This window comes from Poecilia reticulata, chromosome 10, assembly GCF_904066995.2.
Source record: "Poecilia reticulata chromosome 10, P_reticulata-male-v2, whole genome shotgun sequence".
NCBI lineage: Eukaryota > Metazoa > Chordata > Actinopteri > Cyprinodontiformes > Poeciliidae > Poecilia > Poecilia reticulata.
In genome coordinates, this window is record NC_088839.1 from 7,782,351 (window position 1) to 8,256,167 (window position 473,817).

Genomic DNA, 473,817 nt, shown 5'->3' on the forward strand with positions numbered 1-473,817 from the left:
AATCCCTCTTGGTGAGAAAAATTATCTTGTCAGAAAGAAAACAAGAAACATCTCCTTAATTTAAGATATTTAATCTTACTAAGATTTCAGTTTTTGCAGTGTACCAAGGAGAAGAGAGAATTAACTAATAATCCCCACCAGTCTGGCAAAGAACTTATTTTAATTTTCCGAAATATTTCAACAATTTTACAGTGAGGACATTTATTTACAAATGGATAACATTGAACTCAGCTGCTAGTCTTCCGTGTGGCAAGGTTCCCCAGCAAATTTAAATAAAAATCAGAAAGCCTGTAAGAAAGAAACAAACTAAGAGCTACAACCCGGACAAGAATCTTGATTAGAATGTTAAATAATTAATTTTATGACAGCACAGTTAGAAAAATACTGAACAAGTACGTTTCTTTTTTTTTTTGGAGGGCCTACCTAGACAATGCCGCTTCTCTCTCAGAAGTGTATGGTAGCATGACTTTGCAAAGTTGCATTTTAATAAACGTGAAAACGTCTGGAACAATGTCCTTTAGAGTTTAGATGATTGGTCAGCGCACAAGTGCTACTTTTGGAGAAAAAGCAAACAAGCAGCAACTGTCACAGTGACAATTATGACAACAGAAAACAGTGTGCTGCTTTTCTGTTTTGTTTTTCTGAAGCAAAGGCTTCTTGAAACTGCTAAGCATGGTGGGGGATGGATGATGATTTGGACTTTATTTGCAGCCTTATGTCCTTTGTCCTTACAGTCATCAAGTTGTCCTCTGAACATCAACGCTTTCTTTTTTAAGTTCACCTGTAATTAAATCAAAGCTGTCTTAAAGGACTTTTGATCATTTATTAAACAAAATAAGCTTAATTTGTGTCCTAAATTCTGTCGCTGTTAGGCTAGCTGCAATGTCATAAGGAAACTTCCGGATGTAAATATCAAAATAAAAGCCCTTCTTGTTTTGTTCCGTCAGATTATTTATGTCTTATACGTACTCTCAACTTGTTAATGATGTTGTAATTCATACCTTAAATTTGTAAATTTTTACTATTTACTATTTAGAACAATTGTAAATATTTGGAAATAATTTTTCCAAATTTTTTTTTTAAATTTTGATGATCAGAGTGAGAAGAGAAGCATCCAAACAAACAAACAAACAAACAAACAAACAAACAAACAAACAAACTTGGGCCATTGTTTTAGGAAGGTGACAATACGTTTTAATAGTTTTTGTTAACCAATAATCAAAAATTGACCAAATTTGTTTAGTATTTAAATGAGTAAATCAGTTGTGATTTCCATGGTGGAAATTTACTGTTGATACCAGAAGGTTCTGGGTTCAAATCCCTTTGGGACTTCAGCGTGGATTTTGCATATAGGCCTACTCTCTATACGTGCTCTGTCCGGTAAACTGGGTCAAACCCATAACCCGACCAACAAGTCCATGAGTTAAATTCCTCAGATTGGTTTGTTTTGACCAATTAATGTTCAGAGTGCATGTCTCACTATTCGAAAAACATTCAATTCACGTGATCATCTGTCAAACTGAACCTCTGCTTTGTTTCACGCACCCACGCACAACTGCCCACTCCGCAGTTACTCAAGGCGGGGAAAGCCCTGTAATCAACGTCTCCACGGGATGGCAGTATGAGCCTACAAGTGTGTGCATGCACGCGTGTGTGTTGGCTGTTTCACTGTGTACGTGTGGGGTGGGGGCGTGTGTGCAATCCACGTGTACGTGAAATCTGCGTGGGAGTTCCTTATTTCGCCATTCCGGGGTGTTGCCAGCTGCGTAGCGCCGCTTCCAAAGACGTTTTGAGAGAGCCCAACCTCACTCTGGAAGGCGTCTCTCTCTCTCTCTCTCTCTCTCTCTCTCTCTCTCTCTCTCTCTCTCTCTCTCTCTTCTTCGGCTCCTAACCTCCAGAGTCCCCCCACAACTCCACCCCCACCCCCACACACCAACCTACCCTCACCACCGACAGCTATACCAGCAACCCCACACACCCACCCCCCGCCCCTTCTTCTTAAAAAAAAAAAAAACACTCGGGATCCAAGCATGCCACAACAGCGGCGGCTAGGTATCCGCCTCTCCTCCCCCAAAGTCACCGCAGGCGCAGCAGCAGCAGCAGCAGAAGGCTTCCCCGGTCCGCGACAGCTCCGAGCCTCCTCCACCGAGTGATGCCACTGCTGCAGCGGGAGGAGCGCCCAGCTGAAACCGCGTTCACTGTCGACGCCTGCCGGAGGACCCGACAGCACCACCATCTCGGCCTTTGACAGAAGAAAACAGAGCATCCCCTCCTCCCCCCCTTCCCACTTCCCCTCACTCCCCCTAACACCCCCCCCCACTCCATCGGCTCAGCTCCCGTCCCGACTCCAGGATGTCCGACAGCAGCGCAAGTCCGACGGACCGGGTGATCAAATGTAGGCAGCGCTCCTCCGCGCCGGTTTCTGCTCTTAACTCGCTTTATCTGCGCGCGCGCGCGTGTGTGTGCGTGTGTGTGTGTGCGTATGTGTGTGTCCATTGCACCTCTATTTCTTATTACTCTGAGCGGAGCATTTTCATAATAATAATAAAATAATAATAATAATAAAATAATAATAATAATAATAATAATAATAATAATAATAAAAGGTGGATATTTGGCTGACGAGTCAACATGCATGCTCCTGTGAGCCTTTGAAGGAGGCAGGGAGGAGTTGTTGGTGGTGGTGGTGGTGGTGGGGGGGGGGTAGGTATTCAGCACGATACGCCATAATCAGGGTCTTCCCTCGTTATTCTATTAGAATTCACCCCCTCACCGAGGCATTACCCCATTTTCTAACGGAGGGGGTGGAGGGGAGGTGAAGGGGGTGGGGGAGGGATGTCTCCTCCTCTCTGCATATAGCCGAGGCAGAATTGTGCGACACCTCACGCTGCTGCCGCACGAGCTGCCCGCGCTCCTCTCCTAGCGGTGGTTTCGTGTTACTGAATAATAATAACACCCGAACCGAGAGAGAGAGAGAGAGAGAGAGAGAGAGAGAGAGAGAGAGAGAGAGAGGCGGAGGGGGTTTGGGGGGAGGAAAGCACTGACTGACTGAGAGAGGGGACACGACGAGCATCTCGTTCCAATGAAACCCCAAACAGCGTGACGATGACGGCCAAAGGCAGACATAAAGGTAAACTGAACGAGGGGGTCTGGGAGGGAGGGGGATAGGGGGAGTTGGGATGGCGGCGGCTCGTGCGATGGTTGTCGGTGTGGTGCTGATGCTGCGGATGCGGATAGTGTCACGGGATGATGCTGCAACGATGCCAGGGATGCTGAGGAGAACGGGGGGATGGGGTGGGGGCTGGAAAGAGGTGTCATTGTGTCAGCCGGGGGGGGGGGGTTAGGGATTGGGGTGGGGGACCTCCTTTAAAAAGAAAAAAAAAATGAAAAAGGACTCATGGTGATCTACCTGTCTTCTGGATGGACCCGTGTGTTGACCTACATTCGCGTTTTCTGATTCAGTCGGCGCCAAAGTCCGATTCTCGATGCGTTTGGACCGCAGGTTTGTGTGTAGGATGGTAACTTTGCCAGGCCTCGTCCCCGAGTTTCGCTTGTGAAATGTGGCGAAACCTGATGGAGAGCTCACCATACGGCACTCAAAAAGGAGCCGCGCGTTGGGGCTGAAGTCGATTGTTTTCTTATTTTGTTGTGGTTTGTTTTTTTCACAATGGCCCCAAAGTGTTTGGCTGATTCAGCCTGTCCTCCTCCGCGTCTCCTTAAAGGTCTCCCTGCCTTTCCCCCCCTCCTCCGCCACTACCATCATTCTCCTCCTCCCCTCCTCACTCTCTTGTTTTTCCCGATTTTCAAACGAGAGACAAAATGGAGCTTAGGGATGCTGCGCTACGTAGACCCGAGTCTGTGTTGCCGCTCTAATGGTGTGGAAGCACCGCTGGATTACGGAATATTTGATGTGTTTAAAGTGTTGCTTTTTTATTATTATTATTATTATTATTATTATTATTATTATTATTATTATTATTATTATTATTATTATTATTATTTATCTACTTATTTTTGCTTTTAAGCGTGGGCGGCCACGCGGGAAGAGGAAGAGAGATTGGGGGGGGGGGGGGGCAGGGGGGATCCACTTGGGTCATGATCCGTCGAGCTTGCATATATTGTCGTGCTCATCGGGTCAAAACGGCGGCAACAACGCACACACCCTCCCCCCACCCAGCCATCCTCCATCTAAAACCAAGAAAAGAAACACGCACACACACACACACACGCACGCACTCACTCACTCACTCACTCACTCACTCACTCACTCACTCACTCACTCACTCACTCACTCACTCACACACACTCTGAGTCCGTCTCTCTATGCCTCTGCCCGGAGAAGTGGAGCAGGTGCTGCATACGTTACGTCGCTTGGGCATGCCCCGGTATTCCGTGCGTGCGTCGTGCGTGGAATGGGAGTGGTGGGGAAGATGTGTGAGGGGGTGGGTGGGGACTCTTGCAATTATGTTGCCTTTGGCCTAATGTTTGCTTAAAAAAGATTCGCGCAGCACAGCGTCCATCAGCCGTCCACCCCGGGGTCCGCTTCTATACATATTTTGCGGATCTTTTTTTCCGTTTTGCGTGGTTGTGATGATGCGGGACCCCGGCGGCTTTTAGACGTCAACACTTGTCACCTCAAAATTCCGCACACACATACACACAGAATGATTGTGAGTAGCCGACCCAGAGCAGAAATTCATTTAGCGACCTCCTTCTCTTGGGTTAGACAGTAGCCGCGTTTCCATTACAGATGTGTACAAATGTTTCCCTATATTCTGCTGGAGAGAAAAAAAACACAAACAAACAAACCACAATTTCGCAATTGCGGTGTTTCCAGTAAATAATACAATAAATTAACATCACATGGGAACAAGTTTGTTGACGCGATAAGTCATTAATATCACGTCAGTGACAGATGTAAACAGTTACATGAAATATAATCAGAATTCAGACACCGTCTGTCGGCCAGAAGTCGATGTTTCATTCAGACGTTGAAGCGACAAACCCCGCCTTCCTGAGAGCGGCTACGGGTTTTGGGGAAACTGTAGTCGGCCATTTTACAGGAGACCGATAGCACATATATGACACGCTCTGGTGGAGCCAGCTGCACACTGTCCGAAAAGGACAAACAAAAACTAACTGTCATGCTCCCACTTCCTGTTTTCGTTTTTCGCCAGGAGTAACACTCGGCTGTTAATCACGTGACCTGTGAGATACAAAAAAACGTCTTTCAATTCCATTTTTGCGAAATACAAATATTTTGATGAATTCGAAAAAATTACCTCTCTTTTTTTTCTAAATTGTTGCGTTTTCATTAGGCAAAATTATTTTCGTAATTTCAGTTTGCGCAATTTTATGACTAATAGAAACACAGCTTATGTAGATGGGTGTTAGAAAGTCACTATACTGTTACAAATGTGACGTTTTTGCTGGTGCACATTTAGTTTGTCAATTTTTTTCTTGCTAGTAGGAAATTTAACAAGAATGCCTCTGTAAGTCGGAATTCCTCCTGGGAATGTCGGAGGTAGCATCCTCAAGCTCGTTATCCAATATGGCCGCTGCACAAGGAACAGAAACTATACCTATGTGCGCTAAAATGGAAATAAATGCATTTGTTTTTTGATTTGCTAATAAAACATGTTATTACTATGGGACAGACTGACTCGTTTGCTCTTGGTCATCCAAATTTGGTGAGTCATTTTCCACAATCCTCAGAGGAGGGATCATGTTTAATGTTGTATTCACAAGTAATGGCAGAAAAAAAAGAGGCGGTTACTAGCTGATATTAGCAATGAATTACAGTGTGCCTGAAATACATTCAGAAAATATTTGTTGGCCCAGACATTAGGAGGCATTTCTCAGGAAGAAGTCAAATTGTATAATATTCAGATATCTACACAAAAAAAACGTGCTTTTAGAATGGACATGGATGCAGCGCCAGTGGGGATAAAAGGGCCAAAACAGAAAAAATATTCAGGTTAAATGAAATTAAGAAAGTACAAAGAGATTAGGGAAGCACTTTGTTACTTGGAATGTTGAGCCGGTCCAACATGGCCTGGAACCCAAAGCAGAATTTGATAACCTCTTCTCCAGTTCACATTATTCATTAAATACAGCTGTAAACAAACAGTGGAAACATGTTTACTTCTGCGACTCGCCTACTTTCTCTGAAGGCCACATGCAGCATCTCCATGCAGACTCATTAAGCTGGTAAGCAGAGGCCAGTTGTCATTTCTGCATTGATTGGTTTGCAGTTGCGCTGAGCAGGAAACGTGACCCCAGTGCAGCACAGAGACAAGTACCAGAACTAATTAAACTAGCAACTGCAATTCATGGCTGTTGACACAAAACTAGAAACTTTAAATATTTTTCTCTGGAATATTTATACATTTATTTGAAATAATATATTTAAAAAAAAATAGAGATTTGAGTCTCTTAGATGTGATGTTTGTTCAAATCTCTAAAGCAGATAAATCACATATTTACATTTCTTTTTTTTCATAACACATGTTTATGAAATATTTGAAAGAAGATGGAGTTTGGGAAGCTGAAATACTAGGGCACAATGATACTCGACACGCTATTGGCTGGTGTTGCAAAGCAGCCAATCCTAGAGCAGCTTTCATTTTATTTGATTGGCTGTAACCCCAAGGAGAGTTCAGATGAGGAAGACTGTAGATATTGGTTTCTTTGGTATTTCAGAGATGTTTTCCACTGTGCGTATTAATGCATATTAAGGTGTATTTGGTGTTTGAAATCCTAAAAGAGTCAGTTACAAGGGTTTCTGGAGGGGTTTGCTATATATTTGTACTAGTTTTGGGCCTGTGTGAGATTTAGTTTAACTTAATTATTTTTAATTAAAATAGAAAAACAACTACTATTCCCACTGCTGAGGAGGTATAGCATACTGAATATTCTAGTTTTAATAGTAACGTTTATTTATTAGAATAACTTTAATCTTACTTTACTATCTTTTGCCAGCCAGTTTTTATGGAGTGGGTGGATTGCTTTAAAAACAGCCTCACATTAATTGGCCCTCCTTCACTTTCCACAGAATGACTTGAATAATTTGCATTGGGGAATACAATAACTGACCCATTTGAAGTTCATGCCACGTCATGTATAAAATAACCCAGTGTGGAAATTAAAGCTGAGGCGAACACTGGCCAGACTTGAACACAGACAGCGACTTGTTTAACTCTTAGTTCCTGAAAATAACTAAACGTTGAAGGACGTCAAATGACTACACACTGGGGAGCATGACTGAGTGACTGGCATCATTCTGGGGCGCCATGATGGCAAACAGATCTAAGAAGACAAGCCAGAACATTGGTTCACAAAATTTTAATTGCGTCCCATTTTTTTCCAGTCATTTAGTTGGAGTTTGGGTGAACGTGTTGTCAAGTAAGTTCTGGTCCAGTGAGATTCAGACATGTTGCAGGCCACAGCACAACGTCACATATTCTTTAGGTGAGCTTTCACAGGATTACATTTCTGAACACTAAAGCATTGTGCATGTGAGACATAATTTGATGTTTTTGTAGTCACTGATGTGAATTGGTTTACCTCTTTTTGTGAATAATCACCGCTGCGTCCCATCTAGATGCGTTGGAATAACAAACCAGAATTTTTCATTTAAATGTGTTACTGGTAAAAAAAAAACAACAACAAAAAAAACAACAAAAAAAAACATGATGGCTTCCAATATTCACAAGTTTCATTTTCTGTTTATGGAAGGAAAGACAAACATTTAGGCCAGCATATGTGAAGCACGTATGCTTTTGACAGCTAAAAATGATACATTTACTTTAATTTAAACATCTTTAAATTCATTCAAATGTGTCAACTGAATGCTGTATGTGTATAAATTATAAATATTGATATAAGCTGGTAATTTGTACTTTAAAGTAAAAAAAAAGAGAATTCCTTCCAAATTTTACTAGTTTCTTAGTAAAATTTTAAATAAGACAAAACTAACTAGCTTACAAGCAACTTTTCAGCAAGATGTAGGAGCTTGTTTTAAGTAAATATTTTCTTATATTGATTAAAATGTACTAGTTCCACCAGAGGAGGATTCTACTTGTAACGAGACGTTCTCCCCCATGTCAAAAGTGAAATAATCTGCCAGTGGAACTAGTAGTTTTTCTTAAATATTAAGGAATTATTTACATAAATCAAGCTTCTATATCTTGCTGAAAAATTACTTATGAGTTTTGTCTTATTTCAAGTGAACTAAGATATCTGCACTAGAAACTAGACCAAAAATACTTTGCAAGATTTTTTTTCAGGGCAAAAGCCACTCAATTCCACTTTTTTTGTCCATATGAGACTTATATCTGACTTTTTCAACACAGTTTAGTTTGAATGGCCCAATTCCAATTTTTTCAACCCCCCTCTCCAAAAGAAGCCGCAGCTAACGCTCCACAAATGGCTTCACTATTAGCTGTGCTTTCTTTTCGTTAGCTCTCTTCGTGTTATGATCTCGGATACAGTCGGCTCCTGTTGCCGAAAAAACTTTGAAATCGATCCACAAACGGCTCCATCTATCATTACTTCCGTAAACAGTGCGCTGCTGTGTGACGTCAACGTTCTTCTTCTGCGCAAGCGTGAGTCGTAAACCGTTTACGCACAAGTCCGATTTGTAGTTGGGTTTAATTTAGTCGTATGAACGACCACGGTAAAAACAAAAACTGGATTTCAGCACAAAAAAAGAAGAAAGAAAAATCGAAATTGAGCTTCAATACCTGCTTTTTGTATAAATATAAATATAAATGGATGTTGCCCTTTTCAGATGCCTAACTGGAAAAATAGTGAAAACCGCGTATATTTTCCTTCAACATCTCCATAGTTTTTTGTCGCTCACTTACACAATATTCCAATTAAACATATGGAAACATGTTAAGATTTCACAAATAGGTGATATCAAAGGATACGGACACTTATTCAGGCTTTCCACGCGTCTCTTTGTGAGTTTGTAGTCTTCGGCCTAGATAAGCACACGCGTGGGAAGTTTGTCAGAAAGCCGTATCCAGTTTGCACATTTACATGGATGCATTTATGCACACACAAGCACGCACGCACACAGAAAAGTCCCCTCCAGTAAGCCTGGGGGCTCTTCTGGCGTACTTCCTTTCGTGTTGCGTTCTGGCCTGTTCTCTCTCAGCTTTACGTGTTAATTGTGGTTATGTACGTGTGTGTGTTGGTGTTATCCTTGAGGGTCAGGGGTTCCACCTTGATAGGCCCCTCTCTGCCCTGTGGGGAGGGTGGCAGGGCGGGGACTATTTATAGAGAAGATACTCCAGAGAGAGAGAGATAGAGAGAAAGTGTAATGGTGACATGTGCCTGTGTTTTTGTTTTGACTCCATCCATGTCGTGTCCCTCATCTCCCTGATTCCCTGCAGCTGTGCCGCTCCCTGATTGCTCCCCTTCTTAAGCCTCCCTCCGCTACCTGCACACTGCCAGATTATCGAACGCTTTCAGCAAGTAGTTTCTAGCTCTTCATCCACGCCCTGTGTATTACTGCCTCGCTCTTGCCCTTTGGATTTTCCCCTTTTGCCTTCCCTTGTTGGACTACTGTTTTTGCCTACCCGGATCTCGACCCTAGCCTGTTCTCTGACGCCGCTCACGCCCACTCCTCGGACTCTGCTATCTTCCACCTCGTGTATGACCTCGGCCCGGCTGACCAAGAACTGGATCTGGACTCTATTCCTCTGATCCCCGGTTGTGAGTACGCAGCCCTGCATCTGCGCTTCTCCCCCCGCCCCCACGCACTATCTTCCAGCTAGTGCTTCAGCTAGTTATCCTGTGTGCCGCCCTTGGCTGTCTCCAATAAAGATCTGTGGTTTTCTGCTCACTCCTGTCTCGTGGCTGATTTCGGGTCCTCCTAGTGTGCATTACAGTATAATCTGGCCACCATGGACCCGACGCCCGCGCAGGAGTGGCGCGGTACTGTAGAGAAAGCCATTACCAAGCTAGAAGCTAATATGCAGGAAATGATGACTATGCTCTCTAAGTTGTCTAGCCCCACAGCGCCTCCCAGTGCTCCGGCTCCCGCACGACAGCTGCAGCGCTTAACTCCTCCACAGGAGCCCCGTCTGTCCCCTCCTGAGGTCTTTAGTGGGGAGCCCAGCCTATGTCGCCCTTTTGTTACACAGTGTGAGATTCAGTTTGAGCTTCAGCCCAGCTCCTTCCCTTCTGAGCGAGCTAAAGTCGCCTACATGATTTCTCTATTATCTGGAAAGGCTAAGATTTGGGGTACAGCTGAGTGGCAGAGGGACACGTTCCTCTGCTACAGTTTTGATGATTTCTCCAAGGAACTAATACGTGTTTTGATCCCTGCCTCCCAGAGAGAGAGGCAGCTAGGGGGCTCTGGAGAATTAAACAGGGCAAAAGACGCATTAATGAGTATATCATCGACTTCCACACCCTTTCTGCAGACAGTGATTGGAATGATGAAGCCTTGTGTGACGCCTTTTACCAGGGTTTGAGCGAAGGCATAAAGGATGAACTCTCCACCCGTGACCCCCCTAAGGATCTGGCTGATCTGGAATCCATGGCATCCCGGATTGACCAGCGGATGCATGAAAGAAGGCTTGAAAGGGCCTCTGACCGACCTTATCCTCCACCGGGGGCCCCCTCGAGGCTCGTAACGAGGTCTCCTTTTCCCAAACCTTCTTCCTCTCCCCCCAGGACCAACCCGAACCTATGCAGATTGGTCGCTCCAGGCTGACACCGGAGGAGAGGGATCGTAGGCTCAAAAAGGGCCTGTGTTTCTACTGCGGCAGTCAGGATCATCAACTCCGTCAGTGTCCCTCGAAGAGGTTAGTTCCTTCGGTCGGTAGTGCTCTACTAAGTCAGTGCACTACAGCCGCATCTCCATTATTCACCATTAAAGCTGAAATTTCTATGCAGGGTCACTCCCTCTCCTTAGCAGCTTTTGTCGATTCTGGAGCCGACACTGAATTTATGGATGCTGAGCTAGCTCGCTCTCTCCAGTTGAATTTAAAACAAAGTACTCGCAAGTCTGTGGTCCAGGCAATTGATGGTCATGTTTTACACCAGGTCAAGTTGGAGACAGAGCCAGTCCGACTGATCGTGGGAGGGAATCATCAGGAATCCATCTCCTTTCTTATCATCAACTCTCCTAAGATCCCTGTAATTCTTGGTGCCACCTGGTTGAGACTGCACAACCCGCACATAGACTGGGAGCAGGGTTTGGTCCTTGGCTGGAGCCCTCGTTGTCTTTCCTCCTGTCTTCAAGCTGCCAATCATCCTGGGCCTGTACTCCAGGGTCCCCCGGCTCTGGACCCTGTACTTTCAGGGATCCCCAAGGACTACCACGACCTTAAAGAGGTCTTCAGTAAACATCATGCTACTTCTCTGCCACCTCATCGCCCCTACGACTGCGCCATCAACCTGCTTCCTGGCACCTCACCCCCCAAGGGACGTCTGTACCCACTATCTGTCCCTGAAGACCGAGCCATGCGGGACTACATTGGGGAGGCCCTCCAGGCAGGAATCATTCGCCCTTCTTCATCTCCTGCTGGCGCAGGGTTTTTCTTTGTAGGTAAAAAGGATGGTTCACTCCGTCCCTGTATTGACTATAGAGGGCTTAATGACATTACGATCAAGAATCGTTATCCCCTCCCACTCACTAACACTGCATTCGAACGCATCCAAGGTGCTAACATCTTCACAAGGTTGGATCTGAGAAATGCGTACCATCTGGTGCGTATTCGGGAGGGGGATGAATGGAAGACTGCCTTCAACACCCCTACTGGGCACTACGAATACTTGGTGATGCCTTTTGGTTTGACTAATGCACCCGCAGTCTTTCAGGCCCTTGTGAATGATGTCCTTAGAGACATGATTGGTCTCTATGTTTTTGTCTATTTGGATGACATCCTGGTTTTCTCTAAGGATCTTCCCTCACATATCACCCATGTTCGTTCTGTGCTCCTTCGTCTACTGCAAAATAAATTATTGTCAAACCTGAGAAGTGTGAATTTCATGTTTCCCAGACTACCTTCTTAGGTTTCTGGTCTCCCCCAACAAGCTATCCATGGAGGACCGCAAGGTTTCCGCTGTTCTGGATTGGCCAACACCACAAGACCGTAAGCAGCTCAGAAGGTTTCTAGGTTTTGCTAATTTCTATCGCCGTTTCATTCGCAACTACAGTACTATTGCTTCTCCACTTCATGCCCTAACCTCTCCCAAGTCTCGTTTTCAGTGGAATCCTAGAGCGGAGGAGGCTTTCCAAAGACTCAAACACCTATTCTCCTCCGCACCTGTTCTCCATTCTCCGGACCTGAGTCGTCAGTTCATTGTGGAGGTCGACGCCTCTGAGTCTGGGGTCGGCGCGATCCTTAGCCAGAGGTATGAGGATGGTAAGATTCATCCTTGCGCCTTCTTTTCCAGAGTCCTCTCCTCGGCTGAGCGCAACTACGATGTAGGGGACCGGGAGTTACTGGCCGTTAAACTGGCATTGGAGGAATGGAGACACTGGCTAGAGGGAGCCAAGGAACCCTTCCTAGTGTGGACTGACCATAAAAACCTCCAGTACCTCAAGACTGCCAAGAGACTCAACACCAGGCAAGCCAGGTGGGCCCTTTTCTTCTCCCGCTTTGCGTTCTCCTTGTCCTACAGACCTGGCTCCAAGAATGTGAAGCCGGATGCGTTGTCCAGGATTCATGAACCCCTGAGTAAACCTTTGACTTCTGGAGATTTTATTCTTCCTAAGTCTGTTCGACTGGCAGTAACCCACCTTGAGGTTGAGAACCGGGTCCGGGAGGCCAACCGACAACGGGTTCCCCCAGGCTGTCCTCCCCGCCGTCTATTCGTCCCTGACCATCTTGTAGCTGAGGTACTCAAGCTTTGCCATGTATCTAAATTGTTTTGTCACCCTGGTGTAGCCAGAACCCTGAAGGTGATCCAGACACGCTTTTGGTGGAGGAACATGGCCAAGGATGTCAAGGAGTTTGTCTCTGCCTGCCGGGTCTGCTCCCAGGCTAAGCCATCTCGCCGACCCCTTCGGGGCTTCTTCACCCTCTACCTATTCCCCACCGGCCTTGGTCTCATATTTCAATGGACTTCATCACTGGCTTACCCACCTCCAACAGGTACACCACCATACTAACCATAGTCGATCGATTCTCCAAGATGACTCACCTGGTTCCCCTAGTGAAGTTGCCCTCCTCCAAGGAGTTGAGTGAAGTCCTTGCCAGGGAGGTGTTCCGCCTTCATGGGCTTCCTGTAGACATCGTCTCTGACCGTGGTCCTCAATTTGTCTCACGTTTTTGGAAGGAGTTTTGTGGACAGTTGGGAATCCAGGTGAGTCTCTCCTCTGGTTTCCATCCACAGTCTGATGGCCAGACTGAACGTCTCAACCAAGAGGTGGAGATCAAACTTCGCATGCTCTGCGAACAAGACCCTACCAATTGGGTACAGAATCTGCCGTGGGTGGAGCATGCTATCAATTCTCTTCCCTCCAGTGCCACGGGGTTATCTCCCTTCCATACCGTTTATGGTTTCCAACCACCAGTTTTCTCCTTGCAGGAACGGGCTGCCATGGTTCCCTCTGCCCATGCCTCAGCCAGGAGGTGCCTTAAGGTATGGAGAAGGGCCCGCAGGGCACTCTTAACTACTTCTGCCATATATTCTAGATCTGCCAACCGACACAGGATCCCGGCCCCCGCTTATCTGGTTGGGCAAAAGGTATGGCTGTCAACCAGGGACCTTCCGCTTCGGATGGTGAACAGGAAGCTGGCTCCACGTTTCGTCGGACCATTTCCCATCTCCAAGGTGATTAACCCGGTGGCCGTCCGTCTCCGGCTGCCTGCTTCCCTGAGGGTCCATCCCACCTTCCATGTCTCACGCATCAAGCCTGTCTCCGCATCCCGATTTGTGCCCTCCTCCGGACCCCCTCCTCCCGCCCGAATCTTCGCTGGGGGGCCTGTCTACACGGTGAGGCGTCTTCTCAAGTCCAGACGATGGGGCCGTGGAGTCCATTACCTGGTGGATTGGGAGGGTTATGGACCTGAGGAGCGGTCGTGGGTTCCGTCCCGCCACATTGTGGACAAGGCTCTCATCCGGAGTTTCCATCGTGATCACCCCGACCAGCCTGGTGGTCCTTCAGGAGCCGGACCTTGAGGAGGGGGTACTGTAATGGTGACATGTGCCTGTTGTTTTTGTTTTGACTCCATCCATGTCGTGTCCCTCATCTCCCTGATTCCCTGCAGCTGTGCCGCTCCCTGATTGCTCCCCTTCTTAAGCCTCCCTCCGCTACCTGCACACTGCCAGATTATCGAACGCTTTCAGCAAGTAGTTTCTAGCTCTTCATCCACGCCCTGTGTATTACTGCCTCGCTCTTGCCCTTTGGATTTTCCCCTTTTGCCTTCCCTTGTTGGACTACTGTTTTTGCCTACCCGGATCTCGACCCTAGCCTGTTCTCTGACGCCGCTCACGCCCACTCCCTCGGACTCTGCTATCTTCCACCTCGTGTATGACCTCGGCCCGGCTGACCAAGAACTGGATCTGGACTCTATTCCTCTGATCCCCGGTTGTGAGTACGCAGCCCTGCATCTGCGCTTCTCCCCCCGCCCCCACGCACTATCTTCCAGCTAGTGCTTCAGCTAGTTATCCTGTGTGCCGCCCTTGGCTGTCTCCAATAAAGATCTGTGGTTTTCTGCTCACTCCTGTCTCGTGGCTGATTTCGGGTCCTCCTAGTGTGCATTACAGAAAGGGATTGTCTAATGAGGACAGGCTGTTCAGGGATGGGCTGTTGTTTCTGTTTTTGTGTGATCTGCTGTGTAAACTGACGGTCCTCGGTCATCGGCTGTCCCGCATCACCGTAAAATCACCTTCAAAGAACCACAGATCTGCTGACCAGATATGGGTCAAAAGCAGCGGATGAACACAGACAAAGTAAGGCGGATGGTTGAGTCTTCCCTCCGTCACACGCACCCTCATTTCTTGCTCTCTTTCTTTCATCCATGAATTTCTCCCTCCGTCGTTTATTCAAGCGTTGAGAAGAGCCAATCCTGAACATTTCACGAGCTCCTGGAGAGGGTAAACATGGCAACGGGTTCCGGGCGACTTTGGCCAGACAGTAGCCACCTACACAAAACATTTCCTCCATAAAGCAGCAAAACCTGAGCCCTCTCTCAGCACCCCTGGCCATTCATAAATCACAAGCGGAGGTGTTGATATCCTGCCCAGCTGTGAGCTTTCAGATATTAATTCGGCAGCGCAGGACCACAAGAGATGCGGCGCCAACAAAGGGCACTGCAGCTCAGTGAGGAGGAGAGCCGTGTTCTCGCAACTGGAAGTTGTGGGTTGGACTCTAGCTTCCTACTGTCACATGTTAACGTCCCACTGGGCAAAGCACTTAACCCCCAGCTGCTGATCTGTATTGTTGTTGAGACGTGAGCATATTCGTGAGTGTGACTTCTTTGAATGTGGCTCGAGTGTAAAGTGCTTTGAGCACATTTAATAAATGAAGCCATTTGTCCTAATCCCATCTTAAAGTTTACTGTGAAAGAGTGATTATTAAGTCTGTTATTTGTGTTTGTGTTGTCATGGCGTTGTAAAGCTTTCATAGCCCCATGAAAAGTCAGTCGTGGATTAGGATTAGGGTTCGGAATCAACTGTGGACCTACACAGACCGGCTCGGTTTTTGAGAATAATTTTCCAGGTGTTTGAAGATGCCACCATCGCTCGTTCAAACAATGTGGTGTGAACACGATGAGAATGTCATCACCATACTGTTCAGGACGTTAGACTGGTTCTGTACACCAGGGCTGAAATGTGCAAATCAACTCTAGAACAAAAGTTGTTCTAGAGTTGTTCCAAAGGCAAATACAAATCTGAGCATTTTCTGAGCACACTATGACAAAGACTACTTTCGTTGTTGGGGGAATGTCTTGAAATGTACATGTTTGGTCATAAAGAACATTCTTACATCATGGAGGAAACATTTCTGTTGTACTTCACAAAAGAAATGGTATCACGTGGAAACATTAAAGCAATATCTCAAGTCGTCAGCCATGAAGTTAAAGCTTGGACGCAAATTGGTCGTCCAAATGGACAATGGACATACAACCAATTACTTAAGAGTGACTTAAGCGCAACAAAGTAAATGTTTTAGAGTGGCCACACATAACAATCCGACTATAAATTTGCTTTATCTAATTTTGTAAGGGTCAGTCAAACTTGGCTATGTCACATCAGTTCTGTGTGGAGAAGAAAACTGAAACATTTGGCCCAAGTGTTAGAATTTATCAGGAAGTTCATATAGTGTATGTAGCATTCTGACTTGTAAGAATAATACAAAACTCTCATTACTCAGACACCTAACTAGAAACAATACTGGTAAACTGACCTTAAAAAGGAAACGATTGGTCTCATTTGCTGTCAGTTTGTGTCACATCTGGATCCAACTGTTTATGCATCATAGCAGCAGAAAAGCAATAGCAACAACAACTGTGTTTCTACCTAAGTGGTGCAACTTCCAGCTAATTTCACGCCACAAGTCAGTCCTTTCCGGCAGCCTCTGCAGCAAAAGGCTCAAACGAAGGGCAGACGCATCATGGCTGACTTCTGTCGTCATTCCTCCGATCAGTCTGTTCTTGCTTTGCTGTCACTTCCTGCCTCCCGCACCAGAACCTCCTGATGGCGAACGGCCTCCCTCTGTCATTTAAACTGATGAAATATCCCCCCCATAATTAACTTTAGCCATTAGAGATGATGCGCACAATAACAATCTGATTCAGATCAGATTCTGCTCCAGTTAGGCGAACAAATTTAGGAGATTTGGTTGAAAGCTATGTCATAGTTTTTTTTCCTTCTCTTTCTCTCACTCTCTTCCTCTCTGCTCTGCGATGTGGAGATTTTTGGCTGAGCTGGCAGCTCTGCTGTTCTAGAAATTCCTTACAGAGGAGTTCATCCGTGGAGGATGAGCTGAGAATCAACAACCACCGTAAACTGCAGCGGGAAGATGCTGAAAGTTTTCAGCATTATTTTGCGCTTTTCAGTCAGTATGTCCTCACGTTGAACCAAGGTAAAAAAGACAGATGTGTGTGAATTAACCTATGACGTTGAATGAGGTGCACGATATTATCAATCGATCAAGTTTTTTGGGTATAACACATTTAATCAAGGAGGCAGATAAAAGTGGACAGTCATAAAAAAGTCACCAACTCCGAAACCAGACATTGCATTCTGCCAAGTGCCATCGTTAAAATCATCAACATACATCAAATATATATATATATATATATATATATATATATATATATATATATATATATATATATATATATATATATATATATACTGCTCAAAAAAATAAAGGGAACACTTAAACAACACAATATAACTCCAAGTAGATCAAACTTCTGTGAAATCAAACTGTCCACTTAGGAAGCAACACTGATTGACAACGGGGACCCTCGTCGGCTGCAATTTACTTCTTAAATTTACTTATCCTGCAACCTTTAGCCGCAGCTAAAGAGGAGGGTTGATGCATCAAACATAAATGTACATTTTAACAGTCATTGTTAAGAAATCAGCAACAAAATAAATAAGAAATTTGTTTTAAAAGTGTAGACTGTCAATGGTGTTTTCTGATTGTATGGAAATTCCCAGTTGGAAAACCAAAACACCCATTGGATTTGGGATTCAATTGGAGTTGGAGGTTGCCAAGCAGCCCATTCAGTATCCAATATGGCTGCTGCTCATGTAAAACATGTTTTACAGCGAATCGAAGGCAGCAAAACAAAGGACCTGAACAACAAAACAAGTTTCAGAAGAACAAGGAGGAACACAACAGATGAATGAACAGATAAATGAGTTAGTGAGTGACAACATTGGAGCGACAGAATCAACTACGGAGCCTAAATCCTCAGATGAACTAAGACGAGCTTAAAATACTCGGTACGAGCCTTGTGTGTTTATTTTCACAGCGGCGAAATCCACTTTGCACAAGCCAGAGTGGTTGGCAATATCTCGCCAAAGAAAACCTTTCAGCTGCCGATGTGACTACAGTACCTGTCTGTGTACGCTGTGTTTTTGGCTGATGGATATAAACCCACTCTGGACATTTTTTAACTTCCCTTTCTGTTGCTTCAAACTTGGGAGCAGCAGCATCGCCGCCTGAAAGCAAACCGCTGCCTTGGATATTAACCAGAAAGGTCTGCTGTGACAGAGTTCAAATTAAAGCCTGTCTGGTTGTTTTTGCTTGACAGCACTCATTTGCTTTGCAGGAGCCTGTCCATTTGCTTTGCAGGAGCCTGTCCTCGTGGGAAAATGGGGCATCTACTGCTTAGGTTCCAGATTAATGAAAACGTTAGCAGCTATTTCTGTGTGAGGGGCTGATTCACGCGGCCGCTCTGCCGCGCCCAGTTTGTGTGCTTCAGATTTTCTCTTGGTGTAAGCTACGACTTTTGAATGTGAGCTCAGGACTTCCACATGTTTTGATACCTCGGTTTTAGACTTCGTCCACAATATAAATGTGCTCTGTTGGGATTTTATGTGAAGAAAAGAACAAAAAAAGGATACATGGTTTTAAACTCTATGGGGAAAAATATACTGCTCAAAAAAATAAAGGGAAGACTTAAACAACACAATATAACTCCAAGTAAATCAAACTTCTGTGAAATCAAACTGTCCACTTAGGAAGCAACACTGATTGACCCGACGAGGGTCCCCGTTGTCAATCAGTGTTGCTTCCTAAGTGGACAGTTTGATTTCACAGAAGTTTGATTTACTTGGAGTTATATTGTGTTGTTTAAGTCTTCCCTTTATTTTTTTGAGCAGTATATATATATGTATATTTATTTTTGTATTTGTTTTCATCCCACTTTACTCTTATGCCCCTAAATGAAATTGCCTGCAGCCTTCACATAGTTAGTAAGTAGAGTCCACATGTGTGCAATTTAGAGTTTATACGGAGGACTGAAAGTGACATAAATACTAACATCAATACACTTAAAGTGTTCCAATTAATTTTTAAAAAATTGAATTTTGTTTCATGTTTGATAATTTAATTGACTTTCATATTTACTTTTTCAGTTTAGTTCCAAGAACCCATATATTTAAATTACTTATATATTTAAATTTTACCAGTGAAATTAGCCATGTAATATCCACCAAACATGTAGAGAAATGTGTGCAAAATGCTTTACGGTAGATAAAACTAACACGGCATATCCAGGTTGCCACATGGTAATGGCTGCATCATGATGTGGGACGCCTTTTTACCTGAAGATAGAAACATTGGTTAAAAAAAAACTTGTCGGAGGCTGCAAAACAACAACTGTGATCACACAGTGATTCAAATCAGAACATGTGATGGAATGGCTCAGTAAAAGTCCACACGTAAACCAAAGTGAATCTGTGGTCAGCACTTTAAAATTGAAGTTCAAAGAAAGTTCTGTTTGATCTTTTAACAAAATCAATCAAGAACCAAAATCTGTTTATTAAGATTTTATGATTATGGATAAAGTCACGATGTTTGGAGTCGTGATTACTGGGTCACAGCAGGACAGAAAAGCTTCATCCAACCAGCCGCACATCAAATCTAAACCATGTTCGCCAGGTGTGCTCTTGTCATCCACATCTTATACTTACTTTTAAACGAAAACATAATCTCCCGTTGACATGGGATAAAGGATTTTCATGTCCTATCAGTTTTACTCTCTGAGCATCTTTTTGCTCATGTGCCATGCAGATTTACATCTACACTTGAAGCAAAATTAGGGATTATTTTTGGGATAAAACTCTTACTACTAACACTAATAATAACTTCCATATTTGGAGCCAACATATTTTTAAATGTTACGTTTGAGATCTGGGGGTAAAAAAATGACTCAACCTTTTTGTTTTGGCTCCATTTGAAGAGGCATTATGACGCTATTCAGTTCTTCTCAGCTAAATAAAAGCGAGCGCGGCCCGACGCGGGATGGAGGGTCTGTATCAGCTGCCTCCTGCAACATATTGTTGGGTTAAATCAGTGAAAATTTGTCTCCTTTGGACCAGAACAGACAGATGTGCTTAACAGAGGGGCGACCTTGTGATTGAAGAGAATCTGCTCCAGTTCGTTTGGTACAAAGTCCGGTTCTTTTGGGGAGGTGTGAATGAACTCTGATGCTGACCAGATAAACACTTCAGTCTCGGTTCGATTGAAGCGAACCCCGGCATGGTTTGAATGCATATGTGAACACCAAGCAAACCGGAAACCGCTCCAAAAGCAGGATGTGGACTACAGCGCAGGGTATTCTGGGTAAATACAACCAAAACAACACAAGAGTCTACCACTAGCACGAGAAATGACTTGTGGTCTTTTAAAAAACCCACTAAAATCCATTTTTGTTCACACTTGTGAAGAAGGAAGTTGCACAAAGTGTCTTCTTCAGAGGTTTTTGTGTCATCTCCATCAGTAGTTCTTGGTGCAGCGCCTCCGCAGGACAGGAGGGGAACAGGTTTTTCAAAGGGTTTAGTTTGTTTGACACAGTGCAGAGAGAAATTGAACCACACCAACTAAAAATGTAATAAACGTTGCAACTTTGGTCTCCAATCGAATCGAGTCTACCGGACTATCATGTATAAAAACACCCTTACCTCTGAACACCACATTCACACAAAGCAGTAGACAAAAAGGAGAACTCATGGCTAATTATGCTATCTTTATTCTGGTTTATCCTCAACCACTAATGCTGCCTCATTTTTACAGTCGGTCCCATTGGACATTGTTGGAGTCAACACAAATCAATGTAAGTTTAGCCACTAAAACTTAAATCAATCATCAGTTATGCCAAGACAACTTTCTAACCTTCACTTTAACTTGGTCATATCCCCTGGATACTGGATGAAGACCTTGCTAAAACATAAAGTCAGCTTTAAGGTCTTCTCAAACACAGAATGAACATTACAGATTTTCTAAAGTTCTGAGCATTCATCGAAAACCGTATCGCATGAGTCAGTATTTTCTTGGGGTGGTTACCCATCAGATTCCAGGGCAGTGGTAGTGTATCCATGGTGTAGGGATAATGAGCATTGGTGTGCAGGGTTTGAAGCACGGCGGTCTCATGCCCGGCCTGCGTGATTATTGTTGTGTAAGTAGAGTCATCCTGTGGTGAACCGATTGCCTCGCTGCTTCTTAACACGGTCTGAGAAAGTCACATCAGCCCTGCAGTGTGGTTCATCGGCAGGACTGTCATAAAAAAATAAATAAATACACTTTTCATGCTTTGGCGCTCAGCTCCAGGCTTGTTAACCTCAGTAAGCAATTAAATATTCATTAACATCAGATCAATCTGTTACTGTGCCCAGGAAGAAAAAAAATTGCTTTGAAGAAGAAAAACCTTTAGAAGCAAAGCATCAATCCATCAGTTTTTCCAGCTTGATCGGTCAGAGGGTTTTGGTCAATGTTGTTCCGGAGGTGTGGCAAGCATCGGATATGTCAGGGCGAACACATGAAGGGGAGGAAACCGCGCGTCGACTGTTAATGCAACATGCATGTTTGTGGGACGTGATTCAGAAAGAATTAGCATGCTAAACTCCGGCCTGGGTTTTTCTTTTTTTAATTCAACATTTTGGCAAAATGGGACTGAAAACGGCTGCAGCCATCAAACATTGAAGTAGTTTGATGATGATGATGTTGAATAGACCCTCTTCTCTTGTTTTAGTTTAAAGTTTCCCATTTCCTTTCCTTCCCCAACTCCTCTCCTGCCCTACTTTCACACTCCTCTCACAGTTTAAGAGTTTCACTCTCTACCTCTTTCCCTCTGCCTCCGATGCTTCGACATGCACCCAAACTGAAGCTTCACCCCCTGACAGGAAATTTACTGCCACTCAGATATGTGTCTTTTTCCTTTTTTTAATGGCGTATACCATCAGTTGTACAAGAAGCCAGGTTGGCTGCTTTGTTACTGGCTGCCTTATTTTTCAATAAGAAGACACATATTCCAACATGCATGAGTAATTCTTTTTTTCTTTCCTTTCTGGCTTGTGTTATCTGACAGCCTGCAGTGCCCAAAACCTTTTGAAATATTAATCTGTCCATGGTTTCTTATGCAAAACTGGTTTCAGCGTTGGAGAGCCGCCGTTCTGGGGCAAAGGAAAACAGAAGCCCCTGGCGCTGGGCTGCCCGAGGGTCCTGGGACGTCTCAGGGTGTTCTTGTGTGTCACGTTCAACCTCCAGGCACATAAAAGTGTCACAGTTTGGGGCACGGGGGGTGAGGCAGTACAATTGCAGTCTCACACGGCCCCCCGAGGTACTATCGGATACTTTAGGGGTACCCAAATATGCGCTGGAGCGAGTCTGCATGCGTCCCAGAAGGTTCAACGTTCCCTGAAATAGGTTTAGGAGAAAAGTGTTTTGTGATGGCCTAAATGTGAGAACAGCGTATGAGGAAAAAAAAACAGAGCAGGAGTGAACATGCTGTTTGTGGGCTGTGGCGTGTTTCTGTCTCGGTTTGAGTTAATTCAGCAAAGGAAATGAAGCCACTGAGTTAAGCCTTCTGATTTCAAGAGTCAAGAGAGTTAAGCAGCAATATGCAATAATGAACAAGATTTATGCCGTAAGAGAAAAAGGGGTGAAATGGAGGTAAAGAAGGAGCAAAGGGGCAACTGCAAATCAGAGATAAAGTGACAGAGTTGAAATGTGTGTGTGGCCTTGTACTTGGTATATTGTGAAGACCATTTTCCTAACACATACTCTGTTGTTGGGTTCATGGCTTCCATAAGGAGCAAACCCAACAACCAAAAGAAGTGGTGTTGGGTAAGGATCTGGGCTAAGGACTAAGGTATGAATTGAGTTTGGTTTGGTTTAGGTAAGCCTGGCCATTGCCTTACTACACAATGTCGCTTAATTTTCATTTCCCATTAGTGCTCAGTCTGGGTCTTCTCCCATTGACTTGGATTCCCTCTGGTAGGATATCTACCAGGCCAAACAGCAAACAGAAGGAGAGTTTGTGAACGATGATTTTGATTTTCTGGGAAGTTTTAGCAAAAGCAGCGAAGGAAGTGAACAAAGCCATTCAGTCCGTGTTGGTCACACCTCCAAATATTGAATTAATTTAAACAGCAGCCTCCTTCAGCGAGGCACTTTTCTCTTTGCAGTGGAGAATGGTCGTTTTCAGCACAGGCGTCAAAACATCGAACTGGCGCGTTAACATACTTCACAGACAAACTTCAACAGAGTCCACGCCTCCAGGAAGCAATCGTTTCTCAATAGCCGAGAGCCCAGAGCCTCTGGACGAAGCGAAGCGTAGAACAAGATGCTGGTTTGTACCAGGCTATGTCCTGCTAATGGTTAGGTTTAGGGTTAAGGTCATGGTTAGGCCAAAGAAATTAATGAACAATTAACGGAAGTCAATGTAAACTTCTTGTGAAGATAGAAAGACATACTATGTGTGTGTGTGTGTGTGTGTGTGTGTGTGTGTGTGTGTGTGTGTGTGTGTGTGGGTGTGTGTGTGTGTGTGTATGTGTGTGTGCGTGTGTGTGTGAGAGAGGCAGGCCTAGTTTTAGTGTGTGATCTAGGCCATTATCTGTGTTAGCACTGATGGGGCTCCAACAGGCTCTGTGGATCCTACATAACAATACTTCTTATGAGCTTGTACTTGCGTCTGTGTGTGTGTGTGCGCGTGTGTGTTAGGTGCAACATGCGTTACCCCCCACACCCGTATTAATACCATTGTGTCATAGATAATGCACTCATGCGCCCCGGCGCCCTACCCCTTCTGTTTCTCTCTAAATTGTATGTGTTTTTTTTTCCTTGCTCCAAACCTGGTCTGTAATTATGTGTAAGAGTGTTTAGTGGAGTGTTTCTTTCCGTGTGTGTGCTTCCTCACGTGCAGCTGCTCACTCTTGCTGTATCACATTTGTCGTGGGTCCAGCCCTCCAACCCCCGCCTCTCCAGCAGGGCCCTGGGGGCCTTCATTATGTAAGAAAGACGTTACTGCAGAACAGAGGCGGGTAGATGACTCCGGCAGGCCCCTGCTTCAGTGCAGCGAGCGCAGACCTCCAGATCGCTCGCTCACACACTGGCACGCATAAAAAGAGCCAGACATGTGAACGAGATCATGCTGAAAAATTCAGACCTTTTCCAGGAGAAACCCCATAAAAATTTTTTTTTAAAAAGATGCACAAAATCCTCAGACACCCTCCATCCTTCACGTCCATACACCTACTCTAACAGTCCTTGCGGCCATCTTAAATAACTCTCTCTTGTGTCTTCGTCCTTGTTCCATGTGTGAATCCAGCGGTCCCCTTCCCCCTGGCCCACCGGCTGACCATGAAGGAGGTGTTCGACTCGGAGGGCCGTCCGCGGGTGGACCTGCTCAAAGCTCACCTCACAAAGGAGGGCCGGCTGGAGGAGGCCGTGGCCCTGCGCATCATCGATGAGGGCGCCGCCATCCTGCGCCAGGAGCGCACTATGTTGGATATTGAGGCGCCAGTCACGGGTAAGGAGCTCCAGTCAGGACTGGGGTAAAACAGAGTAAAACAGATCTGTGCAGCAGAAATGAGACGGTAGGTGTCAACGAGAGAGCAGTTTATGAACTTTATCTGACGTTAGCAGTTAGCTAAAAGATGTAGCTAGCTTCATAAAAGGGACCGACTGATGTAGTATAATATAAAAATGGACTTCTTTAAGCTATACGCCATGTTATAATGTTATTCCCTTGTCAAAAACAGACCTGGAGTGTCACTTTGATTCTTTCATGCATGTTTAAGAAATCCTTTAATCTCCATGGCAACCATTTGTACAAAACGCCTGGGTGGAGCTAGCTCTGTCTTCGAGGACCGCGCTCCTCCTGGGAGCTGCAGTTTCCAAACCTCCACCTGACAGGACAGCCATCCCCCACTGAGCTCCTTCAGACTAGCCAGCAGCAATTAGCTCATGAGCTGAGCTCATTATAGGAACTATTTCTCAGTGAAACGTTTGTAAAAATGTTAATGTGTTTAATAGGAGCCATGTCATGATGACTTCCTGAAGGCGGAGCTTCAGAAAGAGCAGGAGTTTCTTAAAGAGACAGAGGCCCAATTTAAAGGCATTAAATTGCAAATTCAAACAAAGCGACATTACTTTGCCAGTGTTAGCATTGGTGATGCTACATGCTTTCCAGACAAAGAAATGCAATCCTTACGCACACTGACAGTGGAAACAGCTGAACATTCATGAGGGGTAAATATTCAATGTGTCAAGTTGGCATTAGCTTGAATATGTATGAGTGGAAGATAGTTATTTCCTGCTTTTATTTAGCACCCAAGTAAAATTTGGATTGACTAACTCTGGGTTTTAAACTGTAAACATGTGACACTGAATCAGCTCCAATGCCACAAAACCAGTGTACTTGTGGAGGGGCTTGATTAGTGATTTAATTGTGATTGGTGGAAGTATTTGTTATATGCTCATGACAGGGTTGTTTCCTCTTGTGTTCGCCGTTGAGCCCCAAATTATTCACAATCTTTTCTCTGTGACGTTTGTCTGTCATTTAGACACTTTATGGCCTTTATTAAATGGAGAGCGGTTCAGTCCCACTTCGCTGAGTGAAGCAGTGGATTTGGTCATCTGTGCATGTGTTTCCCGGCCTTGCTAATGTTTTGAGTGCAGGATAATGTCGTGGGAAGGACGACAGAGTGAGAGAGAAATAAAAACAAAAACAAAAAAAACGTCTTACAGAAACAAACCGGCCAGTCAGACTCAACCTATTGACTCTGTTTGGTTAATGCACCTTTGCGTCTGCTTGAGCTTGTGTGTGTGTGTGCGTGCGTGTGTGTGCGTGTGTGTGTGTGTGTGTCTGTGTGTGCGTGTGTGTATGCAAATGTGAGCAGTGAGATAATTTTGCGTGGGCCGCCGCTGCCCACGCAGTGTGGGAACATCGCTCAGCTTTCACAGGTACAGATCCCCAGGGACAAGGACAGACAGACGGGCAGATGGAGAGACAGCCGATCATAAGCAGCTTAGTGCAGAGGTCCGCCAACCTTTTCGCTCCCGACGAGCGGCATATTGATTCCTACCGTCAGGTTCCTCCTCTTCCGCGCAGGCTGTGATGCAGAAAGAAAGTTTTCCTGCCTGAGCCAGGAAAACGCAGATAAACTTTAGGTGCAGAGATTGAATCTGGTTAAGATATTCAGGATGTCAAGTAGGCTGAGGGCTGAAACTTGAACTGACAGGCTTTGGAAAAGTTTGTGAGAGGAGACTTGGGTAGAGTCTGAGGAGACCACACACAGGTCACTGCCGATTGCCAGGTCAAATGAAAGTAAAGCCTTTTGGGGCAGGAGCAGACATTAAAGTGGGAGACAGACAGACAAACAGAGAGGAGGAAGGAAAGAAGCGGGCATCATAAAACGCTGAGGAGGGGAACTGTGACATCAACGAAAAGTGAAGAAAGAGACCAGACAGATGGCGATGGTGAGATTTGAGCCGACAGATTCTGCAGACAGACAGTCCTGAGGTCTTAAACATGCAAATCGATCTGCGTGTGCATTCCTCTGTCTGGAAAACATCTTAGAAGTTAGAATTATTTATGTGAACTGTGAACCTAATTTTTCCTCTATAAATTATATTTATAGAGGAAAAACTTGAAATTGTTTTGCAAGTTCTATGGTTGCTAATATTTATTTAGAAGTCTGCAACCTTTCACAACAGCTCTGTAAAAATGCTGAATACAAACTTATGTGTTTCAATATAGATTGAATCACAAAACGTTGTTATAGTGGTTTTTAATAAAACAATTACAATGCATTTCCACAACAGAATGACAATAAAAGTACCAGTAATGTATTTTTTTACTCTATTTCTTCTTGTCATTCGGTTGAGAACTAAATGCTTCTTTTGCAACTTCATTTTCCACAAATGTCAACATCCCATAGACAAAATGTATGCATTCTCTTTTACGTTGTTTTTGTATTTTAAAGCCCGAAAAATCGGGCTTTAAAAAGACTCTTTAAAAGCGACAATGAATTTTCTATAGCAGATGTTTGTCAAAATGACAAGTCACGTAAACTTTTGCAGCTCTAAACAAGTGCAGCTTTATGCGTACTTATGTGCATGAATGTATGAATATAGAATGAAAACACATCATATCACATGTAAAAAGTATAGAACAAAAATCCTAAATTAAGCCATAAGTGACTTAAATTGATTAGTTCTGGTTCCTTATTACTCCTTAAACCCATTTAGTCACTTTATATCAAATTTCAGTGCATCTTACTGGGATTTTATGTAGCAGACTAACTCTTAAGTGGTTCATTTTTGTACAGTGAGGGGAAAAAATGATCTGAAAAGTGTGGTGTGTACTTCTATTCAGCCCCCTTTACTCTTGCACTGCTAAATACACAGATTTAGAGCAACCAACTCCATTGAGAGGTCACAAAAGAAGTAAATTTATGTTTCTTAAAGAAGATACATAAAATAAACTGCATCATGAAGACGGAGGGACACAGCAGACAGGTCAAGGAAAAAGTCTAGATGTAAGTCAAGTTCAGAATCTGTGGCAAGAATTCAAAGTTAAAGCTTGCTCTCTTTTTGAGCTCATTTGCGCTGAAGGATGGCCCAAAAAGTTAGTAGTTACATGTGCGAAGCTGAATATAATTGCAGCAAAATACATACCTTCAAATTAGGACGCACTTTTCAGAATTGTACTTGTGAATAAATGCAAGCCATGTGGCCTTTTCCTCTTAGTTCACAATTATCTGCTACTCTGTGTCGGTCTGTGGCATAAAACCCCTCTGAAACACAATGGAGTCTGCAGCAACACCACAAAATCTGGTTCAAGTAGGTACGCACTTAGTCCAGGTACTTGTCCACTGATTCTTTTTTTTTTTTTTGTGAAATAGAAGCTTAATACAGACCAGTATTTCCAAAACAAATGGGAAATATGATCCACCGTTTATTTGCAATTGAGTTTAATGAGTTTTAAAAATCCATAAATGAAGAAATCAAGCACACCCTCATGCTTGATTTCTCCTGTTTGTGAGTCCGATGAGTGACGTTTTCAGATCGGCAGTCGGGACAGATACGGCTTTACTGCTGCGGATGAAAGCCGGCCCATATGGAGCCGGTGAAGCAAAAACACTCCCACGTCTGTTAGCTGGATTGTTCACATGTGCCCACTGCTGTTTCCACAGTGTGTGGAGATATCCATGGCCAGTTCTTCGACCTGATGAAGCTATTTGAAGTGGGAGGCTCTCCTGCCAACACACGCTACCTCTTCCTTGGGGACTATGTGGACAGGGGCTACTTCAGTATTGAGGTGAGGAACGGTGCAGCCAAGAAAATACTCGGTTGAATCTAGTCTTTTCCGGCTGTGCGTTCAGTCAGAAAAGTTCTTTGCTCGGTGTGCTGCAAACGCAGTGACCGTGCAGGAGAAACAGTGCTAGTGGTGTGCAGTCCCTGAGGTTTACTGTGTGGTATCCTGGGGGAACCTTAGCCCCCCTCATTGGCACAGTTTCAATACTGTACTGTGTTATGTAACATAATACATGATATAAGTCCTGACAACACCAGCCCTGTTTAGCCCACCTTAATCAAACTCTGGTCTGTTTGTATTTGCCGTGGTCGCACTCGCTTTTATGGTGTGTTCATGTCTGATAGTCTGGTAGACTCGATTAGACTGGGGACCGAATTTGCAACATTTGTTCCATTTTCAGCAGGTGCGGTTCACTTTCACACTGCACCATGGCAAACGAATGAAACCCTTTGAAAAAACCTGTCCCCCACCCCACCAAAAACAACTGAAGGAAATGACACACAAACCTCTGAAGAAGACAATGAGCACAACTTCCTTCTTCACAAAATGGAAACAAAAATAGAGCTGGATTTCTCTTTTGTCACTGTGGTGTGGTCCAAAAGAGCAAACTCTGGTCCACCTAAAAACCTCGGTCTTGGTTCGATCGGAGTGAACTCTGGTGCGCTTCGAATGCATATGTGGGCCAAAGCAGATCGTGGACCTTTCCAAAAGCAGGAAGCAAAATATAGTGCAGGGCATTCTGGGTAAAAACAACCAAAACAAACGTGAGAGCCTTGCACTAGTGGGAGAAATGGCTAGAGGTCTTTTACCAAAGACAAAAGAGAAATCCCGCTCTACTTTAGTTTATATTTCACGAAGAGGAAAGTTGTGCTCAGTGTCTTCTTCAGAGGTTCTTGTGTCGTTTCCTTCAGTGGTTCTTGGTGCAGTGCACCCACAGGTGACGGGTGGGGACAGGTTTTTCAAAGGGTTTCATTGTTTGACGTGGAGCAGTGTGAAAGAGAACTGAAAATGGAACAAATGTTGCAAATTTGGTCCCCAGTCTAACCAAGTCTACAGGCCCATCAGATGTGAACACGCCATAAATGTGACCACGGCATGCACATGCAAGAGAAATGCAACCTATCAGCTTTGACTGTAAGCTGGTTTTAGGACATAAAGTTAATCAAAAACTGCGTATTTTTCCACCACTTTGGCGGAAATGAGCACCAGATCTCCAATGTGACTTAAACCCACAATCTGCAAGCCCGTTGAGCAACAATGGAGTATGACATGGAGAGTATTTCGAGCCGAGGGAGCGATATTTAGGCCACCTTGTTAACACTTTCCAAGGGCACCGAGGCGAGGGACTTAATGTAGAGCAGGGACGACACTGTGTGAAGGTGAGAGAAGATCCTCTGAGTCATTTGTGGGGCCGGCTAAGCAAAAGGACCGAAGGAAAGAAAAGAAAGAAAAGGGTCGGCGAAGATGTCACACGGCCGTTTTCAAATAAATTTTCTCCTGTTAACCTAATGAGCATGGTCTGATTCGGGTCGATTCCTGTCAAAGAGGGCTGTTTGCGAAGGATCAGCTCGCCTCCAGCTCGGTTAATTATGGCAGTATGGCTTGCTCATTCAGGGGAGGAAATCCATGCAACAGCTCAGTCGTGATTCTGCGCTGAGCTCCGAGTTTATAGTCCGGGTTTAATGATGGGAAGAGAAAGGCTCAGACTCTGCCTCATGCAATTAGCCTTTGTAGCAAGACTTGGTTTTACTGAACGTTTCCTTAAAGATAAGGAGCAAGAAATTGCTTAGCTTAGCATGAATAGACACGGGAGGCCGATACGCCTGTTAGCATGGTTATCTACAGGAAAACACTAACATTTTAACAATTACTTCATATGTTTTGAACATGCAGTGATGATCAGAGAGTTGCATTAATGCCATATTAATTGTAATTATACAATTAAGCCATCCTGTTTTGGGCTTGTTGACAATATAACTACTAAGCATCTTCAGTGAAGTTGAAAAACAGTAATCTGGTGCTGAAGTTCCTTTCATAAGTCCAGCTGGACATCTGACCACTCTCATCACAATTTCCACAACAGATTCAAATTGGTTGGTTTCCTTGCATAAACCCACCTGCTAATCATATTCCAGAAACATCTGACAGAGCTTGATTTCTGCTTAACACTAGCCTGATTTTGCCAATTCAAAACCAGTATTTGTGTCTGTGTGAGATATGGTTGTTCTGTTCGAACAGCCAGTTGTGTCAAAGTTTCACTCATCTGTCCCCAATGGTTATCTTAGAAGAGAAGAAACTGGAAAATTCAAGTGCAAACCAGGAACAACCGAGGCTTAAATCCAGTACAAACTGAAAGACGCTGAAGTGAATCGAATATCTAGCTTTCTGCTCAGTCTGCCACCAAGTTATGAGGGAGCTTTGGTTGAGTTCAAGTAGGGTGGACAGGAATTGGAAATTAGCCTATGTGCTATAATGCTTAAAGACAAGGCCACTGGTTTGCACCAATGTGTTTGTGTTGTCCATATTGAATAAGTAAATTCAGAATACATTTAAAACGTGCTTATTATCATTTGTTTGTCTACATTTGGGTTGCATAGGATTGGACATGGAGCCCCTAACTTAAACACAGCTGAATGTCCCAACCAGAAGCCGAACCTTCTGGAAAGGCCTTGATCAAAACCCTAATGACATATTAAGAGTCAAGAAACCAACCAATTAAAAAAACAACAACAACTCTTTGATTTGTTGATGGCTACATAACTGTTGTTTCTCTTCAACTTGTTAAGGAACATTTAACCAAAGATCAGTGAGGGTGTCCATCTTTAGGCTGACGTGTATGACTTTGACTCCATGTGGAGTGGGGATGGAAAAATTTTTAATCTGACTCACCCATCACTGTTGCGTCTTTTGTTAAAGGTAAAGGTGGTTGTAGCTGCAGAGCCGTCGTACTTCTAATGTCTGTCTTTTCTCTCCTGAACCTTTCAGTGTGTGCTCTACCTGTGGTCACTGAAAATCCTCTACCCAAAGACGCTCTTTCTTCTACGAGGAAACCATGAATGTAGACATCTGACAGAATATTTTACCTTCAAACAAGAATGTGAGTTTTGTCACTCTTTGCCCTCCTGATATGACATGCTCTTTTCGTCTGTGTGACATCGTCCCTCTGGCATGCAAGGCTTAAGTTATTTTAGATGTTTGCTTCTTTTTTTCTGTCTTTTTCCAACAAGAACGCTGGGAACTATGTTTTATTAATGCATATGTAGACAATGCAAGACTACAGCTGGAGCCTAGGAGAAAAGAAGTCAGCACGTTATCAGACACACTGATAACGCCACAGCAGTCACGGTTTCAGAGTACTGGTGGTGTTGGTGTTTTAAGAGAATACGACAAATTAATTTTAGATGAAGTGAGGGCAAAAGAGGACCAATCAAATACTATCGAGGGAGAAGTAGCTATGGATGACGGATAAAGGGAGCAGGGATGAAGAATGTAGCAGAAATGAAGGATGAAAAAAGTAGATTTGAGGGAGAAAGGATAAGGGATGAAAAATATGGATGCACAAATGAGGGATGAAGGTGAAAGGAATACGAGGTAGTGGTAAGGATGAGGAAAGTAGAGATGTGGAACAAAGAAAGTAGGAATGAGGGATGAAGTAGTTAGAGATAAGGGTAGAAGGTAGTGTTGGTAGAGTTGGAGTTGAAGAAGGTACAGATGAGGTTTGGAGGAGGTAGGGCTGAAGCCACAGGCCATGAAAGGGACACAGCAAACATTTGAAGGAAGGACATAACTTTTTTTTGCACCTAGGTGCCAAAATCAAATTGTGGGGAAGCTGGTCAGGCTTAACGGGAACAAGGATGGATGGAGCTAAATACAGGACAGCAATGGAAGAAAAACTATTAGAGGCAGATGTTCACATTTTAGCAGGACAACAACCCTAAACTCATATCCTCAGGTCCACTGGAATGGTTTAGAACAAAGCAGCATCTCATGTTAGAATGGCCCAGTCAAAGTCCAGACTTACTTCCAATTAAATACTTGTGTAAAGGCTTAGCTACTCATGCTCAAAGTTGCTTTCCGTCTAATCCAACTGAGATTGAGCTACTCTGCAAATAAGAAAGGGAAAATATTTCAGTCTAGATGTGCAAAGCTGATAGTCGGGACCCAAAAAGAGTTGGGGGTTGAATTGAGGGAGGTTTAATATAATGCTGCGTTCCAGTTGTACTCAGAAATGGAAAATTCCAACTTCCCAGTTGGAAAAATAAACTGGAACACCCTCCAAAGTCAGATTTCTCACCAAAAAACTGGGAGCAACTTCGACTGCCTCCGATTATGAGTTGTATGGCGGGACTGTGTTTCAATATGGCCGCTCCTCGCATTATCAGTAGTAAAAAAATCTTTATTTTACAAGACACACAGGTATGAGTGTGTCTGATATCAAGGTTACATGTAACGCCTGAAATTCTAAAAGGAGCCAATCAAAGTGGTGTTTGTTTACAGAAAGTTTAAAACTGTTCATGGGCATCGCCATGTTGAAATCCCAACTTCTACACTAAAGCGCTGTTAGCTCTGGTCTGACGTCAAACCCAACTCAGAGTTCCCATTTCCCAGGTTACTTGAATGCAGCATAATGCCCTCCAACAGATTCTTTAGTCATTTGTGGAAGTAACACAAAATGTGAAAAAGCAGCCGATGTTATGTGCTGCATGGTGTTGGATAATGACAGCCATGGTGCTTCATACATGGTTGATTCTCTGTTTTGCCCTTTAAAATATTACATATGAAAACATTTCGCACTGGATTAGCTGATCGTTTATTTGACCAGCTAATCCACACATACACATTATCATCCGGATATTTTCTGCTTCCAGTTGGATCTCCTCTCCTCCTCATCTCAACCTTTCCTCTCTTTCTGCTCCTGCTGTTGGGAATTTGTGTCCGTCGTTCTCCACACTACCCCATCTCTCTCCATCCATCCCTCCTCAGTCTTTTCCTCTCTCCGTGTATGTGTCGGCCGCCGCCGTGTTTCGGCATCCTGTCCGAGTGTGGGTGATTAGCGGCGAATTAATTTGGCCCTTAATGATTGGCTCAGGGACTTTCTCCTCTGTGTCTGATTGGCCAAGGGACGAGGAAGCTAATTTCCCTTGGTGCTCGTGGCGAATAGTGGTTGCCCTCAATTACCATCTGCTATGAGTGTGAGCGCGCGTGTTTGTGTGTGTGCGCAAGCGCAAGCGCTGTGGCAGCGCGCGCGTACGTCTTCATAAATGTTTGAGTGCGTGGAAGGAGCTGACAACTGGTGGACTGGCAATAACGAGCTCTTGCTCTACACCAGGCAGATGGAGAGGATGACAAACACACTCCTCGCTGAAGAACACCGGCTATTGGTACCCTGAAATGTTAACGTTTTCCTTCCCTTCTCTGTCCCCGTTCCTGGTTCCATCTCTCCTCCTTTGTTTGAAAGTTCCTCCCTTTGTCGCCTCCCTTCTTTAAAAATCCGCCGTCTTTATCGTTACTTATCTGTGTTCTCTTATCTATTTTTGGCTGTGTTTTAATCCCTTTTTGTGTCAAATAGTTTGTTACAACCTCTTGTAAAATATTATTAGAAAGACACTTTGTGAAGTGTGGGTTTTTTCCCCTGCTGCTTCAAGCTTTTATTTGTGCCAGAAATGTTTTTTGTGTAGCGAGTTTGAATATATACACAGCCTTGTAAAAGTATTCATAGTCCAAAAATGTTAAAATTACAACCCCAGTCTTCAATGTGTTTTTACTTGGGATTTTATTTGAGGAAAAAGAACAAAGTACAGTGTGAATTTTTAGTGGAAGGACAAAATTAAAGGGTTTGTAAAAACAAAATCTAAAAAAATGTGGCATGTATTTATATTCTCAGTTAAATGTTGCTCTGGACTTTGACTGGGCCATTGAAAGAAGTGAAACTCTTCCATTTTGTTCTGATTTTGCATCTTAAATTAGACTATTTGCTAAACAGATGACTATTGTAGGAAAATGGATGAACTGCATATTTTCAAATAATTGTTGTTACCCCTCTATTACATCCATCATACTTCAGAGCAACACACTACTGAAGAGTATTTGTGTATTTGAAAAGGTTTAAGAAGTGCAAATAATTTTGTGACGCAAAATTAACTGACAGTGTGCAGTCAGAAGCCCGGCTATTTGCGTCACAAATAACACCGGCTATTGGTACACTGAAATACCAATAGCTAACTGTTATGCTAGCTATACAAATACACTGAGAAGCACCGCACTGACTTCTGCCAGAAATGACCATTTAGTCAGAGTAAAAGCGGTGTAATTTGTTAGCGTGTTGGCTGTACGAAGTGTTGTCTGTCAACGTGCGAACAAGTGTGTTTTTGTCCCGAATGCTGAAACGTCCCTCTACTCCTCTGACCTACAGGTAAGATCAAGTACTCAGAACAGGTGTACGATTCCTGCATGGAGGCGTTCGACTGCCTTCCCCTGGCGGCGCTGATGAACCAGCAGTTTCTCTGTGTCCATGGGGGGCTTTCACCCGAAATCCACACATTGGACGACATCAAGAAGGTACAACAGAAACCAAACACACACGCACATGCACACGCACACACACACACACACACGCACACACACACACACACACACACACACACACACACACACACACACACACACACACACACACACAGTATGTAGAATTAACATCCTGAGTCAGATCTCTCAGAATGTTATAGTCGATGAAGTTCTGCAAGCTAAATTTGTTCAATAGTTTGATCTTGTTTAGTTAAACACGATGCACTAGAAATCGCTTTATGTGCTCCACTGCAGTAACACATAGAGCGATGTGCTACTGCAGCAGTTATTAAAGCATAGAGGACATATCCTGAAAAATACCTAGACAGTTCTCCCTCTTTATGTCTCTTCACTTCTTTAATCAAATATGAAGACCTGAAGAGATTCTGCTTTGAAATAATTCTGCATGTGACTGAATGGAGAGTTGAACACATGCTTAACTTTTGTTTTGCTGGAAGATCACCTGGTGCAATATTAAATATTTTTAAAAAGCCATAACTAATATTTTTTCAATCCATACAGCCATGATTTAGGATTTTATTTTTACTTTCGTAAGTCCATAAATAACAAAATGTGCTTTTATTCTTTTCTTTACACTTCATATTTATTGATAGATTAGATTAATCAGATAGCTAGATAGTCAAGTTCAGAATTATTCATACCCTTGCCATATTTACATTTAACTGGCCAGGAGTAATGAGGATTTGATTGCTACAATCAACATTCTCATTTTCCTGTCTTCTTTTTTTTAAGATTGTGGAAAATATTCTAATTTTTAACATGTCATTTTGTAAAATTAAATTAAAACAATCCTCCTTTTTTACAATTTTCTGAGGGTCCTTTGTCATTTCTCCTGTAGTCGAATGAAAATATTTTTTGAATCTAAAACTGACAGTGGTATTAATAATTTCCATCTTAACAGTACTTTCAGTGTTTACCTGTTATTTAGAAAAGGTTTCCCTTTTCTTTACTCTGGAAAAAAAATTTTCTTTGAACCAACTTTTAAAAAAATAAAACTAAATTAGCTGTAACAAATCAGAGTACAATTTTAAAAGTTGGTTCTAATAAACATTTCTTATAGTGTTGCTACTGTTAATTTTTAATTATTGGATGTTTCAGGGTAAAGATTGGTTTGATTAACGATAAGCATAATCCTTGATTGTTAAATCATTTTATTGATGCCAAATCTTACACAGAATAAGAAACATATAAATTCCTGGTTTCTTTAAAATGGGTAAAAATTCATCCTTCAGCTAAATTCTCAAACAGGTTATGAAACTGGCTGACCTACGTGTGTTAATATGAGTTCATGTGGATGACCGGCGCTGCAGCTGGCTGACAGTGTGCAGTCAGAAGCCCGGCTATGAGGAGTCAACATGCCAACAGCTCTCAGGTTTCCTGCCCTTCATGGCTCGGCGCTCTCTGATCGCTCTCGGTGCAAAGCCCACACGAACGCTACTATCAGGGTTAATAGAACATGATGAGCTCAATGAAAACACACCTGCAGGCAGCCACAAACCTGCAGCAACTTTTTTTTAATGAATGCCTTAAAAAAACAATAAACAGAATCATTGGATAACGCCGGAGCGAGAAGAGAAATCATAGCAGGAACATGTACAGTTCCCAGAAGCCATGGCATACAAAGAAACACACACTTCCTCCTCTAATGGCAGTGTTTCCATGGTGAATCTGCTGGTGTGACATCTTCTCCCTCCTGTGCGGTGAGGGTTGCCATGGAGATGCTCCGCTCTTGACAGTGTGTGTTTGTGTGTTTATTTTATTTTATTTTTTTCCCCGTGTTTTGTGCCCTCGTTCCGCTCCGATTTATACTTTATGTGCTCGTTTGCGGTTATGTGACTGTGGTGCACAAACAGCATTTTTCAGCTCATTTTTCTGAGGTTTTTGTTTTAACATTCATGGTGAGAATTTGTGTCTCTGAACGCTTAAGTGTGCGTGCGTGTGTGTGTGTGTCCCAGTTGGACCGATTCAAGGAGCCCCCAGCGTTTGGGCCCATGTGCGACCTGCTGTGGTCGGACCCCCTGGAAGACTTTGGCAACGAGAAGACCCAGGAGTATTTTGGCCACAACACAGTCAGAGGATGCTCCTACTTCTACAGGTACAAAAACACACAGCCAAGCAACATTCAAAAATAAAGGGTTCGGAAAATGTCTTCTTGTCAAAACATGACCTTCTTTTAATAGTGAACAAAGAAAAGTGCGCTTTTCTTCTATACATCTAGCATGGAGTAGTGAGCCCCCTCCCCTACACGTTGCTGTATGCTGTCAGTCAGCCATGAATGCCATGTGTCAGCTACCATTGGTGGGACCTCATAAGGTTTTTCTAAGAAATATTTTACATTTTAAAAAGCAAATTATGTGTTGGCATGTCTGTCGGTATAACAAACAGTCTACTGCAGACTTAGTAACATACTAATTAGTACAAGTAAGTAGAATTGTATTTGTATAGCACCTTCCAAAGATAAAATCACAACGTGCTTCACGGAATCCATAGGAAAAGCCCATCAAAGGTAACATCAAATCAAAATTTAAAGCTTGTCTGTATGAATAGGCTTTTAGCAGCGTTTCAAAATATTCAGTGGAATTTATCCACAATGGATAAAATAAACTTGTTAGAGTTTAGATTTATGACCCGAGTCCGATGCACATTCCAGATGATCAACCCACCCTGCAGCTACAACAAGCGACAAAATGGAGCTGGAAGATGTTAAACCAAAGCTAAAAACTGACAAAGTTCCACTGCTTACTCAAATTATGATCTAAAAATAAAATAAGCAAATCTTAATTAGAATATGTGAGGCTTCCTTCAGGCTCGACCTATAATTCAACTTAACCAGTCGGGTTGGATCGGCCTCGAACATGACGCCTACACTACTCACTCACTCAGCTCCTTCAGACTAGCCAGCAGCAATTAGCAAACACCTGGTGGAACTGAGCATCATTTGAGCTCATTATAGGAGCTACTTTTGATAGAAACGCTGGTAAAAATATTAAAGCGTTAACAGAGGAGCCATGTTAGGATGACTTCCTGAAGGCGGAGTTTCAGAAAGCTTCTTAAAGAGACAGGGACTCAATTTCAAAGTGTTAAATTAGGAAGTAACTTTTCTTTTAAGTCATTTAATACAGCATGTTTATAACAACTGACGGTAACAGAGTTACTTGATTGTGCTATAAAATGGCAGTATATGCCCGTAAAATACATGACACTGTCCCTTTAATACCCTCATCGTAGTCACCAGCCCTTTTCACAAACTCCCTCCAATAAAACTGAATATTCCCTAGAGCTCTGGCAGTTTCAGTCCATTTAAGCAAGAGAGAGAAGTCCGTTAGCCTCCGAGTCCCGGCGCTTATGAAGCTCACAGATATAAACTAACCTGATGTTCAAACAAGCCTGGGGAAATGCAATATACAGACATACAAAGCTACTCTGCGGGAGCAATATCATTAAGGCGAGCAGTCGAAACAGAGATGGACGACTTTCTCTGGCCTCACTCGGTGCGTTTCAATTATCGGGGCGCCTTGTGGGCGCGCGGCGCAGGTGAGACGAACTGCTCAACTATAAATCAGAAAGCTAATAAGTTTCAGGTAGACTTTGGGGCTGTTATTTTTGGGATGTGACACAGAAAGAAGAGTTCAATCACATCCGAGGTTCACTTAGTAATTTCAGGGATTTGCAGCAGAGAGAAGGAACGAAAAAAAAACAACAAACAAAAAAACCCACGGCCAATGAGAAGAGCATGCGAGCAAACACACCGAGACGTTCGCCAGCGCACGCACACAGTTCAGCTTCAGCATGAAAAGATTTCCCACAATCCCCGGGGAGACTGCACGGTTCTGTTGCTATGACGACCAGCTACTCCTGCCAGATATGGAGGGATGTTAAGATACGGCGAGGGAGGGAGAGCGGCCGATGGTGGCGGCAAGACGGAGAGGAGGAGAGACGAAGTCGAACCCGGCGAGGCTGAGGCGGCGTTGTGACACGCTTCCTGCTCGTTTTCCAGGTTTAGGAGACACAGCAGCAGTAAAGCAACCAGGCACCGACAGCACAGCACGGAGCGGCAGCCATGTGCTGAGCACTCATTGACGCCCCCTGCTGGCCACATAGCGGCCATAGCAGTGCCGCTTAAAGGATATTTCTCTTCCGGGTGTGCTGTGGCGGTACAGGGGTTAAGCACAGTCTACAGGGGTTAAGCACAGTCCACAGAGGGAGACCTCAGTCCTCAAAGTGGCTGGGTTCGATTCCCAGCCAGGCGCCCTTTGCTGCATGTCTTCCCCCTCTCTCATTGCCCACTTTCCTGTCAACTAGCTATCAAATAAAGGCCACTAGAGCTGATAAAACCTAAAAAAAAAAAAGGATATTTCTCTTCTGTTTCTTCCTAATTCTGTCGTCTTTTTCTCCGTGCCAGTTATCCTGCAGTGTGTGAGTTCCTACAGACCAACAACCTGCTGTCCATCATCAGAGCGCATGAAGCTCAGGATGCCGGGTGAGTCGGTTACCATCAAATTACAAAATGATTTAACCTGTTAGTTTGACATTCAGCATTCAGGAACCTTTTGATCAAGTCAAATTTATTTGTGTAGCACATTTCAGCATCAAGGCAGTTCAAAGTGCTTTACATCACACAAACATAAAAAAGTAGCCAATTATAAAACAAGCAATAAATGTTACATTTTGTCAAATGCTATCATCGAAATTGTCAAATACACAAATATGTAGGATAATGTCCCATTTATTAATCTAAGAGAACTCTAAACAAATTGGTTTTTAGTTTTAATTGAAAACTTAATTTAAAACTCAGAGTTTTGACTGTTTTGCAGTTTTCTGGAAGTTTGTTCCAGGTTAATGACTTGTCAACACTGAATGCTGCTTCTCCATGTTTGGTTCTGGTTCTGGGGATGCAGATGCAGTTTCCGTAGTAACATGGAGCCGCTGTGACAAAATCCACACTGCATCAACGAATCATTTTGTTCAAACTGCACCACAAGCAGAACACAAAGTCAGCTTTATCATAAACGTAAACCTTCATTTTGCCTGTTTTTGTTCGTGATCGGACATTTAGCTGAGAGCAGCGGCCAGCTAGTATAACACAACTTTTTTGAAAACATTAATATCTATGAAAAAGATTTTTTTTATGGACATCCATACATTTGTTAGTAACAAAGAACTTATTTTACATCCAAGATAAACTCCAACAAACTCCACGGGCATACAGAAATACAAGTATAGACATTGCTTTTATTCAAAGTCTATGCTTTTTATTGTGACTAAGCTGTTATTTTTGCCAACACCGAAGTCTTTGCTCGGCGCATTGACACGTATCTTTTTTTTTATTTTTGTTGCTGCCTACCTGTCTCATTTTGAGCCAGTCCCTGTCTGGTTGCAGAGACCTCTGAAGCAATCCCTCCGTCTCCATCTGCAGCTCAGCGTCTCATTTGAATAGCGCTAACGTGGGCGACTTGTTTGCCTCTCCCCGCGCAGATATCGCATGTACAGGAAGAGTCAGACGACGGGCTTCCCCTCCCTCATCACCATCTTCTCTGCGCCCAACTACCTGGACGTCTACAACAACAAAGGTTTGGTGCACGCGCCGGCACAGACACAGGGCTGTGGAAATGTTTTTGTACTCCTTAAAATGACTCACATTTTTGTCATGTGACAATCTCAAACCTCGAGGTATTTTTTCGAGATTTTATTTAGTAGACCAACACAAAGCAGGATGACGATTTGTAGTTTTTGAAATGTTGATGTAGGCGAAAGGGCTTAACCTCAATATTTTTTAATACCTGAACTGATTTTAGATTTTAATTGATTTTAGTTTTTTTCCCTCACTTTTTTTATTTACTAAAAAGACATTACAAGTTACAGAAAAGTGACTTTTACTTCAGTCACCCCTTCTAAGTTGTATGGTGGAGTGTCATGGGCCAGGCTCTAAGGATTTTTGTTTAATTATGAGAATATAGTCATAATATTAGCAGAAAAAGATGAAAAAATGTCTTGTCTTAATATTCCAAGGAAAAAGTTGTTTTAATGAGAAAAGGCATAGAGTTATCGGGATCTGACATGAGCATCTCAGTCTTCTTCTTTCTTCTAAATAAACTCAGCTGTTTCCATGATCGTTTCAAAGTTTGGCTACTGATTACAATTTGGTGCTGATGTGTTTAAAGATTAAGTGTTTCTATTAATTATAAACTACTATTTACAAAACGTATGCCAAAGTACATCTTTACAAGATGCTCAACATTTCTCATTTTAATTTTTAGTTTGTTTTCATGTTGGGTTTCTCATGAAATTACTACTTTATTTTCCTAATATTACGACTTTATTGTTGTAACATTACAACTTTTATTGTAGCTTCAGAGTAAATCATAGGCTGGCTTGCGTCTTTCTCATTGTAGAGTTGACCTGAATTCAAAGTCCACACATAATTACAATCTGTAAAACACACTTTTTAAACAAAATGGCAGCTCTTGGTGTGCTGACATCACTCTGAATTATGAAAAACCAAGTGTATTGGTGAAAAAAGATATCCAGATTTTCCAAAAATGAAATCTTCAAAAACCAAAAATGATTTATTGGTTTACATAAATCCAACTGTTAATAAAAAAAATAACTGAATTTCTGTTCTACTGGCCTTTGGGTAAAAATAAAATACGTAACGTCTTGTTGTTGCAATGTGAGTGTGAATACTTTAGCAAGTTATTACAGGTTTATTTTATACACGTATTTGAAATAAGAGTCAGAATTTCAGCTGGTCTAACCGTTCTTCTAAAGTTTCAGTCCTGTTCAAGCATCCTAATTGTGTGTATCTGTGTGTGTAGCTGCGGTGTTAAAGTACGAGAACAATGTGATGAACATCCGTCAGTTCAACTGCTCTCCACATCCCTACTGGCTGCCCAACTTCATGGACGTCTTCACGTGGTCGCTGCCTTTCGTAGGAGAAAAAGGTACCAAATATGAAGAGTCCATCCTAATGGACTCACTGCATGATCTCTGACCTGCCAATATTAAATAAACATTGATGTTACCTGCAGACACATTCACATTTTATCACCCAAATATCTTCAAACTGCCCCTCGGTCAGCTGATCTCCACCGAAGCCATGAAGGAAAGGCACAAATCAGAATATAATTCACTGATCAAAATGTCAGTCTTAACTTATGCTATGAGTTATGGGTAAAAGTATGACAACAAGGAAACGTTACTATGTTGTCAAGTAGACAAAAATCTGCCTTGAAACCACAGATAAACCTCTAATTGCCGTAATTTTTGCAGTGTTTGAATGGGAAACAATAGGTCATGCTGTATTCACAGCATTTTATTGTAGAAAAAAGCATAACATTGTAATATTTTTAAATCTATTTTATAATTTCTGGGTCCAGTTAGAGACAGTTATGAATGTACATCACTTTTCCATGTACTTGTTTGTTTTTTTTTTTGTTTGTTTTTTTTTTTAGAAATTATTACTGCTACAAATTTAGCTACTTAAAAACCCATTTGTGCCCACCATCTGTAATTACCCTGCAGGAGTCGAGTCCGGCCACATGGTGGCGCCACAGTAAGGACAACGGAGGAGGAAAAAGCTCAAACCATTTTGTGCTCCTGGCTTTCTGAACTTATAAATCCTGATGAAATCTTTCTGCAGTCAAATGATGCTGTGATGAGGATCACATTAGAGCAGAACAATTTACTTTATAATACTTTGAAAGTCTAAAAGGAGCTCCTTCCTTCTGATGTGCAATTTTGCTGTGATTGATTTGACATCTCAAAAACAGAATAATTAAAACGCGTTTCTCTGTTTGTGACAGTGACAGAGATGCTGGTCAACGTTTTGAGTATCTGCTCAGATGATGAACTCATGAACGACGGAGAGGAAATCTATGACGGTGAGACGTCATAGATGACAGAAGAAACCTTTTTATTGTCAACACGATTGTTTTGATGTATTAAGACTCTATATTTCTCTGTTGGTTTTACAGCCAGTGCAGCCGCAGCCAGGAAAGAGGTTATCAAAAACAAGATCCGGGCCATCGGGAAGATGGCTAAAATGTTCTCTGTGTTACGGTGGGTCGAGTTTCTGTCACACAACATGTCAGTGTGCACCCATCTTTAAAAAGCAATAGTCTGTTGATTCTGATTTTGGCTCACAGCAAATTTGTTTTTGTTTGAAAAATTTAGCGACAAAGTTGCAAAGCTGGCTTCACTGGGGTGATTATTATGAACCGAGAACCTGGTGGAAGGGTCTGTTAGTCAGGCCTCTCTCTCAGGCAGAGCAAAATAAGAACAGTGGTTGACATTTAGACTTTTACAAATGTATATAAAGTAGATTGATTTCTCGTGTCAGTATCGACCGATCAGCAATTTCCCAAAATTAAGAAAATCTGGGAGATTTCTTGGCGCAGCCCTATACAAAATCCAATCATCTGTAAATCTGTGTGTACAGATGTCTATAAGCTGCTTCTTCCTTTCTAATCTTTTGAAGAAGTCAGCTGTCATTGCATCTTTTTATTTGTAAATCACATTTTGGAGTTCTGCTTTTTAAATCTGTCACTGTGTTTTTGCAGGTGTGCTGTGTGAGGAAGTGTGTAGTTCTCTGAATTTCTCTCCCGATAAACCCGTTTCTCCTTTTTTCATCCCCGCTCACATCTTCCTTTGCAGAGAGGAGAGTGAGAACGTTCTGACCCTGAAGGGGCTGACTCCTACCGGCATGCTGCCCAGTGGGGTCCTGTCCGGGGGCAAGCAGACCCTGCAAAGTGGTGAGAGCTTCACAAACAAACAGCCCAACACACACATATACAGAACCTCACAAAAGTGTTCACACCTCTGGAAGGGTTGCAGATTTTGTCGTGTTACAGCCACAAAAGTCAAAGTATTTTATTGGGATTTAGTTTGAGAGACCAACAGAAAATAGTGAACATTTGTGAAGAGGAAAAGAAGTATTCATAGTTTCCAAAAATTCCTGTCAGAAAACATGTTGGAGGCTGCACAGGACCTGATACAGAGAAGGTTCACCCTCCATCCAGTCTGACTCAGATTTTAGTTATTTAGCAGAATATATTTTAAAAAAAATCACTCTCTAGAGGTGCAGAGCTGGTAGAGACGCTGTAACAACCTCTACAAAGTGTTGACTCATATTTATTTTATTTAATATTAAAGCTGCAGTATACAGCTTTTATAAAAGATATATATATATATATATATATATATATATATATATATATATATATATATATATATATATATATATATATATATATATCCGCCTTTAGTACATTGAGCATTGCATACACAAGATTGATTGACAGCACTAAGACCCTCCACCCTCCTCCTGGCTCTGATGAGTTGTTTTTGGTCAGGAGTGATGCATTTCTGTAGACGGCAATAGTAGCTCAGGGAGAAGCCAGAGGAGCTCGATATTGTCACAGATTACTTCATGTCTCATACTATACTCTCACGTCATAGTGACAGTTTTAACAAAAGTAATATTTTTTGTAAAAGTTACACATTGTAGCTTTAAATTCTCTATTATTTTCATTCCTCTTCACAAATATTCACAATTTTCTGTTGGTCTCTCACATAAAATCCCAATAAGACGCGTTGAAATTTGCGACAAAATGTAGAACTCTTCAAGAGGTGTGAACATGGCCGACACTTCCAGAGCTAAGACTGTGCACTGATCGTACAAAGACACTCCACAGATTTTACTCTGAAACACACCTTCAGAAACAAATGTTGAGGGGAAAAAAACCTCCCAACACATTGACCAGCTTCATCCTCCAGTCCCCCACTCTTCTCCTCCTTTCCAGCTGTTTCTTTGCTTTCATCTTTTTGCCTCACTGACTTGCTCACTCTCTCCACCTCACCTCACAGCGCCGAGGATACTAACAGCCTGCTGAGTGTGTGTGAGCATGAACGTGGATAACCCTCAACGCAGACACGAGTCAGAACAGGACAGAACATGGACGGTGTCAATTTGAAAAAGAAAGTGTAAACGGTGACAGAACCGACACAAATGTGTGTGAGTGTGCGTGTGAGAGAGAGAGAGACAGGAAGCTAGCTAGAGAGCTAACTCAAGCCGCTGCTAACACCAGCTGCTCTCTAAAGCTGAGGCTGCCATGATAATGCTCTGAGGGCTTCACATGTTTAAAGCCTGAAACATGCCTCTGACTCTGTCACTTTAAGAACTGTGGACTCTTGGGTTATCAGTTTTAATTAATTTTTACTCTAACATGCTTGTTTTTCTTAGGTTGACTTGTGTATTAATTCCCTGTCTAGTGTTTATGCAGTTCTAAATATGTTCATTTTTAACAATAACAAAAAAAGAGTTGATTAAAAAGATGAACACTCAAAATAAATTATAATTTGTTGGATGGACTCTAAAAAAGGAAAATGTATTTCCTAACAACTATTTGATTCTGATTCACAATAAATAAACTATGTTGTAGATTATTATGTCGGCAATGGGTCTAAGGTTGGAAAGTGTCCATCTTTACCCTTAACTCTGTAAAATTATACCAAACTCTCTGGCAGAGATAATTAGTGAGATAGAAACAGATGCAATCATTATTTAAAACAAAGACAAAAAGACATCTTACAGTAACTGTTAGCATGATTAGCTTAGCTAGATTAGCATAGCTAGATTACTATAGCTAGCATTATTAAAACAGGAGTACATGTGTTTCCAAGAGGTCCTTTCCTGAACTTTAAGTTTCTAATGCCTGGTTCACATGGCAAGATTTGAAAATGCTCAGCAAATTTTCTAAACCTGAGAACTCGCCCACATGACGATTAAAAATAATCATAGATATAACAGGTTTGGTCAAATACAACGCACCACACACAGACAGATTTTACTCATGAACATTGTGACGTCAGACGGAAAATCTTGCAAAATTTCACGAGACCAAACGTGAGTTCAGACTAAACAAACATGGCAGACGAGGAAGAAGCAATGCCAATAGTTCAGGGTCTATTTTTTTCAGCAGATAAAAACACAATTCAAAGACACAACTCCGATCTCCACCAGACTTTCTGGTGCGCCATTTTGGATTCCCCTTCATGTTTCTGGCTTTCTGATTGGATACACGTCACAGCTAACAGGCTCACTCTCAACACACCACACACAGCAGGAATATCTGCTAAGATTATATTTAGATGCGTTACAATAATCAAATCATCTCTAAGATTCTCAGAAGGGGAGTTCGGAAGAAAGATCGATTTAATTTATCCTGCCGTGTGAACCAGGCATAAGGGATAATTGACATTTCCAAGTGAATTATGTTCTTTAGCATACAGAAACTGACAGCTCAAAAGGAAAAAATATACTTTACTGTTATACGTTCAGCCTTAATGCTATCTGCTGAAAATCTTGCTCTCTTGCTGCGTGAGTGTTTCATCAGACTTCATTTTAAAAAACGTAACTGATTCTGGAAATAGTTAAGTTTGACTTCATTCATCCACGGAACAGTTATTTAGTTCAGTGTAAGCTGATGCATTCACTGACTTGAATAAGATTGGATATTTTAACATTTTTAGCCTCTTGTCAGTCTGCTTCCTGGTGTGTCTCTAACACTAATAGTTTTTTGTAACCTCAACCCATACATTGATCTCTTACAGTATAGTAAAATTTATCTATTTTTTATATTCATTCAACAAATTATTTTGTAAGTGTCAGATCAGCAAACCACCAGTAACAGTAAGTGATTTAACAAACCCAGTTTAGTTGTTTTTTTTAGTGTAGCTGTGGTCTCTTCTACATTCTTTTTGTGCCCTGAGGCAAATATTTAAATCCACAACAGCATGTTTCAGCCTTCACCTCGTTTTCCTTCTCCTCCTTCTTTCTTTGTTTGCCATCTTCTCCTCCGGATTCTGTCTTCTCTCTCTCTCTTTCTGTCATTCCTTCTCTCTCTTCTTTTGCCATCCTTCAGCTACCATTGAGGCCATTGAAGCTATCGAGACAGTTAAGGACGCTGAAGGTAAAATCACTCTCATTTCACTGTGCGCGCTCAGCCGCCATGCCTGTGAGGTCATAGATCTCCTTTACCCACAATGCACCCAGCTCTTTTAACCACATCGCCTCTCAAAACTAAAGCCTGAAACCGCTTACGCTGAGGCCGCCACGCAAACACACACATACACATACACACACACACACACACACACACACGCACACACACACACACACACACACACTTGTGTTTCCTCCACTACACACACAAACACTTCTCCACATCGTCTTCAGATGCAGCTCTCACCACAAGACACATTTCCATAAAAAGAAGAAGAGTGGGGCTGTGGTCACGGTTACTCTGATGTCTCACTGTGTCTTTTCCTGATGCTTAAGGATGTGTATGCAATAAATCCGTCTTCTTACAAGCAGAACATGAGTTACTTGTGATCGTAATACAAAGATAAGTAGGATTTTAGGAGGTAGTTTAGTCAACTTTACAAGGTTGAATCCCAGCTTTTCAGCAGCTGGTCACATGGTGACCAAAGTGCAGAAAGGAACAAGTTATGCCTACGCATGTGTCAAAGTGAAGTGATTGCACAGGAGTTTTCTTTGCTGAAGGAAAATTTATTTAAGAGAATAAAAACAAAAAAACGCTTTTAGCTGCTTCTGGAAATTTCTGCTGTAATTTCTGTGAAAATGTTTTCCTGCCCTTGCATAGTTCTTCTTTCCTTACTTTTTTTAAAATCACACATACATGTTTCAGATTACAAAGGGCTGAAACGATTAATTGTTCTTCTGCTAATAATCAACAGATCAGCCATCCTATGTATTGATGTTGAGCACAAAGTGCTGAGCTTTTCATATGTTTGAAGTACCTTTTAGCTGCAGATGCTTCCTGTGCTACCAATGATCAAACACTAAAGGATCATAATGTTATCGCATTTTAGGCAACACATTTTTTATTTTCTTATTTATAAAGGAGTTGAATTGTTTGTTGTTTTTTGCACCTTATAATGTATTTCTAATAGGATACAAAAAAGGAAAGAGAAAAATAAGCAAAATGTGAAAATTGTTTCATCAAATTAATTGATCAATTGTCACAATAACTGATAACTGAAATAATTATTAGTTTCAGCCCTAAAATCAAAGCTACCAAAGGTTGGTTTGGTAGCTTTTCCCCTGTATATAATTATTATTTGAAAACAGCATTCAGAGTTCACTGAGCTCATCTTTTTTCTGATATTTAAATGTTTTGGCTAATATGAAACATGAAGTGTGACTGAAAAGCAGAAATTGAAGAAATCTGTAAAGGTTAAAAAAAAAAAAATTCACCATCCTCTCTGGTTAAAATCATCACGTCTCTATAGTTTTAGACAGAAAATCATTTCAAAGCGAAGTTGGGGTAAAAGTACCGAGATGTTTGTTTGTGCTACTGAGCAACTTGTTGCCATGGCTTCTGTGCTGAGTGAAGTACTTGGTGATCCGTCTGCATGTCCTAGTTAGCCACACCGCTTTGTGTGTAGTGCTGTCTTTAGCTTACCTGAAGTACAGTCCATAATTTGTTTGTTTGAATAAATTATGGAAATCCCTTTTGCTTTTATGTTCTTATGTATTCGTAGCTTATGTTGCAGAGCGTGTTGTGGAGTATTTTGACAGTCGCCTTTGTTCAAAAGAGACGCAAGACGCTCTTCCAAAGATTATTCTTACAAGATTTTCACTCTGTCAGAGTATTTAGCTATATGTGCGAGAACAAGCTCATAATGTACTGTTACGACAAAATAAAAATTTGGCTAAATTACTGGGAAGACTGAAGATGATAAGGAGTTTCTGGGAGGTTGTTTTCCTCTCTGGTTTGGACTGTCCAAGGTCGCAGTCTGCAGGTGCAAATTCCAGAGTGGTGAAATAAGCTGAGAATCTCTCTCTGCCCTCTTTGTAGAGGGATGGTGGATATTAAAAGCCATGTACTTTCATCTTTTCTTCACTTCCCTGACCCAGCCAGGGGAGGCATTGCTCATTTCTTTTGCTTAATTTCTTAATAAAATAATAAAAATGCATTTTGATTTGTTCTTGATTGACTCAGTGTTTCGCCTTAGGTAAGATTTATTTATTTCCTTAAACTCAAAAGATGTTTTTTCACTCATTACCACAGTGAAACCACATTACGTCTGGAAAAACATCACCATTACAGAATGAACTTAGAACATTTCAGATGTGTTTGTATCTTTCGCTTTATGATTTGGTTGGAAGGGGAAAAAAACAGCGGTGACTTTCCGTTTCAGTGCCTCAGCGGTGTCCTGTGACTCATCAGTGTGGCACTGTTATTGCGCTACACCTCCCTCCCCTTCTCTCTCACTCTACTTCCCCTTCTCAGAGGAGGGAGATGTGCAGCCAGCTCTCCATCTAATGGGTAATTTGAGTTTTCTAAATCTGATGGGATTCTACCCTGTTCAGAACTGAGTAAACTCTGTTTAAGCTGGCATCGAGAAAGACTAGCCTGGTTTCTAACGACCTCCATCCAGATGTCCCACCCTTCTTCACCCTGTGAATTAGCCAGATTGAGCAGCTGCAACCAACTAGTTTCACAGAGCACACCTGTTAACGGTCGCTCTTTCTCTTTTTTACAACGTGCACTTGTTACTGAACCAGGTTGGTTTTAGTGACTCGGGCGAGTCCCAAGGGTGTTGTTTTAGTTTTGGCTAAAAGCAACCTATAAAACATCTTCCACTTTTTCCTCCCAGAATCAAACTTCATAGCTATTTTATGACCATCAAAGAACTTTAAGGCGACTCATTAATTGAATGTCCACAACATCTTTTAGATTTTCTTAATGCTAATTATTTTATTAGTAAGGCAATTTTGCAAGGGTCAGTACAGCTTAATTCAGTAGCAGAAATAATCAAATAAGTAAAATCAATAATCTAGCCTATCTTTCCCTGATGCTGACACTGTGAACTAAAAAAGGGAAACTTTAAGAGAGACGGACAGAGTTTGGCATTTTGAACCCCAGAACTGGCCTGATGATGAAGAAGGTGTTGCAGTAGCAGGAGGCTCCCAGTACAGGAAGAGTACTGACTTAGAGCGGCAGGTCTCGGGCCTCAGGGTGACTTCCTCATGTGCGTAGCGGTCCTCAACTTCTTGTCTTGCAGCTCTGTAGCTCCCTTCTCCTCGTCTCACGATCTTCCTGGTCCCACGGAAGGAACACACCAGTTCTTCCTCTTTGCCTTTGTTCTTTGTCTTTGGGGGTCTAAATCCAGCTGATGAGAGAAGTGCGATTTGAAGCCACATGTTGCGGGGCTAACGGGTTGGTCCCCATGTGCAGAACAGTCTTCGGCTCTGTGGCCCCGGCTCTTCTTCAGCTGCAGAGTTCTTTGTCCATCTTGATCTTGGCTCGAAGCTGCCTGAAGGATCCAACCAAAGATTCCTCTTTTGCACCCACCTTATAAAGGGTTTATCCACCTTTTTGGTGTGTTTGCATTGGCTAGCTTTGTTGCTGTGCCTGTCTCATTGGCTGACTGCTTGGACAGATGATCTCATATCCATCACCTTGGAGACCTCATGACCTGATGTCTGTTCTAATGTCCCCGAGTTGCTCAACAGTTCCTCCTACCTCTGTTGCTTGCCCAACATTTTCTTAGGAAAGTTTAAGTTTAGCAATAAGGCCTTGGTCACCTCCGCTCTCCTATCAGTTTCTCCTTTCCCCTGACTTTTCACCTAACATCTACCTTCAACACAACATCAGTGACCTTTAATTACAGTTACAATATTTTACACCTTTTCAAGTTCAATGTCAAAATCACATTTATAACCTTTTAGTTTCTCTGATTTAACATTCATTTATAATGTTATAATAACCATAACTTATTAGTTACTCTTATTATAATCACAATGTGAGTTATTTCAGACATTTCTGAAAAGAAACCAAGAATACCCATTATTCTAATTATCTGATACCATGTTACAGTCACTTGTTTCACCTTTAAGTACTTCCACAAGTGTAAAAGTAAGTGTAAATATTCTTATAATCAAACCAACATCAACCACTAGTTAAACCAATATTGATTATTGGCCCAATTATAAGTCATTAATTTTGAGTATTTTACTCTGGGTTTTATCCAATTACTCAAAATGTTTAGATTTTATTCTTTAAAAACCTTTAATGCTTTAAAATAAGGAATGGTCTGAACTATTTTTAGACTGATGCAAGATAGAAACTTCGCCTTTCTTCAGGAAACCAGCTCTTCCTGTTTCATGACTCTCTTTCTGCCTGACTTTGATTTTTTATGATTAAATAGAAAAAAGTAGAATTAAAGCAAAGTTTGCAGGACACAATAACAACACACACAACCAGATTCATTTTATTACCGTCTGGGTCTTGATGTCACCTGTGTAATTAATTTTAAGGTAAATTTATACACTAAAATCTCCAGCATGGGGAAGTGGGATGAGCTCGACTTTTCTCGACACACATAGTCCTTCCTGTAAACATCACACTTTATAGTCAGCACACAGTGAACCAGAGCTTTATCTAGTCATAAAACACAGACTGAGCTCTGGAAAAGTATTCATCCCCCCCAGCAAACATTTTTTTAAATTATTATTTTCTCCTTACAAGAAACCTCAGTGTATTTTATGGGGATTTTCTGCTATGAATCAACACAAAGTGTGGTGTTAATGGGAAGCAGAAGGAAAATGCTACAGAATATGCAGTTTGAACTGAGTTTTTATTTTTATTGAGAGTTAAGGCAAATGCATTCCACACATTTTAGTTTTTGTTCCTAAAAATGTTTAAAAATCACGTCTTCCCCCCCCCCCCCTTTCACTTTGCTTTTCTTTGTGTTGGTATTTCCCCTAAAATCCCTATTAAACATGTTCAAGGTTGAGGTTGTAAAAGCTGAAGATAAAACCCAGCAACTGGGTCATGAGCCACATCGCTTTAGCAGGAGCCTCCTTTAAGAGAAACCATGGAGACGTTCAATGAACTCAGAGAAAGAAAAAAACTGTTCACTGCCATAAAAAAAATGGCATGTGTTCGATCAAATACAAACAGGATTGATTAACTGAATTACTGCTGCATTCTGTCTTGCACTTTCTCAGGATTAGAAAATGATGTTTACAAAAATTCCCCCAAAAGGGAAGAAAAAAACGAATCTTTTGAACAAACGTCCGACTGTCTAAAGTTCAAAGTGTTTTAAGGATATAGTTTCTGTGCAGCTGTGCGTCTTTGGGTGAGGATGTTTAACCCACCGGGTGTCTCGGACTCCTGATTAATCCGGATCAATCTCTGGTTTACGTCCCTGGTCAGTCTGGGTCAGAACAATCCCAGCTCAGCATTCAGACAGCAGATCAGCCGACTCCTGCTGGTTGAGCTGAGTTCGGTGTAAAAGTGGCAGAGCGTTGTTTATCCAAACCCTGACCTGACCCTCGGCTAGAAGCAGGAATAGGGGTGGGCATTTATCAACTTCTGTCACAGCATTCACACGCCCACAAATACACATGTTGCTCTTGAAAAACATTCCCACATAAAGTACGCTTCTTCAAGACAAGTCACATAAAGAAGTGATTTATATCGTTAAACCACCAATCGTGACTGTATTTAATCATATTTTCAAATTTACTGATAATTATTGACACTTTCATTGATCAAACAGTTAGCGTATTTCGCAAAACTGCAATGGATCTCGTCTCCCTGGGTCTGTTAATGCCAGGTGTAAAAGTGAAACCGCAAAGACAACAATCACAGTTCAACTTTACAATCAACCAGAATTTATTCAAACAGTCGAATGCATAAAATGACACCAATATCTCAACATAACCATCAGATACCAAAACCACAAAGAAAACATAAATCACCTTTAGAAAAAGAGAAAATACGAAGACGCATCTCCGTACAGAAAAAACAGTCTGACCCCAGCGATCTGACCATGTACGCTCAGTGGGACTGAATGTGTCAGCTGTCTGCACTTCCATCCCTCCAAACTGGTTTTCTGAATCCGCACAGAAAATGGAGAGGTCAGCCATTGACCCGCGAGTTACTACACTAAACAGCAGGTTTTGGTTATGAAAAATTAGCACACATCCCATATAATATCTTCAAACTTGTATAAAGTAGACATGAGCAGTTTCAATATTAAAACATCTATTATGCTCCATATTTTCTAATTAGTTTTCTGCTTCTTTGGTTATAATGAACTAGAACATTTATCAGATGAGTATATGTGACTTACACCTTTAAGGATGTAATCCAATATAAAAACTCTACTAATTAGACTAATTTTAATTAAAATTGTTTAAAATATTCTACTGATTAAGCTATACGTTGATTAAACCATGAGTCTAAAGCTAACCTAACTGAGGCCTACTAAAAACAAGCATAATCAACCTAATATTTCAACATTAGCTAAAGTTAAACCATTAGAAACTAGCGTAGTTACCTAAAGAAGTAGTAAATAGTTCTCATTGTTACTTTTATCGTTACAACAGCAACACAGAATATTGTGACAAAACTTTACGTTCATATTGCCCACCCCTACATGTGAATATTTAATTGGAAAAAAGCCATTGCCATGTGCATTCATGTCTCATTTTCAGTTTTTTCAGAATCCCAAAGGGTTTGGATACACACGCCTCTACTGTGTTTTCTAAATATTAACTCTGCGTATGTGTGTGTCCGCAGCCATCCGAGGCTTCTCTCCGCAGCACCGGATCAGCAGCTTTGAGGAGGCCAAAGGCCTGGACCGCATCAACGAGAGGATGCCGCCTCGACGCGACGCCGTCAATAGCGTGGGGCTGTCGATGGGCCGCATGAACATGGGCGAGCCCAACGGCACCGACAACAACAGCAATATCCAGTGATCAACCGAAAAACAGAAAAACAACCCCGCTCCCACCTGCCTGCAGTCTCTAAAGTGATACCATATTTACCCAGTCGTGTACATAGGCATATAAACAGTAGAAACACACACACACACTCATTACACTACACACACACATACGCACACACCCCCACACACACACACGAGATTAAATACCCCCTCCCCTCGTTGCCCTCAGCTGTTATTTAGCCGGACTACCGCAGAGAGGCTAAGGGTCTTTTCTGAGCCCGGTTCTTCAGAACTAACCCTGACCCCTGACCCCTGTACCTGCACAACAACAACAACAACAACAACAACAGGAGACGACCTCCGAGAGCAGACCAGGACTCTGAGGAGAGCTGCTGCCGTTTGCCGTGTGTTTGTGGGGAACCGCCGGGGGTGGTGGTGTGTGACGGTGTTGTGCCTGCGTCAGTCGGTGTGTGTGTGTGACGTTTGGGGGGAGGGTGGGTGTGGATCCAGCTGATGGTGGGAGGGTGTGGGGGGACAGGAAGCGACCAGGGCTGGAAAATTATTTCAAATGTTCGATTTTCTTTTGGGAGTTTTTCTGCGCACACACACACACGCTTCAACTCCGTAGGAGTTCGTCTGAGAGAGTCGACGCCCGGCAAGGTGACCTCAGCCGCAGTCTAATCTGAGCCCTCGCTTTTCTTCTTCTTCTGTTTGCTTTTGTAGCTCTGCACCATATCCACTCTCCACTTACAGAGCCAGGTGGAGGATTCCCCACCCAAAGCGCTTCGTCCAGACCTCTGGTCCCCTTCCATGTTGACTCTCGAGGAAGGCTTGAAAACCAGCCCTCGCCCCGTGCCCTCCTTATCTGTTGCATGTAAATACATAGAGGTTTTATCACAGGGTGCAAGACGCAGTATAGTAGAAGAAGAATGCTTTATATATATGTGTGTGTGTGTGTGTGCGTGTGCGTGTGTGTGTGTGTGTGTGTGTGTGTGTGTGTGAGAGAGAGGGAGGGATTAAAATGTGAAGCTCTTCATCCTCTTCTGGGTCCTCCTTTCTTCGTGTCTGGCCGCCGGTCGCCGGCCTTCGAAGAGGGAAACTATCGTTCGGAGGAAACGGACTCTTCTGGCGAAGGAAGGCGGCCAAAGCAGCAAGAAGAAGCCAAGAGGATTAAGGTCTTTGTAAAGCATTTATATTAACGCATCAGTGCATGCAAAAGTTAAGTTCTTTGATAATAATGTGAAGATTATATTTGTGCTACGTGTTTTTCGCTATGGTAGGACTTTTTTTTTTTTTTCTTCTGTTTTTTTCTGGCTAATATAAGCAAACAGAGGTATAACAAATCATTTATTTTGTACATATTGTTAATTCAATTTATTTTTTCTATCATTTTTTGTGGGTTTTTTTTTTCTTCTTTTTCACAACTTGTGTTGTTCGGTTGGTTTGGACGCTTGTACAGAACGACGGTACGATTCTTATTCAGAGTGTCGAGTCCACGTTTAGCTCCCCGTTTCTTCGCCATTGTACAGGAGTCGTTTTTAACAATTAAACATGAATAACGAATATTAAACTAGCATCGACGAATGACCGTTCTATATACCGAGGCACAGGCATTCAGGCAGCCGAAAGCATGATTGCATGGTTAAAATTTGCGCTGTTCGAAAAGCAGAAACGCAGCAGCGGACACGTTTTAACGGACGAGCTGGTGTGTCACGATTTAACGGACAAAAACATGTACTCTCTTTCATCATCGATGATTCCTCTTGTTATTTGATGATATTTATGATTCTATGATTATTATGGTTCTATTTATTATGGACATTATTCTTAATATATAAGCTCTCTATCTCTCTCTCTCTGCTGGTTACTCTTCATGTTGCGTTGCTCCTTGGTTGATCTTGTGCTTCTTTGGGTGAGGTGAACCCCCTGGGAGACCCTGTGCCATAGAAATTGTGCCACGGTTCTGAATCATTTTCTATCTTTTCAAATTTGATTTTTTTCTTGTTTTTCTGTTTATTTTTGTTTCTGATCATTTCTTTTATCTTTCTTTGGGTTTTTTTCTCTTTTAAGTTTGAGTTTATTTCTTAATTTCTTTGATGTTTCTTTTTATTTCTTAGATATTTCTTTTATTTATCTTGTTTATTTCTTCATTTCTTTTTGTTACTTTTGTGTTAATCTTGTTTGTTTCTTTGTAACATTTGTGTTTTTTTGTTTTCTTATTGTTTCTTTTTTTTTTTTGCTGACTCCCCAGTCACTAACACTGTAAGCATGGCCCATGGGACGATCCACTTTTTTACTCTTGAATAAAATATGCATGAACCTTTGATACTGATTATGAGTCTTTATTTAATTTTCATTGAGCGCACACACACACGTTCTTGTATCGCTCCACGGACTACCTATGTAATGATCATCCTCATTACATAGATAATGACTATTTATGCCTAACCTGAAAATTCTAACAATTGAGTATGTTCCTAACCATAATCAAAACTAATCAATAAAAAATAATCCACACCATACTTCTAGAATTGGACTAAAAAGTGAAAACAGGAAAATGTCCTCATTCTTCCACAAGTGATCTTTGATAGCTGGTGGAAAATGTCCTCTATATGAAGCGTTTACAAACACACACACAAACGGGCCACTACAAAGGGTCATTCAGCATCTGGATTACCGACGGCACCGGTTATACGACTGAACCACACATGCTCCGAAGAATTAAGATTATTTACGGTAAGCAGTCAAACACAGACTAACAGACTGTGTCAGTCAAACTGATAGACAGAGATTCACTTGGAAAAACTCAACATACAGTTAGTTTGACTAGTTTAGTCAGGAGAGTAAAATCACAAAATAAACTTAGTACAATTTCATTAAAAAAAAGTTGTTTGTTATTGGTGAGATATTATAGTAACCATAACGGTTAGGCTATTAATACAGATCAGTCAGAAAATTAAAGATGTACTTTGATTTAATTTAGATGAAAAAAAAACAACATTTCAGACAGTAAGTTAAAAAGCGACGCGATTCTGCTTCCTTTTTATTTGACTGCACAAGTTAGCTGAAACGATTTCCTGGCCCACAAATAACTAAATTATATCACAGCTCAAACTTACAGCTTATTTTGTTGACATTAAGTAATAAACAAACTTGGACTAATATAAAACACAACAGCACTAAAAAACTGAGGTAGCAAGAAAACTTCAGTTGTTTTTACATTTAATATAAAGCACAAATCTTAGCAGCAGCAGACAGACAGGTGGGATGATTAAATTGTGTCGGGACCTGCAGCAGTTCCTATTAATTTAATCTTTGGTGTAGTTTTATTGTTCTTCGTTTCGGATGCCGCGTCTTAGAACGGCCGTTTCATTCGACAACGTTTTTGTTTCTCTCGTAACGCGTTCGTATGTTTTGCTATTGCCATTGACACGATGAATGTCCTTTACGATGGGTGCAAAGTGTACAGTTACCTAATCTGTGGTCCTACTTTCTGTTACATGAAAATGAAAGCAATAAAACGTGACAAATAAAAGAATAAAATGTTGCATTGTATCAAACGTTTTCCAGTTTTAAAAAGTACAAAAAGTAGTATTTTGCATTATTCCCACGAGCCAGTGGGCCAAATTTGTACCAGTCTTTGAACTGAATCTGCATTTCCATTGACAATATAATTGCGTAATTTGACATTTTGAAAATAAAATAAAAAAGTTTTTCGATAAAAAAAGTTTTGGCACTGGGACGAGGCGAGTTTTTTTTTACTGAAAGTGGTTTATTCCAGGAAACTTTTTTTGCAGTGCACAAGTCACATGATCAACGTGCAGATGCTACCTTTGGAGCAAACCACGAAGAAGAAAACATGAAGTGAAGAATGATGGCGGTGCATGATCCTCCTTTTAATGACTTGTCACGTGGACAAACATATTGATGTGATTTTAATTGTGTTTCTTATTCAATGGAAACATAAAGTTGTGTTTTTTCGCCACTGACTGAATATCAACAAAATTTTGTGCTACTCTGTAATGGAAACACAACATGTGATCAGGGGCCATGTAAAATCAATACGAAGGCCTACCAATGGCCCTCAAACCACACTTTTGACACCCCTGTGTTAAAGAAGGATCAAATTAAATTGATAGCTGATTTTCAGCAAACGGTGACGTTTGGATCAGACTGGAACAGACTAAGACTTCCAGCAGGGTGTGTTTGATTAGTCAGAGCGATCGGCAGCTGAGGAAAAAGCCCTGGAGGACTTGGTAAGAGACCAAAAAGCAGGTGAGCTTACACAACAGTCTTTTTTAAAATGGTTGTGCAAGGAGGTCCACGCCCACGGATACAAAACCCACACCCTGTCCAAGAAAGACACGGGCATCAAAGTGAAACTCAATGGAAAGGAGGAAACAAACCTTCCACGGCACAGATGGACTTGTTCGTTCGCCGCATGCCTCCCATCGGAGAAAACAGCGTCCAGAGGTTTTCTTCCCACTCGTTTTACCGAACCTTTGCTGGAAGCCAGGCCAAACTCACACGGTTTCTGTCCGGAAAGCATCAACGTGAACAGGCAGGCTCGAGACTATTTATTAAAATTACTCAAGTAGAAGTAAAAAAAAAAAGAAAAAAAATACTCCTAAAAGTACAGCTTCTTTAACTCTGCAAAGACGTGGCGCCAAGACTATTTAGGTAAAAAAAAAAAAAAGTTGCGACACAAAGCATCATTATGCACATTTACCACTTATAACCCAATAAAACTTGTTAAAATGTTTCCTTGAAGTGCAGGCTCAAGCAGAGTGAATCAAGGTTATCATAGCTAACTAAAACTAGCGACATAATAAAAACTGAAATTAAGAAAACATGTTCGTTATTTGAAATAAAAACGGTAATTAAACTATAACTAGCTGGAACTATCATGCGTTTATAAAACTAACTAAACATACTAAAATTACAGATATAATGACCTCAGTTTACATGATTATGAATGTATTTATCCGTCTTCTGAACTGATGAGAAGTTGATCCCCCCACACAAGCAGTTTGCGTCAGCTGTTGACAAACTACGGCACTCCTCCACACATGCGGCACTTAAGCTACTCCGCAAAATGGCGACTGTAAAATTGGTAGAAAACACCAGTCAGTTTTTTGTTCAACAATAATTTCATAATTTTTTTTGAACATGGTATTTTTTGTTGAGTATTTATTACACAATCGACGTAAACATAATCACAATACTTTAAACTTTTTGAATTCTGCACCAAAAATTTAAAGTTTGAAAAAAACTAAAACTACTGTAACTGGTAAAAACTGAAATTAAAACGAAACACTGTTAAACTAATAATAACTAATAGCTAACTGTAGGAGCTATTTTCCCATTTTTTGGTTAAATCTTAGAATATATCATTAGAATTTTTGTTTAATTTGTTGTTTAGAATAAGTTGTTTGATTAGATCAACTTAATTAGTTGATTAATTTCAGGTTGGGATGTGGGTACATCACGGTATAAATAGGTGGGTCTCTTAGGTAGCTTATTATGCACGTGGGTGGTCATAAGGTTTTTTACCAGCCTTTAGAATCGGTCACATCAGTCTCACTAGTCATCAGTCAGAGAACAGGTACAGGAATCAGAGCAGAAGCAGAAGCCTGTATCTTTTTGCCTGAACAGTAAAATAAAACCAAAGAACTATATTTTTACTTTTTGATCCTTTTGTGCTGCGTAAACCAGAATCCACGGTGCATCAGGTGACTATTTGAGTTGGATTCATTTTTGTTTTGCTGACCTTTGAGTTTTGAGTTTTTTGATTTTTGAATTTAAGTTTTGGGACAAATAGTCACTACAGTAACAAACACGCTTTAAAAACTAATTTTAAAACTAACTGAATGAAATAATGCTAAACTACAATGAAAAACACAAAACAACTGTATAACACTAGTGTGAATATATGTTGGGTAATCTTTAAGTCACCATAAGATTTAGTGTTTTATCTCCGTCCCTCACCATGATTCAGGCTGATTACGATCAGCTTTCCAACAAGGTCTGCCCTAACCTCTGTAAACCAACCTTGGCCAAACCACATATTACACAGGAAACAGATGAAGATGTTTAGAAGAAACTGAAACTGAAAGTGGTTATAGGAGGCGGACTCAGACAGGAACAAGAGGTTCTTTGTAGAACAGAGTCACTCCGGTCTTTTAGTCAGGTGAAACAGAGAGACCAAGGTGAGTCCCTGCATTCATTTATTTATCTTTCTCTGGTTTAACAATACATATTTTAGTGCTGACTTTATAGTTCTTCCTCTGCTGCATTTCATAGACACAGAGATTCTGACCACGCTTCAGGTCACTGGTCTTGAGATAGCTCTGCTTTTATAATCCACTGCTTTAAGCTCTGGCCATCATATTGTGTTCACAGAACAAAAAACAGGTTAACTCTTTGCGTATTTTATTTTCACAGAGTGCCATTCAGTCACAATTTGTTCCCATTTCTTTAGCTGACTCTGAAAAACACCAAAGAACATTTTCCAGCAGCCAAGGTTGATTCTCAAAGAGCTACAGGCTGAAAACTTGGATTTGATATTTAAATCAGCAGCACATATGGCAAATGTCTGCTTTGCAAACATAATAAGCTTTCAATTTCACTGCACGTTTTGCCACATTTCTTTTGCAAACTCCACTGCAGCTGGAGATCTATTAGGAGCTGAAGGAGAAACCACCATGTATCCACACCATCTATATGGATTTTGTTCTAAACAGGCAGCCTCTTAAGACAAGACGCAAACTGTGGTGTCTGACCAGATTTCAGATTATGAAAACACAAAATTCAAAACAATTTCCTTTATCACACTGAGTACACTGCAAAAAAGAAGAAAATCTTAAACAAGTATTTTTGTCTAGTTTTTTTTAGAAATAAGACAAAACTAACTTACAAGTGGCTTTTTAGCAAGATGTATAACCTTGTTTTAAAGGGGCAGTAAGATGTAAAATTTACTTTTTGGAACTTTGCATCATGTTATAATCATGTTATAATAATGCAAAGCTCATTATAACATGAATGTTATAATGAGCACTCTGGAGTGTTGCCTTTTTCATTTAATCTCCCATGACAACCATTTAGCTGTGCAAAACACAGGTGGTCAGGTTTGCACAGGTGTTTTGCATCTGTGCAAACCACCCAGACACTCTCCGCCTACAAGGACAAAGCTCCTCCTTGGACCTGCAGTTATCCAGCTTCTGTGTTTTTATAACAACTGAAGTTAAAGTTATTTGATGGTTCTATAAAATGGCACTATGTGCCTGGAAAACACAATATTGCCCTATAAGTCTGTATTTTTCATCAATACGCATAAAAGTACTAGTTCCACTGGCAGGAATAAAAATCTGCCATTGGAACTAGTCCCTTATCTATATATCAAGAGAAGTTAATTAAGTTAGTTAGATTTTTGCACTAAAAACTAGACAAAAATACTTGTCAAGTTTTGTGTTTTTTTTAGCGTACCTCACTGAGCTCACAGACCCTCTTTTTTTATTATCCTCGGACAGATGCATTGCCTTCGAGATGAGGACGCTCTTATCCCGTCACCTCGTGGAAGTTTACCAAAAGTTTGCGCTGCATTGGTGGCTACCATAGCAACCATGGGAATCCTGCTTCTGTCTCCTGGTAGGCTAATTAACCTGGTAGCTTTAGCAACACTCATAGTGACTCTTGGCCCCCTGCTGCATGGACTCTATCTGCTGTTTGAGGAGCTGTTGCACCATTCAAACACAAGGTTAGCATGTCTCGATGTCTGCACTAACTTTCAGCTCGGTTTGGTGTTTTGTCAAAGTCTTCCTCTCATGGCTGTCAGTTATTAGACACTTTAGATATTTCAATATTCCTTTTGTACTTTGAGGTCAGATCATAGAGAAAACCTAACAAGCCTAATTGCATCGCTATTAAGCATTGAGTCCAGTAAACACAATGCCTGATAGAAGTCTCAGTCTCCAGTCTTTTGTATCCTTTAACAAGTTTTTTCCCCATTATTATTTTTCCCCATGTTGCCATCAACTCTGACCAGCTTCCCCGTCTCTACTGAAAACAATATGTATGATCCACTACCATTCTAGGATGCTGTTTTCAGAGTGATCTTAGTTTCCTGTAATGTAACATTTTACATGTAGAAAAGTTAATATTGACCCCATCTGTCCCCGACCTGTTGGAGGATTTAAATTGTGCTACCATAGTGCATGTCTCTGTTTGGAGCCATGACTTTGTTCTTCATGCTTTCCTTCTTGACGTTTGTCAGGTATCGAGGTCGGTCGCTGCTCAGCCACATCCTGCCAGCCTGTGGATTGGGGCCTAAGACTTTGCTGGCGGCAGCAATGGCCGCCCTCCTGCTGTACCTGACCAGACGCTGTCTGATTCACAAAGGCCAAAGCTGGGAGCTCGTTGTTCTGGTTCCTGTGCTTTATGCGCTCTTCAAATGCCTGGGAGTCCTGGTGAGATACAGACTCCACACACACAAACACACACTGTAGGAGTTCTTTTGCTTCTTCTTTGTTGTCAATCAAAAAGACTAAAATATGCGAATGTCTGGACACATTGCCTAAACCCAAAGTTGAGAGCCAACCATTGGTCGCTCCAGGTAATGAGTTTGCCTTGACTCTACGACACTTTACTAAGAACGGGTTCTGCTTATTTGTTCCTTAGACTCAATGTGAGGTCAGGTCTGTCTGTTCTTTGCCTTGCTAGCTGATTGTCTGTAAAAACAACTTTCTTGCTACTCAGAGAAGTAGGTCCTCAAAAGGCCTTTTTAGTGTACTCAGAATATTTTGGAAGTTCTCAAGTGTCTCCTGAGCTGAGGCTTGTGTGTGTGGCTGTGCAGGGTCCGTCGGAGGTGGAGGTATCGGACATCTGCGAGGACAGGAAGATGAACGTGGCACATGGCCTGGCCTGGTCCTTCTACCTCGGTTACCTCCAGCTGGTGCTCCCAAGTCAGTAGTGGAGCACAAACACACGCTACATCGTTTCATGTTACAACCACAAACTTCAGAGTCTTCTATTTGGATTTAACTTCATAGAAGTGAATATTTATGAAGCAGAAATAGAAGGGTTCAGGATTTTCCAAATACTATTAAAAAATAACAATTTGGGAAGTGTAGTATGCATTTGTTTTTAACCTGTTGAGTCTGTCATGTCCTCATTCTCTGTCGCCTTGTTGGAGTCGACATTCAGATAAACTCCTCTCCAAAATGACCACACTAGCTGTGTTCTCTTAATTAATGCCAATTGAATCAGGGTGAAACTGAGAAGTGAACATATAAACCTTCAATAATAATACACAGTAGGAAAAAAATACAGCACTTAAATGCACAGTAAATTTGCTCTGGAGAAAATATTGTAGCTCAAACTTAGAAAAGTTTCTTTAAAATAAATCCTGCTTCTTTATTAGCTGAATTATTTTTAATTAACAGAAATATTAATTGCAAATTTTGGTTATATACCACCAATGCTTTCAAATATCACCTCAAATTTGAAGAAGTTGGGGTGTTGCTGAGAGAAAACCATGCTTTCTGTCTATTAATAGCAGACTCTTAAATGCAGTACCTACTTCTGCCACTAGATGTCAGCAAAGTGAACATAATCACAACATATTACCGGGATATGTCAAGAAACTGTTGTAGAAATATCTTTCACTGCAGTTGAAGCTGTAAGTTTATAATGTTTTTATTCACTCCAACAGGTTTTCTAGAACCTGAATAAAACACAGTGATGTTTGTGGCGCTACCATAACAGTTCAGTGGGGTTTAACAAATACTTGTACAAGGCTAGCTCTAAGTGAGTCTGTGGATCCGTGCAGGTTTGGAGAAGTCCATCGATTCATTTCGCGGCTCTCATCGTGACAGCTTCTGGGCTCGTGGCTCCCAGAAGCTCCTCATCCTCATTCCTCTCGACGCCAACATATCGCACAAGCTGGAGGACGAAGACAGCCACGTCCAGTTCTACGACAGCCTCCCGAACAGCGAGCTGGACAGGGCCGGGGTCCGGGGCCGCGTCTACAAGCACAGCGTCTACAGAGTGAAGGACGAGCTCGGGAAGGTAGGTGAACGTAAAGAAACAAGCCTCTCAGGTGTTTTGAGTTGTTTGTGCTGTGATTAACATGTATGGGCTTTAGCCACCTTTTCCAATACATTCATTAATATTTGACAACTACTCAAATTTGAGAATTTGTCTGAACGGAAAAGCAACGCTTTCTTCGAAGCAAATGAAGACATTAGTATTTAAACGTCAACATCAAATTCTTAACAGATTTATCAGTCATAATTATGTGGCTGGTTTCCAATGTTTCCGGAGTTTTAGTGTGAAGTTCGACCAGCTGATCATTTCGTTTTTATTTTAAAAACTAGGATATAAGAAGGTATAACAAAATTAAAAATGTTTGTTTTTAGCCTCTGTGCTTTTATAATTGACTATTAGTAGAGGTTAAATTACACCATAAGTATGAGAGGATATAGTCACTTCAGGCTTTTACTAATATAATATAAAATAAGTAAATATTCTATTTATTTATCTTTTGTTATTTTTCCTTAAAGGTTTCACAGAATATGACAAGGACTTCATCGTCAACGATTACGTGGAATAAAAACAAACGTACATGTTTTTTTGTCCTATTGTATGAAGTGAAGTCAGACAAAGCTTCTCCTGTCTTAGTCCAGTTACAATCAAAGTTATTTCAATTTGCAAAATGCCGCAATGACAAAATATGCTTTCAAAATAAAAAAAATAGTGGCATTAAACGCTTTTCTTGCAGCTTGTTTTTCCCCCTGCATTACCGCCACCTTGTGGTCAAACATTAAAATTCACCCACAAGGAACTTGAGGCACCGTAACAGTGTCATCGACCTGAACGAATAATTGCACTCATTACACCGCAAAAATAATCTATGAAACATGTTTCCATTTTAGTACCCGTCTTTATTTGTATTTTTGAACTTGAGGACTTGGAGTAACATTTCAGAAAAATAATGTACCTCATTAATATTGTGCTGTGATGTAATTAAAGCCCTGCTTTTTGTCCGTGTCACCAGGCCCATGACTGCGCTGTGGAGTACGCGACACCCCTGCTGACTCTGTACCGCATGTCCCAGGAGAGAAACGCAGGTTTTGGGGAGCCTGAGCGCAGGCAGCAGGTCCTTCTCTTCTACCGGACCCTGAGGGACATCCTGGACCAGTCTCTGGAGTGCCGCAACCGCTACAGACTCGTCCTGATCAAAGGTACCAAACTGGCTCTTCAAGTTGTTCTCAGTCGCTTTGGTGCATTTCTCACAACAGAACTGAAAGTCTAAAAACTACTTGCTCAATCGTCAAGCCATTGATCATCAAAAAAGCAGTTTCACATTCCTGTGCAAGTGGTTATGTACAATTATCTGCTTTTTTCTACATTTTCAATTGGCTTTAGTCAAGTTGATCAAGATTAGCATTAAACGGTTCTCTGTTGAATTGTCTCAACATCCACAACATTTAAGCAAAAGTTCGTCGAATAAGTTCTAACATGCAGAATACATAAAACAAGTTGTCATAATGTGTCAGTCATATATATGTGAAGCATTAGATCAACCAATTTTCTGAAATAGGTTGAAAGTGCATCTTGTTAACCATCCACTAGCAAGTATAAAGTGTATACAGCCAGAGTACAACACAGTGCTACATTTCTGACAATGGAAGGACAAGGACCAACAGCCAGAGAAGAAGAGGAGGAGGAGGAGGAGTGAGGCTGTGATGGAGGAGTTACAGAGGAAGAGTCAGAAGATGCCAAGGACATCTGCCAGCTTCTGTCACTCAAAGATCAGGATATGGTTTGTGCTTATGGAGTTCCTCTTGCCCGACTCTTCATTCCTTAACCCAACTGAGGACTTTTTCCCAACATGAAGATGGAAAGCATAATGTCATGTAACTCCTACAGCACCACATGTACAGTTTTCCTTAAGGAGATTGTCTTATGTTCCCATTTTTATTTTTTTTTCCTTCGTTCTCTACAGTGCTGCCTTTTCCTTCCTGGATCACAACGGCATAATCCATCAACAAATTACAGTAAAAGCATAAATGTGAATCTTGTCCACTCTCTTCCCATTGATCACCCATAATTACAATTTACATTTTCTGTCATCAAAACTTTCACCATACATAATTTAAGAGAGAACATCCATCCCCTTTGCGTACACTGTAATATCGACAACATGACTAATTAGTTTGTTGTATCCGAACGCAATGAAACAAGGATTTGCCATTCTGAGGGCACTGACATGTTCAGTGACGGAGATATTTACTTTTGAGAGATGAACTAAGGATTTTGGGAAATGGGGCTTTGCTGTTTGTACAAATTGTTTTGAGAAATGTGTTTACTGTTTTGCAAATGCCAAGGGTGATTTGAGAAATGCACATTAGCAACTGAGAAATCTTCTAATTTCATCGCTGCAACCCTGGAATCATGTTTGGAAATTAGAGAATCGATATTACTTATTTTCTTTGAGATGGAATTAGGAGGGGAAATATTTTCTCAAAGCTTCTTCAAATTCTTCAGAAACCAACAGTGGCAATAGAAATGATATGAAGTTACTGAGTTAAATAGAATAGTTTGAAACCCTAAATCAAAGATTGAAATCCCTCTTCCCCCTGTAGATGAGCACGAGGATGACCCTCACTTCCTGTCCAAAGCCATCCTGAGGCATCTGGAGCAGCAGAACAAAGAGGAGTTCTGTCTGAGCAGAGCGCCGCAGCAGGAGACCAACGGACCCGTGGAGGTGGAGGACTGGCACCACTCTGAACCAATGAGCCGAGAGCCCACGCTGATGATCAGCCTAGACAGGCCTCAGCCTCTGAGGGGGCCCATCGAGGACACCGACAGCTTCAGAGCAACTTAAACTGAAGCCCAGGGACCGGGGCACACACGCACACACCACACTGCCCTTCCCCACAGACTAGTTCCTGGATTTTGGTCAGCACTCATTAGGAGAGCTTAAAGAAGTCTGACTTGTCATCATCAACTTATCTTTGTGCTGCTGTTACATGAATTTCCTGCTTTTCCTGCTTAAGAAATTCATAATCTGGATCTTAAAACAAACGCAGAAATTGAAGCTGTTTGCTGTGTCTTTCTTCCCCCCCCCCTAAAGCAGGCCCACAGCATCATGGAATTCTTACTGCAGAATTCGCTTCACTTGGTTCCATAGAATAAAACTTTAACTTCCTCTGTTCCACAGAGATGAATCACTTATTTAGGTGCATTTTAGTGTCGGCTTCTCATGACTAAAACTATTATTTTCAAATGTATTATTAATCCTGCTGAATATGCTCTGTGCTAGACGTGTGCCATACAGGATATTTTGATATCGATCCAGTACAAAGTAAAACCAGAGCCAGTATCGCCAATACCGATATCCATACTTGATTATTTAAACTTGATACATCACCAAACACAAGACTTTTGGGTGTTTTTTGTGGGGGGGTTTTCTTCTGTAACTTATTTTATTCAAACATAGGTTAGAATTTGGGCAAAGTTTACAAGTGAATAAAATGTGTAACTGATAAACAGGAACAATGGAAACAGAGAACAAATCTTTGCATTTCTTACAAAAAAAAAACCTTTTTTTAAATTCTGCAACCTGTATTCAGAAAACCAATCATGTTGTGAAAACTGGAACATTTTACTTGAAGAAGTGAAAAAAAGATCTTCTGTTGATTGTGTAAGCTCACTCTTTAAAAATGCTTATTTAGTCAGTTTTAATAAATGAATTAAAAGCAGATTTTGGTATACCAAAGTTCACTTTTGAGGAGAAGTTACGAGATAGATGTAATCCTGTTTATATGAAATTAAAGAGAATGTAAAAAGAGTGGTTATTAAAAGACAAATACTTCCTCGTACCCCACAATTTTCAACCGTAAGATTTTAACTTGCCTGTAATATTTTTGCCCTAACTAAAAATAAAAAAATCTCCATCTCCTTCCACCTCCTGTGCTTCTTGAATTGCAGTTGGATCATTTTTAGGCCGACCAGAGTTCGCCCATTTGGCCCACATCAGAGTTTGATTTGCGCGTTCACACCTCGCCAGAACTTTCTAGGCAAACAGACAAGAGTTTGATTGAAGCGAACTAAACTGGGCTGTGTGAATCCACCTTACCTTTGGTGTGAACCGATTCTCAAATTTCATGCAGCGTTTACAAGATTTTTCTCCAAGTACTCTATAGATTTCATAATGTCATGCAGTCTAATTAGGTTCCCACAGCCCTCCTAAACAGGCCACAGTTCCAACACTACAATCTTGTTCATCAGGCCAATCAGGTTGTTTCAAGACAAACCCGACTTCTTCAGAATTGAACATGGTGTCCGTAGAGTCACTGATGTGAACAGACCTAACTACTTTTAAACAGCGTACTAGGATATAAAGCCAATAAAACAAAAGACAAAGTCGATTGGGAATCATGTTAAATTAAATGTATTGGTTCATTATTTGGCGGAGACTGTAATGCCTATGTCGTGATCCGTGCTTCTATGTGTTTATTTTTGAGTTTCTGTGTGATCCTGTTCCCTGTTAGTCCTGTCTCTGCGTCTTTTCCCGTTGATTGTCTCCCAGATGTTTCTCGTTCCCGTGATTGCCCCGTGTGTATTTAGTCTCACCTGTTGTCTGTGTTCTTCGTCGGGTCCTTGTCAATCTATGTCGTCATACTATGTTGCCTGTTTCCCCGTGCTGTTCCCTGTTGTTCCTCGTGTGGCTTATCATTAAATGTATCATTTTTCACTACATCCTGGGTCTACCTGCGTCCACTTCATCACCGCAACCAACCAGTTCATGACAGCCTAAATTACAGTCTCGACCTAAATCAGTTTTCTCATGTTCACACGTAAACCACATACTGAGTTTTTTTTTTTTTTTATAGAATGAGTCGTTTTTAGTAACATTAAAAAGTTTTTGTTTGGATAAAACAAACAAAAAAAAGGGCTAAGGCTGCACAGTGGCTGCACAGATGAGGGCTGCACAGTGGTAGAGCAGTTGGTAGAGCTGTTGCCTTGCAGCAAGAAGGTTCTGGGTTCGATTCCCGGCCCCAGTCTTTCTGCATGGAGTTTGCATGTTCTCCCTGTGCATACGTGGGTTTTCTCCGGGTACTCTGGTTTCCTCCCAAAAACATAACTGTCAGGTTAATTGGCCTCTCCAAATTGCCCCTAGGTGTGAGTGTGTGTGTGCATGGTTGTTTGTCCTGTGTGTCTCTGTGTTGCCCTGCGACAGACTGGTGACCTGTCCAGGGTGACCCCGCCTCTCGCCCGGAACGTTAGCTGGAGATCGGCATCAGCACCCCTCCCGACCCCACTGAGGGACAAGGGTGTAAAGAAAATGGATGGATCGATGGATTTGTTTGGATAAAAGGCCAAAACACAGAAAAATGTATTTGGTTTCCCAGATAGGCCTGAGTTAAAGTCCCAGTACAGACATGCTAACTGCACATGTTTGTGTTACACACACACATCTTTATATATGAGAATGAACATGATAGCATATAACTTGGTCATACTAATGGTCTGACTGTGCTTCAATCAAATAAGAATAATAAAAAAACAAAAACAACAGCAGGCCGTCGTGGCTGCAGGCATGTGAGCTCCAGATGAGGGACATGAGTGGAAGATGACAGCAGGCAGGTCAGACCTGCTCACCAGCAACATGAGCAGCTGACACAGACAGCACTGCTGGTGATGGACGGTCACAACGAGGTCAGTGGGTCAGTGTTTACGCTCCTCAGATTAATAAAGAGACATATCGCAATCATCTGCAAGCTGTGAAAAAAACCCCATCTAAATCTACAAAATCACCAACTTTTATCTCCCTGAAATATATATTTTTAAATTCTTATTTGCCTTCAGCTGAGATTTTAAACAAAAAATCTGTGAGGAAAATACCAAGTTCAGCCAATAAATATGGACGTGAGGAGTGGATCCAGTTGTAGAGAACATTTTGGTTTGTTCACCTGATCAAAATGGTAAACAGATCATCATTTTGAACAGATCAAAATGGTGATCTGCTCAAAATGATCACCATTTTGATAATTTTGAACAGATCACCTCTGTCAACTCACAGAGGGGTACGGCCCTCTGTGAGTCATACCCCTCACAGAGCGTACGACTTTACCTTCTGTCACTCAGAGGGTAAAGTCGTACTCTGAAGGTGTGAGTGAATGCGGCTCTAGTGTAAAGTGCTTTGATTGGCCAGTATGAGCGGAAAAACACTGTATAAGTTCAGTCCCTTTGTCGTTTGATCGACTCGTCAGTCCAAACAATCAAAATTTTAAGTCACCACCTCCAGAGATGAGCTTCAGAAGACGAGAACAGGCTGTAAATGTCGAAACGACATCTGAAATTTAGCTTAAGTTTAACTCAAGTCAATATTCAACATGATGAAAGAAAATCTGGATGGAAATCACTGCAGCTCCCATCATTTCCTTCCTGGTCCAAACAGCCTTTCTCTGGTTCCTACTAAACAGCACAATCTCTCTACATTCACAGCGGATCCTCCACAGCATGGCCTGAGCATCAGGTTCTGTGTCGGTTCTGCTGTTGTATCAATCTTCCAGACCACGGCACTCAGGTCTTCTGGTTCTGCTCTGCATCCACAGAACCAGAACCAGACACGGAGAAGCGGCAATCAGCTTCTATGCACCAGAAATCTGGAACAAACTTTCAGAAAACTGCAAAACACCCGAAACAGTAACTGCGTTTCCGTTACAAACGTACGTGAATATTTGTCAATATTCAGAGATGTCAAAAAAACACAATTATGGTGTTTTCATTAACAACCAAACCGAATTAAAACCACGCGTGAATAAGTTTGTTCATTAAAATCATCCCATGCTTCCTGTCGTCTTCTTTGTCTTTTTCATCAGCAGTAACATCCAGTTGTTGGTCATGTGACTCGTGTGATGCAAAAAACAAGCATTTCCTTTGCAGTTTTGCAAAATACACAAATTTACATACAGTTGACAAACCGCATCATGCAAAAAATAATTTTTTGCATAAAACATGAGATTTTTATGCACCCCGGCCCCGGATAAGTGGAATAAAATGGATGGATGGATGGATGGATGGATGGATGGATGGTTGGATGGATGGACGGACGGACGGACGGACGGATGGATGGATGGCATGAGATTTTTTGAAATTGTCATGTTACCATAATTTATTTTAAAAATTCCAGGAATTATATGGTCAATGGAAACAAGAGCGAATGATTTCAGTGCTAAAGACCCACCTGTGTTTAGTTGCCTTTCATTAGTATTAACTGGAACATTGATCAATATATTTAATGAGCATAATGATTTCGATGAAGGTATTGTACAAAATGTAATGTTTATTGCTTCTTTCACTATTGGTGACTGCATGATGTTTTAATGATGTAAAGCATTTTGAACAGAATTGTTGTTGCTAAAATGTCCTACACACATAAACTTGACTTGACCAGAACCAAGCCAAACATGCAGACACTGATTTTTACACCATCCATGTATAAAAAACAACATATTTTTGTTGTTGCTGTTTAAAAATGAAAAAAAAGAACAAAGATTAAACTGATTTTGTTTGTATTTTTGGCTTAATAGATATTGAATCTACAAAAAAAAAACACAAAAAAAAGCCACATCTCTCAGCATTAGTTTTCTAGTTTAGTTTCCAGCTTCTGTCCACAGACCGGATATGTCAACACTGAAAACATCTGATCATTATGAAGTAACAGTTTAACAAGGAGTGCTGCAAGGATGTTACTCTGCTCTATTTTGTTTCACGTTCTTTCTCTAACTCACAGCGGCTAAAACTCTGGATAATTTTAATATCCAGGAAATACTCCAGAATTTTGCTGAGTACTGGTGGCGTGACCACGCTCCGTAATTCCCCTACACTTCCCCAGAAACACACTTCCTCCTTGGTGCTCTGTCTTTCTTTCTCTCTCTCTCTGTCAGACTGCAGCAGCTCTGGATGTGATTGGCCGCCTGCTGTGGTGTCACTGCCACGACACTTCTGAGGAGGGTGACTCAGGTGAACGAGAATAACCTGAGAAAGACGTCCCTCCCCCTCAAGTCACGCCAGCACAGCGGACCTTGGACCTTAAAGGAAGAACCCTGTTTCCATCTGTTTCCATCTGTTTGAATGATGTAGTTTCACATATTTCTATTTCAGACAAGAGCAAACTTGTTCTCAGATGTCTGATTCACCCTGAAAAACACACTATGTTCTCAATAGGCCAGTTTTCAGTGCTGCACGGGGTCTATTAGCAAAAATAAAAAGTTAAAAAGTGGAATGTTTTCTGCTTAAAAACCCAACTTGGACTCTGCTGATGACTCCTCGCTCATCTGATGAGTCTACGTGACTCTGATGATGACTTCATGGACCGGGAAAAATAGAACGTTTAAAACACAAATGGTTCCTTTTAACGCTGCTGCTGGGCCTTCGTCAGGTGTGTGAGTGACAGTCTGAGTCAGACTGAGTCTTAGTCACCTGGTTGTGAGTAACGGCAGGGTTCGCGTCACCTGTAGTCTAGACACAAACACGAGATAACGCTCGAAGCTTTAAAGCCTTAAATCACGAGGATTCACACGAAGCAGATAGGAGAACAAATGTTCACAAATCACTCAAGATTTCTGGAGTTAAAAAACTAAAACAGCTTACAGGAACAATGTGTAGTTCAAAAGTATTTATAGCACTTACTTTACGTTTCATCTCCTTGTTAAGCTGAGAACAGGACTTTTATTTCATTCAATTCAGTTCAACCAATTACATTTTTAAATTCCCATATTTACAGAGGATATTCATCGGTGTGTGATTTAATCAAAGGGGAATCTGCTAGTGCAACTTAACACTTTACATTTTGGTGAAAACATCACCATGGGGAAACAAGGTGGGGGGATCGTCTTACAGTGTAGACGATACTTCTTCTTTTTTTTTTTTAGAGTTAATGAAAAGTGGATGCAGGTAAGTATAATATAACCTAGCAGAAAAAGCTGGGGAGAAGGTTCAGTTTCCAGCAGGACAATGACCCTGAACATTCAGCAAGCGCTACAATAAAATGATCAAAGCATATACATGTGTTAGAATGACCTAGTCAAAGTTCAGACATAAAAAACAATGGTGACAAGACTTTAAAGCTGCTGTTTGCAGACACTCTCGATACAGTACGATGGGTATTGTATCGTTTATCATTTATTGAGGTAGTTTTCGTATCATGATAGAAAATTTGATTTCTCGATACCTTTGAAAATATGATTAAATGCAGCTAGTGTGTGCATTTTAGTGATACAAATCCGACTTATTTATGAGACTGGTTTCTTAAAGAACCGTATTTCATATGGGAATGTTTTTCAAGAGCAGCTTTTATGTTTGAGGGGCTCTGATTGCTGTGTCATGAACTCACAGCCATACAGTTACCTAAAAACAGACCTAATAAATATTTCTTAGTCACTTTTATTGCTATCACAATAATGCTGCCAAATATCGTTATAAAAATGTAAGTCCATATCGCTAACCCCTAGCAATATGGACACTGAGTACTGGTGGTCACGCCACCAGCACTCAGCAAAATTCTGGAGTATTTCCTGGATATTAAAATTATCCAGCATACTGGTTATGCAGCAATACTCCAACATACAACAACATACTCCAAAATGTATAGATAGGAAAAGTTTCCATTTAATTTCTTCAGCAGTCCAGCTTTCTAAGCTATTGCTCTCATAAAAATAAAAGTTTGGTTCAGATGCGTCTGACATAACAATCACTTCCGTAGTGAATTACAGAAGCTACCTTATTCATTGTAATTGTAGCAAGTGGTCAGCTGCAGAAGGGGAAGTTTGATTCTGAATCACCGTGGTGATCAGCTTCTCTTTCGACACTTCACACGCTACGCACAGTGATGAATTTCACTGCAAACCTCAATATCCGTGAGTCACATCTAGTATATTTCCAACGTGGCTAATATGAGTGGCCGAAAGGTTTCACATTTGGGAAAAGTACAGCTGCATTCATCAGGCATAAAAAATTAACAAGAAATATTCAATGAATGAGAAAGGAGAGCTCGAGATTAGTTTTATTGACTCAAAATATAGAACTACTATATAATTCCACTAAAACGGAAATTACATACTTTACTAAAAGAGTGTATCTTTAATCCTGATTTCCACTGAGCCAAACTATCATAATGAGTCCATGACTGTGAGATTTTGCATCTAGTTGAAAATAAACCTAAACTTAAAACTATATTTTAAGAACAGAATCTTAAATGTTACTTTTTGAACATGATTTGTTTGAATATTGGTGTCACAAAAGAGAAAAACAGATGTGATGGCCATACAGGTAAGTACAATGTAAACTCCTGAGATTCTAATATGGGGTTTTTTGTTTTTACCTTTCATGAAAAACTTTTGATTTAAAACATACAGTAGGGGTTGACTTGTATAACTTTAGATTTAAAAAAAAAAACACCTACTACTACTAATAAGATTATTTTTCTATCCTGTTTTAAGATGACAATATAACTGTTTAAAATACTGAAACAGCATAAAACTTGTTGTTTTCCCACTTTTCATCTTATCTGTATAAAATTTGCCAAAAACCATTAAGAGTTGAATTAAAATCGAGGCTCAGTTTTCAGGCGAATTTCCTTCACAAATAAATAAAAACTATTAGACGCTCTGTATCATTCCCTGAATTATATTCCTCGATAGGAAGTCCTGTGTTACAGAAATTATTTAAATATAGTTCAAAATATCCTGCTGCCAGTAAACGAAGTAAATTTTACGCTATTGTAGCATTCAGACTGACGTAATGCTCCGCAGCGGTTGCTTTTCCCTGGTTATCAATGTACGTGACAGCTCTCAGCTGCAATCCGCAGATAGGTTGCGTGAGCCTTGAACCAGGAAGCTTCTGGACTCAACCAGCTAAGCTCCGCCCCCCTGGGCTGATGTAAGCGGCCCCGCCCTCTCCTGTATAAAAGCCTCGCGCTCAGCGTAGCAAGCCACTTCACCTGTCTGACTACATGGAAGAAACACCGAGAACACAACTGGAGGAGACGGCGGAGTCAGGATGGTCTATATCGCCGCTATGCCCTTTGCACATGGAGTGTCTTTCTTGACGGAGGAGGAAAGCGTGGTGGAGATGATTGGAAAGTACTTCTTCCATCACAGCTCTCCGGGCCGTGGGTCGAGTTCGGCCCGGCGGGGAAGCGTTGAGAGTTGCGATGAGAGGGACAGCAACTGGCCTTGTAAGTCGCATTCAAATACTTCATACTGGTTATGCTGTTGGTCTGCAGCAATATGCAAATTTATTGTTTTAATGCGTTTCTCTAACCTTTTGAATGAAAAGCGTACTTTAATAGCTGGTTTATGGATATTTCTTTTTAAAAAATGTACCTATGCAACATGGCGGATGACTAATTGATCTAGCTCGGCGTTTCTCAACGTCGGTCCTCACGCCCCCCTGCCCTCCCTTCTGCCACACAACTGAATTGCATCTCTGGGTGATTAACAGACTTCTGCAGTACTTCATGGTCATGCAATCATTTGAATCGGCTGTTCTGGAATGGAGCCACATTTAAAACATGCAGAGCAGGGGGGCTGTGAGGACTGGAGTTGAGAAACTCTTATCTAGCTGAATATTTGCAACTTCACTAAACTCTGATGTCCTGACCTGTAAAATGAGCGTTAAAAGGACTTGACTCAGATGACGCAATGAAGTGGTTCTAACCTTTGACCTGTCGTCACAGCCGCAGATTTGGATGCTGGTGTTGAGGACGAACAGCGGCTCCTCCTTCTGGACCTGACCCGGCAGATTGAGTGCTGTCTGACAGAAGCCAAGCTGTCTGTCCTGTGCTGCCAGGTGCTGCTGCTTCCTCGCAACATGATCACCAGGGTCGGGCACCACATCCTGCACTCCTCTGCCGATGAGCCCTGCGGGCTCCGGGGCGCCTCAATCAGGCTGTACGTTGAGGGCAAAGATGACCTCAAGTATGTGGGGACTGTCGTTCCGGACCCAGATGTGACCCCGACCTTTGAACTCTCCGTGGTGTTCAAGGTGGACAAGAAGGATGGCTGGCACATCTTTGATTCTGGCAAAGTGCTGAAGCTGAGGCCAGAACTCCGGCTGGTGAAGAGGAAGCTCTACTCCTCTGAAAGTCCCGTGATCTACGAGTTCAGCTAGTGGTGAACAGGAACTGCAGAGTCACTTCAGTCCGTAGTGAATGTAAAGCTGTGTACACTGAGGTTTCTGGTTTTGATTAACACAAGTTCATTTTATATATTAAGATAGCTGAACCTTTTTGAGCAGGCCCTCAAACTGACTTTGTTGTTGCCTTTTCACTAATTGTCAGTATTTTGCACTGCGAGTTGTCGGACACTGCTTGAATTTCAATCCAAAACTGGGCTGGTCTCGCTGCTGAAGTGTACTGGTTTTGTATTTTATTTATAAGACTTAAACTGTGCAATAAAGTATTTATAAAGTTTTATGTGGGCATTTTTTTCTTTCGATAAAAGGAAATGTCTCTCCTTTGAGAGTCCCCAGAAATTTCAGCTTTGTTGTACATTTATCCATCAGTTGAAGGGTCTTCAACTTATTTGAAACCTGTATGAACTCTGGATAAATGTTTACACAGGTTTTTTTCAAATGTCCATTGACGGTTCAAAGTCGCTGGACTAGTCGACTTAAAAAAAAAATAAATAAAAAAAAATGGCATGACCAAATTTTAGTTTACTTGAAGGGCAAGCTCCATCTAAAGCAAATGAGTTTAAATGGATGCATCTACAGCTGTTGCATCCCTTAAATGGCTGAACTCTAAAGCATTTAGGTGTTCTGATGCGATCTAAAGGATGTAGGCTATTGCCCCAAGGACTAGCATTGGTCATGCGTTTGCAGGAAATGCTGTCATTGCTGTTTTAGTCATAGGCTTGACTTTGGTTCTGCTCGCCGTAGCTTCACAGGAGGAAAAATCTGCAAAGTGAATACAGCAGAATAAATCCAGGTTGGACCTGCTCCTCCCACAGAACAGGCTGAATATGAAACCACATGAGCCAACTATCATGTGATGGAAAACCTCAACCCTGTTTAAAATACTTTTAACTTGCATACATACCACTGCTACTTGCAGAAATCAGTTCAATATGCTAGCAAAGTCAACTCTAAAAACAAAACCTATAATAAAAACAAGCAAACCACTCTACCCTTTTACATTTAAATCAAATCTTTTATTTAACAAATTTACACCAAAAAACATACATACCCTCACTATATGATCCTTCTCAGGTACAAAACTTGACTTTGTACTCTAACACAACACCAGTATGCCATTTACAAAGCACTCACACACACAGACTACTTCCTAAGTGATGATCAGGGATGAGTAGTTTCAGCAATAACAAACTTTGCCCACCTTGTTTCATAAAATGAGCAGATATTTGTTTTAGCAAAATCCCCAGAGGTCATTAGGTTTAAATTTGCTTGACGTCAGCAGAAGGACGTGAGGTCAAAGGAGGATCCTTTAGAGACTTTGTTTTCATAGCCGACTTCTAAAGATGAAACCAAATCCTGTTGACAAGGACCAACTATAGGTCCGAACTTAACAGTTTAATGAGTTTTAATCCGAAGTGGAACTTTGTGACTTGAAGTGTTCTCTTTGACTTAAATCATGCTTAGATCTGCAAAAAGATCCGCAGAAATTTAAAGGTATATGCATCTTCGGTACCCTAAAACATGCTGATGTATGCCGTGGCCTAAAGATCGGAGGCATTGATAAAGAGGAAAAAAAGAAATGCCCAGTGAATTACACTTCAACATGGCACAGACTGATTGATTAATTGGTCCTGTGTGGCATTGGTCCAACATGCAGAGCTAATAAAACGGGTATTAAATCTTAAGAACATCACGTTCAACGTTGCTGCCATCCAGTGTCTACATCCACCTTTCAGAGGACACAGTTAGGTGCAGGACAGACTCAGACAGACTGTACTAACATACAAAATGTTGAGTGGGATTCAATCTAGCAGGCCGGACTCAACCTGCCGTTGATTGTTGATCCCAAACAAGCAGCTGCTGGTGAAAATGTTCTCGTTAGAAAGTTTTCATTCAGTTTCAAACGGAAATGAATACTCGGGAGCCTCGCCAGATACGCCACACTACGCACTGGGGTGCAATTTGACGGAGCTGCGCACTAGCCCCATCAGACACAACCAGGCCATAGAGACATCAGCCATTTCCAGAAAAGCATCCTAGAAGCTACTTCTTCATTTTGAGGTCGGCTTCCATGGCGCTACGGCGACCCCTGGTGCCTCCATCCTGCAGTGGGAGAGACAGAAAGGGAATCATTTCGTCAAGGCGCGAAGGTCAAAAGATTGGAGACCTCGTTACGAGATCGAGATCCGCACAAAAACACGGCATGGTCCAACCTCGGAGGACTTCCTCCCGACACAACGGACAAAACGGAAGAAAAATAAGGATGGCTGAAAAAGGGAAGATTTAAAAAAAAAAAAAAAAAGATACAAAGAAGAAAAGAAATTAGAGCATGCAGAGAAAGAGAGACACTGAGAAACGCATGTGAAAAAAACAGAAAAACAGGAAAGCAGCGTGGACTGGGAGCTTGTACGATGAGAGGGTACAGGGAAGTTTGAGTGGCTGATAAAACGGTGTGCAAACAGAAGCTAGAGTGTTTTGAGGGTGTCTGAAGATGATGGCTGGTTTATGAGCCTCAGTGTTTGGAGCTGCAACAGCCTGACAGATTGTCTGACTGCCTTTTGTTTTAGTTGTTGGTGAAACAAAGTCATGCTGAACAAAAACCAGAAAACTGCAGAACCTTACAGCTACCCATACCGTGTTGGTCCTGTCACATTAAATATATAATATATAAAAAAACACATTTTGTGTAAGCCAAATTTATTATTGATCTCAAATAAAATTTGTGATTTTCTTTTTCATTAAAGTTGGACATATTTATAAAACATAACCAAACAGAAATGCTTAGTTTGCTGAATAGAAACATAAAAGATGAAAATATGTGAAACACTTAATTCCCTATGAACAGAGATATTCACACAGAAGTACTTTGTGTGCTTGTTTTTGAAGGAATGCTACAACTTATCTCAATTAATTTAACTAACTCACAATAGCCCTCAAAAATAAATTCTGTTTATTGAAATTACGTTATTTATTTTATTCTCCATCCTGTTATATTTTCTCTGTGTTAACACACAGATTAACACACAAATTTTTCAATAAGATAACGCTGCTCCACCATGTAGTACGGCTAAATGAGCGCTTAAGGAGCACAGACAGTGTTAATATTTCAAAACAGAATCGCATAAAGTCCATTTCACCTCCCACTTTGGACTCTGTTTGGACAGTTTCTCTTTATCGTTCTGTTCTGACTCCTCCATATTTAGCACTGGCTCTGCTTAAGGATGACCAGCTGCCCCCTCTGCTGGTTGGTGGGCAAACTACAACACTAAGATTAGATTCTAAGTGGACGTAATTGATTTATGGACTGGAACTAATTTTAATCTAGCAAACCATTAATCGTCAATTAATCGTAAATCGAATAATTGTTTGCATCCATACGCTGTCTGTATAAAACTTGTTGTTTTCTGCATCTGTTTAGTGTTTAATGCCAGTGAAGAAGAAAAGTGTCACATATGGACGGAGTGAGTGATGTTTGCGCTGAGACCTGGTTCTGGTGAGATCTGAGGGAAGAACCCGAATACTTACAAAGAGAGAGAGAAGGAAAGCAGGAGAGGCCATTGGGACACTGTCCTGTAGGAGGACAAACATCGGAGTGAAAAAGAGAAAGCAAAGACACACAGGCGTGAGAAAGCAAGTTTCATTGGAGTCCCAGTCAGACGAGACGCCAAGGGGGTGAGGGGACTGGACCCCATCAGGTAGGAAGCACAGAAACACACACATCCACAAAACATCAGGATGACATATCAACACTCTAACAAGTTCAGATTTGACATTACAAGACTGAGATCCACAGAAAAGAAGAGACAAGCAGGTGAATACGGAAATTCCCGTCACGACTTCCATCGAATTATACAGATTTTTTATTATAAGATCCTCGCTGAGGAGATCCCCCCCAGACTCCCACATCTAGCTCCAATAACGCAGGGCAACGTGCATAACCACATGAAGAAAGTCCTGCTTTAAATGATCTGCGGACACACAAGCATGCAGGCGGAGACAGAAACGGCTGCAGCCAAACATGCAGGACACACATCAACTGGGACGTCGACAACAATCGTTCCAACGAGGCAGCGGACAACAAGCAGAGCAAACAAACCATCACATATGTAACAAAGGCAGCAAGGTCAACTTTGACGTGCATGTGGAAGCAAAAACGATGGATTCCTGCCAAACTTTTACTGACTTCTAGGTCTGAATGTGAGGCGAACAGAAAACAAAGAACCCAGTGGCGGTTTATGGTGACATGGCTTTCTGCCCAGGGCAGCACAACCCAATAAATAGAAACGACCACCAAAAATGAAGGAGTTTGCTATTAGTTAAGGTTTTAAGTTGTTCTTCGATGTGCAGCTCATGGTCTACATTTAGTGACCATCTTTAGGAGGTTTGTCCACATGAAAGAACCGCCCCTAGGTGTACTATTAAAATAAACATCTGGATGGTGATGGAAGAAATAAAGATCTGTCATCAAAGGTAAACTACGTTCAATAAAAACAACTTTACATTATTATTGCACAAACATAAATCAACATAAAAATCTGTCTTCGCTGAGCTTGCTGCCCTCCCTCTCGGTCAGGATTTCTCTCGTATGCCCAGGTTGCATCACAAGGACTTACCCAGAAACTGATGACATTTATTTAAACTGAATCTGTCTCACGAAAGAAAATAAAAAATATATATATCTGTTGGTCCACAAAAGTAACAAGAAATAATTGAGCTAATAGTTGTTAAATTTTCTATAACCGATTAAATTTTTTTTTCTATTAAGTGGAAAAATATCATTAAAATGTTGAGTTTATTGCTCATATTATTACACTTTAAAAGAAGTATGATGTGTCCTCCAGTTTCACCGTCTCTGGGCACAGAGTACTTACGTTTCTGGAGAGTTATAAACCTACAAACACGGTTTATAACTTCAAACAGTAACATAACCTCCTCTTCCTCTTCCCGCTGCTCAACCCACCTTCTCGGCCGGCTCCCCTGGTTTGCGGTTGCCCTCTCTGCCGCGGAGGCTCTTGGCGGAGATGGCGCTCTCCGAGGTTTGCATGATGAGCTGGGTGGCCAGGAACTGCTGGACGTGCTCCAGGACGTCGCGCTGCATCTCCAGCGCCATGTGGTACACGTCGTGGTCCGACGAGTTGTACATGATGGCGTTCTGGAACATCAGCATGATGTCTCGCTGGAATTCGGCGGTGGTGCGGATTACGCCGGACTCGATGTTCTTCTTTATGGCCGACAGGTCCATGGGTCTGTGTGAAATTTATTTAGATGTAAGAAACGGTAGAAACGGGTACATTTGTTTATTGTACGTTTGCTGAAAAGTAGATCTTTTATGGGTTTTGTGTTTTCTGACCTGTGCACTATGCTGTGGTAACCCGGGGCGATGTCATCCGACACGGGCTGCAAGAAGACACTGGCGTACCTGCAGCCAACATTACATCTGCTTTAGTACTAAAGTAAAATCAATTTCATGATTGACAATTAAAACAAAAACAAAGAAAACACTCATGCTAAATGTGGCTAACAGGGAAGTGCTGGCAGTGTATTTAGTGTCTATGCTTGAAAACAAGCATCACCTGTGATTGGCTGCAGCTCTCCACACCAACATGATGGCTTTCTTCCAGATTTTCTGAGCCTGGACAGCCTCTTGGTCTTCACCACATGTGGAGCTGATGCACATGAGAGAGAGAGAGGGAGAGAGAGAGAGAGACTGTGTTAAGATTTAATTTCTGGAAAATCTGGATTCTTTATTTCACCAATCAACTCCTTGGATTTCCACAGTTCAGAGTGATGTCAGCACAACCAGAGCCGCCATCTTGTGTGACAAGAATGTGAATGTTTTACTCCAACACATACAATTAAGAACATTGAGCATCTTGTGAAGTTATACTTTGGTATAAGTTTAACGGATGATAATTGGTAGAAATAGTTATTCAAAGATTGTATTTTTAAGCTGAAGTCGTCCAGCTCTACACAGCAGTAATTGGAAATATGACGTGGAACACCAGCTGCGTTACCATTGGTCATATTCTTGTGCAATTTATTTGACATTTCAAAAATAAATTTGCTTAATAGAAACTCTCCAATTGTCGTTTTTCCAATAAAATTTGCGCAAGGATTTTGACCGTATTGAAATTGATTTATTTTGCAAAACTGCATTAGAAACACCAGGCTTGTGAGTAACAACCAGATGTTACTATTGGCACAAACCATGAAGACGACAGGAAAATGAATTATCACATGAACAAACTTATTCAGCTGTGATTTTAGCTGTTTACTATTTAATGGGAAATCTGCAATGATGAAATTGTGTCTTTTCAACATTAGCCGAATATCGACAAAGTTGTTCGAATATCTGTAATGAAAACGCAGTTATAGAAAGGTGCCAAAACCATTTAAAACAATGAGCTTGTTGTGATTTAGATTTTGTAAATTACTGCAACTTTTCTTGTGTAATCTGTCCAATTAGAGTTTTTAATGTTTTGTTTTTGCTCGGCATGTCGGCAGACCGTGCACCTACAGCTGGGAGGAGGAGGCTGGGCTGCTGGCCAGGGAATCCACGGTGTAGCGCTGGGACGGCGGCCCGTAGCCGTCTTCGCTCTCGCTGGCGGCCCGCTCCACCTCGGACAGGTACGGACCCTCGCCCTCCCCACAGTCCTCCTTCAGCTCCATCCCGTCGTCCGGGTCGCCCTCGCTCCCTCCCTCCTCTTCCTTCACCTCCAGAGAAAAAACAAACAGAGTCGAGTTTTCCATCTAAATAAGAGCCATCAGTGGATGATGGCATGTTGATGTGGGTTACCTTGGACTCTTTCCCAGACACGGAGCTGTCTTCTGAGTCTGCAGAAGGAAAAGAAGTTTAATAAAAAAAACAGTTGAAGGACAAACAAACATGAGCTTTATTTGTAAACATCCAGGCATGGTCCCCACCGAGGCAGGGAGGGTTGGGCTCCGGCTGACTCCAGTCCTCTCCTTCAGTCTTCACCGTAGCTTCGACGGCCTCCTTCGAGCTGGCCACCGCCTCCTCTGTGACCTCGCTTCCTGCCGCACCATCGTCAGATGCCAGCGAAGAGTTGACGTCGCTTCCTGCCGCCTCGGCTCCCTCACCGTTTCCCTTGAACTGTTCTTCCCTTTTGACATCGGGCTGGCTCTGCGACTCCGGGGCGCCGGAAGACGGAGCTAGTGCGGCCGAGGTGTCCTGGTTCTCCTGAACCGAGGCGGCGTGCTGGACCGGAGGCTCCGACGGCTTCAGGTCCTGGGTCTCCCATGGCCCAGGCAGGGTGTGGCCTTCTGAGACAGCTTCCTCACACAGAGACAGAGCTGCTTCCACGGCGGCAGCGTCTAAAGCCTCCACCGAGTCGTCCACCTACGATAACCGACAGCAAAAAAGAAAAAAAAAAAAATTTTTTAAGGATTTTTTTTGGCTTTAGTTTCCTTTAATTTGCTCGTGAATCAACAAGAAAGGAGGCTATGAACGAGAATTTTCTAGAAAAAAAAAAAAAAAAAAATCTAGGATTTTTTTTATTTTTTTATTGGAAATATTTGACTTTTGGAGCTCAGAAATTTACATGATTTTCCTAGAAAATTTCTGAGATTAATCTAAAAATTTCAGGGGTTTTTTCCCTCACAAATGTTCAACTTTTTTCGACATTTCTGTTTTTTTCTCAGGTTCCAAGATTTCTCTAGAATATTTCTAAGATTAATTTCAAATTTTTAATTTGTTCATTTTGCATCCCTCACCAGACTCTGTTTGGACCTGCTGCATCCAAAAAGTCCCATTTCTCTTTTCCGTTCTGATATGGCCGCCATCTTTGTTTTTCTTACAACTAGCCTTGATTTGGAAGACCTGCGGCGCCCTCTGTTGCATGGAGGCCAAACTACGACCCTAAAAGATCTCATGGACTTCATCTGTTAATCGATTAGAACTAATTTCTATCTAATAAACCATTATTCGAATATGAATTGTAACTCGATTTTTTTGTATCCCTAGTACAAATACTTTTGGAAGGGATTCTATGATCATATTGTCTTCTTCCCTATGAGAAAATTTTGAGAACGTATGACTTTCATAAGAGTTTTTTTGGGCATGACTATCTTTTACTTCATTTTATTTTTTCACACCTAATGGCTCAATCACAGCTAATATGTTACACATTACTGTATGAATTGCTTGTTTCTTTTTTTATTTTTTTACCGTTCCTTTGAGACAGGGTCAAACACCCACATCGTGTAAACATGAAATGATGAAGCTCCAACAACCCTAAATCCCTCGAACCCATTCCGTTGTGATAAACTGCCATTGTAAAACCGTCATATTTTCATTCTTGGTCTCGAAAGCATTTATTCTGAGAGAGACGGGGTCGTACCTTCTCTTCTATGATGGCGATGATGTCTCCCACCGTCTCCAGGTCCAGCTCGTCCCCCATGTACGACACAGCTACCAGATCCTCTTCCGCCAACCCCGTCTCCTCGCTGAGCTCTGCCTTCACCGCCGCGTCTGCATCGCCCTCTGCAAACAGACGTTAAAGTATCGACAAATGCAAATACGCTTACACTTTATTCAGAGTTCACTCTGATTACCTAGCAGGTTAAACTAGACCCACTTGAGCTGCTTTGTTATTATTATCATAAAATCACAAATGAAAGCAGCCAAATCCAAACTACAAGAAGGGTTTGATAGATGATAGTATCAAACTATCGTCTGTCAACAATAATCATGCTATGAAATAGGCAAAGCAGAAAGTATTCACTTGATTTATGAAGTACCTTTAAGGATTAGTTCAAGAGTTTTGAATTGAGGCTCTGTTAAATAGTTACAATTAATCAAATTACTGGACTCCAGTAGAAAACTTTCACCTCTCCCAGCATTAAACAGCTACAGACTCTTAACTTCAGAGTGGTTTATGTTAACACTATTTTATAAACCTTTAAATTGTCAACATGCTCACATAAGATGATTATTTACTGAAAAACTGATATTTATTTACACAGGAAATGAAAGCTGGAGGTTGTGTGTCACTGATGATCTTCCTGTGTGAAACATGACCTGAGAACAAGCATGTGACTAATTTCTGATCATCGTAAGAAAATAAAACAGCATCTCACTTAAATCACTGGAATATTTTGCATTATGCAGTAAATTTGATACATCAATTTGGTCAATTAAATAATTTTTTTGTTATTGAAAATTAAATTTTTGGAAAATAAGGATTTTTTTCTCACTGATGCACTTCCTGTGTTTCCAGAGTGATGTTAATCCTTGAAAGAACGACCATCTTGTTTGACCAACGTGTTTTACAGCTTCTATTAATTTTCACTTTGAATTCAGATCAATTCCCAGAAGTAATTACTGTAATAAAAGCCGGTTTTTAAAGATATTTTCTGAGAAAAGTGAGGAAATTTTTTTGTGCGACTAAAATCGTAAAACAGTTTTGTTTTAAAATATTTTAAATTTTATTTTTAGACCACATCTCTCTGCCCTACTTGAAACGTTTTACATGCAAGGGTTTCAAGCAGAAGTGATGCACCAGTGATCTCTAACCTCCATCTCCAGTGTAAATAATTATCAGCTCATAATTAAAAAAAAAAAAAACACCAACTGAATGCTAACATGACTATGGTTTTAAGGGTTCATAAAACATGACATTTTTGGCATTGGAGTTGCTAAATAATCTTTGGTCTTCTGCGACTGGCCATTTGCTTCATAATAGATGATTTTAGAAGTGATTTTTTAACTACTTATGTATTCATTACGCTTCTTAAAGTGGGACCAGAGATTGAATTTTGTACCGTTTTGTACCATATGAGCTGGTATGACAATACAGTTCCTTGAATCCTCACTGGGCTAAAAATGAATCTGCGTCCACAAGCTTTCAGATGAGTCTGCTTACCGGTGAAGACTAAAGCAGCAGCTGCCGTCTGCACACCGTTGGTTAAACTCGTCATCGCATCTCCTTCAGATACCTGACGCCGAAAAATACATAAAATACACCAGACTAAATATAGAAACAAACACAAATCCTGACATTTACACACCTTACCTTCCAAAAGTTGTTGAAATAATTTAATTCAGAATAATTCATATAAGTCAAAACTGTCAAACAACTAATCCAAAATGTGCCAATTCAGTTCAGATTAATCGGTAGTATGTTTCATGATTGTTGTCGTTTTGTTGGCACTCACAAGGCGTGGGCTGGCTGAGATGAGGTTTCCTTTCTTTAGCAGCTCTGATAACAGAGGCGACGGTGGCGGCGTGGCTTTCTGCATCAGGAGTCTCTTCTGAGGCGAGTCCTCTGCCAGAGAAGCAAGGCCTCCGTCTTTTGGCCCCGACACGGGAGGCTCCGCGGCCGGCAGGAACACGCCCACCCCCTGAGCCTTATGGGAGACGGGTGGAGGGAGTCACTCGTCTTTGTTGAGTCTCTCCCAAATTTACACCTGACGCCCGGCTGAACGGTTTCCTACCGTTGAGTGGACGGCGGTGTCCTCCGAGGGGACGCCTTCAGTGTCCATGGGTGGCGTGGGGACAGCGGAGTCCGCCTGAGCGTCGTGTGTGGAGGGGCTGGCCCCGAGGGGAGAGCGGATCGTCACGCTGGGGAGGCGCTTCGGCGTGTTCTTCATCGCCTGACGCGCTGTGTGACACACGGGGGGAAAAAAAGCAGAAAGGAGCGACTTCAGATCTATCCATGAGAAATTCAACAAGCTGCTACATTAATAATCAGTCATGGATGGTTAATAAATATTTTTCACACAGACTAAAGGAGACATGAAGCAATACATCCCGGTACATTTCAGTCGATGATCCAGCTGGACAGACGGAACCTAAAATTCGCTGGTGTCAAATTTTAGAAATGATTAATCGGATTAATCGTGATGAATTGATTATTGGAATAATTGTCAAATAAATTAGTAATCAATTAATTGTTAACAGGAGTTCACAGATTTTAAAAAAAGTCCTTTGGTCGGCGTTTACGGTCAACGCTCTGGACCTACCTTGGTACGCCATCTCTGTGGCTTTCCTCTTCTGCTCTGCCTCCTCCTCCTCCTGCTTCTTCTTTCTGGAGTTGAAAAACAAACGCAAAGTTTAAAATGTGAGGCGTGGCAAAAGGAAATGAGGACGGCTGGCTTGTTGTAGAGACTGTGGTAACATTGGCCTTGCTTTAGAGCTGAGGGTGAGGACTTCTGCTGGAAAACGAACTGAAAATTCTGGAAAAGTAGATTTTAGGAGTAGAAGCGGTAGAGATAGAGAAAAGTTACTTGCAAGTTAGTTTTGTCTTATTTCAAGTATTTAAGATATTTGCACTAGAAACCAGACCAAAGATACTTGGTAAGAGTTTGTGTTTTTGCAGTGAAACCCGATCCCCTTTAATTTACGTACAGAAGTTGTGCTCACTGTTGCTTTTCACATATTTAAAGAAATTTTTATTGTCGCAACAGAAAGAGATGGAAATAAGGCTCGGGAAAAAAATAAACATAAAAAGAATCGGAAATTTGACTGCAACTCTTTGCAAAAGGTGCTGCAAAAAAAAAAAAATCAGGAATTTTAGGCCACAGCAACCAGAAGAAAACAAGACAGGAGGTGCTAAAGAAGGAAGAGCCTCACTGTGTGATTTCTGCCCACAGATCCTTGAGCTGGGAGTCCATGTGACCCGTCTGAATCAGTTCCACCTCCTTCTTCAGCTTCCTGTCAGGACAAGGACAAAAAGTACAGAGGAAATCATTTTAATGCGCCATCGTGAGTTTCTATTACACTTAGTTTCGTTTATTGTAAAAAAAAAAAAAGCAGTAACTCTGAATTAATGCACTAATCTGTGTAAACTGTGCATCAGTATGTACACCTACCTGTACTGCTCCTGCGTGTCTCTCTGTAACCTTTTTAGCTCCTCGATTCTTTCAGTGGTCAGCCTGCGGACGATTACATCTTCGATGGTCTCCACCACCTCACCCTTCTCCCCACGCTTACGCCTAGAACAAGACGAGAATGTTTAGAGCGCCGGTTGCTTTAAGCCAGAAAAGTTAGAAATCAAATTCTGCAACAGTGACGCCGCCGCGCCGACGGACTCACTTTGGAGCTTCTGTGGCTTCCAGCAGCTCGGAATATTGTGAGGCACAGTGCTGAGAAGCAAAACAGGAAATTAGCTAAGTTAGCTAAAAAGAATAAAATTCAACACAAGTGACTACTGTGGCTGGGAGATGAAGAGAGAGGGAGAAAGTAGAGGGTTATCGCCTCTCTCACCTTCTGAGAGAACCAGTCGGGAGGACGACCAGGCTCAGAGAAAGGCTTGATGGCTCTGCTCACAGACACCCTGAAAGACAGATAATAAGACTTTATTAATCTCCGAAGAGGGTTGTCCCAGCACAGCACACAGTAGAAACAAAAAATTAGTAAATTAATAACATCTTAGAAAGAAAAAATAAAAAATAATGACTATATTACCCAACAATGAGAACAATAAAACACTTCTTTTTCAACAATGAGAACACAGGCAGAAATATCAACACAGATCATTAAAGTCCTCCCTGACTCTTATTGTAAAATAGCTTGTTGCATCTCTGTGCTGACATTTTGGAGTGTTTATTTTCGAATTAATATAAGCAGAGAAACCTTGGTTAGAGATAATATCTGTGACACCTCAGTTTCCCACTGTATCACGTGTTTTAATAGCCAGACAATTTAACTAAGCACCGTCTTGATGGACCTTGTCTCTCTCGTACATCTCTGATCATATGGTTGATAGGGAACAAATTTACTACAAGTAACAAATACTTTGATCGATTTACCAGTTTTGGTCTCCGCTCCTCATCACAGATGACGCCAGGCACAGTTTCTCCCTGATGGACCAGGGCTCCGTGGGTCCCACATTCAGGATCTTGTGTTCTGAAGCAAATACATAAATAAAAATAAAAATAATTAATTAGAAAATTACAAAAATCTAACATGTTTGTTCATTTCTGACTGGCATTGGTTCCTACCAGCGTGCATATCCATCACGTAAGTGCAGAACGAACTAAAACAGTCATAAATCTTAAATTTAGATTATATCTGATAAAAATGAAACTTAGTAAGGGTGTAAAACGACTACTATTACTAGTAGCAACGGAAGCTACCAATTTAATGAGAAACACCAGGATAACCGCAGCATGTTTTACGTAAACAAGCAGAGCTAGCTTGCTACAGCTAGCCACAATACTCTAATTAGCCTGATATTGTATGCAGGACGATTAAAACTCCTCATTTAACTGAAACCTAAACAACGCTTATCAACACAAAGCTGGCAGTACCTCGTATTATTTTACAACCAAGATAAAACGGCACAGTAACGTCTAAATTTTAGCGTTAGCTTAGCAATGTTTAGGGGGACACATTCATGAGGCACACACACATCTTCCCACATAGCGGCGATATTTGGGGCAGAGAGCCTACTGTGTCTTTACAAGCTGGGTGAAAGAAGCCCCCTTGGTTAGTTTGCCTTCACTGATCCCTAAAAGTCTCAAATAACATTAACAACTATATTATTATATTACTTACTGCCGATGCCGCTCGCCATTTTTTTGCGACGAGACTCCTGGCACAACATCCGCCGGACAGATTTGGGTGAGGCACACAACACGCCGCCGTCCTCCCGGGCCAGTCTGAGAGAATACACACAAAAAGCCCTGAAGCAAAAATCCGCATGGGGAGTGTCAAAAAGCTGTTTATGCTGTTTCAAATCATAATTAACAGAAAAAGGGCTTTCAAACATCCATCTGCGTGTCATCTATATAACACTATATCTATGTGTATCTATATTTCTATTTTCTATTTGTTTTTATTTTTTGTTTTGTTTTGTGGCAGAGTTCCTGAAATAAATTGGCTTTAAGATATTCCTTTATTAATCCCGCAGTGGGTAAATTTACATTGTTACAGCAGAACAGAGGACAGAGCAGAACCAATATAAAAATTTATATACACAAAAAATACAAGTGAATATAGAAATAATGAAACAGTATTGTATGAAATATATAAGTAAATTCCAAGTTTATTGCTTGTAGTGGAGAGAAGTGAACTACTGAGAGCAGCGGGTGTTGTGCAGTCTGACGGCGGCCGGAAGGAAAGACCTGCGGTATCTTTCCTTCACTTAGTGATATTCTAATTTATTGAATGCGTTTGTACAATAAATACTGGAAGGTGCTCAGTGATATTGCTAACTAATAATCCACAAGTCATCTAGACAAGTACAAGTAGTTTTTAATTTCCATTACATTAGTTGATATATATATATATATATTAAAGCAGCACCATGAGATGTCATTTTACTGGGCATGGTGATTGCAGGAAAGACTGCAGACTGCAGATAAAATTTAAGAAGTCTATTATATTTTTCTTTGTTTAGGTTTATCCGTCCATCCATCCACATTTTCTTTACACCCTTGTCCCTTAGTGGGGTCGGGAGGGTTGCTAGTGTCTCTCTATAGCTAACGTTCCGGGCGAGAGGCGATGTACACCCTGGACAGGACGCCAGTCTGTTGCATTGTTTAGGTTTAACATATCAATATTATAATCCACACAAATAAAAATGTTTTTGTTATCCATTTTTATCCACTACCTGAATATTTCAATACTTGAACCTGGAGATGTGTACATAAGTGATATCTTTCTTCCTTTTCTATGCAAATATGTAAGACATCCCAGAAGGCTATCAAAAGTCTGCACTCTACCACCTTAAAATTAAAATTCTTATAAACATTTTTGGCTACATTACCTCCATTTTTTTTATGTCTGTTGTATATAAATTCATAGCATTCCATCTCAAAGTTAATTTCTCTTTAAATAATTGCAGTTATGTTTAATGATTGTTGAAATGTCTGCAGATAGTCCCTGGTGCTATTGAAGTTTAAACTTTCACTTCTAGATGGGAATTGAGACGCTGTGGCCATTTCTCCCAAGATGCCTTCGTCTACATGTGCCGCGTGCTCTACCTTGCGCCACCGCAAGGTAGAGCAAGGTATTTTCTTTTGTTTTTTTTACCATTACTCCGGTACGGCATGACTGCTGTCTTCCTTGTAGACTGTTGCGTTTTATTTTTGATTTTTTTAACAAACACGTACTTGTATATCCTAGCGCATTGTGTACCTTCGCATGTAGTATAAATAATCATGGCCGCCAGTCCAGCCCTGCCACAGTATACACGTCATGTGATTCAGAGAAGAGAAAACTCAAAAAGAAAAAAAAAACGGACAACTCACACTCACTTAAATATTGGCAGTCTTTATTTCCATAAGACTAAGAAATGTTTAATATACATTTTCTCTTACAATTTAACATCTATCTCATCTCGTTTTCTTCCATAACATTTATTTTTACTCTGACAAGTAAAAATCTGGTGAACTGTTAAGGCCTCTTTTAGAGACATCTAGAAACGGCTGCTCTATTTACACATCATTCATACTTTTCAGTCAGTCAGTCACCCTCTCCTCAGAGAGCGAGTCCTTTCTCTTCTTGTGGGCCAGAAGCAAGCGGAAGGATTTCTAACACCTGTCCAAGTTCGACTTTTCTTTTTCTTTTCTAATTCTTTCAGTCATGGGACTGACATTTCTCTGTTGATCAAATGAACATCCAGCAGCCGGACCGTTTCCTGCCAGCTGAAAAACAACAACAACAAAAAAAAATAGAAAAGAAAAAACTCCACTGCTGCCCTGGCCTGCATACAAAAGACATTCACCATCGTCACCTGAAACATTTCCTCCGAATGTTTCTTTGACAACTTCGCTCTTCCGACGCGTGCACAAAACCCTCGCAGAAATGTTTGCGGAACATGAAAACATGGGAAATGTAATGGCAAATGAAGCTGAAGCGCAGCCTTGCTGTTTTTTCCGTATAAAGGCTCAGGTACTTTGCAATACGTTGCATAGAGATTTCATCAAATCCTTCAAAAGCAAGATTGTTAAGTTGGAAAATGGTCTAATGTTTACGTTTTTCCTAAGTAGCTTTCTCGGACCAGAAAAAAAAAATAAAACAATTTTTGCTAAATTGTTATTCAAACCCCTTTAATCCATGTAGTAACTTGATTTAAAAATAATTTTTCAACCTATATTTTTTGCTCATCTGGTTTTGATTAATTTAATACTACATCATTCTTTTCCAATCCTGTTAAAATACAAACATAAGTTACTATACAAAACGCTGGATTTTACGGTTGAAATGTCAAGGATGGGCCGCAAATTACAAAACATCTACATTCTTTGCTTAAAAAAAAATAGAAACAAGAAATGACAAAAAAAGTACCAAAAAAGTATGAAGACATCAACATTTTGTATGTGCTAATGATTTTTAAAGTAGGTAGATTAAACGGTTGAGTGAATGACGCGGGACGAATTTCGTAAAATCTACCGTAGTACCAAATATATTCTTTCATACCAAATAAAAAAAAAACCCTGTAATAAACTTTGCAGATTTTTCTTTTTTTTTTTTTTTGATCAAAATGCTCTCCGGTTGATCCTCAGAAATGCTCCGACTTCTCCCGACTAGGACCGTTACAGAGCCTTGTGATGAACTGAGCTAACTCGACCAGCGGGGGTGGGGGGCGGCGTGACTCGCCATGACTCGCCACCTTCTTCTGGGCTGTCACCAGGGGAAACCAGGACCGGCTCTCCCGGACTGACTCCGTATCACCAGCTTGCATTGAGAGTATTCATGAGGTATGAGATGAGCTGTGCAAGGTGTGGAACTAAAAAAAAAACAAATCAAACAAAAAAAAACAAAAAAGAGGGAAGGTTTAGGGTGTTACGAAGCCGATAAGCTGACGTACAATAACGCACGAGCGCTGGGAGGAAGTTGAACACCTGTGTTGCAACATCTTCCTGTATTTCTGAGTGATGAGTGCTCGAGTAAAAAAAAAAAAATCATGATTTGACAGGCTGATTATCCAAAATAATTCACAGTTTGCATGTTTTATGAATGATCCATGAGTGATGGGCAGCAGGAACATCATCAGAAATATGAAGATGCCTCAATACAGGCACTTCTTGTTCAACCAATCATCAACTGTTATTGATATCGCTGGGGAGAAAAAAAAAAAGGCACAATTTGCTATGTCTGTAACGCCGCAAGCAGAACCTAAAGTGAGTTTATGAAACTGCAAGGTAGGGGGGTAAAACAGGTGGATTTTTCAGACTAAAAATCCCCCTGCCATACACTGATGTCCTTACAAACATACAAATAGTTAATAGTGAAGTTATTGTAATATCAAGAAGAATCTCTCCCCCCCCTCCCTCATCCGCCCCAGTCTGAGGTCCTGAAGGCAAGTCTTTTTAAAGTCTCTCTGACAGGGTTCCCCTTCATTCTTGTAATCCTAGTCGATCTTCTCTTCCTCTCCCATCCTGATGGTCTTTTATCTCCAGTGGGGGGCGAGCAGGGCCAGGGCCGGCCCGCAGAGCGCCAACGCTGGCGCCAGGCTTCCCCGTGAGGACGCCGACGACGAGTCTTTATGCACCGTATTGACCCTGGGCTTCTCCGGGTTCTGCGCGGTGGAGATGTAGATGTCGTCCTCGCCGCACGATGGGGAGTCGCAGCCGCTGCCGCTCTCGCCGTCTCCGCTAGCCTCATCCTCTGTTAAAAAAAGAAAGAAAAAAGGTCGGGTCAAGATGGTTCCTATTGGTCAAAATGTTCTGGAGTTTTCAGCTCAGTTTTAAAGTGGACCTGTGAGTTTAAGGTGGTTTAGAGTTTAAATATGTAAGAAAACAAAAACAGAAAACAGACTGACAAGCAGAGGGAGGATGGATTAATCTGAGCCTTCAGAGCCACATAAAGATGATTACGAAATCAGCCTTCTATCGCCTGAAGAACATTTCCTGGATTAAAGGACTAATGTCTCAATTTGACTACATAGTTTGTGAACAAACAGGAATGGAAAAATACATCTGAATATAAGAAAAGTTTATCATTCACATATTTTTCTCCTTTGAAAATAAAATAATTACACTCCCCACTCTCCCAGACTGCACAGGAAGAACAGACAAAGCTCCAGAGGAGACGATCGGTTAAGCCACCTTCACCTGGCTTGGCGCCAGGTGAAGGTGGCTTGGCGCCCTCACCTGGTTCAAAAGTCACGTCATTTCCGCTGTGCGCCGCTTTCAGCCGGTTCGTCATGTCCTTTAAAACCGCAATCTGGGTGCGAATCACGACGTCTGGTTTGGTAATGTCCACCTCAACGTCAGGGTTTGAAACCTGATTGGCCAGCCCGTTGCCAATCACATCTGATTGGTATCTAAGGAGGGTAGAGGTGTGATTGTCAGAGTTACACAGCAGTTTCCTATTAAACATAAATAAGAACAGGGTTTGTACACTTTTCCCATAGTAGAAGTCAAGCACTTTTCAAACTTTTCTTGCACCACACTATGGAGATAAAAACAATAAAAAATGAATTTTCAATTCACTAAGACATATAATTTATTACTCTTATTAATAATCTCTTGAGATAATCTTCTATATCCTACAGCAGGAACAATGTAAACCAAAATATAATATTTTATGTCTTCAAATGTCTCTCTACCATATACACCTGACTGGTTCAAAAAAGTTACAAAAAAATCTCTAAAAAAATGTTCTATATTAGCAAATAAAAATAATTCTGGCAATTCAAACAAACTTAAAACAAGAAAGGTTTGGTCTGATTTAACTTCAGAAGGCGAGGAAAAGAAATATCTGACTTCAACAATAAAAAACGTTTTCCAAATTTAGGCTTGTAATCAAATTGCACTTCATTACCAAACTGCACAGTTTGAGTATTAAGCACTTTTAATTAATTTATTCAGAAATTAAACACTTCCCATACCTTGAAAACTCCCTCAGTGAAATTCAAGGATTTCTAGCACCGTACAAACCCAGTAAAAGTATAACTTTTTTCCCTTACCTGCTTTTGGCTGTACCGTTCCAGCACTCGTCGCCAGGTACGGTCAGTTCCCCTGCGCACACCGTCTCTGGCAACGTCGACCAGAACTTCTTTGCGTGTTTCAGCTTTTTCTTCACTTCCATCGTCTGTGCGGCGCAAACAAAGCACATTTTAGGCAACAGTACAAACACAGAGCTGCGGCTCATCGTCCGGTTGGTTCCTCACCAGCCGATCTAAACTGGTCCCGGCGGCGGTCGTCGGTCTCGCTTCTGGACTGTAGGGCCGGAAGCGGCCGGTGAAGCCCGTTTCCTTCCCTGACCGTTTGGAGCGGAAGGCCTTGTTGAGTTTGGGCGTCCCGCATCCCTGGAAGACCTGTTCAGGGAAGAGAGAGGCTCAGTAAAACGGAACCTGCCGAGTTGGAGGTTCTGGACAAAACGGCGGCGCTGGAGCGGACCCTCTGCGAGACTTGCACGCTGTTCTCCTGCATGTTCATGATGGCCTCAGAGATCTTGACGTCGAGGGGGTCCATGACGGACTCGAAGTTGAAAGGCCCTTCGAGCCTGTCGGCCAGGCCCAGCATGGCATCTGGAAACCACAATGCAAGGACTCTCAGTCCACAGCTCAGCTTTTACAAAAAATCCACAAATTCAACAACAGATCCTGCTCTTTCATGAAAAACACATTAACGTGAAAGGAAAACGGTTGACAAAGTTTCTATATTTTTAAAATATGTAACATTATTTATTAATTGGCAGCTAATTTGAAAAACGTGGGGTGTATTTGTACAGAGAATGAACCCTCTGCCAATTTTTCCCTTTCAAAACTGTTTCAGATCGGATGAGAGTCAGAACATCCGATTTCAAATCACGCCAAGAATTTTCAATTGAATTAAGTGTAAACTTTGACTACACCATTCTAAAGAGGAACATGCTTTGATCAATCAACCTCCACATTAAATACTTTGGCAAAAAAAAAAAAGGTAAACTAATTAATCAGGGTTTCTGCAGGTTTCACCAACTCAAATTCAAAACTTTTTAAGACCAATAAAAATGAAATTTAAGACTTTTAATCAACAGAAATGTACAAGTAAAAAAAAAGGTGTATTTTATATAATACTGCAAAGTTTTTTGTCCAAAATACATGTTACTTTGGAACACTGTAAGAAGTGGCGAAATCAAAGATCGTCCAGCCAACTGGCCTTACCAATGATGGGTGCCAAAGCGCTAGATAGCTAGCATGTGTACATTAGCAGCTAATTAGCAATAGCCTCAAGTCACAGAACTAAATAAAGATGTTTGTGTGCCACTCAAATGTTTCCCACGAGAAATATAAACTACATAAAGTATGAGATTAGACAGTCTTCTCAAGACAAATTTTAAGATGTATTTATAATTTTTTTTTGTTACACATATTTGTTATGCAACACTTCAAATTAAACTTCTGCTGCTCTTCCTTCCTGATCTTTCTGCCATTTCTTTGGTCTTCGTGATGCTGCTTGTTCTCTAATATTATTCACTATATTCTGTTTAGTTGAATATTAAATGTACATCACACTCCAGATTTATTCTTTAAATAATTTCCTTGCACATTTTAGTCATGCCCTACTTTGTGTTGGTCTACAACATAAAACCCCTTTAATTCTTTCAGGTGTAATTGGCCAAAAATATGGAAAAAGGGTGAACATAATTTTGCAAAGCAACTGTACAACCTTGCATGCCGTTACTAAAATCCGCCACTAGATGGCAGCAGCTCATAGGTGAAATTAGAGCACAGAAGCTGCAGCAGAAGAGGAGCAAACAGAAAGCAGAGCATAATAAACAGAGTGGAGAATAGAGGAGATGTGCACCACCCTGAATGTAATGGACCAGATCTGAGTGTGTTTACACTAAACAATAACAGCTTTCATCCTGCAGCCAGTCACATGTGCACCCCTCCCTCTCCCTTTACATTACAGTAAATAAGCCACATGTTTGTACAAGATGTCTAACAAAGAGGACCTTCAAACAAAACGATCCTGTTTAGGTTAAAGATTGTGACAGAAGATCCGATTTCTATCAATCTTTGGTGGAAAATGGGAATAAAAACAGAAACTATTACGGTTACAAGACTGGAATTATGGTCGTGTTGGAAGTCTTCTTACCGAGGAAGTTGTTCCACTCCGTGTCCAGGTCAGCCTGGTTAGCAAAACACCCCCGCATCACGTTCAGACAGTAATTCTGGCAGGGCTTCAGGGCCACTTGGCCGGAGCAGTAGGGACAGTACAACATCTTCGTGGCTGCTCGAACACAGCTGGGAGATGCGCTGACCTGGAGGAGGTGGGAGGCTGTTAGCAGGACCGAACCGCAGCGAGACAAACTCATCCAAGACGCATACTTGGACTGGGAAACGGCTTAAACATTTCATTTTATAGGGCTAGGTCCACCAAGCAGAATAATCTAATCATCAATGAATCACATGGAAAAACATGTCAAACCAGTACAGTCAAAGAGGTTTGTGTTGAGACTGGCTGTCTATTGCAACCGCAGCTGGCGCAAACACAAAAGATATGAAGTCAGAGGCTCTGAAGGGAGGGGTCGGCCGACTTCTACTGCCTTTTTTAGTGAAGACAAAAAAAAGCTGCGTTCGCTTACCGTGGACACCTTATTCACTACGTCTGGCATGAGGGCGAGGCCTCGCACGAAGGTGCGAGCGGCCACGAAGGCTCGCGTCATCTGGATCCGCATCTTGCGCGGGACGTCGCCAAAGGGCTGCAGCTGCTCCGTGTGCTGGCTCACGCACTCCATGTAAGCGTCGCTGAACTCGTACTGGACGTTGACCAGCCGGAACATCCTCTCCAGGAGGTCGGCCCAGAAGTCCGACAGCATGGATTCCAGGTTGACAGCGGAGCTGCCGGAGACGTAGTAGCGTGTCAGCGAGGCGAAGAAGTCCGTGAACAGCTGGGCGTTGTCCATGTACATCATGCCGTAGGTCCGGACGAACATGTTGTGCAGCGATGTTTGGGAGTTTTTCAGGAGCTCCTTGAAGAACTCTGTGGAGAGAAGAAGAACGCGACATGACGGAAACAATCTGAGCATCGTTTCAACTTGACGTGTTTTCACACCCGACAGTCCAGAAAAATGGTACATGGCCGGTATAGTGTATAGTGCTTTTTAAGTCCAGAGGCAGGTATAGTGTTTTTGCCCAAGGACACATCAAAACGGCAACCCATCGACTGCGGGACAAACTTCTACCACTGTTGCCACCATTGCTCTGGTGGACCAAAACTGCAACATGTGTTACATTTTCAGCTGCTGTGATTCACTCTCACACTGCACTGGAAATAAAAATGGAGTAGCGTTGGATTTTTAGCGGCTGTTTTGTCTTTGGCAAAAGACCACAAGACATTTCTCCCATTAGAGCTGGACTCAGATTTGTTTTGATTGTGTTTACCCAGAATGCCCTGCACTTTAGTTTGTTTCCTGCTTTTGGAGCGGTCTTGCATTCACTTCACACAAACTGAGACCGAGGTTTGTAGATGTTCATGTTTCACGTTTTTGGTGCGCATCAGAGTTCACACCTCTCCAAACCAACCAGACTTTCTAAGCAAATGAGATTAGGCTTCGATTAAAGCTGACTAAAAAGAGCAGGTGTGAATGCACCCTTATGATCCCAATGAGGAAATCAATGGTTTAAAATGACAGATTCCTTCTTGAACATTGTCTATAGAAAGCATTCTTTACAACACTCTTCAAAGATGATGGAAAAAGATACTCATACCTTTCAAATGTCCCTCAACACAAACTTCAAAGGATTTTATAGGGGTTTTATGTGACGGATCAGCACAAAGCACGGCAGAATTGTAAAGTAAACAGAACTCTGTCACCAAATCTGTTACTCCTTACAACCTGGCCGGAGTTCATATCATTTGAAGCCTGACTGACGTTTTTATTCACTTCACCGTTGCAGACAGTGCCCTTCAGCGAAACGGTCCAAACACCAACAGCTCCGGCAACAAAACCTGATAGTTAAATGGCATCTGGGCCGAAGGAGGGGGACGGGACGGTAAATGGTGGCGCTGCATCATGTTGGCCGCCGCGCTGCCTCTCCATTCAGCAGAGTTGTCTCTCCACATCAACATGCGTTAAACTGACCACCATCAATGGCATTTCTCTGTTGTCACATTCCATTCGCTTTCCCTTTCTGCCAACCTCTGTTGGACTGTCCTTCAGAAGCCTTTTCAATAGGATTACTGAATAATGCCACCCCCTCCTCCCGGTTCGCCTTTGCATAGATGGACCTGTAGCCTCCACACCCCCACCACCCCGTCCACCTCCATCCAGTCCTGCATCTCGCTCCCTCCCTCTGCTGCTTTCACTTCATCAGTTCCTTCAGAGAGCTCTCTTCACTAGAGACAGCGAACAATGACCTACTTCATCCTGAGGAATGTCCATCACCCCCCACACCACCACCACCCATAATCCAAGCCTCTTCTCCCATGGTCACCCCTCCTCCTCACCCCTTAACTTTCTTAATCTGAACAAAATGAGAATTCCTCAGAGTCCCTGAAAATGTTTCACCTTATGTTTCACTCGCATGCAAGCAAACACTGCCCCCTCACCCCTCCACACACACACACGTACGCACACGCACACACACACTGATTGTTTTTTTCTAAAATCCACTCTCCTCCCCCTCTCACCCGCTTGCTGACCCTTGTGGATAAAACTTGTGTCCCACTGCAGTATCTCTGGGTGCCCACAGCGTAGCTTTGAAATGTAAAGTTCCCATGCTCTCACAGGGGGAGACACAAAACACACACATACACACGCACACACATGCACACTCCAAGTAGTGCTGTCACTTCCACTTCAGACTGACACATTAAGAAGAAAAAAATGAGATAGACTAGGGGGTGAGGGCATCTTGGGGCGGGTTAAGTTGAGGGCTTTTTTTAACTCCAAATCCCCACTGTGTCGCCAAGGTTACCGGAAACACTGCAGCCCCTCCATTTACCTCCGCACCACCACCGCAGACCCTCCCCTCCTTCAACACACACACACACGCACACACGCACACACACACACACACACACATACACACAGACACGCGCGCGCGGAGAGCCAGGGGAGAGGGCACCAAGTTCCACGCTCCACTGACAAAGATTAAAACTAAACGGTCCACCCCCATCACTGGAATGTCACAGTAGGCACAAGTTGAATGTCAGTGGAAAACACTGAGCTGGAAGATGATGCAGCGCGGCGGTTTATGTCCAGGGTCCCGGGTTTCCACACAGTGCATTTCATCCATTTTGAAACACATAAACACTAAAACTCCCCAATAAGTTTATTGTAGACATTTGTACGTGAGTCGGAACTTGTTTGAGAACGCAAGAAACCCACAGAAAGGTCTGAAGAAAGGAAGGAAGTGAAAGAAGGAAGGAAGGGAGAGAGAGACAATGAGGAAGGAAGGAATAGCAAGGAAGGAAAGAATAAACTGGAATTACCGAGAAAGAACAAGTAGGAAGAAAAGAATGGTAGTAAAGTGAAAGAGGAAAGATACTGGAAAGGATGAAAGAACAGAAAACAGAAATGAAAAACTGGAAATGAGGTGAAAAACTACAGAGCGACAGAAGGTTGGAAAGAGAGATGGATGGTAGGATGGACAAGGAATAATGCAACAAATGACAAGGAAAAAAATAAAGATTTCAGAAAGCAAGAAATGGCATTGAATGAAAAAGACAAGAAAAAAGTGAGGAAAGAATAACATAAGAAAAAGAAGGACAATAGACATGAAAGAAAGGAGGCCAGAAGGAAGGAATCCAGAAGACGGTAAAGAAAAAAATCAGAAAGTTTTGTTTCATTTTCACAAGCTTTTGGAAACGATTAAAAATAAAATCCAGACTGTGTAGAAACCCTCTCTACAGACTAATGGCACCAATATGCTGACAAAATGTTGTTTATTAGAGAACCGACTGTTTGACCTGCTCATTTACACTTGCTGTAAATAGAATTAGACTGAGTAGATCTGCGCTCTGCTTTTAGGGTTAGGTATTTGTTAGTAATGGTCGGGGAAAATGTCTGGGTTAGGCTTTACTGAAATGAATGGAAGTCAATGGAAAGTCCCCACAAAGACAGAAACACATGACTGTGTGCGTGCGTGCGTGTCAGCACTAAGGTCTTCTGGTCAGAGCTATGAGCAGCGCTAACCAGGCTTCTTGCGCTGCCATTAAAACTCAGTTTACGACACTGAGCCGTCTGCCAACAGGCCGAGGAGCTCAGGAGCTTTTCCATTAAAACAGCGCTTGTGGCTCAGCCAGCAGTGTGAGAGAATATGGGTGAAGGGTCAAACAGCAGAGAGAGGGGGCATGGTGGGGGGGAGATGGCGTCTGAGTATCAACCCCCCTCCACTTCCCCCCCTCTTTCATATAACCTCGACCGTCAGCGTTTCGGCATGTAGCGGAGACGAGCAACGATCCATCACAGGAATAGAGAAGCTGACCCATCTCCTCCCACTTCCTCCGGAGTGGAGATTCCCACTCTCCCCCGTCCCCTACCACCACACCACCCACTGGTGGCCTTATAAACCCTGCTCCTCCCAGTCCCAGTCCAGGCAGTAATTGCATCCTATTTGTGCCAATTAGTCGTTGAGCTCCTTCCCCCCCCTCTTTTCGGACGGGATGGGATTCCGTCCCTCCTGCTGTTGGAATGCCCCGCTCCGTGTGTGTGTGTGTGTGTGTGTGTGTGTGTGTGTGTGTGTGTGTGTGTGTGCGTGCTCGCGTGCGTGCGTGCGTCTTAATCCAAGTGTTTAATTCCCAGACATGGACTTGCTCTGCCGGACGGGGGTCAGAGCAGCAGGGACAGAGGGTCCGAGGCCAGGACAAACACCGTGGAGCGGGGCAGAACTATTTCTGGCTTCGGGTCGTAATTGGCTGTGACTCCTAGCTCCGGGGTGCGCGACGAGAGCCGACCTAATCACCGCTTCCTGAGTTTGTCTGCCTGCACATAGCCGTGTTCATGCAAACACGCTTTCCCTTCCTGCTCTGGCCGATATTGTCGCCACCAGGATTACTCTGGAGGTGAAGACTTCCACCGTCCCGACTGGAGACGTTAGGAGTCAAGTCTAACCGGTCGGGTAGAAGAGACGGCAGCCGATTGAGCAAAACGATCCACAGGGACTCAACAAAACTATATAGCTTCAGTGTTTTGGCCCTTGAACACCAAAAGCTGACATCTGTCTGGCTGAAACATGTGGAAAGCATGTCCCCTCTGGCTTATTTAGCGCCTAATCCAGCGCTGTCAAACTCTGAGGCTTTATTTAGTTAGGCCTGTCCATCAGTGAAGGGTCACTGTGGAATATCAGGCCTCACATGTATTTGCTATCAACTATCATTGAGAAATGTAGATCCTTGGCTACAACACACGGACCGATCAGGCTTTCCAGCTCGTCCGAGGTCAAATGTTTTATTGAAGGAGTAAAACAGAAAAATGAGGGGGTAGAAAAATCCTGTAGTTTCATCTGTCACGATAAATTTTGCAGGACGATGAACTCTTCCAAAGTTATTGCGATAAATTATATTGTTGTTTTGAGACCATTTTGGAGTTGTATATCAATAAGGCATAATAATGTAAAGACACCCTCTCAAAGATCAATACATTTTAATTTCTAGCAAACAACACTCGAATATGTCAAATGTAAATAAACCAAAACTATTTACTTGAAATGACAAATAAAATGGATACTGAAGTCTCTGTACAAATGGGCTAGTTCAGCCCGGTGCACCAGACTGAAGACTTTAGTCATCCGGTCTCAAGAAAAATCAACAATCAGGCAAACGGAAATTATTCTTTTATTTTATCATGCGATTAATTGATTTATTGTGGCAGGCTTTGCCGTTGTTTCTCCGGTACTCGAGTTATGTCTCAAACCTTCCTCTGATTTTTCTAAAACTTAAAGTGCTTTGAAAAAAACATGTGTTTACGGCACTATAATTCTGTTAGTTTTTTGTTTTGAGCCATTAATTTACAGTATTTGAATTTCCAGTCTTTAAACTATGGGTTGGTGCGTTTTATCATCGACTCTGCAAGAGGTGGCACGATCTGTCCGATCACAGATCTTTAAAAAGCCCGACCGGTCAGTTACAATTTTGTCCAAAATTTATTTTTTTTGTCTGAAAAGTCACTAAATTTGATAAGTTGTAGCTTCCACAAAAGTATCAATAAATATCAGTGAATTAGAAAATATGATCCAAAGGGGTTACTGTGTGCGGTTTAGTGATATAAATCACACTCTAAAGTAAGTGGCATCCTGGAGAAGCATCCATTTGAGAATTTTTTTGAAGGACATTTGTATGTGTGGCGTTATGAAGTGCAGTGAAACCATAATATAATAACTACCAAATAGTTTCTTTTTCCTCAAAATCTTTATCACAGTAGCATTACAAAATATTCAGATCAAATTCTAAGTCCAGATCGCCCATCCCCAGACTGGTAACCTCTCCAAGCTGTGCCACGTTTGAACAACTTTATCATCCACTCCTGCCTGCGCAGCAGCATCTTGCTGCATAGCGCTTTGCGTCTGGCTAAAGGAGCACTGCAACATTTCCCCACCTGACTCATCACAGATGAACTCAGCTGTTTGGAAACATTTCTGGTCAGTCATGGCTGTTACTTTCTGTAAGTTTAAACCGGCAACTTCTGGCAAATATCAACTCAATAAAGAGCAGAAAATCCAAAACAATGTCGTTTTTCCAACAAGCATTAGTCGCCATTTTCCTATTCTTAAAAATTAGCTGGGTACAGACGCATTCAATTTACTGCAATAAAATTTTATTTTAGTGGAAACAACTTTTGTTTTTCAGTTTTATTTTTTAAACTTTTGTTAATATTTTATGCAAGTACCCCCACTCTGAAACTCGGCCATGTTTTCACGAGGTTATCACCCCATGAGAATCTGTATGGTCCCACGCCTGCTTAGCTGTAAACGAAACACAGATGCTTAAGTGACTCTGATGTATTAAATCTAAACAAAGTCAGCTAAACACTTGAACACACAATTTTAGTAATAATACAGACGACAGCATCATGAGAACATTGTTTTTTTCTTGTAATTGTCTCTTTTGTGTAGTCGAGCTTTGCTCTCTGCTCAGGTGTTGGACAACAAGTCGAGACTGGATGTCCATTTGGGCTTCAGTGTCGAAAGTTGCCTCTGATTCTGGACCAAATGTCAGTTTTAGTTTATATAAGTCGCTGCAGGATTTATGTGAAGAGAGCTTACAAATCAACAGAACTGATGTGATCATTTGCTTAAGTTTGGCGAGTTCACAGCTGAGTGAACGCATTCAGAAAAGTGTGGCAATGTTTCCTGCTGAAGGCGCAAAGGTTTAAAAAAAAAAAAAAAAAAAAAAAAGCAGAAGCTCCTTCTGTTATTGAAGGTTTTTAAAGGAAACAGTCTATGTTTTCACTTCATGAAAACCAGTCACCAGGAAGCCAGGTTGTCTTATTTTGCTGCACTCAATGAATTTAACAAGTTGCAGGAAAACCCCTACAAAAGCTCAATGTGCTCACTTTAACATAGAGCTCCATCAACTCAGTAAAAAACAGATGAATGATCAATGTATCTGCTTTTTTTTTTTTTTACATGTTTCACAGTTTTACAATATTTTTTGTTTTTCTGCTGTGTGATGTTCTGTTGTATGATGTCTTTGTTTTCTCAACAGGTTGTTGTTTTCAGTCAACTTACCTGGTTAAGTTACATGAAATTTAAAAAAAAGCTAGAATAAATTAGTAGGGAACATTTATAAATATATACAGTATTTTCCGCACTATAAGGCGCACCTAAAAACCTTCAATTGTCTCGAAAGCCAACAGTGCGTCTTATAATCCGGTGTGCCTTATATATGGACCAATATTGAGCCACAACAGGTCTAGCAACTACGGTAAGCAGCCGCCGACTTCATTTTCCCCCGTAGAAGAAGTGTGTGGTGCATGCTGGGATAGTTGTCAGAACGCTGGTTTGTTAATAAAGTTTGACTCACCTATCCATAGACATAAATACCGACTGTCTAGAATCAGGTTGTCTGCAGCTCATTTAGCACCACGTTCGCCACCAACATGCTGTGCGCGAACGGAGACGGGTCACCATCGTCCGGCCATGCCCCGGCCCAGACGCGCAGGCCTCTCCTCGCCGACCGGAGTCATTCTTTATGTCAACAAAGTGGCTTTAGATATTCATCCGGGGTGCTTTGCCTAGGGTTGCCAAGGGACTAGCCCCTATACATTTAAAGCCGTGAGTGAAACAATGACTGGGGCAGCCTAGTACATAAAGTACTCAGGGACCCTTGTCCCGTACAGGTTCAATACGGGACGGGTGGCAGCCGTAGCGTCTATTCTATGCGTCTTATAATGCGGTGCGCCTTATATATGAAAAAAGTTTTAAAATAGGCCATTCACTGAAGGTGCGTCTTATAATCCGGTGCACCTTATAGTGCGGAAAATACGGTATATATAAAACTGTCACCATGTCGTGACAGTACAGTATAAGAGATAATCTGTGGTAAAAAAAACACAACTAAAAACAAGCTCCACTGCCTTTTTCTAGTGCCAACTACAAAGGACCAATCAGAGCCAGGAGGCGGGCCTTAGTGCTGCCAATCACTGCTCACACACCATCGCTTTCTCTCTGCTACTCTATGGCGAGTAGCACAACAAAACTTGCTATGAAGGCTAACGCTACTTAGGATGGTCACCGATGATGGCAGACAATTTTTCTGTTTATCTGCCAATAGCACATTTATCACCGCATACACAAGGTTGATTGACAGCGCGGAGACCCTCCTCCTGGCTCTAATTGGTTGTTTTTGACCAGAAGCAGTGCATTTTTTCAGACAGCAATGGAAGCACTGAGAGGAACAAATATGTAAAAGTCCCGTTTCTTATATAAGTTACACACAGCAGCTTCAAGGGAAAGTCGAGAGGAAATCTGGTGACATCTGCTTTTGAATCCCATCGTAGGGGGTTTCCCAATAAATCAGGTTATTTTCTCATTGGACAAATCATTAAAACAGTAAATGATGGATGGATCAGCCAGTGAAGTCAGGCCTAAAATATTCCTTCAAACTGCCAGAAGACGAAGGGAGAAGGGTGGAGGACGCAGACAGGAGAGCATACATTAACACACAAAGTGTAAAGTTTAATTTGAACAAGTTGGATGGAAAGGGTAAATAAAAAAAGAAGGGGGTGGGTGTTTAGGAGAGAAGCATGAGATGGGCCCATAGGGCGGCAGGAGAGGAGGAGATGAGGGTTGGGACTGGCCGAGCCGCCGCATTCCTACACGTCACATTCCTCCTAACATCTGGCTGCAATACACAAGCTCCCTGTTACCGACCATCTCTCGCTGCCTTTCACAGACACATAAGATCCCGAGGTCCCTGACCTGCAAACGCGCAGGAACATATGCGCACACAACACTCCGCCAAACTGCGTTCCCCTTAACGAGCCAAATTCCAGCCCTGGAGATCAAATGTGTTCCCCTGTTCTCCGGTCAGTCCTACTGGGATTCTCGTCATCGCAGCGGAGCAACTCCGCGGCGATGCAGCGGGGGGTAAAGGCGGGGGGCGCAGGGGTTTTCGGAGCCGAGCCGCTTCCTCTGTGAGTCAGCGCTGTGGCGTGTTCCCATGCGCTCCGGCCCTCAGCAGGCGAAACCTGATCCCGATATTTACAGGCAGAGGAACAGGAAGTACAGGCAAGACAAAATCTGAAGATGTGTGTGGTCCGTCTGGAGTCTCTCTGGAGAGAAGGGAAGTCAGCACGACGTTTGGGGTCGGGGGGTAGGGAGGTAAGACGCTGGGAGACAGGTGGACAGGCCAGCGAACACGGACCCTACTGTCTTTGAGAAGTGGTCTGGCAGGTGGAGGCGTCCTTCAAAAATTGCTCAGCATGACTACCGCAACACAGGGACGGTGGCGCGCCGTGGGCCGACGAGCTGCTGGTGTAAATGCGGTGTGTGTGTGTGTGTGTGTGTTTGTGTAAGAGTGTTTGCTTACTGTCAAAGTGGTCGTGTCTCTGTTTGAAGGTGGATTGTAGGGTGGTGCTAAGCCGGGACACGGGAGCTTTGATCTCCGTGTGGCTCTGCTGGCTCAGCTTGTCCTCCATCTCGGCCGTGCAGCAGGAGAGACCCTGCGGACACACCTTCAGCGGCGCTCCTGCAACACACCAGACGCTACAGTGAGACTCAGACACCAGCACACACTCTGTTCAACCAATCATCGTCTGGAACAAACACCTTCGTACGTCTTGGACGTGTTAACTTTTTGTCACATTACAATGGAGTTTAGATCAGGCTTGAAAAAATCTAATCCAGGGATTGTATCTGAGCCTGATCCAAAATGACTGATTAACATTTTTAAAGACAGACAGGAAGACAAAAAGACAGGAGACAAAGACAGTAAGACAGACAGAAAAACAAAGACACACACAAAAAGACAGACAACTCAGTGGGGAACTAATAGGTCTAGATTCCTTTTTGGGGGTCTAGACTTTAAGGAGCTAGGTGAGGGGCTTCACCCTTCACCAAATCAAACACACCTTGGCTGTTTAGCCCCCTTCAACGCTCCTAATTGTAACACTCAGCACAGCAGCCTTAAGCTGGCCCACTTCACAGAGCGGGCCTCTTATCCCGGCCCTCCTCAGTCTTGATTGATAGTTTAGTGCTGGAGCTCTTTTCTGAGTGTTGGGTCCTTCTGAAACAGGTTTAAAGAGAGCTCTCTGGATTAACTCCTCACCCACTTTGCAGGTTAGATGTCCAATTTCAGCCTCGGGCATATTGAGATGCTTGTACCTTAAATGCTTAGTTTTCCCCACCATCTCTGGCTTTTGGCTTTCAACTGCCATCCATTAAATCAAGATCTAAAAAATATCCTCCACAGGCCAATGTGTCCGATTTCCTAACAGCCCTCGGGTCATGGACTGTTAGCTCTTCTAATCTGTTTCTCTAAACAAACAAAAAAAAAAAAACTAAACTCTCACTCTGCTGGCAGACAGAAATGCAGAAATGTTTTTTCCCCCCACTGATCAATGGTCAACATTTGTATTGACATGGAAACAAACTGGAGCCAGAAAGCGTTTTGAGCAACGATTTTGCCATGTCTCGACGTAAATACCGCGTTGGACCACGAGTTGCTTCGTCGAGTTGAACGTCGACCCGCGCAGAGGTTCACGGGAGGACAAACGCAGTGCCGCAGCTGGAATAATGTTTTGTTTTAAACGTAGTTGCTGGAATTTCAGAGAACACAGGGATCCTTTCACCATGTCTCAGCACCAGCCATCTGTTTGGTTTCCCCCGCCGGCTTGTTCTCGCTCGCCGTCTGCAGGAACAATGTTTCTATGACTTGATGCTTTGCCGTGTTTTGGCCGTATTAAAGCAACGCTGTCCTCCTTTGATCTGGCTCTAGGTCAGCTTCCCCAATTAGCTCCGCGCTGTCTGAAGCTTATCTAATCCTCTGCGTCGTTTGTCGCATTACGAGCAAAAACTTCACAGGATTTTATGACGGAGCAAAACAAAGTAGTGCATAATTATTTTTTTAACAGGGAAGAATTATGGCTTAGCGGAGAGGTCTGCAACCTCTACAACCAAAACGGACATTTTGCTCTCAGGACAGACAAATAAAACGGATTCAAGACCGCGAATGTCACAAGACTTTTTTTGGAGAAAAAAAGAAATCTCCACTTTAGGAAATTACTTGTAATTTTTGTAGAAACAGCGTTTTACTTCTAGTTTTAAGATCAAAAATAATGAAATATAAAAGTGGATATTACATATACACACACACGCACACACACATGCTTAATTTTTTAATTTGACTTATCAGAATAGTCAATAGAAAAAAAAAAAGATAATTGACTAAAATTAGTTGCAGCCCTAATCTGAAGGCAACTGGTTGCACTAGATTTCATTTAGCTGTGTCAGCATAAATAGAGACTTATTAAAAACAAATCCAAGACACTTTTCACTTTCTTACATTTCACCATTAATACAAGCTGAGTTTCTATGTCACACAATTCCAATAATACACACTGAAGTCTGTAGTTGGAAGCTCAAAAAACCATGAATAGGTTAAGGGGGTGTGGATATTTTTGCAAGGTCCTGTAGATTAAACTAATGTTGTCTCTACCTGGACAGAGAAGGCATGTATACATATATATGTAATTTCTCTGGTTTTCCTCCAATACCACTTTGTAGGATTTTAAACAACTTCCAGCAATACAAGTATCCAAACAGCCGAGCAGAGGGAGGGATGCACCATGGCGCCACGAACTGGACCCCTCAGTCTGGGACCAAATCCAAAAAAGCCTCCAGTCACTCCATCCCTCTCAAGCCTCTCCTCAGACCCATCCCTCTGCTTCCAACACACACACACACACACACACACACACACACACACACACACACACACACACACACACACACACACACACACACACACACACACACCCCGGCACAGTTGGCAGCGCCTACCAAAACACATTCGCACATCACATCACTACTCGACACACGGCTCTTTGTGCGCTCCTGATTGGAGGTGCAGGGACACACACACACACACACTTAAGAGTTTTAGGTGAAACAGCCAGCCAGTCTCTCCTCTAGCGGGGCCCCCTGCTTGCCCACAGCAAAGGCACACAATCCAAAGGCTATATCCATGTGGAAAATAGCCCTAGTTACCAAAGTACACAAATAAAAGTTGAGATGGTCAGTATTTCACAGGAATGTCTGCACACATGTGACACTGTTACCTCAAAGGATTTGCTTCTTGACGAGGTAAGACTGGAAGATGAACTGGTTTTTTCCCCTCAGAATGAAATAATAACAGGTCTTCTGAGAAAGAAAAAAAAATCGTGCCGACATTTCAGCTTTAAAGCCTTTTTTTTGCTTAATGCATCAGTTGTTGTGAACTGCCTCTGACATGAATAGTCCTGTGTGATGTCTGAACCAGCTCTCTGGTTTACTACAGGAATCCCTTCGGGGGCTGAGGGTCTCGCTCGCTCCCGCTTTCTGGTTTCCCCAGTAATTTAGGAACTAATGAGACAAAGTACCGCGCCATTGTTCTGGTGTCACTTAGGAGAGGGAAAAGTGCCGTTTATGGCGCGGCGAACAAGACGCCGGCTTGCTGTAAACAAACATGCGACTGCGTGTCGAGGCGTTCATTTGCTCCGCCGCATCTCCTTTGTTTTGTTGGAGGTGGCGTCCCTCCTTTAAATGGCTCATAAAATAAGTCACTTCCCTTTGACATTGTCCTGTCGCTCAAACTCTGTTCTCAGAGGAAGAGCGGAGGAGGAGGAAGAGGATGAAGGGGGGTGGTGAAAACGCCTTGCGTACAAAAAACAGATTAGACACCTCACCACCTCGTGCCCCTCAGCTGCCATCCTGTGCCCCCCAAACCAGACGGACCTCGCAGTGCCCACCGCCCTGCAGGCTCAACCAGAGGTGTCAGGGGTCAACGGCAACTCCTCTGAGAGAGGTCGTGTCCTCTGACCCCTCCCCCCTCTACTCAGCCAGCCAGAATATCCACCGCGTAAGGTAATTCATGCTTCAATCACGCCAATAAGCCCACCAACACACACACTGAGAGGAAACGCACACATAGTTGATGCCAGAAAGTTAAGGACTACCAATCGTGATATTTTCTGGTACTATTGCGATAATTTTTTCGTTTTAGGTAAATGTAAGACAGTGACTGCATGACACAGCTATCACACCTCCACAAACACACAAAGTCACATGAGGAAGTGGGACAAAGCTGCTCGCACCAACTGCATTTAATCATTTTATAAATTTATTAGTAATTTTATTGATTCTCTCATTGAGAAAACAGTGGCAAAAATAGTAAAAACTAACAATTCTGACCATGTGAAATTTTTTAAGGTGTCATTAAATTGGAATTTTTCATGACAATGATAAATCAAAACTTATCATGATGGGAAACTGATCATGATGGGAAACTGATCACTGTAAATGATAACCTACGTATATGATAAATGTCCACTCCTATATTCACGAGGAAATATTAAGCATTTTGGCTTGTTTAAAAAGCTGACCAACAGAACAGGGTATCTGCATTAAAGACTTTAAGACCTCTTAATGCCTTAATTGAAATTTAAGAGTGAAAAATTATAAATATAAGAGATGGTTGGGTGATTCTGCTAAATTACAATCAAGCATAGCAAAAATTGTTAGTCTTCTGGTTAGTTTGTGGCTTTGTGTTTGTCATACAGCGTGTGACTCTCTACAACCATAATGCTGAGCTTAAAGGGTTTTTTTTGTTGTGTTGAACAGAATGCATCCTGTACGGGTTGGCAAAGAAAGTGAGACAATTATAAAAACGAGCGTCGTCCAGACAACTGTCGATAAATTTGGGCTCGACACACAAGGGAGGCGACGTCGCTCCCTCCCTCTCCATTTCCTACAGAACATACGTGATGAGGCGACAAAGGCTTGCCCTCCTCCAGCCAAAACACCCGTGACATTCACCAATACAAAGTTTTGCACTTGTACACGTAGACGTGCTAACGCGGGTTAGGGCCATAACACGAGACAGTTGAAAAATGTTCAACTTTAGACGCACACAAAAGCTAGCAAGCGAGGGTATATTAGCATCTAGTTAGCGGTAGCATCAACTGCTTTGAGTCCCTGAACGCAGTGAAGATGTCTGAGTGCGGCTCGAACTTTTGCCTGACAGAAAAGTCCTGAGAGGAAAAAAATAAATAAAGGACATAAATGGTGAGGAAGCATAAACCCTGGCTTCCTATCCTGCTTTTATTAAATTATTGGTTTGTAAAGTAGTATGTTTTTTTATAATGATGTTAACTTACCAAAATAAAGTGAATCTGAAATTCTGAATACGAGATTAAATAGTCGACGTATTTAAGGCCAACTTACATTTTGGTTGATAAATTTAAGACATTTTAAAGCCTCAATTTTATATACATGAAACTGAAGAGTTTTTAAAGATTCATTGACACTCTTGTTTTCAACATTATTCCCTACCAACACAAATGACTAAAAATGGGACCTGCTCTTGTACTCATCCCCCCTCTACTCTTATACCACCAAATAAAATCATATACAAGCTGCAGTTATCATAAGTTTGATAATCAGTAATACACACCTAAAAAACACGGACTTTATCTGAACTGACAAAAGCAGCTAGAAGGGCTGCAGAGGTGAACAGCTCAGGCGGCAGAAATGACACAAATCTAGCTTTTACTGCAAAATGGAAGCCTTAAGAAGTTCTGCTTGCCTGTACGGCAGACATGTGAAAGACGGTGCCTTGGTCTGATGAGGAAATTAAGCTACGGGCAGACATGCAAAACATCACAGGTGGTTGGAAACATAGCGATGATGTCGCTTTTATTCAGCAGAGACAGGGAAGCTGGTCAGAACTGACCTGAAGATGGACGGAGATGACGATGACCCCAAACATACAGCCAGAGCTGCAGCAGGGACAGTTAGAACGGCCCAGTCAAAGTCCAGACCTGAATTATACTGACAATCTTTGGTAAGAATGTAATATTTGTGCTCTTTCATGTGATCGAATCAAATCTCTGTCTCTCTGTGCAGTCAGTAGCTGCCACAGAATTGCACAAATTGAAATTACAAAAATAAATTTGCTTTATGGACATACAGCAATTTCAAGTAAACAAGTTTTTGCTCTAGTGTGAAGTGGTTCTTCAGCCGTATCTAAAGATTCCTTTGGCAAAACTGCAACAGAAACACTTTTTTCACATCACACAACAACCGGCCGTTACTACAGGTGAAAACTACAAAGACAACGACAGGAAGTGGATCCCCACCAGAGCTCTCACAGGATGGCGCAGTGTGTCATTCAAACGTGTTGAAACCATAGCTCTTCTGTAAAATTGGAAAACATAATATTCCCAAAACACTGCCTCCTCTGGTGTCTGATAGATGGCCGAATTTTGAATATATCTAATGCGGCTGTGTCGGAAATTTTTTTTTTTCCGACAGTAGCAGAACAATGACAAAGATTTGCACACGTTTGTAATGGAAATGCTGCTGCTGTTTGGAGTCGGGCCATAGCTGAAGCCTTCCTTCTCAGTTTCCATAAATATTAGCAAATTCATTGCCAACACATCAACTCTTGATGTCATCTGACATAGAAGAAGATGGTGCAATTTATTAAAAATAACAATACTAATAATTCACGTTCCTCTGAGGCATCTGTGAAAGTAGAAAACATGTTCAGCAGCTCATAGTATCCCAAACAGCTCAGGAATGAAGAGGTAGACATAATTACATAATTGGCAATTATAATGAAGCTCCCTGCTGCAGCTTGTGAAGGAGGACTGCTGCCGTCTCCAGAGCTGTAAATCTGCAGCTCCTGTTGCTCTCCTCCGTCTAAAGGGGGAGAAATCATCAGAGGGGCTAAAGGACGACTCCAACTTCCTTCTCTGCTCCACATCCTGTCTCACAGAGTCAGAAGCGCTGAACAGAGAAGCGAACGCTGCCACCGCCGATGAGCTCTTAGGTGTGAAGTTTTGATCTGCGTGACATCCTTTGAGAGAACAAAAATCAGCTTTTTGTCTACGGGCACAAAGCAGGGGCTGGAAGGTGTGAGCATGATGAGATAAGGTGCATATGTTGTTATGAAAAATGACTCCTTCCTGTTTTATCACGATTACAAACCCCAAAACAAAAACAAAAAAGTTTCTTTCATCCGATATTTTAAAAAAAGATGTTTTTCCACACGTTGCTCTGTTAAAAGAATTTCTGGAAGAAAAAAATATCTGATCAGGTTTCTCAGTAAATAGCTGAAACCAAAATTAAACTAATTTGGCTTTTTATCAACTGTTAATTTCTTGGAAAACCAATTATGTTGTCGTCGTTGGCAACGGAACGCTGAATTAAATCCAACGAGCTTGCAGCGTCGTTGCGTTTAATTAGAAAACTAGAGAAATGGCCTTTCATAAGAAGTTTTCATATTCTGACAAATTGCTCAAAAGAAAAAAATAATGAAGTGACAGCTACTACTCCCTCCGTATTGCTGATTTTTTTTAGCAGAAAGTTGAGAAAAATCTATTTCCATTGCACCCTAACCCCATTAAAAGAATTTCTGTGCTTGGGTAAGAGCTCAGTTTTTATTTAGAGGACGAAAGCGCACACAGGAGAGTTCAAATATTCACGCTCTGCTGCGACCACAGACTCCCACTTGAAGCCACCAGCAGCAGTTTCAGTCTCACTAAGTGCAGCCTTCTAAATACCGTTAATGCTCATCTCAACCGAGCATCACTGCTGGAAATACACAGAAGGACTAAAAAAAACAATTCATCACACAACTATTGAGTGTGATGTTTAAATCTCTGATGTTCTTATCCTATTTGGAATCATGTAAGGATGAAAACAGACAATTAAACCCGATGTTCGTATGGTAGCAATCAGGGCAGGGCAACGCATCCACCTACTCTTTGTACGCTTTATACATGATACGTGTCCAGCTGTTCCAGCCAGAACAAAAGTTTTTTAGGCTTCAGTGCATAGAAAAATTCCAAAAGACACAAGATGTGCTGGGACGGGAACTCCTCACTCGGAATGATGTGCTTCAATAAAGTGGTATGTATAAAAAAGAAAATAAAACGCCCACTGCCATTTTCCTGTTTGTCCTTTTACGAGGTTCACTTTGCCCCCGCTTAGTTCTCCAAAACCCTGACTAAATGACTCGCTTTGCTCTTTAAGTGATTGTTTAGAGTTTTGCGTGGGTTTATTTACAGGTGACATAAGGAAGAGTCAAGAGTTGAGAACATGCACAGACAAGCCAGGCTGATGAAGGTTTCTCCTTAGCCCGTTTAGGTCATGAGTAATGTTTAGCTTCGGAAAAACCTCGTGTTTATGCACAGAGCAGAGGGAATGGTGTTTGGAGCAAGGCACCAGCAAAGTCAAGAGTTGGGAACAAAAGTGTTGTCAAGATACATCTACGTCCAGTAGACGTTTGGTCGCTTCACTGAACTAGGATCAAGAACCGCACCGTACTTTGGCTGTCAAAGGTAAGGCTTTGGCCGGTCAACTTCTCATGGTCAGCTAAAGCAAGGTTGGTGGCATCAGCTAACTAACTCACTCTCCATCTGGTTGGCTAGCAACAACTTGTTGAGTATGTTGCTTAGCAGTTTAATATTGATCCAACAGACTTGGGTGTACTTCACTCACAGCAGACATTTGCACAAACGTACGTGTTTATGGCCGCGTACTCGTTGACGCACTGACTCGCACAGGAAACCACTCAGCAAGTGTTCACATTTAAGTCGCAAGAACTGAAATCATCAAACTTCCTAGCATCCATTCGGATTGTGGGCAATTAATGATTTTGTCAAAAGAAATGAAGGCAAATGGTAGGCTTGACTAGGAAATCGCGATCCTTCAGGGTGGAGACCATCAGCTCAAGAGGAAATTGTGGATAATAGAGGAAATGTCACATCACTTGTTTGGCAGTATTTCAGATAGTTGAAACAAAAAACAAATCAATAATCATTGATAGACTCGCATGAAATGCTTGTATCGGGACATGTTCTTCAGCCATGTTGATCAGCCCTCCTATAGCGCAAAAAAAAAAAAATCTTTCCCCACCAAATTGATTAACTTGTTCCTACCTGCAATCAGAATTTTAGGAATTTCTTTGGGGAGAAAACAAAATCCCTGATGTACAATTAGCTTAAAGAAGCTGTAGTGCTTCTATAGATCCAGTTGTGGAGAGATTTCAGGTGAGCTGCCATGCCGTTCACACAACTTTCAAAGGATGGACGTCCCTGGTATAGATAAGATTTTCAGAACAGCAGCAGCTCCCAATCAGAACCCATTCTTCACTGATCTACAGCTGTTGAAAACAAGCTAGCAGGCTAAAAATAGACTGACCGTCCTGTCCAAACTCATTGTTGCGGTTTCACACCTGGATTATGTATGCAGCTACAGCACCAGTGTCCAGCTTACAAACACACACCCATCGTTATTGCTGGACAGTAGGTCAAAACCACATCCCAAAACAGTTCAAGAAACTGGAATCAAATTATTTGATTAGGCCCTCCATCCAATTGAAACAAGAGAAGTTAAAGTGACAGAAATCGGATGAGTTTTAGCTTCATCGCCATTTTGTCACCAGCTGTTGGGAAACAGAAAGTACCATAAGGGGACGCACTATACCCAACAGCTGGCAGCCGTCACACTGACAAAAACACACTCTGGGCACAAGTACAGAGAGAAAAGGACTCAAATTAAGCCATTTTAAGCATCAGTGAAGTCTTTAAGTTGGAATTAGAGACCACACAGATTTATACCAGTTAGTGAATTCACAGTCCAGTACAGTGTTTGTGGTATGAAACTTACAATTATCCGCAAAAACTTTGCTAATTTACAAATTTCTTCATATAGCTTACCTGAAAAATAAATAAATAAATAGCTTGGGAAGCTGAAAAACCAATGATATTTGACCCGTTATTGTAAAGCAGCCAATCAAGGAGTTCCAGTAAGTTTCCTTTGCACTGATTGGCCGTTACCCCAAAGAGCAGAAATAATTGAGACTGTACACGTTAGCTTTTATGGTAATGCTAAAAGTTTCCACTGTATGCATCCATGCATTCTAAGGCATATTTGGTGTTTTAACTATTGTCAGGGTCTGCTGTAATGGGCTTACAAAAGCAGGCAAATCGCAAAAGTTAAGCTCCAAACAAAAACTTAATCTTAACACCAAATTTCTAATATACAGTGACTACTTTCACACATGGGATAACGTTGTTTCTGCTCGAGATACGTAGGTATTGTATAAGGATCCTTAGGAAAGCATTTTAAATGCAGTTTTATATTCATCTTCTTATGTTATTTCTTCAAAGAGGATCTGCTAAATTTGCTATCAGCTTAAGTAGATTTTGGCCTCAAAACTCAAACTGGTGCGTCTATTCTCTGGTCTGGGGTGGGACAATCGATTCTTAACGAAAACTGAAATTGCCATTTATAAAGAAATGTGGGAAATGTGGATTTTTGTTTCACCAATGCACTTCTTGGGCCTCCATAGTTCAGAGCGATGTCAACATGCCCAGAGAGTAGCCATTCTGTTTTGCAGCATGTTTTTAGCTGGACTTTGAATCCAGGTAAACTCCCAGAAAGAATGATCGAATTTTAAGAAAGGAAGACAAAAACAATGAGAAATCTTGGATTTGGTATGAAACAGTCAGAGATTTCCCTACTTTAAAAGATGACCCTTTCTAAACCAGTTGCTTGTGGTTGTGTGGCTGCAACGAACAGCTAACGCTCGAACAGCTAACGCTCAAACGGCTGCTTCCTGCTCTTGCTAAAAGACCAGGAGACGTGCTCGGACATGATAACGGAAAGGTTTGAGCCGATTAAATCATCTAAAAAGACAGCAAATCACGCAGCTAGAAGACCTGCAGTGCCCTGTGCACCAGAAACAGACCAGACTCCGTCTAAAAGCTCATCCAAAGTGGTTTGACCCGACATGCAGGAGGGGTTGACGCTACTATGAATCTTGAAAATCCCCTTAAACTTGAACTATACCTCTTAGTTTTGCCATAAAACTCTGCACGCAGTCAGCTGAGCGTGGCTTAAACGATGAGTCAGAGCCCTGGTGCTGATACGAGTCATGATTCCCCAGATGCGTCAGAGGTTAACGCCGACAAACAACAGCACCGAGCATCAGCAAGTCCCATAAATAAAAAGATCTAAGCCAGGGAGGAAACCCCTCAGTAGTACTGAGAGCTCTGAAAGCACAAGCTCTGCTTATGACATGAGAGATTTATGCCACTCAGAACAATGCCCACAATCCCTTTATGAGTCAGGAAGCTCTGCTTTAGAGCAGTGAATGTTTTCAGCTTAACAGCCCAACACAATATCCTGGGTAATATCTGTTTCCTTGAATAAATCAAAACCGTTCCAAAATACAGCTGTTAAAATATTAAATCTCAGAGTTACACAGCATGAAAAAGGAAAGAAGGACAGAAGAAAAGAAAGAAAGAGGGTCAGCTTCTGTACCATAAGTCACAAAGCAGGACTCATTAAGCTCCGCGGCATTATATATGGCTTTTTCTTTTTTTTAAAGTGAGCACTTCAGAGTGAAGAATTATCGCATTAAAATGTTAATCTCTGCCAAATCTTCCCCTCTTTTCCTGCTCTGTATGAATTCCTTTCTAAAAGCCAGTCAATTTAGCAAACAATGCCCACGCTGGGATCCATAAATCTGAGCCTGCTGCCACCGGAGTCCATTTCTGATTGCTAAACCAGTCGGGGCCTCAGGCCAATTAAAACTCTCCATTTGTGAAATTCCCCAACGCCGTCATCCATGAACATTTACCCAGAAGCCCCTGGGGAGATTCCACAACATTGCCCTGGCCTCTCTCTGTCTGTCTGTCTGTCTGTCTGTTTGTTGCCCCCTGCTCCCCCCCCCCCTCTCTCTCTCTCTCTCTGTCCTGGCCCAGCATCTCTGGGTTTGTCTCCACACACAAAAGCTCCCTGCCTACACCACTTCCCAGGTCACCGCTTTGTCACAGCTTCAGCTCGTTTCCAAGTAGTCCAACAAGTCACAATCCAAAACTATGCTCTGGAGCTAATCTCTGAACATGCACACTTGGTATTGACCAATTTTAAGGTACATCAGGGAGTTTTAAAACAAATTAGGGTTTCAAATTGTATTTTATTTTTTTTAATCGTTCTTGAAATGGATTTCCAACAAAATCCCCAAAATTCTAGATTTTTCCTGAATCATGTATAATACTCTGCTAGGACTGGACGATTAATTGAATTTTTGGTTTATGAAGCTTAAATTTTTGTGAGGAAAAGTTTAGATTTTCTTTCCCACTAATGCAGTCCTTGGGTTTCCACAGCTCAAGGTGAAGTCAGCCCGTCCAGGACCGCCATCTTGTTTGACAAGCCGTGCGCTACAGCTTCTATTTATTTCGACTAGTTTGAATTCAGGTCAACTCTACGACAAAATATAAGGGCCAGGCTACGTTTTTGGGGATTTCATGACAATAAAGTCGAAATAAGAATAAAGTTGGAATATTAGGAGTGTGAGAATTCCAACACACAAAACAAATGGTTCCAAGCTTTTTTCCTCATTCAATTTTTTTTTTTTTTTTGGTCATTTTAAGAAATTTTTCTGGTAAAATAGCAGCTTTTACCAGACGGCCCTAATACGTTCTTCATAGAACTCCCAGAAGGAAAGAATGAAATAAAATCAACTTTGTGAAAATATTTTCTACCACTGAAAATCCCAAACCTCTCGTGATTGTGTAACTTTCCTGCTGCAAAAGAGATGCCAAAGAAAGTGACTATAGAGCTTAGACTAATGCAGCAGAGCCCCTTCCCCACCTGTTGCTGTACACTGCCAGTAAGCTGCCTGAAAGAATGCTACTACAATCATGATTAATCTAAATCACAGTCTCAGTCATCAAAATAAAGCACCATAAATATGAATTGAAGTGCAATAATCAGTTGGAGCAGGAGAGGGAATTTGCTTTTATTTTTAACTAAAACAACTTTAAGTCATTTAAGTTGATGGGTCACTAGTCACTAGATACCCAACTCGGTACCCACCTGGTTTAGATTTTGGAGAACTAAAAAACAAACATTAAACACATCAAAGCAACAATATATTGAACTGAGTTTTCTGTCCAGCCGTAAAGCAGATGATGGCTGGACTTCGTAAACGCCACACAAAGCTTTGCTAACTTGTTTCACCTTTTCCTAGTTAAAAAGAAAACCGAGGAGAAGCTTGGGCTGTAGAGGGAACAAGTATCAAATATAAGACCTGATTTAGTTTAATCACTTCTAGTGATTTTTTTAATCACCTCTAGTTATCCTCTATAAAAGTAATCTTGAACCTTCTCCTGTGTCTGTCTCTCTTCCTTTCTTGGTGTCTGAGCTTCATAACTGCAGTGTTTAAACGTCGGTTTCGACTTTGATGCTTTACTCAAAGTATCAAAGTTCAAATTTTACTCAAAGGTTTCTGCACCGAAGAGTGAGAGACTCTGACTGTTATTTTTAAGATTAGCAAAGAACGGCGGCGATTTTACAGACAAAGTGGAAGAACAAGTTGCAGCGCAGCGTGATCATCACCAGAGACGACGGAAGCAGAGGGAGAGGAGGCGGGGGGGAGAAAAACGGGGCACAAAAGACCTTCCTGGCTTGTTCCTCTACATCGGGCCTCCATCTTTCCACTGACTCATGGCACACTAATGAAAACAGACTTTAAAGGAGAAGATGAAAAACACTCTTTACTTAAGGCCAAGTGCTTTACCAAGGGACCCTGCACAAACACGGCTTTGCTGTCAGAGAAACGGCCTACTGTTGAGCTTACAAATAGGTCCTCTTTAAAATGTGCTTTGCGCACTGCGTGAGACCAAATGGACGAGGACATCTGAGGGGGGTTGGAACTGCTGGTGGGCCCGTTGTACCACAAAGATACAATCCCCACTCAAAATAAACAAATTTGTTAAAATTTCAAGTTTTACATGAATTCTGACACAAAAAAAAAGAGAAAAAAAAAAGCGTGATGAGCTTTGGGTGGGTCTCGTTTCAGACGGGTAGAAACCTGAAAAATCCAACATTTTCCCAGTTCCCCCAAGGACAAAAACATCAAGTAAGTTATTTTTAATACCAGGGAGTTGTTTACAATAAATTTCGTAGAAGCCATTTAAAAGAAAACTGTTTTTGAAAACATGTTTATGGTTCATTAAGGCTGCGAGGGAGAAATAGAGAGCAAGGCTTTCAGCAGATAACAGAAAGTTTTTCTCCTTTTTATTCTTTTGGGCTTTCCACATTTTCTTACATTTAAAATGCTGGACTTGCACACACCTTTAGGAAAAATGACTAAAGGTAAAGGGAATGCATTTTCTATGACATAGACACAGAAACTGATGCTTACAGTCAGTGACGGTATCTGCTAAACCTGTGTTAAGATGCTAACAATTTAAAATATCAAGTGCTACCAGTTAGCATCGAAGAAAGCACTGTGGAGCAAATGACACTGTTGACAAAAGAAAACTCAAAGTTAGCAATCATATCTAAGACAGAGAAAGTACAAAACACTATTGTTTAATGTGTGAAAACATGTCTGCAACTCTATAGGGCTCTGAGAAAGGGAGCGAGAGCAAGACTTTCAGGTGAAAGCAGAAAGGCTCAGAGTAAAGCAAAGTTGTAATTCATAAAAATTCATAAAAGTTAAACAAGCGACAAAAAACTGAACTAATCATCAAACTACAGCTCCTACAGCATATTTAAAATAAAATGATTGACCAATATAAGATAAATTTGATCCTTAAAATAAAATGGTTTTTTGGACATAACTCAATGAATCACATAGTGACTAATAGGCGCTGTCCAATCCAGTAATACATATCAATTAGCAGGAGTATGAAAGACAAAAATAATTAACTATACTATATTAAGAAATTATATTTAATCCTCAGTGCTACATGAATGCAAGTTTAAAACATTTTGCAACAAGTAAATCAAGTAAATTAAGTCCAATGTTAGGTCTGTGTAAGCAGTGAGATGTTCTATTTATATATATATATATATATATATATATATATATATATATATATATATATATTATATATATACACATACTGGTATGCCACCCCAGAAAAACTCCCTGCCACCCTCTTGCCACCCCATAAATGTTTTTCTAGATCCGCCCTTGCTTGTTGATCACACATACCGATCACCTGCATCTCATTTCGCAGCCTGCCTGTGCAGCTGGTCTCCTCTTTCCTTCACACTGCGCAAATGCGCAGTAACAAATCCTAAGTGATGTGGAACTATAACGCACTGAGTGAATGGGGACGTTTGCGTGTTGCGGCGGAAAATTGAAGCACGTCAAAATGCATCAACACAACGAATCTAATATGGCATAAAAACAATGCTATACTTGACGGAGTTTGGCTACATCGAGGAGTAAAAATGACATAAGAGGATCAGATAGCAGATAAAGCAGCGCACAGCCACAAACACTCACCCGGTTTAGCATGACGGTCAGAAAGCTAAACAAATAACCCGCAAAATTATTTTAAGTCTTCGAGCTGCGATGTAAGACGCTGGTTCTGATCTCGCTATTGAACTGCTGCTAGGTGCTACAGGTAGTAATATTTCACAGACGGAGCGCCGCTTCTGCTCCACCTGGTAGTGACTCTCACACCGAACCTGTTTGAAGCTGCAGCATCTAACTTAAAAAATAAATTTTACATACGTATTAAAACTTTCGTTGTCCTAACATGAGACAGATAATCTCTCAAAAAATAATCAATCTCCTCCCTGTTCTGTATAATTACTCCGCTCAGTCAGAAACAGTCAGAACTAGCAGTAATCAGCTAGCCACCATGCTATCAGGAGGTTTTCATTCAGTAACTCAGGTGGCTTAAGGTGGGTCTTTATTGTAATGGAACCTGTATTTGCCTTTGAATGTTAAGTTTTATACTTGAATTTTTTTGGCAATGTTGAGAGGTTTTATTTAGACTTTTTACATTATTTAGCCTCTTCAGAGCCTTCATATATTTTCAGTCTGTTGGAAGATAGTATTACTGATAGCAGTACAATTTGCACAATGCCTGTTTTGTTTTTTCTTGGAAAAAGTTATTAAAAACAAGTTTTTGTCTAAATTAAGGTAAATTCATGGTTCCTTTTTCCATATAATGTAACCAGTGGTGCTTATGATTAAAAAAATAATTATGTGATCGATATCGGTGATCGGCTCTCCTGGGTGATCGGAATCGGCAGGAAAAAACCTGATCTGCACATCTCTAGAAGGAAAGCAAGTCAAGAAATCTGAATTGTCAAAAACATCTTCAATTTGTCAATTCTGAACTGATTAATCTCTCCAAAACACCCGACCAACAGACAAATAGAGAGTAGGTCTGTCATGAAATAAATTTTATTGGACGATATGTTGCCCCACAAATTACTGCAATAAACAACAATATTGTTCTTTTGAGAGCATTTCCAAGTAATATATTGATATTTTACTTATAATGGAAGTTTGCCAGCTCAAAGACTGATCAATTTTAAATGAACACTAGATCCTAGAACTGAAAACACAGCAACCAAAAACAGTGAATAAAAACCACACACAACCAGAACCATGAATAAAACGAGTTTTGACATCTCTAAATCTGCATTTCAAAAAAAAAATTAGAATCAAAATTACTGGAGTCATTTTGAATTTACCATGAGATTAATTGAAGAGCTGCTCGTTGCGACAGGTAAAGAGTTTTGAAATGAGCGTCTGAATCTGACCAGATGTTGAGGCAGGACAGAGGCCTGGCGAAGCCCCCCCAGGCAGAATGAGGTCAGGTACCGGATCAGATTCCTGGAAGCTCAAAGCCACAAAAGAGCAACAAAGATTCTGATATACCTGTTGGGCTTTAGGAAACTGGACACCGGCGGGGGCGGTGGGAAGAGAGCCACTCATCGCCGCCTGTCAAAGGGACCTCGAAAGCCTAAACCTTACGCTACAATGGTTTAATGGGGCCTCAGTCATGGATGGCTCAGTCCGTTCCCGATGACATGCTCTCAATGTGTCAATAAATCAAAGCTACTTGCTGCCCAGAAGATTCCCATTATTCCAAAACCCTGCGCAGATTCCTGCATTCCCACACTACTTGTTTTATTGCATATAAAAAAAAGAAAGAAAGAAAAAAAAACTCATCTAATGATTTGCAGATTTGGAGCCATCATTGTAGAAAGTATTTGATCCTTTCATGTGTGGGGTTTTTTCCTCTTTTTAAAGCCCCGCTCTCCGGTCGGCGCTCAGCCAGAAGGCTGTCTGCCGTTTGAAAATCAGAGTTCTGACGAGCTGCTTTTAACACATGGCATCAAACGCACTCAGCTATGCGAAGCGGCTGAAGACGCGGCTCGTTCTTTTCTCTTGGACAAAAAAAAAAAAAAAAGGCTGAGGTTTTGATCTCCAACCCTGTAATTTATAAGAAAACGAGTCCAAGAACGAGCACCGCAGAGCGGGACTGCGTAAATATTAGGAAACCTATTAGGCTAACTGCGTTTTGGATATGCGAGCCGAGCGAGAGCCTCGTCGTCAGTGGGAGTCTTGATGGAGGCCTTGGGAGTGATTAGCGGGACTTACTGCTCCTCTGGCCCGCACCCAGCAGCGAAGCTTCGGCCCAAACGCCCCGAGAGAGTCCCTGGCTTTGCTCCCCTCCGAACTGCGCAGGCCTCCAACAAGCCGCACCGAACCCAAACGATGACAACGACCATCAATGCGGACACGCAGCGGCCGTGGCTGCTCCCAAGAAATTAAAAAACTGCCATTAACTTCGGTAGGGTTACACCTACACGCCCACACACGCCACTGCGGAACTATGTGGTGACATGACTTCACACTCCACTCCGGCAGGCTGAGATCAGAGCCGGTGGCTGTTTGCCACACTCCTCACAGCTGGCTGAGTGACACCACAAGCAAGATGAGCTTCACAAAAGAAACGAACCGCTGCTCAAATATCAGAGGGGATGGAAGAAAAAAAAAAAAAGAAGAGATGACAACGAACTGGAGAGAGCATCAGCAGAGTCAATTGTTTCAGAGATCACGTAGCGCGATGTAGCGCCTCGGAGGAGTTTTCTACAAGCAGCCGCAGGGGTGAACTGATCCAAGGTTATTCTGGATGAAGTTCTCCTGACTGATATGGGTTTCAGTTTTGCTTTGAGGTCTGATCTGCTGATGTAAAAATAATCTCCTCCAGCTACTAAAACCAATAAAGTGTAGCAGCATGTTTTCCGATAAGAGTTTGTAGTTCTGAATCCCTCAGAAGTTGAAGGATAAGGCTATTCTCAGTTTTAGAAACAAAGTCTGATCAGTGCTGCCACTCCCACACCTGTTGCTTCATATTACCTAGCAATTGACTGGCAAGACTTTGAACTTGTTGGCCAGCTTTAAACGTGAGTTCAGAGGAAACAAACATGGCCGACCGAGAAGCGACGTTGATGGTTTGTGGACTTTTGTCTAAGAGAAAAACAATAGAAAGACGTCTACAATGTCCGCCAAACTTTCTGATGCACCATAAAAGTTGTTTGGTCGTCAGTGTTTCCGTCGCCTCCCTTTCTAATTGGCTACATGCCGCATTCAACAGGCTGCGTTCTTGTTTGTCCGCGGGCACCACCACCGCAACATTAGATTGAGACGATCCAACATGGCTGAATACCCCTGATTTTAGATCTGAGCAATCCAACGTCCTTCAAAACAGACCACATCGCTCTGAACACACCACACACAAATAACTCAATATTATCTCAATGATAATTTCAATAATCAGATTGTCAGAAAGGGAGCATTGGAAAAAACCTTGAACAAAGGTTATTCAAGTCCATGTATTTAAGCTGCTAATGTACTGTATATTCTAACTGTAAGAATATATTAGCTTTAGAAGCTGTGTGAATTTCTGTTCAATCAAAGCAACTAGATAATGCTTTGGAAATTTTGAAAATGTATTTCCATTCAGGAATCTCATACCGACCCATGCCAATTGTAAGTCAAGTGTTTTTTAAAGTTTCTAAAGAAAAAGTGGGGAAAAATATATACTTGGTACAAATCATAATTATAGGGAGTTTGGTGCCTCAGCCGATGTTTATCTTGGAAGAACATCCTCTGCATATTCACATCAGCACATATTCTGAACCAGGAAAGCCAAAAGAAAGCCCAGCAAAAGCAGTGGAGATTACAGAGAGGTGTGCTAGAAGAAGCCAAGAAAGGAAGAACCTGCAAGGAACAATAGAAAGGAGCAAAAAGAAAATAAAAAAATCATCACCCAGGGATGAAGACAGGAAAAGAAGGGAAGAGAACAAAACTTCCCGCAGGAGCAGCTAGAGAGGGAACAGCAGGACAAGAACATGAACCGACATGTTAGTCAGGACAGATGGGGAGGAAGAGAAATGGCCAACTTTTAACAGCCTGCAAACAGGATGTGTTAACAGGGAACTTCACTGGTGGATGTGGCAGGAGGGAGCGGAGGGGATCGCTCAGCTCAAACTACGGAAAACCACAAAGCCAGATCAGGATTTCTCGCAGTTTGCTGTGGCCACCAAAAGGATGGAGTCGAGTTTAACTGTGGTCACAAATGCTAAAAATACACTGACGTGGGTCCTGTCGGGGAAGGAAACCTTTATTGAATCAAGGTGAGGCAGCCATATGTTTGTAAAAATGCATGTATGCATCCAGTCAGATCCAAATATTCCTTGTGGATCAACTCTTCCCCTGGAAAAATCACTTTGACCCAGAGAAAAAAAAAGCTTTCCTGTCAGTCAAATCCTGTCTCGGCTCTTCCAGCGCTCTTTGTTGCCCTGTGTTCCCAGCTCCGGGTCTCCTGTGTGCAGGTCTTGGTGGTCCGGTGTGGAATGTGTTGAGGAGGGGAGGGAAGGCGAGCCTTAAAAAAAAAAAAAAAAAAGAGGGGGGGAGCTCAATTGTTCCCACACAGAGCATCCACCCCCTACAGATCTGTCGCTCACTTGTCCTTTTTCGTTGGGGGGACTGAAGGCACGGACCAAAGCAAAGGATGTGAAGTGATGAAATAACGGACACTCAGCCAACACACACACAGACACACAGCTATTGAGCTGATGCTACACTCAGAGCATACTAAATGAGCGTACCAGAGGAACTTAACATTCCCCTGTTGCTGAGGACTCTTCCTAAAGACTAAACAAGTTCTTGGATGTCAAAACTATTTCCAGACAGCTAATTTCACCAACATTCCTGTAGCTTTGGCCGTGCTCGGTCTTGTGTCGGGAAGGCTGTGATATGTTGGATTGTTTTGGGACGGTGATGAAGCAGCTGTTGCCAGCCATGCAGAAGAGGATGCCACAGCAGCTCTCAAGGTGGCCATGCTGTGATGGCACAAATCAGATAAGAAACTGTCACATGTTTCCACCCCGTTTCCCCTTCACTGACCCCATCTGGACAATCACAGGGCTTTTCCCGAGACAGGTCTGTGAATGTGAACCACAGTTGTGTGTTTCCGCCGTAAGAATGAGATTCTCTAACGTCAAATCCACTGGGAGATACCAGGTTCACCAGCACGAACTGCGACACGGCCCATGGCGTCATCCCATGAGTAGGAGTTTGAGTTTGTCTGTGGGTTGCTGGCTCAATTCCCAATGAGAACAGGCGCTAGCGCTCAACAAAACACCAACATTCAGAAGCAAATGAACTAAAACCTGTTCTAGAACAAGAGCCTACACACACAGCAGCTACGTTTACAGGTTTGAATGAAATCTGATTTTATTTGCGCGTTGTTCATACTGCTGAATGATGTGACTGTAATTGAACTTTTGTGTATACGGTTCACTGCCCCAAGGCAGCGACCAGCAGAAGAAGAACGTTGACGTCACAGCAACGCACCGTTTACAGAAGTATTATGAATGCTGCCATCTTTGGATCAGTTTTAAAGTTTATTCAGCAATGAGAGCCAACAGGATTGTCACAAGACCATAACATGAATGAAGCTAGTGAAAAGATTGGAATTGGGATATTTAGACTGCTGTGAAAAAGTCGGATGTGGGCTGCATGCGAGAGCATTTTTAAAACCTTGATTTGGGCCACATTCACCTGCTGGGTGAAGGCAGTCGGCTAGGCACCCCCGTCTTCACAGGACCCCAACATAACGAAGCCTAAACTCAATTACAGATCACCAAACTCTTGATGGGTAGACGTCAACACCAGAAACGATCAAACCATCAATGCTTTTAGCCGACTAGAAGATGAATGAAACAAATATTTTGTTTCATTCTCATAAACCAAATGCACAAAAGCAGAAGTGTGAACTAAAAGCAGATGTTTAAACATAAGCTATGCTAACAAACACAAACTCAATAACATAATCTAAAGCCACCTCAAAAAATGTGCAGCAGAGCTGAATTGGTTCCTGGCACAGCACTGCAAGGACTCAGCTCATCACTCAGGAATGTTATCAGAGCTTATTGCTCATGCTTTGGCTTTTGCTGCTTTTTTATTATCCAGCCCTGCAAACATTTTTTCTGTAAACAAATCATTGATATTAATGTTTGTGTAGCTTATTCCACTGTGGAAAAGGCTCTGTTTTGATAGTGAGAACTTTTTATTACACATGCATGAACAAACACTTGAACCACAGTGCTGCTCTAAGAGGCTCAGAGACTTGATGCACACATAAGCTACATTTAACATGCTTAAATGTAGCTTATGTGTGCAAGTCTGACTTCAGTGAGTCAGACTTGTAGGTGTGAGTTTAACTGCACTGAAATCGCGATTCTGAAGTCCTTCGACTAAATGTAAAACAACCTCTTACAAACCAAGCAAAGGTTAGACAGTTTCTACGTTCCAGTTATGATTTCCTGAAAGCTTCAAATGGTAAACTCAGGTTCTGCTGGAGCAAGAAGTTAGCTTGCTGAACGACATGTACATCCCATAAGCTTTGAGGCATCATTTTGGAAAACTTAGGATCCCAATTTTTATTCCTACAAACAAAGCAAAAGTTTCTAGAATCAATCAAAAATAATTATGTCTTGGTTTAATGTGGTTTTTGTGACCGTCCCAATCCAAGTCGATTCCAATGCCAAAAAACACTGACAAATGTTTCTTTGTGTTTTCACAAATGGAATAAAGGTTTCATAACCCTTTTTTTAAGAATCTCTGTTTAATGTGAATTTAATTCAATCAGCAGCATCACTGACAGGATTCAGTGATGCTGCTCCTTTCTTTAAAATAATGACGTTAAACACAGACATAAGGTAATAAACCTGAAACATCCAAGTTTCAAATCCAGCGCTTATTGTCGCATCTTAAATTTGCTTCACTAGAAACTATTTACAAAATGTGTTTGAAGATAAAAATGTTGCCAACAATAATAATTGCAATACAAATGAGGACCTTTTAAAGATGCAACAGAGAAAAGTTTGAAAATTCAGTGCGTTTACCAGCAGTCGGCTCTCCTGAACCACAGCCAACCTACCTCTGCTTCAGTAAATAAACACTTGAAGTGCGGCTGTTAGATACTAGGAAATTGAACTGGAATCACTTCCAACACTGTGACCTTTGGCATCTTTACAGCCATCAGTGTGCTGGGTGTAGACATTTACTACAGTCAGACTCCATACAACAGGATGCATGTCTTATTAGGATCCACTGTGGTTATTCTGTAAATGAAAACAACAAATACTATGTTTCAAATCGTCCTTTAAGGTATTAACGTGTACATTGATTTTGCGGTGATGTATTGTGCAGCCCTTTCTTGAATCTCTGTGCTGCTAAAAACGGTAAATTCACAAGAAAACTTTAAGCTCTGGTGAATTCCCCTAGGCAGAGGCTTTTGGCACTTGCCTTCAAAACAAATACCACATTTTGGAGAAAATTTTAAAAAATAAATAAAAAGCAGCCAATTTATATTTATGTGCACAATTACCACCTTGTCAATTTCTCTGTCCGTTTAATTCTTGACTGGTTGTGGTAAAGCTGGTCCCCATCTCCAGCAGGACAACGGACGAGTAGGTTGAGTGGTCACTGGATAGGCCCCCAATCAAAAGTTTGTGCATGTGTAGTTATACGTATCCCTGCTCCAACACACTTGAATCAAATGAATAGTTAATGACCAGACCTTTGGAGAACTTACTGATATACCAAGGCGGGGTTTCACTTTTTAGACAACTTAATGACTCAAAAAAAAAGGAAAGAACGGTCACTAACTTGCTAATTACTTATATTATAGCGTGTTATGTTGGTGGTGGTCCAAATATGTCTCCAACTCCACACACTCGTAGCGTAGCATTGTAGATACACAAGCGACCTGAGAAGCCAGGCCACCTGCTGGTTGTGGAGACGTTTGTAGGGCCAGAAGAGGAGCAGAGTTACAGCCAAGCCAGTTTCAACCCATAGCAGCCGTTTTAGACTTACCGTATTTTCCGCACTATAAGGCGCACCTAAAACCTTCAATTTCCTCAAAAGCCGACAATGCGCCTTATAATCCGGAGCGCCTTATATATGGACCAATATTGAGCCACAACAGGCCTAGCAACTACGGTAAGCTGCCCAGACTTAATTTTCGCCCGTAGAAGAAGAAGCGCGCGGTGCATGCTGGGATAGTTGTCAGAACGCTGGTTTGTTAATAAAGTTTGACTGACCTATCTACCTACCGACCTGATAATCAGGTCGTCTGCAGGTCATTTAGCACCACGTTCTCCACGAACATGCTGTGCGCGAACGGAGAAGGGTCACCATCGTCCGGCCACACCCCGGCCTAGTCACAGAAGGCTCTCCTTGCCAACCGGAGTCGGACTGTTTTGTTGACATTTAGATATTGTTAGACATTTAGATATTCATCCGGGGAGCTTCGACTAGGGCTACCAAGGGACCAGCCCCTATACATTTAAAGCCTGGGGGTTTTGGGGGAAGAGACAGAGACTGCGGCGGCGGCGTGTCGGTTGGTCTGTGTTACCCAGAAAGCAGTTGGGCACAATATCGCAACACCATGAGTGAAACAATGACTGGGGCAGACTACTATATGAAGTGCTCGGGGACCACTTCTTTACAAATGTGGATGTGTAATAATAGAGTATAGAACAAATCGGCAACCCAAACTGAAGCGTCTATTCTATGCGCCTTATAGTGCGGAAAATACGGTACTTTCCTTTTAATGAGAGCTATCGGTAAATATGACAAGTTTAAGACAATACAAGACAACACAATAAAAATGCAAGATCTTGACTACAGCATAAGTTTCTACTGCTGCTGTAGTGAATCCAAAAAGGCTGACATTTTTCTAGTGAAGAATAAGAAAACATCTTCAGGCTTTAGATTTGACCTCAACAGAGGAAGTTGAACACTTGGCTAATGGATAATCTGTTAATTATTACAGGAGTGAGAAACCTAGGCACCTGTTTTGAGCAGAGCCACTCATCCTGATCTTTGGACTAAAAAAAAAAGAAAATGCCTGCAGACCTTGTACCCTCGCCCCCACCGCCCTCAACTAATCAGCTGAATGTCCCAGCAATGGCCAGCCTGTTATTTCTCCAAATGGTTACACTTCTGAGAAAGCTGCCTCCTCACCGTTAGCTTAGTAGGAAAGATTCCTCAAATTGTGCGACTGAAGATGATAAGCTCTCGATCAGGCCGAGAGGCTGTGGTCACGAACACTTCGAGTTTTGGTACAATGCACAGGTATGATCAAGAGATTTTACATCATAAAGAAAAAGGAAGAAACAACAGTGCATTGAAGAATCCAGCTAAGCAGTGAGTGCACTCACGTTCCCTCAAGAATTTCAAAAGTTATGGTTTCAAACCTGATATCATCACACTGTTCCTGTGGTTTAGAAACCTTCAAATGAGATGCAAGAGAAAGTCAGAATAATGGGTGGAGGAACAACCAGATCTTGTGATACAATTTAAATGTTGCTCGTCAAAGCAAAGTCTTTCCAGGAAGAAACTATGAAGTAGCCGTGTGGCTTCATGTGGTGACGTCACTTCAAGCTACTGTTAAGACTTTGGAGTTAAAGATAAGTGTTTTTGACTTGACACATTGTTGTATCCATGTCTGAGACTCTTATTTTGAAGCCCAAAGGCAAACAGCTGCCCCACGGTGTTGAAAGAGTCGGCTAATAAAGCAGCAATGGGACATTTTTTGACTCAATGTTGGTGTGCTAATGTTGTTTAGCCATTACCAACTGGAACCAATTCTAACAACAAGACTTTCCATGTTGATGTGATTGTATAGATTTCTCTTTCTATTAAGAGAAAATGTGGATATAAAATGATATGGTATGAAACTGAGTGAGGCAAAGGGAAGGAAAAGTCTGAAGGTTTTCATTTCTCTAAAAGGCTGTGTTGGAGAGTGAAAGGAAAATCTAAATATTTCATATTTAATAGCCAGTTAAACTGTCTGCATGCGCTGCCTCTAGTCCTATAAAGTAGAGAGAGCTAAATATAATTCTATGTGACTTAAATAAATTGTAGCCAACAAAGGGTGCATTCACACCAGGCCTGTTTAGTCCGCTTTTATCAAAATCTGGTTTGTTTGTCTAGATGGTCTGGTTCATTTGCGGAGGTGTGAATGAGAAATCAAATCCTGATCAGGACCAGAAAAGCAAACTGTGGAGCACAAACCTTGGTCTGGGTTTGGTTGACGTTAACTCTGGTGCCATTCAAATGCCAAGCGAACTGTAGGGCGTCGTAAGCAGGAAGCTAACCACAGCGCAAGGTATCATGGTTAAATACAACCAAAACAAACGTGTGAATCCAGTACTAGCGGAACATATGGCTCATAAACTTTTAAAAAACAGAAATCCTACAAAGACTAAAATCTCACACCACTCCGTTTTTCTTTGCATTTCGTGAAAAAGAAAGTTGCGCTAGGCGTCGTCTTTAGATGTTTTCATGTCATTTATCTCAGTTGTTCTTGGTCCAGCGCCACAACAGGCAAGGAGGAAAAAAAGGTTTTTCAAAGGTTTTAGTTTGTTTGATATAGAAAACAAAGTACAGGAACACTGCCAGAAAACTTTTGCCAAAGTACAAGTGAAAAAGAACAGATGGCATTGATGATAAAACCAACTCTAATAGGCAAACTCATAACAGATGAAGAGATAATCATTGCTCTTATGATTTAAAACCAATTTGATAATTTGTCCCAAGTTTACACTGTGTTGCCGTGACAATGCTGCGTCTTAGTCAAAGTTTTCACACGGTGAGAGTCTTACACCAACTTACTTCTAATCTACAAGCTAATAAATTAATTCTGAGGATCTTCGCCACTCAGCTAGCGAGAGCGTTTTGTAATTTAAAGAACCAAATACAACAGTTGCACACATTATTAGCTGAGAGTCAGGCAGCAGAAACCACCATTTACATTTTCCATGATTGCCAACATTATTTATTCACTCTGTTGGGGAAATTTACTTCCCAATTTATGCAAAATATTCCACCACAAGCCACAAATAAATCATCCTCAGACAGACAAAAAAGAAAAGTTGGAAGCCAAGTCTGGAACCGGTTCCATGAGAAGCGGTTCAGCTGATACCATGGGATAACGGAGGAATTTACCAAGCAAGCTTGCTGTTCCTCTGTATCACTTCATTCTGTCTAAACTCGAGCAGTCTGGGTTTCCACTGCAGTTTCACTGCCTAAAAAACATTTCACCGACTCATGTCTGGTTTCAGATAAACCGGTGGGTAATTTCGATGGCAACACACATTCATTCTTATCTGTTGGCTGCCAACAACAACTTGAGATGTTTGCGGTTCAAAATGCGATCTCTGAATGTCTGTCTCCACCGAGAACTCGTGTTCCACACACTGGATTTATGATGTTTGCACCAAAGCGAGGGCAAGTCCAAATCTACTTGCATTAAAACCAAGACGGACGAGTGGATCTTTCCTCAATGCGTTGTTGTCACGCAAGTCTACCGAGCCGAACGGAAAGGAAAATTAATTCAGGATGAGCCTTTTGACAGCTCCACCGTGTTAAAATTATTGCTTAATTATGAAGTTGAACCAGACATTTTGAGGGAGTATCGAGAGACTCTTAGTCTTTTTCCCCCCCAATGAATCATTTACTACAGTGTCTATCAAGGAGAAACATCCAAGCCTGGATGAATAGTGTCTTCCATTATTCAAGCGTTCATAACCCTTCAACACATTTTGTTTTGTTAGAACCGCAACCTTCAGTGAATTTTATTGGGATTCAGCATGAAAGACCACAAAAAGTTGTGAAGAGAAAGAAAAATAATCCATGGTTTTCCACACTTCTTGTGAACACAGATCTGAAGTTCTGTTACCCACTGTCAGCATTTTGTAGAAGCATTTAATTGAGATATGTCTCTCTAGCAGCTTCGCACACCTATAACAGAAAAAACAAAAATAGAATAAACATTCTTCTTCTTCCGCCCCACAAAATATAAAGCTGAAGCTCAGTCTGGATCCCAAGCATGCTGCAGTCACCACCATGTTTCACTCTAAGGATAGCGACTATACAGAGACTTAAGTTTTATCACGGTATTTTGTGGTAGTATTTTGATAACCATAAAAGTGGCAATAAAGATGATTTATGTCATTTTTAGGCAACTTTAGGTCAGTCACATTAACACATAGTAGCTGCATTTAATAATATTGCTGCTCTCATGTAACAAACAGAAAATAATAAAACTACCAATCCAGACAGTTTCAAGGTGTTCAAACACATTTGGAATTTATCATGACAATGTTAGAAACAATTTCTTATTTGATAAGAAATTCATCACGAGAAATGACAAATACGGTTAAAGTCTGCTCCTAGTTTATCATTATAAAAAAATGCTATTACAAGAATTTTTAATTATCTTGGTAAATTTCAGTTATTGGTGTTACAAAAAAATTAAAATGTTACTTTTGCCGTCTTCTTCACCGTTTGCTCCACGAAAGCATCAATAAATATCAGTAAATTCCAAAACACAACCAAACGCAGTCGCTGTTTGCTGCTTAGCGATATAAACGACACCTGGAGTGTAAATGTTATTTAAGAACAGTGTTTGTATTTAAGCAGCTGTGAATGTTGTGCCAGGAAGTGGAAGCCATACATTACCACAATAAAAGTAATAAATAGCAGTATTATAAAAACAAATGTGCGTAATCTCAACAGTACCACAAAATATTGCTATAAAACACTAAGTATATGTTGTTCACACCTCATTCATTATGATGCACAGTATTTGTTTTCCACCACACAGACTTGAAATAGTTAATCAGAGGACCTTCTTTGCTATGCGTCCTTGCATTGTTTTCTTTGAACATGGCTTTCTTTGACCAATATTTCACAAAAATTTGATTTTTGGAGTGCAAAAGGTAAAACAAATTCCTCCATGAGAGGGGTGTGGTTGTAATATTTTAAAAAACGTAAAGTATAAGTGTCCCAATCCGATCTTGATGTCAGTCCAATATCGACGAAAAAAAGCAAGAATTTGATTATACCAGACTGCATCTAAAATCCACTCCAGCATTTCTATCCAGCAGCGCTTGTATCCCACATGCACTTTAATAATAACGACCAAGTCAGTTGTTCTCCAACTACTTTTGTTGTCTATAATTTTATCAAGCGTTTTCTAACTTTCCACACTACAAATAAGTAATAAAAATGTGCATTGTTTGCATTGATAATGTATCAGGTCAACATTGGTATCGGCCAATACTCAAAGCCGCAATATCGGTATTGTCTCGGCATGGGAAAAGTTGCATCGGGACACCTCTGCCATAAAGGGAATGAATACTTTTACAAGGCAGTGTATATCTGAAAAGCTCATTTTGTCTCCATGCTGTCACACACATGGTTCTTCTACTAGTGGTATTTGGCATGTGCAGATTTGCTGAAGTGCTTTCTGTGAGAAACCACCAGAAAAACAACAACCAAGGAACAAAAAGGACCTAGATATTTGCAATAAGATGACAAAATAGGCTGTTTTATGCTTAAAATTACAACAAAAAGAGCTTCAAGTACAACAGAGAGGAATTTAACCTAAGTTTTGATATTGTGCACATCAAAACTTGATAAGAGATACGCCGCGACCAAAATATCAGTGATTGTAAAAATCACACCAGAGCACAATGCTGGAGACACTTCACGGCTGCCAACAACACATTAATCATTGAACTACTGTTAAAATTAAAAGGTGATGGAGAAAGGTGGGGGAGGGTTTCAGTATGTAGGGCACAGAGGAATTTCAAGCCTCCTCCCCTCCTAACCCCTGCTTCCCCTCAAAGCCGTCACTGTAACAGCCCCCCTTACCCAAGTTTCCATTACTTGGCTGCATCCCATGATTGGCTTCATTGATTTGCCCTCCTGCCCCCGTCTAACTCCCAACACATCGGGCCCCCTTTGCCGGTTGCCCTTCATCCCGTCATGTGCTCTCGTCTGGTCCACGTTCGGCTCAAACGGAGCCAGCCTCAACCGCAAAACGAGGACTAGCCGAGTCAGAGGAGAGAAATCCACAAGCCTTGTTCGCGAGGAATGTTTACTAAATCACCGCAGGCTGCCTGCACTTCACAGCTGCAGGAGCCTCCGCCGAGGAAGCCTGGAAATAAACACAGGCCTGGCCTCGTTCAGCAGGGAGTCGGGCTTTTGTGTCGATTATACCCCCTTATATTGTTATGAATTAGCTGCAAGTATTTCCTACATGGAAAACAATGTTTAGCCAGGGGAGAGGTGAGGTGTCGCCACTGCAACACCTACAGTACAACAGGAGATCTTAAGAGATATACAGCTGGTGGATAAATTCAGTCTATTTTATGTCTGACCAGTCCTGGAACTGAAAATCTGGTCTATTTTCTATCAGAAAGAGTTTTATGTCAGCAAACAACAAGAAAATGAATGCATGGTAGAAAAATCACTCTTTTTTTGCCAGTTTTGTGGAACATTTGAGTACAAAACATTCACCAAGTTGGGTTTTTTCTTTACATATTTTAGTTATAGATCCATTTGTGACTTTCAGGATAACTTGGATCTGTTAAAATCTATAATGCTGGGATTAGATTAATCGAGATTGAACACAGATAACTTTAATTTATGATTCTGAAATCTACTAAGTAGAAATTTAAATCCTCTGCTTGACCTGTAAGCTAGCTCCAGCTAAAGAACCATGCATTCAACGTAAACGCCACGTGTGTAACTCATTAAATCATAGAAATAGCATTGAAATCACAAATGACAACTTTAACCTTTGAAGAGTGTTTTTTCTGTTTGTTAAAAAAAAAAATCTAATTTATTAAGCATAAAGATAATGGTCATTTAAAAACACATAAATGTAGATTGTGGAAAAAAATAAACTTGGAAACTCAACCTTTAATTTTTTTTTTTTTAAGGATAGAAATCACATTTCGTACTTTTCAAAATTCTATAGTAAACACTATTCTCAAATGTTTGACTATTTCTAAGCTACTGAGCTACTAAGTTCAACAAGCAAGCAAAGTTTCAAAAATGCCAATAAAAAAAAAAAGATGAATTGCCTTGTGCCTTCTGTGACATCACCAGATGCACATGCTTGTTGAGGCTTGTTTCTGGGAAAGCAGATTTATTTATTTTTTATAACCTAAATTAAAACTATTTATCAACTGTATAATTACATATATATACCAAAACACGTTGTCGTAGAAGTGGCTGACGTGATTTTGATTCATTCTAAAAAAGCTTGGCTAGCAGCTTTAATGCAACAGCTGAGTTGCTGTAGTTTTTCAAGACCTGGACGAACTTAAAGCGGGTTTTTTTTTATTTTTTATGTAAAGACATATTTAACATGTTTTTGTTATCCAAGAAAAGGAAACGGCTAAAACAGAGACTGAATGTTTACCGGAGTTACTACAGCCAACTTTACCAAGTTAAAAACGTAAAACAAGAGCACAAGGAAATCTTTACAATGAAACCCCCGGGCAGCTCCCCTCCCCGCCCGTGGGCTTAAAAGCAGAGCTTGAGAGTAAAACTCACCGTTGACCACTTTGTTGGGGGCATCGTTCATGTTGAAGCCTTTGGAGGTGAATGCCTCCCGAACTTCGTTGCAGTTTTTCAACTTTGGCTCCGAGGTTCCCGACACGGACAACACAGCCAGCGTGCAGACTACACACAGCACCGACAGCGTCTTCATTTTAAGGCTTAAATTTTTTTTTTTTTAATGTTTTTAAAAATAATAAAAACCGTGAAAATTAAAACTCAGAATAGGCAGACAGCCTCCCAGGTGTCTTGTGTGCTCGTTAGTTAAGGCAAAGTTATTGCGTCTCTCAGGCCGAGTTTCCTCATGGAGATTTCTTCAGCTCAACAGAAACTTCATTCACAGCAGCTCCGAGGCCAGCTCTGCAGCAACAATTTGGGAGCCAGAAAAGAAAAGAGAAAAAAGAAAAAACACCGAGGGAAAAAAAAAGCCCAAACCCTGTTAAAACGTCGCACGTTTAAAAAGCAACAGGTATTAGTTTAGTATCGAGTTCCAGACTCGACAGGGAAAAAAAAAAAACTTATGTGCGAAAACAGCGAGCAGAAAAAAAAAACTTTCTCTCCAACTTGAGGCAACAATCACAGTCTCACACAAACTGCTTCACGGCTTCGACGAACGGATAAACCACGGGAGGACAGCAGACCGCAGAAAGTTGCCGGAGGAGAGCTGGGTTTCTTCTGTCTTCCCTTTTTCTTCTTCTTCTTTTCTTGCTTTCTTTCCCAAATTTAAAGACGCCGTGGTTTCTGCGGCACAGGACGCTGGGCTGTTTGCGACTCGTACTGGGATCCAGATGCGAGTAAAAAAAAAAAAAAAAGCCCCGGTGGACGGCCAGGAGTGAGAGCGAGTTCCGGGGACAAAGAGCCGGAGAGCGGGAACACCAGGGCTGGAGTACGGAGCAGGGACTCTCCCGGATCGCCTCGGTCCGCCTGCTTTCTGTCTAGACAAGAAGAATCACCGGTGCTAAAAACCAGGACTGGAGCTGAGGGTGGAGCCACGGACTCCGCTCATTGTTGGACAAAACTGACACAATGAAAAGCGAAGAAAAAAAAAATCTCAATCTCTCCACCTAGAAAGCACTATATAATATAAATATCTGTCAAACGTACAATATAATCATGAAAACTGGTGAAAAAATAAATGAATAAATTTGCACTACAAAATGAGGAGTCACATGAGTTTCAGTGCTGTTTTATTTCTTTACATTACCAACACAAACATACCAGAACAGACCAATATAACAGCAATGGAAGAGAAAGTTTCAGTTTTTTATTTTTTATAAAATCTAAAATGTGGCATGCATTTGTCTCTAGGCCTGTTGCGATAAGAAATAAATCAATGAAAACAAACTGAATAATTTCCATTTGCATGATTTATTGTTTCTCATTTTTCTCTCTCTACCAAAATCTGGATGACAAAAGTCTTTAGTCCAGTGCTTTGGTCTCATCTAAATGTTTTTCAAGGACAATTTTGTTTACAGACTTCCTTGTTCACTTTATTGGTTGTTTCTGTTGAATATTTAAAATGTCTTTCACTTCCAGTGTTAAATGTCCATTAAAATTTTACATTTATTGATCTTTGATAATGTCTTCTTGCATTATTATACCATTACCATTATATTACCTTAAATAGCCTCAAAACAACATTATCACTTATTGTGATAACCTTTGGGACAATTTATCGTCCACCAAAATTTGTCATTGTGACAGGTCTACTTTTATCCAGCCCTCTTTACTCTGATGTCCTTAAATAAAGTCCTTAAATAAAAATCTGTGTAATTTAATCTCAGCTGTTGTTTGTTAGACAACATTAGAGAAGAAACAGCATCATGAAAACAAAGGAACACAACAGTTGGGTCAGAAACAAATATTTATGGAGAAGTTTAATGAACAGGTAATGCATAAAACAATATTACATTTCATCGTCATGTAAGGTCAAATCAAAACTGAACTTTGCCTTTTTCCACAAACACCGCACATCATTATTCTCACTGTAAAACACAGAGGGAGCAGCATTATGCTTTGGGGATGCTTTTCTTTAGCTGGACACAGAGAAGCTAGTTGGAGTTTATATGAAAACAATACTAGAAGAAAACGGATTAGAGGCTGTAAAAGACTTTCAACACTATAAATATACAGCCAGAAATACAGTAGAATAGCTTAGGGCAAAGTAGAGTCATGTTTTAGAATGGCCTAATCAAAGTCAAGACTTAAATCCAACCAAGAATCTGGTTCAAGACTTTAAAATTGTTGTTCACGGACTCACTCTCCCAAAAATCTGATTATTTTCCAAAGAACAAACAAATATGTAAATCTCTAGACGATGAAAGCTGGCATTACCATTAACTGGATGCTGGATTCCTGTTTGAGTATGCTGGGTGTATTTAAACTGTTGATAAAAAGCTGAAAAATAACAGAAATTAAAACTCCCTAAGATCACCCTGAAAGGGTTGGATATTGTGAAAGACATCAAAAAAGTTGCAACTACAAAAAAGTTGGGCAAAAACTTTGAGGTGATTGTGGATCACCTCAAAGATTGAGGTGATTAATTGCAGACAAATGAGGTTTGTATAGTACGGCACTTACTCAGAAGTAATCAATACAAAACGCTGATATCTTTGATTTTCCTTTGTGAAGTGATTGAGAGCTCTGCATCATCTCCCTACCCCCAAAAATCTGAATGAAACACATTGAGGTTTGTCATTGTAATGTGGCAAAACTGTCAAAACGTCCAGGGCTGCATTAGCAAGGCGCTAATGCACTGGACACGGCTCAAATCCTGACATATGTTTTTGTGACCGTGGGGTAAAAAAAAAAAATACAGGCCTGTTTCTAACACAAACAGAGAGGCTTGTGTGCCGTTAGCAGTGAGGGAGTTGCCGTCATGTAACCTGTCGCCGTTTTCAGAAAACGTTGACGTGTCTGACGCTGCTCTCTGACTGTGACCTTTGCCCTACTTTTAGCACTGATTTTTTTTTATAATAGTGCCAAGAGTTATTTATAAAACGTGACGAATGAATTGCTGGCATAAGAAGGAATCACAACCTACTATTCAAAGTTTTGTGAATAATAAAGTATTTTTTGATGAGACTGAGAATACCAAGGTATCATCTGCATAAAATATAAAAATAGGAAAAACATGTTAAATTAGTGCTAAAAGTAGACCTTTGTCTTACTTTTAGCACAAAATCTTTTTCACATAATGCTAAGTTTTATTTACCATCCATTCTTCATATACCAGTGAAGAACGGATCACTACTGTGTGAAGGAACCACAATCTACAATTCAATGTTTTATGAGTACTAACATATTTTTTTGATGAGAAACTGAGAATACCAAGGTGTCGTCTGCATAAAATCTAATAACAGCAAAAAATGCTAAATCAGTACCAAAAGTAGACCCGTTTTATTTATAAAATATGAAGAATAAATCACTGGCATATGAATGAACCACAACCACAATTCAATGTTTTATAAGTACTAGCATCTTTTTGTTGATGATAAACTCAGAATACCAAGGTGTCGTCCGCATAAAGTCTAATAGTAGAGAAAAATGCTAAATCGGTGCTAAAAGTAGACCTTTGCCCTAATATTAGCACCGATTCATTTTCTTTTTCCAGACAGTACTAAGTTTTATTCATTAAATATGAAGAATGAATCACTGGCTTATAAAGGAACCACAAACTACTATTCAAAGCTTTATGAATAATAGCACCTTTTTTTTGACTGGGAACACTAAGGTGTCGTCTGAATAAAGTCTAATAATAGGGGGAGGACAAACGCGTCAAAGGTACAAAAATTATTGGGCACAAAGTTGATGTTTGTATTCTGTTATAGTGGGGGCGGAGGAGGGAAAGAAAAATCATAAGACTTTTCACCCCCTGTGATTTGAACATGCCTGGACTTGTGGGGTGCTTCTGTGTGTGCGTGCACATGTCCCTTTGGTTTGGTTTGGAATAAGCGGCACTTGGCAGAATGACATTCCTCCCTTTGTGTCTGCATTCCTGAGGCAGCTCCATTCATTCTGTGTGACTGCTGCCGCCGCCGCCACTGCTGTTGGGTTTGCCGAAGGAGCAGGAGGAGGATGCTGGAGCTGTGCGCATGGGAGAGAGTGGGCCTGGCCATCCTCTCAACAGGCCCACAAAGGCTAAGAAAATGGTTTAGTGCCATGGTAATTAGACATGAATGAGCTCTGAATGACACAACATGTCTCACGCTTTTCTTTCTTTCTTTTTTCTTTTCTGTGACTGAGGAATTTCTAACATCCAACTTGGTAAAAAAAAAAAAATCGGACTGGACTGGAGAACTCTTAAGCTCCTGAATGCCAAAGTTATTTTGATTTCTATGCACTGTTTGATGACCCTTCCAACTCTTGAAGGCTCTGGGGGGGTCTAAATAACGGTGTGTGACTGTGTAATTATTCAGAAAAACACATCTGGAAGTGGTAGCAGTGAACACCAACACATCACAGTTGACCTTTCACAAGAACTGCTTTCTTTCAAGTCATTTAAAAAAAAAAATTGTAGGACTTTTAGTTTTTGCCACAGCAATCTTTTATACTAAAGGATGGATCCTAGGATCTCAGCTCACTGAATATTTTATTGTCAAAGCTGCAGTATGTAATTTTCATTTAAAAAGACATGTTTTTTATATATTTGTTGAAACTGTCACCATGTTGTGACAATATGGTATCAGACAGATAATATGTGAAACAAAATCAAGCTCCTCTGCCTTCTCCCAGTGCTGAGTAGAAACAACCAATCAGAGCCAGGGGGAGGGTCTTAGTGCTGTCAATGACTCTGTGAAATAATCTGCCAATGGACCTGGAACTTTTTCCATCAACATCAAGTAATTATTTACCTAAAACAAGCTCCTATATGTTGCTGAAAAGTTACTTTTAAGTTGGTTTTGTCTTATTTCAAGTGCACTAAGATGCTTGCTCTAGAAACTAGTCAGAAAAATCACTTGGCAAAGTTTTGTGTTTTTGCAGTGGATTTCTCTTATTTCAACTGATGTTTAAATAATTGTATTGTTCACTTGAGCTGTATCCTAACTTTGGGAAATGTACAGAAATTTGAGATTTTTCCCAGCAGGGGGTAAAAAAAAAAAAAAAAATCTAATTCCAACTGATTACTTCATTGATCAGGAGACTCTTATTAAGATAAGCTCATGAGTTGTACAGTAGTGAGTCTCAGTCAAAACTGCCCGCTGTTATCCTGCTGACTATTATTGAAGTGACCTTTCGCTCTTGGAGCTGAGGCTGTTCTGGCATTGCCCCGAGTATTAGCCTAAGAAAACACACGGACCCTGCATTTCAATGGCCATTTCTCAAGCCTTGCATTAGCATTCAGAGAGCAAACCCCCCATCATGGGCCGGCTGTTGCTCTCCCTGCTCATCTCCTCATAATCAGCCTCTCTTACCATCTTAAAAGCTGCAATCCAGCTCAGGGGTGAAAAGCACAGCTGGAGGAGGATGGCGTTATTTTTCTTTCTTTCTTTTTTTTTCTTAAACTGCTGGGAAGGTGTGCATGGATGTGAATCACTACAACAGAGGGTTTTGGTGTGTAGAGTGCAGAGACAGACGTGTGAAGCTGACCTTGTTAGGAGAGCAGACAGGCTTTGGACGCAAACAATTAGGATTAATTAAGCTTGTTTCATTGTTTCGGGCGTGAATGAGAGTCTGTTACCTGGCAAAGGTGAAAGCAATTAGGCCCGTTTAATTAGCGAGCTAATTCGCTAATTCCGGAGCACCGCGTGATGCGTCAGAGGAGAGAAACGAAACGGGAAAAGAACGAACGAACGAACGAACGCACGCGACTCGCACGTGGCGCGGCGGATTTGTGGAACTCCAAGTCCGGGAAATCGTAAATTTCATGATTCACGGAGGGCTTTGAAGAGAGGACGAGGGTGAAAAAAAAAAAGCACATGGAGCAATATATCTGCATTGTCCTCTTCGTCACAGCGTGCCGTCCATTTTCTTTGAGTTATTTATATATATTTTTCCTTGTGGAATATTTCTCATCAAATTGTCAAGCCTGTTGCACTTCACTGTGTTTTATTGCTTTGGGAAGTTTTTGTTTTCCTTCCCTCAAAACGTCATTAAGGTTTTTAATTTATTTTTAACTATCCGCCTGCATGGCCAATGACTTCTTTAAACTGGCTCAACAACAAGACGTGCTTGAGAAAAAACAATCCATCTCGGGCAGCAATATGGCCGACCAAAAAGTCCTGCGGAGGACAGCAAAGGCAGGGCAGACGTAATAAACCAAAGCGATTTATTTGGAGCGAGGGATTTTATTCCGGCAGCCTTAAGAGTTATTTGTTGCATTTTACTTTTTCCCTCATGCTCTAATAATAAGTTGGGCATGAGTCAGGGTGATAAGGCTAAATTGCTTTTTTGTTTTTGTTTTTTTTTTGTTCCCTAACTAGTTCAGTCTGAACGTAATTTATTGTTTTTGTGGGGGTTTTTTCCACTACCTAATCAGAAGTCAGTGGTTTCTCTGGCAGTGACGTAATCCTCAGTTGAAACCATGTTTGCGGTTAGCAGAGCAGCTCACTCACCGCAATGGAATGAGCCGGTCTCTCAGCTAGACTGATTCTGTCATACTGCTGTTCTTAGGCAAACCTGCTGAACTCACACTGACATTTTCAGAAATGTAAGCTACATGTAAATGTAAGCTAAAGGGGTAGCATCATGTAAAACTGACTTTATTCCCTCATCAAAGACATACCTGGAGTGTTGACTTGATTCTGAGAACAGAATCAAGTCAATCTCCATGGCAACCATTCAGTTGGGCAGAACGGCTGGATGGATTTAGCTCCGCCTTTGAGGATGAAGCTTTTCCTCCGAGCTTCAGTTTCCAAGCTTCAGCTTCACAGAGCAGCCATGCCCCACTGAGCTCCTTCAGACTAGCCAGCAGCAATTAGCAAACACCTGGTGGAACAGCTGAGCTCATTATTTTTGCTGTTTCTCTGATAGAGAAGCCATGTTGTGATGACTTCCTGAAGGCGGAGTTTCAGAAAGAGCAGCAGCATCTTAAAGAAACAGAAGCCTGATTTCAAGGCGTTAAATTACCAAGTAACATTTTTTAAGTCATATTGAATATATACAGATTTTAACAACTGGAGGACGTAACATAGTTACTTGATTGTGTTACGTGCCTGGAAAATGCATAATACTGCTTTAAGCAAGTCAAAGATTAATTGCACCGTCTGGAAACATTTTGTAGCTCCTACCAAAGTGTTCAAACACCTTGAACTTTTCAAACTAGACATTCCAACCTGGAACTTCAATGCATTTTATTGAGATTGACTGGAACAACACAAAGTGTTGCATAATTGTGAAGTGAGTAAAGTAATACTTTTCAAAAATATCCAAAAAATCTGAAGAGTGGATTGGATTTGTATTCTGCTAATGTAAAAAAATATATATTAAAATTTTGCCATTCCGATGTTTCCATTAAATGTGAAATGCAATTAAAATCACACAGGAATATGTTTGTTCAAGTGGCAAAGCACACCACTCCATCATGCTCCTCCCACTTCCTTTTTTGTTTTAAATTGCTGTGTTTCCAATAAGCAAATTTATTTTCGTAATTCCAACTTGTGCAAGCTACTGGTAGAGACATGGCAAAGGATCTGCTGTTAGCAAATGCTGGTTCTACGAAGTGTTCATTTATGTGGGTTGGATAAAAAAACATGCCATACTTTTCAGATTTATGTTCGTAAAATATTTTGAAAGCCATGTATTGCTTTTGTTGAAAATCAACATGAAATACAGAGGTTTGTAACATGACAAAATATGGGAAAAATTTAAAAGAACGCTCTTTGTAAAGTAATGCGCTAAACCTTTACACACTCCGTGGTATCAAGTGCCGCAAAAAGAACAAAAAGGTATTAATTAGCTACGCAGAAGCAGTGTTAATAATCTAACATTACGACCTTATTTCACACTAACTCAAAACGTAGAAAAAAAGGAGACAGTTTTCAGAAAAAAAAGATGACTTCTCTGTCTGTCCACTGGTGTACAAACCGTCAGCTGTTGTCTGAACAATGAATCACCTCCTGCTTGTTGAAAGCCGCTTAATGTCCAACGAGGAAGCATCACGTCTGCGGTACCGAGCAACTGACACCGAAACACTTAGGACGTGAGAGATGACGCTGAGTGGGTCTCTGACATTAATAGCCGCGCTGCTGCGGCGGGAACACATCAACATGACCTCACATGTTCTGGAGAAAAGTCAACAAGCTCTCAAGAGTACCAGGCAGCCGAGATATATATATGTATTATTCATGTTTTCTTTTCTGACTCGGGCTGAAGCAGGCGCCTGTGCTGCAGAGAGGGTCTGTGGAATGACACATCACGGTTCGGTGTGGTCGTAACACACCGCACCTGACCACACCCTAATGTAATGACGGGTTGGGCTGGCTGTGAAGTCTTAACAGGGTTTAAAATGTGAATGTACAGAGGTGTTTTCTCGAAAAACTAAAACCCACGCATACTGCTCCGTGGACCACTACAGGAGGGAGGGAGGGAGGGAGAGAGAGAGAAAGCGTTGGCCAACATTAAACAAGTTAAAAACTTTTTTTTTTCTTTAGCTTGCTTAAGCTAAAATGTATTTAGCTTGTTTAATATTTGTAAAAGTACGACTTTTACAAAAATCTAGGTTTTCTTCTTCTATTTGTTAAAACTGTCATGGTGTGACAGTATGAGACAGATAACTTGTGAAAACTGTCTTTCTCCTCCACCTGCTCCCTGAGCTACTACTGCTGTCTGAAGAAATGCACCCGGACGAAAACAACCAATCAGCCGATTTATGTTTTCGCATCCACCTGAATAATGTGTAGTTGCGCCACTGGTGGGGCGCTAAAACATTAAAACACCGCCAGGCAGCACCGTGCTACAGATCCGTGCTACAGGCTCCGGCTCGGAGCCGGGCTGCTGAAGTAGAGCCGGTGGAAAAGGGACATTAAATTTTATTCACAAACAATTCTATGTTGTTAGTTGGGAGCATACACACGAATAAAACGTAAATACGTCTGTAGTTGAAGGGCCCATTTCCGCCTCCTTCTCTGTCGTCCGCTCCAACTCACGTGACATGACGTTCGAGCTTCAGTCTGTCATGTCACGTTGCTGACGTCAGCTGCCTTAGGCCTATGCAACACACCAGTGACGTGGCTAGATAAGTAAACTGTCCTGTGACGTCACAGAGGGGTTGTATATATATCTATATATATACATAAGATCTGTTATTTGTATTCATCTTCATTCGCATAGTATCATTATTGGACGTTCAAGAAATTTTACAATGAGTTACTTTGTGAGATTTTCTAATTGGATTGGAGCTGGACTGGGGATCAACAATCTAGGACCAAGAAAACCAGCCCAGAACTACAACATAGAGGCATTTACATATAACACAACCCTCAAAAAAGCGGGAATAATTCCAACTTACAACCTGGTTGAAAAAACAAGAAGATTTTGTACAGGAGTGCCATTGTCTGGCGTTGAACTTTTAAAATCTTTGCATTTACCAACTGAAATGAAATCCTGTTCAACTCAAACGCCCCGCAATGTTTTTAGATATGGTAGTATGCCTCTATTCCGACTTCCAGATTTTGATGAAGTGAGGAGGCCTAGAAGCTGTTGAGGCTTCTAGGCCTCAACATGTAAGGTAAGGTAAAGTAAGTAAAGTCAGATAATTTTATTTATATAGCATATTTTCTGCAACAAGGCAATTCAAAGTGGTTTACATGAGTTAAAAGGAAATACAAACAAAACTAGAAAAATAGCTGTTCCTAGCGAAACAGCCGTGAGAATGCATATTTGCAGAATGATTGCTGCAGAAATGCCAGAAAAAGTGGAGTAAAGCTTAAGAAGTAGAAGAAAGCAAAAGAAATAGAAATAGTTGAAACAGTTGAACAGTGAAACAAATAAAAAAAGCATAAATTTAGTAGAAGGAGAAATTAGTACACAACCAGAAATATTTGAAGAAGCGAAACATAGCAAAACAAAGCAAAAAGGAGCAAAAGAAGCATATTTGCAGAATGATTGATGGAGAAATACAAGAAACATGAAAACAAAGATTAAGATGTAGAAAAATCAGAACGCTACAGTCATACATTGTAGAAAAAGTGTACGTACTGAAATTTAGAAGAATTCAGCAGAAGAAGCAGGAGTTTGTGTGCAACCTGAATTATTTGAAAAAGTCAAAAAGTGAAACAGAGGTTAAGAAAATGCATAATTATTACAGAAAGTGGAAATTAGTACAAAACCAGAAATCATTGAAACAGTTGAACAGTGAAACAGCAAAATACATAAACTAGCAGAAGCAGAAATTAGTTCAACGTCAGAAATGGTCGAAACAATTAAACAGTGTAACAGCAAAAAGCATAAACTAGCAGAAGGAGAAATTAGTACAAAACCATAAATAATTGAAGTGAAATATAGCAAACCTAAAAGCATAAAGCAGCAGAAGAAGCAGAACATTTTGATATATGAATTGCTAAAATTGATTAAAGATTGCAGAAGACCTTAGCAGAGAGTAAGATCAGTAGAAATAGAAGGTATACAGAAAAGTAGACAAGCAGAATGAATAGAAACAGATAGAAACAGAGCGCAAGAGAGAAATACATAGAAGGAATTGGAGAAGGTGTGAAAAGCATCAATAAGCAGAAGCAGAAATTAGTACAATGCCAGAAATGGTTGAAACAATTAAACAGGGAAATAATAAAAAGCATAAATTAGCAGAAGCAGAAATTAGAACAAAGCCAGAAATAGTTGAAGAAGTGAAAAATAGCAAAATCAAAAGCATAAAGGATCAAAGGAAGCAGAAGATTTTGATATATGAATTGCTAAAATTGATTAAAGATTGCGGGGCTGCACAGTGGCGCAGTTGGTAGAGCTGTTGCCTTGCAGCAAGAAGGTTCTGGGTTCAATTCCCAGCCCCGGTCCTTCTGCATGGAGTTTGCATGTTCTCCCTGTGCATGCGTGGGTTTTCTCCGGGTACTCCAGTTTCCTCCCACAGTCCAAAAACATGACTCTCAGGTTAATTGGTCTGTATAAATTGTCCCTAGGTGTGACTGTGTGTGTATGCATGGTTGTGTGTCTCTGTGCTGCTCTGTGTCTCTGTGGCAATCTGTCCAGGGTGACCCCACCTCTTGCCCGGAATGTTAGCCGGAGAGGCACCAGCAACCCTCCTGACCCCACCAAGGGGTCAGGAGGTATATATATAACTTCTTTGTGTTCTTTGGAGTTTCTGTGGTGATTAATTTTTTTGCGAAGCGATAAAAGCTGGTAGCTCTTGAATTGCTACAAAATAAAGCTGTATTTCCTTCAGCCCACTGGCTTCAATGTTGACAATGTTGAGATGCCATAAGACCTAAATTCTGAACATCATGGCATGGAGTGCATCTTGGTTTTCCATGTCTGGCATATAACCATTCATTTAGCTTTTAAACTGGTTCTACTGATAATCAGTATCAATCATGACCTGTTTGTTCTGAAGAACCTGCAGCTTCCACTTCTCTTCCTAACATGGTGCCTCCTCACCCTGAATCTCATACTGATAGGAGGAGCCACAGAGCTCTGTTAGGTTAAAGCTCATCTTCTGAAGTTGGGATATTTTTCCTCCAACAGGTTCCAGAGGAATCACCTCAAACCAGATGTTGGACTGGATTTTATTTCACTGTCATTTGTGAATGTTAGCTTCTCATTTTCAACAGTGGAGCTATAAAGGTTGAAAAAGGTTATTATTTTGGAGAAAGTATCATCAGCATCAATATTTCCACGAAATAAGAGGCAAAAAAATTGTTTGATAAGGAAAAGTCTCTCAGACTCTCAGCCCGACCTCACCAAACAATTTTTTTATATTAGACAATTTAATTTCACATAATTATCGCGGAAGAAGCCATTTGTTTGTTAAATACTTAATGAAACATATTTACCGTGTTTGATATTTCTTATAAATGACGTATACCCACAAAGAACGATTAGTCCAAGTTTGTTGTTTATTGAACGTTCAGAAAATACAGCGGCTGTGATGAGCCACAGCAAAGATAAACAACCCGAACAGATGATCAACTCTAAACCACTCGCACATTTTTACTCTCAGTCTCTTTCTGTAATTTAAGCATACCCGTTGTTATGGCAACCTCCTGCCATAACAACGGCAGAACAACTCCAGAGATTACGTTAAACAATATAACATTCAGTCTGTTACGATATCAAGCTTGCAGGCTTGATATTTATTTTGCGATCAACACAGCGGACGTCGATTAGTTCATTTTAAACTCCTGCTCTGCTCGTTATTTTGGTAATGGAACCGAAACGCACAGAATTGCGCAACACCTTGCTGAAACAATAATTACTGAGATTATTATTGTTGTTGGGTCATTAATTTGAACACATTTTGTTGATTTTCTGTTGTTCTTTAATAGAGTTACGAACGTTTTTAACGTTTTAAGTCAGAGGACGTGCTGCTCTCAGCGTCCTGGCGGCGTTCAGTTTGTCACCTAATGCCGAGATCGACTCAAAACCTTCCGCGATCGACGTCTTGCACCGCTGCTCTAGCAAAGCACGAACAGTTCAGAAACAATATAGAATGGGAAAAAAGTTATTTATTAACAGATGAAGTCGTGTTTCAGATTGTTCTTGAAAAACTAATCAGTCACGGCTGATTAGTGGGTGAACTCACGGCAGTACCCTGCTGTACCCCCTTACTTTCACCCCTGGTTATCAGTCTATCAGGTTCAAAAACCTTCAGAATATAACATCACAAATCAGCAGGAACTGGGTTACCTAGCAACCCCAGTGAAGTCCGGCCGTTACCTAGCAACAGGACTGGCTTCAAACAAAGCTAAACCATGAAAACGCCTTCATTGTCTTTCATGGATGGTCGACATTCCTCACTGAACAAAATTCACATTTTGCAGGTTTTCTAAAAGGCTAAAAATAATTACTTTAAAAGTTAGAAGTATTTTACAGTTGATGCGATCTGTGATTGGAAGCCAATGGAGCTGTTGTAAAATAGGTGTGATGTGATGAATTAAAGGGGTTTGTGTAATGATACGAGCAGCTGAATTTTGAACCAATTGTAATTTATGCAGAGTTTTCTGTGGCAGACCAAAAAGTAGAGAATTACAATAGTCTAAACGAGATGAGACCAAACTGTGGACCAGAACAGCAGTGGAGTGCGGAGTGAGAGAAGGAGACGGCGAATATTTCAGAGATGAAAATAAGCTGACCGAGTGATATTATTGACATGGGAGGCAAAAGAGAGGGTGCTATCGAGGATGACACCCAGACTCTTAACCTGAGGGGAGGGACAAATGGAGGAGTTATCAACTGAAATGGAGAAATTATCAAGTTTACTTAGTATTGAATTAGTACCAATTAAGTGAAGTTCAGTTTTACTGGAATTTAATTTGAGGAAGTTAAGAGTAAACCATTGTTTTATTTCAAGAAGACAGTCAGTGAGGGAGGAAAATGGAAGCATAAAAGTTCATAAAAAGAAAGTAGCCGTCCAAGAATGACTCAAGTAAGAGCAAAAAAGTATTTGGTGAAAAGTAACTCAAGTACTGAGTAACTGATCAAATTGTTAATTAATATTTAACAATTAAATAATCAGACAGAACAAAACAAAGTTAAGTTTAGCATATTTTGGTATTTTAAGGTAAAAAATGACAATTCATTTAAGGAAAAATCAGAAAAAAAAAAATTCCAAATCAGCTTCTTTCACTAATAAACTTATTAAACTTTAATAAAAACTGCAGGTGTGTATCTGTCTAGTGAGGTTTAAGTTAAAATGAGTTTGTTTTTCATTCAGTGGGTAGAAAATCCAGAAAATTTACTCAAGTAAGAGTAAAAATACTTTATAAAAAATAGTTACTAGCCAACTCTGGTTGTTGCTTAAGGGTTATCAGCAGGGATGAAAGTAGTTTTAAATTCTTGGGGGTACTATGACAAAAAAAGAAAAAAAAAATATATATATGTTTTATATTTTTTCTTTTCTGCAGAAGTCAGAAAAAACTAATGCATGCTAAACGTCTCTGGACATCCTGAAGGTAAACACCGACTGACAAGAAGACGGACACACCTGAAAACACATTGAATTATATTATGAATGAATTCTGACACTTTTAAGTTATTTGCAACACCCTGACTAACATTAGTGGATGTATATTCGGCACTATTACAAGATTTATAGTCGTTTAATACAAAAATCCTCTTTGGCCGTCTGAGCCACCTGCTTTCCTCCCGCTGCAAGGCGGAGATCAGCTTCTCCTCCCACCGCGCATTTTCTTGAAGTCTCAGAAAAATCACAATCAGGCTATAAAAATGAGCTCAAAAGAAGCTTCTTCTTCTTTTGTATCAGAAAAACAACTCCAGTTAGGTCGCATAGTAAGAAGCGCAGCAAATGGCGCCTAAAGGTGGGGCCGCTACCACAACATAATGATATGTAAAAAAAGTTTTTATAAAAGTTACATACTGTAGCTCTAAACATGGCTTTTGCATTCTGAATATTGATTTATGGAATAACAGAAGTGGTAATACAAAAAAAATGACAAGAAAATAACAAAATCTTTTCATCCGGAATCAACAAGTGAGAAATAAAAAAGAACTTAAGGACTTTTCTACAAATAACATTACATATATTCTATACAAGTGATCATCAATTTTGTTTTGTGACCTCATGCGTTTATTTGCCTAAATTCAAATTGCTGGTTATTTCTATCCAGCCACTTAAATAAATCTGTTATTAATGTATTTTGTTTTCAAGGAAATTTTTGTCATAAACCCTTTTTCCCCCATTTAATTTAAATCTACTTCCAAACTCGTTTACCTTTCACATGCCTTCCTGCTTACGTTTACATATTAACACTTAGATTAATTACTGTTATTGCAGATTACTTTAGTGAGACACATAATACTTACATAAAGTGGACTGCAGGTCTCTGTGATGGATTGTTGAAATGTCCGGTTCCACATTTCACTCCGACTACTGGAAGAGTCGTAGAAAATAAACGATGGATGGATGGCCACATGTCTGATTTTATGAGTCATATTTTCTGAAGGCTTAACACAGTCAGATGAAAAAACAAACAAACAAACAAAAAAACATTTAAATCACATATTATTAATGTAAGTGCAGAATTCACACGAAGCCTTTTTAAAATCCGGGTCAAAGTGCATCAGAAGGGCGGCGTTTTCTCTCCTCTGTGAAACCGCTGAAGGAGATTCTACTGCTATAAATAATAATTATTATGATTTAATGTAGAAAGAACTTCTGAATCGGTGATTCTGTGGTTTTATTTTCTCTCAGTTCTGCTGCTGATGGGCTGATTTTTAACAAACATAAATGAAATAAATTAGGACAAAACCAAGACCTATAAACTCAAATCCACACACAAAAAATGTTTGATGCAACACAGTGATCACCTTTTCCAAGCTTTCTGAGTTTCTCCTGTTGTCATGGCAACCTGGAGCACACATCCACTCATTGACATGACTGCTACAGTTCACTTTGATGGACCCAAACCTGCTTTTAAACGCTGCATAAAAACTTGACTAAATACAGCAAATGTTTTGAAATAAAGACTGACATAGATCCTGTTTTGCTGATGAGAACAGATTAATATTTTTTCTCAATTTTCTTCAAAATTACAAGCAAACTGGAAGTCATTTAGCAAGTTTTAGATCTATGATCTGGTTCCCATAAAAAAACAAAAAAACAACAATGACCAAAAACTTTAATTTAATTAAAATACATTTAAAAATGTAACATTTTTGGCGATTTCAGTTATTAAAAATGTAACTTTTTTGTCCCGTCAGCACATTTTAGTTGACAGTTTTGGCCGAAGTGACGAAGTCTGGACACGCCAGATGTAAGCAAAACATTTTTTTACCCCTGAAATAAACCAAGGTGTTTAAAACTAGGACATAATTGAATTTGAAAATGTTTGATTGAGTTGGACTTACTTCTGTGTGAAAAGTGGATCAGTTTGTCTTGGAAAGTGCATTGAAACGATGTTTGCTGTGAATGTGAGTTTTCCCGTGTATGAATGATGCAAATTTATTTTAAAAAATAACAAAAAGCTTTCTTTTTTTCCTGTAAACCATATGTTTTACTGTAGATCGCAACATTTAATTTAGTTTTTCTTTTGAACAGACAGTAATTTTAACTTTAAAAACTACAACAACAAAAAAAAGAACCAAACAGTGAAATGATCGCGGTTTATTCTTGCTTTGTACTTTGAACAGTGAGTTAGAAAACAGTCTGGACTGCTGCTGCTTCGCTTGCAGGCGGGAAACCTGCGTGGAAGGAAGCCACGCTACGGTTTGTAATCACTTCCTCTTGATATGACAAGTTAAACCTGCAGCTCTGAACAGTCTGCCGAGTCCAGCTTTTAATTAGCGTCTCTCTGCACATCCAACCTACTTTCTCCAATACAAACAACACGGGAGCTGGTCTTGGTTTTCGTTTCTTTTTTTTTTTCACCACACTTCCTTTTAAAATCTCAGTTAAATTAAACAAACAATAACATGAAATGGGACTTCCGATTTGTAGCCTAGAAAACCCGAAGAGACCCAGTGATTAAACGCAAACATCAGAATTTTGAAAACCAGCTAGCTGAATGCACACAAGCACACTACCTACGGAGTTGCACCGTTTCTGTATATGTCATTTCAAAACTTGCTTTATGCACAGGGCAAACGAGTAAGCGAGAAAGTTGTAGCGAAGCGTCACATTCCAAACAGCGGATTGGTTCATGAACTAAGAGATGGCAAATTAACACATTTTTTTTATAAACGTGGCACCAACACAGGAACACACACACACACACACACACACACACACACACACACACACACACACACACACACACACACACACACACACACACACACCCACACACACACATCTGTACAACCGTCAGGCTGAGTCGCACACTTAAAGCTGCAGTTTTACAAAACGAAGCAGACTCCGCTCATAAGAGTGAGAAAGAGAAAAAAAATCAGCTAGAATTCATTTAGTTCATCTTATAAACACCCAAGCAGGAACAATCAAGAGTTAAAAAGAGATATTTAAAGCACAGCTTCTGAAAGAACAGTGCATCTTTAAAGGGACAGTGGAGAATTTTTCAGATGAGGTTCTGCTGAGAAGTAATGAGTAGTGAATGCCTTACCTTCTTCGGCATCTTCACTTGTCGTGAATCCGTATTAGCTAGTCTAAGAGGCTAAAGTCTCTTAGATTAGCTAATCCGGTTTATCAGAGAGGAGCCCAGATTAAAAACAACATCTGTATCAAGAACTCTAGAGTAGTTTATGCAAAGTCTATTTTATGAACCATTAAAACATTTTTCATGTTTACTTTGGGAAATTTTTTAACACCAAAGTCAAAGATTATTTCCGCAGGAAATGGAGACAGGAAGTGGCGGCGCACCAAAGATCTTACTGTGTGAAACGTAAGATTCACACAGAAACATTTTCTATTAAAGAGGCAGTATCATGCAAGATCAACTTTTTTGAGCTTTAATATCATGTAAAAAACAAACCTGGAGCATTGCCTTGATTCTTTCATGCATGTTTGAGAAATCCTTTAATCTCCATGGCAACCATTCAGTTGTGCATAATGCCCGGGTGGACCTAGCTCCGCCTTCGAGGACGAAGCTCCTCCTCAGAGCTGCAGTTTCCGAGCTTTCACCTCACAGAGCAGCCCTAACCATTGACTCTCCTACTCAACTCCTTCAGACCAGCCAGCAGCAATTAGCAAACACTTGGTAGAACTGTGGATCAGCTGAGCTCTTCATAGGAGCTACTTCTCAGTGAAACTTTGGTAAAAACATTGCTAAAGGGTTAATAGAAGGGTGATGTTGTCATGACTGCCTGTAGATGCAGTTTCAGAAAGAGCAGGAGTTTCTTAAAGAAACAGGCCCAATTTCAAAGTGCGAAATAACAAAGTCAAATTTATTTTAGTCGTATTTGATCTTTAGAGCATTTTTATAACAACTAAAGGTTCTATATTTGCTTGATTGTGTTATAAAATGACACCATGTGCCTGGAAAAGTCATAATTCTGTCCATTTAAGATTAACTATCCAGCTACAATGTGGTTGGAGTTTAGTGAGTCATTCTGGTTTTAATTTCTGGGTTATTTTCTGTTGCTTCTCATTCTTACATTTCAGTATTTTGATCACCTTAATTTTTGGTCATGCTTAATGTTTCCGAGGCTTATTTAGTTTCCCTGATCTCACCGTTTCCCCAGTGGATTCATTCCACACCAATTAGTCATTTTCCCTCAGCTCCTTTAGTCTCTAACAGATGCAACCCTGCTCTTCCCCCCCAATAGCCACTTCTTGGTTTCTCTGCTTCCCGTTTTTGTCCTCTCCTTGTTGGATTCAACTTTTCATCTCCATGTCTGTCTGTTATTCCTGCTGTGGTTCATTTAGTTCTTCTTAGTTTACTACTATAACTCTGATTCATAACAAATGTCACCTCAGGGCCCTTTTAAAAGCCCAACAGATCCAGTTTATTTACAGAACAATACAGTCAGTCCAATCCAATTATGAAAGCAGGTTAAGAGTCATACATCCCAGCTGGATCCCAGCTCTAAAAGTGTTTTAAAGTTTAGTTTATCTATGAACCTGCCTTCATCATGCCTGGAAAAGTCACAAAGTTCCTTAGACAGAACTTGTAGAAGTCCATGTTGGTCGAATCCGGCCCACTATAACTCTTAATGTGGCCCTTTAGACTAGACAGATACATGAATATGAACAAAGCCTTTAGGATAATAGTTGTGGGCTTAAATATTCTTGTATCAATCAAATCAAAGCAGATTTTATCTGCAAATTCCCAAATTACATCCATCTGCCCCTCCAGTTTGTCACTATCCAGAGATCGCGGAAATTAACGCAAGAGCAATAATGCAAAATTGTGAGTTTATTTAAAATATTTTACAATATTTTACAGCTACGTTGCTCCAGCCTTATTTCATGTCAAGTTGTGGTACGTGATCAAAATGGGGAGTAAGAAAAAGTCACATTTGTTGTCATGCATCAAGACAAATATTGCACAATTCATTGTAAATGTCTCTAAAGTAGCAAAAACTGCAAAAACTGCAAAAAAAATCACAAACACGCCTGCAAAGTCCAGGAGGGAGGGATAGATGTGAAAACATTTCAGTAGTATTTAGTTTTAAAGGAGCAGTGTTATGTTTTTTCCAGGTATAGTGCCTTTTATAGCACAATCAAGTAACAACGTTACTGTCATTTCTTATGAAAACACTATATCAAATATGACAAATTTGTAATTTAAGCCCTGAAATTGAGCCTCTGTCTCTTTAAAAATTCTTGCTTTTCATAAAACTTCACCTTCAGGAAGTCATCACAACATGACTCCTCTATTAAACCCTTTAGCAACATTTTTACCAGCATTGTTCTGAGAAGTAGCTCCTACATTGAGCTCAGCTGATGCTCAGTTCCACCTTATGTTTGCTAATTGCTGCTGGCTAGTCTGAAGGAGCTGAGTGAAGGGAGGGGAGCTCTGTGGGGCAGAAACTCAGCTAGGGAACTTCACCTAGAAAAGAGGAGAAGATGCTCCTTTCCCGTTCCTTTATCTGTTTTATACAGCTGAATGGTTGCCATGGAGAATAAAGGATTTCTCATTGCATGAAAGAATCAAGGCGACACTCCAGGTACGTTTCAGATTAGGGACTAACATTATATCGTGATGTAAAGCTAAAAAAAGTCAGTTTTACATAACACTGCCCCATTAAGAAGTACTTATCCAAGGTAGAAGCAGCTGCTTATTAATATCTTAAGAGATGTTATTGGATTTTATCAATACATTCTGGCAAAGTTCTGGCCCTTTAAAAACATTTGTGATCTTGATGTGAACCACCTTTCAGTTTCTGCCTGGATCAACCAATTTGAATTCACGCTAAACGAAGATCGTCACCTAGAGCAGGTAAGACGATTACTGTGCATAAGCATTCAGCAGAACCTCGTTTGAAAACAGTTCTGGACTTTCCCTTTAAGAGAGGAGATTCCCTTTGAGCTTTCAGGTCCAGTGCTGGCGAGAGTTTCACTCACAGTCATGAGGGAAGATGGCAGCGGCTGATGCTCGGTTCTTCCAGCTGGGCTACCAGTCGGTACAGACAAAGTGGTTACACTTATTTACATGTCCACAGTTTAATAAATAATCGGCTTCTCTCCTGCCTTGTTGCTATAGAGACAAAGTCAGTATATGAGCATGTGAAGCCTGAGAGTACAAAAAAGCAAAGTTTGCCAGCTGGAAGTTTTCTTATTTACAAGACGGGATATGGAGTGTGCTTGATTTTAGAACGTCGACCAAATTTGAATGAAGAAAAACTATTGTTAGAGTAAGAGAGAGAAAAAAAAAAGGGGTTTTGGTTGTTACTTCCTTTGATGGGGCCGCTGGCGTGCAAGAGGTCCAAAAGATTTGTCACCTTCTACGTGTTTGTAAGGAATTTATAGCTAAGACAGAGAGCAGAAGGCCGGCTCCGTCAGTGGCGCCAAAGCGGGAGGAGAGCGAGCGTCGCTGGCAGCATAGGGACCAGGCCACTCCTCGGCAGCGGAGCCGCAGTTGACGGGGCCCCTCCCATCCCGGCAGTGGCCAGCCGAGGGGTCAACAGCTGCTCCTGGAAGGTGAAGTCATCCAGGTTACTGTCGAGGTCTGAAGGGAGGGAGAGAGAGAGAAAGACAAAAGTGAGCGACTGAGGAGATAATGAGGGCGAGGTAGAGGAATATGAGGAGGACGGAGAAGTTTAGAACAAACACGGAGATGGAAACGGAAAAAACACACGCGTCCGCCTCGCTGCTCCGTGAAGCCTTGTGCAGCTGCAAAAACAACGCCGCGTCGGGACAAACCGGACCTCCCTCTGCATATAACCAGATGTTAAATGCTATTGTTGCAGACGCACGTCGAACCGCGTCGCATGTTTATTTTAGTCGTAGAAGCTACCGAAACAGGGCGACTTGAAGGGTGCATCTGCTGAAAACAGAAAAAAAAAAACCCCACAGAGGCTGCATGAAGTCATGTCTCAGACACAGGAGGAAAAAAAAAACCCATCCAGAAACGTTTGACTGATGCGTGCCATCTGTGTGTCGGCTGAAACCTGACTGAAACGTGGGGGGAATTATCTTTTATGATGCAACAGATGCTCTTCGCTGAAACAACCAATTTGTGGAACGGTGCTGCGTTCGGGAGAGAGTAACTCACAGCACTTTGAGGAATAGGTAACGCAGCTTGTGTTTTCGGTGGCTCCGCGGAGGATGATTTGTGGCGTTCAGAAATAGCTGAGATGGTATTTACGACAGCTACAAACGCTGTTTCCTCGGGTCTCGGTTTAAAACCGCGGGGCCGTAAAACGGCACGTCTCCGTCTGCGAGAACGGCAACACTACGAATAAAAGATGTTTAGAGAGCGTTGCACCAAGACACTCTGTCAAGATACCTGCTACTTTAAACAGACCGCTTTGATGTGATCAGTCCGAAATGTCATTTTTACAAAAATACAGTTAAAGCAACATATTTACATATAAACAACTGTTTTTTCTTACATTAACCAAAACTTCAATTTTACAGTTTTAGGCTAGTTAATATGACCAACATTATTTCTATTTACAGATTGCCAGAATAATGGGAGAAATAAGTTTTAGAGGGGATTCTTTTTAAAACTTTCTCCAAATTCAGACTCTTACCCTACATTTTTATATAGGTCACGTTTCCAAAAGATAACACCGACGTCCCTGATCACGTTTCTAAAGTGTAATCAGGCTTTATTTAGGTTGCTTTAGGCGTATTTGGCTTCTTCATCTCTGTGGAGAAGCTAACCTGACTATTGGGTTCAACAAATCAGACACTGAACTGTGTTTGTGACATGAAACTAGAACCAGATTAAGTTGGGTATCGTCCTAGTCAAGAGCAAACGCAGTATTAAGTTTGTTTAATAAGATTGAGCGCTTCTGAAGAGAAACTTTATACATATTTTTATGACTCACCTTCAGCTCGTTTGACCGATTATTGGCTATGAAAATGTGAGAAATGTTCTCGTCCCAGTGTGAACAAAGGGAGAAAAAAACAAACACACTGACGTGCTTTTTCCTCTCTTATCATCTCAAGGTGATTTTTGCTTTCACTTTATAAAAGAAACGGCACAGATTCCTGGTAAAATAGTGGCTAAATAAATGTGGAGAATTTCTAAATTTGTTAGCAGAATCTGTGGAAACATTGATGATAATCTAAAAACAACAAACAGAAAAACCTCAGATTTGACTTCAGCGCCAGTTTAATTGATAGTATGATTTCTGGATGGTTGCAAATTCCCGAAACGAACACAGGAAGTGGAAGATTTTGCTAATGTTATGAATTACTAGAAAAAAAAAGAAAGAAGAAAAGGAAAACCCTTAATTTCCTCATATATTTTTTGTTTCTCTTTTGGTTTCCCTTCCAAGAAGCAGTAGCAGCTTCTTGGACACCTGCTGCTCTCTTCTTTCTTACTGCCGTCTTGCTTTGCATCCACAGCTGTTTTCTTACTGACACTCAGCAGGTCCTCCTGCCTGTGAGTGTGTCTGTCTGTGTGTGTGTGAGATATGCTCTGTGCTATCTTGTCTGGCAGATAGCAGTGAGAGACTGAAATGAAAGAAGCGAGTTGTGATGCAGGCCAGAAGGATATCAGAAATAAAGCCGCTCTGCAGGGAGGACCGGCAGGTCTGAGGCGCGGAGTCCGCCATCAGATCAAACGCAGACGAAACACACGGTACACGCTGACGAGTTTTTGACATATCAGTCGAATCTTTATTAACTTGGTTCCTCAGCATTATTCACAGCTTTTGGATTTTTCCATGTCATTACGCTTCGGCTGCAGATTTTGAAGTGTTAAGGGGAAGTTATACAATTAAAACAGATGAAAGAGCGTAAATTACGAGGTGGAGGGATTCTTTCAATAAAAGGAAAGAATCCAGAAAAGCATGGTGTGGAAGTCTGTGTCTCTTGAAGCTCTGCACAGAGGCAGGGCAGAGTTTCGCCCACTTTTAGCTCGAACTCAGCAGGTGATGATGTTTAAAATATTTCATAACAAATGCTGATTTAAGTAGGTTTTTTTCATGTAATAAACTGATTTTCTACAATGTCCTTTTCTTGCTTTGCAAACGTTTTTCTTTATTTTCAAACCTAAAAACACAAATAAAATGGGGTATCTTTAAAAAGTAACATATTTCCTAAAGTAGCATTTTATACCAAATATTAAAGTTTATTTTTTAAGGTCTTTAACATTTGGGGCTCTAAACAAGTCTCAATCAGCTGGGCTGGAGGTAAACATGGCTCTTAGGATTGCAAAGGTCGCAGACTCCTGACCTCAACTGGTTTCCATGGTTACTGTCCTGCTGCTGGTTTCAAGTCTTTATAGTCTCTAATGAGTTTTGCGCAGACATGAGTTTCAAGCAGACATCTTTTGCATGCAGACCAGAGGGATCAGTGTTGGTGTCGTCTGACCAGAGCACCTTCATCCACATTCACTTAACATTTTGGAGAAAAAAAAAGTATATTTAGGAGTACTGTCTTTTTTAGTTTTACTTGATTAATTTTAATATGAAGTATCAGTACTCTGACTTGCGTACAATTTCTGGAGTGACTTCATGAGCTTGTTTAACAGCTTGTGCAGTTTTTGTTAGTTTCATAGGTCTCATATTGAAAGAAACTGAATAAAAATGTTCTTTTCCTGATTTTATTATTTTGTAATTGTTATTCATATGAAATATTTTCATTTTGTTCTTTAAAATGTAAAAATTTCCACATAACTTTAGATTTTCGTCCGTCTGATGATGTAGCTTTTGAATAAGAAATGGTTGATGTGTTGATCAGTTACTCAAAGCTTGAGTAAACTTTTTATTACCCAATACTGTTTTACGCTCACTTGAGTACAACTTTTGAGTGCTTCACCCTGCATTATGTACCACTTTGTGTTGGTTTGTCATATAAAAACTTAAAGGGGAAGTATTATGTAATATATGTTTTTTCAGCTTTAAATCATGTTATAATGTTATTACCTCATCAAAACCACACCTGGAGCGTTGCCTTGATTCTTTAATGCATGTCTCAGAAATCCTTTAATCACCATGGTAACCATTCAGCTGTGCAAAACGCCTGGTTGCACCTAGCTACGCCTTCAAGGGGACTCCCCCACTCAGCTCCTACAGACTAGCCAGGAGAAATTAGCAAACACCTGGTAGAATCTACTGATCACATGAGCGACTTCTCAGTGAAACGTTGGCGAAAATGTAATTAAGGGGTTAATGGATGAGAAATGTGGTGATGACTTCCTGAAGGTGGAGTTCCAGAAAGAGCAGGAGCTTTTAAAGAGACAGAGGCCCAATTTAAAGGCATTAAATTACAAATTCAAATTTATTTTAAGTCATATTTAATACAGATAGCATTTTATCACAGCTGAAGTTTTATAATCTTGCCTCTTTCATAAAACACATTGAAGTTTTAGGTTGACATGGAAAGATGTAAAGAGTTTAGGAAGTGTGAATCCCTTCGTAGGACTCTGTAACTCTCTGAGTTCTTACAGTCTGAGTTAGTCTGCAGAGATGTCAAACTAAAGCGGACGCTCGGTGAGAGTGCCGGGTGACAAAAGGGAGCAGTTAGGAGTCTGTGGAAAAGCTTTGCTCTGGTAGAGACACAGAGCATGAGGCCCTTTCTTTCCCTGATGCTGCCCATCGCCCTCGGGCCTCTGCATCGCCAGGCTGTCTGAAACAGAGGAACGAGGCAAATAAATAAACCTCCGAAAGCTTCAAACTGCATCTCCCACGAATTCATCCGCGGTTACATCTTTTGAGCCGCGGCCCAAAGGACAATTAACTTTTTTCCTCCCCCCCCCCACCCACCGTGTCCCCTGACATGGCAGTGGGCAGACATTCTCTGGGGCTCTAAAAGACCGATTTGTCACTTTCGACAGCGGCACACTGTACCGCCGAGCCAATTAAGCTCAAGGTGCAATTCGATACAGCTTTTATACACAGTGTGGATAAGGGACAGGGCGGGGAGTTGAGTAGCGGGGCGCGTCTGCATTTGTGTGCGGATGATTGAGTGGGGTGGATGTGCCCGTCCCAGCGAGCGCTGTGTGAAAAAGCGAGAGACTGAGTGGACGGACATTGTTCCCGCTGCTGCTGCTGCTTTGCAGCGGCAATAATGTGAAGGGAGAAAAAGAAAGAAGAAAAAAGCCTCCGTTTCTGAGAAAGAGAGAAAAAAAAATCCCAGGGAGTGAGAGAGGGTCTTTCTCTCTAGTTTAAACACACGGACGTGAGCGGCACCACAGAGGGGCCTTGTTCCGCAGGATTTTAAAAACAACCCAGTTGGGACTGAACTCCATGCAAGCCTAGATCCCTGCACAGTGCTATACGCCAGGCTGGGACTAATAATATCCTGGTATAATTAGTGACAAACACCTGTGGCTGTGTTTCTAGACCTAAATGCAGACAGGCTGAGAGTGAATCGCACAGACAAGAAAAAAAAACAAAAAACAGACACAGACAGAAGTCGTCCAGATTCATGATCCTCTGGTTCGCTTTTTCCTTTTAAGGCCTGGTGGGGAGGAGTGACAATTAGACACAGTATTTACATGCCTCACATTTTTCTGCATTTGTCACGTTACGACCACAAATTTGTTATCAGACAGAGAAAAACAAAGTAATGATTTTCATCCTCTTCACAGGGAGTTTCAATTTCTGCCCTCCGGTCTGAGATTTTTATTCCCTAAATGTCGGACAAGGCGGATTTAAAGAGGCAGTATTGTGCATTTTCCAGGCACAAAGTCTACTCTGACTTTACAGAGCAGATTCTTGATGGTAGCGATCTAGAGACTACGCTACCATCACTTGTTATAAAAATGACATGGATATCAAATATGACTTAAATAAAAATTTGGCATCGTAATTTAACTCCTTCAAGTTGGGCCGCTGTCTCTTTAAGAAACTCCTGCTTGTTGTGAAACTCATCACAACATCACAACATGACTTGTCTATTAACCCTTTAGCAACGTTTTATACCAGCCTTGCACTGAGAAGTAGCTCCTATGATGAGCTATGCAGATGCTCAGTTCCAACAGTTGTTTGCTAATTGATTCTGGCTAGTCTGAAGGAGTTGAGTGAGGGAGTTGAGGGTGGAAGTTCAGCCTTGAAACTGCAGCTCCGAGGAGGAGTTGCGCCTCAAAGGCGGTACAAAGTCAACGAAGACATAAAATCCCAATTAAACGCTAAAGAGTGTGTTTGTTGCCGTCCTGTGAGTGATTGATGTGAGCCCTGTAAGGTCCCTTCAGGTTTTCAGGAGGACACAGCCCTCCTGCGGCACATCCATTCAGATCTTAGTTTCAGACCCCCTCACAGTGCAACAGGGACACCACCTAGATGGAGCATCCCCGTTAGCTCCACCCTGGCTTCAGGAGCTCGAGTTACGACCGAGGCGAAGGGTCAACAGTCCAAGCATTGACTGGTAGCGCCGTGAATGAGCAGGCCTAGTAGTTGCATGCAAACAGACAACCGCGGCCGCATTCAAGCTTTAAATTTATGTTGTCTTTAGTGACCAGCTCCTGTCGAGAACAGAATGCGTGCAGACACTGCGGATCTCTTAAGGCAGAGAGCGGATGTTTGTTTGGATCACCCTGACAGGTCACACAGAGGCTGGAGTGCAAGTCCCATGTGTGTCGCAGTGGCTTTTCTGTCTGTCTGACAGAGCAACGGAGGGAGGGAGGAGGGGAACAGAGTCTGGAGTTTTTGTTTTCAGTGAACGCCTGCAGCTCGCCGTTTACAGTTGTCACAACAAGCAAACTATGTGGGAAAAAAAGACGGCTACAGGTGAAGATTACATGTTCCAGAATCGATCCGACACAGTCTGGACACATGTTGGCTGAATTTGACTTTGCAGAGTAGAAGCGTCTTGGTAGCTGGTTGACACATTGCTACAAGCCCTCTGGAGAGAGTGCAGCTTCACGGTGCTGTACAGTTTATTCAGCACATGTGTGCTGCACGCAAACCCCTTTTTAGGGTCAGATAAGTATGTGGAATGTTAAGTCTCCAAACACAGGTGCTTCTTATGAAACGGGAGAGATGGTTTAGATTGCCGCTGCATTGGCAGACCGTGTGTTCACACAGCACACCTAAAGCATTCAAATTTGATTTAGGCCCTCGAGGCTGGACAGCTTACATTATGGTTCCTGAAGTAAAGCAAATATTTTATCAGTTTGGGTCAGTTCTGTGGAGCAAAAGTTCGAAGGGATTTTGGACTCAGCACATTTGGGGGGGGGGGGAAACAAAAAAACAAAACAAAGAGACTGTGTGCAGTTCTTGGCCCGGAGCCACCAAGAAATGTACAAAAAAAAATAAAAAATTACATGACTGACCAAATCTGCAGAGTTTGGTTTCCTAAAAGAAGCTGTGTTTCCATTGAGCGTAAAATTCCACAAGTTGGAATTATGACAATAAATTAACTTGATGGAAACACGGCAATTTTGAAAAAACTCACTTTTTACCATAAAACATTTTTTTTGCGCTAGGATGGGGAGGTTTTTCGGCTGTATTGAAATTGGTGTGTCTCGCAAAACTGCAATGGAAACACTTTATTCACATCAGACGAGTCACGTGATCAACAAACATTTGTTAAAACTGGTGGAAAAGACGAAAAAGACGACAGGAAGTGGAAGGATGATGATGGCGTGGCTAGGCCTGTCACAACAGGCAATAAACTGATTAATCGCACAATGACTTAAAACTAGCTCAATTATTTCTATTTGCATGATTTATTGTTTTTTGTACAAATTTGGCAGAAAACCAGTTTTGGGTAGAAAACTGGATGACTTTAGTCTGGTGTTTTGGTCTGAACTAGCCCTTTTTTGAAGGACAATTTTGTTGTCCTTCAACAAAATTTAAGGACAACAACATTTTATTTGTTGTTTCTGCTGGAAGATATTTAAAATGTCTTCCAGTTACAGTGTTAAATCTTCATTAGAATATAAAATGTATTAATCTTTGAGATTGTAAATATAATTACTAACATATTACTTTAAAATTGTCCTCAAACAAAATTATTGTTTATCGCAATAACTTCTGGGACAATTTATCGTCTAGCAAAATTTATTGTGACAGGCCAACTCATGGCATACTTTTTCAGGACTTGTCACATTAAACTTATTCATGTGTGATTTTAACTATTTTATGGAAACTCCAAATTTGTTAAACATTCAACACAGTTATGCGCACATATGTAAAGGAAATGCAGCTGCTGATCGTTGGCCGGCTTGTCACACTTTGCATAAACAGCGCGGAGCCGCTGCTCATTGACAGACTGGAGCTAGATGCCTTTGTCTGGGTGGGGGGAGATGACAGTCTGCCCCCAGACCAACAGGCCGACCACAGGGGCGCACGGAGAGGCTGGGAATGTCGAGCCAAGACAAACGAGACGGCCGCAGGAGGCCCTGCCCCGGGTCTTTAAAACAGCGCCGCTCCCTGAGCCGCTCCTGCTTCCCCAGCGCTCGCTGTTATTCCAGGCTGAGGGACACTCCCAAAGAGAGGGCCAGAATGTGAGATGGGGGAGACGTCATGGCACAGACTGCTGCGGATGTAAAGACACAATAACGTCTGGATGTCTTTAAACTGGAGTGGAGAACAAGTACAGTGCAGCCTAATGGGACTGACACCTGTTAAACATGTTCAAGTCGAGATTCTTTGTTTCAGCAGCAAGGCAGTTGAAACAAAGAAACTATCAACGCTATTAACAAAATACACAAACCGATTCTGAAACAAGGAAGAAATATTACATTTAGTTCAATTCTATCATCAGAATCATCAGGAAAATTAACATCTAATGTACTGATCAATGTTAGAGAATTCACAATGAGTAGTTGTCCTGTCAACAGCCTTTCCTCACTGTGGATCAGAGATTTCATGAGCCTCTCGATTGCTTCCCTAAATGATATGTTGTTTAGGTTGACCAGAGTATTTGCAGGTTTCAGCAAGTCAAACTTTTTAGAACTTTTTAATGCCACCTTGAACCAAACTATTAATGACAGGGATGGTTGGGAATCATGCTGTATTAGAATCAGGCATAGCATTTATTGTGAAATTTCTGGCCTCTGTGGTTGGCTCTTAGCAGTGGGTTTGTGCTTCTCACACTGCATGACTCTCTATGGTGTCAACCCCCAAAGCCCAAAGCTTCAACATTTAGTTTAATTTTATTTTTTACAGAATGCACCACAGCCTCAAATTGGTTGGCAACAGAAATGAGTCAATAGCAAAAACGTTCGTCGTCTAGCCAACTGACAATAAATTTACACTTACCCATGTCTGACACAGAAAACCTGCTGTATTACGCTTGATCCCAAAACCATCCAGGTTATTAATAATTTGGTTCAAGGTGGCATTAAACAATTCTTAAAAGTCTTAAATGTGACTATTAGCAGTTGGTTGATCATAGATGCATGACTTTAAGATCTTTTACAGACGTGCGGACACCGTGTTGACGGCCATGTCTTGGCAGCTTTCCAGTTGTGCCTGTTCTTCCTGTTTCCAGGCGATGTGTTGGACAATGCTCGGTTGGTTACCCAGAGCTTGGATATAGAGGCTAATCCTGCTTTAAACTTGTGGTGCTCCTTGGTCTTCATGATGACGTTTGTTCTCTAACAAAGCTTTGAGGCCTTCACAGAACACCTGGATCTACGCCCAGATGAAACCACACTAGTTACCAACAACGCTGCTTCTGGACGCCATCTGCTCTGGTTTTTGTTAGGGAGCAAATGGAGCTTAATAAAAATGCCTGTGAATCCTTAGGCATGTTCAAAAACCGTGTATCATTTTTCTTCTGCTTTACAGTTATGAGCTACTTTGTGTTGGGCTATCCCATAAAAATTGCAATAAAACACATTGAGGTTTGTGGTTGTAACATGACAATATCGGGAGAATTCGCAGGGGTGTGGACACTCCAGCAAGATGCAGTAAGTGGAATCAGAAGACAAGTTCAGAAAAAAAAACAAAAAAGAAGATACAAATCTGCAGAACTCTAACTCCAAACCCCACGTCTAATGTCGTGGTTAGCTCTGATATGACTGGAATACAACCCATCACAAAGACTCTTTGTGGCTTGTGGAGAAAATGCAAGTCAAGATCCATTAGTTATATTGCATTGGCGAGGGAATAAACAGCACCCTGCACTCACTGACCTGGCCGTGCACTGTCCAAATTACATTGACTTCAATGTATTTTTAGTCTCCACTTCCAGTTAACGGCTACACCATCATAAATAGGAGAACAGGCCCGAGGCGGAGGAGAAGCTCGGAACAGACACATAAATTTTCGCCGCAAATTCCTCACAGTAGCAAAGCTGCGATGGTGGAAAAAGGCGCGCACGGCTGAGCAAAGTAAAAACCATAACAAATCACACATACAAAGAGTTGATTCTGTCCTGAGGGGAAGCAGCTTGTTCAGGGTGGGGCGCGGTACGGCGCCCTGCACGGAGCTGAGGTTAAGGCTCCGTGGAGGGTCAGAGGTTGGCGGGGAGCCCTGTCTCCGTGTCAGGACACACCGGACAATGACGGCTCTTATCAGCACCAGAGACATTCTTCGGATGCTGCCTTTATCTTCTTGCGGCTAAAGACCTGACGCACGTGTTTCCATTCTCCTCCCAGTTCCTGAGGTCAGTCCAGTTAAGGAGACGTAGCTGGCACATTGAGATGGATTCGTGGTGGAAATTTTCCAACAAATGAGTGGGCAAATACCCCCCCCCCACATTCCTGCAGCGAGGCAGACTAGGAGCGAAGGCACATGCAACAATTTGACCGCGCACTGCGAGGTTCTTCTGTGCAGTTTCACTATCTGCCTCAGCCCTTTCTAGTGGTTCGCTTGTGGTTCCCTTTGGCAGTTCAGAGCGAACTGACAGGGAGACTCCTGCAATGTTCGCAGAGTCTTTGGGCTGCTTTCAAGAACGGTCCGGAAAACTGAACCAAAGCAGGCCAAAGGAAAGGGGATGGAGGGGAGGGCAAAGAAAAAAAAACGAACAGAAGGAGAATTTAGGATGCAGGTGAGAGCGGAGGGTTAACACGAGAAACGCAAACCGCTGAAAGCCTCGACCAAACTTTTAGGACGTTTCCACAAAATGGCTTCTGTGTGTCCCTGTGGTGGCCAGCGGGCCTCGAGAATGGCCCCGCTGTGTGCGGAGTGTTTGTGGACCGCGGCGGAGCTGATGGACACAACCCAGGAACAGGCCTGGAATCAATTTACGGCATCCAAAAAGTGCCTGCAAATGTAAATAAAGCTCTTGAGCAAACAAGCGCTTTTCCAAGAGGCACAGTTGCAAACACAGAAAAAAAAAGTACGGTGCTTAGAAAAGGAACCAAGTACCGGTGGGCCCCCCACCCCATCACATGTACTATGAGAACCGAGTCAACTCTGCGCTTGTATCCACAGAAATTAAAACCAAGGGTCTTCTTCCTGCCTTCGGGTTAATCTTAAGGATTTTATCTGTGGACCGATTTGGGAAAGCTTCAGAGTGAAAGAGCATTAAGGGTCCAATAAGAGGATAATTTCATCCATTCATTCCTCTCCTCCCTCCTTTTTCCTCTCTTCCCCACTATCTTCCGCTCCACTGTCACCCCACTCAGACGCAGAGCTGGGAACGCTCATGGGTTGCTTCAGTGAGAGCAAGATGAGAGGCTGCAGATCCAACTAGCCATGCCTGTTTACACAGATGGCAGCCGGCTACATCATTTTTGCAAGAGGCGTGGAAGAAGAAGGAAAGGAGGGGGACTGGCTCAATTTAAACAGGCTGTTTAGAAGCTACAACAGGGATGGTCACTGAGAACGCTGGGTCAGAACATTTCCAGTGGGTTACACGTCATCAACCACTGTAAGAAAAAAAAAAAAACTGCTAAGCTACCCTACAAACTTTACATTTTACAACTTCTCAATCTAAAACAAGGTTTCCTAAGCTGTGGTGTAAGTAACAATGCTGGTTAGGTCATGTTTAGTGGTACCAAGTCATCTACCACAAGGTAAATAAAAAGCTAACGAGCCTCAGAGTTAACCGGCTACAGCCAAAACAATGAGGTGGTGAAGCAATACCTCATCGTTCAGCAGGAAACTACTCAAGAGAAGTGAAGAAGAGAAAACTTTAAGGACTTTAAGACCAGGAACAAAAGCTGATGGTGACGCAATTATTTAAGTAAACCATAACCTGTGGGATATACTAACTGTTGTGCTATGCGACAAGCTAACAATTAACAATACGACCTAAAAGGCTGTACTTTTTTTTTTTCCATATTATGATTTTGTTCCCTTCAAACTGAACATGATAAGTTTAAGAATTTGTACAGCACTAAGTCAGTAAAAGAGTCAATGAGATAGAAAATGAAGTACAAATAAACTAAAGCTAAAACAACATTTTAAACAAGCGGTAGCCATTTTACATGAAACCGTTACTACTTGGGATTTATGACTTCAGGTTTTTTTCTTGGTTATTAATCAGACTTGAATGTTGTAAATTGAATCTGAGTGAAACAACCATTACCATGGTGCATATATACTGTCTAATGCTGACAGACTGACAAATCTAAACACTTTGTTCTTGGTGGAGTTGCCTAGCGATGACTGATGAGCTAATCAGCTAACCTGGTGGATTGACCCAATTGACGGGGTAAGACAACAATACTTAGGTCGTAAAATTACAGGCTGTTAATGTCCCCTAATATGGCATTCAATCCCATAAGCTTTTCAATTTGAGTAAATTCAAACAGCTAAAGTCAGCTAAAACAGGAAGATCAAGTCTGACAAGCTGCTAGCTTCCACAGCTTCTGTTAGCTACCAACAGCTGCTAACAGAAGCTGATAGCTTGTCTTAGCTAACAGCTTATGTTAACCTGCTAATCTTGGAAAACTTCCCTAATTTAAGATTACTTGACTTTATTCTACTTCAGGTAGAGGAACCATCACAGATGAGAACTTCACAGAACCTCATGTCAAAAATATGCAGCTATCCCTTTACGTTGTTACCCATTTACGATTGATCATTCTCCCGTAGGTAAACATTTGATACAGAAGTTGAACGTGGATCTTTTGTGTAGCCCCAGAGGATTCAGGTTATGTGGGCACCCACATCCAGATTCTTCCTCCTCAGACACCTGCACTTACATCTGGATTGTCTGAGCCTCTCTCCCTTTGGCGAGGCCTCACCTGCAGCACACAGGCTGTAGCTGGCTGCCACGTGTCTCCTGGAACAACATTCATGAAGCTGTGTGGCTCTGGGAAACCAGACAGAGCTGAAAAACTGCAGGAACAAACATCCATGTTCCCCTGATATCAACAGTGTGAATTATGGCCACGTTGATGAAGGCATGTGGCGAACATTAGGGTGCAGGACTGGCGCCTGGTGACTCACCTATCCCATCAGGTGTAGTGGGGGTCAGGGGTGACAGCTGCAGCTAGTTAACATACCAGCTTCCCGTACTGGCAGCGTGGTAATTCCACCCACATACGGAGTTGAGGAATGTTTAGGTTTTCCCAGTGTATCAACCTTTGCAGGTATCAAAGGTGTTTTTGTCTCGTTCTGTTCTATTCCCGTGTTCTTTCATCGCCTCCCTCTTTCCTTCCCCGCCTTTGTTTCAGCCTAAAAAAATAAAAAAAAAAAAAAAAATTTGAAAGGTGAGCCCGGCCCTGCCTCTCATCGCGAGGTGCGTGTTTCACATAACGGGAATATTTCTACTTTGGGTTTCACTGACCGCTGGGAGCTGATTAAAAAGAAGAAAAAAAGAAAAGCTCAGAATCGCCGAAAAGAAGCGTTGCTTCAGTGACCGAACGTCTGAGCACGAGAGCGGAACAACAGCTCTGTTCGCTTGTCAGGGTGGGAGCTGAGAAACAAAGTTTCACTCCAGCACATACCGTTTTTTTAACATTCTCGCAAAGGGCCAAAAAAACTGATTATCCCACCTCTTCGCACGCAGTTACTTCCTGAGGAGTTGTTCTAAGATCCCTGAAGTGATTTTGCCCACAATTTCGGCGCTCTTGTGCCGGTTCATCTCACCTGGAAACTAATGATTAATGTGACCACCGCAGGGAAGGATCAATTTAAATCCGATTTCAGCCTAATGTATTCTGAATCATCAAGTTTCTAAAGCAGCATTACATCTCTGCTCTGACAGCAGGAGAGGTGGGGAAGAGTAAGAGAGTGAAGAGAGAGAGAAATCTGCGAGGTGAGGTGTTTTTTTTTGTGGGGATGGTGGCGTGTTCTTTTGTTCTTCACAGAGGCGGTACAGTCGGGGAGCAGGTGTGCATGAAAGCACAGAAACACAGGTGAGCCCTTATCAGGAGCACGTGGAATCCAAGATTAATGGATTTAGGGGAAAAAAATGGAGTCCCAAGCACTACCAACAGATTACTCTGTGGGCATTCCCACCGACGGAGGTGGGGGATGTGGCCCGTTTTAGCTACGGGACGGATCTGGAAATAGTCGCCCAACGTTAAAATTAGGAAAGGAGTCAGCTGATGTTACATCAGCTTGTTTGAAACAGTGCGCAAGCAACAATTCGTATAAATCATCCGACCGTCTCCATGGCGTTCTGACTCCATCACGGATGTCAGATTTTAGCAGCTCTAATGGTGGTCGGCAAACTCTAAAACCTACAGCCAGTATGTTTGATGTGTGTTGTAGAATTGTCCATAGCACATTGTTATATTTAATCAAGTTACAACCACAATCTGCCGTTTATTTGGGATTTTATTTGATAGAGCTATACAAAGTAGTTTTGTTGTTGTACCAGTCCCTGTGAGTCGATATGTTATAGTTTTTTTGGTTTATGTCGCTACCAGCTTCTGACTGAAATGTTTTGCACAAGCTTGCAAAATAGCCCAAGATCCCTCAGACTAGATGAAGATTGTTTGTGGACATTCATTTTCAAGTCTTGCCACAAATTCTTGGAAAAATATATGTCTGGACTTTGACAGGACCATTTTAGTACGTGAATATGATCCGATCTAAACCAGGGGTCTGCAGCCTGTGCAGCCCAAAGAGCCATTTTTACCCTCAGCACAGCAAAAAATAAAAAAATAACAAAAAACCGAGAATGCACTAAAGTTGTTAATCTACTTACTGCAGGCAGGTTACCCTGTTGAGGATAGAAAGAACGCAAGTAGGGTGCAGAAGTTCACTAGACTGCAACAATCGCAGCGCATTGCACGTGGCACCACTCTGCTCCGCTCCCATCAATCACACATCCCAGATGATTCGCACTTGACCCACTCTGGGGTTACAAGCGGCAAAATGGAGCTGGAAAACGCTAAACAGCAACCAAAAAACGCCAGAAGTTACACTGCCTACATAAATGGTGGTCTAAAAACAAAATCAGTAAAATCTCAATGAAAATAATATCTTGGGTTTACCTCTGCCTCCTGTCTATAATTGAAGGTAATTAGTTGGATCGGGCTCAGACACAATGCCTGTGGGTTCGGGCCGGGTCGGATTCTTTTAGGCTCGATCTAAACTATGTTCCAGACTCATTGATAGTAAGATTTACGTTACGTACAATTTCTCCTTTAAAGCAACTTCTGAAAGAAATGTAAAAATTGCTTATTTAGAGGTGGAATACAAAAGTGTAAAGTTTTATATGCATTTTTTTCTATTTTGACAAAACAAAACAAAAAATCACTTAAAAAAAAAATTAGCAAAAGGCTTTTTTACGAAACATAAAAAAGATAAAACGGTGTGAACACTTCTGCGGGGGCCCAGCTCAGTACCTGACTGCAGGTCTCTCTTTAGGGGTTGTTGCTGCACGGGGGGTCCCCCGTCCTGGAATAGCTGCACTGGCCTGGAATGCTGTGGGGAATGTTTAACCGGGCACTCTGATTGGTCGGCGGTGGAGGCACGTGTGCATCTGTGTGTGAGTGTGTGAGTGGCGTCAGTTATGAGACGCTCATGGCTGAGGAGAGATCAATCATCGCGCCTGTTTGGGAACATCGCCGGTGTGGTCAGCAGGTTGACAGGGAAGCTGTGTCGGGGTCCCAGCCATGTGTCCGTCCTGTCTGCACCTTGTTGCTGTGGCTTCCACTACCTTTCCCCCCTCCTCAACTCCTGCATGTAAAACACGTGTATGCGCGTGCGTGTGTGTGTGTGTGAGCCTCGCCTTAGATCCGTGCGGGGGCTTTGTGAAACCAGATCCGGCTCGTCCATCTCAGAGGAGCGGAGCACAGACAGGGAGCCCATTAGGCCTCGTGCTCCACAGGTTGACCTTTGAACTCCAGCCCCCTCCCATTTGAACAAATGGGAACCGAGTGGGGTCAGCGTTTTTTTGCCAGGTCATTGCGAGCTATTGGCAGCTAACTCTGCCAGCGAGCGAGGTGGACTCCTCGGAGTCTGCAAAGCGGTGACGCACGCACGCGCTCATGAGAGGTACGCAAAAAACGGCCTTAATTCACGGCTCTCGCAAGAGATCAGATCAAATTTCTGAAGTGGAGCTTTCAGCAGCCTGTAAGTCAGGGCAGGCGGTGTGATGACTCCGCGCCGCAGCCAGCAGCAAAGCGAGAGAGGGCATCGGACTCTCACGGCCTTCTGAGTGAACCCTCAGTTCCCGGCGCTCTGGGCCTGGCACACCCAAACCTCCACCACTGGAGGACTACTCCCACCACGGTGACGACTCAGCTGCTCTGGATTTATGTTGGCAAATCGAACATACTCATTCCTCCTTTCTGGCTGGGTTCATCTTCTTTCTTCCAGCAGTTTAAATCTTTTTCATTATTATTTTTATTATTATTCTCATCTACAGCTGAAAACGGGACAGTTATATACAACGCACAAAAACATGCAGCACCTTTTTATCTGAAAGTTTAAGGTATAGGAGGAGTATTATGCGTTTTCCAGGCCCATAGGGCCATTTTGTAGCACAATTGAGTAACCATGGTAACTTCAGTTGTTATAAAAATGCTTTGGATCAATCTGACCACCTCTGCTGCAAACCTGACTCGATTGCAGCTGTTCTGTCAGGAGGAATGGACCAAAACCCAATAAAGTTATCGTTAGACGCTTTTGTAAAGATACTAGAGAAATTTATGTAAACTTCAAAAGGTTTAAGAAAGTAAAGAAATTACAAACTTTTTCTCTCTCATTGTTCTGACATTTAGAAAACAAATAATTTCAGTCATCCTGAAATTACTCAGAATAATTTCAGAACTTAAAACAAGAACCTGATTTAATTTCAGTCTGTGATGAAACAGCATCCATCTGCTCGTCTTTGGTGAATGCTGACGCCAACGAGGTCGGCCACCAGAGGAAGTGTCAAGTTGGTGTCAGCGTGCGCCGTCGCCACGTAAACACCCCACTGCCGAGCCCGGGGTTGTGATCTCACCGTCTCTGGATCCATCCGCTCGCTCACCAGCATTGAAGTAAATAGCTCTGATTGAGTTAGTGGGCTTGATTGTAAACAAGTCATTAGCCCGGGCTGAATGTTTCTTTCTCAGAAATCCAATTTCGGACAAATGGGCACGACGGATCAATTTATCGCCTCAAAACCAATATTATCATTTATCGTGACAACTACTTGCACAGTTTATCGTCCAGCCGATTTTGTTGTTGTGAAGGTGCCGTTTGTGTGTCTGACCTGCGAAGATCCGCAGTCGTTTGCGTCTCGGAGGAGGCCCCAGCCCCGACACCTCGGCGCACTCGTCCTCGTCGTCGCAGTCGCCGCTCGCGAACCCCTCGTCGGCCGCGGCTCCTCTTGAGCGCGCTCGCCATCGCTTCTCGGACACCGTCACCATGTTGAGCAGCTGTGGACGGGGAAACGCAAAGACGTTAAAGGAAGCCGCGCTGCACAAAGTAGAGCATCATTTCAAGGTAAAAAGAAAATGATTCACGGTTTTTCAAAATATTTTACTGAGAAAAAAAATTTTAATCTTCATTTAATTTCTGACACTCCTCAATAAATGCTCAGTAAAAATGTCATTAGGCCTCGTGCTCCACAGGTTGACCTTTGAACTCCAGCCCCCTCCCATTTGAACAAATGGGAACCGAGTGGGGTCAGCGTTTTTTTGCCAGGTCATTGCGAGCTATTGGCAGCTAACTCTGCCAGCGAGCGAGGTGGACTCCTCGGAGTCTGCAAAGCGGTGACGCACGCACGCGCTCATGAGAGGTACGCAAAAACGGCCTTAATTCACGGCTCTCGCAAGAGATCAGATCAAATTTCTGAAGTGGAGTTCAGCAGCCTGTAAGTCAGGGCAGGCGGTGTGATGACTCCGCGCCGCAGCCAGCAGCAAAGCGAGGAATCGGACTCTCACGGCCTTCTGAGTGAACCTCAGTTCCCGGCGCTCTGGGCCTGGCACACCCAAACCTCCACCACTGGAGGACTACTCCCACCACGGTGACGACTCAGCTGCTCTGGATTTATGTTGGCAAATCGAACATACTCATTCCTCCTTTCTGGCTGGGTTCATCTTCTTTCTTCCAGCAGTTTAAATCTTTTTCATTATTATTTTTATTATTATTCTCATCTACAGCTGAAAACGGGACAGTTATATACAACGCCAAAAACATGCAGCACCTTTTTATCTGAAAGTTAAGGTATAGGAGGAGTATTATGCGTTTTCCAGGCCCATAGGGCCATTTTGTAGCACAATTGAGTAACCATGGTAACTTCAGTTGTTATAAAAATGCTTTGATCAATCTGACCACCTCTGCTGCAAACCTGACTCGATTGTCGACCAAAACCCAATAAAGTTATCGTTAGACGCTTTTGTAAAGATACTAGAAATTTATGTAAACTTCAAAAGGTTTAAGAAAGTAAAGAAATTACAAACTTTTTCTCTCTCATTGTTCTGACATTTAGAAAACAAATAATTTCAGTCATCCTGAAATTACTCAGAATAATTTCAGAACTTAAAACCTGATAATTTCAGTCTGTGATGAACAGCATCCATCTGCTCGTCTTTGGTGAATGCTGACCAACGAGGTCGGCCACCAGAGAAGTGTCAAGTTGGTGTCAGCGTGCGCCGTCGCCACGTAAACACCCCACTGCGAGCCGGGGTTGTGATCTCACCGTCTCTGGATCCATCCGCTCGCTCATTGAAGTAAATAGCTCTGATTGAGTTAGTGGGCTTGATTGTAAACAAGTCATTAGCCGGGCTGAATGTTTCTTTCTCAGAAATCCAATTTCGGACAAATGGGCACGACGGATCAATTTATCGCCTCAAAACCAATATTCATTTATCGTGACAACTACTTGCACAGTTTATCGTCCAGCCGATTTTTTGTTGTGAAGGTGCCGTTTGTGTGTCTGACCTGCGAAGATCCGCAGTCGTTTGCGTCTCGGAGGAGGCCCCAGCCCCGACACCTCGGCGCACTCGTCCTCGTCGTCGCAGTCGCCGCTCGCGAACCCCTCGTCGGCCGCGGCTCCTCTGAGCGCGCTCGCCATCGCTTCTCGGACACCGTCACCATGTTGAGCAGCTGTGGACGGGGAAACGCAAAGACGTTAAAGGAAGCCGCGCTGCACAAAGTAGAGCATCATTTCAAGGTAAAAAGAAAATGATTCACGGTTTTTCAAAATATTTTACTGAGAAAAAAAATTTTAATCTTCATTTAATTTCTGACACTCCTCAATAAATGCTCAGTAAAAATGTTATGTTACATGTTTCTGATATTTTTGCCACTTCTTCTGCGTTAAACCGGTCGGACTGGATGTGAACATCTGATGGATACAACCAGTTAAGAAGAACCTCTTAAAGATATGAAAATCTGGAAGAGTTAATTTCATGCCTTGAAATTCTGAGAAAAGTCGTCGTCTTTGGACCAGAACCCTTGAAAAACCATAATATATAATTTAAATCCCATCTTAAGCAAATTTCCAGATTTTTCCTTGTTTCATCTGCAAAATGTTGCCAAAATTAGAAACGCCCTTTCCAGGAGTGATGCTGAAACACTTGTTACTTCAAGGTTGGACTACTTTATTTCTTTACTGCCAGGAAGTCCAAATAAAATGCAGCTAAAAGCCTTCAGCTGATCCTACATGCAAGAGCTCTGATGAAAATTACAAAGAGAGATCACATTTACCCCATTTTAGCTTCTCTTAGTCGGCTCCTTGTTAAATCCAGAATAGAATTAAAGATTCTCCTCGTCACAAATAAACCTTGAGGTCATCCTGACCCGTCTCTGTAATGGGCTCAGGCTGCTAGAGGACGTAGTTACCACTTTTTGTCTTTGCTACGTTTTCCTTCTACTCTCCAATTTTCCTTATTTGTTGTTATTTCAGCTTTTAACTTCATGTTCTCTGTTTTTTTTTTGTATCCTCTTCTTTAACATAGAAAGAACTCCTGGATCAGTGCTACTGTTTACTGTCTCCAGCCCGGTTCTGGTTCTGCCGGAGGTTTCTTCCTGTTAAAGGGGCATTTTTCTTCTCCACTGTCGCTTCATGCACATTATTTTCTGAGCAATCTCAGTAAGGGGGGCTGACAAAACTTGGAAAAGAACTGCTTTTAGTTTTTAATTTTTAAAAAGAAAAGTGAACCTACATATCATCTTTCTTCCATTTTACAATTATGCACTGCTTTAGTGTTGGCCTATCATGTGAAGTGCTCTGCATTAACGGTTTATCAAAGCTGGGGCAGAGAAGTAAGGCTCGTCTCCGGGCCCGAGCATGTTCTGCATCATTACAGGAGTATGAGGGGAATTCCAGACAAAAACTCGGCGAGATCTGAGGGTATCGCTGCTTACCAAACGCTTATAATCACCAGGCAGCAAAACAGGTTTTTTTTTTGTGATTTCTGCCAGTTTTGTTATTTTTGTCCAAACGTGATTCACTCAAATGGCTGCGGCTTTCGGTCCATGTAATTTACTGGTAGAAAAATAAACTGAGAGGTGAGCACGCTGGGGCAAACTGCGCGTTTACTGGCAAACACTGGTTGTCTACGGCGGTCGTCACAGGGTAACGATGCAGAAAAACACACTGGCCGGGTGAAAATCAAGGATCCAAAATTAAAGAATGCTCTGGGAAAGACTGGAAGGAGTGAACGCTTAATGTTTGTTGTGCTTATAGGCTACGGCTCACCGGGTCACGTAAGGTCGCACTCTGCGACCATACAGCAACCAAAATAGACCAAAAAGCAAGACAAAAAAGTGCAACAGCCCTTATGAAGCAAACACAAAGTGAGCAAGTTGGAGAAAACCTATTTAACAGGAAGAGCGTCCAGGTTGGACACAGATGTGAAAACAGAGATGTTTTCCAGCACACTTTAGCAAAGTCTGCTACATGTTGACCAACTGGTGAACAAATCAGGATATTTAATTAGTGGAAACAAACAAATTTTTATTTATTTTTTAAATCAGGAGTTCACACCGGGCAACCAAAACCAGACTCTGGGTCTATTATCACCAGGGTTACTTAGTAATCAATCAAAATGTTTTGATAAGCAGAGTGTTTGTGCCTTCTTTTATTTTGAAAAAAATAAAAACCTGTCCTTCTGTTAGTGCTTCAGGACTTATAGTATAAGCAGTTAAAGGGTGTAGAAAGACAAACGTCAGCGGTGAGAGAAAAAGGTGCTTTAAACAAATTTTTTTTATTCATACTATGCTTTTTGTGGATAAGAGCATCAATAAACATTCATTTAGCAACTCTTAATTATGCCAGATAGTCTTCAAAATGGTGTAAATAAGAAAACAATCAATGCTGATGATCTGATCTTCAAGAACTTGCTCTACAGTCAGATCTGTGGTTAAGATCTGAGTGTAGGTCTTAACCACATCTACAGTCAGAGAAATAATTGAAGTTTGAAGCAACAGGAACTTGGTCAAACCGAGCCAGTGGAGAAGACATATGTATGACACCAACACACACTCTGAAAATGAGAGCCTTGCTGTTAAATATTATTTTACTGATTACAGGTTTTTCAATTAGTCCTTTAGAATGAATAGCTGCTGTATTGTGCCTGCAAGTATTATGCTTGTTTTATGTCTAAGTTAGGTGAAATTATTGCCAGATCGTTTTTCCATTTTGCCACATCACATAGAAGCATTTATACCTAAAGCATTTATTAACATCCAATCCAGGGGCTTCATGCATAAAGCGTGTGTACGCACAAAAAATGTGCGGTCCCATATTTTACACTAAAGTCAGCATGTATAAAAATTTACTTTGTGTCAAAGTTTGCGTAAATATACGCACACTTTTTTGCTGACGTGAAAATGTGTGGCATCCACACAAACTTTTCTGTGAACAATATCAAACCACAAAGCGTAAAAACTCACCTAAATACACTGAAGTCTGACTACATTCAGTGTTATTTAGACCAAGAACCACCAAACCGATGTTTTTCATGATTTTAATATTTCATTGCTTAAACGTAAATGGTGAAACCGAACCACATTTATCCCCAGACAACAAGCTAACATGCACACAAATAAAGAAAATAAAAGGATGTGAAAACCTCACTCGAATGTAAATAGTACTTTTCCTCAGTTTTTGTCTCATAAAGATGTAACGCATTCTTCTGTGCGCCGAAGCGCATGGAATGCATCTACGGGGTAATTTCATTCTCACAAAAAAAAGAAGGAAAAAATAAATAAAATAACAGGGTTGGACCAGCAGATTAACTCCAAACAGGTTTGATTATTTTTAAGGTGATTAAGGTGTGTATAATCCCGTATGTACGTAGCTGCGCAAAAATGTGCCGCATTGTGAAGCGTTTTGGCTCTGATGGAGAACATCGCCAATGGAAGGATTTCCACTGGCGATGTACAGAGATCATATTTATCTTCTGTTGATGATGGTTTATTAGTGTTTAGATTAATCCAGACTGATCATCCTGGAGCTCTGAGCAAGAAGGAACAGTCCGTAATACCGGTACCGGTGCAACTGCAATCATCGAGCTGCCAGCCTTGTGAATGCGCCTTTCTGGACAGAAAGCATCTTTATTCTGCAAATGTACAACTTATGCACATGATTCTACTATTTACAATGAACGTCCACAATCCCCACTCAAAGACTCTCTGACACGCTGTCTGTCTTTAAATCCCGGCTGAACGCGCTGCTGTTTAAATGGGCATTTTCACAATCTCTTTATTTATTTTATTTGGATTTTTTTTTTCTTTAAAATATGTTCTTTTTATTTGTGTGAGGTGACCTTATGGGTCCTGAAAACACCTTTTAAATAAAATATATAATTGTTATTATTATTATTATAAATACTCATACTGCTACAAACAAGCACATTGCCATGGTTACTGCTTCACTTGGTGGCAAACGTCTGGGTATTTATGCTAATTTATATATATATATTTATGGGTGTCAACATTGCAGACCAGCAGCTGCGCTCTATTTCCGGCATATTTGGATTTATAAAGGAAAGGTGCGCGGCCACGTGCGTGAGCAAGCTTTATGCATCCCTTTTTTTTATGCCGCACTTTTCTAAATTTTTCCGTACTCCAAGTTTTAGTGTGAAAACTGCACAGTCTTTTATGTATGAGGCCCCTAGTTTCAAAAGTGAGTATTTTTCCTCTGACGTCTGAAGCAGCGTCTCGCATTAAGGTGCCTGAATTCAAACGGGCCAATCAGCGCCCTGCGTCAGGCTCCAGAGCAGATGGTCTGTACAGCAGCTCCATTCAAGCTTCGCTTTGGACTACGTCGTCAAGCAATCTTCGTTTCACGAAGTTGTTTCTATTTTTGTGATTTAGACTCATCCACAGCGCTCTACAGTCACTAAGGTAAGAAGATAATTTAAGTTTGTTTATATATCACCAGTATTTTGTTGCAGACAGTGAAGGACAAATTGTGTTACCTTTATCTCCCACCTTGCATAGCAGCATTCTTACCCAGTGGGGAATGTCTAGTTAGTTGACCCAAACTGGCTATACACCTGAAAAGCAGATGAGTCCAGGAAGATAACTATGAGTAACTATCATGGTCTGATCCAGAGAAAATTGGTAAAAAAATTATAGAAATGAAGAAATGTGCCAAGTATTGTATCCGAGGAATAACACTTTTCTAACTTTGATTATACAGTTCGACATGTAGGATTATTATTATATATTATCAACTTCAACAGTATTAACGCTTCTAGACTGGACACGACACGGCCAAATTTGCAGTACCATAATTCCGCCACACGTAGCGATATCTGAAAAATTTGAACGGTTTCTGAAGGGGAGACATTGCACTTTCCAGCCAATATCGGGTTATTACTGAGTAGGGGTTATCACATTTTTAATAACACTGTAGAGGACAGTGAGTGGTGATTCCTTTCTGTACATTTTTTTACTAGTTAATAAAAATTCTTACTGTTTGAATGTGATATATTGACACAAAAACATCTACAGGAGTGGAGCGGTCCATCCCTGCTATTTACATGAGTGGGATGGCCCAAACACACAGCCACTTTGCTGTTGGCTTGTTAGCAAAAGATGTTAATTCAATGTTGAATTATGATCACAAAGGTTGAATTTATGGTTAAGGTGAATGACAGAAGCTGGATCAACCATCAAACAACCATTCAATTCTAGCCAATTAACTAACGTTAAAAATGTGTCATTGAATCAATGTTGATTTATTGTTGATATCCATTGATTGAAATGTCAACATCGAATCCAGTGTGTTTCAGCACTGGTCTTCCAAGCCCTACAAGTTTTAGGTATTTCCTTTATTCAGCACACATGATTTTAATTGATGTCTGATTAACGGGGTTTTGCTGAACTAAAAACATGCAAGTCAGTTTGATTGAGGACAAGGTTTGGGGAAGAACTAGTAATCCAAATGTTCAATCAATGTAAGCTGTTTTTCACACCCCTCTACACACATCCCTCTCCCTCCACCTGAAAAAGACACACACAGACTGCTTTCCCCCCACCACTCACCTGGGCCCATCTACCCCTTTCCACTCTCCTCCCTTTAATTTTAGGTGAAGGTTTTACATTTTCACATTTTATTTTGTTAAAGATTTTTTTGGCTCTAGTGGCCTTTATTTGAAATTTAATTGACAAGAAAAGGGGTAATGAGATAAAAGGGAAGACATGCAGTAAAGGTTGCCAAGGCCGGGAATTGAGCCTGTGACGGCTGTGTTGAGGAGTGGGGCCTCCATATGTGGGTTGTGCTTAACCAACCAGTGTGCCACCACAGCACACCCCATTTTAGGTGAGGGTTAATCACGTTTTAGCTTAAGCACTATGTGTTGACAACATTGAGTTGTAATTCTGCTCTGTACCCAGATTGCACATGATGGCAATTCAACATTGAATTAACATATTTTGCAAACAAGCCAACAGCAAAGCAGCAGTGTGGTTGGGCCATCCCACTCATGTAAATGGTGGGGGTGGACCGCTCCACTCCTTGTAGTAAGTTCTAGATGTTTTTGTGTCAATATATCACACACAAACCGTCAGTAGGAATTTTTATGAACAAGTAAGAAAATGTACAGAAATGAATCATCACCCACTATTCCACTATTTAAAATGTGATAACCCCCACTCAGTAATAAAATGCTCTCACCTAGAGCTCTGATGAGGACGAGAGGAGGGGAAGGTGTGTGGCAAAACAACTGACATTGATTCAACATTGATCAGATGTTGATAAGACATTGGCATTTCATTCATTAGATTTTAACCACAAAACAACATTGATTCAATGACACAGTTTCAACATTGGTTACTTCCCAGATAGCACACAATGTTAAATCAATGTTGAAAAATAGTTAGAATAGTTGATTTTTGGTTGAAGTCGACAAATGACAGTGGATCAACCATCAAACAACCATCCAATCAAACCATTATGTACATTTTCTTACTTGTCTTACCGAAGATGAGATGATCAAGGATTGCACAGAAGTCTTTCAATGGTCGTTGGAACGGACCCTACTTAAAACCCTGAGGTTTTCTGATTCATTGTTTAGAGCATGTGTGGGGAATTAGCTCAAGTGGTAGAGCGCTCACTTAGCATGCAAGAAGTAGTGGGATCAATACCCGCATTCTCCAGAACGTCCTTGTCTCGGTAGTTTGGACTTTTCATTTAAGACAGAGTATCTTGTCAAGTACAACAATCTGCTGCAGACTGGGTCAGGGCTTTACACAGAGTCCCTTTGACGTTCATTTGAATAGAAGCTACTGAAAATCGTGAGATTTTTGGACCCTTTTTCTTCCTCCCTCAAGTGGTAGAGCGCTTGCTTCGCATGCGAGAGGTAGTGGGATCGATGCCTGCATTCTCCAAGAAGCCCTTTTCTCTACTTCTCAGTCTTTTAAGTGTCCCATCACTAATCATCAAGTATCTTGTGTATCACTCAAGTCTTCTTCAAAACTCTATGCGCGTGACCCAGTACCAAAATGTACGTTACGGCCTTTGGTACATGGCAGAATTGAAACAACAAGCAATGTAGCCATGACCGAATCTGTACATCCCAGTGTGATCTTCTTTAATCTATCCATAGTAGACCCATAACACAGACAAAGTTTTACTGTTTCTGAGGCCACTTCACAACTTAAAGCTTCCGACGAGGATGGGATTCGAACCCACGCGTGCAGAGCACAATGGATTAGCGCCAAGCACTCAGCCACCTCGTCCTTGCTTATGTTACTGACTGTAGGTGAGATGTTCATGGTTTCACAGATGTCTTTCAATGGTCGTAAGAACGGACCCTACTTGAAACCCTGCGGTTTTCTGATTCAGTTTTTAGAGTATGTGTGGGGAATTAGCTCAAGTGGTAGAGCGCTCGCTTAGCATGCGAGAAGTAGCGGATCGATACCCGCATTCTCCAGAACGTCCATGTCTCGGTAGTTTGGACTTTTCATTTAAGACAGAGTATCTTGTCAAGTACAACAATCTGCTGCAGACTGGGTCAGGGCTTTACACAGAGTCCCTTTGACGTTCATTTGAATAGAAGTTACTGAAAATGGTGAGATTTTTTACCCTTTTTCTTCTCTGTCTGTGGGGAATTAGCTCAAGTGGTAGAGCGCTTGCTTTGCATGCGAGAGGTAGTGGGATCGATGCCTGCATTCTCCAAGAAGCCCTTTTCTCTACTTCTCAGTCTTTTAAGTGTCCCATCACTAATCATCAAGTATCTTGTGTATCACTCAAGTCTTCTTCAAAACTCTATGCGCGTGACCCAGTACCAAAATGTAGTACGGCCTTTGGGTACATTGCCTTTTTCTCATCATCAAGAGTACATGGCAGAATTGAAACAACAAGCAATGTAGCCATGACCAAATCTGTACATCCCAGTGTGATCTTCTTTAATCTATCCATAGTAGACCCATAACACAGACAAAGTTTTACTGTTTCTGAGGCCACTTCACAACTTAAAGCTTCCGACAAGGATGGGATTCGAACCCACTCGTACAGAGCACAATGGATTAGCAGTCCAACGCCTTAAGCACTCAGCCACCTCGTCCTTGCTTATGTTATTGACTGTAGGTGAGATGATCATGGTTTCACAGATGTCTTTCAATGGTCGTAAGAACGGACCCTACTTGAAACCCTGAGGTTTTCTCATTCAGTTTTTAGAGTATGTGTGGGGAATTAGCTCAAGTGGTAGAGCGCTCGCTTAGCATGCGAGAAGTAGCGGGATCGATACCCGCATTCTCCAGAACGTCCATGTCTCGGTAGTTTGGACTTTTCATTTAAGACAGAGTATCTTGTCAAGTACAACAATCTGCTGCAGACTGGGTCAGGGCTTTACACAGAGTCCCTTTGACGTTCATTTGAATAGAAGTTACTGAAAATGGTGAGATTTTTTACCCTTTTTCTTCTCTGTCTGTGGGGAATTAGCTCAAGTGGTAGAGCGCTTGCTTTGCATGCGAGAGGTAGCGGGATCGATGCCTGCATTCTCCAAGAAGCCCTTTTCTCTACTGCTCAGTCTTTTACATGTCCCATCACTAATGATCAAGTATCTTGTGTATTACTCAAGTCTTCTTCAACAGTCTGTGCGCGTGACCGAGTACCAAAATGTATGTTACGGCCTTTGGGTACATTGCCCTTTTTCTCATCATCAAGAGTACATGGCAGAATTGAAACAACAAGCAATGTAGCCGTGACTGAATCTTTACATCCCAGTGTTATCATTTTTAATCTATTCATAGTAGACCCATAACACAGACAAAGTTTTACTGTTTCTGAGGCCACTTCACAACTTAAAGCTTCCGACGAGGATGGGATTCGAACCCACGCGTGCAGAGCACAATGGATTAGCAGTCCAACGCCTTAACCACTCGGCCACCTCGTCCTTGCTTATGTTACTGACTGTAGGTGAGATGATCATGGTTTCACAGATGTCTTTCAATGGTCGTAAGAACGGACCCTACTTGAAACCCTGAGGTTTTCTGATTCAGTTTTTAGAGTATGTGTGGGGAATTAGCTCAAGTGGTAGAGCGCTCGCTTAGCATGCGAGAAGTAGCGGGATCGATACCCGCATTCTCCAGAACGTCCTTGTCTCGGTAGTTTGGACTTTTCATTTAAGACAGAGTATCTTGTCAAGTACAACAATCTGCTGCAGACTGGGTCAGGGCTTTACACAGAGTCCCTTTGACGTTCATTTGAATAGAAGTTACTGAAAATGGTGAGATTTTTTACCCTTTTTCTTCTCTGTCTGTGGGGAATTAGCTCAAGTGGTAGAGCGCTTGCTTTGCATGCGAGAGGTAGCGGGATCGATGCCTGCATTCTCCAAGAAGCCCTTTCTCTACTGCTCAGTCTTTTACATGTCCCATCACTAATGATCAAGTATCTTGTGTATTACTCAAGTCTTCTTCAACAGTCTATGCGCGTGACCGAGTACCAAAATGTATGTTACGGCCTTTGGGTACATTGCCCTTTTTCTCATCATCAAGAGTACATGGCAGAATTGAAACAACAAGCAATGTAGCCGTGACTGAATCTTTACATCCCAGTGTTATCATTTTTAATCCATCCATATTAGACCCATAACACAGACAAAGTTTTACTGTTTCTGAGGCCACTTCACAACTTAAAGCTTCCGACAAGGATGGGATTCAAACCCACGCGTGCAGAGCACAATGGATTAGCAGTCCAACGCCTTAACCACTCGGCCACCTCGTCCTTGCTTATGTTACTGACTGTAGGTGAGATGATCATGGTTTCACAGATGTCTTTCAATGGTCGTAAGAACGGACCCTACTTGAAACCCTGAGGTTTTCTCATTCAGTTTTTAGAGTATGTGTGGGGAATTAGCTCAAGTGGTAGAGCGCTCGCTTAGCATGCGAGAAGTAGCGGGATCGATACCTGCATTCTCCAGAACGTCCATGTCTCGGTAGTTTGGACTTTTCATTTAAGACAGAGTATCTTGTCAAGTACAACAATCTGCTGCAGACTGGGTCAGGGCTTTACACAGAGTCCCTTTGACGTTCATTTGAATAGAAGTTACTGAAAATGGTGAGATTTTTTACCCTTTTTCTTCTCTGTCTGTGGGGAATTAGCTCAAGTGGTAGAGCGCTTGCTTTGCATGCGAGAGGTAGTGGGATCGATGCCTGCATTCTCCAAGAAGCCCTTTTCTCTACTTCTCAGTCTTTTAAGTGTCCCATCACTAATCATCAAGTATCTTGTGTATCACTCAAGTCTTCTTCAAATCTATGCGCGTGACCCGTACCAAATGTACGTTATGGCCTTTGGGTACATGCCCTTTTTCTCATCATCAAGAGTACATGGCAGAATTGAAACAGCAAGCAATGTAGCCATGACCAATCTGTACATCCCAGTGTGATCTTCTTTAATCTATCCATAGTAGACCCATAACACAGACAAAGTTTTACTGTTTCTGAGGCCACTTCACAATTAAAGCTTCCGACGAGGATGGGATTCAACCCACGCGTGCAGAGCACAATGGATTAGCAGTCCAACGCCTTAAGCACTCAGCCACCTCGTCCTTGCTTATGTTACTGACTGTAGGTGAGATGATCATGGTTTCACAGATGTCTTTCAATGGTCGTAAGAACGGACCCTACTTGAAACCCTGAGGTTTTCTGATTCAGTTTTTAGAGTATGTGTGGGGAATTAGCTCAAGTGGTAGAGCGCTCGCTTAGCATGCGAGAAGTAGCGGGATCGATACCTGCATTCTCCAGAACGTCCATGTCTCGGTAGTTTGGACTTTTCATTTAAGACAGAGTATCTTGTCAAGTACAACAATCTGCTGCAGACTGGGTCAGGGCTTTACACAGAGTCCCTTTGACGTTCATTTGAATAGAAGTTACTGAAAATGGTGAGATTTTTTACCCTTTTTCTTCTCTGTCTGTGGGGAATTAGCTCAAGTGGTAGAGCGCTTGCTTTGCATGCGAGAGGTAGTGGGATCGATGCCTGCATTCTCCAAGAAGCCCTTTTCTCTACTGCTCAGTCTTTTACATGTCCCATCACTAATGATCAAGTATCTTGTGTATTACTCAAGTCTTCTTCAACAGTCTATGCGCGTGACCGAGTACCAAAATGTATGTTACGGCCTTGGGTACATTGCCCTTTTCTCATCATCAAGAGTACATGGCAGAATTGAAACAACAAGCAATGTAGCCGTGACTGAATCTTACATCCCAGTGTTATCTTTTAATCCATCCATAGTAGACCATAACACAGACAAAGTTTTACTGTTTCTGAGGCCACTTCACAACTTAAAGCTTCCGACAAGGATGGGATTCAACCCACGCGTGCAGAGCACAATGGATAGCAGTCCAACGCCTTAACCACTCGGCCACCTCGTCCTTGCTATGTTACTGACTGTAGGTGAGATGATCATGGTTTCACAGATGTCTTTCAATGGTCGTAAGAACGGACCCTACTTGAAACCCTGAGGTTTTCTGATTCAGTTTTTAGAGTATGTGTGGGAATTAGCTCAAGTGGTAGAGCGCTCGCTTAGCATGTGAGAAGTAGGGATCGATACCGCATTCTCCAGAAGTCCTTGTCTCGGTAGTTTGGACTTTCATTTAAGACAGAGTATCTTGTCAAGTACAACAATCTGCTGCAGACTGGGTCAGGGCTTTACACAGAGTCCCTTTACGTTCATTTGAATAGAAGCTACTGAAAAGGTGAGATTTTTTACCCTTTTCTCTCTGTCTGTGGGGAATTAGCTCAATGGTAGAGCGCTTGCTTGCATGCGAGAGGTAGCGGGATCGATGCCTGCATTCTCCAAGAAGCCCTTTCTCTACTCTCAGTCTTTTAACTGTCCCATCACTAATGATCAAGTATCTTGTGTATTACTCAAGTCTTCTTCAACAGTCTATGCGCGGACCGAGTACCAAAATGTATTTACGGCCTTTGGTACATGCCTTTTTCTCATCATCAAGAGTACATGGCAGAATTGAAACAACAAGCAATGTAGCCATGACTGAATCTTTACATCCCAGTGTTATCATTTTAATCCATCATATAGACCATAACACAGACAAAGTTTACTGTTTCTGAGGCCACTTCACAACTTAAGCTTCCGACGAGGATGGATTCGAACCCACGCGTGCAGAGCACAATGGATTAGCAGTCCAACGCCTTAACCACTCGGCCACCTCGTCCTTGCTTATGTACTGACTGTAGGTGAGATGATCATGGTTCACGATGTCTTTCAATGGTCGTAAGAACGGACCTACTTGAAACCCTGAGGTTTTCTGATTCAGTTTTTAGAGTATGTGTGGGGAATTAGCTCAAGTGGTAGAGCGCTCGCTTAGCATGCGAGAAGTAGCGGGATCGATACCCGCATTCTCCAGAACGTCGTTGTCTCGGTAGTTGGACTTTCATTTAAGACAGAGTATCTTGTCAAGTACAACAATCTGCGCAGACTGGGTCAGGGCTTTACACAGATCCCTTTGATGTTCATTGAATAGAAGTACTGAAATGGTGAGATTTTTACCCTTTTCTTCTCTGTCTTGGGGGAATTAGCTCAGTGGTAGAGCGCTTGCTTTGCATGCGAGAGGTTAGCTGGGATCGATGCCTGCATTCTCCAAGAAGCCCTTTTCTCTACTTCTCAGTCTTTTACATGTCCATCACTAATATCAAGTATCTTGTGTATTACTCAAGTCTCTTCAAATCTATGCGCGTGACCAGTACCAAAATGTATGTTACGGCCTTTTGGTCATTGCCCTTTTTCTCATCATCAAGAGTACATGGCAGAATTGAAACAAAAGCAATGTAGCCATGACCAATCTGTACATCCCAGTGTGATCTTCTTTAATCTATCCATAGTAGACCCATAACACAGACAAAGTTTTACTGTTTCTGAGGCCACTTCACAACTTAAAGCTTCCGACGAGGATGGGATTCAAACCCACGCGTGCAGAGCACAATGGATTAGCAGTCCAACGCCTTAACCACTCGGCCACCTCGTCCTTGCTATGTACTGACTGTAGGTGAGATGATCATGGTTTCACAGATGTCTTTCAATGGTCGTAGAACGGACCCTACTTGAAACCCTGAGGTTTTCTCATTCAGTTTCTTTAGAGTATGTGTGGGGAATAGCTCAAGTGGTAGAGGCTGCTTAGCATGTGAGAAGTAGCGGATCGATACCTGCATTCTCCAGAACGTCCATGTCTCAGTAGTTGGACTTTTCATTTAAGACAGAGTATCTTGTCAGTACAACAATCTGCTGCAGATGGGTCAGGGCTTTACACAGATCCCTTTGACGTTCATTTGAATAGAAGTACTGAAATGGTGAGATTTTTTACCCTTTTCTTCTCTGTCTGTGGGGAATTAGCTCAAATGGTAGAGCGCTTGCTTTGCATGCGAGAGGTAGGGATCGATGCCTGCATTCTCCAAGAAGCCCTTTTCTCTACTGCTCAGTCTTTTACATGTCCCATCACTAATGATCAAGTATCTTGTGTATTACTCAAGTCTTCTTCAAAAGTCTTGCGCGTGACCGAGTACCAAAATGTATGTTACGGCCTTTGGGTACATTGCCCTTTTTCTCATCATCAAGAGTACATGGCAGAATTGAAACAACAAGCAATGTAGCTGTGACCGAACTTTACATCCCAGTGTATCATTTTTAATCTATTCATAGTAGACCCATAACACAGACAAAGTTTACTGTTTCTGAGGCCACTTCACAACTTAAAGCTTCCGACGAGGATGGGATTCGAACCCACGCGTGCAGAGCACAATGGATTAGCAGTCCAACGCCTTAACCACTCGCACCTCGTCCTTGCTTATGTTACTGACTGTAGGTGAGATGATCATGGTTTCACAGATGTCTTTCATGGTCGTAAGAACGGACCCTACTTGAAACCCTGAGGTTTTCTATTCAGTTTTTAGAGTATGTGTGGGAATTAGCTCAAGTGGTAGGCGCTTGCTTAGCATGCGAGAAGTAGCGGATCAATACCCGCATTCTCCAGAACGTCTTGTCTCAGTAGTTTGGACTTTTCATTAAGACAGAGTATCTGTCAAGTACAACAATCTGCTGCAGACTGGGTCAGGGCTTTACACAGAGTCCCTTTGACGTTCATTTGAATAGAAGCTACTGAAAATCGTGAGATTTTTTTACCCTTTTTCTTTCTGTCTGTGGGGAATTAGCTCAAGTGGTAGAGCGCTTGCTTGCATGCGAGAGGTAGCGGGATCGATGCCTGCATTCTCCAAGAAGCCCTTTTCTCTACTTCTCAGTCTTTTAACTGTCCCATCACTAATGATCAAGTATCTTGTGTATCACTCAAGTCTTCTTCAAAAGTCTATGCGCGTGACCCAGTACCAAAATGTATGTTACGGCCTTTGGGTACATTGCCCTTTTTCTCATCATCAAGAGTACATGGCAGAATTGAAACAACAAGCAATGTAGCCATGACCGAATCTGTACATCCCAGTGTGATCTTCTTTAATCTATCCATAGTAGACCCATAACACAGACAAAGTTTTACTGTTTCAGAGGCCACTTCACAACTTAAAGCTTCCGACGAGGATGGGATTCGAACCCACGCGTGCAGAGCACAATGGATTAGCAGTCCAACGCCTTAACCACTCGGCCAAAAATGGGGCAAAAGGGACTGCTAGAAGTGGGGGGAAAAAAAAGGAGGGGGAAAAGAGGGGGGGAAGAGAGAAGAGGGAGGAAAAATCTGAAGCTTCTACACAAGTACATGTTTCAACAGCCTTCATGTCATTGTTTTATGCTCCTAAGCATTTTTACACTTTCAAGTTCAATATAGAATAACATCCAAATTACTCTTAATTTTGAATTACTGAATTACTATACTGTTTATCACTATTGAGAGGGACAACAAAATTATAGAACACACAAATAAATGATCAGTGATATTTATTCACTTTTACTCAACATGCACAGAGGAATAACAATATACCTCGACAAGTATAAAGCAGCAACTACAGGCTGACTAAAAACATACAAATATCAAAGAGAACTTCAGATCACACACTTTTAATCTGTCAGCCATAAACTCAGCATATACAATGCAAGCCAAAATGAAAAGTGTCAAATGCTTCCATTAATTTCTTTTGTCTGTATTAGTTTTTTGCAGTGTTTATTATAATCTACTTCAAAACAGTTCTCCCTCATAATATATTATAGATACAGAATATAAAACTATCAGTGAGCAAAGCCAGAACGTCCTTCAAAATTCTTGTGCAACCTCGCATGCACTGATAAAAATAGCTCAACATCTGGCAAAAATAAAACCAAGTGCTTGGATTTGTATCCACTGAGAACTCACAGCAAAGTACATTTCTTTACAGAAAGAACATTTTAAACATTTAAAGACCAAAACCTGTTTTAGTGTTTATATCAACAAAGCTTAATAATATGTAATTTTTCTGTAGCTAAACACAGAATAACTCGGATTTAGTTTGACACCAATTTCAGCAATGTAAAGAAACAGAGTAATTTCACTGAAAGGTCAGGTTCTATATTAACTACAAGGTGATTTAGCTTCATGAAAAACTGAGGTTACAAGAAAATTACGTTATCAAAAAGGTTTCACAATTGTTTGATATATATATGTACTCTTCTGCAACAAAGAGATAAAGATCATTAGAGTTATTAACTAAGCCCTCATAACATGGCAGTTGTCCTGTAGAAATTTACAAACAATTCTGGCTTTAAAACAAAATGATGGCACAAATAAAAAATGAAAACTAAAAAAAATCTTTCAAACAGTCATTGCTTCCCAACAGACTCTTTCCATTCCAAAATAGTCTGTCCAGAGCTGGACAGTACCATTTTCCCTTAATCTGTGTATGGCCAGTGCTTTTGTTTTTGCCTGACCACAAACTGAACACTGATAGTGGTAGTCCTGCTTCCATTGGCCTTTTTGGGAGGTTCCCCTTATGCCAGCCGTCCTGGTCTTCTAATTCTGCCCTATTCTGTCTCCACTCCTGTAGCGATTCATTGGCTGGAGCCTGATCTGATGGTAATGATGATGCTGAACCAGCAGCAGCTGCTGGATTGATGAGTGAAGTGGTGGTATAGTACCTATACATTGGAGCCATAGGAGATGGCAGGGGTGGGAACTGTCCTTGTCCAAATGAGGTCAAAACTGGAGCTGGTGACCGTAGCAGAAACCCAAAGAAGTGGATGGCCTTGTGAACCTGCTTCTGCTCACAGTAGACCAAGCAGATGATGGTGGCTGATCAGTTTGTGGATACAAGAAGCTGGCAGAACTGGGCCTGTGAAAGTGTCCTGGCTGGTATGATGGAGATAATGCTGTGTGAAGCCAGCTTTCCACCAACCCGTTGACGGATCAGTGCCTCGCCTTCTCTGTTTTCAGGTTCCTTAAACTCCATGCTTTATGTCCGTGTTCCACAGGAATGGAGGGAGCCGTCTCGCTTCTGGGAAGGAGCGTCAGCCACGGACACCTTCGGAGGAAGCTTCACACCTTGGAGAAGAGTCCCTGTCTGTTCTCTTCTGCCGCTCATGTAGCCTGAAGATAAAAACATAAATTGTTTCTTTTCAAAGTCAAGCCATCTTTAAAGTGCAATATCTGTTGAAATAAAGGACTTCTTACCAAGCACACACAGTGATTGTTGATGGTGACTACAACAAGTTGGTCTTGTTCTGTATGGGGCTGGGAGTCCTCAAGCAGTTGTTTATGTGCAGTATGTTTGAACAATAGACTGTGGGATGGGTAAAACCTTCCCCTTGGTGTCTTTTGGCCGTTTCTTGCTTGCTGATATTCTTTCAACAGCTTGAGGCAAATGCACTCAGACACTCTGTTGAGTCAGGTCTCTGGGCAGCCGGCCATGGTCATGAAGAGTCTGTGACAAACGGGTCATTGAAATAGTAGAAAAACACAAAGTTAATTAACACTGATTGATTGGAGCAGCAAACGAAGTGCAGTAGAAAAGTATTCTCATTTTGATGAGCTCAGCAAACCCATATTAATCTCCTAAGCTTAAAACTTTACAATGCTGAGAAAAATATTTATTTGCAACATATGACTGGCTTCCATCAGTGAATATGCAACAAGTTATTCATTGTGTCAAATATCAGACAGGTTACCTTTCAGCTTGAATCCCTGCCTGCTCAGCTGACTGTGGAAAAACAGCATTGAATAAACTGTGTGACAAATCATTAAATCTGCCATGTTCTATAACCATTTCAAATTATGTCTGCTTTTGTCTTACATATAAGAATAGGTAAAATAATAATAAAAAACTTACGTGAAGCACTTAAAAATTTCAACAGTCACTGGTATGAAACAGCTTTTTTATCATCTATTGTTATGTATACAATAAAGAAATTCACTTACCGTATGATAGCCGCAGTAGCAGGGGATTTTTTCCCAAATATGTCGATCGTCCGGACATTTTGGTTGAAGGCAGGAGTCAGTGGGCATCCGTTTATCCGCTGGATAACAGACTTCCACCTTCTTGCTCCAGGTCTCTTCCCAGTGGTAAACTTAAACTTCCCCTGAGCATAGAGCTGCATGACACCAGCCCAGTAAGAGTCCGGTTTTCCTGTCTTCGTCATCTTTAAAAACTGTACAAGTTACAGCACATGTTAGAATAATAATTCAAGCAACAGTATCTCTTTATGGTGGACAGTAACTAGTCACCATATAAATAAAATATCCACCATAAATACTAATTTTACCTCGGTTAAACAGGTGTCAAACAGTAGGAGACGGAGGAGCAACAACATTCGTTTTTTCCGCGTAAGTCACTGCGCATGACATACGTGATGACGTAGCACGCAAAATAGTAGTACTTTGTTAGGATTGGTTACGACTTTGTTAGGAATTGTTAGGACTTTGTTAGGACTTTGTTAGGAACTTGTTAGGACTTTTAGGAATTTGTTAGGATTGTTAGAAATTCGTTAGGAACTAGATTGACGGCCAGTCGGCAGCGGGTGCGGCCACCTCGTCCTTGCTTATGTTACTGACTGTAGGTGAGATGATCATGGTTTCACAGATGTCTTTCAATGGTCGTAAGAACGGACCCTACTTGAAACCCTGAGGTTTTCTGATTCAGTTTTTAGAGTATGTGTGGGGAATTAGCTCAAGTGGTAGAGCGCTCGCTTAGCATGCGAGAAGTAGCGGGATCGATACCCGCATTCTCCAGAACGTCCTTGTCTCGGTAGTTTGGACTTTTCATTTAAGACAGAGTATCTTGTCAAGTACAACAATCTGCTGCAGACTGGGTCAGGGCTTTACACAGAGTCCCTTTGACGTTCATTTGAATAGAAGCTACTGAAAATCGTGAGATTTTTTACCCTTTTTCTTTTCTGTCTGTGGGGAATTAGCTCAAGTGGTAGAGCGCTTGCTTCGCATGCGAGAGGTAGCGGGATCGATGCCTGCATTCTCCAAGAAGCCCTTTTCTCTACTTCTCAGTCTTTTAACTGTCCCATCACTAATCATCAAGTATCTTGTGTATTACTCAAGTCTTCTTCAAAAGTCTATGCGCGTGACCCAGTACCAAAATGTATGTTACGGCCTTTGGGTACATTGCCCTTTTTCTCATCATCAAGAGTACATGGCAGAATTGAAACAACAAGCAATGTAGCCATGACCGAATCTGTACATCCCAGTGTGATCTTCTTTAATCTATCCATAGTAGACCCATAACACAGACAAAGTTTTACTGTTTCTGAGGCCACTTCACAACTTAAAGCTTCCGACGAGGATGGGATTCGAACCCACGCGTGCAGAGCACAATGGATTAGCAGTCCAACGCCTTAACCACTCAGCCACCTCGTCCTTGCTTATGTTACTGACTGTAGGTGAGATGATCATGGTTTCACAGATGTCTTTCAATGGTCGTAAGAACGGACCCTACTTGAAACCCTGAGGTTTTCTGATTCAGTTTTTAGAGTATGTGGGGAATTAGCTCAAGTGGTAGAGCGCTCGCTTAGCATGCGAGAAGTAGCGGGATCGATACCCGCATTCTCCAGAACGTCCTTGTCTCGGTAGTTTGGACTTTTCATTTAAGACAGAGTATCTTGTCAAGTACAACAATCTGCTGCAGACTGGGTCAGGGCTTTACACAGAGTCCCTTTGACGTTCATTTGAATAGAAGCTACTGAAAATCGTGAGATTTTTTACCCTTTTTCTTCTCTGTCTGTGGGGAATTAGCTCAAGTGGTAGAGCGCTTGCTTTGCATGTGAGAGGTAGCGGGATCGATGCCTGCATTCTCCAAGAAGCCCATTTCTCTACTGCTCAGTCTTTTACATGTCCCATCACTAATGATCAAGTATCTTGTGTATTACTCAAGTCTTCTTCAACAGTCTATGCGCGTGACCGAGTACCAAAATGTATGTTACAGCCTTTGGGTACATTGCCCTTTTTCTCATCATCAAGAGTACATGGCAGAATTGAAACAACAAGCAATGTAGCCGTGACTGAATCTTTACATCCCAGTGTTATCATTTTTAATCTATTCATAGTAGACCCATAACACAGACAAAGTTTTACTGTTTCTGAGGCCACTTCACAACTTAAAGCTTCCGACGAGGATGGGATTCGAACCCACGCGTGCAGAGCACAATGGATTAGCAGTCCAACGCCTTAACCACTCGGCCACCTCGTCCTTGCTTATGTTACTGACTGTAGGTGAGATGATCATGGTTTCACAGATGTCTTTCAATGGTCGTAAGAACGGACCCTACTTGAAACCCTGAGGTTTTCTGATTCAGTTTTTAGAGTATGTGTGGGGAATTAGCTCAAGTGGTAGAGCGCTCGCTTAGCATGCGAGAAGTAGCGGGATCGATACCCGCATTCTCCAGAACGTCCTTGTCTCGGTAGTTTGGACTTTTCATTTAAGACAGAGTATCTTGTCAAGTACAACAATCTGCTGCAGACTGGGTCAGGGCTTTACACAGAGTCCCTTTGACGTTCATTTGAATAGAAGCTACTGAAAATCGTGAGATTTTTTACCCTTTTTCTTTTCTGTCTGTGGGGAATTAGCTCAAGTGGTAGAGCGCTTGCTTCGCATGCGAGAGGTAGCGGGATCGATGCCTGCATTCTCCAAGAAGCCCTTTTCTCTACTTCTCAGTCTTTTAACTGTCCCATCACTAATGATCAAGTATCTTGTGTATCACTCAAGTCTTCTTCAAAAGTCTATGCGCGTGACCCAGTACCAAAATGTATGTTACGGCCTTTGGGTACATTGCCCTTTTTCTCATCATCAAGAGTACATGGCAGAATTGAAACAACAAGCAATGTAGCCATGACCGAATCTGTACATCCCAGTGTGATCTTCTTTAATCTATCCATAGTAGACCCATAACACAGACAAAGTTTTACTGTTTCTGAGGCCACTTCACAACTTAAAGCTTCCGACGAGGATGGGATTCGAACCCACGCGTGCAGAGCACAATGGATTAGCAGTCCAACGCCTTAACCACTCGGCCACCTCGTCCTTGCTTATGTTACTGACTGTAGGTGAGATGATCATGGTTTCACAGATGTCTTTCAATGGTCGTAAGAACGGACCCTACTTGAAACCCTGAGGTTTTCTGATTCAGTTTTTAGAGTATGTGTGGGGAATTAGCTCAAGTGGTAGAGCGCTCGCTTAGCATGCGAGAAGTAGCGGGATCGATACCCGCATTCTCCAGAACGTCCTTGTCTCGGTAGTTTGGACTTTTCATTTAAGACAGAGTATCTTGTCAAGTACAACAATCTGCTGCAGACTGGGTCAGGGCTTTACACAGAGTCCCTTTGACGTTCATTTGAATAGAAGCTACTGAAAATCGTGAGATTTTTTACCCTTTTTCTTGCTCCCTCTGTGGGGAATTAGCTCAAATGGTAGAGCGCTTGCTTTGCATGCGAGAGGTAGCGGGATCGATGCCTGCATTCTCCAAGAAGCCCTTTTCTCTACTTCTCAGTCTTTTAACTGTCCCATCACTAATCATCAAGTATCTTGTGTATTACTCAAGTCTTCTTCAAAAGTCTATGCGCGTGACCCAGTACCAAAATGTATGTTACGGCCTTTGGGTACATTGCCCTTTTTCTCATCATCAAGAGTACATGGCAGAATTGAAACAACAAGCAATGTAGCCATGACCGAATCTGTACATCCCAGTGTGATCTTCTTTAATCTATCCATAGTAGACCCATAACACAGACAAGTTTTACTGTTTCTGAGGCCACTTCACAACTTAAAGCTTCCGACGAGGATGGGATTCGAACCCACGCGTGCAGAGCACAATGGATTAGCAGTCCAACGCCTTAACCACTCGGCCACCTCGTCCTTGCTTATGTTACTGACTGTAGGTGAGATGATCATGGTTTCACAGATGTCTTTCAATGGTCGTAAGAACGGACCCTACTTGAAACCCTGAGGTTTTCTCATTCAGTTTTTAGAGTATGTGTGGGGAATTAGCTCAAGTGGTAGAGCGCTCGCTTAGCATGCGAGAAGTAGCGGGATCGATACCCGCATTCTCCAGAACGTCCTTGTCTCGGTAGTTTGGACTTTTCATTTAAGACAGAGTATCTTGTCAAGTACAACAATCTGCTGCAGACTGGGTCAGGGCTTTACACAGAGTCCCTTTGACGTTCATTTGAATAGAAGTTACTGAAAATGTGAGATTTTTACCCTTTTTCTTCTCTGTCTGTGGGGAATTAGCTCAAGTGGTAGAGCGCTTGCTTTGCATGCGAGAGGTAGCGGGATCGATGCCTGCATTCTCCAAGAAGCCCATTTCTCTACTGCTCAGTCTTTTACATGTCCCATCACTAATGATCAAGTATCTTGTGTATTACTCAAGTCTTCTTCAACAGTCTATGCGCGTGACCGAGTACCAAAATGTATGTTACGGCCTTTGGGTACATAGCCCTTTTTCTCATCATCAAGAGTACATGGCAGAATTGAAACAACAAGCAATGTAGCCGTGACTGAATCTTTACATCCCAGTGTTATCATTTTTAATCCATCCATATTAGACCCATAACACAGACAAAGTTTTACTGTTTCTGAGGCCACTTCACAACTTAAAGCTTCCGACGAGGATGGGATTCGAACCCACGCGTGCAGAGCACAATGGATTAGCAGTCCAACGCCTTAACCACTCGGCCACCTCGTCCTTGCTTATGTTACTGACTGTAGGTGAGATGATCATGGTTTCACAGATGTCTTTCAATGGTCGTAAGAACGGACCCTACTTGAAACCCTGAGGTTTTCTGATTCAGTTTTTAGAGTATGTGTGGGGAATTAGCTCAAGTGGTAGAGCGCTCGCTTAGCATGCGAGAAGTAGCGGGATCGATACCCGCATTCTCCAGAACGTCCTTGTCTCGGTAGTTTGGACTTTTCATTTAAGACAGAGTATCTTGTCAAGTACAACAATCTGCTGCAGACTGGGTCAGGGCTTTACACAGAGTCCCTTTGACGTTCATTTGAATAGAAGCTACTGAAAATCGTGAGATTTTTTACCCTTTTTCTTTTCTGTCTGTGGGGAATTAGCTCAAGTGGTAGAGCGCTTGCTTCGCATGCGAGAGGTAGCGGGATCGATGCCTGCATTCTCCAAGAAGCCCTTTTCTCTACTTCTCAGTCTTTTAACTGTCCCATCACTAATCATCAAGTATCTTGTGTATTACTCAAGTCTTCTTCAAAAGTCTATGCGCGTGACCCAGTACCAAAATGTATGTTACAGCCTTTGGGTACATTGCCCTTTTTCTCATCATCAAGAGTACATGGCAGAATTGAAACAACAAGCAATGTAGCCATGACCGAATCTGTACATCCCAGTGTGATCTTCTTTAATCTATCCATAGTAGACCCATAACACAGACAAAGTTTTACTGTTTCTGAGGCCACTTCACAACTTAAAGCTTCCGACGAGGATGGGATTCGAACCCACGCGTGCAGAGCACAATGGATTAGCAGTCCAACGCCTTAACCACTCGGCCACCTCGTCCTTGCTTATGTTACTGACTGTAGGTGAGATGATCATGGTTTCACAGATGTCTTTCAATGGTCGTAAGAACGGACCCTACTTGAAACCCTGAGGTTTTCTCATTCAGTTTTTAGAGTATGTGTGGGGAATTAGCTCAAGTGGTAGAGCGCTCGCTTAGCATGCGAGAAGTAGCGGGATCGATACCCGCATTCTCCAGAACGTCCATGTCTCGGTAGTTTGGACTTTTCATTTAAGACAGAGTATCTTGTCAAGTACAACAATCTGCTGCAGACTGGGTCAGGGCTTTACACAGAGTCCCTTTGACGTTCATTTGAATAGAAGCTACTGAAAATGGTGAGATTTTTTACCCTTTTTCTTCTCTGTCTGTGGGGAATTAGCTCAAGTGGTAGAGCGCTTGCTTTGCATGCGAGAGGTAGCGGGATCGATGCCTGCATTCTCCAAGAAGCCCATTTCTCTACTGCTCAGTCTTTTACATGTCCCATCACTAATGATCAAGTATCTTGTGTATTACTCAAGTCTTCTTCAACAGTCTATGCGCGTGACCGAGTACCAAAATGTATGTTACGGCCTTTGGGTACATAGCCCTTTTTCTCATCATCAAGAGTACATGGCAGAATTCAAACAACAAGCAATGTAGCCGTGACTGAATCTTTACATCCCAGTGTATCTTTTTAATCCATCCATATTAGACCCATAACACAGACAAAGTTTTACTGTTTCTGAGGCCACTTCACAACTTAAAGCTTCCGACGAGGATGGGATTCGAACCCACGCGTGCAGAGCACAATGGATTAGCAGTCCAACGCCTTAACCACTCGGCCACCTCGTCCTTGCTTATGTTACTGACTGTAGGTGAGATGATCATGGTTTCACAGATGTCTTTCAATGGTCGTAAGAACGGACCCTACTTGAAACCCTGAGGTTTTCTGATTCAGTTTTTAGAGTATGTGTGGGGAATTAGCTCAAGTGGTAGAGCGCTCGCTTAGCATGCGAGAAGTAGCGGGATCGATACCCGCATTCTCCAGAACGTCCTTGTCTCGGTAGTTTGGACTTTTCATTTAAGACAGAGTATCTTGTCAAGTACAACAATCTGCTGCAGACTGGGTCAGGGCTTTACACAGAGTCCCTTTGATGTTCATTTGAATAGAAGCTACTGAAAATCGTGAGATTTTTTACCCTTTTTCTTCTCTGTCTGTGGGGAATTAGCTCAAGTGGTAGAGCGCTTGCTTCGCATGCGAGAGGTAGCGGGATCGATGCCTGCATTCTCCAAGAAGCCCTTTTCTCTACTGCTCAGTCTTTTACATGTCCCATCACTAATGATCAAGTATCTTGTGTATTACTCAAGTCTTCTTCAACAGTCTATGCGCGTGACCGAGTACCAAAATGTATGTTACGGCCTTTGGGTACATTGCCCTTTTTCTCATCATCAAGAGTACATGGCAGAATTGAAACAACAAGCAATGTAGCCATGACCGAATCTGTACATCCCAGTGTGATCTTTTTAATCGATCCATAGTAGACCCATAACACAGACAAAGTTTTACTGTTTCTGAGGCCACTTCACAACTTAAAGCTTCCGACGAGGATGGGATTCAAACCCACGCGTGCAGAGCACAATGGATTAGCAGTCCAACGCCTTAACCACTCGGCCACCTCGTCCTTGCTTATGTTACTGACTGTAGGTGAGATGATCATGGTTTCACAGATGTCTTTCAATGGTCGTAAGAACGGACCCTACTTGAAACCCTGAGGTTTTCTGATTCAGTTTTTAGAGTATGTGTGGGGAATTAGCTCAAGTGGTAGAGCGCTCGCTTAGCATGCGAGAAGTAGCGGGATCGATACCCGCATTCTCCAGAACGTCCTTGTCTCGGTAGTTTGGACTTTTCATTTAAGACAGAGTATCTTGTCAAGTACAACAATCTGCTGCAGACTGGGTCAGGGCTTTACACAGAGTCCCTTTGATGTTCATTTGAATAGAAGCTACTGAAAATCGTGAGATTTTTTACCCTTTTTCTTCTCTGTCTGTGGGGAATTAGCTCAAGTGGTAGAGCGCTTGCTTCGCATGCGAGAGGTAGCGGGATCGATGCCTGCATTCTCCAAGAAGCCCTTTTCTCTACTTCTCAGTCTTTTAACTGTCCCATCACTAATCATCAAGTATCTTGTGTATTACTCAAGTCTTCTTCAAAGTCTATGCGCGTGACCCAGTACCAAAATGTATGTTACGGCCTTTGGGTACATTGCCCTTTTTCTCATCATCAAGAGTACATGGCAGAATTGAAACAACAAGCAATGTAGCCATGACCGAATCTGTACATCCCAGTGTGATCTTCTTTAATCTATCCATAGTAGACCCATAACACAGACAAAGTTTTACTGTTTCTGAGGCCACTTCACAACTTAAAGCTTCCGACGAGGATGGGATTCGAACCCACGCGTGCAGAGCACAATGGATTAGCAGTCCAACGCCTTAACCACTCGGCCACCTCGTCCTTGCTTATGTTACTGACTGTAGGTGAGATGATCATGGTTTCACAGATGTCTTTCAATGGTCGTAAGAACGGACCCTACTTGAAACCCTGAGGTTTTCTGATTCAGTTTTTAGAGTATGTGTGGGGAATTAGCTCAAGTGGTAGAGCGCTCGCTTAGCATGCGAGAAGTAGCGGGATCGATACCCGCATTCTCCAGAACGTCCTTGTCTCGGTAGTTTGGACTTTTCATTTAAGACAGAGTATCTTGTCAAGTACAACAATCTGCTGCAGACTGGGTCAGGGCTTTACACAGAGTCCCTTTGATGTTCATTTGAATAGAAGCTACTGAAAATGGTGAGATTTTTTACCCTTTTTCTTCTCTGTCTGTGGGGAATTAGCTCAAGTGGTAGAGCGCTTGCTTCGCATGCGAGAGGTAGCGGGATCGATGCCTGCATTCTCCAAGAAGCCCTTTTCTCTACTTCTCAGTCTTTTAACTGTCCCATCACTAATCATCAAGTATCTTGTGTATACTCAAGTCTTCTTCAAAAGTCTATGCGCGTGACCCAGTACCAAAATGTATGTTACGGCCTTTGGGTACATTGCCCTTTTTCTCATCATCAAGAGTACATGGCAGAATTGAAACAACAAGCAATGTAGCCATGACCGAATCTGTACATCCCAGTGTGATCTTCTTTAATCTATCCATAGTAGACCCATAACACAGACAAAGTTTTACTGTTTCTGAGGCCACTTCACAACTTAAAGCTTCCGACGAGGATGGGATTCGAACCCACGCGTGCAGAGCACAATGGATTAGCAGTCCAACGCCTTAACCACTCGGCCACCTCGTCCTTGCTTATGTTACTGACTGTAGGTGAGATGATCATGGTTTCACAGATGTCTTTCAATGGTCGTAAGAACGGACCCTACTTGAAACCCTGAGGTTTTCTGATTCAGTTTTTAGAGTATGTGTGGGGAATTAGCTCAAGTGGTAGAGCGCTCGCTTAGCATGCGAGAAGTAGCGGGATCGATACCTGCATTCTCCAGAATGTCCTTGTCTCGGTAGTTTTTACTATTCATTTAAGACAGAGTATCTTGTCAAGTACAACAATCTGCTGCAGACTGGGTCAGGGCTTTACACAGAGTCCCTTTGATGTTCATTTGAATAGAAGCTACTGAAAATCGTGAGATTTTTTACCCTTTTTCTTCTCTGTCTGTGGGGAATTAGCTCAAGTGGTAGAGCGCTTGCTTTGCATGCGAGAGGTAGCGGGATCGATGCCTGCATTCTCCAAGAAGCCCATTTCTCTACTGCTCAGTCTTTTACATGTCCCATCACTAATGATCAAGTATATTGTGTATTACTCAAGTCTTCTTCAACAGTCTATGCGCGTGACCCAGTACCAAAATGTACGTTACGGCCTTTGGGTACATTGCCCTTTTTCTCATCATCAAGAGTACATGGCAGAATTGAAACAACAAGCAATGTAGCCATGACCGAATCTGTACATCCCAGTGTGATCTTTTATAATCGATCCATAGTAGACCCATAACACAGACAAAGTTTTACTGTTTCTGAGGCCACATCACAACTTAAAGCTTCCGACGAGGATGGGATTCAAACCCACGCGTGCAGAGCACAATGGATTAGCAGTCCAACGCCTTAACCACTCGGCCACCTCGTCCTTGCTTATGTTACTGACTGTAGGTGAGATGATCATGGTTTCACAGATGTCTTTCAATGGTCGTAAGAACGGACCCTACTTGAAACCCTGAGGTTTTCTCATTCAGTTTTTAGAGTATGTGTGGGGAATTAGCTCAAGTGGTAGAGTGCTCGCTTAGCATGCGAGAAGTAGCGGGATCGATACCCGCATTCTCCAGAACGTCCTTGTCTCGGTAGTTTGGAGTTTTCATTTAAGACAGAGTATCTTGTCAAGTACAACAATCTGCTGCAGACTGGGTCAGGGCTTTACACAGAGTCCCTTTGATGTTCATTTGAATAGAAGCTACTGAAAATCGTGAGATTTTTTACCCTTTTTCTTTTCTGTCTGTGGGGAATTAGCTCAAGTGGTAGAGCGCTTGCTTCGCATGCGAGAGGTAGCGGGATCGATGCCTGCATTCTCCAAGAAGCCCTTTTCTCTACTTCTCAGTCTTTTAACTGTCCCATCACTAATCATCAAGTATCTTGTGTATCACTCAAGTCTTCTTCAAAAGTCTATGCGCGTGACCCAGTACCAAAATGTATGTTACGGCCTTTGGGTACATTGCCCTTTTTCTCATCATCAAGAGTACATGGCAGAATTGAAACAACAAGCAATGTAGCCATGACCAAATCTGTACATCCCAGTGTGATCTTCTTTAATCTATCCATAGTAGACCCATAACACAGACAAAGTTTTACTGTTTCTGAGGCCACTTCACAACTTAAAGCTTCCGACGAGGATGGGATTCGAACCCACGCGTGCAGAGCACAATGGATTAGCAGTCCAACGCCTTAACCACTCGGCCACCTCGTCCTTGCTTATGTTACTGACTGTAGGTGAGATGATCATGGTTTCACAGATGTCTTTCAATGGTCGTAAGAACGGACCCTACTTGAAACCCTGAGGTTTTCTGATTCAGTTTTTAGAGTATGTGTGAGGAATTAGCTCAAGTGGTAGAGCGCTCGCTTAGCATGCGAGAAGTAGCGGGATCGATACCCGCATTCTCCAGAACGTCCTTGTCTCGGTAGTTTGGACTTTTCATTTAAGACAGAGTATCTTGTCAAGTACAACAATCTGCTGCAGACTGGGTCAGGGCTTTACACAGAGTCCCTTTGATGTTCATTTGAATAGAAGCTACTGAAAATGGTGAGATTTTTTACCCTTTTTCTTCTCTGTCTGTGGGGAATTAGCTCAAGTGGTAGAGCGCTTGCTTCGCATGCGAGAGGTAGCGGGATCGATGCCTGCATTCTCCAAGAAGCCCTTTTCTCTACTGCTCAGTCTTTTACATGTCCCATCACTAATGATCAAGTATATTGTGTATTACTCAAGTCTTCTTCAACAGTCTATGCGCGTGACCCAGTACCAAAATGTACGTTACGGCCTTTGGGTACATTGCCCTTTTTCTCATCATCAAGAGTACATGGCAGAATTGAAACAACAAGCAATGTAGCCATGACCGAATCTGTACATCCCAGTGTGATCTTTTATAATCGATCCATAGTAGACCCATAACACAGACAAAGTTTTACTGTTTCTGAGGCCACATCACAACTTAAAGCTTCCGACGAGGATGGGATTCAAACCCACGCGTGCAGAGCACAATGGATTAGCAGTCCAACGCCTTAACCACTCGGCCACCTCGTCCTTGCTTATGTTACTGACTGTAGGTGAGATGATCATGGTTTCACAGATGTCTTTCAATGGTCGTAAGAACGGACCCTACTTGAAACCCTGAGGTTTTCTGATTCAGTTTTTAGAGTATGTGTGGGGAATTAGCTCAAGTGGTAGAGTGCTCGCTTAGCATGCGAGAAGTAGTGGGATCGATACCCGCATTCTCCAGAACGTCCTTGTCTCGGTAGTTTGGAGTTTTCATTTAAGACAGAGTATCTTGTCAAGTACAACAATCTGCTGCAGACTGGGTCAGGGCTTTACACAGAGTCCCTTTGATGTTTATTTGAATAGAAGCTACTGAAAATCGTGAGATTTTTTACCCTTTTTCTTTTCTGTCTGTGGGGAATTAGCTCAAGTGGTAGAGCGCTTGCTTCGCATGCGAGAGGTAGCGGGATCGATGCCTGCATTCTCCAAGAAGCCCTTTTCTCTACTTCTCAGTCTTTTAACTGTCCCATCACTAATCATCAAGTATCTTGTGTATCACTCAAGTCTTCTTCAAAAGTCTATGCACGTGACCCAGTACCAAAATGTATGTTACGGCCTTTGGGTACATTGCCCTTTTTCTCATCATCAAGAGTACATGGCAGAATTGAAACAACAAGCAATGTAGCCATGACCAAATCTGTACATCCCAGTGTGATCTTCTTTAATCTATCCATAGTAGACCCATAACACAGACAAAGTTTTACTGTTTCTGAGGCCACTTCACAACTTAAAGCTTCCGACGAGGATGGGATTCGAACCCACGCGTGCAGAGCACAATGGATTAGCAGTCCAACGCCTTAACCACTCGGCCACCTCGTCCTTGCTTATGTTACTGACTGTAGGTGAGATGATCATGGTTTCACAGATGTCTTTCAATGGTCGTAAGAACGGACCCTACTTGAAACCCTGAGGTTTTCTGATTCAGTTTTTAGAGTATGTGTGGGGAATTAGCTCAAGTGGTAGAGCGCTCGCTTAGCATGCGAGAAGTAGCGGGATCGATACCCGCATTCTCCAGAACGTCCTTGTCTCGGTAGTTTGGACTTTTCATTTAAGACAGAGTATCTTGTCAAGTACAACAATCTGCTGCAGACTGGGTCAGGGCTTTACACAGAGTCCCTTTGACGTTCATTTGAATAGAAGCTACTGAAAATCGTGAGATTTTTTACCCTTTTTCTTTTCTGTCTGTGGGGAATTAGCTCAAGTGGTAGAGTGCTTGCTTCGCATGCGAGAGGCAGCGGGATCGATGCCTGCATTCTCCAAGAAGCCCTTTTCTCTACTGCTCAGTCTTTTACATGTCCCATCACTAATGATCAAGTATCTTGTGTATTACTCAAGTCTTCTTCAACAGTCTATGCGCGTGACCGAGTACCAAAATGTATGTTACGGCCTTTGGGTACTTTGCCCTTTTTCTCATCATCAAGAGTACAGGGCAGAATTGAAACAACAAGCAATGTAGCCATGAATGAATCTGTACATCCCAGTGTGATCTTCTTTAATCTATCCATAGTAGACCCATAACACAGACAAAGTTTTACTGTTTCTGAGGCCACTTCACAACTAAAAGCTTCCGACAAGGATGGGATTCAAACCCACGCGTGCAGAGCACAATGGATTAGCAGTCCATCGCCTTAACCACTCGGCCACCTCGTCCTTGCTTATGTTACTGACTGTAGGTGAGATGATCATGGTTTCACAGATGTCTTTCAATGGTCGTAAGAACGGACCCTACTTGAAACCCTGAGGTTTTCTCATTCAGTTTTTAGAGTATGTGTGGGGAATTAGCTCAAGTGGTAGAGCGCTCGCTTAGCATGCGAGAAGTAGCGGGATCGATACCCGCATTCTCCAGAACGTCCATGTCTCGGTAGTTTGGACGTTTCATTTAAGACAGAGTATCTTGTCAAGTACAACAATCTGCTGCAGACTGGGTCAGGGCTTTACACAGAGTCCCTTTGATGTTCATTTGAATAGAAGCTACTGAAAATCGTGAGATTTTTTAACCCTTTTTCTTACATAATTAAAAACAGAAACACAGAGTCATGTAATATTGAAAAAGAAATTAAAATAGATAAATAGTAAAGATAAAAACATTCAAAACATTAAATACATTAAAACCCGCACTGTAACCCTAATTTAGCCATAAACAACTCTAAATAGGTGGGTTTTAAGTTGAGATTTAAAGGTACCCGTGTTTCAGCTTTTTTACAATTTTCTGGATGTTTGTTCCAAATTTGTGGTGCATAGAAGCTGAATGCTGCTTTTCCTCATTTTCTTCTGGTTCCAGGGATGCAGAGCAGATCAGAGCCAGAAGACCTGAGGGGTCTAGACCAGGGGTGGGCAATCCTGGTCCTCCAGTGCCGGTGTCCTGCAGCTCTTAGATGTCTCCCTGGTCCAACACACTTGAATCCAATAGCTGAATCACCTCCTAAGTGCAGTCAAGTCCTGCTATGGACTTCATTATTTGACTCAGGTGTGTTGAATTAGAGATGCATCTAAAAGTTGCAGGAGACCGGCCCTCGAGGCCTGGAGTTGCCCACCCCTGGTTTAGACGGTTGGTACAGCAACAACAGATCTTTAATGTGTTGTGGTGCTAACCTGTTTAGTGATTTATAAACTAACAACACTATTTTAAAGTCTATTCTCTGAGCTACAGGGAGCCAGTGTAGGGACTTTAAAACTGGTGTTATGTGCTCTATCTTCCTGGTTTTAGTCAGAACGCGAGCAGCAGCATTCTGGATCAGCTGCAACTGTTTGATTGATTTATTGGACAGACCTGTGAAGACGCTGTTGCAGTAATCAATGCGGCTAAAGATAAATGCATGGATGAGTTTCTCTAGATCGCGCTTAGATATCAGTCCTCTAATCCTGGAGATGTTCTTCAGGTGATAGAAGGCTGACTTTGTGACTGTCTTAATGTGGCTCTGAAGGTTCAGGTCAGAGTCCATCACTACTCCCAGGTTGATCGCTGGTTTTTAGTTGTAGTAACTGGGATGACCGTGGCTCTGTGGGTAGAGTAGTTGTCTTGTGATCGGAAGGTTGTAGGTTTGATTCCAGCTTCCTCTATATAAGTGCTATAAAAGTTCAGTCCGTTTACACAGCTAGCAGGACAGTGTGGCTTTAAAAACAGATGTAAAGTTCAATCATAGTAACAAATTATGCAGATTCATATGAAACAAAATAATGGAAGGTGTAAAGTATGGTGGAGGACATGTGATGCTGTGGGCCAGTTTCTCTTCTGAATGTTGTCAGACTGCATAGTATCAAGAACTCTTTTAGGCATTGTAAAAGAAATCTGGTGGTCTTTACTGGGAAACTGAAAGTGGGATCTAATTGGGTCTGTCAAGAAGGTAATAATTAAAATCCAAATAAACACAGAAATGGTTCAAAACACAAATCTAAATGTGGATAGAAGAGACCCAGACATGTAGTAGTGGGGGTTTTATTAAATTTAAAATTCTGATTGGATTTCAAGTCTTTTGGTGTAACTTCATTCAACTGCAATAAAAGTATATTTAAGCCCAGGCTTCTTACATATGCTGAGAAATCAGAGCAACCTAAATGTATTGTGTTAATTGGTCACAAGTAATCAAATTAAGTTTATCCAAGTTCATTTATAAGGTTTATTAAGTGGTCATGTCAAACAAACCTAAAAAGTTTGACACAATTACTTGTGTCCAATTTGATTTTTTTTTAAGTTGGGGCTCTTATTTTTTTCAGTGCACCTTTACTATAAAAAGTTTGGACGGTGTCGTTTGTAAAAAAAATAAATCCCTAAAATTGATAAATGTGTTTGTAGCTAACCTTCAGAGCCAGGCTCATGTTCGTCTCCAGTGCCGTAAAGCACTGAGATCCATGCCAAAGCAACAGATGTGCCAAATTCCAGCGGCCTGCCCTCCGACCGGCGTTTCATCTAACCGCACTGCCTCCCACTTGTTTGTTTTATTTATTTCCTTCCTCTCTGCACACGTCAGCAGGCATTTTTTGGTTGTTGTTGCATCTTTGGGTGGGTGTGGGGTGGGGGGGGGGTTTCTGTGGGAAAAAATTGGGTTCATATGGCCTCGTCTCAGGTCAGCTGCGACGTCTGGCTGGGTTCAGACGTCTCATTTGTGTGCGCGAGACGGAAAGCGGAGGTATAAAAAAAAAAGAGCGCTAATTACGTCATTATGTCAGTCTGGAGATAAACAAGCCTGCTCCCGCCGCTCGCGTACACAATCTGGGTTTCGGATGTGGCGTAAACTGAAAAGTTTAAAGTGGGAACACACATCATTCTGTTCCCAGAAAGGCTGCCCGACAAACCTCCATTCATTTCCCAACATTCAGGCCATAGATGGACGATGACCGCAGCGTTTCTGAAACCCTGCTCACAGTTTAGACCAAGGGATGGACAAACAGACTGCCAGGCAAGCAGGAGAGAGTTCCACCTCGGTTCGAATCAGTAGTAGAGCAAGGCGTCACATGTCCAGAGAACCGTGCCCGCTGCAGAGTCGAATAAGACTTTAATGTAGGACAGCTTATAGGACCATAGTAGATAGAAAAGGAAAGAACATTTCTGAGTTTGAAATTTCCTTCAGGTAAGTCTAAAATTTAAGAGAAAAGAATTCTGAGATTAATCTCAGAAATTTCCTAGAAAAATACTTGAAAATTTCAGAGTATGAGAAATTGACATGCGGGAAAAAATAACACTTTCCAAATAATCTCAGAAATAATTATTAAAAAAAAGTTTGAACTTCAAAAGTCGAAAATTTGTAAGCAGACATTTCCTCCAAAATACACAATATATAACTTTTCTAGGAAAATCACTTAAATTTTTTTTGGACATTTTTTGGAGAAAATTTCTTTTTAAAAAATCAGTTTGTTTTTATCTTTTTTTTTTTTTTTTTACTTTTTGAGTTCAGAAATGTCAATGTTTATTTTTTAAAATATTTTTCAGATGAAACTCAAAATTCTGGAGTTTTTTTCTAGCAACTTTTAGACTTTGGAGCTCAGAAATTTCAATGTTTTTTTTAAATGTTTGACAATCTCAAAATCTTACAGTATTTTGGCAAAAATTCACTCCTTTTTTCTTCTATTAACAGCGCTAATACTCTGTCATATTAATGCACTCAACATTTTCGGCACACTTTGTGTTTACAGAAAGTTTTAGAGAATATGGGCTCTTTGCACCTACGCCGTTGACGTCACATCTCCAGGAGCTAATGCGGCTCACTTGTTTCCGCTTTGAGTTACTATGACTGCTAGAAAAGACTAAGTCGTATTTCAGACGCAATAAAAGCAATACTATGAACATTGTTGTATTCCTAATATAATGGGCCTTTAAGTTTTCATTAATTTTCAAGCGATCCTGAATTAAGAAGATGGTGGCTTGTAAATATTTGCCACTACCAGTTAAAGCTGACGCTGCACAACACAAAGTTTGCAGCCTTCACTTCACACCGGATCAGCCTAAAAATACCGGGGAGACGGATGGTGAATAAAGGAGTCTCCCTGAGTTATTTCTATGGAATCACTTTTGTGTTCAGCCTGAAAGAGAGAGTGTATGGGAACAGTGGCGCAACTACACATTATTCAGGTGGATGCAAAAACATAGATCGGCGCCCCCCTCCCTCCCCCCGACCGAGGGAAGGAACGTCAGGGTGAAAGAGCGATGCTCACTCACCGCCCCCCCCCCCCCCCCCCCCCCCCCCCCGAGGCAACGATACGTGAAGGGTACAACTCGCTACATTTACCTCGTTATGTGCGCGAGGTGAAGGAGCGTAAGGCGCGCAGAAGTGTATGGAAAAACAATCATCGGCGCGCCGCCCCCTCCAGACGGGGTTTTGGCGCCCCCTCTGGTGCTGCGCCCCTATGCGTTGCATACCCTGCATACCCACTTTTTGCGCCACTGTATGGGAACGAGAGAGCAGACCAGAGCCAGACAGCCGAGCAACTGATCCACCTGTACACACTGTAAACACCGTCCTATCTGAGCTCTGAACAAGAAACATGCAAAGGTAATAAAACAAAATAACACGGAGGGACACGGTCATATTTTTCTAAAAGCAACAACTTTGAACCTGAGCAGTCAGCTGAACCAGATCTCTGACACCAGAACTGCGCTACTGTTAAGCTAAGAGGCTTGTTGTGCTCCGTCAGGCTTTGGAAGCTAATAGCCCGAACCATAACCTCCCCCGTTAGTCTCTGACACTAACGACAATAAACACACATAATATTCTTGAAAATAAGATAAAAACATTGTCCGTTAGAATGTTTAGATAGTTAAATAGCACATTTTTACAAGAACAATGTGCAAGAATATTGCCTACTAGCATAAGCTAAGGTTAATGTTAGCCACAAAGTTTAAGAAAAACCCACCTTCGTGTCAGTGAATGTATAACGAGGCGTACATCTTAAAACCTTTCTCCAGCTTACTTGTTGGGGCTTCGGATCGATGTTCAAACCTTGGCCAAGCCCTGCAAGCACCTAGTGTAAAATTATATTTTTATTTGATCGGAAACAATCGAGGCGCTTTTCCCCGAACGCGGAAGCTGAGGTGCAAAGAGGCCATAGTTGGACTTCAGCTACTCAAGGATCCGTTTGTTTACATGTAAAACTGCCAGGTCAGAAGCTGCCAGCAGAACTCATGTAACAGTGGTGGGATCGAGGGATAACAACAGAGTTTAGGTCAAATAAACAACCCAGCAGTTGGTAGAAGTGTCGAAGCAATGCCACACCAAGGGGCAGCGTAATATTATCCTTTGGGGACCATATAAATGTTTAATAAGAATATAAAAAGAATCCTCAAGGCAATTCCGGAAAAATTTTCCTGGCTGACCCGCAGACAGAGAGACAAACCAATAATGCCATTTTAATAAGCCACGGGGGTGGCTATCGAGAACCCGAAGTTCTGCTTCCTGACACTCACTGGGTGAAGCAGAGTTGAGAAAATACCAACAATGGAAGCACATAAACCAAAGTTGAAAATAGTGCATGAAGAAGCGAACTGGCTGTGGCGCAAATGAGCCGTGTCCCTCCCCACAAAGGGATGACAGGACACTAGTTCTGGCTGAGTCTTGGCGGCCTTGGCGGGCTGCTGCCCGCTGACTGAATGAGTCGGCCACAGCTGCGGCGGGCAGGGAGGGGTTGCCTGGATGTTTGTTTTGAAAGTGACGTTGCACTTTTGACGATGCTGAGCCGCTGCCCGATCAGACCTGTGCCTCCAGAGTCACCACAAGAGAGGGGGCGAGAGAGAGAGAGAGAAACCGCGAGCCGGCTCTAGACAGGAATCTGCTGGAATTCAAAAATGTTGAAAGGAAAATAAGGCATGGAAGAAACGCGTAAGCTCCAACTATGATGCAGGGTTTTTTGGACAAACAGCTGGACTCGGAGAACGTGTAATCAGTGGGATGGTATGCATCCCGCAGGCCGCAGGGCTCATCTCCTTTTAACACAAAAAGCGCAAGCAAACAGTGCAGAAACATCGCACAGAGCCCCCAAAACATGTGGCCTGATTGCTTGGCGACGAGCGGCCAAGACGTGGAGACACAGAAGCCGCAAGGCTGTCACTGCCTCCTGACACATGACATGAACTGCACACACAGGGTCACTGTTTGACACGACAGCTGCAGCTGAGCCTCTGAGCCGTGCCGCTTGATCTGCGCTGACGGAAATCAACCTGCAGCCCGCCGGGCTATCAGCTGCGGGAGGCGACGCCGAAACGCACATACAGCTGAAACCAGAGATGGAGGAAAAGACGCAACTTTTTTTCACGCTCTTGTTAAATCATTAAACTGGGGTATGTAACTTTTATACTCCGCCTTCTTCCTGTGGTGCTACTGCTATCTGCAAAACCACACCACTCCTCATAAGAAACATCCAATCAGGGCCAGGAGGAGGGTCTTAGAATGAGAATGTCAATCATTCTCACGTTTGCACTGCTCACACCCTCCATAATGCTCTTTTCTGTTACTGGTTGCCTTCCTGTAAATTTCCACTCGATTCTCATCTCCCTTCACTGCTCTATCTGGGATTTCTCCCATTGAGCTGGATTCTCTCCAGTATAAAGTGCACCAGTCCCTCCTGCAGCAAAACATGATCCAGCCATAAGCGTGCTTCAAAGTTGAGATGGTGCTCACACTTCTTCCTTCATGTCAGTATGGCCAAACACTATTTTGTCTCATCACACCAGAGACCAAATCTAAAAAAATAAACGCTTTGTACCAGACTATTAGGGCCACACTCAAAAAAATTAAAACATAAAACCATAAAATTATGAAAAAAAGTCATAATTGTACTAGAATAAAGTCCTACCATCATCACTATTTGATACAATTTTACTCTTGTATTATTACAACTTTATTCTTGTGATACTATAACTTTATTTTTTTAGCATGGCCCTAATACTCTGTAGCACATTTGTAAACTTCCATTTGAGTTTTAGTTTGTGTTTGTTTTTGTTCTGTGGTTGTGCACAATTCACACCAAAACAACCTCAATCTTTCCACGTTTGAAAAGAGCAAAAATCTGTTTTTTTTTTTTACCAAATGGAAAATATGTTGTAAGCCTAAGTGACCTAAAACGCTAAACTCAGATGGAGGCGGAGGTTATGTTATTTTTTTATTGAATGCAAATAACTGGTGTCAGCTGCATGTTTCAGAGTCTCAGAGCAACACATTTAGAATTTGTTTAGGTGAGTGCGGTACGCTGTGGAAGGCAAAGAGTAAATGCAGAAACTGTTTAGAGAAAGGGGGCCTCCTCCGTGGCTGTGGCTGTGATTGGGATCGGGGCCCGCGGTGTGTCCCTCCTCTCTCTCTCCCTTTCCTTTAACTAGTCCGGACAAGCCCGCATGACTCGGGCCAGACGGAATCTGCTGCTCTGAATGTTTCTATCAATGCCTCAACTCATCTCGTCTGCAAATCTAATCTGCAAAAACTGAAGCTCCGAAACAAGACTACTTACCGCGCGCTCCTGACAAAAGCCGGGGCCTTTGCCATCTGATGTTGATGCCTTTTCCCATAATAGCGCCGAGTTGAAGGCTTAAAATGCAACCAGTCATCGCGGGCTGTTTTCCAGATAACATAGCGACGACAGACTGGCCTGATTTGAAGAGTTTCAGACTCAAACCTGCTCTCATCGCAGGAGTTTGGGATATTAATGAAACATGTGGCGGGGAAAATCTGCTGCTGAAAAGTTTGCCGTGAAATTGTATACATCCTCCCCGCTGAGTTGAAGTTTGTAGAAACACCTTTGGCTGCAGTTAGAGCTGCTGGTCTTTTGGCTGTTTTACATCTTCTATAGAGACTGACAATTGTCTGTTTCTTTCTTTGTCCAGTGAACATCAACAGCTTTGTGTGTAGGATTAAAAGAGATACAGATATTTCCTTCCATTTGTAAGGACATAGAAAGTATTTTTAATACGTTTTTTGAATGTAAGCGACTTGCTTATTTTGTCTGGAGACGTTTTTAAGAAATGTTGAGCTCATTGGTCTTAAGTGGCTTTTATAGTTGGTGAAGGTTTTACAAAAAAGATGGTACAAAGTGGAAACGCACAACGCCTAAGGTGACACAATGTTCACTTTGATTAAAAAACAGTTTCTGCTTCTTTCAATTATTAACAACCTGACTGAGTCTTCCTCTCAGTCAGGCTGCAACAATGTTGCCTGCTTTGTGGTTAGTTTTTAACTGTCTTTATGTGAATGTTTTACTTACGGTGTAAATGTCATAATGTATCAATTGAAAAATGTGTTAAAATAAAAAATTAAAAAATCTCTCAAAGCCTTTTTGACCTACACATCTAAGGTCAAAATGCAACAATTAAAGGTGTGAAAAATGATGGAACCATGCTAACAAATATGTTTGATCTAAACCATTTCATTATGTTTAGGGTAATCGTCCTTTCAAGATTGCTCTGAATTTGTTGAAGAAACAACTCTCCGTAACATAACCCTGCCACCACCTTGCTTGATTGTGAGGGTGTTTCTGCATTTTTCCCTACCAAAAATGTCTTTATTTGTTGCTTTTTCCACATATTTCGAAAACATGGGTCACAAAATCATTCCAAATGTCTCTAGGAGCTGGCACTAAAACTCCCAGAATGCTATCGCTGCATCCGAATACCAGAACATCCAACATTTCCTGATATTTCAATTGTATTCCACGGAGTATTTGACTCTGACACCCATGGTTTATCACATGAAGTCCCAAGAAAATACATTGGTAACATGAAAGCTCAATACTCTTGTGAAGAATAATAATAATCTTTAAAAGAAAAAAAAGGATAGAGGCTGGTATTTCAAGCATTTTTTTTAGCAGTTTTAAAGGAATTCTATTGTCATGTTGAGGAAATCACAGTATAAATTTGTTGTTTGAAAGACTTTCTGTACTGGAGATAACAGATTCGCTGGCTAAAGAGACTCAGTATTACTTAGCGGTGGCTGTGTGGTATTATCCGGTACAGGGAGCAGTTCAATCAGCTGTTAGGACTCCGAGGGACAAAGCCTGCCTCTTTTTTAAATTTAAGTTCCAGACTCTGATGCTGCTACCCAAAGTGGAGGTTAAAAACATACAAAAAAATCATCTTTACCACAGACGAGAAGCGTCTGAGCTGTAGTAAAAACGGTAAGAGGTGCAAGTGGCAAAGACCGAATCTTAGAACGGGGTGATAGTAAGGGATAACCCATGGGACAAGAGTCATCAGGCCGTAGGAAGCTCTAATTTCTGAGAACCAGTCCCAGATCAACAAGCAAGAATAATAAACTCCAGTTCTAGTGTGTTTATGAGAACAAATTCATTTCACTTGAGTGCAGCCCCATGAGCTGCCAGACTCCAGATTTGTTGTTTTCTCCCTGCTCTGTGCCTGCACCACTCAGATCCACTCCTCGGTTGGACACACAGAGCACTGACTTGTTTACCCAATCGGTCTTGGACTCCGGGATGATGTAGACGACCACTAATGCGGTCTTACTCAAGAATGTGGAATTGCTTCACTTTGTAAAATGACTGCATCGGATGAGCTGAGCCTGTTTTTAAGAGCACTGCAAACTCAATAAGCTTGAGTCCCATTAAAGCAATAACTGTACAGAACCTTTAGCATGTCAGATAAAGACTTTATAAAGAAAACTGTAATTAGGGTTAGGATTTAGTAAATCTCCAGATAAGAAATGTTGCAGTAGCATGATCTCATGGTTTTCAGTTGGATTTAAGTTTGAGGACTGGAATGGCCATGGAAGAAGTTGGGTTTTTTGTTGTCTTGCAATCCATTTCTGTGTTGATTTGCACAAATGTTGTCAATTATTCTTGGGAAACACATAAACTGGCCATTGCCTTTTTATGCAGTTACATTCAATTCTCGTCTTCCTTCCCAGGTCAGGCTAGGATTTCTCCAATTGGCTGGGATTTGTTCGTTAGATTTTCTTCAATGTACAGAAGGCAAAGTTGTGAACAATGACGTTGATTATCTACACTATTTTAGAATTGTAGTCTGCCTGTACCTTTAGCAATGGCAGCGAAGGAAGTGAAGGATGCTGTTCAGTCCGTGTTTGCTACGCTTCCAAATACTGAATTAACATCAACAGTCGCCTCGTTCGGATCAGCACTTCTCTCTTCGCAGAGGATGGTTGTTTGCAGTGCAGGCAATTTCCGGTAAGCTTCATAGCGTTGAACTGGCGCGTTACATATGTCACTGGCAAATGTTAGCGATTGGTTAACATAGAAAACTTCAACAGAGTCCACGACTCCAGGAAGTGGCCATTTCTCAGTAGCCGAGAGTTCAGACCCTCTGTACGAAGTGAAACAAAGAACAAGGGACTGTTTTCTACCAGGCTAGGAAAGACCTAAGAATGACCCAATTTAAGCTATTTGGGGCGACAGTGATATTTGAATGCCTGAATGAATGGCTGAATGTAGAGTAAAGCGCTTTGGAGTTCTCTGGACTAGACAAAGTGCTTTTCAAGTACCCTTCAGACACAAGATTTAGAGACAAGGGAGCCACTGTGGCTAGGTGAATAGTGTAGTCATCATCTTGTAGTCCAGAAACTGTAGGTTCGACTTCAGCAATATTTTGTCTGATGTTGATTTGCCCCTGAACAAGGCACTAAAACCCAACTTGCCTACTCTTCTGATCTGAATATCGGTGTATCAATCTAAGTGCAAATGGGAGAAAGTGGCTCTAGTTTAAGCACTATGAGCGGTCAGTATGACTAGAAAAGTTCTATATACAGTCCGATTCAGTCCAATTAGTGTGTTTAAGACATTCTGGTATTTCACAGGGATAATGATGTCACTCCAACAAGGCTCCCACTGCTTTTTTAAGGGCAACATCACCACCATACTTTAAAATGGACATATCCCACATATCCTTCATGCCAAGCTAACCAGGAGAGTTTGCTACTGACCACAGCACAAAGTTCCAGTTAAATTCCCAACAAACTCCACATGTTTATGTTTGTAGAGGATGGACAGAAAATGCCTTTTTTTCCTAACAAGTGAAAACAAGATGCTGCCTTTTGCTGCAGATTTGGCTGCCCTATTTGATTTTTTTCCACACTGAACAATACATATGCATTTCAGTTCAAACAATCTCAACTATTTCATTTGGCAGCCAGTCTTGATCCTTAACTATTAACAGAAGTATTAGAAATGCACAAAATCAAAGCTGCACCAGCTTGTCTAACAACTTTGTTGCCTTTGTTTCTCTTACAAATCAGTAACTCGTGCTTTTATTTCCAGCATGTATAACTCTCTGAATGTTTGCATGTCTTTCCCCATTAGAAACTTCTTAGCGAAGCGTGAAATACAATTAGAAGGCAGTTTTATTACCCGTAGAACTTATGCTCGGGCCGTAAACTCAATTAACCTTCTATTTCGACTACAGGACCTATATGGCCCTTTTATGTTACAGAACAACAGACATAACTCTAATGTGGTTTACAGGCAATGATTTGCAAACAAATAAAATGGTGCATTATGCTGTGAAGATATGAATGTTTATTATTTGTTTCAGAGTTAATTTATATAGTTCAAGCCATAAATCCCCCACATGTGCACAACTACTACGGCATTCACACAACTGCTACTCAAATATGGCAACATTGACCCAATGATATTACCCAATCTTGTGCAACATGAGTAGATTCCCTTTCTGTGCAGGTGAAGATTCACTCACCTCAGAATGCCAGACCCTTGAAACTGACAGCATGACCTACTTTCTGGTTACTTTGGCTATTAATTACCTAAACACTCAAAGGCACCCATAGACCACAAAGGTTGAATTTCCAGTTGTTGAATTGAACTTTAAATATGAAAAAAGAGTGACGCTAACAGTAAAATGCTCTTAATTTCACATGCTGCACATGCCAATACACATGCACTGCTCAAAATGATAAAAAATCAAGAGGGACGCAGATACTGCAAAGCAATTACAGGACTTGATGCTCAAAAAACAATGCACTTTGTTTCTTCCAGTTTAGATCCATGTGATATATCACAGGACGAAAAGTGGGATTTTTGACCCTGTATTCTGACGCAAACGAAGCTAGTCAGCGACGGATATCGACAGCAATCAACAGTTTACATTTTCACTCACGGGAGTCGAAATCTGTCGATTGCGGAATCCTTGGAGGGGGGGAGTGGCGTTGCGGGGGAGCGGGAGGTGTTAACGACTCTACTTAGCATATGAATAGCCTAGCATATGCAAAGGCGCTTCAGCAGACCCACGTGGATTCTCAGTCATTGGATGAAAACCAATGACATCAGAGTTCATCATTGACATGATTGGTTGGTCGATGTGTGCCCATTGGATAGCACTCATGTCTTTATAAATAAACCCCGCCCCAATCATTAAATTTTTTAATGCTGTATTTTAAAAAATCTATATAAAAAAATAATTCTGTATTCAAATATATTCATTTGATATTGCTTATATGCAACATGTTCATATATGAGGAACATAAAAGAGACAGAGAAGTTTTTTTTTTCTTTATTTCATTTGATTTTTTTTACTGTTTGCACACAAAATAAGACATAAATGCTTGTCCATTTCTGGACCATCTGGCAGTGTTTTTTTGTCCAAACATGATCAAACATGCTGCGTTCAGGACAGGCCCAACATTACTCCTGTAGCGTGGACCTGACGTCTCTTCCTGTAATATAGTCCTGATGTCACTGAGCTCCTGGTTGGAGGAACTTGAGGTCCATCCTGACACCGCCTCATAGCTGCCATCCTCCCAGAATGCCACCTCCTCTGCTGCCAGTACTCTCTGCCTTCCTCCATCAGCTGTTAACACAGAACAGACAATCATTATGAGCTACAGGCATCTTTTAGTCATTATGAAACTACAGTGAAATTGTTTGGCAACTTCCAGCTTAGTATGCACACATAAGACATTAAAACAAACAAAAAAAATCACGTAAATACATTCTTACAAAAAATAAAAACTTTAATGACGAAGAGAAAACACTTGGAAACAATTGGAAGAAAAAAAGAATTAAAAGCAGTTGGTAATAAATAGTAAAACATAGATCAACAAACTGAGTCAGATAGTTTGCTTTGATGGATTTCAATAAATCAGTACTTTAATCATTCAAGGAATTGTGACATCTCTAGATTAGTAATAAATCTTACCTGCTTCTTTCTGTAGCTACATCTGGATGACTGGCAGTAGGTCCTGGATGCAGCTGGAAAACATTTTTGTGCATTATCAATACATAGCATACAGTAATTACATTATGTACATAAACAATATTGAAGAATAAAATATCATCAACATTCTAAAATAGTAGATACTCACACACAGTTGCATCTCTGTCCTCATCATGGACATCAGAACGTTCCTGAAGAGTCTGATAGACACAAATGTGACTCCCATTCTGTGGAGTGTCTGTGGAAATAAATGTAAAAATGTAAAAAATATTGTAACAAATATATCACTTTCTCAAAAATACATAAGTAAATAAGTTAAAATTATTCTCAACCAACCATTATACAGTCGGGAATCAACGCAGTGATTATACATGCCTGCTTCATGACTTCGTCCTCATATCCGTCCTCCGTCCGCCATTTTGTAGATCTTTACTGCGTTCCACACTCTGCCTTGCTGTACTGCGTTACAACAAAATAAATAAAATAACGGGAAGATCAGTTTTCCTTACAAATATGTGAGTGTTGACTATTCACTAAATGTGAAATCATAACTTACTGAATTTCTGTTCGTCCTGGTGGACTCCGTAAGAGCTCCTCTGCAAAGTGGTCTGAGGTCTGGCTGGTACGGCTTGGCCATTTTTCAGGTCTGAAAAAATCAAAGAAGATGCGAGTATTTTTAAGAGTTCAGAACATCACATGTAATAAAAAATACAATACGAAATCTCACCCTACACTTGTTTCGGCATTAAGAAAACGACAGGCCGCTTTCTGTAAGAAACAAACAAAGCAACTGGCCTCGCTCCACGTGCTATTTATAAAAGATTTCTTACCGTGAGTTCGGTCTTGTTGGACCGCCGCGGTGTCATCTGTTGTTTTCCGCCGGAACATTGCTTAATATCAAAACGATACTGAAAAGGTAACTCCGTGAAATAGGACTTTTTCCACCATTTCACACAACGCACGGGCATTTTCGTTCGTGTTGGGTGTAGCAGTTAGCACTCGTTACCACCAGTGCAAATCTTCCTCTGGAGTTTAATGGCGGCTGCTTGACCGACTATGAAAGCGCATTACTGCCACCAACTGGACTGGAGTGTTAAATGAAAGTTGACAAAAAAAAATAAATTCTAAAAGTTATTTTTTCAAAAGTTACGTGACAGTATATCTTATTTTTATTATAATTAATTGCTAAAATGTTTTTAGATGTATATATGTTTATTTACTCAATTCTACTTTGAGTTGTCTCCTTTTTAGTTTATACAGAATATGATTCATAAGCCGTGAGTTTTATTTAGTGCTTAACTAACAAAACTTTAAAAAAAGAATACAAATGTTTATACTCGATCAGAAGGTATCACATACGTTCAACCATGTTGTTCTTCAATTTAAACTCGAGAGTTAAGCAACTGAATACTGAAAAATCTGTAGTTTCTTAAGTCCTGTATTGTGATGTGGAATGACCGCTACCACTCCAGTATAGCATGACTCTGGGTCTTTAAAGCAGTCAGTGAACATTAACATCAGTTTGAATATTATTCACAAAAATACTTTATGTACAATGAACCACTCTGGAACATGTTTTTTATTATTATTTTTGATTAAGTTGTGCAATTCCTGCCATCACAAGATAAATCTTCAGATAGGAGGAAAGTCAAAGTAAGATCACATTTCACAAAAGTCTATTGTATGTAATCATGCATACGGTATTCTTCTTTTATATCAATTCAACCGAAACTAAGTTTTTCAGTGCTCCTAACACACATGTAATATATATTTTAATGGATAAGATAGATTGTTTTAATATTCTTTCTCCAAACATACTTCTTTATGGTAAACAGAAGGTAAAAAAGGGTTAGCTAAAAAATGAATGAGTCAAAAGGCGGTGCTCAACAGTTGATTTGCATTTGCATGGCTCTCAGCAACTTCATTTAAATACAAAAACCTCTGCTAGGCACAAGGGGATGGGGGTGATAGGGGAACATGGACACACAGCGTTTTTGACCATTTTTGGCAGTGTTCGACTCTGACAAAAGCCTCTTGCCGAAAGCCCTCAATCTCCATGCGCACGGCAGAACAAGGTGTCAATAGCTGTCGAAAATCCCATTTTTCGTCCTGTGTATGTTGTTCAATGTTCTAACATGCATGGAGAAATATGAAAGCCAACTTAAATGTGGCTTAATAGCTAACATTAGAGGAACCACAACAAAAGTGGGTGTCTGCCATCTTAAAACAACTTCAAATTTAAAAACAGTCAAAGCAGTTTATCCAAAGGCTAACAAGTGAAATTTTAACCTGCTGGAATTGCTAATTATTTATTTAAAAACAAAATGTAGGTAGGAGGCTGTGCACCACCAATTATCTTCCTGTGAGAAACACGCACTGAGAATGGAAGATAGAAAGAATTTCTTGTTGGTGTATCTGATATAAAAGTAAACCAATGCAAGAAAGAACGTAAGAGGTTTATCTGAGTGCTACTTTATGACAGTCTAGCCTTATGTTTTGAACAGAACCTCATTCAAATTCAGGCTGTAGATATCAGGAAAATGTGGGACATAAAATAATATTGGTGAATATTATGATGATGATAATGTATCTTTCGATAAGTTAGCTAAATGCTAATTTGTGCTTTGGGTTCACAGCAAAGCAACATCACAGACAACCGGTACTCGTATTTAACGCCTGGAAAATAAAATAAAATTCAGTGTTTCCATGTCAACAAGGTTTTAGTGAAAAGTAACTTTAGTTCTGCTCTGCTGTTGAAACACATTAGATTTTTTTAACGACTTTACCAGATTTTTTTTTATAACCTTCTAAACTTTTTATGCTCCATTAAACAAAGGGTAAAACATATATTAGGTACAGAAAACCTTTCTTTAAGATATGCATAATGATTGCAATATATTGCGTAGCGCTGTTCTAAATATTCTGAATTTTTCCTTTAAGACCAAAAGTGCACAACATATTATAAACCAGCGTCAGAGCTAATGCTTGGGTCACCATCTTACACAAACATGCTGCCTTTCAGCACTCAGACGTCTTTTTTTTTTTGATAAATGGAGGAAATGGACTTTCCTTCCAGCTAATCCCCACATGTCCAGGGAGCTGCTGGCTTCGACTCATCCAGGCAGATGTCCCCCCATTCGGAGCTGGGAGCTTGAGACAACAGGCATGCGAGTGGAAATGAATGAGGCACATCTCGGGAGAGCAGAAACAGGCGGAGAGTGAATCATGGAAAGCTCCGCGGGCCGGACAGAGCGGCGTTTTGGGTCGGCTCGTCCTGGCCCACGTTCCCACCGGCTCCCCTCCACTCGTTACTCAACTTTTATTAAATCAGAAGAGGGAGGGCAGAGTGGAGGAGGAGGGTGCTGTTTCATTCTTGTCCCTGTTTTCTTCCCCCCCCAACCCTCTCGTCCTCTGCTATCTGTTCAACACTTGAGAATGTCATGAAACGGGAGCCCAGCCTCAGACGGTTAATGCAGACAACATTAATTTCCTGCTGTTCATTCCAGTCGGAAACAAAAGTCTCAGAAAAAAAAAAAAAGGAGGGCTTTACTCCCCGCATTAAACTGGGCGTGTGTCCACTCCACCTTTCTGACTCAGCTTGTAAATCTATTTCCAGATTTCCCTGCTTTAAAAAAAAAAAAAAAAAAAAATCCCAGCTGGGTATTTTAAATGTGTCTGGCAGGAGCGTTAGGACTCTGCTGAACACACTCACAGTCCTTACAGTGAAATATGCAGCAAATTGTCGTAGTCCTCAGAAACAGAAAGAGTGGAAAGTTTCGCTCCGGCTCGGTTCGGATCAAAGGGCCGCGTGAGAGCAGAGGGTTAACATTTGTAATATATCTGGTATGACAGCAATTTTCAGTGTGTTTTGTGAGGCTAAACAAATGAAAATCTTGACTTATGTCTGTGAATGTGGCTGATTGTGCGTTCGGGGTTTAATCGTTTAAGAAGTCCCCTCTTCCTGCACAAGCCTCTGGTTGCTAAATCAGATTAAGCCTCTTTAAGACAATCTCTTTTTGTCTGCTGCTTGTCTGCTTTGCACGTTATCGCTGTGGCGTCCAGAATCACGTGTTGCTAAGAGACCCTTTGTGTCGGCGTCAGCAGACGGTCGCCGGGCGTCCCACGGTCACACCTCCTGGAAGACAGGAGGCGCTCTGATGGGTAACAGGACGCAACTCTGAAATTTTTGCATATTTTGTCACTTTACAGTCGGAAACTTCGATATTTTTTTACGTAACGAAGTAACAAGATTGTTAAGTGGAAGGAAGTTTTTTTTTGTTTGTTTTTTTTTTAACAAATCTGCAATGAGTTACAAGAAAATTTATAAAAACAAGTCATTTTTGAGGATAACAACCACAATGCTAACAAGATTCACATAAATTCACATAAACAGCACAGGTGGGCAGACCAATCCAAAAATATCGATAATATTGATATAGAGCAGGTATCAATATAGGAGGGATAAAACTGATACCATTTGAAAATTGATTTCATTTCTATATTGTAGTTTTTCAACCCTAACTCAAAAAAGATTTCGTTTTGATTTGCTCTCAAATTATCTGTTTTTTCGCACTTTTTTGGACGGCATGCACAGCTAGCACTCCAGATATGCCACCATCCATATCATGCTGTGGGGATGCATTTTTTTCTCCTGAAGAAGAAAGTAAGAGTTAATTGTAAGATGGGGGAGCTCAAAATAGTTTAAGATTTCTTAATTATCTGTATTGTTGCTGTGTTTGTAATTTGTTTTGTGACAACAGGCCTCTCTTGTAAATGAGATCTCGAATCTCAATTTGTAAAAATGAAGGTTAAAAAAAAGAAGCATAAAATCCATCAAGATGTTGCTACAAGAGATGAAAACGGGTGTCAACAGATGCTTTCCAGTCAAACCGAACGAGAGGAACGAGCGACAATATTCAGCCTTTTGATTCGCAAAGGTGGCAGAGACCGAACACCGCAGGTCTTGCAGCTGCGATTGTAGGCAAAGTTTGCGGTTGAACACGAAAGCGTTGGCCGCTTTTTATTTAAACATCTTAAAACCACGGATGATTTTTTTTCCTTCCACCTCAATTACGCACTTTGTGTCGGTTTATTACATACAAAAACAAAAAAAAAAATCCTAATTAAACATCCTGAAGTTTGCGGTTGTGACAAAATGTGGAAAAGTTTAATAGTTTTGGGAGAGACTGTAAAAAGCAGGGTGGAGTGACTCTGCGCTCGCACAAGCTTCACCGGGTCATCTGCGAAAACCGCCAGCCGCTGTAGTCATCCATCTCGCCTAATGATGGATAAAAACCCGAGAATAACAAAAGAGAGGAGATGAAAAGAGAAATGAGGGAAAGAACAGCTAAAAACTACAACAAAAAAAAAAAACACATGGAGGTTAGGTGGGGGGTCGGACGGGATGTGAAGCGGTGAACATGTGGGGGAATGATAAAGTCGAGGAGCGCAGGTCGGGGAGAGGCGCCTCAACTGAGCCGTGGCCCCCCCGGGAGAGCGCTGCCATCCCAAACAAAAGGCAGAGCAGGAACACAGGAGGTCTCTGACCCTCGCAGAGAGACCCTCTCGTGACCCAGAAGAGACAGGAAACAGGAAGTGAGCCCCCTGACCTCTGCAGGGGAGGGATCCTGTTGTACGGCAACGTGTGGCTGTGCCCGGCGATAACAGGCCCGGGTCGTGCGGATTAAATCGGACGGGCAACAGGAAGACTCGGCTGTTTGTATTCCTTCAGCTTGACGGCTGAATGAGAAGAAGAAAAAAAAAACATCTACTGGCAAAGAGCAGAATTAGATAAGAGATGATAAGACCTCAGCTGTGATTCCTGGGACGTAACGTCAACCTTTAGAAGACACTCAGGTTCTGCAGGTTTCACTTTAAAAGCCTTCACTTTTTAAGATCATTATGAATGAAATTTAAGACCTGTGTCAAAACAAAAGAAAAAGGAAATGCACAGAAGTCAATGCATATTTCATATACTAGTGCCAAGCTTTCTTTTCACCCAAAATGGATGAAACATCAAACGGGTTGGCAACAGAAAAGAACCAGTGACAAAGACAAACATTGTACTAGTGATAATTTACACTTTCCAATGATAGGCACAGAAGAATTAGCTAGCTAGCTAGGTTTATTGGCAGCTAGTTAGCGGTAGCTGCAACCGCCTCGAGTCAGAATGGAATGAAGATGTCTGCGCATGTCTCAAACTTTTGCCTGACAAAAAGCTCCCACAAGAAAAATAAACTACATACAATATACGAGATGAACCAGTTCTGCTAAAACAAAATCTGACCTGTGATAAATGTATTTCATGTCAACTTACATATTTTTAATGAATGTTTAACACATTTTAAGGTCTTATTTTACATTCATAAATTTAAAATGTTTTAAGGAGGCTGTGCCAGACTTTATAAAGGGCTTATAAGGGCAATAGCCCAGGGCCCGAATTTTTGAGGGTCTCTAAAGGCAGATAATCTGTGAAAACAAAATTAAGCTCCTTCACCTCCTCGCAGTGCTTCTATTTCTGTTTGAAGAAATGCACCGTTCCTGGTCAAAAACAACCAATCAGAGCCAGAGGAGGGTCTTAGCGCTGTCAATCAAGCTCATATACGCTGGTCAATTTGCTAATGGTGGCAAAACAGCTCAACGTTACAGGAGAATAGGCTATTCCCCACACTAACTAGTGTTAGCATTCTTAGCATGTTTGGTTGTAGTGAGCTAGCCGTAGTGTAACAGCATGAAAGATGGAGCTTGTAAGCAGAGGATGACTGACTACGCTAAGACCCTGATTGGTCGTTTCTGACTGAATTGTGGGAGAAGGCAGAGGAGTTTGATTTTTTTCGCACATTATAAAGTCACGACATAATAATTTGACCAAACATATCATGAAAAAACTTTTTTTTTTCATAAAAGTTATAAACGGCAGCTTTGTAACTCTAATGCAAATTAGAAAATTCTTCTTCTAATTCGCATTAGAAGAAGCAGAGAGATTGATGGTGGAGGGGGGATGAGGAGAACGGGTGAAACAGAGGTATGGAGGTTAGGAGGAGTGGATGGCAGCGGTAGAAGGGATGGTTGGGCCTCATTAGCAAGCAGACTAATTGGAAGGAAAAGGGCCCTCACATGCTCTGTCTGCCCTCCCAGTCAGCAGGGGAGGAAGCCAGGAAGAGAGGGCTCTGGGAGTGCACAGGAGGTGGGGGGGAGAGGCTGCTGCAAGTTAGATTTCTAGAGTCAAGGAACCATAACCCGGCAGAAAACAAAGACAGTGTGCTTCGGTGTGACGGTGTGGCCGCCCCGCGGCTCCTCGCAGGTTTACACCAGGTGTCACACTTCATTTAAACAACCCTCATGGCTTATTCCTGCTCACAAACATGGCAGCATTACAACCCCGCTTCTTCCACCCCCACACCTGCCCACCCACCCTGCTCTGCATCCTGAGCAGCCATACTTCACTTCACACACATAAAACCAAACCGAGCCAGAGAACCGAGGCCCTTAGGGTGTGTGTGTGTATGTATTAAATGACGCTTCAAAAACCCCTCGGTAAATAACATCAAACAAAGATGAGGCTCTTTGGCGGCGTCAGAAAGAGAGCGTTTACAGGACAGCAGGTCTGGTCTGACACCTTTTGCGTAGTCAAGTGGGTGACGCTGCACGCATGAGGGGAGTGTTTTTGGTTTGCATGCGCATGTCCGGGATCACAGAAAGCGAGGTTGCGTGAAGGAATTTTGCGGCGCTCGGGATTTGGTTTATTTTCCATCCCCGGATTCCTGTCCTCTATACCTGCAGGATTTTCCCAGGTTCTGGCTTCAATTAGGCTGGGAAGCCGCTAGCGCAGGGTGGGAGAGTGTCGGGAGTGGGTGGAGGGGCTGGAGGTGAGGGGTGAGGGGGCGACAGCGCTGGAGTCTGTCACACACAACTCAGCACAGCTGTGGAGATGGAAAGGGAGGTGTCAAACATTCAGAGAGGGAATGATGGAGGTCAAAACTAAGAAAAAAATCACAGCTTCAAATTTAAATATGACCAGTTTGAAAGTAAAGACGATCTAATAATCAACACTTTCAAGAGTCACATTAAAACCAAACTGCAATGTATTTAAATATAAAATTGACATCGTGTTATAATCTTATTCCCTCATCAAAAACATACCTAAAGTGTTGCTTTGATTCCTTAGTACTTAGTAAATCCGTGAATCTCCCAGCTCCTTCAGACTAGCGGCAGCAACAGTTGGCAAACACCTGTTGGATGTGTGCATCAGCTGAGCTCATATCACTTGATAATTATGTGCTATTGGAAGGTTATCTGAATACCAACTATAAAGTCTTAAAAATGTAAAGATAAAAAAAAAATTTAATAAGCAATGCTAAACCTGGTGGGGGAACAAGTAAAGCCTGGTGGCCCGCCAGGCTTATAATACACTGGGGGAAAACCCTGTTTAAAATGGCACTATGTCTGGAAAACACACAATACTGCCCCTTTAAGATGAAAAGAAAGTGGAATGAAAGAAAAATAATGCATGATTTTCATGTATTTATTCTTTTTTTTCCAAATAAAATAAAATAAAATTGTGTCCTTCGTTTACTTTCACCGTTTCTTTGCTTCAATAGTGTCAAATAAAATTCACTTTTGACACTAAAGTTGGTTTCATTCTTCACAAAATAAAACCAACTAGACTGGACTTTGAGCAGTTCTAGCACATGAACAGGCTTCGATCTAAACCATTCCCTCGTTTCTCTCTCTATATATACTTAGAGGTCTCCAGCCTTTTAACAGGTTTTTTACCAGGATTATCTGTACTTCAACATGAGTACTGCCACCCCTTTATTTCATCGTGGGAAATAAAGGGGTGGCAGTACTCTAAACCCGTTGATTACCTCTGACCTGAAAACAGCCAATCAAAAAGATCAATGGGTATCAATATGATTACTGTTTCCGTATTATTCCTCATGCAGCTCTACGAGGAACATCAAACCAAAAAGAAGAGTCTGCTCGAATAATCCCACGAGGTCCTACCATCCAAATGGCAAACTCATCTGACAAACGAAGCGCTCTGTAATCAAAAGCCAATCACATAATTGGCCTATTTTGCCACTAGCTCCAACATCTCCTGCCAGATTAGTTACTCAGAAGAGAAACCCGATACCCTGGGAAGTTAAACAGATGTTTTCAGGGGGAGGAAGGAAAGAAAAGAGAGAAAATAAACCAATCCCACCAGAACAAGAAGGCATCTTCCAAATAAAAATCTTCTAATTTAGGCAAACTGTGTGCAGAAATTCACTCGGCCCCAAAAAATCTGAGTCTGGTTTGCTTTATGGGAAGAGAGAGAGAGAGAGAGAGAGAGAGAGAGAGAGAGAGAAAGAGAGAGAGAGAGAGAGAGAGAGAGAGAGAGAGAGAGGTTCGCCAGCGTGGCAACAGAGTTATCTTCAAACTGACATGAGGAGGCGAGTTAAACGACGCCCGTCTTTATCTGCTTCAGCTTGCCGTGTGTACAGGGTACCGACACACGGACGTGGACCTCGCATGGGAATCTGTTGCACAGATTCCTGCGGCCGTGTGGGAGACAGCGACTCGCAGCACGAAGAGAGCGCTCTGTTTAAAGATTCCTGGAGAAGAGGAGGCATTTAAACAAAGCCGAGAGCCGGCTCTCCTCTCCCATTTAGAAATGTTGCCGGCTCTCTTGGCCGAGGCTCAGTCATGACATCAACCGCCTTGGGCGTGAGAAAACAGTGTTTTACAAGCCGAGGCGACCGGCTCAGAGTGCTCTCTCTCTCTTCCCTCTTGGTGTTAAGTTTAGCTTCGCTCAGGCACAAAGGCAAAGGGGTCCGCCTGCCAAACCATAGCTGCCTCTGTCGATTGCCTTATCAACATCGACCACAGTTGGGTAGAAACTGGTTACTCATTTACATTTACTTGAGTAACTTTTTTTTTTTTCAAAGATTTTTTTATTTTATGACTATTTTTACTAAGTTGTACTTTTTACTTTTACTTGGGTAATTTTGTTATGAAGTATCGCCACTTTTACTTGAGTAAAATGTCTGTATTCTCGACTCACTGAATGCAACCAAGAATTCACCAGGCATAGAAACACACGTTTGCCTGATTTTGTTATTTTTTTGTTACTTATATAAATTATTGTCATTTTGGTCCTTAAAATACCAAAGTTTCCACGTAAGTTTATATTTTGGTCAGTCCGATTATGTAAGTTTTAAATATTAAATCATCGGTAGTCTGATCAGTACCTTCAGCAGACTTTTTTCCAAATCATTTTCTTACTCGTATTTGAGTAATTTATTCAACGTCTATATTTTATCTCTACTTGAATAAAAATATGTTTAAATCTAACTACTCTTACTTGAACACAGTTTTTGGGTACACTGCCCACCACTGACACCAACAATGTGAGAAATGACACATTTCCGTCACTGTGTTTCGTTCCAGCCGTCGTCATGGAGCATTTACGACAGAAAAAACGAAACACCAAAACTTGGAGGGACGTTGATTCTGGCCCCTTCTTGCTCCCGCCTTCAGTGTTTGAGTGTGCAGTCCCTGGATTTTTAAAAAGCACAGCCTGACATGCTGTGGTCTGGGGCTAATTTGAAGTTTAAAAGTGGGTCAGCGCAAGCTGGAAGAACCACTGATTATGCTCAGTGTTTCAGCCAAAAGGAAGAATATTGCTCATTCGAACGGAAAGCGCTTGCAGGATGAATGAGTCTCAGAAGAGCCCTAAATGTCGGCATGTGGGTGACCCAAGCCCTGAATGCATCGCCCGGTGACAACGCCTCAAAAAAGTGTTTAGACCCTTTGAGTTCTGTCCACATTTCATCACGTTTAAACAACAGATTTTAATGTTTGAATTGCAATGCGCAAGGCGAAGTGTTGTGTCCGTTTGCATTCAGGCCTGTTTGTGCAGCAATATTTTTTTTTGCAAGACCATGTCATGGCACAAACTTTAAAAGAGAATTTTTTGCAACTTTGACCGCAACCTTTTGCAAAATGAGCAATTTTTGGCTGCAACAATCACAAAAACAACATCTCAACGTCCTGCAGCATACAGTCAGAAATATATTGTCCAGATCAAACCATAGTCGTGTGTTAAAAATGACCTAATCAAAGTCCAAGCCAACAATCGATTTAGAATCAGCAAAAAATTCAAGAATTGGCATAAGAAAAAAAAAATGCAATGCTAATGGAAACACAGCCCAAAAGAGAATAATTTTCTTCCCAATTTACAATAATAATGCAGATAATGTTGCTCGAACATTATCTGCATTATTTCAGAAGAGAAAAGTAAATTGAAGTGTGTGGCTGTAAAATGGCAAAAGGTGAAAAGTTTTACAGGGTGCAAATAGTTCTGTGGGTGGCTGCTTGCGCTCCAAACGCAGCCAGAACCAGGAGAGTCCACGAGATCAGCTGGTAAACACCGAGCTGCTCTGCTTCCAGGAATATTACACATTATCTAACTTCTGGCCTGCCTTCATACACCTTGCAAAAACCCCCCCAAAAAAACAGGACATGAAAGTAATTATCTGTGCGCTGAGGGCTGCTCTCTCACATCAGATGGTTAATTAGTCTGTTCCCTTTCAGCCGTGCCTCATCCAGAGCCGCTGGCCTTTCAACTGGGCGGGAGGCGGAGGAGGCCTTATAAAACTGCTTTTAACTAAACAACATCACTTTCCCTGGTGCCTGCCGAGGATGTTTACAATACGCAAGCCGAGAGCCGACAGGGCCATGAAATACCGAGGACAGTCAATAAACACTTAGCGGGATTAGAACGGTTTCGCCTCGCTGGTGACGAGTGACATCATATTTTCCCTTCAACAGACTCGGTGGCGAATATGAGAGGAAGTTTGCAAAGCTCTGCAGAAGTGAACCACTGCTCTTTTTTTTTACAAACCCCATCCCCATTTTAATGATGATGGCGGGGAGCTGAGACCCATCAGACCGGGTTCACGTTAAACAGTTGTCTGCCTCAGGGTCTCTAAGGGCTCCAGGTGTAAGAAAAAGAAGAAGACTGAATCAGCAGGGGAAACTTCTGTTAGTGTGCAGTGTGAAGATCCATCAGGAAACTCAAGGTGAAGGAACCTTGCCATTAAAATAATGTTACTTGAAAATGGTCTCAAGACAACAGTATTATCGTTTATCTCGACAACTTCCAGGTCAATTTATCGTACAGCAAACCCTGTTATAGTGAAAGGCCTATAAATAACATAATCACATGATATAAAGCTCAAAAGACTCGATTTCACACAAACTGCCACTTTAACAGCTGGAACTCTTAGCAGCACTAGCTAGCTAGCTAACTGTTTGTCACGTGAATTAAGGAGCGTAATTTAATTGACCAAAACCAGCCAGCTTTACAGTGTTGGTCCAGTTTTCGACTATGAGTTTAGTGTTATGGGCCTAAAAGAGCAGAAATCCCCCAATCTGTGTTATCAGATGGTAAAACTAAAACATGCTAGCTTCATTAGATGCCAAAGGACTTGTTGAATTCAGCCTAACAACCTTAAAAAAAAGATACAGGAAAAAGATGACCTACTGTATATGCTGGACTTAATTTGATTCAGGACTGCAGCACAATAAAGCAAGGCATGCAAGACCAGCATAATGATGATTGGTTTGTAAAAAAAAAAAAAAAAAGTTATCTGACTTTTGCAAAAATGAAAAAAAGAAAAAAAAAAAGAAACAACACAGCTAGAAGCCAAACAGCCTCGCTGCACATAAAATACTCAATCAAGCGAAGCAGCGATTCGTCTGTCAGATGTTCATCCAGCGCACTGAAGTGAAGATCTGATGAGAGGCTGGAGCTGAGAAAGAAACACTGAATTACTTCACTTTATAGTCATCAGATATGACTGTAAAAGCTCCCATGTGGATATAAAACCTACAGAAATATCAGGAGGTCATGGAAACACCAATCAGAGCCCTCCATAAATGTCAGCATGCGCGACACGTCACCCCATCGGCACGAGCCAATTAGAGAACAGAACAAGGTTACAGAGGGAGCACTTGATTTGAATGAGTCCATGTGTTTAAGGTATTTTGTGAATGGCTGTAGGAAGTAGAGCTCAGCCGTTGTACCAAACTACCTCTCTCTCTCTTTCTCTCTCTCGCTTTTTCCCCTATCAAACCTCCACAGGAGCCAATCAGAAACCTGAGCTTCCCCAGTAAATGTAACGGCGCAGGGACGAGAGCTGGTCCCTGGAAGCGCAGGACGACGATTCCAGCAGAGTGTGTCCAGGGTTTTATGACTAAACGGTGACTGCCTGATGTTTTGCTGTCACTCTCTCTATAAAAATGAAGTTTTATATGTCATGAAATAGAAAATCAGCAAGAGAAGTAACATGTCCCACTTTCATGTTCAGGTGCGTTTCTGTTACAAATGTTCGCAAAACTTTGTAGATATGTCGTTAACATAAAAAAAAACTATTTTGCAATTGCTTCCATTAAAGGGGCGGTATTATCAGTTTTCCAGCCTCATAGTGCCATTTTATAGCACAATTAAGCAACTAAATTACTTTCAGTTGTCATAAAAATGCTACATATATATCAAATATGACTTAAAAGAAAGTTGACTTTGTAATCTAATGATGTGATATTCTGCCTCCGTCTCTTTAAGAAACTCCTGCTCTTTCAGGAGGTCATCACCCCCTGAGGAGGAGCTTCGTCCTCGAAGGCGGCGTTAGGTCCACCCTGGCGTTTTGCACAGCTAAATGGTTATGGAGATTAAAGGATTCCTCAAACGTGAATGAAAGAATCAAAGCAACACACCAGGTATGTTTTAGACAAGGGACTAACATTATAACACGATGTAAAGCTCAAAAAGATTAATTTTACACAACACTTCCTCTTGTTTTATTCATTTCTTGCTCTGTAATGTTACTTTGTGGTTTTATCTCTCTATTAATGTGCTTTAAAATCAAGCTGCTGAAGGGACTACAGATGGAAATATCCAACCTGGCTATAATTTCATGTATTTACTTGTAAATGTTTATTAATACATAACGTCCCATTTAAAAAACAAAAAACCTTGAAGATAGTTTGAGATAAAGACATGATGGAAGAAAACCTGGTAGAAGCTGCATAACACTTGAGGTTTTCTCCTTCCAGCAGAAAACCAGAGCTACAGCGGAACAGCTTACAGCAAAGCATATTCATGTTAGAATGGCCCAGTCAAAGTTCAGACCAGCAATTTATTTAGCAACCTTCAGAAATCTACAATGGTAAACACACAGAGCTATAACTGCATCTAAAGATGATCCTGCTGAGCATTAACTCAAGAACGCTCTACATAAGTAGAAAAAAAGCCACTTTTTGTAAGAGTTGTAGAAATAAAAAAAACACTTCTCAATTATGCACTACTCTGTGTTGGTGAATCGCAATAATTCACAATAAAACTCACTGATGTTGTTGGTGAGAAAGCGTTAAAAAGTTAAAAATGAGTGTGATTGCCTTTGTGAGGCACTGCAGCTGCGCTTTATTATGAAGCTCTTCTCACAATTTACACCCTGCTCTTGCCTTTCCGAACGGCCTCTCTGACACGGCGACGAGGAACAGGAAGACTTACAGTACTTCAGATGTGCGTCTGATCCGCAGAGCCCTGGGCTGTTTGGCTTGGCTCTACGGTTTGGGATCTGTTCCTGGTATTAGAGGACGTTTCTCAGGTGGAAGTTTTGAAAACTAGCCTGGGGCTTAAGGGGCCAAAGCCCTTCCAGAGCCAGATCTGCAACAGATATGTACGGAGGCCCGTTTGAAGGTGGCTGGGAGGAGAGTCTGCCGTATATCGATGGAGTAAAACAGCAAGAGCAAATGAGAAATGAAACACATTGTGATGCTTTCGTTGAGAGTCCCTGGCTGTCAGTCAGGGACTCTCGGGGAGGCGACGGGGTTCCTCAGATCTGGCAGAAAGGGGGCAAAGGGAGTGTAATCCATCGAGACGTGGGTCTGCTGCGCTAACAAAGCGCATGCATGTGAAGGTGGAAGAGTGCAGGTAGCCGGCTGGGTGTGTTGACAGCTACAAGTGGCAAGACGCTGGCAGCTCCGGCTGATCTGCGGGACTGATACATCGATCTAAACAGGCAGTTTGATCTGGCAGCAATCTCTAGGCTCAGGCGGCGAAATCCAGAGGTTTCCATCAGACGAGCAGGGCTGCAACTAACAATTATTTTAGTTGTCAATTATCCTACAGATTTTTCCAGTGACTAATTTGCCAATTAATCTAACAATCAATCATCTAAGAAATCTGAACGTTATGCAATTTTTAAAAAAACCTTTTCAATGTTTCTTTTTGACGATATTAGAAATACATTAAAAGATGTAAATAAACAAAAAAGTATTCCCTTTTTAACTAACTAAACATTTTGTTTCCTAAAATGCAACAACATAGCATAGCCCTTGGTTCATGCTTGCTCATTTGAAGCAAAGGATGAATCTCCAGCTAAAATATTTCTCACATCGTCAAGTGAAAAGTTCAGCTCTTTCTGCCTGACTTAGCGTCAAACAGTGTAGGTCTGAGTGAGCTTCATTATGTTGGTCATGTTTTATATTAACCGATTTAAAAGGTGCTTAACTCTCCCTTGGTCTTAAGAGACACCGGGGTCCATTCGAGTTTACCCTGTGCGCGGTCCGGCAGGGTCGGACCGATGCCGCGTGTGCTTTCTTTGTGTCGTTTCGGGAACTGACGGTATGACTGGACAGTCACCCCGCCGTTGTCCGACTGTGACATTTGCCGTGCTCCTCTTTGGCGTCGCGCTAAAGACTATATGGGGGTTAATGGATTTTTTTTTTTTTTAAAACAGATTTTGCACTGCGTGAAGCTAAAATTGCTACCTGAGTTCTGTGTACAACATATTTACAGACAAAAGTTTTTTTTCTCCATCTTGAATGCAAAGTGTTTGTATTTTTTGGGCAGTTTTGGCTCAATAACTGCTATGAGTGTGTTTTTCTTTCAATAATCTGCCTTCTTTTGGGAGTCTACATGCTCCAGTTAATGATTAATCCATTACTAAATTAGTTGACAAGAACTTCAATAATCGATTAATCGATTCAGTCCTTGAAAACAGGCCAAGAAGCAAATTTGAAAAAACTTTGGTGAGTATAGATTTTGACGTAGATGAGCTGAAGTGGAACTCATCTCTTTGTTTCAGGAGAAGAGATACGCAGAAACACGTTGTGTAAAGGAAAGTTCAGAAATTCCTGGTGCCAAAGCACGTTTGGTGCAAACAGAAACCGAAGCGCTGGACCCTGCAGCTCACCTGGTTGATGTGTTTCAGTTTGTCAATGATCTGGCTGATGACCGGCTCCGGCTGCTTGTTGCTCTTAGACTCCGAGGCGGGATGAAGCCGTTTCTGGCTGGGCCCGGCAAACCTGAAAGAAAAAGCAAACAAACAAGAAAAAACTATAAGTGTCGCTGAATCTTTCCTTTTCTCTGTAATCTGTACTTGCAAAAATCACAGCGAGCGCCGCCACGTCACCCCAAGTACGGTGTTTATCACCATCTAGTGTCGGGAAAATTGATGACAGGTCTGAGACGTTTCCTTCCAGAAACATGAAAAGTCAATTTGTAACTGAGCTCTGACTGAATGGAGAGCTGAGCCCTCAGTGGAAGAAACATTTCTAAAGTTAGAAACCGTGTTTTCCAGGATTTAATGTCTTAAAATAGATTTTGTGGTAGATAACAAAAAAAACACCCAATGGAATCCAAATGGGATTTTCTGGACAAGGTTGAACATAAATCTGCATCAGGCTCCGCGCGTAATGGGTCTTAAGCTTCTAATAAGTGGATTTACACACGCAGTTTATGCACATATTTTGTCGAGATGAGGCAAAAAAAATTTTTAATCCTCACACAGTTTCAGTCATTATGCAAAGTTGAGTTGGAGATTAATTTTATGCATATTAACTTTCCACTTAACGTTGCTTTAATCATCCGTGTCGATGCAACAACTTCAGGAAAGATGTGTTTCTGTGCTGCTGCTGCAGCTTGGAGGGTGAATTTAGCTGCAAGCAGCCAACAGGCGAGTGCCTACAAGCCTCCATGTGTACCTTAGGAAGAGCTGCTCTGTTGACTCGTGTGTGTGTGTGTGTATGTGTGTGTGCGTGTGTGTATGCGTGTGTGTGTGTTATCAAGAGGAGGAGGAGCTGCTGTGTCTAAAAGGCGTGTCCTCTCCCCCCAGACTTTCATGCCGAGACTTTCCTGAACATGTTTACTGAGTTCATTCGGCGCCATGATTAACCCGTTCCCAGCTCTCAGGTTAGCTACTGCTTCAAGGTACGACCAGATCTGATGTTGTGATAAAGTGTCAAAAAGCGACGCAGCGGACTGAGGAGTGCAAAGTGGTGTCATCCCCGAGGATTCAATGATTCTGTGTTGGTGCCATGCAGACGCAGCTACACATTTACCAAAACAGATAAAACAAGTATGAAACAGGTTTATTTTTTTATTGTCACTTTTATCACAATAGTACCAGGAAATATTATGTTTACTTAACAAGACTTTGTTAAATAGTGCTTTAGTTTGTGTGTTCATCTCTTTCACATTTTATTACTTTACGTTTATCTTCTGCAAAAACTATAGGGTAGTGTGTTCAATTAATACCAGGAAAAATATGTTTCTCCAGCATTAATACAGAGAGTGGAGCTAGCATATTTTAGTCAGCATTGAGCTTTTTAAATCGGGATTAGTCCATAGATTTGGAAACAAATGACATTTGAGGTGCTGCAAGGCAACACGTTTATTTTTTTATTTTTTTTATTTTTTGCAGAATACGTTGTTTTTGTGATCAGACTTAAACTGAAACACAAATGTGGTTGTTTGCAACCTAAACCCAGATCTGGTTGGAGATGAAGTATCATTCTCTGCAGTAATGATTAAAACATGAAGGTCTAACTCAAATCTGGACTTTTTTTTTCTTCAGAAAAAAAAAAAAACTCAAAAATCCTTGAGATAAAAATATATGAAGGCATGTGTGTGTATGTGTGAGGTCATCCTCTGCTCTCATGTCTGTGACTCTGACCTGACTGCTCGCCCTCACACACAACACACGCGCGCACACACTTCTCTCCTGACGTCTGCGCTCATCACTCTTTCCCTCTGTACGCAAAGTCAGACTTTTCATTAAACTCGAATTATGTTCCCCTAGTTATTTATTCTCCTTATTAGCCATGATCTCATCCTCTCTCAGCTCCTAATTGTCACATTAATAATGGAAAGATGTGATCAATTAGTCAGAGAGGAGAAAGAGAAAATATGGGTCGAGGAGGGAGAGGATGAGGGGGGGGGGGGAGATGGAGTGAGAAGGGGAGCCGAGGCAGGTTAGCGTTTCATGTGATAAATGCCACTCAGATAATTTTACCACAGGATCATTTAACACGCATCGCCGCATTTCCCCCTTTTCTCTCTGTTTGTTATCCAATCTCTGTGTTGCAGCCTCCCGAGCTGATCAGATGGGTAAACTCCTGCGATAAGCTAATCTAATCACACCCCAATTACCGCACTATTAGGCCCAGTCTGACGGGGACCAGTGCCTCCCACACCGGCACAAAAAGACGAGGAGGAAATGGGAGTCCAGGTAATGGAGTGCGGAGTCTGACACGTTCATATCACCTGATGGATCACGCCTCCACCCGGTCCCAATACGGGCAGGCAGGCGCGCAGGTCACGGTGCGCTAACGCTGCGGCTGCTACTGCCGATGAAAGAGGAAACCAGTTTTATCTGGAAGGGTCGGTAATTGAAACTCAACAGCAGCTTTATTAGTTTTCTGGTTGTTATAAAGGAGCTAATGTGGTCAGCACCGGTTCAGTGGTGACCTCACGCAGAACGGGTTTTGATTATGTGAGTGTGTAGGAGTGTTTCATCGCAAGTAATCAGAGCTCAGCTTTCATGGTCGCATATGCAGGCTCACACTGCAACTGTGAGGAAACAGCGTTATGGAAAATATGTTCAACATTCTACCTTAGCCTTTTACATGTTACATGTTGTTCATAGCTACATTTCTGAAAACAATGGTTGTCGACTCCCTTAATTTGGCTTTGCATGAAGGTTTAACAAACATGTTTAGGATTTTTATGACTTTTTAAAGAGCACTATGAATGAAATGTAACAACCGTATCACAAAATGCTCAAGAGAAATAGCCATAACTGCTTTTTTTTCCTTTATTTAAATTTATTTATACACAGATTGAATGTAGCGTTCAACCAACTGGTGTTAAATTTGCACTTAAACGGTGACAGTCGCAAAAAAGATAGATAGATAGCTTTTCTCCTCCCTCTGTTTTCACAGAAAGAACCAGAACCAATGGTTTCTGCCAATATAGCTGCTAATACACCTGCCAGTTAACAATTTTATTTAAAATGGGACAATGTACAACATTAAACCACATGAGGAGAAATGTACTGTACAGTACATTTGGGTACAAATGCTAATTTCCACCTGTAGTGCTCATGTGAAAATTAGTTAGCAAGCCTAACCCCAGCTAGCTAGCTAGCTAGGGTATTTTAGCACCTGGTTAGCTTCAACCTCATCATAGTAGCAGCTCTGATAAATAACTTACTTTAAAGGTTTAGTAATAAAAAAGATAAACTTACAAGTCTTTCAACGACAAAAAAAACAAGCATGGAAAAGGAAGAATCCATCGCTGATGTTAGGAGTTTAAGTACTGAGGCAGGGCCACTAAGTGACAAAAGAGGCAGAAACACTAATCAGCGGTGGTACAGCTGTGATAGCAGAGAGACTGAAAATAATCTAAGAAATTTAAATTCAAGTAAAAAAGCAAAAAGGTAGACCAAGAAACTAAATATAAAATGAAATAATATGGCAACATTTTAGAACCAATATTAAACACGGAGAAGTGAATATGGCAAGACCTCTACAACATAATTAACCCAAACAAGACGATCAAACACAAACAATAACCAATAACTTATGGTACTAATTTCCCAAAGAATGTGAAATTAGTACCATAGTAGACAGAGATAAGGATAAAAACCACCAATAAGTGGATGAGGACAACATGAACTGAGATATTTAACACCGATTATTACAGATTTCTAAAAACAAGGTTTGTGTATTCCTTCCCTGTCCTCTGGACACGTAACAAATGGCTTGTCTGTATTTTTTTTTCTAATTTAGCTGAAATTAGGAAAAGCAAATGTAACTGAAAGTTTTGCTTTCTGTTACATTTGCTTGTAACAGAAAGCAAATGTATTGATACTTTACTGTGCTAAAGTATCAATAATTAAGAGCTCAATGTTGGTTTATTTTTTAAGTTTAAACATCTGAATTTTTTTTTCAATTAACATTACGGCTCCATATTTTAGCTCCATACTGGAGCTCTTATCACCCCTTGTGATTTTCCGGCGTCATTAGATCCAAAGCAGGGATGGAAGCCGGATTCTGCATCGCATCTCTCTCATGCCTATCAGCGAGGCGCTCTTTGATGTGGAGCAAAGTGATGCTCCTCTGATCTCGGTTCCAGGTGGGGTGGTAAACACACGCCTGATTTAAAAAGAAAAAAAAAAAGCGCCTCATTTAGCTCCAAACGCTGCTCTTACAGCATGTCGGAGGCGTTCGGCAGTCGACCTCTCCGGAGCTCACCCCTTTCCCTTCCTCCCCGCTTCTTCTAAATTTAACAGCGTGAGACAATACCCCCGGTCTGGGTTTCTGGAGAAGGTCCTGAGAGGGAGGGGATAATGAACGACGATCCGGAATAGATTGAAAACGAATCCCGGCTATATTTGCAGGCGGAATGTCCTCGCAGGTGACACGGGAGAATTGCTTGCTGCAGGACATTGTAATCTCTCCATCATTTTGTCTCCTTTCCTGTCTCCCTGCCACCCTGCTATCGCGCTGTTTGGTCCAGCTTGTAATCATCCCCTCAGGACAGCTTCGCCCTCCTCTCGCCAAAATGTCTCCTTCACAGGCTGATGTCAGCTTTATGGAAAGATAAAAGAAGTTTGAGCAAAGATCGGAAATTAATCTCTGGAAGGCGAGAGGAAAAATATTAACCCGCAGGGGTCTAGTATCTCAAATTTGTTAAAAGAGTCGTAATTAACAAAACAAGCGAGGAAGAAACAGATGTGTGTATCTGCTCAGGCTAAAAGCAAGCAATATGTAACTGTTCCCCCCCCCCCCCAATATCTGTTAATCACTTTGTTGTGAATCTAAGACCGATAAGCTGTGTAAAAATCGAACTCGTCTGGCTTTTCCCAGTGCTACTACAGAAATAGCTCAGTCAGAAACAACCAATCAGAGTCAAGAGGAGGGTCTTAGCGCTGTCAATCAAGCTTCTGTGAGCACGGCTCACACCCTTCCCTTACGCTGCAGCTTCTTCCAGGCAGCACCTGTTACTAATGCTAAGGCTAGTTAGCATAGTGGTGGATGAACAGTTTTCCTGTAACAGTAAGTTGCTTCTCCGCCATTTGCACATTTAGCAGCGCGTACACAAGGTTGATAGACAGCGCTAAGACTAGGGTTGCTGACTGTCCTGTATTTTTAGCCAAGTTGAAGTGTGCTGTACGGTACGCTCTTTCACCCGTATTTTTATTGTCGTCTGTACTTTGTATTTACAAACACTAGATGGCACTCCTCCCCTTACTCAACATGATAAAAAAAGTAATGTGGAAGTAGAAAGCGAGACTCTGGAGGAGAAGAGGAACACCTAAATATTCTTGCTTGGGTAGGTGTAACTTCAATGTTGGGGAAATCAGAAATATTGTTGGATGACGTAACAAGTGACTTACTTGAACCATATTTTGGAGGTGCTAAGTTGACAACTTAGCATAGTCCCTCCTCCTGCCTCTGATTGGTTGATTTTGATCAGGAGCCGTGCATTTTTTTAAGGTTGTTATAGTAGCTCAGGGAGGAGGTGGAGGCCTAGACTTTTTCTTTCACAGATTATCTGTCTTGTACCATACCGTCACAACGTGGTGACAGTTTTAATATGCAAAAAACTGATACAAAAAAAAGAATAAATAAAAGTCACATTCTGCAGCTTTAATGGGGAAAAATGTGCAACTGGAGCCAAACAACAGGGAGCGAGTGAAAAAGCGCTCAAAGCAATCACAGTTCTGCAGGGTGCAGGAGATGTGCTGGAGGCGGGAGGCAGAACAGCGGAAACAGCAGTTAACTGCGCGAGGAGAAGGGGACAGCACGCCTGACATTTATAACATCCCATAGAGCCAAAGTCAAGATTTACACTCACACTCAGCTGGAGGAGAAGGAGAGGGGAGGAGGAAGCCCTTCAGCTCGGGGAAAACTTACCCTTCAAGTCACCTACGCGCTCCGAGACGTGAAATCAACCCGCCAGATCGAGGATCTGCTCGAGAGCCGATATGCTTTAAAGGCATCGGGCGCCGTGGATTTCCCAGCAGATGCGCTCGGAAATAAATGCCATTATTAATCCGTACCTGTCTGTCATCTCCTGCCCGTTCCAGCAGAGGGAGTTGTTCGCCGCGGTGGGCTCCCGACTGCACAGCGCCTCCCCGAGGCCGCTGTAGAAGGAGCTGAAGCTTTTCAGGTTGGTGATGAACTCCCTGAGGTGAAACGGAGAGAGAGAGAGACAAAGAATAAAACTGTCACAGAGGAAGAGATAAAGAGAGAGAATTCAGCTTAATAAGTTGATTAGATTCACCCCGACGCCCCCCCATGAGACGCAGAGATTAAAAGGGGCCAGAATAGGCGGTTGTCTCTGCTCCTTAATTGACATTAATCTGACCATTGGGAGACTGAAGCCTGCAGTCCTGCTGGGCAATTACGGCGCTCAGCTGGGGTCTCGAGTGGAGAAAGAAAGAGTGTTACAAGGAACCTGGTGAGACTGTGAGCAGCCTTTAAGTTTCCACACTATGGAAGCTCTGTGCATTTTAGTGCATTTTACATTAGAGATCAAAAAACAGCAGGGCATCACTGGCAATTTAAATCAAAATGATACATGGCTTTAAAGATTTCTATTTAAAAATCTGTTATCCTGAAAAAATAAAATAAAATCTTAAGAGTGTGGCATGCTTTTTATTTTCAGACATTACTCTGATCCCCCAACATCAGCAAATCCATCTGTGTAAATTATTTTCTTGTTGAAAGAAAACACAACATTCCCAAAAAAGACAGGATCGTAACATACAAAATATTTAAAGTGCAAACAAAAATTTTAAGTACCTTCGTAAGATGGCATCCTTAACACAAATAAAATCGTGTCCTGAGGAAAGGTCAAAGTTCAAAAAAGAAATTCTATATTGGTCATTCCATCTGATATAACTGAGAAAATTCGTAACATTTCAAAATGTTTTTTGCCAAAAAAAAAACAAACTGTAAAACGTTACAATTTTACAGGTCCGGCTTTCTAGAGACGTTGTGAAACAGGAAGTTACATTAGAAGGGGTCTCAGAGGATTGGCCACAATTCAGCAGGGTTGCTGTGATTGGTCAGAAAAGAAGCAAACCTAGAAAATGTTACAGCGATCGGTCAGATTTGTGAAAAAGTTGCGATGAATGGTGAAAATTGCAAGTTTGTGGAAAATATTTCAATGATCAGTGAATTTGCATTAATACTTGCGATCGCAACATCACTACTTTCTGGAGGGACTGATTAATCGATGAAAGACAGCTGATCAGAGTTAATGAGAAGGGAGATAAATCCTTACTTCACATTAAAGAGCTACTTTGTGTTGGTTTGTCTCACAAACTCCCATTCAACTCTGACAAAATATAAAACAATACAAAATGGACAAATTCTTCCGACCATTTAAAGTATATGAAATAAAATACTAATAAATCCTGAAATTATTAGATTTTTAGCAAATTTATTTAGAGCACAACCAGAAAATTCATCTTCCAGTTCTTTGGTGTCCCGCCCCTTTCTTCTAACGCCACTCTGGGCAACTGCCCGTAAGAAAAAACCCGTCACTGTTTCCAGTGATTTCCTCACCTGCGGAGTCCAGCCAGCGTCTCATCGGAGTCTGAGGGCTGAGCGTCCCGGGTCGCAGCCGCAGCAGGAGGCTGATGGAGAGGCGGGGCCTCCACGGAGCGGGAGGCTCGCTTCGTAGCGTGTCCACAAATGCCGCTCACCTGCAGAGTAGAGAGGAGGAGAAACCGACACTGAGTGAGCGAATTAACTCCCCTCCTCCCCCCTCCAACTTCAACCTGTTTATTTCATCTCCTATAAGAAGGGATGCTTTAGAAAACAAGAACCTGTCAGCAGCCAAACCGGCGGCGCTTCTTCTTCTTTTTTTTTTTTCCCCCACTGAGCCCCTCTGCAAATTGTCATCTGTTTTCTGTGTTTATTTTTGGTAAGGATGAAAGCAGTTGGGGTGAAGTTGAGGGGGTTTGGGGGGTATTGGATTTGCATAACAAACAATTCACTGGATCCTCTGCCAGCCGCCTTCTTCAAATTTGTAATCATAACTCTCCAAAAAAAACAAAAAAAACACAATATGAACAGGAAGCTGAGGCCTCCGGTTCGTCCTGTCTGTCCGCGCGCCGCGGCTGCCATTGTGTCGTCCACGTGGAATGACATTACAATAACAAATAAGGAGTCCCTCTCTGTCTCCCGGAGATAATGGAGCTGGCACATTCTTTTCAGGTGCAATAAAAATGCAAATGGCTGCTAATGTTTAGCTTGTGATTTAATGATTTGGTGGATCCTTAATTTCCCCCGGGGATGCCGGCCGAGGCTTAATTCTGCCATGTAATGTTAACAGCTAATTGTGCCCGGCTTCCCTTAAAGCAAGCTGCCTGGAGAGACTGCAGCTGAATACCAATCGGTCCGGACGAAGCAGCACCGTAAGTCTTCATTTGGTTGTAGCAAAGGGCCACAAGCTCTCTCACACACACAAAATCGTGTTTTAATGACTTGTGGGGACTTTACATTGATTTCCATTCATTCTCAATAGCCCAACCCTTACATACCACTAACCATCACATACCAAACCCCCTAACCCTAAAACAGCAATTCCCCTCATGGAGGCCAAGAAAATGTCCCCACAAAGAGCAATGGTCCCCACAATCCACAATGTAGACAGAGATAGGTCCCCACGAGGATATAAAAACCAGGCTCTCACACACACATACACAAACGTATGGACATGGTCGTGCGCAAAGACATACATGTTTTACAGCTTAAACAAAAATCCTTTCATCTATTATTCACTTGAGTAATGCACCTGAACCCATTAACATGACACAGTGCTACATCATACACACTCACACACACACACACACTTTACTTAAGCATTTTTATTCAACAAATGCTGACACGCTAAAGCGCTTATTGTCAAGAACACAGATTTATCAGGGTTAATCTATTCAGAGCTGCCACAGCACACACACACACATGCACGCACACTCTGCCCTAACAAACACCAGGTCGTCACCATGGCGACTTCCCTTCACCTCAGAGCTGACATTAACCGTAACGAGGAACCCTGAAAGCAGATTCTGCCCCGTTTGGATGGATCCGCGGTGCCCGTGAGGCCGACTTGTTCTGACAACATCAGGGTTTACGGCGAGACGAGACGAGCGAGCGTATTGTGCGGCGATACATGCGGTATGTTGCCAGGAGTATTACGATATCACTCCAGAATCTGTGTGTTACAATCACTTGAATGTTTGAAAATTGAGCAGCTACGCATTCAAACTGCTTCCACAGACATCGGTGACCATCTGCAAAGCTTAGAGTGACAGAACAGGACTGGGCGAAATTCAATAAAATCTTGCATGTTTAGTTTATTGTTGAGCAGATTAAAAAATTTTTTTATATATTTTTATGCAATTAATGTAAAATTTCGATTCAACTAAAGTGCTTTCCACATGATGATTGTGGTCCTTCTGGTAAAAAGTTCATATAACGTCCCCAGGCGCAACGCAGAGTTTCTTTTTTTTTCCCGACAATATAAAATAAGAAATAAAATAGTTTTTTTTCTCACTAGGTAAGTTTTTTTTTTAATCTTCTTTATCCAAAGGGTCATGCAGCTCTAAGCTAATCATATTAGTAGAATGGAAGGTAAAAATGTCTCTATGGATTGCAAAGAGTCTGTTCTAGAGTGACGCATCACGTCTCCAATAAACAAGTCTGGGTTTGGCAGCTACTAACAAAAGGCTACTTTCCTGACTGCAAGAGTAAAGTTTGGTGGAGGGATATTCAGATGTGGTGTTGCTGCCCCCTTAGTCCTGGTGACAAGATGTCTTGACGCAGCAGCAAACACGCTCATATATTTTATTTCATTTCATGCTCCCAACTTTGGGAGCGGCTCTTTGTAGTTGCTAGATGACTGTACACCAGAGCAAATAGCAAAGTCCATGAGGACACGGATGAGCAATTTTGATGTGAGAGGACTTGACTGGTCCTCAACCTGACAGAGCACCTCTGGGATGAATTAGAGCAGGCACAGCGAGCTAGGGCTTCTTTCCCAACGCTCTTCTGGAAAATCAGTCAAATATTGCCATAAACACAGCTTCAGACTTCACGGACAGCCTTCCCAGGACAGCAGAACTGTTATAGCTGCAAAGGATATTGGACTAACTCCATGTTGAAGCCTTGTGCATTAAAAGGTGCATTGATTGTGCCACTTCATGGCACAATCAAGTAGCTATGTTATCTCCAGTTGTCATAAAAATGTTATATATATATATATATATATGTTTTCTGAACCATCTGAATGACCTGCCCTAGTTCAGTCTTGGTGTTCAGAGTGCATGGGGGTCATAAAATAAACCATAGCAACTTATTTTCTTATTGATTCACAGCATTGATGTCCTATGCTAAAATACATCTGCCCTATGTTCCGTCTATATAAAAAATATGTTAATAATTAAACCAGAAATAGCCGTGATTGCTTTACTATGCAGCTCAGACTGCTCAATCACTTGTCATTCAGTCTGAGATGAGAGAAAATCAGACGAGATTGATGAGGGAAAAAGAGTGAAAAATGCTAATTACACATTTATGCTCATCAAACAATGCAGTGACAATATATAAAATGATCCTGCTACCAAAAAGCAGAGAAACTTTATTCACTTACCTATAAAGAATAAAGGACATCATCAGAAGTAATGACATCATGTCTCTGTTTTTAGCTAAATAATCACTCCTTTAGAGCAAACCAAACTATTCTTATACGTCAGACTTATCTAAATAACAAATCCCAATTTAACTACAGAGCCACAATTTATCAGTATTAACATTGGTATCGATATCAGTCTTTTTTTTTAACATATTGATATCGGTCCGACAAAGTCAATATTAAAACGAATATTTAATTCCATCTTGTTGCCATTTGTTTCTGGAATGGAGGAGGTTGGTCATGTGACACTGATACTTATGCAGCGAAGGATTGTGGGTAGTTTAACTGAAGAAGAGAAGTAGTGGTGAAGGATTGTGGGCAGTGAAGGATTGTGTGAAGTCAGTGGTGTGGTCGTTTTTTTCAAGATGTCAAAAGGGCAGCAAAATATAAGCAATATATTGGTAAATATCGGTTATCCGCCATGACAGCAGTATTAATATCAAATATCAATATCAGCGCATGTTTAAAGTTCACTGTGTTTTCCAGCCACATCTTATCATAATGAAGTAATTATGTTACCTTCTGTTGTAAAAATGCCACATATAAAACGTGACATAAAAGAAATGTCACTTTGAAATTTAACACCTTGAAATTGGGTCTGTTTCTTTAAGAAGTTTCTACTCTTTCTGAGACTCCGCCTTCAGCACAGCAACATTCTTTTATTAGTGTTTACAGATGTTCATCGAAGCACTGGACTGAGAAGTAGCTCATATAAAAAGCGGAGTACCACCATGTGTTTGCTTATTTCTGCTGGCTAGCCTGAAGGAGCTGAGGGAATAACATTATGACATGATGCAAACCTCAAAAAAGTCAATTTTACATAATACTGCCACTTGAACTCTGACCCCTAGGTATACTGCCAACCTCTGTTGTCCAATGCGTTAAATAAAACCGACATCTCTGATCACCAACAATCTAAACGGTATTCAGAAGAAGAAGAAGAGCGTCCATGGAGAAAATCCCAACACCACTGTAAGGTGCCTCTCTGTCCATTTCTCTGCCGGCTCATTTCCTCCTCTCACATCTTCCTCTCATGTAACTCTTTCATCCTTGTGGGGCCCGCAGCGAGCGCCGCCGCTCCCGCAGGCCATGATTAATGCGATCGGAGCTGCGCTTGCCTTTTTGTTTACGCGTTCCCGGGAAGCCGTGGGGGACTTGTGGCACAAGCAGGGGAGGGCCCAGAGGGAAGCGGGGACTGATTCAGCACACACACTCTGCCCTGCCCGATTGTTTCCGGATTCCTCCAGGAAGGGGGGGACTCATTAACCAAGCAGAAGCATCACCCAGGGCTGGACCGACACAACCAACAGGAGAGTCTGCCGATAAAGCCCTGCTCAGCGGGGAGAAGTGGAAAATGTCTGTGCGCCTCTATCTGTCCCAAGCAGTCCGCCTCGCCGACACACGCAGACACACACACATGTTCTGCTGAACGTCTGCTTCTCAGCGTCTGTGTGGCACTTTGCTCGTGCAAACACGCCGTAAAGATAATCTCTAAACAAATCGATGGGAATGTCCGTGGGCCAGGAACAAATTTATGATGAGGTTTTTACATTGGTGTTGATCATAAGGATTTACACCAACTACGAAAAGAGAAAAGAGACTCCGTCCATTGGTGAAGCTAGAGAACATCCGATAAGTACCCAGTCAGTCCTCCTCCCTCTTCTTCTCCTTCTGCTTCAAAATGGACTCTCGTCACCAACAGTAAAACTGACAACTGGTGAAATCCACGTATTATTTCCACTGAAGACCTTTCAAAGTCTCAAATAAAGAGAAAAGGATGGGGGGTGGGGGGGGGGATAGTCTTAATGTGAGTGAAAAGTCAAACAATATCCAGCTGTCACAGTTATCTCCAGACGAAAAGAGCTCTGGCTGTGTTGAAAATTAAATATTGTCTTCCACTGTTTCATACTGATAAAAAAAAAGAAAAAAAAAGAAAGAAAGAAAAGAAGTTGCACTGTAAAGAAAAAGTTTCATTTAAAAGTGGGTCTCTGTTATGCAATTACTATTAACTATTTCCTCTCAATGGGAATCGGACTGTACAGATATATGAGTCAGATGCTAACTAGCATTAGCTTTCACAAAGACTGGTTGGTATCAAGGTACACCGAGGTCTTGAATTATTATAGTTTTACATTCTGGAAAAAGAAAATCTAGCCACACTAGAGTTTTGTAGCATAGAGTAACACGGTTCTGCACCTCCGCCTAAAGAAATCCAGTCTGACCCGGAACAAACCTGTAGGTATCATGTCCAAGTCCAAGCCCAAAGTAAGTCTGACATTATATTTAATAAGATTTTACTGCTTTTGTTTTTAGACCACAATTTGAGTCAGCAGTGTAACTTCTGCCATTTTTAGCGTGTGTTTAACGTCTTCCTGCTCCATTGAGTCGCTTCTTGTAACTGCAGGGTGAGTCAGGTGCAAAACATCTGGGATATGTGACTGATAGGAGCGGAGCTGTATGCGCATTGTGCTGTGCGCTGCGGTTTTACAGTCCAGTTAACTTCTGCACCTTAATGTCCTCAACAGGGTAAACTATCTACTCCTCTACTTAGACTACAACAAGCAGATCGTCACAACTTTATGTCGCGCATTCTTATTTGGTTTTCTCTCTGTTGGATGGACTGAAAATGTATTAAACTCGCCACCGAAGCCCGACACCGACCAGACTATCAAGCACGCCATTTTTCAGGAATTTCAGGTCGGGTTCGGCTCGGGCCATAAATCTGAACTCTCTGAGGATCGGCCTCTAAAGAGTCGCCCATTCTTCCTCAGGAAGGATTTTATGGTGAGAGCAAAAAGTCCAGCCTGGCCAGTGGCCGCTGCTGGCTGCGAGGCGTTATAAAACGCTGCTATCCTTGGCGCCGAGGCAGTGGCCTACATCGAAGGTGCGAGAACCGAGGAGAGAGAGGAGTTGTATAACCAGAGCGACTTCCAGGAGGAGCAATCGTCAGACTCGCACCCGAATAAAGGGCAAACGCAGTACCACCTCAGAGTGGAGAGCATTTCTCTCCACTTCCCTCTGAAAGAAGCTGAGGAGAGTTTTCCACTTCATGACTGTTCCTGAGTTCATTCTTTGTCTGGGTTGTTCTGGTTATTTTTGGATAAGGTCTAGGCACAAATGAAATCAGGACGTCGGCAGGCTTCACTTCAGGAAACTATAAGAAACAATACGGCTACTAGCAGCCGGGTCCCGTAGTCGTGTGTCATGTTAGCTAACTGCTGTATTGTTGTCTCATGTGTGTCAAACGTGGTAACATTTAAGAGATTTCTAACCTATGATTAGCAAAAGGTGAACACACACACACACAGTACTCTATTTTAAGATATTCTTTTTGAAAATAGCTGAGCTACACACAGGAAGCCCGTGGTAACTCTGGAGGAACCCCCCGGGTACAAAGTCCCTCAAGCTAAAGTCTTTCTGAGGAGAATTAAACACAATGCAGGGATGTAAGCGCTTGTGTTGTGCATACTGCACACAAACTCCATGAAAAGACCCATCAAAGGTATGCAGAGCACGGCATTGATTTATCCATCCATCCATCCATTTTCTTACACCCTTGTCCCTCAGTGGGGTCAGGAGGGGTGCAGGTGAATATCTCCAGATGGTGTACCGGGCGAGAGGCGGGGTACACCCTGGACAGGTTGCCAGTCTGTTACAGGGCAACACAGAGACACACAGGACAAACAACCATGCACACACACCTAGGGGCAATTTGGAGAGGCCAATTAACCTGACAGTCATGTTTTTGGACTGTGGGAGGAAACCGGAGTACCCGGAGAAAACCCACGCATGCACAGGGAGAACATGCAAACTCCCTGCAGAAAGACCGGGGCCGGGAATCGAACCCAGAACCTTCTTGCTGCAAGGCAACAGCTCTACCAACTGCCCCACTGTGCAGCCCGGCATTGATTTACACAAACACAATTGCAGCTAATGCTGCGATCAATATTTTCAAGCAAATTTAGAACAATGAGCAGCTGAATGGTGTTGAGAGCTGAGAAGTTACAATAAGAGACGGGCTCTGTGTTGTAGAAACAATGTGAAAATGTTGGCTGGATGTGTAAAGAGTGTTGCGTTGCGCTATGGAGGTATTTAAGCAACTACTCAAGACATAAACCAATCTGTGTGTTCTGGTCTTAGTCCTATTGAAAATATATAGCAAGATGGCCCACAAACCTGACCCAAAACACACACCTTTAAAGCAAATCCAACTAAATACTAATAAAACTCAAATTTATCATTTGGAGAAAGTAATAAAAGTCTTTTTATTCTGGAAATTGGGCAAACAAAAATTGCTTTTCGTTGGTCGGATTTCACGTCAGAAAGTGAGGAAAAGTGACTGTGTATTTTTACACCTTGTATGTAAATATCTGGTTTTGAACAATATCACAGTGAATAGTGAGTGAAATTCTGAGCTTGGTCTCTGTAAAAATCTGTTAAAAATGGCTTCAAATCGCACAACATTTCTAGCTTAATCACGTTTCCAGCATTCAAACCAGCGACCAGAAGCTTAATAAGCTTAATGACTGAATTGATGTTCATTAACTTTTAAGCATTTTGCGATCGTTTCTAAAGCAAAATCTATGAAACTAATTATTTTTTTTAAGGTTTTGTTGGTTCTAATGGCCTTTATTTGAAAGTAATTTGACATGTGACAAATGTCACCAGGCTGGGAATCAAACCTGCGACCACCGGCATGAGGACTAAGGCCTCAATACATGGGTTGTGCTTTGCCCCTGCGCCACCACAGCACCCCTAAATTAATTGGTTTTTGACGAGTCCTTTTTTTTTTCTCCGTCCTGTTTGTGCTTTAGCAGCTGGAAGGCCGATTATTCATCTATTATCAGACTGCTTGTTTGTCAACATCAAGCGAACCACTTAGTTTTCAATTATTGTCAACAAAACAGCAAACAGTTCCTTGGGGGACTTTCGAACAGCACGGCCCGCCTTCTAAAAAACTGGGTTAAACATGACTTCATTGTGTCTGAACAGTGAAAACACACTTGACTTGACGAATAATAACTTTGATGATATTGTGCAGCTCCGGCGGAGTTTGCATTTCAGAGCTGAGTGTGGCTCCTGCCACGTTAGAGCTGAGTAATCAGATAATAAAAGCGCAACACATGATTAATTGGTGCTCTTGCTCTGTCTTTGAAGCAACAAGTTGGATGTAATTTTAGCTCCCTGAGATAAGAGGTAAAAGGAATAAAACATATATATATATATATATATATATTGTATTAACTTGGAAAAAAATTTACAAGTATTCTTACGCCTTTGAATGTATTTTTTGCATTTTGCAACCACAAAGTTCACACAGCACACGCATTGAGAAGGTTAAAGCAGGGTTATAAAACAACAGCCCAACCCCTGAGAATCTTAATGACCATTATTCAGTTCTATCAACTGAAAAGTGCGGAAAACACGTAAATCTATCGAGATGTGAAGGGACAAGCCTGGCAGGGAGACGATAAATCACAGAAGCAAACTAAAGGTCAGCCATTGGCCTAAGAGTGTAAGTCACTTAGCCAGAGCCACAAGAAAATGGTTGACAATTCAGGTCAGAGCACGTGCTGGAAAGGCTCAGTCAAAGTCCAGACCTAAATCCAATTAAGAATCTTGAATGTTGATCTTTATAGATCAGCTAAAATATCTGGCAACGCTTTATTTGACAGGGTGTGCATAAGACTGACATGACACTGTCATGATCGTGACATAACACCTTTCATGAACATGAAGGAGTCTTTATGAATGTTTACTACTGCTGTCATGAAGTGTCATTTGGTAAATAATGACACTTATGATACAAAATTTACAATTTTGCATCTCAACATGTTTGAGAAATCCTTTAATCTCCATGGCAACCGCATTCAGAGGATCCTAAATGCTTGTTCTCATAAAGTGCCTCCTATTTCCATAAAACTGCTCTTTGGAGCCAACATCTCCAGCTCAGTTCCTCCAGACTAGCGGCAGCAGCAACTAGCAAACACTCATCGTAGGATCTACTTCCACCCGGGAGGCTTTCCATACCAAACGGTGTAATGATGACTTCCTGAAGGCGGAGCATCGGTGAGAGCTGGGGCTTCTCAAAGAGACAGAGACCCAATTTCAAGGCATCAAATCGTAATGTCAAAATTTCTTTTGAATTCAGTTTGACATGCAGACATTTCAACAAGTGAATGTTGATTGTACTACATGGAAAATACTTTAACACGAGTCCTTTTCCTTTCCCAGTTACAATCATGCACTACCTTGTGTTGATCTACCACTTAAAAAATTGCGATGTTACCCTTAAAAAACAAACAAGAAAAACAGTGAGACTTACACAGACATGAAAGATTTTATAGCAACGCTTCAACGTGCAGAAAATCTCTGATCCTGCTCAGATCTGTCACATTTCCAGCCACAACCTACTTCCCCTTCTTCACTTTCAGCTGAGCGGGTCACCAGGTGATGGATGCCTCTTCCACAATCTCCTGTCCTCCTCCCCCCCTTGGGCTCACTTTGACACCCCACTACCCTCCCTACCGCCTCCCCCACTCCCACACCAATCTTTTTCCTCCCCGGTTCTTTGTCACTCGTTTTCTCCTGTCCTTTTCTTCAGTAACTGGTAAAAATAGAGCTTCATAAATCATGCATTTTTTTCTCACAGCAGAGAGAGAGAGAGAGGAAAAAAAATGGGAAGGAAAAAAAATAAATGAGGGGATGAAGGAATGGGAGAAAAAGATGTCGAGGGGCGGAGAGAGAGAGAGACGGGCAGCGGGCGGAATAAGAAAAACTCCAGGGGAGAGGAGGGAAGCTGACAGGGGAATAGATTGGAGCGGTCGGCCTCTCAGCTGCCCTCGCCGAGCCTCTTAACGTCGGCTGATTTACCCGGGAGTTGCAATGGATGGAGGGACTGAATGTTAACATGCCAGAGAACGGGGCAGGGCCAACCGTGAGTGGTCATCTCACCTGCGGAGCTGCTTGTTCCAAACCCGCAGAGGAGATGTCTTCCTCTGTATCTCAAGGACTCTCTTACTCGGAAACTCAACCCGTCTGCCTCCTGAAGCGGCGGGGGGCCTGAGTCCCACTGGAGGGTGGGTTAAGTGGGAGACGGAAACGACAACCCCATGACACTTGAAATCGCAGAACACCGCAAAACGAGGCCGCGATGCGTTCAAGATGTTAGCGGCAAGCGACCGAGTCGCTCTGAAAACGCTGCGGGTCTCTCCTGGTCTCTTCAGACGCTCCGCTGATTCATTTCATCCCCTCCCACAAGCATTTTAGAGGAGCGTGGAAAATGGATTATATGCTGCTTAAATTGCTGTTATTCACACTGTGGTTGTGTGCTGTAACATACAAGGTTTCCATGTCACGTCAGTCCAAAATGCGAAATCAATGATGCTATAGGATTTGTCTTAAACTGTGTGGAAAAATAAGACACACAACCAAAAGCAGATTTGATTAAAGGGACTCTATAATGTGTTACTAAGGCACATGGCACCATTCAGTAAAATATTCTATATATCAAATATGACTTAAAAAAACTTTGACTTTGTAGTTTGATGCTTTGAAATTGAGTCTCTGTCTCTTTAAGAAGCCCTTCCTCATTCTGAAACCCCGCCTTCTGGAAGTCATAACAACATTCCTCCATGAAGCGTTTGTTTTTTTGTTTTTTTTTACCAGTGTTTCACTGAAAAGCAGTTTGTATAATGAGCTCAGCAGGTGTTTGCTAATTGCTGCTGCCGCTAGTCTGAAGGAGCTGAGTGGGGGAGTCACTGTGAGGTGGGAGCTCGGCTGGAGGTCTGCAGCTCTGAGGAGGAGCTTTGTGGAAACAGGTGCCGCTTTGTGAGAGCGGGCGTTTTAACAAATCCGACTGGTTGCCATGGCGATTAAAGAATCTCTCAAGCATGCATTAAAGAATCAAGTCAACACTCCAGGTTTGTTTTTTATGAGGGAATAACATTTTAACATAACACCACCTCTTCAAAATAATACTAAACCAATAAATTAGATCAATCATATTTGTAGGTAGAAGAAAAGCCACGATCATGTCGATCATTTCCTTGTGGCTTATTTACGTTCATATTGTATTGCCGTACTCCATTCTCTGTGTTCATTATTGCTCAAATCTGTTGCCGAATAAGTTCACTCCTGTACACTTAGCCTCTTAATTAAATCTTGTCTTTTGTTCCTTGGAAGTCCGTGTTTATTTCTCTTAGATTGTGGTTGTAGTTTCAGTTCAGCTCGCTCCGTTTTAATCAGCCACCCTCTCTCAGGTTCTCCCAGCCACAGTCGTACCACTTTCCATCTGATTAGTTCCTCTGGTTCCTTTGTCATTTCCACCCATGCCTCAGCAAAAAAAAAAAAACACGTTTGTTTTTTTTATCGTTCACGGCTGGATTCTTCCGTTCTCCATTCGCTTCCTGCATTCCTCATCTCCTCATTTCTCCCATTTTTCGTAAGGTTTTATTATTTTTTATTGAAGCACACCGGAGTTTGACCACGTTTTTCCAGGCAAGTTTTCTTTTCACCTAAGAAGCAATGTACTTATAGATGTAGCACTGAAATAGAAAAGCAACAAACACAACAGCCATGACAACACGCTGTCGAATCTGTCATTCAATAAAGTCGTACTTCTTTAAGAAGGAAGGCCGTCGCACGTGCTAGCAGCGATTTAAAAGGAATAAAAAGAATAAATAAGTGCCGGTACTTAGCGTCGAGCAAACATGGGACAGAAACATGAGTGATATATTTATATAGATCTGTCTATTGATCTGCAGATCAATAGTTGCTTTGTATGGAAATGACAAAGAATAAAGAGAACAAAGCTGGTCCTTAATCAAATCCACATGAACCGAGTTCAAAGTGTCACTTCAAGCCTCTTAAAGTGGACATGAAAAACAACACAGAAAAAATAAAGATACAAAACAAAAAGTTCCTTAAAAAAGTACAGAAACATGTAGAGAAGCTTATGGCTGTAAAACATGAGAGGATCCTGGGGAAAGATGAGCCATTTCGTAGGATCCCTACATCAAGGAAACCTTAGTTTGGTCACTAATTTATGTCTCTGCCTGTATCTCAAGATATTGTGCATTCCTTCATACAATCACAAGTGTAAACATATAATATAAAGTTTGTCATGTGGCTCAACGTAACCCGTGTGTTTGTAAGTTGCGGGGTAAATGTATTTTATTTGTTGTAACACAGTTTATCAGTACAATAACTTTTTTTTAATTGTTAGAAATTACTGCTAAACTGTACCGTTTAGGAAATGACGATATCACCAGAATGTTTTTAGTGGACCTGGGAAGCGAGTGTTAACGTTTGGAAAGAACCTGGAAGAAAAACCTGAATCCTTCCTCCAGAATCATAAAATCTTTCCGAGCACAACTGATACATTAAAATAATTAAAAATATCTGCTCTAAACACGATTCTTATAAAAGTTATGATTCACTTTCAGGAGTGAAACATTTATTTATTTTTTAAATAAGCATCTAAAACACTATACCTCTGAGGGTCTTCCATTTACAAAACTTTATTAAATGATGCCTTCCTCCTAACTATTGGGTCACACGATCAATGTTTTAATATTTTTAATATAGTTTTCATTATGTTGGCTCATTTTCTTTCCAATTAGGCCTGGCCTCATCCAACCCATGATACTTTAGCAATATTATTATGTTATATTAATATAATACTCGTTCTAATTTTATCTTTGGTTAAATAAAAATACAAAACTACATGCAAAGGTGCAAATAAAGAGTTCGTAAATGTAGCTTTTGCCCTGTTTAATATGTGTGGCAGCCGTATTGGATAATGAAACAGGGGTTTCTCTCCAACTGAATACTGACTTCTGGGTTTGAGTTTTTTCTCACCAAAAACTCAGAAAATCTAAAATTGTTCATTCAGGGGGTGGCGCCCCCTGCTGGTTTGTTAAGTAGCTTCGGTAAACCTCAAGCCGGCTCTGGCTACAGTAACAATATTAGCTTGTACATAACAAGCAAAAGAACAAAGTAGAGATTCATTTTCATTTATGTTTTGTTGTCATTTCTGTCCTTGAACTGAACAGAGCTACTGATAGCATGTTTTGCTAGCACCTTTGCTTAATGAAAATCTCATTTTTAAAATAAAGCCGCTGCTAACGTAAAGTTGTGATTTCCCTCAGCCACCACAAGAGGGTGAGCTGTAGTTCCTCTACCTTTTCTTTCTTTTTAACAAAACTACATTCCTCCACTGCAACAAACCGCTAATAAAACATAAAAACAAAGAGTGACGTTTCTGCAAGAGCTTGTTTACATATCAGCAGGTCCTCGTCAGCTTCAAGTTTACTCAGATCGTCTCGATGAACAGGTCGACTGCGGTGAAACATCCAGGTGTGGTCTAATTTTGGCTCAATCTCCTGCGGCTCGTGAGGCAAAATTAGCCGGCAGGAAAACAACGCCTCTGCTCCCTGGAATGACACCAAGTGGCTACATTCAAAGCTCACACAGGAAGCAGACAGACTCCACAAACAAAACGTGAAGTCCGCCACGCCGTCGAACAGACGCGCACGTCAAACTGGTTTAAATTTAAATGAGAGTCCCAAACAGCAGGCTAAACAGCCCCGCCATGGTCTGCTACTCACAGATACAAGCGCTCCCTCCTGCTGCAGAGTAAGTGAGGTCAACCTGTGTGTTAATAAATGATGGCTTCTGAGTGGAAACCTGGTCACCGCAGGGATTCGGGGCGCGAGAGTGAAAAGTTCAGCAAATATACAGGAGCGAGGAGCACATCCAAGCTCTGTGGCTCCAGAAGGGAACAAGGCCCTTCATATTTTATGAGCTCGCCTCTCCGCCTTCGCATGAGGGCTGCGAACTACGCAGAGAGTTTTATCACACTGCACATTACGGGTCACTGCCGCTTATGAGTAACAGACAGATTTGAACAAGACATGCTGGGAGAACCTGTCTGTAGAAACAACTAGAGGGATTGTTTTTTTCTTTTGTTATCCTTTACCTGTTTTTTATGGTTCTTTCATGTGTTTTTACGTCTCAAAGGCTTACATGTGGTAATGTAATGCGTTGCAAATACTTTATATATGTTAGATAAACGAAAGATGCATCTGATCAATGCTGCGGGGACGAGCAGCCTTCAGGTTATGAACATGTTTTATGTGATTTCTTCGTCTGGTTCTCTTCTGCAGAGATTTAGGGAGTTTTCACTCCTTACGGTCCGGTAGACTCGGTTTAATTCTGGACCAAACTTGCAACGTTTGTTACATTTTTAGTTGGTGCGATTCACTTTGACAATGCACTGTGTCAGACAATCCAAACCAATTTAAAAACCTGTTCCCCTCTTCGCCTGCGCTGCATCAAGAACCACTGAAGGAGACAACAAGAAAACCTCAGAAGAAGACACTGAGCGCAACTTCCTTCTTCACAGAACGTAAAAACAGAAGTGGTGTATTGTCAGATTTTAGCGGTTGTAGAACTTCTCTAATGTCTTTGGTGAAAGACCATGAGCTAGAGACACCTTTGTTTTAGCTGTATCTACCCAGAATAGTTGGCTTCCTTCTTTAGGAGTGGTTTCTGGTCTGCTTGGCCACATATGCATTCGAACTTCACCAGAGTTCCCTTCAACTGAACCGAGACCAAGGTTTGTAGGCGGACCAGAGTTCACTTCAGAGTTTAATTGCACATTCACACCTTCCCAAACAAAACATACTTTCTATTTCTAAGCAAGTGAACTAGAGTTTGATTAAAACAGACCAAACAGGGCTGGTGAAAATCCACCCTTAGAGACAGTTTGCCAAAAATCTCCTTAAACCTGACGACATTTTCTTGTTTTGAAAAGACACCGATATTTGCCCCCTGTTCTTCCCACTTTCATCGACTGTCTTGGGGAAATGCTCACACCCGGCAGCACTGCTGCTCCGATTATTGTAATTTTCTTCTCTGTAGTTTGCCACACAAAAGCTATTAATAACCTTCTATTAGCTCAGGCTACCGCTGCTCGCAAGTTCACCAGAACACCAACTAATGAGCACGTTGCACGTCTACCATCCTCTCTCCAAGATACTCCTGCATCACAACCCACCCTGAATTATGATTCCTGAAACTCTCTCTCTATTCCTCCAAGTATTTTACTACAACATAACTTTAAATGACTTGGATTCTAATCATGCATAAGTTTTCTTTTTGTCACTCTTTTATTTGTTTATCTTTGATTATGAGTGACAAGAAATTGAGGTTTGATCTGAAACAACCGATTTTTCCATCCATCTGCTCAGTCATGCGATCAGCCGGTTAGAAATACCAAAAATCTGATGTTTTTTTCAATCAATGAATGCGTAGATCGATAATCCCGACTGCTACTAGGTCGCAAAACCAGCGAAACTCTTCAAAGAGGACACTGCCACTTTAAACTTATTTATTTCAGCATCAATTACGTTTTTAAACTGAACTTTGCTCTATATGTTCAGATTTGTCAGTGCTTCATTTAGGTGCTAGCTGCGCTAACTATGCTAACTTCTAATACTCTGCTGTTCATGTTTGTTTTAACTCTTACACATTCTAAAACTACAATACAAGTAATGAATAATGATCAAGCACATCAGGAAGACTGGAGAAAAAGATTTTCAAAACGGTTAATTATAGTTCTCAAATATGACTATGATGATTACTGTGCCTTATCTGGCTCTTCAATTACTTATTATTGAATGTGGGTTAATTTTCTAGTCATATTCCTATTGATGTTTATGTTGTAATGAAACCGTGTCAAAGGAGAATTTCTTTCTCATCTGGTACAGACAATAAAGCGTATCCATCTACTGGAGAAGCAGTAGATCTGATTTTCTGTGTAAATAATTGAATGGCTAAGGCAAGTGTGAAAACAAAGCTGAATGAATAAAATTAGCAACATTACACTGACCGAGTAAAAATATTCTGTTGCTTCATTAAAAAGGCTTAAAAAGCCTTCCCCATGGAAACCAGTTCTGACAGCTTCAGGTCCTTTTGTAAATTATTTCAGTAAAAGAGCAGCTGCATGTCTGAAAGCGCCTCTTTCTAGTTTGGTTCAGACTGAACTCTGGCTCGTATAAACACACAGGGAAAAAGTCTACAAACACACAAAGATGGGATATTTACCTGCAACATGCAGAGATTTGTAAAGTGCGTCATTTCCACAGCTAGCAATGCCAGCTAGCAATAGCACAGTGATGGTTAAGTGCAGGACTGGTTCAAACAGCAGTTCACTATAAACAAACAAAAATGGAAAATGCTAATCTGGAGAGAGAAAAAAGGTACTTCAGCTGGGTTTCCCCCAGAAAACCTGCTGAGCGCGGTGCTCAGGGTGTTAGGGCAGTCATTCATCCAGCCGCCAGTCGTGTTTTTGTCTTAATTTTTTTTTTAAGTTGACAGGAAATTTGAAAATATCGCCTGATAGCTATGCATTATTGGAAGATTGCAAGATTAATGCCTAAACACAAACGATAAAATCTTAAAAAATTGCAGCAATTACAAAAAACTAAGATACATTAACAATGCCAAGTCTGGTGGGGGCATACTGTAAGTAAAGCCTGGTGGCCCACCAGGCTTATAATCTACTGAGGGGAACCCTGAATTGGGGGGGGGGGGGAGATCACGTTTCAGCTTCTCAAACAATGACAGGTAAGATGATATAAGATCTCAGAGTTTCACTGTGAGCCCCTTTCACATTTGAGAACATCATAAACTTCCTCTTGCACGTCTGTAGCTCTAATATATGTTGTCTTAGGTTAGACTGAACAACCTAGGCATCCCAAAGCAAATCAGGAGTTAGAACTTCAAAAGAGACAAACGATAAAAACGTGTCAACTTAAAAAAAGGACAGTTTATATGGACCATGTAGAAGAGAGGTCCTGATGTCAAGCTCTGAGCAACTCCAGTGCATGATGGGAGAAAAAACATGTGACACACCATATTTGACCTGATAAAGTGGAAACTAACTTGCTAGTCAGCCAGTGGGATGCAGTGTGTTACCCAGTGTGGTGTGGTCAACCGAGTCAAACGCCTTCATAAAATTCAACCAAATGAGGAACACGGCGACATTTCTTTCAATCTGTGGCTTCACAATGCCATCTATCACCTGAAAGCAGCACGTATTGAGTTACGTTGTTGTCAAAGCCCTTGATTGAGTAAAGAAAAGTATTTCTGTTTGTTTTGATTGGAAGGGCTATAGAAAACCTGTGTAGCATTGTTATTATTATTGAATTATATTTCTAGAGTCGTTTTGAAGTAGGTAGCGCTCTTACCTTGAAGCATGTTTTTTGTTCAAGTCTTGATTGCCTTCAGGTGTGTGTATATGTGTGTGTTGATGGTTGTTAGTAATGTTTGTATCTGTGCTGTCTGGTGTTCCTGACTGCTGGTGTCTGTCTCCAGAGGGATACTGGACTGTCATGGTCACCATTGCCACCCAGCAAGGGTCGGATGGGAATAGAAATTGAATGTATAGAATAACATTCTGGGGTTTCAGCAAATGGAACAAACCTAGCGGTGCACAGATTACTGATCTGTAAAAAGCCTGATCTGCTGATACCAACGTTGGTCAATACTGATTTTTTTTTTTGTCTGAAATAAAGTCATTGAGTTGGTCACAGTGAGGTGACTGTTGTTAACTACAAATGTGCAGATATTAGCTGATGGGCTGGTCTGTCAGTCAACCATCTCTCCCGGCAGAGCAGAAGAGGACAGTGGTTGAGTTGTAGAAACGATCGGCTTCACACGTAAGTATCGGGCAGATCACAGATTTCCCAAAATTGAGGAAATTCTGGCCGATAAATCAGCTGGCCGATTTATCGGTGCATCCCCACTAACTAAAGCTGTGTCCATCACTGTGACACACATTTGGTTTTCAAAACCTGGTCTATAATGAGCCCAAGTATTTTCAGTGGTTGACGTTACAACAAAAGCCAGAAGAACAGTTAAGTCTTGAGGATAATGTTGATGTAAATGAGAACCTGCGGGGATGTTCCTCCTAGTCAGAGCTGCTGTCAGTGTGACGGCTCACTAGTGTGTGTCAGTGAATGATGCTCACCAGGGCGCTGAGCCGGCTGCGGGCGTTCACAGCCTGCTTCAGAGCCAACTTAATCAGCGACGGCAGCCTGAGAACGACGGCCTCCATATCCTGCTCCCCTCTCATGCCGCCTGCCAGCTTCCCCAGTCCGTCAATGTAGCTCCTCCAGTGGGGCTGAACCTCGGCGGCGCCCCCCAGGCAGCCCTGCATCGCCGTCTGGCAGAAGCCTCTGCAGGCCGGCGGGCTGAGCATACCCTGGCAGTGCGGGCAGTACCACAACCTCAGCAGGGCCCGGCCGCAGTCCCTGCTGGGCCGCAGATGGTCCGTGGTGTTGACCACCTCTATGCCCAGGTTGAGCGCCTGCAGGAAGACCCTCGTGGCCAGGAGGGAGCGAGACAGGCGGGTCATAATCAGCTTGGGGTAAGGCCCAAACGCTCCGGAGTCCTTCCAGGCTCCCCGCACGCACTCCTCGGACGCGGCGGAAGAACCGCCGCCCAGCAGCCGGCGGTATGTGATTGTAAAGAGTTTGCCGAAGAACGCCGCCACCATGTGGTCCACCGTGGAGTCGGAGCCAAGGATGTAGAGCGACATGTCCAGGAAGAGCTGCCCCACGGAGCTCTGGGCTCCAGGGACGAGAGCCGGGAACTCCGCCTTCAGCACGGTCAGAGTGGAGTTACGGCCGTGACGCAGCACCAGGTCGAAGGCCTCTGCAAGGAAATGACAGAGCACAACGAGAACCAGTCAACTGAGGCGAAGCCAATTATCATCCACGTGATAAATGAACGCGCCCCATGTGTTTACAGATGATGTGCCGAACTGTCAGAAATACAGGTCATAAAATATAAAAGACAGAAAGATGCTTCTCCCTCCTCAACAATCACAGGATAAAAACCACACACTCTCCCAACTCTTATTCGATTTACCCGGTTTTTCTTCATCCACTGTTTTCTCTTAAGGGATTACTTCTACATGTCCAGATAAAAAAAAAAGAAGGGAAAAACTCTGCACTAATGCATGACAACTTGAAACAAGTAGGCAACAGCACCCTCAAAGAAAATCTGTGTGAAAGAAAAAGCATTTAGGTCGATAAATTTGTTTGGCCGTGAAGAGTTTCTTTGAGGGGAGAGAGGCATACAGAACAACTGAGGGGTTGCATTGTCGATATTTTTTAAAGGGGAAAAAAAAAAAAATCAGCGCCATTTCCACTCACAAAGAGAAGCCTTATCAACAAGGTGGCACGAGACGGCGGCGCACAGCCATCAACCCGGTGGCGCGGCGACCGAGGGCCCAGCAACAGAGGGGATTTAAAGCTCCATTACTGAACCTAGCAGGGGAGCTGAGAGTCGGTGAAATGAATCTTTGGACCGGAGAATGGCTACAGATGCCTGAAATCCCATTTACGCCACAGCGAGGCCACTTAATCACTTTGTCGAAAGTGGCGGCCGCCAAACTGCTCTTTGAGGACGGAAACACTGGTTGAAGTGACGTTTAGACGGACTCGGGTTTTGTGCTCGCCGTTTCATCTCTCTCATTTGGTTTTCCTGCCTGGACAGTTTCATCTCTTTCTTGTCAGGTTTCTCTGGGGTCAAACGAGGCTGTTCGGCAGAGTTCTAGGGCTCTGTGGGAAACCCTCCCCCCACCCCCTGAGAAACAATCCGACAGCTCTCTTTGTTGGTGGGGTTATGTTGAACTTGTAATATGTTTTTTTTTTTTTTGGGGGGGGGGCTTGCAAGTTCAAAGACATCTGAAATTAATATCAGTTTTTCATTATGGAAGTGGAAATTTCATTTAACTTCGAAGTTACGGGGTTGATATCACAAATAAACTCTGGGAAGAAGAAGGGAAATGTTGTTTCTAGCTTTCGGTTTTGCTACGTTTTGGACTCAAGACAGAGACAGGAGAGGCAGAGCGACAGAAAAACAAAGATCGGTCACCACTCCTCTTCTTTCTGCCTGCTCAGAGTCATTACCTCTAAAGGTCTTTTCGGTTCTTTAGGAATGGTTTTCTGTATGTGGACTGAGGTGGTGATCCACCTTCGTATTGATCAGGTTATGTGTTTTAAATCGGTTAATCAGCTGCAACGGCACACGGTCCAACGAGACTTATAGGATCTTCGTCCATCCATTCATTATCTAACGCGCTGATGCTGGCGAGGTCGCAGAGGGGGCTGGTGCCTCTCTCCACCGGTCATCGGGTCATCGATTTGTTGGAAGTCTGAAAGAAAAATCGGCCCACAGCATCACAGGTCCTCCGCTACATTTACCAGAGAGCGCTAGGAGGGTGCAGTTACACATTTTTGTTTGTTTCAAATCAAATCCACATGAGATATTTGGTTGCAGAGAAGCTCGATCTTGTACGCGTGTCGAGCCTGCTGTACATTTTAGAGGCATTGGGAGATATAATAATAATAGTGAATAATTTTGCACTATATCGTACACATTTTGATCACCAGGTTGTAACAGATTTTTAAAAAATCTATTTCTGTTGCTAAAAACACAACTGAAACCTAATCAATAACCCTAACAACAACGAAAATAATAACATTTCTTAACATCAAGGCTGGTTGAACCTGAAAGTGAAACTCAAGGCATCCAAGACTCAGATTAATTTGCCTCATAGATATAACCTCTAGAGTACAGAGCCCCCTACAGGACATGGGGAAAATTTCTTCTTTTGCGTTCCCTTCTAATTAAATAGATCCTAGTCTATTTTCTATACAGTCACAAATTTAAAATATATACACATTTAAAGAACCTCAGTGAAAATCCTAACCCTATATATTATTAACTCTTTGGTACAAAAAACTGATTGGAAATCAATTTATTGACTGCATGTTTATGTGTGTTTGTGTCAGGTTGAGGTGGAACTGCACATAAAACGACCCTTAAACCATTCAGACTACCAACACAAAAAAGACACAATAAAAAGTTCAGATATGACTTTAGCACAGATAATAACTCAGAATTAGTCCAAATAGTTTGGATGTAGTTTTTATTTCTTTCCTTCTTGCGCAAAGTTTCTGTTTATATCTTAGAAGAGACGGATAGAGATGGTAAGCCCATGTTTGGCCTGTTTTGCTTTTGCATTTTGCACATAAGTTCATGGTGCATTTCCATCCCAAAGGAAAAGATATAAGACTTGAGATATCTCATACACGAGATATTAACACAAATGAAAAAACCTTATATTATAGCAGAAAGTACGATGTCAACCATAAGAAAGACTTTCAGTATTCGGTTGTGCCGCATAAACTGATCAGTACGTTATTGTGAGGAAACGCAAAAGAAAAAAAAAGTCAGTTTTGGCAATCACAAAACAGAAATTTAATGGATTTGGGTTTTTTGGGAGGCATTGCCATGAAAAAAAAAAAAAAAAAAAAAAAAAAGAAACATAAAATGAGACCGTGACGGAAAAGTAATGCACCTGGACATGATGCATCAGGCCTCTGTGAAGTCCATCTCCTTGGTATCAGTTCATGCAAACTGTTAAGAACAGACCCAGACGTATCACACACACACATCATACATGTTTGGTTCTCACTGACACACACTGATAAGCAAAAGATTCCCCCATTTTAAGTGGAGCGTTTAATTTCCCCCAGTTGCAGGTTTACTTGTACGTGTTCCTAAGAAGGACTGAAATCTCGTTTCGACTCGAGAAGGTGGAGGAGAGACTGGGAGGATGTTTGGCAGCAGCTCACATCTGTTTGGCTTCCCAGGCTTCGGCCGCCCCGCTGCGTCTGGAAGCAGCTCCCTCTGTGATCGCTGAACAGACAGATGTGCAGATTTCCCACCGAGACGAGAAAGCAGAGCGAGAGGCTCAAACACGCAAAACTAAAAGACCTACTTGGAAGCGCAAAGTTTTATTTTCCTGCATGGAAATGAGGAGACGTCTTTTTCCCTATTAGGTTATCGATTGAAAACTGCAGGCTGAAATTAAAGCCGTTTGCTTCTTCTCCTTCACATTTATATAAAAAAACTATTCCAGCAAAGCCATGTAATTAAGCCACTATCGGTAACATCTCTTATATCCACTTTGCAATGGTAAAGAGAAAGACTAGAGGGCTCTTCATAAATGCCTTTCAACGGCTCTGACTCACTGGGTTCACGGTGAGAGCCATTGTGAGCCCATTTCCTGCGCTCATTCACTGTCATCGGTGAAAGCCTCCACGGGATCAGGTATCGTTTAATGGAGGGGAAAGGGGCCGCGTGTCAGGGACCTGTGACATGCTGGATGCAACCACACGAGGTCAAGAGCCCCACGCCGTTAAGAGACGGAGCACACACACGAGGGCCGGGCTTAAAATTAGCAGCCAGAGGTGGACCGACGCCCGCCGATAAACCCCACTCCTTGTCAAAGCCGCATCAGCCGAACCCGGCGGAGGGAAACGCTGAATGTCCTACTTTACCTTCATTGGGATACAGCAGCCATCGACTAATGTTTACTCAGAGGATCCGAGGCCTCTCGGCTTACCGCCCTTATCAGATCCTCAGACATAATCCGGTTTTTGTCAGGTACTTCGTCACATGCTGATATATTATTTATGCATGTGACGTTACCTTTGTGAATGCCTGCTATCCTAATGTGTTTCTGCACATCTTGTCGTTTTTCACTCACGGTAATTACATGTTGTGGGAGAACTGCAGATATATTATCTCCAGCGCTCGACTCCTGCCACTGCAAAAAACGCAAAATCTCAATGAGTAATTTTGGAGTTCTTTCTGGTGCAAATGTCTTAGCAAACTTTACTTACAAGTACTTTACTTAGCAAGCTGTAGAGGCTTGTTTTAGGTAAATAATTCCTTAATATTTTTGACAACGTATTAGCTCCATTGGCAGATTATTTAACTTAGAACTAAACATTTTTCCCATGGTACAAATTCATTCATCCACCAATTAAGCTAGCACTTTTTCATCAATTTTAAGGAATTATTCACTTAAAATAAGCTCCTATGTGTTGCTGAAAAGTTTCTTGTAAGTTAGCTTAGTCTTATTTCAAATGTAATAAAATATTTGCATTAGAAACTGGACCAAAATAACTAGGCGTCAACATGTTCATCCTGATTCGGCGACCGATGCGTCAAACTGAACTGGATGAAATAAGTTGCCGTCAATGAACATCAACAAATACCCCATCACTCTGTCTTTCACATTAACTCGACACTGATACAGTATTATACGAGGCCTCTCTAATTATCAGACATGACACTGAAGAGTCTGTCGGTCTCGTTGTAGCGTCACTCTCACTGCCCCTGACTGACCGTCGTCTGCGGTCGGCGCTGTGAAGACAGACACGCTCTGTGTTGCCACATCCATCAGTCGTTCGTACTCCCATTATCCCACAGGAGAGGAAAACATCAATAAATTACCAAGCCAACGAGAGCAACTCATTTGGTTGATGGAGCTTCACCTCCAGGTGACACTGGAATGGATGGATGGATGGACGGACGGATAGTCCATTTTAAGGAATGGTGTCTGACAGCTGGAAAGCTTAAACTTTTTTGTTTCTGCTACGTTACAACCACTTGCCCTAAAAATACCGTATTTTATTGCATTTTATGTGACTGAATAAAATAGCTCATGAAGTGAGTGAAAAAGGAAGATATTAATGTTTTTAACAAATAAAACCTGAAATTTGCATCTATATTCATGGTTTTTTTGTTGCTAGAACTGAGTGTGGCTACATCTGCAATGTGTGCAACTTTATTATGCATGGTCGCATCTCCTATGTTCCTTTACCTTCGCAATAGAAGTGCTCAGAGAAATGTGAAGCAATGCTGAGTTATAAAACAATATCCCAAACATTTCAAATCTCTTGGCGTGTCGTGTTCAGCCCATGATGTGAAAACAGGAAGAGTAAAACCTCCCAACACACGGCCGAGGAGAGCGTCTGTAAAAGAAGCAGCGATGACTCTGGAGGCGCGGATTTTTCCGGGGCTACCTAGTAACCCAAGACTGGCTCGACGGCTGTGCGTCCGAGAGCCAGAGGCCGGAGGCGGAGTGGAGGAGGGCGGGGCAAGGCCGTCCCCTTCCAGGAACAAAGCAGACAGGATGCCCGTAAGGCCCAGATAGCATCACCAGTGGACCGTGAGGGCCAATGGACAGCGGGGTAGAAATGAAGCACGGATTAGGTTACTCCATCTGTTAGAGAGCATGTCAGCTGACACACACACCCACACACACACACACTAACACACTGCAATCACAGCGCACAGCAGCAGCCAGGTGGTGACAGCGTGGGCGAACATTTGGCAAACCGTAGCTGGAGGTAAAGGTGTGAGTCAGGTGGAAGGACAGATAGACACACACACACACACGCAGGCACGCACGCACGCACGCACGCACGCACGCACGCACGCACGCATACACACAGATTTTTCTTTTTATTCATTGAACTGAAACCCTTTGAGTTTCTGAAGGAAAAAAAAATATCATAGCAAGACAGACTGAACCGATTTTTTTTCCTATTAAACTCAGGAATGTGACTTTTTTTTTTTTTTTTACAAAATAATGCGTCATTTTCAGGGTTATTTTCGTTTCGTTTTTTTTTTTAGTTTTTTTTCCCGCTACAGTCCAACCTCGACAACGGAGCAGGCGGTCGGCTGTCCGCCACTTTTAAAAGTAGGGGAGCAAACCTATCTTCTTCTGCCTCAGTTTATTTTCTGAAGATCTGATCTCTCCCTGCTGTCAGACAATTTAAGCATGAAGAAATTGATTTTTTTTAAAACAACAAACTGAAAAATTAATACTGGGGGAGGGGGTGGGGATCTAAATTCTCAAGTCTAATCAGTCCAGTTCATCCAATATGTCTGTTTAGGAAACGTAAGTCTGTGACATCACAACGTGCTGTAAAGGTCAGGGATCTGAATCTGAAAATGTTTTTTATCATTTTATAGTTCAGTGATATGATTAACAACGTTTGGACACCATGTTGAATGATTCATGTAGCCATCACCATTAATTTCTACAACACTGAGGAATTCATGAAATATAAATAAACAACTGAGAAACATTTCTAGAAGAAAATAAATTAAGACATTTCTGGCATTTATTCTCACTTAAAACACTAAACCACCACATGCCCATAACGAAATAAAATAAAAAGGGTTCAGATGATGAAATGTAACTCTATATGTGCGAAGAGTCCAACAGAGTATTTATTATCCAGCGTCTAAGTGGTCCAGACTCTTCTCTCTGTTTCCAGACCTGAGGAACGTTCATGGTCTCGTCTTTGTGTTGGATCTCAAACCTTTTCTTTGGGTCTCCGTTTGGCCGTTTTAAATTTTTTTACATCCTGACCTGCCGCCTCCTAAACGACTCAGACGCGGCTTCATTAATAATGACGAAGGTTTCCTCACCGCTGTTCTCTGCGTTCGGTGTTTAACTCATCACGTCTTGATTTTTTTGTGTGTGTGTGTGTGTGTGTTTTTTTTCCCCCAACATGAATTTATATTCTTTTAGGTGACTTTATAAAACAGGCAACAAATCAAAGAAATTCCTTTGAGTTGTTAAATGCAAAACGTTTCAAACTCGCTTTTCATTTAGGCATACTGTCTTTCAAAAGGAAAATATTAAATATAAATCAGTAATGAGGAGCGTATTGTAAAATGCTACATGGAGCCACTGGGAGGCAAATCAGACAAAGAAACGGTGCAATTCCTGACGTTTGGAAAACATGGCTGAGGATGAGGAAGCAGGAGCGAAATCAGTGTAAAGGCTGTTATTAAAAAACACACAAAGACTCAAAATAAGTAAGTTTTAATACGTATCAATCAAGTTTTTTGTATAGCTCATTTCAGTAACAAGTGCAGTTCAAAGTGCTTTACGTCGTAAAAACACAAACCTCACCAAACAACATGTGAGAGTTTGTTCTAATGAATAAGACTCTAATCTGTTAATAAAATATTTCTTTCACAAATTCGATGCAGAAGAAATGTCTTTAAAATATATCAGTTTTGTTTTTGCCAAGATTTTCTGTAATAAATCAACACAAAGTTGAACATAATTGTAGAGTGCAAAAAACCCCAAAACAAAACAACAAAAAAGTTTTCAGCCATCTTCACTCTGATACCCCTAAATAAACCCAGCTCAGTTCATTTTCCTGAAGGAGAAACGTAACAACTGCACACGGCAGCGGCGGCATCAAGAAAGGAAAATGACTGAACGATTCTGGGGGAAGAGGGACGGAGGAGAATACGAGGCGAAGAAACGTTAGAAACGTCTAAAGAAAACCTGAAACTGACATGGACAGAAAGAGTCAAAGAAGCAGCCAAGAGACCAGTGCTAACTCTGGAGGATGCTACGTGTGGTTGATGACCGAAAACCATCTCAGCATGAAAAATGGTTGTGGCAGCATCATGCTGGATGGATGTTGTTCACCAGCAGAAACGGGGTAGCTGATAAAAGTTGACAGATGGGGGAACCATCCTGGAGGAAGACCCGTAAGATCACCTTTCAAAAAGACCATAATAGTAAACACAAAACATATTCGTATGTCAAAGTAGAGATAAAGAGTCATTCAGAGGCTGGGGCAAGACTTAAAAATGTGCTATTTCACAGAGAAGAAAAGGGGAAAAAAAATCTTTATTTCTAAAAGTGTAAAACGACATATTCTACGAGACCTGCAGCTGTAGCCGGAAGTTGACGCACCAAGAAATTGATCTCTGTTTCCTAAGTTTTGGGAGATCGGTGATCGGCCGATATTTAGATGTGAAGCCATCTTATCCACCAATCTTATCTACTTCAGCAAAGATCTAAAAATCAACCACTCTCCTCTTTATCTCTGCTATGAGAGGTTTGACTGTTAGCCCCGCCCACCAGGTCATGTCTGCACGTTTGCATTTAACAATATTCACCCCACTGTTACCAACTCATCAACTTTCTTGCTATACTTAGCGACATTTCAGACAAAATAAATATTGGCATTGGCCAAAATCAAAATTGGCAGGTCTGTTTTTTTAAAGATCGGTAATTGGCCAGAAAACTGCAATCAGTGCATTTCTATCGACGAGGTATTAACTCACGTCACCACATTCAGGTCATTATTTGTTAAAAACTATGTAGCCTTTCGCTTTACAATATGCACATTTTCTGCAAGTCTGTTACACAAAATCCCAATAAAATTCATTCACGTTTGCGCAGAAAAAATTATACATAATAATAATAATAATAATAATAATAATAATAATAATAATAATAATAATAAATGCTGCCATGTTTCTGTCAGCGGCCATCAACGCTATTGATTTCCGGCGCTACCATCCCTGCCCAGGTCAAAGTTGAGTCAGGGCAGCTTTTGGAGGACACAGTGAGATGCGAAGGACGGAGGGAAAAGTGTACTGAAAACACACACACACACACTCAGCAGAGAGCTAGAAGGAACGGGGAGGAGGAGGTGGAGTGGGGTTAGGAAACGCTGCCAGATCGTGTGGAGGGAAACATTCAGCGAGGCAGGCTTTGAAGCTGCATTCAAAGGCAAACGGAGTCAAGCAGCGCCAGAGCTGCGAGACACATCACACACACCTCTCGCCAAAACTCTGCCACAGCTGAGAGAGACCTGACACCCCAATCAAACACTCGCCTCGCAGACATAATACACATCCTCGCACTCCAAGGAATCCTGCAGCTGAGGAAAGTGATACTTGAGTGAAAGGCTATTCCAATAATGGATTTATTTCCAGCACGCAGGCGGACACACAAACACACCCACAGCTCTCGCTGCTAACTGTGATTTGAGAATCTGGCAAAAGATGGAGAGGGAAAAAAAAAAAAAAAACCCAGAAAAAATAAAAACAGCCTGCAGCCCATCCAGAAGATGAGTGAGGTCACGACTAACACAGCTTGAGAACCCCAAATTAAGCCTCCCCGCTCTATTAATCCAATATGTGTCTTTGTGTGAACGCTCCGCTTTCAAATGAACACACACCCACTCGTTCAGCCTCAATCCAGCTTTCACGCTCGCGACGCATCACGCCCATGCACCGGCTTAACTCCGCGCGGCTCGCTTTCACAAGGAAACAAACATTACAGGGGAATTAACGCACGCGGTGAAGAGCAGAAAATGCTAACAATTTAAGAGAATTATTTTCCCCCTTTTTTTTTTAAAAAAAAAAAAAAAGGGAAAAGTTGGGCTCTTTGAGACAGCAGGCCGAAGTGAGGCGAGCTGGAGAGTAGCTGCTGCTGGAGGACGGGCAGAGTGTTATTGAAGTTCTGGAAGCAGATGGGTGCGCAGTGTGTGACGGAAGACAAAACAAGAAGTGTGATAGATGGAGACAAGCGGGTGCAGGAAAGCAGCGAGGCCGCTGCCTCGACTGGAACATGCTGCAGGCAAAATCCCTTTGAGTGGATTAGAAAGAGATGTTGCCATAATCACGGGAGAGTTTTCTGTCCCTTCGGCTGACCTCTGCTCTGCTTTTTTTTTTTAAGTTAATGTCACCTTCAGACGGTGGATGCATGAGCGGCACAACACGCTCATGCAGTCGCTCTCTCTTGAGATGAGAGGGAAATAAACCTTAGGAGCAAAGAGGAGTTTTTAATTATGACCGGATGAATTTAAGAACGTGGAAGGAAGGCCAGCGACGCTCTGCCTTATCGACCGATTGGAACTTAATGTGGAAACTTTTCAAAATATTCAATATTTCCTGGGGCGACTGTGGCTGTGCGGGTAGAGTAGTCGTCTTGCGATCGGAAGGTTGTAGGTTCAATTCCAGTTTCCCCCTGCCAAGTGTCGATGTGTGCTTGGGCAAGGCACTTAACCCCAAATTGCCTACCGATCTGCATATCGGTGTATAAATGTGTGAGCGTTTGTGAGTGCAAATGGGTGAATGCGCCTTGAGTGGTCTCACAGATTTGTGTTCTTGTGGGGACTGTACATTGACGTCCATCCATTTTCTACAGCCTGTCCCTAACACTAACATTAACCATCACATACCTAACCCAAAAACAGCAATTCCCCTCATAGAGACCAAGAAAATGTCCCCACAACCCATATTGTAGACAGAAATAGGTCCCCATCCCCACAAATATATTAAAACCCAGTACACATACATACACACACACATGCACACACAAAGATGGATACTGTTAGCTAATTAGGGATCCTAGATTTAAGGGTACACCAATAATGGAAGTAGGATACATATGCAAGTTACACTTTTTAAATGGTTATTTATACATATCAAAGGAAATCTGTAATAATATACCACTTTGTCTTGGTCTATACCAGTGAAATACATTAAAGTTTGTGGCTGTAATGTGAAAAGAAGTGAAACATTTCTTGGGGCATGAACAGTTGCAGCGCATATGAGACGTGACACGCTGCTGAATAGCGGATCCAAAAAGCTCCAGGACAACTTATTCTGTTCCTCAGATGGACTCTGAGCATCTGAAGGTCGAAGGACGTCAGTGACAGTCTCATTACGAGGCGACAGAGTGAAGCGTTTGCTGGATCTTCTCAATGGGACCCAAAACCAACGATTCGGTGTGATTTACCAAGGAAAAGAAACGAATTAAACTCCAGGAAACCGTTTTTCTGTAGCTGAGCTGATAGGGGGCCTCTGGGACCGAGAGAGCAAACAGACTTTGATGTAGAACATGGTAATACAATGCTTTCTTACTCGCAGCAGTAAAAAAAATGAAAAGTGCAGGAGAAAGGTGCAAGCTATGCCTTTTGTTGCAAGGCTGAAAAATAGCCTTAGCAGGTTTTTGAATGCTTGAACAGGATAAAATGTTGCAGCTCGCAGCATAGCGGTAGCTGTCACACAGAAGTGAATTATAAGGGCTGAAATGCGTGGTCAGGAGGGCGGCGAGGTCAGCCGATGAGGACGAAACAGCTGGCTGAGCCGCAAAACGCCAGAGGACATGAAATAAAAATGGTGAGAGTGACAGCCAAGCAGATCAATCTAAGAGAGGATAAAAAAAAAAAAAAACCTGGAAAGTTATCAAAATAACTTGAACAACAAGTGGGAAATCTCTCCGAGTCGGAACGTTAGAGGATGGTGCTTTACACCGGCTTACTGACACGCAGATGAAAGCTAAAGAAGGTGAGCATTTAGCATTCATAAAAATCATTTTTCTCGCTTGTTCCTCTTCACACAAACAAGTTAAGAACACAGGCGGCCGTGTCTAGACGACGCTTGTGACAGGTTTTCTGTTTGCAGCTTGTTTTTTGAGAAACGCAGCACCACATGTAGCTGACAGCCCATCAGCCTCCTTACCGCTGTTTTCTCCAGTCTGAAGTCGTTGCAGCTCTTTTTAACTGCTGGAATCGCGCATCTTCAAACACTTTCCAACAAAAAAGAAAAAAGAGCTTTATACATGTAACTGTGGAAACTGTGTTGGAGCAAACTTAAAAAAAGAAAAAAAAGACAGCGCTGTGGAAAAGTAATTTCCCTCTTACTTTTTTTATTGTTACACCAGCTGGTTTTAAATGGTCATTTCATTTATCCAGAGGAAATCGGTTACCCAAACCCTCAATTACCCTTCAGTTACCTCTCCGTCATGTGTGGAAATATATTTGTTAAATCATGACTTTCTATGGTAAGCACATCTTTGCACAGCTGAGTTCAATTTATCTGGCCTGACTGCTTCCTGAGCTGAGATAAATAGAACCGTTCTGACGACACGAAGTGGGCTAAACGATCTCAAGAGCATCACACTCCGATCGAAACAGGTTAAAGAACATTCAGTCACTCACAGATATAACTGTGCAGAGTTGAAAAGCTGTTTTAAAGGGGCAGCATTATGTGTTTAGCGCCATTTTATAGCACTGTGAAGTAAATATGTGAACTTCAGTTGTTGCTCAACGTTATGCAGATTGTTCATGCACGAAAATCTTACAATATGGCTGCATTAAAACAAATCTGCAAAGAAGAGTGGGTCAAACTTGTAAAAGAAGATTCGTCCGCAGATATCAAAAATGCTCAAAGGCAGTTGCTGCAGCTAAGCGCGTCGCAACTGGTTGTTAGGTTTAGGCCTCAATTATTTTTTTATTCAGCGCCAGGTTGGCTTTGGATAACTTTCTTCCCTTAATATTTGTAAAATCTGTGAAATTAAATATTTAACTACAACTAAATATTGAGGTCATAAGAAGAAAAATGTGAAAAAATAAAGTAAAATTACAAGAATAAAGTCAAAATATTAAGAGTTGTAAGAGAATAAAGTCATGAAACAATGACAATAAAGTCATAATACTACGGCTTTATTTATTTTATTAGTGTGGCCTGAATAAGTGCAGCAAAAAAAAAAGTAATAAGAGGAGGAACCTGAAAGGGAGCAAATACTTTTTCAAAGTGAAAGTGTTCTGCAGCATCCCTGCATAAAGGGGGCGACGTAGAGCCGAGCGTTTGAGCGGAACAGCGACTTCCAGGACTCACAAAGCAGAAAATGAACAGGCGTAATTAATTCGATTAAGCAGTATTACACTAGTGTTAAATGCCTGCAGCTCTGCAAATCATTACAACAGGCGCTACACGGTGCAGATGTGTCTGCTGGAAACGTAACGGTGACCTAACAGCTGGCGAATCCAGCAGGTTACCTGAGTATCATTCAGTCTGATTCAAACATCCCACACAGACGACCCAGAGAAGCTCAGCGCCACACAGGCTCTGTTTGGCTGCTGGAGCAAAAAAATAAAAGAAAATTAAAAAAATAAATAAAAAAATGCTGATAGGGGGAAAAATGGGCCTGCAGAATCCTTGGGAACACCATGATCTCCTTGCATGTTCTTACTCTGACCTTTTTATAATAAAGGTGGAAAACATTAGAGCCTGACGTTGCAAAAAGCCTGTGTGCCTATGTGAGTGTTTTCTTTAATGAGACCAATATTGTGCCTATCAAGCTGACTTTGGCTGCAGACTTTCAGCTGCAATGAGGTTACAGGTAATTATAACTAACGATGCACCAACCCACTTTTTTCACTTTTGATACCGACACCGATACCTGAGGTCTCCGATACAGGAAAAGTTAAAATTGACTTAAAATGTTTCGTTTTTTTAAACACAGACATAAATGTATTGAATTACACATTTATTTGATACATTTGCACCAGTACAGCCACTTCAATACACCAACAGGATAACAAGAACAGTCAATCATGTAAAAAAAACTTTAATTTGGTCAGTCAGTGTAATTAGGATGTAAAAATAAATAATAAAGAAAGACAAAAACAAAAGGTTGACTGTTTTGGTCAAACATGTAAAAAATAGGGATTCTACATATAATTTAAAATAAATTATAAAACATGAAGTCACTCAGAGTGCAAATCATAGAATTAGACTGAATAGATCTGCCCTCAAGGACCGGGAACATTTTCACAGATCTATACTAATTTTTTATTTCCCAATATTGAATTTTTTTTCAACATCTGGGCCAGTACAGATACTAATATCAGATTGGTGCATCTCTAGTTACAACTTGGATCAATGTTTAACTATTAAGCATGAAGACATTATAAAATTAAATCTTTCAGATCAATCAGCCAGCGATCGCGTTAAGGTAATTTTTTCTGATTTTGATTGGCTATAATCAGTAATCAGCTATTCGAATACAAACAGATCATGTTTTCTTTTTTCCTGTCCATGAATGCAACCAAAACAACATTTATCCTCTACAAACACATCCACCAATAAAACGTCTTTGATCCACTTTTTCGAGGTTAACAAAAATTAGATAAGGGGGTTAGAAACGTAGGTTTTGATGCATCAACAGGGATGATCTTATTGTTTAATTTTCTATCGGTTTAGAACAACTTGCATCAATCAAGGAACTTTTATTCCTTGGTAAATGTAGATGTTGATCATTTTTTTCCTCTCTTTCATGTTTTATAGTTCAGAATCGTTCAAAAATTGGACTGCGGGGGATCTGATGGTAGAAGGTTTAATCTCACTGGAGGCGCTTCAGGAACAACAAATACAAGTGTTCATTGATCCTGTTTCATCTCTCTACTCGGCTCAGACCGTGGAGACTGAACCCATCAACGTTTTTATATCATATTTTATGTTATGGTTTTAGATATTTATGAAATTCTCTATGTTTTATACAAGCCGTCCTGATTTCTGTCTTATTTTATGTCAATAATCGAGTTGCGAGATAATTAGATGTGCAAACAGATAGAGAACTATCTCATCTAATCTGCCTTTTCTTACAGACTGGACTTGAACTTGGAAACATGACTTCTGGACATCTCTGATAAGACTTATCTGATCAAAGCACAACGTGAAAAGAACAAGTTTATGCTTCTGTATACAGGTTTGACATTCTTATCTGATATCATTGAGACAGCAGTTGTTGTGAGTCGACACTAATCCAGGAAGTTGCGATGTTGCAATTCCAACTATTAATGCGACTTCTCTCATCATTCATAAATTTTGTGTAGACTTACAATTTTCACCAGTCATCAGAACTTGTCCTATACAGTCACCTTAACGTTTTCTGTATTTCCTTCTTCTCTGACCAATCATTGCAGCTCTGCTGCATCTTGACCAATCCTCTTAGCTCTGCTTTTAATTTACCTACCTGTTTCATGATGTCTCTTGAAAGTTACACCTGCGAGATTAAACTATGTGCGACACTAAGCTTATAATGTTCAAAAATATTTATTTACTTATTTATTTTAGATGTTCTGCAGAATTTGCTAACGCTGTGTAGATCAGAGGTGTCAAACTCATTTTCGTTTTGGGCTAAATTAAGATCGTGTTCTGCCAGAATGTATTGATAAAACCTGATCACAAACTGTTAAAATATCAATGAATCCTTACAATTAAATAATATTATTGAACATCTTTTCAGTCCCTCCAAGATTTCGTGATTCTTTTTGTGATTTTTTGTAGTAGAAATCAAAGTGTTTGTGGTACTAATTTGGAAATATTTGATATTTGTGCTTATTTATGACGGTAAATGCAACTTTTTATTACTCGCTGTAAAGATCATGGACTATAATCTGACATCAATTAAAGCTGGGGCAGCTGTTTAGGACAAGTAAGAAAGATTTTTGCCATTTTTGAGAAAAGTCTGCAATAAACGCCCAATTATTTGCGCAAAAAAAGTGCAGAGATTTGTTGATTTTGCGTAAATTCCCATAATTCTTGAGAAACTGATTGATATAATTTAGCAGTGAACAGATAAAAACTGCATTGATTGGATTGATAACATAATGTTTAATCAGACTTAGCGTTTAGTGTTGAATCTAGAAGGCCACATATAAAGCTGTGGCGGGCCGGATTTGACACATGTATATACAGCTCATGTTAACTTAAATGAAAAACACGTCATTCTTCTTTTGCACTTTGACAACTTATCGGTACATGATTTTATTTGTATTAAGGATACAATTTCAAGAAGGTGCTTTGAAGAATGTATTTTCACTTTAAACCGTATTATGGCAAAGAATAATGCTGAAACAAAATCTGAGAAAAAGATGCTGCAAAATCAATCACTTTTAGGTCGCAACAATCACCAAAACAAGAAACATCACAACATCCTGGAGCGAATACACAAACTGAATTAAACTGAGTTAGTTAGCACGACACCATGGGAATTTGCTATATGTACACGAATCTCAGGCCCAAAAGCTTAATGCTACAAAGGAATCTCAGTTCTGACTCATCTGTTTTCTCCTGCTTTGCTCTTACATCATATCAGGTTCCTATTAAACATGCCTTGGTTTCTTTGGTGTGCAGCTGTTGCATCAGTTCTTACCACATAGCATCATATTGTAAGAATACACAATCATGACTTGTGGGATTAATTTGTGTGGATTTCTCAAACTGCACCCTGTGGTTTCTGACACCTAAGGTGACCCTCTTTCTTGTTATCGCTACTAACTCGGCAGCAGTTGCTCGTAGCGCGCCGTTGGACATGTTGTATGAAAGAAATTAGTTTCATTTACTGTTTTACAACATCTCAGTAAAATATTGATATGACACAATCCTCAAAGAGAGAGTTTAACAAGCCCCCCAGTGTCTCCGACGAGCAGACCAGATGGTGGGAGATGGTGGAGTCTGTCGGCTCACGATAAAAAAAGAGAAAAATAAAAGGCAAAAAATAAAGAAGGAGGAATTTTGATCCAATACGTTTTAGACAAATCTCTATCTGGACACAAACCCCTTTTATCTGTTGGCAATTATGTTCTCAAGCATGGCAGCACAGTGGTTGGCAAATGATAATGAACCATCACATTTAAATTTATGAAGAAAATAAAAGTAGCTCCGCGAACCGACTGGCGTCGCGTTCAGCCAGCAAGGCAACAGAGATCCCCATGTTGTCCGGTGGCATCTGAAAAATACATTCGCCTTCAGACTCACGTCGCGGCCCTGTTTTAGAGCAGAACATACAAACGCTGTAATTTCACCCCAACTCGTGAAAATTGTCATGCTGGAGGGCGACACTCTCTCCCTTTTCAATTCAGCTATGTAGGCGAAGAAAATAGTTTGGGATAGGCATCAAGTTAGAACTGAGAACAGAGAAGAGGACAAGTATCGGAAAACGAGCGGACCTCAGACAAACACCATCCAAAGCAAGACAGCTCAAGATTTCATGAAAAAAAACCATTAAAAGTGAGTAGATATGGAGTGTTTTATTGGCCCAACAATCTTTAGCTACTAAATTATCTGTTTTAAATTTTTTTTACTATTTATTGAAATAGATATTAAGGCCTGTTAGCCTAAAGCGACAGGTGGTTAGCCAACGGCGTACAGTGATCCCTCGCTATAACGCGGTTCACCTTTCGCGGTCTCACTGCTTCGCGGATTTTTTTGTGCAGTTTTTTTCACAATGCATTGTGTTCTGCGTCCTGATTGGCTAAACAGGCGAGCTCCTTCTCTACCTGTGTGCCAATAATGTTACGGTATTTAAATAAAAGTAATACAGCTTGGCCATTCAGGAGATGAAAATTGAAACTTTGAATGCCAGCTGAAAAAAACTGTGGCCAGAGGCAGCGCAAAACCCGACCGGAGGCTCGCTTGACGAGATCCATTGCTCTGCCGGAGATACAGCTGTGAATCTCGCGGGGCAGGTTGGAGGAGATGCTTTAATGACACGACTCCGGATCACATTAAGGCCCGATTGATACACAAGCACATCTGCTGACCTGAAAACAGGTTTTGTTCTTTGGTTTCAATGTAGAGTATTTAATTATGCTGTATAATAATTGTAAAAACTAAAGGTAACTACTTCACGGATTTCACTTATTGCGGGATATTTTTGGAACGCAACCCCCGCGAAAAACGAGGGAACACTGTAATTTGCTAGTGAACGAGTAAACTGTAACTGGTTTTATCCTCTGTTCCATATAGTCCATGTATTGTGTATCATATTCCCATAAACAGCATTTTGTGCTAACATTTCTATGTACAGGACAATCTTAGCGCACACCGTTCTTGTTGTTGGCTCTCAGTTGCTAAAAACAAGCTAACAAATGCTAGCTAGGAAGGTCTCAGTGGTTTTTAAGATTTTGTTTTCATCCAGAATGTCTTCTTCTTTCAAACATTCCCAACTTATTTACACAGTATTCATAGTAGACATCAACTAGCATAAGGTTGGCACTGTTTTTTTTGTATTTACATAAAATGTCTACAACATGATAAAAAAAATAAAAACTTTTTCTATTGCTGCTAGAGAAATATGACATCAAAGGAATTTAAACACAAGACTAAGCAAAAATATAAATTAACTATTAAATGTGGAATACATTTGCAAGTGTTTTTGGTGCATGATAAGAGTATATTATTATCAGGTTGACTTTAGCCAGTTAATTAGCTAGGTGATCAACTCTGCTAGCTAGCAATCTGTAGCTTAACAGATATCCTGTCTACTGTAGTTTATAAAACAATGCTAGTTTTATAATTATACGTAACCCTTTTCCCCAGATCATTACAGTTCATGTTTTGGCAAAAACAATACTCCCAAATCATTGTTTGCATTACCGAGGCCAACATGTAGTATCCTCCTTTTAGCCGGCTGACCATCAGTGCTCAGCAGCAGGACGGAGAGATTACTGCATTACTCAAGTACTTTGCTACCCTGAACTGTCCCTTTCAGATTTCTTATGCACTTTTGGTTTTAGACAATTTGTTGGCATAAAGCCACAGTTGAATAAACTCCAGGTCATTTTACAATGCATTCAAAGGACAATAACGATTTTTCTTACTACAGAAAAAGAGTTGCATCATCTGAAAATACAATGCATTCCAGATCAAACATAACTCTTTAATATATGACAAAAAACAATAATGTACCTGGTACCAAACCCTGTGGTACACCACATGGTAGAGTCAGCAACTAAAAATCATGATTAATCACATGCACATATCTTTTGTTTGAATAAATAAGCCCCCAGTCATGGGGAAGACCTCTGACGCCACACTTGTTTAAGTTGCATTAAAGTATTTAATAATCATTCGTGTCAAAAGCTTTTCATGGCTCTAAAAACGTACATTTTATTTATTTTTTACATCAGAAATTTGTCCTGTCTTACAAAATCCACCAGGTTCCGGGGGACAGTTGATTTGTTTCTAAGACTATAGTCACTGTTATGAGAAGATGTTTAATTATTAAATTTTTTAAAAAGTAATTCACAATTTGTCTTTGGGTATTTTGAAAAATTGAGGTAATTAAATCTCTCTAGAATTTGACAAGTGTTAATCACCAGATTGCCTATTTTGATTTTATTTTATATTTTTATAAAATATAAAATATTTTATAAAAATATTTTATATTTTTTTTATATTAAAAGACTGCAGCAGTCAGTGACTGGTTGCATTTGTGGCGAGTCCCAGATCTCAATGGCAGCATCTCACCAGCCAATTTGCTGGCAGATGAAAGCCCAACATCTGAGACCCGTTCTGTCAGGAAACCTTCCACTTCTTGGTGTGTGCTCACCTTTACTATTTGCTCAACATGTTTGCGGCAGAATCTAATCTTCTCTGGTTAGCTCTTTCTGCCGTATTTCCTTCTTACCCTCCTTTGTGCTGCTGTAACGCCGGCCTTTTCCCCATCATCACCTTCACACAGGAAGACCCAAGAGGCCGCTCTAACTTTGGGCGGCCCCAACAGCAAAGTGAAGCCATTTTGTCCGTTTGCCCGCAGTGATCTTATTAAGTCGTAGGAAGGTGTGATTGGTATGCTGGCCACCTCGGCCAGGACTAATGATGCATGGCGCCGTAGCCTCTGGGTTAGACGTCACGGACCACAGGAAACCAGCCGGGCTCCTGCGAACGCCGTAATCCCTCATCCTTCGAAACATTAAGCACGTCAAAGTGTGTAATGGATCGGCCCAATTAGCATGTAGCTTTGACGGGGACCACACTTGTTTATACATCCCACTCCAACGCATCGTTCATTTGTCTCGAAGTCTCTCTTCACCAAGGTAGACGCAATTTCACTTCGCAGCCAGGTCCACCGCTCTGTTCGCAGACTATTAAGGCTGAGTGATTATTCCAAGTAACAACTCAGACAATGAATTTACTCTGGGAAAAGAGGTGACATAATGCCTCACACCCTCCCCTGCAGAAACTTTAGAGCCGTCTCCTACATCCAGGCTGAATTTCATTGTGAATGTGGTGCGTGTGTGTAGTTGTGAGGTTTGACCCTGAAGTTCAAGGACAGTCTTGAATGTGCCGCCTCTGGCTGCTCCCGTCTGTACCCAAGCGGTTTTATTTAGGGACCTCGTCTGCCCACACTATCTCTCTCTCTCTCATACACACGCACACACATACACACACCCAAACACACACTGTACTCGCTTTTTTTTTTTTTTTTTCCTGTAGTTTATCCAGTTTTGTTTGGATAAAAATAAATAAAAAAATACTTGTCTGGAGTATCTGTTCTGCTCCCAGTAACACACACACACACCCCGTCTCACTCTGACACACTGTCCTGAAGCGGCCCTATGTCCTGCAACCTACTGGATTAATTACTCTCCCCGCTGCCTGTGATCCCCGAGAGCATCTGAGCCGCGTTAGCCGGCCTCTGCCTCTCGCTGGTGGGCATGGAGATGGCAGCGCTCACCCATTCATCACCTTGACTCGCCGAAGAGCGGTACGAGGAATGAGAGGTGGGAGTGGTGGGGGGGAGGAGAATAAAAGTAACAAGGATATAGGAAAGGAAAGGACTGGAGGTGAGAGGAAGGTGGTGAGTACGGATGGGGAGTGAAATAATAATAAAAAAAAGAAAAACCCAAGTCCCCTCTGACTGAGGCCCTGATTAAAAATTAAAAGTGTTGCCATTTCTGTGGTTCCAGGGGTCCAGGTTGTAATGAACGGACTGCTGATTTTATTCCTAAGGCGGGAGAAAGAGGAGGGAGAGGAGGAGGAAGTACGTTTGAGCGGTGGGAGAACAGAGGTGTAGCTTTACCTGAAGATAAATAACCTTACATTGCAAAGTGCGGGGACTGTCCTTATTGTTTCCACATCTCAAAAAAAAAAAAAACTCCCATTCAATTTTTTTTATCCTGTCATTTCTTTTCTCCGCAGACGGATGAAGTCCGGGACCGGTGGGGTGGCAGAGGTTCAGGGGATGGCCGGGCCTGAGGGGCAACGAGGGGCTCTGACGGCCAGCGCGGCTCTAATTAATGACGACGAAACACAAAAGACAGAAGTGGGAAGGAGGAAAGTACGTAAGTACGTGCGCGGCGTGGAGGCGAGTCGGCCTTTGATCAAACCACTCGTCAGGCTGCTTTTGAGAGCTTCCGAGCCCCAGCGCGTCTCATTTATGTTCTGGTGGCGGAGATGAGCTCCGCGCAAAACTGGCATCAAGCTTAACAAGTGTGTTTCAGGGAGCAAACAAGGGAATCCTGTTTGCTGGAGGGATGAGAGAGACGAGTGAGAGGAGGGGAGAGAAGGAGACGTCTGTGTGTGTGTGTCTTTAACCATTCAGGCAGCGTAGGCGTAGGGCTTTTATCTGCTTGCTAACACAACAAAGAAGTTTTTATCAATTTTTTTTTTCTCTGTCAAATAAAATACTTTTCTCTCACACAGCCTGAAACATTATCTATCTATCTATCTATCTATCTATCTATCTATCACCTGGACAGCCTGTCCATCCATCACAGACGTTCTGCATTATGAATATGCAGTAGCTGTGATGCTATCATGCTAATCTGGACTGAAATCTACGTCCCTGTCATCATCAAACTTGATTTGAAGCCCAAATTAAAAATAAATGGACCCTCATCCAGGATGTTGAAAGACTCCTGGTTCTGTCCTGTGTTGGACCAAACCACCGGTCGGCTGTCCCTCTCTCTCCTCTCCACCGTCTGCTGCCTTACCTCTCTTTCTCTAAGCCTTTCATCTCTTCCCCGTCTTTTAATGTCACCCACATTAAAGACTTTTCTGGATTGATAAATGTTTTATTAGGACTCGCTCACTTTTTTTTTTGAAGGGTAAATACAAAAGTTGATATCTCCGTCTCCCTGTAGACTCCATTTCCATATCTGTCAGTCCACACGGTGACCCTCCTCATCCTCATTCATCCCTTCTTTTATTCAGTCTCTCTCTTTTCCCATCACCACATCTCACTTTACTAGAAACCAGCTCTTGGTTCATTAAAGTCATGTATGAGCAAAAAAAAATAAAATAAATGTAGGCTCAAGTTTCAGCGCCTCATAAAAGCATAAAGAAAACCTAATTTTGGCTTTCAGCTGCTGCACCGCGGCAACAATCGCCCCATAGGTGAATGAGTATCTTTTATTACATTTTCAAGCAGCTCAAATATGTTTAAGGGCGCGGAGGACTTGCTGGTTGCACTTTGGAACGACTTGATTCCTCCGCCGCTCTGCTGAATCCTACATTTAGCCTCAGGCTTGTGGATGATAGTGTTTCCTGTGCTGGTAATGGCTGCCTGTCCTGTGGGGAGGCGTGTGCGCTCCCCGCCTGGCGGTGCCCCTCAGCTCTGCTGCTGATTGCTGCTCCTCCCCGGATATGTGGGTCAGGTTACGTGGGCCGCAGCGTGACACCGACTTCCACCAACTCTCGAGTGTCAAACCCCCATGTCAGAGACACAAAAACGTTCACGACGCCCACATGGCGCTTTGTTACGACTCGTACCACAGTGGAGCTGCTCCTGCCGTTAGAACCACGTTAATTCTTTGTCAATTCCTTTTCTCAGGTGTCAGAACCAATCCTCGGTAGTTCTGGTTCATACTCGCATACGGATGATATGGACTTAATTATTCATCACGATTTTTTGGGTACTATTCCGATAATGATAAAAATGACGATCAGAGCAATTTATTGCTAACTTTTTATGTAAATTCATGGTTGTGACTTCATCACACAGCAAGCAGAGCCCCACAAACTCAAATACTGTTCTTTAAAAAGATACACAATTTTAGGTCCCTCACAATAACACGATTCTGACAATAAATTGTCCCAGAAATGATTGCGATAAACAGTAATAGTGCCATTTAGAGAACACTTCCAATTAATATATTAAATACAATAATAGCATCTTAATGCACGTTTGCCCACGTAAAAATAAGATATTCAACACTGGAACTGGAAAACGTTCTAAATATCCAAAGTAAAAAACAATCAAAACAACAATTAAGATGGATTAGTCTCTATGTACAAAATTGCATTAAAAATATCAATCAAAAGTGGAAGTTAGGACTTGTAGAAAAAAAAGTACAAAGTAACTTTGTACTGGGTGTTAAATGTTTGCAGGGGTTTTTCAAAATGCTGGATTTTTGACAATATTGCTTATTAGTTGACGGTTATCCAGTTGGACATCATCAAGCTAACTTTAATTTATTACGCGATTAAATGATTTATTACTTATTGTGACAGGCCTGGCAATTTTTAATGTCTTTCTTTAGGACAGCTGTCACATAAATAAGTGTGATTTGTATCACTAAGCTGCACTAAACTGTGTTTAATCATATTTCAAATTTATTAATACTTTTATTGAACAAACAGTGGGGGAAATGGCAAAAATAACGATCCCAACAATCTGAGCAGTTTCTGGGGTTTTAAACATCATCTGTTGGAATTTATTATGAAAACGTTGAAATCAATACGCTTTCCATGATAAGAAATGTATCACGATAAATTATAAACGATATGATAAATGCCCACTCCTGTATTTGTACGATATTCTCTCTCAGCAGACATCTTGAGCTGCACATCCATAATATGAATATTCCTTTCCGCCGCATCCCAAAGGCGCTCTATTGGATTGAGATCTGATGACTGTAGAGACAAGCAAAGGACAGGAAATTCATCGCCACGATAAAGACACCAGTAAACCCCCCCAGCACACACACAGTACACCACAACCAGACTTATCCATCGACGCAAGGCAGCAGTCGTCATTTACCTAAAATTCTCACCTTACCCTGGAGACTCATTGAACCAGGCAACGTTTTTCCCAATCTGTTATTCTCCGATTCTGGGGAGCCTGTGTGAATCGTTGACCTTAGTTTCCGTTTGCCTCAGGGTTCAACACGTCGTATTCTGTTGTAAAGAGTTCGTTTGAATTTGAGCAATGGTTGCCCGTCTTTCATTTCGGACCAGTCTTCCCATTCTCCTCTGATCTCTGACACCAACAAGGTATTTTGGCCTCCAGTTCTTGCTCAATGGAGATTTTCTCTTTTCCGGATAATTATCCGTCAACCTGAAAGGTGGTTGTGCCTTAAAGCTGCAGTAACTTTTACAAAAAGTTATGTTTTTTCCATATTTGTTAAAACGATCAGCATGTGGCGACAGTTTGGTATGAGACAGATAATCTATGAAAAGATGGCACTCCTCTACCACCAAGATAGAGGAGGGTCTGTCAATCATCCACATGTACACAGTGCTAAATGTGCTGATGGTGAAGAAACAACTTACCGTTCCAGGAAAACTGCTTATCTGCCGTCATCTGTGGCTATGCTAACTAGCCTTAGCATTTGTAGTATTACGTCTCTACATGCATCGAGTTGCCACTGTGTTATTGGATATTTAACTTTTTGTGTTAACAAGCGACACGTGTTTTACCTAAAAGTTGCAGGACGGCGACTCTTGATGACTGAAGTTAAATTAAATATAACTGACTTCTTTCAGCTCATGTTGCATGCTGGGTAGTTGGTGTAAGAAACGGCTAATCTGGACAAAAGCCGAGTAGCTGCAGGGTTGGGTGTTCATCTGATGATTCCTGCTGTACTTCATCTTCGTCAACGCTGATATCAATTCACACAAAGGAGTGATAAATCGCTCCTTCCAGCAAGCCAAAACTGTAACACGTCCTGTAACAGTGATTCATGGTTATTGGTAAAATCCAAAAATGTCTCAGAGATAAGAAAGAAATTAAAAGAAGTTAGTTGTTTGGAGGTTGAGACAGATATTAAAATATTTTATGCTGGACTTTTTAGGAAGAATCTAAAACAGCACACAGAAATAGTTTTAGGGAATTTTAGTTTGTCCTGCATTGCCTGGATTTGTCACAGTAACTACAAACAAATGGGAAAAGAACAAGTCTGAGTTAAGAGATCCAACTCCAACTGCACAAAGACCAGAACACAGAAGTGACCTAAGGAATGAACTTAGGTGCTACACCGTTCCAGCAACGATGCATATGGATGGAATGATATATGGCAAGCCCTTATACACATAAATGAACATGAGGAAATGATGAAAACACAAATGGAAACAAAAACCCAAGCACAGAAAGAATTATGATATTTAACTTTCTCACGTATTTTCTCCTCCACAACAGAGCTGCAGAATCAAAATAATTCAACCTTTCTGCTGGTAGAAGAAAAAAAACAAATGCAACAAACTCATAAAACTAACTTAAATTGCAATAAACTTATGAAGATATATAAATAGCATGAATGCAACTGCGGTGACAGAATTCACTTAGTCTTACCAAAGTGGAATAATTACTGCATTTTTGTGAAACAGATGGAAAATGAAAGTTTTCACCATTAGCGCCACACAATGAAAAACATTTTAATTTTTAATTTTTTAATCAAACTTCTACTTCTAAGGTCAGCAGAGATTAATTATTATTTTCAATGTGACATTCTTTCATGACAAATTTCATTTTATTTCAGAAGAATAAAGGAGAGAGACGGCAGAGGCATGACAAAGAAAGCATAATTACTGCTGGGAAACACATCAAACATGGGAAGGTTAGGGCCTTGGGGGAAAAAATGAAGGCATCAATTTTTAACATTTGGTTAACGCACGAGTCTATGATCTACTAACGTATCTATCAGCGAGTAAAAACATTTCCACAAAGGATTCATTTGAACCCAGTGAGGCTTTTTTATGACCCCCCACCCATCTTCACAATTATGATTGGATTTCAGAGTTTCTGGTTTTTATTTTTTCCATCTTTTCCCAAACAATGGAAGATAGTGTTGAAGAAAACCAAACAACATTTGTATAAAAACGTAATTCAGACAAAGGAGCAGCCAGCAAATACAAATCTGTACACCAAAGAATATCATATAAGGTATTATATATACTTTATACCAAGAATATTACATCCCAGTGTCCTAAATAGAGATAAATGTCATAATGTCTCACTGGTCATAACTAGCAGGACAAAAACAGTAGAATCACAGTACTGAATGTATGGTTTTTATTTCATTGTTTAAAGCATAAAGCATTGAGTCAAATTTACAGATTTTTAAACTATTAATTCAACTGAAAACCAACATAAAACTTTGCATTACTGTCAAAGAACTTCAGGCACTTCATAAAAAATGTCACTGAATGACTAACTCCTTGGAAAGGACACACATATTCACATTCAAAGCTATGGATTAAGAGAGACCTTAGAACAAAGCCTGTAGGAACTTCACATGTGATCTTTATTTTACTGGAGCTTAAAATTATGCTAAATTGCCACCCAATGAAAAAGTGTTCAATATCAGTTAGGCAACAGACACATGCAACATTTGGTAAGATATCTTATTTTAGCTAATGTGGGTTCCAAGGCTCTGCATGCTAATAGCATATCTGACGAGCTGAACGGACACTTATACTTGCAATACGGCTAAAAAATTAAATTAAATTTTGAAAAAAAATTTTTTTTTAATTTCTTTCAATTATTATTTTTCTAAAAACATCAACAAGAAATGCTTAGCCTGGCGGAGGGGGCTAGCAAACAACCTTGGCGGGCTGCTAGGCCTATAATACACTGGCGGAAACCCTGTGGGGGTTTTTTCCATCAAAAACTGATGTTGGGTTACATAATTCAAGTTTTAGCTAATAATTGGTGTTTTCCATGACGTTGTGATTAATGAGACCAAATACATGAGTATATATAAATATAGATATATATGTAAAAAAAAAAATTCTGTTCTTAGTCATGCAGTTAGTAAAACTTCTGTTAGCTTGTTTTGGTCATAAAGCGGTTGGTTGTGGTGAAGAAGTGGACGCAGGTAGACCCCGGATGTGATGAAAAATGATATATTTAATGATGATGTCCAAGGCATAGAACAACGGGGAACAGCACGAGGAACATATGAAGGCAGAACAGACGGCACAGGGAAACAGGCTACACACGACAAGGATCCGACAAGAGACAAAGACAATAGGTGGACTTAAATACACAGGGAGGGTAATCAAGGAATGAGACACACCTGGGAAGCAATCAACAGGGAAGACAGGACAGAGACAGGACTAAACACAGAAAACCTCAAAAATAACTACACAGAAAACACAGAACACAACAGTTTTTGCACTGGACCAATGTTTGACGTGATCTCTTTCTTAATTTACATTTTATGTAAATTAAATGTAAATTTAATTTACATTTAAATTTTAATTAAATTTACAAATGTATTGTTGACGGTGATACAACAATAAATATCTTGAAGAAAGCGTTGTGCTGCTTGTGTTTAATGTTCTTTGTTCTGGTTCTTAACCAGAACCAGAGCAAATGTTTTTCTGAAACGGTTAGAAATCCCACAAATCACAATTTCAGCTAAAACTAAAAAAAAACCACAACAATGTTTCTGCTGTCTGATTGCCACAGTTACCACATGGAGCCCCTAAAGTGCATTTGGCACCAGGACGCCCCAGGCCGCAGTTCGATGATCGACTTTGTCATTGTTTCGTCGGATCTGTGGCCGTATGTCTTGGACACTTGGGTGAAGAGAGGTGAGGAGCTGTCCACTGACTCTTCATTGTTGCGTCTCGGTCCAGACCGAAGAAGTGGACCACCTCCACTTCTTCTCTCATGATGGAAATTGGGTTTGATTTGATGCTGTTCCTCCTGAAATCAACAATCCCTTCCTTTGTTCTCTGGTGCTCCGGCTTCCTGACCACAGTCTGAATTCATGACTGTTAGGTCAACTGGTCTCTAAATTCTCCTTAGGTGTCAATAAAAAATACATTTCATGAATAAAATATCAAAAATAAAACATCAGGGCTGCAGAGTTGGTAGCACTGTTGCCCTGCAGCAGTAAAGTCTTGGGTTTGAATCCAGACCTGGGTTCTTTATTTTAGTATGTCAATCAATATAAATAATAATCAAAATAATTATTATTATTTAATATATTGAAAATTATTATTACTGTTGATAATAGTATTAGTAATATAATAACAGTTATTATACTTTATTATTATTGCTATTGTTTTTAATAATAATAGCAATAATATGAATATTAACATATTACTTTGTTAATCAATATACAATTAATTATATAATGATTTATATATTTAGTAATATAATGGAGCTAAGTACTATACTAAAATGATGATTACAATAATTAATCATAATATTAGTATTAACAATAATAAATTATTATCAATGTAATAAATATAAATAATAATTAGCATTACTTACATTGATTATTATTGTTAGTATTGATAATGATAGCAGTAATAATATAATAGCATAAAGTTATTATAATTTAATATTATTAAATTATAACATTGTAATTTAATAATTACATTATTATTTAATTATAATAGTTAAATAATAATTTAATTATTATATTAAATTATATAATTATATATATATATATATATATATATATATATATATATATATATATATATATATATATATATATAATCAGTGATGTGTGGTCAGGGGAAGCAGGTGAGGCAGAGCCTCACCCATCGTCATGGAAATATAATATATAATAATAAAATCATTTATATTGCTATTTTCACCCTGTGGTTTGTACTATAAAGTATCTATTTTTTACTTTGCTTACCAATTCTGATGATTTTTTTCTTCAAAATCGCTGGATTTTCGCATTTTCCCATTCAAATGCTCAGAAGCGAAGCCGGTGAGGCAGCAGCGAGCTGAGCCTCACCTGGGATTGCACAACCTCTTGCTAACTGCACTGGCTGCCATTATATGGGAGCATGTTCATCCTGTAGGTACGCCAGCAATAAAATGGCTAAAAAATATTTAATATATAGACAGATTTTCCATAATTTAGCTTATGTATATAATGTACAGTGTTTTTTTTTGTCACTAACTGTGTGTATTGTGTTTTGTGTGCGGAGGAGCGATCAGAAACGGCAGAGAACAGACTCGAGGTGAGGCAGGCAGTTCTCTTGCCTCATGGCAGGGGGCGCTCATGACCCCAGATATTGTGACTGCACAACTGCAGAGTAAGACACAGTGAGCTAGCCATGGAGCTAGCCACATAGTAAATAAGTAAAGTACAGCGATATATTTGTTTTCTTCTCTCTTCCGACGTCAACATGAAAGACTACATTTCTACACTTAAACCGTTTTTTAAAGTGGATTTTCAATTGAAGTAGGAGATAATAACTAAAGGAAGACCAACACCGGAGCTGAAAGTTTTACTTCAAGACAGTTTGACGATTCTTAAACGAAGTAGAAAAGACATGCCGAGGATAGACTTGGCTTTGGATGAACGGATATTTTTGTGCAGTATTAGCGGTGCCTGGATTTCATTGATAAGTAAAGGTAAGACAGCAATAAGATGTTTTTGTTTAGTTTTTTAATGAAATGTGCGTTTTGTGGGCTACAGTTTGTATGTCTAAGTAATTCAGTAAAGTAGAAGTGGTAGCTCTTCTAGTATTTTTGGTGTTAAATCCTAAAACATGAAGTGGAATTGCTGCTATAGCAACGAGTCTGCGTGTAGCTTGGCGGATACAGAGCGGCTCTTTCCCTTTGCTGTGGATTATAGCACGAAATTAATACCTACAGTTTCACTGAGTTAACGCGGCTATGGATGACATGTAAATGATTAGTCTTTTTGCCCCCCAGCGTTGTATGCCCGCGTGAAATTTCCATACGTCCAATAACATACATGGTGTCAATATAGTCGTAAGTCAGTGCCTCACCAGCAATGAACCTCACCGCACGTCACTGATATATATTTATATATATATAGCTCACTTTCTAAGTTAACCAGAAGAAAAGTTATACAAAAATTTTAAATTCTATTCAATTCAATAAAGAGAAAGGCTCACAAATACACTTATAAAAAATTCTATGCTCCAGCTTTTTGTTTATGTATTCATTTCCAGTCAGTTTAACAGATGAACTCTCACCTTGCCCAGACATTTATAGCTTTTGTGTTCATGTTAGCGACGGGATTTGACTTTTTAGTTTGTTGCACACAGAAACTCATCTTCCAGCTACGTGCCACAATGAGCTCCGCCACCCATTTGTTGCGAAGGGGAGGTTGTGAAATTAATTTTCCGGTTCGACCGTATAGCTACACTTGTGTTAATCATCTAATACGTAGCCGCCCGCAGTGTTAATAAATACACTTTGACTTCAGCACTCGTCCCCGCCGTTCGCTCTGAACCCTTGTGCTGCTAAGACTTAGCCTTTGTCAACAACTCATTCGGAAGTGAGAGCGTTGTGCAACGCAAGAAATAACCCCACCGGAACACGGTCCACTAAATAATAAAATATAATTTAACAGAGCTTCAAGGCAGGTAAATTTTCCTCGAGGAATTTTAATACTCAAGGTACTCGAATCACTCGAGGAATTGTTCAAGGCCTAGTCTGAAATCCCCAAACCTCATGTGTCCTATCTTAAAGGGTGGTGTAGCTCTTGTACAGTTAGAGAAGTTTGTTTGGAGTTTGATGTTGGGAATTAGCTGAAAAACTCTGTTACTAAATAACTACTAGCTTACCCAAAGATAAGCTTTTACCACAGCCACTGGAATAACTGAAATTCCAGGTGACATATTGACTATTCAAAGCTACTCCTCTACCAAACTTTAAAACAAGATCTATTATTGACCTGTCAGGACAGGTCAATAATAGATCTGGATAATTGCAGCTCCAACACTGTTCAGCTGTGTAAAAACTAATGAAGCAAAATCAAAACTCGGAGTCGCAGGCGGAGAGATCAGGTAATGAATAAATAATTACTGTTGGTCTACCTGATCATTACGAGTGCTCCCGTCTGTTTCTCCATGTCAAAGAGAAAATCAGCCCCGTGATAAACTGCAGCCACATTGCACATGAATAGATAAGCAACAAAGACGTGTCACAAATTGCGCTGATTATTATTCCGCCGAAGACAAACACAACAGATGCGGCCATATGGAGTGACGCCAGGAGTCCAAAAGAACAAAGGGACATGTAAGGAATAATCATTCACCAAAACGTAATCACAACAAACAAATTCAGAGCAGTCTCCAGCCTGTTAAAGATTCATCACTGGAAAAAGCTACAACATGGCGCACAGGGAACCCCCGAAAATTATCCACCATATTGTATGGGTAATTGTCCAAAACCTCAGTGCACTCCCAAAATGATAACATTAATCTGAAATCATGAGGAAAACTGCAGAAGTTTTTTTTGTTTTTTTGTGCAGTAATAAAAGTTTGAGATTTAGGGATTAAATCTGAAAAAAAAAAAAAAAAGAGTAAATTAAATTCACATTTACAAATACACAAACATGTTTCACATTTTAACTAAATGCATTTCAAAAATGTTATTTTGCTCACCTGTTGCTTAACAAAAAATAACAAAACATTATTGAGCTAGAGTGTAAAATGTAATATCAACATACATGCATGGTTGTTTTATTGTTGCTGGACAAAAATCAGCCAAGATTTAAAGATTTTCATGCCGTTTTGCATCAAGGTCATGCAGCCTGATGCATGTCAATGTGGCACTTTAATTAATTTAATTTGTTCTTGTTAAAATGAACAATTATATTGTAAAATAATATAATTATCTTGTAAAAGGTTGATGTCATAAAATGAATTTTTAAATAATAAAAAGCTACTCTTATGGTTAGTCTCATGTAGTAGGAAAACACGTCTTGCTTCTGACTCCTCTTTTATTCATTCCCTGCCAGGAAACAATTTCCCCCCCCCCCATCTGTTTATGAAAGGTGTGAGCGATGCGATGCGTCCTTCAGAGTTCGTTCCTGACAAACCTGCAAAGCGAAACCTTTTTGAAGAGCATGTTCTTTTTAGTGATGTTTGAAAAGTGCTAATCTCTGAGAAATTATGCTTCCATTTTCTAACATCATGCGTTAATTACTGGAAAATATGCAGCAGTTTTGTTAAATTAGATTGAACATTCACACATTCAAAATATTTCAAAACAAACATTGTCTCTTTTCTTCCCTCTTCTTTTAGCCTTTATAAATAAATCATAGATCATCACTGGCCTCACCAGCAACCTGTAACTGGATGTAAAATCAAAATAAAAATTTTTCTCATCGGTGAACGAACCATGAAGTTTCCATCTTAACTATTTTCAGCAGCTGTGGTCAGAATTCTGCTAATCTGCTAAAGCGCTAATTGTGGAGCTAATTTTTTATGACGTGTTGCAGCATTTTGATAACTTTGAAAACACATTTAGTTTCGGCTAAATAAATTTTTCGGATAAATTTTAAAGTGCTAAACTATGTGGCTGTTTTGTAAACTTTCAGTTGAATAACAGTGGTTAGCTAAACGGTTGCTATTGGCTCACCACACGTCATGTGACAAGCCTGGCTGTGGCGAGAAGCTAAATATAGCATGGACCTTACCACAGGGGCCACATTTCATTGGGTAATGCCCATTTTACGTCACAGCGCAGCTATTACGTGCCTTACCATCTCACAAACTCATGCTAATACAGCTAAATACCATGCTGGTTTAGCGTTTTAACACTGTAGGGTTAGCAGAACCACCGTTCATAAACAGAGATTCAGGGTTTGCACAGCTAACTTTTTAGCTACCTGAGAGATGTATTTCCAGTTATACATTCTTATGCAGGAAGAGATAAAGAAATGAAATGGCATTAAGTTAGTTACGGCTGAAACGATTAATCGGATTAATTGTGATGAATAGATTATAGAAATAATAGTCAACTAATTTAGTACTTAATTAATCGCTAACTGGAGCAAACAGACTTTAAAAAAAAAGGCTGGTGGTTGAAAGAACAGCACAGTCAGTCATAGCGGTAAAATTAAGTCAGACATATATATATATATATTTTTTTTTTCTTTTTTTTTTTTTTTAGCATTTAAGTAAAAAAAACACAACTTAATCTCCTCTAGTGAGATGTTGTTTTGCCTGGCTGAAATTCGGTAACAGCGCTTTTGCTTTCCAATGATTAATCTGTCCATTTTAGGGAACAACATGTCCATCTTCTTATTTTAAAAAAGGAACTGAATCGTCTGTTTATTGTATCTTTTAATATATTTTCGAATTTTGTATAGAAAAGGCCTAATAAATCTGCAGAATGTGCCATTTTTTATCCAATTAACACCAGAATAATTAATAGATTAATCAATAACTGAAGTAATTGTTAGTTGCAACTCTAAAGTTAGCTGCAGTCTATAAATTTAACATAAAGTGTTGCAAGTTTTTAGACACTACGCCTTTAAATATATATAGAAATTTTTAATTTTTACCATACTTCTTGAAGTCAAAGTAACTAAGTACAGTAGAGCTGCTAAGTCACAGGGAATCAAACATTTATAAAAGCTCACTGATGACACATAAACCAGCAACGCTCCAGTTTTATGGAGTTATTAGGTGATACATTGGGACAACGCAGGCTGGAAACAAACAGGCCGCATCCTGCAGCGAAGCAGAATAAAATGTGTTGAAAACGTATAAATCATGTTTAGCCTCTGATATTGCTGCTGATCTTGTCAAACACACACTAGGCAGGATAAACCAATTAAAAAAAAATCATGAGAGTAAACTGTCTTGAAATGGCGCTGTTTTCAACTAGGAGTCTTTCCCATCCCCTTAAAGGAATTTCAAAAAGCGGGAGCGCGTTTCCACCTGAGAGGAACATTACAGAAGCCTCTCCAGCTCTGATCACAAATTCACAGAGTGGAGAGACTTAAGAGACGCGTCGACAGCCTCCAGGCCCGCACCGTGAGAGCCCGGGTTCATGTCACACTGGGGGGGCTCGTCACTTTTCTGTCTGTATTAAGTAACTCAGGCAGAGCAGATCATATGCATACAGAAACAAGCCAACACACACACATATATATATATATATATATATATATATATATATATAGGCGCTCTGAGACACCAACACACACACTTGTGCGACTTGTGCGGTTGTTGTGCTGCTCCGGTCGGCGGTTTGTCTGTCACACAGTCTGTGCCGAGCCTGGCAGTCAGACTCCAGGGAGGAAATCTGGCTCAGGCAGCAAGTGGCGCCTGATCTCGTGGTGACACGGCCATTCCACGCCGCGAGAACCCGAGGCTTGTACAGCCGTCTGATGTTTACCGAGATAACTCAGACAATTTACTGAGAACCAAGAAACTCTCTCCTAACGTTGAGACTGGAGCAGCAAACCCACAATTCGGCGACTCGTCCATTTCCCGGAGCGTCCCGCCACTCTCACAGCATCGGTGTGCCACATATGCTCCAATTTGTTCCAGCTAAGTGGAGCACAAAATGTAAAAATATGTCCTTCTCAGGTCAATGCCAACTCCGGAGAGCCAGAACAGGAGCATCCAACATTTACTGCCGTCAGTAAACCTCCACCAACAGGAGAGGAAACGTGCTGTATGTGCTCTGAAACAATGCAGCGTGTTTTATTTGGAATACAGGGCAGGTCCGTTTCATATTTTTTAGTCAGGAAAAGGCTGGAAAAGGCTGTCGCCTTACAGTACCACACAGAGCGGATGGACAGAGGGATAGATAGACGCAACATTTGAATGGTGAGGTAAGAAATAAGTCAGGAAATGGACTTAAAAAAACAAACATATTTCTTTAGAACAAATCTACAGAATATAAAATAGCATCTTCCTGTGTCTTACTGGCAGCAGCCAGTCACTGTGCGTTGGTTTGTTTCGCTACATTTAGTGCAAGACCTTCAATCTCCCAATCTGGCCAATAAAACCTGGTGGTCAAATTCTAGATTTCTCCATATTGTATTAAACATGACCCAACACACACCTAAAGACCATCCTCCTCCTCCCAACCCTGAAATGTTTACAACATTGACGTAAACATTGGTTGTTAGTATTGGACAAGATTTATTTATTGAAGCGATACCAATATGTTAAAATGTTGGCCATTCCGATGTCGGTGCTGATATATTGTCCATTCCTACTACTAACTTAGTCTGTAGTACATTGTATACTCTTATAGTAGGGCTGGACTATATGGCTGAAAAACCTTTCACAAAATAAGTGTTTCATTTGATAACAATAATTATTGATTTTTTGTTTTGTTTTACATATCTGTAAAACGACCAAACTGGTGGCGTTACCTTCCCTGTTTTATCCACAGTTTTCACTCCACACCATTTTTTATATTATTATTTTTTGGCAGTTACAAGGCACAATGGCAAAATAGTAAACTGCTACTGAGCAAGTAGCTCAACAGGTTGTTTCAAAGAGTGAGTGAGTTGCTAGGTAACCAAAGAGTGAGTGAGTTGATTCCACCAATCTTGCTTAGCTGGCCGTGAGACGTTGAGCGGCTAAAGTCTTTCTTCTGCCTACATCTCCCAGAATGCTGTGCGGCTCTGAATGATTGAATATTCTATCAGGTGTATTATCTGTTGATATGGATCATGTGTCTACTGTGATATATGCTGTTATTGATTAGTGTTGAATGTCTTCTCAACAGCTGAACACAGCAGTGTATATATTCACACCACATCACATGCCAGTCAGTTTTTATGCTATGAAGCTCAAATCTCGCCATAACTTTAAGTTATTTTATCACCAAAATCTCACCAAACCTTTGGGAACAAACCACAATAAAAAAAGAATAAAACAGAAGTGTGCTTCAAGCAGAATGAAAAGCCTTTAATAGGCTGAGATGGATGAAGCCAAACAGAAGATGCTGCCGGGCAGGAAACCCAGGAAAACATAAGAAAACAAAGATCCAAAAATAATCAAGAGATTGGCAACGGGGCTGAAAATACAGGTGGCGAGGCACACAGCGAGCTGGCAGGAAGAGGAGGGAAAATGTGCAGAATGTATATAGTGATGGGTAGCAGGTGTGACAATCACAAGGACCAGTTGTGCTGGGAGGACAGAAACTCAAACCAGGCTGAGGGACAAACTGAGACACAAAAACAAGCAAATGTGCAACCATGATGCATCTGAAAGATATAAAACAACCGAAATGCAAAAAAGTCAACAATCACAGAAGAAGACAAACAACACACATCACAAGAGATGCATCAAACAAAGTGTTTTCAGTAAACATTTTAATTCCCCTTTGGGATCAATAAAGTGTTTTTGAATTTGAATTGAGTCAAATCATTAAATGCCAAAAGAATCATAATTGTTCAAAATTCACCTTCAACAAAAAAATCAGTATAATCCATTAAAATCCTGATTGGTGCAAATCTACACAACACAAACTTAGAATTGTGGAGTACTCACTTTAACCCAGAAAAAGAATTAGATCAGTCACTCTAACTTATTTTATCAGAAACTGTAAAGTACTCACTATTTAGAAATAGGATTAGATACTTAGCAACCCTGGACATTAGCACTTAGTTTACATACTTTAGAACAACATTAGATTAGTTTTCTTTCCTCTTCTCTTTCCTTTGGTTTGTTATTTTGTTTGTATTTCTTTTTAACTCATGTAAAGCACTTTCAATTGCCTTGTTGCTGAAAATGTTCGATAAAGTAAAATGACCTTACCTTATCTTACAATAAAACCTCAACGATGATCGACTCCAACATGCTCCACTCTAATTGTCAGGGATCGGAGCGGCCAGTGAGACGGAGCTGTGGATAATCTTCAGTTCTTATATAATGGACAGATCCTGTAGTTACCAGGAGTTTGTTTGGGGATCTTTTGGCCCCAATTTGTCGTTGCCATTTTATGCCACCTGCTGCTTCATTTTCTTTTCAGTTTCTCATCAAAACAGTGAATCTGAAGTGAATTCAACAGTTTGTTTGGCATGATAAACAGGAAACAAAACCTCAAGGCAGTAATTACATAACGTATTTCACACTGTTGTCGAGTTGTCTTGCCATCTTGTACAGACTCTATGATGAGACTTCCTACTTTCCTCCTTTACACTCCACCCCTATCCGATCTGTAGCAACGAGGTCAACTAATGAAGGAACAAAAAGCAAGTATTGCACATAAAACTAATTCTGAGCAACACCACTGCAGAGATTTCGGCGCATCTAAGGGCAGGGAGCAGGACTCGGCCTGGTTCGCTTGGCAATGCCAAGCTCACAGACACAGAAGGTGAGGCTGATAACTATGCCGAATGCCAAAAAAGATGAATGGAAATCGTTCAATATTCAGAGGGTATAGCCCTTTGCCAAACGCATGAGAATATAGTGGATCCAGGCCATAAATGAGCTCCAATGGGACCAGAAGTCTCTGCAGGGCCTAAAAATACAAACCCTGACACCGTGTTACAGGAATTTATTCCTTGGAGCTACGCGACCAAAGGAGATATTCTGTATGTGTGAAGGTGCATACAGATCGGTCCGAAAGAATGGGATTCTCACTGAGATTTGGTCCCACAGAGACAATCCCTAGTAGGTTGTTTTTTTTTTGTTGTTTTTTTGTTGTTTTTTTACAGTTTTTCATTTTTATTGAAATAGGTCATAACCAAGCAGTGTTGGCCACAGTTCTGAACTGAACGGCTGTTAATCTTTTCTTATTTTTAACACAATGTGTCATTTAAAAGTGGGTCCGCTTAAAAAACACAAACGTCCTGCTTCACGTGTAGGTAGTAGATGAAAAACCAGACCTAGGTCAAAGAACCAGTCGTGATCATGGCTCTATGGGTAGAGTCGTCGTCTTGTAATTGGAAAGTTGTAGGTTTGATGCCAGCTTCCTCCTGCCACATGTCAGTGTGCCCTAAACTCCAAACTGCCTACCGATCTGCGTATTGGTTTATACTCTAGCGCAGTCTTTCTCCCCCAGTGGTCCGCGAGGTACTGCATGTAAACGATCGTTCATTTGCCGTGACGTCAGCTCAAAGTGCGACGCTACAGCTAGCTTATCAAAAGTAATAATGGAAATCTGGTTTACAACTTTTGAGTTGTTGTGAAAAGAAAACAACTCCAGGAATATTATAGGAGGAAGCTGAGTGTTGATGTGTCGTTCAGAAGTGATTGGATTCCTTTGAACGGCTCTATGCGGTGAGCGGTAGGACTCAACTCAGTTAGTGAGAACTGTTCTTTTTTCTGATGACTTTACTTGGTAATGTAGCCCTAACCATTTATTTCATTAGAAATTATGAAATTAAATTAAACACAATAGATAAATGCAATTGCTAGAAATGGGTTCTTTTTATATTTAATGGTGCAAAAGATTTTTTGTTTCTGTTAAAGCAACTCAAGTCTATTTTTCTCGCTATATTTTCGTGCCTCTAAATCACAAATAGAGAAAACCACCTTTCTAACATCTGACTGTATCTGCAGGTCCAAGCTAAACCATCATCTGTATTTATCTAAAGCGAACAGTCTTTGTTTAGAGGTCTGAATGCGTGCAGGAATAAAATGCATGTAGCAATGCCTGTAAGTCATTTGAATGTGATGAGATTTATATTACTAGAGAGCGAATCTGAGGCTGGGATTCCATTACAAAATTTGTTGGTACTCCGCTAATGTTGAAAAAACACTATTTTGCAGTAGCAGTGTTTCCATTAAATGAGAAACTAAATTAAAATCACACGTGATAAGTCATTAAAAAATATGCTGCGCCACCGTCATCCTACCACTTCCTGTCACGGTCTTCAACTTTTCTACATGTAGTAATAGCCGGTTGTCAATCATGAGACTCATTTGAGATGAAATAGATTTCAATAGAACCAAAAACCACTTCATCCTAGTGCAAAAACGTATCAAAAAACATTTGAAAAAATGTCAAAACTGGAGTGTTTCCATTGAGAAAATTAATGTTCGTAATTCCAGTTTGTGCAGTTATTTGGTGCATGGAGATGCAGCTACTGCATGTTGTGTAAAAGATCCACTTGTATTTACACTCCTTAATACACTGAAGCACATTTGTGTTTGCATTTCTTCATTTCATTTGACGCCCAGGGCTGCTGCAGGGTTAAAGCTACGCTCCTGACCTCTGGAGGAACAAAGACGGTGATCACAGCATCAGAGCACAGCAACAACGAGCGCGTTTCCACGGCCGGATCTCCTTTCAGAACCGGGACAGGCGGTGGGACACTTCATCTCCAATTTCTCCCTGCTCCTTCTGAACTCGCTTTCATTAGAAAAACCTCAGAATTAATCTATAGGAAGTACAAGGAGGTCAAAGGTCAAGTCCACTATTAAACCGCAAACACAGGAAGGAGCAGAGTGAGATTTAATCTTTGCAAGGACAACACTCAAAGTCAGACTCATCATCACACTTGTGAGGTCAGTTTGAGATTTTTCTATAGAGGTTTTGTTAAGAAGCTGTAGGCGGTTAATTGCTTACCTACAGTAGATAAATCTGTCAAGGAATTCAGTTGGTACAAACACAGAATAATTGGTCCGCTAAAGCTAACGGCTAGTCCAAGACAAACTAAGTACAAAGTAGACCTCTATCGTGTTAAAACAACTACAGTCTCAAAGTAATTCATGGGCTAAAGCAAAAATGGCTGAGTGAATTCTTAAGCCATCATCACAGTCACACTGTATGTTGATTTACAAAGAGATAAATGATTTTTTAGACAGGAAGTGTGTAAATAATCAGCGGTGCTTCACCAATAATCTTCCCAGGAGTGCCCAAACCCTTAAAAGTGTTTCCAATTTAGCGTTAGTAAGGTTTAGAGTAACGACCGAATGTGGAAGTAATGTAAAAATAAATGAATTTGATCATTTTCGACACTGCCTTATTTTTCTATTAGTTTATAACTTTGAAGACGACTCATATTCTCGTTTCAGAAAATAACAGATTTTTTAAAAAATGTCAAACTTTTCAGTTTCCACTAACCCACAAAGTAAAGGGCTTGACACATGGGAGGAAACGTCAATATCTTAACAGCAAGTCTGTCACAATGAGCAATAAATCAATCAATCGTTCCGCTTGTTTTAGCGGTTTGAGACTTCAGAAATCACTATATTGTATTTGGTTTTTATTTCTTTTATTTATTGTTTTGTTTTTTTTTTATTTTAGATATTTAAAATCTCTTCCACTTCCAGTGTTAATTGTACTTTAGAAATTAAAGTTAATTGATCTTTTACTTTAAAATAGTCTCAAAATGAAGATGTTATGGCCCAGTAAAGTTTGTAATAATGACAGGCGAACCTGCCAGCAGAAGATGCCACGCTAGAGATAAGTTTGGTTTATTTCACTTCTCACCTTCATTTAATCAGTTCTCAATGTCAAGAGCTGATCATGAGATTCACGTACCTCAAGTCTAAGAACAGGTTCTAAAGCGACTCCAAGTTAAATGTGACATCTCTGTTTTTAGCAACTTAAATGCGATTTGTGTCTAAGTGGCAGACGTGAGTCTACATCTCTGGAAGAATTTGAACCGCAACAAAAACATTTGTGACATTTGTCTTCTCAGCTTCTCCAAACGGGCAATGCCGCATCCCCAAAGCTCTCTTTTCAACAAAAACGTGAATGAAACCTCTCTTCTAAAGTTGGGGAAGATTTGAGCAAGAGCTTCCCAAACTTCTAAATGCCAGCGAGCGATCGCCGCGATGCAGCCGGGTTTGTTTACGGAGCAATGTGGCCGGCCGTGATAGTGAAAAGAAGCAATTTAAGTTTCCTCCTTCACACTCTAACAGCATCATTTTTTGACATTATGTTGTGGTATTTCGGTAATTGCATATTTCCGGACTTTTCACATGCTATTTTCCCCGCGCAGCTGGAAATCTTTTATCTCCTTTCTGACAAGAAATCTAATCAGACGGTTTCAAGGTTAGTCCCGTCACCACGGGGCGAGTCCGGTGGCACCAAACTGAATCGAGCCCAGCCCTTTTCTTTTTTGATGAACTGATCAGCTTTATCGCCCTGCTGTAGTTTCAGATAAATGCGGCTCGACTGCAGTTCGTTAAGACACTTCAAAGAGAGGCTTTGAAACGAGGCCATGAAAATGCCAGCGCTCTGGCGGAGCGTGGCGCTGTCCTTTAAAGTCTGCTCCTGGCTTCCTGGCGGCGCGTTAATGATGAACAGATAAAATATTCAGCTGACGTTTCTCCGTCTCCGTCGGGCGCACGCGAGCGCGCGCGAGGACGCGGAGCGGCAGGGCGCCTGCGCGGCCGTCTGTCGGCTCGCCGCCACGTCGCTACGCAGCGTTGATGTAGCCGGCTGTGTTCTTTGGCCTGCGAGCACAAAGGGCTGCGGATATGTGGTTTTGTCTGAGTGCGAGGCAGCAGGCAGTCGGTCTTATCGAGGAGACGGAGAGTTGGGTTGTGTAATTATTTTCACTGGCTTTGATCCAGAGCGGTCTCTTCGAGACACCTGTTGGCCTCTGGCTCCTCTCAGAGGCCCGATAATTAGACCCACAACTATAAGAGCAAGAGGACACACACACACACACACACACACACACACAGAGAGAGAGAGAGAGACAGAGCAGCAGTTCTCTGCTCTGGTTTCCAATAATATTACCGCAAAACCTACAGAGAAGGAAATCCTTCTCTCGTTCCGCCTTCTGGAGCGAGTCTTTCCGAGGAAGTGTCTGTGCAGCAACTGGTTAAAAGGGAGCCACAGGCCATGTGACAGCCGTCGTCAGTCAGACTGCAGCTCCTTGTCGTAGATTTAATTTTTCTGGGTACCTCTCGCCGGCGTCTTGTCGAGAGACTTGAAGCGGCCGCATCCCCGCTGTCGTTCAAGCGGCACGTACGCTTTACAAAAGACACTGACAGCCAAAGATTTTTCCCGCTGCTACGACAAAAGACAGCAGCTATCGATTATGCCTCCCTCAACAAGAAAACGCATTTCTTTCATTCAGATTTTTTGTTGTTTTTTGTGTGTGAAGGGTTTTTTTTTTGTTTTTTTTAAAAGGTACATAAAAAGGAAGCATCTGAGGGAGAACGGTCAGTGCCGCTTCAGAGAAGGGTTTTAGAGAAACACTAATTCAACAGGAAAGTTATTTCCTGACATGCTTTGTCTTGTTCTTTCATTTCACCGCATTCCCAAGGCTGCCTATTATTTTTCAAACACAGTCTCTTTCTGCCACGCGAGCCAAAGAAATTCAATGAATAGGTGGTCAAATCCGCCCCAAAGCAAAGCTTTCAGTGAATGGCGTCACTAGACTCATTTCACTCCGTGTTTTTGAGAGAAACGGTTGTGGTAAAACCTGGTTTTCACAAGGCCTGAGTGTCGGGGTGCATTCACACCAGCTTCTGTTCAGTTTGCTTTAATCGAACTCAGATTCGAGAAAGTCCAGTTTGTTTGGGAAGGTGTGAATGCAAAATCGAACTGCGATGAGGACCAAAAAAAAAAAATGCGAACTCCGCGGTCCACCTGCAGACGTAGGTCGGGTTGGTTGAAGTGAACTCTGGTGCGGTTCAAATGTTTATGAGAACGCTATCAATCAATCAATCAAATTTTATTTGTATAGCACATTTCAGCAGCAAGGCATTTCAAAGTGCTTTACATAATTAAAATAAAAACAGCATGTGACATTAAATAAACAGTGAGAAAAGAAAGAGATTTAAAAAAAAAAAAAAAGAAAAGATAAAAGCTAAGTGAACCGGAGACTCCTCCAAAAGCAGTAAGTGGTCTATAGTGCAGGGCATATGTATGCTTATGGGCATGTGTAGCGCTAACAGGAAAAATGGTCTTTTACCAACAACAAAAAAGGAAATCCTACAACTGCTAAAATCTGACACCACTCCATTTTTGTTCACACAAGAAAGTTGTGCTCATGTCTTCTTCAGTGGTTTTTTGGGTCATATCCTGCAGCGCCACCACAGGTGCGGAGGGGTACGGGTTGCTCAAAGGGTTTAGTTTGTTTGACACAGTGAAGTGTGAAATAGAAACGTGGGAGCTGAAAATGTAACAAATGTCGCAACTTTGATCCCCAATTTTGTATCCCAATTGAACCAAGTCTACTGAACTATCAGGTAATAAGAATCTAATCTAATCTAATCTGAACTCAACGCCCACAATCCATCATCAGAGCAGGAGGACGTAGTGCTCTGTCCAGACTGGCATGGTCAGGAGGAAACCACGGTGCAAAAAATGTAGAGAAAATAAATAAATAAAAGTTAGTTACTCAGAATAGTTTTCCATATTTGCACATTCAGTCCACATGGACTGGGCATCCGTTTGCGTTGTGCAGTGAAAGAATGTTGTGAAAGAACCGATGCTAAGTAACAAGTGAAAGAATTAACCTGCACATTTAGCCTGAAAGTCTCATAATATTTCACACTTCAGTATTCATGTCAGTATTCTGTTCTTTAGATAAAAAAAAATTTAAAAAAACTCCAAGACTTTAAAACTCTCCGGTTTATACTTCTGTCTGTTTCAAAGTTGGGTCTCCTCTGAATTCAGCATCAACAGCGATATACGCCACATGTCAAACGTGACAGATTGTCTCTTTAAATAAAGTGGAGCTGAGTTATCTTTCATCTCATCGAATTAGACAAGAAGAAGAAGAAAAAAAACCACTGCCCTAGAAAACAAACGCTCACTGTTGTTCACAAGATCTCATTTGGAAATCTCTCAGCAGGTAGCTGCTTAGATAAGTTTATCAGAACATTCTTTAATCTAAAAACAGCTGCAGGCAGCAGCTTAAAAAACTAAGCTGACAAGAAGATATTGCGAGGTTATGAATGTAAATGAGTACTAAATAGAGTCCTAAAAGCTGTACAAAACGCAATCTGAAGAGAACAGAGGACAATGGTTTTCCTCAGGGACCCTAACTGGGCCAAACCGTCTAACAATTTGCATCAATTGTTGGTTAAAAGTCTGTTGATTTGTGCACCAAAGACTTAATATTCAAGTCTCCTACTGCCCCTCTCCTCTCTGCAGCTGCCGTCGAGCACGTTTTTCCTCACGTCGGTCATTAGCCTGCTGCACTTGTCTAATTTTTACCCTCTTAGCCTAACGAGGGCATCTGTACCCATGGCGCTGCGCTGTAAGGAGATCCAGTCACCAGCAAACCCTTGGGTCTTGTCAACCGTTTGCTCTCAAATGTTGTGGTTAAACCCAACACCTCTCGGGGGATTTTATCAGGATTTTGGACAGTTCTCGCTGTATGTGTGCCATCTGAATTGTACCAACCAGGGAGCTTAAATTTTGCAGCTAGAGCGGCTGGTCCTGTTGCTGGTCCTGTTGCGCCTGTTTCTTAAATGTCTGCTACGTAGCCGCGCGCAACGCTCAGTCGCACAGTGTGATATTTTTGCCACGTTCAAAACTGTTAAGATCAAAGGAGTTCAAACAAATAAACAGACGGGGAAGAACGTCCTTTGTGGGGTTTTTTTTTTTTCAAAGAAACGCTGTGATTTCTTTAAGCACTTTGAAAACCCAAGATAAAGTAACGTCCTCTACCATCTGTACACATAAAGGACTTCTTTCTTTGAGATTAACAAAGACTATTGGGAGTACTGGGATATTTCCCGGCGGCCTGACCACTGGTCTGCTCAGCAACTGCCAAAGGTTCAGTTCAGGTCGCATCGTCCACCCCTGGTGAAATTTGGATGTCCTGTCACGAGAACACGTTTTGCTCAAAACGGACTGAAATATGACCGACAAGGCAACTTACAGACAGGCTATTCATATTAACGTGTTTCTTATCTATTAATAACCATAATAGGTGCTGTTTTTAGGTAGATTAATAAAAAAGAAAAAGTAATGGTTCTGATAACACGTTTGAGTCAAATGTCTAAAGTCAGTGTCGGATGAAGTTATCTGCTCCCCACTGTTCCTACCAACAAAACAATAACTAAGTTATGGAATGAATATTGAATAACAATACTCAAATAATGGGTGCAGTCTAAGTTAGAATAGCATTTATAACCATAGTTGATGGTAAAAGGCACAATTTAATTAAAAATTTAACTCAGTCCTGGTGGTTAATGCAGTAGCCGTGGCTTGCAGGGCAGCAAATTCCTGGCCTGGATTATTGTCCCCATCCCATTGCTGCCTCCAGTATTGTAAAATATTTAGCTCCACCTATTGTCCCATCAACTGTGATCGGCCCTCTGTTCCCCACAGCATGATCAAACCACCACCATGGTTTAATGTGGGAAATGTTCAGCTCGATGTACAGTGTTAGTTTTGAGTTCTGCCTGCAGGCTGATAGCACATTTTTAAGTGGCTGCTTTTTGTCCATCTTGCCTTTTCTTTACTTTATCCCCACTGCAGGTCAATATATTATGATTATATTATATTATGACAGCATGCTTTAGATTGCAAAATTTAACTTCTATCAATATGAATTCATCAGCCTTTCTGCAGAGGGTCTATGAATAACAGACTACGTGCTCAGAGAAAGACACGTGAGCAACCACTCAGACTTTCCCAGGTGTGCTCGACTGTGCAGTTTTGGACAAAACACAGTCTGGCATCAAACACAAATGCTGCATAAGATCCAACATCCTACAAGGTTTGCAATCTAACCCGCCTGAGACAAAGCTGAAGATGAGAGGTAATCTGCAGTGGCTCAGGCAGCCTGAAACTATTTTTTTTCTCCTTTCACACACACACACACACCCACACGCGCGCGCACACACACACACACACGCACACACACACACACACACACAGAAACAGCCCTTCCTTCCCGTCCCAGCGCGGTCCCGGCCATTAAAATGATGAGTACCCCTCACCTTCGTCTTTGATATTGCAGAAATGAAGCGGGTTCAAAGCAGGACAGGGGAAAACTCTGCAGTTTAATGGGAGCGTGAGCGTCCCGCAAACAGCTGTGACAAATCCCGCTCATCTCGGGAGAACAGAGAGCCTCCAGATAGCGGGGGGGAAAAGAGAAGAGAGACGAGGATAAAAAGAACATTTGACCTCCAGAGGTCAGTTTAAATCCTGCCTGATCTGTTGTGTTTAGTCACATCTTTTGTCTCCGCGGCGTATCATCCACAATGGCGGGCCTTTACTCAAAGGATCGTTTGGCGAGAGACGGATATGAGGATCAATAGCGTATGACCTTGTATATCGCATATCTCCTATATGCACCGGGAATAAAGAGCTATCTGGCAGTTGGCTTATCACAAATGTAACTTTGAATGCTTTAGAGACAAACAAGATACGACAAGTTATTAGAAAAACCTTCAGCTGATGTGATTTATTTTTTATCTTCCCTTGTTTTCCTGTCTGCACAGCCGGCTTCCGAGTCTGGACTCGGTTTCAGAGAACGATGTGAATTAATGGCAGATGCCATCAGCCTCAGGAGTTATGGCTCACCTGAACCGATCAGTTTTGGTACGAGTCAGGAAACCAGCCGGGTTTGCTCAATGGCTCTGCTAGCTTACAAACACCAACATCAATCAATGCGATTTCCAAAAAGGCTCATCTAATTTCCAAACCCAACATGTCCTACACCAGACAGATAATAAAATAAATAGTGTTGAGATGATGTTTTTGATTACAATCAGCCACAATTTTCCTCCCTTTTCATCATCACAGTCCAAATCACTGTTACTGAACTTTAGCTTCATATTCCTGATTAGAATGACGTTTGGACTGCAATAATTATTGTCTAATATAATTAAAGTTTTATTAACTTTTCAGCCTAATGTGATATTTAGTCAATGTCATAGTTTCAAGGATCCATGTAGTTGTCTGACTCCACAACTACATGCCTCAGAGTTTCATTTTAAAACCTTCTTGTACTTGTTTACTTCCTCAAACTTGATTTTTTACACGCCCCTGATGCTAAAAGTAGCTAACTCTGAGTCTTGTTGTGTCTTCCACACCAAAGAGACGTGCAGCTAGCATGACCTATTTCTTCGCGCCATTGCTGATCAGAAAGAAATCTGATTTCTGAGTTTCTGACTGGTCTGGTTGGCCAAATTAATAATTGGCAGATGGCGGTCAACCGATTTTTTTCAGGCCACCTCTTTATAGGACTATGAAGTCACAATTTGAAGGATGTTCTTGGTTTCCCTAGTTGTGGCATTTCTACATGTGGGGCACATAAATATACCCATGGAGTTATTCCAAACGGGGCACGACACGAATACTTGGGCAAAATAAAGAAGAAAAACTTTATGTTGTAATCCCTCTGTGATGTTATGCTGTAAGCACTGTGAGAACATATGGTCATTGGCTTGTGTTTAAAGGTTATTTAAGTTATTTAAGTTATTTAAGTCTTTTTAGTCATCTGAACTCATCTGATGATCGTCCTACTGCGTTCAACATATAAAATACTTAAGCTGCGTTCCCGTTGTTCTCGGAATTGGGAAAGTCCAACTTCCCAGTCTGAAAATTCAACTGAACACCCTCTGAAGTTGGATTCTCCACTGGGAAACTGGGAGCATCTCCGACTACCCCCGGGAAACGACTTGTAAGGCCGACTTCGCCTTCCAATATGGCTGCTCCTTGCATCAACAGTGGCAAGATGAGGTGGAAATATGTTTATTTTACAAGACACACATGTAAGAGAGCGTTTAAAGCGTAGAGCCTGTAACTCTAAAAGTCGTGTTTGCTTATGGAAAGTGAAGGTTTCAACGATGTTTGTTACAGGAACTGCAAATCATGTTTATGGGCGTCGGTCGTCATGTTGAAATTCCAACTTCTTAACCAGAGCGCCGTTACCTCGGGTCTGACGTGAAACCCAGCTCCAAGTTCCCACAAACAATTTTAAATTGAAACATCTTGTAGACTGGGTGTGAGTGGAACCCCCTAGTGGTCTGCAATAGTTTCACAATTAAGATGTCTTTAATTTATTAGACATAAACTGGTTTAAGACGCAGTAGGACGGTATAATTCATGCAAGAACTGCCTCTATTCCACAGAGGGCTTTCACCCACTGTACTTCGCTTTAAGTGAAACAAAGAATCCTTCTCTCAGCTACCACTTTAGTGACCCGTAACCAATGAGGTGCTACGCCTTCCAGAAGATATGATGCACAAACCTAAAGAAAGATAACCCTTTAAGAACAGAAGCAAACAGAGAAGCTGTTTTCCATGGCTGGCATGAATGATACAGAATGTGTCAAGGGCGCATTACGTAGTCTGACTTTGAGATTTCATGTTCATCCAGAGAGGAATTTAAGAAATCCAATAACTTGAAGAAGAAGGGGAAAAAAATTACTGGAAAAGCAAAGGAATGTAGAGGATGCTGGGTGCAGGAGGAATGTTTATTACTTTTCTTTTTATTGAGAAATAAATTGAAATACAGTATAATTGTTTGGGGAAAAAAGTGCCTGATTTCTTGAGGCCTGAACATTTGTGTTACCTAAATTACAGTGTGGTTGAGTTTTCGATTCATGAGAGTCAGGTTTAATACCAATAAGTCATAGTTTTAGTGTCTTCGGCACCCTTCTAGTTTGAATGAGTGCTGAGGACAGAATGTTCATTTAGTTTTACAGTTCACTTCAGTAAAAAAAAGTATTTAATAGACCTTCTGCAATTCTTTAACAGGTGTACAATACATAATAGGAATACAATATGTGTACGATTTTTCAACCGATGTGCCGAAATATTTTGTAATTTTATCAAATATAAATCTGACTTAAAGCCACATTGTGTAACTTTGATACATTTTTTGTATATTTATTGAAAGTGTCACTATGTAGTTGCATTATGGTATGAGACAGCTAGTCCTGTGCCTTCTCCCAGTGCTAACTGGAAACAACCAATCAGAGCTAGGAGGCGGGTCTTAGCGCTATCAATCAACCACGCATGTGCCTGCTTCCCCTGCTTCCTATTTCCCCTCTGTCTGGTACGCTACAGCTTCTCACTGAAAGCAGAACCTGTCACGGATGCTAGGCTAGTTAGCATTAGCACGAGCTCAACAGATGTGCAGTTTCACCAGGTGTTTGCTAATTGCTTCTAGCTAGTTTGAAGGAGCTGCAGAAGGGGTTGAGGGGCTTTCATGTGAAGCTCAGAAGTTTGGAAACTGCAGCTCAGGGGAGGAGTTTAATCCTGAAAGGCGGAGGTAGGTCCACCCAGACATTTTGCACAGCTGAATGGTTGCCATGGAGATTAAAGGATTTCTCAAACATGCATGAAAGAATCAAGGCAACACCCCAGGTATGATTTTGATGATTGAATAACATATAAAATTTTATTTAAAACTGCCTTTTTGAAGATGTTTTTCTCATATTCATTATGTCTGAGTATCTGTGTCCATCTCTTATGGACGGCCTGTGCTCAACATTCCTTAAAAAGCAGCGCTGAGAGGAGAGTGGACCAGATTCTCCTGAGATAACACACGTCTCTGGTTTCTAGGAATCTCAAATGACAACATCTTACTTCGGCTGAATATGTTAGGCGATACAAAAACAAGGAATTATGGAGGGGGTGGGGGGGAAATCTATGCTATTAAAGCTGCATAAAGTCTTGAACTCTGTCTGACTCTGTCGAGCACCGATATGCTCGCAGAGGGAGTAAGGGTGAACATGTGGGCGAATGCCTGTCATTACCTTTGGAGTGGTGGGAGAAAAAAAAGGTAGGCAGAGATTGGTCATTAGTCAACTTGGACCATTCACGGGTGACAAATAAACAGCACAAGCTCTCATCAGCAGCATTCAGAGTGAGCAGACGAATAACAGGGATATTTTTACTAATTGAAAAGGAGATAAACGTGAGTCACCGCTGCACGGATGGAGAATAATCGACTGAGGCTGACAGGTACACAGCGGAGCTCTCTGACGGGTGAGGGGGAAGAAACCAACAGAGGAGCAGCACCCCTCCAGAAGCTCAGGGGGAGGCACCGCAGAGTGGGTGACGCTGTCAGCTCCTCTGCGCTCTCCAGGGGAGCCCTGGAGCATGATCTGTTAAGTAAACAGCTGCAGCGCTGAGAGCTCCTCAAATATTAATGACTAGTGATCCCCTCCACTCGCCCTGTTCAAGCTGACAACCCCTGAAGTGGACCACGGTCAGGAGGAGGCGTCCCTGCCCTTTGTGACACACCGCAGGGCCATCAGGGCCACCCGCAGCACCCATCACACCTGACAGGGAGCCGGTCAGTCCCTGGATGGCCGCCCACGTGGAGGTGGAGGACCCCCAGCCCCCACCCACCTACCGCGCATCAGAAATCCCCAGCGGCTTGTTATCGTCGCGAGAAAACTCTCCGGATTGCTAATAAAAACGTCCTAAAACGGAGCCCGGCCCGGCCCGGCCCGACCCTGTCCCAGCATCCATCTGCGCCCCATCAGACGGAGATGAATTATAAATGAAAGGGTGCTCTGCTCAATCCGAGAGGATCGATACTAACAAGGTCCGAGTTAGCCTTGACACAGTTCTGCCTGTCTGTTTTCGCCTCCCACTCATCTGTCTTTCCGGCGCCGGAGAGAAACAGCAAGCCGACCCCTTAATGCACTGAAAAGTCAAGCTAATGAGGCAGAATTAACTACTTTTTAGAGCCTTCATTAGAAAGTTACTAAAAAGCGTGCACACGGCCCCGTGATGGAGCGGGGAAATGAATGAGACCCCGGCTCTGTTCTGCTCTCTTCTGATGGACCTCCCACTCCCGCTCCCCACCCCCTCACCCCCAACACCCACCCGCCCGCCATCGCCTCCTCACTGACAGGCCGACCGGGGGAATTGCCTGAGGAGAAGTAATGGAGCTTGTCGGAGAGCTCCTTGCTTCACACCACTTAGCCTTTTCTTCCAGTCGAGGGTTCGGGAGGCGGGGCGGTGGAGGGGTGGGCTTCCCGCTGATGAGGCTCCGCCAGGACACGGGGCAGACTCCTCACCACCCAAACATTTCTCCTCACATCAGTCACGCCATTCGGGCAGAGAAGCGTACGGCCGCTCTCCCTCCACCGCAACCTTCCCCGCTGCTCTCTCTTTTCTTTGTTAAGTTGTTCGGCGCTGGCATACCCTGGGGCTGTTAGTGCGCTCCTCACACCCGCCTGCTGGGGCATGGCGGTGTCCTGCTTCATCAATAATTCCTAGGGTCAATCACTCTCTTAAGGCCGAATGTGCACTAGGCTGCAACCTGAGCAGTTGGGACGTTTGCAGGACTGGGAATGAAAGAGCCGTTGTTTCAGTCTCAGCTGATGGGATCGATCAGCTGAGACAGAGACGGCAAAAAACTTTTTGCCATGTGCACCAAAATTGTCCAGTTGAAGGACCTTGTAGGCCACAAAAGTCAGATTTTTGTAAATGTATTGTGTGCTTCTTACAACAAACTAAACAACATGAGATAATCTGGGAAAAGATCGATCAACCCTGTGTATGTGCTGCTAAATGTGCCAAAGGTGGAGAAACTTTTTACAGTTACAGGAAAAGCTGTTCACCTGCCATCATTGGTCTCCATGCTAACTAGTGTTAGCATCCACAACAGGCACCATTGGGGATGCACACAGGCATGATTGACAGCGCTAAGACCTGCCTCTTGGCTCTGATTGGTTGTTTCTTGTTAGCACTGGGAGAAGGCACAACAGCTCAGTTTTTTCACATATTACCTGCCTGTAATGTCATAATGATAGTTTTAGTAAATGTGTAAAATGACATTTTTTTTATAAACATTACATACTGCAGCTTTAAATATGTTTCATTCTCTCCGTTTTTAATTGCCTGCATTAACAATATTTCATAATGTCCTCATTTCCAAAGCAGCTCCTCTTATCGAGATATTTTAATATTTTAGTCATCAGAGAATAAAATGCGTCTGACATCTGGACTGAAAAGCCGTCGGTTTTGAGTATTTTGTACTTGCTGTCAATTTCCACTTTCTTGTTACCGTCTAATCAAAGTACACAAGGTTGTTGCTTTGGCCTTCAAACTGGTAAGAATACCAGGCAGTAATGCTGGACAGCAGCCAGATACTGGCAGCTCAATGTGTCCTGAGAAGCAGAAGCACATTTATGATGACTCTTTAGTCGTAAAATCTAAATAAATCCAGGTGATCTACTGCATACATTTAGCCATCAGGGAGTTAAAACAGCACAATGCGCCTCCTTCAATAAAGTTCTGTTCCTGTTTAATTAACCACAATGTATCAAACTACTCTTGTAGGTATTTACGTTTTCTGGTGAATTATGGAGACATGTAATCAAATGTGAAATATATAATTTACTGAAGATTTTACAATAAACTATTTTCATGGACTTGGCTGCAGCTCAGTGTTCGGAGCAGCTGGCTCTTATGAAATATGACAGGTTACGACCCGATTACTTCGAAACAACGTTCAACAACCTCATGCTGGCCGCTATGATTTATTGTATTTGCTTACAGTAGACTATGAATATGTAATGGAAAATAACTTTAAATCATCGGTTGTCAAAGCAGAAACTCCACAAGGCAAACCCCTCTAAGGAAAGCACATCCAGCTAAACTCCATATTGGAATAATAGTTTTACTGCACTGTCACATAGACATAAACAATAAAAAATGTGTTATTAATGACATTAAAAATTATATGTGGGCTTAAATAAATACTTTTAAAAACATACATGGGAAGAAAATGCAAAATTAGCAGACCAGGATTCAAACCCAGAACCATTTTGCTGCTTTCCAGCAGTGATAGAAAACTTTCTGGCTGTGGGATTAGCGGGTTGAAATGGGGTTAGGCGATATTTACTGATGCTCTCGTCAATAAAAAAAAAAAAGTTGAGAAAATAGTAAAAATAAAATTTTTGTCAGTTTTTTAGACATTACCTGTAACTTATGAATCTTATGACAAGAAATTTTTCACGAAAAATGATAAACGATATTATCGCCTCACCCCCAGCCTCCTCCGCCCAAACTGACTCATGGTGGGCAAAAAAATAAAAAATAAAATAAAATCACAAAGCTTCAAAATAACTAGCATCCGTTTGTGCTACATACTGCACTGAGCAAAAGGATTTCCATTGATTTTACTTTCTATGTATCTTGACTATACTTCTGTTCCACTACATCTTTCACAGCCTACAACAAAACCTCCCTGCAGAAAAATGAGAAAAACAGAGTCAGGTGAGTAGGTGGTCTTTAAAGGCAGCTCTGCTCTGCACGCTGCAACTCTATACATAGACAAGACTGGATCAAATCAGCGAGTGTGTTCACCATACCTTCCCAGACACTGCAGTAGATCTCAAAAAATGTGATTTAATTAAGCTAATAAAACGGTATTTAAGTAAATCTGCTGTTGTGTTGAGCCTTTAGGCTCGTTTATCGAGCCTAAAGGTTGTGACGCGTTAAAGCGGCTGCAGATAAACTCTGACGTCTGGAAGTCAGCCGTTCTGCCCGGCTCCACCCTGACCCGACACGCTCGTTACGTCCGCACGGCTGAGTGCGCCTTGCGTAAGCGTTTTAATATTTCAAGACCCGAGATGAAAAATGCATCTCTTTGAACTGTAAGTGCACGATTGGAGCTGGACGAAAAGGTCCCGACGGAGCGGCCGCAGGTGAAGGAAGAAGCAGGAAGTATTCGCGGCGCGCGAGCAGAAATAAACGGGCTCCTTTTCTCGCTTCCGTGATATTTCTATTTGAGAGAAAGAGAAATAAATCTGACGGCATGAAAGCTCCCAGAGTTGTTGACAACTTCACTCAGACAAAAGGACGCTTTCTCACGAGCGGAGAGGCGTCGCGGTTTAATTCTGGGGCAGGTGTCCCACGCCGCGGCCTGCCAAGCGTTCTGCACGAAAAGGTAAGATTGACAAAAACGCCTTCAGGTCTGCCTCTGCGGAGTCCCGTTCAAAAAAAAAAAAAAAGGAAACTTCAGAGCCCACTTTGAAGGATGGTGGAGAGGAAGGTTTGCTACACCGAACCGTTCAGAGGTTCGAGACGAATATGCCGTCTCGGGAGTCGGAACGATGCAAACAAAGCGAGGTCTAAGAATAGACTCCATTTGCGTTAGCGCGAAGACAAATGTGGACTTTTGAGAGTGAGTCTCGTTAATAGATGTGGCTGTTCGAGTTTGCATTGATTCAACTCGGAGAGTGGCTTTGATTAAAAGGAACCATGGGGGCATTTTGTGAGAGGCACATTGGAGGAAGAAAAAAAAAAAAAAGTCCCATGATGCACGGAGGCAATGGGTGATTGGTGTAAAGCCGCTCGTCTGGCCGATACGATACGCTGTGCAGTCAATACTCGGCTGCTCTCCTCTCCTCTGCGTCCCAGCTGATGCAGCAGGAAACAAAAAGGCTCCTTCTCTCAGCTGGAGCTGGGAGGAGCTGTCAGTCCCTTCAGCTCGGCTTGATGATAGCATTTCAAGTGACACTTTGATCCACACTCCACACTGTTTGTTTTTTCCCGGTGATGAAATTCAGCTCGAGAGGCGTGCAACAGGGCGCATCTTTACAACGCCGAGCAAACAACCCGGGCTCGTCCCTAGAAAAAAAGGCTTGCGACGATTTTTTTGTTTGTCACATCTGCTTAGAGAACACAAAACAGAGTGGGTGGGTGGTAGGCAGACGCGGAGGCCCGCCACCCCTTCCCCCTTCACCCTCCACTGGGACGACGCTGGAGCTCGGTCTAAACTCTAGAGAATAAACGAGTCTGGCAGAGCGGAGAGTCGTCTGAGAGAAGCTTTTAGGAAATTCCTTCTATGCAGCCAAGGAGAAGATGTAAGGGTGACCTATTACGCATTACAAAACATGTTCGTTACATTATGTTTTTTGTTTTTTTTCCACAAAATGTACAGCTGTATCTCTTTGAAAAGCAGAAGTGGAGTCTCCTGCACATTCAACAACAATGCAAGTGGTTTCTGGACGGTACGTCAACAGCAAAACAATTAGTCTCGTCCAGAAGCCATTGTACTGTGCATAAGACAAGCTGACCAAACATGCTGGAGTTCTGCTTGGGTTGCTAGGTAACGGGCTCAACGCTCGTCAAATGTGGCTGAGCAATCGAGAGGTTTTTGAAACAAATGACATCTGAGTGTATTTTTTAAAGCACTTGGGCTGTTTTAGAAGCAGTAGACCCAAATGGAAGCACAAAAACATGCAACATGTGAGTTTCACTTAATAGGTTCCTTTAAGAATTGCAAAACACTGCCCCTAGAGGACTGGAGTTGAATCCTCCTTACCTACGTCTTGAGATTTTTCACTTTTTGTCGCACGAACTTCAACATATGTTATTAGGATTTTACGTTACAGGTCAACACAAATTATTGCATATGAATTTATGGGAAGAAAAAAGATGCATGGCTTCTAAAATAAAAAAAAACAACATTTAAAAAATCAGTGACGGGGCATTTGTTGTTGAGTCTTTTGGGGTTTGTCTCTCCAAACTGGTTGAATAAAGTCTACAACTATCAGTTGTTCTGTCAACAGATTCTCCAACGACTTGTGGATCTCTGCAGATAAAAACATCTTCAATACCATGAAAAGATTTCTTTATTTCTTTCGCCACTGACTGAAAACATTCAAGGAGACAAATTTGATCAACTGAAGGAAACAAAGAAAAATAACACATTCCCCTCTTGAAATAGATATGCACTTTTATCTTTTCTTTTTCCTCTTTTCTTTTTAATTTCTATTTCTAAAAGATCACAAGCAAAACGCAACAATCCACAACGGGTCTTTTCACAGCTGTAATAAACTGAATTTACTGAGTTACAAGAAATGAGTCTTCGCTTAAAATAATAATGGTAACGAATAATATGAACAGCTCCAAAAATATATATATAAAAAAATAAAAAATCCGTCTGGAAGTGTTGGCTCATTTCTTTCTGTAGTGATAATGCTCCCATTGAAGACTCCCACAGTCACAGCTGAAATAATATGCAAATATCCAACCCGTGGGGCGCTCACTCACTGACACGGTATCAGCAAAGAGACAGCCGTCACTTTATGGGGGCTTAAATGTGCCGGAATCAAAAGACGGAGGCATGATTAAAAAGGTGTACTGCGAGGCAGGCGAGACAACGGGAGCACTTTAAACAGGATGCCAGCCCTGTTGGGAGCGTGCTGCTGAGGCATCCTGCAGAGCGGCAGCGCCTGGCAACCCAGACAAAGCTGCTGGAGATAAGACGGGGCAGTTTGGAAAGCTAAACAATGGGAAATGAGAGCACGCGAGAATGGAAAATGAAGTTTATCTGGGTGAATTAATAAGGAGACCTTTCAAACGATGAAGAGCGATACTTCCGTGCAGCATCCTCACCTCGTCTGGGGGCCTCGATAACGGCACTCAGTTGTGCGGGGAAACATGTCTGGAGAAAATCCCAGCCTGGAGTTTAAGCCTTGGGACACATGACCCCATTTCCACTGACTCTCGAGGCTCAGCACAGCTCTACCCCACTCAACCCCACTCCAAGGAAACCTGGTCTGTTTCCATTGAGAAACTGAACTGTGAGGTGCCGGCTTGAAGCCCCGCCTCCAGAGTCATCCTCTGTTATACGTGACCTATTGCGCTTCCTTCCTTGTACAGGTAAGTATAACATCAATGGGTTAAACAGAACCTGTTCGTTACATTTTTTAAATAATGAGATTCTAGTCTGCTCGGTTTTTCCTGTTTTAAGTCGTTTTAGGGCGTCTTGTCACTTGAAATCCAAATAAGATGCTGCGGGCCACGCCCCTCCAACTCAACTGTAAATCGTAAATGGACTGAACTTGTATAGCGCTTTTTCCAATCATTTTGACCACTCAAAATGATTCACACTCACAAACGCGCACACGTTTATACATCGGTTGGCAATTTGGGGTTAAGTGGCTTGCTTAAGGGTACATCGACAGGAGGAAGCTGGAATCTAACCTACAACCTTCCGATCACAAGACAACTACTCTACCCACAGAGACACAGTCGCCCCTGTAAACCCGTACGTGAAAATGGCTGCAAACAGATGAGCAATTATACAAGCGTACATCTTTGAAACGCAGAAGTGGAGCGTCCTGCACAACCAGCAAGAATGCAGCAAGTGGTTTCTGGATGGTAAGTCGACAACAAAACACTTTCTCCTTTCCAGCAGCCATTGTACAGTGCATACAGCATTAAAACCAGCTGACCAAACGTGCTGGAGCTCCGTTTGGGTTGTTAGGTAACGGTGCAGTGCCCAACGATTGTTACTCAACAATTGGGAGATTTTTGAAGTGGCTCATTTTCCAGACACCAAAGTTTTCCCGAAAAAAACCCCACTTTGTTTTAGAAGCAGTAGAGACCCAAATGGATGCATAAAATGTGCAGTGGACTCTCCATAATAGGTCATCTTTAATTGCAGCTGTATGAAATCATTAATTAATAATAAAAAAAAAGATTAATAAAGTAAGCTCTCCATTAAATATTTTAAATTTTATGCATTTCAGGTGGACATTTTTTATTCGATAGTGTAGCTATTTATTTAATTTTGAATGAAACGGCTCTCTTGAATGAATGGACCTCCTCTTTACCGAGATACTGCCTTGTTTTTCACACTCTCAGTTGTCTAAAAACAACATTGCCCAGTTAAAAAGTAGCAATTTTCCCCACAGCCCTTTCCAAACCTATAAAGAGAAATTCCTCTCATTTCAATGAACTTTTTTCTTTTAAGCTTGTAGCCGATTTCTTGAGATATGATCTATTTCATAAGAACTCAACTCCTGCCTGCTCACAGGTTTGTGTTACACCACCAATGATATGGAGATTTTCAAAAAATATCACCATCTGAGCAAGATTTTCCTCCTGACAGAATTGGTGCATTGTGTTGCTTTGATGAAATTATATTTAGGATCGTTTTCTAAATACATAAAGCAAATGCTGATGGGACAATTCCTCTTTTGAAGAAAAGGCTTTTATTTATTATGCAAAGACGAAGCAAACACCAGCTAAGCACCATTGCCTAGCAGCAAGGTCACTGTGTGTGTAAGTGAGTAGTTTTCATATTCTCTTAGTACTCGGGTTGATTTTACTTTTTTCAGGTACCTGTTTCCTCCCACAGTGCAGTAGTAGCATGTCGGGTTTGCAGGTGGTTCTAAATTGACCCTATATGAGAATGTGTGTGCGCGTGCAGGGTTGTTTGTGTCTGTACGATCGTCCAGGTCAATATTGCCCACTTGTTCCAGCTCCCCTGGCTGCCCACCTGCGACAATCACAAGGACGTTCCAGGTACACAACTAGGGCACAAGTGACTCCACCAGAGATAAATACCTCCTCTTTGAAAAAACATTATAACGTAAACACATTCAACAAAAAGAAAAATAACTTATAAAACGCTTTAACAAAATTAATGCAGTAAGTTTTATTTTGGAATATTCTTTAGAAACACACAAGCTAGAAAAATAGCTAGCTTAATGACAAAGCTAGCTTGCAATATTGCTAGCTTAAATGTTAATGTGTAAGCTAGCTAGCTATACAGCTTGTTTACACATTACACAATTTGGGCTAAATAAATATGAACTTAATTTCTGTTCATCTTTCTTACCTGAATAGCTGGAAGCAGAAGGTTTTGTTTAGTTATTTTTCTACTCCGGCTGTTTCAGGTAGTTTCTACATTCCCTAAGGTCAACAAGCCAGTGATTAAATTGACTAGTTTTATGAATAAGCTAGCTATATTGCTAGCTTAGATTTTAAATCATTTAGGCTGAATGACTGAACGGTGCTGTTTATCTTTTTTCTACCTCAGTTGTTTCCTATTAATTTCTATTAACAGGAAATATTCATTTTAGTCTGCTCAGACTAAGCAGACTTAGTCTGAGGTAGCCTCCTGATTTATAGAGGTGACCTCAACACAGATTTTGCACAGGAGCAGAACACATGACTGGTTTACTTTGAGATTCCATAATCCAGTATTTCAACAAGTACGAGATGTGGAAAATTGCCTTTCTAAGTGCCCTCTTTCTAAGAACCAAATGTAATAATTTTAGGTGAATATGTAATGAAGACGACCTGCAGACAGTCTTTAAAGAATTTGGTTTCTTTAATGTGAAAAAGCACGTTAGCCAATCAAGCGTAAAGGCAGAAGGATAAAACAGTCCAGCTTATAGATTTATCTTCATTAAAGTGAAGACATTCTCCTTATTTAACCTCGAAAGATGTGCAAAACATGCCCAATGAAAGACTGAGAGTTTTTTGAATAAAATATATATATATCACAGATACTTTAGTGTACTAAAGTATCTGTAATATTGCATTGTTGCACTTTCAGAGAAGGAGATTGTATTCTTCTTTCTAATAAGCAAAAGAATAAAAGAAACAGAGCCCGATCCTGAATGCATAATCACGACCACAAATCCCTCTGAGATGTAATGAGTGGAAGCACTCTGAAGTCGGAACCATTAAGATAAGATCCAAAGCGGTGGCCAGTTTGCCGCGTTTGGGAAGTTGGGCTTTTTGTGGATCGAGTTTTGACTCATGATGCCGCAGTAACCCGACCCCTGACCTGACAGGTGACATTACAGCTGCGGTGTGACTGTCATTTACCGTCGGGACAAACGGGAAGCTCGCTGCGCTGGAGTCACTGACCACCTGCAGGAACGACACGCTGGAACAACACGATAGTTTCCAGAGGATTTCTTTTTGATTAAATATCTTAAACGTCCTTTTTCTCGCCCTTATTTTGGTAGGCACAGTTAGATTTTCATGGGTAAAGAAAAAAAACATTAAAAGACGCACCCAGAAAATGTCTGAAACCTTAAAGTAGGCCTGTTGCGATAAACAATAAATCAATTAATCGGACAATAAATTAAACCCATTGACCTCATTTAAATTATCGTCTTTATCGTCTATCCCGGCCTTTTTTCTGTCTGTTGATGACACTGAATGAAAAAGGCTCAACTCCGGTGCTTTCCACTGACCCTCCCTTCCTCATTTCCTTAGTCTAATGTCCAGCGCACATTACACGAGTTGTCGGCCCATTTTCTAAACCTGAGAGACCCATTAGCCGACAGAAATCCTAGGTATAACGGTTCGATCGGGTTTGTCGTGCAGTGTGGTGTCCAGCCACATGGGCACAAAATAATGGCTACAAGTCCAGTTAACTAATTTTAAAATCCGGCATTAATCAATGCTTTACTAGAATCTACCTGTGACGCATGTGGCTAGAGTCAGCGTAAAGTCCTGACTGAATGAAAATCATTAGAACCTGTTTATGTCACGTTAACGAAGAACAGCGGAAAAGTTACCGGGTTTATCAACTGCGGTAGCAATTTGGCTCCAACTCCTCCCCTTGTTTGGGATTCCCCTCGTAATTTCCCTTCAGAAAGCGCGGAGGAGAATCCGCACTTGAATGGGGGCAAAAAATGGTGTAATGTGAACTACTGCATTAGGTAGACGGATGTGCCCGTTTTCTCTATTTAAATCTAGTTATTACTGAAGGGCAGGGGTGCCCAAAGTCGGTCCTCGAGGGCCGGCATCCTGCATGTTTTAGTTCTCTCCCTGGTGGTGGTAACAACCTCCTCAGCAAGTCAATGTTTTCCTTAAACCTTCTGACGAGCCATCATTTGATGCAGGTGTGTTAAACCAGGTGTGTTATTTTCATCTTGATCGACCCTGACCGGATGAAAACTCAAAACTCTGATCCCAGCGAACCATGTCACTCTTCGGTGCTGACTCTGTTACCGAGTGAAGAAGCCTTTACGCTATCGGCGAGGTGTGGGGACGACATCGGAGAAAACACAAAACCTGTGAGAAGATGTCTCAAAGGAAGCTATAGTTTCTACAACATGTCGAGATGTGTGCGGTTCATTTTGGCTGCAAGACGGTGAGAGAAAGCAAGACGGTCGGTGGATAACAGGAAGGCTGAATGTAGTTCAGCAGATTTGTTTTAGATTTTTCAGCTTTCAACCACCATCTATTGTTTTGGAAACTTTGTCCACCTTTGGAAACTTTACCTCAACCTTTGCAAAGTTAAGGTAAGAATCTACATTCTCAAGTGAATGCAGCGCTGTTGTTGTAATGCTTATCCCACTAAAAGTGCTAATCGCTAATAAAAGTTGACAGAAGCAGCTTAAAAAGTTGGCTAAACATTTTACTGTAAGATATCAGTAAAGCTACTTTTACAGCAACTTCTCCCTAAGCAGTGAAGTTTGGCTTAGAGAAGCCCTGATCATATCTATAACTAATAGCTCACGGCAGATACTAAAATAACTTTTTTTTTATTTAGTATTGTCATATCTTACAATATTATAGTTATTAAAGAAAAATTGGTATTGCCAATTCAAAGGCCTCCAGATCCTGACTATTGGGAATTTGCCACATTACAATCATTGCGACTCAAATTTAAAAACAACAGACTCCAGATCAGATCAGACACTAAATATCTCCAGAAATTAACAGCTCTGAGTATTTAATTGACTCTTTTGGAAGTAAAACAAGCTCCCTTAAGGTTGTTTCCACCGAGTGAAACGCATCTATTTTAGTCTATTTTATTATATTTTTTTTCCTAAATCTCTTTCGACACCTCCTCATTGTCTACTTTAGGTGAATCTAGCAGAGAAAAGAAGCAGCAGGCTACTCTCTGACACATGAGGGGGGAAAACACGACATGCTGCAGCGGAAACACATTTTAGATCTTAATTTGGTGGTAAACTGCACCCATCAACATCTACTTTGTATTTGCCTCTGGTGATATGAGTCTATTTCCCCAAACAGCAAACTGGATAATGAGAGTAAAAGATAAGAAGCGGCACCGATGGATTACGCGTACCTGAATTTTTTTTTTTTTTCCTTCCTCGGGCTCAAAACGCGCTAAAAATGTTCCGCCAGACTCACTCAGAAGCAACAACATTCTTCCTTTTGTGGCTCCGAGTGAAACCTCAGAAGTCAGAGTTATGCCGCTTTATTAAGTATCAATCTGAACAACAGTTTGCCGGCACAGCAGAGGGCTCAAAAAGTCTCGAAAATCCCATTACGGGTAAAACTAATAAGTTACGCATAATGATAAAACGCAGCAATTAGGTTAAAACCAAATTACGAGCGGATCGGAGAAGATGTGGTAATGGCTGGCGAACCCCATCGCGTCTGGTAAATGACGCTCAAAGGAGCCCATTGGACATCGGCAAAACTGCCTCTCCCCGAGTTATTAGATTAGCCCCGGGGCAGAAAGTAAACAACTTCAGACATCTCACAGCAGGCGTACATCCCTCCAGCCCTCGACGTTATTGGATTAACTCAGGGAAACTTCTCCAGAAGACAAAACGACTCCGTGGAGAGAGCAGAGCAGGGGATGGTTATTGGTGGGCAGATGATGCGGAGAGCAGAGAGGAGAGGGCCTGCTCGGGCCAGACGCCTGCAGCACTTAAGGATTGAGCGGACGGCTAACGAGCAGGGAGGCGGTGAGGGGGGGGAGTGGCCGTCAGGGGCCACCGGGGTCCCGGTCTGATTATTGGCTAACAGCAGTCGGGCTTCGGGCCTGCCAGGATTTGCGTCATCCGTCTCCTGTCACGTTTCATTTGGGCCACTGCCACGGCAAACGTCCACTCAGCATTATCGGAGACAAACGGAGGCCAACCTCTCACAAGGTCAACGACCGTCTTCTCCCGGGCCACTGGGGGGGCTTAGAGGAGGTTCTGTCATTCTAATTCCTGATACACTCAGAGTAATTAAAACCCAGCGAGCGGAAGAAGCAGAAGTCGATGGAACTTCTTTTTTTTTTCTTTTTCTGAGACTGCTAATGAGATGCTAATTTGTTGGCTCGCTAGGAACGAGGTACGAGCGACTCAAGGACACAAAACCAGATTTATACACACATCTGAGGGGCGAACTTTTTAAATGATGATGTGAGCCGCTTCCAAACTCCAGATCGCTTACATAGTGCCGGTGCCTCTGGGTCGGAGAACGTCTCAGCTCAGACTCCGTCGGATCGCCCTCATGCTGCCTGAAAGTAGTCCAATTCAGACCTGTTTTCGAACACCCCACTGTGCCAGCCCCCTCTTTCTACACATCGACTCATTCCAGGATCACCAGGCTGGCTGGCTGGCCCACTTTTTTATAGCAGATATCACACAGACTCTCTGATATCTTCACACACATTTATAAACAGATCGCACAACCCTTTCCTTCCCTTCCCTTCCCCAACTCCCCCAACCTCCCAATCGGGCCAATCCTGTCCTCTCATGTTTATTAATCAGGGCTGCTCTTTGGACGTGCGCTCGCCTCCCTTCAGCCGATGGCATGCATCTCAGGAGTGCTGAGCTGTGATGAAACCGAACAGACAGTTGTGTGGTCGCACTCCCCTCAGCCGAGAGCTCGTTTTCTGATGTGTCAGTTTACATAAGACGCCCGCAACAACCCCGCCTGCACTGCCAGTCAGCCCCTCGCGCTAAAGTAACTCCTGAGAATCTTTTTTTTTTAAAGGCTAAACAAATAGATGTCTTATTAACAAAGAAGAACAATTGGATTTTTAATCTAGTGTCTCCGGGTCGCGCCGAAGAAGAATCCTGAAGGACGCCATTGCTGGGAGAACAACAATTAGAGCTGCCAATCATCCGTAGCCAGAAGACAGTTTTGGTTGAACTTCTGCTTCGTTGAGTGGTTACACCGGGGATGAAGACAGCGCAGGATGTGGGGTAACATGGCACGTGAGAGACATCAAGTTAGCAAATATCAGTCTGTGACTTTGTTAACTCTGCATCAATGGAGAGTTTCTTTAGTTAGAAGAGGGGCAAGGATGGATTTATCAAGGAAAATGCTCATTTAGCCGGTTTATCGGTTGACATATCAATTCATGCCAGTTGTGGAGATGTTTGGTACGGAAGCCGAGATCATTTATGCATGATGCATGTACTTTTCCCTAATGGTTTTCTCCAGATAACGAGCTGGTTGGTGTGTGTTAAACCTGACTCCGTCCTTCAAATGCAGGCCACAACAGCAGGACGGGACTTAGAAGAGTAAGTCGTGGCATGAATGGGTAACCATAAATCTTTATCTCAAGAAAATCATTGGGAAAAAGCAATATAGCCATCTTGTTACCTCAAGAAAATAATGTCTTCTTCTGAAGGTGGAATAAATAATCTCATTGCCTCGAAAAAAAACGGCCATCATTATTTTGTGATAACCACATAAATATCTTGTGATATCAAGAGAAGAAAAACACGAGTACAGCCACTCTGAACTTCCGTACTTTTGCATGTGCTTTGACAACAATTAGCAGAGATTGTCTGTTACCTGGCTGCACAGTGGCGCAGTTGGTAGAGCTGTTGCCTTGCAGCAAGAAGGTTCTGGGTTCGATTCCTGGCCTGGGGTCTTTCTGCATGGAGTTTGCATGTTCTCCCTGTGCATGCGTGGGTTTTCCCCGGGTACTCCGGTTTCCTCCCACAGTCCAAAAACATGACTGTCAGGTTAATTGGCCTCTCCAAATTGCCCCTAGGTGTGAGTGTGTGTGTGCATGGCTGTGTGTCCTGTGTGTCTCTGTGTTGCCCTGCGACAGACTGGCGACCTGTCCAGGGTGTACCCCGCCTCTCGCCTGAAACGTTGGCTGGAGATGGGCACCAGCACCCCTCCTGACCCCACTGAGGGAAAAAGGGTGCAAGAAAATGGATGGATGGATGGATGGATGTCTGTTACCTACACATACAGTATGTGGTTTCATGTCTTACAGAAAAGACCTGCAGAAGATTTTTAATGAAGGGTTACACAGGTGTGGAAGGCTGATTGATGAATAAATCAGTAAATCGGACCTTTCCAATAACTGTCAATCAAATAAAATTAAATGTGTTATTTGCTGTGTTAAACAAATAACACATTTTAATATTTAATCGGTACCGTTTACGACCAAAATGTGGGTCGAAATCCAACCCAGAGAAGTAAAAGCCTTTAGTGAACAAGCTGCCTGGAGCACAATGAGAGGGATGGAGCCTCATCACTTCCTTCCTCTGGAGAAATAAGGCGCCTCAGCCTTTAAGCTCTGCTGTCCGGTGTGACTTCAGAGCAGGCATCGATACCGACACGAAGCCTTCAGTCCATTTGTGGCGACGTAGTCTCCTCATTACCGACTCAAAAGAATGCTTTGTGTTGTCTTGTGAGGGGGTGAGTCCAACCTGTGGCCATTTTTGTATACAAGTTAGGACTCAAAAGTTATTTTGTGACATTAGTATCTCACAGCTGACATAAAATCTTTATTGATCTGACATTATTTTTTCCTCATGAGGTTTGTAAGATGCTAGCAGACATAGACTCAATGTTTCCAAACTAAACAAGGTGCAGATCAGGGCCGTCAAGCTCATTTTCACTCTGGGACAAAAATCTGAATGCTCTTAAAGGGCCGGTTGTGCCAGGATCTGTTTATAGAAACCATTAAACTGTTATAAAAAAAAACCCATCAATAAATAAATGTTGGTTCCAGCATTCAATAACTGTTTCTTAAAATGAAAATAATATCAAGCACTTTTTCAGTCCATCCTGGATTCCGATTGTTTTTCTGGTTTATTTGCAATCAAATTCAGATTTTGTGGTGCTAATTTAGAAATATTTGTAGGGGATTTTTACAATATTTGTGCTAATATTTGATAAGTGATTTTTTTTTTTTATCGCAGCATTGATCATGATCACGGACTATAGTCCGTGATTATTTGAAAAACATTTATTTTCAAATAAATGTTTTCATTTATTTGAAAACAAGGAACTGAAACAGACGTACTCTGAGGTGTGAACGTCGTTTTTCAGCTGTGATGTTAATACAGTCCCGCAATTACACCAAATATAAATTTGCAGCAGACAAAAAAAACCCAAAATGTACCATTAAAGCTGAAAAATCTCAGCTTGAATCTGTGGGAGAAAAACAACAAGACGCAGCAGCTGGTCTGTAATCCTTTCGTCACCAGCTCTTACACATGTTGTGGACTAGATTGACCAACACTAAATAACACTGGTTGTAAAACATTGTTATGAAAAAAATCTGAGCTTGAACAACTTTTCTTTCTGGCTGTTTGTGTTCATTAGCGCTAAATCCCAAACAAGATTTATTCAGTGTTTAACCCATAACTTTGCTTGTGGACTAATTTGCTTGTGTTTCTTTGTATGTGTGAATTACCTGGTGGGAATTTTATACCAACATTAGAAAAGTTCAGACTGAGACGATTGTTTACTTTCCATACAGAGAAACAGTGTGGGACCCCATCAAGTGCTGCACGGACTCTCTTAGCATTTTTTTTCAAGCTTATTAAAACCACTTCGCTCCACTTTGGAGCATTTCTTCTTCTTCTGCTTCTACAAACAAAAGATGTCTAGCAATGTAATGCACATGTACGATATGATGCACTGGATTTTGTGGGAATTGCATGCTCACGTATTCATGTGATGTTTTTGGTCTGATAAAATTGTGAGTGGTTTTAAATCTCTCTCCGAGACCGTTAGCGGTCTAATTGTGTGAGAGATACTTTAGGACCTCTAGTAAAACTGAGGCGTAGTTTAAATGCCTACCTGAGAGTCACTGCTGCAGAACATTTTCCATTCTTAAGTGACCAGAGTTTGCTCAACGTCTCCTCAAATCAATTCAACTGTGTCAAAACTCTGCAGGTGTTTTACCTGTATTTATTGTGGCGATGCTAAAAGTAACAATAAAAACATTCAAACATCCTGCAGAAATAGATTGTATAGACATGAATGCACTTCTCTGCAGTGAGAGCCTTAAAAACATGAATACTTCCCTTAAAAAAAGCAAAAACAGAATGACTCACTTAGTATTTCTAGCAGTGCAATGACTGCTTTTGATCATATTTTTAAATTCATAAATATTTTTTGTACCTTTCATGGAATAAACAAAGAAAAACAGCAAAAATAAATAAAAAATAAAATTACAACCAATGATAGTTATTGTAAATTTGAAATGACCCATTCTGTTTCCCAACCAGTTTATTTAAAGTGTATTTTCACCACACTAATAATCTGTAGTTGCATGACAGACAGACTTTTAAGTTATAGTTATATCCTGCAGTAATTTAATAGACACTGTTGCTATTCCAGACTAGTATTAAGGTCCATGTGATCTCAGTTTAATCGACAATTGAGAAAAAAAATACGAAAATTTAGTCTGATGTGCAACTGAAAGTTAATGGATTGTGGAAGTTTGTCGATGCAAAATGGACAAAATGAACTCCTGAATAGCCAATATCAACCAACAGCATGCAGGAAAAGCATTATGCATTTGGGAAATCGGCTTGATGATCTCACTTATGTGAATTAAAATGAAATCTTTTCATCTGTCATGTCAGAAAGGATGCTGAAGTACGTTGCGCGTATTGCTGATGCTGAGAGATCAGCTCGCGCTCATTAGATGGTCAAATGGCACTTAAGATGTCCACAAGGGGCCACGCGTCATTAGAAATTCCCAACATAATACCTACTGTATTTCTAGGTATCGATCACGAAGAAGCCTAACATTAAGGCTGCCAGTCATCTAAATGCTTTAAAGACACCCATTACTTTGCAGCTGTTTGGAGAAGTTGACTTCAAAAGGGTGAAAACCTCTGGTGTGTTGTAGCGCTTGGGAAAGAGGAGCAGGTGGAGTCGGTGGGAGAGAGAGAGAGAGAGACGGGGGGATGAGGAGATGGTGAGTGCATACAGAGATGGGAGATAAAGGAGTACAGAGGGGAAGGCCTTTGATCTCCGGCAGAAGTCAGCGATGAAGAAAAGAGACGGAGAGCAGCAGAGATGATTGCAAACAAGGCATGCACTCAATTCCCAACAGCACCGCGAACGCAGGAGGAAGAGACAGGCAGGGGGGGAAAAGAAAAAGTTGAGCAGATTGGGAGAGACAGGACAGGGTCACAGAACGAGAGACGGAGAAGAAAAGCGAGGATGAAAATGAGGCAGAGGGAAACAGATAAGACCAGGATGTTAAAAGGATTTCAGTCCAGAGGCTGTTTGGGGAGTTCTATCAAACGCTATGCTAAAGCAATTAGTATTGAGCCCCTTCTTGGAAAGAGAAGCCAAACCACAGCGGCAGTCTGTAACACAGTTAGGGCGTAACAACCAAGTCGAGCAAACCCCACGGTCCCCATTAAACCTCAAGTTTTAATTGGCGTGTCAGGATGGTGCTGCTTTTCACAGCCCACAAGTGGGCACGGTTGAAGGAATTGGCCCGGCGAGCAAGCATATCCCGCTTCAAGAGGAAATCCCCGAGACAATAAACAGCGCTGCTTTGGCTGATTAAAAGGGTCTGTGTCAAGTGGCATCAAAAGCTCAATACCGAATGCAAAAGTGAAATCTGATGACAACAGTTGCTAGCATAACGGCAGGGAAACCCTGTGTAGATCTTACGGCGCTGGAGCTACACAGCTGAGGCAAAGTTTGAAACTAGGGAGTAATAATAACTTTTATGATAGAGTAAACACAGAGAAATCGAATTAAAAGTATGTAAACAAGAGGAGTCAAAGGAAAAAAAACAAGCCACAAAATATGATGTGAGCTAGTCCCAGAAGGCTACGTGTTAGCTACCTTCAACAACCGGAGCAAAAATCCCAAAACCTCAATGTTACCAAGAGGTTTTAAGGTCTCATTGGTACACCACGTGTCAAAACACACCAAACCGTTTCTGCATTTTGAGAACTAGAAAGCAACCACTTCAAACTTAAAAAACTGTAACAACATCTTATAATACAGAATGCTGACTACTAAGGTTTGAAGCTTACAATTTATGTGATAATCATTATTTCAGGGAAGATGACGGTGAAAAGTAACAGAGTTAAGAGGACCTGAATGAATTATGCTGCAAGAAGCAAATGAAGCAACATGTTGTTAGCTAGCCCATAAAGCTAACTGTTAGCAAACACTGAGAATCTTTGTCATTTGTCATTTTAAGATAAAATCATGCAATAAGACTGCAGGAAAGGGTCAGTGTCCGCTGCAAATATTACTAACAAGTATCTGAACAGTAAATACACAAAAACAGACAAAAGTAAGATTATCAAAACCTCAAACGTTTTCAGTTATATTAAAAACCTGTCAGTTTGTTTTTGTTGTTGCTTTGTTTAGGATATTACCCAAAGAAATATGAGACTAACACAAAAGCAACAGAACAAAAATATTTTAAGAGATACAATCCATGAGCAATCAACTAGACTGTATTTCTCACTTACACTAAAGCATTTAAAATTCAAATGTAAAAGAAGAGCATTTGATCTGAACTTGTTTTCTTGTTTCGGTTAGGGCCCAAAAAATAAATCCTGATTTACTAAACAGAAAATAAATGAAAATTTTCAGCCCTTGAAGAGAGGCTTTAGCTTCATTATGAACTTCCAACCCAACGTCATCAGTTCACCAGCGTTGCTCCTGTTCATTATCAGTACTGGATTATATTCCATCAATCTGATGCGTCCAGATAATCTCTGATTGATGTTCATCTTTGTCTGTAGTCCGTGAAATACACGTAGAATATAATGTGACGTATTCAGACATTCAAGAAATTGAAGTAGGACAGAATTAAAGTTATTATGTTAAACATTAAGATTATAACCAGGCATGGCTAAAGTAAGACTAATACTGTACATCTGCTTTCTAGGCCAGTGTGTCATTACATTACATTATTTTATTAGTAGAGTCAGTCGGTGCAATAAGAGGATACTGAAGAAACCAAAACTAACAAAAACAATAGAATGATTGCCTTCTTCAAATGTGTAAAAAAATAACTGCATCTAACCTCTCAAATGGATCAGGTCAGGAAGTGCAATTAGGAATTTTAAATATAAATAATAAAACTTGACATTGCTTAGAGCACAAAACATAGATTTAGCCTCAATAGATCTGCCTTTATGAATTGGACTCATTGTTCTGATAACCGATCTAAAATGTTACTCTGGAATGGTACAGCTCTGAAAAAAATTAAGAGCCCACTTAAAATTAACAATTTCTCTGATTTTACTATTTATAGGTACCATATTTTCCGCACTATAAGGCGCACTGGATTAAAAGGCGCACCTTCAATGAATGGCCTATTTTAAAACGTTTTTCATATATAAGGCGCACCGCATTATAAGACGCATAGCATAGACGCTACAGTAGAGGCTGGAGTTACGCTGTGCATCCACTAGATGGAGCTGCACTAAAGGGAATGTCAGCAAAACAGTCTGACTCTGGTCGGCGAGGAGAGCCTTCCGCGAATGGGCCGGGACGTGGCCAGACGATGGTCACCCTTCTCGGTAGGTAGATAGGTCAGTCAAACTTTATTAACAAACCAGCGTTCTGACAACTATCCCAGCATGCACTGTGCGCTTCTTCTACGGGCGAAAATGAAGTCGGCGGCTGCTTACTGTAGTTGCTAGATCTGTTGTGGCTCAATATTGGTCCATATATAAGGCGCACTGGATTATAAGGCGCACTGTCGGCTTTTGAGGAAATTGAAGGTTTTTAGGTGCGCCTTATAGTGCGGAAAATACGGTAAATGTTGGAGTAAAATTAACATTGTTCTTTTATTCTATGAACTGCTGACATGTCTCTGAAATTCCAAGCAAAAAGTTTATATACATTTGCAGAAAATGAGAAATGGTCAAAATAATGAAAAAAATGCAGTGCTTTCAGACCCCAAATACTGCAAAGAAAACAAATTAATATTCATTTAGAAACAACAATACTGATGTTTTAACTCAGGAAGAGTTCAGAAACCAACATTTTTTGGTGGAATAACCTGGAGATTTCAGTGCACTGGGCTCTTCGCTTTTTTTACAGAGGTATATATTTAAACTTAGTCGTATTTTGAGTATACTTATACATTAACTGTTAAGCCAGATATCAGTCACAATGTGCTGCTTCCAGCCTCCTGTCTCCTCATTGTTCCCTCTTACAGCAGTCACACTGCCTCCTTTGCCTTCAGCGTTTCTGCTCTCACCTGCAGAGCTCCAACGTCAGCATCTCTGAAGTAGCACATTTTTCACATCAGTCTGTTGTCATTTCGCATACATCTGTTAGCTTTAACCACAGACACCAGTATCTGGTGGCCGCTCTGATCCAACAGTTCCTGTGCTCTCTCTCTCTCTCTCTCTCGCTCGCTCTTTGTGTGAAAAACACTCCTCTCCGACTGCAGCGTGCCAAGTCCCAGGAGGCTGTCACTTTCAGGAGAAACACGTCTGGGGGGCCGACAGAACTACATCTAAAGTCACTCAAACCACATGTGTCTGCCATTCTAACATTTAGTCGAACAGCCGCAGAATGTCTAACCTCCTTCTGATTGTGCTTCTACTTTAATATGTGACTCCCCAGAGAAGCAAGTCCCCGTCGCCAGAGAGGCAGCACGGCGAGAAAGGCGAACGCCGCACACGTTTGAACTCATGCAACGTCCGTTTCATAAGGTTACGGCCGCAGTGGCATCTTCTGCTTACCTTGGAAGATAGCAGCGTTCTGGATGATGAGGCGTTTGAGATGAGCGCTGACAACCTGCAGCCCTGACTCCATGTTGCTGCGTGCAGCCACCTGATACCTCTCCTCCATCTTCTTGGAACAGCAGGTCGGGCCTTTGGTTTGGCAAACCTGCAGATCTGCACCTGGCAGAGAACCAGCAGAGACAGGATGAGCAGAGGGAAGGAGCTGCAGAGCCACTCTTTGTTTTAATTTTTATTCCAAGACACAAGCCTCTTACAGCTCAAACACACAACAACAAAAAAGACTCGGCATCATCCTCTGCAAGCTAAATGTAGAAAATGTAATTTTCTGCACATTCTGCACCCTTAATTAGTGTATTATTTCTGTGTACAGGCAGTGTTATCTGGCACAGCTGAAATCAAAAAATAAATTGTGGTTTGAAAATGACTCATTTTGATGCACAGTCATGCAACACGGAAATGTTTTCCAGCTCGGTTTGGTCGACTGAAAACCTTTTCACCACTCAAGGCTACACTTGATCAAAAAAAAAAAAAAAAAAAAGTCATTTTAGGCACAAGCGTCGGGAAGAGAAGACTTCAGTATGTTTGATACAGAAAATAGCCAAACTAGGGAACATCGGTCCATCTGAATGTGGAAACTATTCACACAGATAAGTAATTAGACTCCTGGAGCTTTTATGAACGAAACAGACGTCTTAGTGAAACGTAAGAGGGACTCTTCATTGGACTGATGTAGCTGTACCAAACCAGATAATCAGCACTTTCGCAGAAGAGTAACTAACATGTTTGTGCACGGACATAATGACCAAACAGGCAGAAATGATCAGATAATAGGATTTAATGCATTCTGACAGATCTAAATCATTTCTTCTTTTTTCCTGTTGCTCTATGACCTCAACATTCCTTTCAACTGGAAACAGAAAAAAAAAATCCAATCCAGTTCAGGAAGTCAAAGTGAATGTGAGTCCCTGAACTTTTCTCCACAAGTCGAGGGGGTTGGCGACTGTCTCTGTCAAGTCAAGCCGAAGACCAAACATGTAAGACCAACAGTACCTTGTAAAAGTAACCGCACCGCCAATTGTTTTCTCATTTTATCACATCTCTGCCATAAGCTTCAAGTGGTTCATTGGGATGTTTTTTGTGAGTTGGAATAAACACAACAGAACAGTGAGGCTATGACACATTGTCACCAGTCTGAACTTCTTACACAATGCTGTGACACAACGCTGAGCCTGGCGACACTGATTATTCTGAGGCGTGTCAACTCTTTACCAGGCTAGGCAACTTCTAAAATCCCTCTAGTGGGTTCTGGTTTTTCCAAAGGTCTTTTCCCAGTGAGACAGGCACCAAACCATGTTAAATGACTCCTTTCTATCCTGTAAAGAGAGGCTGTACTTCCAGCTCCATCCCATCTCTAGGTTGAGTCTGGCCATTATTCAGAGGAAGTCCTTTCCAGCCACTTGTATCCGGGATTTCATTCTTTCTGTCATGATCTATATCCTCTCAGGTGAGGGCCAGACATTGGATGGTTCAATAAATTGAGAGCTTTGCTTTGTGGCTCAGTTTTTTTCTCCACAACAGACCAGAGCAGCACTTGCATTACTTCAGACGCAGCCCCAACCCGTCTGTTCGACTCCGGTTCCATTCTATCATCATTTGTGATACTTTAACTCCTCCGCATGAGGCAGCGACTATAACCCTCAACGTAGAGGGAGCAGTCCATTTATTTCCAGGCAAGATCAATGGTCTCAACCTTCCAGGAACCGACTCTTATCCACCTCTCAGCTACGAACTGCTCCAATGCACGCTGGAGGCCTTGGTCTGGAGACACTAACACAACCACGTCATCTTCAAAAAGCAAAGACGGGTCCCCATACCCATCACCGTCCTCTCTGTCAATACAAACTAAGATCTTGTAAAAACACTAAATCACTTAAGGAACTTGGCCCGCATTTTAGATCTTGACTCGAGTATGTTTGTGTGAGCAAGACCCAAAACTTTAGCTTAGATGATTAGGAACAATTGGAGGAAAGATACGAGGTCATCTGCCGTTACTGTTTTAACAACAAGACTTACGGTGATTTCAAGTCTGGTGCTTATGTAAGATGTACTTATCTGGTAAGTCCCCTGTGACAAGGGAATCAGTGACTATGAGTCTTCATAATCATAGCGCATCAGAACTAGGTTCAACTCAGGAGGAGCAAGGGAAACAATGTGTTGAACAAAACACTTATTTACTACACATTCTGACAATAACAAAAACAGAACAAAGTAGTCAATGTTTTCCTTTAGTAGTCCTAAGTCAAGTCAGTCAAGTTCAAGAGTTTGTTTTTTTTCCCCCTTTGATTTGTTTTCAGTTCAGCTTTCAGATCTGAATGTTATATGGTTGCTACCCGGGTAGTGTTAATATGTGCGATGCCACCGATCAAGTGGAGCAGAAGAAGATTCTTCTTCGGCATCGTAGTGGACACAATGTGAATCCGCTCTTTTGGATCCTGGCTCGAGGTTCTTCACGCGTGTTGTCTCTCACACACGCAAAAAAACAGCCTGCATATAGCAGAAGCATCTTTCACTATAGTGTCTTATACAATTCTAAGTCATTTCAGTGAAAGTTTCTCTCTTCACTCCTTGTAGATAAAATTATTTCCAGCTGTGATAAATAATCTTGTCTTTAAGCTCAACAAAACATCACAACATAATATTCACTGAATTGGCATCAATATCTTTTTTTCAGCACTCTTAAGTCCCGTACAGTGGAATAAATGACTCACTGTCACTAAATACTTCATCAGGGTTTCAAAAAGAAAAGGCGCAATATTAGCAGAAAAGCCTTTGTGAGTTAGCCGGACGCATTGCTAATTCACAATGTAAAAGATCATGTAGAAAACATAAACAAGTATCTCCGATTGTTTTTTTTTCCTTTTAACATTGAAACTATAAAATGAAATTACAATATAACTTTTATAACAGCAAAATATTAGCTTGTGGCTAATCGATAGCCAACGAAGTTAATTATAGCACAGAACTCACCGGAGATTCGCAGCAAGAAAAGAAAAAAAAGAAATTTAATCTCAAAAACAACTTTCTTCCGGGTCCAGGTTACACAGGAATCAAAAATCAACCACTGATGAAAACAAATTCTTGAAAAGTATTGAAAATAAAACTGAGTTTTGTCAATAAAATTATTACAAAAATGTTTTTTATTCTTCTTCTGGTTGTTCTAGCACATATTCTGTAGCATATCACTGTAGCTTTAGACTACTTTGAGACCATTTACTGCCACCTATCGGCAATGTGGTGTATTACAAGCTATAATTCATATTCGTTAAAATAACATGGGTTACACTTAAATTGACACTTTCTGGTCTCATCCACTGCCATCAAAGCCTTTTGCACACTAACATCTGCGCAGGATATCGCCATATCCACCTTATCATGGTTAGGTGGATACTAAACTATAATGGTCACAGAGAAAGTTGGAAGTCTTGGACTTAACTCAACTGACTTCTTCTTTGCAGAATTTCCCAATGGTACAATTATCTAATGGTTGTTTATGACAAAACATTGTAGAATGCACATTTTTGAGCCTTTACTATAAGATCATCTTGCAGTAAAGCTGTTACCAAAGTTTGATGCTAGTCTGGGCCCATAAAAGGTAGAAAAAGTGATCAGTTCCTTCAGTTCCAATGGGGGATTCACTTCAGCTTTCGTCGTACGCAGTACCCAGGCAGTGCTGACGTCAGTGAAAGAAATGTTGCTGGATTTCAGAGTCGTGATAGTTTTACAACAATAATTTCTGTGACGCATTTTCAGAACGCAGCCAGCAAGTACCTTTCTTTCACCCTAGTTGTGTGCACCGACGCATACAAAGAGACGCAAGTAGGATTCAAGCACCCAGTTTGGAAAACAAAAAGGAGTTCCAGTGAAAATGCTTCCCTTCAGTGCCTCCCCCTTCATGCCATGCAGCTGCCTGCAGATCAGTGGAGGCCGCAGTAATAATGTGCCAAGCTGCGTTGACGAGTTGTTTGCAGGATTGGCTCTTGAGAGGCATCAGTGACAAGGGGTCTGATTGATGGTTCGGTAAACAAACGTCAGGGGAGTCTGCCAGCTTCCATGCGGGATGTGCAGGATAAAGAGACAGAAGAAGAAAGATTAATTTGGAAGTTGGATTCTGAGTAGGGGGATGGTGGGGCATGGCGGGTGTATGGGTGGGGGGGTCTCAGGATGCATCAGAAAATGCCTGATAGCTTGCGTGTCAAAAGATAGGGAGGCGTCTTTTGTCAAGTTGGAGGGTTTATCTAAAAGACAAAGGGGATTCTGTTGGTGTGACTCCCTGAGATCTTCAGACAATAGAAACAGTGCAGACATAAGGAAAGTTCATCTACCTGGAGATGCAATGGAGTGACAGACTGGATGATTAATAAGTGTGGAATCAAACAGAGGACAGCTTCTGTAAACTGCTGACAGCCATCGAGGTTTAGGGAGTGCAGCCTAATGAGCAAAAGAGGCAATAAAGCTGTCAAACGGCACCTTTTGTATGCAAACTGACGGGCTTAATATCTCAAATCAATACCAACAAAAGACTCCTGACAGATAAGATCAAGTTAATTTCAGACTGCGGGGTAGAATTATTAAACTTTTACGTGAGGTGAGCCTGGTCGCAGCGGAGAGGAGACGGGGATTTGGCAATTATTTCCAGCAAAACAGACAGATTCATCTGCACGTTTTGTCGTGCTGCGGATGATAAATGTGTTTCATTACACAAGTTCCACAGCAGTGAGAGGGAAAGGGACAGGATTCCCACTGGAGTTTCACAAATAATAAAATCACACCGTCTAAATATAAAGCCTTTCTTGTGACTGACAGATCAGTTGGGAATAAGCTTCCTCCGTCTTTCCTTTCGCTCAAGGCTCAGCTTTGGTTCTCCTCCCGCTGCTGTTCGTTGTCTATTTTTTTTACTTTTTTCTCTCTTTCAGCTGTGCAGTTTGGTGCTGAACTTGTTTTCACTTCTTTCACCTTGAGTTTAACAGCTACTGGGCACTAGAAGCAGCTTTCTATCAGCCTGTTATTAGTTACTCACGTTTGTGTGTGCAGGTGTGTGTATGAATACTGGTTTTTGTTGCCTCCTCAGGACCTTTTATGGTGTAACATCCAACCGCCTCGGGACTGATTGGACTTATGGAACAAAGTTCAAACCTGATGCAATAGAACATCATTTTTTACTTTAGGACAAAGCTAAGGTGCGAATTGACTAATCATGTCTGGAATCTGACATATAGAAATGTGGAATTTTATAGAACTTGATCCTTTGTGTATTTGCTGTAACAAACCTCCAAAAGTCCAAAAGACCTTTCATTGACATACACAGTGAAAGAGCAGTATTGCAGAGCAGGTCTTGTCTGCTGCAGTTGCTCAGCTCTTCCTCAGCCCTCTCATAAAGACTTGAATGCAGCATAAATCTATTTATTAGTACCTAAGACTCGCAAAGTGGCTCATTTATGACACAGGAAAACAGCTCTGATGATAAGTTTTGTCCAACAGCAACATGTTCTGATCCAAATGGTCAACTAGTTTCCTCTCATCATCACAGAGAGGAAACAAGCCAGCATTAGCTTACCAGTACCATTTCTGTAAATTCTGGCCTTAGCAGAGATCCTGAGATGACCTTTTTAGCCACATATGCTGAGTCAGGTTGCCATTTAGTGATAAATGATGAAGCTACACATATTTTAGGTGACATATTGTTCCAGATAAAAAAGCTTATTAAAACCAAGTTAGCCCTGTGTTAGACTGAAGAACAGCCTCCAGGAACTCCAAAGGATGATATCCGATGGGGAAAGAAGAATATTTTTCTCTGCACAAAAGTCTCCTGACCCTCATTATTGCAGTGCAAATTAGAACACCTTTACAAAAGTTTTCATTCTACAAAAGGGCAGTTTCTTGACTTGCATGTGAAATTTGTGTGCTACTATTCTTACAAAAAAATTGGGAGATATATCTGACAGGAGTTTCACAAAAAACTAACCAGTTAAGTTATTTTCCTGTTAGTCTGTTGAACTTGATTACATTAAATATCTAATGAGATACTTTTTAAGGTTAAAGAATGAGCCCCAAACCCCCCAACAAGAAGTGCTGCTTTTGGGTTATGAGTTATCAGATAAGATATTGTTTGAGTGTAGGTTAGGTTTAGTCATGCACCTGTGATGTTTAGATATAGGGAAACGGTCAGGCTAAGGTTACAGAAAAGAATTAAAAATGAATATAAGTCAATGCAAAGTCCCTGTGAAGATAGAAAGACATTCTACGTGTGTGTGTGTGTGTGTGTGTGTGTGTGTGTGTGTGTGTGTGTGTGTGTGTGTGCGCGCGCGCACGCGCAATACTGTGATGGACAATTCTGTTAAACAAACTAAAGAAGGACAAAGATCCAGGCCAGGAGCAATTTGCATGTAAATTCCCCCATCATACAACCTTGAGGCGACACCTTCGAGTCATTACATGCATTCCATCAATACCCTGCACGGTGTCAGTGTTGGACTGTTTCCCATGCAGAGCAGCTGCCAGTATACAGGCGCCTTGCAAAAGTATGAAAACCCCTTGAATTTATCTGCATTTTATCAGAAAATGCTGAAATGTATGTTGTACTTCCACAACATACAACAATATTTATGACAATAACAGACTGAATACTGAATTCATTTAATAGGCTAATTTTAAAACATTTTTGACGCATGTTTTTATGTGCAAAAAAATAAAAAAACAAAGTCAAATTTTCCTTCCACTTTACAATCATGCACTACTTTGTGTTGGTCATATTATAATGAATAGAAATTTTTGAATGTAATGAGACAAAATATGAGTGAGCATTAATTCTTTGTCACATGAAAGCCAAGAAATCTGTAATCAATTGAGATTATTTGAGTCTTCATTACTTTGTAATGAATGTAGTTCTGAAACTTTGCCTCCCATTTCTGCTTACAGTTCCTTCCTAAAGCATCCATGCAACTGAAGTTTACTAATCAACCTGAATGCAACACGTCACCTGCCAGCAAAACCACAACCCTTTTCATAAAGTCCAAACTTCAATTGAACGATTTAGATAACGTATTCAGATGTTTAAATGGTTTAGTAAAAGCAAGGTTATTATAGTTAATAAAAACTAGCAAATACCCTAACCTCTAAAACTAGCTGAATTAGATGAATAAAAAGTCATAACAAAATAAAACTAAACCATCATAAGCCCAAAACTATTATAACCCTAATTCAAAGCCCAGATGAGAATAGATGCTCTCCATCCAATCTCATCCTGGGTCATTTTGCAAAGAAGAAAGAGAAATAATTTTCGGTCTATAGTTCCAGAAAGCTGGTAGAGAAGTACCCCAAAAAGTTTCTAGCTCCGACTTCAGCAAAAGTTGGTTATTGAAAAAAAAAAAAAAAACCTAACTCATTAAGGCTGCATACACACTTTTTTTTTTTTTTTAAGTTGAAAACCATATATCCTTTTCCCTCTGCATCAAAGCTACACACTTTGTGCCAGTTTACCACTTAAAATCCCCGTAAAATACACTGAAGTTTGTGGTCGTGACATGAATATGAAAACTAAAATCAAGACGCATCAATGCAGGCCACTATATTGTGATGTAAAACATAGTCTCCGTCCGACCGACCATCCCTCGCCGCTTCCCTTTGTGGTTGAAATGTTCATTTTGGATGCGGAGAGAAGGAGCTTTAAAAAGTCCAGTGTACACACACACACAGGCAAGACGAGTCCGTCTCCTCTCATCTTTTAACAAGCTCGGGGACTCCGAGTCAGGGGAGCGGGGGCATCCACAAATACAGTACGTGTCTAAGTTTTCCAGCGCCAATTAGAAAGCCGTGGCCATGCAAGTTTAATGACAGAGAGCAGAGGAAGAAAAACAAGTGGTATTAAGATATAGAATATGCTAAAAGCCGTTCATTATGAGCATAAATTATACAGCAGCTCCCAGTGTAGAAGGGAGAAAGCACACGGGAATCTGTAGCTGCCTCTGCGGGGGCAAATAAGTCAGTGTCACTTTGTAGAGACAATAAGTGAAACAAAGACGGAGCAATTTAGAGCCAACCGAAGGAATGCGAATATCATTACCTACTGGGGATTGCCATTGTTTCTTTGGAGTGGGGGGGGGCGGTTGAGTATTTTTGGAGCTTTGTTCTCTGTTCTAGTTTAGTCATTTGATGAAGCAACAATTTGAAAGCTGGAAGCCCGAATGTGAAAGAGTTTCTTTTTTTTTTTTTTTGAGACACAAACACAAAACAATGAGACAGTAAACAGCAGCTTGCCTTCATTAAAGGAAAAAGTGAAAATGTAGTTAAATTAGGGTTTAATTAGGCATCAAGAGCTGCAGCTGCACCTCAGAGTCGTGTCTACCACTGTCTTTTAGACAGCAGAGTTATTTGAAATTTTATTACTTTGGTAACCTGTCTTAAAGGGGCAGTGTTTTGCAAAAAATACTTTTTTGAGCTTTAAGTCATTTTATAATGTTATTCCCTCATCAAAAACACACCTGGAGTGTTGCTTCGATTCTTTCATGCATGCTTGAGAAATCCTTTAATCTCCATGGCAACCATTCAGCTGTGCAAAACACCGGGATGGAGCCAGCTCCACCTCCGAGGTGCAGCTACTCCTTCGAGGTGCAGTTTCCAAGATTACGCCTCACAGAGCAGCCCCACTCAGCTCCTTCAGACTAGCCAGCAGCAGTTAGCAAACACCTGATGGAGCTACACATCTGCTGAGCACATTATGCGAGTTACTTCTCAGTGAAATGTTGGTAAAAAAAACTTGTTAAAGGGTTAATAGAGGAGCCATGTTGTGATGACTTCCTGAAGGAGTTTCAGAAGGAACAGGAGTTTCTTAAAGAGACAAAGGCACAATTTAAAGGGATTAAATTAGTTCCTTTTAAGTAAAATTTGATACATATGGCCTTTTTTAAACAACTGAAGGCAACAAAATTAACTAATTCTGCTCTAAAATGGCACTGATATGATACATGTATCGCAGCTTTGAGTATTGGTAAATACCAATAGTGACCTGATACGACATCAGCATAAATCATACACACCTTTATTACTTATTTCATAGTGTGAAATGCTGGAAAATGCATATTACTCAAGTCATATTACTCAAACAGAAAACAACTAACCCATTTATTATGAACCAATGGATTTGGAAGCAGGATATAAGCGGTGCTGGATAGAAATACTGGAGCAGACTAAATCCTGGAGCCCAGTGTTTCTATCATAGATTTTAGATGAAGGCTGATATAATCAGATACTCGCTTTTTGGTTGATATCGAACCGATTTCCAGTATTGTATCAGGATACCCCTAAAATCATCTAATTATTAATCAAAGTTGCCCTGAAACTCCCACAGCAGCAGCTACAACAAAAATGTGTGGCAGTACTCCCACAGCTGCACTGGGTTTTGTTTCCTTGATGCTGTTGCACTGCAGTCGCTTGTCTTGAATCACACTGGTGGAAACAGCAAACTTTTGTTTTTCCAAGAGGTTGGGGGAAGTTTCACCCTCAGGCGCTCCATATTTTACATTTCAGATTCGCTTTCCTACGGACATGGCTGTGAGTTAGCTCCAGCTCCTCTGTACTGATACAGGCCACTTCTCATTTCCTCTGTTGCTCATATCATCCTCACTGTCACATCTTTAACCTTTGACCTGCAGCAAAGTGGGAACACTTTCCACATTGACCTGGAAAGCATGTGGGAAAGCACGCATGTGGGAACACTTTCCATATGAACAGCAAACTGATGTTTCTACTGGCAGAAATGACAAAGACAACAGGAAGTGGCATGTTTGATGTTAAATGACGTTGCGTGAACCAACTTCTTCACGTGATTTTAATTGTTTCTTTGATGGAAACACCTCAACTGCAAATTTAGTTTTTTTTCCCCCAGATTAGAAGAACATCGACAAAGTTTTGTGCACATTTGTAAACACAGCTAGTGTATTGTGTTCATAACTATCTGTATGAATGTTTGGGTTGTTCGGTTCATACAAACATATACAATAAACCTGACGGATTAGCCATCTATTGGAAAAATAAAATCATGAATTTCCAATTCGGCAACATGGATGTACTGTTGACTCTGCCTACATCTGCAGTTTGGCCAGTTAAACAGCTTGGTTCTTTCTTAAAGACTTTAGCCAAGCGTCTTAATGCCCTGCTAAAACATTTAGTTAAACATTAGCCGGGAAGCATCAGCAAATATATTACTGCCAATGTAAATATTCAATGAGCAAATCTCATAGTGGTAAATTTGCAATAACAATAAATGCATTATATACTCTGTAACTCTAGTCAAATCAATGCTCATACTGGCAGGATAAATATGAGTCTCATTCCAACTTTGTCACAGTTCCAGTTGCTCTAAATTAGTGAGACACGAAATATTGACATCGGAATTGGCTGAAGTTAGTCTTTAGCATATCATATCAGGTAAGTAAAATTAGATCGATATTAATAACTTATATTTATTTCCATCTTGTTGCCATTTGTGTGTTTTTCTACAGTTGGCAAACTGTAAGGAAAATTTTTTTAGTATTATCAGTAAATATTGAATATCGGCCACAGCAGTGATATTGCTATTGCTTAAATTTTATATTGGTGCATTGCTACTCTAAATATAATAATTGTTCAGACTGCTGATATCAACAGTCATCACCTTCCTGAACTCAATGGCATTAGCCTGGTTAAGGAAGGTAACAGTGAGCAAACTGTGGTAATAAAACGATCCTGACCCGTTGCAATAATTAATCAGCAAATTCTGTTTATCAAACTTCCATGATGTTCTGAATTCAGCTGAGAATTATGGTGGACAACAATAAAAAAACAAATCTGTGTTTTTGTTTGAAGCTTTACGGTTAAGACAATTATGTCTAATCAGGCATATTAAGCATTACTGACCTAATTGTCTGTGTTGACACTGACGTTCATTCTTTTACCAATACTGCCTGATCCAAAGGGACTTTGTGACTGATTTGTTGAAGTTGTTGCTCCATGCCTGACTCCCCTCTAATAAACCAGCCAGCACCTTTTCCCAGCTGCAGTAGAAGAGTCCAGCTGCCGTCTCCTGAACTCATTCCACATGAGCGCCGGCTCTCCGACTGAAGGTTGCCTGACCTACTCTGCCTCGGCTTTGGGGAGGCAAAATATTTCTCTCAGCCCGCTGCGATGTTTCGCCCTCTGGCTGCCAGATAAAACGCTGGATGGCCCTGGCGGAAGGTGTGTGATTAAAGATGGATGTGTGGAGGAGAAGGAGGGCTCAGCAGCCGGTTGGAGCCGGAGTTTACCTTTGCAACGGGAGGGTGGTGGGGGAGCATGACAGAACGGGCTTCAAAGTGCATTTCGCTTTCCTCCCCCTGCTGTTTAATTCGCACAGTGTTTCCCGGTTTCTCTAGCTCTCTGGAGACGACTGCACGTTTGCAGAGCTCTTAAGAGTCGTGGAAGAGCACGAGGATCCCATGCTGGGGCCGGAGAGAAAGCCGTTAACCCGGGGAACCTCCCCACGCTGACACGATACTAAAACACCCAATTAACATTTGCAGCTGGCTGTTGTTCAGCCGCACGAGCGGCTTCTGCTTTTAAATGCTGAATCGGAGCGTAAGCGACAGGCTCCGACACGCTGCTTTCTGCACACCGGAGCCGGAGATCTGCGCTAAATTTATCACTTTTTTTTTTTTATCACATTCCAATCACAAACGTAACGGATTTTATGTGACGGACCAACACAAAGACGTAGTGATCAAATGAAAAAACTACAGTTTGCAGGGGGATTTGTATTCACCCCCTCCTTTACTCTGATACCCCTAAATAAAATTCAGTGCTACTAAAAAGCAAACAGTATGACGGAGTATTGGGGCCTTGTTAAAAGAATAAAAAAATTCATAATATTATGACTTTATTCAAGTACAACTTTGCTTCTTGTAATATTATAACTTTATTTTCATAACATTTTACAACTTTATTATGCAACTTTATTCTCGTATTTATTTATTTTTTATCATGGACCTAATACTACATCACACAAACTATGTTTGTAATTTAATCTCATTGTAATTTAATCTGTTTTAATCTGTGTAGGGTCTCAGAGGTTTGCTGGAGAACAAGCAGCGTTATGACGTCCACAGCTCAGGAGGGACAATCTAGTAACTTCTCAAATTTTGCTTTTACGGAAGAATGCCCACCTTCCCCCCAAAAGATAAAAAAAAAAAATAATAAGAAGCTCTATAGTTGAAGCAGGGGACGCAGCAAACAGGTGGAAGAAGGAACTTTAACCAACAAAGACGTTTCTGGACTACATGAAGAACACAAATGCAGCGGCATGGCGCTGTGAGGATCCTTCTCTTCAGAAGCTGGTCAGGAGATAAATGGAGCTAAACACGAGACGATCCTGAGGAAAACCTGCTACGAGGCTGCAGAAGACTTGAGGTCGGGGTGGAAGTTCACCTCTCAGGAACAAGGTTCTTGTAAAATTTCATCCACACTTAAACCCCGCCGATCTGCGCTGGGACTTAAAAAACCAACGCTTCGGTTACAGAGACGCACCTTCGTGAAATTGTCACAAAGTGTGGTTCCAACAGTGTTGGAACAGTGTTCGACACGCAGGGACTGAATACAAAAGCACACCACACTTTTCAGATTTTTGTTGGTGAAAACCCATTCCTTTCACCAAACTACGACTGAAAGTCTCATCAAATCGCAACAAAAACCCCACTGAAGTTTGTGGTAAGATGTGAAAGTTCAAGGGATCATTAATAGTTTTTCCAGACAGTATTTGCTTTTTTTTTATTTTTTTTTATTTAATCTCTTCACTCCCAACATCAGAGAATATTAAACTTAAGAGTTTCCAACGGCTACAGGCAGATGTTCACATCTGCTTCCAGATTTCGGGTGTAAAGGACTGCGTCTCGCTTTCGTGTTTGGATCAATATTAGAACAAATTGATTCTCTATAAGCTTTGCAGACGGTACCGATTCAGCGCGGCTTTAACAAGATGCTCAACGTGGGCGATAGATTTTTTTTTTCTCCCCCTAGAGAATATTGTTCAGCCGAGAAGAATGAAGAAAGAAGGAGCAGAGGAGAGAAAATAACTCAAGTGCATTCTGGAACTTAAAAGAAAAATCTAGATGTGGAAGTTACCTGACACCGGGCTTTCAGGGACCCACTTGGAGCCGGGGTGCAGAGCGTGAAACGCGGCGCGCACCTCCTGGCAGTTTGGTGCCTGTCCGCCGGGAAGCGGGAACAGCTGGAATAGGAGGGCGCACAGGAGGAGCGCTCCGTGGACCGATGCGGCCACCATGGCAGGGAGGCCGGCGGAACCGGAGCGAAACCGGACGTAACGGGGAAAAAGAAGAAAAAAAAACAAGCTGAGGTGAACTTCAGCTCGTTAAAAAGTTACAGACGGAACAACCCGGGTTGGCGCTGATGAAGAGAAGCTGCAGCTCCCGCTGACTCTGCTTGGATCAGCATCCTTATGTTTCCCTCCTCACTCAGCCTCCTTTTCTTTTTCTTTTTTTTTTTGGCGCTGAAAGCTGCTCCACTGAAGCTCCTTCTCCAAACCACACCGAGGACAGCAACTTAACACGCGTCCCTTTTACCACCCCCCCCAAAAAAAATCACAGCTGTGTGCGCAAACCGACCAGCCTACGGTATGTGTGTGCGCTCCCGCAACGCGCGCGCCGCGACCTGAAGCAGCTTCCCTCTAGTGTAAGAGTAGCTGGTGATGAAGCTGGCTGATACACCGACCGGCCGCGCGTGGGTGGGTGGGTGCGTGAGTGGGCACGCGAGGAGGGAATTACTGCTGCCGTCTACTCGGATGAATGACAGCGAAGGTAAAAGAGAAGCTGAACTTTTATGGTTTACCCATCAGTCAGTGCGGCGGGCTTGGAGCGTCGTGTTACATACAGCTGCGTTCAAAATGTTTAAAAGGGGATTGAAGTGCAAAGTTTAAGATGGTAAAGGAACAATCTTCTGTTTCAAATCGAAATCAGAAGGAAGAATTATTGTTTTTATAGCACAATCACGTAATATGTTACCTTCAATTATAAAAAAGGTATACAAAATATGACTTAAAAGGAAATTTGACTGTGTAATTTAACGCCTTGAAATTGGGCCTCCGTCTCTTTAAAAGCTCCTGCTGTTTCTGAAACTCCGCCTTCAGGAAGTCGTCACAACATGGCTCCTCTGTTAACCCTTTAACAATGTTTTTACCAGCGTTGCTCCGAGAAGTAGCTTCTATAATGAGCTCAGCTGTTGCACAGTTCCACCAGGTGTTTGTCAATTGCTGCTGGCTAGTCTGAATGAGCTGAGTCACAAGAGAATGGTGCTTTGTGAGGTGGAAATTCAGACACTGCAGATTAGAGGAGGAGCTGCATCTCAAAGGCGGAGCTAGGTTCACCCAAGTGTTTGCAGCGCCAAAATATCTGGGTTGCCATGGGAGATTAAATGATTCCTCAAACATGCATGAAAATATAAGATGACAAAGCTAAAAAAAAAAAAAAGTCACTTTTACATAATACCGCCCCTTTAAATGCGTTTCCTCTAAAGTGACAGGAAGTGAGGACATGGGGATGTCAGAGTATAAACAGGAGATTTTTAACCTTCCAGTGAAGCATTAACCAATATAACAGCTTTTTCTGTGAACTGCTACACATCTGTGCTGGAGTCAACCAACCTGCAGGTGTTCCAGTCCAGGATAAATTAACTACACTCAATAAACCCTCTTCATTTCTCTGTTTTGCCTCAGTTTGGAGTCATTGTGCCACCAAATCATCCACTTAAAAAGCTTTTTTTTTTTAACTCCAGCATTACATCTTGAAGGGTTTTTTTTTTCTTCAGCCATGTTTGCGTGTTCAATAAATTAGCAATCTGATGAGGCTCATTTGTTTGCACCATTCAAATGACAGACATGGAAGAAAACTGAAATACTTGGTTATCTTTTTAAGGTATCAAATGTCAATTGGCTAATTTTCTGTATGGCCAGGCCAGTAAAAATTTGAGGTAGACACAGCTAAATTTGATTTTATAAAATCTTATTTACTGGGTTTTATATTTATGTCTTAATTGAAGAAGATGAGTCAGTACGGCCTTCTCTGAGCTTATCATGATTCCTTTGGGTGGCCAACATTTTTCAGGAGGGGGCCCGTGGCCCCTCTGCCCCTCCCTTGGGGGCACCACTGTCTCAAACACACAAAAACGTAAAAGATTGTAGGATTAGCTGCTATGTGATTTTATTATGCAAACAGATTAAGTGGAACAGAATAATCTGGAACCAACAAATTAAAAGTTACATCAACCAGCCTCATTTTTTATCATTCTTATAATGATAATATGTTATAGCCTGATAATATAAAGTTCTAAGTATGATGGTTCAAAATTATGTTTGTATATTACCGTTAACGTCACAATGCAAAGAATTTTTTTTTTTTTTTAGATAAAATGCTCCGATGCACATATTACTGTAGATCCTGAACAACAAATCAACTATTCTGCTGTTGCAGTTTTATAACCATTACAGTTGAAATGGCGCCATCTAGTGTTCGGTCTGCCACACAGCATCTCATCTGCTCAGAGAAAAAAAAATAAAAAATCTCATCAGTTCAAATTCCCGCTTTCCACTCAGAGTGCTGCAACTTAATACATCTGCTTCGCCACATCTAATGGCTTCCACCATGTTAGGCACTAGAACTGTGATGTCCTCCATCAGAAAGCAGCAGCTTGTTCAGACATGTTGAAATGCCTCCAACAACAACAACAACATCAACAACATGAGAGGGGCTCCTCTCTGGTGCCTGCAGTGACAGACATTTCTCGTCTTTTCAAGTGTTCTTCAAAGCCCGGAACAGGTGGAGAACAAGAGCAACACCTCTGTGCGCCTGAGCCGCGGAGAGCTTTGCATGGATTTGCACAGCAAACACGGAGAGAAGCTGACAGCAAACCAACAAAACTCGCCGTAAACTCAGCTCACTTCCAGCCTTTCACTGCAGCGCGGAGAGGAGGAAAGAGAGGAGGGCGGGCGGGGAGGCGACCAGCAGTGCTGTAAGTGCTCAGACTGCAGTAGTGCTGGGTTTACTACCTGCACTGAGAGCACTTTTCAACTGCAGAGTCAACAGGACGGCCAGCCTAAACAATCCGAGGCAGGAGGTCTGTGCAAAAAAAAAAAAAAAAGAAATACAAAAAAAAAAACATACTGCTGGAACTATGACGACAGCTAATATTACTGCTTTTAAAAAATACGTTTATAGATAAAGATATGAAAAGTGGAAAATCAGTTTGTGTTCAGCTCCGTTTCTCTTTATCATTAATGTCAACCCCCCCCCCAAAAAAAAAACAATTTTGCAACTGCGGTGTTTTACGTTGAATGAGAAACACAAATGAAATCAAACGTGAATAAGTTTGTTCGTACGATATCGCTAAAAAACATGGCGCGCCGTCATCACCCTCCTGCCACTTCCTGTCGTCTTCTTCGTCTATTCCACCAGCAGTAACATCGGGCGGTGAATAGCATGAAGTGTTTCCGTTGCAGTTTTGCAAAATACGCAAATGTTATTACAGCTGAAAACACACTTCATCCCAGCGCAAAAACTTCTTTAGTGGAAAACTTTTTTTTTTTTTCTTTTCAAAATTGATGCGATTCCGTTTAGCAAATTTATTTTCGTAATTCCAATTAGAGCAACTATATGATCAGTGGAAATCCAGCTATTGATGCTGGTCAGAGATGATAAAAAAAATACTTTAACTCACTAACTCGGAGAGGCCGAGTAGAAATGCATGCCACACTTTTCAGATTTTACTTTGTAAGACATTCCCAAAACCCATCTTCCTTCCACTTAACGTATCCCTACTTCATTAAGAAATCACATAAAAACCAAAACACAATACACTGAAGCTGGACAATGGCTCCTGACAAAACACGGAGAAGGCTTTTCAATCTTTTCAGAAGGGACTGCAAAAGAAGGAAGAAAAAAATCAGGAACAGAGAAGCAAGACATTGGAGATCTGCAGCAGATTTCATCGCACAAAGATCCTGGAAACTAACAAGCCCTCCAGCCAGAAGGAGCAACTAGGGCAGTAGATTCTGAAATAACTCACTAACTACACTAGATGCACCTTAACTAGAGGGCTGCGACACAGGAAGAGGGAGGATGAAAACCAAACCAGGAACTCCTGAAACACAACAAAGGCAAATGTCAGTGACAAAAGATTAGAAATATGCAATTTGATGCTGCACACAAAGTCCGAGCAACACCGAGGCATCCATCAGACATGAAATCATGTGTAATGTAAAAATCGGACTTCTAGAACTAGCCTGGAGAGTGTTAAGCTGGAATGAGACGCCCTTTGTTTGGGCCCGGGGGGGGGAACCGGTTCTCTGATACGCAGCTTTTGGTTTTGGACTCTAGTAAAAGGTTCTATTTCACCGCTTTGAATCAACTTAAGATCTAAAATACCTAAACCGGGTCAAGTCTGGACTGGATCATTTGTACAGTGAGGACAGAATATTTACAACCAAGTTTAGTTCAAAACAAGTAAAATTTCACTTTGATTAAACATCAGGCTTGTGATGCCTGACGTCTTTACTCCAGCTGTTCACGCACAAAAACCAGGGATTTCAACGTCATTGTATTCGGCTGACAGACCTAAAACAAATCAAAAACACCTAAAACATTTCAGCTGAATTTGTGATTAGTGTTGATCCACATGATTCTCTTAATAATCTACAAAAGGCTTCTCATTACATTCATATTAAACAACAGTTTACCCAGAATGGCATAAATCTATTGGGGTGTCCTCCACAGCTCTACTTTGGGATGACTTCGATTTCTTATTACCATTAATAACTGTTGGGTTAGTCATTACTTTTAAGTAATAAATAACCAATTGACATAAGTGATGGATTACTTATTAATTGGGTTTATAAGTAACCCATTAAGGCTCTAGGTTGTGATAAAGAATTAAAGGTGTAGAAGTGCTACATTTTGTTTAAACGTATTCATACTCCTTGAATTTTCCCATATTTTGTCACATTGTTTAACAGACCAACACAGGAAAGTGCATATTTCTGAGGTAAAATGTAAATAGGAGGGGATTGTAGAAAGAGTATGGATACATTTTCTTCAATTCGATGTTGATATCTGTGGAAAACATCAACATCAAGCTAGCAAAAAAAAAGAGAAATGGGTTGGAAAAATATCACTTGTACTTGTAGCATGTTTTTGTAATGTCTCTAATTATTGCATGCAAAAATAAACTGAACTGCCACAATGTTCAATTGTTGTTACATCTATATTTAATGACGGTAGTTGGTTCGTTATGTTTCCAAAGCTATTAAGAGCCATTGTGATGGGTCAAAAGACCCAGTGGCTCCACAGGTTGGAGACCCCTGATTAATACAAACTCCGTGTTACACATAAGTCTACTCTCTTTAGTAATGATGAGACTGAAAGTGATTAGTAGAGCTGGGTAGTCAGAGAAAAGGGGGCTTGGATACATGCAGAACAATCATCTTCACCTGCTCTCTCTCCACAATTATGCACTAATTTAATGTGAAATCATAAAAACAATTTGGTAACACTTTATATGAAGGGGTGTGCATAAGACTGACATGACATTGTCATAAACATGACATAACACCTGTCATGAACATGAAGAGGTCTTTATGAATGTTTATGACTGTTGTCATGAAGTGTCATTTGTTAAATAATGACACTTTTAATGCAAAGTTGCTCTAAAAGTTGCATTGAAAGTCTATTAAAAATGCCAACTTTGCATTAAATTATCATTATTTACAAAATCATGCAAAGTTGGCACTTTTAATTGACTTTTAATGCAACTTTTAGAGCAACTTTGCATTAAAAGTGTCATTATAATGCAAATAAAGTGTTACCAACAATTTGATGTTTGCCGTTGTGACATTAAGACGTGAAATGATTGTAACATCAAGCTACACTCACTTCAGCAGTTTTTCACAAGGTGGGGAGATTACTAATAACTTGGGAACAGTGGAGAAAATGCTTCAACTTTTCACGGTAAGGTCAGCAGTACGTTCATTGTTGCTTTTTTTTTTTTGCCAGGTTGTTCAGTTTATTAGACCCAGCGGCGTTTCAAAGGGAAATTTCCACAAACCTCTCCAGTTATCCGCATCACGAAGGCCACGAACCAGGGCGGAGTTTAAAATCAATGGGTTTCATTCAAAAAGAAGATATCAACTCAAAATACTTTAATTTAACTCTGGATAGCGGGCCTGTGTTTTTATCGTCTCACCTGAGCTACGTTTTTCGATACTTGGAGTCGTTTAAGGGTTTTTTTTTTGACCAGCTCAATAAGCTGTTTTAAAAGTGGCGCCAGCACGAGGCCTCCGTGAAGCTACAATGAGCATGCGCACCGCCAGCCTCAATTAAAAAAAATGGAGGCTAATTTATACAACCTCTACCAGCTGCTTAAACCGCGTGAACGTAAATGTTAAACCGTTTTCTCCGAGTTCTGGTGCGAAACGTCAAAACTCAGAAAATATTACAATTAAAAAGAGCGAAATGCGTCCAACTAATCAGTCAAACATAGCACGAGAACATTTAGCTACATGTTTTAGTCTTAAAACGCGACAAAGTGGGTTATAAGCGCATTAAAGTAACCAGACTGTTTGGGAGACAGCTTACCTCGATCCTGGCCGGTTTGAATGGAGCCATGTTGTTATCCATCAGTCTTCCTCCGTACCTTGCAACCCCTCTCCCTTTGCCAGAAACAAAAAGTTTTGTCATGCATAAAATTGAGAGAGCATCTTTCTTTAGTTGTTCCTCTCTTTGTGGGGGTGGGGACAGGAGTGCTCTGTCGGGATGCCCCCCCCATAAATCCTTCCCACTCCAAGGTGGTCTGTCTAAACGTGGCTTCAGACACAAGAAGAGGTCCTCTCTGTGAAATCCAACGTTTTACACCGGAGATGCGAAAACGGGATTTCTTTGATCCAATTTCCTCCGCCGTCTAATGCCGAGCTGGTCAAGGAAGCCCATGAGGCTTGTGACCTGTAACCCCTGTTGAAACCCTGCCCCCACGTCCCACACCCACCCGGCCCCACTCAAGAGCACAGTAGTGTCACAGAGCAGAGCCAGGAGAGCTGATAGATGTAGATCCTCTTGGCAAAGCGTGGTGACACTCCCCTTCTCTATGGGAAAAGCGCTGCAGCTTTGCAGGCCTTCTTCTCCTATTCAACTTTAACCTACTTTCCCATGCTGCAGCTATTTTCCTGATTAGACTGTGATTGGTGAACTTTAAGGGTTATAGATGCCTTTTGTCTCACTCTGCCCTGATTTGAAGGAGCCTGAAGGCAGAAAGATTCCTTATGGTCTCACTCTGGGGAGAAGAAAGAAAAAAAAAAAACAGGATGCAGTTTTGCAAAATAGTTATAAGCAGTCTCTTTCAAATTCAAGCCTCTCTGGGAAAAGAAACTGGATGCACATCAAGCATCAAGAATAGGTTAAAGTCCAGGGCCCATATATGTTTCTCATGTCCAAAATTGAGTACTTTACCAGACTCAAATTTCTAGATTAATCATTCCAATTGTAGCCCATTTTTCAAAAGTAAATATAAAAGATCTCTGCCCTAAACATGCAACCTGCAAACATGCAAGTCTGGATGGATGGAAGACAACTTTTAGAGACAGAATAACAAAAATTGTTTCTGGAAAACTCTTTAATCGAGTCCTTTCCAGAATGTGTAGGAATCCAGGAATCCTCAAACGTTAGGTTACATTCTGGGCTTAACCTAAAGACACTGGGGACTTTAGAGAGAAAGGAAGATCATCAGAAACACCCAGACGACTTCCTCTGGATCTCTGCTGCAGATGATTGTAGTTAAGATTCCTTCCATGACGCCTTTGAAGTCTTATTCTGCAGGAGAAAACCTGAGACTCTTTGAACCGTGTGCATTAGTTCTGGTGATAAGCCAGCCTGTCCCACTACAGTATGGGGAGGAGAAAAGGAAAAAGTTGTTGGCGGACAATGCGGACGCTGGTTCTAATGTTAAACATGGTGGGAGAACAGTTCTTTTGGAGCTGTCCCAGCCAGCCCAGACATGTGGAAGCTTGAAAAACTAAAAAAAAAAAAAAATCATGGGAACATTTCGAGTTCAATTGGCTCCGACTAAAACATTTTTATTCATTAAGAAAATCCGTTTCTTCCAAATATAGGAAGATGGGTTATTGTCAAAAAGGACTTTCATATTTAAAACGGGAGCATTAGCTATGAATAAATGTACAGAAAAGTTAAAGGAAATGTTCAGGGTTCGTTAAACCCGGATATCTTGTTCTGGATTGTTTTGCGTCCTTGATGCCCTCTTGGAGCGATTTTGATGAAAAGGTTCGTCAGTGTTCCAGGTTTTCTCTATTTGTGGATAACGGCTTTAGTTCCCTGGAGTCCCGGAGCTTCGTGATGCTCTCTAGATGGAAAGAATGATTTCTAGATTCGCCAGTTTCCAAACAAGCCTGGCTGTGACACTTTGAACTCCAAATTTAAGCAGATACATTTTCTAAAAATCACTTTTTCAGTAGTGAAGCCCACTGTAAAGACGTTAAACTGTAAGAAAACCCAGATGAAGGGCAGCTAAGAAATCATTGTGAAGTTTATCGAGTTATGATGCCAATACTTAATCTGACAAAAAGATGCAGTATTAATCAAAACCTTAATTTTGAGGTACAAAGTTAGTCTCTTCAGCGGTTATACCTTTGTAATCATATTTGTGGTTTCTTTTTGGTACATGGTCAAAGAAATGAGTGAACATTCTTCTCAAATACTGATTCTAGGTTTTTGTTCCGCCGGTTGTGAACATAAGCATAGAAAAATCCACGCAACACAACACAAGTCGCCAAAACACTTTATTTTCATAAATGCGTTCACACTTCAGTTATCCTTTGTGATGTTATGTACACTTAATTTGCTCCCATGGTAAATAAAATATCCAGTGTGGAAAAAGTAAGGGGTGAAAAAGAGAAGGTAGCAAAATAATGAAAAACTAATAAGCACAAGAAAAAGGAAACTAAAAAAAATAAAATAAAATAAAATAAATCAAAGAATGTATAATATTGATCTTTAATAATTCAATTTGATGTATACACGGAATTACCAGAGATGTACAGGACTGTGCAAAAGTCTTGAGCCATGTGTTGGAATTTGGTTTCAAAGACTCACATCCTTTAAAGTGGGTCCAAGGATCGGCTCTCCAGGCTTTCGAAGGTTCTTACAACTTTTCAGTCTTTTGTTTTTGTCTGACCATTTTTAGAAAAAGATCCGTCACTTTTCCTAACCCAATAATCACCTCTGAACTCTTCAAACATAAAAAAAACAAAAAAAAAACGTATTAAGTTCAGGCCAATCTGTCAGATAATTTATCTGATTTTCAGGTAATTGTTTTTTAATATCAATCGAAGTGGGGCGCTCCTGACACAGAAGAGGAACTCAACAGTTACAGGTGTATTCATGAAGAAATAACAAGGGGGCTTACCAGTAAGAGCTCAGTTAGTCATGGCATAGATTAACTTTAACCCACATTAGAATAAAACAAACTCTGATTTTGCCTCATCTGTTGCACTTCCATTCCTGTTTTTGCATGCTTCAGTTCATCAGCAAAATATAAAGAGGAGAGAGACGTTCACACAGTCCTGTGTTATCTCCCTAACAGAGGTAGGGTTCCAGAAACTTGAAATGCTGCGCTTGTACAACTTTAAGCAAGGTGCCCAGCTGTTGCCTACAGCTCCCCCTGGTGAGAATAGCTGTGAACAACACACCCCTTTCTTCTTCAAAGTGCATGTCATGCCTGGACTTAAATCTAAAAAAAAAAAAAAAAACTTAAGGATTTCATATTTACATAATCGGCAGATAAAACAAAGATGTGTTTAAAATATAAGTTAAATCGAAGTCTTTACTTTTGTTAGAAGCCAGTTTTAGTACTCCTAAACACAAGATGTTTAAACTCCTGGGGATGTAAATTTAATCTCACTAAACATTTTGGCTTCCCCCCGTCCCCCCCATGCATGTTAACAGAATTGTGCTTCACGTTGGGGAGTTACAAATTATTCTTTAAAAGAGATTTCTGCATTACTTTCAGAAAATTACAAAACGACATCTCCTGTCATTGTGACTTTGGCTTGTAAGCATGATCAGAGGTCTAGAGTCTTGCGCAACCTTTACTATCAGTTACACGTCTTTTAAATAAGGCACCATTCATCACACGGCGGCACAATGCAATTCATTATGAATTAACATGAGCTACACCAACCAGAGAAATGTCAAAAACTTTCTTTTCCACTGAGAAATTAAAGCGGCACAAAAGTGATTACATACATGTATTGTCTGCTTAAAATGTTCTAGTAAGGTGGTACATGACCATTTTCAAATGATGATTTCTTGACTTTCAGATTTTTAACGGCAAGGAGACAAGGTGTAAGATGAATCGCTCTAGCAGGATATTTAATGCACATCAGCGGCAAAACCAGCACTGGTCCCCCAATGCCGCCCAAAGGCTGAGTCAGGCTACGTTCTTCAAACTGTCCTTCAGCAAACTGTCCTAATTTTACTATGTCGTGACATCTGACCTACCGCAGTATTATCATAACTTCAGAAAAGTCTATTTAAAGTATTCACTATGAGCAGAAATACACTGAGACAGTAATTGGTGGCCCAAATTAGTTGATTTTAGGCTGCACCAGTTTTGTAAAGTCTGTGATCAGTGAACACATCACATATGAGTTCGCTGGATATTGTTACTGAATCAAAAGAATTTAAACACGCCATCAGTAGACGGAAGAAAAGCGGTTCCAGAAAGAACGGTATTTTATAGAGACACGTGTCAGCTGTGACACCACGGAGTTGTATAAACGATTAATTAACAGGAAGGCTCTGTTTAATCTAACTCCATTAGTCATGGACCGGGCTGGAAATGGAATGCAAGTCTTTGGGAATATTGGAGTTAAGGTAAAGTTTTACTGACCGTAGGAATACACACAGAGACCGCAGTTAGCAACGCTAACTGTGGTCATCCAAAGAGTTTCAAACGTCACCTGTAATCATTTTGTCTTTGGTTGGAAATGACATTAAAGTCCTGCTCAACTGCAGAGCTGTGCAACACCAACATCTCACTCCCTCACACAGTGTGACGTCACCTCTGGTTCTAAAATAAATAATTAACGAGTGATCACTGAAAGGCTGCTTAAGGCAATAAATAAATCAATGGCTTAACAATACACTAGATAACAGCAAATATGTATTTTCTTCTGAAGTATAAAGTTGGACACTGATGTTATTCATTTTGAAATAATATTCCAGAAAAGAAATGGCTTCATGAAATAGGTGAGTGGAAACTGGCCACCAGACTCTAATCGATGCATCTCTAAACATATTTAGATAAACAAAAAGTAAAAAAAAAAAAAAATGTTTGTCCAGTTGGGGCTGCATCCAGAAGTGCACCCATTACCATGCAAACAGCTGTTATTAGTTATTAAGCTTTATTAATATAGTACTATGAGTATTCTGCACGTGGAAATGACACGGAGCGCTTTCTGTGAGATCAATTGTCTGGCTGAGAACCCTGCAGCGTTATCTGATTTTTTGTTTCTATTTCAGTCATGTAAGCATTGCCAGACGTAACCTCAGAATAATAAAAAAATAAAAATAAAATGAAAAAAAAAAATCCGCAACAGATTTGATCGATTCCTCGCCGCTTTTGACTTGTGCTCCCAGCATAGACAAATACAGCACTGCTGGATTCACGTCCGACTGCTGCCAGACGCGCAAACGCAACCAAAGACCCTGGCTGCCGACCCTGCCAACAAAGAGAGACACATGCCACTCTGCCACGGCCGCGTTTCAGAAAGATCATTTAACTCCCACACAGAAAATGTACAATAATGCAAATAATAAAGCAAACTGGATCTCTTAGAGGAAGCAGTTACATTAGAAAAATAATATATTTTACCTCTCAGCATTTCAATCTTTATAATATAGACAAGTTAAGGTAATCCGCTTTATGAGAACATCTCTAGAGCCTGTGGAAATGTTGGGAAGTTTTTAGCAACAATCAACGCGAAGGAGTAACAGTTTGAGATCCAACATTGCACAAGCAGAGTAAATGCAATCCACTGACACTAAATTAAGAAGCACTGTGGTTTAAATAACAGTTCTTTTCCCACACGGGTGACGCATGGAATCACCTCCGTATTCACGCTAAACCAGAAAAATGAGAAATCCAATCATCTTTTCCTATGTTTTTCTATTTGAAATTATATTCTTAAAAAGGCTTGTGTTTTTTCACCTTCGACTCACTCAGCCCTCCGGCGGCTCCGGACACCACCCCTACAACGCTACAGCCGGAGAGGAATGCGTCGGAGAGGCTCTAAGACTCCTCGGACACGGTCGGTCTCTTCAGGTCTCGGATCTGCTTGATCAGGTAGTTCTTCTCGTCACAGAACTGCTCGTCTTCGGACCGGTCCGTCTGGAAGTGGCTCAGGAACTCCACCAGCTTGGCCTGGTTCTTCAGCAGGATGTCGAGTACTGGCTGCGTCTTGTTTGGGTTTGCAACAAAAACCTTAAGAAAAAAAAAAAAAACACACAATACATTTTACATATAAATGCACACAGCTTCTATGTGAACCAAAAGGGTAATATTTATTAGCATAAAAACGGGGAATGATTTTGTCCCAACTGGACAATAGGGTGGTAGGAGAATCTTCACTTGACAATAATGTGAATTATCAAGTACAATTCAGCATTTCTACACAATAATTTGACAATAAGACAGCACAACATATTGAATTACTCTCTCAAAGTTTGTAATATTGCAATCGCAAAGATGGTGTGTTCTGCGCACTGCATGATGGTAAAAATGGAGACGTGTCGGGAAAATGCTGGTTAATCGCAGTGCTGCATTGCTGGTTAGCAAACTGCAGCTTCCACTTGAAGCTGCAGTTTGCAACTTTTATAAAACATGTTTTTTTTTTTATACATTTATTAAAACTGTCATCATGGTGTGACAGTTTGTTATGAGGCAGATAATCTGTGAACAGATCGATCTCCTTCACCTCTTCCCTGAGCTACGATGGTCTTCTGAAGAAATGCACCAGTGCCAACCAAAAGCAACCAATCAGAGCCAGGAGGCAGGTCTTAGTGCTGTCAATCAACCTCATGTTCTTGTACTAAGAGACAAAGGAGCTAAAAAAATTTTCATAGATTATCCATCTCATACAATACTGTTACGACATAGGGACTGTTTCAACAATTACGTAAAAAAAAAAAACTTTATTAAAGCTACATGCTGAAGCTTCATGTACCATAATAATTAAATATTTTCCTGATATTAACCTCTTCTTGATACAAAAAAATGCAATGTATATTTTATTTAAAAGCACTGACAAAAATTCTAAGAGGGAAAAAAGCAAGAATGTTAAAAGTTTTCAGGCCATTTCTATGGTAACAATTTAGTCATTTCAGCCAAAAATGCAATGTCTTTCTTCTCTCAACTGCCTGAGTCTCAGAACGCAATGAAAATGTCAGAGTGCGACTCAGACTTTTGCCTGATAGAAAACTCCCATGAGAAAAAAATAAATAAAATATACCACTCATGCAAGATTAAATAGTCCTGTCATGGCAAAATTTAAGACCTAGGATTAATGTATTTAAGACCAACTTACATCGTTTTTCAAAAGAACTTAAGACATTTTAAGGTCTTAACTCCACCTACATGATTTTAAGACTTTTTAAAGAGACTTGGTTCAGATGCCAGAGAAATCACCTGAGTTTTCTCTTGCTGTTTGAAGCATAGACTCATTCTTGACGTTTTACTTTAAAATATAAACATTTAGATTGTGTTTTTAGACCTTTTTTGTGTCCATACAGTGAAACTGTGGCATTTTCAACCTCATCATGCTGTGAGAATCTCGGGACGTATTTGACATGCACACCTTAAAGACGTGGAATGCTTCGAACTGGATGTTGCGGCTGTTGTCTCGCAGGAGGTTCATCATCAGCTTCAAGTTCTCTGCTCGACTGATGTAATTCGTCATGACAGTGAAGTTATGTCTATCCAGCAGGAGTTCCCCGAGGAGCTGGACAAGCAGTGAATAAATCCAGTAAAGCAAAAATGTACGCTCAAATCAAAGTGCGACTCAAACAGAATATGTATGTGAACCTTTAAAGACTGCCGCTTGGTGACGTAGTTGTCAGAATGCAGCAGTTTTTCGTACTCTGTGAACACCTGGTGGAAATTTTAAAAGCTGGTTGAGCACAAAATAGGCAACATTTGACTAATGGAGAAGTTCAGACTAGAAAAAAAACAAAAAAAAAAAACACTCACCCTGTCATAGTTGTTCTCCAGAAAATCCGCACACATCATCTTGTGTCTTGTGAGTAGATCCTAACAAGGACAAAAAACTAAAAATTGTAATGGAGGACCAATTAGTCAGAAATGATTGGGCGTAGTTCGGCAGTTAAAAATAGAAACGGCGTACCTTGAAAGAGGCGAAGGCGTCCGAGGCGATGTCGAAGGTGGAGAGCTCCACGTAATGGAAGAAGCAGAAGAAATCCTCGGAGAAGAGCACCGTCCTGGCCAGCGGCTCGTGACGCAGACACTCTCTCAACATCATGCCGCAGTTCAGAGCCACTTCTGGGCTCTCGTATCTACACAGGTTAACACATGTCAGCGTAGCTGCGAGCGCAGTCACACACAAAACTCAGAGCCCGAGCAATTAGACGAGACCCCGCTGCAGATGAAACAAACAACAAGCGCTCAGGCCCTTGAAACGCTTTTGATCCAACAACAAAATTGTATCTGTGGCTCTTCTTTCACAGCGAGGTTGCTAATTTGGAGCTTACTGGGTAGCTGGCCAAAAAAAAAAACAAACAAAAAAACACACAGGCAACCACGCAGAGAGGAGAGTACATGAGTGGCGAAATAATTTACCGCATCGGCGTTAAATGTCAACGTTTCAAGTCTGCCCTCCCAACAATTACGCTAAAAGGTCTTCTTTGTCAACATGACATTTTAAGAGTTCAGGTTCAAAAACGTGCAAAAAAATAATGATAACAATCCATCACTCAGCTGCCTGGGATGGTGTTTGATCTGCTGAAAGTTGCCTGAGACGACCCCAGTTCAGAGCAGCTAAGACTGAATTTGGTTCTCTACAGCAGAGAGCATGGTGGGGCTTTTTTTTTCTTTCTCAAGAGCTGTAAAACCAGCGCTCTTCTATCTCTCCATCAGCATATGAAACCACATAGGTGAGCGCAGCGAGTTCCTGCTTGTTCTTCTGGGAGCTGTCGAAACTCATACAGTGCGCGGAAGTGCAACCTACCACATGTGTAAGGAGATCAGAAAAAATACAAAATACAAACACATGAAAGGAACCAGTTTGGTTTCTCGTTTTATTATTTATTTTTTAACCTTAATGCATGGATGTTTAAGCACAAATCACGTAAGAGCATCAAGGACTCACCCTTTCAGAAGCATGAAGAGGATTTCTGGGTGTGTGGAGATGTATTCGACGGTGGGTGTGCGGCTGCCAATCTGACGTCTCACGATATTGCTGAACAAATGGACCACATCCTTCTTGCCCTGCAATAAAATGACTCAGCTCAACATGCGGCGTTCGGATATGAACAGGAGCGCAGACTCTGATCGTTTCAGGTCTCTGCAAAGCTAACTTGAAAGAGGTAATAAGTTGGTTCCCACCCCCCCCCTCCAAACCCCCACGCTCCCCTACCTCGAAATCAATCTTCTGCAAGTTTGCGATGAGTGCGATGAGAAGGTTGGTGTTGTATAATTCTTGCGCCAGCTGGGCCACTGCTTCGGTTTGAGGCTCCTTGTCCCCTGTCCCACTCAGCACCTCCTTCAGGGAAGCAAGGTTTTTGGACACTTCTTCCGCAACCTTGAAACAAGGAGGATAATTGGGTCGTGTAATGCAAATTAACAATGTAATTTTTTTTTTTTTTATAAATAAACAGTATAAACAAGCTAAATCAAAACAACAAGAATGTCTCAAACCTTTTCACACTTTTTGCTGTCTGCAGCATCCAGCTTCTCCATGTGTGCAACATTCTCCTTCAAACTCCTGACTATTTCAGCTGGGTTCTTCTGGGACTTCCCGAAAGGAAAAGGCATGACTGAAGACAGGTAATCCAATCCTAAAAAATAAATCACTGCAGGAATAAAACATTGTAATAATTAGGGACGAACGACATAACGGCAATGACACGAGTAAAACCGGGGTAATATTGATAACCAATGTTCATCCTATTGTCGTTTTCGTATGCGTTTCGGGAGGTGGATGAGGTTGGCCATATTTGTTTGGTCATGTGACGTTGATGCAGCGCAGGACTGTGTTGTGTTTAACTGAACGAGGTTGCTGACGTCGCTTTTTTTTTTATTTCAAAGTTGAAACAGTAGGGAAGTACACATTGAATATTGATAACTACAAATGTTCACATCGTTTAAATATGACACACGGTTTCTGCAGTTTTCTTCAACACAAATGTAAGACCTTTTTAAGACCATTATGAATGGAATTTAAGAGCTATACCTCCAAGGAAATGTACAAACTCAGTCCAGCCAACTGCTGATAAATGTGCACTTTCCCATGATGGATACCAAAAAGCTAGCTAGGTAGCAAGGCGATGTTAGCAGTGAGTCACAGAACGCAATGAGGATGTCTGCGTGTGACTCAAACTTTTGCCTGACAGAAAAGTTGAGCAAGAAAAAAAAAATGAAACAGAAAATTTTTAAATTAAATAGTCCTGTCAAGAGAACATATAAGACCTGTGATTAATGTATTTAAGATCAACTAATTTTTAAATGAATTTAAGGCCTTGACTGTTTTCGGATACATGAATTTAAGACTTTTTAAGGGTTCACAAACATCATGTGACGCACATGTTTCTACGTCTATGTTCTTGTAGAATACGGCTGTAGTCTCTCAGCTGCAGCACAACTAAAGTTACAAGCTCAATACCTCATGACCTCTGGAGGCGCTCATACTTTAGTTACATGCAAACACATGGAAACCTGAAATAACCAAGCCACAATGTAAAATAGGGAGACACAAATTTCCTACGTGATCAAATCAATCCAAAAAAGCAAAAACAAATGACAGCTTGACAGATTAGTGCCATGGGGAATGGCTTAAAGAGAAGCAATACAATTTTTAGAACTGCCATAATGAGACAAACATAAAAACAGAGGTACAAAACAACTAAAAATAAACGAGTTGGAACCCCAAGTATGTAATCGAGAATTAGCCAAATATTGGTATTCATCATGAAGATAGGAAGGAAGATGCCAGAATCTAACACATAATTTTATTTAAGTGCATACTTCATTTTGAAGACTTTGTGTTGGATATTGTGCCCGTTTAAACTTATGAAATATGACAGATTATAGCTTCTGTTCTTAACAAAAGTAACTCTACGGAAATTTAATGCAGTTACGGTAGTCTACTACAAAAGATGACAGGATTTTTTTTACGTTATCAGAGCAGGAACAAAAGGATTACCGGGCTGGAAGGAATACAAAAATTGTTAGAACACACTGTCCCTTGGAAGAAAGATCAATTTCAAAGGCAGTGGCAACAAAGGGAAACAGTGGCCACCCCTACAAATTTGCTGGCAAGCCCTTTATGCATAAACATATTTAATGTACATCAAAATTATGAATGCAAGACAAGACAGAACGAGGTTAAACTTGAAATGGTTAATATATTTGTGCTTTTATATTTATTTATACTTGAGTAGTTTTATTTATATGAACTTTGCATATCGACCTCTATATACAACAGCATCATAAAATTTTAATTCTGCCTTGTCTTTTGGGTTTATTGAGCCACCCTAATGTTATTAATTGCTGCCCTTTTGAAAACTTTCAAAAAGGACCTTTGTGCATAGCCAGAAATGGTAAAAATTACAGCTGTTTAAAATAGCAAAGCAGTAAAATGACCCACATCAAACAACTACAACAGGTCACATGGTCAAATAGGAAATCCTACATAACTAAGAGGTTATAAGAAATAAAAATAAGTAACGTGGCGCTAAAATGCAATTGAATAAAGTGTGTGAGTGTGTGTGTGTGTGTGTGTGTGTGTGTGTGTGTGTGTGAGAGAGAAGGGGGGCTTGTGGGCACCTTGTTGCCCCTGGAGCCAGTTGTTTCATAATCCGTCCGTGGCTAAAGTTAGCTCTGAAAAATATCACAACACTGGTAAACTTGTATAACTTTAAACTTTTTTAAAGATAGTTTGCTCCTTTTGTCCCAAATATTATATACGTTAATGTTTTGTGTACAATGGCTATACAGTGATATGCCAGGCGAGTGAAAAACGCTAACTTTCAAAGCAACGTCAAGGAGGATGTTACGGCTAAAATGACGTTAAAATGTCAACGTTACATTCGGTCCATCAGGAAAGTACAGCTAGCTTCTGACCTAGTTAGCAACACCGAAGACCGGCCGAACTAACGACAAAAACACGTTTAAAAGTTATAAAGAAACCTCACAGAAATACAATAAATATAAATTTCAAGCCATCAAAACTCACCAAATGCGGTGTCGCCCTGAAACCGAAAGACACTCGACTGCTAGAGGTTAGTTAGCGAGATAGCAAGTTGCCTCCACTTTCTTTACTGTGTATCGCTACTCTAAACTGTAGGGGACGTTATCTGATAGACCCGTAGCTGAGTGACATTCGCTAACTGACAGTCATAGCGCTGATTTTGTCATCTAAAGCTGCCTTCTGAACTTGAAAGGGGCCGAGTTGAACAACGAGGAGAGCTGCTGGGCTAGCCTGTCTGACAACTTCATTTCCCTGTTCTTTTTCTAGCGAAACAGCCGTCCTCTCTCATCCCGGGGACACTGGGCGGGTATGTTGCGCTCTGCTTGTTCGGTAGAAAGTGACGATCATCAGCGTCAGCCAATCAGCGTGTCCGCGGCACAACTCAATGAGACGCCCTCTTTACTGCGGGGTGCGCCTGTTTTACGGCTCACGCTTTTTTTTTCGTGGAGGACGGAAGCGCAAAGTCATCAATGGAAGCCCTTCTGACGGGCTGCCCTGCGAAGACAATTAAGCGCATCTGATTTGTGTAAAGAAAAAAACCCCTACATGACCTGGGGCTATTTCATACCATTAAACTAAAGGTTTAAAATAAAGATAAAGAAACTATTAAAGAAATTGGAGTCATTGGAGTCAAAAAGTAACCATATTAATTTGTTTAAGGCATTTAGCAAAGATAATTAATACAAATCAAGCAAGCAAAAAATATATACAGTTAAAATAATCTATTTCTTAAACATTAGGCAAGTCAGTAGATAAACTTGAAAAATAAAATCTTAAAATTAAAATGAGTCAAGCAACAAATAAATACATAAATTTGAATTCATTGAAACTAACAGATTAATTACAACTATTTACTAATTTATTACACATGGCAGACAAACACACAATTTAAAGTATTTATTTATTTGCTGCATGTTGTTACATGATGCCTTCATTTATAGACTGTACAAGGAACTTCCTGAAAAAATAATCAAAAACAAACAGAAAAATATCTAACTTAAAATTACTCAAAACTTTTTACATGCCCAAAAATAAAAAAACCAACAGAGGTTTTTTTTTTTTTTTAATACTGCAGCTGAAAATATTGGTTCTTATTCTTGGGCTCTTTGGCGACATCTCATCACATCAATATCTCACGTGCTGTGCAACTTTGCAAACAGTCTTGTAGCTGCATGAATTATTGTTACAATTTATTATTTAGCAGAGAGCTTGACCGACTAAATAAAGCTCCTGCGTCCTAATCCAATCATGAATTGCAAAAAACTTATACACTTTAATCTGCACGTAGTTGCAAATAAAACCTATAGGCGAAATTAAAAGTGCTGTCAAAACTAGACTGAACCAAACAATTCCAGTAATTCAAAGGAAATGTGTTACACAAGGACTCTCACAACCTCTAGTATACATACAGTTTACATAAAATACTTAATAACTCATATTTTAATGTTGACGATTTCACTGGTAGAGTCAATTAAATATATAATCTGATATTATGTTTCATGGATGCACTCCATCTACTATATATTGGAAAGCGCTAACATATAGACGCGATCTGCGTTTTCTTATATAACTAAGAAGGAACGAACACAAGAATCATTTGAGAATCATCCATATGGAAGAAAATATGTCAAGACAGCTACATATACACAGACTTAGTTTAGCATGCATGAACAGATTGTCATTATTTTTGATGCAAAAATAGCACAAAAAACAATAAATGAATAAATAATGAAGCATTTTGAAAAATAAACCTAAACCTAGAAATCCTTTACTTCTCATGAAAAAAAAACATTAACTGCCTATGCAGCAGAAAGAGAGTGCTTGTCAACTAACAAGCTGCTGTGACTGCTTGACTGACAGGAAACGAGTCCTGAGCAGATGTCCTGTCAGCTTAAACAATGGGAAGGATTTGAAAATTCCTCGGAGAAGGAGCCACGACACGTTGGCTGCCGCAAGTGCTACTGGGGTTCAACGAGCAAACGTGCCGGGGAAGTTAGACGAGGGACATTTACTCACAGAGCGAGAAAGAGGAGCGAGAGACACAGAAAAAGACCTTTAAAAAAAGTAATTCGTTGGAGAAAACAAAAAAAAATTATTTCTTCAATTTCTTTCCAGCCAACTCTAAGCATAAAAAGAAGAAGAAAAAGAGGTTCCAGTGACTGAAGTAATGCTTAAAAATGAGTCAACATTAGAAAATACAAGAAGCTGGTTGGGTTCTTAAAATCAAAGCGATTTACATTCATTATAATTTATTTATATATTTCATATCAAACACCCTAACTGTAAGCTTCAGAAGAAAGGAAAGGTTTATACCTAAAAGTAAACTGCATCTAGGACAAAAACGTATGTTGGTACAAGAGCAGCCTGATAACTTAAAGATCGGCCTACATTTCTGTCTTCAGAGGCCGAATTTACTAAAAAATGTAAAAGTGAAGAAAACAAGCTGATTTACTGACAACATGCAGATAAAGCAAAGAACCACGACATATGGTTTCTATGCTGAATTAGACCCTGAAGTCTCAAAGACTTTGCTTATTAAGTCTGAAAATGTTTACGATAGACATTTATGTGGAAGATAACCAATGTGGTCAGAGCATTAAAACTATTCCTCCCGGATACGGTCTGATGGCGTGGCCCAGCAAAAATGATAGGTGTGATTTTGATTGAATGATGATGCAGAGAGAATTGAAGTTGCTGTTCTGCCAGGTTCATTTGTCAACTGCTAAACAAGAAAAAAACCGAAACCTGTGCGAGGATAATTGTTTTGAGATAGTAAAGTCCATGATTTAAAGAATTTACTGAAGCTCAAGATCGGGCAGTTGGGTTCAGCTGGCGGACAAAACTTAACAAAAATCTGGGTTTCAACACATTTTCATTTTGAAATGTTACTTTTCCGTAGCCATCTTTCTTGATCTTTGTTGAAATATTACAGCATTTTGACCTTTCGTATGAAAAATATTATGTGAACGGCTTGAATAATAGTTTTATCTCTAGGGTCATCAAGTCACTCAATAAATCTCTCTTTATTTATTTACCTAGAAGTTTGAAAAACAGCAGTATACCAAAGTACTTAACATATCACTCATAGGAACCATTTTGAGGACCACGGATCCAGGTCAAGCTGAATGTAAAGATGTCTGGAGTCCACAAAGTTGGACAAAGTTCACTTTTGGGGCATGTGTGCAATCATGGAAAAACAGTGGAAAAACAGAATGCTGATGTGTAAAACATAAGGTGTGATGAGACAAATCAAAGATAAAGCATGTGATTTAATATAAACAGAACATTAATATAAATATACAGATTTTTGTTCTTTAGAAAATTAAAGATGAGAAAATAGTTTGATAAATCAAAACATTTTTCCATATTTATCCAGACCTGAGAAGTACAGAAAACCAGAGCCAGAGCCACCTCTGGTTGGTCTGCTTGTGTTGTGTCGTTTTTGCTATTTTCCGTTTATGACTTAAAAAGCAGAACGAATAGTAATTGTTTACCACAACTAAATTACGACCTTTAACACAGCTCCACTTTTTTTTGAAAGCGTCGCAAAATACTCGACTTTTATTCTGAAAGGCAGAGCCGGAAATTGTGCTGTGCTGCGCCGCGGCTAGCTTCATGCTAGTGGGAAAAAGCACACAATCACTTCTGAAGGACGGAAAGAAACGCCGCCGTTGTCCGGAACATTTCCCCACGTTTTGTACCTGCTCAGCGCCATAAGATAAAATCAGCAGGTAAGAAGCGAGCTGTGTCTCCGCGGCTGGATGTTATCCTCTGTGCTCCGTGGCCTGGTGTCGGCTCAGGCCGTGCTGCTGGCGCTACAACACCGAGCTGCTCGCTTTGAACACGGACTCCACACGTATGGCGCTCTTTGCCTTCGAAACGGCTCGCAAAGACCCGCGCCTGTCATGATAATTTCCCACATTTAAAGGGAAATAAACGCAGTTTCTTCGGAGGGACTTCCAGAGGAGAAACTAATGTCGAACATACACATTTTCCTACCACCGACCTTTATTTTCCTGCATCATATACAGGCCTTGGGAGAACATTTCGGGGGTGCTGGAAATGTTCACAGAGAAAATAGTTTTCAGTTAAGGCTGTAGTTTGTTGGAGAAAAGAGTCACACGCCCCCTTTAATTCAAAACTTTGGAGGAGAAATTTAGAACACTTCTCATTTTCCTCGTTTTCTCCTCACTACAATTACTCAACGACACCCCGGTTTGTTACAAGACTGTTGCATGGGAACGTTTTAGAGAGCAGAGGCTGAAATAAAGATGACTATTTGTTGTTTACCCGGGGCTGTGTTCGTGTTTTCGCCGCTACTGTTGCCGCCGCAGTGAAAGCCTGGCCCTGCTATCATGGCTGTAATGGCTCTCAATCAAGGCGTCGCAGCACAGTGCTGTTTTGTTTTATATATATATATAAAAAAAATGCTACTTTTACTTATGGACTAGAACAGATTGAATTGATTCGTATTAATCCCCACTTCAATATAAATTCCTGAGGCTCTTCTGGGGAATCCGGACATCACGGCAGCGGAATTTAACAACACATCTGCAGGTTTGATGTGTTGCGTTCATGCAGTGAATGCTCTGCATGAGAATTTTTTTTTTTTAACTGCACTAATTAAAAAATAATAAAATAAAAAGGAGTAACGCATATTACATTTTTAAGCTACAACTCAGACTTTTTGTAAAATCATCCAACCTCCTTTTAGATGCAGCCTATCACTCATAAAATCATAAAAACCACATGTAAGAGTCAGTTGGCCCCCCCCAGCCCCAATTTGGTTGATAAAAGCCACCATTCAAAAGTCAAACTTCAAAGCACCCAAGTCTCTGGTGACGTCACATAAGGCAGCTGATCACAATTAATTTCATTCAATTTGTACTTAGATTTTTGTCTTATTTTTTTCCTTATTAAAAAAAAATAAAATCAAATTCCTTTTTCAGAAGAAGAGATCAAGCCAAAATCAATTAACAATTTTTGGAATTATATAAAAAAAAAAAACAACCTTGTAGGTCTGCCCTGGAAATGAATTAATTCAAATGTATTCTTAACAAACTACTATAACACAGAAGAGGAAAAATAAACACTTTTAAATGCAATAGGACATGAAACAATATCTGGGTTATCTTCACTTGATCTGCAGTTTAATTTAGATTGTTTTTCTTTATTTAAATGCATAATAACTAATAAGTCTCACCATTTTCTGCCCGTAAGCACATCAACTACAATTATGTGCTCTTATTTTTTTTTTAGTTTGATTTAAAAATCAGATAATAGACATATGATTTTGGTGCATAAACATTGACAGTCTTGTAATTGTTTCGCTTTCTGTTGCGTTCAAAATCTCTACCTCAATGGACCCCCAACGCATATTAATGTTTTTATATTTTCATTTTCTATGTATTGTGTAAACCTATCATAACCAGCAGGTCAAAACAGCAGAATAACTGAAACGCCAAGAAACGTTTCACTGGTAGATTGCTACATTTCTCCTTAACCCTGATTTGTTTTTATTCTTTATTAAACTAATAAACATGCATGCTGTTTCTCTATTATTATTTGCTGCTGATTTATTTTAAAAAACAGGAAAAAATTTAAATATTTCTATTTAAGTCACTGATCAAAATCAGAGTCATTTTAGTTAAAATTGGCCAAATCAGATGTTTTGTTTGGCGTCTTTTTTTCACTAAAACCATCTGATCAGCTCGGCTCTTGTACCTCTCGTGATGTCATCGACCCCCGGTCCGCTCAAATCGGAATTTGCTTGATTTACTTTGCGAAATCCTCCAGTTGAAATCTTTACTCGATTGCTCAGCTGTGTTTGTCTTGTTCCGGTGAATGTTTGGTGTGTTATTTTGCGTGATTTAAAAAAAAAAAGAAAATAACCACTGTATAGCATCTTTAAGAAGATGATGTTGTAAAGACTGCAAGTATGACACAGCAGTTCAGCTCCCCTACCCCCAAAACATATTTCAGTTCTCCCACACGGATGCATGGTTTTAGAAACGAGGCAGATGAAATGTGGAAGAACGCTCATGTCGAGTGCAAAACAAGCTGCATGTCGCATCATTTTCTGAAATGTGGGGGTTCCTGCCGTGGCACTAAACCAAAATGTAACCTGCGTCTTCCCGAGTCATGCATCTGCCGATTTACCGTCCACGCTTTGTTGTCATTTCTGTAGCAGCGCGGAGGCTACAGTCGTGTTTCCATTCACAAAAGTGTCTCCTAAAATTCAGCAGAAACGTTGACGACCTCTGGCTGCGGCACATTAGAAAAGTTTTATGTCCTCCTCTTAGACGATGAACGTCTACATCACCAGGCTGTTAGAAGCTCATCCATATTTCAGCCGGATCCGCCATCATGTCCCGTCCCGCGTTTGATCCATCCGAGGCTGTGCTGAGCTAAACTTGGTGGTTCTCGCACACAGAGCGGCTCTGTTGTTGCCTCCAGCGCTTCATTTCAAAGTTATTTAACTGCCGGTTGAGCCAAAGTTTAGTTCCCGGATGTTTCTGGGGTCGCTTCTCCTGTCTGAAGGGTTTTATTTGTGATTCTGTAATACTTGTATAACTTTTTACACTGATTTAAAAAAAAAGATTTATTTGTCTTTCCGAGTAGAGAAGAAATTTCAAATCCTACAGGAGTGTTCAGCATGCAAGCTAATCGATTAGCTATATATTTAATGACAGCAGTCACAGTTGAACAGATTGGCTGTAGACATTTACCTTTTAAAAAAAAGGAAACTATTCTAAAGAGCCTGAATATTGCTGACGGCGCCGGCCACGTTTATTGACACTGCTGGTAAAGATGACCACAAAACCTTATAAATACATTTTTTTAAAGCAGTAGTTTATGGTCACAGAAAAAGTTTAGGAAGTTAAAACCTTTGAGTACATTTATTCAAGACGGGTCGTAATCCTATGTTTGTAAATAATTGTTTTTCACAAAATCACTGGTGACATAGTTACTAGCACTGCTAACAATCCCTTTATAGCAAGTTTAACTGAAACATTTCTTTTTGTTGAGCTTTTTTAAGTTAACAGTTTCTATGAATTTTGAATGAAATGTACTTTGAGTTTTCCCAGGATTTATACAAGATGTAACATAGATAATTGTTTATTTTAGCCAAGGTTCGCTAGGCTGGGAGAACATCTATAGTCCGGCTGCCATTACACGCAGTGGAAAGGGAAAAAAAAAATCTGGGCCATAATCTGGGTTCTGGCCCATATAACGTAAAACTGAAATGATTAATTGTGATTAATCGATTATTGAATAAATTGTCAACTAATTTAGCAATTGAGTAATTGCTAACTGGAGTATACAGACTCAAAAAAAAAGTCAATTTTGTACAAATTCCCAACCTATTCAGAGCAGTGATTGAGTCAAAGCTGCACAAAAACCAAATACAGTTTGCATTTAAGATAAAAACACATTTGTTGTCTGTAAATATGTTTTAGCCAAGAGGAATAACTTCAGCTTTAATTTTTCTTATTTACAAAAGGAATTGGGATTATTTATTGTATTATCTAAAATTGTGTAAATCGACATAATAATTGATTAATCGACTCAGATGATCGATAGTTGCCGCTCCAATAAACAGTTGACATTACAGTGCTGCAATCAAAGAATGAAATTGAAGGTCTCGTTCACATGAAAACTTCCACCAAATGTGACGAATTGAAATGAGATGGATAAAAGAGAAACGTGCAGTAATGCGATTTGTGTCATCTCACAGTGAGTGAGAATTGATTTCTTAACTCCTCTTAATCATCATCCTTTTTTTTTTTCCTTCTTATTGGACGACGTTCTCGTGTTTCCACCTTCACGCCCCTGATGGGTTTCTAATTGTCCTCTTCTTTTTAATCAGAGTCTCTGCGGAGCGTCGGAAGCTTTGGCAATGTCCGGACAGAGGAGAGGAGCCGCAGCACGGCTGCCCAAATGTGCCTTCTGCAAGAGCAGCCGGGACAAGGAGTGCGGCCAGCTGCTGCTGTCCGACAGCCAGAAGGTGGCAGCCCACCACAAGTGCATGGTGAGAGGAGCTCCTTGTTTTCAACTTTTACTGCCTCGCGTCCCTCAAACGCGCGCGTCTTCTTTCCAAAACCCTCCCACCGACCCACTCTGTATGTCAGAGAAATAAACATTACAGCCTAAATAGAGCCATTATTTCTGTCTGACTCGTGTTAGAAACTGACTCTATGGTTAACTCTGTACGTCCTAAATATAAGCCAGGATGTCCTTCTACTCCAAAAAAAGAAATAAACCCAAAGCTATCCAACAAATATTTCAGATTTAAAAGACAAGACATGAAATGTTCCGTTTCTCCTCTCTACAGCTTTTCTCTTCGGCTCTGGTCACGTCACACTCCGACAACGAAAACATCGGAGGGTTTTCCGTCGATGATGTAAAAAAGGAGATCAAGAGGGGAAGCAAACTGGTGAGCTCCCACTTTCTCGCTGTTGCATAATGGTAATCGCTGCTCCACAGAGATGTTATCTGGAAGCAGGCTTCAAGTTTTCCGTATTCCTCCATCCATCATCATCTTCTTCTTTTGTGTGCGTGTTGAATTTCATAGCAAATGTTCATACTTAAATTAGCCAAGAAAAGACTCAGAGTCTTGACATTTAAGTCTGAAGAGTGTGGGACTTTAACTTTATTAAAACGCATATGAATCCTGATTATTATTATTATTATTATTTTTTTTTTTTGCTGTTTGATGGCAGAATGGATCAGCGCTGCAGAGATTTAAGTAACTTGTGCACAGGGCTCAGTGGGGACACCTCATGGGTCCAATCAGAGAGAAAAACAAACATGTGTGTCCAGAGATAATTTGTTCACCTCGGGGGTTGGGGGAGGCTTGCTGGAGCCATCAAAACTCAGATGTTATTTGTTTTTATAAGTTTTGGCGTGGCTCTCCTTAACTCATGCCAACAGCATGATGCATTGCTCCCTCCTGTGTGTGAGGGCCAGGGGAGAAAACCAAGATGCAAAAATTGCTGAGTTGCAGTTCCTGAATGAGCTAGAGACGCACCGATCAGTTTTTATTAGGGCTGCACCGATTGCAGTTTTCTGGCCGATCGCCGATTACCGATCTTTTTTTTTTCTCCAACATTATCTTTATTGGTTTTACAGAAATGTTTTCAATAATATACAGGACATAAGTGTGCTCTCATATCAAAGGAAAAAAGGGTAGTAAAATTATTGTCCAGCATTCAACTTATCTTTCCTTGCCAGTCAAGACATTGAGATCTCTTAGAGCAGCACTATTGCATACAGAGTGTATAAGAAAAGAAAATCAACTCCATTAACCCCAACCCCCCCTTACAACCCTGAGAAAAAACAACAATTACAGTAACAACAGTTTCCCTATTTTCAGGAGTTATCCCAAATTATTGTCGATTACCGATCTTTTAAAAAGCCTAACTTACCGATTCTGATTTTGTCCGATACCTTTTTTTTTTTGTCTGAAATGTTGCTCAATTTATCAGGAAAGTTGCTGAATTGGTAACAATGGGGTAACTGTTGTTAACTGTAAATGTGCAGACATGCCCTGGTCAGCCGGTTTGTCAGTCAGATTTCTCTCACGGGAGAAAAGAAAAGCAAAGTGGTTGATTTTTAGACTTTTGTCAAGGTTGATAACATCTGTGGATAAGATCAGCTTCACATGTAAAAATCGGCCAATCATTAAGTGAATGTTTCACATTTTTTCAAATTTTTGGATAATACATTTTTGAAAAATTGAGTTATTCAGTCTGATCTACAGCAAACCAAGGAGTGGTGAAAAATGAAAAATAAAGTCAATATTTTTCAAAAATGAAATCTTTGTAAACATAAAATTCAATTAATGGATAAAATCAATTTATCGTCCCAAAAAACAACAACATGCAATCAACCAAAATCCGAATCCTCAGACTTTTTAAATAATCGTTGATCAGCCGGAAAACTGCAGCCGGTGCACCTCTGACCTGTACACCGTTCTTGTTGCTGAAAATAGACTTTCCTGACCTGCCGAACAGAAAACAATCAACCCCAGAATATTTCAAATGTGACGCCTTTTTATTTTAACAACACAAATATTTGAGACCCTTTTTTTTGGTTCAGGTGTGTAGTGAGTTCTGAGCCCCTTTCTACATAAATCCAACACCTGCAAAACATTTGGAGGCCACTGCCCTCGACATTGTTGATCCTTTACGCTCAGATTTTTAAGAAATTGAATTGTCCTTGAGAGACCAGTCATGACCGGTATTTAAATTTAATTGGGATCATCAGAGTATGTATGAATTAGAATTTTAAGGTCAAGAAGAAAACGTTTTACTTTCTGCCTTCCTGTTACATGTTGATCTCTCTCTTGCCCTCCTGCAGCCATAAATGAACTGCAGACATGTCTTTTCTTCTACAACAATTTCTTGTAAATAGCTTCTTACACCTCTTTTCATTTTCTAAATTTATTTTTAAACATCCTGCTGATGCGAAAAATGGCTAAACTTGAGTTTTCATCGTCTTCACTTACAGCATCAACACCAAAGAGTGGCATTGTCAGCCCAGCCTATTAGCATTTAACATGTTGCGTTCAGTGACTGGGGTCGAGATGGTTCTGTTGGGTCTCGAACAGACCGGCTGAGCTGAAATCCTCTCCTGTCTCTAGCCAGTCTCTAAGATGAAGATAAAACCCTCTGAACTCTGAGAAACATTACAAACCCAAACCGTCTTTTTCAAGGCTGCACTTTGAAAGGTTTTGCCACCAGCCAACATCAAACTTGGTGCAACTTTATCTGATTCCTGCAGTGATTCCAAAGCAGCAACTTTGTGTAAAACAGGATCGTTCTGGAAGTTTTGTGTTCTCAGTGTTATGCTCCAACTTATTCCTTTTTTCTCCTCTCCAAAATCTGGATTTAATCCTCGAATAACAAAATAACAATATGTTGACTTGCTTTCTGATGTTTGTCCAATACCATTTTTTTCTCCCTGTGAAATGCTTTTATTTTCTTTCAGAACAAGGAGTCTTGAGGTCTTGCTTTTATTTTTCCACAATGAAATTTTCTTTGTAAAAGCTCGCCTTGGCCTTTGGTTATCAATAAGAGTTGATTTAACATTCTTGTGGAGTCGAATTTACTTGGTGGGAAAAAATATATATTTAGCTTCTTGACACTTCACAGTTTTTTCATGCCTAAAGTCAGACTCAGTTTGTATGTCGTTCGATATCAGTGATGCTTTTTCTTTAAAGCCAAATTCCCCTTCAGGAACATAGTTGGTATTCGAATGTGGGCTTTCTCTGGAGAGAAATTATTTATTTAAACTTTCCGTCACTAACTGCATTTCCATTACAAATCTTTGTCTACATTCTGCTAATGTCGAAAAAAAAACTATTTTGCAATTGCGGTGTTTCTATTAAATAAAAAAATAACCTCAAAATCACACTTTAATTAACTTGTTCACATGATAAGTCATTAAAGATCAAGGCAAGATCTGCATTGGTGTAACAAGACCTTTATACGTGGGAGCGACTGTATAAGTGGGGTTTTGGTTAAATTATATTTGGCAGTTGTTCAGAAGAGCTTTGGAGTCGACACGTTCTGGTGGAGTCCGAAAAAAACCCAAACTATATACCATCGTCTTTGTCGCTTTCGCCAGTAGTAACAACTGGCTGTCGATCACTCTTGTGACACGAAAAGTTGCAGTTTTGTGAAATTCATCTATAACGACACGGCTGAAAAACCACTTCATCCCAGCACAACTTTTTATTGAAAAACAAAACTGCTGTAGCTACATGTCGGATGTTGGCTTTCGTTAAAGTCGTCCCTCTTTGAGCCTCAGCCGTATCTCTGCTTCCCTCCTCTTCAGATGTGCTCCTCGTGTCACCGGCCGGGCGCAACCATCGGCTGCGACGTCAAGACGTGCCGGAGGACGTATCACTATTTCTGCGCGGTGAACGACAAAGCCCAGATCAAAGAGAACCCGTCGCAGGGGATTTATCTGTGAGTTTAGTTCTGAACATTTTATCACCCCCCCCCCCCCCCCCCCCCCCCCCCCCCCCCCCGCAGCCACTTAAGCAGATTGTTATTCCTTTGGTGGGTTCACTTCACCTAATCTCTTCTTTGTGTTCGCAGCGTTTACTGTCGCAAACATCGGGATGCGTCTCAGGATGATATCCAAGGTGAACAAGAGTTCGCTCTCTGCGACATGTCGAATCTATCCAGAGCTACTAGATTCTAAGCGTTTTATTGGGAATGTTTCAGCAGATGCAGAAGAGGAAGGCGTGGCCAACGACTCGGACTCGTCGCCTCCGCAGAGTCGAGGCAGGGGCAGATTCGAGAAAAGTCGAGCTAAGGTGACATCCCGCGGCCAGTCGGAAGAAACCCGCTCCACTTCCTCCTCGCAGGCTGCCGACGAGGAGAGCTCCTCCCATGTAAATGCACTCACCGGTCGAAAACCGATTTGTTTCGGTGCGCGTGAGCTCAATTCACGGTTTGACCGGTGTGCCGTGTTTCAGCGGGACAGGTCACCGCTCCGAGCCAGCCTGGGAGACGCCGGCCAGCGCTGCGGCTTCTGCCACGCAGGCGACGAGGAAAACGAAACGAGAGGCGTGCTGCATACGGATAACTCCAAGAAAGTGGCCGCACACTACAAGTGCATGGTAGGATCGGTCGTTCAGCCTCAGGATATGCTTACACTGCCAATAGGAGCTTTATGTGATAGTCTAATATGGAGTTTCTCAATTATTTTATGTCATACCCATAGGGGTTATCTTTTTTTTTCACGTCTTTCGTCTCTTTTTATGGTTTTGTGTCTCAAACAATTTCCAAGTTCAATTTAGTAATAAAAACCTGTGATGTGCATTTCCAGACTTAATACAGTAACACATTTTAAAACAGCAAAAACTGGCTACTTGTCAGCTTCTTGAGCTTATTCTTTTTCTAAAGGTTTATAGCTCCTTAACATTTTCTGTGCAAAATTTGCAACAATATTGTTCATAACAGATGCCTATCTATCTATCTATCTATCTATCTATCTATCTATCTATCTATCTATCTATCTATCTATCTATCTATCTATCTATCTATCTATCTATCTATCTATCTATCTATCTATCTATTGATTTTACAAATTATTTTGAGCTTTGAAACTATTGTTTAAACGTCTGAATCCGCTTCTAAGAAAAAAAACATGGACTTGCTGAGCTGTTCCCGTCAGATCTAGATAATTCTATCAAAAGGTTTTTAAAGACGTACTTTTTCGTCTTTATTCTTCGATAGTATAGATATTCTTGTAATGTGAGTTTGCTCTCGTATAATTACTACTTTATTCTTGTATTTTAAAAAATGATCGTAGTTCGGCCGTAATACTCCGTCATAATTGCTTTACTAACCTCTGTCGCCATTTTTCTTTGTTTTTCACGAGCCTCTTCATCTCTCCTGATATTTCAAAACATACTGTATCCTCCTCCGTCAGCTCCGTTTACATCAGTGTTTCTGTCTCAGCTACTTCTATTGGCTTGACCGGCAGCCTGTTGATTAATTTGAACACTGCTGCCACCTAGTGACTGGAAGCTTATTTTTTAATCAGTCAGGTAAGAATAACGGCAATATAATAAAGCCCCCCCTGCTTCTCACATACTTGTTTAATATGTAGTTGGGCATGTTTGGGAGCTTAAAGGACATGATTCAAGATTTTATTCATAAGTAAAGGTCCTTTTCTTTCCTCTTTACAATTATGCACTACTTTGTCAAGCATGTCAAATCCTTCTAAAACACGTCGACGTTCATAGTTGAAGAAATTCAAGGAACGAGACTATGCTGTCAGGGTTCACTGCGCATTTCTCAAGATCTCTGATGTGTTGCAGCTTTTCTCGTCGGGGACGGTGCAGCTGACGACTACGTCGCGGGCCGAGTTTGGCAACTTTGACGTAAAAACGGTCATCCAGGAAATCAAGAGAGGCAAAAGAATGGTGGGAACATTCATGCAAAATCAGGCTTTTGAGTTTGACGCTGACTGCTTTGCCTGACTTACTTTAGCATTCACTTTTGTTTTGTTTTTCCAGAAATGCACACTGTGTAGTCAGCTGGGTGCTACTATTGGGTGTGAAATTAAAGCCTGTGTGAAGACCTACCACTACCACTGTGGGCTACAGGACAAGGCAAAGTACATAGAAAACATGGCCCGTGGCATTTACAAGTGAGCTCAACATTTAATGTGACAGCAAAAGCGTCGAATGTTTTGCTTTTGAATTTTCTGTAAAATTATCAAGAGAAATTTCTGGGTGACTTCCTAGTGAATGCAGAGTTATTTCTGTCAGCATAATTTAAAAAAAACCAAATACTAAAATTATTTATTGCAAAACTCATTACTTTTTTTTTTCATAAACTGAATCTTGATGTCACGTTCCCCCCCACCCCCCACAAAATCTTCCCAAAATCTGCATCAATGCAAGACAAATTGATTTCAAAAGACGCACAGCTATAATTTGTGAATGCAGATTCAAACACTGTAGGTAGTTTTACAACAATTCTTTGTCACTTTAATAAGTGTCCTAAGTTAATAAAAAAGGATTTGAAAGCAACTTGAATGTATTTTATACCAAATGTAAATTGCTGGTAGCAGTGTGAGTCTTCCCGTTTCCTGATGTAGCTCTGTATGTTTTTTAGTTACTATTTATAGTTACTTCTTACATAGTGAAGATGAAACAGGTTTAGAGCTTTAAAACCACTTGGCCTCATCCACATCTGATTCTGAGATATGTTTATTTCCATTTTATTGTAAAGCAAAAAAAAAAATAGACGCTGCAAAAATAAGATCAAAACGGTTCTAACAGCTTCTGCTCTTGATTGTATCCCTGATGATAAACAGCGTTTCAATGGTAGTTAATAAAACTTGAAGTATTGTCCTTTCCTTTTTCTGTTTTTTAAACGCAGCTTTTTTTGTGCTTCCGTTTCGTTCTTAGACTCTACTGCAAGAACCACAGCGGGAACGAGGAGCGGGACGAGGAGGACGAGGAGCGAGAGAACCGTAGCAGAGAGAGGGCAGCGATCGACCATGGAGGAACACCGGCGACGCAAGTAAACGGCAACTAGGTGGGGCAAAACGCACAGAAATACAAGGCGCCGCTCTGCACAGCAGAACGTCTTTTGAGATTTTATTCCTTCAAAAAGCGCAAGTCACACACAAACAGCGACATGTGCGAAGTGTTTATTTTTGTTGTTTTTGTTGACTATGAGCCACAGCTAGAATGCGTGAAGTCATTCTTGAAACGGAAACATCACCAGCATGGGTTAAGGAGAAGAACTGGATTTGTTACTCAGTGGTCCAAAAATCCAGATTAAAGTAAAGTTTGAATTTCATTTGGAAATAAAGATCCCAGAATCTGGAGAGGACGAAGTGGAGAGGCAACGGATCCACGTTGCTTGAAATCCAGTGTGAAATTTCCACAGTGGGCGATGATGCGGTGACCAAATGTTGGTCCACTCTGCTTTGTGACGTTCAGACAGTTTACTACAATTAAACCATGAATGTCAGATTCCTGCCTGCCATTTTTTTATTTTTATTTTCCATCTTATTTGAGAGAGAGAGAGAGAGAGAGAGACCTTAGCTCGCTGTGAGAGGTTGAGCGACTAAAGTTTTTCTTCAGCCTACATCCCCCAGAATCCTTTTTCTTTTTTTGCTTATTCTTAGTCTTTTTTTATTTTGCTTTTGCTTTATTTTTAAACTTGTTTAATCTTTATCTATTTGGTGTGTTTTCTCTTAAAGTGTGTTTATTTTTGACTTCTTTGTATAAGCACTTTGAGTTGTCTTCAGCTGAAATGTGCTATATTAATAAAGTTTCCCTGACTTGCCTACAGGCTGTCCTGTCGTCCTGACTGAGCATCAGCTGTACATATTTTTTGATTAGCTGACATTTCTGTATTTAAAAAAAAGGTTGTTCTTGTGTTATACTCACAGTTTCTGAGGAACTTTAAACCAATAATCATCAAAGTGATCTGAAGTAAATGCTTAAAATATATCACTACGTAATGAATTTGTATAATGGGCTTCATTTTTTTCCCCTCTTCTAACCTAAGTTTTAACATGTGATATTTTTGTCTGTCCTTGCAGGTTTGTGACGTGGAGAGAAGCTGAAGAACGTTTTTATACTAAATTTTAGCCTACTCACACAGTCATGGTCCAGGAGCTCCCTTTGGCCTCCCACGTGATTTCTCTTTTCTTTGTTCTTTTATACATTTCCCAGTAAAAAGGATATAACGTTCCAACGTGCACCAAGTGTCGTCTTTATGAGAACCTGTCTGGAGTCGGCTGGGTACTTGTCGCAGATCAGTGTCACCCTGTTGAACACTGGACCTTCAGAGCGGGATGAAAAGCAGTGGGCTAATCTTTCTGCAGATTGGTCATCATGGGGTGCAGATTAAAGGCATTAGTATGAACAGATGGACTGTCACTTTTTGCCCCCTCCCGCGCTCTCATCCCCCAGATTACACGAACCACACTCATGGAAAGGCGAGACTTCTTCCTGCCTCCGTTGGACTCACTTTTAAGAGGGGTCTGTTTACTAGTCTTTCTGAAGTTGTGCAGTTTGATTACCTTGTTTCTGATACCATGTCTTAAGAAGTACTCTTCATGTTAGCCTTTCTTTCTTGATAATGTAATATTTTGCTACCATACTCCCGATCATCAGTACATTTGAATATCCGGATTTCAGACGGCGACGAGCTTTGCCAGCATGCACTTGGATTTTTCCCACTGTTAAAGGTGGTGTTTATTTTCGTTCTGTTTTTTTATCTGGTTGCTAAAGGGCAGCGTAGAGCTCTTTAGGGGAAGGCGGGCGGACCTTGTTTTGGTGTACTGTTTACTTGTAACTCAAATGTATTCATGGATGATTGGAATAGAAAATATTTTGTTTTACACATTGTCGGCTGAGCCGGGTCTTCATTTTCAGTCTTTGTACAGTTTCCTGGGAAAGCGGCCGCTGCACCACCATATTTCTGTACACTACAGTAGTGTAACTATTTCTCGCATCGTAATGTGAAAGCTGAATATTCAAGAGTTTATACTGTACCACTTTTTACACTGCATTCCTCAACTTTTGATAAATCAGTATATAGTTAGCACAAAGAGTTTTTATGGTTACATTCAGAAGTCAAGGTTTTTCTGCAAGGTCCTAAACAAAACCAAATCTTGAAGTTCATTATCTTAATTTTAGGCATTAAAAAAATCTTAATTATACCCAAATCTTCCACACCAGACCTTAAAGGTGACAGATTATGCATTTTTGAACAGGTTATGATTGGTCTATGGGTACACAAAACATGTTCATCACTTTTTTTTTTTTTACAAAATTATTCGTAGATAATGAGATTGAGATGTTTTCAGTTGTCTTGTCATTTTAAATCCAAATAAGCTGCTGCTGGCCACGCCCCTCCAACTCAACGTTTACACTCGTTCGTGAAAATATCTGCTAACAGATGCGCAATTGTACAACCGTGCATCTTTGAAAGGCAAAAGAGGCGCCTACCGCACAACCAACAGGCATGCAGCAAGTGGTTTCTGAATGGTAAGTCAACAACAAAACTCGTCTTTTCCAGCAGCCGTTGTGCAGTGGTAAAACCAGCTGACCAAATGCGCTGGAGTTCTGCTTGGGTTGCTAGGTGACTCCACAATCAGAAGGCTTTTAAAACTGCTTATTTTCCAGACACCAAAAGCAAAGCTATTATAAGCCCGCACAAAGAGTTTATTGCCAAAAAACCGCTGCTAATAGTTTGTTTTTTAGAAGCAGCTGAGACCCAAATTTAAGAACAAAAATACATAATGGGTCCCTTTAAATTTGAGTTATGACTTAAATTTTCAAATTTTTAAAATTAATTTTTACCTTGATTTGTAATCTGATGCTGGAATTGTCTTTTTACACTGGCAGAACTACAAACCTTTGGGAAACAAGTTCTGGTAGAGTTTACCTCGTGGCTTTTGCCTTTTTAATGACCAATTTTAAGTGTTCTTTTAATAGAACGAGACAATTACATAACCCACATGAAATTATTTCTTAACAATCAGTACCTACATGTTGTGGTTTTTAATGCCCGACCTCAGAAGCTGTTTCGCTGTATGTTTTGGACGTCGTCTTAGTTCACCTCCACCGCCTCAGAAGATAACTTTCAGATATCTGGAGAGCTATATAACAGACCGAGGAGGTAATGCAACCATTTCAGAAAGCTGTGATGGCGCAGGACCACAGCTAAAATGTGTTTTTATATTTTTCATGCAAACCGCTGGCTTTAATTGTATTTAAGTTGGTGGTTTACTGAATTCCTTCTCAGAACCAGCAGTGAAAGTTGTATTAAACGATGAACTCATTGAATAAACTACTTTAAAAAAACAACTTTGACATAAATCATGGATACACAGGAAAAGTCTGCATGGAAGAAAAAGACACGATCAAGCTGGTAAACATTGCATCTCTCTAATTCCAAGTGACAAAAATGTAACAATTTGAGAAACTACCTTCAGTTACACTATAACGCTGGTTCTGAACTGTTTAAATATTTTCAGTTTCAGCCAGGAGGGTCATCTATTTCAAGTCACAAATGAAAAAGTTTCAAAATACACACGTAACCAAATCAGATTATTTGCGCTTATTACTCGCTGTATGGATCATGGACTTAAATATGACATCAATTCAAGTTGAGGCAGCTGTTAAGTACAAGTAACGTTTTTGACCATTTTTGAGAAAAATCTGCAATAAACTCCCAATTATTTGCACCAAAAAGTGCAGGGATTTGTTGATTTTGCGTGAATTTACACAAGGTGTGAGGTGTTCAGGGTACGCCCCACCGGGAGGAGAGCCCAGGGAAGACCCAGGACACGCTGGAGGGACAATGTCTCTCAGCTGGCCAGAGAATGCCTTGAAATTCCCCCGGAGGAGCTGGAAGAAGTGGCTAACGAGAGGGAAGTCTGGGTCTCCCCTCTTAGGCTGCTACACCCGCAACACGACCCTGGATAAGCGGAAGAAGATGGATGAATGGATGTCGTCAAAAAACTTTGTTGCTTCTGAGAACTTCAATGACAAAATACACCTGGATGTGGAGGCTTACTCAAAGGACGAGAACGTTAACTTTAGAAACCACAGCTAACTCGTTGTCAACGAAGACATCACAACACATTGCCTTTGCCAGTCTTCCCAAAGACAAAATGGACCTGGATGTTTAACCTACCTGCGAGAGCGAAGAAATTATCTCTGAAACCACAAATGCCGGGAATATGTGACCTGAGTGAAGTTGCCCCCCCCCCCCACACACACACACCTTCAAATCAGACAAAAATGGTGTCAAACGTTTGTGCTGGTTTGTGCTGCTGTCATTTTAAAGATATAAAGAAATGTTTCTAGAGGTCATCAAAGGTCAACAAGCGCCCCCACCTTCTTCAAATCAGATGAAATGGGTGTCAATTAACTCGACTCCGTTTGTGCAGCAAAAATATTTTGTTTGTGCTGCTTTGGCTTTGAAGATATTGATGAAAGGTTAAAGGTCAAAAGGCCAACCCCCCCCCCCCCCCTTTTTTTATGAAATCAGACAAAATTGGTATCAAACGTTTGCACACCATTTGTGCAACAACATTTTTTGTTTGTGCTGCTTTGGCTTTGAAGATATTAATGAAAGTTTAAAGGTCAACCAGCCCCCCCACTTTTATAAAATCAAACTAAATAAGTGTCAATCAATTCGGCTAGGTTTGTGCTGGTTTGTGTTGCTATCATTCTAAAGATATTAAAAATAGGGGGCCTAGGGGTCATCAGAGGTCAAGTAGGTCTGCTGTTTTACACTGTCGGTGTAGAACGGCAGCTCAGAACTCTGACCAGCTTCTCTGCTTTTAATAATTTTATTTAGATTATGTTTTTTCATTTAATGTGCTTAGTCTTTTTGTCTCTATTTTATTCCTGAGGGTTGCTGTTTGTCATTCCTCTTCGCTCCCTGGTGCCATTCTCTCGCTCTCTCACTTTTATTTTTCAGTTCATCTGTGAATTTGTATCCATCTTTGTAAAAATTAGTTTTCTTTTATTTATTCAGCCATGTTTCAAACATTGTGAATATTAAATATATGAAACTATCTGAGGTCATGTAAACCTCTTTTAAGATACCTATATCAACGTCCGAGGGTTTCCAGCATTTAAATCCTTTAGCGGCAAAAAGGAAGAATTTTAAAATTGAGCCTTAGCCTGGGCATTGCCTTCCTGTGCTCGACTGGCCCAATCAGTGAACAGGAGAAATGATAAAAGTTGAGTTTATCAGAAGATTTTGTGACGGATTATACGTTATTGTTGCACTGATGGTAATGCAGAGGGATTTAAATCCCAGTAGTTATTTGCTAGCCTGGGAAAAACCAGTCCCTTTTCCTACGCTTCACTTCGTACAAAGGCTTTGAGTTCTTGGTTATTCAAAAACAATTGCCTTCCTGGAGGCGTGGACTCTGTTGAGGTTTTAAACTTTACCCAATTGTTAAAGTTTGGTATTGTTAAAGTTTGGTATTGTTAAAGTTTGGTAGTGACGCATGTAAAGCAACTAGAAATTGCTTGTGCTGAAAACATCCTCCACTGCAAAGAGAGAAATGCCGAGATGTCAATATTAGTTAAGTATTTGGAAACGTGGCCAACACGGACTGAACGAATTTGTTCACTTCCTTCGCTGCCATTGCTAAAACTGCAGGCAGACTACAATTTTGAGACAGTGCAGAAAATAAATGTCATCATTCACAACTTTGCTTTGAGTTCGCTGATTGGCCCGGTTGAAATTCTACCGTTGTAATAATCGGAGTGAATGCCAGGAAGCCCACACTGAGATGTTAGCCAGATTTAAATCAAGCAGAAATGGGTAGGAAGGCAGTGGCCAGACTAGTTATTTGCTGACCACTTTGAACTACGTATTTGTGGAAATATAACAACATATTTTTGCATCTGAGGCAAAAGGCTATGCAGGACCTTGAAAGTGCTCATATTCTCAGACAAAATATCCATCCCAAGCCTTCCAGTGTATAAATTATATTTATTAAAAATCAAGTTTAAATTTGCTCTTAAGGTTTCAGAACAGTGAACTTAAAATTATCTTAAAATCTTAGGATTAAAAAAAAAACTGACAAATGCCATACAGAGGAAAGTACTTTTATAGTTGGTTTATAAGGGCTTCCAGTTCATTTCTGCCTTTCTCCTTTTCTCATATTCAGGTTCCATAAACAGCTTTTTCTCCACTTGCTGAACCTCATTTTGTTGCGTTTCAGATATCTTCTCTTCTTCACTGGCCTGGCGCAGTTCAGAGATCACAGTTTCATCTGTATCTACCTTATTCCTAGCCCCCATGAGGCTTTGCAAGATTTATGGGCACGACTTCCGCTGCTAACCGGAACCGTCATTTGTTTACATGTTAGCAACTTGTTAACCGGCTTTCGTCAGAGCTTTTAGGCTATAAAATATGTGGGAACACCAGCTTAAATGTGGCAATACTGTTTTACCGCTACCTACAGCTAATGCGGGGAGGGATGGCAACTTGAAGAAATGGCCGCAAATAACCCGCACTAGCAAAGTTAGCTACTTCACTGACTCGATTGCTTCGGATGCAGATGCGGGTTTTCTTCCCTGGGCTTTCTATCCGCACAATGAAATGAGCACACATAAAGCACTTCTGGGTTTTCTGTTCAAGTTTAGAATTTTTAGCCAAATTCTTTTTGTTTCCTTTTCTGTCGGTAGGCGATGAAAACTACCGCCTTTGTTTTGGGAGCTTGTGTTCAAGACCCACCTGTTGCTGCCACAAATTAAACTTGGTCTGATTATTAAAGTACAGCCACGAACAGCACAAAAGTTACCCGAGCTTATATGGTTAAATAGTTTAGACTCGATTAATTTGTTTGTGTAATTATGCTAATTTATAACAAACTTGTGTTTTAACTTAACTGTATTCCAATGTGTAAGTGCTTCTTGCTTATACAGGGTCTGAGTCTTATCTGCTTCTAAATGGATTAATACTTCTTATAAAATATGTTGATTTTACAGCATTATGTTTGCAGTGGGATTTTATAGAAAAGGCTTTAACCGCTTCTGTAATCTGGTCAGACGAATCAAAATAGCAATTTATTTAAAACCACATCTACGATTTTACACATGAAAACAACTCGGAAATCTGTTGACCTCGCGCAGCTGGAAAGTCAAAGCTGCCTCGCGCTCTTTAGCTCGTGAAACCCTCCCCAACCTCGCCGCAGAGGGGCGGGGTCGAGTCTTTTCTTCACACGTGATTGGCTAGCGGGGCTCGCCAATCACGTGCGCAGGACGGGTAGCAAAGCTACAGAGAAGCTCCGGAAAGACACGAGCTCTGTTACGGTTCACTCACCTCCATGTGTGTCTGACGAGACTGTGAAATTAACCCGAGCATAAAATTGTTGTCTTCTCTAGCAGAAGACCAAGGTAGAACATTTAGCATTTTAACGCTGGGGGACCGATACTGACATGGCGACATCGAGCTCCTGTGTTGTGGTGAGTTCTTCCCTCTACTGAAATAAGAGACGGTAGGCGTTCGGGTGTTACCGCTGTTTGAGCCCAGGGGAGTAGCACGCTGTACTGAGACTCAGAGTTCACTGAATGTGCACTGCATTGTACAATTTAACGATCTGTCCTTTCATTTTCAGTCCTTAACAGCGTGGCCTGCGGCTGGGGTCAGGCACGCGCTCTCCACGTTCAGCTCGGTGACGTCGATGGGATACGGTTCAGCGTAAACTCACAAAACAAAACGTCTGGGTCTCTGCGCTTGTCGGCAGCTGTAATTGTGCAATTACACGATTATTTAGAGTTAATCAGACTGTTTATATGGTTACACCTAGTAACAGAAGGACGTGCTTCAGAAAAACTTTATTTAATAGTCAATTAGGCGCATTTGGTTCGTAATTAGGATAAATTACCGAGGTATTGTAATTATTGATGTGCAGCGGCATTCTCGTGTTTTCACCCTAAATAAAGACAATCCAGACAATGGTTACTGACTTCAATGCATCAAATCGGATTATTTTAATTCTCTCTATAGTTTCTAAACTGTTAAAATGCAGTTTTAAGTTTGTTTTTTATTGTTTTTACCACTGCTTTGTAAATCACTTCATCCGACACAACTAGAAAAAAAAAGTTGAACAGTCAGCGAGTTGATCAAAATGCAGCATGCCGACTTCTGATTGAGGAAAACTATGAACACATTGACTTCTGGGGCATTGGACAGGAGGCATGTAGACCCTGGAAACCTTTAGACACACATTACAGGGAAACCAAAAGAAAAACAACTTCACACGCATGTCTTCATAACTTAAAGCTATGAAGGCATCTCTGGAAGACCAAGAAGTCATCCAGAGATCCTAATCGACTTCTTTGATCTTCTCAGTTTGTTGAGCGGCTGGTAAAATACAGAAAATCGGACATTTTTATTTATTTATTTTACCTACTCATTAAATGTATCAAAATTGAGACCTAACTGCATGAACCGTGATGCTGTTTTCTGAGTGAAAATCGGATACATGCAAGGGACAATTGATAACGAGATGAGTTTGTAATTATTATTATTTTTTTATTGCTGCACATAGAAACCACATTATTGCAACACATTTGTTTTCTTTGTGTGAGAAAAAAATAAAACTTTCACATTTGGAACAGGCATGTCAGACTTCACAGAAAACTAGTGCTCTGTAACAGACAGGAAAAGGAAAATAATAAATAATAATAGAAATAAATAATAATAGGAATAGGAAAATAAAAGGATGTTAAGTAAAATGCACCAGTCATTTTACTTGACATCCATTTACTTTTTACTGTCTTAATCCTAATTAAGTAGGACATCTTTTTTGTGTTTTCTTTTAGTTCTTCTTAATTGTTTTTCCCACTGCTTTGTAAATCACTTCATCCGACACAACTAGAGGAAAAAAATGCCGAACTCTGAACTGAAACAAAATGGATATTTAGGTACTTTAAGTTAATCCTATGGGTTAAAAGGTTAAAAAGAAAAAGCATGTTTATGTGAAGTCTTTGTCTAAACAGCTTAATGTCTGCCCCAGGCAGATGAGTAAAAACATCACAATTTCATTGTATTTATAAAAAACTGTCTAACATGAAATATGATTTTTTAAAATCAAGGAGTCAGTATTTTTAATATTAGTCATAATATTAACAGTTTAAAAATATTTTTAACTATCCATTCAATGATGCGTGTCTCATTAAGCTTATCCTGTACAATTAATTAAGCCTTAAAAGTTTTTTCTTTTTAGTTTTCGCATTGTAACTGTCCACATTGTCATGACTGGAAATATCCCCAAATCGCCACAGTTTGTATGTAAACAGTAAAAAAAGTTCAGAAGCCGTCGTTTTCCAAACTGACCAGCAACAGGTAGGGAAGGGGCAGTTCTCTCTGGCATCTTGTTACCACGATTTTACCTGACGGTTACGGCATAACGGACAGCATTATCAGTGTTGAAACCAGAATATATTAAATCCTTGCAGGGTTTTTCACAGTGTATTTTAAGCCTGGCGGGTCACCAGGCTTTACTTGTGCCCCCACCAGGCTTAGCATCGTTTTTTTTATTTTAGTTTTTCTTAGTCATTACCTTTTATAAGACTTTATAGTTGGTGTTTGGGTATTAATCGTCCAGTCTTCCAATGACGATCAAGGGATATTTTCATGACAACTTTAAGCATTTTTCAACTCAAAAACATGGCATGAATGACCGCCTAGGGCACTGAGCTTAGCAGGTTTTCTGGGCTAACCCCAGCCGTGGTGTACTTGCATAAACATAAAAATTCAGCTAATTCTGTGGTAGTGCTCTGAGTTTGAGATATTTGAACTTGTATGCCCCTTTGGTTGAATCAGCGCTCGTTTTGTCTTTGAAAGTTTGCTTCGGGCTGAACTCTATTCAGGATGTTATGGATCAGAAATGCGTTCGACATACAATGCACCGTGTAGTTTTATTTTCAGAGCACAAAGTCCTGCCGTGTGGGATGAGATGGTTCGGTAATATTTGATTTATGGCGCTGTGACGAACCCCACGCTGGAAGAAAGTCAAACAAATATCCAGTTCTCTGTTTTCCAAGAAATGGTCGACGCAGTTCAGATTGTGATTAGTGCTGGAAAGCAAAACAGAACCACTGGTTGAACAGTAAGTTTGCTTCAAATCTGTAGACACGGGAGTTTTTCTCTGCCACACCAGATTTAAAATGGCACCAAAGGTTTCTCAGTATAATCACAAACTTAAAGTTGTTTTTGTTCCTGTGACCTCAGATCAATGATTGTAGAAATAATCTCAGGTCATGTGACCATCAGAACATATTAGTTTATCAGTCGTTATTTTTTGTAGCTGAATAGGTTTAATCCAAGTATGATCTGCAGCCGTTGTAGTTTAGCATGCACCATCTGGGCTAGTAGGAGCCGTATCAGCTAATATGCTTTAAAGATTTCCACTTCCACGCTGCGTCTTTGCAGAACCGCATCCCATCATTCTCACGCTCGCTTCTCAGTGTCACATGATTCCAGTTATTCTGTCTACCAGTTGACCCCGACAGGAAATTAAATTTTCTAAAATGTAACTGGAAAAGGATTGAAGCATCATAGGAGTTTTCAGAGAACACAGCAGAACTGTTGACATGTTTTTCTCTGGGACAAAGTGTTTCCTCAAAGGTAAACCCCTGAGCAGAGAGCAGGTAAAAGGATGTCTGGAAATGTAAGGCCCTCTTTTTGAGCACCGTGGGTGGGGGGGATCGCGGTTACTTGCTAATCTTTAACAAATGGGTTGTGTCCTCTATTTAGTGATTGATAAACTGTCTGAGTTGTAAAACAGAAGGTTTTACTGCCCTCTGTCTGGTGGATGATCTTTATAGGTTAACAACTTCGAAGATTTGAAGCGTTTCTTAGGTTTTTTTTTTTGTTTGTTTGTTTGTTTGTTTCCAGATTAGCGATGAGGAGCAGGGTTACGACTTGGATCTTTTCTGTATACCCAAGCACTACGCTGCCGACTTGGAGAGGGTTTATATTCCTCACGGACTCATCTTGGACAGGTGGGTCAGCTTGTTCTTAACGACTCAAAACAAGTTAGTGAAAACGGTAAATTACAAGGTCAACAAAAGGTGGCTGCTCTGTTTAAATACTGGGTTAGATTATAACCCCTTTGCACAGAACAAGAACACAGAGCATCTTTAAAACGTTTGTTGTTTCCAACAGTGTGACAACCTCCCCTTTACTTGAGCCAACCATTTGACTTACTTCCACTTAGTTTCCTTCCTCTGTTACCTATCAAAAGAATTCAGATCCGACTGTTTATCTGGTTTTCTCTGCAGAGCCTGTCTGTCCCAGAGTTCAGTCTATTACCTAGTTTCTCTTTTTGCAACATCAGGTTATAGTATTTCTTAATGCAACTTAATCTATATTCATCAGCTATGTTCAGAGGTAAATCTGCAGACTTAAATACAAAATACCTTGTAATTGTATACATACCACATAAAGTTTTTATACATTGTTATAAAGCTTTTGTAAACTTTCATGTTTTTTTTTGGGATGTTAAGATGAACCAATAGAAGTTAGTGGGTAATTTAGAAGCAGAAGAAAAATGGCACCTCTTTTTCAATAGTTTTAAAAATTTTAAAATGTTGCCATGTATTTGTACTTTGTCTTGTTTTACTCTTAATTATCATCCTTAAAAGTCTTACATTTGTGTATCTAAAATTAAGGCCTTAAAATGCCAGAATGTCTCATTTAAAAAATAAGATGGCCTTTAATATGATAATCGCACGTCTTAAATTTTCTTATTTAATCTTGTATCTTCTATGTATCTTTTTTTTCTTGCTGGACTTTTCTGTCAGGGAAGTTTGTGGTTGAAACATAACAAAACATTTAATTGCTTAAGAGGAGAGACTACAATTGCAAGACACAAATGCAGTTTCTCATATCTTGTTAAGAAGATTGTGTCTCCCTTTAGATAAGACAGCTGTTCCTGTTGCAGCAAGTGGAAAATAAAGAGGAATTTTGGCTGACGGTTGCACAAAACAGAGCTGATAATCCTGACTGTGTTTCCATCTCCCCCCCTACATTATCTCAGGACAGAGAGGCTGGCGAGGGAGATCATGAAGGAAATGGGGGGCCACCACATCGTGGCCCTTTGCGTTCTTAAAGGGGGTTACAAGTTTTTTGCAGACCTGCTGGACTACATCAAAGCCCTGAACAGGAACAGTGACCGCTCCATCCCCATGACAGTGGACTTCATTCGCCTCAAGAGTTACTGTGTAATAAATCACTTCACCCTTTGTTAGCCGCTATTTACATCTGTAGCAGCTCAAATCATGATTGCAAACAGTACATGAGGAGTTTCTCCAGCTTATCTGTGGCTTGGTCAAGGTCGCCCAGGGTTTCCCAGGAGGCTGCATGGAAACGGTGTGATTAAAATAAAATGCAGCATGAAATGAGCTCACAAAATCACACATTTTCATTTGATGTTCAGTCATTTGCCCAAAAAAGAAAATAGAACATCTCCAACATAAACCCAGAGATCCCTTGTACCTAAATTAACCTTCGTCATTTAGGATTTATACAGTCTCAGTGTTGTAAAGTAATTCAGATGATGGCAAGTGTAAAACAAAAACACTGACATTGTAGAAATTCATACAAATCTCTGCAGAATTTTATATGGTTTTAGTGATTTGTTAAAAGGTCAATTTGTGGGATGTTGATAGCTTTCCTATTTTTTTACCATTTAAGTATCATTATTATGCTGCGTTCCTTTTTTTTTTTCATCATGGGTTATCTTTAAATTATGCCCTGTATTCAAATGGATCCAAAGTAAAGCACGTTCAAATTAAATTCTACTTAAAGTTATAAATGAACATCTCCTTGTCAGACCCTACAGCATATTTTGAGGCAACAGATTGGATTGCTCTTTGCCAGCCCCAGGAACTTCAATTTATTTAATGTATTTTAACAATACTCTTTAATTAAATGAGTTACAACAACATTCATGTTTTATCAACATACTGGATAAAGTTTTAAACAGTTTCAACCTGGACAGGCACTAATTCTCGCTTGTACTTCCAGTTTCTGTGACAGCATGGTAACTCAGTTAGCTCACCAGTCTTCTCACCCTTACAGAACGACCAGTCGACCGGTGAAATCAAAGTGATCGGAGGAGACGATCTGTCAACTCTGACAGGAAAGGTCAGTATGGAGAAGAGAGCATTAAAAGTACTTCTGGCACTGCCCGGGATTATTGTCACCATTTCTAAATGTACAATGCGATGCATGTGTTTATAGCCTTCAAACAGTTTCCCACTGTCTCACGATCCAAACCACAAATTTCATTCTGATACCTGACCACATTTCTCAAGTGAGCGTATCAACAGAACAAATCGTTGTGTATTTTATTTGGATTTTGCGGAAAGCGCATGAAAAGGATCCAAGAATTCTGTGGTGAAGAGAAAAATTTACAGGCTCTTCTTTAGTTTAGTTGTACATCTTTATAATTTGCCCCATCAACTCTTATACGTTCGTATACATTCCCTTTGTATAAAAGGACTAGAATTACGAACTTTGATTTTGTCTAACATCAGTATTCAGTATATCTTTGTGCTGCTTATAGAGTAATACTGACACAAGTGTTCACAAATTAGTAGATCTGGTGAAAGAGGAGAACGCGTTTCAAAAATCTACATTTGAAATTACAAATTTGCTTGAACTGTTCACCACTTTAAAATCTCTTACCAAAATAAACTACTTGTCATGTGTAACGCGGCCATGTGTTTTAGTTTAATATATCCATATATTTTTGTATGCTTCCACACATTTTCACTGACTCCACTTGTAGCAAGTAGCATCACATTGCCACAACAGATTGATACGCATGCAAATTCCGTGATTAAATATTAACATTCTCTTTTTCTCTTTTGCACAGAACGTCTTAATTGTGGAGGTATCGTCTTCCTTCTCCTCTCATCCTGTAATAAAGCAAAGCGTCTCTTTGATCCCACTTTCATAAGCTCCTCTCATGCTTTGTCTTCAGGATATAATTGACACGGGCAAGACAATGAAGACGTTATTACAGCTACTCAAACAGTACAATCCCAAAATGGTTAAAGTAGCAAGGTACCCAAACAGCTTCCTTTTAATGCCAACACGTGTAAACTGCGCCGCAGTTTCTTCTTTCTAATGACTGATGCTTTGCTCTTAGTTTGCTGGTGAAGAGAACGCCGCGGAGTGTCGGCTACCGACCGGACTGTAAGTGACTTTCTTCACGCGGCTGCTGAAGTTTGGAAATTTGAGGATTTGTCGTATGATTAGTTCATTTTCCCAACATTAAGAATTGTCTGGCAGTGAAGATCCCAAACAGCAGAGTGATTAAAAATGAAAGTTTTGCTCCAATCCTTATGTAAACCATATTGGATCGCAATTGAGTTTCTGAAATACAGCTGAGGGAAGAAGATCAGCGTAGCAGCCAGATCTGCTTCTTGGATCTGTAATGTGAACAAAACTAAAGGGTTCATTAATTCCTTTCTTCAAATTTAGAAATGTATGTGAAGTAAGATCACTGGAATATTAGTGATTAGGGACAAAAGCAAAATGCCTTTTGAAGACGGAGACTGATACGTTCTGATCTGATGTTCTGTTCTGTACGGACATGAACTGAAAGGCCGCTCCGAGGAGAAGAAGAAATTTATTTCAAAAGCAAGATAAAAAACAAACTAGATTACAGTTTAGAAATGTTGCACATAGTCTTGAAGTTTAGCTGTCACAAATGAATCTCACAGCTGGTTTGGGAATGCAAGGATGTCCTCGGAAAACCTGGAAAACATCAGAGGATTGCAGATTTCTTTAAGGTTGTAGATTTAAAAAAAATATATATATTTTCAGTTTTACGTTGTGCTGACATCATTTATTGTTAGTTTCCTTATATTGCAGTTTATTTAAATGTCTTAAACCTTGCAGACCTTTTGTAAAACTACAAACGTACGAGTGAGGGGAAGCACAGCTCACACATTTACACCCTGAATTCACTTTAACTGTCTAGCTGAGATTTACTCAGACGGCTTATGGGTTTACATTCCACAATGTGAACAAATACAATAGTTTAGTTCCCGTTTTTCTAAAATCAGTTCATCTAAATAATGTGTAAGTTTTTTTTTTTCTGTTAAATTGTACATCATAAACTTTCAATAATGTGTCAATTGTTATACTATCTACAGTTGAGAAAATAGTTTTTCTCTTTCTTTCTTTCTTTTTTTTTGCTGTAGTTGTAGGATTTGAGGTCCCTGACAAATTTGTGGTGGGATACGCTTTAGACTACAACGAGTACTTCAGAGATCTGAACGTGAGTATTATATAAATGTAAACAAAAGGAGCCAAGTGGCTTTGTTTGTGTTTAAAAATGGGAAAAATGTGTTTGATATGCTTCAATATTTCCGGTCCTGTTTTTCCATTTCAGCATATCTGCGTGATTAGTGAAACAGGGAAGGAGAAGTACAAGGCATGAGAGGCACTTCAGTACACTGTTTTTTAAATGTATGGTTAATTCTCCCCCCCCCCTTTGCAATTCATTTTGTATTTGATTGCTTCATGTTGTGTCATAATGAACGCTGAGCCTGCTCAGGGTCCCAGAGGATACGCCGAGGCTGTGGTCCTGCCGCTCTGTTTCCAACGCCGCGCACCTGCACATGATTGCCTTAAGATAGAAACGAGCCCACCACAAATTAGTATGACGCTCTTATGTTCCCACACTGATACTTTTTTAATGTTGTCTTTTTTTAATTGAGTAATTTATTCAGGGAAATGCTGCTAGAGTAAATGTTAACAATTGAGCTACCAAAAGATTTTCAGCCTCCTGTTTTAAAAGAAATGTCGCTTTTTATTGCAACTCAGCTTTCACCAGAAACCTTCTGCAGCCGTTTGGTTTGCGCTCTTAACAGAGAACAAAAATATTTCTGGTATGATTTTTTTTTTTTTTTTTTTTTTTTTTTTTTTGTCCATCTTGAACAAAACCTGAACTCTTCTTTGGCATATGTGCAAAGACTTTCTTTGAAATGTTTCTTGTTGTAATGACTCCTAAATGTTTGCTGTTGTCCCCAACGGGCATGCTAAAGATGAAATATCCCTCTGTTGAACTGTAAAATTCTTCTCCATGTACTACCAGTAATTATTTTTAATTTTTTTTTTTAATAGATGAGGGGGGACTTTAAATACTGCGAAGCATCCTAAGTTTACAGGTGAAAAATGATGAGATGCTTCCGGGGGCGAGTGTTGAGGGGTTAAACAGGGTCTGAGATTGTACTTGTTTGGTTAACGTCACAATAAACGCCCTTGTTCACTTCTGCTGTAGTCCTGAACGTTTCTGCACAGACAATTAAATGTTTCACCCCCCTCCTGTGACTCGTGCACTTCTGTACAAGGGTTATAGTTTCTAATTACATAGTCAAAATGCACCTTAATGCTACAACTGCATGTCTTCAGTCAGAGGCATCTGTTGAACAACTGAAACAAAGGCTGCTAAAGGATACCCTTCATGAAGGACTCTTTAAAGAAACTTATTGAGAGCTTCAACTTTTATTGCCCTTTTGATAAATTTAAGTTTTTCAAAGGTGCCAAACATTTATTAAAAAAAAAAAAGTATTACTGTTATGGTGGGTTACGATGTTGGGGTAATAAAACAAAATAATCATTGATAAACATATGAGAGGACACATCTAAGCTTGGCAGAAGCCAATAAGACTGCAAATTTGTGAAAGAACTCAACCTTTTTTTGTTTCTTTTTTTACTTTTTTGGCCTGCTTTGAAAACCTGATGTATGGTGGACAGAGTTGGGTAGTAACTTGTCGCATTTACTGGAGTAACTTTGGAGGAAAAAGTACTTTTAGAAGTGTTTTTGCTGTGCTGTACTGACCCACTGTTAATAACTTCACTGAATGAAGAGCAAGCTTGTTTCAACCAAAAAAAAATTACCAAACACACACCTACAGTTTTCAAGTTTCATGTTTTATATTGATATTTATTTGAATTTTTTTTTTCTTTTACCTAATTTTGCTTTATTGCACATATATGAATTATTTAAATTTTTCACATAGCTTTAGATTTTTTTTGTCCATCTGATGGTGTAAGTTTGACATATTAAGCGATTAGGTTTTGATCATGCTAGGAATAAATGACGCTGTTTTCCTTCATCTCTTAGCTGTTCGCATGCACGCGCACGTGCTCGTACGTACACACGTGTCCTTGGCTCGTATCTTAGGTAGAGGCCTAGAAAAGGAACCGGAAACTTGTCCTGGGCTGTTTTCTGTGTTTCCCATATGGAAGCGTGACGATGGACCTGCGCTGTAACGGTAAACTATTTCTCTGTTGTTCCAAAACAAAGTTATCATTTATTTGGCCTTAATAAATTGGGTTAGGGTTAATTCTGCTTTACAAAAAAAAAAAAAAAAGTCCGAGGCAACAATTACTCAGTACTTGAGTAGTCTTTAAAACAAATACTTTACTCCTATTTGGGTAATTTCTTGGACGGCTACTTTCTACATTTTCTGAGTAAAAATTTATTGAAGTAACAATATTCTTACTTGAGTACAATTTTTGTACCTCTGGTGTTAGAAGGTCTGCATTTCACCTTGAGCACGCCATAATGATGTTAATGGTAGGTGGTGGCATGAAGCATGCATTGGATCCGAAATGCAACTTTTCAGATGTTTAATTTTTAAAAAGGGGGAAAGAAAACCCAAGAGTCATCTAACGTCGAATTCACGGTAATGCGCTACTTTATGCTGGTCTCTCACAACAAAAATACACTGGCGGTGTTAATTAAAATGTAACTAAACGTATGTACCTGCTTAAAAAATAAACTTTGAAACAATACAATTTGTGTAATTTTTAAATATGTTTAAAAATTACTTATGTCAACAGAATACTATTGAGAAAAATATTCTGTTTTATTGTATTTTTGTAGAATTATTAGCTACATAAATGAGGACACCAACAATTTTTATTTTTTTTTCAGCCTACAGTATTTGGTATCACACCGGCAAATGGAGCGGCCTCATTGGACAGCTGTGCTAACGTTGAAAGGGGCGTGAAGTTTCGTGCTAATACCTTAGCTTCAATGTAATAATCTGTTGGGACTCTGGTTCATTCTTGGCGGTACATACCTAGCAGAAACTATATAAATTATGCTACTGATTCTAAGGGCAATATTCTTAGTAGACAGAGTCTAGTTAGTTCTGCGAGCCGAAGTGGTTAGCATATTGGCTGAAGAAAACGTTTAGAGGAATAAGTGATGGCACTTCAATGCTAACGTTGCTAGTTAGCTTCTCCGGCTATCTAGCTCAACCATCTGGGTAGCGAAAATGAGTGGAACACTAGCTGAGCTGCGCTAGCTAGGAGGTATGATGATCTTTTCATAGCAGCGTCGTTCCTATAGAGCTATCCAAATTAGACTTACAGGAGAATTAAAGCTGTACATAAATCAACTGTTAGGTTAGTTTGGCTAAACTTGGCTCGTGTTAGGAGGCTAAGTGTAGTAATAACTCGGTTCTTCGCTGAGACCCTGCCGCCTTGCACCAGCAGACTTAACGGGTCCGCAGCTAGCAGCTACTGGGCATTGTGTAGTATGTAGCCACGGCATGCTAACCATCCATCTGGGAAGTTTTTGACTGCTCATAACGTCGCAGGCAGAATTTGAACAGCGTAATTGGAGCTGCATAAAGGGCGCATAAAACACTGTCATGGTTAGAAACCGTTCTTAACTTGTCACGTTGAGGAAGGGGCCCTGCATATCGCTCTGGGTCGTCTAACATTGTGCTAGTTGGCTCGGCTCATGTCGCCTCAGTTGCTTTGATTTTGGCCAAAATTAATTTCAATCATGTAAAGCCGGGTAAAGTTCGAGGGTCAGTAATGTAGCATTACTGAGCTGGGCCGCCATTTCAGGTTCATGAATCCGTGACGGGCAGCATTGTCGAGCAGAATGAACAACTCCGGAGTCATGCCACAAGAAAAGATGGAGCTGGACCTGGAAATCCCAGCTGCCTTAGTCCAAAGCGATGGACACCTGAGGAGATCAAACAGTGCACCCATGATTAACGGATTGAGGTTCTGCAATAGTTTCATATTTTTTTCCCCCTCCTCCACCTAAATCACACATCTTTCATTGAATGAGTTTTTCTCTTTCTAACACAACACGAATTGACATTACGACTTTGGCGTGATGGCTGACGGACACATTTCGTTTGTCATTGCAGCGATAACGCTCAAGTCTTCCAGAGAGAGGTCCTACGTTGTCGCAGGAACAGCACTACAGTTGTCAACAGACCCAACATGGTACGTTTCTGCAACTCTGTCATGTTGCTGCAGTGCAAGCCTGAGTCCCACAGCACTACATGTTCTTACTGTGCTTCAGGTCCCTTCATCCCCCATCCGCGTGCCCAGCACCAGGCTTCACCAGATAAAACAAGTAAGTATACATGTATATGTCACCACTGTTGACTTCCTTATTGAGAAGACTTTGCTTTTTATTATTAGAAAAGTCTCTTTCAATAAAAAGTTATGGAATTTGCGTAGTATTGTAGAAAACTTGAGGATTTTGACTATTAATCTTAATTTTTCCTATATTCCTCAGATTCTATTTTAGAAAGCTATATCTAGGAGACATCAACAGGTGCCAAAACAAAACCCAAACAGTCCCTAACATTTAAGTTTTCAGTATTTAGCCATCGTGCAGCTTTGTAAAACTACATTCTTGTTCTAGCTGCACTTAGTTTGCCATTTGTGTTTGTAAGCTTTTAGTCTGGCACCAGTGTTGTCTGCAGACTGCATTGTAATTTACAAAATCAACTTTATTTCAGTTGTAGAACACTGACTTTTGTAGTCATTGCTTTTCTTGTTTGTCTTTACAGGAAGAGGGAGTCGACTTGATGAACAGAGAAACTGCTCACGAGCGGTACGAACCCCGTCAGCAGCCGGGCGAAGACGTTGGTCTCACCTGAAATGCTTACAAACCTGATTTACATATTTTTGTCCACACAGGGGAGTTCAAGTCGCCATGCAGATGAGCCACTCTTGGGAGGAAAGCCTTAGTCTGGTAAAAAACAACAACTTTAACCCTTGTTGTTGTGGTGGATCTGCTCTTGTTTATTTTGGGGGGTGGGCCGTGGGCAGGGGCATTCCTCAGAGTCAGCAGCAGCAGCTGTGTTTGTGTGGTGCAGGCATGCTTTGGCCCCAGGCCATTTTTCGTCCTCTCTGTATGAATGTGGTGAGGACGAGTAAAAAGCGTGCTAGATGAACGTTTGGGAGTTAACAGGGCCACCGGTCTTTCAAGTCCAGGCTGAGTCGGTAGTATAATACTCCCACAGTCTTTGACTTTTTAACTTACAACTCCCTGGTACCCCCCACATGGGAGGGCGTTCTGCGTCGGGGGATTTACTTGCTTTCAGCATCTGGTGCCGCTGTGTCCGCAGAGCGACAACGACATGGAGAAGTCTTCGTCTCCGAAGCGGATCGACTTTGTGCCCGTGTCGCCTGCTCCGTCCCCGACCAGAGGAATAGGAAAAAAGGTGCGCGGTCTTTACCAGAATCTACCGCGACGGGTCTTTGTCTTCATCTTTTAAAACTCAAGATGTAACCAATTAGCAGACCTCTGGTGACCTCATCACCATGTTTTCTGTGTTTCTTTCCCCGTCCCCCTCAAGCAGCAGTGTTTCTCTCCTTCACTACAAATACTAGTCAGCAGCAACGGTCTGACGCCGAGCCCGATACCCAGCCCAACGCGCCGGTTCAGGTCAGTATGTGTTTTTGGAGTTGCAGCTATTGTTGATCTGTTCTGTTTTTGTTTTGTTTTTTTTTCCCCTCTAATCCAGAGGTGTCCAAACTTTTTGTCATGTGGGCCAAATAAACCAAACCAAAAAAAAAAAAAACCCTACAAAAATCAAGCAAATAAATTAGTCTTTTTATTTAAGCAAAAGGAACGTTATTCATTGTACATCCAAAACTCCAAAAAGGATTTTGAAAGTTTGCTGTGATTCAAAGCAAACCATCTAGTTTTCAACAAATCACGGTTATAAGAACAGGATTCTGGTCACTTTGTTTCAAAATACTTGCTACATTTTAGCCGAGCTTAATAAAATATGCAAAAGCTGATTTGGATGCAGCAAAGTCGACCTTTCAGTAAAAATCTCCCAGATAAAACGTGGCTCTACTTTATTATACAAGTTTGGTGCTGAATAGACGAAGACTTCATGTTGTACTTAATATTTTCCATTGCAAGAAAATTGTCAGAATTAATTTTACAGTGATTAAAAATAAAAAAAATTAATAAATTTAAATCTTTCTTGAAATGGATTTGGGGGACTACAAAAATTAATCAGTTCAAGGGCCAGAAATGGCCCCTGAGACGCATTTTGGACACCCCACTCCTAGTCTATATGGCGTCAAAACTTCCCTAGAAACTCACATCTACAAATAAGATTTATGTTTATACCTTTCTTAAGGATCAGTAAAACCAGTGTTGTATTTCTGGACATTCACTGTTATTTTAACCTTTTATTTTGGTAATGTACTCCAAGGTTTTGATGTTGGAAGGTCTCCTTACCATGACTGTAATCTTTGGCTCGTTCCACTGATTATTACAGAGCAAGAAACGTCTTCTAAAGAATCTTTGTGTGTAAATACATCTTATATTCTTTGGCTTTGAATGATGGTGACCAACAAGAATGAATAATTTGGCAGATTTATTGACCTTTAGCGTCGCTTTTATTAAAAGTTTAAGGTGAACGTTTGTGCTCGACCGTATGGATTAGAATCGATCCAGCGTAAAATTCAAGTTTTGCATCCAGTTCTTGTTTCTGAAAATCTTAAGACACATTTTCAGAAAGCTGTTGTCTGACAAGTGAATTTCTCAAAATATCATAACTCGAATAACACGTCTTCTGACGGAAACCGTAACGTGAACGAAGCTGCACATTTCCTAAACGTCTGCTACGACACGCCAGTCAGAAATCTGCTTGACGCTTCTGCTCTCTTCAGCCGACGGAGTCAAAGTCCGATCAACTGCATCAGAGCCAGCATCCTCGGCCCGATGAAGCGCAAAGGTGAGACTCGCTTCCTGTACTCCCTGATCCGTTTTTCTGAAAGAAAACATTAAATCCAAGTTTGACTTTGCAGTTCCAATGATTTCCAACTTGGATCAGAGTACATTGATCTTTTCAAAGCCGTTTCTGTCGAAGGCAAACGTTACCGACACATACGGAGAAAAATCAGTGTTTTGTGTTATTGCTTAGAAAAAGAGGTTAAATGTAGTTTGTGTTTGTTGACTACTTTATCTTTATAGCTAAAGATCTTTGTGAACATACAGGGGAGATGGAGATGGAAAGCCAGCCTAAGAGACTCTTCCAGGGAACCACCACCATGCTGTCGTCTGACGCGTCCAACCTGTCAGACCTCAGCTCCTGGTAAGAGACAGACGCCACGATGTTTGGTGAAACAAAAATAAATAAATAAATTGTCTTCCTGTTTGAGGAGATTAGATTAAAACTTAGATGTAGTTTGAGCTGAAACCAGCAGATTGACTCAGGTAGTGTAGGTTTGGTAATGGAGGAAAACGGAAATAAACTACACAAAAAGTTTGAGATTCTCTTTTTTTTAATTTTTTTTTTATGTATTTGAAATTCTGGTAACAAATCAGACCAATAAATAGTGTCATGTTATGCGTTTTAACCAGTTTTATCTCATTTGAAAGCTGGTGACAAGTGAATTCAATTGACATTTATTTTGTCTTTCCATGTTTTATGTTTATCTCTATAACGGCTTATGTAACATGTGTCAAACTCGAGGCCGGGGGGCCAAATGTGGCCCGCCGTAGCTTTTTTATGTGGCCCTTTAGACTCCAGATTACATCAGTAAGTCCCTCCAGTTTTTTCACAACCCTGCAAAATTCACACAAAATCAACAACGCCCCACACTTTTCTGATTTTACTGCTTTTTTTTCCCTCAAAATGGGTAAAAAATTTTTTTTAAATGTTTAAATTAATGTTTAATATAGTCTGTGATCAATATGGTGATTAATATAATGTCACATTTAGCCTCATACGTTAGCGCAAAAAAACACAAATTCCTTATAAGTATTTATAAATTGGCACCATTACATCTGTGATTTTGATTGCAAAAAAAACAAACAAAAAACCCCCACAAAATCCTGGAGGGACTGATTAGTGTGAAAACATGATCAATATTTAATTTAAAGAAACTCTTACTGACTTCTGAAGCAAATAGCTATTTATTAGTATTTTAACAGTTTAATGCCGCAACCGGCCCTTTAAGAACATTCAGATTTTTGATGTGACCCACAACGAAAATAAGTTTGACACCCCTACCTTATGTCATATGTTTTATATATATTATCATAATCCTCAAAACACCTAAAGATGGAATAACTACTTCAGAACTGTGAGTAAGTAGAAAAGCATAGCATGTCTGTAGGAGTTTCTTCGGTTTTAGTCAACATGGTCGTCTTCCTCTCTTTCAGCCACTCTCCAGATTTATTGGACGGGAGTCTCAGCAGCATCGGCTCCTCCACGGACTCCCCGGGCAAGATGGAGGGCGTGTCCCCTTCGTCGTCCAGCAACTCGCCCTTCACCTCCCTGCAGGATTTGTCTCCGAAGTGACCAGCAGCGACAGCCACCATCTTGTGCGTTTCGGGGCAAAACGGCGTCTTCCTCAACCCAAGTGATCCCAATTAGGCCCGCATCTAGTTTACATGGACCTTATTTGTTTTGTTTTGTTTCCATATTTGCCTCTGTACCACTGTTGTCATGGCTACTCTCTCTGAGGCTGTGGACGGGTTCAGGTCGAGGAATCTAAAGCCACGCATCCGTTTGGGTATCGGAGGTTACGTCTGAGCGACACTGACTGAAGACACTGTGAGCGGCAGCTGCTATTTGGCCGTCTGAGGTGATGCCTGGCTGCTGAGTGGTGTGGTGCGTTACTGGTTTTACCGCCATTTTGTCCCACATGTCCCCAATCACCTCAGAGACGCTGAGTACTGGACAAAAAGACTGATCCTGTTGTAGTGCTGGAAAGCTTCGTCCCGAATGCCTTTTTATGTACACAATCTGCAGATTTTTTTTTTTTCTTTTTGTGTAAGAAAAGATTTAACTTATTGTTTTCCTGCTTTGTTTTGTAAGTATGTACATATGAATCCAGTAATATGTATAGTTTTACATTTGGCTGTGAGGTGAATGTAGGCACACGCTTTCTGGGGTACAGCTACGGAGAGTTCCCCTTTTGTTTCTGTTTGGAGAAGATTTCCAGAATATTTTTGATTATAGACTGTGAACTGTGGTGACTTTTTTTGGGGAAAGGGGGCAGATTTTTAGTTCTCATTTGCTGCGACCATAACAACCCAGACAGAGCGAGCGATATGCACCTAGCAGGAAATCGTGAACGAAACCTGTTAATTTCTGGTAGTCTTTCAACACTAAGAGGTTCCTGTGCATCTTGTGGTTTTTGTAGATATGGAAAGTGTTAAAGATTACCCCCCATTCTTCAGGCAAAGTGTTTATTTATAAAGATTTATGGACAAAATATGTGTGTGTATATATATATATATACATATATATATATATAATTGAATGTTGATAGGTTTTCTCTTAAATCGGATAAAACTGACTGCTAAAAGGAAGACAGAACCATCCCATTGGGATGAAGAGACTGCTGTTGCTGCCATGTTTTAGGTGCGTTGCACAGGAAGCCCAGCCTTGCTACGCTCCAGCCTGTGTCCGAGTCTTGAGCAGGAAAGATGTAAAAGTTTTTTTTTTTTTGTTCTGAGGAAAAACAAAATGCAGAGATTCAAGCCTGCACTGTGATATTTTGCACCAAAATGTAATCGTTGGGTTCTCCTGGGTCCGGCCCGTACTCTCCTGTGTTTACGCTTCCTCGACCTCCATTGCTCTGCCGCCTTAAATGTTCATGTACAAAATGAATTGATTGTAAATCATTTCATGCAAGTGTTCCCTTTTAATTTAAAGAAAGGTTTGGTTTCAGATCTTCTACTGATTGACTTTGTTTTAACTTGATTCTTTTCTGGAAATTAATCTTTTTTTTTTTTTCTTGGTGCTTATTGTGCAACGCCGTCTTTGATCGCTGGTCACATTGATTGAATTATATAGCAAAAGGAATTGAAAGGTAACTCAAATCAAGAGTCACTGTGGGGAGGAAGGATTTCCTGTTGCAGTCAGTCTTCCATTGGATTGGAAGAAACCTCTGACCGAAGACTGGTATGTGACCTGTCACAACATGCTAACCGCTTCATATCCAGACAGCAGATATTTCGCAGAAACCTGTCCAGGATGAAACGGTTGACACTGCTAATGCATGAAATGGATGTTTTTTTTTTTTGTTTTTTTTTTCCTGGATTGTCCTCTGGTAACATCTGCAGCTGTTTTTTGTTTGTTTGTTTGTTTTTAAATACAGTATAGATCCAAAGAAGATTTGTTATTGTTTCTATGGAAACTTTTTTTCTGTGTTAATATTTTTGGGTCATTAATCTGCTAAAAGACCAAATGACAACTCATTTTTAGTTTATTGGAAGAGACTAGGTTTTTATTCAAAACCTGGTATTTCAGAGTTTATGAGCTCACACACTCGCAACACGATTCAGAGCCTGTGGAGGAGAAACAGGCCTGCAGCATCACAGATCCTCCACCTTGCTTAATGTTGGGGATGTTTTCCCCACTTATTCAGAATCTGTTTGACATCGAGCCAGCTGGAGTGTTGAAGTCCAACCTTCGTCACATTTGACCAAAGCGCACAGTTCCAGCAGAGGTAAGCAAACGAAACATTTGTGATGGTTGGATTAAAAAAAGTGTCCAAGTAAATAAATGTACTTGAATTCAAAGATTGCATTTTCTTGTTCCAATTTTTCAATACTGAATAATATTCAATACTGAAATGTAAGATCTATTTATTAGAAAAGCAGCTTATTTACCTAAAGCTACAGTAGATGAATTAGGTTTTAGAGGAAATACTAAAAGTTGCAAGAGAAGGGTAAATGTAAACATTGCTGTTAAGTGGATTGTTTTCTAGCCTTATCCTTCATCTCTTCATCCTCTGACTGCTGAACTGAATAGTCAGTGCAGATTTATCTGATATTAAACTTTTGAGAATAATTATGCTTTTTGATTGGAACTACTAGCACTACAACGCAGCTGTATTAAGACTTTATTAAACATGAGTTTCAATGTTGCATCAAGCTCTTTGGTGAAATGTAAAAAGTATCTCAAGGGTTTATGTGGGAGATAAAAGCAGCCACATGCACTTCAATGCGTTGTCTTCAGTCTTGTGCTATGAACGCTTCAAAACATTAATATGACGACAGTTACAGGAGCATATCATGACGTTTTAATGGCTTTATATACACGTTTGCATGTAGATTTCTTCACACTCAAGTTAACCATATCGACTCACACAATGGCAATAAAATTACGAAGAATGCATGACGGTCCAGGCGACGTCGAAGCGCCTTGTGTCTCTTCCCTGGCCGAGGCTCGGAGGCGGTTCTGCTCAGCAAGAGTTCCCATAGATCCTCCCGTTTTTTTTGTTGTTTTTTTTGTAACAGCCCAGAAAACATTATGTATTTGAAACCAATGTACTAAAATGTGTTTGACAGCGGATTGAGTTATGGAGCTCCACCAGAGCGCTGAGAGCTCTGCTCGTTGAAGTCGTGCCTCTGGTTTGACAATGTTCTCTTCATCGTTTAAAACTGTTTATCCTCGTCCTTTCAGCACAATGCACTTCATGTACGTAGGATGACCATAGTCAGAAGACCTGGAAAATAGAAAAATTACTGTTTACAGGGGTCCTCAAACTACGGCCAGCGGGCCGGATCCGGCCCGCCTCCACATTTGATCCGGCCCCCTGAACAATACCAGAGAGCGTTCAGATTTTTTTTTTCATATATTGTATTTTCCGGTTTATATGTGGATTTTTCTTCAACCACCAGGGGGCTCTTTAGCAGGAAGTGTGTCCTCTAAACTGTGGGTGTTTTGTTTTGCGTGGCACATTGCTGCCATCTGTTGGACTTTTAGGGAACTGCTTGACTTTTATGTTATTTAATCAGTAAGGTTGTTTGCTAGCGGTAGAGCAGATGAACACACGTGTCTGTTATGAACGCCGCATTCCAGGAGTTCTTCGAAGCCTGTAAGTAGCAGCTTATACTTCAAAACGAGCCTTTATGTTAACATATGATAAAATAAGTAACTTGTTTATTGAATTAGTTTTGGAAATACCTGCGGGCGATTTGATTATGTGCTACGTCATTGCTAACTAGCAGGCTGCTGAGATTTCTCAGGTCGTTATGTAGCATTGCAGCTCATAGCATTCTGAGGTAGCTGTTGTATCAGTTGTACTTCTAATGTATGCATCTGAATGTAAAACACTTCTGTAAGCTGCTCTGAGCTCATCCTGAGTTGTTTGTGTTTTGACAGTTTCACTCCATTCTACTTGGAAATAAAGGAAGAACTAATTAATCCTGACTCTTGTGAAAGGAGTTTGGCTGATGGTTAGTTTTGGTACAAGACACCATAGTGAGACCATTACAAAGTGAATCTTTGGAAGTCAAAATTGGAAATAAAAGAAGAAAGCGCCCATTAAAACGGAATTAGGTTTTAATAGGGAATTGAAATTTGAGAATGTTGTTGGTCAGTTAAATAACATTGAGGGGAAATGCTATTTAACAGTTTTTAAAATAATACTGGGATCATTATGAGAATTTGAGGAATAGATATCAGTTCAGTTAAATCTAAACTTGGCAACTTTTCTTTTTCAATGTAATAAATGTGATATTCAATTGACCTGTTATGACTAAAATGTTGGGTGTCCGCCCCCCTCTGCTGCTGCATCGCTGTGGAAAACCTGGAGCGGCAGAGATATCTGCGGCTTATATGTGTATGTTTACTGGTTTAAAAAAAACCTTTGGGGTTGTGGTTTATAGTCCAGTGCGGCTCATAGTTAGGAAAATACGGACTATAATCGTTCCTGGATTTATTTTGTGAAGAACCCAGAGAGGATAATTTGATTATTTATTTCATTAATAGTGTTATTATTTATTTCCTGACTTTTGTTCTGTGAAGAATCCAGAGAGGGTTATTTGATTGTGTTTTCTGGAAAACAATACATTTTTACATTTAGGCTCTCCTGCAATCGTCACACCTTTTCTGTTACAAACTGACTCCGGCCCCCCACCAGGGAAGGGAAAAGTTATGTGGCCCTCACAAGAAAAGGTTTATGGACCCGTGGTTTACTGCAACACTTGGAAAAAAAGATTTATTTTTATTTTTATTTTTACATGAGGCAACGTAGAGATGCACTGATTAGACTCTTTAGTTTCTCTTCAAGAAATACAATATAGGCGTGTTACAGTAAGCAATGAATAAATTAATTGGATGATAAAATTTTTTTAAGGGCACTTTTGATTATAAAGACAATCCATTTTATTTATCACTTTGGTTGTGTGTTATTTCTGTTTTCTTTATTTTTTTGGTTGTGTTTTAATTAAAATATCTTCCGTGTCCAGTATTAAGTGTGTTTTGTCTTTAATTTTGTAAAAAAAAAAAAAAAAAAAAAAAAAGCTTAACAGTCTTTGAGGGAGCGAACTTGCACTGATATGTCATTATCAACATATTACTTGCAAATAATCTCAAACCAATAACATTATTGTTTATCTCAATAATTACTGGGACAATTTATCGCATGGGAAAATTTATCATGACAGATATATCAAAATTTAAAATATGTATTTCTCCCCTTATTGTTGTGAGCAATTCTTAAAAATGATGGTAAAGTTGACTGGCATTTGCAATTTGTGTAGCTAACCATAGTTAGGGCTGTTAGCATTATGGGAATCTCAGTCTGTGTACGTGCTCTACATTAGCTCTGTACTTCAACTCATTTTTCAGAAAAAAAAATCTGTTTATATCAATTTCTCTGAGTTAGTGAGTGTTTTTTTCAGCCTTACCAAGAACATAAGCAGCTACCAGTTTCTTGTTAACACTTAAGTGGAGGTAGACAGGCACAGTGGATTCTTGCTCCCCCAGCGTTGGAAGCATCAGGGCGATCATGCACACGAGTCCCAGCAGCACAGTGAGCAGACTGGGTCCTCCAGCAGCGGGACGGCTCTCTGTGAATACAGGAAGCGGCATCCGAATGAATACCATGCATCACTTGCCACAATTTACCTGGAATATTGAAGATTATGACGACTTTAGAAATGTTCTGCAGCTCGGAAATATTATTAGACAGTAGGCAAAATAATTTTGCACATTTGTACAATTCGAGGATTTAGAACATTGAAGAAAGCAAAAACGTCGGCTATCCGAGAGGTGAAAAAGATTTCTTCAGTGTGGTAGCTTTATTTTTGTGCTCCTATTCCTTATTTTCACAGATTTCTATGTAGGTTTATGTATCAGTTCAACTTTGCCTTTATGCTTGGAACCATAGACAACATTTTTGTCTTTGAGCAAAAGTTGATTGTTGAAATACACAGTTCAAAGACAGAGACGGGGACATCAGAGACAGACGAGGCTGAGGGGTTGGGATAAAGTTGCATTTCTTTCTAAGTAAAATCCATTGCACCCTTGATATTTTATCGGAGCACTTACTCAATATATGGTATTAATTTGTCCCATACATATTTCAAAGTCTGAGTTGATGTGTGAAAAATTATTTGATGACAACATGTTTTAAAAAACTTGTTACAAAAATGTTTTTTATGCCCTCAGATGATTGAAAACACCAAGTGGTTTCGTTCTTTGGCTCCATCTAGTGGTGGTACGTCGCAACTGCCGCTTACCTGTCTGAAACGCAGTCTGCTCAAAAAACTCGCTGTCCGCAAACTGCTCCTTCATCCGGCGCTCCTCGTCTTGGGTCCTGGCGCTGGACGGCTCCTGCGAGGCCGATGGACGGAGCGTGGCGGTCACCTCTTTGCGACCCAGCGCTTTCCGCTGACTTTGCTCCGACACCTGCAGTCGGAACTTGTCGTACACGCCATAGTGGCACGGCCGGACGTCTCTGTGTCGGATTACTCTGCGTAGATGTGTAAGAATTTGACTTAATTGTCTTATTTATTCGTTTTTGCTTCATGTAATAGAAATAAGGAATGAAAAGATGCGAGCGCGAGGAGTTTACACTTACATGTCAACGCAACACTGCGGCTTGACGGCTCCTGTGGAATCAACCACAGTGTACTTGTTTGGCGCTGTGCACAGCACTGAAAATGGAAATATATATATATATATATATATATATATATATATATATATATATATACACATAATTAAAAATAACATTTTCAATAATTTCATATGCAAAAAAAAATTATATATATATATATATATATATATATACACACACACAGACCAAAACTTTGGACACACCTTTTCATTCAAAGAATTTTCTTCAATTTCATGACTATGAAAATTGTAGATTCACACTGAAGGCATCAAAACTATGAATTAACACATGTGGAAATATGTCCTAAACAAAAAAGTGTGAAACACCTGAAAATATCTTATATTCTAGGTTCTTCAAAGTAGCCACCTTTTGCTTTGATTACTGCTTCGCACACTCTTGGCATTCTCTTGATGAGCTTCAAGAGGTCGTCACCTGAAATGGTCTTCCAACAGTCTTGAAGGAGTTCCCAGAGATGCTTAGCACTTGTTGGCCCTTTTGCCTTCACTCTGCGGTCCAGCTCACCCCAAACCATCTCGATTGGGTTCAGGTCCGGGGACTGTGGAGGCCAGGTCATCTGGCACAGCACCCCATCACTCTCCCTCTTGGTCAAATAGCCCTTACACAGCCTAGAGGTGTGTTTGGGGTCATTGTCCTGTTGAATGATGGTCCAACTAAACGCAAACCGGATGGAATAGTATGCCGCTGCAAGATGCTGTGGTAGCATGCTGGTTCAGTATGCTTTCAATTTTGAATAAATCCCCAACAGCGTCACCAGCAAAGCACCACCACATCATCACACCTCCTCCTCCATGCTTCACGGTGGGAACCAGGCATGTAGAGTCCATCCGTTCACCTTTTCTGCGTTGCACAAAGACACGGTGGTTGGAACCAAAGATCTCAAATTTGGACTCATCAGACCAAAGCACAGATTTCCACTGGTCTAATGTCCATTCCTTTTGTTCTTTAGCCCAAACAAGTCTCTTCTGCTTGTTGCCTGTCCTTAGCAGTGGTTTCCTAGCAGCTATTCTACCATGAAGGCCTGATTCACACAGTCTCCTCTTAACAGTTGTTGCAGAGATGAGTCTGCTGCTAGAACTCTGTGTGTCATTGACCTGGTCTCTAATCTGAGCTGCTGTTAACCTGCGATTTCTGAGGCTGGTAACTCGGATGAACTTATCCTTTGCAGCAGAGGTGACTCTTGGTCTTCCTTTCCTGGGGCGGTCCTCATGTGAGCCAGTTTCTTTGTAGCGCTTGATGGTTTTTGCGACTGCACTTGGGGACACTTTCAAAGTTTTCCCAATTTTTCGGACCTTTATTTCTTAAAGTAATGATGGCCACTCGTTTTTCTTTACTTAGCTGCTTTTGTCTTGGAATAATACAAATTCTAACACTAATCAGTACTATCAGCTGTGTGTCCACCTGACTTCTGCACAACACAACTGATGGTTCCAACGCCATTTATGAGGCAAGAACTCCCATTTATTAACCTGATAGGGCACACCTGTGAAGTGAAAACCATTTCAGGTGACGACCTCTTGAAACTCTTCAAGAGAATGCAGAGTGTGTGCAAAGCAGTAATCACAGCAAAAGGTTGCTACTTTGAAGAAATTAGAATATAAGGCGTATTTTCAGTTTTACACTTTTTTGTTTAGTACATATTTCAACATGTGTTAATTCATAGTTTTGATGCCCTCAGTGTGAATCTACAATCTCAATAGTCATGAAAATAAAGGAAACTCATTGAATGAGTAGGTGTGTCCAAACTTTTGGTTTGTACTCTGTACTGTATATATATATGTATATATATATATATATATATATCGACTATTTTCCCCCTACCTTTGAATTTGAGCGCGAACTCATAGGGATTGTAGAGGGTGAGCACCTGCTTATGAGACGACTGCTCATCCGCGTAGAAGACGAGCTCGGTCGGGAACACGAACACAGGAAGGTTTCCTTCCGCTAGCTGGTGCTGCTGCATTGGCTCCAGCTGAGCTCTGCCCCCTCCCTGTCCACTCTCTGACCGGGCCCCCCCAGTCTTCACAAGCAACTACCCAACTGTGGAAACACCCCGACAAATGTAGAAAAAGCTAGCACCGCTCTCAGCTCCTCAGGGCCATGACGTGCTCCTGTGGAGAGCCACGTAAACAAAAGAGTTATTGAGGAGTTATTATTAACAGGAACCATAAATAAAGTGGATTATGATTTCTCTGTAAATAAAACTGCCCTTCAAAACAAAAACAAAAACAAAATGGAATGTATCAAGCTCATGTTAAGTGTTTTTTTGTTGTTTTTTTTTTACTATTGTGCTAACTCTATCTTATCCAGAAAAAAATGTATTTGTTTAAGTAGAGATGTACCATTTAAATGGGCAGGGCTTGACTTCAGCTAGTTTTTCCTTCATGGGCCAAACATTGAAAAACAAATAATCATGTTTGTTGTTTGTTTTTTTTTTGGAATGTAATGGAAATTTTAACTTTTGCCTTTTTTTTTTTAACTTACTTGCACTTAATAGTTGATCACTGGGTAAAATAAATCAGAGTGTCTGCTAGGCATGAACTAAGTGGTGTAACTTGGAGTCTTGTTCCAGCTGGTGGTATGTGGAGGTCATCTTGAGGAGTGGGAGTGGGAAGAGGAAGCGTGGTTTCAAAACAGAGTATAAATTTTGTTTCTGCCAGCGAGCAGCCTAAATTTTGGGGAACATTACATATGTGACATTGTTCTTCTTGCTATGACAAGATTTAATAAAACTCTCAAAGAGAAAGGATTCAGTTCTCATTATTTAACAGAAAATTCCATAGCAGGAGTTCAAGGTAATTACATGCACGAATTGATTCAAAAATAGGAATAATGTGAAACTTTCTTCTTTTTCTGCTTGATTCAAAGCTATAAAACATGGAAAAGAACATCAGAAATTGAACCTATAATCATTTTCGCTCTTTCTGTGTTACAGTCCTCTTGAAAAAATTGAAATAGGTCAAAATAAAATTAAATGGGTCAGATCAGGAAGAAAACCTTGAAACAGTTTAGACAGGTGGAGGCTTTTCAGTGCATCTTTTACACATTAGTACACATCTGGAACAAAAGTCTTAACTTTAAATAAACTAGGTTTGGGAAAAATTTGCCTGAAAATACCTGGTAGGTAGATATGTTATTGTGTTATTCTACTGTGAACAACAACGCTTCAAATTTAAAGAATAAGAATGATTTCCTGATATTTTCATTTCCACCTTAACTATAAGGCAGTATGTTTGAAAAAAAATGCCGAACACACAATCCTTCACGTAGTTTGACAAATACATTTCACACAAACGCAAGGCTGTTGGGTAAAAAAAACAACAACAAAACAACCAAAACAGCGTTAGTACATGGGGTAACTCCCAATAAAACCCATAGATGTCGGAGTTTAACCCTTCACACAGGTGGAGTCCGCGCGGCTGGTCACGTGGCCCTCGGTCTGTTTACATGGTTACACGGTTGGAGCTCGCGGGCCGAGACTAGTGTCGCAACACAATGTTGGCCGTAATTATTACCATAGAATCACGACGATATTGGCAAAAAATTCTGGCAGGCTTTTCGATATGTGAATGTTTTTTTTAATATATTGTTGTAAATGTTACTTTAGTCGTATTTATGTTGGTTTTTATGCAGGGTAAATAATCACAATATGCACAAATTCCCATTAAATTATTCCATAAGAGCTTACTCATAATTATGATATCGATATTTTACTTGTGGCGACTGTAAGCTAAAAGTAACGTCACCATGTTTTGACCCTGCCACCGTTATAACATATCTTTATACAGTATTATTGTGTCTCTGTTTACTAGCCTAGCATTAGCCGGCTAGGATAGCTCCAGCTAATAGCAACTTAACGTTGTAATGCTGCTGTGTCATAACAGAGGAGAAAGCATACACTTATTTAAAGGATACAAATGATAAGAACGACACGTTACCTTGTTGTCAGCATACGTTTATGAGGAATACACCAAGAACAACAGGCGTCTGTAATCCCACCCTGTTGTCTCTCTTTAGCCTTTTTTCTTTATGCTGCAGACGGCGCGGTGCATGCTGGGATGGAGGAGGGCAGCGGTAACGTGTTTATTATCATTTCATAACGTCTGAAAACTATGGAAATCCCCCTTAACAACCGCTGCTAAAGAAATTTGACCTTTAATAGATAAATGTCACCTGAGATTCAGAAATAATTTGTGTTAGTAATGGCAATTAGCCTACAGAACTGATTATGCTTTGAACTCTAGTGAACAGATTTGTTATTTTTCTTCTAGAGATGAATGATAAAAATATTTGTCAATCCAATTTAACATAGACTTTCTGCAACAGTTTATGCCTACTAAGCCTTACATTTACTATTTGTGGAGGTATAAATGTACAAATATTCAGAACCACAGATATTCAAACAATTTCTAGCTTTTGTAAAATAAAATGGAACCTTGACTATATAATTATATTTCAATAATAGTAATAGTGATAAAAGTAATTATTTAATTTAGCAAGCCAAACAAATCTGGAGTTTTCAACTCTACAATATCAAAAATTTGAATTTAAAATTTTCCTTGTAATGTAATGTTTGCTATTGCCCCTGACAGACATTTATTAAAGCTGAACCTGTTGCTCATTTGATGTCTCTTGTGGGGAAAACAATCCAGGAAAGTTCCTGGATGAAAGTTCATCCAGGAACTTTCATCCGTTCCTGGATGAAAGTTGATAAGCTCCGTTCATCATGCAAGCATCTGATAAATATTTTTTGCTTATTTGAGTGATGTATTTCCTGTCTTGCCGAATGTGACATTTTATCAATATTTCTTCTGCTGGTCTTCACAGCGTAAGAGTACGTTTTTATCCTCCGTTGCAATATCACTCAGGAGGAGCGATATAAACATAAGTTTAACATCGCGCTCATGTTGTGAAATGTACTTCTCTTGCTGTGCTGTGGTATGTTTGTTGTCCTCCTGAAGCTCCTTGAACGCAGCACAAGAAGGGCAGCATAGTGAGAGAGCAGCTGCGTTATTGTGCGAGGAGGCGGGATAAAGTGGGAACTGACAAGAAATGTCACTTCTTATTATGATCTCTACATAAATACAACCAATAGTTGTTTTTTTGTTGTTGTTGTTTTTTATTTTATTTAGTTGTTTCAGCTCAGGAAAACATATTACTGGAGCAAACACATTTTACCAATAGTCTGTTTGTTCCACTTATTGAACCTACTATTGATCACAGAGTGCGAACCGTTACTACCTTTTTATATAATTATATTTACAGGGGGCGTGGCCAACAGACCGGGGCTTGGCCAATGGGCTTGCAGTGTGGGGAGCGGGGCGTTCCATTCGGTTAGGAGCAGAAGTTGAACAGCGCGAGCTGTAAAACAGCCTCAGAAAGGCAGACACAGAGAGGGCAGATGCATCGGCCCTCTGCTGGAGGGGGGGCTTATTATAACAAATATATATGCACACATGAGTGAACTGTTTGGCTGCACGATAGCTCATATGTGGGTAACAATTATTTTAAAAAAGCATACCACCGCGGCTTTACATTTAAAATGCCTATTTTAGTTTTTCTGTTAGACACGTCCGCCTCTATGAATCAGCGCACTTATTTGGGTACGACGTATCTGGACGTTGCTAAAGGCGCGGTTGAGATCTTTATGAAGGTAAAGATGGATTCTACCCGGATTTTTTCAGCAAGCTTGCACCTTTGGTGAGCTCAGGGTTCCTTGGCGAAAGTCGGTAAACATTAATATATGCTGTTTTGGTTTTCTTTTTTGACAGCTGCGTGCCCGAGACCCGGCTAGTAGAGGCGACAGGTACATGCTAGTTACATTCGATGAGCCACCATACGGAGTGAAGGTAATTAGCAAATGATACCATTTTTACACTTCCAAGTCGAACGTGTTTGTCTGTCAGTGAGACTTTATTTTCCTTCAAGTTCGCCGGTGGCGAAAAAACGGCAAATTACTGCTCCAAACAGCCGCAGACCCGGAGCCGCACTGCATCCGAACATCCAGCGGACATTTTGCTTTTGTGTCGAGAAAACTCTCGGGCGTTGAGATGGAGGCGGGGAAATTTATTATCCCTCGTGACGTCACTCGTTTTTCACAGAACCGCACGCAGACTGGTCGAGGTCCCTGCCAATCATGTTTCACCCCGCCCCCTTCATCAAGGTTGCACTCCCATTGGCCGTTCCTGGATGAAAGTTGATAAGCTCCGTTCATCATGAGATTCTCTTTATGTTTGTACGACTTCGCTGGAACAGAATTATCATCATTCACATGATAATTATTTGTCATACTGATGCTGTGAGAGGCTTCCTGCATAGAAACTCCCGGTAATTGCCATACACAGAGAAAACAGGACATGCAACCTCTCAATCTCTGCAGCAGTTTCCCCGCTTTCTGTCATAAAAACAGATGTACTCATCCCTATTCTATTGACTTGTTTATGACTTGGCACACATCTCCGAGTTTTTCCTACCCCTTAAAGCACAATCCCAAGTATGCACACAAGCCCCCAAATTACGTAATTTCCTTCAGTGGCTGTTCCATATTGTGGAATTCATCAGGCTGGCCCAACTTGTGTCTACAGGCTACGGCGCCTTGCAAAATTTCCCTTTAACGTTTACACATTTCATCACATCACAATGCATTCTTAAGGTGATTTTATGAAAGACCAAAACAAAGTGGTGAACAATTGTGAAGTGTAATGCAAAGAAGTTGCATGTTTTTCAACTTTTATATGGATTAGTAATAGTTTTATCCCCCTAGTTTTACAAAATACAGACAATACTGAGCTAATCTGAATGTTAAGGATTCGCAATATTTTAACTTTGCATCATGTTTTAAAAAAGTTTAAAATAAAATTTTTTACTTTGTGCACTTGTGTCACAAATCAAATCGCTATAATTAATATACACACAAAGCGTCTCCAAAGCCTTACAGTGCAATGCAAAAGTATCTGGACCACAAACCTCTTTATTTGTTGAAGTGAAAGGAGAACTATACATGGTTTTCCACAGTTATAACAAATAGAAATCAGAAGTTTACAAAATGCACATATTCAACACCCCTCAATAAAATCCAGCACAATAAGATTTATTTTTAAAAAGCTAAAAGACTTACAGGACCTTATGGATTCATGATGACACTTGCTCAACTAGCAATATATTGATGTACAAAACCCATTTGCAGGACTGTTTGAAAAGGCAAATCTGCTTCAGTACAACCGGAAACAATGCAAATCGAGTCCACGCCTTTTTCATCTTCTAAAATCGCATAAACGATATTGACCCCAAGCTACTTCCTGTTAGTCTGCATGTATCATCGGTCTAATTGAATCTTAAAGCCTAACTTTATCAATGTGGTTTATAGTTTTGGTTTTTAATAGAAAATTGAACGTGTTTAATTATTTATCATTGTCCAACACTAGCTCGGATCAAATATTCATGCGTCAGAGCGGCCTAGTCAAAGTCCAGGCCTAAATGGTCCTGTCGGTAACTAAAGAAAATGACTGAAATGACACTGTCTGCATCAACCTGTTTTTTAAAAAATCTTTTTTCCCCACGTAACCCAGAGCAGAATAACTGTTTTTAGCTCATGTCCCCACTGTGGCAGTTTCACTGCTCGCAAGTGTGAAACGGGTGCAAAGCCGTCGCATGTCGGTGCCGTAGCTTTCGCAACAATTTGTAAATGCGGCCACCAGACAAACACTTGTGCATCACACACCTCGATCAAACAAACCAGGATGTGATTCTCCTTCCGTCTCGTAAAGCGGCGCTGCCGTCCAACGGGGCTTTCCCTCGTCTGTGCAGCGAGTCTTGAGCTGCTCTTTCTTCCCCTCCCTCTGGCTGTTTGTGGCTCTGCAAGCCGCGCTGAGCTTCACAATGAAAAGATGAGGTGGTACTGATTGGGGCCGGTGTGTGATTGCACATTCACAGATGCAATAAATTGCTGATGTTGAGAAAGGGGGAGAGAGAGTAAGAGGGAGAGGGAGCGCGAGCCGAAGAGACAGGATTGTGCAGAAATATTCTGTAGTCTGAATTATTGAGCGCAGCGTTTCTTCTGATCTGTACAGGATAGTCTGGGTCTGATGGGGCTGAAACAATTAATCGTGATGAACTTTTTGTCAGCAGACTTATTAATCGATTAATCGTTAAATAGATTCAAAAAAGGCAAATTGCTGACAAAACCCCCCCAACATATTCAGAGCAGTATTTAAGTCAAAACTGTACAAAATATATATACATTTTTCACTTATGATGAAAACACCTTCGTCTGTAAGGATGTTTTACCCAAAACGGCTCAAGTGCCATAGTTTTAGTTTCACTCAGTTCAGATTCACTAAAGAAGTGTGTATTTTCTCATAAAAAAAATTTAATTGAATTATTTGTTTGTATATTTTAACGTATTTCTAACATTGTGGTTAAATGAAAAATCTGTACAATGTGCCAATTTTTTTTTTATCTGATTAATTGTCAGAATAGTCAGTAGAATAGTGGATTAGTAAAATAATTGTCACTTGCAGCCCTAGTTTTTGGTAACGTTAACGTCATCACTCTGAATGCATGACAGTTATTGTACGATCTCCTAGTACTCATGTAGCTGTATGCACCTCCCACAAGAATCTGTTGCTGTTCACCTTTGTGTGTTTGCAGCGTCTTACTCTCCTTCCCTCAGCAGAGGAAGATGTAAGCTTGCAGGTCATCCTTAGATTAAGCATAAAGCTGCAGCACTAAAGCAGTTGACCCCGTAGATAAAAGTGGAAAAGCAGTTGCACACTCGCGCTCCCTCCTGTGGGAGTAAAAGTCTCCCACAGAGGACGTACACCAGTGGGAAGTGTATTTCTGGATTCCTGCTACACACAAACTAAACGGCCATCTCTGAACGTCAGCGTTCATCGGCCACTGCGGTCGGTAACGTTGCGTCACTCAGAACCGACTTTACTTTCTCCCCCGGCCACCAAAAAATGATTCAAATCATTTAATTGGTTTGATTTGCATGAGAACAAAGCTCTTTTTTGTTTTTCTTTTCTTCTTCTTCTTCTACTTTGTAATAACATAGCTTGCATACGCGTGGGTGTGCGTCTATTTTAAGTCGGTAGATGTTTGCCGACTTCAGGCCTTTTCTCCGACGCCTGTTTCTCTTGGCCTGAACTCGGTCTCTTTGCGTTCCAGGCAGGCTGGAAGGAGAACCACGCTACCTTCATGTGTGAGCTGAAGAACCTGCAGGCGTCTGGGCTCACCACGCTTGGGCACGCACTCCGCGCAGCGTTTGACCTGCTCAACCTCAACCGCCTCGCCTCTGGCATTGACAACTACGGACAGGTATCGTAACAAGCCACGATCACTAAGCTCTGAGGTAGTATTTCTCAGGTTGTTTTAGTTTTTTGTTTGTTGCCTCCTGGTTGAATCGTTGATATGCTCTTGGAGTAATTTTGACCACCATTTATGAAAACCAGACACAAGTTGTTTTTTAAATGTTCTTGGGTTAGGCCATTCTGTGTTGCTTTTTGAGATCTGTTGGTCTACTTTGTGTGTCAGACAGGTTTTTACTAAGTGATTTCTTGAATCTACTGGTCAAGAAATCACTTAACCTGTGGCTGGACGGCTAGTTAAGCTTGAACCAAAACATTATAGTTTATCAGAGTTCATTTTGGATTTAACAGATGATTATATTTTCACATACGCCCAGTTTGATTTGACCAGTTTTTTTTAAACCTTAATAAAGAGCTGATCATTTGAAAACTGTTGAATTTTCTTAGATTCTTATTATCTGATATTCGGATTTATTTAAAAAATTTCAGTGAGACAAAAAAAAAGTGCAAAATGTCACATTTCGATTGCAATATTTTACATCACTGTAACTGCAAATTCTTCTTACTCTCTTTAACAAAATATACTTAAAAAAATAATAAATAAACTGACTGGAAGTAGTACAATGGTTAAGTACGTGAGTATGAAATGGTTTTGTTACAAGTATGAACTATGGAAGCAGACTGGGACAAAACGGGAAAGCTGAGGTACAAAATGCAAGAAGTATGACATGAATGACGTTTTCGACTAATTTAAGCAAGATTTGTAGCTGTATATTAAAAAAACCGAACATTTTGATCCTTTTAACATAAGTTAGTAAGATTGTTTTTGAGTTTTTCTTACTTTTATTCACTGTTTTGTCTAAAAATAGCGAGGGGAAAATTGTCTTTTGGATGTTGCCTAATCCAATCAACATTCCCCCCCTTTTTTTTATCTTGCTCTCTCCGCTCGAAGGCAGAAATTGATTACTACAGTGAGACAACTTCTGTACATCAGGAGTGTGTAAATCTGCTTAGGCGTTCCCCATGTGTGTGAATTAGAGGAGACTGACCTCTATTGTGCTGCCCTCAACTGGTAGCACAAGGACATTATGACACAAAGCAAAAATTAGCCACAGCTACAGAGGGCTCATGTTGGACATTACATGCTGGTTTCTGTTTAAACATTTCTGTAAAGATGGTGTCATTAGTTTAAGCCAGCAAGTGGAATTTCTTTTGCTCAGAGCCCAGATTTAGGTTGTGGAGTATAAAGGCAGGAAAGCAGAGTAGTGAACCTAAATTCACCTGGGCTGGAACAATTAATCGCATCAATCACGATTAATCGATTATTTAAATAAATATCAACTGATTTAGCAATCGATTAATTGTCAACTGGAGTATGTGGACTCCAAAAAATACTATTTACTGACAGATCAACACACCCAGGGCGGTAATTAAGTGAAAAACATAAAAAATATTACATTTCGTATTTAAGACAAAAGAAAAATGCTTTGTAAATACGTTCTACACAGAAATTCCAAAGTGGCATAGTTTTCACTTCACCCGATTCAAATTCTGTAAAAACCTAAATCTGCCATTAAGCTTCTTTTGCTCTCCAATGATTAATCGGTTAACAAAAAAATTTATCATTTACTCTTCATGTGATCAAAATGTTTTTCTTATTTAAAAATTTATTTGTATTCCTTTTTTATTTGAATATTTTCATGTATTTCTAGTATTGTATATGAATATTCAAAGGATTAAATAAAAAATTTGTATAACGTGTGTATATATATATATATATATATATATATATATATATATATATATATATATATCTTTTTTGGGTTTTTTTGTACGACTAATCGATTAATTGTCTGAATAATCGATTACTGAAATAATCGTTAGTTGCAGCCCTGAAATGGACTCGCTGTTCTTCAGCCAGATTGCTGAATGCGGCTGTTTTCCCTCCAGGGCCGCAACCCATTTTTCCTAGAGCCATCTGTCATCATTACCATCACTGATGGGAATAAGCTTACAAACAGCTCCGGGGTGCCAGATGAGGTGAGACACAAGTAACACCAACATCCTCTGTTCCATAGCAGCACCAGCTGTACAGCCGCTGCTCTGGAAGCTTCTCAGCTCTCTGTGTTGAAGTAATGCTGAATGTCTCGATCCGCCGTGCAGCTGCACCTGCCCCTGAACTCCCCTCTGGCTGGCAGCGAGCTCACCAAAGAGCCTTTTCGCTGGGACCAGCGGCTGTTCGCTCTGGTGCTGAGGCTGCCGGGAGCAGCCGCGCCGGACAACGAGCAGCTCGGCAGCGTTCCCACAGATGAGTCGGCGATCACGCAGATGTGTGAAGTCACGGGAGGTTTGGCGTTTTCTTCTTCGTCTTCCTCTTCGGTTCATTAGTTGTCTTTTTCCCTGCTGGACGAGAACTCATCGTAAAGTTTGATCCCCTCAGGTCGGTCGTACTGCGTGCGAACACAACGGATGCTAAACCAGTGTCTGGAGTCTCTGGTGCAAAAGGTCCAAAGCGGCGTCGTCATCAACTTTGAGAAGACCGGGCCGGATCCGCCTCTCGGAGGAGAAGGTGAATTTTTGATGCACACACAACTTAAAAGCTGCAGGTGGAATGGTGCTTGCATCCACATGAAAAGGTTAAGACTTAGTCCAGTCAGGTGCATAAGGTCAAAGAGCACGCAACCTCGTCACATTTCCTACAGGTATCTGAAGCAAACATAATGTTGACAGAATGAAACAGTATTTATGACGTTTGAACAAAACAACTGATCCCACCTTCTGGTTTGTTTCATTGATTGGTAACATGAGAGTTTCTAGAAAAAAGCATTGCAAATGTATTTACAGTACATCGTATCTCATTACAACAACGTACCCTAATAGTGGTGCACAACTGTGAACTGGAACTATAACTATTCAAGTATTTCACTACAATAACTTTAAATAAAATCCAATGAATCCACAGGGTGTCTGTGCATCTTTAAAAAGTCTTGGAAAGTCTTAAATTCTCATGCATACTTTAAGGCATACTTAAAATGTCTTGAATTTAGTTTACAATTTGTTAATCCCAGGTCTTAAATTTGATCTTGACAGGACTGATTAATATAATATATTTTATGGTTTTTTTCCTCACGAGATTTTTCTGTTTGACAAAAGTTTGAGTCGCACTCAGACTTCTTGAGTCACTCATTGCATTCTGTGTCTCAAGACAGATGAGGCTACCGCTAACTAGCTACTAATATTTCTTTGCTAGCTAGCTAGCTTTCTATTATGGATAAGTTCAATTTTATCCTCTCAGCCACTGGGTGACGTTTGTACATTTCTGAGGAGAGATGGGTCGTAATTTCTATTCATAGTGGACTTTAAAAAGGCCTTAAAAAGTCTGAAATTTGAGTTGGTGGAACCTGCAGAAACCCTTAAACCAACTGCCATCAGAGGTCACCTAATTAGTAAAGAACATTAGTGAACAACATTCATCATGAAGGCTAAGGAGCACAGCAGACACATGATGAAGGCAGTTGTGGATAATTTTTAATCAGGATTGCTTTATCAAACAATATTCCAAACTTTAATCATCTTCCCGTCCAATCCATCATTTAAATATTGGAAAGTATGTCACAACTTTTGGCTAAATCAAGACATGGTCGTCCACCTCAATCATCAGGCCTTGACAGGCCGTAACACCGTAGCTGGTTCGTCTGGTTTGCAGGTTTCCAGAAACAATAGACAGATCAAACATGTGGAAGAAGGTTGGTCAGATGAGTCAGAAGTTAAACATTGTGGCCTACATGGACGATGTGATGCATAGAAAACCAGCCCTGCATCCCTGAATATGGGGCTTGCTTTTTAGATTTTTGGTTTTTATATAAAGTACCAATAAAATACATATAGGTTTTTAATTATAATGTTACAAAATGTGGTGCGTTTGCAAGGTGCTGTGTCTAAGCTGTGTCTAAGATTCTAAATGGCTGCAATATCTGCATATTTATTGGGTTTGTTCTGCTGTTTCTTGACCGTTGTAGACAACTCTGTGGAGTCCGGTCGTCCCGTTTCAACCTTCAACCCACAGCCCTGGCACAGCTGCCACAAACTAATCTACGTTAGACCAAACCCAAAGACGGGAGTCCCGGTCGGCCACTGGCCCATACCAGAGTCTTTCTGGCCAGACCAGAACTCTCCAACCCTGGTGAGCAGTTCAGTGTTAGCCTGCTGCTTTTATTTCAGCTTTCTCGTCTACTATTTTGTAGCGATTTATGGGTTTTTCTTGGTGTATTTGAGGTACCGTCAGATTATTCAGCGATTCAAATCTTTAAGCTAAATCCCTGTGCTAAATTAGTTTCTTCTTGTTCCCCCCAGCCGCCTCGCTCCGCTCACCCCGTGGTGCGTTTCTCCTGTGTGGACTGTGAGCCCATGGTGATTGACAAACTTCCCTTTGACAAATACGAGCTGGAGCCGTCCCCACTCACCCAGTACGTCCTGGAAAGGAAATCCCCGCACATGTGCTGGCAGGTAGGCTGAACGCCGGTCTGGTTTCCACGTTTTTCTCGTGGTTGTGATGTTTAACGTGATCACTTGACCCCTCGTCCTCAGGTTTTTGTCAGCAGCAGCGGGAAGCAAAACGACCTGGGAAAACCGTTTGGCTACCTCAAGGCCAGCACCACCCTGACCTGTGTTAACCTGTTTGTCATGCCTTACAACTATCCAGTCCTTCTTCCGCTCCTCGGTAAGACTCCCAGCACTAACCCACTGGCTCAGTAGACCACAACTGGTGCTAAATTCAAAATGGCTTCCTGGTACTCACATCGATCTTATTGCTCAATTAACCAATTTTATCGAATGATTAATCGATTGTATTGAGAGATTAATTGGTTTTATTCATTGTTTTTTAGAGCTGGTGCTAAATTCAAAATGGCTTCTAGTCATCACATCGATGTTATTGATCAGAACTGTTTTTATCGAATGACTCATTGATTTTAATTGATCGATTAATCTATTTTACTGAGCGATTAATTGGTTTTATTCGTTGTTTTTAGAGCTGGTGCTAAATTCAGTGGCTTAATCAATCGATTAATCTATTTGCTCACTAACCCTGAGTTGCTAAAAAATGTCTCCGACAACCTCTTTTCTCCTTTCAGACGATTTATTTAAAGTTCACAAATTCAAACCAAACCTGAAGTGGCGACAGGCCTTCGAGATGTACCTGAAGACGATGCCTCCGTACTACCTGCTGGTAAAAACCACTCGCCGTTCTCTGGTGTTGCTTTTATTGATTGATTTAGTTCACCAAGACGCTGTTCTGCTATCTGCTGACAGCCCTTAAAAAAGGCAATGAGGATGATGGGAGCACCAAACCTCATCGCCGACACAATGGACTGCGGCTTGAGCTATAGCGTCATCTCATACCTGAAGAAGCTCAGCCAGCAGGTGAGCAGCGCGGAGGGATGGAGAAACATCCTAATGTAATGCAAACGTACCGCTACTGTAAATGTTTATCTATTCTACCACATCCTGAACACATTAGTTTACTTCACTTTTGTTCTGCTGTCGGCAAACTTAAACAAGCGCGCCTGGTTCAAAAGTTTACTCTGTCTTAATGTCATCCCAGTTCATTTTTGTTTCCTTGTTTTTTTTGTGTTTTTTTTTACTGAAGGCAAAAATTGAATCGGACCGCCTAATTGTGTCCGTGGGGAAAAAAGCGCCTCAAGAAACGGGCATAAAGGTGAAAAACCACTCCAGCGCTCTCTCTCTGGCCCACCGGCGGGACTTCAAGCAGCTGCTGCAGGGAATCACCGGAGAGGGTCCCCTCCGCCTGGTCGACATCAACTTCAAAGAGTTCGCCGGCTTCCAGATCGCTCTTCTCAACAAGGTGAGAACGGCGGCGCACCTTTTCTGTGCGGAGAGGACTGGTGTTCACTGAGCGATTCGCCATCAAAATGTCTCCCTAGGATGTGAAACCGCAAGCCTACCGGAACGCCTACGACATCCCGAGGCGAAACCTCTTGGATCAGCTCACCAGAATGCGCACCAACCTGCTGCGGACCTCGTTGAAGCTGATCCGAGGCCAAGACGAAGGTACGACCGACGACGTCTTTGGAAAATCCTTCCGTAGGAGACGCAGACGTCCATTTTGAATTGATATGAGTGTCTCTGTTGTTGTTAGACTTCCTGCACAGCATTCCAGTGGCTCAGATGGGAAACTACCAGGAGTACCTGAAGATGATGCCGTCTCCGTTGAGAGAGCTCGATCCGGATCAACCCAAACGGCTGCACACGTTTGGGAATCCTTTCAAGCAGGATAAAAAGGTAAACATTTACCGACCCCTGCAGCGTGCATGTAATCCCTCGAGCTTTTTCACGTCTTGTCAAATCACAAACCACAACTCTAAATTGCTCTTATTGTGTGACAGACACACACTGAGCGCTGAGTAAACGGGAAGGAGACAGAAAATGTTTTATTTGACAAATTTTGTTCCAAAAAGGAAAAAAAACGCCACATTTTTAGTTTTTCGTTTCTAAAAATTTTTGGAAACCATGCCTCGTTTTGCTTCTACTTCCTCCTGTCGTTCGAATACCTGTGCAGCGTGTCGTGTCTTCCCGGCCGGATACGGACACGTTGTTTTGGTTTCTACAGTTCTGTTGTTTTCTCCACCGTGTTCCCCAGGGCATGATGATCGACGAGGCGGACGAGTTCGTGGCCGGACCTCAGAACAAGAAGCGGGGCCACTCCGGCGACCCCAACTCCAGCGGCACCATGAAGCGAAGACGGAGCATGTCCCCGTTGCTGCGGCGACCGCAGACCCCGCCGGGCAGCACCAACCATGTGGCGGTGGGGAAGAGTCCAGGCCAGCAGAATCTCCTCAAACCCACGTCACAGCACAAAGGTAGGATGAAGAAGGAAAGCCCGATTCTGATGTAGTTCAGAGAAAGAAAAAAAATACACTTTTTTTTTTTGTTTTTATTGTGAACAGATGAGAACAACATGGTGCTCACCGAGAGCAACGGCGACGGCGTCCTCGACCTGGACTCCGGCGAGATCTGGCCTGGCGAGGCAGACGCGGAGGCGCTCAGTCCGTCCCCATTGACGCTGGAGGATAAGACGGGACTGGCGGCGCCGTTCCAGGCAGAGGAAGCGAGTGCAGTGGAGGACGAAGATCACCTGGAGGAGCAGACGATGGAGGAGAGGCATAACTGCGACCGCCTGAGTCCACAGAGTGAGCTGGACGGCAGCGAAGACGACTTCGCTGCCCTGGATACCATTTACATAACCCCGCTGGACGGTTGCCAGGCCGAGCTGAGGAGCAGAGTCATCAAGGAGGTCCGCAAACCTGGACGGAGTGAGTACAGACCAGGCAACCGGATCTCAGTGAGAGAATCCATCAGTTCTCACCTCGATCCGTGTGTGTTCTTCCCAGATTATAGATCCATACTCAGTCTGCTGCAGCAGGTGAAAGGACCGGTGAACGTTCGAAAGTACTTCATCCAACATGCAATCAAAGAAGCTTTGAGGTAAGAAACAAGAGGCAAAATCTTTTTTAAAGGGGAGCAGTATCATATAAAATCAACTTTTTTGAACTTTATATCATGTTATAAAGTTATTCCCTCATCAAAAACACACCTGGAGTGACCCTTTGGTTCCTTGAAATTCTTTAATCTCCATGGCAACCGTTCAGCTCTGCAAAACGCCTGCTTGGACCTAGCTCCATCTTCTAGGCACATCTCCTCCTCAGAGCTTCCGCTTCACAAAGCAGCCCTTCCCCAGCTCCTTCAGACTAGCCAGCAGCAATTAGCAAACGCCTGGTGCAACTGTGCAGCTGCTGAGCTCATTATAGGAGCTTATTCTCAGTGCAACACTGGTAAAAACTTTGTTAAGGGTTAACAGAGGAGCCATGCTGTGATGACTTCCTGACGGCAGAATTTCAGAAAGAAAAGGAGTTTCTTAAAGAGACAGAGACCCAAATTAAAGGTGTTAAAATACAAAGTAAAATTTAAGTCATATTTGTTACATGTAGCATTTTTATAACAATTGAAGGTGACATAATTACTTGATTATGCTATAAAATGGCAACATGTGCCTGGAAAACACATATTGCTGCCCCTTTAAAGCAGATTCATGTGTTAAAAGTGGCCTAGTCAAAGTCTGGATCTAAATAAGAAATAGAAATGAATGTTCTACATCCAGTCTTACTGTGCCCGAACCAAAAATAAAAAGGTCCCATCTACCCAGTTGCTGCTGGGTTTCCCCGGGGTTTCTTCCTCTCCTCTGAAGCTCTGTTTCCTGTCTGACTTCCTGCCTCCGCCTCACGAAGCTTCGTTTCGTTTCGCCAGGTTCAAGAAGCGCGTGCTGATCCAGCAGCTGGAGATCGCCCTGGCCGAAGCGGAGGACGACGCGGCGCCGTGCTCTCCGCTTCCCAACGATCACGGCAGGTAGTAAACCTGCAGAAAACCCACTGGCGTCTTGTTCCGTTTTTTGTCGCTGTATCGGGTTTCGCCGCCACCACCCAAACACCTCCGCCGTGAACGGCCTCGAAAAGAGGCGAGTGGAAGATTCGGAGATGCAGAGAAGGAAAGCGGCACCGTCGCGTTGTTGTCGTTTAATCGGATGGCGGGGTCCTTCGGAGCTGAGCCGCTTGCGACAAACACGCTGATGTCGACAGAGACTGTAAACACCCGGACAGGTTTTTGTCAGCGAGGACAAGTCCAGCACACTCACACACTCCTTTAGACGAAAAGCCACACAGCTGGGCTGATCCTCACATGTGTCAGAATAAACTGGTCATTTACTGGTTTCCTCCCCCAAATCATCCCGGCTGTTACAAACAGACCCGTTTTCAGCTGGTCTGAAAGTCGTTCTCATTTATAAATATTCTTTTACGCGACTAAAATAAAGAAAGAGAAAAGCTTAAACATTCATGTAAAGTTGTGGCTGACAGGAGGAATCGGGTTAAGCCAGATTACGTCTGCAACAAAAACAGTGCACTGATTTTGTTTTATTTATTTATTTATTTATTACTTTTTTTTTAGCTACGTTGATCCTGTTACCTAATATCTGACTATTTTTAGTTGATGCTGACATGTGTTGGCATGAGGGGTTGTGCAATATGGAAAAGAGCTTAAAAAGCATAATAATAGGAAGAAAGCTGGAGATTCAAGTTAAACAAAAGATTAATAATTTGGATCATTTGGCAACAAAATAAGTATGATTATTATTTAAAGCGACAGTACACAGGATGAAAAAATGACTCACATACATAAACAGAGGAACGCTTTGCTCATCAATGGCAGCAAATACAGTAAATACATCCCCAAATCCCTCAAACGTCTAATAATTGTAACAAACAAAAATTTTACGTTACTTTTAAATGTTAGCCTGTATTCTGATATTTTTTAGCTCATATTGACATATTGCTCAACCTCAGTCAGTATTTGTTTTCCAGTCCCAAAATTTCTCATATGTTTTTTATATATATGAGGGGGGAAAAAAAAAATGTATATATTTACATGGTTTTAAGCATCCAAATTGGATCACCTTTCTTACTATTTGGACATATTGTCAAGATTTAAATATGGTGTAAATTTTAAACTTGTTTTTTTTTTTTTTTTTTTTTCTTTTAAAATGCACCAGCATTTGTTTGCGTCAGTATTTTGGGATACAGAAGTTACGACCGTTCTTTACGCTGCAACACCCTTCAAAAACTGGAAAATAATTTCCTCTTTCACTGCTGTGGCATCATCTCACATGGAAACATGTAGAAAAATAAAAACAAATCTGAGTATGTTCACATCACTGTCCTGTTGAAGGACTCCAGTGGTGACACGTTTTTATTTTACTGACTTGTTCGACCAGAAACTGGCCCACAGCATTACAAGTCCTCTACCCTATTTAACAGTGGGCGTGAGGTGCTTTTCCATATTTTCATCATTTGTTTCACTCGTGTTTTGAAAAAGCTCAACCTTAGTCTCATGAAGCACACTAGCTAATCCGGTGCAAGTACGCAAAGTCAGAAAAGTTTTGTTTTCTACTTTCTGGCATCTGATCAATACGAAATTGTGATCCCAAGAAGTTTCTACAGAACTGACATTCAAATTTCAATCATAAGCTTGAATTTTTCTCAGATTTCCCAGATTTCCTTTGAGAGATGAGACGGCAGCAGTTAGAGGCGTTGTCTTTACTAGAAACGTGGAGGCTGCTGTATCTGACACAAAGCAGACGACGATGTCTGGTTGTGAAAATGAGCTTTCTGGTCATCAGCCAGTTCAGATTCTAATCGCCTAGCACCGCCACGTGCTACAGTTAACTGTCACAGCATCGGATGATCCCATCAGTCCAACGTTCCCAACAGTTTTCCTCCTGCAGTCCAGGCTCAGCTGACCCTCTGTTAACCTGCCGCTACTCTTTCACTCTCTTCTCTGCAGCTTCTCTTTGTTCTCCTGGTTGTTTCTACAAAATGTACACTACTTTCTAATGTTCATAGGCAACATAGATTATTTTTGTGACTTTACGTCAGAGTTAAAGAAATATTTTGAAAGCCATTTTTTTGTAAACTGTTAAATACATATATGAATCTCAAAGTTTTAAGATAATCTTTTTTTTTTAAATAAAAGTTAAAACGAATCATCTAGATTGGCGTTTGTTTGGTTTGAATGTGTTTTCATCTTACAGGAGGATTTTATTTTATTTTATACAGAGAACCTGCCAGCCAGTAACAAAAAAAATGTTTTTCTTTAAGCCATTTTAAAACCCGCTTGAAGCTGTAGTTAGTAATTTTTGTAAAAAGAAAAAAAAGATTTTTTTTGCATATTTGTTTAAACTGGCAGAAAAAAAATCAAGCCACTGAGCCACTCTTTCCATCGGCAGAAATAAAAGCTCCTCATCAGAAAGATCCAGTGAGAGCCAGGAGGAGGGTCTTAGTGCTGTCAATAACTCTCATGTACGCGCTGCTTAATATGCTAATGATGACAAAAACTGCTTATCCGCCGTCACTGGTGGCCATCCTAACTAGCTTTAGCATTCATGACAGGCTCTGCTGAAGGGGGAAAAAACTAGAGCGTGTACGCAAGCCTGATTGACAGTACCAAGACCCTCCTCCTGGCTCTGATTGGTTGTTTCTGACCTAGCTGTCTATTTATGCAGCTAGAACTGGGGAAAAAGCAGAGGAGCTAATTTTTTTAAGATCATCTGTCTCATGTTAACCGTCACAACATATGGACAATTTTAACAAATATGTAAAAAAAATAACATAAAAAAATACTGCAGCTATAATTGGCATAATTTGCACAAGATTTGCATTCCTCATCTTTTCAAAGCTTAAACATGCAGTTTTGTTTTCTCAGTGTAAAGAATTTGTATTTCATTATGTTATAAAGGTTTACATTTTGCTAAATCAGTCTGGAAATCACCCTATCCTACCACCGAGTGCCCAACACCAACAACTACAATTTGTCTTTCATTACATGAAGTGATCACAGCACATAAACTACAATTATTCAGCCATTTCGTCATAAAATAGCATTTTTCATTTTTATCATGAAGTTTAAACATCAGCAGTGATTGAAATATATAAATAAATAAATAAAAACATCCACTTTGTAAAACCAGTATGAATTTTATTAAATTAAAAACAGTCTGTAGGATGTTAACAAAACGTAAAAATTATGGAAAACAAAACTCACAGAAACGAATGGAGTCGTTAGAATTTTAAGGTCCAAAGCGTCATTAGAAAGACTGTAATGTTTCCTGCTTTCACTTCTCACCTCCAGCCTGATTTCCTGGCTCAATAACAAACAACTTCCCTCGCAAACAGGATACGCTGAGCCCGCAGGACGTCACTCAGGGAAACGCGGAGGATCTTTTGTTTGTAAAGCTCACATCTACAAGCTTAAAACTTGGCCTGAGCAGCAGTGGAAGAGAAGTGAGAGGGTGAAATCAAACCACTGTGGAAAAGAAATTCAAAAAGAGCAGTGCTATTCTGATTTGGCTCAAAAGAGGAAAGAAAAACAAAAAAAATAGTCTCGAGTGTCTTAAGACTCTAAAGCCATTATATCATAGCATATATATATATATATATATATATATATATATATATATATCTGCATGGAAAACAGAAGGGTTGGCACAGTCAATGTCGATTATGGTGGTAACCACTTTATGGACAGAGATGCAAATTTTGGACAGCGTATTAGTTTATTAATAAATAAAACTTTTTTTAAGTGGAAGAAGTTAAGTTCTCAGAGCCCTCCCCCTCAGCCTGGCTAACAAAAACAAAATCCTATCAGGGCGGCGGAAGGGTCCGAGGCGGGCGGGGCCCCGGCTCAGTGCTAATGCTCCAGCTTGCGTAGCCTGATGGGGTTGGGCAGAGCCTGCTGGTTGGAGGACGGCTCCTCTTTCGGCGTGCGGAACAGGACCCGGCCTCGATGGTTGAAGAGGTAAAACGACGGGTGATTCCTCAGCGTGTCAAAAGTTCTGAAGAGAAAGAGAAAAAAAGATCAACTAAAACACGGTTGTAGTTACAAATAATACACCTGAAAACAAACCTCTGGGTAAGACAGTGCTATCCTTACTTTACTTGTTACTGAGCAATGTTAGAAGATTGATGTTTTATCATTAAAAAGACCGAAATCAGTTGTTTGGAAATCTAACCGGACACCAAAAATGCAAACGGGATGATTCCATGTCATCATGACTAATTGATCCAGTCTTTCTTCTCCAGAGAGCCGTTGTTCCAGGGTACATAAAGGTGGCTTCTTTAGTGATCAACTCTCCAACAGTCCACCACAATCAGCTCCTCAGATTCATACAACACTCTTAAAGGTCCTAACATGCCTTAAACCCAAGACCTATAATGTACAAAGAAAAATAGCATTTTATATAGAAGTGGTTCTAGGGCTGCAATGAACAGTTATCAAAAGAAATTGCACATACAGATTTTTCATTTAACCAGTTGAACCTTTTTTAATACAATATTAGAAATATGTTAAAAAATGCTAATTAACAATTCAATTCCTTTTTGAAATAAGAAAAATATTTTATTGGCTAAAATGCAACAACATATTCATTTCACGAATTTGAGCTGGTTAAAGCTAAAACCACGCCACTTGAGTTTTGTAACCGATTTACAGACAAACATGTTCTTATCTTAAATGCAAAATGTATACTTATTTACTTTTGGGCTTACTTTTAATTACTGCTTTGAATGTTGAGAAGTTTGCCTTTTTTGAGTCTGTGTACTCCAGTTAATGATCAATCAATTACTAAATTAGCTGACTATTATTACAATAATCAGTTAATCATGATTAATCATTTCAACCCTAAGTAGTTCCAGAAAATAAACGTAATGTCCTATGGATTAGCAACAGAAGTGAGTCAGTGGTGAAGATGAACATCATTAAGCCAACTGGTGATACATTTGCGCTCACCCATGGCAGATCCAAAAAGCTAGCTAGATAGCTAGCTAACTATATTAGCAGGTAGTTAGCAGTAGCAGCAACCCGCCTTTACTCACACAACACAATGATTGTGTGCGACTCAAACATCTGCCTGACAGAAAAGTCCTGCAAGAAAAACTACATCGGCTGTGAGACAGAATGGTCTCAAGACCAAAAAGTAAGACTTATGATTAACATATTTAAGGCCAACTTACATTTTTATGAATTTAAGACAAAATATAAGGTCTTAATTTTAGATGCATGTATTTAAGACTTTGGTACGTCTTCCAGAATGCCAGTTTTGTATTTTTTTTGGAGATAACTGGCTTCTTAACTGTCCAGTCTTAGCCACACAGTACATGCAGAAACACTCATACCCGTCTAAAGCCTTTCCTGGACAAACTTTGCACAAGTGGCGATTTAATGACGTAGTTGAGACCTCTTTAAGAGACACTTCCAGCACTTTCCTGATTTTCCCCGAGTCTTCACGCAAACCTAGACTAAATTAAAAGACTGTAGGTTCCCTGCATTTTCCTGAAATGTTTGCTTCATTGCTAGTAGTGGCTCAGAAGGTACATCGTGGGGTAAACATGCATCTGGCTGCACAATAATAGCTGGCCTTGACGCAACAACGCGTTATGCGTTATGGGATTTCGGTTCATGTCTTGGGTTAAAGCCCAACAGAGCTGCGCCTATAAATGCATCTGAAAGTGCGGAGGCTCCCCTGTGACAATGGCAGCCAACAGTTCCCACATCGAGGGGATTGGTGCTCCGCTCTTACTTGTTTTTCAGCTCTGAGGAAGCGTCCATGTCCTTGAACTCTCCAGCAATGTGGACAATCCCGTAACAGGTCATCACAAATGACAACAAGGTCTGCAGGACAATCTGAAACAGGGGAGGGGCCGCGAAGATGAAAAGGATGAATAGGTGATACTTATAAATATGACATTCATTTGTGTGTTTTCCTTCCGTATATTCTTTCCTTCGTTAGTTTTCACTTGTGTTTTGCAATATTGACAAGTTTTAGCTGTAAATATGGGCACTTCAATGACTTCTGAACCATGGAAATTAGATAAAACTGCATGCAGTGTAATTGTATTGCAGGATATCTTCTTAGAAAGAAAAACCCTGAAGTTACTCACGTCAATTGGTAGCGTCTCATGCTCCTTCTCTGTGAGCCTCATGTATGATCGATCTGCACGGAGAGATGGGATTTAATGAGACCAGGAAGCACGACTCCTCTATCAATCAGAACCAAACGTAACGATATTTAAATACTGTCGATCAAAGCCTTAATAACATAGAAATGTCACCGCGGGAATGAATGCATCAGTGTCAAAGGTGAGTATTAATGCCTTTCCGCCTCAGAGCTGACTGAGCGGAGCTAAGCTGCTAGAGAGGCAGGCCCGTGGTGCCGATCTGTCGGTCAGACCGACCAGAACCAGCCGACACCGGCGGGACTGCCAGCGCTATGCGGAGAAACTCACGCTGTGCCGCCGAGAAAGCCGCGTGGGCTAAGGCAAAAAGCCCCACACCGACAACACCTTTCCAGAACGACGAAGCCATCTCGAAGCTGGGCGCAGGGGAACTATGGGCACTGCCGTAAAACGTCAGACAAGCGTCACAAAGTGTCGTAAATAACCACTGCGTCATAATGTTGAAGACGTAATACCAGATGAATATATGGGACAAAAATCCATTCCGACACACAGAAAACTAATGATTTCAGTTATCTGTGAAAATTAAAAATCATAAGGGTTTCGGTAACTTTTGTTTTTTGGGGGGATAGCGGATTCAGTCAGACAACCTTAAGAAATGCTGGTTTTTTTGTTACCTCGGAAATAAGAATGTCCGATTTACCCAATTTTTGTTTTTCTTCTCATCTGTGCCGCATGTCTTTATCTTTAATTGTCAGTCTACTGATTAGTTGCACACAAAACTGTCAATATATATAATTCTTAACATGTATCTTGTTTACGTTGCTGGAATAATATATTTTTTAAAATACTTCAAGAGGCATTAGGTAAGCAGAAATCCCGAGTCTTCAGTATGCATTGAACACCCCACAACATCCTGTCTGCCCACCACTTCTTCCTGTCCGCTGGCACTGAGCTCTCATGTTCTACAGTTAAGCTTTTTAGCACATTTGTCTCACTTATAACGCCGTTAGAAGCAAAATAACAAACATGGCCGAAGCCATTCAGAAGAAGTTAAAAGCGGAAGTGGAAAAATATGCACAGACGCAGAAAGGTGAGGGCTTACGAGCCTGTTTGTGGCGGCTGCCATGCTGCACCAAGCTAGCATACCTAATTGGGCCAGTTAGCAGTGTATAAATATATCATATAAACGCATGTATTTGTCGTGGTAGCCATCCAGATGTGCTGACGTACCGCTGTCTGTTTCAGATGTCAGTAAGAGCGTTTCAGCCCGACAGAAGCTGGAGACACAGATGGCAGAGAACAACATTGTTAAAGAGGCAAGTCTTTCTCGTTTGACCACAAATCAAACACCACCACGGGGGCTCTTTGGATTATTAATATAAGGTGTATCTCTCCAGGAGCTGGATCTGCTGGACAGCTCAAACACTGTCTTTAAGCTCATCGGCCCTGTGTTAGTGAAACAAGATTTGGATGAAGCTAAAGCCACGGTAGCAAAACGACTGGAGTACATTAATGGAGAAATGTAAGGAATAACTGTTCATCTGTGTGCCTTTACTTTACAGTCCATACACTTCATATAGAGATGACATTTGAATGTTATAATTGTGCAATGTTTTACACAGATGTTTGAAAATAACATTTAGTGCAACAGCCTTAGAAGTAAAAGTCATCCAATATTTCCCAGCTGTGCATTATGTGACGAAATGTGGAAAGCTCCAGGGTGAATTTGTTTTTTATTTTGGGGAAAAATTTATATATGTAACCGGATCCTTTCTGCGTTGTGCTGGTTTTATTGAGCGATCAGGCCGTGACACGGTTTGTCTTTAAAATTGATGGTTTCTCGATTTATTCTGACGAGAACAAACAGAAAATAACCGTGTTACAGGCTGCCCGCTCCAAGTCCTCTCCCGCAGGACAACATGACAAAAGGAGAAGACAATACCACAGAAGAAGAAATAAAAAGGAGGGGATTCCGATCTTAAAGTAACACGTTTAAAACAATGACAAAGTTTTTTTTAGAGGTGATTCAGTCAGGTAAGAAACAATAAAAATAACCCAAAAAAGACATTTTGTATAATTATAACAAAAGGGAAATGCAACCAGTTTACATATACAAGATTTTCATTGGAATTATTCCCAACAGTGTGTCTATAAAGAAGTTACTCTTTGCTGTTTAAATCAGTGGGCCTTCTGTTGTTATTCTTAATCCCGCAAAGCCAGTGAAACTTGCGCTTTATTCAGGATTAATTTTGAGATTAGCAATGATACTGAGGAGAATGACTAAACATTTGGTAAATAAGTAAAATAGCAGGTTGACTGTTAAACAATGAGATCAGCTGGGTTTAAGTTGTTTGTTGTGTGAAACATGTTTTCATGGTCCTGCATACTTTCCCACAATAAGAATATTTATATAAAGTAAGTCAACAAACCATATTGACAACCAGCTTGTTCTGAATGTCTCTTTAAGTCTCAAGATTTTCTTCTGTATCAACCCGGGTTAGGCGCATTTGGTCTGTTCTTACCTTACTTCCCTTTCCTTCCTGTCTCATTGTAGTCAGAGATACGAGACTCTCCTTAAGGACTATCACAAGAAATCTGAACAGCAGCGAGAGGTCCTGACCAGTTTACAGCAGGACCTGCAGAAAGCCCAAGGCCTCACTCCTGGAAAAGTATGATTACATTTCAAGCATGCTGAACACCCAGCCGAGGGACGATAACACAATGTAAACCTGTTTCAGGAGCTGAGGAAATTCTGCTTGTACCTTGTCATTAATTTGCAATGTTCTTACTGTGACTGTTCTGATGTTACTAATAAACATTTGTTTTCCATTTCCCTGTGTGTTTATTGTAAATATTTAAATTATGCAACAATATGAACAATTATTGTAATAAGGGAGAAAATGTTAGCCCTCTTACTAACATTTAAACAGAAATAGTCGGTTATAACATCATTTAAAACGAGTGTTTACGGTAATAAAGACGAAATAAAATAAGACTTTCTTCAACTTAACATCCCAGAAGGTTTTGTTAGCTTGTCTACCGCTTTTATGTTGGTTTTTCAGGCCACAAAGACTTCCGACTAAAAATAATACTGAGTCATTACCGTGTTTTCCTGCACGAGCCGTTAACAGTGGCGCACGTGGAACAGCAGAGCAGTTCTCACCTTCAGGTGCGGCGTTTTTGTAGCGCGCGAGCCCAGCGAGGGCCTGTGAAGACAACCGACACGTGTCAATTGTTGTTTTTTCTCCATTTGGCTCACGCGTCTTCAACGACAGAAATCCGGGAAAGCTGGAGAAAGTCACTTCTGGTTGGTTCTTGTGTTTTAACTGGACTTAGCGGCGGTAGCCATCTCAGTATGACACTACATACATGACGGACTTGTCCCTGAAAATATATTGAGAAATGAAAGCTATTTTTAATCGCGTCCAGATGAAGTTGCTCGGTGGACAGGACTTTGTGTGGTGTTGCTGTATTCAAACAGAGAAGTAGAGCGTGGGAACCTAAAGCCTCAGGTGGTTTTGCTTCAGCCAAAAGGTGTTCGGTCACTTTTCCTGTATTGCCTTCTGTCTGCTGTGGGAACCATCAAACACTTGTTGGAACCAACTGGGAACAAGTGTAACACTTTGGACATCTGCTCCTAAAGATTCAGCAGTATTAACACCTTTTGGTTTTGTTTAAATGGTTCTATTGGACCGGTTTAATCCGCGTTTAAACTAATTCCTGCACCAATGAAAACCCTAATCTGTTTCCAGCTTTAATTGATTCACTTTAGTCTTGTGTGGTCTTTTCTTTTTTCGGCTTAAAGCCGCCAAGCGCACAAAAGAGCATCCTGTCCGGCGGTCATCCCAGCGGGACTAACACCTCTTTGGATGCGGATTGTTTTCAGGATTTAGACGCATCCATCCACCCCAAAACAGCTATAAAAAAAGCCTCTGGAGGATGAACGGGGATTTCTGAGGAATGTTTACCTTAAATGTATTATTTCCACTATTAGCGCAACATTTGCTTGCTTTTATGGTTTCAGCATGTTGGTTTTTAATCCAATTTGGTTTTTAATCCAAACTGGATTAATAATCTTGTTTTTCCCAACACTCTTGGACTTTAAAAAAAATAAATTTTAAATATCAGCATTGAAATTCTATTATTAAATCCATCCCTTAAAACAAAGAAATACATTTGAATGTTCAATTTTTTTTTATACTTTAAAAGGTCAATTCTGTCCCTTATGTACAAGTCAGTAGTATTTGCAGTTTGGAAAAATATCTCCACCTAGTGGAAAACAATAAAACCTGAAATTCTGAGGGACGTTTACGCCAGAAAATAGGAACAAATTGAAATAAAAATCAAACGGGAGTCAGTTTTACAGAAAACAATGCACACTCTGTTTAGTTTAAAAGACTTAGAGGATAATTGACTTAAATAAAAATATAATTTTGTAGAAAGTACAGCAAGGCCACATTGCATACAGCTGATATCAACACAGCCAAACGCTTGTAAAAAAACAAAACAAAACAAAAATCAAAACACAGAAACATGTCCTGCAGCCCACGGTCAAAAATAAATTTGTACTTAAGACGTTTCCCACTTTGCCTTTTATTGCTAACGAACGGGGACGCAGCTAAAGCAATGAGCTAATAACTTTCCTTTTGTGGCTAAATGAATATAATGTAAATGAACAACTTTTTATTTTAATTTATTAAGTTCTGTATAATTTGTGTGCTCTAAAAACAAGAAGACTCACTGCAGTGATTAGTTCCTCTTTAAAATGCGCAGCATCAGGACAGATTTGCATCCAAACGATTCTGAAAAACAAGACTTTATATTTAACCAAAGGAGGGCCAAGAATTAGACTCAAGTAAGATTAGCACAACTTCAACATATTTTTATCGAAGTAAAAGTCAGAAGTAGCCGTCTAAGAAATTACTCAAGTAAGTGTAAAAAAGCATTTGGTAAAACGTCTAGACAAGTACTGAGTAACTCATCAGAGTATTAGTCATTTAATATTTAAAAATTAAACATCAACAAACGGAATAAAGTATAAAGTTAAGTTGAAATGTTGGTATTTTATGGACCAAAATGACAATAATTCATATATCAAGCAAAACAACAAAATCAGGCAAAAAATTATATTTCCAAATCAGTTTAATAAATTTTTAAAAAACAAAAACAAAAAAAAACAGAAAATTTAGCAAAAACTGCAGGTGTGTGTTTTTTTTCTGGTGAATTTTTGGTTAAATTTGTTTTTCATTCGGCAGGTAGAGAATCTAGAAATTTTACTCAAGTAAAATACTTGAGTGTATATGTAATGTGAGCCATGTCTTGTATTCAGACACACTAACGCTTTGCAAACGTTCATTTCCATCACAACTGGAAGGTTTCCGAAGGGGTGTCTCTCCCCGTCGTTCATTTGAGTAGATCTCAGGTCTGGACTTTGACTGGGCCATTCTAACACATAAATATGCTTTGATCTGAGCCGTTGTGTTGCAGCTCTGGCTGAGTGTTTAGGATTGCTGGAAGCTGAAGCCCCCCACCCAGTCTCAGGTCTTTCACAGCCTCGGTTTTCCTCCAGGATTGCCCGGCATTTAGCTCCTCTCGTTGCTGAAGAAAGGAATCCTCACAGCATGTAGTGCTGGTAGTTTTCCATCACACATTATGTTTTGCATTTAGACTAAAAAAACTCACATTTAGTGTTATTATGTGTACAGGAGCACATTCCTCCACATGTTTACTGTGTTCAGTGCAAACTGAGCCAATAGGTTCCTTGTGGTCACACTTCTATGAAAAGACAGATCAGTGAAGAGGATTACTGATAGTTGTTCTGTTGACAGAGGCGATGCCAAGAGGGGCCTGGGAGGGGCATGGGGCCCTCTAGAAAAATGCTGGCCAGCCCCAGATAATCATGTTCATGTGACAGAAAGGCATACAGAGTAATTTCTTCAAATAAAACATGTACATAAAACCCAATAGATAAATTCAAATTAACTATAGACAATGTAAACAAATAAAATAGCTTTTTTTTTTTAGCTTATTGGGCTGGTGTGGCCACCTCCTTATAAAAAACACTCACTTTTTATATTTTAATAATTTTCCTTCCAGTTCACAATTGTGCACTACTGTTTTTAATAACATAAAATAGCTATAAAATAGTAATGATTCTAATTAAGCATAATATTCTAATTAAGCATAATATTAATCTTTGTTACATGACTGGAATGTTTAAGAAGTTTAAACATTGTAGTTAAGTTAAAGCTCAGCGAGATATGGCAAAAATAAAATCATGGCCTATGTCACTTTTTTTGGGGGGGCAAAATATGATTTTGGCAAAAAAAAAAAAGACATAAGCCGTTAGCTTAGGAATGTGATGATACATTAGTTTACTTGCCAGCAATGATTCCAGATCATGTGCACCTAGACAGAAATTAACAGGGCAAACTTTGTGGACCAAAATCCATTTTATTTGACAAAGGGAGTGAGTTTCACTGTGAGACGACCTTACAGCAGCGTTTACGCCCAGCTGTGGATTAGATGCTGCCGAAGCGGTCTGCTCTCTGAACACGCGCGAATCACTGCAATCCTCTCCCACTCTACATGTGAAAAAGGTCGTCCGAAGTCGTCCGAACACCATGTAGAGACGACGGCTCTCCAATCAACATGTCAATAGGCATCATAACTGCTGTCCAATCTGGATGGAGTATGTGTTAATGTTCCTCTGGAGGCTTCTCAAAGTGCAGCCGCATTAACCTTCAAGGCAAAACGGCTCAACGAGCCGAGAGGCCACTCTGGAGGAAGGGCCAGGAAACTGAGAAGTGAGGACAATCATGAAAACACTCTGCTGATGTGTGTGTGAGCAAAGCAACACCACACCAACCCCCGGTGTGCTACGCAGAGTAAAGGTAAGGAGCCACGGTGCAAGAAAACAACACAAACAGAATAAAAACTACAGCTTGAAAAATTTACATTAGAAATTCACTGGTAATATCTTTATTTGTCATGTTATTGAAAAGCAATCTAGATCCAGTATTGGTGACAATGTGATCCATAAAGGCAGATCTATGCAGTCTAATGCTGTGTACAATATGTTTATGTTCCCATTTTCTGAACCATTTAAAATAACGTTTGTTGCGTTTTATTTTCTTATGTTTGAACAAAACAGTGAACCATTTGTTTTTTATCAGTTTTTTTATTATTAATTTTAAATGGGCTGTTCTGTTCCAAATTGAAAGTACTGAACAAATTACAATGTTGTTGTTTTTACATGTCTGACCAAACTTGTGAAGCTATTTAAGAGTGTTGTGCTGCTGCGGATTTATCAAATACATTTTGTAATCCAGTACATTTATGACAGTTTAAAAGCTTTTTTTTTTTTTTTTAAATCAATCCAACTCCGTTTCTGTGCGTTGCATCGGTATCATACCAAGCCTCTGGCCTCAGATATCGGTATCAGAAGTGAAAAAAAAGTGGATCGGTGCATCCCTGGTTTACATAGGTACATAAAAAAAAGAGGAAATACGTGAAAACTACAGAATATCTGTGCAGAAAAGTGTCCATGCTGTACAAATAGAAATAAAAGATAAAAAAAAAAGCATCTGTCGATGTCTCCATTATTTCGGCCAGGGTCTCCAGACTGAATCGGGGACTGTTGCGGAGGAGGCGAAGGAGAGCATCTGCCTGGTTTCGGACTCCTGTAAGATGTGGCGCTGAGGGGACAGGACGGCGGGGACGTCACCGGGGGCGACCACCGGGGATGCGCAGAGCGGGACCAGGACCGGGGAGGAAACAGCCGTCGGAGACCCTGAGAGCTTCAGCGAGGCCTGCAGTGAGTTGCCGTCCTCCAGCTCCAGGCTCTTGGAGGCGATGAACTGGCTGACCCGCAGAAGGCAGGACCTCATGCCGTCGTGGTAGCTGCGGTGGGGGCCGCCGGCGGGCCGCTGCTCTTCGGGGAACGCCTTCCTCACGGCCCGGTGGTCCTTCTCCTTCTTCAGGAAGTCAACAACGCTCTCCAGGATCTCTGCCTTCTCCACCTTCGGGTTCCTCAGCTTCTGCAGCAGAAGAAACGTGAGAGAAAAAAAAAAAATCACTTAAAAAAATGTTTAAAAATGGCTGCAGGCCAATTCATCCTGTTGCTAAGTCACGTTAGCGTCACGTCCCATTCAGCCTTCATTTCATTGCTTCCTACTTTGAAGAAAACAATTTGCACTTAATACTTTGTGTCTCAGTTTATATGTAGTTGGGTATTTTTGATTTATCCTAAATACAGACACAAAAAAGATCAAATTATATGAGTGAATTTAACTGTGTATGAACATAAATAGTTGATTTCCAGGTAAACATGTATTCTTTTCACACTAGACCAGGGGTGCCTAAAGTCGGTCCTGAATGGCCGGCATCCTGCATGTTTTAGTTCTCTCCCTGCTGGTAGTAACAACCTTTTCAGCATGTCAATGTTCCTCTTCGGCCTTCTAACAAGTCATCATTTGATCCAGGTGCATTAAACCCGGGAGAGAACTAAAACACCCAGGATGTCGGCCCTCCAGGACCAACTGCGCAAAAGTATAATAAATAAATTCATGAATAAATATATCTGTTGATGGTAAACTACATAAAATGACTAAATACTATCAGTATTTCTTCCAGTATTGTGGAATGTAAAAAAATCTAATTGAAATGCACAGTAAAGTCTGTTCACAATCTGTACAAAAATGCATGTTTTACATTAATACCTCAGTGTTTTAGTACACCAAAATATGCTCACTTGTTCAATATAGTTAGAAAATGACGGAATCAATTTGTAGACTTTGGCTGTTTGTGATCAGAATTTTACACTTCTTTTTTTACACGTTTTAGGTATAAATAAATAGAGCAAAAATAAATGCATACATTAAAGCATTCACTTATAAACCAGTTATGGTCTCATAAAGGACTGAAACGTCCTGCTACTCTTAGATGTTTGACCTCTATTGCAATTTTACAATTTTTAAAATAAATTAGGGGACAATTTTGAAACAGCCAGGTTAGACTGGAGTCACTTTATATTTCCTTAACAGGCGGAAATATATAATCATTTATATATACATTTAGATCAAATCAGTTGCCTAGACGATGCAAAACTTGTCTTAGAAGACGACTTCGTTTCGTGGCTGGTACCAAACGACCAAAACTACGAAATGACTGAACCCCGTCCAAAATAGCCCTCAGTTTACCGACATTAAATCTCAGTGCTGTTAAAAATAAATCACGTACCTCGTTTCCCGTGTTTTCCAGCATCAGTAGCCGTAAGGTTTCCAGGCTGCTGTTGATTCGCTCCCGTCTGCGTTTCTCCATCATGGGTTTGGACACCTTCAGGACCGAGAGGAAAATATTTTATCTTATTTGTTGTTGTTTGTATTCTTAAAATAAAGTAGTTTAACACGGTCTGTTCTTCTTACCTTCCTCCTGGATTTGTGTTCCGGAGTCTCGGTTGACGGTACAGCCTTCATGCTCCGTGTTTGCCCGGCTTCCCTTTCTGAACCAACGTGGGAACTGAATGAACTGAACGTAACGTTCCTTTATTGATTCTATGTTGATATCTCTGCTGTTAGCCACGCCTCCTTCCCATTTTACGCACAAACGACTTTCATTTGCTTTTGAATGGAGTTAAATTCACAAATTAATCAGAAGTGGAATACAAATGCAACTTTTCGTGAAAATATAATTAAATTTATTTCAGCTTTGGGTCGCGTTTTTTTTTTTTTTTTTTTTAGTCGTTTCTTCTTTTAGCTAGGAGAATTTTATTAAATGCTAATCTGTTGCTCTCTTTAAGAGTTAGGAGCTAAGTTTGACTAAAAATAAAAGCAACTTCCTACAAAATGCAATGTTGTATTTTTAAGTTGCAACATTTCTCTTTCTACCAAATGGAAACATTTCCTTTTTCAAACCACTTGAGTGAATTACATTACATGTGGGGACAGCTACTTTCATTTCTTTTTTTTTTTCTCTTTTTGTTAAACGTGAAAAATCAAAATAAGAACCTGCACAAATCCTTTTAGTAAACAGTTTGGCACTCTTGCACAAAATCCCAGTTTAACCAGGAAGCTTTTTACAGACGTAAAAATAGTATTTCATAAGCAACACAATGATTCTTAAAGAGCTGTTTGCTGAAAACCTGGCATACTGTAGCTGATGAAGCACTTCCCAAGTTTAGACATTATACTCTTCCAGTTCATGTATTATTTATCTCATTTCTTTTTAAACCTTTTACATTTTACCTTCTACATTTCTGAAAGACTTTTACTCAATATGTTACTTTTACTCAATATGTTACTAAGCAGATGAAACATTTAAAATCCAAATAAGAGACAGGAACATTGAGGAAGTTTTAAAACTGCAGTGACTATATATAAAGTATGTTCCTCCAGTTAATTTATACTTCTTAAGTTTTTTTTGCTTTCATACATTCATTTGACTTATTCTTAAACAAATTATCTGACATGAACAACCAGCATGAATACATGATGCATATTCATGCATCTGTAATGACTGCAATGATATTACAGTCATTACACTTTATCTTTACCTTTTTTTTTATATCCGCCACTGTACATTTTCAAAATTACTATTTATGTCAATTCACACTTAAAATTACTATTTTTGTTAATTAATTATGTTTCTGGAGGGTGTGCTGCTGACTGGATCACCCTTGTAAAAGAGACCTTGACTAAAATAAGTTCTTTACCTGGTTAAATAAAGGTTATTAATAAAAATAAAAATAAAAAAAATAGAAAAAACAAAAGGAAATTAGGATTTAATTTATCAAGGGGAAAACACAACCAATCCGTGAAAAGGCAGCTGACCCCTGAACTTTGAGCCTGGTGCAATGATCTACTGTCTGCCATAAATAAAACTAGAAACAGTGAAAACATAAAATACAAGTAACACAATAAATCAGTTGAATTTTGGCCTGGTGCATCTCAACCCCTACTGAGCTTTTTGGGTCCTTTTGTGACATAACTAACAAAAACTATGATAAATAATTTGATTAAACTCAACTGAAAAACAGCAACAACAACACAAATCTGGCTAGAAATTAGCTGCAAACGTTGTTGCATTTTGAAGTGTGCACACTCAGGTTTTTAGCATTCGGTCTTTTTGACTTACCTGAAATCAGTTTATTGAAACTAGATAACCTGAAATATATCTTAGCAGTCCTGGTACAGGATTTTCCTCTCTCTTCCATATTTCCATAATTTAGCTTTAAACTAAGTTTGTGCACAAGTTATGAGGGATAAATTAATAAAAGTTATCTGATTGGACAAAAGTGTTGGTCAGGAGAGGGATGCAAAAAAAAAAAAATCCACATTTTATACACATACACAACTGTTAATTAATAATTTGATAAAATGTGGGTAGGGCTTTGTGTAACTTTGAACCCTTCAACAACAAAAGTAGCACTTTTAAAATGTTTTTCTTCACGCACAGCTACGTGTTCGTGCATTGAACAGAACATTTGTCAGGTGAGGGGAAATGTTCATGGTGTCACAAAGGTGTTTATTTGTTAATTAATTTACCATCTTAGCAAATTATCTTATGAAAATGATCATATTTAGATTGGTTAGTGGTCCCCACCTGACAGTAACATAAAATAAAACAAAAATAATAAACTAAAACAGGGCTCCCCTCTCAGATAATAAATTTGGGGTTCCTCTCTACTTCCTCTGACCGCTATAACAGCCTGAAGTGAGGGGATAACACCGGGATGATCGGATCAGGACGCCCCGCAGAGATTAAGTGGCTTTTCAAGCGACGATACTTCCGTTTGAAATCAAAGAGCGGAGAGATTAGTGGCGGTCCAGAGACCAGCGCTGGTTGCCATGGCAGCGAGGCTGGAAGCCCGTTCTGACGCCGGATACAGGAATAAAATCATACGGGGCCGCATTTAGTCGCTGAACTCGTCGTGAAAGCGGGGCGAAAGTGCTGGCGCGAGCCTAAATGTTCGGGACACGCGCACACCCGCACTATAAATAAACCTCAAAGTGCGCTCGCGCTGCAGCGCGTGGAAACTAATTGGTTTGAAATCCGCTTTTTGTTCGCGGAGAAACGAAGCGTCTGCATGTAATATCGGGATCACTCGCGTGTGTCACAGCCACCAACAAAAAGAGGTAAAAAAAAAAAAAAAAAAGGAAGGAGGGAGGGAGGGAAGGAAGGAAGCAAAGCAGAGAAATGAACAACTGGCTCGGTTTCAGTGGAGACGTTGTGGCAGAGAGGTGCACACTTAACACCCAGGTGTAACAATCCTCCTCACACGGCCCACTGGCACGTTTTACTCCGACCTTTTGCTCCAGGAGCCCGTTTTGTGTTTTCTGATGTCAGACGTTGATGTTTAATCCATCTAGAAATCAAGTTTCTTCATGTCTTCAGCGGAAACACGCTGACTGTTACAGATATTTACGCTCCGTGTTTTGTTTTGTTTTGTTTCGTTTTATTTATTTATCTTTTTATTATCGTGAGCGGAGCCTTATTGTCTCACACGTCATAAAAAGCAGTCACAGTCGCTCATTTTCTCACTTTATTTCGGTTCCCACGAGTGGAAAGACGGGTTCCCAGGGTCTCACTTCTCCACTCCGTCCACAAGGACGTGTTAAAAGAAACCAGGTTGATTTGCAATCATTTGTTAAACAAGTGATAAGTCATCTGCGAATTAATGTTATTTATGTTACGACCGCTTTCAAGCATTTTAACTAATTTCTTTTTCCCTTCTTTTATTCTTTGTTTCTTTCTCCTCCTTTCTATTTTTCTTTAATTCTTTCCTTTTTGTCTTTTTCTTTCCTTCTGACTGTTTAGCTAGCTAGCTAGTATCTAGCTCCCTATCTGTCTATCTAGCTAGCCAGCTTTCTTATTTTCTTTCTTTCTTTCTTTCCATCCGAACTGATGTAAGATTGGGAAGCAGTCCTATTTGCAGTTTGTCACAAATAAAACCGAAAATCTAACTTTCGTGTCCTACATACCAAATTCTATCTTCCCTGTGGTGAAACACGGCAGCAGCAGCCTTATGCTGTGGGGACGCCTCCCTTCGATCAGCAGGTCAGTACATCGAAAAGTAAAGTCATTTACTGAGTTAAAAAAAAAAAAAAGCAAGTACGTGTCTGTGCGTCTTTAATTACAGTGGTTTAAAAAAATTCTTCATCTCCCTGGAACATTTTAGTGTTTTTACGTTGCAATACAACAATAAGCCTCGACGTATTGTACTGAGATTTAATGTCAAAGGAACATGCAAAGAATAGTGCATAGCTGAGAAGACGAAGCAAAATGACACACAGGTGCTTATGGATAAAAATCTGGAAAGAGTGGCAGGCATTTGAATATAAATAAAATCAAGTGTGATTTAGTAGAAGGATGTTGAAAGAGCGACAGAAGAAGGCAACCTGCCACAAACCGGAACCAGCAAAGGTCTGAGACCAAACGTAAACTTTGTGCTAGGTGGCAGCAAACTAACTCCACACATCGGCTGGGGCATGAAACATGGCAGAGTCGCCAAAAATTATACCCAAGTAAAAGTAGCACTACTTCAACATTATTTTACACAAGTAAAAGTAAAAATAGCCGTCCACGAAATGACAGCAAAAAGAATATTTTGTAACGAGGCTACTGAAGTACTGATCAAAACGTCGGTCATTTAATGTTTAAAAATTACATCATCAGATGGACCCAAGTGTAAAATTATGTGGAAATTTTGATATTTTAAAGACCAAAATGAAAGTAACAACATTACAAAATAGCAAAGTGAAGCAAAAGAAACATTTTCCAACAATTTCAGTTTCTTTCTACATAAAATATATTTAGTTTTCAAAAACTGCAGGTGTGTGTCTGGTGGTTTTTTATTTTTTTTGGTTGTTTTTCATTCAGTGACTCACAGTGGGTAGAGGATCCAGAAATATTACTCAAGTAAGAGTAACAACATGTCGTAACAGTAAACTCAAGTAAAAGTGAAAAGTACAGCTTAGTAAACACACACACACACACGCACACACACACATATATATATATATATAATTTTTTTTTTCAAAAACTTCCTCAATTAAATGTAACTGAGAAAACTGAGCCAGTTACACACACACTGTGGGAATACATTTCCTCTTCAGAGACAGGAGAACTGGTCGAGTTATATCCAAAAAACTTAAACATAATCACAGCAAAAATAGTCCTACACCAAGGTCTGACTTAATGGGAGTTTGAAATAACTTTTTACATTTAAATTTCTAGAAAATTTAGAAAATCATCTATTGCTTATCTTACAAAAGTCACATAAAACCTAAATAAAACACATTGACCGTTGCAGCCATAATGTAGCAAAAGTGCAAAAGGTTTGGCCCACAATAAACTTCTTCCCCCAACCGACCTCACTCACACCCGTCAGCCAATCAGAAGCAGGCTTCACAAACCTACTTATAAGCCCTCGCTGCCATCCGGGCTGCTTTTTCCCCCCCAACTTCTGCAGAGAGTCTCTGGACAACATGACCAGGAAGCTACGAACTCCTGAAGACGGGAAGAGTAGAAAAAGGGTAGGAAAGTTACTTCTTTTGGCTGGTACCGATGTGCATTTCTGTTTCCAATGACCTTCCTTTGTGCTTGACTCATTTTATGAGCATTGTTTGATCTTTGTGATGCTCTGTCATTTTTAAGCCAGCTCTTGGGTTGCCAACTCGAAGTCCCCTTGCAGGTTTGTTCAAAGGACCATCTGACCTTTCTGACCTCCTAGGGAGAGAAAAAAACAAAAACAAAAGAGAGTTTCAGATCAGAAACGATCTCCATAACGTTTACGAATAAGCGCAGCGGCTTATCAGCGCAGCGGGTATCTTTGTTAACTGCTTTATAAAGCCCCGAAAACTTCAATTTACCTGTTTTTAGATTTTGAAGCCAGTTGTGGAGAAGAAGAGAAGGGATCGAATAAATAAAAGTCTCGCTGAGCTGAGACGTTTGCTGTTGCTTTCCACGTCCGATCCCGTGAGTCAAGTCAAAGCCGTCACCTCAGCTCCTACTGCGCCGTGCAAAAAGTTTTAAGGTCAATGATGTTTTTGTGTTTTTTCCCCTTTTTACTTCGCCCCGCTGTGGACACCAGCGACTCCAGAATCCTAAAATAGAGAAAGCAGAGATTCTGGACTTGGCTGTGGAGTATCTTAAGAAGTGGGCTGATAGGAAGGACTTGAACAATGGTCAGTCGTGTCAAACAGTTCACTACCTCCTCACAGTTCATTTTCTGACGGCAGGGCTTTGAGATTGTGCGTTGCTGTTTCTCTTTATTTCCACTCTGCTTTCTCCCGGTGCAGACTTACGGACTCCTGTAGCTTTGGGGAAACTTGGACCCGCTGAGTCCAGATTTGCCCCTCTCGCCAGCAGCGAGAGCGCAGGCTTCCAGCAGTGCATGGCCCAGCTGAACAGCTACATGCACAGGATCCCGCCAGCGCAGAGGACCAGCCTCACTGAGGGGCTGAAGCATCACTCAGCGAGCCGGGAGCCCAGGCTCAACTCCGTCCACGGCGTCTGGAGGGAGCCGGAAGCCGCGTCCGGGGAGGCGGTTTGTACCTCGGAGGGCAGAGGGGAGTCTCCCTGGCTGCTCTTCCCTCCCCACCCCTCCTTCCAGCCTCTCTCCTGCTCCACACCGTGCCACGACTACCTCTCCCCACCTTCCTCCCCGTGGTTCTCGCCCTCCTTCTCCACTTTCACCGCCTCGCCTCCTTTCCCGTCCTTTGCCTGCCCCTTCGCCTTCCCCCCCAGCGTGTCACCTCCGTCCTCCTCCAATGCCTCCTTCCTGAGGAGCATCTCCCCCACACTTCCTCACGCCAGCCCTCTTGGCCTCCACGTCCCCCCACTAACGTCGTTGATACCCCCGCTGCACCTCCCACACAGGGAGGTGTCGCCGGCAGACTCCCAGTCACCCGTCTGGAGGCCCTGGATGGGATGAGAGGCCGGACACCTGACACAGCAGCAGCAGAGCCACCTAGAGGGAGTTCTGTGCAACTGCGGGAAGCGACTGCCCCTGACTGTATAGTGTACAAAATGAACAAAACTGCCTATATTTTCTATTTACCCTTGTAAATAAATACATTTATGTATCTGAAGCGGACAAAGCTCTCTGTACGTTTACTCATTTAAACACGAATGTATCTGAATGTAGGATGAACGGTGGTGGAATTGATTGTATTGTTGAACGCCACAAGAAGGAATCCTGTAGCGCCCCCAATAAAACCAACCAACAAACAAACAAACAAAAAGAAATGTATTTATCTACATATAACATATAGACAAATATATGTAATATACTCCCCCACCTTCCTTCAAGAGAATCAGGTTCAGGTCATAGAAAGGCACACATAATAATCTTCAAAAGACGTAGAACTCAATAAATAAATACATTTATCAAATTAAAAATGAATTTAAAAAATACAGCTCTGGAAAGAAAATAAAAGCCCACTGCACTCTGGTTATTCCACCAAATATTGATTTCTGAACTCTGAGTTAAAACATCAGTATTGTTGCTTCTAAATGAATATGAACTTGTTTTATTTGCATTTTGAGGCCTGAAAGCACTGCATCTTTTGACCATTTCTCCTTTTCTGCAAATAAACACTATTTGCTTGGAGTTTCAGAGACATGTTGCCAGAAGTTCATAGAATAAAAGAACAATGCTCATTTTACTCAACCATATACCTATAAAAAGTAAAATCAGAGAAACTGATCATTTTGCAGTGGGCTCTTAATTTTTTCCAGAGTTGTATTGAACTTATGTATATGTTTGTACAGAAGAATTGTCCATTTAATTTTTAATCTTATACATTCATTCATTTATTGGGGACTACATCCATGTCTTGATTGGAGAAAATGACTCTGTATGCCTTCCTGTGACCTGAACATGATTCTCTGGGTGGGCCACGGCCTCCCGTCTTCCCCCTCTTGGGGGCGCCACTGTTGGAATCCTGATCTGGCTTAGAGTTTACTTATACAAACTTTTATCTTTAAGAGTCATCAGACTCTCTATGCATGCATTACTTTTCCATGCAGAAGGCTGCAGTTGACATTCAGGTCTATTTCTAGCAGTCAGTAGCACCACAGGGTGCTACCACAGGGTGCTACTGACTGTGGATGTGGGCAAATAACCCCAGAATGCCTGATTTTGCACTGTGAGAGAAAAACTCTGTTACCTAGTCTCTAATGTTTGTCTGTGATGTGTGTAATGCACCAGTTCGGGGCTATGAAGCTCACCTGAAATTACCTGCGCTGTAAACAACCATCCTCCACTGCAAAGAAGGAAGAACCGAGGCGAACAAGATGGCTGCTGATGGTAATTCAGTATTTGGAGGCGTGGCCAGCATGGACTAAACGGCTTCGTTCATTTCTTCCGCTGCCATTGCTAAAACTACAGGCAGACTACAATTATAAAACAGCGCAAAAAGAAAGGAAGAAAGAAAGAAAGAAAGAACGTCATCGTTCACGTGCTCTCCTTCTGTTTGCTGATTGGCCCAGTTGAAAATCTACCGGAAGAATCCACGTCAAAGGGAGAAATGTCAACGAAGTGAGGTTGGAATCGAGCGGGATTGCGAAGGAAATGCAGTGGCCAGGTAAAATCCGTGTTGATGAGCTATTAATATTAAAATTAACGCGTATGAAGACTAAACAAGAAAAAAAAAATTACTTGGTTGAGGATAAAGTCCGTAAGTCATCCTTCATCTGGACGGAAAAATTATGTATTTTTCAACCCAAAGCAAAACTGATTACTAATGATTGATTCTCAAACCGATTAAATATTTGTAATTTTGCAGTGTTTCGGATAAAGCATAAAGAATACAAATGAAATTTTGTTTGGCAACTCTCGAGACGCAATCAGAAGAGGTTTAATTTATGTAAAAAAAGAAAACCTGTAAAAAGCAGTAAGTCTGGCAGCAAAAAATTAATCATTGTGTTACATTATTAATAAATATAAAGACATGGGTTAGGGTTGGGTTAACAATTTTTATTCTTAAATATTCCCTGCATATGTCATAATGTCATATTAATTTTTTTCCAACTGTGCTTTTTTTTTTTTTCTTTGTTTGTTTTTGTATGTTCTTTCAAAAGTATCTTTTGGCAACAGAGATTTAATTTTATCTTATTTTATTTTTCAAAAATCACTTATGGAAAAAAAATAAATTCACTCAGAGACCATGCATTCTCATCTGTGGTCGCCAGAGGGCAGCATTGACGCGCCGATGAGCTCCGCAGCAGCGCTGTGGATCTGGATCTCTGCTGAAGGGGTCAGAACCGGGGGAGGCGGGATGCCGCCGAGCCTCTCCAGTCCGACATGCCTCTTCATCATTCCTCACTCTTTCACTGCTCAGCTCGGCCCGTATCTCAAGATTAAATCTCCATTTACGAGCTCTAAATATTTTCAGCAAGGAGGCATCAAAAGATTTGGCCTGAGAAAACAGAATTTAGCGCATGTCTTTGGATAATTGTTACGGTTTTTTTTTCTTGCCCTCTTTGCGCCCCTTTTCACCGGAGGAACTTTCTCTGTGCGAGTGCCGTTTCAGTTCTGAGGCGGCCATTGTTCTTTGTCAGGGAAATAAGCAAACCGGCACGTCACGGGGGAGCTCTCTTCTCCACGCTGCGTGTTTTTGATCAGTCTGCGCCCACTCGTGAAAGCAGAGAAGGTCGCTCGGTGAGAAGAGGAAGTTTTCTGCGGCTCGGCGCATAATTAATAGGGAAAGAAATCACGACTCGGAGTGACCTGACAGTGGCTGAAAACTCCCTGGCATTTTCTCAGAAACGGGCTGAATAGAGCCGATCCTGTTACCCTCTTTAATCATTGCTTCTTCTTCTTCTTTCCCACTCCCCCCCCCCCACCCCTTCCTTTCGCTTGCGTGCATTCCTGATTTAAAGGTGTTGGGCTGTGAAGATGCCTTGGGATGTCACGTCATGGCCTACTGAGAGTCTTTGAATTCCTGCATGTTGGTGCATTTCGCGAAACTAAATGCGGAGACAATGCTGGTGTCAGCTCCGTCCATCTCACATGTACACACTTGCAGTCCTCGTATGCGGTAAACAGCGTGCGTTCTTTCTTTGAGCAGGCTTCTGGCTCACTGGGACACGGGTTGTGTTATGTCTTATTGTAGATCATTTCTGTTTAGGTTGATCACATCGGCTCCCTCAGTGGCACAAGAGATCTGGCAGTGGGGGCTTGTAAATATCACTCTAAAAAGCAGAAGCCTTACTCTTCTTATGTAACGCTTATTTCGCCCTTTCCTCACATATATAACGGATTTTATGAGCGCTCAGAAATGAGATGCTCTGTTTTCCTAGTTTTAGTGAGAACACAAGCTGCAGCAGCATTCTGGATCAGCTGCAGTTGCCTGATGAAAATGTTCTGCAGGTGATGGAAGGCTGACTTTGTAACCGTCTTTATGTGTCTCTAGATGCTCATATCGTCACTACTCATAGATTGCCATGGTGTATATTCATCTCTAAACGTCACTGGGAGAGCGGAGGTGATGTCTGCTAACAAGGTCATCTATTTGTTTATAACAGGGTGAGGAGGTCAGAGTGTAATGAATACTTTTCAGAGGAAGAGAAGATACTACATTCAGTCTTTGAAATACAAAAAAAGGATGTGACATTTTATGTTACCTTTCAGCAAATTGACCTTTTATTTCACATATATTTTTTCCCCCTTCAGTCATATTTGTATTTTCACATAAACACAGTACGTTATGTATAGCAATTCTCTTGTACTAGGAATAACTTTTATTAAAATGAAAAATCCACTTTTTTGAGCGTCACATGATGCTATAATGTTATTCCCTCATCAAAATCACACCTGGAGTGTTGACTTGATTCTTCCATGCGTGTTTGAGAAAAACTTTAATCTCCAGTGTTGGTAAAAAAAACAAACAAAAAAAAAACTTCATTAAAGTATTAATAGAGGAGCCATGTTGTGATGACTTCCTGAAGACGGAGCTTCAGAAAGAGCAGGAGCTTCTTAAAGAGACAGAGTCCCAATTTCAAGGTGTTAAATTACAAAGTAGTTTCTTTTAGGTCATGTTTGATATGAACTGGATTTTTTTTTAACAACTCAAGTTAACAGTTAGTTAACTATGTATGCTATGAGATGGCACCATGTGCAAGGAAAACACACAACACTGCCCCTTTGAACAATGAGCTTGGGCGACTGGCTTTTACTTAAAAAACAACTCTAAAACAATGTGTTGACATTTTTGTAATTTCTAATTGTTTTTTAAATATAAGCAATTGTAATTGTCAGCAATTGTGTATAACCGATGTGTTACATTAAAAACATATTAAGCTCAACTACAGGTGTGAGAGATTCTCTGTTTATTGCACCTTTAAATAACGACTCACTGATGACCAGATCATTTTGTGGCCGGTGTGCTTCCAGATAACTTTACCTCTTTTTTCCAAAAGGAACAGCGAAATGCTAAAAATATCTTGGACTATGCAGTGTCTTTATATATATATATATACTGAGCCTTGAACTCTGCAGTCTGGTGCGTTATCTGCTAAGCTGTCTATTTGTGCAGGAGTGACTGTGCATTCTTTTGGAGTTGAGTCAATTTGTTTAACTTTGCTGTTTTCTGGAAGCCGGCCCGCGCGCTCGCCGCTTTTCCTTTTTTCTTTTATTATTTATTTTATCAGTAATATGTAAAAACCTCTGCAGACTCGGACAGCATCCCCAGTGGAGGAGGACTCCTCGCTCAGATCGCATGTCAATACTCAAGAATGTAGATCTGTCACTACCCACAACTAAATATCTTTTTTTTCCTCCCCTCCTCCCTTTCATTTCTCGCTCTTTCTCCATTTTTCTCTCTCTTATTCTTTTTTTTTTCTTTGCAAAGGTTCTTTGAAGTAAACAGTGAAAGGATCCCAGACTGTAGCAAATTACCTGAGGACTGAAACATTTTTGACATAAGTCCCGAGAGACGGGAGCGGGCCACTTTTCCCGGCGGCCTCTTTGGCGTTTTTTTTTTTTTTTCTCTCTGTAATCTGAAGGCCGAGGGAGACAGTGGCGCTGACAGAATGATGGGACAGCTGGACATGCTTCCAGGCCAGGAGCAACAAGCAGAGGAAAATCCAGGATAAGGGCCACTGCCGACGTCTCAGCATGGAGCCAGCAGCCACGGACAGATGACCGAAGCAGGACGGAGCATGAAAGGAGACGGGATAAGAGGGAAGACATCAGATTAGAATGATAATTTGTATATATTTTTTTTAAGTTTAAATGTCTAGCATTCAGGAAGAAACGATGTCTGCAGATGTCACAGCAGACGGCAGAAGATGTTGAAACAAAACTGCAATTAGTTTAAACTTAGTGAGCACTAAGTTGGTAAAATATGTAAAAGCGATCATTTTAGGTCTTTAGATCTTGGAGAAAAAAAAAACTGAAAAAAATACACCTCTGTTTCATGCCCTATGAAAATATTGGAAATATTCTGTTCCCTGGTTAAAAAGCATGAGCAAATGTAGAAATGTATCAGTCAAATAACATAAAAATGATCAGCAATTAGCCGTTACCAGAACTGATTTACAACTATCTGCACCACCTGTAAAGAACGTCACCTCCAATCTTTATTTTATTCTGCTTTATTTTCCACTAAACTTTGTGCTGTTGAGGCCTGAAATAACAGAAATGTTTTGATACGGGTGCTGTGGTGACGCAGGGGCAAAGCACAACCCACATACTGAGGTCTTAGTCCAGGTGCCGGTGGTTGCAGGTTCGACTCCCAGCCTGGTGACATTTGCTGCATGTTTTTCCCTCTTTCCTGTTGAACAACAAAACCTTTTAAAAAAAAGTCTGGATATTTAGTTCATTTCATGGGACACGTGGTGGCCCGCTTGTTCTCCATCGGTGTGTGTGGGTCGTCTCCAAGTACTCCGACATCCTCCCGTCGTCTGAAAATGTTCATGTTAGCATGCACATGCGCTTTAGGGTGTAAGATTTAGTAGAGGTCACATGCAACACTGTAAATATATATATATATATATATATATATATATATATATATATATATATATATATATATATATATATATATATATATATATATATTTCAAAAGGTAACTTTTTTGTCCAGAGGTAACAGAGTCTATCTGTGCAAGCCCCTAACCTGGTCAGTTACCAGAGAAAATTGGGGCTAAATTGACTCATATGTGATATTTGTATGGGTTTTAAACACTCTGTTTTAGCTTTTTATCACTTTTTTCAACAGCTTTGTGGTAAATCTTGAAACTAGGTCAGCAAAAGGTACAAAAATGCTGATAAGTGATATATTTTTCCTACCATCATGTCCAGAAACATAAATTGAAGCAGACTACTGCAACCTGCAGCATTTCTTGTACGAACTGAAATCATATCAAGGGAAAATTTTAATGTATTATTTCAAAAAAAGGGGAAATGAAAGATAATTAATGACATTAATCTGGACCTGAACGTCCCCTCATCCATCCTGGATCTTCGTTGTCGTGCCAAACATGCTTTAAGCAGACAGGAAGTAATCTGAGCCAAACAGGAGGGAATCAAATCAGAGCTCGCCTGCTTGTTCAGACCAATTATTTCTGACATAAGGAGCTTCTCACTCATGCAGCAGTCCTCTCTGTTTACAAGGCCCACTCTCACATTGGTCCACTGACTTGCTTTTTACATCTGCTCAAAAAAAAAAAAAGAAAAAAAAAAAGATGAACAATGTGCGTCTTTTCTTTTCTTCCTTAGGGACCCCGACTGTAATCAAAGAACACCGACGAGCGTCTGCCTGAAACTTTCCGAGTTGTGATCGGGGTTTTGTTTTTCTCCCGCTGCTCGCAGACACGTTTCGATTCCAAGCTCAATTGATTTATTGCCGGCAAGATCCAACCTGAAACCGGGTCTCGGACGGCTGCGCCACGTTGCCACGTCGATCTCAAACAATGAACTCTGTGAAGGCAGCTTCTTCAGTAAAAGGATGTAAGACATAAGACTTACTGTTGTCTGTCTGCCGGCGTTTTGAGAACCGCTGGACTATCTGGGCCTCCACTTCGTCCTCAAGCTTTTCGCTGCCAGCTGTGATCAGAGGTCGCGTTATGCTTTTTTGTTGTGTCGGGTAAAAAAAGCCCTGTCATGATTTATTTTAACCCATCAACTGAGGGTGCAACTAGCGATTACTTTGGTATTCGATTATTCTGTCGATTATTCAAACGATTAAGCAATAAAATTGGCACGTTATACAGATTTTTCATTTAACCACTTAAACATTTTTCATCCAATATTAGAAATACTTTAAAAGATGCAACTAAACAAATAATTAAATCAATTTTTCGGAAAGTTTTGAAATCAGGTAACGCTTCACCAGTTGAAGTGATCAGCAATCGGCAAGACAAACCCTCCCGGCAGCAGGAGAATAATCCTGCAGCAGCAGTTCGGCTCCAAAGACGAACCGCTCTTCAACTATCCGCTCTCAGATTAGTGTCCAGATCATGTTGGATTTAACGAGATCTGTGATTTTCTCTGTGCATAAAGTTGAAACTATCAGCGTGTTTGCACTGACCGGTCATGTGTGCGCAACACGGTCGTTGGATTTCTACGTCACCGTCTAAAAAACCCCGGCTGCAGGGTCCAGCAGCATCGGACGCTTTTCGCATACGCTTTTTCCCAATGGCTTTCTTGAGATAGTGAGTTTATTTTCCGTCTGCTCTCGGAGAACAAACTTTATTTTCTCGAGATCAGGAGTCGATTGGTGTGTGTGTGTGTGTTAAATCTGACTTCATTCTTCAAATGCTTGCCACCAAAACAAAGTTTGTCTTCTCGAGATTCAGTCGTCATCTCGGGAAAACGTTGCTCTCTCGTACCGGCTGTGACTGACCCTGTAGTCCAGGGCTTCTCTCTGTGCCTCTTTTTAATAATCACTGACAACCCTAAGGATCAAAGGTCAGCCATCAGAAACTTACATCAGAAGTTGCCTCTGACAAATGTGTTACCATCTAAAAAATACAAACTCCTGTCAATTTTTATTCGGAGAACTTTTTGTTTATTTCGTCGGATTTCGTCGTGAACAACTGCACCGAAGGGTGAGGGGGAGGTTCGGGTTCGCTCCCAAAGAGGCGGCCTTAACGCTGAGGATGTCCCTTTCTTCTTGTGTAACCTCACATTGTTGAGAAAATGTCAAGAGTGCAGGAGGAAGCGTGTGTGGACATCAGATTGTCTGGGACCTGCAGGGGCCCCCCGCTGACAAACAAAGCAGTCACTCCTTATCGGCTCCAACAACCCGAGACTTTTCCGTCTCAAAGTCGATTTCTGACCAATCGAGTGGAGATTAAGAAGGATCCAGAATCCGAGCTGGTCGCGTCTCCTGGTTAGAGCTGCTGCTGCTGAGGCAAGATGTGATGATGAAACAGGTTCTTCACCGCGCGCTTGTTCTGAATTTACCACCAGGAGGCCGGGGCCACGAGTTCAAAACCAGCAATCACAACCGCAATTTATAGAGTAACATAATAACGCATCATCAGGGTGAAAAAGTGTGTTTTTCTTTGACACTAACACCTGGCAGCACTGTTGGAGGTGTGAAGAGATTATTCTTTATTGGGGATCTGGGGATTCCCACTGGAGCCCCCATGCCAGGACGAGCACCAGAGCAACGGGAAGGAGGGGAATTACACAGCGTGATGACCCAGGGGCTGCAGAAACGCAGCAACAATGTGAAGGTTTTTACTGGAGTCAAACAGATCACTGGTTCGTCATCGAGGTAGCACATACTTGCTTTGGAACAATTCCCACATATAAACATTGTGATTTGTACCTAAAGGAAACTGTGGTGTGAATGTCTTTATCCACCCAGTTCTTAGATATCTGACCGGAAATGTTTGTGTGTGGTTAAAATGTACGCTCTGCACAATCGCTCTGAAAGGCTGCACATAACCACATCGGTTAGATATTGATAAGCCGTGCAACGTGTTGTTTGTTGATGTGTCCCACTGATCAACTCATTTGTCTTCCACAATGTATGTCTAACCAATCTTAGATCTACTTTTTTCTATGGTTAGACCAAGTAAAACTGCCTGTACAACGACTGCTGGAAAAGACAATCATTACCATCCAGAAACCCCTCTCTGCACTCTTGTTGGTTGCGCAGGAGGCTCCACTTCTCCTTTTCAAAGATATACAGTTGTATAGTGGCGCATTCTGTTTGCAGCCGTTTTCACGTGCGAGTGTAAACTTTGAGTTGGGGGGACGTGGCCAGCAACAGCTTATTTGGATTTAAAGTGACAAGACGCCCCAAAACTGACCAGACTAAAATCTCATTATCTAAGAATGATTTTGTGCACAAAAAAAAAAAAATTACTTAACATATTTTGTATAGCACATAGATCTGTCCTAACCTGACCAGGGAAGCATAACAGGCTATTAGCTGCTAGCGATCCACAATGATATTTACTGCCACACAGCTGGAAAGTTTGCAGATTTGAATGTTTTGAATTTACGTGGACCACAGGACCTCCAAAGACTTCTGCAGGGCTTAGTTAGATCCCAAAGTCCCAGAACATGCATGTTGTCCTGAGGTTTGACCGTGCTTTTACTACGGTTCTTTCTCACAGATGTCCTTGTTGGACCCTCCTTTGCCAACGAGGTGAACTATCCTGCCAGGAAAATCCAGCAGCCCCAGCCTAAACACGATTCAGAACAAAAAAAAAAAAAAATTTGCATGTGTGTTTTCGCAAATTGAAAAAATAGAGAGAGTAAAATCTCGCTCTTGAGATTTTAGCGTGAGTTTGGAGCAAACTCACGCTACCATCATTGTGACTGTGTGTGATAGACATCTAGTGACATCCTGAAACATTATCACAGACACAAGGAAGAAGACGCAGCGTGCGGCGAGGGAGTCCGCAACTCCTGAGACAAAATCTTACATCCAGACAAGAAACGTCGGCTCAGCATTAGTTAGTCTTCTTCTGTGTTTATTTATGATGGTGAGATTCCCTGCATCTTCACATGTGCACCCCCTTTTTAAACCTCCACAAAAGCTTAGAGAGAGACGAGTTGTCCACCTCTGTCTGAGAAGTGTTGCGTGAGATGACGTCTGCCGTTTATAGGAGCTTTTCTTTCTTTTCTTTACCCTTTTCATCTAACTCCTCGTTTCCAAGCTCTACACAACACCCAAAAGATGCCTCGGCCTGAATAAGACAACACTTATCTGCCCTTGTGGTTCCTCCTGCCTCTTTTCTCTCCGGCCCAAGCGCTTAGACCACCAACTTCTCGTCTCTCCTAAAGAGCAAAAACAAGCAGATATGATGAAACAGAAGAGACTGCGCTCAGAGCTACGGGACCTGGTGGTACTTTGTCTGGCCCATCTAGATCGCCCTGATAGGCCGCGGCGATAAGAAACATGAAAGTACCCTGTCATCAGCTCTTTCTCCTTCATCTTTTCTACGACCTGCAACGTCACAGCAAGCGCAGGAGACAATGCTCGGCGCATTGTCTCCGGCGGTGGCTTCAAATGAACCTGAATGGACGGAGCGGACAGGTTCAGCCGACCCCCCTAAGCTGCGACACGCACTTAGGCTGGTGGTGAGGAGGTCAGAGAGACGGGCATGTTTCTGCCAACGATCTGATGCTCTTTCAAATTAAGCCTGAGATCCTGGCTGCCAGCGCCGGGGCAGCTGGGGTTGTGTGATCTACGGTGAGGTCTGGCTGTTGTGCCAAGCGTATTTTCACTCTTCTTTGTTGGTCTTAAAACAGCAGTTCTTCAAAGCTGGCTAATCTGACTTTATCTCCAGATAGCTGCGATGGCTGACTGTGAGACTTAGGGGCCTGTTTCATGTTGTGCTCAACAATCACGCCGCTCTTTCTGCAGCACTTTATCCCCTGCATAAATCTGCCTTTTGACTTGCGGACAAATTTGCGGTGGCCTTGAATTTTTTTTTTTTAATTCACATTTTCTCTTGTTCCAACCACAGACGTGTTTTACAACTCAAAACGTATTAAGTGTTGGTTAGCACATAGGGCCGCGGCTCACATTGGGAAATTTACTCAAACAACTCTTAAATCAATCAATCAAGTTTATTTTGAGTAGTACATTTCAGCAACACAGCAGTTCAAAGTGCTTTAAATAGTAAAAAAAATAAAACATAATAAAAACATCAAATAGTCAAAAGTTGTGAAAACCAGTAGCAGGTTTTACATTTTGTCAAGTTCCATCACTAAAATCATCATTGAATGTTTTGGTTAATATTTCATGTATTTTGGTTCTAAGGCAGCTCTGACCAGCTGCATTTTTTTAGTCTTGATTTAAAGGAGCTCAGTGTTTCAGCTCTTTTGCAGTTTTCTGGAAGTTTGTTCCAGTAACTATTAGACGTGAACAGCCTTTATGTGAGAGTGGTAACAAAGAGACGTATAGTCCATATGTAGCCAGGTATTGGGAAAAACTGAAACATTTTTATGTTTTGGTCTTTCATCCACATGAAAACTTTGCTTGATAAAAATAATTGTAATAAAGTGAAGATTTAAAATAACTCTGTGTTTGCGTGTGTACATGGGTAAATTAATCTTTAGAGTCCTTTACAATCAGCACTAATATATCCACATATTGCTTTGGCACAATTCCCAAATTGTATTAATTTATAAATATAGATATATAATCTAATAAGCTGTTTGAAGATAGTTCAACCCATGGTTCAACCTGTGATCGCAATTTAACCATCTGGCGCCATGTTTAATTCCTAACAGGAAGTTGAGGTTGTGTTGAAGCAATCTGATTGGCTGACAGGTTTTAACTGTGCGCTGCACTGCCCCCTACTGGTTTGGCATGTTTAAAACGACGCTGATGGGCGAAATTGTGCAGATTTCTGTGGATGGAAACTTTTCAGAAACTGATCCTGTGTGTCCAATATTGTTTTTGTTTTTTTTAAATGATGTAGCGTAAAAGTTTGTTTTTTAAAAGGCCTTAGATTAAATAATGTCACAAGTGTTCATTTTGTGTGTCTTTATTTATGTTGCAGTGCAAAAGAATCAGATGTTAATGTTTCAAGTTCGGCTTTGTGATAAAGAACAGACCTTGCCTCCCTCTCTTACAGACACGCCAAGGTGTCTGAATGCGGAAATGTGTGCCGGCAAAATTTATTTGAAATCTGTTACCATGGCTTGTACGCAGAGAGCCTGGAAATATTTTTCTCTTCTTTGTGGACGTAGCTGCCAAAAGAAACACAGTGAGATTGATGCTTTATTGATTTGATATCTCCATTTCTTGTGCAACCTTGGAGCTTCAGTCTTACAACGCGACTATATCTGGACCAGAGCAGGAGGAATGCATGCAAACCACACGCCAGAAAGCTGCAGCAACCAGCAACTTTGCCAACTACGCAGCACTAGGCTGCTGAAAAATACGTTTAGGGAACTCTAGAAATAAAAATAAAGCAATACACCCTTTTTATTGAGAGAGAGCCAGGAAGTCATTTGTAAAGAAGAACAGAAATGTATACCAAACTGCTCAACAATCAGTATTGTTGACAAGCCGTTTCCAAACAAGACAATAAAGATTTTGTAGTGTGTGTACTGGGATCAAGGGTGTGGGATTCACTGAGTTTTACTGAGTCATAATCGGGTACAGTAGATTTGCAGAAACAGCACTGTTTCATTTTTTTAACGTAAGGATTTAAGAAAAAAAAAAAACGGGAAAGAAATAATGAAATGACTTGGAACGAGTGGTGCTCTATTAGTGGGCAAGTATTTATTAGAACTCTTTTCTCTTTCAGTTACAAGCATCTTGCATGCTGAGGTGAGTGAACGTCCATCAACACAGTCTTCTTAGTGTTGTATGAGATTAATTAAAATTAGCATTGGATCAGTGTTGCAGTATTAGCATAGCAGCTGAGTAAATGCTGCAGCAGGAAGTCGATTCTGGGGGAACATGAATCAAACGAACCATTGAAACTCCAGGCAGAAAATCTTGTGACAAGTCAAGTAAATAGATAAATAATCCAACCAAATAAAGGCCACACTGAAGGGATGAGGCAGCCACTGTGAAAATAAACATTAACCGGCGAGACGTATCACACCTGATTGCAAAACGTCCACCAATGACAACATAAACCCTCGCCTATCTCCCTCCAGGGCCTGGGATTGTAGGTGCCACCGTGATTAGTCAGCGCAGGTGAGGCCTGCGAGGGAAACGGCGTGCCTCCCTTCTTTACAGAAAACTTCCTTTGTTTGCCTCTGACATGGGGAATGTGTGGCTAAGCGTCGATGCGGCCCTTTGAGGGCTGGAAACGAGTCCCCCCGTGTTTCCCTAATGCGCAAGCAGAAATACTTTGATCCCACCAGGCGGGTGGGAGTCGCCGGCTGAGACACGGTTTACGAACCTCCGTGGCTCATTTCTCTTGATGGAGGATTCGGTTAATTTTTCACTTCGTTTGAACCGAAAGGTTGTTGAGTTTTACACTTGAAGTTGGATTCAATATAATAAAAAATGTTGGATTTATACAGTCAGACCTTTTTCCAGGGGTAAGCACTAAACCCCGAGTTACCTACTGGTCTGCTTACTGGTGTATAGATGTGTGCTGGTTGGTGAGCGCAACCAGGTGAATGTGGCTCCAGTGTAAAACGATTCGAGTCGCCAGTTTCATTAGGAAAGTGTTATATAAACAGAGACTGAGCTGAAACTTTAAGCCCAAACAAAATTTCACAAAAACATCCCGGTGACATCGCGATGAGCCAAAAGTGGAACTTTCTAGAAGGAGTTTATCCTTCTAGAAAGTTCGACCCAAAATCGATCCTACCTCCGAGAGATTTAGGTTTAAAGTAATCTGTTATTTATTTTACCAAGACGCTTCTTTTGACTAATAAAATCAGTGGCAACATTTAGAAGATTAGGGTGACAGGAAGGAGCCCTTTCAACCTCGGAGACCTCCAAGTTGTTAGAAAAGATGAACTGTAAAAAATATCAGTATAAATGTGAAAAGAAACGTAATTTTTTTTTTAACAAACATAATTTAAGTAGTAAATCTACTAGTATTGTGAAATATTATTAGTGTAACTTGATTTGATGTAAAACTGACACAGCACTCCACCACATTATTCATTCGTTTAGAAATGTTAGAGTTTAAAAACACCTTTTTTTGTTTGAAGCTAAATATAGTCAACAAACTAACGATTTAGCTCCAAACTATTTCTATAGAAAGATAACAATTTAGCTTGAAACTAAATATATCTTGCAAGTTAAATATTTAGTTTGAAGCTAAATATTGAGTTTGCTATCTAAATAGTTTATTTGGACCTAGATATTTAGTTTTTTAACTGAATATTTAGTTTGAAGCTAAATATTCGGTTTGCCAGGCAAAATATTGACCTTGCTCATGTAACATTCAGTTTGCATTCATAAACACTAAAACCATCCAAAGAAGTCCTCCCTGCTCTCTGCCTGCTTCCAGATCTTGAGGAACGCGTTCTCGCAAACTCAAATATTCCTTCTTCCTGGTCAAAGCTTTGGGGAAAAAAAAAAGATCTTGAAGGGCTCAAGTGAAGCGCTAGAAAGCCTGAATATGATATTTCCTGTGCACTCAGCTCCTCTCTTCCAGGCCAGATCTGTCGGGTGATTAGTTACTGGGACGTGAAAAGGTATGCATGGTCTGTGAGCAGGAGGAAGAGGAGGTAGAGGCCAGAGCCTCAACACAACCCCTCTGTGTCCAACAACTGCTAATCTGTGTGTTCTTGTTAGACCGGTCAGTGAACTGTGACGGGCTCTCAGCGGCCCGGGTGTAAGTTACCCCCTGGCATATCGGCGCTGTCTTTACTCCTGCTGACTTCTCCTATGACATCCTGCTCAGAGTGAAAGTTGTGGTTTATTGGACGAACGTCAACGTTAGCAGTGCTCCAGCAGTCGCCTGCGACGTGTCCCTCCGCTGGAGTTTGGACTTACGGCCTGAGCTCGACCCAAACCTCAGGCCTGGTCGAGCTCAGTTAGTTACACGTAGAAAGTCAAAGGAGAAGACACGATATGAAGTTCTGTTAATCTGTGTATTAAAGTGTAAATAAAGGAGCAGATAGTGAAACCTTTGAGGAAGTAAAGAAAGTAAGTCGGGTGCAGATGTTCATCTGACTGTAACAAGAGCAGGGCTCTGCGTGCGGCTCTGCTCCTATCAGTCACTCATCCCAGACAATTTGCACTTGACTCACCCTGCAGTTACAACAACCGACAAAATGGAGCTGGAGAACCCTAAGCAAAAGCTAAAAACAGAAGAAGCTACACTGCTTACAGAAATGTTAGTCTCACAACTCCTCCATGGGGCTGCAGCTTCCACGACTCCCCCACTCGGCTCCTTCAGACTAGTCAGCAGCAATTAGCAAACACCTGGTGGAGCTGAACATCAGCTGAGCTCGTTGTATGAACTAAAAACATTGACGAAGAACTGACAGAGGAGCCATGCTGTGATGACTTCCTGAAGGCGGAGTTTCGGAAAAAGCAGAAGCTTCTTAAAGAGACAGAGGCCGAATTTCAAGACGTTAATTTACAAAGTCATATTTGATATATACAGCATTTTTATAACAACTGAAGGCGACACAGTTACTTGGTTGGGCTATTAAATGGCACTGTGTGCCTGGGTCGGATCGGGCTCTGACAAAGAGCCTGCAGCCTCGTGCTGGGTGGGGTTGGATGTTTTGAGCCCAATCTAAACTCTACCCTCCATCACTTTTCATCCACCTGGTGTCTGTTCTAGATGGATCAGCTCTTTGCAAATCCAACCCCATACTGGCCTATCACTGAACTACATGTGTACCAAAGGACATCCAAATTGGATGCCTTTTAAAAATCAGTTGTTTTAGATTACCTGCATTACATTTCATCTTTGTGTTTAGGGTTATTTAAATCTGAGGCAGATTTGGTTAAACCTGCCCTGTAAAGCTGTCTGTGGGCTGCTGTGCTAAACCAGCCTTGGCATAGCCTCGGTAGTGGAGCGATGTCTCTCTCTCTCTCTCTCTCTCTCTGGGCCAGGGGATTTCCTTCTTCCAGAAGCGCTCAAAGTTATTACTGTGGAGGAGGATCTAAGCCCTGCTGCAAAGCCCGTTTGATGTTCCCCACAACATTACGGCCCGCTAACACTCCCAGAGATCACAGCGGAGCAGTCAAAGTGCAAGTGAGCTCACACACCACTAAGTCAGAGTTCCTTCTGTTTTAATTAAACAATCACTGTAATCTGAGGCTGCAGAACATCCTGACAGTTGGAGGCGGGGGGGAAATGCGTTAAATTCACTTTCGCCCAGCTGCTGTGTTATGCACGTTGCACAGCACACATGTAGAAAGATAACATGGGATTTGTAGTAAAGTGTAAGACATGTCTCACACTGAAGTGTTTGGTTCAGTTGTCTGTTTATATTCCTTTAAAAAAAAAGAAATAGAAAAGGGGAATCGAAGCCTCAAACTCGCCAGGACTTGTTCTGGCATAGCCCTGTGATTTATACGATGTGGTGTTAGAGAACTACAGATTATTGTACCAAATGGATAGCTCTGTTTACTTTGACTATGACTCCATTTATTATGCAGTTTGGATCAAGTGTCAGTTGTCAGATGTTGAAAGTACCCCAAAGTCCTGTCTCAGGCTTTGACCCTGATCATGACCTACTCTGCTACATACCACTTTCTGTCTGAAGACTTGCAACTAGTCAATAAAACTTAATTTATCTGGCACTTTTCAGCCTGCAGAGTTCAAAGTCTTGGATTCGTGTCGTAGATTTAATCATCATACAACACGACCAGCAGCTACTGGTCATATGACCTCAGATGCCTGCTAGAGACATCGGGTTATAAAGGTTGTGAGATGTGTGAGAAAACATACAGCCTGCAGATGGTTCAAGGGTGTTTGGTAGGTAAATAATGATCAGCATGAGCCGATCACCAAGAAACTAAACAGCATGGTGGTTCAGACTGCGACCAAACGATTCAACCTAGCAATATTTCGTAAGCAACAACAATAAGAGGAAAGCGATGCCTCAACATGAACCTCAAATACACAGGCGTACGTCACTCCACAGAGGTCAACACGTACTTGAGGCGTATTCAAAGCCGTTTTATGGCCGTGTTTGTGTAGTTAGCCTGGTCGTTGGCTTCCTGCACAGCTCTGCTCAATTCTCGTTTTTCTTCACCGTTTGGGCTTTTTCCCATTGAATGGGTTTCAGTAGACTTTCAATCAGGCCGATTAGTGAACAGGAGGAGTTGTGAACAATGACGACGATTTTCTAGAGTTGTGGTCTTGAAATGGCAGCAGAGGAAGTGAACGGAGTCATTCAGTCCATGTTGGCCTCCAAACATTGAAGTAACATCAACTCGTCTCTATTCACTGTGGCCTGAACCAATCAGAACTGTAGATAAAACATTTTATTGCAGTAGATAACGCAGGAAAGTTACAACAAACTATTGAAAGAAGTTTCTAGGATACTGGAAATATCTGACGTAGTTTCAAAGGCAAGTTTACAAAATACTAAGGAAATGTCTAGAAAAGTTTGAATTTCTAGACATTTCCTTGACAATGTCTAGAAATTCAACAACAATCCTTGACAAAATGACTTACTAAAAGAAATGTTCATTGAAGAATCTCATTAATCTGGTATTTAGCAGTTGGCAGACGCTCACATACAAGATCCACAAAAATGTTGCATGATGCTGGTAAATGCTTGGCCTTCAGAGTATATTTGCTCCTTTTGCACTAACGCTCAAATTGTTTACAAGTGTCGTGAGAAACGATGACAGCTTGGAGTCTGTTCCAGAGCAAGAAGTCAATCAAGCAGTGAAAAAACGTTGAAATGTTGCTGTTATTATCTCAAATCACGCAGTTGGTGTTTTCAGGTCTGGGAAGACATCATTTTAAGCCTGCAAGAATGTTCTGTGGTCACACGCAGAAATAATTAGCGGTATTCTCCCGGGTCTGGATGATGGCCAACACCAGCATTTCATCTGCCACAGTTAGCTAAACGTATTTGGGTTCAAACGAGCTGAAATCGCCAGTAGAAGTGCAGGATTTCATGGCGAATTCTTCCCTCGTATCGTTTTTCTCTCCCCCTGCCTTTAAGTCTTTCGCTCTAAGCCCTCTTTTCTCTCCTTCTCCCCTTGTTTTTTTTCTTTTCTTTTTTTTTTTTTACCTGGGAGGTGCAGGTGTGAAAGGGCGAGGCCGTGGAAAAACATTCGATTCTGCAAACTTGTCATGAAGGAATCCATTTACTGACCTCTGCATCTTGGCACACAAAGACAAATGGGTTCGCAATTTTCCGCCTGACTGGGGGACAACAAAGCACATTTCCACTTTCACCGGTAGTCAGGGTGCCAAAGTACAGTCTCCCTACAGAACGCTGTTAAACCGGGGCAGCGAGGATTTTGGCTTTGCTTACCTAATGGTCAAAGTAGACTACTACAACCTGGAGTGAAGCATCAAGACAAACAAAAGTCTGACTTCACAGGGTAAGCTCATCTGCTGATGAGTTATTTTTCTTGACTTTTAAAGCAGTTTTTTGTTCTGTAAATTAAAGCCTTTACTGCAGCAGTTAACACAAATATTAAAGACATCTATGGCTCCTATCAGGTAATCCAGTCTAGGTCAAGGTTTAGTTACAAAGATTTCATCTGATAGATTCTGTTTATTGTCTCCAACAATAGACAAAACCTTGTTCCTTCATTGGTTCCATTCAAGTCAACCAGTGAAGATCATCTATTGCTTTTCCTTAAGGGCCCATGCGCTCCAGTTTTATTATGTAGGTTCTTCTTGATCTGGACTTTATCTTGACTGGTACCTGTTAGTGGTGTAAGGTGTACCAAAATACGATCAATGTCCCATTCTGATCCCACTTTCCCAACGTCTCTCTGGACATTAGAGGAACTCTCCAGACTGAGTTGAAGATCGCCACAACAACATCATTCTCCAGACATCACCAGCTCACGTTTTACCACCTGTATGGTTTACCAGATTTATCTGGCGGTCTGTGCTAATACCATTGAACTTAACTCATTCCTTGAATCACATGACGCCAATTAGAGTTTGATCTGGATATTGTAACTCTTGAATATGGTTTTATCTAAACCATATTCCATTGTAGCTCTGTTTGTATAGGTTATGGTCCTGCTAGAAGGTGAACCAAAGTCTTTTGTGGACTTTAGTCAAGTGACTTGGAAAAGAGACAGAAAAGGTTGTCAACTAGACTTATAGTGGATTCACACCAACCCTTTTAGGCCGCTTAAATGGAACTCTGGTTTGTTTGGCTAGACAGTTGGTTCGTTTTGGGTTGGTGGGAATGTGCAATCGAACCCTGATGCGGACCAAAAAGTAAACTCTGGTCCGCCTACAACTCTCTCTCTCTTGGCTCTTGGTTCGATTAAAGAAAACCCTGGTGCAGTTTGAAAGCATATGTGAACATCAAGCAGGCCAGAGACCACTCCAGAATCAGGAAGTGGACCATAGTGCAAAGCAATCTGGGTAAATACAACCAAAACAAACGTGAGAGTCTAGCACTAGACGGAGAAATGGCTTGTGGGCTTTTGCCAACGACAAAAGACCACAAAATCCAATGCTACTCCATTTTTGTTTCCATTTTGTGAATAAGGAAGTTGAGTGTTTTCTTCAGAGGTTTTTATGGCGTTTCTTTCAGTAGTTCTTGGCGCAGCGCCACCACAGGTGAGGAAGGGAACAGCTTTTCAATTAGTTTGGTTGAAAATGTAACAAATGTTGCATTTTGGTTCCCGGTCGAACCGAGTCTACCAGATTATCAGGTGTGAAAACACCCTTTGAGTTTTACAACAATGAATTCTTGAATTCACTTGGACTTGACGAGCTTTTGGACTTTGTTGTACTTGATATCTCAGCACCAAGCAGAACAACAGAATTTCACACAGTTGTGTGGTTTTTCCAAGATAATTGCTTTTTAGTATGAGGCCACTTTTTATTTAAAGTGGCCTCATCAAATTTGTGATTATCACCACATAAATCCACGACAGATCATATTTGTGAATGGCACTGCGTGGTGTTGTGTGTGTCCTACCAGAACCAGCCAGCTGAATCGTAATCTCCTTTAGGGATGAGTTGTCATTATGCTGAGGGTCTATTTGATGTCTGATGTTATTTAGTGGGGAATTACCATGTTTAGTCGTCAAGCTCGGATTTCCCAGAGGAAAACCCAAACGGCAGCTCTGCAGAGACTCCCACACAGACTGGGTCAGCAGGCGTGAGGGGAGCGGGGTACAATCAAATGTCTGCTTGAAATTAATGAAATGTATTTATCAGCCTCCAGTTGTACCTTTATGATTTTAGACAGGAACACAGCATACAAGATTTACCCACTACTATTCAATAAAACTGAATTTATTTAACTCAATTTATTATTGTGTTAACACTACAATAAGGGTATTATGGGATTTTCTGTTATAGTTCTTACGGTATCACTGTTCACTTATGATTATTGACTGCAGAAGAAATCAAAGTGGTCCAAAAACATATCAAATCCAATTTTAGTATTTAAACTGCAGGTTTAAAAGTCTAAACTTTCTGATATTTCCTTCACTGCAAGTGCTAGAGGAAAATGATTATTATGAATATGATGAAGAAACTTAAAACAATTTGTCCCCCGACTTGCAATATTTACTTTATTTATTGGTGCAATATTATGGACTATTCATATGTGTACGTAGCATTTAGCAAAGCTAATTTCAGATTCGTTTCACTTTTTAGTTATCTTATAACTACTTCATTTTTACTTGATTTTTACATTTATTTATTTATTTATTTATTTATTAGCCTTCTTAAACTGGGACCTGAGTCCGACTTTTGTACTGTAGACATGTAATTATGAACTGGAATGAAAATGAAAGAAAGTAATGCTAAGTAAAACTGGTTTACGCTAGTGGCAACTTCCGGTTGCCAATCATGTGACTCGTGTGATGTGAAATTAGTGTTAAAGTCGCAGTTTTATCGCGATAAACAAATTTTGATATGGCCAAAAAAAAAAAAAAAAAAAAAACTTGGCACCAAAACTTTTTCCCCTCCAAAACTGGTGTGTTTCCATTGAGCGAATTTATTTTTTTTAATTTGGAAACGTAGCTACCGTAATTCAATACCAACAATTGCAAACACGTCACTGTCTTGTTCGCAGAGACACCGGTATGTGCATAGACATAATATAAGAGTAGATGCCTCATGGACCGCTCTCGCCTATTGTCGCTGACGAGATTTAGGGCGGCCATCTTGGAGCTGTACTCCACTCAGCGTTATGCGTTTAGCAGGCACAATGACGTATCAGCGCATTTAATCGATCATAACACGCTTTTTTGTTACTGGAAACCATATTCAAACATCTATCAAAGCTACATCTATAAACAATTGTATTTTTAAGTATGTTTTTAATACATAGTTCAGCATATTTAAATATGCTTAGTGGTAATGACAATAGAATAGGAATGGAATATTCTAATATTGATGTATGATGAGCATATTACAAAGCACACAGCCGTTCGTAATTTAGTTAATAATTCATTTAGTAAGATCAATACATATTTATATAACTATACAAACACAAATAAATAATGATTAATAATGACAAATAAATAATGATTAATACTGAGTAATATATATTGGATACATGTTTATATCTATGTATGTATATACATCCAAACATATATAAATATAGGCTATATCTCTGTTTTCCAGCCGACGAGTTCTAGCTTCAGAGAGATTCCGCACCTGAGATTGAGTCCAAAATCCGATCCGAGATTCATCCGTGCTGCAGTGAATCCGTCTCTCTTTAAAGATATCTCCCACTTCTTCCTCATATCTTGTCTTTATAAAACCTTCAAAACAAAAACGGAAGATTTGGGATGTATCTTACTTTTGACAGAGTGAGAGAATTACACATAAATAATAGTCTTTACTACCTGTGTAAACTTTGCTGATGAATGTTATAACACGTAATATAAGTTTTATAATGTATGTTACATTGTTTCATTTCTAATGTAGGCTCTCGTGTCAGATAATCTAAGTCAATGTTAAAGAATAATTATTTTTTTTTAGATTTACTGAATCTCAATTATTCTTTATAGCGGGGCTGGACCCGATATTACACTAAGCACTGTAGCTAATATTAGCTGGTATCTCGCCGGTGGACATAATTACAGTAAAGTAATATTCCAGTCACAGAATATACACAATAATATGTCCATCTTACTTGCGAAATGTTGTCTGTGGAGCCCTCACATCAATAGTCCATTGATCCGAACAACAATATCCCTCAGTGCTGAGGCATCTTCTGCTGTTTCGATTGAGCAAAGTAGGAAGGTATACCGCTCCAAGATGGCCGCCGTATTTCCTGTGCCGGAGCAGCCAATGCGGGGTCTACTCTTATATTATGGCTATGGGTGTGTGCGCGCGCGACTTCTTCTTCTTTTTCTCCTTCTTCTTCTACTGCTACTTTTTTTTGTTCAGCGTAACACCTAGGCGTCGCTGTTTTCTGCTAAAGTCTCCATGGAGACGCAAATAGGAGCATATTTATTTTCCACCGCAGCTGGCAGCTTGGCAGTGTGGACTGTCAGTGAATCAGGTGTGTTGCTGTAATTGCCACTTGCAAACGACACACTACAGAAAACAAATGAAGAATAAAAGAAAATCTTCCAAGCTTTTTGACACAGTAAATTGAATAAACCCCAGACGCAGAACGCGTGAAGCATACATTCTTTCTGACTACATAAAAACAAAACAAACAACAAAAAAACATCGAAATTGACACTGTTGATTGGGTGGACTCTCATTAACAGCCTGGAGAACCCATCCAAGTGGATAGCTCTATACTTACACTTCTGCCTGCTGTAATCCCCATAAACATGCATGCAGCTAATAATTTGTGCGCACAGCAATTTTACTAAGTAATAAACAAACAACAAAGAGCCTGAAATCAATAGTTGCAGGATTGCGATGACACGAAGCTGCAGACGCCGCCCCCCTTGAGCAAAACACACTCTTTAGAAGTGGGGCCCCTTGCTTTAAAGCAACAGGTGAGCTTCGCGCGGCACCTCCCCTGTCTTTCCCCAGCGAGGCTCTCTAAATATAGAAATTATGCTCCGTGATAATTGGGGGCAGACAACAAAGCCAGCAATATTTCCACCCTCCTCCTCCGCCTCCTCCCTTGTGTTGCTGCTGCTAAGTCGCATCTCCAGCTGGCAAACAGCAGGGCCCGACATCGGGGGTGCTGAAGAAGGAACACCTGCGTTGGCTGGCTGGGGCTGTGAAGATAGATGAGGAAGATCACTGACTTCCACACCTGCCCGTTTGTCCCACGCCGCATACGCGTTTGATATTTACGCACACACACACACACACACACACACACACACACACACACACACACACACACACACACACACACACACACACACACACACACACACACACACACACACACACACACACACACTTGGTTCGTTTTCCTAAAGAGAGTCTGACGAGGCGCTGAAAGTCGGGGATCGTCCGTTTAAGTGTTTTTTTTTTCTGTGAGAAGCCGTGGAAGACCACCTGCAGCAGGAGGAGGAGTAATGTGGGGAACCCAAAAAAAAAGCAATCTGCAGACTGCAAAAACACCAGTTTAACAGGTGCCAAAAAGCACTTGTGGGCATCAGGTATCACAGGTCAGGATTTGCAGTGTTTAGAGAGAGATCACCCTGAAAACGTCAAAGGGAACACAGGGGAGG

General features: G+C 41.2%; 16 protein-coding genes and 36 non-coding genes across 66 annotated transcripts; 24 read left to right on the forward strand and 28 right to left on the reverse strand.

The window, feature by feature from the left end:
• The first annotated feature begins 2,009 nt into the window (after positions 1 to 2,009).
• On the forward strand, positions 2,010 to 55,927 carry LOC103471056 (protein phosphatase 3 catalytic subunit alpha-like). 3 transcript variants are annotated; one of them, XM_008419845.3, is made up of 14 exons: positions 2,011 to 2,395; positions 24,261 to 24,461; positions 28,132 to 28,256; positions 31,239 to 31,350; positions 34,666 to 34,811; positions 36,794 to 36,933; positions 39,241 to 39,318; positions 40,314 to 40,408; positions 41,654 to 41,779; positions 42,641 to 42,718; positions 42,812 to 42,896; positions 43,491 to 43,588; positions 46,760 to 46,807; positions 53,456 to 55,927. In XM_008419845.3, exons 1-14 carry the CDS (start codon positions 2,353 to 2,355, stop codon positions 53,632 to 53,634), a joined length of 1,554 nt encoding a protein of 517 aa, XP_008418067.1. In that variant the 5' UTR covers positions 2,011 to 2,352; the 3' UTR covers positions 53,635 to 55,927. The 3 variants fall into 3 exon arrangements, with proteins under 3 accessions (XP_008418069.1, XP_008418067.1, XP_008418068.1); XM_008419846.3 differs by lacking the exon at positions 2,011 to 2,395 and adding an exon at positions 2,983 to 3,130; XM_008419847.3 differs by lacking the exon at positions 46,760 to 46,807 and having other exon boundaries at positions 2,010 to 2,395.
• A 1,877-nt stretch (positions 55,928 to 57,804) lies between these two features.
• On the forward strand, positions 57,805 to 67,571 carry sting1 (stimulator of interferon response cGAMP interactor 1). 2 transcript variants are annotated; one of them, XM_008419853.3, is made up of 7 exons: positions 57,805 to 58,076; positions 61,133 to 61,359; positions 61,876 to 62,068; positions 62,455 to 62,563; positions 63,430 to 63,668; positions 64,657 to 64,843; positions 66,248 to 67,571. In XM_008419853.3, exons 1-7 carry the CDS (start codon positions 57,990 to 57,992, stop codon positions 66,487 to 66,489), a joined length of 1,284 nt encoding a protein of 427 aa, XP_008418075.2. In that variant the 5' UTR covers positions 57,805 to 57,989; the 3' UTR covers positions 66,490 to 67,571. The 2 variants fall into 2 exon arrangements, with proteins under 2 accessions (XP_008418075.2, XP_008418076.2); XM_008419854.2 differs by having other exon boundaries at positions 57,808 to 59,812.
• Positions 67,572 to 74,596: 7,025 nt separating this feature from the next.
• LOC103471058 (DNA damage-inducible transcript 4-like protein) lies at positions 74,597 to 76,089 on the forward strand. The gene is made up of 2 exons (XM_008419851.2): positions 74,597 to 74,850; positions 75,352 to 76,089. The coding sequence occupies exons 1-2, from the start codon at positions 74,673 to 74,675 to the stop codon at positions 75,783 to 75,785; spliced, it is 612 nt and encodes a 203-aa protein (XP_008418073.1). The 5' UTR covers positions 74,597 to 74,672; the 3' UTR covers positions 75,786 to 76,089.
• A 714-nt stretch (positions 76,090 to 76,803) lies between these two features.
• Positions 76,804 to 89,475, reverse strand: brd8b (bromodomain containing 8b). 4 transcript variants are annotated; one of them, XM_008419849.3, is made up of 19 exons: positions 89,329 to 89,475; positions 88,581 to 88,677; positions 88,036 to 88,105; positions 87,865 to 87,914; positions 87,642 to 87,764; positions 87,403 to 87,483; positions 86,793 to 86,857; positions 86,265 to 86,431; positions 85,986 to 86,177; positions 85,694 to 85,766; positions 84,170 to 84,312; positions 82,734 to 83,169; positions 82,606 to 82,643; positions 82,327 to 82,523; positions 81,383 to 81,475; positions 81,160 to 81,228; positions 80,770 to 81,055; positions 79,335 to 79,379; positions 76,804 to 77,912 (listed from the first exon to the last, which is right to left on the reverse strand). In XM_008419849.3, the coding sequence occupies exons 1-19, from the start codon at positions 89,375 to 89,377 to the stop codon at positions 77,853 to 77,855; spliced, it is 2,334 nt and encodes a 777-aa protein (XP_008418071.1). In that variant the 5' UTR covers positions 89,378 to 89,475; the 3' UTR covers positions 76,804 to 77,852. The 4 variants fall into 4 exon arrangements, with proteins under 4 accessions (XP_008418071.1, XP_081467798.1, XP_081467797.1 ...); XM_081611672.1 differs by lacking the exon at positions 89,329 to 89,475 and adding an exon at positions 89,082 to 89,187; XM_081611671.1 differs by lacking the exon at positions 89,329 to 89,475 and adding an exon at positions 88,773 to 88,888.
• Positions 89,476 to 91,031: 1,556 nt separating this feature from the next.
• Positions 91,032 to 138,026, reverse strand: gpc4 (glypican 4). Its single transcript, XM_008419859.3, has 9 exons — positions 137,127 to 138,026; positions 106,689 to 106,847; positions 97,300 to 97,697; positions 96,810 to 96,975; positions 95,124 to 95,254; positions 94,895 to 95,041; positions 94,691 to 94,815; positions 93,873 to 94,045; positions 91,032 to 93,387 (listed from the first exon to the last, which is right to left on the reverse strand). Exons 1-9 carry the CDS (start codon positions 137,281 to 137,283, stop codon positions 93,170 to 93,172), a joined length of 1,674 nt encoding a protein of 557 aa, XP_008418081.1. The 5' UTR covers positions 137,284 to 138,026; the 3' UTR covers positions 91,032 to 93,169.
• A 15,316-nt stretch (positions 138,027 to 153,342) lies between these two features.
• On the reverse strand, positions 153,343 to 350,637 carry gpc3 (glypican 3). Of its 4 annotated transcripts, XR_014089290.1 has the most exons (12): positions 346,585 to 350,637; positions 333,397 to 333,558; positions 261,912 to 262,597; positions 243,742 to 243,881; positions 242,229 to 242,354; positions 236,076 to 236,187; positions 220,662 to 223,966; positions 220,388 to 220,477; positions 220,207 to 220,290; positions 219,980 to 220,069; positions 219,814 to 219,866; positions 215,379 to 219,465 (listed from the first exon to the last, which is right to left on the reverse strand). XR_014089290.1 is itself a non-coding variant. In XM_081611673.1 (8 exons), the coding sequence occupies exons 1-8, from the start codon at positions 346,742 to 346,744 to the stop codon at positions 157,647 to 157,649; spliced, it is 1,722 nt and encodes a 573-aa protein (XP_081467799.1). In that variant the 5' UTR covers positions 346,745 to 350,637; the 3' UTR covers positions 153,343 to 157,646. The 4 variants fall into 4 exon arrangements, 2 of the variants coding, with proteins under 2 accessions (XP_081467799.1, XP_081467800.1); XR_014089289.1 differs by having other exon boundaries at positions 220,388 to 223,966; XM_081611673.1 differs by lacking the exons at positions 215,379 to 219,465; positions 219,814 to 219,866; positions 219,980 to 220,069; ... (1 more) ...; positions 220,388 to 220,477; positions 220,662 to 223,966 and adding exons at positions 153,343 to 157,816; positions 174,766 to 174,931.
• trnaa-agc (transfer RNA alanine (anticodon AGC)) lies at positions 184,642 to 184,714 on the forward strand. The gene has a single exon. It is a non-coding gene; the product is annotated as a tRNA-Ala (tRNA).
• On the reverse strand, positions 185,269 to 185,350 carry trnas-gcu (transfer RNA serine (anticodon GCU)). Its single transcript has one exon. It is a non-coding gene; the product is annotated as a tRNA-Ser (tRNA).
• On the forward strand, positions 185,473 to 185,545 carry trnaa-agc (transfer RNA alanine (anticodon AGC)). Its single transcript has one exon. It is a non-coding gene; the product is annotated as a tRNA-Ala (tRNA).
• Positions 186,099 to 186,180, reverse strand: trnas-gcu (transfer RNA serine (anticodon GCU)). Its single transcript has one exon. It is a non-coding gene; the product is annotated as a tRNA-Ser (tRNA).
• On the reverse strand, positions 188,550 to 188,630 carry trnas-gcu (transfer RNA serine (anticodon GCU)). Its single transcript has one exon. It is a non-coding gene; the product is annotated as a tRNA-Ser (tRNA).
• Positions 188,749 to 188,821, forward strand: trnaa-agc (transfer RNA alanine (anticodon AGC)). The gene has a single exon. It is a non-coding gene; the product is annotated as a tRNA-Ala (tRNA).
• On the reverse strand, positions 189,359 to 189,440 carry trnas-gcu (transfer RNA serine (anticodon GCU)). The gene has a single exon. It is a non-coding gene; the product is annotated as a tRNA-Ser (tRNA).
• trnas-gcu (transfer RNA serine (anticodon GCU)) lies at positions 190,172 to 190,251 on the reverse strand. The gene has a single exon. It is a non-coding gene; the product is annotated as a tRNA-Ser (tRNA).
• Positions 190,986 to 191,076, reverse strand: trnas-gcu (transfer RNA serine (anticodon GCU)). Its single transcript has one exon. It is a non-coding gene; the product is annotated as a tRNA-Ser (tRNA).
• On the forward strand, positions 194,537 to 194,609 carry trnaa-agc (transfer RNA alanine (anticodon AGC)). The gene has a single exon. It is a non-coding gene; the product is annotated as a tRNA-Ala (tRNA).
• On the reverse strand, positions 195,164 to 195,245 carry trnas-gcu (transfer RNA serine (anticodon GCU)). Its single transcript has one exon. It is a non-coding gene; the product is annotated as a tRNA-Ser (tRNA).
• Positions 195,366 to 195,438, forward strand: trnaa-agc (transfer RNA alanine (anticodon AGC)). Its single transcript has one exon. It is a non-coding gene; the product is annotated as a tRNA-Ala (tRNA).
• trnas-gcu (transfer RNA serine (anticodon GCU)) lies at positions 195,993 to 196,074 on the reverse strand. The gene has a single exon. It is a non-coding gene; the product is annotated as a tRNA-Ser (tRNA).
• On the forward strand, positions 196,197 to 196,269 carry trnaa-agc (transfer RNA alanine (anticodon AGC)). Its single transcript has one exon. It is a non-coding gene; the product is annotated as a tRNA-Ala (tRNA).
• trnas-gcu (transfer RNA serine (anticodon GCU)) lies at positions 196,824 to 196,905 on the reverse strand. The gene has a single exon. It is a non-coding gene; the product is annotated as a tRNA-Ser (tRNA).
• trnaa-agc (transfer RNA alanine (anticodon AGC)) lies at positions 197,028 to 197,100 on the forward strand. Its single transcript has one exon. It is a non-coding gene; the product is annotated as a tRNA-Ala (tRNA).
• On the reverse strand, positions 197,655 to 197,736 carry trnas-gcu (transfer RNA serine (anticodon GCU)). Its single transcript has one exon. It is a non-coding gene; the product is annotated as a tRNA-Ser (tRNA).
• trnaa-agc (transfer RNA alanine (anticodon AGC)) lies at positions 197,859 to 197,931 on the forward strand. Its single transcript has one exon. It is a non-coding gene; the product is annotated as a tRNA-Ala (tRNA).
• Positions 198,484 to 198,565, reverse strand: trnas-gcu (transfer RNA serine (anticodon GCU)). The gene has a single exon. It is a non-coding gene; the product is annotated as a tRNA-Ser (tRNA).
• On the forward strand, positions 198,688 to 198,760 carry trnaa-agc (transfer RNA alanine (anticodon AGC)). The gene has a single exon. It is a non-coding gene; the product is annotated as a tRNA-Ala (tRNA).
• Positions 199,315 to 199,396, reverse strand: trnas-gcu (transfer RNA serine (anticodon GCU)). Its single transcript has one exon. It is a non-coding gene; the product is annotated as a tRNA-Ser (tRNA).
• trnaa-agc (transfer RNA alanine (anticodon AGC)) lies at positions 199,519 to 199,591 on the forward strand. The gene has a single exon. It is a non-coding gene; the product is annotated as a tRNA-Ala (tRNA).
• Positions 200,144 to 200,225, reverse strand: trnas-gcu (transfer RNA serine (anticodon GCU)). The gene has a single exon. It is a non-coding gene; the product is annotated as a tRNA-Ser (tRNA).
• trnaa-agc (transfer RNA alanine (anticodon AGC)) lies at positions 200,348 to 200,420 on the forward strand. Its single transcript has one exon. It is a non-coding gene; the product is annotated as a tRNA-Ala (tRNA).
• Positions 200,974 to 201,055, reverse strand: trnas-gcu (transfer RNA serine (anticodon GCU)). Its single transcript has one exon. It is a non-coding gene; the product is annotated as a tRNA-Ser (tRNA).
• On the forward strand, positions 201,178 to 201,250 carry trnaa-agc (transfer RNA alanine (anticodon AGC)). The gene has a single exon. It is a non-coding gene; the product is annotated as a tRNA-Ala (tRNA).
• trnas-gcu (transfer RNA serine (anticodon GCU)) lies at positions 201,804 to 201,885 on the reverse strand. Its single transcript has one exon. It is a non-coding gene; the product is annotated as a tRNA-Ser (tRNA).
• Positions 202,008 to 202,080, forward strand: trnaa-agc (transfer RNA alanine (anticodon AGC)). The gene has a single exon. It is a non-coding gene; the product is annotated as a tRNA-Ala (tRNA).
• Positions 202,634 to 202,715, reverse strand: trnas-gcu (transfer RNA serine (anticodon GCU)). Its single transcript has one exon. It is a non-coding gene; the product is annotated as a tRNA-Ser (tRNA).
• On the reverse strand, positions 203,465 to 203,546 carry trnas-gcu (transfer RNA serine (anticodon GCU)). The gene has a single exon. It is a non-coding gene; the product is annotated as a tRNA-Ser (tRNA).
• trnas-gcu (transfer RNA serine (anticodon GCU)) lies at positions 204,296 to 204,377 on the reverse strand. Its single transcript has one exon. It is a non-coding gene; the product is annotated as a tRNA-Ser (tRNA).
• Positions 205,127 to 205,208, reverse strand: trnas-gcu (transfer RNA serine (anticodon GCU)). Its single transcript has one exon. It is a non-coding gene; the product is annotated as a tRNA-Ser (tRNA).
• trnas-gcu (transfer RNA serine (anticodon GCU)) lies at positions 205,958 to 206,039 on the reverse strand. The gene has a single exon. It is a non-coding gene; the product is annotated as a tRNA-Ser (tRNA).
• Positions 206,162 to 206,234, forward strand: trnaa-agc (transfer RNA alanine (anticodon AGC)). Its single transcript has one exon. It is a non-coding gene; the product is annotated as a tRNA-Ala (tRNA).
• Positions 206,789 to 206,870, reverse strand: trnas-gcu (transfer RNA serine (anticodon GCU)). The gene has a single exon. It is a non-coding gene; the product is annotated as a tRNA-Ser (tRNA).
• On the forward strand, positions 206,993 to 207,065 carry trnaa-agc (transfer RNA alanine (anticodon AGC)). The gene has a single exon. It is a non-coding gene; the product is annotated as a tRNA-Ala (tRNA).
• Positions 350,638 to 355,296: 4,659 nt separating the features above from the next.
• Positions 355,297 to 365,407, reverse strand: cab39l1 (calcium binding protein 39, like 1). 2 transcript variants are annotated; one of them, XM_081611688.1, is made up of 9 exons: positions 364,997 to 365,407; positions 362,461 to 362,600; positions 362,180 to 362,344; positions 361,913 to 362,031; positions 360,932 to 361,100; positions 360,778 to 360,837; positions 360,613 to 360,678; positions 360,386 to 360,529; positions 355,297 to 359,013 (listed from the first exon to the last, which is right to left on the reverse strand). In XM_081611688.1, exons 2-9 carry the CDS (start codon positions 362,575 to 362,577, stop codon positions 358,822 to 358,824), a joined length of 1,032 nt encoding a protein of 343 aa, XP_081467814.1. In that variant the 5' UTR covers positions 362,578 to 362,600; positions 364,997 to 365,407; the 3' UTR covers positions 355,297 to 358,821. The 2 variants fall into 2 exon arrangements, with proteins under 2 accessions (XP_081467814.1, XP_081467812.1); XM_081611686.1 differs by having other exon boundaries at positions 362,461 to 362,615.
• A 3,188-nt stretch (positions 365,408 to 368,595) lies between these two features.
• phf6 (PHD finger protein 6) lies at positions 368,596 to 381,906 on the forward strand. 2 transcript variants are annotated; one of them, XM_008419709.3, is made up of 11 exons: positions 368,596 to 368,742; positions 372,882 to 373,043; positions 373,347 to 373,448; positions 376,853 to 376,986; positions 377,119 to 377,165; positions 377,248 to 377,417; positions 377,502 to 377,645; positions 378,852 to 378,956; positions 379,050 to 379,183; positions 379,950 to 380,079; positions 381,098 to 381,906. In XM_008419709.3, the coding sequence occupies exons 2-10, from the start codon at positions 372,912 to 372,914 to the stop codon at positions 380,077 to 380,079; spliced, it is 1,098 nt and encodes a 365-aa protein (XP_008417931.1). In that variant the 5' UTR covers positions 368,596 to 368,742; positions 372,882 to 372,911; the 3' UTR covers positions 381,098 to 381,906. The 2 variants fall into 2 exon arrangements, with proteins under 2 accessions (XP_008417931.1, XP_008417933.1); XM_008419711.3 differs by having other exon boundaries at positions 377,251 to 377,417.
• Positions 381,907 to 387,270: 5,364 nt separating this feature from the next.
• hprt1 (hypoxanthine phosphoribosyltransferase 1) lies at positions 387,271 to 396,388 on the forward strand. The gene is made up of 9 exons (XM_008419708.3): positions 387,271 to 387,503; positions 390,943 to 391,049; positions 392,087 to 392,270; positions 393,130 to 393,195; positions 393,929 to 393,946; positions 394,037 to 394,119; positions 394,205 to 394,251; positions 395,265 to 395,341; positions 395,456 to 396,388. The coding sequence occupies exons 1-9, from the start codon at positions 387,477 to 387,479 to the stop codon at positions 395,501 to 395,503; spliced, it is 657 nt and encodes a 218-aa protein (XP_008417930.1). The 5' UTR covers positions 387,271 to 387,476; the 3' UTR covers positions 395,504 to 396,388.
• Positions 396,389 to 397,263: 875 nt separating this feature from the next.
• pabir2 (PABIR family member 2) lies at positions 397,264 to 405,485 on the forward strand. Of its 4 annotated transcripts, none has more exons than XM_081611860.1 (10): positions 397,264 to 397,343; positions 399,246 to 399,324; positions 399,404 to 399,457; positions 399,900 to 399,943; positions 400,030 to 400,084; positions 400,461 to 400,556; positions 400,695 to 400,780; positions 402,025 to 402,089; positions 402,329 to 402,449; positions 403,523 to 405,485. In XM_081611860.1, the coding sequence occupies exons 2-10, from the start codon at positions 399,322 to 399,324 to the stop codon at positions 403,659 to 403,661; spliced, it is 663 nt and encodes a 220-aa protein (XP_081467986.1). In that variant the 5' UTR covers positions 397,264 to 397,343; positions 399,246 to 399,321; the 3' UTR covers positions 403,662 to 405,485. The 4 variants fall into 4 exon arrangements, with proteins under 4 accessions (XP_081467986.1, XP_008417927.1, XP_081467985.1 ...); XM_008419705.3 differs by lacking the exon at positions 397,264 to 397,343 and adding an exon at positions 398,060 to 399,096; XM_081611859.1 differs by lacking the exon at positions 397,264 to 397,343 and adding an exon at positions 398,060 to 398,391.
• A 717-nt stretch (positions 405,486 to 406,202) lies between these two features.
• mospd1 (motile sperm domain containing 1) lies at positions 406,203 to 414,315 on the reverse strand. The gene is made up of 6 exons (XM_008419704.3): positions 414,180 to 414,315; positions 412,063 to 412,352; positions 410,185 to 410,260; positions 409,844 to 410,076; positions 409,010 to 409,171; positions 406,203 to 406,821 (listed from the first exon to the last, which is right to left on the reverse strand). The coding sequence occupies exons 2-6, from the start codon at positions 412,202 to 412,204 to the stop codon at positions 406,790 to 406,792; spliced, it is 645 nt and encodes a 214-aa protein (XP_008417926.1). The 5' UTR covers positions 412,205 to 412,352; positions 414,180 to 414,315; the 3' UTR covers positions 406,203 to 406,789.
• Positions 414,316 to 415,548: 1,233 nt separating this feature from the next.
• On the forward strand, positions 415,549 to 427,974 carry ints6l (integrator complex subunit 6 like). Its single transcript, XM_017307234.2, has 18 exons — positions 415,549 to 415,894; positions 416,013 to 416,090; positions 419,410 to 419,559; positions 421,500 to 421,589; positions 421,713 to 421,896; positions 421,990 to 422,118; positions 423,569 to 423,732; positions 423,903 to 424,055; positions 424,137 to 424,269; positions 424,682 to 424,776; positions 424,860 to 424,970; positions 425,197 to 425,412; positions 425,492 to 425,618; positions 425,707 to 425,849; positions 426,208 to 426,427; positions 426,515 to 426,880; positions 426,959 to 427,052; positions 427,872 to 427,974. Exons 1-18 carry the CDS (start codon positions 415,784 to 415,786, stop codon positions 427,972 to 427,974), a joined length of 2,667 nt encoding a protein of 888 aa, XP_017162723.1. The 5' UTR covers positions 415,549 to 415,783.
• Positions 427,975 to 431,129: 3,155 nt separating this feature from the next.
• Positions 431,130 to 434,616, reverse strand: mmgt1 (membrane magnesium transporter 1). Its single transcript, XM_017307235.2, has 4 exons — positions 434,456 to 434,616; positions 434,111 to 434,163; positions 433,750 to 433,853; positions 431,130 to 432,006 (listed from the first exon to the last, which is right to left on the reverse strand). The coding sequence occupies exons 1-4, from the start codon at positions 434,532 to 434,534 to the stop codon at positions 431,862 to 431,864; spliced, it is 381 nt and encodes a 126-aa protein (XP_017162724.2). The 5' UTR covers positions 434,535 to 434,616; the 3' UTR covers positions 431,130 to 431,861.
• Positions 434,617 to 435,023: 407 nt separating this feature from the next.
• pfdn6 (prefoldin subunit 6) lies at positions 435,024 to 436,957 on the forward strand. The gene is made up of 4 exons (XM_008419700.3): positions 435,024 to 435,218; positions 435,374 to 435,444; positions 435,526 to 435,650; positions 436,683 to 436,957. The coding sequence occupies exons 1-4, from the start codon at positions 435,155 to 435,157 to the stop codon at positions 436,801 to 436,803; spliced, it is 381 nt and encodes a 126-aa protein (XP_008417922.1). The 5' UTR covers positions 435,024 to 435,154; the 3' UTR covers positions 436,804 to 436,957.
• Positions 436,958 to 441,080: 4,123 nt separating this feature from the next.
• Positions 441,081 to 443,699, reverse strand: her5 (hairy-related 5). The gene is made up of 3 exons (XM_008419701.3): positions 443,554 to 443,699; positions 443,369 to 443,464; positions 441,081 to 442,167 (listed from the first exon to the last, which is right to left on the reverse strand). Exons 1-3 carry the CDS (start codon positions 443,602 to 443,604, stop codon positions 441,730 to 441,732), a joined length of 585 nt encoding a protein of 194 aa, XP_008417923.1. The 5' UTR covers positions 443,605 to 443,699; the 3' UTR covers positions 441,081 to 441,729.
• Positions 443,700 to 448,614: 4,915 nt separating this feature from the next.
• On the forward strand, positions 448,615 to 450,581 carry her11 (hairy-related 11). The gene is made up of 4 exons (XM_008419702.3): positions 448,615 to 448,662; positions 449,009 to 449,104; positions 449,220 to 449,313; positions 449,428 to 450,581. Exons 1-4 carry the CDS (start codon positions 448,615 to 448,617, stop codon positions 450,060 to 450,062), a joined length of 873 nt encoding a protein of 290 aa, XP_008417924.1. The 3' UTR covers positions 450,063 to 450,581.
• Positions 450,582 to 473,817: the final 23,236 nt, after the last annotated feature.

Excerpts from the sequence above, each read along its gene's own strand:
- LOC103471056 (XM_008419845.3), top strand. The coding sequence starts at position 2,353 with ATGTCCGACAGCAGCGCAAGTCCGACGGACCGGGTGATCAAAT. Across the intron at positions 42,719-42,811 it reads CGGAGAGGAAATCTATGACG|CCAGTGCAGCCGCAGCCAGG; the intron begins GTGAGACGTCAT and ends TTGGTTTTACAG. Across the intron at positions 42,897-43,490 it reads AAAATGTTCTCTGTGTTACG|AGAGGAGAGTGAGAACGTTC; the intron begins GTGGGTCGAGTT and ends CTTCCTTTGCAG.
- sting1 (XM_008419853.3), top strand. The coding sequence starts at position 57,990 with ATGGAAAGGAGGAAACAAACCTTCCACGGCACAGATGGACTTGTTCGT. Across the intron at positions 58,077-61,132 it reads GGAGAAAACAGCGTCCAGAG|ATGCATTGCCTTCGAGATGA; the intron begins GTTTTCTTCCCA and ends ATCCTCGGACAG. Across the intron at positions 64,844-66,247 it reads CAGACTCGTCCTGATCAAAG|ATGAGCACGAGGATGACCCT; the intron begins GTACCAAACTGG and ends TTCCCCCTGTAG.
- LOC103471058 (XM_008419851.2), top strand. The coding sequence starts at position 74,673 with ATGGTCTATATCGCCGCTATGCCCTTTGCACATGGAGTGTCTTTCTTG. Across the intron at positions 74,851-75,351 it reads GAGGGACAGCAACTGGCCTT|CCGCAGATTTGGATGCTGGT; the intron begins GTAAGTCGCATT and ends CTGTCGTCACAG.
- brd8b (XM_008419849.3), bottom strand. The coding sequence starts at position 89,377 with ATGTTGTGCCAGGAGTCTCGTCGCAAAAAAATGGCGAGCGGCATCGGC. Across the intron at positions 87,765-87,864 it reads GAAGCCACAGAAGCTCCAAA|GCGTAAGCGTGGGGAGAAGG; the intron begins GTGAGTCCGTCG and ends GTCTTGTTCTAG. Across the intron at positions 86,432-86,792 it reads CACAGAGATGGCGTACCAAG|CGCGTCAGGCGATGAAGAAC; the intron begins GTAGGTCCAGAG and ends TGTGTCACACAG.
- gpc4 (XM_008419859.3), bottom strand. The coding sequence starts at position 137,283 with ATGAAGACGCTGTCGGTGCTGTGTGTAGTCTGCACGCTGGCTGTGTTG. Across the intron at positions 95,042-95,123 it reads GCGTGCAAGTCTCGCAGAGG|GTCTTCCAGGGATGCGGGAC; the intron begins GTCCGCTCCAGC and ends TTCCCTGAACAG. Across the intron at positions 94,816-94,894 it reads GGACCAGTTTAGATCGGCTG|ACGATGGAAGTGAAGAAAAA; the intron begins GTGAGGAACCAA and ends TGCGCCGCACAG.
- gpc3 (XM_081611673.1), bottom strand. The coding sequence starts at position 346,744 with ATGGTGGCCGCATCGGTCCACGGAGCGCTCCTCCTGTGCGCCCTCCTA. Across the intron at positions 243,882-261,911 it reads GCAGCCGGCTCAGCGCCCTG|GTGAGCGGCATTTGTGGACA; the intron begins GTGAGCATCATT and ends TCTACTCTGCAG. Across the intron at positions 157,817-174,765 it reads ACGACTGCGGATCTTCGCAG|ACCTCGACAGTAACCTGGAT; the intron begins GTCAGACACACA and ends CCCTCCCTTCAG.
- cab39l1 (XM_081611688.1), bottom strand. The coding sequence starts at position 362,577 with ATGCCTTTTCCTTTCGGGAAGTCCCAGAAGAACCCAGCTGAAATAGTC. Across the intron at positions 362,345-362,460 it reads ACAGCAAAAAGTGTGAAAAG|GTTGCGGAAGAAGTGTCCAA; the intron begins GTTTGAGACATT and ends CCTTGTTTCAAG. Across the intron at positions 360,679-360,777 it reads TGGAGAACAACTATGACAGG|GTGTTCACAGAGTACGAAAA; the intron begins GTGAGTGTTTTT and ends AATTTCCACCAG.
- phf6 (XM_008419709.3), top strand. The coding sequence starts at position 372,912 with ATGTCCGGACAGAGGAGAGGAGCCGCAGCACGGCTGCCCAAATGTGCC. Across the intron at positions 377,166-377,247 it reads GTCTCAGGATGATATCCAAG|CAGATGCAGAAGAGGAAGGC; the intron begins GTGAACAAGAGT and ends GGAATGTTTCAG. Across the intron at positions 377,418-377,501 it reads ACGAGGAGAGCTCCTCCCAT|CGGGACAGGTCACCGCTCCG; the intron begins GTAAATGCACTC and ends GCCGTGTTTCAG.
- hprt1 (XM_008419708.3), top strand. The coding sequence starts at position 387,477 with ATGGCGACATCGAGCTCCTGTGTTGTG. Across the intron at positions 387,504-390,942 it reads CATCGAGCTCCTGTGTTGTG|ATTAGCGATGAGGAGCAGGG; the intron begins GTGAGTTCTTCC and ends GTTTGTTTCCAG. Across the intron at positions 391,050-392,086 it reads CACGGACTCATCTTGGACAG|GACAGAGAGGCTGGCGAGGG; the intron begins GTGGGTCAGCTT and ends ACATTATCTCAG.
- pabir2 (XM_008419705.3), top strand. The coding sequence starts at position 398,972 with ATGAACAACTCCGGAGTCATGCCACAAGAAAAGATGGAGCTGGACCTG. Across the intron at positions 400,557-400,694 it reads CCAGAGGAATAGGAAAAAAG|CAGTGTTTCTCTCCTTCACT; the intron begins GTGCGCGGTCTT and ends CCCCTCAAGCAG. Across the intron at positions 402,090-402,328 it reads CGGCCCGATGAAGCGCAAAG|CTAAAGATCTTTGTGAACAT; the intron begins GTGAGACTCGCT and ends TTATCTTTATAG.
- mospd1 (XM_008419704.3), bottom strand. The coding sequence starts at position 412,204 with ATGCAGCAGCACCAGCTAGCGGAAGGAAACCTTCCTGTGTTCGTGTTC. Across the intron at positions 410,077-410,184 it reads CCGCAGTGTTGCGTTGACAT|AGTAATCCGACACAGAGACG; the intron begins GTAAGTGTAAAC and ends ACATCTACGCAG. Across the intron at positions 406,822-409,009 it reads GGTAGCTGCTTATGTTCTTG|GTCTTCTGACTATGGTCATC; the intron begins GTAAGGCTGAAA and ends TCTATTTTCCAG.
- ints6l (XM_017307234.2), top strand. The coding sequence starts at position 415,784 with ATGCCTATTTTAGTTTTTCTGTTAGACACGTCCGCCTCTATGAATCAG. Across the intron at positions 421,897-421,989 it reads GATGTGTGAAGTCACGGGAG|GTCGGTCGTACTGCGTGCGA; the intron begins GTTTGGCGTTTT and ends TGATCCCCTCAG. Across the intron at positions 425,619-425,706 it reads GATCCGAGGCCAAGACGAAG|ACTTCCTGCACAGCATTCCA; the intron begins GTACGACCGACG and ends TGTTGTTGTTAG.
- mmgt1 (XM_017307235.2), bottom strand. The coding sequence starts at position 434,534 with ATGGCTTCGTCGTTCTGGAAAGGTGTTGTCGGTGTGGGGCTTTTTGCC. Across the intron at positions 433,854-434,110 it reads ATGAGACGCTACCAATTGAC|ATTGTCCTGCAGACCTTGTT; the intron begins GTGAGTAACTTC and ends CCCCTGTTTCAG. Across the intron at positions 432,007-433,749 it reads TCCTCAGAGCTGAAAAACAA|AACTTTTGACACGCTGAGGA; the intron begins GTAAGAGCGGAG and ends CTTTCTCTTCAG.
- pfdn6 (XM_008419700.3), top strand. The coding sequence starts at position 435,155 with ATGGCCGAAGCCATTCAGAAGAAGTTAAAAGCGGAAGTGGAAAAATAT. Across the intron at positions 435,219-435,373 it reads ATATGCACAGACGCAGAAAG|ATGTCAGTAAGAGCGTTTCA; the intron begins GTGAGGGCTTAC and ends TGTCTGTTTCAG. Across the intron at positions 435,445-435,525 it reads AGAACAACATTGTTAAAGAG|GAGCTGGATCTGCTGGACAG; the intron begins GCAAGTCTTTCT and ends GTATCTCTCCAG.
- her5 (XM_008419701.3), bottom strand. The coding sequence starts at position 443,604 with ATGAAGGCTGTACCGTCAACCGAGACTCCGGAACACAAATCCAGGAGG. Across the intron at positions 443,465-443,553 it reads AACACAAATCCAGGAGGAAG|GTGTCCAAACCCATGATGGA; the intron begins GTAAGAAGAACA and ends TCGGTCCTGAAG. Across the intron at positions 442,168-443,368 it reads TGGAAAACACGGGAAACGAG|AAGCTGAGGAACCCGAAGGT; the intron begins GTACGTGATTTA and ends CTTCTGCTGCAG.
- her11 (XM_008419702.3), top strand. The coding sequence starts at position 448,615 with ATGACCAGGAAGCTACGAACTCCTGAAGACGGGAAGAGTAGAAAAAGG. Across the intron at positions 449,105-449,219 it reads TGCTTTCCACGTCCGATCCC|CGACTCCAGAATCCTAAAAT; the intron begins GTGAGTCAAGTC and ends TGTGGACACCAG. Across the intron at positions 449,314-449,427 it reads TAGGAAGGACTTGAACAATG|ACTTACGGACTCCTGTAGCT; the intron begins GTCAGTCGTGTC and ends CTCCCGGTGCAG.